This window comes from Elephas maximus, chromosome 12 (assembly GCF_024166365.1).
Source record: "Elephas maximus indicus isolate mEleMax1 chromosome 12, mEleMax1 primary haplotype, whole genome shotgun sequence".
Classification (NCBI taxonomy): domain Eukaryota; kingdom Metazoa; phylum Chordata; class Mammalia; order Proboscidea; family Elephantidae; genus Elephas; species Elephas maximus.
The window spans coordinates 45912185-46320845 of record NC_064830.1 but is presented as its reverse complement, the minus strand read 5'-3'; the positions used below and the strand labels follow the sequence as shown (position 1 = coordinate 46320845).

At 41.6% G+C, this 408661-nt stretch overlaps 11 protein-coding genes across 20 annotated transcripts; 4 read left to right on the top strand and 7 right to left on the bottom strand.

The window, feature by feature from the left end:
• Nucleotides 1-39263: 39263 nt before the first annotated feature.
• Nucleotides 39264-109832, bottom strand: SLC4A1AP (solute carrier family 4 member 1 adaptor protein). The gene is made up of 14 exons (XM_049904719.1): nt 108963-109832; nt 97111-97306; nt 93809-93931; nt 84631-84691; nt 84153-84292; nt 66155-66315; nt 65329-65398; nt 60170-60356; nt 56168-56279; nt 54051-54282; nt 48759-48845; nt 48034-48101; nt 46311-46380; nt 39264-44935 (listed from the first exon to the last, which is right to left on the bottom strand). The coding sequence occupies exons 1-14, from the start codon at nt 109623-109625 to the stop codon at nt 44886-44888; spliced, it is 2220 nt and encodes a 739-aa protein (XP_049760676.1). The 5' UTR covers nt 109626-109832; the 3' UTR covers nt 39264-44885.
• Nucleotides 109833-109879: 47 nt separating this feature from the next.
• SUPT7L (SPT7 like, STAGA complex subunit gamma) lies at nt 109880-122868 on the top strand. Of its 3 annotated transcripts, XM_049904722.1 has the most exons (6): nt 109880-110198; nt 112821-112919; nt 113557-114174; nt 119897-120221; nt 121171-121408; nt 122606-122868. In XM_049904722.1, the coding sequence occupies exons 3-6, from the start codon at nt 113762-113764 to the stop codon at nt 122866-122868; spliced, it is 1239 nt and encodes a 412-aa protein (XP_049760679.1). In that variant the 5' UTR covers nt 109880-110198; nt 112821-112919; nt 113557-113761. The 3 variants fall into 3 exon arrangements, with proteins under 3 accessions (XP_049760679.1, XP_049760678.1, XP_049760680.1); XM_049904721.1 differs by lacking the exon at nt 112821-112919; XM_049904723.1 differs by lacking the exon at nt 112821-112919 and having other exon boundaries at nt 113533-114174.
• Nucleotides 122869-124472: 1604 nt separating this feature from the next.
• On the bottom strand, nt 124473-171622 carry GPN1 (GPN-loop GTPase 1). The gene is made up of 14 exons (XM_049904728.1): nt 171460-171622; nt 170640-170733; nt 163471-163510; nt 162385-162451; nt 161651-161688; nt 152747-152825; nt 152271-152365; nt 151465-151510; nt 150652-150798; nt 149892-149974; nt 148562-148601; nt 147767-147857; nt 134532-134639; nt 124473-125971 (listed from the first exon to the last, which is right to left on the bottom strand). Exons 1-14 carry the CDS (start codon nt 171568-171570, stop codon nt 125886-125888), a joined length of 1125 nt encoding a protein of 374 aa, XP_049760685.1. The 5' UTR covers nt 171571-171622; the 3' UTR covers nt 124473-125885.
• A 55-nt stretch (nt 171623-171677) lies between these two features.
• On the top strand, nt 171678-177030 carry CCDC121 (coiled-coil domain containing 121). Of its 2 annotated transcripts, XR_007519736.1 has the most exons (3): nt 171678-172247; nt 173044-174310; nt 175704-177030. XR_007519736.1 is itself a non-coding variant. In XM_049904720.1 (2 exons), exons 1-2 carry the CDS (start codon nt 171916-171918, stop codon nt 173996-173998), a joined length of 1287 nt encoding a protein of 428 aa, XP_049760677.1. In that variant the 5' UTR covers nt 171678-171915; the 3' UTR covers nt 173999-174984. The 2 variants fall into 2 exon arrangements, 1 of the variants encoding a protein (XP_049760677.1); XM_049904720.1 differs by lacking the exon at nt 175704-177030 and having other exon boundaries at nt 173044-174984.
• A 2412-nt stretch (nt 177031-179442) lies between these two features.
• Nucleotides 179443-237675, bottom strand: ZNF512 (zinc finger protein 512). Of its 3 annotated transcripts, none has more exons than XM_049902905.1 (14): nt 237440-237675; nt 236841-236899; nt 210865-211085; nt 210086-210181; nt 209702-209785; nt 208710-208834; nt 208098-208184; nt 207593-207691; nt 206656-206823; nt 204067-204261; nt 186716-186817; nt 185787-185849; nt 184664-184762; nt 179443-181419 (listed from the first exon to the last, which is right to left on the bottom strand). In XM_049902905.1, exons 1-14 carry the CDS (start codon nt 237467-237469, stop codon nt 181111-181113), a joined length of 1737 nt encoding a protein of 578 aa, XP_049758862.1. In that variant the 5' UTR covers nt 237470-237675; the 3' UTR covers nt 179443-181110. The 3 variants fall into 3 exon arrangements, with proteins under 3 accessions (XP_049758862.1, XP_049758864.1, XP_049758865.1); XM_049902907.1 differs by having other exon boundaries at nt 210865-211049; nt 237440-237674; XM_049902908.1 differs by lacking the exon at nt 236841-236899 and having other exon boundaries at nt 210865-211049; nt 237440-237673.
• A 500-nt stretch (nt 237676-238175) lies between these two features.
• Nucleotides 238176-292446, bottom strand: C12H2orf16 (chromosome 12 C2orf16 homolog). Its single transcript, XM_049904014.1, is given in 7 exon segments — nt 238176-243893; nt 243987-244042; nt 244502-254580; nt 255579-255674; nt 255875-255935; nt 256553-256625; nt 292306-292446. Coding segments are annotated over 7 exon segments (16224 nt in total).
• Nucleotides 292447-311505: 19059 nt separating this feature from the next.
• On the bottom strand, nt 311506-333485 carry GCKR (glucokinase regulator). The gene is made up of 19 exons (XM_049904154.1): nt 333426-333485; nt 332997-333152; nt 332765-332833; nt 331845-331913; nt 331432-331505; nt 331013-331079; nt 330775-330828; nt 329752-329846; nt 326907-327012; nt 325466-325584; nt 324232-324330; nt 323924-324021; nt 323483-323559; nt 323004-323100; nt 322720-322817; nt 322541-322624; nt 315765-315914; nt 313136-313270; nt 311506-311676 (listed from the first exon to the last, which is right to left on the bottom strand). The coding sequence occupies exons 1-19, from the start codon at nt 333483-333485 to the stop codon at nt 311506-311508; spliced, it is 1878 nt and encodes a 625-aa protein (XP_049760111.1).
• Nucleotides 333486-335321: 1836 nt separating this feature from the next.
• On the top strand, nt 335322-338712 carry FNDC4 (fibronectin type III domain containing 4). Of its 2 annotated transcripts, none has more exons than XM_049903349.1 (7): nt 335322-335693; nt 335883-336026; nt 336120-336235; nt 336475-336679; nt 337178-337267; nt 337606-337730; nt 337920-338712. In XM_049903349.1, the coding sequence occupies exons 2-7, from the start codon at nt 335942-335944 to the stop codon at nt 337953-337955; spliced, it is 657 nt and encodes a 218-aa protein (XP_049759306.1). In that variant the 5' UTR covers nt 335322-335693; nt 335883-335941; the 3' UTR covers nt 337956-338712. The 2 variants fall into 2 exon arrangements, with proteins under 2 accessions (XP_049759306.1, XP_049759307.1); XM_049903350.1 differs by lacking the exon at nt 335322-335693 and adding an exon at nt 335695-335770.
• A 1644-nt stretch (nt 338713-340356) lies between these two features.
• IFT172 (intraflagellar transport 172) lies at nt 340357-377206 on the top strand. 2 transcript variants are annotated; one of them, XM_049903079.1, is made up of 48 exons: nt 340357-340550; nt 343221-343364; nt 343582-343694; nt 344125-344164; nt 344429-344494; nt 344694-344773; nt 345000-345087; nt 345932-346146; nt 347318-347441; nt 347866-347961; nt 348817-348978; nt 349343-349396; nt 349641-349744; nt 350146-350231; nt 354366-354478; nt 355309-355476; nt 361787-361923; nt 362124-362231; nt 363887-363971; nt 364256-364348; nt 365105-365182; nt 365407-365655; nt 365813-365891; nt 366093-366213; nt 366386-366530; nt 367050-367139; nt 367688-367785; nt 367963-368098; nt 368182-368298; nt 368641-368783; nt 369538-369631; nt 369783-369847; nt 370013-370193; nt 370434-370543; nt 370652-370781; nt 372657-372755; nt 372942-373051; nt 373182-373245; nt 373361-373447; nt 373645-373761; nt 374313-374423; nt 374622-374741; nt 375469-375564; nt 375787-375846; nt 375984-376082; nt 376412-376565; nt 376765-376856; nt 377070-377206. In XM_049903079.1, exons 1-48 carry the CDS (start codon nt 340512-340514, stop codon nt 377157-377159), a joined length of 5250 nt encoding a protein of 1749 aa, XP_049759036.1. In that variant the 5' UTR covers nt 340357-340511; the 3' UTR covers nt 377160-377206. The 2 variants fall into 2 exon arrangements, with proteins under 2 accessions (XP_049759036.1, XP_049759035.1); XM_049903078.1 differs by lacking the exons at nt 340357-340550; nt 343221-343364 and having other exon boundaries at nt 343602-344164.
• A 65-nt stretch (nt 377207-377271) lies between these two features.
• Nucleotides 377272-378992, bottom strand: KRTCAP3 (keratinocyte associated protein 3). Of its 2 annotated transcripts, none has more exons than XM_049903084.1 (7): nt 378867-378992; nt 378541-378725; nt 378402-378461; nt 378027-378233; nt 377766-377900; nt 377515-377627; nt 377272-377398 (listed from the first exon to the last, which is right to left on the bottom strand). In XM_049903084.1, the coding sequence occupies exons 1-6, from the start codon at nt 378892-378894 to the stop codon at nt 377520-377522; spliced, it is 723 nt and encodes a 240-aa protein (XP_049759041.1). In that variant the 5' UTR covers nt 378895-378992; the 3' UTR covers nt 377272-377398; nt 377515-377519. The 2 variants fall into 2 exon arrangements, with proteins under 2 accessions (XP_049759041.1, XP_049759040.1); XM_049903083.1 differs by having other exon boundaries at nt 377275-377395.
• Nucleotides 378993-379095: 103 nt separating this feature from the next.
• NRBP1 (nuclear receptor binding protein 1) lies at nt 379096-389878 on the bottom strand. Of its 2 annotated transcripts, none has more exons than XM_049903082.1 (18): nt 389762-389878; nt 386914-387143; nt 386605-386727; nt 386294-386395; nt 385597-385686; nt 385405-385445; nt 384938-385032; nt 383365-383448; nt 383115-383173; nt 382870-382968; nt 381150-381282; nt 380859-380964; nt 380671-380721; nt 380436-380571; nt 380169-380222; nt 380022-380085; nt 379702-379757; nt 379096-379617 (listed from the first exon to the last, which is right to left on the bottom strand). In XM_049903082.1, exons 2-18 carry the CDS (start codon nt 387121-387123, stop codon nt 379513-379515), a joined length of 1608 nt encoding a protein of 535 aa, XP_049759039.1. In that variant the 5' UTR covers nt 387124-387143; nt 389762-389878; the 3' UTR covers nt 379096-379512. The 2 variants fall into 2 exon arrangements, with proteins under 2 accessions (XP_049759039.1, XP_049759038.1); XM_049903081.1 differs by having other exon boundaries at nt 379097-379617; nt 386914-387148.
• Between the last annotated feature and the right edge of the window lie 18783 nt (nt 389879-408661).

Genomic DNA, 408661 nt, shown 5'->3' with positions numbered 1-408661 from the left:
TGACATGTGAAGATTGTAGATGGAAAATGTTATGTTACCTATATATTTAAAAACTGCAATTAAAAAAAATAAAAAGCAGAACTTATCAGAAGGAAACAGCTAAAAGAGTTGAAAGGAGCTGTCTCTAAGGAGGGAGACTGCAGGATGGGGAGTAGGGACAGAGGGCTGATGCTTCTCTATAAAAACTTTTTAGTTCTATTTGATTTTTTTCTATATATACTTCTAATAAAAATTAATTTTTCTAAAACAGCCAGTGGGTGCAGGGAGATGTCACTAGCCCCTCAAAGCCTTGGCCTACCATCAGTAAGTAATGTTGGGAGCCTCAAGCTACAGTTCATGAAGCCCCACACCCCCTTTCCTTCTCACTTTCTGAGGCCTACACCCCACTTTCTAGAAGTGAAAGTCCTGAGACTCCAGACTGAAAGGACCATTAGGTGTCCAGCAAAACAAAGGGTAGAAAACACTCACTGAGGCCTTGGGAAGTTTCAAATCCACAGGGAGAAGAGGAGACCCCAAAGGCTTTCAGAAAAAAAAAAAAAAAAAAAGAGTTAATAAAAAGGCTTAGGAATCAAGGTTACAGTTGACATCTCAAAACAATACTGGATCCTAGAGGACAAGAGCACCAAAATTCTAAGGGAAGATGATTTCATTCCAGAATTCTACTCCCAGTAAATTAGCAAATAAATAAAAGGGAAGAATAAAGACGTTTTCAAGATATGCAAGTATTCAAAATATTGACCACCCATGCAGTTTCTCTTAGGAAGCTGATCTGTTTGCATGAAGCCAGGAGCCAGTACTATATGACCCATCCGTGAATTGGGATCACAATCTCCTCTCCCACAATCGTGGGGTAGAACCAGGGTTACTTGTAGAAGAATTGTCATTTGCGGTAAACAGAATGTGGCTAAATAGAACTAGGCCGAGAGGTCACCAATGACAATGTACAGTGGACCCAGCTCCTCTCTGCTGCACACTCCCCAATGAGGGGTCGTTTTCTGAATGTAGGGACAGAAGAGCTTCAGCACTGCAGGCCACACCTGGGTTCAACAGGCCTAGAAGGCATAGTTCTCAAACTGTGCAGCTACGGGCACACAGTGCCGACTCAAATCAAATAGTTACAAAATTTTTTTAAAAAAGCTGACTACATTTTGGAGAGAATGGCATTGTTAAAACTGCGGCCAGCATGGATTACAAAAAGTGAGGCAGTTTGAGATGTGAAATTACCTTGGAGCCCCTGATCCTGCACTTGCGTACACCTGAGAGTGAATGCTTCCTTAAATTTTGTGATTAAGGTTTGAGGGGTTGTTCGTTATCCCCAAGGAGCCCAGTGGCGCAGTGGTTAATCACTCAGCTGTTAACCTAAAGGTCGGACGTTTGAACCCACCAGCCACTCTGTGGGAGAAAGATGTGGCAGCCTGCTTCCGTAAAGATTTACAGCCTTGGAAACACTATGGGGCAGTTCTACTCTGTCCTATAGGATAGCTATGAGTCGCAATCAGCTCGATGGCAATGGGCTTGGTTTTTTGGTTTATTACCTCAGAAAAACTGAGGTAAATTTTGTAAATTTACATTTTGTGAATTTTCAAACATGTACCAAAAAAAAAAGAAAATAGTCTAACCCATTATTCAACTTCAATAAATCATCAACTTGCAGGTAATATTGTTTCTACTACAGCCCCCCGCCCCCTTTGTTTTGGATTATTTTGAAGCAAGTCCGAGATCTCTTATCATTTAAACTGTGAATATTTCAGTATCTCTAAAAGTTAAAGACTCTTGTCCATGAGCAAACAGCTGAATGGATGAACAAATTGTGGTATACACACACAGTGGAATATTACTGAGCCATAAAAAGTTGTGATACATGTGATACGTGAAGTTGTGATACATGCTTCAATATGTATGAACCTCGAAAATATTATGCTGAGTGAAAGCCAGACACAAAAGGTCACATATTGTCTGATTCCATTTATATGAAATATCCAGAATAGGTAAATCCATAGAGACAGAAAGCAGATTGGTGGTTGCCAGTGGCTGGGGAAGGGACGGATGGGGAGTCGCTGCTTACTGAGTACAGATATGGGATTTCTTTTTGGGGTAATAGAAGTGGTGGTTGCACAGCATTGTGAAGGTACTAAACGCCACCAAATTGTTAACTTTAAGATGGTTCAATTTATGTTATGTGAATTTTACCTCAATTAAAAAAAAAAAAAGTTAAGGACTCTTTAAAACAAACCCAGTGTCATTATCACACTTAAAAATTTTTTTAACATTAATTTCTTAATATCAAATTGCATTTGCTTGATATATCTGTCACATCTCTTTTAATTTGTAGGTCTCCCACCTCACCTCCTTTTTTTTTTCCTTGCAATTTGTAGATAGAAGAAACTGGGTCATTTTTCTGTAGAATCTCCATGGTCTGGCTTTTGCTGACTGCCTCTCTGTAGTGTTGTTCACATCTTTCTTTGTCCTGTGTACTTCCTGTGAATTGGTAACTAGATCTGGAGTTTTGTTCTGATTCAGGTTCAACTTTTGACAAGAAGACTTAGTAGGAGAATACTTCCATCAGGAGGCACATTATATTGGGATATCACTCTTTGTGTGATTTTATTGACTGTTGGTGATTACTTCCTAAATACATTGTTTTATTACAAGTTTGCAAAATGGTGATATTCTAAATCTATTATTCTTTTTTGTTTATTAGCTGGGATACTTTATCAACTATTTGGTCACCCTGAAAAAACAGCTCATATAGGAAAGACAGGTTAAATGCTTAATCTTTTCTCTTTATTTGCCAGTTTTCAGAATTATGAGTTGGTTCCATAGCATCTTCCAAAGGTGACTAATTTTTTTTGATAGTATTATTAGTATTTGGGTTTTAACATATTTTATATGCTTCATTCCAGTGCAGTCATTATCTTTTTGATGCTTAAGTTATCTCATCTTTGGCCAGTGGGAGCCTCTTCAAGTGGGCACAGGAGTTCTTTTAACAAGACCCTGATAGTCTTTAACAGCCTCCTTCTATCTGGTTTGATGAATTTTCCCATAGTCATCTTGTACATTACCCTGTCCTGGAATTAGACATTTCCGTATGGAGCCCTGTGACATGGTATTTAGAAATCACAGTCTGGGGACTAGAGGTGTTCATTGTTACTGGGTTGGTAATTGTTTCTAGGCCTTTTCAGTGGACTCAACTAGACACAGATTATATAAAATTGATCATGAGGTTATATTTTTCAGTTCAAATTAAGGATATTTGCTTATTTGAAATTTATATTTGTATCTCTTTTCTGTTACACTGAAAATATTGAATCCTAATGACAACATAATTGCTTATTTGCTTCATCATACTTAGACATAATAGTTTTAGAATAATCTTATCAATAGTATTACTAAAAATATGATAATTTTGCAGGTTTTTTGGTTGTTCTATAGGATATATGCCTCTATAGTCATACCCTCAAATTACTGTGTTTTAAAGTCTCTTGAAATAACCCCCCTGCACCTCCAGGATCTACCATATAGGGCGGCTCAATAAATGTTTGTTAAATAAATGAATATAGGGCCAAGGTAGGAATTATATTAGCTTTATGTTACTGGGAAAGAACAGAGCTTTGAAGATGGTCAAGAAACAAGTCAGTATCAGATGGAGGTAGAGTATCCTCTGGCACCTTAGCCAGGGCTCTGGCCTCCAGGTCTCATGCACACACAATGAACTGTCAAAACAAACAAAACTGACCATATCCCTCACATATAAAAACAAAACAAAACAGGTGATCTTTGGGAGTTTTTATATGCAAAGCAGTAAGAATGGGAGTTCTTGGAATTATTCAGCTAGGGATGTCAGGCAGACCCAGGCAAGGTGTTCAAAGTTTGTAGGAAGGTGGAAGTAAGTGTGCCCTGACACCAGCCCTTCCCTCCTCGGCTTCTACCCAAGACCTCTATACTTGGCTCATGCTCAGGTTCCCCAGGAAGAGTGTCTGTGCTCCCCCTCCAGTATGCCCTGCAGGGTGAAAGCCCGCTTTGTGGAGCACAAAACTCCATCCTAGAGGGAGGAAGATGGTGCAGAGGGGCAGAGGGATAACAGATGAGGCTAAATTAATTTTGGAAACCATTAAATCTTTGAAAAGAGAGCGTGTTTTCAGCAGGGACAGTGAATCACTGTGATTTGCAGAAACAGGCACAAAGCAATTAGCCATCTGGATGCTGTGTGGCTTCCAGCCCCCCAGCGGAAACTTCAAGCAAGCGGAAGGCTGGTCATTACACAGCCCAGGCCCGACTCTCCAGGCCCCACTGATAACTTTGTGCCTCCAACCGGCTGGGAGCCCAGAGGCCTAGGACAAAGGGCATCTTGGCAAGACACACACAGGAAAATGGGCAGGAAATGCAACTCCAGCCACAGGGAGCCAGTACTACTTCCTTCTTCCTGTGAGCTCCAGTCTATCATGACTGAGTGGGCAATTCATTTGCTTGATAAAAGCATTTGTTAATCACCTTGCACTAGTATATAAATATGTCATTTAATTCTTACGACACGCTTATGAGGAGTTCTGCCCATCGTACCACTCCAAGGGGATCCATTGCATGGTATTCCTTGGGAATAGCACACCTTGCGGTTAGAAAGCAGAGTGGCCTTACCAGAGATTATTATCTTTCTTTCATCAGTGAGGAAATAGAAGCTAAAAATGTGAATTTGCTCAAGGCTAATAGCAGGGCTGAGAATTCAACTCAGAAATCTGTGTCCTTTCCTACACAATCCATATTTGCAAACTGCTGCTCTGTCCAGATTGTAAGACCCGAATAATATGGTACATGGATGTGAAAGAGTTTTATAAACTGTTATTGTTAGCTATGTAGAGTCGGCCCCTGACTCATGGTGACCCCATGCATAACTGAACAAAACACTCCCTAGTCCTGCGCCACCTCCGTGATGAGACTATTGAGATCCATAAGGTTTTCACTGGCTGATTTTCAGAAGTAGATCACCAGGCCTTTCTGTCTAGTCCATCTTAGACTTCATCCACCACTGAAACCTGTGCAGCATCATAGCAACACACAAGCCTCCACTGACAGCGTGACAGCTGCGTTTGAGGTACATTGGCCGGGACTCTAACCGCGGTCTCCCATATGGAAAGCAAGAATTCTACCATAGAGCCACCAATGGTCCCTTTATAAGCTATAGAATGCCATATTGTTGTTGTGTGCCATCAAGTTGATTCTAACACAGCGACCCTACAAGACAGAGTAGATCTGCCCCATAAGGTTTCTTAGGCTGTAATCTTTATGGGAGCAGATCACAGGTCTTTTCTCCCTGCAAAGACGCTGGTGGGTTCGAAGCCCTGCCCTTTCAGTTAGCAGTCGAGTCCTTAACCATTGTACCACCAGGGTTCCGTGAGCACCTATATACAGCTGAGCTATTTATTATGAAGCATTTACCCTGGTTTCATCCAACCCCTGTGACAGCCCTTTAAAGTGCTTCCCCTCAAATTTATCCCTGGAAACTGCCAGAGAACAGGGGAGAAGCCAGTTCAGAAAAAGGAATGGCAGGCCTTTCCAGGAGTATATACAACTGACCAGAAAAAGAGCTTTATTTGAAGAAGTCTGACTGTACTTTTAGTGGTTTACAGACTAATAAGGTCTTAGAGTTATTTCTCCATCAGTTTTCATCATGGGAGGAGGAAAAGCCATTATGATCAGAACACCTGGTTCCAGTGAAGGGAGCAAAGCCAAGAAGGGAGAACACTGCCTAGACTGACCACGGGTCAGTGTCCCCACTTGGAGGTATCCATGTCCTCTCACTTGCCTGCACGTTTGCTTGGGACCATTGACTGACCACCTCCCACTCCAAACTTTGGTGGAGGCTCTTCAGAGCCTCAGCCAAGAACTATTTAGCCCAGCTTAGCACTGTGCTGTGGCCCAGGAGGCCGCACACTTTGGAGGCCAGTTTTCATTTCCTGTCTGTATCTGCAATCCACCCAACTGCTGGAGAAAACAGAGGGGAATACAAAGAGCATGGGCCTTGGAGACATAAATCTAAGCAAGACTCCCAGCTCTGGCTCTTGCTCCCTGTGATCTTGGGCAAGATGGCTGAGCTCTCCCCTTGCTTTCTTCATGTATAAACCAAAAACCAAACCAAACCTGTTGCCAAAGTAGGGTTAATGTTCTTGGCGTCACAGGGTGGTGAGGACTGAATGAGATCACACATACCCTTGGGGAACAGGCAGATAATGGAACAGAGTGAAGAGAGTCTAAACAATAGGGAGGGGTGGGAAGTGCAGCTAAATGCCAGGTCTGAGGAGGTGACCTGACCCAGCCATTGAACACTGGATCAGTGCTGCCAGGTCTTTCTGTTTGCCAAGAAAAATCAGAAATCCAGATTTTTTATGTAGCCATTTTCAATTTTTCAAAGTCTGTTAGAGTAGAAGAAAGCATGTCTGCAGGCTGTCAGTGTGGGACTATGACATCCTTGCAGTCCTCTGGCACACGGTACATGCCCAAAGCAGTAGCTTCATTCCTCCTTGATCCACTTCACTCCCTTCTGGCTGGTTCCCAAAAGCCTCAGCCTTTCCCCTGGTGGTGTCTGTCATCCATATTGCAAACCGGGCTGTGGTCAGCTCAGCCCAGGCGTTGCCTGAACCCAAGGCCCTGGGGCTGAGGAGGGGCAGGTCTACTGGTGCTCTGAGGAGAGGGGGTCTCAGGGGCAGCAGGATCGGTACAGGACTGCCATCCAGAAGCCCACGGAGCCCCTTCCCCAGGGAGGGAAGCGGTGAGGAGCAGAGATCTTCACAAAAGTATACTGTCCACAAAATGAATGAATCAATGAACGAACCACTGCTGTCTCAGGCAGAAACTCGGGAGGCAGCTGTGGGGCAGAGGGCTGGATCAGAGATTCTCGGGGGCTTTTATCGCTACTGCTGAAGGAGCGCCCAGAAGTCCTTCTGCAAAGTTGGTGGGGCCTCGAGCTGGGAGTCCCTGCCAGGTAACCAGCTCAGAACCCAGCCTGGCCCGGCCCGGCCCCGCCCGGCCCAACCCAGCCCAGAGAGCCGCCTTCCCGCTCCCGATCCCCGGCTAGCCGCCTCCCCCCCGCCGCGGCGTCCTCAGGAGACGCCGGCTGCTGCAGCCGGAAGCGGAATGCTGGCGCGGGGGTAGGGGGGGCTCTTACATCAACGCCCTTCCCAGAAGCGGCCGCGCCTTCCTAGCACTGGGCCTGCTGGTTTCCCCACCCGCCAGTTCCCGGATATCCACATGTTTCTCCCTGCAGCCTTTCCCAGGCGGCAAGCCTACTGAGGTCCCGGGATCCTCCGTAAAGCGACGGGCAACACTTGCTTTACGTCAGCCCTGGCCCTAAGGCACACCCTCTTTCTCGCTTTCCAGGCCTCTGACCTCCAGGACAGCCACTTAGTTATTCCTAGGAAAGGGTGGGGAAGAAGTCCCGACAGAACCCCTTTTTTTCACTTGGTACTTCGCAGTAAATCCTCCAGGTGAAGAATTTCCCACAGTTGGTTCCTCCTCTGGGTCCAGGTCTGACTTAGGCTTCCTCAGCTTCAGAGCAAGGCCCTCAGCGCCCCCCCCCCCCCCCCGCCCCTCCACGGGACGGGAGGGCCAGGGCTTGGGCAGGCAGCTCTGTCTGTAGCGGTACACTTGTCCTTGGAGCTCACCACGTAGACAGGGCTTGGGCCTTATCCATCCAAACATCAGACAAATTGATGGACGTGTTACAGAACGACCAAAAAAAATAAAGAGCTGAGGAGCGGTTCCAGACTGGAGGAGACTAAAGAGACAAGACTACTAAATGCAGTGCATGAGCCTAGACTGGATCTTGGATCAGGAAAAACAAATTGTCATAAAGGATATAACTGGCAAAATTTGAATATGGGCTATATATTAGATAATATTGTATCGATGTTAAATTTCCTCAGTTTGATCATTGTAATGTGATTATGAAAAAAACAATGTCCTTGGTTTTCTCAAGTATTTAAGGTATAGTGTCTGCAGCTTATTCTTAAATGGTTCAGAAATAATAATTATTATATGTATATTATTCCTCAGTGTACATTATATAATATTTCACATACTGTATATATTATTTTTAATTTATTTTTGGTGGAAATATACACAATGAAGCATGCACCTATTCTACAATCTTTGCATGGACAGTTCGTTGGCAATGGTTACATACTTGACGTTGTATCACCCTTCTCCCTGTCTCTGCCCATAGACTCTCTACCCCCTAAAGTTCCCATCTGTGTTCTAGAGTTATTGCTGTCCGTTTGACCTCATATAGATAATTCTTTTAAAGAGCACACTGCTCAAGGCAAACATTCTTTATTAAACCAGCTAAATTGTTTAAAGATGACTTCATGGGATAGCTTCCTTTCCATTTAAGGCTTAAAAGTTGTTTCCAGGTAATATATTCAGGGGTTCCTCCAATCTCAATGTTTCCAGAAAGTTTGGTTTCCAATAAGAATTTTAAGTTCTGTTCCATATTTTTCCTCCTTTTGAACAAGATCCATCGACTGAGTCCTTGATGAAAATGTTTGGTAATGGTAGCCAGGTACCATCCAGTTTCTTCTGGTCTCATGGCAAAGTAGAGAGTAGTTCATGAAGGCAATTAGGCCTGAAGTTCTTTCTCCAATTCTTGGGTCTCCTTCTCCCTCCGTGTACATATTGTTTTGGAATATGGTTCATTCACTTTATACAACAGACATTTGCTGAGTATTTACCACCCATCAGGTTCTGTGTTCAGTACTGAGGATTCTGAAATGAATAATACAGGCACCCAGCCCTTATGAGCAAAATCTGTAGAGAGACAGACTTAATAGCAAGTAATTAGATGACAATTCGATGAGCACTACATCAGTAGAAAAAAAAGGAGGGCCTGCTCATCTCAACCTAGAGATGTTGGGAGAGCTTCTCAGAGGGACCCAGTAAATAAAGAGGCATTTCAAACAAACAGGGGAGCCCTTTCTAGGCAGAGGGAATGGTACATGCAGACCAGCCGAGGCACGTTCCCTGACTATTCCGGTGAGTGGATCATGGTAAAAGGTAAGGAGGAAGGTGGGACAAGGGTGTGGCTGGGACCAGATCGTATGCCACACCAATGACTCTTGAGTACAGCACAGTCTTCAGGGATTAGAACAGACCTCCAATCCTCTAGTTGTCCCTCTTAGAACAGTGTTGAGAGTCCCAGACTTTGGAGCCGGGTTAGCTGAGTTCAAATCCTGGCTGTGCAATTTAATAGCTGTGTGACCTTGGGCAAGTTGCTTAACAATTTTTCATGACGGAAATGGAAATAATAATGAGCTTAGAGCAATTCTGGGCACCAAGTGTTTGCTGTTATTTTTCATCTGTCATCACCTCAACCTTCTCTTCTAGCAGCTGAATCTTCAGCAATTTACCTACAAGAAATTATAATAAAGAGCAAGGCCGGGATGGTGGTGGTGGTGGATGTTGACCACCCTAGGGATCACAGGAGCAGGCTGTTCACCAGTGCTGGAGTCAGAAGCCCCCTTCCAACCCAGCCCTGGGAGTGGGGAGAGGCCAAGAAAAGAGCCTCCTACCTAAATCACAATTAAAAGAAAAGAGCCTCCTTGCTTATAGCTCCCAGGGGGCCCTCACTAACGTCTGGGGAAGACCCACATAGCTGCTCTTCCCTTGAGGGGAAGCTGTTATGGGAACACTTTTCTCTAAAGAGGAAAGGGGCAGGGAATACCATTTGTGTCCCCACCAATATGCAAATAATCTTCTGAGACAAATGATTTTGCAGGAAAACACATCCTGTTCCCTCTAGAACATTTCCCTTGACGTCTGGGGGAGCCAGCGGGGGTGGTCAGGGTCAGAGCAACTGTTCAGGGAGCTGGAGGGGTGGTGGAGAAGGGAGCCTGTGGGCTTGGCAACTGCAAGCTTGTCAGCTGACAAGGGAACTGGCCCAGGGCCCAGAACCCTCCCGAGCCAGGTTCTCTCAGCCACCAAGGAAAGAGAGGAAGATCTGGTAGAATACTGAGGAGTCAGGAGTCCTGGCTTCTAGGGCTAACTCAGTCCCTAACCCACTGTGTGGCCTCAGGCAAATCACTTCCCTCTCTAGGTCTGAGTTTCCTGATCTGTAAAATGAGAGGGTTAAATTAGATCAAGTGATTGCAATTTGGGAGTAATTTGGGGTGTATAGAGTCTTAAATCATAAACGGGCTTCAGGGGTTTGGAACATTGCTCAACTGGATACAAAATTCTGTGTCTGTGTGTATTTTTCTGGGGAGGCGTGCAAAGTTGTCATCAGACCACAGGGGTCTATCACCCAAACAAAATTAGGTGGTCTCTCTAGTTCTGGAGCTGGTTGCTGGGTAGCTAGAAGTTTCTCGAGGACAAGGATGAGTCTGAGAACACCAGCATAGCATAGTATCTAGCACACAATCAATGCTTAAGAAATGACACCCATCAAGTATGGTCATTAACCACAGCAAAGAGTAGAGGTAGATGTTGGTGCAGGACCTCAGCTGTGGGAGTGAAGCTGCTCAGTGGTGACAGGGCTGGTGAGGAGTCGGGGTGGGGAGTGGAGGAAATGTGCCATCTGAGAATGCACACTGGAGTCTGCTGAGTTCATGGGTTTGGCTTGGGTGTCTTGTCCCTGTCAGGCATGTACACTTCTGGCTCCTCTTGGTTCCTTTCTGACATGGAAGACTTAGCTAAGCTGAGCCAAGCCCCAAGCTTCAGCAACTAAATCTGTTTGGTTGGAGAAATGAAAATTTTCAAGTTTCTCCAACCAGAAAATTCATGGACCCTGAATAATGTAGACTCACTGCCGGGTCTCTGGGGGGTCACCAGAGCTAGTGGAGTGGTGAGAGTAAAAGCAGGGGCAGTCTGCCTCCTCATCCAGGACATCCCCAGCCCTAGAGGTCCCTGAGGGCTCACTTCTGTCACTACTCCCCATCCCCTTGGCCTCTTGGCTGATGCCATCACCCTCTAGTATCTTTGATCCCCACCTCTCCACTCACACCTTCTCCTTTGCCTACAAATACACAGTGGTTTCCATACTGGTCTCTCCTGTCCTTAAAAGGCCTTCACAAGTTTTCATGACCTGAGAAAATATTTGTGATTTGGTGGTATCTGAAAACACAAAAGAAGTGATACAAGATTTCATATCTACCAAACCCAGCCTGTTACCACAGAGTTGATTCCAACTCATAACAACCTTATAGGACAGAGCAGAACTGCCCCATACAGTTTCCAAGGAGCACCTGGTGGACTTGAACTGCTGACCTTTTGGTTAACACGTGTAGCTCTTAACCACTATGGCACCAGGGTTTCCTGTATATTTACAGTACTGCCTTAATCCCCAAATACGAAACATATGTGTGTATGTGTGTATTTATTCATTTATATTAATGTCTGCTCTTCTTGCTCAGGTGAGAGGCATTCTGGGAACTCAACAACAGAAGTTGGCTGAGGTGGCATGGGGCTGGGGGCATCTGCATGGCAGGTAATACCCCAGGGAGGATAACCTCACAGTTCACGACACAGAGACCCTGGGGAAGGTATGCTCTGGACCTGGCCAGAAGAAGCTCATCCTGCCACCTGGGAAGGACAGGACTGGGAAGAAAGCTTCCAGCTGGTGATGACCCTGCAAGACAGGACTTTAGTCCATTTCGAAGAGTGGGGTGGAGAGAGGTACAGGACTCTGCAGGATCCAGTTCCCCAGGAGAGTGGACAAGGAGGGCTGGGGCCAGGCCTGGAGTTCTGGACTGAGTCTCCTATTCCTAGAAAACAGGGGCAGACCACCTGTTCCTCAGGCAGACCAGCATGGGGCTGGGGCATGGGGAAGAGGGTAAGGATTGCCCCAGTCCATCTTCCCAGGGCTCACCCCAGCAGGAAGTCAAGGATGGAAGAAATGCCTTCCCTCACATCTCAAAGGAAAATTAAAAGCTATTTCCCTTTTTACTCTCTTCAAACTGTATTCCAGCCTAACCTGTTTTCTGGAACCACTCTCTCTGCAAAGCCCCTAGGCCTTCTTCAACTCCACATCCAAAGCCTTTTCTTCATCGTCTTCCTTCTTGATGGCCCAGGTGCCCCCTTCCTGGAACTCTCAAACTCCCCATTGTTCTCCTGCCCCTCAGAGCATGTCTTCCGCCTTCACTGTCCCCTTTACAAACCCTCCCTTCCCTACTGTGGGTATCCCCAAGGCTCAGTCCTTGGGACTCTGGTCTTCCTTAATTGTGATGAACTCTTTCAGAAAATTTAGCTCTCAGGATTTTGACTGGTGCCTGTACATCTACAACATGACAAGTAGTAGAGGGACATGTCCCCTGCTATGTAAGGGAGAACTTTTTTACTATATCATCATCCCCACTTTGCAGGATTCAGGCGAATTGGGTAACTTATCCAAGGATCACACAGCTAGTAATGGGCATGGACAGGTCTCCCCAGCCTAGGTGATCTGTCCCGTTTTATCACCTTCTCTTCCATTGTGGTCCCATCTCCCATAGGTGATCTGTGCAGCTCGCACACAGGCTAAGAAAGCATTTGCAAACTCTCAGTACCCTAGAAAGGAAGCACCACTGCATCATGACAGAGTGTGAGTCACTGGGCTAGAGAGAGTCCTCCTGCCCAATCCCAGACCTCCTCCAGGTCATTGTCAAGCTGTCCCAGGCACGTGTCATGGTGACTCCCTGACCTGGCTTGTGCACTGGCCAGAAGGTCTTGGAGGAATCCTGAGCTGGTGAATTGACTTCCTCTTCCTTTCTTCCCTCTGCCCCTGCTGAGAGCATTGAGAGAGGAGTTGACTCTGCCAGCTCTGTCCACGTGCAGATCATTATTAAAATAATCATGGACTATAGTAGTGATTGGAAACCCTGCTGGCATAGCAGTTAAGAGGTATGGCTGCTAGCCAAAAGGTCAGCAGTTCAAATCCACCAGGCGCTCCTTGGAAACTGTATGGGGCAACTCTACTTTGCCCTATAGGGTCGCTATGAGTCGAAATCAACTCAATGGCAAAGAGTTTTTTATACTAGTGATTGAAGGTTCGAGTCCACCTGAGGCATCTCAGAGGCCTGGCAATCTACTTCTGAAAAATCAGCCATTAAAAACCCTATGGAGCATAGTCTACTCTGACACACTTGGGGTCACCATGAGTCAGAATCAACTCAATGGCAACTGGTACAGCAGTGGTATTTCCATTCACCAATATATTTTAAGATGAGCACCTACTATATACCCAGAACTTTCCTGCGCCCTAATGATATAGCAGTGACCAGAACAAATCCTTGAACTATATTGTAGTAGAAATATATTCAATAAAGTATTCCAGCCTTGGATAACACGTGCATGTAAACCCATGAAGACAGAACCAAATGCTTTCACTGTAGGCGTGTTGTTTTGTCTGCCCAGGACGGCATCTCCCCGCTTTGGGAGAACTGCTCCTTCACCACTCCAGCATGTAATTATGGAAGAAGCTACAATTATGACATTGCCCCAGTGTTCACAGGAGTGAGCAGGTAACCCAGGTTAAGTCAGTGTCTTAGTTATCCTTAAAAAAAGACAATTGCTATCGAGTTGATTCCAACTCATAGTGACCCTATAGGACAGAGTAGAACTGGTCCATAGGAGCAGCTAGTGGATCTGAACTGCTGACCTTCTGGTTAGCTGCCGAGCTTTTAACCATTGCACCACCAGGGCTCTTCTTAGTTATCTAGTGCTGTTAGAAATACCACAAGTGGATGGCTTTAACAAACAGAAATGTATTCTCTAACACTCTAGGAGGCTAGAAGTCCGAATTTAGGGCACCAGCTCTTTGAGAAGGCTTTCTCTTTCTTTTGGTTCTGGGGGAAGGTCCTTGTCATCCATCTTCCCGTGGTCTAGAAGCTTCTCAGTGAAGGGACCCTGAGTCCAAAGGACAAGATCCACTCCTTGCGCTTCTTTCTTGGTGATATAAGGTCCCTCTCCTCTCTGCTAGATTCTCTCTTTTATATCTCAAAAGAGATTGACTCAAGATACAACCTAATCCTTTAATTAAGTCCTGCCTTATTAACATAACTGCCTCTAATCCTGCCTCATTAACATCATAGAGGTTAAGATTTACAACACATAGGGTAACTACATCAGATCACAAAATGGTGGATAACTATCAATACTTGGAATCATGGCCTAGCCAAGTTGACACACATTTTTGGGGGACACAATTCAATCCATAACATTCAGCCATAAAAACCCTGTCCCCTGGCCAGAGTGATTGGGCTAGGACTAGTCACATGGCCTAAGTTGAACCAATCAAATCCTTTAAAATTTTTTAAATGAATTTTAAGTACATACATAATACATGAATACATTGTCACTGAAAAATTCAAACATGACTGTCTCCTTCGATCTCTACCTTCAATCCTACTCCCTCACCAGAGTAACCAAGGTAATCTGGTGTGAGTGCAGCCATTTTTTCTATTCGTATTCATATACTTGGAAATACATGTTATAAACATACACATAGAGCTAATTATTTCAAGGTTTTGTTTTTGTTCATGATTAAGTAATACCATATTGCATGTATCATTCTGCAATTTTTTTTTTCACATACTGAGATGTCTCAAAGGTTTGTATCAGTACACACTCCATTCTTTTTAACAGTCCCTACATTCTCAGAGTATGAATATATTATGGTTTAAAGGTGAACATTTAGGTTACTGCTAATTTCACACTACAAATGATGCTTCAGCTAACATCCTTATATATATTTCCTTATGCACAGGTGCAATAGGTGTACTGATCTGGATTTTGAGAAGTGGCATCATGAGATCAAAAGTACCCACATTTAAAATCATACTGTTGTTGTTTGGTGCTGTCGACTCATAGAAACCCCACATGTTACAGCATAGAACTGCCCACTGCCCCATAGGGTTTTCTAGGCTGTAGTCTTTTCCAAAGCAGATCACCAGGTCTTTCTCCTACAGTGCTGCTGGGTGGGTTCAAACTGCCAACATTTTGATTAGCAGTGGAGCACTTAACCATTGCACCACAGGGCTCCAAATTCCTTTCCAAAGTGGTTGAGCCAATTCACACCCCTTCTAACAGTGTATCAGAGCACCAGGATACCCATTTTCCCATTCATTCACCAATACGTGACAGTATCAAAGTGTAGCATTTTTTAAATCTGATAATTAAAAAATTGTATGTTGCTGTGCACAAGAGTTATCAGACTGGAGCTGATGGGAAAGGGTTCTCTCCTCTCTGGCCCTGGGGCTGGGGGATCGGAGCACAGAGCCTCACAGCCCTGAGATGCTGGTGGATGGACCAACTCCGAGGGGGGACAGTGAGTCCTGAGGGTGTCCACTCCCTGAACCCAGGTACTCCACCCCTGCTATCTCCACAGTCAGCTTACGTGAGCCAACATTTTCCCCTTGGAGGCACAAGCTAATTAGAGTTGTGTTTCTGTTACTTTCAACCAAAAGATTGAATGAATTCCTGGTGAAAACATACATACCTTATACCATTATTTCTGTCATCCTTCTCCCTGCATTCACAAAGTTTACACTGATTCTCTGTTGTTGTCAGTTGCCATCGAGTTGATTCTGATTCATGGTGACCCCGTGTGTTATAGAGTAGAGCTGCTCCATAGGGTTTTCTTGGCTATAATCTTAATGGAAGCAGATCACCAGGCCTTTTCTTCTGAGGTACCACTGGGTGGGTTCCAACTGCCAACCTGCTGATTGCAAACTGTGCCACCTAGGGACCTACTGATTCTCTAGACTTTCTTATTGTTTCTTTTTTAAAGTTTATTTTTACTTTTTACACTCACCCCATTCACACCTTCACTGTATTCAGAGGCTTCAGATCACACATGAGGCCATTTTCAGGGAGGGATGGCAGAACAGCCAACCAAGCCCCTGGGAACTGGATGGATGGAAGCAGCATTGCCACCTGGTGGAGTCTTCAGAGTGAATACACACTCCTACAACCCACTGGCACTGCCTTGGCCTTGTCAGAGATGGCCTCAGACAGGTCAACTTTTCTGACATAAGGGAGAAAAACAAGAAAGGAAGAGTAAGAGAGCAAGAATGATAAGACAAAGTAGAAGAATCTGCCCTCCCTTTTTGTTTTTAATCATCATACCCCCACAACACTGGGTGAAAACTCATTTGTTAAAAATCTACATAGCAGTTGCAGCTTCTTAGAGACAGACACAACATAAACACGTAAACACAGGCTGTCAATGTTCTTTTGATGGTAGTGTGTTTATTGTTTCATTTTATTAACGAGAGTGAGAACAAGGTGCTAAATTACATCAAATTCAAAATTGAAGGGGTGCAGCTTAACCTTTATTCCTATAGCAAGACCCTCTCCCCCTCTTGTGAAAGAAGTCTTTACCTTCTTGAAATGATACCTGAGAGTAAGATGGTGTTAGGTGATGCCTCTAGTTGACATGACACAGGGTACTAGAGAGCTCTGAGTACAGCCCGTTTCAGGTATGATCTCGTTTCATCCAGGAATGATTCTGAGTACTAGAAATAGATAGGGACTACATCCTCATTTCAGAAAGGAGGGGCCCTGGAGAAAGAGGCTGTGTCCTTCAAGGCCAAACAGTGAGACAGGAACGGAACTAAAGCTATCCCCCCTAAGATGAAATGTCTTGGAGAAAACTGCTGGCTAAAGGCAGAGGGAGGAGAAAAGCTGGCCAGGCTGAGAGCTTAGGGGAGGGCGCAGCCCCTGGGAGGGCTGCATGGCCAGAGAGTAACTTGGGAGAGAGGACATGAACAGTGAGGATTTACAGAGGGAGAGGCTTGAAGATGAGCGACACGGCCTCCCATCATGACCCAGTAAACCTTCAGTAAAAGTACTCATCCCCACCTTATCATATGTTTGGAGGGGATGGATTTTTTTTCTGAAAGCTGATGTTGAATTGATTCCAACTCATGGCATGTCAGAGTAGAACTGTGTGTGTCGGAGTAGAACTGGGCTCCATAGGATTTTCCAAACTCTGGTGGTATAGTGGTTAAGAGCTATGGGTGCTAACCAACAGGCTGGCAGTTCGAATCTACCAGGTGCTCCTTGGAAACTCTATGGGGCAGTTCTACTCTGTCCTGTGGGGTCACTATGAGTCAGAATTCAACTCAAGGTCAACAGGTCTGGCTTTTTTGGTTTTGAGGTCTTGAAAGTAGATAGCCAGGCCTTGTGTTACATTTTCTGGGGTCAAAATAATCAACTTATAAGCAAGAGACTACAGTCTTGAGACTGTCTTATGAGGCTTGTATATCTATTTTTTTCACTGCTGTGTACCCAGTATCTAGAATGGTGTCTGGCATGTAGTAGATGCTCAGAAAATATTTGTGGAATGCATACTGGGGTGCAGTGAATTACTTAATGTGGCCCTTCTAGCCATGTTCTTGTGATTTCCACAAAATGATTGAGTGGTGTACTATGAAAATAATGTGCCCATGGCCCATGAAGGAGATTGGATGGCCTACTAATAATGCAAATAAGATGCATGGAACCTCTGTGGGGTGCGACTATGCAAATAAGGTGTATGAAACCTTAATGAGAAGATTGGTCAGTTTTGCCACCCCACTAGGCTTAAAGGGAGCCAATCCTAGAGATAGGAAAGGGAACCTCAACACCATCAAGAAGAGCCAGGAGTGAAATGTGTACTTTGGACCTGGGGTCCCTGCACTGAGAACCTCCTAGATCCAGGAGACAGAGAGAAAACTGTAACAGTGTACATGGCAAGAAGCGGTGGCAGAGACACGGCAGCAGTGGAACCAGGAGATAGCTGCAAAACAGTTTGGTGGGCTTCCTGGGCGACGAGGTGAGGTGGCTGCAGTAGGCATATCGACCCATGGAGTGAGAGGCTTGCTGGTAGTGTGGGGTGCCTCTGGGCACTTGGTGGAGCTAGGTTCACCAACACCACAGAGTGAGGGAACTGAGGACCTTCAAGTCAAGGCTTACTGAAGGAGTGAGATGCCTCTGGGCACTTACTGACAAAGCTAAATAGCTTTGTAACACTTGCTCAAGCAGGACAGAGGCCAGGCCAAGGGGCCAAGGGCCAAGAGCTGAAAGAGAGAGGCCTGTTTGTGGGCATGGCTGAGAAGCTGTCCCGACCAAAGAAATGTATCCTGAGCCATTCCTGATCCTGAATTTTAACCTGTTACTTCCCTGATAAACCCTATAACTGTGAATATAGTGAATGAGTTCTCTGTGGCCATTGCAATGAATTATCAAACACAGAAGCAGAGCGTGCTGTGGGAGGGACACCTGGTGTCAGAATTGGTAAAAAGGTTGGAGAGAGGAGGTGTGTCTGACCTCACCTTACAGGAATCAGCCTTGGGCTGATATTGATCTTGATTTTCTCTCCTCCACCTTCTGAAGTTAGACGAGGAGGTCTGATGCCTCCGTGCCATTTTTACGCATACACGAAATTCTTCTCATATGCAGTTTCTGCCACACACATCTCAGTGTCTTCCTCCTTTGAAGTCTGGTTTAACATTCATGAAAATTCTGCTGTGGTTGACCCACTCTTGCACTCTCACCCCTACATCAGCATTAAAGCCCTTGGCTCCCCCTGGGGGGCTGAGAGGTCTCCTGGACTTTCAGAGCCTTCCTCTCAATTACTCCAGCTCCCTCCCCCATCACAGCACCTACCTGAGAAGCCCTCTCAAGGCCTCTGCTGTCGCTTCCTATCTGGGAAGAGGTAGAGATAAGACACATCTCCAAGCTCTGCAAGTGGGAGGGGGGGGAGGAGTAGAGAGAAGGGTGTGCAGACTTTGGTCTATAGCCAGGGCTGGGCTGTGAACTTTTCCGCCAGGTTCTTAAAGCATCGACTCAACGGCACTGGGTTTTGGAGTGGGTTTTTTACTCGACGGCACTGGGTTTTGGAGTGGGTTTTTTACTCGACGGCACTGGGTTTTGGAGTGGGTTTTGGGGCTTAAAGCATGGCTTCAGACCTGCCCCCTACTGTTGAAATGGAGTAACTTCACCTTGAGCATCAACTCCCTGGCTCCTTGGAGTTAAAAACCAGTTACTATCAAGTCAACTCCCACTCATGGCGACTCCACGTGTGTCCGAGTAGAACTGTGCTCCACAGGGTTTCCAACGGCTAATGTCCTGGAAGTATATTGCTAGGACTTTCTTCCGAGGCGCCTCTGGTTGGTTGAACCTCCAACCTTTCAGTTAGCAGCCAAGCATGGTAACCATTGGCACCACTCAGGGACCCACCTGTCCTTTGAATTACATTGTTTATCACTTTTCTCCTCACCCAGTAATGGAACTGGCATAAAAATCCTAGGGTTGGAGCCTCAGCTGTCATACTTGTCGGTTATGGAACCATAGGCAAAGATTAAACCTCTATGAGCCTCAGTTCATTCATCTATAAAGGAGAAGGGGGGTGGAAATATCCCTGCTTGCCCAGGTATAAGGTTGAGGATCAAATGCTGTCAGGCATCTGAAACCTCCTTGAACTCTTTAAAGCCCAGGTAATTGCTCTTTTCTATCAGTAAGCTTCTGAACAAACTAACAGATATTCTGCTGCCTTCATTCCCTAGACCCAGGGCAGAGCTTGGGCCTGCCTTTCCCTCCATAGCTCCTCTAGCCCTAGTTCCTCTGTGCAAGCCACTGGCTGACTGCCTGAGGGCTGCAGGATCCTGGGTGATACCCTGGGAGATCTGCTAACGGAGGAGCTGCGCTCTGGTCCCCTCATTTGTTAGGTCACACATCAGAGGCAGTGGGCTATGCACCCAGGCAGGGAGCCATTGCACGGTGGCAGCCACAGGAGCTAGGTTAGATGCCTGCTAGGCTGAGTCAGAAGCTGGAAGCCATCAGGAACAAGGCATGTCTCCCCATGCAACCCTGGGCTCCAGGACAGGATGGGGTGCAGACGCTGGTTCTTATCATGGTGTCAGACCAATGGTGATGAGGCTACCCACTCAGGGTTGCCAGATTTAGCAAATAAAAATGCAGAACAGGACAGCTCAGGTTGTTTTGAATTTTAGGTAAGCATCAAATGTTATTTTAGCATAAGTATGTTCCATGGAATATTTGGGACATACTTTTATTTAAAAAAATTGGTTGTTTATCTGAGACTCAAATTCAGCTGGGCCTCCTGTATTTTATCTCCCCAAAGCCCATGGCTAAAAGGGTCCAGGAGCCTAGTCCCTTCCCAGAACTCATGGCTGCACCCACTAGAGGTTCTGGGAACTCTCCTGACAGGCCAATTCCTGGCAGCCTACCAAGGCTGTGTCCTCAGTTTCCTGGGTGGTGACCCATGCAGCCCAGCATTGGCACGGGGGAGGAAAGGAACCTCACTACAGAGAAGATCCAGTGTTCCCTCAGGTCACGGCCCCCTTGAGCTTCCATGAGGGAGAGTAACCCATGCTCTTCAAAGGAGATCAAGGGTGAGAAGACGCATCACAAATGCCCTGCTCCTGTGAGAGGCACTGTCATCAGGCCAATGCTGCCTTCACTTAGCTCCTAATGGTGGGGGTCCTGTTATGCCCCCTCGGCCTCTCTGTATCTTCTCTTCCCTGAGCCCTCTCATCACTGCCTGGCTCCAGTTGTCATCTATCTCTATGTGGATGGCGTCCCAGCCCCGTTACAATGGAATACATACACAATTTATTCAGGGCATTCCGGCCTTAGGCGCATTCCATCTGCCCACTGGACACCACCCCAGGAGACTTCTCACCCCTCTTCTTAAACATCTCTGGGTACTACCCTTCCCTCTGTCGCCCCCTTTGCCCATGCCCACAGACAGACCCAGCCCTCTCCTATCTGGACCACGGAGACTGCCCTGGGCTTCTCCTGCTCCAGTGCCCTCCCCAGCGCACCCAGACTCAAGTCTCTAAATCCCAAATCTGACCATGTCGCTCCACAATTTAAAGCCTGTAATAGCTTCCCATTGGTCTTGGGATAAAGTAAAAAGAAAACACCTTGTCTGCCCTCTGCCTCTGTGTGGCAGTTTTCCTTGTCATGTCAGGAACAGCCAGCACTGTCCGTCATCCCCAGCCCAGAGTCCAGCCAAATGCCTTGCAGTTCCCCTGGTCCACTCTTTTTGCCTTCCCCACACGGACCCCCCACCACATCCCTCAATGCCCTTCATTTCTTTGAGCTTCCTGGTCCTTCCCTGTACAATGGGGATCTTCAATGCCCTGCCAGCCTTCCTAGGGTCTCAAAGAGAATCAAGAGAGAAAACGGATGTAAAACTATTCTGTAAATTAGATGTTTTGTGAGAGACTGACTGTTAGGCAACCTGGAGAGTCTTATTACAGCACTGCTCTCAGATGACCACAAGAAGCAAGGGGACACCATGGAGAGAGACGGAGGTGAAAGAGTAGGGGAGATTACCAGAGGTGTGAGTGGGTAGGTTATGCTGGGGAGAGGGGCGAGGGGGGGGGCATTTAGTGGAGCAGCCACAACCCACTCACGAGGTGTGGGGAGGCAGGGGTGGTGAAGGGGGTACAGGAGAGAGGGGCTTTGACCCCTTTTTCCGGCTCAGCACAGTGAGTCATTGGGAGGTGTTGGCCCAAATCTCACCTCCTCCACTCAAGGCTGAGCTGAGATGGTCCAGAGGATGGAGGTCAGCAGTATAGTGAGTGAGTCACAGAGCTGAGTCAGAGCCCACTCAGCCCCTCTCAGGGCTCTGACGAAGGCTGTGCCAGCTGGATGGCACTCTTCCAGCCTTGCCCCTTCCCTTACCACACACACACACACACACACACTTCCCCTGACTGCTGGCCTCTTATCTCACAGGTTCAGTGGGATCTCGCTCGTTCTCTCATGTGGCTGGGCTTTCTTCATTCTCACATTCTTCATTCATTCATTCACTCATTCATTGTTCAGGTACTAGGATAAAAACCCAGTCATTCCTTCAAGGAGCTCTCCACCCAGCAGAGGAAACCTAGCTTCCATCCATGCAGAGCAGCAGGCAAGGTACCACCACAGCAGAGCTGCACACAACATCACTAACCTGCTTGCAGGAGGGGAGTGAGGGAGCCAGCCTGAACACAAGAAGTCACTGCTCTGAATGTCCATTCCAGGAATTCAGAAGTAGAATGTTCAAACAACATTCTGTTTTCTTCTTCAAACTAGGGATACTCTGACACATGTAGGCATAGCCGGAGCTAATGGTCACAGAACAGGTTCTAGTCTAATCTGTCCATGTTCAAAATGAAGAATGAATTTTGGCTTTGAATCAATAACACAAAGAGCCACCTGATTGTCAGAGAATATACAATATCAGACCTGCAGTGACTCTGAAGTCATCTAATTCTAGTCTAACTGAAGTAGAAACTCGAGTCCAGAGAGGACAAAAACAGAGTCCTTTAATAATTTCCATCAATTCTTCCATCCTTTAAAAATAAATAACTTCTAATACAAAATTAAACCATATTATAGAGAGGATTAAAAAGAAAAAAAACACCCTAATCTCAACACTCCAACGTTAACTATTGATAGCATTTTGGTACTATTTCTTTACAGTTTCTTTTTACATAATTGAAATCATACCATATACACAACTTTTATGTATTATTTTTTCATCTGACTTTATGCTGTAAACATTTCTCCTGTTATTGTTTTCATAACCGTCATTTTTAATGACTGTATAGTATTCCAACAAAGAACTAATCATAATTTTTTTCATGAGTTATTGAATGTCCTTATTAAAGGACATTTAAGTTATGCCTAAGTTTTGGCTAATATAACAATGCTAAATACTGTCTCTTCATTTATTTATTCCACTGGGATAGACAGACTTCCATAAGTAGAATTGCTATAAGATAAAGGGTATAAACATTTTTAAGTCTCTTGATATGTTAATAAATTTCATTCTTTAAGATTGTACTAATTAAACTGCCACCAACAATTAAAAAAAAAAAAAAGAAACAGTTGCTGTCAAGTTGATTCCAACCCCATGTGTGTTACAGTAGAACTGTGATCCAAGGGGTTTTCAATGGCTGATTTTTCAGAAGTAGATTGCCAGGCCTTTCTCCTGGGGTGCCTCTGGGTGGACTCAAACCGCCAATCCTTCAGTTAGCAGCCGAGCACATTAACCGTTTACACCATCCGGGGACTCTCTTTCACGAGTAATAAAAGGGCCTATTTTCACTGCCTCTTGTCCTTTCATTATATACCATGGCTTAAAACAAAAATAACTTGTCCGTTTCAACATATGACCTAAATGTAAATGTTTATACCTTTGGAGTCAGCAACTCCACTGCTAAAATTACGGAAATATTCAGCAGGTATGACTTTAACAGTATGATACTGTCTTATCATATGTATCTTAAAATGTGTATGTGTGTTAAAGTCCATGAAGAGCGGGACTATGGGAAGGACTTCTATATTCTACTTTATACACTTCTGTGTTGTTCTAAGTCTTCACATGTATTACTTTTATATTATAATTAGCAAAATGACAAAGATATTTCCATCTTGAACAACAACAAAACCCCCCTGCAAAAACCAACACCCATTTTCATCTGCAGCTAGTATGCTGATTAAGCGCATCGGAATCACAGCTCTAAGCCTTACGTGACCTTCCTTGGTACTCTCATTTGCCGTATGGTGATAATAATATGAATATTACTGGGGCACTTAATTGAATATTCCTGGGTGGTACAAACATTTTGTGCTCGACTACTAACCTTAAGGCTAATGGTTTGAACCCTGTCAGTGGTGCCGTGGAAAAAAGGTCTGGCAATCTGTTTCCATAAAGATTACACTGAAGAAAACCCTATGGAGCAGTTCTACTCTGTAACACGTTGAGTTGCCATGAGTTGGAACTGACTCTATGGCAACAGCAACAGGTTAGGGCTATTGTATCATTTAGCTGAAATAATTCCTACAAAATGCTTAGCACAGAGCCTTACATTTAGTAACTATTAATAAATGTTAAAGGAGCCCTGGTGGAGCAGGCTAAGCACTTGGCAGCTAACAAAAAGGACAGTGGTTCGAACCCACCCAACAGCTCCACAGGAGAAAGATCTGGCTGTCTGCTTCCAAAACGACTGCAACCAAGAAAACCTTATGGGGCAGTTCTACTCTGTCACACAGAGTCACCATGAGTGAAAATCGACTTGATGGCACCTAACAACAACAATAATAAATGTTAACCATGTTATTTTGTTCTTAATGACATTTCTTTTAGTCTATGGAGGACCCTACTCCCCTACCCACAGCGTCAGCCACAACTTCATATCATTTATTCCAATATCACCCAGCTCGCAAAGAACAAAGCCTCTGTAAAGCCACATTAGCCACCTACGTTACCTCAAGGTTCTGTTTGGCAAATCACAAGCCATTAACCCCTGAGCAGAGTGACAAAGGCGTGAGTGGGGAGGGACCTGGTGAAGCACATATGTGTGTGGGCAGCTCACTTGAGCACGAATGGATCCCCATCCATTCCAGATGGTAATGAGGACGCGCAGCACTGGAAACCGCCAAAAATGAGAGCGCTTGTTTTCAGCAGAGCAACAGCTGGGGAAAAAAACAACCGAAGGAAAAATAAAAATTTCTGATTAAAAAAAAAATCCTGAAATCTCCAAGCACCCACAATGCTTAGAATCTCAAATACCTCGTGCTTATTTTCAAAAAAAAAAAAAAAAAATCGCTTTTTAGAAAGCAAAGCCGGGTGAAGAGCACAAAGCTGGGAGCAGTGGTGTGCTAAGGTTCAGTAAGAGCAGGGCGCTGCAGTCGCAGCTGCTGTTAGGCCAGCAAGAGCTGGGTGGGGAAGGTGCCCGAGTCGGGGGCGGTGTGGGGTTACTGCCGTCACGCAGTCAGGCGAGGGACGCCTACTGTGAGGGTGCTGCTCCTACAGTGACCTTTGACTGATTTGCCCAGGAAAGCACCAAGTGCCTCCTCCGGGCAGCTTCCGGTCTAGACGCCGAGGCGCTTGCAATCCCGAGGCTTGCGGCACAGGGGGCAGGCCTGGTCAGGGGAGAAACGAGGGGGAGGGGGGCTGGTGAGGGAGAAAACGGGATGAGGGGAGGAGGGAGTAAGGAGAGGAGGCAGGAGACGGTGGGGGGCGAGGGGGGACATGGGAGACAGCGACGCCCCCCGGCCAGGAAAGGGCAGCCCCTCCTTCCCATCGGAGCGTGAATGTTTGCTGAGCAGCACCCCCCCCCCGCCCCCGCCCCAGCAGAAGTTCGGCTTCGCGTTCTTTGGCCTTTTCTGGCCGGGTCACATCGACACGCCCCCGAGGCGCTTGTCAGGCAGCCGCTGGGGAGGACTCGGCGGGAGCCTCAAATACCACCTACTCCCGGGCCTCTCTCCCAGTTGATGCTTCTATTTTAGGCACCACGTTATTTCCTGCTGTGATTTTCTTCTGCCGCTAATTCGGGCTCTGAGGTAAGCCGTGACATCCGCTCCGGCTCCCGCACCACCCCCCGCCCGCTCCCGCCCCCGCCCCCGCCCCCGCACGGGCACCCCGGGGCCCCACGTGAGCTCCTAGGACGCAGTGATCCACTCTGCCAGGCTCGCCCAACAGTAGTCTTCTAGGAGGAGGGATTTTTCCCCTGTGCAGGGTGAAATAGTCTGGCTAGAACGTGTTTCTCGGGAAGGGTTTAAAAAAAACTGTCAGGGACCCGGTATAAATTATAGTATCGTGTCCCAGATCCAGTAAGGCGACTGTAGAAGCTTCCATATCAGCGGGTTTAAAATTTTTTTGTTTTTGGACAAGGGCGTCTTTGACAATACAATGAAAGCTATGCACCTTCTCCCTAGAAAGTGCCCATATGCAAACCTGAGCGCACATACACAGACACAGCAATTCTGCTTGTAATCTTGGGGTTTGGCCACCTCCTGCAGTTTGTCCATGGAACTCTAGTGGTCCCAGGACCCCAGGTTAAAGCCCCAGCTCAAAAATGCTGAGTGTTGCATAGTCTGTCCCCTCTTGCCAGTTTTCACTCCAGCCAGACTCACTACTCCTTTCTTCTTCAGCCCCATTATATATAGTCAATTTGTGTTAAACTATTCTTAGTATGTGCAAGGATTTCACATTGGGAAATGTGAACTGGGAAAATGAAAGTTAGATTATAAATTGCTTACAGGGAGTGGGTATGCCCCTGGGTCTCCCTTCTAGTTGTCTGGGTCCTGCATGGGGGCGGGGTGAAGGCATGTGAGGGCCCTAAGGATTGATAATCTGTTTACTCACTCATTGGAACGGATATGTGAGTTATATATATACATGTATATGTTTGTGTGTGTCTTAGCTATCCATAATGTAACTTTTTAAATGTGACTGTGATATTAGCAATCGAACACAGAAATGGTGTATGCCATTTTGGTGGAATGAGATGAACTGAATTATAAAAGTTTTGGTGGATGTGGGGGTACTAAGATTTTTACTATTTTCTGCATTTTCTGCAAAAAGAATATTCCACATATTCTACAACAAAGAGTCAGTGAACTTGTTTCAAGATTCAGTGTGAAATTCTGTTGATCTTCCACAATGAAATTGCATTTCATCAATTTTACTTTAAATGGCTCATACTTCAATTTTGATGCTTGTTTCATAATAAATTTTATAATTATAAATGAACAAATGAAAAGATGTCAAAAGTTAATGATCAGAAAACAAATATAAGAAATTACTGTATTTTATTTTTATATAGATCTTTTATCTCTAACATGTTATAATTAAAAGCATTTCTTTCTATTCTTTGCTCTTACAAATTCTTCAATGATTTCATCACAATTAAGCTGCCAAACAGTATCTACTTCCATACATAACAAGGATAATGAATCAAGTCTTTCTTGAATCATTGTTGTACGCTGAGAGTTTTTGAGTCTTTTTAGGGACGAAAATGAGCATTCTGTTGTGCAGTTCGTGATCATTAAAGTTAGGAATATGTGTAAAGCAATTTCAACATTGGGAAATAGACATTGTATTTTATCTTCTGTTATGGAATCATACTGCCTACATGAGTGAGATTTGTCTTTCCTGAATCTGTCACACTTCTCCATGAAGATTTGTACTGAAGTCATGAGGGTAAGCCTGCACTTATTTCTCGGATGCCTTCATGCATCAGGTATATCCAGAAAACAAATCTATTCAAACGAACTTCATACACTTTCGCCCTTCTTTTCATGCGAGATTCATGTGTGTCAATGATGGTGCAGATGAACAGAAGTAATAGTAATAGTGTTATATCAAGGTTAAATTCCCTGATTTTATGTAAAAGAATGTCCTTGTTCTTGAGAAATTCACAATGAAAGTATTTAAGGGTAAGAGGCAAAATGTCTGCAACTCACTCTCAAAGGATTCAAGAAAAGAAAATCTAAGTATATGTTTATACATACGAGGTCCCTGGGTGGCGCAAACTCTTACCGTGCTAGTCTGCTAACCAAAAGATTGGAGGTTTAAGTCCACCCAGAATCACCTCAAAAGAAAGGCCTGGTGATACACTTTCAAAACACCAGCCATTGAAAACCCTATGGAGCATAGTTCTCTGACACACATGGGGGCACCATGAGTCAGAGTCCACTGGAGGGCAACCGGTTCATACACACGCAGAGAGAGTGATAAAATAAGCGCGGCAAAGTGTTAACATTTGGTGAACCTCAGTGAAGACTGCAGGAGAATTCTTTCTCCTAGTCTTGCAGTTTTTCTGTAAGTTGAAATTAAAAAGTGAAAAAAAAAAAAAAAAACCAGAGCCAGGGTTGCCAGGCAGCAGAGGCTCACATCATCTTATCCCTGTGGTGTGGTGAAAGACAAAGAGCCCTGACTTGGAGACTGAATTCAAACCCAAGCTCTGCTAACCCACAAAATGCTAACACTCCCAGGCTCCTGTCTCTTCACTCTAAAATCCCTCTTAGGGTCATTTCGAGGACTAAATGAGGTTTAAAACACCTGGAACCTAGACAAATACATGCTGCTAAGGGTCCAGAAGTGATAAATACATACACAATTCTTGCCCTCAGGTAGTTTATACTCTAGTCAGAAAGATAAAAAATAAATTAACAAACTAACAGGCAGATATATAATTACAAACTGCCATAAATTCTATGAGGGTAGTGGACATAGTAGCATAGACATGGGGAGAGAAGGGACCTACCTAATATAGGACGGCCAGGGAAAGCCTTACTGAGGAAACAATGTTTAAGCCGATAGTGAAGAATGCGGAGCCAGCTACAAAAGAGAGGTCGGCAATCTAGGTGGTGAGAAGGGCAGAACAAAGACCTTGGGATGGGCAAGAGCTCGGTGTATGCAAGGACCTGTTACTGTCTCTCCTGTTGTTGTTATTGGGTGTCATTGAGTCAATTTTCGACTCACAGCAACCCCACAAGGCAGTGTAAAACTGCCCCATAGGGTTTTCTTGGCTGTAATCTTTAAAGAAGCAGGTCATCAGGTCTTTCGTGCACGGAGCCTCTGGATCGCTTTGAACCAGTTAGCAGCTGCACATTTAACCACTGCACCACCAGGCTTCCTTCTCCTGTACTAGATCACCTTGTAACTCCTTGTAAGCTCCTTGAGGGAAGGAAGGGACAGTGCAGCCCCTAGCACAGAGCAGACACTCAGGAAGCATCTGATGAGTGAACAAATGAATGGGTGTCCTTTGGTTTCAGTGTTTGCCCACAAGGAGGTCTCCCCCCCACAGCCTTTAGTCTCACTATGTTGTGAGAAAAAAGGAGGCTTCTGAGCTGGCAGCTCTGGAGTTTCCTCTTCAAACATACTTGGTCTGTGGGCAATTGCTTAGAACACAGAACTGGAACCAAAGATCCCGTGGACCCATCCCCTCATGTTAAAGCAAAAGCAGCAGAGGCCCAGACTCAGGTAGACTCACCCCAATCCATAGGCCTGGTTGGGGGCCTGTGCTTTCCCCAACCCCACAGCCTGCCTTGTTTATTTGTTCAGCAGGTTTGTCTCAGCCACGGCACAGCATGTTCCAACTAAGGAACATTTGAGATGAGCCAATTTTTTTTTTAAATCATAGAAAATAGTGGTTTGCTCTTGTAGCTAAGGAGTAGGCAGCCAGGGTGGGAAACAGCTCAGGGGCAGATTTTTCCTTTCCTGCCCTTGGGTACCAGAGAAGGGACTCCAACAGGATTTCCTGCCCCAGTTTCTCCAGAAACTGTGATATGGAAAGACTAGGATATTTAATCATTAGATTTCCGGTTCTCAGCTCCATTCCAAGCTCCGTTTACATCCATCTAAGTTCAAGCCACGGCCTGGTCCAGAAGCCCAGCCTGGGAATGGAGGTATTGGGACCAGCATCTGCCTCTTGCTGTTCCCTCTGCCTGCAGTGTCCTCTCTCTTCTCTGCCTGTGAACTCTTACTTATTCTTGAAAACTCAAAAGCAATGTCACCACCTCTAAAACTTTTAACTGACTCCCCAATAGTCTGCCAGCTACTTTTAAATTAAAAAAAAAAAAAAAAAAAGCTGAATTTTTTTGTTTTGTATATCTGGATACTAACTCAGTGTGGTAATGCTAGTTTTTATCCGGTGTTGCTCAGAAGCACTTACTTGCAGTAATATAAGATTTGATGCATAGAACACTAATGACCAAAGACTGCATGAGTTGTGGGATGAAATCAAGGACATCATACATAAAAGAAAGCAAAAGGTCATTAAAAAGACAGGAAAGAAGGAAAAGACCAAAATGGATGTCAGAAGAGACTCTGAAACTTGTTCTTGAATGTAGAGTAGCTAAAGCAAAAGGAAGAAATGATGAAGTAAAAGAGCTGAACAGAAGATTTCAAAGGGTAGCTCGAGAAGACAAAGTATTATAATGAAATGTGCAAAGACCTGGAGATAGAAAACCAAAAGGGAAGAACATGCTCAGAATTTCTTAAGCTGAAAGAACTGAAAAAAAAAAAAAAAATTCAAGCCTTGAATTGCAATATAGAAGGATTTTTACACAACCTTACTTGCTGAAAGCGAAGAGGACTTGAAGCACTTACTGATGAAGATCAAAGACCACAGCCTTCAGTATGGATTACACCTCAACAGAAAGAAAACAAAAATCCTCACAACTGGACCAATAAGCAACATCATGATAAATGGAGAAAAGATTGAAGTTGTCAAGGATTTCATTTTATTGGATCCACAGTCAACATCCACGGAAGCAGCAGTCAAAAAATCAAACGATGCATTGGGCAAATCTACTGCAAAAAAACCTCTTGAAAGTGTGAAAAAGTAGAGATGTAATTTTAAGAACTAAGGTGTGCCTGACCCAAGTCATGGTGTTTTCAATCACCTCATATACATGGGAAAGCTAGGCAATGAATAATGAAGACTGAGGAAGAATTGATGCCTTTGAATTATGGTGTTGGTGAAGAATATTGAATATACCATGGACTGCCAGAAAAACAAACAAATCCATCTTGGAAGAAGTACAGCCAGAATGTTCATTAGAAACAAGGATGGTGAGACTTCATCTCACATACTTTGGGCATGTTATCAGAAGGGACCAGTCCCTGGAGAAAGACATCATGCTTGGTAAAGTAGAGGGTCAGCAAAAAAGAGGAAGACCCTCAATGAAGATGGATTGACACAGCAGCTGCAACAGTGGGATCAAGCATAACAACAATCATGAGGATGGACAGGACCAGGGAGCGTTTCATTCTGTTGTACATAGGGTCGCTGTGAGTCAGAAACGACTTGACGGCACCTAACAACAACATTGGCAAAATTCTGAACAACACAGGAAGCACCAAAAGAAGATGGAAGGAATACACAGAGTCACCGTACCAAAATGAATTGGTCAGTGTTCAGCCATTTCAGGAGGTGGCATATGATCAAAAACCAATGATACTGAAGGAGGAAGTCTAAGCTGCACTGAAGGCATTGGCGAAAAACGAAGGGTTCAGGAATTGATGGAATACCAATTGAGATGTTTCAACAAATGGATGCAATGGTGGAAGCGTTCACTCGTCTAAGCCAAGAAATTTGGGAGACAGTTACCTGGCCAACCAACTGGAAGAGATCCGAATTTGACCCATTCCAAAGAAAGGTGATTCAATAGAATGCAGAAATTAGAGAACGATATCCTTAATATCACACAGAAATAAAATTTTGCTAAAGATAATTCAAAAATGGCTACAGCAGTACATTTGACATGGAACTGCCAGAAATTCAAGCCAGATTCTGAAGAGGGATATCACTGCTAACATCAGATGGATCCTGGCTGAAAGCAGAGAATAGCAGAAAGATGTTTACTTGTGTTTTATTGACTATGCAAAGGCATTCAACAGTGTGGATCATAACAAATTATGGATAACATTGCAAAGAATGGGAATTCCAGAATACTTAATTGTGCTTATGTGGAACCTATACGTAAACCAAGAGATAGTCATTTGAACAGAACAACGGGCTACTGTGTGGTTTAAAATCAGGAAAGGCAGAGGGTCCCAGAAAAAGCAGGAGAAAAATGCAGAACAAAATACAAATTCACACACACACAAAAAAGACTGGGCTTGCTGGTCTGACAGAGACTGGATAAAACCCAAGAGTATGGTCCCCAGACATCCTTTTAACTCAGTAATGAAGTCACTCCTGAAGTTCACCCTTCAGCCAAAAATTAGACAGGTCTATAGGGCCAATGATAACACACACACAAAAGATACATATTTTTTTATAGGGCCAACGATAACACATGTGAAGGATGTGCCTTATAGTTCAATCATGTATTCAAGACTAATGGGCACGCCAGCCAAAAAGCAAAGACAAGAAGGCAGGAAGGGACAGACAGGAAAACTGGATGAATGGAAACAGGGAACCTGGGGTGGAGAGGGGAAGAGCAATGACATGGTGGAGCTGATAACTAATGTCACAAAACAATTTGTATATTAACTGTTTAATGAGAAACCGATTTGCTCTGTAAACTGTGACCTAAATCACAATTAAAAAAAAAAAGTCAGGAAAGCTGTGTGTCAGGGTTGTATCCTTTCACCATACTTATTCAATCTATATGCTGAGCAGATAATTCGAGAAACTGGACTATATGAAGAAGCATTAGGATTGGAGAAAGACTCAATAACAACCTGCAATATGCAGATGACACAACCTTGCCTCCTGAAAGAGGACTTGAAGCACTTACTGATGAAGATCAAAGGCTACAGCCTTCAGTATGGATTACACCTTAACAGAAAGAAAACAAAAATCCTCACAACTGGACCAATGAGGAACATCATGATAAACGGAGAAAAGATTGAAGCTGTCAAGGATCTCATTTTACTTGGATCCAAAGTCAGCGCCCATGGAAGCAGCAGTCGAGAAATCAAACAATGCATTGCACTGGGCAAATCTGCTGCAAAAGAACTCTTTAAAGTATTGAAAAGTAAAGATGTCACTTTGAGGACTAAGGTGTGCCTGACCCAAGCCATGGTATTTTTGATCACCTCACATGCATGCAAAAGCTGGGCAATGAACAAGGAAGACTGAAGATGGATTGATGCCTTTGAATTATGGTGTTGGTGAAGAATATTGAATATCCCATGTACTGCCAAAAGAACAAACAAATTCACCTTGGAAGAAGTACAGCCAGAATGCTCCTTGGAAGTGAGGATGGCAAGACTTCTTCTCACATACTTTGGACATGTTGTCAGGAGAGACCAGTCCCTGGAGAAGGACATCAAGCTTGGTAAAGTAAAGGGTCAGTGAAAAAGAGGAAGACCTTCAATGAGATGAATTGGCACAGTGGCTACAACAATGGCTCCAACACAGCAATGATCCTGAGGATGGTGCAGGAACAGGCAGTATTTTGTTCTGTTGTACACAGGGTCGTTATGAGTCTGAACTGACTTGACGGCACCTAACAACAAACAACTATTGTATTTGATTACCACAAATTTGGAAATGAACAATTAACAAATGCAATTTATTTGACCAACAAAATAATTTTAATTATTTAAACCATTAAGTCCTGGGTGGTCAAGGTAAGAATGACAAAAGGCATCCTGGTAGTATAAAAGGTTGTGACTCTAAAAAGTCCTATGCAGCCTTTTAGTATACGTTGGCGGTCTATTTCCCTGAAAGGTCTACCACATAATAGGAGCTAAGAAAGTATTTATGCAAGTACATGAGGAGTCCCTGGGTAGTGCAAATGGTTAAACACTTGACTATTAACCAAAAGGCTGATGATTCAAACCCACTCAAAGGCACCTCAGAAGGCCTGGCAATCTGCTTCTGAGAGGTCACAGCCTTGAAAACCATATAGAGCAGTTCTACTCTGCACATACAGGATCGCCAAGAGTTGGAAATGACTGGATGACAACCACCACCGATGACTGAGTGAGAATAACGCTCCCTGGCCCCTAAGGTCACTGAAGCCTCTGTCAACCTTTGTTGGTTTTCTCATGGGACCAGGCTAAAATTCAAGAGTTGTCTTGGCCTCGGTTTCTTTCTTCCTAACCAGACAACATGTTCATTTTCAGTGCGCATCCATGGTTACACTAAGATTGGTGAGAACGCAGGGCTAGGGCCGTGGATTCTGGAACCCCTCCAAGGAACGGGGACAACAGTCCGGATCGTGACGCTTATCCCAGCCTGCTCTGCCCTTTGCCCCAGGCAGCTCCCCATGAAGAGGTCTGGTTGGCTGTGGGAGGTGCTGTTCTCCTGCCTTCCAAAATTAGCTCAGGCCTTAAAAATCGCAGCCTAGCTCCTGCTCCTCTCATGCCAAGGAAAACAGTAGATGTCAGAAGCCTCCCTAGGTATCTGGGAGAACAGCTCCTTCTGCTCCCTCCCTTCCTTGTATGAGGTCATTGAATCAGGATGACAAAGCAAACAATGACATGTGTTGGGACTTGTTCCCGGACTGATTCCAGGGTTTCTCCAACCTCATCCTCCTCCCCACCCTTAGAATGGCAAGCCCAGGTGTGGACAGTATTCTGAACTGGATTCAGTGTTTGGGATTCTGGGAAACAGACTGGTTGGGAGGCATCATCTGTGGCAGGTAAAGAGGAGGCCGTGGATAGAACCTTAGTAAAAGAGGGAATCAGTGTATTAGCACCGCTGGATAGTTGCATAGAGCTTTCCAGGTTTCAGAGTGCGTTTTTTTTTTTTTACTTATAGTAATTTGCATTAGGAGGACAGGGATTCTTTTTGCCACTTCACAGATGAGGAAACTGAGGCTCATTTTAGGTCAGCATCTTAATCAAGGTGATACGGCTTAAGTATGACAGACCCAGACTTAAAATGTGACTTATGATTCAAGGTCCATCTCCCACCACACCACGGTTCCCTGAACTCCAGGCACTGGTACACCTACTTCACGCTTTTTGCCTGTGATTTACTTCATGTTTTTCTTTAAATAAACTCATTTTAAAAACTGATTCCATTCTAAGCAACAATGTGTGAGAGTGTGTGTGTGTATTTATATGTGTAGCTACTAAAATTAAACATTTTCATCCTTATCTTTTAAAGCCAACTCTCATGACACCAGGGATATTAGTGCCACACTTTGAGAAACTGTCCTACACACACCCTGCATTACTAAGGATGGATCTTCACGGGCTGGCAGCCAAGTGGCTGCCCTTACTGAAACGCTCTGCTGGTTCAGGGCCACCACTGTCCTTGTTAGGGCTGTGCCTCAAAAATCACAGAATTAAGCCATGGCAGATAAGTGATCATGAATCCAACTCCTAAGGAGCACAGCCAGTCACTGTCCTAAAGATTAAGGTTCACCATTCAGGAATATAACATGAATCCGATGTAGTGCTTGCTGTCAAACTCAAAAAGCTTACAAACATAAAGAACTGAAAGCCAGAAGAAATAAGCAAAGGATTTGGAATCAGAGAAACCCAGATCTAGACTTGGTTCCACCGTAAACTCAGGATACCTTTGAGAAAGTCAGTTCATGTTTCTGAGCCTCAGTTTCCTTTTTTATGAAACAAAGATGATAATATCTCCTTTTTCTACCTTTTAAGACTGATAGGACATTCAGATAAAAATGGGTGTGGAAAATCCTCTGTAAACTGCAAAGCCGTAATATGGTGTTTAGGTAATAACCAGGCAGTTCTAAACTCCTTCACGGTTATAATTTACAGTATAACTGGAGGTTGACTTTCTTGAGGTAAAACGACTCACCAAAAACAAGTTGGGAAGAGTCTTGGGACTGGAAAAATGTTGGTTGTTGCCCTTAACCCTTTTGGAATCCTGTGTTTCTTCTCTGATTCTTACTCTTTTCTTCTGCTTTGAAGCGTTTAATGGCTAACTTTTGGGCCCACGCGCAAGCTGACTGCATAATGATGGGTCTTTACTGCCCCCTTGTGGTCTCTCCCTTCCATGGCTGCACTGACATCCAAACGAGGGGGTGCATAACAATGGCAGACCTGAGGAAACCAGAGCCAGCCCTCAGGATTTTCCGGGGCCAGCAGAGGACTTAAAGCCCAAATTAAAGCCAGCTGCTGCAATCCACAGCTTCTTAACGGGAAGGAGTAGTTTCTGCCTGGTTTTGCCCTAACTAGGACAGGAATCCAGACCTCTGCCTGGATTAACCTTGCTAAAATGATGGTCAGTTCCTAGATTGCCCAGTTTGTCTGGAATAAGGTCCTGGAAATAAAGGCAGCTGTGAGGTGTCCTTTCTCTGCCAGGAAAAAAGGGCCAGGATTAAAGCCTGCCCTTCAGCCTCCCACCAGATTAAATCAAAAGTTAACTGAGCACCTATTTTGTGAACTGATAGGTGCCATGGTGGAGGGTGGGGGACATAAAAATAAATAAGTAGTTTCTGGAGCCCTAGTGGTGCAGTGGCTAAGAGCTTGGCAGCTAACCAAAAGGCCGGCAGTTCGAATCCACCAGCCGCTCCTTGGAAACCCTATGGGGCAGTTCTACTCTGTTCTACAGGGTCACAATGAGTCAGAAATGACTCGACAGCAGCGGGTTTGGTTTGGTTTTGGCCCTCAAGAACTCACAAAGCTTACAAACATAAATAACCCAAGCACACATAAAATTAACAGCTATTATTAGTCCATTCGAGTAAGGGCTACAACAGAAGTATACATAAAGCTACCAGACTGGTAGAGAGGGAGAGATTAGCGACAGCCATGGGCATCAGAGAGGCTTCCCGAAGGTAATGAAACTAAAGCTGGACCTCTAAAAATGAGTAAGCCCTCACCTGACAGACATGAGCAGGGAAGGCCACAATGATGCTACTTTTTTGGTGCTGATTATGTGACAAGAATGGCTAAGGGTTTTACAGATACCTCAGTTTTAATCTCTGCAATTGTAGGAGGTAGGTATTATTTTCCCTATTTAATGGACAAGGGCTCAAGGCCATGTACAGCAAGGCTTGACAAAAAATAGAGAAACAGCAAAGGGTGTTTGGGGCAAATAACATGTTGCTACTAGAGTATCAGGTACACGTGGTCAGAGGCAGAAAGGGAAGGACAAGGGCATATGGAGGTCATAATGATTAAAAAGTACATGAACCCAGTGATAAGGAATTTTAAAGCCTCAAAGGAATTTGAACCTCATCCTTTGGATAATAGGTAGCCTTTTGAGATTTCAGAGCAAGGAATTCTGCTCAGGGCTATGTTACAGGCTAAGTCAGGGGATATGTGGAGGAGAGATGATGAGAGAGACAAGAGGAAGGGAAACCTGTGAGGAGCCATGAAATAGGAAGCTTGGGTTAGGGCAGGGGCAGTGGGCACTGCAGAGGGATGAATCTGAAAAGCTCTATATGCAGAAATTAAGATAGACTTGGGGATGAAGTAGGCAGAATTTGGTGGAAACAACTGTCCCCTCATATGCTTAGCCTTCCAACCTGCCTCATCAATGCTAGGTTCTATGGGAATGAGAAAGATTTCCACTCTCCTATTTTTATGGGATACAAGGAGCCCTGGTGGCGCAGTGGTTAAGAGCTACAGCTGCTAACAAAAGGGTCGGCAGTTCAAATTCACCAGCTGCTCCTTGGAAACCCTATGGGGCAGTTCTACTCAGTTCTATATGGTTGCTGTGAGTCAGAACCAACTTGACGGCACCTAACAACAAAAACAACATGGAATATGAGTCTCAGTTCCACCCTGGGCTATGGCTAGATTATGGTTGTGCCAAATCTCTAAAGCCAAAACAGGGCAAGGTCTGTTCAGAGACCAGAGAGGAAACCTTGAAAGCAGTCAATGCCCACATCAAATAATGAATCTTAGCATCAAAGAGTGGCCTGGGACAAAAAAAGACCATATCAGTTGATACAGTAACCCATTCCCCAAAGGTCAAGGAGAATTTTCTGTCATTTCCCAGCAGTCTGGCATTTGGTTGGACCAAATCCTGTATGGGAACTCAGCCCTCCCATGAGTTTTGATTCCTGCTTTTGATTGCCACAGTGCTGGCAGGCTTCCCTCTGGCTTTCACTCTCAGGAAGTCAGCCACAGCTGCTGGCCATTTGTCACACCCTATCCGGGAGGTGGCAGCATTTCATTTGTCAAGTAACACACTTCCAGACTATGGCTAACGGCTTCCAAGTTTGTTGGGAATTGTGTCATCTTTCCCAACAGGGCTAACTTCATCAGTTCCACTGAAGTAGCAGTGGGTAGGTGCTTGGGCTACAAGCAGATATTTGGGCTTGTATTTACTATCCTGGGTTGGGACAATTCCAGGGAAAATATTTACAACACTCAAGAAACATCTATTGAAAATGCCAGGCACTGTGCAAAATTCTGGTAAGAATGGCCCGTGTTCTCAAGTTTTATTCTAGGAAAGGAAGAAGATGGTATCTTGAGATATCTCTTTAATTTTTCCTTCTTTTTAAAGTTTGGTCCCCCATGTGTCTGTCAGTTTGTCTTACTGTGAGGGCTTGTGTGTTGCTGTGATGCTGGAAGCTATGCCACTGGTATTCAGATACCAGCAGGGTCACCCATGGAGGGCAGGTTTCAGCTGAGCTTCCAGACTAAGACAGACTAGGAGGAAGGACCCGGCAATCTACTTCTGAAAAGCATTAGCCAGTGAAAATCTTATGAATAGCAGCGGAACACTGTCTGATATAGTGCTGGAAGATGAGCCCCCAAGGCTGGAAGGCACTCAAAAGACGACTAGGGAAGAGCTGCCTCCTCAAAGTAGAGCTGGCCTTAATGATGTGGATGGAATAAAGCTTTTGGGACCTTCATTTGCTGATGTGGCATGACTCAAAATGAGAAGAAACAGCTGCAAACATCCATTAATGATTGGAACCTGGAATGTATGAAGTATGACTCTAGGAAAATTGGAAATCATCAAAAATGAAATGGAACACATAAACATCAATACCCTAAGCATTAGTGAGCTGAAATGGACTGGTACTGGCCATTTTGAACCAGACAATCATATAGTCTACTATGCTGAGAATGACAACTTGAAGAGGAACGGTGTTGCATTCATCATCAAAAAGAACATTTCAAGATCTATCCTGAAGTACAATGCTGTCAGTGACAGGATAATATCCATACGCCTCCAAGGAAGATCAGTTAATACGACTATTATTCAAATTTACACACCAGCCACTAAGGCCAAAGATGAAGAAGTTGAAGATTTTTATCAGCTGCTGCAGTCTGAAATTGATTGAACCTGCAATCAGGATGCGTTGATACTTACTGGCAATTGGAATGCGAAAAGTTGGAAACAAAGAAGAAGGATCAGTAGTTGGAAGATATGGCCTTGGTGATAGAAACAATGCCGGAGATCAAATGATAGAATTTTGCAAGACCAATGACTTCTTCATTGCAAATACCTTCTTTCACCAACATAAACTGCGACTGTACATATGGACCTCACCAGATGGAACACACAGGAATCAAATTGACTACATCTGTGGAAAGAGATGAAGGAAAAGCTCAATATCATCAGTCAGAACAAGGCCAGGGGCCGACTGTGGAACAGACCATCAATTGCTCATATGCAAGTTCAAGCTGAAACTGAAGGAAATCAGAGCAAGTCCACAGAGCCAAAATATGACCTTAAGTATATCCCACCTGAATTTAGAGACCATCTGAAGACTAGATTTGACTCATTGAACACTAGTGACCGAAGACCAGACGAGTTGTGGAATGACATCAAGGACATCGTGAAGAAAGCATGAGGTCACTGAAAAGACAGGACAGAAAAGACCAAGACGGATGTCAGAGGAGACTCTGAAACTTGCTCACGAACGTCAAGCAGCTAAAGCAAAAGGAAGAAATGATGAAGTAAAAGAACTGGCAGAAGATTTCAAAGGGCAGCTTGAGAAGACAAAGTTAAGTATTATTATAATGACATGTGCAAAGAGCTGAAGACAGAAAACCAAAAGGGAATAACATACTTGGCGTTTCTCAAGCAGAAAGAGCTGAAAAAAAAAAATGCAAGCCTTCAGTTTCAATAGTGAAGGATTCTATGGGGAAAATATTAAACAACACAGGAAGCATCAAAAGAAGATGGAAGGAATACACAGAGTCATTATACCAAAAAGAATTAGTCAATGTTCAGCCATTTCAAGAGGTAGCATATGATCAGGAACCAATGGTACTGAAGGAAGAAGTCCAAGCTGCACTGAAGGCAATGGTGAAAAACAAGGCTTCAGCAATTGATGGAATATCAATTGAGATGTTTCAACAAACAGATGCAGCGCTGGAGGTGCTCACTTGTCTATGCCAAGAAATATGGAAGACAGCTTCCTGGCCAACTGACTGGAAGAGATCCATATTTATGCCTATTCCCAAGAAAGGTGATCCAACTGATGAGGAAATTATAGAACAATATCATGAATATCACACACAAGTAAAATTTTGCTAAAGATCATTCAAAAACGGCTGCAGCAGTGTATCGACAGGGAACTGCCAGAAATTCAGGCCAGATTCAGAAGAGGACATGGAGCCAGGGATATCATTGCTGATGTCATATGGATCCTGGCTAAAAGTAGAGAATACCAGAAGGATGTTTACCTGTGTTTTATTGACTGTGCAAAGGCATTCAACTGTGTGGATCATAACAAATTATGGATAACACTGTGAAGAATGGGAATTCCAGAACACTTAATTGTGCTCATGAGGAACCTTTACATAGACCAAGAGGCAGTTTTTCGGACAGAACAAGGGGATACTGATTGGTTTAAAGTCAGGAAAGGTGTGCATCAGGGTTGTATCCTTTTACCATACCTATTCAATCTGTATGCTGAGCAAATAATACGAGAAGCTGGACTATATGAAGAAGAATGAAGCATCAGGATTGGAGGAAGGCTCATTAACAACCTGTGTTATGCAGATGACACAACCTTGCTTGCCCCAAGTGAAGAGGACTTGAAGCAGTTACTAATGAAGATCAGAGACCACAGCCTTCAGTATGGATTGCACCTCAACATAAAGAAAACAAAAATCCTCACAACTGGACCAATGAGCAACATCATGATAAACAGAGAAAGGATTGAAGTTGTCAAGGATTTCATTTTACTTGGATCCACAATCAACAGCCATGGAAGCAGCAGTCAAGAAATCAAATGACATGTTGCACTGGGTAAATCTGCTGCAAAGGACCTCTTTAAAGTGTTGAAGAGCAAAGATGCCACCTTGAAGACTAAGGTGCGCCTGACCCAAGCCACGGTAATTTTCAATCTCATCATATGCATTTGAAATAGGGACAATGAATAAGTTAGACCGAAGAAGAACTGACACCTTTGAATCGTGGTGTTGGCAAAGAATATCGAATATACCATGGAGTGCCAAAAGAATGAACAAGCCTGTCTTGGAAGAAGTGCAACCAGAATGCTCCTTAGAAGCAAGGATGGCAAGACTGCATCTTACATACTTTGGACATGTTGTCAGGAGGGATCAGTTCCTGGAGAAGGACATCATGCTTGGCAAAGTACAGGGTCGGTGGAAAAGAGGAAGACCCTCAACAAGGTAGACTGACATAGTGGCTACAACAATGAGCTCAAGCATAGCAACAATTTTAAGGATGGCGCAGGACTGGGCAGTGTTTCATTCTATCATGCATAGGGTCATTAATGAGTCGGAATCAACTCATTGGCACGTAACAACAACAAAGTTTTGGTAATACCTGCCCATCTCATCTTTTTGTTTTTCTTTGCCTTTAGATATACTACTGCCCTGAAATCACATCACCCAAAGCTACTCACTCTGGTGAGTTTGTGTCCAAGGAAACAAACTGATAGGGTTGGCATGATTCAGAATTGACTTGATGGCACCTAACGACGACAACCACCACAAAATGATACATGACATAGGGACCCATTTTAGGGAACTTGGATATGCCTCAAAAGAATGTCATGTAAGAAGTATATCTTATATCACTAAAAAGTTTGAAAGTGCAGTCTAATCAGGAGCCAACCATATGCTGGAACTCTAGGAGAGACGTCTAGAATGCTTGTAGTAACCCTGACTCCACACCTGGAGGGGAGGGGTGAGAGCAAGTACTGGGAAAATCATTTCAGCCTTACAGGGGAAAGGACATAAAAATAATTAGAAAAAAAAATGTAGGAAAGGGAATAGACGACACCTTAATAATACAGGAAAGACCACACAGTTTTCAAAGTGTTTTCGTACACATTATTTGATCCTCTCATGATCCAAAGCATTAGTACAGTATCTGGCATGTTGAGGGCACTAAATAAATCTTAGCTACTGTTTTTTTAATAAAAAATGGTTAGCAGAAGAAAGTTTTGGTTTTCTAGGTAAGTTTTAGGTCTCTAGAAAATTCCTTAAGTAGACAAAGGAACTTGTTTTAATGCTAAATGCATGTTTTTAGGTGCCTTCAAGTTGATTATGACTCATAGCGACCCTATGTACAACAGAAGGAAACACTGCGGGGTCCTGCGCCATCCTCACAATTGTTGCTCTGTTTCAGCCCACTGTTGCAGCCACTGTGTCAATTCATCTCGTTGAGTCTCTTCCTCTTTTTCGCTGACCCTCTACTTTACACCAAGCATGATGTCCTCCTCTAGGGGCTGGTCCCTCTTGATTCCAAGTGCATAAGAGTACTTGCTTCTAAGGAGCATTCTGGCTGTAATTTTTCCAAGACAGATTTGTTCATTCTTCTGGCAGTCTGTGGTATATTCAATATTTTCGCCAACACTGTAATTCAAATTCATCAATTCTTCACTCTTCCTTATTCATTATCTAGCTTTCGCATGCATGTGAGGCGATTGAAGATATCATGACTAAATACATACTCGTGGCTTTTTCTCTCCAGAATACTGTTCACTATGGTATACATACTTTACCTTTTCCCCCCAATAAGTGAGTACCCATAACCAGGATAAACTTTGTTCTTAGTACCAAAACAGGAAGGATCAGCTGTCCAAGAGTGCGGTCTACCTTCAAAATTCCTGTCTGCCCCTTGGTCTTTAACCTGCCTCTAGGTACCCACCTCTTATTTCATTTAGTGAAGACAACAACTGTTCTCCTGCTTCTCTTCTGAGATCCAGGCCTATATATTCAACTGCTTTCTTGACATCTTTACTTGGATGTTTCAAAGAGACATCAAGCTCAGCTTGTCCGAAACTGAACTTATGATCTCCTCCACCTCCATCCAGGTCCTCCATCAGCGTTCCCCTTATCTCAAAGAATGGCTCCATTACCATTCAGATGTATGAGGCAGAAATCTAGGCATCATCCTCTACCCTTTCTCCCCTTCACCCCTAGACAATCCACCGTACAGTCTTAGCCATTCCACTTCTTCAAATACTGCTAGGATCCATTTACCTCTTCCCATCTTGATGCTGTAAAGAACATCTTGAGCCAGATGAGACCTTGATGATTAATTAGTCTAGAGCAGGGGATGGCCAACTACAGTCTGCAGGCCAAATCCAACCTGCCACCTGCTTTTATAAATAAACACTTACTGGAACAGGGCCACACTCACTCATTTATATATTGTCTTTGGCTACTCTTGTGCGACAATGGCAGAGTTGAGTAGTTGAAACTGAAAACTGTATGGCTTCCAAAGGCTACAATATTTACTATCTGGCCCTTAACAGGAAGTTTGGCAACTGTGCTCTAGAGGCTGCATGTTAGAATCACCTCGGGTGCTTTTAAAAGTAATCGCCTCAGAGATTCTAATTAAATTGGTCTGGGGTGATTTCCTCTGGTGATTCTAATACGCAGCGAAGGTGGATAATCACTGATCTAATCCAGTATCTTCTTTCACAGGTGAGGAAAGTCAGGCTCAGAAGTTAGGATCTGTCCCCTTTTTGTAGTTATGAATAACAACACTGCCTTGACTTGGCCCTATAGAGCACATCCACATCATTTGGTCCTTACAATAAAGTTGAAGTTCTGCTAGCATGAAGCATTACTGTCCCTGCTTCACAAAAGACAGATTTGAGGCTCAGGGATTTAAGTAATGTGCCCCAAGTCTCCTATTTAGTAGAAGGAAGCTAAGACTTTTGAACCCAAGTCCACTGACCACTGATGTTAATCCGTACAAGGTGCGGGAGAGTTGGTTCTGACTCATAGAGACCCTATGTACAACAGAATGAAACAGAATTGTACAAGTTACATACTTATAATTTGGTACATGGAGTTCTATTTGTTTTCAGAGTCCCTAGACATGGGGCCATACCTATGTACTCTCCCCAGAATGTTTAGAAATCTGCTTTCTAAAGCAGTGAGCCCTAGTGTTTCCCAGGGCCACTGTGAGGTTAGAGTGCAGAGAAAAGGATGAGTGTGTGCGTGTGTGTGTGTGTGTCTATCCCCGTGCCCTTACTTCAACCAAAGTAGGTATATATGCACCTATTTTAAGTATTAAGGTTTCCACGTGCAATTCTGTTTGAACAGCTTCACCTTTAAAGACCACTGCACTGATCTGGCTCAGGTTTCTGTCTACTGTTTTCTTGATCCAACATGGCATGATCACTCTGTCCACAAATTCCTATCACTTCTTATATCATCAACCAGATCTTCCTTGCTGGTGTGAATGAAGTCCTCAATAACTGTTTCTGATAACACCTACATTCCTTTTAGAGATGAAGGACTTACCACTTTTAGCAAGCCAGGCATCCTGCATCTGTTGGTGTAACTGAAGTTTCTCATTACTGCTTCCTGCCCACCTCTGTGTAGATGTATAACCCTATTAGGAAAGCATCACCCTCTGTACCCTCTAGTGGGGCCACAGCATTTCCCCTGCCTGTTCATTAGGTCTGCCTTCAGCCTCATCCAAGTGCTCTTCACCTTGCTTCCACTCTTAGGCTTTCCTTTCCTGTGAAGTGAGGCATTACAATAGGGCAGGAGGCAGGAGGACAAGACACCTTCCTGAATAGCTTCATGATTCCAGAGAGGGAGGAACTGTTATTCCCCTCTAAAGAGGCAGAAGCCCCATACTGGGAAGAAGTTTCCTTGAGCTTATCTGGCCCCGTGCATGTGAGAAAGACTGACTAAACTGATGGGTCAGAGTCCTGGACATTCACAGGCTGTTTTTACCAGAACTGTGCCTGGGCGTGTGAGGTCGTGTGGTGGTCCTTCACGTTTCCTGATAGGACAGAGTCTGTTCTCAAACCTGGCGGAAGATAACAGCTAGAGGGAGTAGGAAGTCCCATTGTGTATCCACTTTTAGTTCCAAGCATGACAGGGAAACCCAGGGTAACACCCATGGCATGACCTTGTATTTTAACACTTATTTGAGGAAGTAACATCAGTGAATTCTAGAGCCTAACTCCAGAAGTAGCCTATTGCTCATGAAGAATATAGTCCCTAAGACTTGATAAAAGAGTTTGTGACCTTAAATCAACATTAGAGACAGATTCGCCTTCTTGTTTTAATTGGATCACTTTTCTAATTTCAGTTATTCTCAAAATACATGGCTCCTTTTTTACAAACATACATACACAAACACTTATAAACATAAATACCAAATCCAGGAGATTAATTAGGTGGGTAGACAGAAATAGGTAACGACGACAGAAGAAAAGACAGGTCACCAGATTTTATAAGTGATCATCTAACCCCTTCTCTGTCCATTCAACTTGACGTATTATCCCAAATATCCCACGTCACATGGTTCACAAGATCTTTTGGGATTCCGAAGCAATCAATAGCCATACTTGTCATTAAGATGGGTCCTGCCGTCACCACTTTGGCCTATATTAGAGTCCATAAAAAGAAAGAAATTCATTCACTTTTCAAAGTCAGGGAGAAAAACGGTATCTATACATCAATAAGCCAAAAGTAAACAGATAATTTTCTTCTATGATAAAAATTTTACTTTTTGTATACAAGTTGAAAACACAGCCCTCTTTTTCACTCCTACCATTGTACTTATTAGCAGACAAAAAACAAATATGTCTAGTAACTAAATTTCTATTATTTCATTACTAAGTATATTAGAAACCCAATCCATAGAAAAAGCAACCTGTGATGAGCACCTCATACACTGCTTAAGGGCACAGCGTACATATGAGCATAAACTGGTAAATCCCTATAGAATGCAATTTGACAACATCTTAAAAACGTTGAGAGGTTTTGGTCCATCAAGTTAACTTTTATGAATATTTTTCTACAGGTGCACCTCTGCACTCACAAAATTAAATGTTAAAGTTTACTTATTGCAGAGTTGTTTGTAATGGCAAAAGATTACAAGCACATAAATGCCCATCATGGGACCTGGTTAAATAAGCAAAGGTATATCCATACCATAAAAAAGAACAAGAAATCTGTAAACAGCTATGGAAGGGTCTGCAAGATATAGTGTTAAGTGCAAAAAGGTGAAGACCGTGCTTCCGTTTGCGTAAAAAAAGGGGGGGTGGTGGTGGTTTAAGTACTATACATTTAATTTCCTTTATAGGCATTTTATATAATATATATGTAAGAATTCTTAAGAAACTATTTGGTTGTATTTAGAGAAAAAAAACTGGATAAATGAGGCACAGCCAGAAGAATTTTTTATTTAAATTAACTTAAATTTGAAAATATATACAAAATAAAGAGAAAAATATAATGAACTCCCACATACCCATCATCCAGCTTTCACAAATACTAATATATGGCCAATCCTGCTTTATCTCTTAACCCTTTCCCACCTTCCGTCTTCCTCCACCACTGGATTATTTAAGGTGAATCCCAGAAGTCATTTACTATGCACACTTGTATATGTATTTCTAGAAAATAAGCACTTTTTTAAAAAAACACAACTCAGCATCATTATCACACTTTAAAAAGATTAACAGTAATATCTTAGTACCATCAAATATCCAGCCAGTGTTCAACTTTATCTAACTGGCTCATGATTTTTTAATTTTTTTTATAGTTGTTTATTTGAATAAGGATCTAGTCAGGGCCCACAGATTATATTTGGCTGATATGTCTCTAGATCTTTTATATCTACCTGCTCCCCAAGTAGGGAGAATTTTCACTACATACTCAAAATAACTTTCTTATTTTGAACTTCAAATATATATTACCTATAGAAATATAAATAAATAAAACTGAAACCAAAAAAAAAGTAAAAACACTCTACCTTCAGGTGGGACCCATACACAGTAGTCTGGGTCATCTTCTGGATATTTGGAGGAAAGCGTTGGTGAATGCTGCAAAGAAAAGATGGTTTAGTCAAAATAATTACAACTCTAAGAATTATTGTCCTTATGGCTGCCAGTAAACAAACACTAACACAAAGCAGTTTCCATTAATAATCTTGACGTAAGCAATCTACCTAGGGGAGCATTCTCTCTCTGAACTTTGCTTCCATAGAGACTTAACAAGCTGATTTTCAGTCAGTGAGAGTGATGTGTAAACAGTGGCAGCTGACACACTTCTGGTATGAATGCTACATGGTACAAGCCCCATAGAGGCCAATGTGGCCTTTGCCTTTTGACCTAGGAATCCCACTTGGGAGAATTTACTGTATACATACAAAATTATGCATATACAATGGTTATTTGTTATAGGACTGTTCTCACAGTAAAAGACTAGAAAAAACCCCAAGTGTCCATGTATGGGAAACTATTAGCTAGGGCACATCCAGACAGTAGAAAGCCCCTGATGTACCCATATAGATTGAAAAAAACAGGATGTAGAGTGGAGTACATTATATTCTACCTTTTGTATATTAAAAGGAAGAAAATAAGAATATAATTCAAATGTCCTTGTGTGGCATACTAGGATATGAAGGAGGAGTCGCAAATAAACTAATAAGAGAGATAACTTGTATGTGAAGAGTTATAGGGAACAGAGTGGATGGGGACTAGGGTTGGAGTAAGAATAGAGAATTCGAAACACAAAAATTGAAAAATAAAAGAAAAAGAGTAGCTGCTGAGGCTGCTTACGTACAATCAAACAGCTAATGGGATTTGGTTCCTTGGTTTGGAGGTTCAGGGTCACAGTTTCAAAGGACATCCCAGTTAATTGGCCTAATAACGTGTTTAGTGCTTTTTTCTACCTCCTAGCTCCTTGCACAGTGCCTGAGGTCGTAAAAGCTTGCAAGGGACATACAAGGCACAACACTTGGTCTCTATTCACCTGGAGCAACAGAGGAAGAAGAGCAATCAGGAATAGGATATGGAATGTGTGGCTAACTGCTTCCATGAACAACTGCCTCCTTTGCCGTGAGACCAGAAGAACTGGATAGTGCCCAACTATCATTATCGAAACATTTTGATCAAAGATTCCATAGAAGAATTCTGATCAAAAAGGGGAAAACAGCAAACAAAATTTCAAAGTCTCATGGACTCTAGACTTTCTGGAGCTATGGAGGGTGGACAAACTCCTCAAACTATTGCCCTGAGATAATCTTTATACCATAAGCCAAAAATATCCCCTGAAGTCATCTTAAAACCAAACAATAGTTTAGACTAACTGGTAAAAAAGGTCAGCCTTGGGCATTATGCTTTTTTAAAAGCTATCTACATGGGATCAAATTGACAACTTTTTTTTTGGCAACTTGAAAAGATTAGATAGGAACCTTAAAGGGCAGTGAGCTTATGTTAATGAGGGAGGAACAATTCAGAAAAGGAGAGTGAGCATGGTTGCACAACTCAATGTCATTGAATTGTACATGTAGAATTGTTGTCAACTGCTGTATGTTTTGCTGTGTATATTCTCAACAACAACAATAAAATAAATAAAAGAGAGCCCAAATTCCTAGGAGATGGGGTTATAAGGCAGTTGAGAACTCTGGTAAGCTCAGTTCCCAAGACCCCTTCTGGACATGGTCCACGACAAAGGGATTCATCCTTACTTACCTTGCTTGGACCAGCAGCTTTCTTTTTCTTCAATTCATCTCTGCTTTTCTCGCATTCATTCTTTAATGCTATTTTTTTTTTAAAAAGGGAAAAAAGAGGCAGTAGTTGTTTTTAAAAAAAGTAATAAAGAAAGGAAAAGTTCCTCACAAGAAAGCATTATCATTATCAAATAAAACATGTCAGTGACAATTCAATTCTCAAAAATTTCTTCTACTACCATAAAAACTCTATGAAGACTTTTCCCTTCAATAGTAACTAGTTTTCAAATCCTAAGGTTACTCTACAAGCTTGCATATAATCACACCATCTGAAAAGGTAAAGGAAAATGAGGCTGATTTTATTATTGCACAGTTTAACCATTACTGCAAAGCCAGAAAAAAGAAATCTTTTACTAGGCTGACATTTCATCCAATTTCTTTTAATACCTTTAGAATGACACCCATGATAGGCATCTAACTCCGGGCAATATAAAACTGTGGAGGGCTTTGCATGGTCAGAGGGAAGCATAAAGGTACTAGGTGCTTTGTAAGTCAATGACAGGGAACTCAGGAGGTAGAAGAGGAATAAAGAAAGGCAAATGGGATGGCACCAAACCCAAACTTCTCACATTATCCAGGGCCCCGGATGCAGCACTGACCCAGGGTCTATAAGGCCACTGTCTCTCCTCCACAGACTAGACAGCTGCCTGTATACAGAGCAATGATGGAGTGGGCTGTACTACCTACCTGAGGGCTCCTGGAATGAGGGAGCTATTTCACTAGTCTCTTGGTCATCTTCATTCTGCTCCACCTGGCTGAGTTGAGACATGTTTTCTATACAAAGTAGTACCAAGCATATTATTATCTAGTTCATGGTGGATAGTTCAGAAAACAAAACAAAACAAAAACAGCTAAATACAGAAATAATCATCTAGTTTTACTATCATCAGCTTCTACCAACCTTAATTAGGTCTTCAAGAAATGTGCTTCCAGATGTCTACCAGAGAACCACACATTTTCCACTTAAAAAACTGGCCAACTTTGATGCACAGCTTTTTGGTAATACTTACAAAAGTCTTAAAAATGTACATTCTCTTTGGCCTAGAAATTCTACTTCTAGAAAATTATTCAAAGAAAATAATCACAGATGAACATCAAGATTTATTATACTATATATTATACTACACGAGTATGTTTATAAGAGCAAAAAAATGAAGAAGTAACCTACCTGTCTAACACCAGGAAGGTGATTATGTAAATTATGGCATTTGCATGTTATGGGCCACTATCCCCCTTATTAAAGACCATATTTTAAAAGAATATTTTAAGACATAAGAAAAACAGACTATAAAATAACATGCATAATACAATCTCAATGTTGTAAAAAATAAATACAGGGACAAAAAGGACTAGTGTATCCTTCACCAGGGGCAGATTTATTAATGATTTTCTCTTATAGAGCAAATTTTTAAATCTGTAATAGTTTTACATATGCATATTTACTTCAGTGTCCTTAACACAATAATTATTGTTCCCCTTCCTGATGAGCATGTGGGTGGTGATAAGAAATCTGTTTATGTATCACCCTCACAATGTATGGACCAAAGAGCAGACTCAGAAAGAAAGTATGTATAAGTACCTCAATATTTCTGAAAAGGCCAAGCATTCTGCCAATATCTAAACAAAGGAGAATGCAAATACAAAAGATTTACCTCTCACAGATGAGGAAACAGTAACTTTTATGTTTCTCAAACAACCAAAGGTGATTCAAAAGAAGAGCTGCATGCAGGCCTGGTATTTTTATGCAGACAAGCCTGGTTCCTTTCAAAAGTACAGATGCATGCACTCCCACATACATTTAATGCCAATTTTTACTGTTGTTCCACACGCTCCCTATTTTCTGAGAGGTCTTAATCTTGCTAAGCAGTTTGGCTAATCTTGGCATTTCTCAGGAAAATAAACCCTGTAGTTGACAAGGGGCAAGAGATATTAGAAAAATAAACAACGATATCTGGGGGTGGGGTTGCAGGAGATTTGTCTTCTTTGGATTTTTAAGTATTACCTAAAGTTTCTATAATGGCCATAAATTTCTTTTATAATCAGAAAAAGATATTTAAAAATCAATCAATTTCGTCTTTCAATTTTGGTCATCAAATCTTTGCTGATGTGACATATTACAGGGTTGCCAACCAATGTCATAAAACAATATGTGTATTAATTGTATAATGAGAAACTAATTTGCTCTGTAAACATTCATCTAAGGCACAATTTAAAAAAAAAAACTTGGCTGAAGTGGGGGAATACTATGTGCCAGGTTCTCTGCTAGGTATCAAAGACAAAAAAAAAAAAAAAAGAAGACATGATCCTTTTTGAGAAGTTTAGTTTAGTGGGTATATTATGCTTAACTTCTCTTTTAGGGATGGGAAAAAAAAAATGAGTAACGGGAAGCTTATCCCCAGACCACCTGATCAGGCCTCATCATCCACCCTATTCTACTGCTTTCCAACTCATGCCATGCTAACAGCTTGGGATTGTCCTGTATTAGCTGTGGCTTGAGATTCCACAGCTTTCAATTTTCTGTAGTACTGGTATGGGCTGGAAATACCTGCCCTTAATCTGCAATGCCCCCACGTCTGTCAGTTTGTCATACTGTGGGGACTTGTGTGTTGCTGTGATGCTGGAAGCTATGCCACCAGTATTCGGATACCAGCAGGGTCACCCATGGAGGGCAGGATTCAGCTGAGCTTCCAGACTAAGACAGACTAGGAAGAAGGACCCGACAGTCTACTTCTGAAAAACATTAGCCAGTGAAAACCTTATGAATAGCAGAATAACATTGTCTGATACTGTGCTGGAAGATGAGCCCCCCAGGTTGGAAGGCACTCAAAAGATGACTGAGGAAGAGCTGCCTCCTCAAAGTAGAGTCGACCTTAATGACATGGATGGAGTAGAGCTTTCAGGACCTTCATTTGCTGATGTGGCACGACTCAAAATGAGAAGAAACAGCTGCAAACATCCATTAATAATTGGAACCTGGAATGTACGAAGTATGAATCTAGGAAAATTGGAAATCTTCAAAAAAGAAATGGAATGCATAAACATCGATATCCTAGGCATTAGTGAGCTGAAATGGACTGGTATTGGCCACTTTGAATCGGACAATCATATAGTCTACTATGCTGGGAATGACAACTTGAAAAGGAATGGTGTTGCATTCATCGTCAAAAAGAACGTTTCAAGATCTATCCTGAAGTACAACACTGTCAAAACAGGATAATATCTATATGCCTACAAGGAAGACCAGTTAATACCACTATTATTCAAATTTACGCACCAACCACTTGGGCCAAAGATGAAGAAAGAGAAGATTTTTATCAGCTGCTGCGGTCTGAAATGGATCGAACCTACAATCAAGATGCATTGATAATTACTGGTGATTGGAATGCAAAAGTTAGAAACAAAGAAGAAGGATCAGTAGTTGGAAAACATGGCCTTGGCGATAGAAACAATGCCAGAGATCAAATGGTAGAATTTTGCAAGACCAACGACTTCTTCATTGCAAATACCTCCTCTTTCACTAACATAAATGGCGACTATACACATGGACCTCGCCAGATGGAACACACAGGAATCAAATTGACTACATCTGTGGAAAGAGACGATGGAAAAGCTCAATATCATCAGTCAGAATGAGGCCAGGGGCCAACTGTGGAACAGACCATCAATTGCTCATATGCAAGTTCAAGCTGAAACTGAAGAAAATCAGAGCAAGTCCACGAGAGCCAAAATATGACCTTGAGTATATCCCACCTGAATTTAGAGACCATCTGCACAATAGATTTGATGCATTGAACACTAGTGACCGAAGGCCAGACGAGTTGTGGAATGATATCAAGGACATCATCCATGAAGAAAGGAAGAGGTCACTGAAAAGACAGGAAAGAAAGAAAAGACCAAGATGGATGTCAGAGGAGACTCTGAAACTTGCTCTTGAGCATTGAGCAGCTAAAGCAAAAGGAAGAATTCATGAAGTAAAAGAACTGAACAGAAGATTTCAAAGGTCCTCTCGAGAAGATAAAGTATTATAATGACATGTGCAAAGAGCTGGAAATGGAAAACCAAAAGGGAAGAACACACTCGGCGTTTCTCAAGCTGAAAGAACTGAAGAAAAAATTCAAGCCTCGAGTTGCAATAGTGAAGGATTCCATGGGAAAAATATTAAACAACACAGGAAGCATCAAAAGAAGATGGAAGGAATACATAGAGTCATTATACCAAAAAGAATCAATGTTCAACCATTTCAAGAGGTAGCATATGATCAGGAACTGACAGTACTGAAGGAAGAAGTCCAAGCTGCTCTGAACGCACTGGCGAAAAACAAGGCTCCAGGAATTGATGGAATATCAATTGAGATGTTTCAACAAACCGATGCAGCACTGGAGGTGCTCATTTGTCTATACCAAGAAATATGGAAGACAACTTCCTGGCCAACTGACTGGAAAAGACCCATATTTATGCCTATTCCCAAGAAAGGTGATCCAACCGAATGTGGAAATTATAGAACAATATCATTAATATCGCACGCAAGTAAAATTTTGCTGAAGATCATTCAAAAATGGCTGCAGCAGTATATCGACGGGACAGCCAGAAATTCAGGCTGGTTTCAGAAGAGGACGTGGAACAATTGCTGATGTCACATGGATTCTGGCTGAAAGCAGAGAATACCAGAAGGATGTTTACCTGTGTTTTATTGACTATGCAAAAGCATTTGACTGTGTGGATCATAACAAACTATGGATAACACTGGGAAGAATGGGAATTCCAGAACACTTATTGTGCTCATGAGGAACCTTTACATAGATCAAGAGGCAGTTGTTTGGACAGAACAAGGGGATACTGATTGGTTTAAAGTCAGGAAAGGTGTGCGTCAGGGTTGTATTCTTTCACCATACCTATTTAATCTGTATGCTGAACAAATAATCCGAGAAGCTGGACTATATGAAGAACGGGGCATCAGGATTGAAGGAAGACTCATTAACAACCTGCGTTATGCAGATGACACAACCTTGCTTGCTGAAAGTGAAGAGGACTTGAAGAATTTACTAATGAAGATCAAATACCACAGCCTTCAGTATGGATTACACCTCAACATAAAGAAAACAAAAATCCTCACAGCTGGACCAATGAGCAACATCATGATAAATGGAGAAAAGATTGAAGTTGTCAAGGATTTCATTTTACTCGGATCCACAATCAACAGCCATGGAAGCAGCAGTCAAGAAATCAAAAGAGATGCATTGCATTGGGAAAATCTGCTGCAAAGGACCTCTTCAAAATGTTGAAGAGCAAAGATGTCACCCTGAAGACTAAGGTGCGCCTGACTCAAGCCATGGTAATTTCAATCGCATCATATGCATGTGAAAGCTGGACAATGAATAAGGAAGACTGAAGAAGAGTTGACGCCTTTGAATTGTTGTGCTGGCAAAGAATATCGAATATACCATGGACTGCCAAAAGAACAAACAAATCTGTCTTGGAAGAAGCGCGGCCAGAATGCTCCTTAGAGGCAAGGATGGCAAGACTGCATCTTACATACTTTGGACATGTTGTCAGGAGGGATCAGTCCCTGGAGAAGGACGTCATGCTTGGCAGAGTACAGGGTCAGCGGAAAAGAGGAAGACCCTCAACGAGGTGGATTGACACAGTGGCTGTAACAATGAGCACAAGCATAACAACGATTGTAAGGATGCCGCAGGACCGGGCAGTGTTTCGTTCTGTTGTGCATAGGGTTGCTATGAGTCGGAAGCGACTCGATGGCACCTATCAACAACAACAACAACAATCTGCAATGGGGATAAATAATGACCGGCAGGCAAAGGAGGAAGGCCAAGAAAGTATGGTTCCTTAGCACAGAGACAGCTTTATCACATATACACAATCAAAAGGCACAAGCAAGAGCTGGGTTTCCTTTTTCAAGCCTACCCACAATTAATGCAATTGTCCCACTGAGTAGCACTGGAAGGAGAGGAAAGCTATTACCATGGCCTTTGGTTTCTTTAGAACATGTGAAATCTGTGGGAAGGCTAGCTTCCTGGACTGCTGCTTCTGGCTCTATCTCCTGCTGTAGCCCACTGCTTCCATCTTCCATTTTTTTCTTTTCATACTTCTTCATCTCCTCTTCCTCCTCCTCTTCCTCTTCTTCTTCTACTTCAGGCTCATCTTTCATTCTCATTAGAGCTGGAGGGAGTTCTGGACGTTTAGGGGGTAACTTCTATGAGGGAAACAAAACCGTGAACAAGTAGTTCTATATAATGATAAAAAAAAACCACTGTAGAATGTCTAACGTTTCTAGACTGATAAACCTTACAGAGGTCTGCTGAAAGTAGGACATTCAAATAGTATTTTATCCATCTATGACCCTTAGCAAGTATCTTTATTTTAGTCTCTAAGGTCAAAAGAATATAAACTATAAAACACTTGAAGCACCTTGTAGGGAACGAAAACATTTATTTGAACACCAGCTGCGAGAGTCCTGTCCTAGGGATTGGACTGGACTGGGCTGTAAGATAGACAACGATACTGGTGATGAGTGAGCTTCTTGGCTCAAGTGGACACTTGCATCTATGTGGGCAACTCCTGTCTGGTGGGGGGATGAAACTTTCACCGAAAGCACAATAAAAAAAAAAAAGAATGTGGTCAGTGTTACTGAATTACAAATGTAAAACTGTTGAATTGGTGTAGTATGTTTTGTTGTGTATACTTTCACCACAATTTAAAAAAAAGAGAGAGTTCTTAAAAAAAAGTTCTGTCCTATTACCCCTCATGTATTAAAGGATCTTAATTTATTACAAAATCTTCTAGGGACTAAGTCAAAGTCAAATACACATTACTAAGAAATAAATCATTTGTGCTGCTTTTTCATTTTAGAGCTAACACATAATTTCAAGGAAACAAAAGATGTAAATCAGTATAACAGATCCTGAAAAAAAGGAAGACATTTCTTAAAGAGTAAGTCCAAATATTCTAATCAAGACCTTTCAAAAAAAGTAATTATTAGAAAAGGTTGATCAAAGTTAAGGAATAGAGAGATGGTACCAAATTATACCTAGGATGTATCATCTTTTTAACATAGGGTTAGTTCAGTAAAGAAGCCCTGGTGGCACAGTGGTTAAATGCTGGGCTGCTAACCAGAAGATCGTGGTTTGAACCCACCAGCCACTTCGAGGGAGAAAGATGTGGCAGTCTCCTTCCGTGAAGATTTACAGCCTTAGATACCCTACAGAGTCACAGTGAGTCGGAATCAACTCAACAGCAGTGGGTTTTTGGGTCTTAGGTCAGTAATCCTGTAAGAAGAGCTTTTTGTGAAGAGTTTTCCTTTCATTTAAAATGTTAAGCATTCCATCCCACAGACACACAGAAAAGCTTCCATCTGAGATAAATCCCATACCCATTCAGCCCATATAGCTGAGACTGCAGACCTCTGCCACCAGAGGGCAGATTACCCTAGTTCAAAGTTAACCTCTTTTGGGTGGGGAAAATTTCTTAAAAAGGTAAATCTATGAATACAGTAAGAATGTATATAAAGTGAAACCACACCTCAGTGAGGTGTTACAGGATAGTAGAAAGATCATGAAACTCAACAGGCAGAAAACCTGGATTTAATTCCCAGTGCAGCTATTTACTGATCATCTTGTATTTAACCTCTCTGAAATATGTTTCTTCAGCTGGTAGAGGTATTAATTCTCACACTTCATAAAGTTGTTGGAAGGATTAAATGAAGTATGGAAAATCAGGTGCATAGACTGTTACTAACAAATATTAGTTGAGTCTGAATATTATATCTATGCATTAGGGAAAAAGTATTTAACATAGGAGGACCCTTTCTTAAATATAGCAATCATCACAGATTAATAAACTGGTATTCTAATTTACAAATCAGTTACTTGCAAACTGATTAGCTTAAACTGATTCATCAATTCTTGATAACCCTAAGATGATCAGAAAAATACAAAAACCAAATCTTGAAGATGCAATCACACCAAAGCCCAGGTAATGACAATGGAATGAACCATTTGCGCTTCCAGAAGAAAAGAGACAAAAAATAGCTCCAGGATAACTCAAGAGCCAGGAGTTCAAAGCCCTGACCCACAACTTACCCCTACTGTTCCAGTTTTTAATTTGAATTTGCTTCCCCCTTTCATGGCACCAAAGAGAGGCAGTGTAAGCTTTTTAGCTTTGTTTTCTGAATCTGTGAGCCGATTTTCAATCCTAGAAAGAAAGAGTAATTATACATATTTATTTCAATGAGTCCAAGGTTATATTTAAAAATACCATGACAATGACAAAGAAACTTTTGGCAAAACAAAAATTATCACAAAACGAATGTCTAAGTGAACAACAATAAGAACAAGGTATGCAGGCCAGCAGAGTCTGAATGAATATACCACAACAGCATGGATTGTCAAGTCACAGACACAGAGCTATTAAGTGTAAGATAAAGCTGCTACCTTATTCTAGTAATTTGCAACATACTACGAGACTTAACATTCATAAAGTGATGGTTACAGTACAAAGGTCACTGGCAGAGGAGAACACATAAGCATGACCCCACTCCTTCCAAGCAGCAGGTGAACCCATGTATCAAGCCCTATTTCCCACCAACTTCTGCAGAGGCTCACAGTGTCTCACTTGTCTGCTTCACGCTCATCACAGCCATACACAACTGCGCTGAGCAAAGAAGTTAAAAAAAGAAAAGTGTATGTGTATGGGGGAGGTGGGGAGGACGCCCTGTGTGATAAGTAATGACAAAGCCTGTGAGAGACCCTGGTGAGCTTGTCAGCATTCTCACTGGCTGAAGACACAGTGAAACCTGGGAGAGCTGGAACTCTATGGGATGGCTTTGTTTTTCCAGGTCTTCTGAGTTTTTTGCTTTGACAGCGTGCAGTTACCACTTTTCTATTGCTCTCTATTTAGTGGAAAATATTTTGAGCTTTCCTTCTCAACAGGTTTCCACCTTACAAAGGTTCCAGCTTTTGCAGGTTTTACCGCAGCTATACAAGCTAAGCTTACCAGTGCAAGGCTGAGAAAGAGCAAAAAGAAGGGATAGTAGAAATTAGAAAAGTGAGGGAGCAGGGGAGAAGAGCAAACACCACAGAGAAGGCAGCTGTGTTGATAATACACTCGGAGAGTAGGCAGAAGTCAGTGAGACAGCAGGAGGAGAATGGCCGTAGCAGGCCAGGGAAGACAGCCCTATGCTTTCTTCACATCTACCACAGGGCAGCCCTGCAATCTAGTGTATCGGGACAGTTCAGGCACTCCTGACTCAAAAAAAGTGTGACAAGAAAATGGCTACCCCGCCCCCACTGAAGCCCAGGCTCTCATGTGGGAAGGAGAGAGAGAAGGCATACACACAGACTGACAGCAGGAGGGGGCCTGATGATGTGTCTTCCAGCTCAGAACACCCCAGTGGGGCTGATTCATCAAGTTAAAAAATTAGAGTTGGAATGAAAATTTGCTGCTTATTTGTTCACTCTAGACAATGCTTGCTGGATTTTTACTTTGTGTCCACAAAGTCAATGTTACAAATCGTTGCTAATAACAATAGAAACAATACATATTATGACAGTGATAGCGACAATAATACATCTATGCCAGCACTTTGTTAAGTGCCATTCATTCACAATCTTTGCAACATCATTACCTCCAGTTCACAGATGACGAAAGCAAGGATCAAAGAAACAGCATAACTTGCCCAAAAAGTAATTGATAGAGTCGAGAATTAAAGCCAGGAAGTCTAACTCTAATACTAACCTATCTCCTCACTATCAGTAAGAAAATTCAAATATCATCTGGGTCAAACGAACTTTTATAGGCTGATCTATCAATCAGTGTAAGGAGCCTGTGTGGCACAAACAGTTAAAAACTTGGCTGTTAACCGAAAGGCTGGAGGTTCGAGCCCACCCAACAGGTCTGGGGGAAAAACACCTGGCGATCTGCTTCTGTAAAGATAACAGCCAAGAAAACCCCATGGAGCAGTTCTACTCTGTCACATGGGTTTGCTAGGAATCAAAAATAACTCTATGGCACCTAACAACAATAATAACAGGAATCATTGTATTAAATATCTAAGTATCTAAACTACACACAAACCTACTAGAAACTTGGGTATAAATTTTCTATACAGATGATCAAGGGCTCCAGAAGTATTATTTCATCTCTATATCTATATAATATCTAGTTACTCTTCTATGTAATGCCCCCAGTATCACGTTACACGGGGGCGGATGGGGGGGAGGACAGGACACTAATGAATGCTTACTGACAATGTGAAGCGTTGCTGTCCAACAGAGCTTTCTGCAATGATGGAAATGTGGAAACTGTCAATTTCCACACTGTCCTGCTGCAGATGTTGGCTGCTACACCTGTGCCTTTCTCAGGAGGACTGCTACACCACCCAACTCTTCCTCTCCGCACCAGGCCTCTCTCACTCCCTCACAGCTTTCTCCTGAGATCATTCCTTCAATAAATCCTTGTACAAGAATCCCTGTCTCAGGTCTGTTTTGGGGGAGCCTGACTTAAACCTATCTTATGCACATACAGTGACCTACCTACATGTCCTTACCCCACCACCATTTCTTATACTGACAATGCCTCTCCTATACACTGGTCTGCGGCTTGCCACTGCTACTTAATGTATCTTGGAAATGTTTCCACATAGTACGTAAATAGTTGCCTCATTCCTTTTTATAGCTACATGATATTCTATTGTACATCTATATTTATTTAGCCCTTCCCTTTTGATAAACGTTTAGGTGGTTTCTAACATTTTACTATTATAAACGATGCTGAAATCTATATCATTTACTAAGAACGTGAGTATACATGTAGAATAAATTTCTAAAAATGAAATTGTTAGGTCAAAGGCCACGGGCATTTATAATTGGGGTAGATACGCCAGTTTGTCCTCTATAGGGACTGTATTCATTTGTTCTTCCAAGACCAATATAAAAAAGTGCCTTTTCATCATAGCTTCACCTACGTAGTATATTATTAGACTTAGGAAGCCCTGCCGATTCCATAGACTAAGAAATGGTATTACATTGTAACTATCTGTATTTGTTTCAAAATGAGTGAGTTCGACCATCACTTTATATAGCTAATAGTTATTTGTATTTTTTTTTTTTAACCCGTGTCCTGTCAGTCAATATTCTTTGCCCATTTTTCTCTAAGGTGGTTAGTTGCCTATTACTTATCATTCACAAGTAGTCTTCACATACTAGGGAAATCAGGCTTTTGTGCCTATGTACTAAAAGGTAAAGTAAAAACCTTCAGAGCCTTCCAGTGAGCCAGGAATCAATATAATTTTCTCCAAAAATCCTCTAGCAGTCTATATTTCACAAATGAAATGGATTTTTAGTTGATCTATGAAACCACTGCCTACTGTACTTTAATGTTTCTTGTATTACATTTCTATTAAAGAATGATTATCTAAGATAAAGGTCCCTGGGTGGTACAAGCAGATTGCAGTTAGATGCTAACATACAGGTTGGCACTTCAAACCCACCCAACGGCTCTGTGAAAGAAAGGCCTGGCAATCTACTTCCATAAAGATTACAGGCAAGAAAACCCTATGGAGCAGTTCTACTCTGTAACACATGGGGTTGTCCTGAGTCAGAATTTACAGCAGCAGGTTTGGTAGGGTTTTTTTTTTGGTACCTGAGACAAAGATATAATTCAAAATGTTATCTATGCAAATGAAGTCCTGCTACATGCTACAGCATGAGTGAACCTTGAAAACATTATGCTGAGTGAACTCGATCACAAAAAGACAAATATTATATGATCTCACTCATGAAATATCTAGAATAGGCAAATGTATAGAGACCAAAGCTTATTATCAGTTCCCAGGGGCACGAATGAGTGAGGAAGGAAGGAGGGTCATTGTTTAGGAAGCACTGAGTTTCTGTTTGATGATGAGAAATTAGGCAATAGATATTGACAATGATTGTACAATATGATTAATGTAATTGATGTCACTAAATTATACATGTGAAAAACATTAAATTGGCGAACGTTTTATATATGTTTTACAACAATTAAAACTGTTATCTATGCTAATTTAGGCTTCTTTAAAATTCCAAATAGAATCTAACACTTACTTTTTTAGCTCTGGAATCTCTGCTGGCTTTACAATTTTTATCAAACCTTTAAGTCTTTGTTGTTCTTTCCTCAGTTCAAAGGTTCTCAAGTGAAGTTTCTTCCGGGACACACCATCTAACGCACTTCCTGATTTCATTTCTGACATAAACGCATCTAAAGAATCCTGAGACGGTGACTCTGATAGAGCTGCCCAAGAAAGGGATAATACATGTTTAAAAAGACAGCACCAGATGGCAGAGTAGTCAGACGCTTCCAGGGGTCCCTCTTATGACAAAGACGTGAAAAAACAAGTAAAACGATTATATTTATGACAAGCTAGGAGCCCTGAAAATCAAAAGCAAAGTCAGAAAATGGACTGACAGGCAGGGGGAGGGAAATACAGTTCAGAAATGGGGAGGAGTTGCCGGACCTGAATCGCCAGGAACCCTCAGGCACCATTCCCTGGAGTGACTGCAGCAGGGCTGACAATAGCATTCCAGACATGGTTTCCACAGGGAGAGAAAGCGAGCTACACAGCCTACTCATACCTCCAGAACCAGAGAAGAATGGTGCACTTGGCAAAAGCTAAGTACTTGTGTTTATTTTACGATGCCCCCAGCCCCCAAGCAGGCTTCAGTGGCTGCCGATTTCCCTGGGTCTGAAATAGGTTCTGCTGCATGCCCTGAGCCATTCCCCGGCCTTGGAGAAGGAATCAATTCACAATTGGAGGAAAAGATAATCTGCCAGCTCCACTAAGCTGGGGAGCTCAGGACAGAAGCAGCTCCTGTCCAGGCATAAACAGTCCATGGACCCTGAATACCTTTCTCCCCTGCATGGACCTGAGTGGGCCTATTTCAGGAGAATAGGCCCTTGCTGGCAGACTGCAACTGTTTCAGATTTGCGGTGGAGAGGTGTGTTTGATACCGTTTTGCCTATTAAACAAGATCCTCGCCTGCCCACATCAGGGGCCTAAGGACTGGCGAATCCACCCATGTCACTTAGCCACCCAAAACAGGGGTCCAAGGATAAGTGGTACCTCCCAGTCCTTACAACCAAAGCATTGGGTGCCCATGGTCTAGCTGCAGAACCCATTCATGTGTGCACTCTAGGGGACAGGGACACGCTTCCCTCACAGACACTCGGAGTAGGGTTGTTAGCCCCCTGCCTTGTTCAGAGCCTGACGCCCTGCTGCAACCAGATACCTGTACCTACACCAAGCAACACTGCCCTTCTAAGACTGAAGGACAAAGCCTGTACCACACACTTGATGACCAACTACCTGGACACCTGAGCTGAAACCATACAAGAAAAGCGAATGGACTTCTGGGTTCATATACATGATATAACTGCTCTAGCCATCTGGTGACAAGACATTAGAGCTTCAAAGGAGAAAATAATCAAGCTAGCTCACTCAAGCAGCCTATTGGGGCATATCAAAACAAAACAAAGCAAGAAGCTACGGAACAGTAAGCAAACATAAAATAAGCTAATACAAAAACTTATAGATGGCTTGGAGACACCAGTCAATACCAAATTACATAAAGAAGCAGACCATGATTGCTTCAACAAGCTCTCAAAACAAAGAACCAAGGGATCTTCTGGATGAAGGTGCATTCCTGAAATTACCAGATGGAGAACACAAAAGATTAATACAGAACTCTTCAAGACATCACGAATGAGATCAGTAAGGAGATCAGGCAAAATGCAGAATGAGCCAAAGAACACAGAGATAAAACACCTCTTGAAGAAATTAAAAAGGTTATTCAGGAACATAATAAAAAATTCAACATTAGAAAAACAATTAATGTAATCCATCATTTAAATAAAACAAAAGACAAGACCACCTGATCTTAGCAATCGATGCAGAAAAGGCATTTGACAAAGTTCAACACCCATTCATGAAAAAAACTCTCAGCAAAATAGGAATAGAAAGAAAAGTCCTCAACATAATAAAGGGCATTTATACAAAGTCAACAGCCAATATCATCCTAAATGGAGAGAGTCTGAAAGCATTCCCCTTGAAAACAGGAACCAGGCAAGGATGCCCTTTATTACCACTCTTATTCAACATTGTTCTGGAGTTCATAGCCAGAGCAATTCAGCTAGATAAATAAATAAAGTGCACCCAGATTGGTAAGGATCTTTATTTGCAGATGACATGATCTTATACACAGAAAACCCTAAAGAATCCTCAAGAAAACTACTAAACTAATAGAAGAGTTCAGCAGGGCACCAGGATACAAGATAAACATACAAAAATCAGTTGGATTCCCCCATGCCAAGAAAGAGAACATCGAAGAGGAAATCACCAAATCAATACCATTTACAATAGCCCCCAAGAAGATAAAATACTTAGGAATAAATCTTACCAGAGACGTAAAAGAGCTATACAAAGAAAACTACAAGACGCTAGTACAAGAAACCAAAAGAGACCTACATAAGTGGAAAAACATACCTTGTTCATGGATAGGAGGATGTAACATTATAAAAATGTCTATTCTACCAAAAGCGATCTATAGATACAATGCAATTCCAATCCAAATTCCAATGACATTTTTTAATGAGATGGAGAAGCAAATCACCAACTTCATATGGAAGAAAAAGAGGCCCCAGATAAGTAAAGCATTACTGAAAAAGAAGAGCAAAGTGGGAGGCCTCACACTACCTGACTTTAGAACCTATTATACCACCACAGTAGTCAAAACAGCCTGGTACTGGTACAACACATACATAAACCAATGGAAAAGAGTTGAGAATCCAGACATAAATCTATCCACATATGAGCAGCTGATATTTGACAAAGGCCCAAAAGCAGTAAAATGGGAAAGACAGTCTCTTTAACAAATGATGCTGGCATAACTGGATATCCACCTAGAGAAAAATGAAACAAGACCCATACCTCATACCATGCACAAAAACTAAGTCAAAATGGATCAAAGACCTAAATATGGAATCTAATACAATAAAGATCATAGAAGAAAAAATAGGGACAACGTTAGGAGCCCTAATACATGGCATAAACATTATACCAAACACTACTAACAATGCACAAACACCAGAAGAGAAACTAGATAACTGGGAGCTCCTAAAAAATCAAACACCTATGCTCATCCAAAGACTTCACCAAAAAAGTAAAAAGATTACCTACGGTCTGGGAAAAAGTTGTTTCTATGATATTTCCGGTCAGCATCTGATCTCTAAAATCTACATGATACTGCAAAAAGTCAACAAAGAAAAGACAACCCAATTAAAAAAATGGGCAAAGGATATAAACAGGCACTTCACTAAAGAAGATATTCCGGTAGCTAACAGATACATAAGGAAATGCTCACGATGACTAGCCATTAGAAAAATGCAAATCAAAAGTACAATGAGATTCCATCTCACTCCAACAAGATTAGCACTAATTCAAAAAAACACGAAATAATAAATGTTGGAAAGGTTGTGGAGAGACTGGAACATTTATACACTGTTGGTAGGAATATAAAATGGTACAAATGCTTTGGAAATCCATTTGGCGCTTCCTTAAAAAGCTGGAAATAGAACTACCACACAATCTAGCAATCCGACTCCTTGGAATACATCCTAGAGAAATAAGAGCCTTTACATGAACAGATATATGCACACCCATGTTCACTGCAGCACTGTTTACAATAGCAAAAAGATGGAAGCAACTAAGGTGCCCATCAATGGATGAATGGATAAATACAGTATGGTATATTCATACAATGGAATACTATGCATCGATAAAGAACAATGATGAACCCGTGAAACATTTCATAACATGGAGGAATCTGGAAAGCGTTATGCTGAGTGAAATCAGTCAGTTGCAAAAGGACAAATATTGTATGAGACCACTATTATAAGAACTCATGAAATAGTTTAAACAGAGAAGAAAATATTCTTTGATGGTTACGAAAGCAGGGAAGGAGGGAGGGAGAGGGATATTCACTAACTAGATAGTAGAGAAGAACTATTTTAGGTGAAGGAAAAGACAACACACAATACAGGAGAGGTCAGCACAACTGGACTAAACCAAAAGCAAAGAAGCCTCCTGAATAAACCGAATGCTTTGAAGGCCAGCGTGGCATGGGCGGGGGTTTGGGGACCATGGTTTCAGGGGATATCTAGGTCAATTGGCATATTAAGATCTATTAAGAAAACATTCTGTATCCTACTTTGGTCAGTGGCGTCTGGGGTCTTAAACGTTAGTGAGCTGCCATCTAAGGATGCATTAATTGGTCTCCACCCACCTGGAGCAAAGGAGAATGAAGAACACCAAAGACACAAGGTAATTATGAGCCCAAGAGACAGAAAGGACCACATAAATCAGAGGTTACATCAGCCTGAGACTAGGAGAACTAGATGGCGCCCGGCTACAACAGATGACTACCCTGACAGGGAACACAACAGAGAACCCCTGAGGGAGCAGGAGAGCAGTGCAATGTAGACCTCAAATCCTCATAAAAAGACCAGACTTAATGGTCTGACTGAGACTAGAAGGACCCCGGAGGTCATGGTCCCCAGACTTTGTTAGCTCAAGACAGGAACCATTCCCAGTGCCAACTCTTCAGACAGGGATTGGACAGGACTACAGGACAGAAACTGACACTGTTGAGGAGTAAGCTTCTTGGGTCAAGTAGACACATCAGCCTATGTGGGCAGCTCCTGTCTGGAGGGGAGATGAGAAGGCAGAGGGGGACAGATGCTGGCTGAATGGACACAGAAATAGAGGGTAGAGTGAAGGAGTGTGCTGTCTCATTAGGGGGAGAACAACTATAGCAAGGTGTATATAAGTTTTTGTGTGAGAGACTGACTTGATTTGTAAACTTTCACTTAGAGCACAATAAAAATTAAAAAAAGACAGCACCATATATTTTTAAATTAGCGAAAGGTACCTTAGGAAAGTCACTAACAGAGCTGGACAGAGGATATCCCTGATACTGAGAATAAGGAAACAGGCTACAGCTGGGAATTCTTAGAAAAGTCACTTCCCCTCAACAGGCTTCATTTCCCTCATCTATTGAAGAGGTTAAACGAAATGATTTCGAAAGTTCTGTCTAGAGTTCATTGGCTCCATATTCTGTATGATCTGCCTTTTTAACCAATGTAGCTCCAGCATAATGCACTATATATGATAGGTGCTCAATAAGATTTGTTGAATGGATCATTGTCTTACCTTTGCTTGAGGCTTTCAGCCTTTCAGAAATTTCAGAGAGTTCCCTTTCAGCATCATTTAACTTTGCAACCTGTAACGCCCAAATCGACAGGGTCAGCAAATGTTTTTCTTCTTACAGAATATGATAGTTTTCTTTATCTTCCTTCTCTTATTTTCACTACTGTTTCACCAGATTAAGAGGATTAATTCAGAAGTCCACTTAAGTCTGGTCCTTATGAAGTTGTTTATTTAATTGTAACTAAATTTCTGAATTAAAGAATTCAGAATTAAATGGAATGAATGTATAGAACTCAGACATTATTTTACTCTAAAGAAAGAGCTCAAGGCATTTTTCATTGATGAATCAAAAAGATAGCTGTTGGATATGTTTTAAGTTCTGGGTACTAAACATAAGGTAAACACATGCCAACTTATGATAATTTCAAAAGTTTAAGACTATTACCACACTATACTCCTCAAAATTCTTTTGTCTCCTCTTGATAACCAGAAGCCTAAAGTCAATTTCACCTCAGACTGCCCCAATTTGGAAATTTTTCCTTTCTTTTTTTTGGGGGGGTAACATTATGTCTTAAGAATGTTCATTAATGAATCAATATTAACCTAAAGGAAAATCTTTAGCAGCAATCAAGCTTTATCCAAAAATTTGGATAAGACTAGTTGTTTTTCACCCCCAAATTTAAGATCACATAAAGTTGTAATTCAGTCCCAGACTTCAATGCCACTGCTTTTTAAAAATTCTAATTATCATAAAACAGATTTAAATGATGCATTATTTTATTAAAAAAAAAATTAAACTACTACAGCTACTTCTATAAATAATACTTACCAATGATTCAAAGGTCTCTGGTTTCTCATCTATCTTCCCAGCCTTCTTCATTCGGTTGAGACGCTTCTTCTCAACCAGGCCAGTCCGATCAAGGAATGTGTCATCATCACTGTCATAAAAGTCTTCATCTTCCCAGTTCTTGGCTTTCCTTTTCCGAGATACTAGTAGATAAAATAAATGGTAATGAGATCAGATTCTTTAAAAAAGAAAGAAAGCAGGTAGGCAAGGAGATACGAGAATTACTATCAATTATTTAAGGAGATGATTCAAGAAACTGCCAAATTACATATAAACACAAGGAGCTAATTTATTTAATGAACAAAAGGCTCTTAAAAATCAATGAGAAAAAAAGATAAATGACAAAAAGGCCAATAATCCAAAAGGAAATCTGAAAAAGAATAAAGTTAAACTGTTTTAATGATTAAAGAAATACAAATTAAAACATGAAATACCACTTCTGGCCGATCCAACTAATAAAGTAAAAAGATTAATAATGCCCAGTTTGGCAAGGGTAAGGAAAAATGGACTCTCAAATAGTTGGTGGGAATGTACACTGACATAACCTTTCTGAAGGGCAACCTTACAACAACTGTCAACATTAAAAATGCAACCACCAACAATTTCATTTCTAGGAATTTATCCTATAGGTATCAATGCAACATTGCTTCTAACAGTGAAAATCTAGAAAGTCAATCAATAAGGGGCTTTGGTGTTCATTACATTTTTGTCTACCCTACAGCTTCCTACTTTCCTTATTCTGGTAAAAGTACCCTCTAGAAAACTCCTCCACCATTCTACCTGGTTCAGGGGTAGGCATGCGACCAGTCTCCTGTGATAATTCTATTTAGATATAGGGAAAAAGAGGCTCTCTTTCTAATGACGTTATTATACAAATTCAGGGCTACAAGCGGCAGCTTTTCTGCATGGGTTGAGAATCTCTCTACAAAATAAAACCACGAACTCATAAGACAGACTCACTCACTCACAGACACCAATACACACACCCATACACACACACACACACACACACACACACACACACACGGCTTGAATGTATTCTGGTGATACTGAGTTCTGGTGTGTTAGTACTGAATTCTAGTTCCACAACTTGAGGTCCTAATTCATGCAGTTCTTCGTTCAAACCTGTGAGCTACTCTTCACAGCATAGGAAGCCAATAGCCCTTCCCTAGTTTGAGTTGAGTTTTTATTAAGAAGGAGTATTAGTAACCAAAATACTCCTTCTTAATAGAAATCTGATAATTCCCAGGCTAGGATGGTACATTGAACATGTATATCTAATTTATTTTCTCCCCAAACCCCATGTTAGTAAACAGATTTTTTTTTTAAAGACACTAATTCACAAAGAAGGGAGAACAGAAAGAAGACCGCAACGCCGAATTATTAGAAAGCAGACAGGCTAGTGGAAACTACCTTAAAAAAAAAATGAAAAAGAGATGAATCCTAAACCAACAGTGGGGAAAGCTGAGAACCAATTTGAGTACACTGCAGAATGAACAGAAGTGCTAAAATAAGGAGGGCTGGGTAAAAGCTAGTTGAGAAACAGATCTCCCTCTCTGTGTACTCACCTCCTTTCCAGTCACAATAGAAACCCAGAGGTTAATCTCTAGAAAGGGTAAAACAGTCTTTGGACTAAAAATAGGTTGTTGTGGTACAACTGACCACTTTTGCATGGCCTTTCTAGCCACACAAGTGATTGGATGGGACTGTGCAAATAAGATAATTGTGGCCCACGAAGAAGACTGGTCACTTTTGCCATCCCGCTGGGCTTGAAATGAGCACCCCAGAGGCAGGAAACAGAGGATCCCACCGCCACCAAGAAAGAACAGCCAGGAGCAGAGAGTGTGTCCTTTGGACCCAGGATTCCTGCGTTGAGAAGCTCCTGAAACCAGGAGACTTGGAGAGAGAGAGAGCTATAACCCTGAAGATGGCAAGAAGCAGTGGCAGGAGAGACCAGCAGGAGACTGTACAGTGGGCTTCCCAGCCCACAGAGCGAGAAAGCTGAGTGCTGGGGTGCCTCTGGGGACTTACTGATGCCCATTGCCATTGAGTCAATTCTGACTCACAGCAACCCTGTAGGACAGAGCAGAACTGCCCCACAGAGTTTCCAAGGAGGGCCTGGTGGATTTGAACTGCTGATCTTTTTGGCTATCAGCCATAGCTCTTAACCACTATGCCACCAGGGTATCCTAGGGACTTACTAGCAAGGGCTAAAAGGGCACTTTTTTTGTTTTGTAACACTTGCCTGAGCAGGGCACAGACTGAGGGGCCAGAGAGGCATGCCTGTGAGGAGGGCTGGAAAGGATGTACTGACAGAAGAACTATATTCTGAGTGTTCCTTAACCTAAATTGTAACCTGTTACTTCCCTAATAAACCCCATAATCGTTGAGTATTATCTGTGAGTTGTGTGTGACCACTTCAATCAATTATTGAACCCAGTAGAGAGGAGTGTCATGGGAGGGACAGTTGATGTCAGAATTGGTAAAGAAGGTGGAGAGAGGAGGCATGTCTGACCTCTGCCTCACAGGATTCAGCCTTGGGCTTTTGATTTTGATTCTCCTTTCCCTTTGTGAAGTTAGAGGAGGTCAGACTTTGCCCCCACGCCATTTTTACAGTTCTTGTTGTTAGGTGCCATCGAGCTGATTCCGACTCACAGCAACCCTACGTATGACAGAACAAAACACTGCCTGATCCTGTGCCATCCTCACAATGGCTGCTTTGCTGCAAACCTATTATTACACCCACTGTCAATCCATCTCATTGAAGGTCTTCCCCTTTTTTGCTGACCCTCTACTTCACCAAGCATCATGTCCTTCTTCAAGGACTGGTCCCTCCTGATAACATGTCCAAAGTATGAGAGATGAAGGCTCGTCATCCCCGCTTCTAAGGAGCATTCTGGCTGCACTTTTTCCAAGGAAGATTTGTTCATTTTTCTGGCAGTTCATGATAATATCCAGTATGCTTCATCAATACCATAATTCAAAGGTATCAATTCTTCTTCAGTCTTTCTTATTCACTGTCCAGCTTCTGCATGCATATGAGGCTATTGAAAACACCATGGCTTGGGTCAGGAGCACCTTAGTGCTCAAAGTGACATTTCTGCTTTTGAACACTTTAAAGAGGTCTTTTGCAGCAGATTTGCCCAATGCAGTAGGTGGTCTGGTTTCTTACTGCTGCTACCGTGGGCACTGATTGTGGATCCAAGTATAATGAAATCCTTGACAACTTCGATCTTTTCTCCATTTATCGTGATGCTGCCTATTGGTCAAGTTGTGAGGATGTTTGTTCTCTTTATGTTGAGGTATAATCCGTACTGAAGGCTGTAGTTTTTGATCATCATCAGTGCTTCAAGTCCTCTTCCTTTCAGCAAGCAGGGTTATGTCATCTGCATATCGCAGGTTGTTAATAAGTCTTCCTCAATTCCAATGCCACATTCTTCTTCATAAAGTCTCGCTTCTCTGATTATTTACTCAGCATACAGATCAAATAGGTGTAGTGAAAGGATACAACCTTGACTTTAAACCACGCAGTATCCCCTTGTTCTGTTCAAACGACTGCCTCTTGATCCATGTACAGGTTCCTCACGAGCACAATTAAGTGTTCTAGAATTCCCATTCTTCACAATGTCTTCCATAATTTGTTACGATCCACACAGTCAAATGCCGTTGTATTGTCAATAACACACAGATAAACATCTTTCTGGTATTCTCTGCTTTGAACTAACATCCATCTGACACCAGTAATGATATCTGTCTAAGTAATCTAGTGCTGCTAGAACAGAAATACCACAAGTGGATGACTGTAACAAAGAGAAGTTTATTCTCTCACAGTCTAGTAGGCTGCAAGTCCAAATTCAGGGCGTCGGCTCCAGGGAAGGTTTTCTCTCACTGTTGCCTCTGGAGGAAGGTCCTTATGATGCATCACTCTTCCCTTGATCTGGGAGCATCTCAGCACAGGAACCTCAGGTCCAAAGGACACACTCTGCTCCTGACACTGCTTTCTTGTTGGTATAAGGTCCCCAACTCTCTACTTGCTTCCCTTTCCTTTTTGTCTCTTGAGAGATAAAAGGTAGTGCAGGCCATGCCCCAGGGAAACTCCCTTTACCTTGGATCAGGGAGGTGACCTGGGTAAGTGTGGTGTTACAATCCCACCATAATCCTTTTAACATAAAATTACAATCACAAAATGGAGCACAACCACAGAATGCTGGGAATCATGGCCTAACAAAGGTGATACATATTTCTTGGGGGACACAATTCAATCCATGACAATATCCATCATTCCATGTCCCCTCCTGAATCTAGCTTGAATTTCTGGCAGTTCCCTGTAGATGTATTGCTACAACCATTTTTTAATTATCTTCACCAAAATTTTACTTGTCAGTGATATTAATGATATCGTTTGATAATTTCTACATTTTGTTGGATCACCTTTCTTTGGAATGGGCACAAATATGGATCTCTTCCAGTTGATTGGCCAGGTAGCTGTCTTCCAAATTTCTTGGCACTGTGAGTGGGCATTTCCAGTGTTGCATCAATTTGTTGAAACATCTCAATTGGTATTCTATCAATTCCTGAAGCCTTGTTTTTCACCCATGCCTTCAGTGCAACTTGGACATCTACCTACAATACGACAATCTGCTGAAACCCACCCACCCTGGGTGACTCTGCTGGTATTTGAAATACTGGTGGCATAGCTTTCAACATCACAGCAACATGAAAGCCACCATGGTGCAACAAACTGACAGATGAGTGGTCACTAAAAACAGTACTGTCCTGAAAATAGCTGAATGCTGAGAACCTGCCCAGTCTGTTTCCACCACATAGCTCTAAGAATGCTGGCAGCCAGTCTACTCTTTCCACACAGGAGATTGGAAGAGTACTCTCTGGAGAAAAACCTAAGGATTCTCCCAAAAAAGGCCCACCCAGACGATTCTACAGTGTTTCTCTAAGTCAAAAAGCCCCACCTATGTATTCCCAGCTGTCAATAAGCTTTTAGTCTCCAAATAAAACTCTACAACCAAAGGTTAAATGACACCTGAGAAAAGCGTCTAACAAAAAGACCAAACAAAAAAAAAAAGGCAACCTGGAGAAAACACATTAGCAGAGATGAGAGGATGTTTTTGCAATTTGTGAAAAAATAAAAGGATATTATCTTTTAAAAAAAATATTCAAAAAACTAAAAAGACCTCTTAGAAATTAAAACTTTGATATCGAAATAGAGAACCTGAAAGATAAAGCTGCAAAAACCTCCCAGAAAGAACAAAAAGACACAGAGATGCAAAAGAGAAGAAAAAAAGATAAGAAACTTAAATGGCAAGTCTAAGAGGTCTGAAGGGAACAGACAAAACAGAGGAATGACATAATTGCATGAATGCAATTACCAGGAATTTCCAGATCAAAGGACCCAACAAATAACAGAAAAAATGGATAGGAATAACCCCACAGCAAGCTACATCATAGCTAAGGTTCAGAACCTTAAGAATAAAAGGAAATCCATTAAAGACTACCATCACCTACATCCTCTACTGTTATACCACGTTTTTAGTCTGCTAAGACTAAAGAAGGGGGGCAGAGCCAAGATGGCAGAATAGACAGACACTTCCAGTGAGCCCTCTTAGAACAAAGACCCAAAAAAACAAGTGAAATGAGTATATTTTTGATAAGCTAGGAGCCCTGAACATCCAAAGGCAAGCTTAGAAAACAAACTGAGGGGCAGGGGAGGAAGAGACAGTTCAGAAGCAGAGAAGAGTTACCGGACTTGAATTGCGGGGAGCCCTCAGGCACCACTCCTGGGAGCTACAGCGGCAGGCTGGTACTAGCGTTCAGCCGCAGTTTCCTCAGGGAGAAGCAGCCAGCCACACAGCCTACTCAAATCTCCGGAACCAGAGAACAGTGCTCTCGGCAAAACCTAAGTACTTGCATATATTTTACCATGCCCCCTGTTCCCAAGCTGGCTTCAGTGGCTGACTTCCCTGGGCCTGAGATAGGCCCGACTGAACGCCTAGAGCTATCCTCCCGACCTATGAGAAGGAATAAATATGCAACTGGGGGAAAAAATAATTTGCCAGCTCCACTAACCGGGAGAGCTCAGGACAGAAGCAGCTCCTGTGCACGTATAAACTGTCCATACGCTTTGAATACCTTTCCCCTCTGCATGGATCTGTGTGGGCCTATTTCAAAAGAATAGGCCCTTGTTTGCAGACTACAACTGTTTCTGCTGTGCGGTGGAGAGGTGGGTGTTTGATGCTTGACATTGCTTTGCCTATTAAACAGGGTCCTCACCTACCCACATCAGGGGCCTAAGGACTGGTGGCTCCACTCAGGTCACCCAGCCACTGACGACAGGGGTTCAAGGATAACTGGTACCTCCCGGTCCTTACGACTAAAAACACTGGGTGCCCACAGTCCATCTGCAGAACTTACCCACCTCTACGCTCTAGGGAACACGGACACGCTTTCCTCAGAGACACGTGGGGGCAATTCTCAGCCCCCTGCCTTGTTCAGAGTGTGACCCCTGCTGCAACCAGATACCGGTACCTACACCAATCACCCCTGCCCCTCTAAGACTGTAGGATAGAGCCTGTACCACACACTTGATGATCACCTAGCTGGACACCTGAGCTGAATTCATGCAAGAAAAGTGAATGGACTCCTAGACTGATATACCTGATAACAGCTCTAGCCATCTGAGGATGGGACATCAGAGCTCCAAAGGCAAAAATAATCAAGATAGCTCACTTAAGCAACCCATTTGGACATATCAAAACAAAACTAAGCTAGAAGCTAAGACACAGTAAACAAACAAAAAATAAACTAATACAATAACTTATAGATGGCTCGGAGACAACAGTCGATATCAAGTCACATGAAGAAATAGACCATGATCGCCTCAACAAGCTCTCAAAACAAAGAATCAAGGAATTTTCCAGATGAAAATGCATTCCTGGAATTACCAGAGGCAGAATACAAAATATTAATATACAGAACCCTTCAAGACATCAGGAAGGAAATCAGGCAATACGCAGAACAAGCCAAGGAACACACAGATAAAGCAACTGAAGAAATTAGAAAGATTATTCAGGAACATAATGAAAAATTTAATAAGCTGGAAAAATCCATACACAGATAAAAAAAATTTAGTAATCAGAAATTCAGAAGATTAACAATAAAATTGCAGAAGTAGACAACTCGACAGAAAGTCAGAGGAGCAGAATTGAGCAAGTGGAAGACAGAATTTCTGAACTTGAAGATAAAGCACTTGGCACCAATACATTTGAAGAAAAAAAAAATCAGATAAAAGAATTAAAAAAATGAAGAAACCTTAAGAATCATGTGGGACTCTATCAAGAGAATTAACCTACGAGTGATTGGATTACCAGAACAGGGAAGGATAACAGAAAATACACAGAGAATAGTCAAAGATTTGTTGGCAGAAAACTTCCCTGATAAAGTGAAAGATGAGCAGATATCTATCCAAGATGCTCATCGAACTCCACATGAGGTAGACGTCAAAAGATAGACACCAAGACACAATATAATCAAACTTGCCAATACCAAAGATAAAAAGAGAATTTTAAGAGCAGCTAGGGATAAACGAAAAGTCACCTACAAAGGAGAGTCAATAAGAATAAGCTCGGACTACTCGGCAGAAACCATGCCGGCAAGAAGGTAATGGGGTGACTTATATAACAAACTGAAGGAAAAACATTGCCAGCCAAGATTCTTATTTCCAGGAAAACTGTCTCTCAAACATGAAGGTGAAATTAGGACATTTCCATATACACAGAAGTTTAGGGAATTTGTAAAAACCAAACCAAAACTACAAGAAATACTAAAAGGAGTTCTTTGGTTAGAAAATCAATAATATTAGGTGTCAACCCAAGACTAGAACACTGGGCACAGTAATCAGAAGTCAACCCAGAAAGGGAAATCACAAAAATAAATCAAGATTAAAAAAACACTCAAAACAGGGCAACAGCAATGTTATTATATAAAAGGAGACAACATTAAAACAATAAAGAGGGACTAAAAAATGTAGTTACGGATCTTCACATGGAGAGGAAGACAAGGCGATACAAAGAAATAAAAGTTAGGTTTAAATTTAGAAAAATAGGGTAAATAATAAGGTAACCACAAAGGAGACAAACTATCCTACACATCAAAATAAAATACAAGAAAAAAATAGAGACTCAGCAGAAACAAAATCAACAACAATGAATACGAGGAAAGGACAATAGATAAAGACAATCTACTCAGCACATAAAATTAAGTGGGGAAAAGAAACTGTCAACAACATACAAAAAAAGACATCAAAATGACAGCACTAAATTCATACTTATCCGTAATTATGCTGAACATAAATGGACTAAATGCACCAATAAAGAGACAGAGAGTGGAAGAATGGATTAAAAAACATGATCCGTCTATATGCTGCCTACAAGAAACACACCTTAGATTTAGAGACACAAACTGAAACTCAAAGGATGGAAAAAAATATATCAAGCAAACAACAATCAAAAAGAGCAGGAGTGGCAATATTAATTTCTGACAAAATAGACTTTAAAGTTAAATCCATCATAAAGGATAAGGAAGGACACTATATAACAATTAAAGGGACAACATACCAAGAAAATATAACCATATTAAATACTTATGCACCCAATTACAGGGCTACAAGATACATAAAACAAACTCTATCAGCATCAAAAATTGAGATAGACAGCTCCATGATAATACTAGGAGACTTCAACATACCACTTTCGTTGAAGGACAGGACATCCAGAAAGAAGCTCAATAAAGACACGGAAGATCTAAACACCACAATAAAACAACTTGACCTCATAGATGTATACAGAACACTCCACCCAACAACAGCCAAGTATACTTTCTTTCCTAGTGCATAGGGACCATTGTCTAGAATAGACCACGTATTAGGTCATAAAGCAAGCCTTAGCAGAATCCAAAACACTGAAATATTACAAAGCATCTTCTCTGACCCTAAGACCATAAAAGTGGAAATCGATAACAGAAAAAGCAGGGAAAAGAAATCAAACACTTGGAAACTGAACAATACCCTGCTCAAAAAAGACTGGGTTATAGAAGACATTAAAAACCAAACCAAGTGCCATCCAGTCGATTGTGACTCGTAGCGACGACCCTATAGGACAGAGTAGAACTGCCCCATAGAGTTTCCAAGGAGTGCCTGGCGGTTCTGAACTGCCGACGCTTTGGTTTGCAGCCATAGCACTTAACCACTACGCCACCAGGGTTTCCATAGAAGACATTAAGAATGGAATAAGGAAATTCATAGAATCCAATGAGAGTGAAAACACTTCCTAGCAAACCGTTGGGATACAGCAAATGCAGTGCTCAGAGGTCAATTTATATCAATAGATGCACACATACAAAAAGAAGAAAGGGATAATCAAACAATTATCTCTACAACTTAAACAAATAGAGAGCAACAAAAGGAACCTTCAGGCACTGGAAGACAGGAAATAATAAAAATTAAAGCAGTACTAAATGAAATAGAAAAACAACTGAAAGAGCTAAGAAGACCAAAGCTGTTTTTTTGAAAAAATTAACAAAATTGACAAACCATTGGCCAAGCTGACAAAAGAAAAACAGGAGAGGAAGCAAAGAACCCAAATAAGAAATGAGATGGGTGACATTACAACAGACCCAACTGAAACTAAAAGAATCATATCAGATTACTACGAAAAACTGTACTCTAACAAATTTGAAAACCTAGAAGAAATGCATGAATTCCTAGAAACACACTACCTACCTAAATTAACACAGAGGTAGAACAAGTAAATAGACCTATAACAAAAGAAGAGGTTGAAAAGGTAATCAAAAAGCTCCCAACAAAAAAAAAGCCCTGGCCCGGACGGCTTCACTGCAGAGTTCTACGAAACTTTCAGAGAAGAATTAGCACCACTACTACGAAAGGTATTTTGGAGCATAGAAAAGGATGGAATACTCCCCAAATCATTTTATGAAGCCAGCATATCACTGATACCAAAACCAGGTAAAAAAAAACCAGGTAAAGACACCACAAAAAAAGAAAATTACAGACCTATATCCCAAATGAACTTAGATACAAAAATCCTCAACAAAATTCTAGCCAATGGAATTCAACAACATATCAAAAAAAAAAGTAATTCAGCATGATCAAGTGGGATTCATACCAGGTATGCAGGGATGGTTCAACATTAGAAAAACAATTAATGTAATCCACCACATAAATGAAACAAAAGACAAGAATCACATGATATTATCAATCGATGCAGACAAGGCATTTGACAAAGTTCAACACTCATTCATGATAAAAACTCTCAGCAAAATAGGAATAGAAGGAAAATTCCTCAACATAATAAAGGGCATTTATACAAAGCCAATAGTCAACATCAACCTAAATGGAGAGAGCCTGAAAACATTCCCCTTGAGATCGGGAACCAGACAAGGATGCCCTTTATCACCACTCTTATTCAACATCCTGCTGGAGGTCCTAGCCAGAGCAATTACGCTAGATAAAAAAACAAAGGGCATCCAGATTGCCAAGGAAGAAGTAAAAGTATCGCTATTGGCCGATGACATGATCTTATACACAGAAAACCCTAAGGAATCCTCAAGAAAACTACTAAAACTAATAGAAGAGTTCAGCAGAATATCAGGATACACGCTAAACATACAAAAATCAGATGGATTCCTCTACACCAACAAAAAGAACATCGAAGAGGAAACCACCAAATCAGTACAATTTACAGTAGCCCCCAAGAAGATAAATACTTAGGAATAAATCTTGTCAGAGATGTAAAAGACCCACACAAAGAAAACTACAAAACACTTCTGCAAGAAACCAAAAGAGACCTACATAAGTGGAAAAACATAACTTGCTCATGAATAGGAAGACTTAACAGTATAAAACTGTCTATTCTACCAAAAGCGATCTATAGGTTAAATGCAATTCCGATTGAAATTCCAATGACATTTTTTAATCAGATGGAGAAACAAATCACCAACTTCATATGGAAGGGAAAGAGGCCCCGGATCAGTAAAGTATTGCTGAAAAAGAAGAATAAAGTGGGAGGCCTTACTCCACCTGATTTTACAACCTATTATACTGCCACGTAGTCACAACAGCCTGGTAGTGGTACAACAACAGATCCATAGACCAATGGAACAGAATTGGGAATCCAGACATAAATCTATCCACATATGAGCAGCTGATATTTGACGAAGGCCACAAAGCACTTAAATGGGGAAAAGACAGTCTTCTTAACAAATGCTGCTGGCATAACTGGATATTCAACTGCAAAAAAATGCAGCAAGACCCATACCTTACACCACCCACAAAAATGAGCTCAAAATGGATAAAAGACCTAAATATAAAATCTAAAACGATAAAGATCACGGGAGAAAAAACAGAGACAACATTAGGAGCCCTAATACATGCCATAAACAGTATACACAACATTACTAACGATGCAGAAGAAAAACTAGACAACTGGGAGCTCCTAAAAATGAAACACCTATGGTCATCCAGGAAAGCCCGGTGGTGTAGTGGTTAAGTGCTATGGCTGCTAACCGAAACGTCGGCAGTTCAAATCCACCAGGCACTCCTTGGAAACTCTATGTGCAGTTCTACCCTGTTCTATAGGGTCGCTGTGAGTCAGAATCCACTCAATGGCAGTGGGTTTGGCTTTAGTTTTTGGTTTATGCTCATCCAAAGACTTCACCAAAAGAGTAAAAAGATTACCTACAGATTGGGAAAAAGTTTTTAGCTATGACATTTCGGATCAGCGCCTGATCTCTAAAATCTACATGATACTGCAAAAACTCAACCACAAAAAGACAAATAACCCATTTAAAAAATTGGCAAAAAATATAAAGACACTTCACTAAAGAAGACATTCAGGTAGCTAACAGATACATGAGGAAATGCTCACGATCATTAGCCATTAAAAAAAAAAAAATTAGCCATTAGGCAAATGCAAATCAAAACTACAATGAGATTCCATCTCACCCCAACAAAGCTGGCATTAATCCAAAAAACACAAAATAATAAATGTCGGAGAGGCTGTGGAGAGATTGGAACACTTATACACTACTAGTGGGAATGTAAAACGGTACAACCACTTTGGAAATCGATTTGGCGCTTCCTTAAAAAGCTAGAAATAGAACTACCATACGATCCAGCAATCCCACTCCTTGGAATATATATATCCTTGAGAAATAAGAGCCTTTACAGAAACATATACATGTACACCCACGTTCATTGCAGCACTGTTTACAATAGCAAAAAGATGGAAGCAACCAAGGTGCCCATCGACGGATGAATGGATAAATAAATTATGGTATATTCACACAACGGAATACTATGCATCGATAAAGAACAGTGAGGAATCTGCAAAACATTTCATAACATGGAGGAATCTGGAAGGCATTATGCTGAGTGAAATTAGTCAGTTGCAAAAGGACAAATATTGTGTAAAACCATTATTATAAGAACTTGAGAAACAGTTTAAACAGAGAAGAAAATGTTCTTTGATGGTTATGCCGGCGGGAAGGGAGGGAGGGTGGGAGAGGAGTATTCACTAATTAAATAGTAGAGAACTTCTTTAGGTAATGGGCAAGACAACACACAATACAGGCGAGGTCAGCACAACTGGGCTAAACCAAAAGCAAGAAGTTTCCTGAATAAACTGAATGCTTCGAAGGCCAGCGTAGAAGGGTGGGGGTTTGGGGACCATGGTTTCAGGGGATATCTAAGTCAATTGGCACACTAAAATCTATTAAGAAAACATTCGGCATCCTCATCTAAGATGCATCTTTTGGTCTCAACCCACCTGGACCAAAGGAAAATGAAGAACACCAAGGACACAAGGTAATTACGAGCCCAAGAGACAGAACGGGCCACATAAAACATCGACCTGGGACCAGAAGAACTGGATGGTGCCCGGCTACAACTGATGACTGCCCTGACAGGGAACACAACAGAGAACCCCTGAGGGAGCAGGATAGCAGACCCCAAATCCTCATAAAAAGACCAGACTTAATGGTCTGACTGAGACTAGAAGGACCCTGGTAGTCATTGCCCCCAGACCTTCTGCTGGCCCAGGATAGGAACCATTCCCAAAGCCAACTCTTTAGACAGGGATTAGACTGGACAATGGGATGGAGAGGCATGCTGGTGAGGAGTGAGCTTCTTGGATCAGGTGGACACTTGAGACTATGTTGGCATCTCCTGGCTGGAAGGGAGATGAGAGGTTAGAGGGGGTTAGAAGTCGGTGAAATGGAAAGAGTGGAGGGAGGGAGGGAGCGGGCTGTTTCATTAGGGAGAGAGCAACTGGGAGTATGTAGCAAGGTGTATATAAGTTTTGTGTGAGAGGCTGACTTGATTTGTAAACTTTCATTAAAGCACAATAAATAAAAAAAAGAAAAAACTAAAAAAGGATGTACTCCAGCAAAACAATAGAAAAAGGTAAGAAATATGAGAATATAACGATCAAGACACAGAAAATCCAACATAGGAAAAAAGCAAAGGAAATATCAAGAATGACAAAGTCAAGTCCTGGGATGACAGTTCTGCAGCAGGTCTAGAGAGCAACAGGCTCTAAAAGAATAGTGTTTTCCAGCGGAAATGTGTACAAAAAAAATTGGACCTGATAAATTATTTGATGTGATTGACCAGGTAGAGACACATACAGGCTTTTGAAAGGTGGGGAAGAATAAGCAAGAGGTACAAAGAAAACCAAACATACACAAAAAATAACACGATCATTAACTTTAAAGGAAACAAAAAGAAATAAAACTGCTCAGCTGTGACTAATATTTATAAGACATAATAAAGAAAATACTAAATATCAATTTAATGAGTCAACAGATAATATCTAAAGTTAATGACTTGAAATATAAGAATATATGTTTTAGAAATGAGTATTTGGAAATGCCTGAAGATATAACTGAAAGAGCTGATTTTTGTTTTTAGTCATTTTAAACTATACATAAGTTACTTTGCAAAAATAAAAATTAATTTTAGAATAAAGATATAATATAACATGTTCTTGCTGTAGTTAAGTGCCATCGAGTCAGTTCCGACTCATACCAACTCTATGTACAACAGAACTAAACACTGTCCAGTCCTGCAACATCCTCACAATCATTGCTATGTTTGAGCCCACTGTTGCAACCATTGTGTCAATGCATCTCGTTGAGGGTCTTCCTCTTTTTCGCTGACCCTCTACTTTTCCAGGCTTGATGTCCTTCTCCAGGGACTAGTCCCTCCTGATAACATGACCAAAGTACATGAGACAAAGTCTTGCCACACTCGCTTACAAGAAGCACTCTGGCTGTACTTCTTCCAAGACAAGCTTACTCATTCCTCTGGCAGTCCACAGTATATTCAATATTCTTGGCCAACACCATAACTGAAAGGCATCAGTTCTTCTCCCATCTTCCTTATTCATAGTCCAGTTTTCATATGCCTATGGGGCAGCTGAAAATATCACAGCTTAGGTCAGGCGTACCTTAGTCTTCAAGGTGACGTCTTTGCTTTTCAATACTTTATGAAGGTCTTTTGCAGCAGATTTGCCCAATGCAATACATCCTTTGATTTCTTGACTGCTGCGTCCATGAGCGTTGATTATGGATCCAAGTAAAACGAAATCCCTGACAACTTCAATCATTTCTCCATTTATCATAATGAGGTTGCTTATTGATCCAGTTGTGAGAATTTCTGTTTTCTTTATGTTGAAATGAAATCAATAGTGAAGGTTGTCATCTTTAATCTTAATCAGTGCTTCAAGTCCTCTTCACTTTCAGCAAACAAAGTTGTGTCATCTGTATAACGCAGGTTGTTAATGAGTCTTCTACCAATCCTGATGCCAGGTTCTTCTTCATATAGTCCAGCTTCTCAGATTATATTTGCTCAGCATACAGACTGAATAAGTATGGTGAAAGAACACAACCCTGATGCACACCTTTCTTGATTTTAAACCATGCAGTATCCCTTTGTTCTGTTTGAATGACTGCCTCTTGGTCTATGTACAGGTTCCTCATGAGCACAATTAAGTGTCCTGGATTCCCACTCTTTGCAATGTTATCCATAATTTGTTATGATCCACACAGTCAAATGCCTTTGCATACTCAATAAAACACAGGTAAGCATCTTTCTGCTAAGATCCATCTGACATCAGCGATGATATCCCGTCCCAGTCCTCTTCTGAATCCAGCATGAATTTCTAGCAGTTCCCTGTTGATGTACTGTTGCAGTCATTGTTTAATTATCTTCAGGAAAATTTTACTTGTGAGTGATATTAATAATATTGTTTGATAATTTCTGCATTCTGTTGGATCACCTTTCTTTGGAATGAGCACAAGCATGGATTTCTTCCAGTTGGTTGGCCAGGTAGCTGTCTTCCAAATTTCTTGGCATGGATGAGTGAGCAACTCCAGCGCTGCATTTGTTGAAACATCTCAATTGGTGTTCCGTCAATTTCTGAAGCGTTGTTTTTCACCAATGCCTTCAGTGCAGCCTGGACTTCTTCCTTCATTACCATCTGTTCTTGATCATATGCTACCTCCTGAAATGGCTGAACATCAACCAATTCTTTTTGGTACAGTGACTCTGTACTCTTCCCATCTTCTTTTGATGCTTCCTGCATCGTTCAACATTTTACCCATAGAATCCTTCAAAATTCAACTTGAGGCTTGACTTTTTTCTTCAGCTCCTTCAGCTTAAGAAATGCTGAGCGTGTTCTTCCCTTTTGGTTTTCTATCTCTAGGTCTTTGCACATTTCATTTAAATACTTTGTCTTCTTCAGCCGCCCTTTGAAATTGCCTGTTCAGCTCTTTTACTTTCATTTCAGTTCTTTCATTTGCTTTAGTTACTCTACATTCGGAAACCCTGGTGGTGTAGTGGTTAAGAGCTATGGCTACTGTCATGGATTGAATTATGTCCCCCCAAAAATGTGCACATCAACTTGGTTAGGCCATGATTCCTAGTATTTTATGGTTGTCCTCCATTTTCTGATTGTAATTTTATGTTGAGAGGATTAGGGTGAGATTATAACACCACCCTCAGTCAGGTCACCTCCCTGATCCAAGGTAAGGGGAGTTTCCCTGGGGTGTGGCCTGCACCATAATTTCATCTCTCAAGAGATAAAAGGAGAGGGAAGCAAGCAGAGAGTTGGAGACCTCATACCACCATGAAAGCAGCACTAGGAGCAGAGTGCGTCCTTTGGGCCCAGGGTCCCTGAGCCTGAGAAGCTCCTCAGCCACATTAGATTGAGGACAAGGACCGTGCTCTGGAGCTGACAGAGAGAGAAAGCCTTCCACTGGAGGTGACACCCTGAATTTGGACTTGCATCCTACTAGACTGTGAGAAAATTAATTTCTCTTTGTTAAACCCATCCACTTGTGGTATTTCTGTTATGGCAGCACTAGATGACTAAGACAGCTACTAACCAAAAGGCTGGCAGTTGGAATCCACCAGGCGCTCCTTAGAAACCCTATGGGGCAGTTCTACTCTGTCCTATAGGGTTACTATAAGTCGGAATCCACTCAGCAGCAACGGGTGTTTTTTACTCTACATTCAAGAGCAAGTTTCAGAGGCTCTTCTGACATTCATTTTGGTCTTTTCTTTCTTTCCTGTCTTTTTAATGACCTCTTGCTTTCTTCATATATGATGTCCTTGATGTCATCCCACAACTAGTCCAGTCTTCGGTCATCTGTGTTTAATGCATCAAATCTATCCTTGAAATGGTCTCCAAATTCAAGTGGGATATATTCAAGGCCATATTTTGGTTCTAGTGGACTTGTTTTAATTTTCTTCAGCTTCACCTTAAATCTGTACATGAGCTATTGATGGTCTGTTCCACAGTCAGCCTTGTTCTGGCTGATGATATTGAGCTTCTCCATTGTTTCTTTCCAAAGATATAGTCAATTTGATTCCTGTGATTTCCATCCAGTGAGGTCCATGTGTATAGCTGCCATTTGTTGTTCAAAAAGGTATTTGTAATGAATAAGTCGTTGGTCTTACAAAATTCTATGACATGATCTCTGGCGTTGTTCCTATCACCAAGGCCATATTTTCCAACTACAGATCCATCTTTGCTCCCAACTTTTACATTCCAATCACTAGTAACTATAAATGGATCTTAATTACATGTCTGGTCAATTTCAGACTAAAAAAGTTGGTAAAAATCTTCAATTTCCTCATTTTGGCTTTAGTGGTTGGTGTGTAAATCTGAAAAATAGTCATATTAACTGGTCTTTCTTGTAGACATATGGATATTATCCTATCATTGACAGCACTGAACCTCAGGATAGATCTTGAAATATTCTTTTTGACAATGAATGCAACACCGTTCCTCTTCAATTTGTCATTCCAGGCATAGTAGAACATATGATTGTTTGATTCAAAGTGGCCGATATCAGTCCATTTCAGCTCACTAATGTCTAGGATATCAATCTTTATGCATTCCATCTCATTTTCAATGACTTCTAATTTTCCTAGATTCACATTTTGTACATTCCACATTCTGATTATTAATTAATGTTTGCAGCTGTGTTCTCTCACTTTAAGACTAATTAACAAATTATTGTATAGCCAGTTCTTTTTTAATGATGTAAATCTAATGTATTGATAAGGACAATATCCATGATACATACTTATGTAGAAAAGTTAGTCAGAGAAGAGAGAAGGTAACATGACTGCATTTATATATATATATATATATTTTTTGGTTCTTGTTAAAGGATTTAGTTCTAATGTATATGTTTATATATGCAAAGAAAATGTGTGGGAGAATATAACAACGGCACCTCAAGGTATTGAGATCGAAAGTTTTTTCTTTTTACTTTATAGGATTCTGTACAATTTACACTTTCCTCTTATAAAGAGGTTTTATTACATTTTATGTTAAATTTTGCTTTTTTTCTTTTAAGGACAAAAGTATTCCCATATACTGACCTGCCTCCTGACGCAACAATCCCAAAGTATCAAGGATCCGACATGCTTCCAGGGAGCACTGCATCATTGCTTCCTTTTTCTTTCCTGAGTGAATGGCCTCAGCCACCAGTTGTTTTCCAGTTGAATCATCCACAGGTAACCTATATTGGTTTGGAGAGAATTACAGTACAGCTGTACTCTAATGAAATTCTCATGAAAAAAACTAATATGTTTTGATAATCATGTTTTTTGAACCGGCTTTTCAATCTCTCGATTCATTTTGTTCTATTCTGCCAAGGCTGGACTTCAAATCTTTTCCTCCCACCTCTTTACCTTCCTCTCCTGAAATAATATAAGTGTTGCTCAAACATCAAGGCCCAAAATCAAGAACAGCCTAAAATTAAGACTGAAGTTACCCCTCCAGCTGTTGTCTATAACCATAAATTAAGCCCCAAATTGGTCTTTTTCAGAAATGAACATTAACGGGAAAAGAACATACCTCACCCTGCAGAGCCAAGTACTGTGCCCTTGTTCATCAAATTCATACTCTAATTCTTCTCCTATGGAAGAAAGACAACAATTTTAATAGGATCTGAAAATTACTAGTTGTACAAAGGGAAGAGAGCAAAGGTTAAATAAGAACAGCTGTTCCCATACCACACTGAATACTGCATTTCAAAGCATTTTACTTTTCATTCTTAGAGATTAACATCTGGTAGCAAAATTAAGATGACTTTGAGGAAGAGAAAAGAAAACTCAGATCAAAACAAAAAAGTCCATTCTATTTTCAAAACTTTTTATAACTGCAGAATCTTGTATTATCATTTAGGTTACTGATCTCCAGATTTTTCCCAAAGGTCCAGAAGGGATAAAACATTTATAAGACCTATAAATGTTTTTTTTTTTTTTATAAATGTTTACAGCCAAAAGCAACTTTTCTTTCAACACACTTAATGATTTTCAAAGTCCTAGGTGTAAATAGTAGATACTTGAAAAACCAGTGACCTATGACAGATCCTAACTGTTTAAAGATCCCATTAAACATATAATGTAAATGGGTCTTCTTACACTGGCCTCCAGAGGTCAAAGTGGTTCATTTGTCACAGTTGCCTGGTTTTTGTTGTTGTTAGTTGTTGTCAAGTTGGCTTCAACTCATGGTGACACCGTGTACAACAGAACAAAACGTTGCCTGGTCCTGCACCATCTTCAAAACTGTTAGTATTCTTGAGTCCACTATTGTAACCGCAGTGTATTTTGAGTGCATTCCAACTAAGGGGCTCATCTTCCAGCACTATACTAGACAATATTTTGTTATGATCCACGAGATTTTCATTAGCTAACTTTCAGAAGTAGGACACAAGGCCTCTTTTCTTAGTCTTAGTCTGGATGCTCTGCTGAAACCTGTCCACCATGGGTAACCCTTTTGGTATTTATAATATGGGTGGTATAGCTTCTAGCATCATTAACAATATCCAAGCCACCACAGTATGACCAACCGTCAGAAGGGTGGTGGGCCTGGTTTTTAGAATAAATATTAAACATGGAAAGCAATCAGTTCATACATATATCTCATTCTGCAGAGCCACACACATACGTTTTTTCATAGTATCTCTACTTAAACAATCCTCTGCGGAAACTTTTTTAAAATCATGTAAACTCAAAATCAATGTTAAGAATTACAAAAGATCAGGTGAATTAGGAACAAAAAGTTACAAGAAGCTGGCTCAATTTCCCCACAAAAAAAGTAAAGGGTCTTTTGAGGGAAATGAGATAAGGAAAAGGTATTTCCTGCGTTCTGAGTCAGGAAGTAAGGCTACTAGTATTTTTACTATTTTCAGAAAAAACCTGAAATGATACCGCAGATCAGAGGTTCTGAAATTTTTTGGCCTCAGAATGCCTTTATACTCTTAAAAATTACTGAGGACTCCCCATCCCCTCCCTTTCTTGATGGGCTGTGATTTTTTGGTTTATTTTATTTTTTTCTGTTTCTTCTCTTTCTCTCTTTTGCTTCCTTTCCTTTCTCTCACCCATCCAGCTCTGTGAACCGTCCCCACCCCTTTTCGAGGGGCTGTGTTGCACTGCTTGGCTGGAAAGTTACTGCAGGCAGCATCCCCAGATTGGCTCCCTCAGTGCCACTTTATTTATTTCCTGTTTGTTTTTGTTTTCATTTGTTGTTTCTTCTCTCTCTCCCTTCTTCCCTTTCCTTTCTCCCACCCACCTAGCCCCATGTGCCGCCTGCCCCACTTTTTGGTAGGTTTTACTACACCACTCAGCTGGAGAGCCCCTGGCACATGGCTTCCCTGGGTCTGCACCATTGCCACGGGTCAGCTCCCTCAACACCATATCTTTTGTTTTTCTTTATCTTTCCCTTTCTCCCTCCCACCTAGGCCCTGTGCTGCCTGCACCCCTTCCCGATGGGCTGTCCTGTGCCGCCTGATGAGACAAACATCAGCTCACCACCGCACCCAACAGCTGACTTCTCCACTACTATACATATCTTTTGTTGTTGTTTATGTTTTTTTTAAATCATTATTTATTTATTGGTTGGTTTCTTCTCTTTCCCCTCTTTCCTTCCCTTTCTCCCACACACCAAGCCCTGTGTGGTGCCCATGCCCCTTCTTGATAGGCCAAGCTACACTGCTTGGCTAGAGAGTCACTGGCACATGGCCTTGCCAGGTCTGCCCCACCCCCATTTGCTGAATCCCACTGTGCTGCCATATTATTTTCTTTTTTCCTTTTTGCTTTTGTTTCTCGGTCTTCTTTCTCTTCTTTTACCCACCCACTTAGCTCTGCATATCACATCCTCTCCTTTCCCTCCTGCCTATCTGCACAGTGCACTGAGCACTGCATCCCCAAGTGGCACCAATGCGGTCCCCATAGTTCCAACCCGGACCTGCACTGCCCCGGTCCCGCCCCGTTGGCCCCAGTTCATGCTGCAAACTATGCATCCCTGTCCCTGCATCCCCGCTGGACCTGCCCTGCTACACCATAGCTGAGTGACCAGCCCTGCCCACCTGAACATGGTGGTGAGAAGTATTGTACCCACAGGCGAGCAAGCAACAAAATACACCCAGCCCGCCTGCCCAGATATAACCAAATGAAACAAAAGAGCAGGATGAAACAACCAAATGTACAATCAATAAATGAGGTAAATAATTCCTGAATGTCCCAGAGACAGCAGACAATATCAAAACAATGGAATATTTCAGGAAAATAATACAGGAACAAAATGTCAAAGCAAATAATTAGAAATCATAAAAAAGAGCAATTAGAAATCCAAAAGATAAACAACAAGATTTCAGAATGGACACTGCAATAGGTTTTAGGAGCAAATTTGAAACAACAGAAGACAGAATCAGCAAAATTGAAGACAAATCCTTGGATACCACTTTGAGGAAAAATCAGAAAAGAATGAAGAAATTCGGAAAAAAAAAACCCTGAGAACGATGTGGGATACAAACTAAAGCAATAATTTGCATGTGATTGGAATTCCAGAACTGGGGAAGAAAACAGAAAACACAGAGAGGATCATTGAAGATTTGCTGACAGAAAACTTCCCTAATATCACGAAAGACAAAAAGCCAACCATCCAAGAAGCTCAATGAAGCCTATATAGGATAGATTCCAAAAGAAAATCACCAAGACATATCATAATCACACTCGCTAATCCATAGACAAAAACCCTGAGAGCAGATTGAGAAGAACAGAATGTCACATAAAAGGGGAAACAGTAAGACTAAGTTCTGACTACCTGGCAGAAACCATGCAGGCAAGCATGCAATGGGATGACATATATAAAATCTTGACAGAAAAAAAAACTACCAAACAAGAATAATATATCCCGCAAAACTCTCCCTCAAATATAACGGCAAAATTTGGACATTTCCAGATAAACAGAAATAAAGGCAATGTGTAAAAACCAAACCAAACATATAAGAATTATTAAAGGGAGTCTGGTTAAAGAACCAACAACATCAAACAACAACCTGAATCTAGGACATAAGACAGCATGAGCCAGATCCCAACCTAGATAATGAACTCTCAAGGATAAAACAAAACTAAAAAATTTACAACAGGGAACCAGAGATGTCAATCTGTAAATGACAACAACAGAACAATAAAAGAGGGAATAAACAGTATAGGTACATAACTTTAAAATGGAGAGGAAGTCAAGGCAATATCAAGTAATAAATGACTGGTTTAAACTTAAGAAGATGGTACATTTCAAGGTAACCACGAAGTTAACAAACCTACTCATCAAAATAAAGAAGAAAAATATAGTTTCAGTAAACACAAAAAATGAAAGAAATGAAAAAAAAAAATCCACAAAAAAAAGGAACTCACCACAGAATAGTAAGAGGAACAAAGAAAATGTCAGCACCACAAAAAAAAGCACTATGAACTAACAGCAAAAAGCTCACACGTATCAATAATCACACTGAATATAAATGGCTTGAAACACCCATAAAGATACAGAAAGTGACAGAATGGATAAAAAAACAGAACCCATCAAAATGTTGTCTACAAAAGACACCTCAAAAACAAAGGCATAAATATATTAAAAATCAAAGGATGGAAAAACATATATCAAGCAAAATGCAACCAAAAAAGAGCAGGTGTAATAATATTAATCTCATATAAAACAGACTTTAAAACAAAATCCACTATAAAAAACAAGGAAAAACATTATATAAGGATTAAAGGGACAATTCACCATAAGGACACAACCATAATAAATATCTACATACCCAATGACAGGGCTCCAAAATACATAAACTCTAACAGCTCTGAAAATAGAAACTGACAGTTCCACTTAGTAGGAGACTTCACACCACTCTCAGTAAAGGACAGAACATCTAGAAAGAAACCCAATAAAGAAGCAGAAGACCTAAAGGCCACAAGCAACCAACTTGACCTCATAGGCACAAGCAGAATGCTCCACCCAACAGCAGCAAAGTACACATTCTTTTCCAACGCCCATGGCAAGTTCTCCAGAATAGACCACATCTTAGGCCACAGAGCAACCTTCAACAAAATCCAAAACACTGAGATAATACAAAGCATCTTCTCTGATAACAACACCATAAAAGTAGAAATTAGTTACAGGAAGAGCAAGGAAAAAAAATCAAATACGTGGAAACTGAATAACACCTTGCTTAAAAACCATTAGGTAAAAGGAGAAATCAAAGATGGAATAAAAAAATTCCCAGAATCAAAACACATCATACCAAAACCTCTAGGACATAGCAAAGGCAGTGCTCAGAGGTCAATTTATAGCAATAGACACACATATCAAAAAAGAAAGAACGAGTGGTAACTTTGGTGAAGAGTAAGACAGTACACAATATTGGGGAAGCCAGCACAACTTATACAAGGTCATGTGAGCTCCACAGACACATCCAAACTCCCTGAGGGACCAAGTTACTGGGCTGAGAGCTGTGGGGACCATGGTGTCAGGGAACATCTAGCTCAACTGGCATAACATAACTTAGAATATGTTCTACATTCTACTTTGGTGAGTAGCATCTGGGGTCTTAAAAGCTTGTGAGTGGCCATCTAGGATACTCCACTGATCTCACCCCATCAGGAGCAGGGAAAATGAAAAAAAAAAAAACAACTAAAAACATAAGGCAAAGATTAGTCCAAAGGACTAATGGATCACAGCTACCACAGCCTCCACCAGACTAAGTCCAGCACAAGTAGATAGTGCCCGGCTACCACCACTGACTGCTCATACAGGGATCATAATAGAGAGCTGGAGAAAAATGTAGAACAAAAGTCTAACTCACAATAAAAGACCAGACTTACTTGCCTGACAGAGACTGGAGAAACCACAAGAGTACGTCCCCTGGATACCCTTTTAGCTTAAAAATGAAGTCACCCCTGAGGTTCACCCTTCAGCCAAAGATTAGACAGGTCCATAAAACAAAACAAGACTAAAGGGGCACACCAGTCCAGCAAGTACTAGAAGGTAGGAGACAGAAAAGCTGTTAATAGGGAACCCAAGGTGAGAAGGGAGAGTGCTGACATGTCGAGGGATTGGTAACCAAGATCACAAAACAATATGTATACTAAATGTTTAATGAGAAGCTAGTTTACAAAGGGAAAAAAACCAAAACATTAACTATACAACTCCAACAAATAGAGAACAGCAAAAGAAGCCCACGGAAACCAGATGAAAAGAAATAATAAAGAACAGAATAGAAATAAATGAACTAGAGAATAGAAAAACAATAGAATCAACACAACCAAAAGCTGGTTCCTTGAAAGGATCCACGAAATCGACACACCACTGGCCAAATTGACAAATAAAAAACAAGAGAAGATACAAACAACCCAAATAAGAAACAAAATGGGGGACATTACAACAGACCCAGCTGAAATAAAAAAGATCATAACACAGTACTATGAAAAACTTTACTCCAGCAAATTTGAAAACCTAGAGGAAATGGACAAATTTCTAGAAACACACTACCTACCTTAACTAACACACACTGAGGTTAAAAATGTGTAACAGACCCATAACAAGGGAAGAGACTGAAAAGATAGTTCTAAAAACTTCCAATAAAAAAAAGCCCTGGCCTAGATGGCTTCACTGGAGAATTGTACCAAACATTCACAGAAGAGCTTGCACCAGTACTACTCAAGCTACTTCAGAATATAGAAAAGGAAGTGTCATAGATTGAACTGTATCCCCCAAAAACATGTGTATCAATTTGGCTAGGCCATGATTCCCAGTATTCTATGACTGCCCACCATTCTGTCATTTAATATGATTTACCTATGTATTGTAAATCCTACGTCTATGATGTTAACAAGGTGGGATAGGCGGCAGTTATATTAATGAGGGGAGACTCAATCTATAAGATTGGATTGTGTTTTGAGCTGACCTCTTTGAAGATATAAAAGAGGAGTGAGCAGAGAGACAGGGGGACCTCATACCACCAAGAAGGCAGTGCTGGGAGCAGAGTACGTCCTTCAGGCCTGGGGTTCCTGTGCAGAGAAGCTCCTAGCCCAGGGGAAGATTGATGACAAGGACCTTCCTCCAGAGCCAACAGACAAAGGCTTCCCCCGGAGCTGATGCCCTGAATTTGGACTTCTAGCCTACTAGGCCATGAGAGAATAAACTCTGTTAAAGCCATCCACTTGTGGTATTTCTGTTACAGCGGGACTGGATAACTAAGAAAGGAAGGGATACTTCTGAATTAATTCTATGAAGCCACCATAACCCTGATACCAAAACCAGGCAGAGATATCACAAAAAAAGAAAATTACAGACCATTATCTCTCATGAATATAGATGCAAATATTCTCAACAAAATTCTAGCCAATAGAATTCAGCATCATATCAAAAAAAATAATATACCACAACCAAGTGGGATTCATGCCAGTTATGCAAGGATGGTTCAACATTAAAAAATCAATCAACGCAATCCACCACATAAATAAAAGGAAAGAAAATCATCTCAATCGACGCAGAAAAGGCATTTGATAAAGTCTAACACACATTCTTAATAAAAACTCTCAATAAAATAGGTATAGAAGGGAAATTCCTCAACGTAATAAAGGGAATCTATACAAAATCAACAGCCAACATCATTCTCAAAGGAGAGAGGCTGAAAAATTCCCCTTGAGAAAAGGAACAAGACAAGGATGCCCTTTATCACCACTGCTATTTAACATTGTGCTGGAAGTCTTAGCTAGAGCAATAAAGTAAAAAAAAGAAATAAAATGCATCCAAACTGGTAAGGAAGAAGTAAAACAATCCTTATTTGTGGACTCCACAAGAAAAATACTGGAATAGAAAGATTCAGCAGAGTACCAGGTTACAAGGTAAACAAATAAAATTCAATAGAATTCCTATACACCAATAAAGAGAACTAGGAAAAGGAAATCAGGAAAGCAATACCATTTATAACTAGCCCCTAGAAAAATAAAATACTTAGGAATAAATCTAGCCAGGGACATAAAAAACCTGTACAAAGAAAATTACAAAACACTACTACAAGAAACCAAACAAGACCTAGATAAATGGAAAAACATACCATGCTCATGGATAGGTGGGCCCAACATTGTTGAAAATGTCAATTCTACCCAAAGCAATCTACAAAAACAATGCAATCCTGATCCAAATACCAACAGCATTCTTTAACAAGATGGAAAAACTGATCATTCACTTTATATGGAAAGGAAAGAGGCCCCGGGTAAGTAAAGCACTACTGAAGAAAAAGAATAATGTAGGAGGACTCACACCACCTGACCTCAAAACATACTATACAGCTACAGTAGTCCAAACAGCCCGGTACTGGTACAATGAGAGACACATTGACCGATGGAACAGAATCAAGAACCCAGATGTAAATTCATCCTCCTACGGTCACCTGACCTTCAACAAGGGCCCAAAGTCCATTAAATGGGGAAAAGACAATCTTTTTAACAAATGATGCTGGCAAAACTCAATGTCCATCTGTAAAAAAAATGAAACAGTACCCACACCTCACACCGTATACAAACACTAATTAAAAATGGATCAAAGAACCTAAATATAAAACCAAAAACTATAAAGATCATAGAAGAAAAAATAGGGTCAACACTAGAGGCCCTAATACATGGCATTAACAGGATACAAACCATAGATAACTGGGATCTTCTAAAAATTAAACACTTATGCTCATCAAAAGACTTCACCAAAAGAGTAAAAAGAGAACCTACAGACTGGGAAAAAATTTTTGGCTGCAACAAATCTGACGAAGGTCTAATCTCTAAAATCTACAGGAAAATCCAACACCTCTATGACAAAAAGACAAATAATCCAATAAAAAAATGGGCAAAGGATATGAACAGACAGTTCAGCAAAGAAGACATTCAGGCAGCTAACAGACACATGGAAAGGTTTACACACAGAAAGAAGCAACTTTGATGGTTACCAGGGAGAGGAGAGGGGGAAGGAAAAATACTAACTAGACAATAGATAAGTGGTAACTTTGGTGAAGGGTAAGACAGTACACGATACTGAAGATGTCAGCACAACTTGACTAAGACAAAGTCATGGAAGCTTCGCAGACATATCCAAGCTCACTGAGGGACCGAATTACTGGGCTGAGGGCTGGGGACCATGGTTTCGTGGGACATCTAGCTCAACTGGCATAATACAGTTTATAAAGAAAATGTTCTTGTAAAACAAAACGAGACTAAATGGGCACACCAGCTCAGGGGCATGGATAAGCAGGCAGGAAGGGACAGGAAAGCTGGTAAAGGGAACCCAAGTTAGAGAAGGGGAAAGGATTGACATGTCATAGGGGTTGGCAACCAATCTCACAAAATAATATGTGTATTAATTGTTTAATGAGAAACTAATTTGCTCTGTAAACCTTCATCTAAAGTACAATAAAAAAGATAAATTAAATTAAATAGAAAAAAAAAATTGAAGACTCCAAAGAATTTTGTTTATGTATGTTACATCTATCAATACTTACCACAATAGAAATTAAAAATGAGAAATTTAAAAAATATTTATTTATTTTAAAAAAGAAACCTGAAGCAACTGACCATAAGGGCAAAAACTGAAAAAGAAGGCGAGCAGATAAAATATAGCATTCTAAGTGTAGCTCTCAATCTGAAACCTTAGGAAATAACACTGCTGTGGATATTGGCAGAGTCAGAACCTGTTTACATACCTTCTCGGTCAAAAAAACCTTGAAGAGCCTTTTTTGGATCCTTTATATAAAAGGCCTCCCTTTCCTGCTGAAACTCTAAGACAATGGGGTTCTCTTCAGCCTCATCCTCTACTGCATCTTCTCCTACAAGAAATAGGGAAGAACAATAAGTAAATAATAAAAGAAATAAAAGATCTAAAGAGATAATCTGAATGACACCTAGTATCCTTCAGGCTGCATAAAGATTCAGTTATCAGTGATGAAAAGAAAGGGAGACAGATGGAAAAAACAAACAAGCAAACTACCATAATCCAGTTAGGATAATTTTAGGTTTTCTAAATTGTGTGACAAGTCAAAATTTGTTTTCATTTCTGTTTTCTCCATCACTATATTTTAAAAGCAAAATTGCTTACCACGTTTTCTATGGAAAAAAAAAAAAAAAAATTTGAACTCCTCAGCCTAGCATTCTTATCATCTCAGACCCAGGTCTAAAACTTTGTCCCCGGTATAATTTCCTAATACTTCCCATATCTGCCAACTAAATTAGTCTACTCATTACTTCCTTAAAATCATCAACCCTTGCCCTGAACACCATTCACAAGGTTCACTCACAAATTCAGCTTCATAAGGGCTACTTTTCCTTTCCTTCAAGGCCCAGCTTATTAAGACCCTTCTGCTTAGACACGTACAGTTTCCCAAAGATCTAAGTCAGTGCTGCCCAATAGAAATACGAAAACCATATATGTAATCTTTAATTTTCTAGTAGCCATTAAAAAAGAAATAAGAAACAGGTGATATCATCGTTTCAACATCAATACAAAAATATCATAAGTGAGATATTTTACATTCTTTTTTCACACTAGACCTTTGAAACTCAGTGTTTATCTTACACGTTATAAAAAAAAAAAACACAACTTTATAAAAAAAAAAAACTTTATAGCACATATCAATTTGGATTAGCTACATTTCAAGTGCTCAAAAACTATATGTGGCTAGTGTCTACCATACTGGATAGAGAAGGTTTAAGTCTTCAGTGACTGCACCCTTCTCTGAACCCTTATTATAGCAGGGTAAGGTAACTCAGGGTTTTAGCTTTTGTTTGGCAATGCTAAAAGAAAGAAACTGAAGAACAGGGACTGACGGATGCCTCTGAATGTACAGGAACATTCATAAAGGTCACAGACCAATATAAAATACATCCAAGAACAGATAAAAAGAAATAATGTGGAGACCGGTAATTATAAAATCAAAAATCCTCTCTGGGATAAGACAATTACACTAACCGTGAAGCCATTTAAAATTTTTCTCATGCAAATACAAATCAAAACTACAATAAGATTCCATCTCACTCCAACAAGGCCCACATTAATCAAAAAAACACAAAATAATAAATGTCGGAGAGGTTGTGGGCAGACTGGAACACTTTTACACTGCTGGTGGGAATGTAAAATGGTACAACCACTTTGGAAATCAATGTGGTGCTTCCTTAAAAAACTAGAAATAGAACCACCATACGATCCAGCAATCCCACTCCTTAGAATATATCCTAGAGAAATAAGAGCCTTTACAAGAACAGATAAATGCACATCCATGTTCATTGCAGCACTGTTTACAATAGCAAAAAGATGGAAGCAACCAAGGTGCCCATCAAAGGATGAATGGATAAATAAATTATGGTATATTCACACAACGGAATGTTACACATCGATAAAGAACAGTGAGGAATCCGTGAAACATTTCATAACATGGAGGAATCTGGAAAGCATTATGCTGAGTGAAATTAGTCAGCTGCAAAAGGAAAAATGTTGTATGAGACCACTATTATAAGAACTGGAAAAGCAGTTTAAACAGAGAAAATATTCTTTGATGGTTATGGGGGTGGGGAGGGAGGGAGGGAGAGGGGTTTTCACTAATTAGATAGTAGATAAGAACTATTTTAGGTGAAGGGAAAGACAACACACAATACAGGAAAGGTCAGCACAACTGGACTAAACCAAAAGCAAAGAAGTTTCCTGAACAAACTGAACACTTCAAAGGCCAGCATAGCAAGGCGCGGGGGTTTGGGGACCATGGTTTCAGGGGACATCTAAGTCAACTGGCATGATAAAATCTATTAAGAAAACGTTCTGCATTCCACTTTGAAGAGTGGTGCCTGGGATCTTAAATGCTAGCAAGCAGCCATCTAAGATGCATCACTTGGTCTCAAGACACCTGGACCAAAGGAGAATGAAGAGCACCAAAGGCACAAGGTAATTACGAGCCCAAGAGGCAAAAGGACCACATAAACTAGACACTACATCAGCCTGAGACCAGAAGAACTCGATGGTTCTGGCTACAACCAATTACTGCCCTGACAGGGAACACAACAGAGAATCCCTGAGGGAGCAGGAGAGCAGTGGGATGCAAACCCCAAATTCTCGTAAAAAGACCAGACTTAATGGTCTAACTGAGACTAGAAGGACCCCGGAGGTCATGGTCCCCAGACCTTCTGTTAGCCCAAGACAGGAGCCATTCCCAAACCCAACTCTTCAGACAGGGACTGGACTGGACTATGGGATAGAAAATGGTACTTGGATCAAGTAGACACATGAAACTATGTGGGTAGCTCCTGTCTGGAGAGAAGATGAGAGGGCAGAGGGGGTCAGATGCTGGCCGAATGGACATGAAAATGAGGGTGGGGGGAAGAAGTGTGCTGTCTCATTAGAGGGAGAACAACTAGGAGTAATATAGCAAAGTGTATATAAATTTGTGTATGAGAAACTGACTTGATTTGTAAACTTTCACTTAAAGCACAACAAAAATTAAAAAAAAAATTATCTCATGCAAGGAATTTAATTTTAGGCAATTCCAAATGACTGGAGGCCACAGAAATCACCTGATGTCAGCTGATCTCAGAAAGGGGACATGATTTCAATCAATCATGTTGAGGCTAGCTAATGGTTAATTCTTACTGTTGCCTCCTCTTTTCCTTGAAAGTCTCATTGTAACTAGCATTGACCCATTTGTTTTTTAGAAGCAAAATGATCTCCCTGTATGCATACAGAATAACTGCTTGAATAAACCCTATATAACTTAATTTCCTTGTGCTTTGATTTTTTTTCAGCAGCACTTATAATTTGGCACAAGTAATTTCATAACATTTATCCTGTCTTCCCAACTACATATCCCCTGAATATTCACCTTCCAAAATACATGTAAAATCTATATAAAGATACCACCTGCCCTGTCTGAAAGAGTTTTGGAAAGTATAATAAAAAACACTAAGGGTATGACAAGTAATAAATTTAAAATGTTAACCTCTGGCCGCAATTTTAATTTCTTACCCATTCCCCAGGTGCAGCCCATCTCATCATCTTGACTACCAGTATTTCTCTTCCTTTCGGTGGTATCCACTTCCTCTTCTTCATCCGAGTCTTCTCCTAACATCTCCTTCTCCAACATGATTTGTTGCTGCTTGCGTAATTCCTTCAACTGTGTTACTGTTAATTCAGATTCTGCCTCTCGGTCTTCCTCTGGTCCCTGATGAAACAAGCAAAAGAATTTGTTTAGAGTTCAGGACTATGGAAGTCACTTTCAGAAATATGGCAATCTGTACATAGGTCTGGAGTTGAGGGGTGTTAAAAGAAAATGGCCCCTCTCTGGTTAAATGTAACTCTTAACTCTTTACAGAAATTAAAAACTCGTGATACAAGATAATTATGAGCCCAAGAGACAGAAAGGGCCACATGAAATAGAGACTTACATCATACCAAGACCAGAAGAACTAGATGGTGCCCGGCCACAACCGATGACTGCTCTGACAGGGAGCACAAGAGAGAACCCCTAAGGGAGCAGGAGAAGAATGGGATGCAGACTCCAAATTCTCATAAAAAGACCAGACTTAATAGTCTGACTGAGACTAGAAGAATCCCAGCGGTCATGGTCCTCAAACCTTCTGTTGGCCCAGGATAGGAACCATTCCTGAAGACAACTCATCAGGCATGGAATGGACTGGACAATGGGTTGGACAGAGATGCTGATGAGGAGTGAGCTGCTTGTATCAGGTGGACACTTGAGACTGTGTTGGCATCTCCTGTCTGGAGGGGAAATGGGAGCGTAAAGGGGGTTAAAAAAAAAGTGGCAAGAAGATGGCAGACTAGGCAGATGCTACCTCGGATCCCTCTTGCAACAAAGACACGGAAAAACAAGTGAATCGATCACATACATAACAATCTACGAACCCTGAACAACAAACAGAGATTTAGAGATGAAGAAGGAACTAATACAGGGAAGCAGCTATTGTTTTCAGAGCCTGGAGCCAGCGTACCAGTCAGGTACGGCACAAGCACAGAGAGCTGCTCCACCCCCCTGAACTAACACCGGGAGGGGGCCTAGCTGGTTCACGCAGGCAGCGTGGCGACGCAGCCGGTGGGAGAAGTCCCCGGGAGGCAGTGACTGGTCTTGGAGCCGGGAGGGCAGCGTCTCAGCCGGGGAACCGTCCCGCCGGGATTTGGACTTGACGTAGGTACGGCATAAACACGGAGAGCTGCTCCACCCCCCTGAACTAACCCCGGGAGGGGGCCCAGCCAGTTTGCTCGGGCGGCGTGGCACTCAGCCGGTAGGAGAAGTCCCCGGGAGGCAGCGACTGGTATTGGAGCGGGGAGAGCAGTGTCCCAGCCGGGACACTCGGTCACGGCACAAGCACGGGGAGCTGCTCCACTCACCTGAACTAACCCCGGGAGGTGGCCCAGCCGGTTCTCAGAGGCAGCACAGCGACGCGGCTGGCGGGACGAGAAGTCCCCGGGAGGCAGCGACTGATTTTGGAGTCGAGAGTGCACCGTCCCAACAGGGGAGCCTTGACCCTGGGCGTGGGGCTGGAAGCGGAGGATCTGACCGTGACTCCAGGGGGCCAGACCCCCCGGGGGCAATCTCCACACAGCCAGCATACATAGGCGACGCGCCCCGCGGGAATCTCAGATATAATAGTCATTCCAAGCAAGACAAGCAACTCTGGCTATATTCTGAGGTGCTACTCTCCTATCTCTCTGTTCCCTCCCCCACCCTTCCCAGGCGGCTTCATTAACATCCGAATAGCCTAAGCCAGAGGGAGAACTCTGATAGGGATCTGACTGCATTTTTTTTTTTAGCGGATTTTCTGGAAAAACTAGTTCCCAGTGATGGTTCGGAGACAGCAATCCATAACAAACCACTTAAAGAAGCAGACCATGACAGCTTCTCCAACCCCCCAAACAAAAGAATCAAAAGCTTTCCCAAATGAAGATACAATCCTGGAATTATCAGATACAGAATATAAAAAACTAATTTACAGAATGCTTCAAGACATCGCAAATGAAATAAGGCAAACTGCAGAAAAAGCCAAGGAACACACTGATAAAACTGTTGAAGAACTCAAAAAGATTATTCAAGAATACAGTGCAAAAATTAATAAGTTGCAAGAATCCATAGAGAGACAGCATGTAGAAATCCAAAAGATTAACAATAAAATTACAGAATTAGACAACGCAATAGAAGTCAGAGGAGCAGACTCGAGCAATTAGAATGCAGACTGGGACATCTGGAGGACCAGGGAATCAACACCAACATAGCTGAAAAAAAATCAGATAAAAGAATTAAAAAAAATGAAGAAACCCTAAGAATCATGTGGGACTCTATCAAGAACGATAACCTGCGGGTGATTGGAGTCCCAGGACAGGGAGGGGGGACAGAAAACACAGAGAAAACAGTTGAAGAACTCCTGACAGAAAACTTCCCTGACATCGTGAAAGACGAAAGGATATCTATCCAAGATGCTCATCGAACCCCATTTAAGATTGATCCAAAAAGAAAAACACCAAGACATATTATCATCAAACTCGCCAAAACCAAAGATTAACAGAAAATTTTAAAAGCAGCCAGGGAGAAAAGAAAGGTTTCCTTCAAGGGAGAATCAATAAGTTCAGACTACTCAGCAGAAACCATGCAGGCAAGAAGGGAATGGGATGACATATACAGAACACTGAAGGAGAAAAACTGCCAGCCAAGGATCGTATATCCAGCAAAACTGTCTCTGAGATATGAAGGCGAAATTAAGATATTTACAGATAAACACAAGTTTAGAGAATTTGCAAAAACCAAACCAAAGCTACAAGAAATACTAAAGGATATTGTTTGGTCAGAAAACCAATAATATCAGATATCAACACAACACAAGGACACAAAACAGAACGTCCTGATATCAACTCAAATAGGGAAGTCACAAAAACAAACAAATTAAGATTAATTAAAAAAAAAAATACACATAACAGGGAATCATGGAAGTCAATAGGTAAAAGATCACAATAATCAAAAAGAGGGACTAAATACAGGAGGCACTGAAGTGCCATATGGAGAGTGATACAAGGCGATATAGAACAACACAAGTTAGGTTTTTACTTAGAAAAATAGGGGTAAATAATAAGGTAACCACAAAAAGGTATAACAACTCTATAACTCAAGATAAAAGCCAAGAAAAACGTAACGACTCAACTAACATAAAGTCAAACACTACGAAAATGAGGATCTCACAATTTACTAAGAAAAACGTCTCAGCACAAAAAAGTATGTGGAAAAATGAAATTGTCAACAACACACATAAAAAGGCATCAAAATGACAGAACTAAAAACTTATTTATCTATAATTACGCTGAATGTAAATGGCCTAAATGCACCAATAAAGAGACAGAGAGTCACAGACTGGATAAAGAAACACGATCCATCTATGTGCTGCCTACAAGAGACACACCTTAGACTTAGAGACACAAACAAACTAAAACTCAAAGGATGGAAAAAAAACATATCAAGCAGACAATAAGCAAAAAAGAAGAGGAGTAGCAATATTAATTTCTGACAAAATAGACTTTAGACTTAAATCCACCACAAAGGATAAAGAAGGACACTATATAATGATAAAAGGGACAATTGATCAGGAAGACATAACCATATTAAATATTTATGCACCCAATGACAGGGCTGCAAGGTACATAAATCAAATTTTAACAGAATTGAAAAGTGAGATAGATACCTCCACAATTATAGTAGGAGACTTCAACACACCACTTTCGGAGAAGGACAGGACATCCAGTAAGAAGCTCAATAGAGACACGGAAGATCTACTTACAACAATCAACCAACTTGACCTCATTGATTTATACAGAACTCTCCACCCAACTGCTGCGAAGTATACTTTTTTTTCTAGCACACATGGAACATTCTCTAGAATAGACCACATATTAGGTCATAAAACAAACCTTTGCAGAGCCCAAAACATCGAAATATTACAAAGCATCTTCTCAGACCACAAGGCAATAAAACTAGAAATCAATAACAGAAAAACTAGGGAAAAGAAATCAAATACTTGGAAAATGAACAATACCCTCCTGAAAAAAGACGGGGTTATAGAAGACATCAAGGAGGGAATAAGGAAATTCATAGAAAGCAACGAGAATGAAAATACTTCCTATCAAAACCTCTGGGACACAGCAAAAGCAGTGCTCAGAGGCCAATTTATATCAATAAATGCACACATACAAAAAGAAGAAAGAGCCAAAATCAGAGAACTGTCCCTACAACTTGAACAAATAGAAACTGAGCAACAAAAGAACCCATCAGGCACCAGAAGAAAACAAATAATAAAAATCAGAGCTGAACTAAATGAATTAGAGAACAGAAAAACAATTGAAAGAATTAACAAAGCCTAAAGCTGGTTCTTTGAAAAAATTAACAAAATTGATAAACCATTGGCTAGACTGACTAAAGAAATACAGGAAACGAAACAAATAACCCGAATAAGAAACGAGAAGGACCACATCACAACAGAACCAAATGAAATTAAAAGCATCATTTCAGATTATTATGAAAAATTGTACTCTAACAAATTTGAAAACCTAGAAGAAATGGATGAATTCCTGGAAAAACACTACCTACCTAAACTAACACATTCAGAAGTAGAACAACTAAATAGACCCATAACAAAAAAAGAGATTGAAACGGTAATCAAAAAACTCCCAACAAAAAAAAGCCCTGGCCCAGACGGCTTCACTGCAGAGTTCTACCAAACTTTCAGAGAAGAGTTAACACCACTACTTCTGAAGGTATTCCAAAGCATAGAAAATGAAGGAATACTACCCAACTCATTCTATGAAGCCACCATCTCCCTGATACCAAAACCACGTAAAGACATTACAAAAAAAGAAAATTATAGACCTATATCCCTCATGAACATAGATGCAAAAATCCTCAACAAAATTCTAGCCAATAGAATCCAACAACACATCAAAAAAATAATTCACCATGATCAAGTGGGATTTATACCAGGTGTGCAAGGCTGGTTTAATATCAGAAAAACCATTAATGTAATCCATCACATAAATAAAACAAAAGACAAAAACCACATGATCTTATCAATAGATGCAGAAAAAGCATTTGACAAAGTCCAACACCCATTTATGATAAAAACTCTTACCAAAATAGGAATTGAAGGAAAATTCCTCAACATAATAAAGGGCATCTATGCAAAGCCAACAGCCAATATCACTCTAAATGGAGAGAACCTGAAAGCATTTCCCTTGAGAACAGGAACCAGACAAGGATGCCCTTTATCACCGCTCTTATTCAACATCGTGCTGGAAGTCCTAGCCAGGGCAACTAGGCTAGACAAAGAAATAAAGGGTATCCGGATTGGCAAGGAGGAAGTAAAGTTATCACTATTTGCAGATGACATGATTATATACATAGAAAACCCTAAGGAATCCTCCAGAAAACTACTGAAACTAATAGAAGAGTTTGGCAGAGTCTCAGGCTATAAAATAAACATACAAAAATCACTTGGATTCCTCTACATCAACAAAAAGAACACCAAAGAGGAAATAACCAAATCAATACTATTCACAGTAGCCCCCAAGAAGATAAGATACTTAGGAATAAATCTTACCAAGGATGTAAAAGACCTATACAAAGAAAACTACAAAGCTCTACTACAAGAAATTCAAAAGGACATACTTAAGTGGAAAAACATACCTTGCTCATGGATAGGAAGACTTAACATAGTAAAAATGTCTATTCTACCAAAAGCCATCTATACATACAATGCACTTCCGATCCAAATTCCAATGTCATATTTTAAGGGGATAGAGAAACAAATCACCAACTTCATATGGAAGGGAAAGAAGCCTCAGATAAGCAAAGCATTACTGAAAAAGAAGAAGAAAGTGGGAGGTCTCACTCTACCTGATTTCAGAACCTATTATACAGCCACAGTAATCAAAACAGCCTGGTACTGGTACAACAACAGGCACATAGACCAATGGAACAGAATAGAGAACCCAGATATAGATCCATCCACGTATGAGCAGCTGATATTTGACAAAGGCCCAGTGTCAGTTAATTGGGGAAAAGATAGCCTTTTTAACAAATGGTGCTGGGATAACTGGATATCCATTTGCAAAAAAATGAAACAGGACCCATACCTTACACCATGCACAAAAACTAACTCCAAGTGGATCAAAGACCTAAACATAAAGACTAAAACGATAAAGATCATGGAAGAAAAAATAGGGACAACCCTAGGAGCCCTAATACAAGGCATAAACAGAATACAAAACATTACCAAAAATGATGAAGAGAAACCCAATAACTGGGAGCTCCTAAAAATCAAACACCTATGCTCAACTAAAGACTTCACCAAAAGAGTAAAAGGACCACCTACAGATTGGGAAAGAATTTTCAGCTATGACATCTCCGACCAGCACCTGATCTCTAAAATCTACATGATTCTGTCAAAACTCAACCACAAAAACACAAACAACCCAATCAAAAAGTGGGCAAAGGATATGAACACACATTTCACTAAAGAAGATATTCAGGCAGCTAACAGATACATGAGAAAATGCTCTCGATCATTAGCCATTAGAGAAATGCAAATTAAAACTACGATGAGATTCCATCTCACACCAACAAGGCTGGCATTAATCCAAAAAACACAAAATAATAAATGTTGGAGAGGCTGCGGAGAGATTGGAACTCTCATACACTGCTGGTGGGAATGTAAAATGGTACAACCACTTTGGAAATCTATCTGGCGTTATCTTAAACAGTTAGAAATAGAACTACCATACAACCCAGAAATCCCACTCCTCGGAATATACCCTAGAGATACCAGAGCCTTCACACAAACAGATATATGCACACCCATGTTTATTGCAGCTCTGTTTACAATAGCAAAAAGTTGGAAGCAACCAAGGTGTCCATCAACGGATGAATGGGTAAATAAATTGTGGTATATTCACACAATGGAATACTACGCATCGATAAAGAACAGTGACGAATCTGTGAAACATTTCATAACATGGAGGAACCTGGAAGGCATTATGCTGAGTGAAATTAGTCAGAGGCAAAAGGACAAATATTGTATAAGACCACTATTATAAGATCTTGAGAAACAGTAAACCTGGGAAGAACACATACTTTTGTGGTTATGAGGCGGGGAGGGAGGGAGGGTGGGAGAGGGTTTTTTATCGATTAATCAGTAGATAAGAACTGCTTTAGGTGAAGGGAAAGACAACACTCAATACATGGAAGGTCAGCTCAGTTGGACTGGACCAAAAGCAAAGAAGTTTCCAGGATAAAATGAATGCTGCAAAGGTCAGCAGAGCAGGGGCGGGGGTCTGGGGAACATGGTTTGAGGGGACTTCTAAGTCAATTGGCAAAATAATTCTAGTATGAAATCATTTTGCATCCCACTTTCAAATGTGGCGTCTGGGGTCTTAAATGCTAACAAGCGGCCATCTAAGATGCAGCAATTGGTCTCAACCCACCTGGAGCAAAGGAAAATGAAGAACACCAAGGCCACACGACAACTAAGAGCCCAAGAGACAGAAAGGGCCACATGAACCAGAGACCTACATCACCCTGAGACCAGAAGAACTAGTTGGTGCCCGGCCACAATCGATGACTGCCCTGACAGGGAGCACAGCAGAGGACCCCTGAGGGAGCAGGAGATCAGTGGGATGCAGATCCCAAATTCTCATAAAAAGACCAAACTTAATGGTCTGACTGAGACTAGAGGAATCCCGGCGGCCATGGTCCCCAGACCTTCTGTTAGCACAGGACAGGAACCATCCCCAAAGACAACTCATCAGACATGAAAGGGACTGGTCAGCGGGTGGGAGAGAGACGCTGATGAAGAGTGAGCTAATTATATCAGGTGGACACTTGAGATTGTGTTGGCAACTCTTGTCTGGAGGGGGGATGGGAGGATAGAGAGAGAGGGAAGCCGGCAAAATTCTCACAAAAGGAGAGACTGAAAGGGCTGACTCGAGGGGGAGAGCAAGTGGGAGTACGGAGTAAGATGTATGTAAACTTATATGTGACAGACTGATTGGATTTGTAAATGTTCACTTGAAGCTTAATAAAAGCTAAAAAAAAAAAAAGTGGCAAAATGGTCATGAAAGGAGAGACTGGAGGAGGGAGCGGGCTTACTCATTAGGGGGAGAGTAAATGGGAGTATGTAGTAAGGTGTATGTAAGTTAATATGTGAGAGACTGACTTGATTTGTAAACTTTCACTTAAAGCACAATAAAAAATATTAAAAAAAAAACTCGTGATAAAGATAGTTCTTGGAAAAGTCTACGTAATTAGATAAGTCATAACTAGGCTACAGAATACACACACACGCAAACTTAATTAACCAATCCGAGTGCTACATGTGGATTAAGTGAACGACAACCAATCATTTTAAATCTCTCTTTTAGGAAACTCCCTAACAGTTTCTACGGTATATAAGCTGTATATTTTCTGAGGGGTGGTCCCTGTTCTCAAAGTTTTTCCACCCAATAAAACATTTAACTCTAATTGACTTACTGATCAGAGTCTTGACAGTTCTGGTGGAAAAGATCCCTTACCATGAGTAAACAGGTACTGGTGTTCAGGACCCTTTGTGCCCACTGTTTCCCTCACCAATCTCAGAGTCAGAGGATCAGTCTCTCCCAGATTTTGCATTTTGCCAGCCTCTACAACCATGTGAGCCATTTCCTTGAGATAACATCTTCCTCTCTCTTACTCTCCCTCTCTTTCTCTCTTTATATATATGCTTTATGGTTTTGCTCCTCTATAGAACCCAGCCTAAGACACAAGGTAAACAGCTTCCTTGACTGGGTGTCAAGTCCACGATTGAGCCTCAAACCTGGGCTATACCTAGTACCATTAGTTATTTGTGTTCTCTGTTTTTATTCCTTTTAAGGGCAGGCAACCATGTCATCCATTCCCAGGGTGCCAAAATGATTATTTTGTTCTCTGCTCAGATTTTGCCTCTCACCCCCAATTGGCAAGGACTTTGTAGATTAGGCTATCTAGTTCCAACCCTCTGATTTTTTAGAACACTTAATGCTAGTTTAAATCTTAGAGTCTTCTGTTCATTGTCTTAGTTATCTAGTGCTGCTATAACAGAAATACCACAAGTGGATGACTTCAACAAACAGAAATTTATTTTCTCACAGTCCGGTAGGCTAGAAGTTCAAATTCAAGGCTTCAGCTCTGGGGGAAGGCTTTCTCTCTCTGTTGTCCTCCTCAGCAATCTTCCCCCGGACTAGGAGCTTCTCCATGCAGGAACCTCAGGTCCAAAGGATAGGCTCTGCTCCCAGCACTGCTTTCTTGGTGGCATAAGGTCCCCTTTCTCTGCTTGGTTCCCTTTCCTTTTTATCTCTTGAGAGATAAAAGGTGGTGCAGGCCACACCCGGGGAAACTCCCTTTACATTGGATCAGGGATATGACCTGAGTAAGAGTGCTACAATCCCACCCTAATCCTCTTCAACATAAAATTACAATCACAAAATGGAGGACAACCACACCATACTGGGAATCATGGCCTAACCAAGTTGACACATATTTTGGGGGTACACGATTCAATTCATGACATTCATCAACTTAAAAGGGATTCCAAACCTCCAATTGATCGAACTTCTGGTTTCCATTCTTTTCTTTGGGCAATCTGCCCTAGTTTAGGAATTTCAAAAGACAATCAGTAATATATTCAAGTCTGCAGAGCCTTTTGTCATTCTATTTCATACATGCTGGTATTTAAGGGCAGTCACACCCTAGAAAAACTAATCATTAACTTTAAATGGAAAGGAAAGAGGCCGCAGATAAGTAAAGCACTATTGGAGAAGAAGAATAAAGTAGGAGGATTCCCACTACCCGACCTCAGAACCTATTATACAGCTACGGTAGTCAAAACAGCCTAGTACTGGTACAACGAAAGATACATTGACCAATGAAACAGAATTGAGAACCCAGATGTAAATCCATCCACCTATGGTCACCTGATCTTCGACAATGGCCCAAAGTCCATCAAATGGGGAAAAGACAGTCTTTTTAACAAATGGTGCTCGTAAAACTGGACGCCTAACTGCAAAAAAAATGAAACACGACCCATACCTCACACCATACACAAAAATTAATTCAGAATGGATCAAAGACCTACATATAAAACCAAAACTACAAAGATCGTAGAAGAAAAAATGGGAACAACGCTAGAGGTCCTAATATACAGCATTAACAGGATACAAAATATAACTAACAACACACAAAGTCCAGAAGAGAAGCTAGATAAACACTTATGCTCATCAAACGACTATACCAAAAGAGTAAAAAGAGATGCTACAGACTGGGAAAAAAAAAGTGGCTATGACAAATCCAACAAAGTTCTAATCTCTGAAATCTACAGGAAAATCCAACACCTCTACCACAAAAAGAGAAATAATCCAATCAAAACACAGGCAAAGGAAATGAAGAAACACTTCTTAAGACATTCAAGAGGCTAACAGACACATGAAGAAATGCTCCTGATCAGTAGCCGTTAACCAAAAAAACAAAACCAAACCCGTTGCCATCAAGTCGATACCAACTCATAGGGGCCCTATAGGACAGGGTAGAACTGCCTCATAGAGTTTCCAAGGAGCACCTGGTGGATTCGAACTGCCAACCTTTTGGTTAGCAGCTGTAGCACTTAACCACTAAGCCACCAGGGTTTCAGAAAAACCCATTAGAGAAATGCAAATCAAAACCACAAAGAGACACCGTCTCACCCCCAGCATTACTGGCAGGAATTTAAAAAAAAAAAAAAAAACAGTAAATAACAAATGTTAGAGAGGCTGTGGGGAGATTGGCACTCTTACAGACTGCTAGTGGGAATCCAAAATGGTACAACCATTTTGCAAAACGATATGGCATGTCCTCAGAAAGCTAGGAATAGAAATACCATATGATCCAGCAATCCCACTTCTAGGAATACATCCTAGAGAAATAAGAGCCGTCACACGAATAGACATATGCACACCCATGTTCACTGCCGCATTATTCACAATAGCAAAAAGACAGAAACAACCTAGATACCCATCAACAGAAGAATAGATAAACAAACTATGTTACATACACATAATGGAGTACCACGCAAAGATAAAGAACAACGACGAATCTGGGAAGCAACTCATATGGATGAATCTGGAGGGCATATATGCTGAGTGAAATGAGTCAATCACAAAAGGACAAGTACTGTATGAGACCAGCTACTATACAAATTTATCAAAGAATCTTTGATGGTTACAAGGGAGGGGAGGGGTGGGAGAGGAGGAAAAAAATAGTCACATCCTAGTGGGATTAAGGTAACCAGAAGGGGGACAACGTTAAAGAAAATGCCTCCCCCCTCCTTTAAACTTAACTTTTAACCTTTCACATAGGCTAAAAACTCATGTTAAAGACAGTTCTGAGAAAAGTATAATTAGATAAGCCATAACTAGCTTACAGAATGCAGACTTCCACCAATCCAAGCCACCTCTTGTCGATTAAGTAAATGACAACCGTTTCAAATTTCCGTTTTAAGAAATCCCCTAACAGTTTGTACTGCATACAAGCTGATCAAAACTCTAATATGACGAGGTCATCTCTTCTGAGGGGTGCTCCCTGTTCGAGGACAGTTTTTCCACCCAATAAAATCTTTTAACTCTAACTGAGTTATGGATCAGATTTCTTCTCTCGACAGGGGCTAGGTTCCTCCATTTCTGGAATCGCTGACTGGGGCAATCTCCTTCCTCAGCGAAAGCTTAAGGAGCTCAGGGACACAGACCGGTGCACTCCAGAGACTGCTATTCTAGGTTTTCTGATTTACCTGCAGGATAAAAAGCCGGGTGCTGCCTCCAAAGCGAAGAACATGTCCGACGTGAACCCGACAATAAGTGCGGGGAAGGATGCGGATTTTGTTGAGAAAAGTACCATGGGTGCTTCCCAGATCGTAGAGGTAGAAGCCAGGCCCGTGGCCGTCGCTTTCTCCGTCAGGGCCGGACACCCTGTGCTGCAGCACGGCGTGGTACCGAGACACCGAAGGGTGCTCCAGGCACACGTCGCAGCTAGACAGCCGCCCGAAAGAGCAGAGACTCGTCCCTTTCAAGCTACGGGTGCCAAGGATGGTGCCGCCCTTCAGGACCTCTAGGCTGTAGGAGGCCGTGGCTGGGCCGCCCCACGGAGGCTCTTGGTAGGCAGGAGCTCGGGTTGGGCCGCCAGGGGAAGAAGCCGCTGTGGGGGGACGCGGCTGCTCCTTCTTCGCAACCCTAGTCTCCCCACTGTCCGGCCGGGCCGGTGGGACTTCGGGCGCACCGGAATCAGGGTCCAGCAGCGCCGCGGGCCTTCCTTTCTTCACCTCCTCTGGGTTTGCGGGATTGGTGACCGGGGGCTTCCCCCGCACCGCCGGGGGCATCGGCAGGGCTGGCTTCTTGAAGTCACCGCTGAGTTCTAGCGGAGCCGGCGGCTCTAACTGCGAGGGGAAATCAGCCATCCTCCACCGGGTGAAGTCTCGAACTCTGCTCCTGGGAAACTTCACCCGTCGGTCGCTACGTTCCTACTTAGGCCTCCTTCTACCCAGCTCCTAGCGGCTTCTTTGGGTAACGATGGTGGCGTTGCTTCTTTACGACCCTGAACGTTGCGAAGTGGTGCGGTAATAAAGAAAGGTCACAATAAGAGGAAAAACCAAAAAATGCTATGCGGAATGGGGACGTCTTTATAAGGTACAACAGGATAGTAATAACTTCCTGTCGCAAACCTGAGTAAAAAGAACCGCTTCCGGCGGCATTGGACCAAATCAACAAGCCAGCCTTCCGGGCCCGGTGGGACTCTTCTCAAGCTTCTCAGAGACGTAAATCTGCTGCGACAGTGAATAGTGGCACTTCTTTGGCTCGGCTCAGGTCCAGACCTCTCCGTCTCTCGGCTGCCCCGGGGATCAGGCAACCCAAGGATGCTGTGGGTTGTGGCCCGCAGAACGTGACTGAGGAGCCCCGGGGAGGGACTCGGGCATTCCTTGGGCTTGGCTTGGTGCCTGCCCTTCGCCTCCCTTCTCGCTGTTTCGGTGAAGGTAGGCGGATTTTTCTGTTACGTCGTTCATTCATTTATTCTTTCCGTAACCAATTATTGAGGCAGCATAGTTCAGTGGTTAAGAGTACGGAGTCTGCCGTCCAACTCTCTTGATTTCCTCCTCGGTCGCTTGTGACATTGGGCAAGGTATTGGGCCTCAGTTTCCGCATCAGAAACAATGGTAATAATAATAGTATCTACAGTAAAGTCAAAGAAACCCTGGTGGCGTAGTGCTTAAGAGCTCCGGCTGCTAAGTAAAGATTCTGCAGTTCGAATTCACCAGGCGCTCCTTGGAAACTCTATGGGATAGTTCTACCTTGTCCTATAGAGTCGCTGTCAAGTCGTAATCGACTCGACGGCAACGGGTTTGGTTTGTTTGGTACAATAAAGGCAAAGCCTGGCACATAGTAAGCACTCGATAAATGCTAGGTATTACTGTGTACTAGACACCATACTAAGATCATGGCCGTGAGGAGTAGATAAGAGAACAGAATTGATTGCGATTGAGTCCTAGTTAAAATCCAGGGATAAATGCGGTGATGGAAAATGCAAAGTGCTATGAGAATATAGTGAAGGGAGATGTACTAGGGAGGTAACGAAGGGTGTGATGGTTAAGATTGGCTGGGCCATGATTCTCAATGTTTTGGCAGTCTTATAATGTTCTGATCACTTCCCTGTTGAGATTTGATATGTGATCACTCCCATGATGGGATCTGCTGCGAGTAGCTAATCAGTTGGAAGGGACTTTCCTCAGGCATTGGAAATGAGCGGCAAGGCTAAGGGGCTTTTTAATTGCGCTGGACTTGCAGCTGGCTCCTGTTCGTTTGACCTCCAGTTCTTGGGACTTGAGCTAGAGCTTATCTGTGGTCTTGCCTGCCAATCTTCATAACCTGTGAGCAAGAGCTCTGCTCTCTGACCTGCTGATCTTGGGTCCACCAGCCCTTAAGGCTGTGTGAATCGGAAGAAGCCTCTATCCTGACCCATGAACTTGGGACATTCCAGCCTCTACAAGTTCGTGAGCCATTTCCTTGATATAAACCTCTGTTTTCTGAGACCATTTATATAATGGCCCTGCCTTCCAGACTCTAGGTATTGGTCACACACTCTGGATTCTGTGTGGAGGTCCCTTGGCCCTAGGCTTCAGCTCCACTTTCTAGGTCCTCTGGGACAGCAGCTCTGCTCCTTCAGCTTTGGATGGCCTCATTCTTCTAGTGCATCTGAGTGGCAACCCCACCCTTTGAGACCCCATAGGTTGTGGCCATACCCTTTGAGACTGAGGCAGCTCTGCTTCCCATGTTCCTTGTCTCTTCAGTTTCAGCTTCCTGGTTCCTTGGCCTCTGAGCCCCTCGGGACTCTCAGTCTGTGTCTGCCCTGCTGGGGCAAGTGTTCCAAAGCTCTTTAGCTCCACTGATAAGTGCCTGCGGCACCCCACTCCACCAGTAAACTTCGACCAGAAGACACTCAGCTCTCTTGCTCCATGGGTCGGCAGGCCTAACACCACTAATAAGTGCCTGGAGGCACCCCACTCCACCAGGAAGCCTCTTGAGCAGAGGCACTCAGCTCTCACTCCATGCGTCAGCTCCAGTGCTGTTTTACACTGGTCTCCTGATTCTGTTGCTGCTGGTTCTCTGCTGCACCCTTTTCACTGTCTGCACCATCCCCAGTGTGACAGTTCCACTAACAGTCTCTTCAAGGCCAACTAGGCTTTTACTATTAGGCACTTTAAAATTCCTCTACCCTCTGCCCATTCACAGTTTCAAAACCACGTCTACATTTTAGGTATTTGTTTAGAGCAGCACCCCCCCGCCCCACCCCAGTGCCAAATTCTATCTTAGTCATCTAGTGGTGCTATGGCAGAAATACTACAAGCTGATGGCTTCAACAAAGAGAAATTTATTTTGTCACAGTCTAGGAGGCTGGAAGACCAAATTCAGAGTGCCAGCTCTAAGGGAAGGCTTTCTCTCTCTGTTAGCTCTAGAGGAAGGCCCTTGTCATCAATGTTCTCTTGCTCTAGGAACTTCGAGAGGAATCTCAGGGCCAAAGGATGCTCTCTGCTCCCGACACTGCTTTCTTGGTGGTATGAGGACCCCCTGTCTCTCTGCTCCGTTCTCTCTTTTATATCTCAAAAAGAGATTAGCTTAAATTGTTGATAAATCTTGTAGATTGAGTCTACATAACTGTCGCTTATCCCATCTCATTAACATCATAGAGATAGGATTTACAACACATAGGAAAATCACATTAGATGACAAAATGGTGGACAGTCACACAACAATGGTAATCATCGCCTAGCCAAGTTGACAGATATTGTGGGGCGACATAATGCAATCCATGACAGAGGGGGATGACTTAAGCTGTACTTAAGAATGAATACAAGTCAGCCAGGGATGTGGGAGTTGGCGGGGCATTTCTGCCAGAGACCATAGCTTAAAAAATCAATAGCTAAAATGCATGGCATTCTTAAGCAACTGAGTAGTATGATACTGTTAGAACTAAGGTGGTCATTTTCCCTAAGAAACTCCTTTTTGGTGCTTCCTGTGTACCAGGTCTATGCCTCTAGAATAGTACTTATCACATACTTTCATGCTGAAATGTTCTGATTATATTCCCTCCCTCACCTCAGGACAAGGATCTTACATCATTGGTCTTTGCCTCTCCACATAATGCCTGGCATTCTATAAAACTTTGTTTAACTTGAGGAGACATATGGGAGTCTGGAAAGGTGGGTTGAAGCAAGAGTGTGAATTTTATTCAATGCTAGGCCAAAGAATTGACTGATTTTTTTCCCAGTAGGCAGTAGGAAGCCATTAGATCTGAGTTTTAAAAATATGAAGTCTAGCAGAAGTATGGAAAATAGATTAGACACAATTGAGACTGGAAGAAGCAATACCAGTTAAGAGTCTACAGAAATCTCTCAGATTCTTTTCTATACATATGAATCAGAAGCAGAAAGCATAAGGCCATTTACATTAGTGTTTCCTAAACTTTTCTACCAGGACCAGTTAAAAGGTACCCATGCTTGACATATGCAGAGTAAGAACCACTTTTTCTTATGTTTAACTCTATTCCCTTTTTTCCTACTGATCTAGGACAGATGTGTCAAGATACTCTGAAAAATACTCTAGGCCTTCTATTTAAGCATCATCCTTTGCAGATTGTTCAGGATTGGGCATGATGGTAGTTCTAGTAATGAGTTAGTGAAGTGAGATGGAAAATAAGGGGCACTAGAGCCCCAGATACCATTACAGCTATTAGTGTACTATTGACCCAGATTTTACCTGTGGTTCAGTACAGTAGAAAGTATCATTGTGATTGTGATGACTGGCATTTAACAGTTATATTTCTCTTAATTTCTTCAGGGAGAACATCTTTGGTCCTGTAGTTTTGCTGACACAGTCATTTTTCTAAGTGATCTTGAACAGCCTATTTCTTATATAAATAGTTGGCTAGGCTTCATATTTTTCACTACAGAAGCCTAAAACCTTTGGTTGCCAGAGATTTAAAAACACTACTCTTAGCATACATCTACATTTAACCTGAGAGCTCTTCGCTTCTTAGTCCAAAATGTTGAGGTATTGGGGAGAGATACCAATCTCATCAAGCCAAACCAATAGAAGTTCCTTTGATTTGCTCCCACGGGAGTTCCGTCTGGTGGAAGTCCATGACCCTCCCTTGCACCAGCCTTCAGCCAACAAGCCCAGGCCCCCCACTATGCTGGACATCCCCTCAGAGCCTTGCAGCCTCACCATCCATACTATTCAGCTGATCCAGCACAACCGACGTCTGCGCAACCTCATTGCCACAGCTCAGGCCCAGAATCAGCAGCAGACAGAAGGTGTAAAGACTGAAGAGAGTGAACCCCTTCCTGCCTGCCCTGGATCACCTCCTCTCCCTGATGACCTCCTGCCTTTAGATTGCAAGAATCTCAATGCACCGTTCCAGATCCGGCACAGTGACCCAGAGAGTGACTTCTACCGGTAAGGGAAGGCTTTGCTATTATCCTACTTTTCTCAAATAATGACCCCAACAACCCTGTCAGGCATGTACAGGCATACTGTGGAGATATTGCAGGTTTGGTTCCAGACTACCGCAATACAGCAATAAAGCAAATCACATGAATTTTTTGGTTTCCCAGTGCATATAAAAGTTATGTTTACACTATACTGTAGTCTATTAAGTGTACAATAACTTTATGTCTAAGAAAACAATGTATATATACCTTATCTTAAAAATACTTTACTACTAAAAAATGACCACCATCTGAGGCTTCAGCAAGTCGTAATCTTTATGCTGGTGGAAGGTCTTGCCTCAGTGTTGATGGCTGCTGACTGATCAGGGTGGTGGTTGCTGAAAGTTCAGGTGGCTGTGGCGGTTTCTTAAAATAAGACAACAATGAAGTTTGCCACATCGATTGACTCTTCCTTTCATGAAAGATTTCTCTGTAGCATGCAATGCTGTTTGACAGCATTTTATCCACAGTAGAACTTCTTTCAAAATTGGAGTCAGTCCTCTCAAACCCTGCTGCTGCTTTATCAACTAAGTTTATGTAATAGTCTAAATTCTTTGTTGTCATTTGAACAGTGTTCACAGCATCTTCATCAAGAGTAGATTCCATCTCAAGAAACCACTTCCTTTGCTCATCCATAAGAAGCAACTCCTCATTCATTAAAGTTTTATCGTGAGATTGCAGCAATTCAGTCACATCTTCAGGGTCCACTTCTAATTCTAGTTCTCTTGCTATTTCCACCACATCTGCAGTCACTTCCTCCACTGAAGTCTTGAATCCCTCAAAGTCAACCATGAGGGTTGGAATCAATTTCTTCCAAACTCCTGTTAACGTTGATATTTTGACCTCCCATGAATCACGAATGTTCTTAATGGCATCTAGAATGGTGAATCCTTTCCAGAAGGTTTTCAATTTAGTTTGCCCAGAGAAATCAGTATCTATGGCAGCTATAGCCTTATGAAATGTATTTCTTAAATAATAAGACTTGAAAGTCAGAATTACTCCTTGATCCATGGGCGTCGGGATGGATGTTAGCAGGCATGAAAACAACATTAATTTCTTGTACACTCCATCAGAACTCTTGGGTGACCAGGTGCATTGTCAACGAACAGTAATATTTTTAAGTCTTTTTTTCTGAGCAGTAGGTCTGAGCTGTGAGCTTAAAATATTCAGTAAGCCATGTTGTAAACAGATGTGCTGTCATCCAGGCTTTGTTGTTCCATTTACAGAGCACAGGCAGAGTAGATTTAGCATAATTCTTAAGGGCCCTAGGATTTTTGGAATGATAAATGAGCATTGGCTTCAACTTAAAGTCACCAGCTGCGTTAGCCCCTAACAAGAGAGTCAGCCTGCCCTTTGAAACTTTGAAACCAGCCACTGACTTCTCCTCTCTAGCTGTGAAAGTCCTAGATGGCATCTTCTTCCAATATAAGGCTATTTGCTCTACTTTGAAAATCCGTTGTTTAGTGTAGCTATCTTCAACAGGTTGATCTTCTGGATAACTTGCTATAGCTTCTACATCAGCACTTACTGTTTCACCTTGCACTTTTATGTTATGGAGGCAGCTTCTTTCCTTAAACCTCATGAACCAACGTCTGCTAGCTTCAGTTTTTTCTTTTGCAGCGTCCTCATCGCTCTTAGCCTTTATAGAATTGAAGAGAGTTAGGGCCTTGTTCTGAATTAGGCTTTGGCTTAAAGGAATGTTGGATTTTCTATCCAGCCGACTAAAACTTTCTCCATATCAGCAATAAGGCTATTTCACTTTCTCATCATTCATGTGTTCACTAGAGTAGCACTTTTAATTTCCTTTAAGAACTTTGCTTTTGCATTCACAACTTGGCTAACTTTGGCGCAAGAGGCCTAGCTTTCAGCCTATCTCGGCTTTCAACATGCCTTCCTCACTAAGCTTAATATTTGTAGCTTTTCATTAAAAGTGAGAGACATGTGACTCCTTCTTTTACTTGAACACTTAGAGGCCCTTGTAGGGTTATTAATTGGCCTAATTTCAGTATTGTTGTGTCTCAGGGAATAGGGAGGCCTGAGGAGTAGGAGAGAGACGGGAACGGGCAATCGGAGGAGCAGTCAGAACACATGCAGCATTTATCGATCTAAGTCTGCTCTCTTATATGGGTATAGTTTGTGGCCCCCCAAAACAATTACAATAGTAACATCACAGACCACCATAACAGATAAAATAATAATGAAAAATTTGAAATATTGTGAGAATTACCAAAATGTGACACAGAGACACAAAGTGAGCACTGCTGTTGGAAAAACGGTGCTGACAGACTCGCTTGACGCAGGGTTGCCACAAACATTCCATTTGTAAAAAAACTCAATGTCTGTCAAGTGCGATAAAGTGAAGCACAATAAAACAAGGTATGCCTGTAATAGCATTTTCCATTTTCCACATGAGGAAATTGAGGATAAGAGATAGTAACTGACTTGGCCAAGGTTTCTTAATTAGTGCGAGGCATAAGACGTGAACTCCAACCATTTGAATCCAGAGGCTGTATTCTTTCAATTTTTGATGCAACAAATATTTACTGAGTACTTACTATGTGCCGAGCACTTTACTAGGAGCAAAGTAATACACTGGTATGTAAAACAGGCCATGGCCTCATGGTCCTTACTGTCTAGCCTGTTTGATTTAAGAAGAACTCCGGTGGCACAGTGATTAAGTGATACTATGGGTTTGAAGAGCCCTTGTGGCACAGTGAATAAGTGCTTGGCTGCTAACTGAAAGGTCGGCAGTTCGGACCCACCAGCTGCTCTGTGGGAGAAAGATGTGGTAGTCTACCTCAGTAAAGACTACAGCCCTAGAAACCCTATGGGACAGTTCTACTGTGTCCTATAGTGTCACTATGAGTCAAAATCAACTAGACAGCAGTGGGTTTATTATTATTACGGGTTTAGCCCAGTGTCCTCAAATTGGGATTTATGGACTCATTCTGATATTATTCGGAATCCACAAGTTCAATACAAATATTTTAAAACTGTATGTTTTCATTTTGATAACATAGTTTAAGAAATACTAATACAAGGATATTCTTGATCCTTGCTGTCCAAGACCAGGAGCATCAACATCACTTGGGAGCTTGTTAGAAATGCAGAATCCCAGGCCCCACCCAGACCTGCTGAATCAGAACCTCCATTTTAACAAATCCCTAGAAGGTTCTTTTATGCACATTTAATTTTGAGAAGCACTGCTCCAGAGCTTCTGAATGCCTGTCTTATGACCTAGTGCTACTACTAGTTTTCAGCAAGTTCATATTTGGTGCCAAATAATAATTTTTTTCTTTTGAAAATTTTCAAACCTACAGAAAAGTTTAAATAATAGTACAGTGAACACCCAAATACCTTTTATCTGATTCCTTGTTAAAATTTTGCCCCATTTACTTTCTCACATATGTGTATGTACATATACATGCAAATATGTACACACGTATATATATGTATATACACACATATACTTTATTTGCCAAACATTGTAAAGTCAGTTGCAGGCATCACATTTCACCGCTAAAGTTTTCAGCATGCATATCCTAAAACTAAGAAAATTTTTCTACATAATCACAGTACTGTTATCACACCAAAGCAGATGAACATTAATTCAGTATCATCTAATATATCCATACTCAGATTTCTCCAGTTGTCCCCCAAAGTATTTTTTTTAGATGTATTTTTCCCAGTTCATGCATTGCATTTGATTGTTATGTCTCTTCAGTATTTTTTAAGTTAGAATAGCTCCTTCCTTTTTAAAAAACATACTAATTTTTTTTAAAGAGTCCAGATCAGTTGTCTTGTAGAATGTTTCATTAGCTGGATTTTCTGATTATTTCCTCAAAAGTAGATTCAGGTTAAATATTTTTGACAAAAATATTACATAAGTGATATTGTGTTATCACTTATTGCATCTGCCTCTTGGTGATAATAGTTGCTATTTTAATTGTCTGAGAAATGAGAAAAGAGCAGAAATAGATTTCTGTAAGGATCGCAGGTGGACCAGATGAACGCCTGATGATGTCAAGCTGTAATGTGTAGTTAAAGGTTTTGAAGTCTTTGGAATAGGGAAAAGGGGTGGGATAGCTGGGTCGTTACACAGCATAAGCTCGGATAAATTTTACCCAACTCAGAAAACTTGCTGCATGGCAATGAGTTCCATATTTACATTTAGAGAGCAATTTAGTTTCAGTAAAATAATATCATCCATCACATTAAATTGATGCTGTTAGTTAGAATTGTGTAGTTTTGTGTCTAATCTCTAATTTTAATTGTCATGTAAGAGCTGTGAATATCAAACGTTTATACCTCCATTGCCATCGCGTCAACTCTGACTCATAGTGACCCAATAGGACAGAGTAGAACTGCCCCATAGGTTTTCCAAGGAGCACCTGGCAGATTCAAACTGCTGACGTTTTGGTTAGCAGCCCTAGTTCTTAACCACTACGCCACCAGGGTTTCCCCGTTTATACCTAGGTTTGTACATATTGAAGAAACTTTATAATAATTTATATCAGCCATGGGAGTGCCAAAAGAATTACTTTCCTTTTAAAGATTTCCATACATCATTCAAATAAAGCAATACTGGCTTACCTCTCTGCTTTTTAGGCACTTCTGAGGCCTTTAGCCCTCGGCCCAGAGAGACTGATCGTGGAAAATGATAACGGAAACATTAAAAGTTACTCGGTATCTTATTTTCCAACTATTAAGGCATGTGAATTGCAATAGTTGCTGCTAAACAGCTGACAATAAAGTGGGTGAATGGCTCTTCCAGCACTCCTGTGCAACATGGAGACCAGGGGAAAGCGATTTTCTGTGCTCTGCTTTATTCTTCTCTATTTACTTCCTTTGTCAAGGGCAGGCAGAGGACAGACAGGAATTTTCAGAAGGTGGATAAATTATTAGAGGCTTGGTTAAAGTTATTTTTAAGAAGTAGAACAACTTTTGAAGTTTTTTCTTGGAAAGATTAAGATTTCTGCGGTAGTGATTAGGAGCAAAATGATGTATTATGAAGACCACGAAGTCATACGCTCCACCACTTACTAATAACACACAAATAACTTTTGACAAGTCAATCCATCTGAACCTCAATTTCCTCACTGGCCAAATAGGAATAATAATATGGGCCTTACCCATTTTACAGCATAGGATAGGATGAAAATATAAGCTGTTCATGGTTTAAATTGCTCTTAGAAAATTGAGTTGCCTTCCCAGTTTTAAAAATGATCCTTTATACTTATATAAAGAATTTCCTAACTGGGACTCTGAATTTCTGAAAGCCCATATATTGCCCAGGATGTGAGGAAACAGTTGCGGTTAATTAGAAATTACAACACCATTGAGCAGTGTCTGAGTTTTACTGTTAATCAGATCCTGAAAGTGATCAAAACTGAGCAGTTAGTAGAAAAAAAGAGGAAACTTATTTACTAGATACCCTTTTGTATTGCTTAAACTATTACAGACACACATTGCCTGTTTAAACTTTATGTAATTGGAGGAGCTCAGAAATATGACTCCAGGTTGGCGAGACATGTCCTGACAGCAGCAGGATGAAACTGGGCTACATAAGCTGGATACAGTTTCCCTGGGAAGCAGGGACAGTAGTTTGCCTGGAATTGTAAAACGCTTAGGGAGACAGGGCACATCACCCCTACGTGAGAGCACTAACAGTACTGTGTCTCCACTTCCAGTGGGAAAGGGGAGCCTGTAACTGAACTCAGCTGGCACTCCTGTCGACAGCTTCTCTACCAGGCAGTGGCCACAATCCTGGCCCACGCCGGCTTTGAGAGTGCTAATGAAAGTGTCCTGGAGACCCTAACTGATGTGGCACACGAGTATTGCCTTAAGTTCACCAAGTTGCTGCGCTTTGCTGCGGATCGAGAGGCCCGACTGGGGCAGACTCCTTTCCCTGACATTATGGAGCAGGTATTCCATGAAGTGGGCATTGGCAGTGTGCTTTCCCTCCAGAAGTTCTGGCAGCACCGCATCAAGGACTATCACAGTTACATGCTACAGGTGAGATGACCCTGTGAAGGAACAGGCAAAAGTTTCCCATCTAGGGGTGTTCAGCAGGTTCCCACAACACTAGCTCTAGAATGCAGAACACAGGGTCTTGGAACTTAGTTTTCTCATAACCCTACCTGTGTTCCATCAGGCCTAATCACTGATTTGGCTAGACCCCAGGAGTCTCCTTTACTCAACGAGTGACCCCATTCATTGATAATAATACTTCCTCTGGAAGAAACTACAGACAGGTATGTGGAGTTTAAGAGAATGTGGTTGGCATGCTTTTATTCAGCAACAATTTATTGAGTAGCTGTTCTGAGTCAGGCACTGTGGGATACAGCGTTAACAAGACAAGTTCCTAGGGCTTGCGTTCTTGCTGAGGGGGAAAAAAAACAAGTAAATAATTATCAAACAATTTCAGATTGCGTTAAGTGCAATAAAAAACTAAAAAAAAAGTGAGGTGATATTGCCCAGAGGATGGGGAGGACACTATTTTGGTTAGAACCAGAAATATCTAATAAATCCAACCTTTGTGGCCTTATGCAAGTCATTTGTTCATTGTTTATTTCCCCAAATCTAAAATATGATTCATTTTTTAACACCCAACAAAAAAGTCTTTGCTAAGTGTCCAGATTTCCCACACCATTCATTATATACATGGGGTAGGTATGTCAAATGTTAGTTTTTATAGCTAAAAATTAATCTTTTCTGATTTATCTTTAACCAGCGTTAACTTTTATTTTTTGCTGTACGTACAAGCTCTCTCTGCCAAACTTTCTTTACATGTCTCTATCACTTATAAACACAAACTCAACATTGAACAGATTCCCTCCACTGGCAATGGATATTTTAAAACTCTTCCGTTACTTATTGTATTAGCTTTTCCATAGGATGTCCCAAGCTGACTATGCAGCTTGCTTTTAACATTTTTGAAAAATTAACTCTTGCTTGCCAACAGATTAGTAAACAACTCTCCGAAGAGTACGAAAGGATTGTCAATCCTGAGAAGGCCACAGAGGACACCAAACCTGTAAAGATCAAGGAGGAACCTGTGAGCGACATCACTTTCCCTGTCAGCGAGGAGCTGGAGGCAGACCTTGCTTCTGGAGACCAGTCACTGCCCATGGGGGTCCTTGGGGCTCAGAGTGAGCGTTTCCCATCTAACCTGGAGGTTGAAGCTTCACCACAGGCTTCAAGTAAGAGAGATCAACTTACTCACTTTGATTGTGGGAGATCTGCTGATCTCAGTACTTTGTGCTTTTTGAAATCAAGCCCTAGAGGTGAGAGAACAAAAGTGGGGTGGGCAGGGGAATGAAAGTCTTGAACCAAAGATAGCCACACTCATCTAGAGATACCAACCTTCTTCTCTGTAATTGGTGGAAGAGAGGACTAGCACAGCTTTACAAGCATGCTTTAAAATGATTCCTAGTAAGGATGGAGATGCTGTATCTGTTCTCCTGTTGATTGTTGTTGTTGTTAGGTGTCATTGAGTTGGTTCCGACTCATAGCAACTCTATGTACAACTGAACGAAACACTGTCCGGTCCTGTACCATCCTCACAATGGTTATGTTTGAGCCCATTGTTGCAGCCACTGTGTCAGTTCATCTTGTTGAGGGTCTTCCCCTTTTTCACTGACCCTCTACCAAGCTTGATGTCCTTCTCCAGGGACTGGTCCCTCCTGATAATATGTCCAAAGTACATGAAACGAAGTCTCGCCATCCTTGCTTCTAAGGAGCACTCTGGCTGTACTTCTTCCAGGACAGATTTGTTCGTTCTTCTGGCAATCCATGGTATATTCAGTATTTTTCACCAACACCGTAATTCAAAGGCATCAATTCTTCGGTCTTATTCATTGTCCGGCTTTCATATGCATATAAGGCGATTGAAAACACCATGGTGCCTTTGTCCTCAAAGTGACATTTTTGCTTTTTAACACTTTTAAAGAGGTTTTTTGCAGATTTGCTGCAATCCTGTTGATTACCAGGGTTGATCCAGTTGATCCAATTTTTTTCCTTAGTATTCTGCACTGGTTCTCCCTGATGCTTGTACTTACTTTAATAAGACAACTGCCAGATAGATTGAAGAATGTTAATTATTCAAGGATGTTTGACTAGTTGGCTTCCTTGAGTACCCCAACAAATTTGAGATTAAAGCAGTTGAAATAGGGCTGCTCGGTGATGTGGAAGAAAGGAGTAAAAAGAAAGATACTCAGAGTTGGTAACTTTTTGATGATGGAAAAGCAGACTAACAACCATATTCTCCAGCCAAGTACCAGGGTCAGAGTGAAAACTGAACTCAAAAGACACTACTCTGCCCTGGGTGGTATGTTCATTCTACTTCGTTCTACCCTTGGCTCACCACTAGGTATATGTTTTATTTAACCTGTTTCTAGGTTCAGAGGTAAATGCTTCACCCCTTTGGAACCTGGCCCATGTGAAAATGGAGCCTCAAGAGAGTGAAGAAGGCACTGTCTCTGGGCATGGTGTGCTGGGCAGTGATGTCTTCGAGGAGCCCATGTCAGGCATGAGTGAAGCCGGAATCCCCCAGAGCCCTGATGACTCAGACAGCAGTTATGGTTCCCACTCTACTGATAGCCTCATGGGGTCCTCCCCTGTCTTCAACCAGCGCTGTAAGAAGAGGATGAGAAAAATATAGAAGAAAAAGAGAGAGAATTTCTGTACAAACTTCATCATGACCCAATAGGAAACCTTGATGTATTAAAATCTGTCTCCATAAACAGTGATTTGACTTTTACAGTGGATTTTTCTGATTTCACTAGTACTGAATTTAACCAAGTAAGGTTGCATTTTACTGTTGCATTGTTTTCGTAAAGTTTTCCACAGCAACCAAGCCACCTTTCACAGATAGAACGTGACACTGAGATGGTAATCAGGAAACCAGAGCGCTCTGTTGACTCATCTTTACTGATGGACAAGTCACTTTACCTCTCTAGCGCCATTTCTCTCGCATATCTGAAAAGAATCAAACCTGCTTTGACCTGCGTTGCAGGGATGTTGTGGGGACTGAGATGTTTGCTAAACCTCAAAGCTATGGTTGAGTTGACTCACAACTAAAAATATGCTATCAGATTTTTTTTTCTTTTTTCATTTAACTTGCTTATTTTTGGTCTAAATCATTGGAAATCCAGTAGTAATACCTAATAGGAAATAGCTAAAAAATACACAACTTTTCTGAGGTTGCTTTTTTAACCTGTTCTGCCTGTGTATTAAATCAGAGGTCTGTGGTGGCACAGCCTTTAGCTTATTCAGGCATCCACTTATTTTCTTCCTTCTCTAGACTTAATCCCTTTATCCTTAGCCTGTTTGCCTTTTTCTGATTTCCACTGACTCAGACTGTTTCCTTTTTCATGTTTTCACAATGTACATTTCTTTGGTTGCTATTTTCATTATCTCCTTTGCAAACGATGCGAATAGGACCTGTCCAAGCACAGGCTTCTGCTTAATCCATTTGTTGCTTCTGCTTGGCCATCAGAGGACAGCAATCTATACCTCTGCCAGAGCTCTAAAGATTGCGCTTGTACTGCTAAATGTACAGCCTTTAAAGGTTAACCATGCACCCTTCTACTTTACTGTTACTCGCGTACCATCGTCTGCCCTGCCTGACATCTGGTAGGCTCAGTATTTATTAAGTAAGTGATGTTGTACTCTAGGAGTAATTAGCTCATGTATGCTTTATGCCTTGGTAATGGATGTTGGCATGCTAAATACTGCTTAAATTTGGTTTTCTGTTGCAGAATACAAGTCTTATGAAATTCAGGCTACTTTTTTAATAGACCCCAAAAATCAAGGCACAGCTTTAACTGGCACAGGATTGAGTGCCTTACATGTTCCAGGCATTGAGAATAAATATGAATTCAGTCAGAATAAAATGAGGTTATAATTTATAAATCTGCTCTTTTATCTTACATCCTTAGCACATTTATGTAAATCTTCCTATTCCAGCCTTAGCTTCATTTTCCCTTGTTTATTAGTGAAAGCAGCCACCAGGCAGTCAATTTCCATAAAGTAGCCATCTGGGTATTTAATTTATTCATTCAGCAGACATTATTGAGTACCTATTATGTGGTAGGTCCTGTGCAAGGGATACAAAGACGGTTAAGACTTGGCCCCTTAATGGAGTTTATGGCATAGGGGAGTTAAGATATTCTTGAAGGAAGACATCTACAAAGGCACTAAGAAGAGAAACCAAGTATGCTCAGAGTTTTGACTTTTTTTTTTTTTTTTTGGCAAATTGTTCAAATTTTTAAATCAGTGGTTCCCCCTAGGTATACAATATTGAAATACTTCATGGTAAAATAAAGACTTTTATTGCTTTAGAGTATTTAAATTAGAGAATAGGCACCAGCTGATGTGAGATTAGGGTACTTTGATATCCCAAGTTTTAAAAGTCAGGTTACCTGAGGAGTTGGTACCTGAGGTTCACAAGGCCTGGAGGTTTGCCATGAGCTGTGAATTTGAGCAGCGGTTGGTTCTCGGACTTCACATGCACCAGGATCACCTAGAGGGCTTATTCAAACAGCTTGGGCCCCACACCCAGAGTTCAATTTAACAGGTCTGGAGTGGGGCCTAGGAATTTGCATTTCTAACAAGTTTCTGATGCTGCTGATATTCCTGTTCCAGGGACCACCCTTTGAGAATCACTGAGCTGGAGTACAGATAAGGCAGGGATAGATTCTTGAGAGAAATACACTGTTTTAAGATACTGTGAAGAATGTGGAGGCAGGGTAGACTCTTACCACAGCTATCACATATGGAATGTGCACATGACCCAAATCCATGGCATTTGAGTAAATCACCAACATGTTTTGCTTAGTTCAGTTCAAAGTATAATACAGACCAGGGCCTGGCTCTGACCCTGGTTACTAGGTATATATGCACACAGGAAACTTCAGTAAACACCGCCTTATTGAGACAGGTTTGGGCATGTGGCATTAATCCTCCCTGCTGAACAGGAAACGTGCATCTATTTGAGATAATATAATTTTCTAATCTGAAATCATGACAGACCGGCTTACAAAGATAAACTGAAAAATACTTCATCCAAGTCACCATCAAAAGCATTAATCATGTGTTTTGCCTACTTCCTTCAACAGACCTGGAGTCCTATGATAAGCTATTCAGTTTAAGCCACATTTCATACCAACACTAACGGGTTGCCAGGAGACACCACTCCCACCCTGGGCAGCTTATGTTTCCCCTCTCCCTTTCTCCAAATAGGAGGGGAATTCATAGTGAAGGGTCCAGGGCAAGGTGCTGGGAAAGTAGAAACTATAGATCCAGCCTACAAGAGATTTAAAGGGGTCACCAACAGTAAATAAGTACTCTCTCATTAATCCACCAGCAGCAAAAGTACTTGAGTTCTAAATGATAAAACTTAAGTTTCAGGCTTGAAGGGACATCAGCTTCCAAGAGCAGTCAGTATTTCCTTCCAAGGGGAAGGTTAGGAGAAATCATTATCTACCTTCCAGGTCCAAGGGTCTTCTATTCCTGGTTTCATCTGAGTCTGATTTCTCTAGTAAGGGACTTCTGCTACTCTGAAAAAAACTGTCCTTTCTGGTAGCCCCCAGTCAGAGAGGTAAGGATAGTTCTTTCACACAAAGTTCCAAAATTTGGGACTTCTAGAAACAACTGACATTTCTTCAAGTCTCTCCCCTATTTGTTGCTCCTCTTCCAGTACTGTGTCATTGATTCTTGCATAAAATTCCGGAACGCTGGCTCTTCGTGGCTTTCCTCTGTAACTGCAAGCAGAAAAGGGCAATGCTTTGTAAATCTCCCCCATCAGACACCTGAATTAGAGCTGCTATCACCCTCCCATCTAAGAAACAAAGTGCTCACTTCTCCTAATAAGGAAATGTGTCCCAGAAGCATGCTCTGTTTATCATGTTGCCCAAAATTTACAGTTTTTTTTATCTGTTAAGTGGGGAAAATACCTTCCTCACAGAGTAGTTATAATGAAGCCCCAGTCCCAAGGTGTTTTTATTCAAGAGAAATGAAACACGTCCACACAAAGACTTCACTGAATGCTTACAGCAGCTTTATTCATAGTAGCAAAAATCTGGAAACTTCTCAAATGTTCTTCAACTGGTGAATGGATAAACAAATTATGATAAATCCACATAATGGAATATTACACAAAAAAATAAAACACCTACTGATACATGCAACAACATGGACAGATCTCAAAAGCATTTTGCTCAGTGAAAGAAGTCAAATGTAAAGGGCTAAATACTGTGTGATTCTACTTGTATGACATTCTGGGAAAGGCAGGATTATAGGAACAGAAATGAAAGCAGTGGTTGCCGGGGGCAAGATGTACGGAAAGGGGAATGACTAAAAAGGAGCATGAAGAGGTTACAAGATGGGGAAGTAGTGAGATGCTTCATAGCGTCCCTCTTATAACAAAGACCTGAGAAAACAAGTGAATTGGATATAGACGACAACTTTGGAACCTGAGCATCAAAGACAAAGCCGAAGAATCACACCGAGCACCAAGTTGAAGAAGAGATAGCATAAAAACAGCAGACACAGAGAATTATGGATCACCAGTGCTCTGCTAGCCGAACCTGCACAGTGTGGTCATATTGAGACAAAGCAAGGAGCGTTCCCAGGCGAAACCCCCATCACCTGGTACAGTCAGGCATGAGCAACTCTACACTTAATCCAGAACCAGGCAAGATTGCTTCCTGCCCTGCTAAAGTTAAGTGCACACACCCCACCCACAGCATCTTGTGCACCACTGATGGTCCTTGGCGGTGAAGGCTGCATGGGGTATTTGGAGTGGGCACAAGACTCTATTTGCAGTGGGGATGTGATGTGAGGGCGCAGCAAGGGGATGTCACCTGTTCACAAGTACCTGGTTGGAGGATGTACCCCTGCCTGCTAAAGCATGTCACGGACGGCGGGGGGGCTGCTGCCAGCCCAACACAAGTGGCAGTAGGGAGTAGGAGGCACTGCAGGTCCTCAGGTCCCTGGCACAGGTGGCTGTAGGGAGTAGGGGGCACCATTGGTCCTCAGGTGGGTGGCTAGAGGGAATAGGAGGCACTGCTGGCCCTTGGGCCCCCAGTACAGGTGGCTCGAGGGAATAGGAGCTGCTGTAGGTCCACGGGCCCCAAGGGTGAGCTGCTGAATGAAGAGGCAGGCTCCTCTAGTCTGTGGCTCCCAGCTTAGGCAAGGGTGCCAACCAAGAATTAAATACACAGAAAAACTGTCTTTCAAATACGATGGCATAATTAGGACATTTCCAGGTAAACAGAAATGAAGGGAATTTGTAAAAAACAAGACCAACCTTACAAGAAATATTATAGGGAGTCCTTCAGTCAGAGAACAAAAAACATCAGACAAGGACACAAGACAACTGAAATAAAGAATTCTCAAAAATAAAACAAAACTGAAAACAGAGAACAGGAGATGACATTCTATAAATGTGTACGTCAAAACAAAAAAGAGGGAATAAGTGGTGTAATTATAGAACTTTCATATGGACAGGAATTCAAGGTGATACCAAGAAATAAGACTGGTCCATCCTTCAGCCAAAGATTAGACAGGCACATAAAACAAAATAGGACTAAATGAGCACACCAGCCCAGGGGCAAGGATGAGAAGGCAGGACGGGATAGGAAAGGTGGCAATGGGAGTGCAAGGTTGAGAAGGAGAGAGAGTTGACATGTCATGGGGTTGGCAACCAATGTCACAAAACAATATGGGTATTGTTAAATGAGAAACTAGTTTGCTCTGTAAACCTTCATCTAATGTACAAATAAAAAAAAATAAAAGACTGGTTTGAACTTAGGAAGATAAAGCCAAATTTCAAAGTACCCACAAAGAAAGTTAACAAACCTACTCATCAAAATAAAAAAGAAGAAAAACACGAAGACACAGTAATCATAAAACCAACAACAATAAAAGAAATGAGAAGAAAATCCACAAGAACTCAGCACAGAAAATTGAGCAGAACAAAGAAACTGTCAGTACCACAAAAAAAAAACCGTAACAAAATGACACCAGTAAATTCATACCTATTGATAATCACAGTAAATATAAATGGTTTATATGCACCAATAAAGAGGCAGAGAGCAGCAGAGTGAATAAGAAAATATGACCCATCAATACGCTGTCTGTAAGAGACACAGCTTAGACACAAACACATAAAAACAAACTAAAACTCAAAGGATTGAAAAAAATATATCAAGCAAACAATAACCAAAAAGCGCAGCAATATTAACCTCTGATAAGACAGACTTTAAGGAAAAATCCTGAGCCCTGCTGGCACTGTGGTTAGGCATTAGGCTATAAAAATATATCAAGCAAACAATAACCAGTAAGCGCAGCAATATTAACCTCTGATAAGACAGACTTTAAGGAAAAATCCTGAGCCCTGCTGGCACTGTGGTTAGGCATTAGGCTGGCAGTTCAAATCCATCAGCTGCTCCTTGGAAACCCTATAGGGCAGTTCTACTCTGTCCTATAGGGTTGCTATGAGTTGGAATCAACTCGATGGCAACAGGTTTGGTTTTTTGGTTTAAGGAAAAATCCACTATAAAAGATAAGGAAGGACGTTATATAATGATTAGAGGGTCAATCTGCCAAGAGGACATAACCATGATAAATACATACATACCCAATGACAATGTTCCACAATAGATAAACTCAAATGGCATTAAAAAAAGAAACAGTTCCACAACAGTAGTAGGATACTTCAACAGTCACTTCTGGTGAAGAACAGGACATCTAAAAATAAACTCAACAAAGATACAGAAGATCTAAATGCCACAATCAACCAATTCGATCGCATAGGCATTCACAGAACACTCCACCCAACAGTAGCAAAATATATATTCTTTTCTAACGAACATGGAACATTCTCCAGAATAGACCGCATTTTAGGTCACAAAGAAAGCCTTAACAAAATCCAAAACATCGAAATGATACAAAGCACATCCACTGATCACAACGCCATAAAAGTAGAAATCAATAACATGAATAGCAAGGAAAAAACAATCAAATACATGGAAACTGAATAACACCTTAAAAACAACTGAGTAACAGAAGAAATCAAAGATGGAATCAAAACATTCCTAGAATCAAGTAAGAATGAAAACATATCTTACCAAAACCTTTGGGAGACAGCAAAAGCAGTGCTCAGAGATGAATTTATAGCAATAAATGCACACATCCAAAAAGGTCCAAAATCAAAACATTAACCCTGCAACTCAAACAAATATAAACAGAGCAGCAAAAGAAGCTCACAGTCACAAGAAGTAAGGAAATAGTAAAGATTAGAGCAGAAATAAATGAATAAAAAACAACAGAATCAACAAGACCAGAAGTTGGTTCTTTGAAAGGATCAACAAAGCTGACAAACAGTTGGCCAAACTGACAAAGTAAAACACTTGAGGAAGCAAACAACTTGAGTAAGAAATGAGATAGATGACATTATAACAGAACCAAGTGAAATAAAAAGGATCACAACAGAATACTCTGAAAAGTTGTACTACAACCAATTTGAAAACCTAGAGGAAATGGACAAATTTTTTGAAACACAATACCTACCTAAACTAACACAAACTGAGGTAGAAAAACTGAACAGGCCCGTAACAAAACGAGATAGAAGAGGTTTAAAAAAAAAACTACAAAACAACAACAAAATGCCCCAGCCCAAAGAGCTTCACTGGAGAATTCCACCAAACATTCAGAAAAGAGCTCATGCAAATACTACTCAAAACTATTCCAGAGTACAGAAAAGGAAGGAATACTCTCAAATTCATTCAATGAAGCCAACATAACCCTGATACCAAAGTCAGGCAAAAATACCACAAAAAAAGAAAACTACAGATCAATATCACTCATGAATACAGGTGCCAAAATTCTCAACAGAATTCTAGCCAATAGACTTCAACAGCATATCAAAAAAATAATACATCACGACCAAGAGGGATTCATACCAGGTATGCAAGGATGATTCAACATTAGAAAATCAATTAACACAACTCACCACATAAATAAAAGAATCACATGATCATCTCAATTGAAGATGAAAAGGCATTTGATAAAGCCCAACACCCATTCATGATAAAAACACTCAGCAAAATAGGAATGGAAGGGAAATTCCTCAACATAATAAAGAGCATTTATACAAAAACAACATCCACCATTATTCTCAACTGAAATAATAACCCAAAACCCAGTGCCGTCAAGTCGATTCCAACTTATAGCAGCCCTATAGGACAGAGTAGAACTGCCCCAGAAATAATAGAGACTTAAAGCATTCCCTTTAAGAACGGGAACAAGACAAAGATACCCTTTGTTACTACTCTTATTCAATATTGTGCTGGAAGTCCTAGCTAGAGCATTAAGACAAGAAAAAGAAACAAAGGGCATCCAAATTGGTAAGGAAGAAGTTAGATTATCCCTATTCACAGATGACATAGGCCTATTCATAGAAAACCCAAAGATTCCACAAGAAATCTACTGGAACTAACAGAAGGATTAGCAAAGCACCAGGATACAAGATCAACATACAAAAATCATTTGAATTCCTCTACAGCAACAAAGACAACTTCAAAAAGGAAATGAGGAAAACAATACCATTTACAATAGCCCACAAAAGATAAAAAAAAAAACCCGTTGCCATCAGTCGATTCCAACTTGTTGCAACCCTATAGGACAGAGTAGAACTGCCCCATAGAGTTTCCAAGAAGCACCTGGTGGATTCGAACTGCTGACCTTTCGGTTAGCAGCTGTAGCACTTAACCACCACACCATCATGGCTTCCACAAAGATAAGGTATTTAGGAATAAATCTAACCAGGCATGTAAAAGACCTACACACAAGAAAACTACAAAACACTACTCCAAGAAACCAAAAGAGACCTACATAAATGGAAAACCATACCATGCTCACGAATAGGAAGGCTCGACACCATGAAAACGTCAGTCCTACCCAGAGCAATCTACAGATGTAACACAATCCCACTCCAAATTCCAACAGCATTCACCAACTTTATATGGAAAGGAAAGGGGCCCCAGCTAAGTAAAGCATTACTGAAGAAGAACAATTTGGAGGCCCCACACTACCTGATCTTAGAAAATACTATATAGCCATGGTAGTAGCCTGGTACTGGTACAACAAAAGACACATAGACCAATGGAACAGAATTGAGAACCCAGATGTAAATCCATCCATCAATGGACAGCTGATCTTTGATGAGGGTTCAAAGTCCATTCAGTGCAGAAAAGACAGTCACTTTAACAAATGGTGCTGGCAAAACTGGATGTCCATTTGTAAAAAGATAAAACAGGACACATACCTCACACCACACACAAAAACAAACTAAAAAAAAAAATGGATCAAAGACCTAAATATAAAACCTAAAACTCTAAAGATCATGGAAGAAAAATAGGGACAAAGCTAGGGGCCCTGATATATGGCATAAATAGTATATCAAACATAACTAAAAATATACAAACAGCAGATAAACTAGATAAATGAGATCTCCTAAAAATTAAACACTTATACATATCAAAAGACTTCTCCAAAAGAATAAAAAGAGAACCTACAGACTTGGAAAAAAATTTTGGCTATGACATACCTGACAAGGGTCTAATCTCTAAAATTTATAGAAAACTTCAACACCTTAGCAACAAAAAGACAAACAATCCATTAAAAAATGGGCAAAGGATATGAACAGACACTTCACCAAAAAAGACATTCAGACAGCTAACAAACGCATGAAGTAATGCTCACCATCATTAGCCATTAGAGAGATGCAAATCAAAACTACATCTCACCCTGACACTACTGCCACTCATCAAAAAAATACAACATGAGAAATGCTGGAGAGGTTGTGGAGAAAATGAAACTCTTATACACTGTTGGTGGGAATGTAAATAGTACAAACCACTATGGAAAACGGTATGGTACTTCATAAAAAGTTAGAAGTAGAAATACCATATGACTCAGCAATCCCACTCCTAAGTATATACCCTAAAGAAATGAACTGTGACATGAATAGATATATGCACACCCGTGTTCACTGCATTATTCACAATAGCAAAAAGATGCAAACAACCTAAGTGCCTATTAACAGATGAATAGATTAACAAACTGTGGTACATACATACAATGGAATAGTACGTGACAATAAAGAATAATGACTAATCAGCAAAACATCTCACAACGCGGATGAATTTTGTAAGTCAATCACAAAAGGACAAATGTTGTATGCGACCACTATTATAAAGAAAGAAAAAGTTTACACACAGAAATATAAATAAATACATAAATAAAACATTCTTTAATGGTTACCAGGGACAGGAGGGGGAAGGAGGGGAAATTACCAAATAGACAGGAAAAAAAAAAACTAAACCCATTGCCATCAAGTTGATTCTGACTCAGAAGACATGTGTTAATGAAGTGAAAGGCAATCACAATATGGTGGAAGTCAGCAAAATATGACCAGGGCATGGGAGGACACTGAGAGGAACGCAAGAAAATAGGGCAACAACAGTAATTACTATAGCACAGACAACCCTGCAACAATAGTATTAACAAACAATAATTTTTGAATGGGTAGATGGGTACACCAAGAGGTGTGGGAGTATGTAAGGGAACGAACCCTCCTGCAGATATAGTTTGGTAGTGGATATTTTTTGGCACAACATAGTTCATAAAGACAAAGTTCTGAATCCTATACTTTTGTGAGTAGTATCTGGGGTCTTAAAAGCTTGTAAGCAGCCATCTAAGATATAATTATTGGTCTCTTACCGTCCGGAGCAAAAGTGAGTGAAGAAAATCAAAGACTCAAGGGAGCAATTAGTCCAAAGGACTAAGGGACCACACAAACCACAGCCTACACGATCCTGAGACCAAAAGAATAGATGGTGCTGGCTAGCGAATCGACCGCTCTAACTGGGATTACAACAGAGGGTCCCAGACACATGGGGAGAAAAACTGTAGAACAAAAAGTCAAATTCACAAAAAAAAGACCACACTTACTGGTCTGACAGAGACTGGAGGAACCCCTGAGACTATAGCCCTAAGATATCCTTCTGAACTGGAACTGAAACCATCCCTGGAGACCACCTTTCAGCCAAACCATAGACAGGCCCATAAAATAAACAATAATACCCAAGGGGAACATTCTCCTTAGATCAATGAATTATACGAGATCAAAAGGGCAACATTTGCCCAAAAGCAAAGATTAGAAGGCAGGAAGGGGTAGAATACCAGGACAAAAGGAAACAGGGAACCTAGGACAGAAATGGGGAGAGTGCTGACACACTGTGGGGAACGAAACCAATGTCATGGAACATTTTATGTACAAACTATAGAATGGGAAACTAATTTTCTCTGTAAACTTTTGCCTAATAACACAATAAAAATAAAATAGTAACCAAAAAAATAAATGAATAAAAAGGGACGTGAGGCAATTTCAAGGTGATCAAAACCAAAAAAACCAAACCTGTTGCCATTGAGTTGATTCCGACTCATAGCAACCTTATAGGACAGAGTAGAACTGCCCCACAGAGTTTCCAAGGAGTGCCTGGTGGATTCAAACTGCTAACCTTTTGGTTAGCAGCCATATCTCTTAACCACTACACCACCAGCGTTTCCTTCAGGGTGACAGAAATGTTCTATACCTTCACTGGGGTGGTGGTTACATGGCTGTATATATTTATTAAAACTCATCGAACTATATACTTTAAAAGGATAAGTTTTACTCTTTGTAAATTATACCTCAATAAATCTGATTAAATGAGGCAAATTTACATGTTAGCACTCAGCACACAGGAGTAAGAAGTTTACCCCTGGTCCTAATTAAAAAAAAAAAAAAAAAAAAATTTTTTTTTTTTTTTTGGTCCTAATTAGGACCTAAGAAATAGATTCTGCTCACAGCCCATAAAACTATGCCAAGTAGAATGCTTCTGGGAATCCAGAGCCAATCTATCCTCACTGTTAGTTACAGTCCTTTCTGACTGGTTTCAGCCTCCTTATATATTCTTAAAACAACAATAACCACCACAAACAAAACTCCTGGATTTCTCAAATTGAGTTAGACCCTAAAAATGAGATGACAAGAGACCAGTAAAAGACCTGTAATCAGTTCAATATTAATCACTCACTAGGAAGGCTGGGAAGTCTCGGCATATAAAACTCCTTGCTGGTGCTACATCCTTTAGCATCTCCTCTCTCCCCTTTACTGGCTCATGTTTAAGATTTCCTCCCACCAAGAAGCTCCTGAGCAAACAATTTGAGATCAGTAGCTGATTGTTTTCATGAGCCACCTCAGCCTCCTCTCACCTCTGTGGTCAATATCATCAGTATCACTGTCTGCTTCCTCATCCTCTTCATCCAAGGTTCCTCGGGTCAGGATTAAGTCCGAAGGGTCCAGCACAGGAGATGAGCTGTCTACAGAAAACATACCTATCAGTGGCACATCATGAACAGGTGACTCCTCAAAAAGGTGATTTTAAATCAGTAAGTAACTACAATTATAAATTGGCACGATGAAAGAGGTTGTGACAAATACAAATGCAGGATCTTACCTCTTTTAAGTGTATTAATAAAAAAAAAAAAAAACCAAACCCACTGCCGTCGAGTCAATTCCAACTTACAGCAACCCTATAGGATTTTGGTTTTATAGGACAGAGTAGAACTGCCCCATAGAGTTTCCAAGGAGCACCTGGTGGATCTGAACTGCCGACCTCTTATTTAGTAGCTGTAGCACTTAACCACTACACCACCAGGGTTTCCTGTATTGTTAATACCACTTAACATTTCTATAGTACTTTTGCTCACAAAGTGCTTTCATGATCTAATAACCCAAGAAGCCCCACTTTTAAGATGAGGAAAATAATCCTCAAGTATCTTGTCTAGTGGCAGTCATTCTTTCTTACTAGCTCACAGCTGGAAGAGGCTATGAGTTTTCCTATCAGGGCTAGAGACATTTCAGCAGACCCAGTATGCTGATGAGCCAAGAGTAAAAGTGTGGATTGCTAAGAAGCTTCCTGATGGAAACCTAAGATCACAAAGGGTGTGAAGAGAAAACAGTGTGAAATGATCTAGAGTGGAGCAGCCAGGGTATTCAAGAGAAGGAGAAAAAAAAAAAAAATTCAAGAGAAGGAGGGAGGGGGAAAATGGAGAACTGAATATATTTATACAGATAAAATTGCCTACTCAGGGAAAATGAGTAAGGAACAAGCTCCAATAATCAGGTGAAAGTCTAATCCAGTAATTTCTGGGCAGAGGATTTAGCCTGAGAGGGTCAAGAACCTAAACTCTATGAGAACCTAAAATTACGCCAAGTATTCTAAAGCCATGAGAGGAACATAAACCAAAAAACCAAACCATTTACTGTTGAGTCCGTTCCGATTCATGACAGCCCCGTGTGTGAAGAGTAGAACTGCACTTCATAGGGTTTTCAAGGCTGTGACCTTTCAGAAGCAGATTACCAGGCCTTTCTTTCAAGGTGTCTCTGGGTGAGTCTGAACAACCAACCGTTCTTTTAGTAGTCAAGCATTTAACCATTTGTGCCACCCAGGACTCCTTGGGAGGAACATGACCGCTATTCAGGAGCCTAGAAGTTTGAGAGAGCTGGGCGGCGGCGGGGGCGGGGGGTGCAGGGGACAGGGAGAATACGAGTGGCTCAAGGCCACAACTTGAAGGGGCACAAATCTCAAGGGGTCCCTGTGGCTCTGAAAAAGGACAAAAAAAGGGTATGCTGACAGTGCTTCACTGTGTGCCCAACCAAGAACTGGGCAGGTCAAATAATTTTTCCTCAAAAAATTTACTGCAACTCCCCCAACCTTTAGTAGATGGGGAGTTGGCAGAGTATCTGAAGTACAGTAGACTTTTTGTGACAGATTTAACATCTGCCATTCATGTATTCATAAATGATTCCAAAGGACCATGGCACACAGAAATTCATGTTGTTGAGGTGTGTAACAAGAATGGCACAGGTGAGTTTACTTAAACGCTGCCAGTTCCCAACATTTTCTCCAAGCGGCTTTGCAGTTCTTTACTAGATACATAACAAAAACGTTCATGAATATAAACTTCACTACTTTAAGAAATGTTTACCTGTGTTTTATTGACTATGCAAAGGCATTCGACTGTGTGGATCATAACAAACACTATGGATAACACTGCAAAGAATGGGAATTCCAGGACACTTAATAGTGCTCATGAGGAACCTTTACATAGATCAAGAGGCAGTTGTTTGGACAGAACAAGGGGATACTGATTGGTTTAAAGTGAGGACAGGTGTGCGTCAGGGTTGTATTCTTTCACCATACCTATTTAATCTGTATGCTGAAAAAATAATCCGAGAAGCTGGACTATATGAAGAAGAACAAGGCATCAGGATTGGAGGAAGACTCATTAACAATCTGTGTTATGCGGATGACACAACCTTGCTTGCTGAAAGTGAAGAGGACTTGAAGCACTTACTAATAAAGATCAAAGACCACAGCCTTCAGTATAGATTACACCTCAACATAAAGAAAACAAAAATCCTCACAACTGGACCAATGAGCAACATCGTGATAAACGGAGAAAAGATTGAAGTTGTCAAGGATTTCATTTTACTTGGATCCAAAATCAACACCCATGGAAGCAGCAGTCAAGACATCAAAAGACGTACTGCATTGGGCAAATCTGCTGCAAAGGACCTCTTTAAAGTGTTGAAGAGTAAAGATGCCACCCTGAAGACTAAGGTGCGCCTGACCCAAGCCATGGTATTGTCAATCGCATCATATGCATGGGAAAGCTGGACAATGAATAAGGAAGACCGAAGAAGAACTGATGCTTCTGAATTGTGGTGTCGGCAAAGAATATTGAACATACCATGGACTGCCAAAAGAACGAACAAATCTGTCTTGGAAGAAGTGCGGCCAGAATGCTCCTTAGAGGCAAGGATGGTGAGACTGCGTCTTACATACTTTGGACATGTTGTCAGGAGGCATCAGTCCCTGGAGAAGGACATCATGCCTGGCAGAGTACAGGGTTAGAGGAAAAGAGGAAGACCCTCAACAAGGTGGATTGACACAGTGGCTGCAACAATGAGCTCAAGCATAACAACGACTTTTAAGGATGGCACAGGACTGGGCACTGTTTCGATCTGTTGTGCATAGGGTCGCTATGAGTCGGAACTGACTCGATGGCACCTAACAACAACAACAACTTTAAGAAATATGTCTGAGAAAAAAAATGCTAATATTGCTGTTGAGAAGAAAAAACCAAAGTACATCCAATTTGGTTGCAGGAACCCACAGAGCTGCAACAGACCTGTACCACTCATCTGAAGGCAGCCCATGGATATGCATGTGGGAATGGGTAAATGGGGGACTGTACTTAAACATGAGCACCAACCTAGTAAACCCTGCAGAATCAATGATAAAACCAATAAAAATTCAAGCAATAAAAAAATTCAATAAATTTAGCAGAGTAAAATGATTCAACATACCAAGATCAAAAGCCTTCATATACACAAACATAACCTGTTAGAGGATAAAATGGTTCAGAAAATCCTATTTTCAACATTAACAAACATCCTTGGAAGAAATTTAACAAGAAATGTGCAAAAGCTGTATAAGTAAAACTTAAAAACTCCCCTGAAAGACAGAAAAGTAAACATGAACAAATATAAAGATATTGCCTGTTCTTGGATGGGAAGACTCAACATCATACAGATGTCAGTTCTCCCTAATTAGTGGAGATCCAAATAAAAGTAACAAAATTTTTTTTAAGGAGCTAGATAAGTTGATACTAAAGTTCGTGTGGAAAAATAAATATGTAAGAAGTAGCCTGGAAAACACCAAAAAGAAAAGTATGAGGAGGACTAGCCCTATCAGATATTAAAGCCTCTACATCATTAACACAGTGTGGTATAGGCACATAAATTTTACTCCAGTGGAATAAAACAAAGTCCAGAAATACACCCAAGTATACAGGGAATTTTAGCATATGATAAAGGTAGCATTTCAAATTACTGGGGCAAAGCTGGGCTTTTTAATAAATAGTGCAGGTACAACTACTTATAAACAAAGTAAAATAGATCTATATCTCACACCATAAAAAAAACAAAAACCAAACCCAGCACCATCAAGTTGATTTCAACTCATAGCGACCCTATAGGACAGAGTCAAACTGCCCCACGGAGTTTCCAAGGAGCGCCTGGTGGATTCGAACTGCTGACCCTTTGGTTAGCAGCTGTAGCACTTAACCACTACGTCACCAGGGTTTCCTCTCACACCATAGCCAGGAATAAAGTCTAAATAGATCAGGGATCTAGTATAAAAAATGAAACCATACAAGTACTACAACAAAACATGAGTGTAAATCAACTTTAAAACAAGGGTAGTATCTTAGTCATCTACTGCTGCTGTAACAGAAATACCACAAGTGGATGGCTTTAACAAAGAGAAGTATATTCTCTCAGTCCAGTAGGCTAGAAGTTCAAATTCAGGTAAGCGGCTCCAATGGAAGGCTTTCTCTCTCTGTCAGCTGTGGTAGAAGGTCCTTGTCATCAGACTTCCTTTGGTCGAGTAGCTTCTCAGTGCAAGGACCCCTGGTCCAAAGGACATGCACTCCTGCTCTTCGTTCTTGGTAGTATGAAGTCCCCATGTCTCTCTGCTCACTTCTCTCTTATATATGTCAAAAGAGACTGGCTTAAGACACTACCTAGAGGCTGAACATGGTGCCACAGACAGAAGCATCACGCCGTCCCTCCACAGCAAAGACCCGAAAAACTAAGTAAAACAGAGACAAATGTCATTCCTGGAACCTGAAGGGTCAAATGAAGAGATAAAAAACTCAGCCAAACACCAAACAGAATAAGAAACTGACAGAGGACTGAGAGTGAGGAGAGATAGGTGCCGAGGTTCCTTATCAGCTAACACAGAACAGATTCACCACCTTGGACTCCTCTCAGAGACTGGCTGACCGGGAGCGCGGGAAAGCAGCTTCATGGAGTTCCCAGCAGGAGGCAGAGCACCCGGTAACCAGCAATACACACTTTTCCATCCCATTCTCTCCCTGCTGCTCTACCTTCAAGCTTCCTGGCTGGCTGCCATGGCTTGGCGAGCCAGGAAGTACAGCGTCCACGACACTTGGATTCACCGCACCTACATCACAGAGCGGTGGACAAGGGAATACGGGAAAGCAGCTTCACAAAGTTCCCAGCAGGAGACATAGCACCCGATAACCAGCGATATACGCCTTCGTAATCCCCACTCTACTTCCCCTCCCCATTCAGCCTCCTCTGATTCCCACCAGTCAGTCTCTCAGCCAGGAGGCAACTGCTTCCACCCCGGGCCACTTGCATTTGCCCCGTCCACAATGGCCGAGTCCTTGAGCTGGTATTGCTTCTCTCCATCTCTTTTGGTTTCTTCTGTGCCTCCTACCACCTCCCCCTCCTTTCTCTCAAACACCTGGCTCCATGTGCCATCTTTGCTTCTTCTTGAAAGGCTGTGAAGGCCCACTTGACTAGGGATCCACGCCCCTGGCCCACGACATGAGGCTGGTAGGACCCCTGGGGCTTTTTTTTGCTTGTTTTGCTTTGTGCTGTTTTGTTTTGTGTGTTTGTTTTCTTTCTCTTTTAGCACTTGGGAGCCCCTTCTAGCCAGGCTGCACTGCATGGCCTAGGAGCCACTCCCCCCAGTCTGCGCAGCCCCTTAGGCAGGATCCCTGGGGGCGTTTTTTTTTCTTTCTTTTTTCTGCTTCTTTTTCTCTTCCTGTCTTTCATTTCTCAGTTCTTATCTGTCTATACTGACCTTCTTTTCCAGTCTCCTGAATACCTACCTGGTGCTGTGTGACATCTATACCCCCTCTAGCCAGGCTATACTGCACAACCTGGAAGGCTTCCTGGTCTTCGAGGCTGCACTGGTGGGACCCCTGGGGGCTTTTCTTTTTTCTTTTCCAAATTTTGATCTAGTTATTTTTCCCTTTTTCTTTTCCGTTTTTGCTTCTCTCCATTTCTCAGGTTCTCATCTCTCCACTCCAACAGCAAGCTCCCTTTGCACCCTTTTTGTTTGTTTTTCCCTGTTTCTTGGTTTTTGGCTCCTCTTTCTCTCAGCTCTTTCCCATACCCATACTAGCTCCATACATCACAACCTACCCCCTCTTTCCTGCCTACCTGCACCGTGTGCTGAATATCATACCTCCGAGCAGCACAGGCACAGCCTACCGGAACCTGCCTGGCACTGATTCCTGGCCTGCCCTATTGGCCCTAGTACGTGCCACAAAAAACCAATCGCAGCCCCTCCACTTCAGCTGGACCTGCCCTGCTGCACCATAGATGAGGTGAATCCTGGCCGGCCCACTGGACAAGGAGGTGAAAGTATCGTGACTACAGATGAGCAAACAACAAAGAACCCACAACCTGCCTGTCCAAACATAACCAATTAAAACAAAAAACCAGGATGAAAGAAACAAATCTCCAATCAAGAAATGAAGAAAATAACTACTGAATGTCCTGAAGACAGCAGACAATATCAAAACATATTAAAAAACAAGACAGTACAATTCCAGTAGGCATCCAAAATAAAACACCAGATGACTTTACAGTAGACGAAAAGGCACTAGAGCTACCTGACAGGGAATCCAAATCTCTAATATTCAGAGCTACCCAAGAGTTGAAGCAAACAGCAGACAAAAATGAGGTAAAAATAGACAAATTTATTGAAAAGGTAGACCAATTCAAAGAAAATACAGACAAAAAAAATGGAAGAATTCAGGAAAATAATACAGGAACAAAATGCCAAAATAAATTCATAACTACAAATCATAAAAAAAATAACAATTAGAAATCCAAAAGATGAACAAGATTTCAGAAATGGACAGTGTCACAGAAGGGCTAAGGAACAGGTCAGAAATGAGGGAAGACATGATCAGCGAAATCAAAGACAAACACTTGAATACAATGCTGAGGAAAAATTAGAAAAAAGAATGAAGAAAAAATGGGAAAACCCTGAGAATTATGTGGGATACAACAAAAGCAAAAATCTGCGAGTAATCAGAGTTCCAGAACAGGGGGAGAAAACAGAAAACACAGAAGGGATCACTGAAGAACTGCTGACAGAAAATTTCCCTAATAACATGAATGATGAAAAGCTCAACAAACCATACAGGAGAGACCACAAAAGAAAACTACCAAGGCATATCATAATCACACTTGCTAAAACCAAAGACAAAGAAAAAATCCTCACAGAACCTCAAAAAAACAAAAATAAAAAGTCACATACACAGGAGAAACAATAAGGCTAAGTTCTGGTTATTTGACAGAAACCATGCAAGCAAGAAGGCAACAGAATGATATATATAAAACCTTGAAAGAAAAACACTGGCAACCATGAATAATATATCCTGCAAAACTCTCGTTTAAATATTATGGTGAAATTAGGACATTTCTAGATAAAGAGAAATTAAGGGAATATGTAAAAGCCAAACCAAACCTACAAGAATTATTAAAGGAAGTCATTTTACCTGAGAACAAACAACATGAGACCACAGCCTGAATCTAGGACACAAGATTGTATCAGCCAGATTCCAACCATGGAAATGAACTCTCAAGAACTATTCAAAACCAAAAGAATTGCAACAGGGAACCAGAGAGGTTAATCTGCAAATGACAGCAACATCAGAACAATAAAAGGGCAAAAAATCACTATCGGCATAGAACTTTCTAATGGAGAAGAAAGCAAGGCAATACCAAGTAATAATAGACTGGTTCAAACCTAGAAAGATAAGGGTAGATTTCAAGATAACCACAAAGAAAGTTAACAAACCTAATCATCAAAACAAAGAAGAAAAACATAAAGTCCCAATAAACACAGAAGAAATGAAAAAGAAATCCACAAACAAAAGAAACTCAGCACAGGAGAGTAAAGAGGAACAAAGAAAACGTTAGCACCACCAAAAAAAAACTACAAAATGACAGCAATAAACTTACATCTATCAATAATTGCACTGAATGTAAACGGCCTAAATGCACCCATAAAGAGACAGAGTGACAGAATGGATAAAAAAGCAGGATCCATCAATATACTGTCTACAAGAGACACACCTTAGAAACAAAGATGTAAATTTATTAAAAACCAAAGGATGGAAAAAAATGTATCAGCAAACAACTGCCAAAAAAGAGCATAAGTGGTAATACTAATCTCAGATAAAATAGACTTTAAAACAAAATTCACCATAAAAGACAAAAAAGGGCACTATATAATGATTAAAGGGACAATCCATCATGAAGATTTAACCATAATAAACATCTATGCACCCAATGACAGGGCTCCAAGAGATAAAAGGAAAGGGAAGCTAGCAGAGTAGGAACCTCATACTGCCAAGAAAGCAGAGCTGGGAGCAAAGGGTGTCCTTTGGACCTGAGGTTCCTGAGCTGAGATGCTCCCAGACCATGGGAAGACTGATGAGAAAGACCTTCCTCCAGAGCCAACACAGAGAGCACTCCCCTGGAGCCAGCACTCTGAATTCGGACTTCTAGCCTACTGGACTGTGAGTGAATAAAATTCTCTTTGTTAAAGCCATCCACTTGTGGTATTTCTGTTATAGCAGCACTAGATGACTAAGACAGCGGCCATCTAGGATACTCCACTGGTCTCAACTCTTCGGGACCAAGGCAAATGAAGAAAACTAAAGATACAAGGGAAAGACTAGCCCAGAGGACTAATGGACAACATCTACCACGGCCTCCACCAGACTGAGTCCAGTACAGCGAGATGGTGCCTGGCTACCACCACTGACTGCTCTGAGAGGGGTCACAATAAAGGGTCCCGGACAGATCTGGAGAAAAATGTAGAACAAAATTCTAACTCAAAAAGAAAGACCAGTCTTGCTGGCCTGACAGAGACTGGAGAAACTCTGAGAGTATGGCCCCCGGACACCCTTTCAGCTCAGTAATGAGGTCACTCCTGAGGCTCACCCTTCAGCCAAAGATTGAACAGGCCCATGGAACAAAACAAGACTAAAGGGGCGTACCAGCCCTGGGGCAGGGACTAGAAGGCTGGAGGGAACAGGAAAGCTGGTAATAGGGAACCTAGAGTTGAGAGAATGGAGAGTGTTGACATGTCATGGGGTTTTAACCAATGTCATAGAACAATGTGTGTACTAACTGCTTGATGAGAAACTAGTTTGTTCTGTAAACCTTCATCTAAAGTACAATAAAAAAATAAAATAAAGTGACTCTGGGAAAAAAAGACACTATCTAATCTTGTAGACCTCATCTTGCTATGGGGCAGGCAGTTCTCTGTCCTATAGGGTCACTATGAGTCAGAATTGACTTGATGGCAGTGGGTTTGGTTTGGTTTTTTGGTTTAATCTATCTCATTACATCATAGTGATAGGATTTACAAAATATAGGGAAATTACATCAGAAGATAAAATGGAAGACAATCACACAAGTGAATCATGACCTAACCAAGTTGACAGATATTTTGGGCAGATATAATTCAATCCATAACATTCCACCCTTTGGCCCCTAAAAATTCATGTCCTTGCCACATGTAAAACATATTCACACCATTACAGCAAAAGTCTTAAACCAATTCCAAGTCCAAAATCCAAAAATTTTCCTCATCTATGAAATCTAGAATACAAGTTATCTGCTTCCAAAGGTACAACAGTAGAACAGGCACAAGCTGTACGTTTTCATTACAAATGGGAGAAACTTGAGGAAAAGAAGTAATAACAGGCATCAAGCAAGTCAGCAGAACACATGACATTAGCCCTCAAGGCTTTGAAAATAATCCTCTGTTCTCTGAGACAATTTACACAATGGCCCTGCCCTTTAGACTCTAGGTATTGTCCACACTCTCCAGATTCTGAGTGGAGGCCCCTCGGCCCTAGGTTTCAGCTCCGCCTTCCAGGCCCACTGGGATGGCAACTCTGCTCCCTCAGCTTTCGGTGCAGCATTCTCCTAGTCCATCTGAATGGCAACTCCACTTAGAAACACCAGAGGCTATGGATGCATCCTTTGAAACCCCAGAGGTCCAGGCCATACCTTCTGAGACTGAGGCAGCTTCCTGTGTTCCTTGTCTCTTCAGCTTCTGTTTCCTGGTTTCTTGGTCTCTCAGCTCCTCGGGCCTCACACCTGCATCTGCCCTGCTGGGTCAAGTGTTCCAAAGCCCTGTAGCTCCAACAATAAGTACCTGGAGGTACCACAGTCTGCCAGTAGGCTTTGGCTGGAAGGCACTCAGCTTTCTCATTCCGTGGGTCAGCAAGCCTAACTCCACCAATAGGTGCCCAGAGGCACCCCACTATGCCAGGGAGCCTCCTGCACACAGCCACACAGCTCTGTCACTCCATGGGTCAGCTTCAGAGCTTTCTGGTGCTGGTCTCCTGGTTCTGGTGCTGCCATCTTCTCTGCTGCTGCTGGTCCTCTGTCCATTCAGTTTCAAAACCGCTTCCACATCTTAGGTATATGTTAGAGCAGCACCCCACTCTTGGTACCAAATTCTGTCTTAGTCATCTAGTGCTGCTATAACAGAAATACCACAAGTGGATGGCTTTAACAAAGAGAAGTTCATTCTCTCAGTCCTGTAGGCTAGAAGTCTGAATTCAGGGAACCAGCTCCAGGGGAAGGCTTTCTCTCTCTCTTGGCTGTGGAAGAAGGTACTTTTCATCAGTCTTCCTTTGGTCGAGGAGCTTTTCAGTGCAGGAACCCCAGGCCCAAAAGATGTATGCTCCTGCTCTTCATTCTTGGTGGTATGAGGTCCCCATGTCTCTCTGCTGGCTTCTCTCTTTTATATCTCAGAAGAGATTGGCTTAAGACACTACCTAATGTTATAGACCTCATCCATATAACTGCCACTAATCAATCTTATTACATCATAGTGATAGGATTTATAACATATAGGGAAATCACATCAAAAGATAAAATGGTAGACAATCATACAATCATACATGGGAATCATGACCTAGGCCAAGTTAACAGATATTTCTGGGGGACACAATTCAATCTATGACAGGTCAGTAAAGGCTTTCTAACTATAACTCAAAACTCAGATGCAATAAGAGAAGATAAATACATTTGACTACATCAAAACAAAACAAAATAAAAACTTTTGCATGGCAAAATAACACCACAAAAAAATCAACAAAGACAAGCAGGGAGGAAATAATTGCAATAAATATCACAGAAAAATGTAATATCCCTACTAAGTAGATACGAAAAATAATGAAAAACAACCACCAAAAAAAATAACGGTGAGAATTTAGAAGATATTTATATAATTTCAAAGCATCACCCCACAAAATATTTATTATAAAGGGAAAAATATTAAATTTACGATAGAAAAAACTTTACAGATACCACCTTAACCAAGTACTCAAAGTTACCACCACCAGTTATGGGACAAATCAACACGTGTGCCTCAATATCATGCACTGAAAAGAACTTCACTTCCATAAACTTCTGCCCAAAATGCATCACCTGAATCGAATCGCGAGGAAACATCAGATAAATCCAAACTGAGGAACATGCTGTAAAATAACTGTTCTGTACTGCATGCTTCAAAAATCTCAACATCATGAAATACAAAGAAAGACTAAAGAACTGTTCCAGAGTAACGGAGACTAAAGACAACTGGTGGCATAGTGGTTAAGAGTTACAGCTGCTAACCAGAAGGTCAGCAGTTTGAATCCACCAGGCACTCCTTGAAAACTGAATGGTGCAGCTCTACTCTGTCCTGCAGGGTCGCTATGAGTCAGAATCAACTCAACGTCAACGGGTAAAGACAACTGAATGCAATGCAGAGTCAGGATTTTCTCTCGCTAGAAAAGGTACCTGGCTACCTCTCAATAAGGTCAATACATTAGACAACAGTATGTGTCAATGTTACTTTCCTATATTTGATAACTGCACTGAGGTTATATAAGATAATGTCCTTGTTTTTAGGAAACACACCCAAAAGTATTCAAGAGTAAAGATGCGTCATGTTAGCATTCTCTTGAATGATTCAGAAAACAGTAATACATGTACGTCAAAAAAAAAAAATCCAAATCCACTGCTGTAGAGTCAATTCCAACTCATAGCAACCCTATATATAACACATAAATACTTCTGTAAAAATGCTGTAGGGGCAGTGTCTGACCTCCTCTAGCTTCACAAGAGGGAAGCAGAATCAAGATCAACAGCCTAAAGCTGATTCCTATGAGGCAGATATCAGACATGCCTCCCCTCTCCGCCATCTTTACCAATTCTGACACCAATCGTCACTCCCACTGCACTATCTATTTTTTTGCTGAGTTCAGTAACTCAGTGTGATGGCCACACTGAACTCACAAACAATACTCAAAATTTTGGGGTTTATTAGGGAAGTAACAGGTTACAATTCGGGTTTAGGAATGCTCAGAATACAGTTCTTTCACTGGACAGCCTCTTCTCAGCCATACCCACAGGCAGGTCTCTCCCTGGCCCTTGGCCCCTCGGCCTGGCCTCTGCTCTCCTCAGGCAAGTGTTACAAAACTCCCTTAGCTCAGCCAGTAAGTGCCCAGAAGTACCCCACTCTACCAGTAAGCCTCAGTCCAAAAGTGTTCAGCTCTAGCTCCCTGGGTTGGTAAACCCAGCTCCACCAAATGCTCAGAGGCACCCTACTCTGCCAACAAGCCTCCTGCCTGAAGGCACTCAGCTTCCTCACTCATGAGCTGGGCCATCTCCTGCCAGTCTCCTGGTTCCGCTGCCGCCATTTCTCTGCCACCACTTCTCACCATCTTCAGTGTTATGGCTCTCTCTCGTTCTCGCTCTCTCTCTCTTTCTCAGTCTCCTGGTTCCAGGAGCCTCCCAGCACAAGGATCCCAGGTCCAAGGGACGTGTTCCACTCTGGGCACCTCTCTGGTGGCGGTAGTGAAATCATCTCCTCCCCACCTCTGGGATGGCTCATTTTAAGTCTAGTGGGATGGCAAAACTGACCAATTCCCTTGGTGGGGGCCACAATTCCCTTATTTGTACAGTCTCGCCCAATCACTTGGGTGGGAGTTAAAAGTCCATGGAGTGAAAGGTCACACAAAAGCAATCCATTGTACCACAACTTCTATATCTTTACAGTTATAAATATATAAATATATAAACATATTTATAAATATTTTATGTCATATATATGAGAAAGAGAGAAGGATAAAGTAAATGTGGTAGAATGATAACATTTGGGTAATCCAGTTGAAGGCTGTATCGCCATGCTTTGTACTAAGTGTGTTAACTTCTCTGTAAATCTGAAATTAGGTCAAAATAAACAGTAAAAAAGAAATTAGGGGTTGTTAAATAAATAATAAAGTAGACATCAAGTATCTTGCCAAACCAAGCAAAAACTTCCTGAAGAAGAACCCTAAGTGTAGCTGTATATAACTTTCAGGGGTTTACACATTTCTAAATCATTCATTCATCCATTCATTCACATATTTTAAAAAATACATTTATTTTATCCTTTTCTCTTTCATATACATATACATACATATAAAACATTCCTGCTGAGTAGAAAAAACTGTACCCTCCTTTTAGTTCCTAACACCAAGAGACCCGCCCCTACCTGTGGCAGTCCCTGTGTCCAACGCCACAGAACCCATGTCTTTCCGAAGGCGTTCCAGTTGTTCTTTCTGCTGCTGGCTCTGTGCACTGGCCTTTGTACAGAGAGAAAAACATCACCGCATTTTTTTGGAACCTCGAATTAGAAGCTAGGTTTCTAAGTGGAGACAATACTAAGTAGCCTCTAGTATTACATAAATTACATAAATACGAGCGGCTACGTAAATGCTGAGGCAGATAATGGATGGCTGACACGAGGGCAGACACTCTGAGTAGGTGGGCCCAGACTACAGCAGAAGTTCACACTGGAGGGTTCTGCAGACAGAATAAGGAGATTCAGAAACTGGACACAGAAACATATCAAAATAACACTCAAGTAGACATAGCTGAAAGGCTCCGTAATAAACGGCCCAGTGCAGACTATGGTGGCAGAACACTGGATCATTTGGGAAAAGAGGTGCAAGCCACCTTTCTATTCTTAATAAAGAAGAACGATCTACAACTAGCCTTTAAATGGACCTGAGAGTTGGGGTGGGGGACACAGAAGGACTCAGCATGTATAACAGGAAAAATCGGATTTTTAAAAATTCAAATACAAAAAAAATAAAAATAATTAAGGGGTCTTTCTGCATTCAGACCGGAATATATGCAAATTTACAAATCTAAATTAGTAAGAATCTAAAAGACATACTGAGAGCCAAAACAAATGCATACATGTCATCAGGATTAGTACATAGTTTAATGTTGTTTTTAAATGGCCCTAAAACATAGAAAAAAAAAATTTTTTTTTTTTTCTTACCACAGATTTCTTCAGGCGTTCATATTCAGGACGATACTCCCTGGAAAGAGGAACATTTTCTTAACTCTTTTGCCTAATAATCTTTCCTGCCTCAAGCTGCCACCCTCACCCCCATCACTTCTATTTTCCTAGAACCCTGAAAATGACAAAAGATCTTACTTGAGTGAATACAAGATGTAACACGTCTTGGTTGGTCACTAAGAGATTCCACCCCTATGGAATTAAAAGCCAAGATGCCTGCTCCCCACGCCATCCCACTCAGAAATAAACAGAGGCAAAATCCTGACTGCTGGGCTGAAAGGTTAACACTGAAGAGATCATGGTTGATGTGCTCACTGTCATTTGGATAAATGTTTGAGATGAGTAAAAGGAGCCCGACCTACTGGGCTCAAGAAACCAAACAAGTAATGATGTGGTTTACCTGGGCAACAATGAAAGGATACAGAAAATAGTCTCTCCTGAGGCTTTGATAACATAAAAAAACCCTTGTCTGATGAGTCAAAATCAAGATAATGTGTCTGAAAATCATAATGTCATTGTTAGGATCTTCGCTAAATATGAAGCCCAAAGAACCATGCTAATAAGCGGCCTATTAGGCCATTGGCCTAAGGAAAGTGTATAGGTGCTCTGACTACACTTTCCTTCAGGTAAATTCCGGTAGTGACCTTGACAATAGTTATAACAACCACTTATTACGATATGTGCTTACTATATATATATATATGTCAATAATTGTGCTAGATACTTTGGATATATTTTCTCAAATAATCCTCAGAACACTCTTAGCAGTAAATGTTATTATCCCCATTCTACAAATGCAGAAAACTTGCTATTAAGTTGAGGAAGTAGAAGTCCAACCCACACCTGTCTGAATCCAGAGTATATGCTCTTAATCATAGACTCAGGCCAGATTCAACCCACCACTTGTTTTTGTCAATAAAGTTTCATTGAACACATGTTCATGCCATTCATTTACTTATTGTCTATAGATGTTTCTGTCCTATAATGTCATAGTTGAGTAGATGCCACAGAGACTATATAGCTCATAAAACCTAAAATATTTATTATCTGGCTCTTCACAGAAAAAGTATGATGACCCCTCTGCTTAATCAAGCAACGCAGTGAAGCTTTTATAACTCTATTTAAATAAAAAAGGTTAACGGGAATTGTCACCCAGACATGTACACGTACACGTCCTGTACACATTTGCATGGCAAATATAACACATATGCTATGAAAACCTAAATGCTTTGGCCTGGTAAAACTGCTATCATTATCAGAATTGTAGGTTACTAAGAATATCCTCAATAGGATTCTTCTTTCTCCTCACCTTTCATATTCTTCTGCAGCACTGGTAACTTGCACAAAGAGTTCATCTAAGCCTGTACCGAGAACAGCAGAGACACCCACCACCTGCCAAAACCATCACAAATGCCAGTGAGGAAATGACTAGATATTTTTAAATGGTGTACATTATTTTGTTCAAATGTCAAGAACTCTCAGGCAAAACGTCAAGCTAAAACAAAAACAGCATGCCTAGTCAAAAGTCAAAGAAGTAAGTCTATGAAAAATAAAGAACTGAGAAAGGGATAATTAGGACCAAACAAGTAGCAAGGCTTATTAACTATTCCCTACCAAACCAAACCACTCTCTCTTCTCTATAAAAATTAGTATCTCAATAACTTTGCTTGGAAACTGACATACTCCTTGCCCGTCACAGGCACTTCTGCTTACTTACCTAAATCCTACCCTTCCTTCTAGGTGCACTCTAATGCTATCTCCTCCAGAATCTCAGGCCAAAGGTGATCTGTCCCTCACCACCGTCACACCCAATTTCCAGCCTTTCTTAAGGTACATATCGCAATACATCTCATGTTTCAATTCTGTGTATACCTTTCCTAACCAGACCATAAACTCTCTGAGGGAAGGGTCCCTATCTTATCTTTTAAACTTCGTTTCTAATAAGCAATGCTTTAAAAATTATTTTTCAGAAGATTCTGAACTTCCTTTCTAAGTTGGTTCAAAGACAGCCCAGTGGGTTAAAAGGTTATCTGGAAAGACTCTGAGTGTAAGTAGGAGAGAAAGTTTACCCTGAGTGAGCTATAAAACTCATCTAACACCAGGCTCATGGAACGAGTCAGGTTACTGACGTATGTAGTCTCTTGATTCAAGGCATCTTGGAAGGCCTCAAAATCCTGCATCCATTCCACTGCAAAGCTGTGATCAATGATGTCAGTCTGTACCAGAGAGAAGTCAATTACCAGCAATCAAACATGAGGTTAGACACCAAACAATGGCAAAAGTTACTTTTTTAATTAAGTGAAAGCATATAGCACACCCTCCAGATTTTCTTCCTTCTCTGCTTCCCCCATTCCTCTTCTATGAAAACAAACCACAAGGAGCCAAAACTGTTGTGTAGTGTACATAACTAAAGGAAGATCTATATTCTATTGGTTGAAACAGACCCTTTACCATCCATTCCCAAATGACCGTGGCCACAGTGGATGCCAGCACATTCCAGGGTCTGAAGTCAAGTAGTCTCTTGCATCCTAACCATCACACCGCAAAGGGAAATTTTGTTCGCTTGTTTGTTTTGCTTTGTTTTTTATTTCCACTTCCAAGAGGCTAGCAGTCCCACCCCTACTTACAGTCCTGATTCTAAAGGACAACCTACACACTAGGGTCAAGGGACTACTGTACCTAGCCTAAAAAAACTTTGGTAAGAGTCAGTGATAAATTTTCATTCAATTTGATCAAATCCATTTCCTAGAAATGCCCATGGCCTTCTCTCAGTTAGGCCTGAATCTGCTTTCCAGCACCTTCTCACCCACCCAAACCTTCAAACAACTATGAGGTTCTGATGAAAAAGAAATGCTGAATCACAATAGGAAGTATCCACTTACTTTATTCATGACCACAATGAAAGGCAGCTTGGTTTTATACAAGATGCTGAAAATCAAACATCAAGACATTATTAACAGCACTTACATTTAACAAGAAAACATAAACCTAGTAATACTAGACAAGACAAATGTTGTTATGGCTTTTATGTACACACAAAGACTACTGAGGCATGTCCTTCTTCGCCAGATGGCACCATAATTGGGGCACACCTGTGCATTTTAGAATTACAGATAAATCTTCTTATTCACAGTTGTCTCCTCACATTATAATTTCACTCTACTTATCATAAGACACGGAAACCCTAGTGGCGCCGTGGTTAAATGCTACAGCTGTTAACTAAAAGGTCAGCAGTTCGAATCCACCAGGTGCTCCTTGGAACTCTACGGAGCAGTTCTACTCTGTCCTATAGGGTCACTATGAGTCGGAATCGACTTGACGGCAATGGGTTTGGTTTTTTTGGTATCATAACACACAAAAGCAGCATTTAGACCAGGGGCTCTATTATATTTAGACTTGGATTTTGTTCAAATAGGGGGAACCACCAGAAGATTCACATTCAGACACCACCTACTTTTATAACAAGCAAGGGAGGAAGCTCACAAACTGCTGACAGAGAATGCCTATGGCACATGTGCCTCGTTTCTCTTCTGAACCCCCAACTCACAGTTACTAAACCGAGTGGCAAATTGGGATGAGCACAAACCTAGGAGCAAGCACCCAAGACAGAGTAATATTAAAAGCAAAAGGGAAAGAAGAAGAGACCTCATACTGTGATGGAATACTACACCCACCAACAATCAATTACCTGCACGCATAGAGCATATTAGACATGAAGGTCACTGGGTTGGTACTTCGCGATGTGTCCATTACATAGATGACAACTGTTGGAAACGAGGATGCCTAAAGCCACAAAATAACCAATGCCTGGTCAGAGGGCTCATGACCTGTCCTCAAACTCTTTTCCTAACTTCCTTAGCAAGCGAAAGCCACTATAGGTTGGGTGTTCAGAGCTTCTACAACTCCCTCCTATATAAAGTTCCAGGCAATAAAAAGATCCTAAGCCAGTCTGGTGGCACAGTGGTTGAGAGCTCAGGCCACTAACCAAAAGGTCAGCAGTTCCAATCTACCAGCCACTCCTTGGAAACCCTATGGGGCAGTTCTACTCTGTCCTATGGGCTTGTGATGAGTAAGAATCAACTCAATGGCAACAGATTCGGCTTGGTGTTTTGAAGCCAGTCTAGCCTTCCAGCTACTCTCAGTAACAGGTTCTCGAATACTCACCAGGGCCTCAGTGATGATCGTCCCAGAAGCTGACCAGGTAAATACCTCAATCTGTCCAGGTGTGTCGATCAAGACATATCTGTGTCAAGAAAGATCATTAAAAGAGTGTTACACTTATGCAATGCTGAAAGATATGCCATCACACAAAACGATAAACATCTGGTTATCCAGGACTGTAATAACCTCTGCACAATGCCAAGTCTAACTTTCTCCCACTGCCCTTAAACCATGCACCACATTCCCCAGGCTTTGTTCAATGTCTAATGTTCAGGCTACTGGCAGGAGTAGCAGACAAAACTATGATAGTCATAGAAGCATATTACATTAAAAAAAGAGTTAAGTAAAACCAGAATGTAAATTTCTTAGCAAACCATCTACTAAGATCATTGATGACATCTGATAGTTGGTTAAAATGGCAAATTTTATATTACATGTAATTTACATCCAATTTAAAAAATGAATGAATGAAGAGAATAGAAGGGAAAACCCTTCCAATTGAAAGGCAACTAAGAAACAATAAAATATGATAGCATTAGAAAATTATCATTTGACAACCTTCATAATAACTGATCCAGGCAAGAACTATGAATGGATGTTAAAACTAGTGTGTAAAAGTCTGAATTAAGTATACTTGAGTAAATACATTCTGGGATCAAAATCGGCAGGACAATAGCAAAGACCAGAAAAAGCACTCAAAAGTTGGAAAAGCAGTGGACCAGGACTCAGGGAAGAAATTCAAATGAAGAAAGGGTTCCACCACACTAGCCTAAAGCAAAACACTAAATACCAGATATGGACACCATAGTAATTCATCGGTAGCAGACAAAACATGCAGAATGACATACAGCTACGCTTTTAGCTGGCCCTTTCTCTTGAGCAAAAATACTTTAAAGTAATTAACATGTTTACCTTCTAGATTAAAACGGCAGATTAAAATTGCTACTCAAAACTTTGTTCTTTCAGTACCTAATAAAATGATGCCTAGATAGTAAAATATGGGTGGCAACAGGCCTATAATAAGCAAAAGAAGAAAAGAGAAACAAATGAGTCCAATAAACTTCAAAATTTGGTGGCAAAATAAAGATACAGAATATTCTGGAGCAGAGAGACACAGTGGAGTTTGTTCCCCCACTATCAACATCCAAAAGCTTCACTGATAAGTTTATAAATTTCTAAAAATTCTAACTAGTATCCCTAAATCTGGAAAGAGCAACAGAGCATATTAAATGAGAAAAAGTAAACAGGGCTAATTCTCTGACGGAAATTAAGAAACCAACCAAAGTCAGCGGGAGGCTCTCCTTTCAGAAAAAGACATAGCCCTTCAACTAGAGAAAGCAAACATGATCATGAGATACTTAACAAAATCTTAGTAAAAATGCAGAACCTAGGTATTTCAATAAAGATTGCAAATCCTGCACTGAGTTCTCCCCTTCTCCCTGGCCATTTTCTCAGGCTGCAGAAAAAGGAATTTGTCATGAAATATCCTGTGACTTAAAATGAAAACCAACCAGGTATCAAGGCCTCTGAAGAATCAAGAAGTCACTCATTCTATATCGGAGTAAATATAACATCTAAACAGAGCATTCGCACGATCCTGAGAGCAAAGTGCCTTCTTAATTTTACACATTAGATGCCTTTCTTCCCTTCTCTCACCCTAGTCCCATCCCTGCATAGAGGAAAGGTTTGAGTAATACAAATTAATGCAAGTTAAAAAGCAAAAAATTAAAACAGAGAGAAGCTAATAGATATGGAAGCCAGATAAAGAAAATCCATCATAAGGATAACCGGAGTACCTGAAGACACACTTGAAGATGTAAGAAAATTTCCCTGAAGAACTAAATCTGCTGACTGAAAGAGTATACAATACTCCTAGAAATTTTTATGCAGCATGCTCAACACTGAGGCTCAACACTGAGGCATATATGAATCAAACTATCACACTTCAAGGAAAAAAAAATTTTTTTTTCTAGGCATCTAGACAAAGCAATTCATTCACACGGTGTGGGTGGTGGGTAGGAGGAGTGCATAGGGCATCTGGCTGGCCACAGGCTTCTTTACAGCCACAGTCAACACCAGAAGATCCTGGAACAATATTTACCAAGTTTGAGAGAAAGAAAATATGGGTATTATGCCCAGCCAAAATATCACTCGATTATAAGAAAAATAGGCAGACATTTGCGAACATGAAAGAAAACAGCCATTAACTCTCCCTGATAAAACCACTACCACCGAAATTCTACCAATTAAAAGAATACTCAAAATATGGAATTTAGAAATGAAGACATGGTTTTAAAAAAAGGTGTGAGCATTGAGTTCATTTAAATACCAAACTAATACTGAATGATTGTTGGAATTGTGGGTACAGAGTAAAATGAGAAAGTATTAAACTTAGCAGTGTGAAAAAAATGAACAAAAATCCGGAGGTGGGAGGGAAAAATGAGACAAACTATGAGAGTACTTCATCTTTTACAGTAGAGAATCAATGGATAATGTTTAAAATTGAAACAACTTTTGTAGCAAAGAAAACATGACTCCTGACTACTTCATACCTTTCCTAAGGATCTTTTCTTACTTCACAGGAATCTTTTAGGAACAACCAAATCTTTAGATGAAGAAACATTTATTTGAGGGTCAACAATTGATTCGGTTTTACTTTAATATCTTTCTCTTCTGTCAAATTCAAGTTATATCTGATACTTTTATTTTAAAATGGTGTCTCCAGACCTGCCCCTCAGAATGACAGGATTAAGGATCTCCAGAATTTGCTCCTCCATAAAAGCAATGAGAACACAGGCACAAAGTATAAAAAAACAACATTTTCAGAACTCTAGAAATTACCTACAGGGTTACAACAATCCAAGGAGTGTTTACACAAAAATAAGAAAAAACTACACAACTGAATTTTGGTAAACAGTGAGCCTTATGGCATTTTAACTGACACTGATCCCACTGTCATCTCCCCAGCTCAGCGGCAGCGTTGAGAGCCAACAGCCCGGCCGCCACTGGAAGGGGCAGAATGGGATTGAAGAACTATCACTATATAACCTGCGTGGCACCTCACGGCTTGTCTTTATTTGACCTGACTCATAGCTCACTCTGTGTGAACAGTTCTATCCACAAAGCATTTGTTGAAAACAATTAGCAGCAATTACTGAACAATGTATCTCCCTGCTGTGAGGTTACCAGCTGGAGCTAAGAAGAGGCTGACCAAAAAACTTAAAAGGAAAAAATGGGGGATGAGATGTCCATTGGGAGTTATTAAAAAAAAAAAAAAAAAACAGGTAACATAGTGTTATTGAGAATGGGGAGAAATTGGAATCTTTACACAGTTTGGCAATTCCACAAACAGTTAAACATAGAATTACCAAAAAAAAATTTTTTTTTTTTTATGATCCAGCAATTCCATTCCTAAATATATACCCAAGAGAATTGAAAAGGTATGTGTGGAGATTGATTCAAGATGGAAGCCCAGTCAGATGCACCGCGCTGTCCCTCCAAAGCAAAAAACCCAAGAAACAAAGCCTAACAGATACAGATGACAACCCTAGAACCCTAAGCATCAAAAGAAACGGTATAGAATTAGATCAACTACCCATGGGAAAAATAATGTGAACAATGGCAGCGAACAGGGAGACAGACAGAGCGGAGGTGCCCTGCCAGCCAGTCCAGCACAACAGGGCCATTTTAGACAAAGCCAGCAGAGACCTGGGCGAAGAGCATAGGAAGACAACATCACAGAACTCCCAACAAGGGATAGAGAAACTGCAAAGACATACCCGGAGTGAAGCAAGGTGAACAGGACATAAACTGGAGATAAGGAAGAAAAGTACAGGAAGGAGGACAAGAGCCTCAGGGATCCCTACGTACATAGAACAGGAAAAGACCTAGGACCCAGAGATAGGGTGACTCTCCAGCAGTGGTCCTGACCAGTAGGGTAGGTTGCAAAAACACAGCAACAGATGAGCCGTCCCTCACTTTTTTTTTTCTTTTTTATTTGTTCTCCTCCCCCTCCCCTGGTGGCATAGTGGTTAAGAGTTACATCTGCTAACCAAAAAAGTTACATCTGCAGTTTGAATCCACCAAGCGCTCCCTGGAAACTCTACGGGGCAGTTCTACTCTGTCCTGTAGGGTTGCTATGAGCTGGAATTGACTGGACGGCAGCAAGTTTGGTTTGGTTTTTCCCCCTCCCCCACTGGAGAGGTCGCCTGCTCTGAAATATCAAAACAAAACAAAAATCATAAATAAAATAACACCTTAATGCCTTAAAGCCAGCAGACAATATCAAATCATATAAAGAAACAAGATGGCTCAACCAAGTGGCCAAAATAAAGGGGCAGACAACCTTCCTGAGGAAGACATAGTAAAGGATTAACATATAAAAATCAGCTGGATTCCTCTACACTGACCAAGAGATCTCCAAAAAGGAAATCAAGAAAACAATACCATTTACAATAACCTCGAAAAAGATAAAATACTGGGGAATAAACCTAACTAGGGACGTAAAAGACTTACACAAAGAAAACTACAAAACACTACTACAAGAAACCAAAAGAGACCTGCATAAATGGAAAACAAATACAATGCTTATGGATAAGAAGACTTAACATTGTGAAATGACAATATGACCCAAAGGGATCTACAGATACAATGCAATCTCAATCCAAATTCCAACAAGTCTTCAGTGAGATGGAAAAACTATACGTCAACTTTTTATGGAAAGGAAAGAGTCCCTGGATAAGTAAAGAAGGATGAAGTAGGAGGCCTTAACACTACCTTATCTCAGAACCTGCTATACAGACACAGTAGTCAAAACAGCCTGGTACTGGTACAACACAGACCAATGGAACAGAATTGAGAACCTGGAAATAAATTCCTCTACCTATAGACAGTTAACCCTTGACAAAAGGTTGAAATCCATTAAACAGGGAAAAGATAGTTTCTTTAACAAATGATGCTGACAAAATTGGATATCCATTTGCAGAAAAATGAAACAGGATCTGTATCTCACACCATACACAAAAACTAACTTAAGATGGATCAAAGACCTAAATGTAAAACCTAAACCCATAAAGATCATAGAAGAAAAAACAGGGGCAAACCTAAGGAGCCCTAATCTATGGCATAAATAAACTATCAAATATAACTAAAAGACCACAAATAGTAGAAGATAAACTAGATGACTGGAACCTCACGAAACTCCAATTCTTATGTTCATCAAAAAACTCTTCCAAAAGAGTAAAAAGAGAAATCACAGACTGGGAAAAAATTTTTGGCTACAACATATCCAACAAGGGTCTATTCTCTAAAATTTATAGAAAACTCTACCAACTCAATAACAAAAGGACAAACAACCCAATAAAAAATGGGCAAAGGACATGAACAGACACTTCACCCAAGAAGACATCTAGGTAACTAACAAATACATGAAGAGATGCTTGCGATCACAAGCCATTAGAAATGCAAATGAAAACTACGATGAGATAACAATTTCACACTGAATGGCACTGATCGAAAAAACAGAAGACAACAAATGCTGGAGAAGCTGTGGGGAGATTGAAAATCTCACACATTGCTGGTAGAAATGTAAAATACAAACACTATGGAAAACAACATGGAGCTTCCTCAAAAAGCTAGAAATAACTAGATGGTGCCCGGCTACCACCGCCAACCACTGAAAGGGATCACAATAGAGTGTCCCGGACAGAGTAAGAGGAAAAAATGTAGAGTAAAACTCAAGCTCACAAGACCAGACTTACTGGTCTGACAGAGACCGAAGGAACCTCCAAGACTCCAGCCCCCGGATACCCTGCTAACTCAGAACTGAAGCTACTCACGAAGTCCACCTTTCAGGCAGAGATTAAATACGCCTATAAAACAAACAAACACATATGAGGAATGTGCTTCTTAGTTCAATCAAGTATACAAGACCAAAGGGGCAATATCTGCTCAAAAGCAAAGATGAGAAGGCAGGAAGGGACAGGAAAGCTGGATGAATAGACACAGAGAACCGAGGTGTAAAGGAGATGAGTGCTGAGACATTGCAGGGACTGCAACCAATGGCACAAAACAATTTGTGTATAAATGTTTTAATGAGAAACTAATTTGCTCTATAAACTGTCACCTAAAGCATAATAATAAAAAAAAAGAGGTAGAAATATAAATACCATATGATCCAGCAATCCCACTTACAGGCATATATCCTAGAGAACTAAGAGTCATTACACAAATAGACATATGCATATCCATGTTCACTGCAGCATTATTCACAATAGCAAAAAGATGAAAACAGCCTAAGTACCCATCGACGAATGAATAGATGAAAATGTGGTACGTACACACAATGCAATACTACACAATGTTACAGAATAACACTGAAACCATGAAACATCTCACGACATGGATGAACCTGAAGGACACTGTGTTCAGTGAAGTAAGTCAATCACAAAAGGACAAAAATTACATGAGACCACTATTACAAAAAGTCAAAAAAAGGTTTTCACACAGACAGAAACATTATTTAATGGTTACCAAGGATGGGGGGAGGAGAACCACTAACTAGATAGGAGATATGTACTAACTTTGGTGAAGGGAGAGATAATACACAGTATAGGGGAAGTCAGCACAATATAATCGAGGTAAAGGAAGACACTGAAAAGTACGAAAGAATAAAAGGCAACAACAGTAAATACTAATATATATACAACCTTGCAAGAACAGTAACAACAAACAATGATGTACGAGTCGATACATAGGTAGACATGTAAGCTGAACAGGGGTAGGAGGGTGTATGAAGTAAATATATACATGTACATGCTGCAAATATACTAATGTATGCAGTAGTGCACACGAGGAACACAGTCATGAAAATTTCTTAGCCATAATCATACACCTACAGGGACTGAGATACTGGACTTGAGGGCTAGGGACCATAGTCTCGGGGACATCTAAGTCAATTGGTACACCATAATCTCTACAATGTTCCACATCCTACCTTGGTGAGCAGCCACTGGGGATTAAAAGCTTGCAAGCAGCCAACTAAGATAAAGTAATTGGTATCTTCCAGTCCGGAGAAAAGAAAGAGTGAAGTAAACCAAAGACTCAAGGAAACAATTAGTCCAAAGCACTAATGGACTACATGAACCATGCCCTCTACTAGCCTGACGCCAAAGAACTATATGGTACCCGGCTACTGCTATCAACCACTCTGGCCTGGGACCACAACAGTAGGTCACGGACAGAGTGGGAGAGAAATGTAGAACAAAATTCAAACTCATAAATAAGATGTGGTCTGATAGAGACTGGTGGAACCCCTAGACTATGGCCCTTAGACACTGGTCAAATTTGGAAGTGAAATCACTCCCGGAGATCGCATAATAGCCATACAACAGACAAGCCTATAAAATGAACAGTAATACCAGTAAGGAATGTACACCTCAGAACTATCAACTATACGAGATCTAAAGGGCAGCATTTGCCCAAAAGCAACATTCAGAAGGAAGGTACGGGTAAGGGAAGCTGGGCAAATGGACACAGCGAATTCAAAGAGGAAGGGAGGAGAGTGCAGACACTTTAAGGTGCTTGCAACCAATGTCACAAAACAAGCCACAAATAAATTGTTGAATGGAAAGCTAATATACTCTGTAAACTTTCCCCTAAACAATAAAATGTTCAAAAAATAAAGTGAAAAAAAGGAAACATACATGCATGCAAAAACTTGTACATGAATGTTCACAGCAACATTATTCATATGAACCAAAAAATGGAAACACTCCAAATGTCCATCAGCTGATGAAAGGATAAACAAAATGCAGTGTATCAATACAATGGAATATCATTCAGCCATAAAAAGAAATCAAGTATTGTTCATACTACGACATGAATGAACCTCGAAAACATTATGATCAGTGAAAGAAACCAAATAAGAAAAGTCACATACTGTATGATTGCATTTATATGAAATGTCCTGAACAGACAAATCCATAGAGATAAAAAGCAGATTAGTGGTTGCCAAGGGTGACAGGGAGGGAGGAATAGGGAATGACTGTTAATGAGTACGTGGTTTCTTTTGAGGGTAACAGAAATTTTCTGGAATTAGACAGTGGTGATCAATGTATAACTTTGTGAATATAGCAAAAACTGTATACTTTAAAAGGATGAATTTCATAGTATGCGAAATACACCTCAATAAGGCTGTTATTTAAATTACATATATATATGTATCTCTAATATGATCCCATTCTTTAAAAAACACCTTTATCCATCCATCTTTCTACCTACAGATATATGCACAGAAATGTGGCATGTTAGTCACTCAATGTAAATGACAGTTATTTCTAATAGGAATCAGGGTGCTGGTTTCATCATTTAAATATTATGCACAGTCTGGATTCTTTATAATAAGCATATGTATTTTTTTACAAAAACAATACATTATCTTTCTTTTTAAAAAAAAATTGAGACTTTAACATCAGTTAATTATGGATAATGATAAGTATTATTTTACATTTTGATAATTTTTAAATAAAAAAAATCACATATATTCATTTAAACAAGGGTTGGAAAGGTGTAACAGAGGCTTTGATGTCATCAAACATGGTTTCCCAAGCGAAGGCAGGTAGGCAACTGAATTTGGACAAAGTCTCAAAATACCTCCTATTTAGACACCCTCCCACAAGAAGCCATGGGAGTATACAGCAAAGTAACTGGAGATGGATAATATTAAATTTAGCTCTACACTGTTCAGCATTTTAATGATTTTCTTGCCTACTCATTTTCACTTTTAATTGCTTCATCTCAATCTTAACCTTTTCAGGGCTTGATGGTATCCTAGAATCCTAGATAGTATCTCCCCAAAAGCCTAGGAACGTGTCAATTATAAACAGATGTTAAACCGAAATCACTCACTTGGACATGTTCTGGGCCTTTTCGATAAATTTCATCACCTAAAAGAAAAAGATGCCAATACAAGAAGTTCAGATTTCAATGCAAAATCACAGAGCTTTCTGCAGGGCGGCATGCCTCACAGATACCACCATCAGTTTCTAAGTTCTCAGTCTCACGACATTAACCAATAAACTCACTGGTCTGAAGAAACACATCCACATCAGCAACACTGTAACATCACCCAGTGCACAGGGCAAGGTCCTGAGAAACTGAAGACTGGGTTTGTCACTGTCAAGTCTTTATCTCTTGGCAGTTCTATAAAATGCTAATATCTTGTCTCATGGAGTGACATCAGGGTAACAAATTAATGATTACTTTCACAGAAGCTGAAGATGACAGAGAAAACGTAAAGGATGACAAATACCTGTCACAAGTAAAAATCCCCATTATCTTCCCATCCCACTTCCCTGTCCCTCCATTTCATGCACAGGCAACACAGCAAGCCAATAATAGACAGGAAAAGAACCCAGGTCTCTCAGTTTTTGTTTACTGGCTGTCACAAATATTAAACGTAAAGTGTCTCACAACACTGATCATCCTGTCATAGCCTACTTATTTACCTACCAAAATGCTTTGTTATTTTCTACAGTAATGTTCAGGTTTATTGCTCTTCTTTGCCAGTGAGATCAAGCTAAGGCATTTAAGAGTCACGAATCTTCAAGTAGCCACTTCCACATAAGTAAAGACACACATACCTGATCAAATCTGGTAGCAAAGAGATTGAGTGAGGTCACTATACCACCATTGGGCCCAAGTCCATATCTAGATGTTAAATTGAGGATTTAAATGGTTAACAGATCAATTCAGATTATCAACTGATACTTAGGCTAATGCTCACACAAACAGCATTATGACACTCATGTTCCATTAATGGGTATCAGCACCCAATCCTTGACAAGTACGTATCACACAACCTTAACCTTATGTGGAATCAATCACTATCAAGGTCTTCCTCATTCATTTATAATTTTTAGAGATGGCCAGGCAAAACAGAAAAACTCAAGTGACCAAAATGTAATGAACAGATGTATCAAGCAGTGACAGCCTGCTGGCATTAGCCATTAAGATCGTCTCTATAACATTCCTTGCTCTGATCCTCACAAATAAAGCAACGTGCTGATTGCAATTAGTCTTCCCACCAAGACTTCAGGAGCCCTGGTGGCATAAAAATAAAGTACTTGGCTGCTAACCAAAAGGTCAATGGTTTGAACCTACCAGCAGGCTCCTTGGTAGAAAAGACCACTCATGACAATCTGCTCCCATAGATTTATAGCCTAGGAAACCCTATGGGACGGTTCTACTCTGTCATACAGGGTCACTATAAGTCAGGACCAACTCAACAGCAACAACCACCACCTAGACTTACCTACAGGGAGAGAACATAATTCACACAGCAAGGAGCTAAGAGTTAATTCTATTAAGATTGCTCATTTGAGTTTCCCAGGGAAGAAGTGAAGAGATCGTGGCCAATAAGTGTACCCTCCAAGGTAATGCCACCTTGTGGGACCCAGCACGAGCAGTCAACTAGCTTCTCATTCTCAATGCTCTTTAACTATACAATCTTGTAGTCTGGAAAGATGGTAAAAAAAAGCTGTAACCACAAGCTAAAATAGTATTTCTCATCACCCACAATACCTAATTCTCCTAATAAAATTACTTTAAAACAAATGCTTATACTATTTTGCAGGGAAAGGCCAAAACATTCTTTCAAAGCAATAAAATATGCAGACAGCAACTAGCCAGAGATGAGTCAGCATGGAAGTAAATGTGGAAAAGGATACTGTTTCATGACTTCTTTATATTTCACAGTGTCACGAATGTCTGAAAGAAAAAAAAAGTTAATCAGAATTCAATGTAAAAGAAGCAATATAATTTCAGACTCTCCATCTGTAACGTCCTAAGCCAGCAAGTCTTTCAAGTCACCTGTTTCTTCTCAGGAAGAAAGTAAGTTTCTCTCTTGGTATCTGCCATGGATTGAATTGTGTCCCCCCAAAAAAGTGTGTATCAATTTGGCTGAGCCATGATTTCCAGTATTGTGTGGTTGTCTTCCATTTTGTGACTGTAATTTTATGTTAAAGAGGATCAGGGTGAGATTCTACCCAGGTCATATTCCTGATCCAATGTAAAGAGAGTTTCCCTGGGGTATGGCCTGTACCACCTTTTATCTTTATCAAGAGAGAAAAAGGAAAGAGAAGCAAGCAGAGAACTGGGGACCTCATACCACTAAGAAAGCAGCACCAGGAGCAGAGCACATCTTTTGGACCTGGGGTCTCTGCGCCTGAGAAGCTCCTCGACCAGGGGAAGATTGATGACAAGGAATCTTCCTCCAAAGCTAACAGAGAGAAAGCCTTCCCCTGGAGCTGACTTGTAACCTACTAGACTGTGAGAGAATAAATTTCTCTTTGTTAAAGCCATTCACTTGTGGTATTTCCGTTATTGCAGCACTAGATGACTAAGACGGTATCTGAGTTACTTTTCATCTTTCTAAAATTTTAATTTAGAGTATTGAATTGCAATATGAAGCAATACCATAAGAAGAATGACTGGAAGGACAAAAGATGCCCTGTCAGCACCTTCTCTACCAGCAAGAAACTGAAACTAGCCTTCCAGGCTTCTCTTGTCAGATTTCTCTTCCACCAACATCTCCACATTCATACTGGTTTTCTTCCTCAAAAAGGGTAACTGTCAAGTAAATCACTGTCTTAGTTATCAAGTGCTAAAACCAAAAACCCATTGCCATCAAGTCAATTCTGACGCATAGCAATCCTACAGGACAGAGCAGAACTGCCCCATAGGGTTTCCAAGGAGCGTGTGGTGGATTCAAACTGCTGAGATTTTGCCATGACAGAAATACAACAAGTAGATTGCTTTAACAAACAGAAGTTTATTCTCTCATAGCTGAGGAGGTTAGAAGTCTGAATTCAGGATGCCAGCTCCAGAAGGCTTTCTCTCTCTGTTGGTTCTGGGGGAAGGTCCTTGTTATCCATCTTCCCCAGTTTAGGGGCTTCTCAGTGCAGGGACCCTGGATTCAAAGGACACACTCCCCTCCTGGTTTTTCATTCTTAATGGCATGAAGTCTCCTCTCTGCTCGACTCTCTCTCCTTTTATCTTTTTTTTTTTTTAATAACTTTTATTAAGCTTCAAGTGAACGTTTACAAATCCAATCAGTCTGTCACATGTAAGTTTACATACATCTCACTCCCTACTCCCACTTGCTCTCCCCCTCTTGAGTCAGCCCTTTCAGTCTCTCCTTTCTTGACAATTTTGCCGGCTTCCCTCTCTCTCTATCCTCCCATCCCCCCTCCAGACAAGAGTTGCCAACACAATCTCAAGTGTCCACCTGATATAATTAGCTCACTCTTCATCAGCGTCTCTCTCCCACCCGCTGACCAGTCCCTTTCATTTCTGATGAGTTGTCTTCGGGGATGGTTCCTGTCCTGTGTCAACAGAAGGTCTGGGGAGCATGGCCGCCGGGATTCCTCCAGTCTCAGTCAGACCATTAAGTTTGGTCTTTTTATGAGAATTTGGGGTCTGCATCCCACTGATTTCCTGCTCCCTCAGGGGTCCTCTGCTGTGCTCCCTGTCAGGGCAGTCATCGATTGTGGCCGGGCACCAACTAGTTCTTCTGGTCTCAGGATGATGTAGGTCTCTGGTTCATGTGGCCCTTTCTGTCTCTTGGGCTCTTAGTTGTCGTGTGGCCTTGGTGTTCTTCATTTTCCTTTGCTCCAGGTGGGTTGAGACCAATTGCTGCATCTTAGATGGCCGCTTGTTAGCATTTAAGACCCCAGACGCCACATTTCAAAGTGGGATGCAGAATGATTTCATACTAGAATTATTTTGCCAATTGACTTAGAAGTCCCCTCAAACCATGTTCCCCAGACCCCCGCCCTTGCTCCGCTGACCTCTGAAGCATTCATTTTATCCCGGAAACTTCTTTGCTTTTGGTCCAGTCCAATTGAGCTGACCTTCCATGTATTGAGTGTTGTCTTTCCCTTCACCTAAAGCAGTTCTTATCTACTGATTAATCAATAAAAAACCCTCTCCCACCCTCCCTCCCTCCCCCCCTCGTAACCACAAAAGTATGTGTTCTTCTCAGGTTTACTATTTCTCAAGATCTTATAATAGTGGTCTTATACAATATTTGTCCTTTTGCCTCCGACTCATTTCGCTCAGCATAATGCCTTCCAGGTTCCTCCATGTTATGAAATGTTTCAGAGATTCGTCACTGTTCTTTATCGATGCGTAGTATTCCACTGTGTGAATATACCACAATTTATTTACCCATTCATCCGTTGATGGACACCTTGGTTGCTTCCAACTTTTTGCTATTGTAAACAGAGCTGCAATAAACATGGGTGTGCATGTGTCTGTTTGTATGAAGGCTCTTGTATCTCTAGGGAATATTCCTAGGAGTGGGATTTCTGGGTTGTATGGTAGTTCTATTTCTAACTGTTTAAGATAACGCCAGATAGATTTCCAAAGTGGTTATACCATTTTACATTCCCACCAGCAGTGTATGAGAGTTCCAATCTCTCCACAGCCTCTCCAACATTTATTATTTTGTGTTTTTTGGATTAATGCCAGCCTTGTTGGTGTGAGATGGAATCTCATCGTAGTTTTAATTTGCATTTCTCTAATGGCTAATGATCGAGAGCATTTTCTCATGTATCTGTTGGCTGCCTGAATATCTTCTTTAGTGAAATGTGTGTTCATATCCTTTGCCCACTTCTTGATTGGGTTGTTTGTCTTTTTGTGGTTGAGTTTTGACAGAATCATGTAGATTTTAGAGATCAGGCGCTGGTCTGAGATGTCATAGCTGAAAATTCTTTCCCAGTCTGTAGGTGGTCTTTTTACTCTTTTGGAGAAGTCTTTAGATGAGCACAGGTGTTTGATTTTTAGGAGCTCCCAGTTATCGGGTTTCTCTTCATCATTTTTGGTAACTCCTTTTATCTTTTGTAAGATAAAAAGTGAGGCAGGCCACACCCCAGGGAAACTCCCCTTACGCTGGATGAGGGCTGTGACCTGAGTAATGTGTTGCATCCCACCCTAATCCTCATAACCTTATCTTACCTCATTAACCACTGGCAGAGATTAGGATTTACAACACTTAGGAAAATCATATCAGATCACAAAATGGAGGGCAAACACACAATACTGGGAATCATGGCCTAGCCAACTTGACACATATTTTGGGGGGACACAATTCAATCTATGACACCCAAGAAGAATGTTAGGATAGGAACGCTCAAATTATGTGGTAGATAAGGCCTGAGACAAGGTGAGAAGCTTTATACAATTGAACTATTTTATCATTGACCATACACACAGAAAAAAGGGACCCAAATCAACAAAAAAGTTTATCTCTTACTAATTGTCTACTGGTGACAACGGCAAGGCAGACATTATTTTGAAAAAGAAACTAGTCTGTCCACTAATAGCTAACTAAATCTTCTTACCAGTCTGTAGGCCTCTCCCATCAACTATTAGAACTCCATTCTTTAGGTGAAAGATAGGCAATTTTTTTCCCAAATTACTCCAAAAATTATATCTGCCTCTTACTACAGAGTCTCCCTTTCATTAGTATGTTTGGAGTATATGCATACCTCACTTCACTGCACTTCACATATACTGTGTTTTTTTACAAACTGAAGGCTTGTGGCAATGCTGCAGTGAGCATGTCTACTGGCACCATTTTTCCAACAGCATCTGCTCACTTTGTGTCTCTGTGTCACATTTTCGTACTCTTTGCAATATTTCAAACATTTTCATTATTATTCTATCTGTTACAGTGATCTGTGATCAGTGATCTTTGATATTATTATTTTAATTGTCTTGGGACGCCACAAACAATGCTCATATAAGACGGCAAACTTAATCAATAAATGTTGTGTGTGTTCTAACTGCTCCACCAACCATTTCCCCATTTCTCCCCCTCTCCTCAGGCCTCCCTATTGCCTGAGATACAACAATATTGAAATCAGACCAATTAACAGCCCTACAGTGGCCTCTAAGTGAAAGGAAGAGTCACACGTCTCTCACTTTAAATCAAAAGCTAGAAATGATTAAGCTTGGTGACAAAGGCATGTCGAAAGCTGAGACAGTCCAAAATCTAGGCTTCTTACAACAAACAGCTAGCCAAGTTGTGAATGCAAAGGAAAAGTTCTTGAAGGAAACTAAAAGCGAACACATGAATGATAAGTGGAACAGCCCTATTGCTGATATGGAGAAAGTTTTAGGGGTCTGGATAGAAGGTCAAACCAACCACAACATTCCCTTAAGCCAAAGCCTAATCCAGAGCAAGGCCCTAACACTCTTCAATTCTGTAAAGGCTGAGAGAGGTGAGGGAGCTGCAGAAGAAAAGTCTGAAGCCAGCAGAGGCTGGTTCATGAGGTTTAAGGAAGGAAACCATCTCCATAACATAACAGTGCTAGGTGAAGCAGCAAGCGCTGAGGTAGAAGCTGCAGCACATTATCCGGAAGGTCCAGCTGAGATCATTGATGAGGACGGCTACACTAGACAATGGATTCGCAATGCAGACGGAACAGCCTTACACTGGAAGAAGATGCCGTCTAGGACCTTCAGAGCAAGAGAGGAGTCAGCACCTGGCTTCAACGCTTCAAAAACAGGCTGACTCTCTCGTTAGGGGCTGAGGCAGCTGGGGACTTTAAGTTGAAACCAGTGCTCATTTACCATTCCAAAAATCCCAGGGCCCTCAGGAATTATGCCAGACCTACTCTGCCTGTGCTCTATAAATGGAACAACAAAGCCTGGATGACCGCACATCTGTTTACAACATGGTTTACTGAGTATGTTAAGCTCATGGTTGAGACCTACTGCTCAGAAAGAAAGATTCAACGTATTACTGCTTACTGACAATGCACCTGGTCACCCAAGAGCTCTGACGGAGATGTCCAAGAAGATTCATGTTCTCAGGCCGGCTAACAATAACATCTGGAGCCCTAGTGGCTCGGTGGTTAAGCACTTGGCTGCTAACCAAAAAGTGGGCAGTTCAAATCCACCAGCTGCTACTTGGAACCCCTATGGGACATTTTCACACTGTCCTATAGGGTCACTATGAGTCGAAATCGACTTGACAGTAATGGTTTTTTTTTTTTTTTTTTAAATGGGTAACGCAATATTCATTCTGCAGCCCATGGATCAAGGAGTAATTCTGACTTTTAAGTCTTATATTTAAGAAATACATTTCGTAAGGCTACAGCTGCTGCAGATAATGATTCTTCTGATGGTTCTGGGCAAAGTATATTGAAAACCTTCTGGAAAGGATTCACCATGCTAGATGTCATTAATAACACTTGTGATTCATGGGAAAAAAACCATCAAAATATTAACATTAACAGGAGTTTGGGAGAAGTTGATTCTGATCTTCATGAATGTCTTTAAGGCATTCAAGACTTCAGTGGAGGGAGTAACTGCAGATGTGCTGGCAAGAGCAAGGGAACTGAATTAGAAGGGGCGCCTGAAGATGTGACTGAAGTGCTGCAATCTCATGATAAAACTTTAACAGATGAGGAGTTGCTTCTTATGGATGAGCAAAGAAAGTGATTTCTTGACACGGAATCTAGTCCTGGTGAAGATGCTGTGAACACTGTTCAAACGACAACAAAAGACTTAGAATACTACATAAACTTAGCTGATAAAGCAGCGGCAGGGTTTGAGAAGACTGACCCCAATTTTGTAAGAAGTTCCACTGTGGGTCAAATGCTCTCAAACAGTATCATGTGCTACAGAGAAATCTTTCATGAAAGGGAAGAGTCAATCAAGGTAGCACACTTCATTGTTTTCTTATTTCAAGAAACTGCCACTGCCACCCCAAGCTTCAGCAGTCATCAACATCAAGGCAAGACCCTCCATCAGCAAAAGGATTAAACTTGCTCAGATAATGGTTAGCATTTTTTAAGCAATAAAATATTTTTTAATTAAGTTATGAACGTTGTGTTTTCAGACATAATGCTATTGCACAATTAACAGACTACACTACAGTGTAAACATAAATTTTATATGCACTAGGAAACCAGTAAATTCTTGCAGTTCACTTTATTGCAGTGGTCTGGAACCAAACCCATAATTTCTCTGAGGTATGTTTAATCAGGATTAAGAAGAGCCAAAAAAAAAAAAAAAAAACAAAACCCAGAGACAAGGAGGGATCAATTAGCACACAGTGACGGCCTGGAAATCAGGAAGCCCAGATCTTAACAAGAATCATAACGCTGGATCACATTCATTCTTAATCTTTTTTGTAGTTACAGGCTCCTCTTAGAATTTGATGAAAATTGGGAACCTCTTCCCAGAGCAATATACATATGCATTTATACAGATATTTTCCCATGAAACTTTGGAAGTGGGAGCAAGATCCCTATAGATAAGCGAGTCAGCTACAGCACCCTGTAAAACCCATTGCCTTTTGAGTCAATTCCAGCTCACAGTGACCCTAAAGGACAGAGTAGAATTACCCCATAGACTTTCCAAAGAGCGCCTGGTGGATTCAAACTGCCGACCTTTTGGTTAGCAGCCATAGCTCTTAACCACTATGCCACCAGCGTTTCCAAAACTGTAGCATAAGAACCCTTATACTGACTAAACTTTAAGAAATTAAAAGGAAAAGGTTTATGTTTAAGAGTCAGCTGAAGGGTTTATAGTGCAGAAGCAACAGGACTGACTTCCTGTCACTTATCTACCCAAATAAGAATAGCCTAACACACTAGGGTTAGAAAGAGGGGAGAGGTAAAGGTAAGTGGAAAGGAGACAAAAAAATTTAGGAAAAGGAGTAAACAAAAAGAAAATGTGAATAAAGAAGCCTGGATAGAGACTCTCACAAATCCAAGAAAATGACAGTAGATATTGAGAAAAATGAAGGCACTGAAGACTAGAAGACTGAGGCTTTCCATTTCCTTTTAGGCATTTCACTCAAGCTCTGGTATAGTTCACTCACCAATATTGGCAGGAAAAGGAACTTCATGCACAGCTGGGTCCAGGTTGATCACATAAGGTGGAGAGCCTTGGCTATGCAGGTGTCCAGTGAGCCTCTGCAGAGACATGAGGAGGCGGGTGGAGAGAGAGGAAAAGGTCGATAAGAGAGAAAAAGGACGATAAGAGAAGAAGAGAGAACTTCCATTCCTTTACTGCCCGTGACTGAAGGCTTTTGCACCTACACTTCCCTCTAACTGAAATATCCATTCTCTATGTTCACCTCCAACATTCAGCTCTCAGTTCAAATGCTACCTTTATCACCATCCTCTACTACTCGCCATCGCTCACTTAATTGCTTGGGGAGGAGGAAGGAGTTCCTGTCTCCCCCACTGAAATATTAGTTCCATGAAAGCAAGAACCTTGTCAACCTTATTGTCGCTGTGTTCTCAGTGCCTAGACCATCGTAGGCGTGCAATTAATAATTCTTTGACGGATCTTCACCGACAGCCTGTGTGCTACCACTGTATTAACTGCTGGAGTTTCCTGTAAGTTCCCGACTTTCAGAAGTTCGCAATTTTATCGGTGAGACAATTCCAGTACAACGTGGTAAATTATATGAAGCATGCACTGAGCACTGAGAGTAAGCAAAAAAGAGCCTTAATTAACCCAGGCTAGAATCCGAGAATACGTCGCCAAGAAAGACACCGGAGCTGATTTGAAGCGCAAGAAAGTCACGCGCGAGTATCCTCCAACGCCCGAGAAACCTCCTTCCCTATCTATTAGGCTTCCGTTCAGCACAACCTCTCACGTACTCCTTATTACGGCTGAGCCATGTAAGTCACCTGTACGAAAGTGGTTTTTCCAGATCCCGCCATTCCCAACACCAACAGACACACTGTGGGCCGAGGACCACCCGAAGCCTGTGGCTCTGACACAGCTACGGGAGTCGCCATCTTTCTTCTAGATCCGCCCACCCTACGACAGAGACGCCGCGTGGCTAGAGAGACTTCCGCGACGCTCTGGGCTGGGAATGAGCATAGAGTCGAATGGGCTCGAAGAGTAAGGACGGGGGGCGGGGCGAAGTGCCTCACAGTCTTCTTTGTGTCTCGACCCAGCTCGGGAGCCAACTAGTGACAGTGACTGAGTAGCGGTTACGCTGGGCAACCGAGAGGCGGGCTGAAGGGGCAAGGAGAAGGGGTGTTAACCTTCATAGGGTTGGGCCTGGGAAGAGGAAAGCCCTGGTCCCCGGGAGAAGGAGAAGAGACGGGATCGCGGGGGCAGGCTCCCACAGAACTAGAATGAGGAGAGTGGGTCTCACTTTCGGCCCCCAAGGAGGAGCAAACAGAGCCACGGGAGAACTGGCTGCTGGGGCTTACCCTGCAGCCGAGGAGGTTAAACAAGTCTGGGCCGGACGGGTCTGGACTGGGGCCGAGCGCCACCCCCGGGGTTGCTGGGCAGCGCCGAGACTCGTTGAGCACAGAACGGAGACACTGCGAGAACTTAACGCGCTTGGATACCGTTCCCGCGTGTCGCCGACCCCGGACACTAGCGCTTGCCCCTCGACCATCACCCTTAGTGAACTGCACAATCACCATCACCTTGAGGATGAACCGTTGGATCCGAGGCGCACGTGAGTTGAGAAGGGGAGGTTCTCTCTCATGGAAGCGCCATCGCGGAAACGTGGTGAAAAAGCCGAGATGACTCCTATTCTTGGCCACCCAATCTGTTCTTGAGGTCCTTGATACGGGCTGTAAGCCATAAGATCTGGGTTTTATACCCACGCTCTGCCATTTGTTAGGTGTGTAAGCTTTGACAAAAACCCAGCCGATTGCCTTCGAGCCAATTCCGACTCATAGCCACTCTTTAGGGCAGAGTAGAACTGCCCCATAGGGTTTCCAAAGGAGCGGCCGCTGGATTTGAACTGCCGACCTTTTGGTTAGCAGCCAAACGCTTAACCACTGCACCACCAGAGCCCCAAACATTGACAGGTCACTTATATTCTGTGAACCACTTTTCTACTCTTTAAAATTGAGATAACGCCTCACAGCGTTGTAGTGAATGCATTGTAAACTATAGTCCCTCATCTTTACCCCTAAATGTATTCCCTTGGAACATGTTGTTGTTAGTTGCCATGGAGTCCATTTGGTGACCACACGCATGTCAAGAGTAGAACTGCTCCACAGGGTTTTCAAGGCTGTGTGACCTTTCTGAAGCAGATCCTTCCAGGTGCCTCTGGGTGGGTTTGTAGTCCAGTTAGTAGTCCAGCACTTAGACGTTTGCACAACCCAGGGATTCCTTGGAACATATTAGGTGCTCAAAAATATTTTCTTGTATGAGTCCAAGTACAAATGTGCATTTTTTAAAAATTATTTCCTAAGTTTTCATTAAGAACCAACAGGGGAATGTGTCATTTGTTCTCCCTTCAGGTTTGATGAGGGCCCTGAGACAGCTCTTCCACCATATCTTAGTCTAATAAATACTTTTTTCAAGCCAGAGAAGCTAACAAAGGCTGAAATGAAGTTTAAAAAAAAGGCAATGGTGGAAGTGGTGGACCTGAACAATCAAATAGAACAAGCTCAAATCCAGCAGGAACAGCTACAGAAGGAAAGCAGGCAGCTATGCACTGAAAAGTTACTTGTCCAGGCTGAACACAAATTCATTCTGGAATACCTGACCAACAAGACTGAGGAGTACAGAAAGCAGCCCATTAAGATGTGGAACAACTATGTACAAAAAAGTGAGGAGACTGAACTACGGAGGCAGGAGGCAACCTCAAGATATGGGAAACAAACTTCAGTGCTTAAAGCAGAGCTCTTGCAGAAGGAAAAGACCCAAAGCCTTCTGAAACACCAGCTGAAGGCAATGAAGGACATTTTAATATTAAAGGAAAAACAGGAGATAGAAATGCTGGCATTGCAGGAGGAGAAAAGGAAAGTCCAAGATGAGACAGCTGCAAAGACACAGGAAGTACAGGTCCAGATCCTCCAGGAAAAAGCACTACTGGAGAAACAACTGAGTGAGCCAGACATAAGCCAGTTGGGAAAGAGAAAAAGAAGAGAGCTTAAAAGGAAGAACCAAGCCTTGGAGTTGGCAGCAAAGCAGTATACTCTTGAGTTCTACCGTGGCATCAACAGAGAGAACCAACAGTTACAGAAGGATCTACAGGAGCTAATTCAGCAATCCCAGGAGTTGGTGGCTTGTCAAAGCCAATTAAAAAACAGGAAACAGCAACTGCAGCAAGAACAGTGGTACCTGGAGGGCTTAATCCGGGGAAGGCAACGAATGCAAGGAAGGTATAATTGGTGCCTAAAAGGACAGGATGCTCCAAAGACCACACTGACCCCTCCCCTAGGCACCAAATCAAGGATTAATCCCAAATAATTCCTAAAGTAACACTGATTAAATAAGCGCTGGAGCAAGTACTTTTAGGTGCTACATAAACCCAGTTAAGAAGCTTTTTGGATCTAATTGCTATGGCAAGATGTCTATCATGATGTGTAGGTGTGAAGGATTGGGTGCTTTTTTTCAGCAGTACTGCTTCATATTTGTGACTGGCTTCCCTTAACCCTTCCTCTAAGTAGCTCTTGTTAATAAACAGGATGTTCCACAAACCTCCACGGTTATGACCCTAACCTAATACCCAGCCGCTTACCAAACACCCTGTACTTCAAACTCACTCAAGATCAACTTGAGGTGAGAAGAAAAGTTGTGATTTATTTCATCTACCTTAGATTTGTTAATAGAGAAAGCACCTTTAAGGATAGTGTTTCAGATTTCATATAGTTCTTTCAGCTCTGTAAATAACCCGGTATCAGTTTATCCTCATTCCTTTTGACCAACTCAGCACACAAAGGCAAAGGCAAAAAGTGTTTTTAAGCCTTTTTTTGTTTGTTTATGCCAGTGACCGGTAGATGCTTCTGTGGTTTTTTCCATGAAGCAAAAAGTACTCAACAGCAAGTCCACTAAGTGCTAGGTCTAATGCTAACCCCACCTCCCCAGTTTTAGCTTCGAATAAATTGAGAAACTAAGAGAGGAGGAAGGGGACATACATTAGGTCAACAGTTGTTTTGGAAATGTTTTCCATGAGGAAACACCTACGGCATCAATGACATGATTGGATGCCTCTGCTTGTTTAAGAAAATGTATCAAAAGAAAGTTTTAAGATGTTTGGGCAATTTTTAAGTCTTGTGCCATCTGTTGTTATCCCGTTTCCATAGCAGCACTCTAAATTCTATGACAAGTAAAATTAGTTAGTATTAATTGGGTTTAGATCATTTATTCTATTTTCTCACTACACATACACTTTGTAGTACATGAAATCCCTTTTATAATCAATGTGTGCCATATATTTATGTCCATTTTATACAACTGGGAATTTTACTAAATTAGTATAGATTTTAACATAGTTGTATTTTTTGCATTTATGACATATTTATATTTAAACCTGTGATTTACTTAAATGCTGAATTCTAGTTCAGGAATATAACCCCTTCTTTTAACATTGCTCTTCTATGGAAAATATAAACAACTTATGTTTTTCAAAAACTGTTAATGAAACATTCCAAAATAATTTTCCTGAATTGTTTTATTCATGCATAAAATGAATGCATTTAAAATTGGATTTTTTAAAAAAGGATCCTCCCTTGAAGTGCCTCTTAATTCTAGCTTTAATAGTTTTTGTTAAATATGTAGAATTTTTTATTAAATAAAGATCTACTTAGAATTATAATTTATCTAGCTTTTTTTTTTACTATTTTAATATATTTTCTACTTTATCACACTTCTTACCCTTTCTGCACGTCTTATTCATACTAGTGTGCAAAAAGTAAAACTGCAGTTTTAATACGGAGGAGCCCTGGTGGCACAATGGTTAAGAGCTTGGCTGCTAACCAAAAAGTTGGCTGTTTGAGTTCACCAGCTGCTCCTCAGAAGCCCTATGAGACAGTTCTGTTCTGTCCTGTAGGGTCCCTATGAGTTGCAATCAACTTGATAGCAATGGATTTGGTTTGGTTTTGGTTTAATACAGAAATTAGGACTTCAAATATCATGCAGGTACCTTAACCATATACTTATTCATGAGCTACAGGTACAGGAAGACTGAATTTGAAAAGCATGATATCCAAAGCAAGTTTGAGGCCCTATTCTCTGTGAATGCAAAAGCCCTAAGAAAACATATACCGCACCTAAGGCTGACCAGGAGTCACAAAGGAGGTACCTTAGACTCTTTTTCTTCTGCTGTTAATCCCCCTCCTGCAGCTGCCGTCCCAATTTTCTCTTTCAGGAGTGGGTATCTTCCATCTGATCTGTTTATTTTTACTTCCTATCATCCCAGTTGAAGGAGCCCTGGTGGCACAGTGTATAAAGCACTCAGCTGCTAAAAGGTCGGCAGTTTGAACCCACCAGCTGCTCTGCAGGACAAAGATGTTCCATAGATTACAGCCTTGGAAACCCTATGAGGCAGTTCTACTCCATCCTATAAGGTCACCAGGAGTTGGAATCGATTCAACGGCAGTGTTTTGGGTTTTGGGGTTTTTTTTTTTTTGTATCACTCCAGTTAAATGATGTGGTGGATTGCTTGTGGTTTCTCCTTTCAGAGTGAATAAAGGCGTAAAGATTTTAAAGGGCGAATCATATCTGAAATCCACACCCTCAACTTAGTAGGGGGCCAACTCATTTCAATCTATTTTTTGTCTGCTTTGCTATGAAGAAAATTAAACAGAGTGATGTTACAGAAAGTGACTTTAAACAGCAAAGATTTCTAAGCTGAAATGTTGGCTGAGACCTGAATAAGCTGAAGCCCACAGTGCAAAAAACCAGAAGAAACTGTTCCAGGCACAACGGTGAATGCAAAGGCTCTAAGAAGGTGGGAATAAGCTTGATATGTTCAATGAACAAAGGTCTGTGTGGCTGAAGTGCAGGTGGGGAATGGGTAGTGGGGCAGGAAGCTAGTAAGGTTAGCAGGAAGGCCTGATTGGCCACTGTAAAGGGTTTGAATTCTATTCTACAAGCAGTGGGAAACCAATAGGCTTTTACAATGAATGAGGTCTGAATTACATTTTTGAAAACACTCTTGCCACCCTATGGAGAATGTGCCCAAGTCAGTAAAAAGTAGAAACAAGGACATCAATCAGGAAGCTATTGTAGCCTAGACAAGAGGGGAAGATGGTCTGGATTACCATGGTAGAAATAGAAAAACAGATTAGGGATTTTTTTGGTGGTAGACAAGACTTGCTAATGAATTCACTTTGAGAAACTAAAAAAAGAAAGATCAAGGAAAACTATGTTTATGGCCCCAGCATCTGAACAGTGGTGCTGAAGGGGAGAAGACATGGGGAAACAGACCACAGGGTGAGGGAAATTAAAGGTTAAGATGAAGCAGAAGTAAAATTTATAGTGTTCCCTTTTAAGAAGATGAGCAGAATGTATTTTTCCTTGATGTGTATGTGAACTGCTTTTTAAAATATTTCAGGCATACAAAAATATAGAAAACCATAACTCATTATCTACCTTAATAATTACAACTTTGAGGGACAGAGTTGCATGGGTGGGGGTCTGGGGACCATGGTTTCAGGGAACATCTAGGTCAACTGGCACAACGACATTTATTAAGAAAATGTTCTGCATCCCATTTTGGTGGGTGGTGTCTGGGGTCTTGAAAGCAGCCATTTGAGATACATTAATTGGTCCCAACCCACCTGGAGCAAAGGAGAATGAAAAACACCAGAGACACAAGAAAAAAATATAAGCCTAAGAGACAGACAGGGCCACATAAACCAGAGACACCATCAGCCTGAGACCAGAAGAACCAGATAGTGCCTGGCTACCACCAATGACGGCCCTGAGAGGGAACACAACAGTCTCTGATGGGGCAGGAGAAAAGTGGGGTGCAGAACTCAAATTCTAGTAAAAAGACCAGACTTAATGCTCTGAGACTGGAGGGAACCTGGAAGACATGGCCCCCAGACTCTCTGTTAGCCCAGAACTGAAACCATTCCTGAAGTCAACTCTTCAGACAAAAATTCGACTGGACTATAAGACATAAAATGATACTCATGAAGACAGTGCTTCTTACCTCAAATAGATACATGAGACTAAAGGGGCAGCTCCTGTCTGAAGGTGAGATGAAAAGGCAAAAAGGGACAGGAGGTGGTTGAATGGACATGGGAAATCCAAAGTGGAAAGGAGGAATGTGCTGTCACATTACAGGGAGAGCAACTAGGGTCAAATAACAATATGTGTATAAACTTTTGAATGAGAAACTAACTTGAACTGTAAACTTTCAGTTAAAGCATAAAAAAAACCTATTAGACTGAAAGTAAAAATAAAAGAATTACAAATTCAACTGAAATCCCTTCTGAATCCCAGAAGCATTATACTGAATTTGATGTTTATCATTCTTGTGCATGTTTTCAGGCTTTTACTTTATATACATATATCTGTAAACTAGTGTTTTTACATGTTTTTAAACCATATATAAATAATACCCTTGATGTGTTTGACCAAGTGCTTTTTCCAGACATTATTTTTGGGATTTATACATGATGATACAAGAAACCCTAGTTAATTTTATAGCTGTATAGTATTCCACTGTGTGGCTGTACCAAAATTTATCCATTCTCTTGATGGACAATTAGGTTGTGTATTAGAGTAGGCTAAAGTGCTGTGACAGACCAAAGAACATATGATGTCTCAAATAATAGAGATTTCTTTCTTGTTCATGTAACAGTCACATAATAGTCTAAGATGGATGCTCCTGGTTGGCAAGTGGTTCCTTGTCAGGGTGATTCAGAGTCCATTTTGTGCTCTGCCATCCCTTAGGGCCTCCTCATCATCTGCATCTAGCAGGAGGAAGGGGAAAGCAAGCATGGATGCACACTCACTCTTTTAAAAGTTCCAGCAAAGAAGTGACACTCGCATTCCACTGGAGAGAAGTTAGCTGGTTATACCTTAAAAGAAAAAATCCATTTCCATCAAGTCGATTCCAACTCATAGCAACCCTATAGGATGGAGTAGAACTGCCCCATAGAGTTTCCAAGGAACACCTGATGGATTCGAACTGCCAGACCTTTTGGTTAGCAGCCATAGCACTTAACCATTACGCCAACAAGGCTTCCAGGTACACCTTACCACTCGGGGAATAAGAGCCTAGTATTTGTCCTATAATTCTATTACTTTGCAAGGTGAGAGCATATTCTGGTAGACAGCTAGTGGTTTCTACCACAGGGTGTTTTCATCTCTTATGAACTATCCTGCAATAATCATTCTTGTTTATGTCTTCTGGTATACCTGGGCAAGAAGAGTGTCTCTTTATATACCTAGGATTAAAACTGCCGAGTCTTAGGGAATATATTCAACTTTACTAGGTATTGCCAAATTGTTTTCAAAGTGATTGTACCAATTTACACTCTAAACCATGTATTAAAGTTCTTACTGCTCCACAGTCTAGCTATACTTGATACTGTCAAACTCAGTATATGTTATTCTAATGAGTTTTTTAAAAATAAACTTAAAAACTCAATAGAGTGATTAGGATTGTCCTGTCTCCTATGGTGATCCCTGGTCTCAGGAAGGAAAAAGAAAGGGAGCACCTGCAAGGGCCCTGAATGAGACTGGGCAACTTTCCTATAATAATTCATTTTAATCTCAAACAAATTATTCATTTTCATGAGCACACAGAATCCAGGAGATAAAGCATTACTGAGACAACTGCATTTAGAACTTATTTCAAACTCATACCTATCCCCCAACCATCTTCTTACCCCCATTTACTGTGTCAGCAAGGAGTCAAGTGGCAGGCCAGAGTCAATGAACAACTGGAAACAGCATTCTAACGAAGAGTCATTTATTTCTTTTGTCATTGCCAAACATTCCCCGAGTCTTACTCACCAGAAATTAACATAGCTTCTTCATTTCTCCTCCCTGGCAACCTTATCTTCTGAAAAGGCTTTAAGGACACAATTGCCAATGAAAATGTAGAGTGGATATACCAGGTACTTCACTTGTTTCAAAACTACCTATTCTGGCAGTATCCAAATCAGGTTTCAATGCTCCCTAGTTTGAAAGTGGTCTTCACAAAAGCCCACGTCTTAAAGCTATGTGGAGAAGCGCAAAGAAGGACAGAGAGTTAAAGAATGGTTAACAGCCTTTCAGAATTTGAAAAGGTAGTACATGTCCTTATCAAGGTTAATGGTCCCTTATTTTTTATGTGGCATATGCCACAAAAATAGGGAAGAATATATAAGATCAATATTAATGGAAAAAGGGGAAGAGAATCCAGAAGCACGACAGGAAAGCTGCTATAACCGATGTTTCAGAGAAAGACAGCATCCAAGAGAAACAGCCCATTAGACAAAACCAGGTGGGCATGAGGTACAGAAAAAGAATTTTTCTTTTCAGCTCCACATAAATATCTACATCTGGTATCAAAGTCTCAGGACATAAAGAGGACAGAACTTCATAGAAGGGCAATATTCTCAGAAATTTCAGAGACAAGAGGAGGGCTAAAAGGATAGATGAGGACCTTGGGGGTTTAGACTAGCAAGTGAGGTAAAGTCCAGGGGAGAAGGAATGTGTACCTTGCCAATATTAGTGTATCACCAGGAGCACTGTGCCAAAACATCAGGGGCAATGTGATAGTTCTCAATCCCTAAGATCAAGGGAGCAGGCTACATGACGGCACTAACCATAGCAACACATGAGATCTCAAGCCCCAGAAAAGGCGAGACAGTATTTATTGCTTTTTCTACTTTCTTCTTTCTAGTCATTTTAATGTTTACTCTTAAGCCTGCTTATCATGCTTGTGGTCTAGTTAGTCACTGCTACTTAGAATAAACAAAGCATTTCCCAGTATAACCAGAGTAGGGCAGTTCTAACTTTTTCAAACCAAGTCCATTTTCTTACTTTCTATTCTAAAACCATACTGGGTTGTTAAAACTGTAACAAAAAGCCCCCATAAAATTTGTTTCCCAAGGAGATGGGGTAACCTTATTACATGAATGACAACAGTTCTAGCTTCTAGACTTACTATATCACAAACGCAAAATGATAAATTAGTTATGGTTTTAAAAATTAGTTTGGAATTGTTTTATAAGCTAGATGATGGAGTGGCTACTAAATCAATGGAGCTTCCAAGAACATTTTACACTCCAGGAAGGAAAGAACACCAAAAAGATTTCTTAGTTTTATAGAGGGCAAAAGAGGCCTATAGTTGGCCTTAAGAGGGAGCTCTTTGGGCAAGATAAGAGTCAGAAAAACAAGAGGACTCCAATAAGGAATAGCAAGAAAACCTACCGGAAAGGCGGGGGTAGGGAAAACAGGGAAATCTACACAGAAGGAAGAAGCTGAGAAAGTCACAAACAACCGAAAAAGTACATTTCTCTCCGCTCAGCGCCCCCAAGACTCAGTCCTCCCAGCACAGGTCCCCGTGACGACAGCATCACAGAATCCAGGAGCTAAAGCATTCACCCTCCCAGGAGTGCACTCACACTGCCTGCCTATTTCCTCCCTCGTTTATGATGAGTATTTGAGGGTTTTACTTTCTGGAAATGTGCTGGCACTGGCTCCCGCTCTGGCTCCTTACAGGAGGTCGACACTACCAGTTGCTCATTACTCTGCCTCTGATCCTTCCCTACTCTAAGACTCAGCTCTGTCTCCGAATGCTCAGCACCAGGCTGCTGCCGCCTTCTTAGAGACCTTCTGCTCCTGTGCTGCTGCATCCGCTTTTCTTCTTCTTGCTGCCGCTGCTTTATCTTCATCAGCTTTTCAAAGCTTTTGGTTGTTGTTGGGTTTACAACAAACCAGTCCTAGAGGCAAAACAGAAAAATCATTCAAAGACATAATGGAAAGCATAAAAAAGGGGTGTGGGAAGAATAAAAAAGGCATCATTAAGACGGAACACAGTAAGGAGGAAACAATATGGAACCAAAACTTAGATGTCTGTATTTTAAGTTGGAGAAATTCAAGATACAATAGTCATTGTAAGTAATAAATGTGTAAGACATGATTCTGGATACTTAATATCTGACCTACAAAATCTGCTTAGCATTGTCTCACCCATTTATCTCCTTCAGTAAAAATCACATCATGAGATGTCAAACTATGAGCCATAAAATATTTTTATTTCATGATAATGTAGTAGTTAAGAGTAACAATTTTGCAGCCAGACTGCCTGGGTGCAAATTCCAGCTCTGTTTCTAGCTATGTAACCATGGGCAAATTAACTTAACCCCTTTGAGCCTCAGTTTTAAAAATTAAAGGGCAAGGGACATGGACTCCAATTATGCCAAAAATTAAAAAAAGAAGTCAAATCTATTCATATGAGAAGTCTTCTAGCTCTAATAACTTATAGGAAATACCTGGGGTAGAAGAACACCACCACAGGGATGCAATCAGTAAAATTCAGAACGTGAGTAATTACATGTGAAAATTCAGTTTCTTCAACAAATAAATGGCAATGGAAAAACAAAAAAAAGGAAGGGGAAACTTCTAGACCTAGACTGTCCAGTGAGGTAGCGACAAGCCACCTGTGGCTAATGAGCTCTTGAAACATGGCCAATCTAAACCGAGATATACTTTCAATATAAAACACACATCAAACTTCAGAGACTTAGTATAGAAAAAAAAAATGTAAACTATCTCAATAATCTTTATTGATTACGTGTAAAACGAAGCACTGGATATACTGGGTTAAATAAAACATGTTAAAATTAATTTCACCTATTTTCCTTATGCTTTTTTGAAGTGGCTACTAATGTGGTTACTAGAACATTTTAAATTACATATATGGCTCACGTTACGTTTCTATCGGATAGTGCCACTCTAGATTAAAACACAGTTTGTACACCTTTTTTAGATCCTGATTTGAACTAGTCAACTCTGAAAAAAATGAGACAATCAGGGAAATTTAAATAATGATTAGAGAATCAACTTAATTTTTATAGGTGTGATGATGGTTGTGGTTTTGTTTTTAAAAGCCCTTATTTTTTATAGCTATATACCAAAGCATCTCAGCTGCAATGGTATCTGGGATTTGCTTTAAACCAGGCTTTAAGGGAGAAGAAGTGAGTGGGCTTATAAAAAATACGATTGGTCATACACTGATGACTGCTGAAGCTGGCTGGCAGATACATTAGGTTCATTATACTGTTCTCTCTCTTTTCGTGCATTTCAACATTTTCATAATTTCAAAAAGAGAAAAAAAAAGTAGTGTAAGAAAACATAAGGCAGGGAGGGAAAAAAAGGATGAAAATGTTCGATGACTACATAAAATTCGTTAAAAAAAAAAAAAAACTCGTTGCTGTGGAGTCAATTCCAACTCATAGCAACCCTATAGGACAGAGTAGAACTGGCCCGTTGGGTTTCCAAGAAGCACCTGGTAGATTCAAACAGTCAACTTTTGGTTAGCAGCCGGACTCTTAACCACTATACCACCAGGGTTTCCAAAAATATAGGCATAAATCATTGAAAAAACTAACTGAAATAAAGATCTTTGCTGACGCCAATTTTTTTAGGAAGAAACTGGAGAGGTAAGTCAACTCTACAAAGGGCAAATTTGATCAGGAGATAATTATCTTTCAAACACTTCCTGACGCATGAAAAGTTCACTATATACAAAAGATGTGACTGCCCTCCTGAGAAATCTGATTCTGGAAATGGGCTCCCAAAGCTTAAATCAATAAAGCAACAGAAACCATATTTGATGAAACAAGTTAAAGCCCACCTGTTAATAACTGGAGCCCTGGTGGCACAGTGTTAAACCTCAGCTGTTAACCAAAAGGTCAGCAGTTCAGATCCACCAGCCACTTCCTGGAAATCTTATGCCGCAGTTCTACTTTGTCCTATAGGGTCGCTATGAGCCAGAATTGACTCAACGGTAAGGGGTTTGGTTTTGGTTTGTTAAGAACTATTAAATTTGAGGGCAGAAAACAGCTGAAGGTGCTCACTGTATTTTTCCCAACATACAGTTTCTACAGCATGATATTCTAAGAAACAAACATTCTTATTCCTTTAGCCTCTGTAATAAAAACCCACTGCTGTCGAGTTGATTCCAACTCACAGCAACCTTATAGGGTAGAGTCGAACTGCCCTATAGGATTTCCAAGGCTGTAATCCTTATGGAAGCAGACTGCCACATCTTTCTGCCACAGAGCAGCTGGTAGGTTCGAACTACCAACCTTTCCGTTAACAACCCAGAATTTAACCACTGCACCACCAGGGCCCCTGCTTTTGTAGTAATGGTATTTAATTACATAACAAGCAATCTTTGTTCACCTGTACTACTAAAAACTTCCCCCAGGAGAAAACTCTTGACCTCCTGAGCTTTAAATCATTTTTACACAGTGTTTTTTCTTATTTTTTAATTTTGAAAACTTACACACCTTCAGAAAAGTTGTAATAGTTCAATGAACACATGTATATCCTTCACCTAGATTTACCATTATTAATCTTCCTTCCTTTCCTTCCTTCCTTACTTTGCTGAATTATGTACAAGTTAGTTGCCAACATGATACTTTATCCATAAATACTTCAGCACATGTATGCCTAAGAACAAGAGCATTCTCTTGCATTAACTGCAATTCAATTATCACACTGATACAATATTATTAGTTAGTATACTCAGTATTCAAATCTTCCCAATTGTCTCAATAGTATCTTTTATGGCTGTTTTCATGCAGTATTTTATACAGCATTAAAGACAGGTTTGCTGGAGGATGTTAGGATACTAGAAAACATAGAAGTATACAGATTCCTGTAAAACAAGAATCCCAAAGAGAGAAATTCAATCTGGTTCCCAAATGCCTGATCTAAGAGGATTAACAGAAGAGCTCCCAGGTGCTCACACTCACATTTCACATTACCAATGCTTTCACAGAAAAATACAACCAAATGTTTAATGTTAGAGATCATTTTAACTTCAATGTCTCTGGTAACTGCTTTAGCGTTACTCTTCTTTAAAGTCCTATCCTACAAAAACAAGAAAAAATCCACTCTCTTGTGGCTTACACACAGGGTCCAGACTCATAAAAACATGGGAAAACAGGGCCTCACCTCGGCATGGACAGAGTTGATGTGATACTTGACACCACTCTCTGACACAAATTCTTTCTGACACAGAAGACACTTGTATTTTCCAGCCACAAAGTTTCCCTATTTCCAAAAGAGGATAAAAAAAAAAAAAGAGTTTTTGGTAAATTCAGGGAGACACACCTGGGCCATGTGTAGGAATAGTTAGGTCTGTAAAGAGGGGACCTACTTCAGCACAAGAAAGAAGGAAAAAGATTCAAACAGTAATACTTAGGTGAACCACCTTGGACAGACTATCACCAATAGAAACATATTCTAATGGACTTCTATGCCAAATACTCACCCCACCCTCAACACACCTGAAGTTCTACTTTTGTTACGTAACACCAGATTTTCCTACCTTCCTATGTCTTTCACTTCACTGCCAGGTTCTCTTGGTTTCTTCCAAGAGACTCAGAAACTGACTCCAAGGATTCAGAACTAGGATTAAGATGGCAAACTCCTAAGCGTTCCTTGACAGACTGGCTTGTATGCCTACAACTCCCTTGTGTGTTGCCTTGAACTGAGACCTCTCTCCCCTACTGAAGCTTCAGGTTTCCATGGTGTTCATTTTGTGAATGGGGTTGGGAAGTGACAGCGATCCCCATGGCTGATGGGTTGTAGGAAACGTGGGTCAGCATGGAAAAGGTTCAGTGAAGTGAATCGCTGTTAGTCTGATCTACTATCCTACCTCCTATCCCCAGAGGCCAGTACAGTTTTGATGAGTTTAGGAGATTTTCACCAATCCATGTAAGCACGTATAAGTTGATTCTAGAAAGTTTAACGCCCAATATGACAGGGCAGGCCCAATGTGAGACAGGCTCGGGGTTAAGGAGCTAAGGCCCTGATGGGGACTCAGAACTAATATATTTTTCTACAAATTCCTTTAACTGATCTGACTTATGGTTCTGTTGGCCTTCTCTGAGTTTGGATGTGCCCTGGCATCCCACCCAATAACAGTCCAATAATCTTCGGGACGTAAAAAACTAAACAAGTCTCTGAACATAACAGTAAACAGGACAACTAGCAGTTCACTTGAACCAAATTCTCTTCAATGTCAGACTATTTTAAAGCACATGTTAAATATTAGATTCAGAACTTTACAAACCAATGTGCAAGAGCCCAGGTGAGCTTTAAGGCCAGATACACTACTGTAGACAGCCTCGCAACCCTGGAAAAAAAGAAGATATAAGGTGAAGACTATGCCAAACAGCATCCTTCTCTTAGCAATTTGTGCATTTCCACTGATCTGGAAGAAGACCAATAAATAGCACCATAAACCAAACAGAAAAAGAATCTACAACATGCAAGTCACAAAAGCAAGAAGGAAAACTCTAAAAACATAAAAGAAAAAAAAAGTGAGCAGGTAGTAGAGCTGATTAGAAAAGTTTAAGCCATTCCCTTCCCTGGTACTTTCTCTGACACTTAGAGAAAAACAGAAAATTATACAGCTAGGTTTTTAAAAAAGTCTGTATTCTGTAAGTGCAAACGTGTCTCCTATCAATTTTATAGCTACTCCTCCCCAAAGTGCTACACATACAGTTGTGGTAGATTAAAGATGGCTGCAAATTCTCTGCCACTCATCCCACCCGGAGATGTATTTCCTCTCCCCTTGAATCCAAGCTAGCCCTGGGATTGCTCTGACAAACAGAATGCCACAACAGTGATGAAGTGCAATTTGTGAGTCTAGGCCATGAGAGACCTGCAGCTTCTGCTTTCACGTGCTACAAACTCTCTCTCAGAAGTCAGCCACCATGTACCCTGGTAGGCCAACGACCTGCTGGAAAGAGAGGCCGTGGGGAAAGTCGAGCTCCCAGCTAACTACGACCCCATGAGTGATCCAGCAAATGCCATGCAAAGCAGGAGAACTGTCCCACTAAGCCCTGAGAGAATTACTGATGTAGAGAATTGTGAACAAACAAAAAAATTATTTTAAGCCATGATGGTTTGGGTGCTCTGTCACAAAACAAGAAACAACTGAAGTAAGTACAGATACTTAAAAAAAATTCACTGAATAAATGATTGAGAAAGAACCACCTGGTTAGGACACTGGATGCGATGATACTTCTTGACCTCTAACTTCCATTTGTGTAGTACTTCCTGGCTGAAGGTAGGTAGCCCAGGGCGGGTATACTTTAACTATAAGACAAGAAACAATTTATTGGAGGACTCCAATTCCCAATCAAAATACCCCAAATATTCAAACCCAACTCTTCAGCCCAACTAATTCTGGAGTTCTACAAGTATATCCTCATGTATATTTAAAAAAAAAAAAAAAAATTTTTTTTTTAATGTAAGACCCTCTGAGTGGAAACCCTGGTAGGGTAGTGGTTAAGTGGGTTAGCAGTTGAAATCCGCCAGGCACTCCTTGGAAACTCTACAGGGCAGTTCTACGCTGTCCTACAGGATCGCTATGAGTCGGAATCGACTTGACAGCACTGGGTTTGGTTTGGTTTCGGAAAGACCCTCTGAAGTTTCTGATACTGATAAGCATAACTGTTTATAGACTTAAAAGAGTTTGATTTTTTAGAAAGCATACAAGACTTTCAGATATAACACGTCATCTATACTTAAAAAAAAAAACCCAAGTGATAAAATCTTATACACCATTAACTAGCATTTTGGGGAAAAAAAAAAGATACAAATATGCCTCCATATATTCACTCAATATAAATATATTTAGATGGGTAAAAAGTTAGAAGGCTATAAACCAAAATGCTCATAGTGGTATTCTTCCAGTAGTACAATTCTGGGTGATTTTAATATTTTTCCCTCCTTGCCTACATTTATAATTTTTTTCAATGATGTTATGTTAGCTTTTACATTTTTAAGGTTCTAGAAGAAAAAAATAAAAATTCGAGGCAGACCCAAGACGGCGGAATAGACAGGTGCTTCCAGCGAGCCCTCTTACAACAAAGATGTAAAAAAACAAATGAAAGAAGTATACTTATCACAAGCTAGGAGCCCTGAACATCAAAGGCAAGCTTAGAAAACAAACTGAGGGGCAGGGGGAGGAACAGACGGTTCAGAAGCAGAGGGGAGTTATCGGACCTGAATCACAGGGAGCCCTCAGGCACCAATCCCGGGAGAAGCAGCGGCAGGCTGGTACTAGCTTTCGGCTACAGTTTCCTCAGGGAAAAGCTGCCAGCTACCCAGCCTACTCACACCTCCAGAACCAGAGAAGAACGGCACTCTCAGCAAAACCTAAGTACTTGCGTATATTTTACTGTGCCCCAACCAGCAAGCCAGCTTCAGTGGCTGATTTCCCTGGGCCTGAGATAGGTCCTGTTGAGTGCCTAGAGCCATCCTCCTACCCTTGGAGAAGGAATAATTTGCAACTGGGTGAAAAGATAATTTGCCAGCTCTACTGGTGGGGGGAGCTCAGGACAGAAGCAGCTCCTGTACAGGCATAGACGGTCTGTGGACTTTGAGTCCTTTCCCCTCTGTACGAACCTGTGTAAGCCTATTTCAGGACAACAGGCCCTTGTTGGCAGACTCCAACCATTTCAGCTGTGCAGCAGAGAGGTGGGTGTTTGATGTTTGACATTGCTTTGCCTATTAAACAGGGTCCTCACCTACCCACATCAGGGGCCTGAGGGCCGGTAGCACTACTCACGTCACCCAGCCACCCACAGCAGGGGTTCAAGGATAACTGGTACCTCCCCGTCCTTACAACCAAAAACACTGGGTGCCCATGGTCCGTCTGCAGTACTCACCCACCTGCACGCTCTAGGGCAGAGAGAGACGTTTCCCTCAGAGACGTGGGGGATGATTCTCAGCCCCCTGCTTTGTTCAGAGTGTGACTCTCTGCTGCAACCAGATACTGGTACCTACACCAATCACCCCTGCCCCTCTGAGAATGTAGGACAGAGCCTGTACCACACACTTGATGATCAGCTACCTGGACACCTGAGCTGAATTCATACAAGAAAAATGAACAGACTCCTAGACTCATAAAGCTGACAACAGCTCTGGCCATCTGGGGATACGATGTCAGAGCTCAAAACATGAAAATAATCAAACTAGCTCACTCAAGCAACCCATTTGGGCATATCAAAACAACACGAAGGAAGAAGCTATGACACAGTAAGCAAACATAAAATAAACTAATACAATAACTTATACATGACTCAGAGACAACACTCAATACCAAGCCATATAAAGAAACAGACTGTGATCACCTCAACAAGCACTCAAAATAAAGAATCAATGGATCTTCTAGATGAAACTGCCTTCCTGGAATTACCAGAGGCAGAATACAGAATATTAATACACAGAATCCTTCAATACATCCGGAAGGAAATAAGGCAATACACAGAACAAGCCAAGGAACACACAGACAAAGCAATTGAAGAAATTAAAAAGATTATTTAATAAACTGGAAAAATCCACAGACAGCAACCAGAAATTCAGACGATTAACAATAAAATTACAGAATTAGACAACTCAATAGAAAGGCAGAGGAGCAGAACTGAGCAAGTGGAAGGCAGAATTTCTAAATGTGAAGATAAAGCACTTCGCACTAATATAGCTGAAGAAAAATCAGATAAAAGAATTCAAAAAACTGAAGAAACCTTAAGAATCATGTGGGACTCTATCAAGAGTAATAACCCATGAGTGATTGGAATACAAGAACAGGGAAGGATAAGAGAAAACTGTTGGCAGAAAACTTCCCTGATATCATGAAAGATGAGAAGATATCTATCCAAGATGCTCATCGAACTCCACGTGAGGTAGGTTTTAAAAGGAAGTCACCAGTACGTATTATACTCAAACCTGCCAAAACCAAAGATAAAGAGAGAATTTTAAGAGTAGACAGGGATAAACAAAAAGTCACCTACAAAGGAAAATCAATAAGAATAAACCCGGATTACTTGGCAAAAACCATGCAGGCAAGAAGGCAATGGGATGACTTATACAAAAACTTGAAAGACACAAATTGCCAGTCAAGAATCATGTATCCAGCAAAACTGTCTATTAAATATGAAGGTGAAATAAGGACACTTCCAGATAAACAGAACTTTAGGAAATTTGCAAAAAACCAAACCAAAACTACAAGAAATACTAAAGGGAGTTCTTTGGTTAGAAAATCAATAATACCAGGTATCCACCCAAGACTAGAACACTGGGCACAGCAATCAGAAGTCAACCCAGACAGGGAAATTACAAAAATAAATCAAGATTAAAAAAATGCTCAAAAAAGGAAAACAGCGATATTATTATGTAAAAGAAGACAACATTAAAACAAAGAGGGACTAAGAAATGTAGTTATAGATCTTCCACATAGAGAGAACACAAGGCAATACAAAGAAATAAAAGTTAGTTTAAAATTTAGAAAAATACAGGTAAATAATAAGGTAACCACGAAGTAAACAAACTACCCAACACATCAAAATAAAATACAAGAAAAAAATAGAGACTCAGCAGAAACAAAATAAACAACAACAAATATGAGGAAAGGACAATATATAATCTACTCAGCATATAAAATTAAGTGGGAAAAAGAAACTATCAACAACTCACAAAAAAAGACATCAAAATGATAGCGCTAAATTCTTACCTATCATAATTACAGTGAATATAAATGGACTAAATTCTTAACTATCAAAATTACGCTGAATGTAAATGGACTAAAGGCATCAATAAAGACACAGAGAGTGGCAGAATAAATTCGAAAACAATCCGTCTATATGCTGCCTACAAGAGACACACCTTAGACTTAGACACAAAAACAAACTAAAACTCAAAAGATGGGGAAAAATATATCAAGCAAGTAACAATCAAAAAAAGAGCAGGAGTGGCAATATTAATTTCTAACAAAATAGACTTTAAAGTTAAATCCATTATAAAGGATAAGGAAAGACACATATAATGATTAAAAGGACAATATACCAAGCAGATATAACCATATTAAATATTTATGCACCCAATGACAGGGCTGCAAGATACATAAAACAAACTCTATCGGCACTGAAAAGTGAGACAGAGAGTGCCACAATAACAGTAGGAGACTTCAACACACCACTTTCGGTGAAAGACAGGACTTTCAGAAAGAAGCTCAAGTAAGACACAGAAGATCTAAATGCCACCATTAACCAACTCGTCCTCATAGCCATATACAGAACACTCCACCCAACAGCAGCCAAGTATACTTTCTTTTCCAGCACACATGGAACATTCTCTAGAATAGACCACATATTAGGTCATAAAGCAAGCCTCAGCAGAATCCAAAACATCAAAATATTACAAAGCTCTTCTCTGACCCTAAGGCCATAAAAGTGGAAATCAACAGCAGAAAAAGCAGGGAAAAGAAATCAAACACTTGGAAACTGAACAATACCCTGCTCAAAAAAGACTGAATTATAGAAGGCATTAAGGATGGAATAAAGAAATTCATAGATTCCAATGAGTATGAAAACACTTCCTATCAGAACCTTTGGGACACAAAGAAAGCAGTGCTCAGAGATCAATTTATATCAATAAATGCACACATACAAAAAGAAGAAACGGCTAAAATCAAAGAATTATCCCTACAACTTGAATGACTAGAAAAAGAGCAACAAAAGAAACCCTCAGGCACCAGAAGAAAGCAAATAATAAAATTTTAGAGCAGAACTAAATGAAATAGAAAACAGAAAAACAAATGAAAGAATTAACAAAACCAAAAGCTGATTCTTTGAAACAATCAACAAAACTGATAAACCACTGGCCAAACTGACAGAAGAAAAACAGGAGAGGAAGAAAATAACCCGAATAACAAATGAGATGGTCGATATTACAACAGACCCAACCGAAATTCAAAGAATCATATCAGATTACTATAAAAAATTATACTCTAAAAAATTTGAAAACCAGAAGAAATGGATGAATTCCTAGAAACACACTACCTACCTAAACTAACACAAACAGAGGTAGAACAACTAAATAGACCGACCCATTACAAAAGAATAGATTGAAAACGCAATCAAAAAACTCCCAACAAAAAAAGCTCTGGCCTGGATGGCTTCACTGCAGAGTTCTACCAAACTTTCAAAGAGTTAACACCACTACTACTAAAGGTATTTCAGAGCACAGAAAAGGACAGAATACTCTCAAACTCATTCTATGAAGCCAGTATATCCCTGATAGCAAAACCAGGAAAAGACACCACAAAAAAAGAAAATTACAGACCTATATCCCTCATGAACGTAGATGCAAAAATCCTCAACTAAATTCCAACCAAAAGAATTCAACAATATATCAAAAAAATAATTCACCATGACCAAGTGGGATTCATGGTTCAACATTGGAAAAACAATTAATGTAATCCATTATATAAATAAAACAAAAGACGAGAATCACATGATTTTATCAATTGATGCAGAAAAGGCATTTGACAAAGTTTAACACTCATTCATGATAAAAACTCTCAGCAAAATAGGAATAGAAGGGAAATTCCTCAACATAATAAAGGACATTTATACAAAGCCAATAGCCAACATCATCCTAAATGGAGAGTACCTGAAAGCATTCTCCTTGAGACTGGGAACCAGACAAGGATGCCCATTATCACCACTCTTATTCAACATTGTGCTGGAAGTCCTAGCCAGAGCAATTAGGCCAGATAAAGAAATAAAGGGCATCCAGATTGGGAAGGAAGAAGTAAAAGTATCTCTGTTTGCAGAGGACATGATCTTATACACAGAAAACCCTAAGGAATCCTCAAGAAAACTACTGACACTAATGCAAGAATCCAACGGATTATCTGGATACAAGATAAACATACAAAAATCAGTTGGATTCCTCTACACCAACAAAAAGAACACTGAAGAGGAAACCACCAAATCAATACCATTTACAGTATCCCCCAAGAAGATAAAATGCTTAGGAATAAATCTTACCACAGATGTAAATGACTTATACAAAGAAAGCCACAAAAGACTTCAGCAAGAAACCAAAAGAAACCTGCTTAAGTGGAAAAGCATACCTTGCTCATGGATAGGAAGACTTAACATTATAAAAATGTCTATTCTACCAAAAGCAATCTACACATTTAATGCAATTCCAATCCAAATTCTAAAGACATATTTTAATGAGATGGAGAAACAAATCACCAACTTCATATGGAAGGGAAAGACGCCCTGGATAAGTAAAGTATTACTGGAAAAAAAGAACAGAGTGGGAGACCTTACTCTGATTTTAGAACCTATTATACCACCACAGTAGTCAAAACAGCCTGGTACTGGTACAACAACAGATACATAGACCAATGGAACAGAATTGAGAATCCAGAAATAAACCCATCCACGTATAAGCAGCTGATATTTGGCAAAGGCCCAAAAGCAGTTAAATGGGGAAAAGACGGTCTTTTTAACAAATGGTGCTGGCATAACTGGATATCCATCTGCAAAAAACTAAAACAAGACCCATACCTCACACCATGGACAAAAACTAACTTAAAATGGATCAAAGACCTAAATATGAAATCTAAAATAATAAAGATCATGGAAGAAAAAATAGGAACAATGCTAGGAGCCCTAACACATGGCATAAACAGTACACAAAAAATTGCTAACAATGCAGAAGAGAAACTAGATAACTGGGAGCTCCTAAAAATCAAACACCTATGCTCATCCAAAGATTTCGCCAAAAGAGTAAAAAGACTACCTACAGTCTGGGAAAAAGTTTTTAGCTATGACATTTCCGATCAGCGTCTCATCTCTAAAATCTACATGTTACTGCAAAAACTCAACTACAAAAAGACAAATAACCCAATGAAAAAATGGGCAAAAGACATGAACAGACACTTCCCTAAAGAAGACATTCAGATACCTAACAGATACTTGACGAATGCTCAGGATCATTAGCCATTACCCAGCCCAGTGCCCTTGAGTCGATTTCGACTCATAGCAACCCTATTAGCCATTAGAGAAATGCAAATGAAAACTACAATGAGATTCCACCTCACTCCAAAAAGGCTGGCAGTAATCCAAAACACACAAAACAAATGTTGGAGAGGCTGTGGAGAGATTCAAACACTTATACACTGCTGGTGGGAACGTGAAATAGTACAACCACTTTGGAAATAGATTTGGTGCTTCCTTAAAAAGCTAGAAATAGAATTGCCATACTATCCAGCAATCCCACTCCTTGGAATATATCTTAGAGAAATAAGAACCTTTGGACGAACAGACATATGCACACCCATATTCACTGCAGCACTGTTTACAATAGCAAAAAGATGGAAGTAACCAAGGTGCCCATCAACAGATGAATGGAAAAATAAATTATGGTATATTCACACAGTGGAATACTACACATTGATAAAGAACAGTGATGAATCTGTGAAACATTTCATAACATGGAGGAATCTGGGAGGCATTATGCTGAGTGAAATTAGTCAGTTGCAAAGGACAAATATTGTATAAGACCACTAGTATAAGAACTCGAGAAATAGTTTAAACAGAGAAGAAAATATGCTTTGATGTTTTTGAGAGGAGTTAGGGAGGGAGGTTGGGAGAGGAGTATTCACTAATTAGATAGTAGATACGAACTACTTTAGGTGACGGGAAAGACAACACACAATACATTCGGGGTCGGCACGACTGGACTAAACCAAAAGCAAAGAATTTTCCTGAATAAACTGAATGCTTTGAAGGCCAGCGTAGCAGGAACGGGGGTTTGGGAACTATGGTTTCAGGGGACATCTAAGTCAACTGGCATAACAAAATCTATTAGGAAAACATTCTGCATCCCACTTTGGAGAGTGGCGTCGGGGTCTTAAACACTAGCAAGCAGCCATCTAAGATGCATCAATTGGTCACAACCCACCTGGACGAAAAGGAGAATGAAGAATACTGAGCATACAAGGTAATTACCAGCCCAAGAGACAGAAGGGGCTACATAAGCCAGAGACTACATCAGCCAGAGACCAGAAGAACTAGAGGGTGCCCGGCTACAACTGATGACTGCCCTGACAAGGAACACAACAGAGAACCCCTGATGGAGCAGGAGAGCAGTGGGATGCAGACCCCAGATTCTCATAAAATGACCAGGCTAAACAGTCTAAGACTAGAAGGACCCCAGTGGTCATGGCCCCCCTACTTTCTGTTGGCCCAGGATAGGAACCATTCCCAAAGCCAACTCTTCAGACTGGGATTGGACTGGACAAGGGGTGGAGAGGGATGCTAGTAAAGAGTGAGCTTCTTGGATTAGGTGGACACTTAAGACTACGTTGGCATCTCCTGCCTGGAGGGGAGATAAGAACGTAGAGGGGGTTAGAAGCTGGTGAAATGGACAAGAAGAGACAGAGTGGAAGGAGGGAGCGGGCAGTCTCATTAAGGGGAGAGCAGTTGGGAGTGGGTAGCAAGGTATATATAAGTTTTTGTGTGAGAGACTAGCTTGATTTGTAAACTTTCTCTTAAACCACAATAAAAATTTAAGTAAATAAAAATACAACCTAAAACAGGGATGTGAAAGAATTCTGATAATAGAACACAACACCTTTGCTTAGATTACAAAAGAATTATTCCTAGCACATCTTTGACGCTAGTCAGTTTCTCCTTACAACTATATTTTCCAAAGGAGGAATAGCACCTGCAGAGATAGTTCTTATCAAGTCCATCATGGGTAACGGCTCTACTTCTGATGAGTGAACAATTCTCGTCCTTCAACAACACAAGTGTCTGAGAAGAAGCTGATTCTCTGAGAGAAAGAAACAGAACCAAAACCCACAGTGGTAATGTGGGAAGCAAGCAAGGCAGCCCAGAGAACCTCTGGGAAATCTGTAAGAGAAATCAGAGCATGGAACTGGCTTTATTTATTTACTCTCCTCTGCAACTTTTACAGTGCTGGGGAAATAAGAACATGTATTTATATAAACTATGGTCCATATGGAAACCCTTGGTGGCGTAGTGGTTAAGTGCTACGGCTGCTAACGGAAAGGTCGGCAGTTCAAGTCCACCAGGCGCTCCTTGGAAACTCTATGGGGGCAGTTCTACTAAGTCCTATAGGGTCGCTATGAGTCGACAACAGGTTTATGGTACATCTACATGATGGAGCACTAGTACTCTGCAGCTGTGGAAAAAAATAAGGATTATGAGTTCATATGGAGTGAGTTCCAGGATATATTGTCAAGTGAAATAAAGTACAGTGCAAAAAAAAAAAAAAAAATCTATATTAAGAAAGGAGACCTCAGCAAACAACAACTAAAAAAATAAGGTAAGGCTGTCTGCTGGCACCAATGCAATAAGGTTAAGAAAATAAATAAAAGTCCTACAGATGGGAAAGGAAGAAATAAAACTGTCTTTCTTCACAGATCGCATAATTGTCTACACAGAATATCTCAAAGAACCTACGGGGGAAAAAAAAGTTGCTAGAACTAATAAGTAAGCTTAAAGCAAAAAAAAAAAAAACCAAACCCATTGCCATCAAGTCAATTCCAACTCAGAGCTTTGCAAGGGTTTAAGATAATAAGGTCAACATCCAAAAGTCAATTGTATTTCTGTATACCAACTATATTAGTTATCTATTGATACATAACAAATCACCCCAAAATTTAGACTCTTAAAACAATAATAAGCTTTTATTCTCTCAAAAAAAAAAAAGAAGATATAACAAAATATGCATGTATCCAATCATCTGTCCCATAAAAACACAAGAAGAATAAACCAGAAACTGATGAGTTTTGTCACCTTCAGGCATGGGTAGTAACAGGGTAGAAAAGAAGGGGAAAGGTAAACAGGGTAGCTGGGATGAAGGGGCAGGGGCACTTCTCTGAGTATACCTTTTCGTATAGGTCTGACTTTTCGAACCCTGGTAGTATTACATATACCCCAAAAATATATAAATAATTTAAACTAGACAGGTTGTAGAAGGAACCCAAAATGTATTAATAGTAACAAATGTAACTATTACAAATGAATAGCATACTGAGGGGACCTGAAGAAGAAAAAACCAACTTATGTAACCCTGGAAAATATATTTTGAGTATACATTGTAAAGCTAAAGGCAAAAAACACTATACACAAGTAATGCCCTCTAGCTAGTAAATTTGTTTTTTACTGAGTATAGGCTAGCAATCTCAAACTGCTTTATGTGTAGTTTAAATATAAATAAAAATAGATGTGTATGTATGTATGCAACGAGCCCTGGCAGCACAAAGGTTAAGCACTCAGCTGCTAATCAAAATGTCAGGAGTTGGAACCCAACCAGTGGCTCCTCAAGAGAAAAGACCTTGAATCCACTCCCATAAAGTTTACAGCCTAGGAAATCCTACGGGGCAGATCTACTCTGTCTTACTTGGTCACTATGAGCTGGAGTTTACTCAACAACACACAACAACATGTATGTGTACATGAGTACACATACATATTTATCTACTGAGAGGGCCTAGACACAATGCTACCCCAATAGCAATGAGCACATCTAGCAGCCAGATCTTGGTTTCTAAATTTATTCTCCAATAAAGGAAACCAGAGTGCCTTGGAGAAACAGATGAGTCTAGGGCACGGCAAGAAAAACACAAGATGAGGCGACAATACCTAATGGTGCCAGAAAGTAAGAAAGTGCTCAAAAATGATGGGGGTATATCAAAAAGACACAGGAACCCATTTGAAAGAGCTCTCAATGGCTGAGCTCTTGACAGTCAAAGCTGGGACAATCTGAGCAACAAAATAAAGAAAAATTGCATTGGATTATACAGCCCACGGAATAAAATAAATATCCATGGTACATACTGATATAAATAATTGAACAAATAAATTAATAGAAGAAAAGGACAGCTCTTTCTCACAGTAGAACTCCAAATAATAATTGTAGGAAAAAATGACAAACACAGAAAATCACCACTAGGCAAACATCACAGTAATAATTGTTACAGGTAAGAATCATCGATGGATTCTAAAATAAGTACACAAAAGTATGAAGAGAAACAGAACATTCACACAGTCTCAAAGAATCTCTCCACAAAATATTCACTAATTATAAAAGGGAAACTAGTAATTTTACCCAGGAGAAACCTGGAAGACACACTCTAACCATGTGATCAAAGTTATCACCAGAAGTAAAAAGATATATCAACTTCATGTACCTCCTGATACGATGAAAAAATAAAAGGCCAGCATTTTTTTCAGTGGCAGTCTTGCCAAAAACATATAACCCTCAATTTAATCATGAGAAAACATCAAACACATAAGAAGGGAGGTTTTACAAAGTAACCAGCCACCAAACCAAACCCAATGCCCTCAAGTCAATTCCAACTCCTAATGACCCTATAGGACAGAACAGAACTGCCCGAGGCTGTAAATCTTTACAGAAGCAGGCTGCCACATCTTCCTCCCACAGAGTGGCTGGGGAGCTCAAACCACTGATCTTTCAGTTAGCAGCCAAACACTTTAATCACAGTGTCATCAAGACTCCTTAAATAACCAGCCAGTCCTCTTTAAAAGCATCAAGGACACAAAAGACAAAGACAGACTGGGAACTATAACAGGTTGGAGAAGACTAAAGAGATATAATAACAAAATAAAATGTGAGATCTTGAATTGAATCCTGGACTAGAAATCAGTAGGAAACCTGAAAAAATTCAAGTAAGGTCTGTGGACTAGTTAATAGTATGGTAAATAATTTCCTGGTTACAGTCATTTTCTCTGGTGTGGTTATGTAAGATACTGGCATTAGGAGAAGCTGATTAAATAGCTTATGAAAACTCTGTACTATCTTTGCACCTGTTCTAAAATTATTTCAAAATAAATTTGTTGTTTTTTTTTTTAAGTATGTATTCATTATGCTTGTATTTGCATCAAAAATATCAGTGGAATATGCACACCCATGTTTATTGCAGCTCTGTTTACAATAGCAAAAAGCTGGAAGCAACCAAGGTGTCCATCGACGGATGAATGGGTAAATAAATTGTGGTATATTCACACAATGGAATACTACGCATCGATAAAGAACAGTGACGAATCTCTGAAACATTTCATAACATGGAGGAATCTGGAAGGCATTATGCTGAGCGAAATGAGTCAGAGGCAAAAGGACAAATATTGTATAAGACCACTATTATAAGATCTTGAGAAATAGAAAAAAGTGAGAAGAACACATACTTTTGTGGTTACGAAGGGGGGGAGGGAGGGAGGGAGGGAGAGGGTTTTTTATTGATCAATCAGTAGATAAGAACTGCTTTGGGTGAAGGGAAAGACAACACTCAATACAAGGAACGTCAGCCCAATTGATCTGGACTAAAAGCAAAGAGGTTTCCGTGATAAAATGAATGCTTCAAAGGTCAGCGGAGCAGGGGCGGGGGTCTGGGGAACATGGTTTGAGGGGACTTCTAAGTCAATTGGCAAAATAATTCTATTATGAAAACATTCTGCATCCCACTTTGAAATGTGGCGTCTGGGGTCTCAAATGCTAACAAGTGGCCATCTAAGATGCATCAATTGGTCTCAACCCACCTGGAGCAAAGGAAAATGAAGAACACCAAGGTCACACGACAACTAAGAACCCAAGAGACAGAAAGGGCCACATGAACCAGAGACCTACATCATCCTGAGACCAGAAGAACTAGTTGGTGCCCGGCCACAATTGATGACTGCCCTGTCAGGGAGCACAACAGAGAACTCCTGAGGGAGCAGGAGATCAGTGGGATGCAGACCCCAAATTCTCATAAAAAGACCATACTTAATGGTCTGACTGCGACTAGAGGAATCCCGGCGGCAATGCTCCCCAGACCTTCTGTTGGCACAGGACAGGAACCATCCCCAAAGACAACTCATCAGACATGAAAGGGACTGGTCAGCGGAGGGGAGAGAGATGCTGATGAAGAGTGAGCTAATTAAACCAGGTGGACACTGGAGAGTGTGTTGGCAACTCTTGACTGGAAGGGGGATGGGAAAATAGAGAGAGAGGGAAGATGGCAAAATTGGCATGAAACGAGAGACTGAAAGGGCTGGCTCAATAGGGGGATAGCAAGTGGGAGAAGGGAGTAAGATGTATGTAAACTTACATGTGACAGACTGATTGGATTTGTAAATGTTCACTTGAAACTTAATAAAAGTTAATTAAAAAAAAAAACATCAGTGGAAATTAGATAGTAGATAAGAACTACTTTAGGTGAAGGGAAAGACAGCACACAGTACAGGGGAGGTCAGCACAATTGGACTAAACCAAAAGCAAAGAAGTTTCCTGAATAAACTGAATGCTTCAAAGGCCAGCACAGCAGCGGTAGGAGTCTGGGGACCATGGTTTCAGGGGACATCTAAGTCAATTGGCATAATAAAATCTATTAACAAAACATTCTGCATCCCACTTTGAAGAGTGGCAGCTGGGGTCTTAAACGCTAGCAAGCAGCCATCCAAGATGCATCAATTGGTCTCAACCCACCTGGATCAAAGGAGAATGAAGAACACCAAGGACACAGGTGATTACGAGCCCAAGAGACAGAAAGGGCCACATGAACCAGCGACTGCATCATCCTGAGACCGGAAGAACTAGATGGTGCCCGGCTACAACCGATGGCTGCCCTGACAGGGGCCACAACGGGGAACCCCTGAGGGAGCAGCAGGAGAGCAGTGGGATGCAGACCCAAAATTCTCATAAAATGACCAGACTTAATAGTCTGACTGAGACTAGAAGGACCCTGGTGGTCGTGGCCCCCAGACCTTCTGTTGGCCCAGGTCAGGAACCATTCCCAAAGCCAACTCTTCAGACACGGATTAGACTGGACAATGGGTTGGAGAGGGATGCTGGTGAGGAGTGAGCTTCTTGGATCAGGTGGACACTTGAGACTATGTTGGCATCTCCTGCCTGGAGGGGAGATGAGAGGGTAGAGGGGGTTAGAAGCTGGCGAAATGGACACGAGAAGAGAGAGTGGAGGGAGGGAGCCGGCTGTCTCATTAGGGGGAGAGCAACTGGGAGTATGTCGCAAAGTGTACATAAGTTTTTGTGTGAGAGACTGAGTTGATTTGTAAACTTTCACTTAAAGCACAATAAAAAAAAAATTTTTTTTTAATTAAAAAAATATATATCAGTGGAAGTGGGGCATCTCAGTCATTTGGCATAATTTATAAAGTTTACATTCTACACCTTAGTTTGGTGAGTAGTGTCTGGGGTCTTAAAAGCTTGCAAGTGGCTATCTAAGATAAAACTACTGGTCTCAAAGGACTAATAGTCTACATGAACCACAGCCTCATCTACTCTGAGACCAGAAGAACTAGATGGTACCCAGTTACCACTACGAACAGTTCTGATCAGGGCCACAACAGATGTACCCTCACAGAATGGGAGAAAAACGTGGTACAGGACCTCAAATTCCTAACAAAAAAAACTTACTGGATTGGCTGAGACTAGAGGATTCCCCTAGGTTCTTACCCTGAGATACTCTTTAAACCCTGAACCAAAACTACCCCTTGAGGTTACTTTTTAGCCAAATAACAGACTGGATCACAAAATAAAGAATATCATCTATGAATACTGTGCTCCATTAAAAAATCATCTATATGAGACCAAATGGTCAACAATTACTTTAAAACAAAGATGAGAATGTCAGGGGGCAGGGAAACTAGACTAAAGGAAACAGAACAACCAGAATGGAAATATTGAGAATGCTCACACACTGTGAAGAATGTACCCAATGTCACTGAACACGTTACATAGAAATTGTTGAATGGGAATCTAAACTGCTGTGTAAACCTTCACTGGAAACACACTAAAATATTATTTTTCAAAAATAGTAACTTTTTCCAACAGAACAACAACAAAAAAAGAGACAATAGAAGGATTATACAAGAAACCATTAAGAATGGTTATCCATGGGGACAATAAGAACAAGGACGGGTGGGAGTGAGTTACCTCAGTGTCTATTAACATTTTGATTTTTGAACCACAGAATATATTATCTATTCAAAAAAATTAAATTTCTACACTTAAAAAATAATATTGTCAATGAATTATACATGTAGAAATGTTAAATTGGCAAATGTTTTGTAGATATGTTAACCACAATAAATTAATTAATGCCTTTGACCCATATACTGCCAAAAATATAAAACTGCTTCATAATTTTAGGAAATTCTCTGCTAGATAAAACTGTCAAACTTTATCAATGAGTTAACAAAAACTATTTAGAATTCCCTACCATGTGCCATGTGCCAAGCACAGTGAAAGCAACTTGGCTGCCATGTCACAAGATACAGATCACTGTGCAAGATCCACATTTACACTGAATTGTGTTAACCATATGCTTAGCCTATGGGAGGAAACAAAAACCAAACCCATCGCCATCGAGTTGATTCCACTTCACAGCAACCCTATAGGACAGAGTAGAACTGATCCACAGGGTTTCCAAGGGGCAGCTGGTAGATTCAAACTGCCAACCTTTTGGTCAGCAGCCACAGCTCTTAACGGTCGCCCCATCAGGGCTCCTACGGCAGGAAAGAAGTGTAGAAACAGGTCTGAAGTAAGAAAGGACGCTTTGACATTAAAGAACAGGATCCCGCTCCTTGGACAGCAGGACTGATTTGTAAGTTATGTAAGAAATGACTGTTAACTTCTAAGATCTGACATTTCTTCTCATAAGATACAACATTCCTTTTATGTGGATCAAAGCCCTAGGCCAAACCTAAATTATTCTTCTTGACACCCTGGAAAGGTAACAGGTCTTAGCTCTGATTTTAGCCCTTACTGCATATTCCCCCACTCCTTCCCTTAACTACCCTGTAGTCATATACTTCTTGTCTCCTCTTGGCGAAATAATGCTCCTTCTCTCCTATAATCTATTCTAGACCAAGGGCTCTCAAACTGAGTTCTGTACCCCTCAGAAGTATGCTTGGGGCCACCTAGGAAAAAGATAATAGTATCGAGAAGGCCAAGGAAACATGATTTTGGGCTCACTACTCCAGCTATGCAGAGCAACTCCATTTTTATTTATATACTGGTATTCTGCATAATCTTTTATTGGGGAACAAATGGGGAGGCAGGGGAACTCTGTTGCTCCCAAGCCAAACTGAAACCAATTACCTAGATAAAAATTACTCCATATGAATCTGGAAGGCATGATACTGAGTGAAATTAGTGGCAAAAGGACAAATATTGTATGAGACCACTATTATTAAGAACTCAAGAAAAGGTTTAAACCCAGAAGAAAACATTATTTGATGGTTACGAGTGTGGGGAGGGAGAAAGTAGGGTACTCACTAATTAGATGGTAGACAAGAATTATCTTAGAGGAAGGGAAGGACAACACAGAATACAGGGGGAGTCAACACAACTGGACTAATCCAAAAGCTAAGAAGTTTCCTAAATATACTTCGAGGGACAGAGTGGCAGGAGCAGGGGTTTGGGGACCATGGTTTCAGGGGACATCTAGGTCAACTGGCAAAACAAAGGGTATTAAGAAAACTTTCTGCACCCCACTTTCGTGAGTGGCGTCTGGGGTCTTAAAAGTTAGCAAATGGCCATCTAACATTCATCAATTGGTCTCAACCCACCTGGAGCAAAGGAGAATGAAGAACACCAATGACACAAGGTAAATATGAGCACAGGAAAAAGAACGGGCCACATAAACCAGAGACTCCATCAGCCTGAGACCAGAGGAACTAAATGGTGCCTGGCTACCAACAATGACTGCCCTGACAGGGAATCCAACAGAGAATCCCTGATGGAGCAGGAAAAAAGTGGGATGCAGACCTCAAATTCTAGTAAAAAGACCGGACTTAATGGTCTGACTGAGACTGGAGGGACCCCAAGGTCATGGCTCCCAGACTGTCTATTAGCCCAGAACTGAAACCATTCCCGAAGCCAACTCTTCAGACAAAGATTAGACTGGACTTTCAGACATAAAATAATACTGGTGAGGAGTGTACTTCTTAGCTCAAATAAGACACACAAGACTATGTGGGCAGCTCCTGTCTGGAGCCGAGATGAGAAGGCAGACGGGGCCAAGAGCTGGTTGAATGGACATGGAAATACAGGGTAGAGAAAAAGAGTGTGCTCACATTGTAGGGAGGGCAACTAGGGTCATATAACAATGTGTGTATAAGTTTTTGTATGAGAAGCTGACCTGAATTGTAAATTTTCACTTAAAGCACAATTAAAAAAAAAAAAAAATTACTCCGTATGAACTAACAAAGTAGAAACACAATGGACAAAGACTAAAGCAAAAACACAAATCTATGAATTCAGGCTCCCGCTGTAAGTAGTTCAGATTTAAAGCAAGAACTGAAAAATGGTTTTTCCTGGACCTACCTGAATCCAAACAGTGAAGCTGGATCAGACATACTCCATCTCCAAGGATAAAGAAGAAAAATATTTCTTATCATATACTCATTCAAGTGTATTTACTTTTCTGTATGCAGTAAGCACAGTATTATACATAATGGTTCAAAAATTAATACAAGCTTCTACCTTACCTTCCGATCATCAGGTACCAGGTCCTGAAGTACCTTTCTCTTCGGCCATTCTCTGGCCAGTTCTGCTGTGGCCAGCTCCTGAAGGTGGTACACAGCAATCTTGGCAGAACGCCTTTGAACTCGGCCCCCACTCTTTGACTCCAGGCTCATATCCTTTAAGCATTCTGGCTGTCCTGACTCTGGGAAGAAGGAGATCTACAAGAGTGAGAAACAGTAAAAAACAGGCCTGATAAGTGGCTTCAGTCAGAGTCAGTAATAGATGGCTGTTCTTCCTGCTCAAATATCAAAAGGGGTAATTTATTGGCTTGCAAACCACAAACAGCAAGTTTCAATGTATTCATACATATTTTACTAATAAAAAAACTTCTTAGGATAAAATCTGCCGTTAGAAAAAGAAAGGCCGTTAAAAAGTCATACGCACACACAAAAAATTAACCTTAACCCACACCTCACACCATGTATAGAAAGTAACACAAAATGAATCATAGCCCTAAATGTAAAACCCAAAACCATAAAAGTTCTAGGAGAAATCATGGGAGAAAATGTTTGTGATCCCGAATGTGATGCTTTCAGCTGCCAGTTATTTAATCAAATACTAATCTAGGTATTACTTTGAAGGTGTTTTATAGGTATAATTAAAGTCCATAATCAGTTGACTCTAAATAAGAGCGATGCAGTGGAAGAAAGGCAGAAGAGATGGGAAGCATCAGAGACTCAACTGGTGGTTGCTGGCTTTAAAGATGAAGGGGAGTACAAGCCAGGGAAGATGGGTGGCCTCTGGAAGCTGAGAACAACTCCCAGCCTACAAATAAATGAGGTCCTACAAGTATATAGTACTGAATTCTTAAATGATCTGAATGAGCCAGGAAATAGATTCTTTCCTAGAGCCTCCAGAAAGTAAGGCAGCCCTGCCAACACTTTCATTTCAGCCTGGTAAGACTCTGAGCAAAGGAACCAGCTAAGCCATGTTGCATCTGGGCTTCTGACCTAAAGAACTGTGAGATAATAAACGTGTGTTGTTTTAAGCCACTAAGTTTGTGGTGATTTGTTACAGCACCAATAAAAAGTAATGCATTGGGTTAGGCAAAGATTTCTCAGGTACAACAACAAAAGCATATCCATAAAAGAAAACAAAAGATAAATTGAACATTATCAAAATTAAAAATTTCTACTCTTAAAAACATTAATAAAAAAAAAAAAAAAAGCTGACAATACCAAGGGCCGACAAGAACACAGAGCAAATGGAATTCTGTTTTTCTGGGGGGAATTTGGCACAGCCTGACAGTTCCTTACAAAGTTAAACATTCATTTACCATATGACCCAGCAATCCCATTCTAAAGTATTTACCCAGGAGAAATTAAAATTTATTTTCACACAAAAACTTTAAGTGACTGTTTATAGCGGCTTTATCTAGAATTGCCAAAAACTGGAAACAATCTAAATGTTCAGCTGGTACATGGATAAACTGTGAAACAGCCATACAATGGAATACTGTACTAAACTAAGAAAAAAAAAAAAAAGACCCACTGCCATCGAGTTGATTCCAACGCATAGTGACTCTACAGGACAGAGCAGAACTGCCCCACAGGGTTTCCAAGGAGCAGCAGCTGGTGGATTCAAACTGCTGGCCTATTGTTTAGAAGCCAAGCTCTTAACCACTACGCCACCAGGCCTCCAATACCATACTACTCAGATATAACGTGGAATCAACTAATGATACGTGCAACACATGGAAGAATCTCAAATGCATTATGCTAAATGCAAGAAGCCAGATTCGAAGAACTATAAACTATATAATTCCAGGGGCTTGGAGGAGGGTGAAGTGACACAAAGAGAATTTTGGGAGGTGACTGGAATTTGGGGCCATGATCAAACTGTTCTATACTTTGGTCGTGGTGGTCGTTACACAGCTGTGATTGTCAGCTCCTATAACATACACTAAAAAGGGTGAATATTACATAGGTAAATTATAACTTAATTAACTTGACTCTAAAAGAAATTACATATGTAAAAAAAGGAGCCCTGGTGGTGCTGTGGTTAAAGTAATCGACTGCTAACCAAAAGATTGGTGGTTAGAAACCAACAGCTCCACAGGAGAAAAGATGTAGTGGTCTGCTTCCTTAAAGATTTACGGCCTTGGAAACCCTAAGGGGTCGCTATGAGTCAGAATTGGCTTAACGCCAGTGGGTGGTAGTGATGGATATTCAAAAAAAAAAAAAAGAAGATGCGGTGGAGGAGCCTGGAAATGTAATCAGGAAAAAGAGTCAAGACAGAAAAAAAAAAAAAAATCTGGAAAAGAGGGATAGGTGAGGCAGATTCCCACAAAAATTCTAGTGGGGGGCGGGGGCGTACCTTGAGCCTTAAAAATATACTGTTTACTTTGGTCCCAGACCACAGACTGAACTTTTATTCCTCTAATAATGTTCAAAAGGCAGAAATAAGAGAAGAACAAGGAAGAGAAAACAAAAGCATTCAAAGATTAAAAGGGGACACAAATGAGGAACCAAGAATACATGGGAAGATACAGGAGTAAGCAGTCACCACAGAGTACATCCCCGAACAGGGTCTGGAAAGTAGTCAGTACTCACAGGACCATGCTCTGACCTCAGGTGATACGCAAGACCAGCCTTCGATCTATACGGCTTCCCACAGTGATGACATTTCAGGGTCATCTTCTCCAGCTCTGCAGCCCCTTTGCCACATTTTCTGACATGGTACATATATCCCATGATGCTGGTGAAGCTACTAGAGCAACTCTAAACACAGGAGAGAGGCCTGAACTATAATCTTACATCTTTTAACATGATCCTTAAATTTCTAAACTGCCACAAAGCACTCATCTCCACATCATATAAACAGACTCTCTGATATCACAAGACTCTTGCCTACATTTCCCACTGGCACAATGCTTCCTTGTCCCTGGTTCAATGGCCGTCCTATTGATGATATTCACTCAGTTTAGCTGGCATTCAATAAACTATAACTGGGCACATACTCTGTGACAGAATTTCCTCCTTGTTCTATGAGCCAACCCCACCCCAGTATCAAATATGTAGCAACATTAAAGCTCATCACAGTGAGGTTAACAGGATCCTCTTCGTCACACTAAAGAAAGGATGGTAAAGAAATCCCTTTGCACAAAAGGAAAAGGAGATAAAAATAAATTTTTGGAGATGAAAAAAGAAATAAAGAACTATTAATGAGTTCAGGAGACCTAGAAAAGCAGAAGCCAGCCTTATGCCATAAGATGGCACAAAAATAGGAGGCCTCAAGGGAGTTGAAGGAAAAACAGAAACCAAACCACTGCCATCGAGTTGATTCCAACTCATAGCGACTCTATAGGACAGAGTAGAACTGCTCCATAGAGTTTCCAAGGAGCGCCTGGCGGATTTGAACTGCCGATCTCTTGGTTAGCAGCCATAGCGCTTAACCACTACGCCACCAGGGTTTCCGAAAAACAGAAAAGAGAACAGAAAGACATTGACCTGAAACTCCAGGGGGGAGTTACTGGCCTTGGGTTCTTACCTCACGCATGCACCTGATCTTTCCTAGTCTCTTTAGAACTGTTCGGAGTCGTTCCCTCTCACTTGGCTCATCTAGTTCACCTCCGGTCTTCAAAATGGGCTAGAAAGCAAGGAAAGCACACAATGCAGGTAATTCATGAGAAAGACAGATACAGAAAAAAAATTGTATCATATTAGAATCAAGGACTGGGCTAGCAGCTAAGCTGATGCCCATGAAGTCTGTTATCCGACACTTGGCTTTCTCCATCTTCTCCTAGGCAGACCAGAAGTGAATGCAATGGAAATACGAGTTCTGTGTCTCTACTTCACAAGATATGACCCTTTGGGGCTAAGTTAAACACGCAATTACCTATGGATTCCACCAAAGAGATTTCAGTATCCATAACTCTTCTACCAAAAGGGTCTTCTTACATTCCTATAAAGTCCCAAACCCTTAGCCACCTCCACTCACCGAAGTAAAAGACCAAACACCACAGAGGCTCACAGAGGACTAAAGACATGCTTACCAAACTGTTATGATTTGCCATGACATGATACTTCATCCCTGCCAGTGAACGAAGCTGTTTCCCACAATGATGACAGGTAAACATTTCCTAAAAGACAAAAAATGCTGATCAATGCCAGGCTGTTGATCAAGAGAGCCAGACGTTATAAAGCTCTACTTAAAATTCTCTCAGTTTGTGTCTCCTTAACTTCCCAGACTCAATATTCTATGAATCTCAAAATTCCACAAGGTCAGTGTCATGTCCTCAAGGGCAGAGAAGTAAAGGCAACTCATTTTAAAACAGTAAGAACTACTATCTACTGTCAATATTTGCCAAGAAATGGCTAGGCACTTGGCATGTATTATTTCTTTCTTATCTTCACATATACCACAAAAGGTAGCTATTATTTTTTCTCCCTTTTATAAAAGAGGAAACCAAGGTTCACACACAAAAAAAACTTAATGACACAACTAAGAGACTGAATGAGAATTCAAATCTAAAACTGTAAGACTCGAAAGCCCATGGTTTCTTTATTATATAATGTTGCCTCTTACCTACTGTAATCAGCATACCTGACACAGTACTAGAGGTCTAAACTTTGGGTAAAAGCTCCTAACAGTTATAGATCCTAACCTGTCTGCAGTTTTCCATGTGTTTCTTTAAACCTTCTATGGTTTTCCTCCCCACTGACTGGCAGGTAGGACAGGAGACACTGCCCTTATCCACAATTTCTAAGTACCATTGCTCTTCCAAACTGCCTACAAAAGAGAGAAAGGAATACTTCGTCATCTGCAGTATACAGGTAATTCGCAGAAACAAAAAACACAGTCCTAGATCTTATGAAACATATCGTAAAATGGTTTTCCTCTTCCTGATAGACAATAAATAATAGACTCTTGCTGTGCATAACTCTAGAAATAATCTTTTTTTTTTCAGACAGTGAAGCATTTCTGAAACCCTTACTCATTTCCCCACGATAAAAACCACCAGCGAACCACTCCAAGGCTAAGTGTCCTAAAGAACGGCACAACACTTTTCACAGCAGGGTATAACAATGGGATGCTGATACATGTAACAGCCGGCATGTTGAGTGTTTCCTATGTGCCTGAGACTATTCAAAATATTTTTATCCCATTTAATTTTCACAACAATCCTGACTGCCTTTATTATCCTTGGGAACCCTTATCCTTATTTATAGACAGGGAAAAGGAACTCTGGTAGCACAGTGGTTAAGTGCTTGGCCGCTAACCAAAAGATGGGCTATTTGAACCCAAGAGTGGCCTCCCCGGGAGAAAGATGTGGCAGTCTGTTTCCATACAGACTACAGCCTTGGAAACCCTATGGGGAAGTTCTGCTCTGTCCTATAGGGTTGCTATGAGTCAGAATCAACTAAATGGCACACAGCAACATAGACCGGGAAACTGAGGCTTGAGGAAGTTAAATTGAGCAAGGTCAGAAAGTTAATAAAGAGCCAAAAGCTAAACAAAGGTCTGCTTGACTTCCAAATCCATGTCCTTCATAACTGCCTCCTTAAAGATTTGCTTTTGTCCATCACTCATTCACAGACTACAAAAAAATCAGAGGGAGAGAACTAGATCCCACAAAGCTTCTACCAGAAAGCATACCTGCTGCATAAGCTGGTGGTTCCTTCCGAATGCGACGAGTCTGGGATCTGGGGTTCTGCTGAGTTTTAGGCCGTTGTTTCCTCCCTGACACAAAACAGAAACTTGAAGCCCAACATATCACCTCAACTATTCCCTCTCTAAGTACCAAAATCTCCTCCCTCTCCTTTTTCTCAATACCCAATGCCCCATTTCCTCAACTGACTCACTAACTTAAGTCGTAGCAGTGAAAAGGTAAAATAAGGCAAGATGAAGACCATTCCTTCCTGCAAAATTCAAGGAGTTCAAAATTCTTTCAAGGGCCCAAACCTAAGGTCTCCTGCCTCTTCACCCTCAAAGAAGAAAGCCAGTCACCCAAGGAAAAAAATAACAAAGTTATTCCCTTACCATAAAGCTTATGCTTCTTCTGAGGAAATTCTCGACAGTCTTCATCTTCTTCCTGCCTGGGTTTCCTTTTTCCTTTGGTTGGTGTTCCACCTGACCCTGAAATACCATATACAAAAACAAAACAAAACCTTAATATGGTTTATAAATGAACATCTGGACCTGCCTTCAAAACATCATTCACAACACCATCAAAGGGAAAGGTCCTAGTAAACAGAGGCCTCAAAGTCAACAGAATGTTTTTGACATTTGTAGGGAAATTGGTACAATGTTTCATTAAATGATTCAATCTCTTCATTCCCTTCATCTCAAATAGCCCCAAATGGATAATAAAGGGCTTTCAGGCAGTGTGCTTTTTTAAATCTTGATGTGAGGCCAACACTGAAGCAAAAGAATCAAAATTGTTGAAGATAGGGGACTGCCATTAACAAGGACCCTTGAGACTATGACCACCAAGAATATTCTACCCAGAATAACCCTTATGCCAGCCTCTAAACCTTTAACAGAAGAACAAACTAGAATAACAGGAAAGAAGTTTAAATCCTATGAAGAGAAAAGGCTGATTCTACGTATAAGGGAGTAAGATCAGCAGAATTTCACTCTGTAAGATGACGAGACAGTTCCTGAAGCTAACAGTATGTAAGGGCCTAACACCTTCAAAAATTTTTAATCATTAATGAGAAGCACAACGGTGGCATTTAATACTTTAACAGCCTTTTACAACAGCTATCTCAAAATGTAACTTTAAAGAGCGCTCTGTATTTGGAATAAGACACTAATACCTTCAACATGGGAAGTAGTAGCTGACTTGATCCTTCTCATCTTCAAGTAGGTAGATTTTCGGAAGGATGCTGGAAACTCACTCACTGGTTCACATGAAGAGGCAGATGATGAACCACTTAAGGAGTCATCGTGAGGGATAGTGTACTGGAAACTATTATCCTTTATGGAGCACGGGGTTCTGTTACTAGTATGACACAAGATATACACCTCAAAGGAGAGTCTGAAGCAAAGTTTCTGTTAATTAATTTGTAAGATGATAATCAATTTAGTTACCTGTGCAAAAAACTAATTAGCCTGGTAATAAAAACAGAATTTAGGTTGTAATCTCATAATAACTATGATAATTAATCTAATACAACACATAAAATTATTACTATACTTAACAGTCATCAGAAAGGATAAGCAGTTCATATAAATGATCACTTTGCAGCCCAAACAGGCATTCCTTCCTGGATTCAGCTAAAAAAACTAGGTAAAGTAATAGGGGTGTTCTGTGACTCTTCAGAAGACCCCTAGATCTGCAACCAGCTATACCCAGGCCCCCCCATTTCTCTGACAGAGGGACAGTAACTGAAGGGAATCCCTGAGAATACAGAAGAAAAAGAATGGTATGAAGGCCTTAGTCTGATCCATCTTCCTTACCTCCTCCCTAAATCCTGATGCCAGCACTGTACTGTCATATTTTAGACAACATGACACTTAATTCCCACAGGTAAAGGAAGGGTGCTATCTTTTCTGGGTTAAGCTGGCCAGAGAATTCTGGGATACGGCTGAACCCCAACTCCCAAACTTAAGACTACTCAGTGTTAGTCAATAAATATTATTCAGTAACTACAAAGTATCAGGCATTCTTCTAGGTGCCTCAGGAAAGTCTTGATAGTCTTCTTATTATTTTACCTTTCATCTACCTTATTTACTTAAAGGAGTCAGGCAGTTGAGGGAATGGGGCGTCGTCGGCTGTTGAGGAGGAGAGGGTAGAGATTTTGGTACTAAGAGGGGTTAACAGAGGTGATATGTCAAAATTCAAATTTCTGTCTTGAATCAGGGAAGAAACATCTCAAAGTGTGGTCCATGGGCCCCTGGGACCTCCTTTTCCAACTAAGTATCTGTGTGAGGCCTGCTTTAGATATACAGTTCAGAAAGATCACTCTGGTTACTCTATGGAAGATGGCCTGTGGGGCAAGAATGAAGGAAGGGAGAAGAGCAGGTTGTTGTGATAGTACGAATAAGAGATAAGGAAGCTTGAACTAAGGCTTTATAATGGAGATGATGAGAAGTGGCATGTTCAAGATAACATTTTAGAGACAGTTGATAAAAATCAAAGATAGAGATGTGTTTGTGTTAGCTGAGAGCTAGAAGTAACAAAGATAATCACTCTTAGGAAAATTATATATGCAAAATGTGGTAGATGCTTACTATGGAATATCATGTAGTAGTTAGAAGCAATAAACAAATTTTACATACAAAGAGATGAACATAACTGAAAAGCATGGTGCTAAATGGCAAAAAAAAAAAAAAAAAGAACAAGATCGCTAATAATGCCATTGCAGTAAATTAAAAACCAGTACACACATAAAACAGCACTAAATATTTTACAAAGATTAATACAGCCTTAAGGCGCGCTCAGCTACTAGCTGAAAGGTTGGCAGTTCAAACCCATCTAGAGGCTCCTTGCAAGACAGTCCTGGCAATCTACTTCTGTAAAGATTACAGCCAAGAGAACCCTATGGAGCAGCTCTACTCTGTAACAGATGGAGCCACCAAGAGTCAAACGAACTTGATGGCAACAGCTTTCTTTGTCTGTTTTAGGCATTTACCAAAAGAAATAAAAACAATTTGTCCACACAAAGACTTGTACATGAATGTTCAGAGCAGCTTTACTTGTAATAGCCAAAAAATGAAAATAACTCAAATGTCCATCAAAAGGTGAATGACTAAACAAATTATGGTATATCCCTGAGTAGGGATGTGTGGTACGGTGGATCACTTTTGTGTGGCCTTTCTAGCCATGGTCTTCTAACTCTCACTCAAGTGACTCGCAGGACTATGTGATAGGGTTATTGTGGCCCACCAAGACTGGTTAGTTTTGCCATCCTGTCGGACTTGAAATGAGCCATCCCAAAGGCAGAAAAGAGAATCCCACCACCACCATGGAAGAACAGCCAGGAGCCAGCACATCCTTTGGACCCAGGATTCCTGCGCTAAGAAGCTCCTGGAAGCAGGAGATCATAAAAGAGCACAAGCTACAACCCTGAAGACGCTGAGAAAGAGAGGCAGCAGAGACCCAGCAGCAGGAGATGGCACAGTGGGCTTCCCAGCCCATGGAGAGAGAAAGCTGAGTGCCTCTGGGCAGAGGCCTAGCACCAGGGGGAGGCGTCCCTGCGAGCACGGCTGGAAAGAGGCTGTCCTGCTGGAAGAACCGTATCCTTGAGTGTTCCTGAGCCTGAATTGTAACCTATTCTTCCCTAATGAACCCCATAATCATGAGTATGGTTTGTGAGTTCTGTGTGGCCACTGCAATGAATTATCAAAACCAGCAGAGAAGCAGAGTGTGGTGGGAGGGGCAGTTGGTGTCAGAATTAGTAAAGATGGTAGACAGAGGAGGCATGTCTAACTTCCACCTCATAGGAATCAGCCTTGGGCCACTGATCTTGATTCTCCTTCACCCTTGAGAAGCTAAAGGAGGTCAGATACCATACCAGCGCCACCTTCACAAGGGAATTCTACTCAGCAACAAAAAGGAACATACTATTGATAAATGCAACCTCAAAATTACTCTGAGTGAAAGAAATGAGTCAGGAAAGAGAACATACTGTATGATTTCATTTACATAAAATCCTAGAAACATGCAAATGACTAGACAGTGACAGAAAACAGGTCAATGGTACCTGAGGACAGGAGTGGAGAGAGGAATGGATTGCAATGGGATACAAAAGAACTCCTGGGGAAGTTGAAAATGTTATCTCGATGGTTTCACAACTGCATACATATGCCAAAACCAATCATATGGTATACTATAAACAGGTGCAGTCTGTTGTACTTCAATCACATCTCATTAAAAGTATAAAAAAAAATTATTTTTCAAATGGGAATCAGCAGACCCCTAGGGCCGAAACCCACCATACCAAACAATGGGAACAATTTCTATCAGAAAGCCTTGATAGTACCTACAGGCCGTTAAGAGTCAAGTTCCACATGATTCTTCTCCTAGAAGCCTGGCCTCAAAAGGATTTCTGTACTATAAATGTAAGACTCAGATATTCCCATACCTCCTCTCACGAATAAGCATAAGCATAGTTAAAAATCAATAGCTCATATGATCAGCATGATTAACATCTTTGGGATTAAGTTAACATCATCTCCGCTGGTTAGGGAATCCCTTCCTCCAGGTCTGTCTTTTATTTTTAAATAACTCAACAAAAACAATACTCAAGTATTCTATCTACCTATCACCTCAGGGTAGTTAATTACTTGTTAAAAACCACATTAATCTCAAAGCTTCCTTTCCATAAACATCACAAGAGTGTCATAATTGAACTTTATCCTGTATAATCACTGTTGTGGCACCAACTTTCAGTATCAGCTTCTGATAACAAAGATCAAAAGATTAGCTTGTTGGGATGCAGACCCCAAATTCTCTTAAGACCAGACTTAATGGTCTGACTGAGATTGGAAGGACCCCAGTGGTCATGGCCCCCAGACCTTCTGTTGCCCCAGGACAGGAACCATTCCCAAAGCCAACTCTTCAGACATGGATTGGACTGCACAATGGGTTGGAGAGGGATGCTGGTGAGGAGTGAGCTTCTTGGATCAGGTGGACACTTGAGACTATGTTCGCATCTCCTGCCTGGAGGAGAGATGAGAGAGTGGAGGGGGTTAGAAGCTGGCGAAATGGACACGAAAAGAGAGAGTGGAGGGAGAGAGTGGGCTGTCTCATTAGGGGGAAAGTAATTGGGAGTGTGTAGCAAGGTGTATATGGGTTTTTATGTGAGAGACTGACTTGATTTGTAAACTTTCACTTAAAGCACAATAAAAATTATTAAAAAAAAAAAAAGATTAGCTTGTTTTCAGTTCCTTTCTTATCTACCAAGAATTTTTAGGAGCTCTTAATTCATCTTCTAGTTACAAATACTTAGATTTCATTACAAAATCTTTTGCAGACTCCTTGTATTTTACCTATCCTTAAATGCTGGTGTTTTCCATGGTTTCATCATCTACTCTCTTCTAGTCTCACATCTCACCACTGGTTCTCAAACTTCACAATACCCTAGGAAGCTAGTTAAAAATAAAACAAATTTCCAGAAATGCACTACCTACCTATACTAACACCAACTGAGGCAGAAAATTTGAACAGATCTGTAACAAAAGAATAAATTGAAGGTCATTAAACTCCCCCCACCAAAAAAAAAGTCCCTGCCCAGATGGCTTCACTGGAGAATTTTATCAAACATTCAGAAAGGAGCTGACACCAGTTCTACTCAAACTATTCCAGAAAATAGAAAAGGAAGGGATACGTAACACTTCCAAATTCATTCTATGAACACAGCATAACCCTGATACCAAAGCCAGGAAAAGACACCACTAAAAAAAAGAAAATTACAGAGCAATATCCCTCATGAATACAGACACAAAAATTCTCAACAAAATTCTAGCCAATAGAATTCAACAGCTTATCAAAAAATAATACATCATTACCAAGTGGGATCTGTATTAGGTATATCAGGTTCAACTTAGAAAATCAATAAACGTAATCCACCACATAAATAAAATAAAGGAAGGGAATCACATGATCATCTCAACTGATAAAGATGAGGCATTTGATAAAATTCAACACCCTTTCCTGACAAAAATGATAGGCAAAATAGCTATAGAAGGGAAATCCCTCAACATAATTAAAGATACATATCTGAAACCAACAGCCAACATTATTCTCAAGGGAGAGAGGTTGAAAGTATTCCCCTTGAGAATGGGGATCAAACAAGAATGCCGTTTATCACCACTCTTATTCAATATTGTACTGAAGTCCTAGCAAGAGCAATAACGCAAGAAAGGGAAATAAAGGGCATCCAAATTGGTACGGAAGAAGTAAAATTATCTCTATTCACAGATGACATGATCCTACCCAAAACCAAAACCAAACCCACTGCCGTCGAGTCGATTCCGACTCATAGCGACCCTACACGACAGAGTAGAACTGCCCCACAGAGTTTCCAAGGAGAGCCTGGCAGATTCAAACTGCCAAACTCTTGGTTAGCAGCTGTAGCACTTAACCACTATGCCACCACGGTTTCCTAACATGAAAATCCCAGAGATTCTACAAGTTACTGGAACTAATAGAAGGATTCAGCAAAGTGGCAAGGTACAAGATCAACATACAAAAATCAGTTGGATTCCTCTATACTAGAGAACTCTAAAAAGGAATTAAGGGAAACAATAACATTTACAATAGAGACGTAAAAGACATACAGGGAAACTACAAAACACTACTGCAAGAAACACAAAGAGAGCACATAATGGAAAAACATACCATGTTCTTAGACAGGAAGACTTAACATTGTGAAAACATCAATACTACCCAAAGCAATCTAAGGCTACAATAGACACAATCCTGGTCCAAATTCCAGCAACATTCTTTAACAAAACAGAAAAACTAATCTCCAACTCTTTCTGGAAAGAAAATAAAAAATCAAAACCACTGACGTCAAGTTGATTCCAACTCATAGCAACCCTACAGGACAGAGTAGAACTGCCACATAGAGTTACCAAGGAGGGCCTGGCGGATTTGAACTGCCGACCTCTTGGTTAGCAGCCATAGCACTTAACCACTACGCCACCAGGGTTTCTTGAAAGAAAAGAGGCCCCGGATAAATAAAGCATTATTGAAGAAGAACAAAGTAGAAGAACTCATGCTTCACGATCTCAAAACCTACAATATACCCTCAGTAGTCAAAACAGCTTGGTATTGGTACAACGACAGATATACAGACCAATGGAACAGAATTGAGAACCCAGAAGTAAATCCATCCACCTATGGACAGCTAATCTTCAACAAAGGGTAGAAATCCATTAAATGGGAAAGAGACAGTCTCTTTAACAAACAGTACTGGCGAAGCTGGATATCCATTTGCAGAAAAATGAAACGGGATCTGTCTCAGACGAGGTTCTCCAGAGAAGCGAAACCAGTAAAGTGCATAAACAGATATATAGAGAGATTTATATCAAAGAAATGGTTCACACAATTGTAGAGGTTGGAACCATGGAAGTCCATGGGTTGAACAGAGGCTTCTTCTGATTCATGTAGCTATAGGAGCTGGCAAAACCCAAAACTGGCAGGTCATAGAGCAGGGCTCTTGCTCACAGGCTGCAAAGATCATCAAATCCCAAGATCAGCAGGTAAAATTGCCGGTAAGCTGCTAGTTGAAGTTCCAAGAACTGGAGGTCAGTGACTTCCAGCCAACATGGTGCCACAGAAGCACCACGCCGTCCCTCCACAGCTAAGACCCAAAAAACTAAGTAAAACAGAGACAAACATTCCTGGGACCCGAAGTATCAAATGAAGAGAGAAAGAACTCTGCCAAGTCTGGGGTCTTAAATGCTAGCAATCAGCCATCTAAGATGCATCAATTAGTCTCAACCCACCTGGAGCAGAGAATAAAGAACATCAAAGACATATGGTAAAGATGAGCTCAAGAGACAGAAAGGGCCACATAAACCAGAGACTGCATCAGCCTGAGACCTGAAGAACTAGATGGTGCCCGGCTACAGCCGATCACTGCCCTGACAGGGAACACAACAGAGAATCCCTGATAGAGAACACTGGGATGCAGATCTTAAATTCTCGTAAAAAGAACAGGCGTAATGGTCTAAGATTAGAGGGACCCTGGAGGTCATGGTCCACAGACCCTCTCTTAGTCCAGGATTGGAACCATCCCCAAAGACAACTCTCCCGACAGGGATTGGACTAGACTATAAGATAGATAATGATACTGGTGGGGAGTGAGCTTCCTGGCTCAAGTAGACACAAGACTATGCAGGCGATTCCTGTCTGGAGGCGAAATGAGAAGAGGGGGAAAGGAGCTGGTTGAATGGACATGGGGAATACAGGATGGAAAGGAGGAATTGCTGTCTCAGTAGGAGGAGAGTAGCTAGGAGTACATAGCATGGTGTGTATAACTTTGTATGAGAGACTGACATGATTTGTAAACTTTCACTTAAAGCACAATAAATAAAATTTAAAAAAGAACTCAGCCAAACACCAAATGGAGTCAGAAACCGAGAGAGGACAGAGATAGAGGACAGATATGTGCAGAGATTCCTTATCAGCTAATGCAGCAGGGATTCACCATCCTGGACTCCTGTCGGAGACTGGCTCACAGGGAGCACGGGAAAGCTGCTTCAAGGAGCTCCCAGTGGAGACAGAACACTGGGTAACCAGCAATACATGCTTTCCCACCCCTCAATCTTCTCCCTGCTGCTCTACCTTAGAGCTTCTTGGCTGGCTGTGGTGCTCGGCTGGCCGGGAAGTACAGTGCTTGTGTCACTTGGATTCGCCCCACCCACATCGCAGATCGGCAGACAGGGAATATGAGAAAGCAGCCTCGCTTCATACAGAGCACCTAGTAACGAGCAATATACGCTTTCCTAACCCCCATCCTTTTTCCCCTCTGCTTCCTCTGCTTCCTGCCAGCCGCAGTCTCTTGGCCAGGAGGCAACTGCTTCCACCCTGGGCCTTGTGGATCTGCCCCGCCCACACTGGCCAGGTCCCTGAGCTGCTGCTGTCTCTTTTGGTTTCTTCTGTGCCTCCCAACCCTTCCCCTCCTTTCTCTTGAATACCTGGCTCCATGTGCCATCTTTCCTTCTTATTGAAAGGCTGTGAAGCCCCCCTCGAATGGGGAACCACTCCCCTAGCCCACGACGCCACGCTCGTGGAGTCCCTGGGAATTTTTTTTTTTTTTTTGCTTGTTTTGTTTTGTTTGTTTTCTCTTATAGCAATTGGGAGCCCCTTCTAACCGGGCTACACTGCATGACTTAGGAGCCACTACTCCAATCTGCACAGCCATGTAGGCGCGATCCCTGGTGGCATTTCTTTTTTTTTCTTCTTTTTCCCTTTCTGTTTTTTCACATTTCTCAGTTCTCATCTATCTTTACTTACCTTCTTTTCCTGTCTCCTGAATACCTGGTGCTATGTGACATCTATACCCCCTCTACCCAAGCTATACTACGCAGCCTGGCAGACTTCCCCGGTCTTTGAGGCTGCACCAGTGGGACCCCTGGGGGCTTTTTTCTTTTTTTCCAAATTTTTTCCAAATTTTTACCTAGTTCTTTTTTTTTCTTTCATTTTTGCTTTTCTCCATTTCTCAGTTTTTCACCTCTCCACTCCAACAGCAAACTCCCTTTGCACTCTTTTTTTTTCCTTTGTTTGTTTATTTCTGGCTCCTGTTTCTCTCTTCTCTTTCCCATACCCATATTAGCTCCATACATCACAACCTCCCCCCTCTATCCTGCCTACCTGCACCGTGCACTGAATGTCACACTTCCAAGCAGCACAGACACAGCCCACCTGCTGAGCCATAACCAAATAAAATTAAAAAGCAGGATGAAACAAATAAATCTATAATCAAGAAATGAAGAAAACAACTACTGAATGTCCCGAAGACAGCAAACAATAACAAAACATATTAAAAAACTGGACAGGATGGTTCCAGTAAATGTCCAAAATAAACACCAGATGACTTTCCAGTAGAGGAAAAGGCACTACAACTACCCGACAGGGAATTCAAATCTCTAATATTCAGAGCTATCCAAGAGTTAAACCAAAAAGCAGACAAAAATGAGGAAAAAATAGACAAATTGATAGAAAAGGCAGACAAATTCATGGAATATACAGACAAAAAAATTGAAGAATTTAAGAAAATAATACAGGAACAAAATGCCAAAATAAATTCATAACTAGAAATCATACAAAAACAACAATTAGAAATCCAAAATATAAACAACAAGATTTCAGAAATGGACAGTGTCCCAGAAGGGCTGAGGAGCAGGTTTGAAATGATGGAAGACAGGATCAGTGAAATTGAAGACAAACACTTGGATACAACTCCGTTTGAGGAAAAATCAGAATAAAAAGAAAGAAAAATGAGGAACCCTGAGAATTATGTGGGATACAATCAAAAGCAAAAATTTACAAGTGATCCAAGTTCCAAAACAGGGAGAGAACATGAAAAACAGAGAGAGGATCACTGAGGAACTGCTGAGAAAGAAAACTTCCCTGATATTATGAATGATGAAAAGCTGACCATCCAAGAACCTCAATGAACCCTATATAGGATAGACCCTAAAAGAAAAACACCAAGGCATATCATAATCACACTCGTTAAAACCAAAGACAAAGAAAAAATCCTGAGAGCAGCTCAAGAAAAATAAAGTCATATACAGAGGAGAAACAATAAGACCCAGAACTGGAAGTTAGACCAACAGAAGCCAGCTGCAGGATCTAGAGGGAGCAGAAGCCCATGAGCCTCGCCAGAATATCCACTTATATTCAGTGCAGGCCGCACACTCAAAGAAACTCACTTTCAACTGACTGGCTACTCACAGTGGATCCCACCATAGAGGTGATCACATAATATAAAATCTCATCACAGAAGTGATCACAACATCATACAACTGCCAAACCACTGAGAATGATGGCCCAACCAAGCTGACATACAACCTTAACCATGACAGTATCCATACTGAACACCACACACAAAAACTAACTCAAAATGGATCAAAATGTAAAACCTAAAACCATAAAGTTTATGTAAGAAAAAATAGGGAAAAAGCCTGGGGCCCTAATTTACGGCACAAATAGACTATAAAACATAATCAAAAATGCACACACAGCAGGAAGATCAACTAGATCACTGGGACCTCCTAAAAATTAAATGCTTATGCTCATCAAAAAACTTCTCCAAAGGAGTAAAAAGAGAACTTACATATCAGGAAAAACTTTCTGCCAATGACATATCCAACAAGAGTCTAATCTCTAAAATTCATAGAAAATTTCAACATACCTCAACAACAAAAAAACAAACAATCCAATTAAAAAATGGTCTAGGACATGAGCAGACACTTCACTAAAGGAGACACTCAGGCAGCTAACACATGAAGAGATGCTCATAATCATTAGCCATTAGAGAGATGCAAATCAAAACCACTACAATGAGATAGCATCTCATCCCAGCAATAATGGCACTCATCAAACAAACAGAAAACAACAAATGCTGGCAATGTTTTGAGGAGACTGGAACTCTTATACACTGCTGGTGGGAGTGTAAAATGGTACAACTACTATAGAAGATGATATGGTACCTCCTTAGAAAGCTAGAAACAGAAATACCACACAATCCAGCAATCTCATGCCTAAGAATACATCCTAGGTGTAAGAACTGCCATGTTCATTGCAGCATTACTTACAATAGCAAAAAGATGGAAACAATCTAAGTGCCCATCAACAGATGAATGGATAAGCAAATTGTAGTGCATACACACAATGGAATACTATGCAACAATTAAGAACAACGATGAATCTGAAATATCTCACAACATGGATGAGTCTGGAGGGCAGTATGCTGAGTGAAGTAAGTGAATCACAAAAGGACAAATATTGCATGAGACCACTATTGTAAAGGAATAAGAAAAGGTTTACACAGAAAAAGAAACATTCTTTGATGGGTAGTAGGAATGTAAGGGGAAGGGAGGGAAAATTACTAACTAGATAATGAAAAAAAAAACCAAACTCGTTGCCGTCGAGTAGAATCCAACTCATAGCACCCCTACAGGACAGAGTAGAACTGCTCCATAGAGTCTCTAACGAGAGTGTGGTGGATTCGAACTGCCAATCTTTTGGTTAACAGCCGTAGTACTTAACCACTAAGCCACCAGGATTTCCTAAATAAACAATAGACACATGTTAATTTTGGTGAAGGGAAAAGCAATACACTACATGGGGGAAGTCAGCATAACATGACTAAGGCAAAGGAGGACACTGAAAGGTACACAAGAATGAAGAGCAACTACAGAAAATACTACAGCATACACTTCCTGCAACAACGGTAATAACGTAATTTACAAGGCGATACACAGGTAGATATGTATGCTAAATAGATGTGGGAGGTCACACAGGAGTACACACCTCTGTGCATATAGTTATGGGTATTTCTACATATATATTTATATGTGCTTCAGGTGTATTTATATATATAATAGAGCACATAAGGGGCACAGCTATAGAAACTTCTTGGAGATAACGAAACACCTCACGGGATTGAGATACTGGGATTGAAGGCTAAGGACCATAGTTTTGGGGGACATCTAGGTCAATTGGCATAAAATGTTTATGAAGACAATGTTTTACATCCTACTGTGGCAAGTAGCATCTGGAGTCTTAAAAGCTTGCAAGCAGCCATCAAAGATCCAACTACTGGTTTCTTCTTATCTGTGGCAAAGGAAAGTGAAGAAAACCAAAGGTTCAAGGAAGCAATCAGTCCAAAGGACTAAACTAGACCGAGACCAGAAGAACTAGATGGTGTCCGTCTACCACTACCGACTGCTCTAACCAGGAATATAGTAGAAGGCCCAGTTAGAATAGAAGAAAAATGTAGAAAAAAATACAAATTCATTAAAAAAAGGCCAGATTTGCTGGTCTGATAAAAGACCAAAGGAATCACCCTAAGACACCTGTCTTGGTTATCTAGTACTGCAATAACAGAAATACCACAAGTGGATGGCTTTAACAAAGAGAAACTTATTCTCTCACAGTATAAGAAGCTAGAAGTCTGAATTCAGGGTGCCAGCTCCAGGTGATGGCTTTCTCTCTCTGTCGGTTCTGGGGAAGGTCATTGTCATCAATCTCTCCCTGGTCTACGGGCTTCTCAGCACAGGAACTTGGGTCCAAAGGACGTACTCTGCTCCCAGCATTGCTTTCTTTGTGGTACGAGGTCCCCGTCTCTCTGATTGCTTCTCTCTTTTACATCTCAAAAGAGATTGATTTAAGACACAATCTAATCTTGTAGATTGAGTCCTGCCTCATTAACTGCCGCTAATCCCACCTCATTAACATCACAGAGACAGGATTTACAACACATAGGAAAATAACATCAGGTGACAAAAAGGTAGACAATCACACAATACTGGGAATCATGGCCTAACCAAACTGATACATATTTTGGGGGGACACAATACAAATCTATAACAACACTCTTCTAATGTGGAACTGAAGCCACTCCCAGAGATCACCCTTCAGCCAAATAAAAAGGCCTATAAAATAAACGACACCCACAAGGAAGGTGTTCCTTAGAACAATCAACTACATGACACCCAAAGGGCAACATCTGCCTAAAAGCAAATGTGACAAGTAAGCAAGGGGTAGGGAAACTGGATGAATGGAAACGGGGAACCCAGGGTGGAAGTGCGTAGAGTGCTGACACATTGCAGGGATTGCGACCAATGGCCCAGAACAACTTCCATATGAATTATTGAATGGGAAACTAATTTAATATGTAAGTTTCACCTAAACCAAAATAAAACGTTAAAAAAAAGTTTTCTTAGTAGCACCGAATGTGGGTGTAAGGAGCACAACTTGACCAAAGTAAACAATGTTACTACGAAGTGCACAAGTGAAAACGATGTTTGTGCTAAAAAATATGACATATACAACTTGGCAACAATACCAACACTGACAAAGAAAGGAATGTATGGTCACACGTATATAGGCATGTATGTGTATGGGTAGGTGCAGGTGTGTTCGTATGTGTGCAAAGACAGAAGTATCCATATGTACACATACGTACAAGTATGCGTGTGCACGCATATATATTCATACAGGACCCAGTTACAGATACTTCTCAGACATAACCAACCACCTCGTGAGACTGGTTCTCTGGGTTTGAAGGTTTACGTAGGTCTTTAGTCTCATGGGACAAACTCAAGCCAATTGCCATAGTATAGTTCACAAAGTTCACGATCTGCATCCTAGTGAGGTGAGTAGCATCTGGGAGCTTTAGAGTGTGCAAGCAGCCATCTAAGATACAACTATTGGTCTCTAGTCGTCAAGAGCAAAAGAGAAAAAGGGAAACCAGCCTCAGAAAAAAAATAGTCTACAGGGCTAATAGCCCACACGAGCCACAGCCTCATCTACCTTTAGATCAGAAAAAATAGATGATGCCCAGCTACCACTACTGACCATTCTGATCAGGGCCACGATAGATGAACCTTGACAGAACAGGTGAAAAACATGGAACAGAACTCAAATTCTTAAAAACTCTAAATTTACTAGACCAGTTGAGACTAGAGGACTCCCTGAGGCTATCGCCCTGAGATACTCTTCATACTCTGAACCAAAACTAAACCCTGAGGTCACATTTTAGCAAAATAACAGATTGGCACACACAATAAAAGACATCCCTCATGAGTACAGTGCTCCATTAAAAAACTACCTATGTGAGACCAAAAGGTCAACAATTACTCTAAAGCAAAGATGAGTAGATAAGGTACCAGGGAAACTAGAGCACTGAAAACGGAACAACCAGAAGGGGATTAAAGAGAAAAGTGACATACTGCAAAAAATGTAACTAATGTCACTAAACAATCTGCGCAAAAACTGTCAAATTTGTGGTGTAGACTTTCACTGAAAAGCCAATAAAATACTATATTAAAAAACAAAATTAAAATATCAATATCAATACATCTTGGTTAACTATATTTACTTTATTAATTAAAATATTAATATAATAACATGTCTCTACATTTTTAACAATTATCCCTGGGTGAGCCTAAGGTGTACATTGAGAAGCATTGCTTTAACTGCTTTCCATAGATGTCATGAATGCTCTCATTTCATGGATGAAAACATGTTTCCAATTACTTTTTATACTTGATGGTTCTCAATTCCATTATTTCAGACCAGTCTGAGGTCCAAATCCATTTTTATTTGTTCAAAATATTGCTCCTGACTTAGGAATTACAACTGGAGACATGATTCCCTGCCCTTGAGTATAAAAAATGTGACCCGACTGGAGTGACAATGACTCACAAGGACACATCAACGGGGCCCTGAGGTATGAAAACAATAGTTAGGACAATTGCGGAAAATATGTTTTAGGAAACCTTTCACGTAAACAAATGCTAGAACACAAAAGACCCATGTATTTTTCACTCTTATCTTTTTCTATCAGCATTTAGTAAATAGTAAGATTTGCTGAACCAATAAAGACCCTTCCGACTGTCATTTCTGAAACTTATGCCAATAATTATTAAGAAAGACAACTGAAAATGTAGCTGTTGTTGTTGTTAGGTACTGTTAAGTCCTCGAGTCAGTTCTGACTCACAGAAGCCCTATGCACAACAGAATGAAATACTGCCTGGTCCTGCACCATCCTCACAATTGTTGTCATGCCTGAGCCCATTGTTGCAGCCCTGTGTTAATCCTGTGTAGAATCACAGTGACTTAGCAGTTTTTAGCCAATCTGTGAAAAGTTGAAGCTTTTAATGATTTCGCCCATTTGTAATGTCTGTGTATACTGATGATTCTGAAACATTCCTCACACTGAGGAAGGCAAAGATGAGAAGGGAGCAGGGAAACTCTGGCAGCATGCTTGTCTATTTCCCACTTATGCCTCTTGGAATATATACCAAATAAAATCTTTCTTCTTGCTTTACTATAACTTTGTGGTGATTTTACCCTAGGACAATTAAATGGCGTAGTCAGTGGCAGCAGAATTTTTCTGAAGCCACAAATCCAGCTGACCTTGAGGAGACCTGGACTGTGGAGCAGAAGCCAACAAAGAGAGGTCCTATTTTCTGGACCCCACGCATTCTCACTCCACGACCCTTCAACATCATTAAGTGCTCTCAGAAAACAAGCCTTTGCTTATTCTCTTTTTCAAGTCTTAAGTTTTGTTTTGCATATTGTTTGAAAATCGGTTGTTTTGATTAAGGAGAATCTTTAAGATTTTTGCTTGATCATTTGGTTTAGAGTGAGATTAGTGACTCCTTTGGTGAACTGCAGTTTGGTGTCCAGATCCAGGCATTTGAAACATCAGAAGTAATTCCATTCTCAAAGAGCTCTGGTCACTGTAAGTTGCAAAATTCCTAAATGGGTCGACCAGTAAAAGCCATCGGACTGGCTGTCAGTGCTCATCATGAGGGTTAAAGACTCCTGGGACAGGGTAAGTCGTCAAGAGGCAGGCTAGAGCAGTAAGCTGCCTGCCACATGCAAGCAAATTCTCACGCAATGAAAGTACACCTTGGTCCAAGCAGAACTGTCCACACCCCACAGCTTTCCTTATTAAGATTTCTTCTTCTGTCTCAGAGAAAATGTGGAGAAGAGTGGTCTTTTTTGAAACCTCTTATCCCCTGTCCAAATTTAAAATGGGAAATAACCAAGAGAAATGCAAAATAATGGCCCACCGTCCAGCACACCTGCTGCCTATATGGTAAAGAATTTTGGGCCTAATGACACTCAGTATTTGGAAAAATGGCATGATTTAACAAAAAAGGATTCATTACAATGGCCTAAATGGGGGACTTTTGAATTGGCCAGATTAGTCTTTTTAAGTTGTAAATTAGAAGCAAAGGGAACTAAAATAAAATCAGTTGGAAGTATTCTTCTTATACTCCTGCTAAAATGCCTTTTAGCTGTTTGGGTTTTTCTGCTGATCTGTATTTTTACTTTTGTTTCTTTTCATCTTTTTATGTTCACCTGGATTTCGGTGTACAAACTGGCTTGATGAAGGCTGTTAAAAAGGTTCTCAGAGTCTTTTGAGCCACCCCATTCCATGGCAGAACCTCTGTAGGATTCTCTCTTGCCTCTGAGAAATCGAAAGTAATGCTTCACTTTCAAATTCTAAAAGTTTGTAAATACATGTTTGGGTGGAATCACCAAATCTTGCGAGAAAATAGGTGATGCCAATTCACAGGGGGAGGTGGCAGTTCCTGACCTGTTTTATGAAATTTGCATGGGGGAGTTGGTAGCTCCGGACCGGTTTTATGATAGTTTCTCAATACAGAATTGCAATTTTAAAATCATCAGTAGCTACTTTACTTTCCAATTGGAGGAACTAGTATATTTAAGGTCTAAAATAAGAGACTAGGTCTCTAGCCAGCAGAATGAAGTTCAAAAAGAAGGAAATCAAAATCTTGAACCTTAGAGGTTAACATCTTTGATAAATGAAACCTGGATTTCTCCTCCCCCCCACTGGGACTCATATTTAAAAACACTATATAATAGAATTTGGAATTTCAGTGATCACGTTGGGTAAATGAGTTCAAATTTGCTGTTTTTTGTTTTCTTTCTTTCCTTCTAAGACAGATAGAGTGAACTGTGGCTGAACAAAAGAGCTTTTAAAAGATCGTCTAGAAGTTGGGTAAACAGGAATCACATCCTATCGTGAGACAGACAGGGTTAACTGTACTGGTGAAACAAAAGAGCTTTTAAAAATTCTACCATATAGAAATTGGGTAAACAGGAACCCACCCTGTCAACATGAGATAGTGTCTTTCTTAGTGTCTTTCTAGTCCCCTCCTCCTTTGCAGGCTCCATATGTGCAGAGGAGCAGAGTGTGACTGCTGTTTGACCTTCCTTAGCCCTCTGAAGATAGTGATGTAGCACTATATCCCATACTAAGTGATGCCAAGGGCTGCTGAGAGGACTCCATCTTGAATATCAGCAGGTTCCATCTTAGATTCCAGATACACGCGCAAACTAATTATTATACACCACCATTCTGAGAAGTACCTTCCCCTTGAAAGAAGTCTACTAAATATTCATTACTCTATTGTTTCCACCAAACCCATATAAGCCCTAGCCTTGCTTCCCTTTTTGAATCAGTCTTTGGAGAGGCTTAGATCCCCGCTGACTCCTTTTGCTTGACTCAAGCAAAATAAAGCTTGCTGAAGATAAAGTTTGTCTTTTCCATGTACTCTTACTCAGGAAAGACAAGGAACCTTTGTGTCAGATTGGCAATTGGTACACTTCCACTTTGGGAAAATGAGCTCCCATTTGTGTTCTTTTCTTTCCTCTTCAGGGAACTTTTGTTTGATGCTCAAGTTTTGTCCAAAGATCTAATACTCCTCCATATGAGGCTCTGGAAAGTTAAAGTTTTATGTAGAACTTGTTTCTTCCATTGAATTAAGTCAATCTTAAAAATTGCTAAATACAGTTTAAGAAACTAGGTTCCCCGTATCTTTGTTTTGCGTGGTAGTGTATAAGCCTGTTCTTTGAGGTGGCCCTACAAACCAGTGATTTTATGTGGTCTGTCTGTCTCATTTTGTTCTGAGAGTTTGCCTCTGGTCTAGAACGTTGTGTTTGAGTTTCTGTCTTATATCAGGTTGGAAACTATGGATGACAGTAGCTGTTTTTTCTAAGGCTGTCTTAAAACTTCACTTCTTTTCTCATCCAAGAAAAACTGTGTCTTATGATTTGGACTTTTAATACCTACTTTGAAATTTTTTAATATAAATTGATCTATTTGAAAAGTGCACAAAAAAGATGAATCATTTAATTGGTACAACAAAGCCTTAAAAAGAGATAAGTTATTCTAAATTGTTTCTTCAAAAGGCATGCAAGAGATAGGGACTATGTCAATCTTAAAAGCAAAACTTTCTAGGTAACTTAAGCTAGACATTATATGAAATATGTTTTATTTTAAGGAAAAGGGATAATTTTGTCTTAAAATAAAGCCACCAGTTCCAAAGTGAAAAAGGAGGCATAAGACAAGCTTAGAAGGAAAAAAAAAAAAAAGAGCTAACCAAGAACTAATGAGTTCATTTACAAAATTGCTGAAGAGCTTTGGTATTTACTAGGTAGAAAAAAGGCTGTGATAAAGAGAAAGCAAAACTGCTTAACAAGGAAATAACAAAAGGGAAAAATTTTAGTTACCTTTCGTCTTTCAAAATACCTGTCCTGGATTGAATTACATCCCCTCAAAAATGTATCAATTTGGCTGGGCCATGATTCCCAGGACTGTGAGATTTTCCTACATGTTGTAAATCCTGCCTCTATGATGTTAATTGAAACCCTGGTGGTATAGTGGTTAAGTGCTACAGCTGCTAACCAAAAGGTCAGCAGTTCAAATCCACCAGGCGCTCCTTGGAAACTCCATGGCGTGTGGTTCTACACTGTCCTATAAGGTCACTATGAGTCAGAATCTACTGGCAATAGGTTTTTATGATGTTAATAAGGGAGCATGAGCAGCAGTTGTGTTAGTGAGGCAGGATTCAATCTACAAGATTGGACTGTGTCTTGAGGCAATCTCTTGAGAGAAAAGGAGTGAGGAGAGAATCAGGGGGACCTCATACCACCAAGAAAGCAGTGCCAGGAGCAGAGCGTGTCCTTTGGACCTGGGGTCCCTGTGCAGAGAAGCCCCTAGTCTGGGGGAAGATTGACGAGAAGGCCAACAGAGACAGAAAGCCTTCTCCTGGAGCTGATGCCCTAAATTTGGACTTTTAGCCTACTTTACTCTGAGAAAACAAATTTCTCTTTGTTAAAGCCATCCACTTGTGGTATTTCTGTTCAGCAACACTAGATGATTAAGACAATACCTAAACCAAACTCTTGAGCCAAAAATAGGAACAGCAGGGCAGGATAAAGCCTCTTCTGCCCCCAGCATCTGAGGTCACATAGCTCCATGGAAGTTTTGAAAGATGCCTTTCAACTAGGTGGAGACCTTTCTAGACAAAAGAAAATAAGAAAAATGCTGCATTATAGTTACCAGAAATTGGGAGGATCCCAGTCATAAAACAACTGTAAACAAGTTCTCTATTGTACAGGAATTCTAAGAAGCCAAAAGACAGAAATCACACACCTCAAATGGCCTGGGGAAATGTTTTCATGACCCATCCAGAGACTAAAGGTTATATCCACATCAATGAGTCAGTCAGTTTAGCAGACTTTTTGATTTCCAAAGCCAGTCAATAAACATCTTTAAGGGCTAAAGTTATACTGAGGAAAACAGTAAAAACTGAATAAAAACTTGGAATAAACAAATTTTATTTCAGTAGTATTTCTATTTTATGGTATACATTATACCATCTTATATAAATACATTAAAATAATTTCTAAGATCTTTTATGTAACCCACTACATTAAACTGAGTTAATAGAAACTCGTTATAATTTAAGCTTATATACTTTTGCTTTTTATGATACAGAAAAAGGATATTAAAATATATATATAGACACACACATATATATTTGGGGGAGTCTGCTAATGAGTGTGTTCATTTTTGCCATTTAAAGGGATATGCCACAAGAGATATGCAACAAAGGCAATATTTAAGAGGCTTATTAAAAGGAAATTTATTTGATATAGTCAAAAGTTTTACCTGTCTCACTAAAGTTTAATGGTTTCATTTTTGAGAATTTTAGGAGTTTTAATGTTAAATAGCATATAAAACAAACAATTGGGTTTCTCTCCGTTAACAAAATTTTCTTTGATTACTGGACTGAAGGGTTAATTTATTCTTTGTGCGATCTGCTTCGAGGGCAAGGGTTCAAAGTTGCATTAGAATAAATTCCTGAATAAAAATCAAGGTACATGGCTTTGAAAAAGGTTAAAGTTTTTACCTTTAAGATCTTTGGTTAAATGACTCAAGTATTGCTTCTTGGTGACCTATAATATTTAACTCTTGACAACTTTGAAACTTCATGGAAAGCCACACACACACACAAAAAAAAAAAAAAAAATTATGGAAAAATGCTAAAAAGGTTTATTTAATGTGTTATAAATTACTGGGAATGTGTCATCCAAAAATGAAGAAAAGTGCCTGATTCTCTTTGAGTTAAAATTTATATGTAAGTATTTCCTTTTATAGTTCCTGCCTAACATTATACAACAAACGTATAATACCAATACCCATTGCCCTGGAGTCAATTCCGACTCATACTGACCTAACAGGACAGAAAAGAACTACCCCGTAGGGTTTCCAAGGAGTGGCTGGCAGATTCAAACTGCTGACCTTTGGATTAGCAGCCCTAGCTTTTAACCACTGCACCACCAAGGCCTTAAATGCATAATACTATGTCATAACTTTTTTAATTGCTAACTTGGTTGCAACTTTATTTTTTCACCTAGCATCATGAAAGCCAATGGTTTCACTGCAGTATTCAGATAGAGACTTGATAATCTTGGTATAATTTGACTATACGGTATTATGTCTCAAGATGATTATTACATTTGAAGCACTCTGAAATAAGGTTAATCATTATACTTAGAGATGTTTTTGTCCAAAGTTTTTTTTTTAACTGACTTTATTTGGCTTTGCATTACTTTTGTAATTAATTTCTATCAGGTCTTTCATTTTTAAGGGTATCATTTTCATAAATTAATGATGGCCATATTGTTTTGTTGCCTGCGGATAAGTTACTTTGCTGATTTGCTGAAAACATTTGATCAAAATATATCACCAAAAAGATGGACTATATTGGACTTGTGAAAAGGACTGTGATTAGACTGAAGCAAGAGTTCCAGAACTCTTACGTAGAAGGAAACCCTGGTGGTGTAGTGGGTGAGAGCTACAGCTGCTAACCAAAAGGTCAGCAGTTCAAATCCCCAGGCACCCCTTGGAAACTCTACGGGGCAGTTCTACTCTCCTACAAGGTCGCTACGAGTCAGAATTACCTCAATGGCAACAGGTTTGGTTTTGGTTTGGTTTATGCAGAAGCTGATGGGTTCACAGGCTACGGCTGATCCAGAATCACATGAAACAGAAATTACCCACACAAGACTGAGTAAACAAAAGGATTACTATGGGTTTTATGTGGGAATATTGCTGATGTTTTAAGATCCTACTTTCTGGATATAAGAAACCATTTTCCTCCTTTCTCCTAAATTATCTAACTAATGGGTTTATATATTTTAACTCTCGAACTAGAAGTTCCTGTTGGTAAATTAGCAAAACTGTAAATATCATAACCAAAGAAGTGTCTGAAGTTCAAGCTATGATGTTACAAAATAGAATATTAGATTTACTGTTAGTCTCCCAAGGAAAAGTTTGTGCCTTAGTTGATAAATGTCGCCAAGTTTATGTTAATATACAATCTGAGGTTTTGCAGAATGTAGCTGCTCCTGAAGCACATGAAAAGCAATTATTGATGCTGCTGATGTTCCTGAAGCACATGAAATGCAATTATTGATGCTGCTGATGTATAAACAAACACCTCATAAGATTTGTTTCCTTGGTTCAAAGGCCTTAGGGTCATGGTTTCATTGGTTATTTCAGACAATTGGCCTAACATTGTTAGTGTTTCTGTTCTACCTACTAGTTTGCTGTGTGGTGCCCGGGATTTTAAAAACCTGATGGTGCCCAACTATTATAATTGAATGTTTCTGATCAAATATTCTATAGCAGGATTATGATCAAAAGGAATGAATGATAAGAGTTGTAATTCTCCTGGAACTCAGATTTCTGGCTTTCCACCACCTTTGTGTGTCCTTTTGAACCCCAAGCTTTGAGAAATAAACTGGTTCCTGAAGCACTTTTGATCCAGATAAACTAGTTAAGACCATTTTGCTCCGGTCTTAACTAGTTTTTTTTTGTTTTTTTTTTTTGAAGAATTCAGTTTGTTTTGGGACACTGACTCCAAAGTTCAGACCGGGAGCTGTTTAGGGTAAATCAGTAATTATTTTAGTCTTCAAGACAAATTTGTATGAAATACCTGTCTAATGTTTGTAATCAAACTGTCACCCCCTTGCTATGCAGAATAGTACATATCTTGAAGAAACCAGGTTCTCAGACAGCAACCTCACACCTTGATTCAGCCTTCCAGGAAACCAAGCAGTTCCGCCAGTGTGGCCTTGCCCTGCACTTACCTTAATTTAAAATCACATAATCGAGTGTTTGAGCAGAAGAAAACATACTTATAATAGCGGCCAGAGAATTTGCATGAAAATTCATGATTGGAAGAAGGGAATATGTGAAGACACCCTGAAACTGAGGCACTCAGCCTAACAAAAAGGGCTGACACAAGGTCTGGCTCAGGCTCCATTTTGTCTTAGACTCTACTTCTGCTTCTGAGAAAGTGACCCATGACTGTTAATAGGTAAACCAGGGAGGGGCAGCTTGCCCTCAGGAAGAACATTTAACATGTTTTAAATAGATTAACCAAGGACCTCCAACAGAAGGGATCTATCCTCTATTATCTTGCTAATCATGTATTCTCTAATGGAACCTGGTTCTCACATGTAAATTTTTCTATACTTTCTATTTCTTCTAGATAAACTTTGTGTGCTCCTTATGGATATATGTTTTTGTGTGGTGGATTCAACTATACTAGTTTAGATGATCCCTTTCCAACTGACAGTGAGTTTACATGGGCAATCTCTTGTTTATATCCCTGGAGAATGCATGGGCAATGCACTTTGGTAACTTTAGGATTACCTTTAGATATTCATAGTAATGATGCTAGTATTAGAAAGGTAATTTTAAATTGTTACACACTGTAAAACAAGCGTCAGAAAAAAACCCATTGGTCCAACACTCAGGGTGGGGTTGGTCTTTTCTAAGAACTTTAATTTCTTATGGTACAGTTGAATTAGAAAAATCTTTAAAAGAAATTTATCAATCACTACAGGACAAATGGAAACCCTGGTGGCGTGGTGGTTAAGAACTACAGATGCTAACCTAAGGTCGGCAGCTCGAATCTATCAGGGACTCCTTGGAAACCCTATGGCGGAAGTTCTACTCTGTCCTACAGGGTCACGATGAGTCAGAATCAACTCAACAGCAATGGGTTTTTGTTTTTTTTTTTAAATGGGGCAGATAGCAGACAAAGTTGCTAATGGGATAGAAAAACAACAGAGATCTCTGGCCTCATTAGCCAAGGTGGCATTAGGTAACAGAATATCCTTAGTTTTTTTATCGGCCCAAGAAGATGGAGTCTATGCTGTAGCAAATACACCCGTCTCATTTGATAAATAACATAGGAAAAGTAGAACAAGATATACACAGGATTAGACAGCAAGCTACTTGGTTACACACTACAACACCCCTACAAACACCAGATTTATTTTGTTGGTTACCATCAGGAATTACGTACATGGACTAGATCACTATTTCAAGAACAGTAATATTCTTAGTCTGCATCCTGATACTATTAGGCTTAATAATATCTTAAAACTTCTATTATCTAATACACTTAAAAGACAAAACAAAGGTTTGAGCTAACATATTGATGTACATTGATTTTGCCTATCTCTGCATTGTGATTGATAACAACATCACTGTTACTTAAGATTCTAGTGAAGAACCAGACGGTATCCAGTGGAAAACCAGCACCAGGAGTTTAAAGAGCCTGCCATGGCCACTTTCTAGGAGCCAGAATAAGTCTAAGTTTTAATCATCCATGTGTTATCTCCAATCTCCGATCACAAGGAGGGAGTGACTTGGAAGTGAAAATTGGAGCCATGATTCCCTTTCCTTGAGTATAAAGAATGTGACCCAACTGAAGTGACAAGGACACATCAATTGGGTCCTGAGGTATAAAAACAATAGTTAGGGCAATCTTGAAAAACATCTTTTTTAGGAAATCTTTCACATAAACGAATATTTAGAACACAAAAGACTCACATATTTTCTACTCTTATCTTTCTCTATCAGCATTTAGTAAATAGTAAGATTTGTTGGACCAATGAAGACCCTTCTGACTGTCATTACTGAAACTTGTGCCAATGATTATTAAGAAAGACAATTCAAAATGGTCATTTAGCAGTTTTTAGCATATCTGTGAAAAGGTGGAGCCCTGGTGGCATAGTGGTTAAGACCTTGGCTGCTAACCAAAAGCTCTGCAGTTCAAAGTCACCAGTTGCTCCTTGGGAACCCTATGGGGTAGTTCTACTCTGTCCTATAGGGTCCTATGTGTCAAAATCAACTCAACAGCAACAGGTTTGGTTTGTGCATCTCTCTGTCTCTCTCTCTGTGTGTGTGTGTGTGTGTGTGTGTGTGTGTGTGTGTGTGTGTGGAAAAAGTGATGCTTTTAATGATTTTACCCATTTGTAATGTCCATATACACTGATGACTGTAACATTCCTTCGACTTGGGCAGACATAGCTCTGGCAGCATGCCTGTCCATTCCCTTCTTTTGCCTCTTGGAACATATGCTTAATAAAATCTTTTTATTGCTTTACTATAATTTTGTGGTGATTTTACCCTAGGACACCCCTCATCCAGAAATTCCTAATTCAGTGAATGATACCAATGTCTACCCATTGACTGCCAAAGCTGGAAGCCCAGAGACATCTTTTCTTCCTCTCTCTTGCTCATCTCTCATCTCTAGTCGTCACAACCTATCATTCCCTATATACTGCTACCACCATAGGCCACACCTTCATTTCTCCTAGGTTACTGAAAATTGCCTCTGAACTAGTTTCCCAGCACCCGTTTAAAATGCTGCCAGAGTGGCCTTCCTAAGATCAGTATCTGACCGTGTCATTCCCTTATTTAAAACTCTTCCAGGATAAAATCCAAACACCTTGGAACACTATAAAAGGCCCTTCATGATCTAGACCCTGCTAACCTCTTCAACTTACTTCCCAGCAATTCACTCATTCTTCATGCTAGTAGTATAGAACTATTTGGCATTCTATTAACTTCTTTTACCTGTGCACATTCTGCTTCCCTCTTCAGAAAAAACTCTTCTCCTTTTAGCTAACTGCATTATTCCTCAACTTTGAACTCTCTGCTGAGGAGTGACCCACTCTGGTAAAAAAAAACCCTTCCCCTTCCTCAAAGACTATATTAAGTTCCCATTTTAAAATATTTACATATTACACTGTACTGTGTCACTCTATTCATCTACCTCCCCTTTTAGACTATTATTTGCTTTTCATCTCTGAACTAACTTACTACACAGCCAGCACATAGCAGATATTCTTTAAATGTTGTCTGAATGATGAATCCCTTCTAAAGATAGTTGCTAGTTAACAAGTATCTTTCTTTTGTATTAACCATAGAAAAGCTTAGCACATTCAGTATACAAAATAATAAACCAGTCTAGGAGCCAAGTGGATTGAAAATACAAGGATTTCTTACAGTCATTTTTTATCAGTCCTTCCCATGTTCATCAAGGTCTTCATGGGCATTGATGTCTGAAGAAATAGTGCTATCACTGAGTTATATGTCCCATTTTTATTATAGTTTGTACTTTTTCTCTTCCAAGCTAGGTTTTTCTCCCCCACACTTGATTTAGACCTACACTGTCCCATAAGGCAGCCATCTAAGAAAAAATGTAAATTGAAAATAAGAGATTTTAATTCTCCCTGTTGAAAATAAGGGAAAAGGCTCCTCTCCTCCCTGTTCTTTCAGAATTCACTGTAATTAACACGTAATGGTAAAATTTTTGTTTGTCTTTCTGCAAAGTATACAAATCAAGGATGTTTCCTCAAGGGCCTGGGAGTCATTTCTTTAAAAAATGTATTCATCAAGAAAGCTCACACCTCTACCTCTCAGTTTCCTAGAAAGAGATTAACATAACTTTCGGTATTCTGCTATAAGCATGTTAGAAAATTAGCAGCTTTATCTTAAACATAAATGTAATGAGTTGCATCCATGCAACTACATAAAGGATAAGATTTCTTTCTGTAATCTTTTTAGCCAATGCCTGTGAAGCATCACATTCCAGTTTAATGCTTATTCAATAATAAAACTTTTCTTTATCATTTTGTGAAAATGTTTCTGGGTTGGGAACAGATTTTGTTTTTTGTAGCTTTTCCCCAACAGCCACTAGCTACAGGTGACTATATACATTTAAACAAAGTGAATAAAATTTAAAATTCAGTTCCTCAATCACAGCAGCCACATTTCAAGTGCTCAGAAGTCATACGTAGCTAGTGGCTACCTTATTAGACAGTGCAGATACAGAACCTTTTCATATCACAAGAAGTTCTCTTGAACAGTGCTGGCGACAGAATTATAAACGGACCTCGGAAAACCTCACTTACTTCTTAGCTCCCACGATCCTCGTGCTCCTCTGCTGCTTAAAGGATGTGGGTCCCGGGGTCTAGCAAATCACAAGCACAGAGTGAGCGCTAGGGACCTCTAAACCTTGACCAAAAAATCGAACCTCCCCCCACCCCCCACCCCCGTGCTCAGGAAAAAGGAAGCTCTCCCGGAGCAACTACCTCAAACGGAAGAAGGCAATACTTTTTAGGAAAAGCGTATGGCCCTGTTTTCCTACACAGTAAAGGGAGGTAACAATGACAAAGCCTTCATCTCCCCCTATTCTCAAAGCCCTGTCCCACATAAAGGCTATAAAACAGAGGCGAAAAGAGAAAATAATGGATGTGGGAGGTATTTGAAGATGTAAGCGCAATAAAACTAACGGCAATCTGGAAAGAAACCGAGTCCAATGAGATGGAGAAACAGACGGCGTAAAGTAGGAACAGAAAAAAGGGGACAGGTGGGTATGACCTAGAAGGGTGGGGCCTACGACGGGCTGTTGATAAAACCAACTCTGGGCATGGGACAAAAGCCAAGGACCGCGTGTTCCGGGCTCGACAGCGCTACCCCTAAAGCATAACGGTCAAACGAAGAAACTCACAGCGGGTACTGCACCAAGTCTGGAAGACATCACTCCCTCTCCACGCCTAACGAATTCACCCAGAGGCTCCGGCCAGACCAACGCCACTTCCGCTCTCCTCTCCTCTCCCGGATGTGGACTCGGAATCGCCTAGCTCCGTTCTGAACGTCTACTTCCGCCTAGCAGCTTCCGAGGGGGCTGCGGCCGGAGTAAGTCACGTGATGAGCCCCCCCTCCAGATTCCTCTGAGAACCCGCCAAGCGGAGGGATTGCGTCGTGGGATCCTGGGAGCTGTGGGTGGGGCTTGGCACAAAGGGGAGGAGTGTGGAGCCTTAACGTGGCGCCACAGCACCTCCAGCTCGTTCCTTTCGTTTGTGCGACACCTAGTGTCGGTCCACCCTCCCTTCAACCAGCACGAGGAGTGGTCTCTCAGATGTACCTGAAAATCGAGGTCCCATTTAATTATGGACGCTTTATCTTTAAGTGCTACGGATGCTAACCAATGGGTCGGCAGTTCACCAATGGGTCGGCAGTTCAAATCCGCCAGGCGCTCCTTGGAAACCCTATGGGGCAGTTCTATTCTGTCCTATAGAGTCGTTATGAGCCGGAATCGACTCCACGGCACTGGGTTTGGTTTTGGTTTTGGTTTATTTATGTTAGAGAAATTACAGACCGAATCCCCCGCAAGAATGGAGACATAGAAGCCCTTTCATTGGTGAGGGCACAGGAATTGGAGGCAATGGATGAGCAGGAAGAAGCTAGGAAAGGGCGGTTTGACAGTGAATTATGGGGGCGGACCTCTCGTCCTCTGCTAGCTTCAGCCCTCCAAACTTGCCCTGCTTCTGTGTTTTTCTGTGTTTGAAATCTTTAGACAAACTGTGTCTAGGCCTCTCCCCATGGGAACTGTGCTTGATTCTCTCCTTAGGAGGACTGTCTCGGGTTTTTTTAGAAGAACCGTGTCGGGTTCTCTCAGAGGGGCTGCTATGGGTTCTCTCAGAACGACTGCGACGGCTTCTCTCAGAGGGACTGTGACGGATTCTCTCAAAGTGACGGGGTCGGCTGCTCTCAGAAGGACTGTGTCTTCTCGCAGAGTGACTGCGTTGGCTCCTCTCAGGACTGTGTCTTCCCTTCTTAGAGGGACTGTGTCTTCTCTCAGAAGGACTGTAGTGGTTCCTCTCAGAGGTACTGGGACGGCTCCTCGCAGAGGGACTGCGACGGGTTCTCTCAGAGGGACTGCGATGGCTCCTCTGGGAGGGACTGCGGCAGGCTATCTTGGAGCGACTGCGATGGCGCCTCTCTGAGAGAATGCGTCGTCTCCTCTCGGAGGGGCTGAGACGGCTCCTCTCAGGAGTGTGATGGCTCCTCTCAGGAGTGTGATGTCTCCTCTCAGGAAGACTGTGTCGAGTTCTCTCAGAGGGACCGTAATGAGTTCTCTCAGAGTGACTGTGATGGCTCCTCTCAGAGTGACTGTGATGGCTCCTCTCAGAGTGACTGTGATGGCTCCTCTCAGAGTGACTGTGATGGCTCCTCTCAGAGTGACTGAGACGGCTCCTATCAGAAGGAGTGTGATGTCTCCTCTCAGGAAGACTGTGTCGAGTTCTCTCAGAGGGACCGTGATGAGTTCTCTCAGAGGATCTGAGACGGCTCCTCTCAGAGGGACTGTGAGGGCTCCTCTCAGAGGGACTACTGCGGTGGTTTCGCTCCTTGAGTGTGGGTTTCTCTTTAAAGTGACTATGTGAGATTCTCTTCACAGAGGAACCATGCAGAATTCTCTCCCTGGCCTGAACTCTGTTTCCTGGCTTGGACCATTTCTTAGACTCCTGGGTGGAGATTTCAGTTCCGTAGCTTTCCTTAGCTCTGCTACTACTGTCATTTTGAACTGTACCCAAAGGCTGTCTGATTGAGGTGGTTTGGAAAGTGATATCTTTTTGGGAAACTATGGACTTGGGCAATTGGGGAGGTCTGGACTGGGAAAAGCTACCTCTTTCTGGCTGTTCAGCTAATCTGAATTGGTCTTTTCTTCCCTGCTTAGTGGTTGGGCCTGTGGGCATTGTCTTGACAACTGGCCTTCTTTCTCTTTTGATATCTTTTGATAAGTGATAGTCTCTGGCTTTTTGTTTTAGGGGGGAGTTTTTGTTCAACCACAAGTTGTCTGGCATTTCCCTGCCCTCAGGCTTCTGCCCAGTAGAAACCACAATTCTGCGTGCTGTTTGGAATGCCTGCCTTAGGCCCTGAAAAAGCAGTTGCATGAACGTGGGTTGGGAGGATTTCTTAGATTTTCTTTTTAAAGAGGCAGGAGTTGTCTGAGCTGCTGCAATCCTCTTCCTTCTTAACTGAGCTGGTAATTCCCTGGAGGGACTCTCTATTATAGTTCTATTGCTTTGTGTTCTAACTTCCTCAGTAATTTTCTTCATTGGATATTTTGCACCAGGGGTCTTTTTGGGTCTCACCTTAGCCCATTTTTCATCCTGATTGCTTTCAGAACTACTCTCTGGCAGGGAGTGAACTTGAGTGAATTCGTAGTGCCCAGACTCTTGAATTTCTTCTGTCTTTCCTACTGAGTCAGGGTTGCCATGTTGCCTTTGACTGATGTGGACTTGTACAGGAGTAGGAGACTGGGAAGGCCCAGACCAGAAATCTGTGGTGGTAGTAGAACTCTTGGAGGTTTGAGTATAGATTTTAGCTTTTCTTTGTGAGGATGATATAGTGTTCTTTGGTATGATGGGTCTGTCTCTTCTGTGATACTTTGGAACTTGGGATCTTTTCCCAGTTCGCAACCTAAAGCCAAGATCCAGTTGAATCTCACCATGGCCTTCAGGAGTGCTTACAAGGTGGAGCTGTGGATAGATAAGAAGGTAAGGCCCAAAATTGGCCTGTAATTTATGACAACAATGAAATCCTGAACATCGGCCACACTGTAAGCAGATAGGGTATTTTAGTACCAGACCTGTAGCTAGAGGTGGAGGCACATTGGGAGGTAGTTGGCTCCTTAAGAGCTTCGCTGCTATTTTTAGCTGCAGGTCTTGTAGCTGGAACTGTTCCAAGAAGTCAGTCTTAGCCTGGGAAAGATAACTTGGCTTGAGGGAGTGCTGGGGCTCAATAGTCCATTTCTGCGAATCACTCTGTGAGTTCTCACTCTCTTCCACTGGAACAGAATCTTTACTAGTGAAAAATATCCTGAGGGAAGACTCTGACTTTATTGGCACAGGAATCTGGTCCCCTGTATGTAAGACAGGCATATGTTGACTCACCTCCTGGGACATATCACTGAACCTTGAATTTGTTTTCTTTATTCCCACTATAGTCCCAGAGTATTGCTGTATTATGGAAGACGTGGAGCCACGTGTCCACATCCTTATGGCCGTTCTCTTCTCATGACCATGGCATGAAGTATGTCTCTGAATGTAGTTTTTGACCACTGAAGGCTGAGAAATAGTACCCTGACCCTTCTCTAGCAGGCTCTGGGGGAATTTCATCAGTTCTGCTGGAACCCCAAATAATTTCTGAATAGATTGACAGGTATCTGCAGTGGTTCTTTCTGCTAGAGATATTTGAGAACGATGTTTCTTTTCCATAGTGGCCCCCAAGACATTTCCCAGCATTACCATATTGGAGAGATATTTTCTAGGTAGTCGCTGTTTCCAGGCATGACTCTCACAGACATTCCGTTGTCTGCCAAGGATGGACCAAGTCAGCCCTCTTGGAACACCTGATCCTGCCTGTGAAATCCTAGATCGTAATCTCCAGCTTTGTGATGGATGTTGGGCTAGGCTCTTAAGACCATGTTCCCATTGAAGTGAGTTGTCTAGCTCCTCCATCTGCATTCTTTTGGTCTTCTCCTTATGTATGACATCCACTCTTGGGATCTCAGAATGTGGTGTTTCCACAGTGATAGTTGTGCGATCACAGGATTGATTAAGAAGGTCCAAAGGAAGGGCTGAAGACTGTATCATAGTAGAGTCTATATAGGACTCTCCAGACTGCAAAATATCTGTCTCAAGGTTTTTTATATCCAAGTCTCTTGATACTCCTGGCATTTCGGAGTCCCAGTGGCCTCCTAATTCAGATGTATTTTTGACAGGGCTCGAGATGAGTGGGGATGAGGAGCTGTGTATGACTGTATAATTTCCTACTTGTAGTTCTTCTCCTGGTGTTAACTCCTCGAATTCTCTATTGTAATACACCTGTCCTAGATTCAAATCCTCAAATTCCATGACTTGAGGAGGCCCTGTTTTTATCCCTATAGATTTCATAGCCTGAAGATCTTGTTTATGAGTCACCACTATAGGTTTCTCAAATGGAGATGTTGGCTGTGGAGTTAATTCTTCAGATTTCACTTGAATATTTAGCCTTGGAGTTAATTCCACAGGTTCTACCAGTTCTTGCAGGTGTGATCTTGGGAATAAATCTGAATATTCCCTTACTTCAAGCCCAGGTCTTAGGGCTACTTCTGTTGGTTGTACAAACTGAGGAACTGGCCCTGGTGCTAACTCTTCAGACTTTACAATTTGAATTAGTGGTCCAGGAATTAACACAGTCTTTACAATTTGAAACCCTTCCAACTCTATTATTTCCAAAACTAGGTGTGTTGGCTCTGTGATTAACTTCTTAGATTTCACATTTTGTAGCCGTAGCCCTGAGGTAAACTCTAAAGGTCTCATATCTTGCAGTTTTGGAGTTAATTCAACAGATTCTACCATTTGAAAGGTTGGCCTTGGGGTTAACGCCACAGACTTCACAACCTGAATTGGTGGCCCAGGGGTTACTTCCACAGATTCAACAACTTTTTGGGGGGTCATTGGGGTTACCCCTACTGATTTGGAAACTTGAAGCTGAAGCTGTGTCCTTGCTGATTCTCCGACTTGATCAAGTGGCTTTGGGCTAATCCTCATAGATTCTATAATTTGATCTGGTGATTCTGGGGCTGTCCCTGAATATTTCATACTTTGATACCGTGACTCTTTTAACCCCATTGGTCCCTCCTCTTGCTGCCATGTTTTACAGATGAGCTCTTCAGATTCTGCAACTTGATCTGTTTGCTTTGGGGACAACTGTAAAGATCCCTCCATTTGCAGTTGTTGCCTAGAGGTCCAACCCACAGATTCTGGAGCTTGATGTCCTAACTCTGATATTATCCCAGAAGATCCCATATGATCCCATGACATTGCAGTCAATTCCATTGGTTCCTCCACTTGGACCCATATCTCAGAAGGCAACTCCACAGATTCAGGAACTTGATGTCCTAGCCCTGGTGTCATCCCTGGAGATTCTGGGACATGATGTAATGACTTTGGAATCAATGCTACAGATTCTTTCCTTTGCAGCCTTTTCTCAGAGATCACCTCCACAGGTTCTAGGGCTTGAGGATAGGGCCTTGGGGATTTCTGTATATATCTAGTGTCTTGACTTATTGGCTTTGGGATCATCCTAAGGGATTCTTCCCCTTGAAGCCCTGCCTCAAAAGTCAACCCCACAGTTTCTGTAATGTGATGCTTTAGCTCTGGGGTCATTCCTTCAGATTCCACAACTTTCTGCAGTGGCTTTATATATGACACCCCAAAATCCTTAACTTGAGGCCATGACTGAGAGTGTAACTCTAGAGTTTCTGGGACTTGGTAACTTTTCTCTGGGGTTAATTCTAGTGATTTTGATCCTTGACCCCCTAGCAGTGGAGTTAGATCCACAGATTCTGGTACTTGAAGATCTAGCTCGAGAAGCATCCCTGAAGATTCACTGGCTTTACTCACGGGCTTTGGGACAAACCCCACAGATTTCTGTACAGTTTCTGGGCCTTGACATGCTGACCCAGGTGTCATTTCTGAAGATTCTGTGATTTGATGAATTGGTATTGAAGTGAAATTCACATATTTAGGGTCTTGATGCCTTGGCTTAGGGATCATCTCTGCATATTCTGCAAAGTGCCACTCTGTCCTAGGGATAACCTCAGAGAATTTTGTGATTTGATAACCTGGTTTTGGAGTTAGCTCCTCATATTTCACTTGTTGAAGCGGTGTCACTGGTGCTAACTCCATAGATTTTATAGTTTGCCGCAGAGACGTTGAAGACAATTCCATACATTTTGTACTTTGCAATTCTGACTGTGAAGTAAATTCCAAAGATTTCACACCTTGTTGCTGTGATTCTGGACAAAAATTTGAAATTTTGACACTAGTCAACATTGGTCCTGGTATTACCTCCTTAGTTGGCTCTGGTGCTAACACCACTGATTTCACACCTTGGCAACCTGAAGTCAACTCTTGACAATCCGTACCTTGCTGTTGAGACCCTAGTGTCAACTCTACAGATTTTACATCTTGAAAACATGGCTCTGGTGCAGAAACCACTGATTTAACACATTGTGACCTCAGGCATGATGTCAACCCTAAGGAATTCTCAAATTGACATTGGGGCCATAAGTTTGACTTCATAGATTTCACATCTTGAGAGCATGGCTCTGATAGAAACACCGCAGATTTCTGATTTAGGCAAGAAATCAACTTCTTAGGATTTACCTCTTGAGGTTGTGACCCAGATTTTACATCTTGAAAACATGACTCTGGTGCAGACACCACAGATTTCACATCATGCCGTCTGAGGTATGAGGGCAAATCCTCCGAATTCATACCTGGAGGATGCAGCCCAGGGTTTAACTCCACAGATTTTACTTTTTGAAAACATGGCTCAAGTATAGACATCTCAGATTTCAAGTCCTGAAGCTCGGAGCCTGAAATCAAATTCACAGAATTTGCACCACAAAGCAATGGCACTTTGTTCATTTCTACAGATTGTGTATCTTCAAGCAGTGGCTCTGGCGAAAATACCACAGATTTCACATCGTGTAACTGAGGTCCCAAAGTAAACACAGATTTTACAGCTTGCTGCTGTGACTCAAGGTGGTTCATCAAAGAATTGACTTCTGGAAACTTTGTCCCTGGTGTCAACTCAGAAGATTTCACACCTTGCAAATGTGGCCCAGGGTTGAACAAAATAGCTTTTGTACCTTGAGGTTCTGAGCCATGATTCAATTCAGAGGGTTTCATGCCTTGCATCTGTGGCCCTGGATTGAACTTTATAGAATTTATACATTGAAGTTTTGGCCCTGAATTCAATTCAGAAGAATTTATACCTTGTAACTGTGGGCCAGAGTTGAACTTTGTCCCTGGGGTCAATTTAGACTTTACATCTTGCAAATGTTGTGCAGGGTTGGACACAATAGATTTTATATCTTCAAATCCTGAACCTGGATTCACCTTAGAAGATATCATACCTTGGAATGTTGTCCCTGAAGTCAACTCAAAAGATTTTAAACCTTGCAAGTGTGACCCAGGTTTGCACCCCATAGAATTCATACATTGGAATTTTGGTTCTGGATTCAACTCAGAAGAATTGACACACTGTACTTGTGGCCCGTGGTTGCATTCCATGGGTGTTACTCCTACAAATTGTGACCCTAGAGTTGATTCAGACTTCAAGCCTTGCAAATGTGGTCCAGGGTTGAACACCATAGATATTTCACTTTGAGTGTCTGTCCCTGGATCCAGCAAAGATGAGTTCATACCTTGAAGTTTTGAAACTGGAGTCAATTCAGAAGATTTCACACCTTGCAAATGTGGCCCAGGGTTGCAGCCAATAGAATTTACACATTGAGGTTTTGGCCCTGAAAAAAACTCAGAAGAATTCACACATTGCAAATGTGGCCCAAGGCAGAACACGTTAGATTTTATACCTTGAAGCTCTGGCCTAGGATTCAACTCAGAAGATTTTTCACCTTGTATCTGTGGTCCAGGGTTGAACTCTACGTATTTCACATCTTGAAGCTTTGTCTCTGAAGTCAACTCAGAAGATTTTTCACCTTGTGTCTGTGGTCCAGAGTTAAACTCCACTGATTTCACACCTGGAAACTTACACCCCATGGTCAAATCAGAATGTTTATCACCTTGAAACTTCTTACCAGGTTTGAATTCTAAAGATTTCACACCTTGAAGCTTTATCCCTGGGGTCATTTCTGAAAATTTCACATCCTGTAAGTGTGGTCCAGAACTGAAACCCATAGCTTTTACATCTTGAAGCTTTTTGCCCATGATCAACCTGGAAGATTTTACATCTTGCAGCTGTGGGCCTGAGCTGAATTCCGCTGGTTTCACTCCTTGATGTTTTGTCCGCAGGACAGACTCAGAAGATTTCACACTTAGCAACTGTGGCCCAGATTTGAATTCCACAGATTTCACATCCTGAAACTTTGTCTCTGAGATTAACTCAGAAGATTTCCCACCTTGCAACTGTGGCTCAGGGTTGAAGTCCACCAATTTCACACTTTGAGGTTTTGATCCTAGGATCAGTTCAGAAGATTTCACAACTTGCACCTGGGGACCAGGGCTGAATTCTGTATGCCTTACATCCTGAAGCTTTGACTTTGAGGTACCTTCAGAGGATTTCATGCCTCGCAACAGTAGCCCAGGGTTAAAGTCCATAGATTTGACACCTTGAATCTTTGTTCCCAGGGTCAACTCAGAAAATTTTGCATCTTGCAACTGTGAGCTGGGGTTTAACTCGATAGATTTTGTGCCCTGGGACTTTGTCTCAGGGGCTAACTTAGAAGATTTTACACCTTGCCATTGTAGTCCAGAGCTGAACTCATATTTCATACCTTGAAGCTCTGTCTGAAGTGTTAACACAGGTGATTTCAACTCTACAGTTTTATCGCTTTGCAGTTGTGGACCCTGGCTTAAAACCCCAGATTTCACTCCTGGAAGCTGTGGCTCTTGTGCAAGCACTAGAGACTTCACATCTTGAAGCTGTGTCCCTGGGGGTGACACTAAGGTTTTCACTTCTTGCAGCTGTGGTCCTGGGGACAACTCAGGACATTTTAAATCTTGTGTGTGAAGCCCAGGTTTGAATGCCATAGATTTTATACCACAAAGCTTTGACTTTGAAGTCAGGTCACATGGTTTTATACTTCTCAACTGTAGATCAGGTTTCAAATTTACAGGTTTGGCACCTTGAGATTGTGACCCAAGATTTAGCACTAACGATTTCACACCTTGAAACTCTGGTCCTGGTATCCATTGAATAGATTTCATACTTCCAAGCTCTGGCTGTTGGTGTAACTCCACAGTTTTCACACCCTGAAGCTCCGACTCTGAGGTTGACTCCAGATTTTTTGCTTTTTGCTGCTGTGGCCCTGGGCACAACTTAGGGGTATTCACAGTCTGCCACTGTGGCCCTAGGTTGAATGCCATAGATTTTTCACCTTGAAGTTTTGATCCTAGAGTTAATTCAGATGACTTCACACCTCTCAACTGTAGCTCAGGTTTCAACTCTACAGGTTTGACACCTTGAGATTGTGACCCAATATTCGACACTACAGATTTCCTACCTTGGAACTCTGGTCCTGGTATCCACTGAACACATTTCATGCTTCCAAGCTCTAGCTCTTGGTTTAACTCCACCGTTTTCACATCTTCAACCTGTGGCTGTGAGGTTGACCCCAAATTTTTCCCTTTTTGCAGCAGTGGTCCTGGAGACAACTCAGGGGTTTTTACCCTCTGCCACTGTGGCCCAAGGTTGAAATCCATGCGTTTTTCACCTTGAAGTTTTGATCCTAAACTTAATTCAGATGACTTCACACCTCTCAACTGTAGCTCAGGTTTCAACTCTACAGATTTGACACCTGGAGATGGTGACATAATATTCAACACTACAGATTTCCTATCTTGGAACTCTGGTCCTGGTATCCATTGAACACATTTTGTGCTTCCAAGCTCTGGCTTTTGGTTTAACTCCACAGTTTTCACATCTTCGAGCTGTGGCTGTGAGGTTGGTTCCAAATTTTTCCCTTTTTGCAGCTGTGGTCCTGGGGACAACTCAAGGGTTTTTACGCTCTGCCATTGTGGCCCAAGGTTGAAATCCATGCGTTTTTCACCTTGACATTTTGATCCTAAAGTTAATTCAGATGACTTCACACCTCTCAACTGTAGCTCAGGTTTCAACTCTACAGGTTTGACACCTCGAGATTGTGACCCAATATTCAACACTACAGATTTCCTACCTTGGAACTCTGGTCTTGGTATCCACTGAACACATTTTGTGCTTCCAAGCTCTGGCTTTTGGTTTAACTCCACAGTTTTCACCCCTTCGAGCTGTGGCTGTGAGGTTGACTCCAAATTTTCCTCTTTTTGCAGCTGTGGTCCTGGGGACAACTCAGGGGTTTTCACACTCTGCCACTGTGGCCCAAGGTTGAACTCCATGGGTTTTCCACCTTGAAGTTTTGACCCTAGAGTTAATTCAGATGACTTCACACTTCTCAACTGTAGCTCAGGTTTCAACTCTACAGGTCTGACACCTCGAGATTGTGACCCAATATTCAACACTACAGATTTCCTACCTTGGAACCCTGGTCCTGGTATCCACTGAACACATTTCATGCTTCCAAGCTCTGACTTTTGGTTTAACTCCACAGTTTTTACACCTTCAAGCTGTGGCTGTGAGGTCGACTCCAGATTTTTCCCTTTTTGCAGCTGTGGTCCTGGGGACAACTTAGAGGTTTTCACACTCTGCCACTGTGACCCAAGGTTGAACTTCATGGATTTTTCACCTTGAAGTTTTGATCTTAGAGTCAATTCAGATGACTTCACACCTCTCAACTGTACCATGGGTTTCAACTCTACAGGTTTGACACCTCGAGATTGTGACCCAATATTCAACACTACAGATTTCCTACCTTGGAACTCTGGTCCTGGTATCCACTGAACACATTTCATGCTTCCAAGCTTTGGCTCTTGATTTAACTCCACGGTTTTCATACCTTTAAGCTGTGGTGGTAAGGTTGACTCCAGTTTTTTTCTTGTTTGAAGCTGTGATCCTGGGGACAACTCAGGGGTTTTCACACTCTGCCACTGTGGCCCAAGGTTGAGCATAGATTTTGCACCTTGAAACTTTGGTCCTAGAGTCAATTCAGATGCCTTCACACCTCTCAATTGTACCATGGGTTTCAACTCTGCAGTTTTAACACCTAGAGATTGTAATTCTAGAGCTAACTGTACAGATTTTGTACCTTGAAACTCTGGTACTGGAATCCACTGCATAGATTTCATACCTTTAAGCTCTGGCTCTTGGTTTAACTCCAAAGTTTTCTCACCTTGAAGCTGTGGCCCTGAAGTTGTCTCCAATGGTTTCACTTGGTGCAGTTGTGGTCCTGGAATCAACTTGGAAGATTTTATGCTTTGCAACTGTGGCTCAAACGTGAATGCTTTAGGTTTTATACCTTGAATATTTAGTTCTGGAGTCAATTCAAATGATTTCATACCATTCAGCTGTAGCTCAACATTGAGGTCTGTACATTTTACACCTTCAAATTTTGGTTCTGGAATTAACTCTAAAGACATCACACCTTCTGACTCAGACTCTCTCTTCAATTTTTCTAAATCCACACATTTTTGGTCTTGTGAGAATATTACAGATATCTCACCATCCCGTTCTGGTCCAGGAGTTAAATCCATAGCTGCCATTCCTTGAAATTGTTGCCTTGGGGATAAGTCCACAGATCTGACTTCTTGAAACTCTTGTCTTTTGGTTTCATTCACAGATTTTACCACCTCTCTCTTTAGCCTTGGGGTCAACTTCACCGACTTTACACATTGTGGATCTGGATTCACTCCTACAGACTTTAAACTATGAAGCTTTAAACATGGAGTAATTTCCACAAATTTCATATCTTGTATTTGTGGCTCTAAAGTCAATTCCTCAGGTTTTACACTTTGTAGTTGGGGCATTTGGAGCAACTCCATAGATTTAACGCCTTGAAGCAATGGCCCTGGTGCAAAAGCTATAGAATTCTCACCTTGCAAATTTGACTCAAGGTTCTGTTCCACAGATTTCACATCTTGCAGCTGTGGACCTGGGACCAACTCCACAGTTTTTAAATCTCGAATTTTTGAACCAGGAGTCAACTCCACAGATTTCACAGCTTGAAGCTTGGAACCTGGAGTGAATTTCACAGATTTGACATCTTCTACCTGTGGTCCTGAGGTTATCTCTACATATTTCACACCTCCCACCTGTGGCTTTAGGTTCAACTCCTCAAAATTTAAACCTTGAAGCTTTGAAACTGGGGTCCACTCCACAGGTTTTACATCCTTCAACTGTGGTCTTTGGATCAATTCAGAAGATTTCATACCTTGGAACTGTGGTTTTCTGGTCAACTCAGAATGTTGTATCTGTGGCTTTGAGACTAATTTATTAAAACATGGTACTCGGTTCACCTCTACATATTTTACATCTTGAAACAGTGGCTCTGCTACTAACATCTCAGGCTTATGCCCTTGTCTCTCTGGTCTTGGGATCAACTCCATAGATCTATCGCCTTGCATCCTTGGCTCTAGGGTCAACTCAAAAAGTTCTGCACATTGCAGCTGTGGCCCTGAGCTTAACTCTGAAGACTTCATACCTTGAGGTTGAGTTCCTGGGTTCAAATCAAAAAATTTGACGTCTTGTAGCCATGGCTCTGGGTTAAGTCCCACCTGTTTTATACCTTGAAGCCCTAGAGAAATCCTTGCTGATTCGGAATCTTGCAGCCCCCACTCTGGGGTCACCTCCACAGAATTCTCACCATGATCCATTGGTCCCGGGATCTGCTCCCCAAATTTGACACCTTGAAACTTTTGCCCTGGAGTCAATCCAGAAAATTTGACATTTTGCTGCCATGGCCCTAGGTTCAGTTCCTCAGATTTCACAACTTGAAATCGTTCTGAGGTCAATTTCACAGATTTTGCACTGTGAAACTGTGATTCTGGAGGAGACAGAACAGATTTCATATCTTCAACCTGTGGCCCTTGGCTGAACTTCAAAAATGACTCTGGTACAAACCCTAGAGACTTTACATCTTGAAGCTGTGTTCCTGGTACCAACTGTACATATTTGAAACCTTGGTGCTTTGGCTCTGATGTCAAATCAGAAAATTTGGCATCCTGCAAACATGGCCCTGGGATTAAGTCCACAAATTTCGTACCTTGAAATTGTGGTTCTGGAGTCAACTGTATAGATTTGATGCTTTGAGGCTTTGGCCCTGGGATGAAATCTGATAATTTGATTTCTTGCATTGGAGAACCTGGGTTAAATTCATCAGATTTCACACCAAGATGTGGGTGCCCTGAGATTAAATCTACATATTTTTCTCCTTGAAAAAGTGGCCCTGGAGTTAACTTGGAAAATCTGACACTTTGCAATTGTGGCCCTAGGGTCAGTCCAGAGGATCTGACACTTTGCTGCAATGGGTCTAGAATTAAATCCCCAGATTTCACACCTTGGAGCTGTGCCCCCTTACTCATTTCCTCTGATATCATACCTGGTGTCAACTCAGATTCTACCCCACTTGTAGTTAACTGTTTGGTTAAATTCATATATTTCACATCTTGCAACTGTAGCTCTGGATCCAACTGCCTAGACTTTATTTCTTGGAGCTGTGGCCCTGAGGTCAACTCCATAACAGGTGGCTTTGGTCCTATAACTAACCTTTTAGATCCTACCGCTAATAAAGATGGATCAGGAGTTAAATCCACAGATCTCAAATCTTGCAGCTGTGATTCTGATTTCTCATCCTGCAGGCTTGGCGCTAGAGTCAACTCCAGAGATTCTTTCTCTAAATATGGTGGTACTGGGGTTGTCCTCTGGATTTTTTCAACTGGGAGCAATGTCAACCCCACAGTTGCTGTGTCTTTATATTCTGATTTTAGGGTTATCTCTGAAGAGTCACTAACTTGAAGATGCGGCCTTGGAGTTATTCCTACAGATTCTACAACTTGACCTGTTGGTTTTTGTGTTAATGCCACAGAAGTCAACTTCACAGTTTCTGTGTCTTGATAGTCTGGCCCTGAGATCATCTCTGAAAAATTTTGACGATATGGCCCAGGCATCATCCCAGCAGTTTCTATAACTTGTTTTGGGATCAACTTCACAGATGCCTCCTCTTGTGACCAGATATCAGACGCTAACCTCCTACATTCTACCTTTTGAGGAGTTAATTCCATAGTTTTCGCACCTTCAAGCAATAGCACTGGAGGTATATTCTCAGACCTGGTATCTTGTAGCCTTGGTTCTGGGGCCAACTCTGTAGATTTTATACCTTGCACTATTGGTCTTAATGTCAACTCCACAGTTTTTATACCTTGAAACTCTGGTGGTAGAGTCAAATGAGCATATTCCATACCTCGCAACTGTGAATTGGGGGTTAAGTCTATAGATTTCCTACTTTGCAATTGTGGTACTGGAGTCAACTCAGTAGATTTTACACTTTGAAGTTGTGGTCCTAGGGTCAACTGGATAGATTTCATACCTTGAACCTGAGGCCTCGGGACTGACTGCAGAGATTTCCCACTTTGCATCTGTTGTGTGGGTACCAACTTCTCAGATTTCACACTTTGCAGTTCAAGTTCTGGGGCCAATTCTATAGATTCCACGGTTGGGGCCAGCTGTCCATATTTTACCATTTGTGGAATTGAGCCTGTGGCTATGTCTACAGATTTCACACTTTGCAACCTTGACCCTAGGGTCAGGTTCTCAGATTTTACATTTTGCAATCCCGGGAACAACTTCATAGAATCCATAGCCTTAAGTTGTGGCATTGGTTTCACCCCCATATATTTCATACCTTGAAGGAGTGATGCAGTAGTCATTACTACAGATTCTGTGACTTGCTGAAGTGGATTTTGACTCATTTGCACAGATTCTGTACCTTGACTCAGCAACCCTGGGTTTGTCCCTAAAGATTCCATTATTTGATGATTTGACTGTGTCAGCTCTGCAGATTTTTTCATTTGTTGCCTGTTGTCATAGGTCAGCTCCATCATTTCTATAGCTTGATGGCTTTGTCTTGGACTCATCTCTGAATATTCTGGTATTTGACACCATGGGGTCAACCTCAAAGGTTTCATGACTTGATGAGATGGTCCTGGGGTTAATGCCATAGAGTCTGTGTCTTGATGATATGGTTGTGGAGTAATTCCCACAGATTCTAGCACTTGAATCCATGACCCAGGAGTCAATTCCAGAGGTTCCTTGACTTGAGATATTGGCCTTGGGGTCAAGCCCTGAGATTCTACAATTTGTGACTGTGGTGCTGTCATTTCTCCCATGGGTGACCCAAATGCTATTGGAGGATGTATGCCTTGATGTGATGGCTTTGGAATCATCCCTACTGATTCCATGACCTTAGTGGGGGGCCTTGGAGTTATATCCACATATTGTACAACTCCAAGTGGAGCAATAGTAGTAGGTGAGCTACAGTAAGAAGTCAAACCAACTGGTTGACTTGGCCTTGGGGTCAAATTTGCAATTTGAAACTGTGAATTTGGGGTCAAACCCCCAGAATCTATAACATGTGGCTGTCCTGGTGGAATTATCCCCATGAAATCCATAGCTTGTAACAGTGCCACTGAAGTTACTTTCCTGTCATCTATAACCTGATACAATGGCCTCGAGTACATTTCCAATGATTCTGTGTTTTGATATGTTGGCCCTGGAGTAATCTTCAGTGGTTCCATAATTTGGCTTTGTGGCCTTGACGTCATGCCCACTGATTCCATGACTTTACATTGTGGCCCTGGGGACATATCCACAGTTTCCTTGACTGCATGTTGTGACACTGGATTCACTGTTCCTGATTTTATGACTTTATGGGCCATCTTCACTGAGTCCATGATATGAAATTGTGATTTGGGGGTCATCCCCACTGATTCTGTGGTATGTGGATGTGGTTTGTTAATCATTCTCATAGAATCTGTGACTTGAATCAGTGCTACAGGAGTTACCTTCACATTATCTGTAACTTGATTCAGTGATCTTGAGGTCAGCCCCTTCAATTCTATAACTTGATGCTGAGGCCTTGGGATTACTTCTACTGATTTAATGACTTGATGTGATGGTTCTGAAGTTATACTCACTGTTTCAATGGTGTCCATTGGTTTCAGAACTTGATTTGAAGGCCTTGGGAACAAACCCACAGATTCTGTCACTTCTGAATGTGATTCTGAGGTTATCCCAGTGTAATCTATGACCTGAAACAATGCCAATGGAGTAAACTTTATGCTACCTGTGCCTTGATAAGGTAGCCTTGGGGTCCACTCCACATCAGTTACTTGGGTCTTCTGCTGCTCCACCCTTTTCTCTGGAAGACCTACAAGTCTCTGCTCTATACTGAGTTCTAGCATGTGTTTTGGATGCTTCAATAAAGTGGTCTCCTCTTGAAGTTTGCCAACTCCCAAGCTTCTGTGGGGTGGAGTGCCCATGGAAGTAACTCTGGATCCAGGAGTTTGGGGGCCACCTCCAGGTTGTGGCTGCTTCTCTGGGATAAGTGACTGTGAAATTTTGGCTTCTGCCCTATTTAATCCAGATTCCAGTTCAATGTTCACATGGAGCTGAAATGATGAAAGATCTGGGGATTTATTGTTGGTGTTTTGCTCAATATTTTGAAGACTGGGCATAGATGACTGGGTTTGGGATTTCTCTGGTTTAGAAACTCCTTGTACTTCAATTAAATAATTCAACATTGCCCATGATTCCCTCACAGCCAGAGGCACTGTTTGTTCCCGCAAAGTACAAACCTTCCAAGCCATATGTCCCTCTAGCTCCCACCTAGCCAGCGGAGAGATCTGGATTGGAGCCCACTCTGGGAGCTGTGGTGTCTCCTTGAAAACAGAATTTGGCCCACAATCTGATGTCAAATGACTCTTGCTCCTTCTCTCATTCTTTGTTTTCCCTTGTTGTTTGCAGAGATTTGGTGATTCAAAAATAGAGTTGATAAAAGAGCTTTGGGGATTTAAGGATGAAGGAACTGCCAAATTCTGAAAAAGCTTTGATTTCTCAGGTTCTGGGAGCCAAAAAGAAGGCGGGGATGGGTCTTGGTTTCTGATCACAGAAGACTGCCTTTTGGGAGAAACAGGTAAACTATGGCTCCGGAATTTTCCAGTGGTCCCTTCAGAAAAGACAGGAAGGTGAGATGGGCTGGAGATGTTGCCTAGTGATCCAGAGGAGATGCTGTGGTCAGTAGAATGCTTTGCCTTCTTACAGTCACAACGAGGTAAAACAGGCTCCTGAGCCATAAAAACAGAGGAGTTGGAGGAAGAAATCGTATCCTGTGGTTCAGGCAAAGAGGGTCCCATAAGACTTGATCTAAGAAACAGAGAGAGAAGGTTTCATTTGCTTTGTAGTAAGAAATGGTGAAAAGGGAAAGAGTATGGTCATTTCAAATGTAAAATACTCTTGGCCTGAGGGAGAGAATAATAATAATAATAAAAGGGCAGCTTTCCCTAACATAATTACTTATCCAAAGAATTCCTCCCTTAGGACAAAAAGAGGCAATTGTTCCCATTCCATTAAAAAAATGATCCCTAGACCTGTAGTTTTGTGTGTGTGTGTGTTTTTAAAGTTTATTTATTTTGTAGTTGTTGTTGAGAGCATACCCAGCGACGTACACCGATTCAACAGTTTCTACATGTACAATTCAGTGACATTGATTACATTCTTCAAGTTGTACAACCATTCACCCCCTCCTTTTCTGAGTTGTTTCTCTCCCTTTATGTTATCACTACCAGTAAGTTTCCTATCTAATCTTTCAAGTTGCTGTTGTCAATTTCATCCCATATAGACAGCTCTTAAAAGAGCATAATGCTCAAGGCAGATATTTTTTACTAGTTAAGCTAGTCTATTGTTTGGTTTTAAAGAGACCTTGGGGATATTTTTGGTTTAAGATTTAAAGATTATCTCAGGGCAATAGTTTTGGAGGTTTATGCAGCCTTCATGGCTCCAGAAAGACTAGATTCCTTGAGACTTTGAAATGCTGTTTTGCAATTTCCCCCTTTTGATCATGATTCTTCTATAGAATCCTTGATCAAAATGTTCAGTAATGGTAGCCAGGCACCATCCAGTTCTTCTGTAGACCAGTAGTTCTTAAACTTCCTTTGAACCTGGAACTTTCTCCTAATCCCAAAACTAATTCTGTCTCCTCTCCGTCACTTTCTTCTCCTTCTCTCCCTCCTCTCTTTCCTCTCCCTTTCCCTATACCTCACTCCTTTTTTCTTTCCTTTTTCTCTTCCTCCTCCTTTACCCCTTCCCTCCCTCTTAAAAGTTCTACCACCTTCAATCCTGCCTAAAAACTACTATTCTCTGACCTTGCACTTTCCAGGTATCTGAAGATGTGTTGAAGACTCCTGTCCATTGACCAGAGTACGTACTCCTGGGTCCAGCCCACAGGGAATCCTGAAAAGCTGAATACAATGTAGTACGTTAACATGATGGAAATGATATTAAAGAATTGGGAAAGAAACCAACAGGAGGAAAGACTTAGAAAGGAGACAGCTATCCTTGTAAGTAAAACAGAGTCCCATGTATCTTTTAACTTTCACAGAATTTATGGGTACTAGGCTGAAGGGAGAAGGAATAGACAGTGAAGACAGAGATTACTTACTATGTCAGGTTAGCTTCAGTGTAACCCATCATGGGGTCTTCTTCCCACTGTGGATCTGGGAGTAGAGGTGAAGAATCTATTAGCATCATTAACCATGGGCATCACCTAGTCCAATAGTTAATGATGCTTATTTTGCAAATAAAGAAACAAAGGTGAAGTCATGCCCGAGATCATAAAGCCAATTATGATCAGACTTAACCCAGGTCTCAAGTTTTTTGTTTTTAAACTATACTGTACTGCCTTCAGCGTGTGGTGGATATGAGAAAGATAATCACAGTAACAGGGAGGTGGAGTTGGGAAAACAGAGGTCATGATCCATATCTTTTCCTCCAAAGAAATCTATCTGGTATCCACGGTGGGAATAAAGGGTACTGCAACTTTCCTCACCAAATTCTTGATAGTCCCCTTCTCTATTCCCCAGTCTCACTAAGTTTCTTTCCTAATACTTTGTGCTTTGCACAAAAGGACATGGGGAAAGGCACAAAAGGACATGAGGAAAGGCACAAAAGGAAATGAGGAAAGGAAACATGGAAAGAATTGTGGAGTTTACATCTCTTTGGAAGTGAAGATGCTAGAAAGAATAGGCATACTTTTATTTATATCCTCTTTTTCAACCTCCCTCCACCTGCTATTTAAAGATAGAGTCTTAAAGGAGATCTGCAGTTGATTCTTGGGGAACTAAAGAGTAAATGATAGGTTCTTTCTAACCTGTGAATTTCTGAATCTTTTTCAGTTTATGCTGCTTTGAAGTCTAGAGAGACAAAAATAAAAATAAAATAAAATCAGGTTATGTTCTAGGTTAGAAGCCGTATTGATAGCACATCTCATCTTATAGGCGCAGGTATTGATACAGTTGGCATCTATAATATAGCAACAATTACCACCTGTGGGGTAAAGAATTTAACTTTACCCAAACCATTTGGTCTTTGTCCTTGGTTCCTGAAACGTAACCTCTTAAACCTTGGAATTTCCCCAGTAATCATAATTGTCTTTGTTGAGAGCTCCAGACCACATTAGCCATTTGATGAAGGCTACAGACCATAGCCTAACAGATTATGCTAATGAGGTAACTCTTGGGTAGGACCTGGCCAGGCCAGAGAGACCCACTGTGTGATATCAACCAACTTCAAGGAAGAGGGCTTAAGTTTGAATTATGTGGCGAGACCCCTGATAAAAGCTCTGGACATTGAAACTCCATGGGCTTTCTGCCTGGTGAAAGACATCAATGCACATGGGAAGATAGCATTCCCCTTTTTGAGACATGAAAGCTCCACATTGGGAACCTTCCCAGACCTTGCCCTATGAGTCTCTTCATTTGTATCCTTTTGCTATAATTAAACTGTAATAGTAAGTATAGTACTTGCCTGAGTTCTGTGAGTCATTCTAGCAAATTATGGAACCAGGGGAGTAGTAGGAGCTAGAGATCAGAAGTGAGAAAGAACCCTGGAGACGCTGAGCTGATGGCTAGCATCCTGAGGGGTAGTGGCAAAAACCCCAAATTTGTAGCCAGCAGGTCAGAAGTGAGTGTGTCGTGGGGCCCAGAAGCTTGCAGTTGGCATCTGAGGTCTTGGGCAGATTTGGCAGTTTGAAGGATGTGTCCTTTAACTTGTCAGGTCTGACCGAGTTCCGGGTGCTTAGGGTTGGAGGAAGAAGTGCTGTATGTGCAGCTGGTGTCAGAACAGATGTAGAACAAAGGGAAACAGAACTAATAATAGATTTAATTGATAATAAATTGATTTGATTGGTTCTTATACCACCTCACTCATTTATTCATTTATTGAGTATTGAGTACTAGGTCCTGTGTGGAGTTCTGGGACTAGAAAAATAAGTATGATCCCTGCACTCTAAGAATTTGTACTAGTAGGGAAGACAGGTGAGATGTCTAGACTGCTAAGTTATAATACAATGTGGCAAATGCTGTAACAGAAAAATAAGTGTTAGGGAATACAGAGAACAGAATGATTGCCTCAGAGAGAAGGGAATAATTACTCAAGAAGTTGACAACTGTATTGGAGTTTGAAGAATCAGCAGAAGATATTTAGGTGAGAAAAGAGCATTGCCGGCAAGTGGAAGCAATACTGAGATCAGCATACCATGATCAAAACCAAACCAAACCCCACTGCCCTCGAGTCAATTCCAACTCATAGTGACTCTATAGGACAGGGTAGAACTGCCCCGTAGAGTTTCCAAGGAGTGCCTGGTGGATTCAAATTGCTGACCTCTTGGTTAAGAGCTGCAGCACTTAACTAACCACTACGCCACCAGGGTTTCCATATCATGATCATCAGGTGCATTTTTGCTAAGTAGCATGAGATACGGGTGAAATGGTAGGTGGAACCAGATTACATTAAACTGTGGAGTTTTAATATTAGCCTATAGGTCAGAATTTCCTAATTAGTAGGAAACCCCTGCGTAAGGTCATTACACGGCAACTAACAACCAAAACCAAACCCTTACTGCTCTGACAGGGATCACAATACAGGGTCCCAGACAGAGCTGAAGTGAAGAAAAATGTAGAACAAAATTCAAACTCACAAAAAAAACACCAGGCTTGCTGGTCTGACAGAGACTGGAAAAACCCTGAGAGTGTGGCCCTCAGGCACCCTTTTAACTTAGTACTGAAGTCACTCCTGAGGTTCACCCTTCAGCCAAAGATTAGACAGGCCTACAAAACAAACAATAACACACATAGTTCAACCATGTATATGAGACTAAATGGGCACACCAGCCCAGGGGCAAGGACGAGAAGGCAAGAGGGAATAGGAAAAGCTAGACAAATGGAAATGGGGAACCCAAGGTCGAGAAGGGGAGAATGTTGACATGTCACAGCGTTGGCAACCGATGTCACAAAACAATATGTGTATTGTTTAACAAAAAACTAATATGCTTTGTAAACTTTCACCTAAAGCACAATAAAAAATTAAAAAAAAAACAAAACCCTGTTGCCATTGAGTTGATTTCTACTCATGGTGACCCTATAGGACAGAGTAGAACAGCCCCATTGGGTTTCCAGGAAGTGGCTGGTGGATTCAAACAGCCAACCTTTTTAGTTAGCAGCCCAGCTCTTAACAGCTGCTCCACCAGGGCTCCCAACTAACAACAGCAGAACTGAACTCCTTGGATTTTTAAAAAGGTGTTCTAGGTCATTTGAAAGGCAATAATGACGTTTGTTGCAATTTCAAATAAAACGAATATTCCCTTTAAATCAGGGCATCTGTTTCTGAGAGTGTGTCAAATGTATCAGAAGAGCCTACACAACAATTAGTGGGGACTTCATTAATAAAAAAAAAAAAAATTTTTTTTTAGAGTTTTTCATGAATATGCTCATGACTCAGTCAGTCAGTTTATTATTCAATTGAATACCCCTCTCTGCAGTGGTAGTTTTGACCCTTAGAGAGTTTAAAATATATTTTATGCTTCTTCATGTATTATTTAATTTATATCCAAAATATACCATTGGTTAAAAATAGGAAACAAAAGGAAAACTGATGTTGAAAAAAAAAACTAAAAAAAAAAAACTAGTGCATGTTGAAGTACAGGTTAATAAACTTACAAATGATCTTTTTATAAATTTATCTCAAAATGATCTACACATAATATCACAGAGTGAAATAATCTGAAAACACTCCCACTACAAAACACCTGGAAATGCTTAATAAATACAACATACATCCTTTTAATTGTAGAGTTTAGCTCCCCACAAGAGAGTAAAGGATATCCACAGGGCCAAAAATAAAGAGAAAACTGAAAAACAAAAGTGGAAAGCCAGCTGACACTTCATTGCCCTAGGGCATTTGCGGTTTCAGTCACTAAAGGACTTGGGTTAACAGCAAAGCAGGAATAAGGAACAAGGTCTACAATGGGTATTTGGAATTAAACCCATTGCTCCGGAGTAGATTTCAACTCACGGCAACCTTATACGACAGAATAGAGCTGTCCCATAGGGTTTCCAAGGAGCAGGTGATAGATTTAAACTACCAACCTTTCAGTTAGCACTTAACCACTGGGCCACCAGGGCTCGACTGTACCACCAGGGCTCCTTTATTTGGAATTAACACCGCAGAAAAAGCCAGGATCCTCAAAGGGCTACGCACCTAGGTAGGTAGGAAAAAAAAAATCTGCCCACCAGACAAGGAAAACTTGAGTTCTGGGTGGGAAAAAGTTATCTCAGAATTTTAACCATGTGTCTATCCTCATATTGGTTTGGAGTTCTAGTTTATACTCACTGTGTAGCTAGGAAACCTCAAAATGAAAGTACAAGCGGTCCTGAGCTGATAATGCCCTGAGAGGAATAGGTCAAAGTAAATGTAAATTTCACTGGAAATTAAAAAGAAGTAGGAGAAGAAGGAGGAAAAAAAAATTTTTTTAGAAGCTATACATTAATTCAGAAACTCTGGTGGTGTACTAGTTAAGAGCTACATCTGCTAACCAAAAGGTTGACAGTTCACATCCAGCAGGTGCTCCTTGGAAACTCTTATGGGGCAGTTCTACTCTGTCCTGTAGGGTCGCTATGAGTCGGAATCGACTTGACAGCGACAGGTTTTTTAACGGGTATACGTTAATGTGAAAAACCTGATGAAATGGTTAAATTCCTAGAAAAGAATAGCAAAATTGGGCAAAAAATAAATAGGTAATTTGAGTAGATGAGTAAGTATGGAAGCAAATGAAATGATAACCAGAGATGTTCTCCAACAGCCTTAATAAGAGAATTCATGAAGGCTGCAGAATAGAACAACTTACAAATACCAATAACATAATCCCACTGCAGCAAAAAACTAGAAAAAGATGGTAAAGATATAATTAATAATAGCAATAAATGTGATAAATTGTTGAGGTATTAACCAGAAATACAGAAGACCGTAAAGTAGAAAATTATAGAACTCATGGATATAAAACATGATATGACTAAATGGAGAGACATTCCAGGCTCTTGGTTGGTATTATTTAAAATTATAAAGATGTAAGTACTTCCCAAATTAAATTATATTTTAATGCATTTCCAGTCAAAATTTCAGTTGGGACGTTTGAAGAGCTTGTTAAAACTCTCTAAAATTTATATGGAGAAATAAAACTCCACCTACAGCTAAATCAACATTAAAAAGAATGGCAAAGAAGATACTTACTGTACTAAACATTAAGACATACAACAAAGTAATGATGATAAAAACAGGAACAAATAGACCAATGGAACAAAATAGAAAACTCAGAGACAGACTCACATATATATGGCAGCTTAATATGATAAAGGGAGTTTCATAAGTCAATAGGAAAAAGATTCTTTAGGAAATGGTTATGGGGAAACTGGCTTACAATAATGAGGAAAATAAAATTGGATCACTTCTTAATAGCACATATAGAAAACCCACTGCCATCAAGTCGATTCCAACTCATAGCAACCCTATAGGACAGAGTTGAACTGCCCCATAGAGTTTCCAAGAAGCACCTGGTGGATTCAAACTGCCGACCTTTTGGTTAACAGCCATAGCATTTAACCACTGTGCCACCAGGATTTCCACCCAGCACATATAGAGGTAGACTCCAAATGATTTAAAAACTAAAATGTGAAAGGTAAGGCTGAAAAACAGAAAGGAAGGAAGGAAGGAAGGGAGGGAGGGAGGAAGGGAGGAAGGAGGAAAGAAAGAAAAAAAGTAGGATGGGATCTTTGTGACCTAGGACAGAGAAGAACTTCTTAAAGAAAACTGCAAAAACACAAACCATAAGACCAAGAAAAAAAAAAATCCAATACAAGACCTTCCCTACTTTCAACTGGAACCTCAGAATGACAAATCTGCCACTTGTCTCTATCCCCAGGGAACTACAGAGTAAGTTGCCTCAACACTATCTAAAGTTCAGGGAGCTGGAGAGAAATCCAAGGGAGGTTGTAACCACAGGCTAATTTTTGTGTAATTTTCAGTTCAATTTCATATTATCTGGGTGGTCCTAAAAAACCCTCAAGTCAGGAATTTAAAAACGATCCTGAGTTGATGGCACCACATTGCTATTGTATACCACTGAGTCAATTCCAACTCATAGCAACCTTATATGAAAGAGTAGAACTGCCCAATAGGGTTTCCCAGGCTATTATCTTTACGGAAGCAGGTTGCCAGGTCTTTTTCCCATGGAGCAGCTGGTGGTTTGAAACCACCAGCCTTTCAGTTAGGAGCCAAGTATAACCAGGGCTCCTTGGCACCAGAGTCAAAAGCAAATGAAATACTCTCTGAGGAAGATCATCCTAGCTTTCAAAAACTCCCCACAAATATTGCATTCCATCAAATCTAAGAAAGAAAAAAAAAAACTACCAATTAAATTATGAAACATCATCACTTGTAAAACATATCCCAATTTCACAAGTGTTAAATATTAATGTGAAATATTAAATACTCTAAAATAAGCACATCTGCAGAAACAACAGAAAGCAGAAACAAATCTGAAAAGACATCAGGTATTGGAATTATCAGATCCAGATTAGGAAATGGCTATGCATATGTATTTAAAGAAATAAGATACAAGCTTAAATATATTTATAAGTAACAGAAAACCATAAAATATGATCTAGCAGATTTAAAAAAGAACCAAATAATACTTCTAGAAATCGAGACTACGGTATCGAAATTAAAACCTCGATGGATGGATTTAACAGTGTTGGCAAAATGATTCTGAATGGAGAATTGGATAAGTATGCATTTTGAAATTCCTTGTGTAACGACTAAAAGAATAGAAACAGAATATATAACGTCCAAGTTTCTAGAATGGAAACAAGATTTCTGTTTATAGTAATGCTTTGCTTCAGAAGAACTACCCAACTGAGAAGAACTAGAAAAGTTGGATGAAAAATTAAAAAATAATAATAATAACAAATCTATTTGAAGTCATTGGAGAGCTATCAAGTTATCAAAAGCTAGAAGAGCCAAGATCCCAGAGAGATGGGAAATGTGGAATGTAGAATGGTGAGCCTACATTTTTCTCTCAAGGCATTTACCAGTTCTCAAGCAGTAGCTGACTAAGGCTGACTTGAGGATAAGAAGCTAAGTAGAACTTCCAATAGTTTTATGGAGATAGATGGACAAACACAAGAGTTTTTAGGGACCACAGAGGAGGGACTCTAATAAATACCCCCAGGCTTTCAGCTGGGATCCTCAAACGACTATATCTAGGAGAAGGGGTAAGCCTGAAATAGACCAGACTCAAAAATTGAAGCTTAACATTCAAATGTCCACCAAACACATGAAAAGATGCTCAATGTCATTAACCATTAGAGGGAGGCAAATCAAAACCACCATTTCACTCCCACTAGGATAGCTAAAATTAAAAAAAAAAAAAAAAAAGAGGATGCGGGGATATGGGAACACATATCCATTGCTGGTGGGAATCCAAAATGGTACGGCCATTGTGGAAAACGGTGTGGTGGTTCCCCGAAAACTAAAAGCAGAACTACCATATGACCCAGCAATTCCACTTTGGGCATATAGGTATATGCCCAAAAGACTTGAAAGCAGAAACTCAAACAGAGACTTGTAAACCAATGTTCATTGCCTACAGATAGCCAAAAGGTGGAAACAACCTAAATGCCTATCAACAGATGAATGGTTCAACAAAATGTGGTACATACATATAATGGAATACTACTCAGCCAGTAGGGTAAATTAAGTCTTGATACATGCTACAATGCGGATGGAGCTAAAAAGACATTATGCTGAGTGCAATAAATCAACCACGAAGGACAAATATTGTATGACCTCACTCATAAAAAGACAAGAAAAGGCAAATGTATAGAGACCCAAAGTTTATTAGTGGTTGCTAGGGGCAAGAGAGTGGGGCAAAGGTGGATTATTTTTTATGAAGTACTGCGTTTTGGTTTACAGTGATGGATTAATGGTAGGGTTGAACAGTCAATTCTGTAAGTGCTACCAATAAGCTGTACACCTGTAAAAAGCTGAATTGGCAAAAGTGTGACGAACATATTTACAACAATGATTAAAATTAAAAAGATTAGCTATAAGGCTTCTTAAGTACTACCAAACACCTCATGGAATTTGGTTCCTAGGTTTGAAGGTTTAGGGTCATGGTTTCATGCGACATCCCAGTAAATTGGCCTAATAAAGTGCTTAGTGCTTCTTTTCTACCTCCTTGTATGTTGTGTAATATCTGGGGTCTTAAAAACTTGCAACCAATGTTACCAAACAATTTGTGTATAAATTTTTGAATGAGAAATAATCTGCTCTCTAAATTTTCACCTAAAGTACACATGCACACACACAAAGATTATCTCCAGAGAGGAGAGTTATTTTTGCTTCTGGCCGTGTTTCAGGGTGGGGTGAGGCACAACAATTGGTCTCTATCTGCCTGGACCAACAGAGGAAGAAGGAGAATCAGGAATAAGAGCAGACAATGAAATGTGTGGCTAATTGCTTCCAGGAACAATGGCCTCTTTTGCCATGAGACCAGAACTGGATGGTACCTGGCTGCCATTGCTGAACATTTTGATAAAAGATTCTATGGGAGAATCCTGATCAAAAGGGAGAAAATGCACAACAGAATTTCAAATTTTCATGGAATCTAGTTTTTCTGAAAACGTGGATGCTGGATGAACCCCCAAAACTATTGCCCTGAGGTAATGGTTAAACTTTAAACCGAAAATATCCCCTGAAGTCTTCTTAAAACCAAACAACGGCTTAGTTTAACTAGTAAAAATGTCTGCCTTGAGCATTATGCTTAAAAAAGGGCAATATATATGGTATCAAATTAACAACAGCAACTCAAAATGTTAGATAGGGGACAGTGAGTTTTTGCTAATGGGGGGGGGAAAAGACTCAGAAATGGAGGGTGAGAATGGTTGCACAACTCAAAGAATGTAATCAATGTCACTGAATTGTATGTGTAGAAACTGTTGAATGGGTGTATGTTGTTCTTCGACAACAACAAAATTAATAAAATTTTAAAAAAGAAAGAAAGGAGTAAATGCAAAAAAAAAAAAATGAAACTCAGCTCTGATGAGTTCAACCCCTGATTGAATTGAGATAATATCACCACACTCTAAAACATGGCCAGAAGCAAAAATAACTTTTCTCTCTGGAGATAATCTTTGTGTGTGTGTGTGTGTGTGTGTGTGTGTGTGTGTGCGTTCTTTAGGTGAAAGTTTACAAATTATTTCTCATTCAAAAATTTATACACAATTTGTTTTGTAACATTGGTTGCAATACCCACAATATGACAGCATTCCTCTTTTCCACTCCAGATTCCCCATTTCCATTTGTCCAGTTTTCCTGTTCTTTCCTGCCTTCTCGTCTTTGCTTTTGGACAGGTGTTGCCCATTTGGTCTTGAATCCTTGATTGATCTAAGAAACACATTCCTCACATATGTTTCTGTTTGTCTTATAAGCCTGTCTAATCTTTGGCTGAAAGGTGAACTTTGGGAGTGGCTTAAATTCTGAGTTGGAAGGGTGTCCAGTGGCCATAGTCTCAGGGGTTTCTCTGGTCTCTGTCAGACCAGTAATGGAGATAATGTTTTTCCTCTCTGGGGTAAGTAACTACATTCAGAGCTTTGAACTATCTCTTCAAGTTTTCATATAAAATGTCCAGCATTTAATAAAAAATTGCCGTGTATGCCAGAAGGTAAGACTAAATGAGTAAAAACCAAGAAACAAAAATAAACCGAAAAAACCAAACCAAACCTGTTGCCATCGAGTCAATTTTGACTCATGGTGACCCTGTAGGACAGAGTAGGGTCCCATAGTGTTTCCAAGGAGAAGCTGGTGGATTCAAGGCATTAACCTTTGGTTAGAACAGACTCGCAAACAATCTACATATTGGAGTTATTAGACATGGATTTTAAAATATGTATAATTTATATGCTCAAGAAATTAGATGACAAAATTGAGAATTTTATCCAAAAACTAGAAGCTGTCAAAAAAAAAAAATCCAATGGAAGTTTTAGAACAGAAAAATTAAAGAACTCAAAAATAGGTTTAACAGCAGATTAAAGATCTCAAAAATAGGTTTAATTAGCAGAAGAGAGGACGGAAAATGGGAAGAGAGGTCTGAAGAAAATATCCATACTGAAACAGGAAGAGAAAAAATATATGTATATGAGAACCAAGAGACATATGAGACACAGTAATAGAAATCCAAAAGGAAAGGAGAAAGAAACAATATTTGAAAAGTTAATAACTAGGAACTTTTCCAAAGTGAGAAAGCCTTAGGTCCAAGCCTAAGATTTAAGAAGTGTTATGAAGCAGCATAAAGGCAAAGACAAGCTAAACCTAAGTACATTATAGAGTGCTGAATACCAAAGACAACCTTTAAAACAGCCAAAGATAAAAGACATTATATTCAAAGAACTAGAAATAAAATGAACAGGTGATATCTCATCACCAGTAATGGAAGCGAAAACAACAGAATGACATCTCTAATGTGCTAAAAAAAAAAAAAAAAAAAAGAAAAGAAAGATAGCTACTTTCCTAGACTTCTATACCCAATGAAAATAACTTTCAATTAATTCCCTTGATTGAAAGGAAAATAAGTTTTCAGTCAAACAAATACTGAATCTAAATACTGAAACTATTTCTCATTAGTATAGAGTACACTACGGGTAATACTGAAAGGAGCTCTTCAGGAAGAATGAAACTGATCCCAACTGTAAGCATGGAGGCACAGAAAAAAATGAAGAACAATAAAATGGAAAGATGTGGGTAAATATAAATTAATATTTAGAGTATTAAGCAATAAGAATAATAATGTATTGTGAAGTTTAAAATATATGCAGAATTAAACTATATAAGAACAATAGCACAATAGGCACAAGGGGTGTAAATGGAGTTTAAGTTTGTAAGGTTCTTGAATTGTCTGGGAAGTGATAAAAGTACTAATTTTAGATACATTGAAGTGAATCAAAGCTACATCTTGTAATCTCTAGGATAAACAACAAAATAATAGCAAAAGAATGTATAGCTAACAATCTAGCAGTGGAAGAATAATAAAATAATGGAATAATAAAAAATACTTGTCAGTTTGTCGTACTATGGGGGCTTGTGTGTTGCTGTGATGCTGGAAGCTATGCCACAGGTATTCAGATACCAACAGGGTCACCCATGGAGGACAGGTTTCAGCTGAGCTTCCAGACTAAGACAGACTAGGAAGAAGGATCCGGCAGTCTACTTCTGAAAAGTATTAGCCTGTGAAAACCTTATGAATAGCAGCAAAACATTGTCTGATATAGTGCTGGAAGATGAGCTCCCCAGGTTGGAAGGCACTCAAAAGATGACTGGGGAAGAGCTGCCTCCTGAAAGTAGAGTCGACCCTAATGACGTGGATGGAATAAAGCTTTCGGGACCTTCATTTGCTGACGTGGCATGACTCAAAATAAGAAGAAACAGCTGCAAACATCCATTAATAGTCAGAACCTGGCATGTACGAAGTATGAATCTACGAAAATGAGAAATTGCCAAAAATGAAATGGAATGCATAAACATCGATATCCTAGGCATTACTGAACTGAAATGAACTGGTATTGGCCATTTTGAATCAGACAATCATATAGTCTCCTATGCTGGGAATGACAACTTGAAGAGGAATGGTGTTGCATTCATCGTCAAAAAGAACATTTCAAGATCTATCCTGAAGTACAATGCTGTCAGTGATAGGATAATATCCATACGCCTACAAGGAAGACCTGTTAATACCACTACTATTCAAATTTACACACCAACCACTAGGGCCAAAGATGAAGAAATAGAAGATTTTTATCAGGTGCCGCAGTCTGAAATGGATCAAACATGCAATCAAGATGCATTGATAATTACTGGTGATTTTAATGTGGAAGTTGGAAACGAAGAAGGATCAGTAGTTGGAAAATACGGCCTTGGTGATAGAAACAATGCTGGAGACCGAATGATAGAATTTTGCAAGACCAATGACTTCTTCATTGCAAATAGCTTCTTTCACCAACATAAACAGCGACTATACACATGGACCTCACCAGATGGAACACACAGAAATCAAATTGACTACATCTGTGGAAAGAGATGATGGAAAAGCTCAATATCATCAGTCAGAACAAGGCCAGAGGCAGACTGTGGAACAGACCATCAATTGCTCATATGCAAGTTCAAGCTGAAACTGAAGAAAATCAGAGCAAGTCCACGAGAGCCAAAATATGAGCCTGAGTACGTCCCACCTGAATTTAGAGACCATCTGAAGAATAGATTTGTGCACTGAATACTGGTGACCGAAGACCAGACAAGTTGTGGAATGACATCAAGGACATCATGCATGAAGAAAGCAAGAGGTCATTGAAAAAACAGGAAAGAAAGAAAAGACCAAGATGGATGTCGGAGGAGACTCTGAAACTTCCTCTCAAATGACGAGCAGCTTAAGCAAAAGGAAGAATTGATGAAGTAAAAGAACTGAACAGAAGATTTCAAAGGGCGGCTCAAGAAGACAAAGTTAAGTATTATAATGACATGTGCTAAGAGCTGGAAATGGAAAACCAAAAGGGAAGAACACACTCGACGTTTCTCAAGCTGAAAAGAACTGAAAAAAAAACTCAAGCCTCGAGTTGCAATAGTGAAGGATTCTATGGGAAAATATTAAATGATGCAGGAAGCATCAAAAGGAGATGGAAGGAATACACAGAGTCATTATACCAAAAAGAATTAGTCGATGTTCAACCATTTTAAGAGGTAGCATATGATCAGAAACCGATGGTACTGAGGAAGAAGTCCAAGCTGCTCTGAAGGCATTGGTGAAAAACAAGGGTCCAGGAATTGAGGGACTATCAATTGAGATGTTTCAACAAACAGATGCAGCGCTGGAGATGCTCACTCGTCTGTGTCAAGAAAATTGGAAGACAGCTTCCTGGCCAACTGACTGGAAGAGATCCATATTTATGTCTATTCCCAAGAAAGGTGATCCAACCGAATGTGGAAATTATAGAACGATATCATTAATATCACATGCAAGCAAAATTTTGCTGAAGATCATTCAAAAATGCCTGCAGCAGTATATCGACAGGGAACTGCCAGAAATTCAGGCTGGTTTCAGAAGAGGATGTGGAACCAGGGATATCATTGCTGATGTCAGATGGATCCTGGCTGAAAGCAGACAATACCAGAAGGATGTTTACCTGTGGTTTTTTGACTATTCAAAGGCATTCGACTGCGTGGATCATAACAAATTATGGATAACATTGCGAAGAATGGGAATTCCAGAACACTTAATAGTGCTCATGAGGAACCTTTACATAGATCAAGAGGCAGTTGTTTGGACACAACAAGGGGATGCTGATTGGTTTAAAGTCAGGAAAGTTGTGCGCCAGGGTTGTATTCTTTCACCATACCTATTCAATCTGTATGCTGAACAAATAATCCGAGAAACTGGACTATATGAAGAAGAACGGGGCATCGGGACTGGAGGAAGACTCATTAACGACCTGTGTTATGCAGATGACACAACCTTGCTTGCTGAAAGTGAAGAGGACTTGAAGCACTTACTAATGAAGATCAAAGACCACAGCCTTCAGTATGGATTACACCTCAACATAAAGAAAACAAAAATCCTCACACCTGGACCGATAAGCAACATCATGATAAGCGGAGAAAAGATTGAAGTTGTCAAGGATTTCATTTTACTTGAATCCACAATCAACAGCCACAGAAGCAGCGGTCGAGAAATCAAAAGACGCATTGCATCGGGTAAATCTGCTGCAAAGGACCTCTTTAAAGTGTTGAAGAGCAAAGATGTCACCTTGAAGACTAAGGTGCACCTGACCCAAGCCATGGTATTGTCAATCGCATCATATGCAAGTGAAAGCTGGACAATGAATAAGGAAGATCAAAGAAGAACTGATGCCTTTGAATTGTGGTGTTGGCGAAGAATATCGAATATACCAAGGACTGCTAGAAGAGCAAATAAATCTGTCTTGGAAGAAGTGCAACCAGAATGCTCCTTAGAAGCAAAGATGGCGAGACTACATCTTATATACTTTGGACACATTGTCAGGAGGGATAAGTCTGTGGAGAAGGACATCATGCTTGGCAAAGCACAGGGTCAGCGGAAAAGAGGAAGACCCTCAACAGGGTGGATTGACACAGTGGCTGTAACAATGAGCTCAAGCATAACAACGATTGTAAGGATGGCGCAGGACAGGGCAGTGTTTCGTTCTGTTGTGCATAGGGTCGCTATGAGTTGGAACCGACTCGACAGCATCTAACGACAAAAACAACAACAACTTGAATTGTCCTAAATAACACAAGAAAGCAGAAAAATGAAAAAAAGTAGTAATCAGTAATTTTAAATTCATATATGTCAGTCATTTCATTAACTATTATTATTATTTTCAGGTGCTGTCAAGTCGGTTCCGACCCGTAGTGACCCTACGCACAACAGAACGAAACACTGCCCGATCCTACACTGCCCTCACGATCCTTGTTATGCTTGAGCCCATTGTTACAGCCATTGTCAATCCATCTCATTGGGGGTCTTCCTCTTTTTCACTGACCCTCCACTACCAAGCATAATGTCCTTCTCCAGGGACTGGTCCCTCCTGGTAACCTGTCCAAAATATGTGAGACGAAGTTTCATCATCCTCACTTCTAAGGAGCATTCTGGCTGTACTTCTTCCAAGACAGCTTTGTTCATTCTTTTGTCAGTCCATGGTATATTCAATATTCTTCACCAACATCAGAATCCAAAGGCATCAACTCTTCTTCAGTCCTCCTTATTCGTTGTCTAGCTTTCCCATGCATAAGAGGTGGCTGAAAACACCATGGCTTGGGTCAGGTGTACCTTAGTCCTCAAGGTGACATTTTTGCTTTTTAACACTTTAAAGAGGTCTTTTGCAGCAGATTTGCCCAATGTAATGAGTCATTTGATTTCTTGACTGATGCTTCCATAGGTGTTGATTGTGGATCCAAGTAAAATGAAATCCTTGACAACTTCAGTCTTTTCTCCGTTTATCATGATGTTGCTCATTGGTCCAGTTGTGAGGATTTTTGTTTTCTTTATGTTGAGGTGTAATCCATACTGAAGGTTGTGGTCTTTGATCTTCATTAGTAAGTGCTTCAAGTCCTCTTCACTTTCAGCAAGCCAGGTTGTGTCGCCTGCATAACACAGGTTGTTAATGAGCCCCCAATCCTGGTGCCCTGTTCTTCTTCATAAAATCCAGCTTCTCAGATTATTTGCTCAGCAGACAGATCAAATAAATATGGTGAAAGGATACAACCCTGATGCACAGCTTCCCTCACTTTAAACCACTCAGTATCCCCTTGTTCTGTCTGAACAGCTGCCTCTTGATCTATGTTCAGGTTCCTCATGAGCACGATTAAGTGTTCTGGAATTCCCATTCTTTGTAATGTTATCCATAATTTGTTATGATCTGCACTGTCAAATGCCTTTGCATAGTCAGTAAGACACAGGTAAACATCCTTCTGGTATTGTCTGCTTTCAGCCAGGATCCATCTGACATCAGCAATGATATCCCTGGTTCCACATCCTCTTCTGAATCCAGGCTGAATTTCTGGCAGTTTCCTGTCAATATACTGCTGCAGCCACTTTTGAATGACTTTCAGCAAAATTTTGCTTGTGTGTGATGTTAATGATATTGTTTGATAATTTCGGCATTTGGTTGGATCACCTTTCTTGGAAATATGCATAAATATTCATCCAGTCGGTTGGCCAGGTAACTGTCTTCCATATTTCTTGGCATAGACAAGTGAGCACTTCCAGCGCTGAATCATTTGTTGAAACAGTTCAATTGATATTCCATCAATCCCTGGAGCCTTGTTTTTCACCAATGCCTTCAGAGCAGAATGGACTTTTTCCTTCGGTACCATTGGTTCCTGATCATATGCTACCTCTTGAAATGGTTGAACACCGACCAATTCTTTTTGGTATAATGACTCTGTGTATTCCTTCCATTTTCTTTTGATGCTTCCTGCATCGTTTAATATTTTTCCCATAGAACCCTTCACTATTGTAACTTGAGGCTTGAATTTTTTTCTTCAGTTCTTTCAGCTTGAGAAATGCTGACAGCGTTGTTCCCTTTTGGTTTTCTATCTCCAACTTTTTGCATGTGTCATTATAATACTTTGTCTTCTGAAGCCACCCTTGGAATCTTCTGTTCAGTTCTTTTACTTCATCATTTCTTCCTTTTGCTTTAGCTGCTCGATGTTCAACAGCAAGTTTCAGAGTCTCTTCTGACAACCATTTTGGTCTTTTCTTTCTTTCCTGTATTTTTAATGACGTCTTTCTTTCTTCGTGTATGATGTCCTTGATGTTATTCCACAGCTCATTAGTGTGCAATGAGTCAAATCTATTCTTGAGATGGTCTCTAAATTCAGGTAGGATATATGCAAGGTCGTACTTTGGCTCTCGTGGACTTTTTCTAATTTTCTTCAGTTTTGACTTGAACATGCATACGAGCAATTGAAGGTCTGTTCCACAGATGGCCCCTGGCCTTGTTTTGACTGATGATGTTGAGTTTTTTCATCATCTTTCCACAGATGTAGTCGATTTGATTCCTGTGTATTCCATCTGGTGAGGTCCATGTGTATAGTCACTGTTTATGTTGGTGAAAAAAGGGATTTGCAATGAAGAAGTTGTGTCTGTCAGTTTGTCATACTGTGGGGGCTTGCAGGTTGCTCTGATGCTGGAAGCTGTGACACTGGTATTCAGACACCAACAGGGTCGGCTATGGTGGACAGGTTTCAGCTGAGCTTCCAGACTAAGACAGACTAGGAAGGAGGACCCAGCAGTCTACTTCTGAAAAGCATTAGCCAGTGAAAGCCTTATGAATAGCAGCAGAATAGAATTAAGTGTCCTGAAATAACTCCTCACATTTATGAGCAATTTATTTTCAACATCAGTGCTAAGACAATTCAAAATGTGCTAAGATAATTTGTTGAATAGTCTCTTCAACAAATGGTGCTCAGACAAAAGAACACATGCAAAAGAACGAATTTGGACCTGTATCTCACACCGTATAAAAAAATTAACTCAAAATAGTTCAAAGGACTAAATGTAAAAGCTAAAATTTTCATGAGGTAAATTCTCATGATGTTAGAATTGGCAACGGTTTCTTAGATATGACACCAAAGCACAAGCAACAAAATAAAAAATAATGTAAATTGGACTTGATTAAAACTGAAAACTTTTGTGCATCAAAGGACACTATCAAGAGAGGGAAAAGACAACTCACAGAATAGGAGAAAATATTTCCAAATGATATACCTGGCAAGGGTTTAGAATCTAAAATATGTAAAGAACTAAAACTCAACAACAAAAAGACAAATAACACAGTTAAAAAAATGGGCAAAGAACTTGAATAGATGTTTCCCCAAAAAAAGATATACAAGAGGCAAAATAGGACATGAAAAGATGCAAAACATCATTAGTCATTATAGAAATGCAAATCAAAACCACAATGAGATACCACTTCACACCTACCAGAATGGCTACAATTTTAAAAAAAGAAAACTCCAAATGTCTTAGTTATGCAGTGCTGCTACAACAGAACATCACAAGTGAATGGCTTTGACAAATAGAAGTTTATTTTGTCACAGTAAAGTAGGATAAAAGTCCAAATTCAGGGTGTCAGGTCCAGGAGAAGGCTTTCTCTCTCTGTCGGCCTTCTCATCAATCTTCTCCCAGACTAGGAGCTTCTCTATGCAGGGACCCCAGATTCAAAGGATGCACTCTGCTCCTGTCACTGCTTTCTTGGTGGTATGCTTGATTCTCTGCTTGCTTCTCTCTTTTATAACTCAAGAGCTTGCCTCAAGACACAATCCTATCTTGTAGGTTGAGTCCTGCATTTCAGTAACATAACTGCCTCCCATCCTCCCTCATTAATATCATAGAGGCAGGATTTACAACACAGAGGAAAATCACACAATACTGGGAATCATGGCCCAGCCCAATGTGATACACACAATTGGGGGGGTGGGGTGGGGCGAGACATAATTCAATCCATGACACCAAGTGTTGATGAGGATGTGGAGAAATTAGAACCCTCATACGTTGCTAGTGGGAATGTAAAATGGTACAGCGCTACAGAAAACAGTTTGGTAGTTACTCAAAAAGTTAAACACAGAATTACTACATGACCCAGCAATTCTACTCCTAGGTATATACTCAAAAGAATTGAAAGCAGAGACTCAAACAGACATATATACACTAATGTTCATTGAGGCATTATTCACAATAGCCAAAACATAGAAACAACCCAGTGACCATCAACAGATGAATGGATAACAAATGTGGTATACACACACATTGGAATATTATTCAGTCATGAAGAAAAATGAAGTTCTGATACATGCTATGACACGGATGAATCTTGAAAACATTATGCTAACTGAAATGTCAGACACAAAAGGACAAATATTGTATGATTCCATTTTGGTGAAATATCTAGAATAGGCAATTTTTTTTATTGTGCTTTAGGTGAAAGTTTACAGCTCAAGTTTATTTCTCATACAAAAATTTTTACATACATTGTTTAGTGACATTAGTTGCAATTCCCACAATGTGACAGCACACTCCTCCTTTCCACCCCGGCTTCCCTGCATCCATTCAACCAGTTTCTGTCCCTTCCTGCCTTCTCATCCTGCCTCCGGGTAGGAGCCACCCATTTGGTCTGATTGAACTAGGAAGCACACTCCTCACAAGTATTATTTTTTGTTTTATAGTCCTGTCTAAACTTTGTCTGAAGAGTGGTCTTCAGGAATGGTTTTAGTTCTGGGTTAACAGAGCATCCAGGGGCCATAGTTTCAGGAGTTTCTCCAGTCTCCATCAGACCATTAAGTCTGGTCTTTCTACATAAATTTGAGTTCTGCTCCACACTTTTCTCCAGCTCTGTCTGGGACTCTCTGGTGGTCATTGGTGGTAGTTGGGCACCACCTAGTTTTTCTGGTCTCAGGCTGGTGGAGTCTGGTTTATGTGGACCTTTTGTCTCTTGGGCTAATATTTTCCTTGTGTCTTTGGTGTTCTTCATTCTCCTTTGCTCCAAGTGGGTTGGGACCAATTGATGCATCTTAGATGGCTACTTTCAAGCTTTTAAACTGTCAGATGCCACTCACCAAAGTGGAATGCAGAACATTTTCTTAATAAACTCTGCTATGCCAATAGAGTAGGCAAATTTATAGAGACCAAAATTTATCAGTGGTTACCAGGGACTGGAAAGAGAGGAGAATGGGGAGTTAAAAACAATTAGCAAGGACTCTAGGTAGAATGTCAATATAGAAAATCTATGTCATTTCGAAAATGACACTTAAAAACCATACAAAACAAGATATTACCTGCCTTCTGATGATTATCATCACTTATGAAATAATTCCTTCCCCATTAAAAAAAGACTACATTTGAATGTCTTTAGATCAAACTTTAAAGTTTACAGGAAACAGATAAGACAATGAAACATGTTAAATGAAATATAGGGATTTAGGAACTCTAGAGGACAAATGAAGCGTTTCTTCAATGAATAAATAAAAATAAAAATAAAAATGGATGTAGTCAACCTACAGATTAGAAGAGTCTTAAGAGACATTTCTACCAATCCTGATATGTGTACCTTATTTTGACCCTGAGTCAAACAGGCTGCAAATAATAATCTAAAATTTGAATACTAATGGGCAATTATAATATTAAGAAATTGTTAAATTTTTACGTGTAATAATGGTTTTTGATTAAATATTTTCTTCTTAAGGTCATTATTTTTAGAAATAGTACTAAAATATTCATGAATGAAATTATATTCTGTCTGGAATTTCTTCAAAATAATGTAGAAAGAGAGCTGAAGCTGGGTGATGGGTACATGGTGATTCATTATCTGCTTCTATGAGCTTTTGTTTGAAATTTTCCCTAATAAAAATGTAACAAATTCATTTGCTATAGCTTCATAAAATCTCTGTATTAAAATTAAATATTATTAAGAGAAATTAAGAAGATTGAAATAAATGGAGAGAGAGACACATTCAAGAAGACTCATTATTTTTAGGATGTCAATTATTCCCAGTTCAATGCAATTCCAATCACAGCTTTGCATATTTATTTTGTATGTGTGTCTGTGGAAATTGACAAGATGATTAAAAATTTTATATGGAAATGCAAATGACCTATAAAGGCTAAGACAATTTTGAAGAAGATCAAAATTACACTACACCAAATTTCAAGACTTACTACAAATCTGCATTAATTAAGACAGTGAGGTGTTGGTGCAAGGAGACAAATATACCAATGTAACGAAATAGAGAGTTCTGAAATAGATCAGTGCGTATATATTTACCTGATTTATGACCAAGACACCAATGCAATTCAAAGAAAAAGATGGTCTTTTCAACAAATTGTGATGGAAAGGACTAGGATTAGGTTGGAGCAAGTAGGGTAGGATCATGCAAGTGCAGGTGACATCCTGTCATTATTTAAAATTTTGATATTTTGTTCATCATGAGTTCTTTGCATTCATTTTTTTTAAATATTACACTCAGTATTGTTTATCTTGATAATCATTTTTTCATATACCTTTAAATTTTGTGCCCGAGGTGAGTGCCTGACTCATCTCATCCTATTGTTAGCTGCCAATAAGTCAGTCCCTGACTCATGTGGCCCCATGACCAATGGGATTGGACTGTTATAACATATGGGGTTTTCATTGGTTGATATTTTGGAAGTAGATTGCCATGACTTTCTCTCAAGTCTGTTTTAGCTTGGAAGCCCTGATGAAAATTGTTCAGCCTCATAGCAACACACAGGCCTGCACTGACTGGTGGTGGCTGCAGTTGAGTTGCATTGGCCAGGAATTGAACCTGGGTCTCTGGCATGGAGGGTGAGAATTCTACTACTGACCTACCACTTCCCTCCATCTCATCCTAGTACCCACCATACTGGAAGGCTGGATATCTATATGGAATAAAAAGAACTGACCCCTGCCTCACACCATATACAAAAAGTAATTTTAGATGGATCATAGAGAGAAATGTGAAAGGAAAAACAATAGCACTTCTAGAAGAAACATAGAAGAGTATCATCATGACCAAAGATTTGGGAAAGATTTCTTACACTGGAAACAAACAAACAAAAATCACTAACCATAAAACCAAAAATTGGTCAATTTCATTTCATTAAAGCTAAGAACATCATTCACTAAGATACCAAGGCAAGCCAGAGCTGGAGAACTTATTTTCAATACCTATAGCTGACCTGCCTTGTTTGCCACGGGACCAGAAGAACTGGATGGTGCCCAGCTACAATTGCTGAACATTTTGATCAGTGATTCTAAGAATCATGCTTAAAAGGGGGAAAATGCAAACAGAATTTCAATTTCCCACAGGATTCAGAATTTCTGGAGCCATGGAGGCTGGATGAACCCCTGAAACTATTGCCTTAAGATAATCTTTAAACCTTAAACCAAAAATATCCCCTGAAGTCTTCTCAAAACAATAGTTTTGCTTAAATAGTAAAAAATGTCTGCTTTGAGAATTATGCTTTTTTAAGAGGCATCTATATGGAATCAAACCGACAACAGTAACTTGAATGTTTAGATAGGAACCTTAGGAGACAGTGAGTTTATATTAATGGGAGAGAAACAACTCAGAAAAGGAAGGTGAGGATGGTTGAACAACTGGAAGGATATAATCAATGTCACTGAATTGTACATGTAGAAACTGTTGAATTGGTCTATGTTTTGCTGGGTATAGTCTCAACAACAGCAAAAATAAAATAAAAAATTATTTTTAAAAACCTATAGATGAAAAAGATTTATATTCATATATTTAAAGATTTTCTACAAATCAATCCAAAGATGAAGAAATTGAAGATTTTTATGACCTGTTATGGTCTAAAATCTATCAAACATGCAACTAAGATGCATTAATAGTTACTGGTGATTTGAATGTGAAAGTTGGAAGGAAACGAAGAAGGGCCAGTAGTTAGAACATACAGTCTTGGTGATAGAAATGATGCTGGAGATTGCATGATAGAACTCTGCAAGACCAATGACTTATTCACTGGAAATAGTTTTTTTCAACAACGCAGTTGATGAATAAACATATGGACCTAGCCCAAGGGATTACACAGGAATAAAACTGACTAAATCTGTGAAAAGAGACTATGGTGAAGCTCAATATCATCAGTCAAGACAAAGTGAGGACGGGGGGTGGTGGGAGACAAAGCCAAGGGCCAATTGCAAAACAGACCATCAGCTGTTTGTGCGCAAGTGCAAGTTGAAGCTGAAGAAAACCAATGCAAATCCACAAAAGCCAAAGTATAACCTTGAAAACATCCCTCCTGAATTTAGTGAACATCTCAAAAATAGATTCAAAGCACTGAAACTAATCGTCAAAGACCAGGTAAGTTCTGGGATGACATCAAGGACATTTATGAAGAAAGCGAAAGGTCATTAAAAAGACAGGGAAGGAGGCGGGGCCAAGACGGCGGAGTAGTCAGATGCTTCCAGTGAACCCTCTAACAACAAAGACCCAAAAAACAAGTGAAACGATTGTATTTATAACAAGCTAGGAGCCCTGAACACCAAAGTCAAAGTTAGAAAAAGGACTGAGCAGCAGTGGGAGGGATAGATGGTTCAGAAGCAGAGGGGAGTTGTGGGATCTGAATTGCCAGGAACCTTGAGGCTGCGGTGGGCTGGTGGTAGTGTTCAGCCACAGTTTCCTCAGGAAGAAACAGCCAGCCACACATCCTACTCACACCTTTGGAACCAGAGAAGAACGGCTCTTTCAGCAAAACCTAAGTACTTGCGTATATTTTGCCACGCCCCCAGGCCCCAGGCCAGCTTCAGTGGCTGTCGATTTCCCTGGGCCTGAGATAGAACCTGCTGAGTGCTCTGAGCCATTCTCCCAGCCTTGAAGAAGGAATAAATTCACAACTGGGGAAAAGATAATCTGTCGGCTCCACTAAGTTGGGGAGCTCAGGACAGAAGCAGCTCCTGTCCAGGCATAAATGGTCCATGGACTTCAAATGCCTTTCCCCCCTGCATGGACCTATGTGGGCCTATTTCAGGGGAATAGGCCCTTGTTGGCAGATTGCAACTGTTTCAGCTGTGCCATGGAGAGGTGGTTGTTTGATGTTTGACACAACTTTGCCTATTGAACAGGGTCCTTATCTACCCACATCAGGGGCCTAAGGACTGGTGGCTCCACTCAGGTCACCCAGTCACCCGTGACAGGAATCCAAGGATAACTGGTACCTCCCAGTCCTTACAACTAAAAGCATTGGGTGCCCATGGCCCATATGCAGAACCCACCCACCTGTACACTCTAGGAAATGGGGACACACTTTCCTCACAGACACTAGAGGGATGGTTTTCAGCCCCCTGCCTTGTTCAGAGCATGACTCCCTGCTGCAACCAGATACTGGGACCTACGCCAATCACCCCTGCACCTCTAAGACTGTAGGACAGAGCCTGTAACACACACTTGATGGCCAACTACCCAGATACCAGAGCTGAATCCATACAAGAAAAGTGAATGGACTCCTAGGCTCATATACCTGATAACAGCTCTAGCCATCTGGTGACGGGATGTTAGAGCTTCAAAGGTGAAAATAATCAAACTAGCTCACTCGAGCAACCTATTTGGGCATATCAAGACAAAACAAAGCATGAAGCTAGGATACAGTAAGCAAACATAAAATAAACTAATACAATAACATATAGATGGCTTGGAGACAACAGTCAATATCAAATCACATAAAGAAGCAGACCATAATTGCTTCAACAAGCTCTCAAAACAAAGAATCAAGGGATCTTCTGAATGAAGGTGCCTTCCTGGAATTACTGGATGCAGAATACAAAAGATTAATATACAGAACTCTTCAAGACATCAGGAATGAGATCAGGAAGAAGATCAGGCAATACACAGAACAAGCCAAGTAACCCACAGATAAAGCAGTTGAAGAAATGAAAAAGGTCATGCAAGAACACAATGAAAAATTTCATAAGCTGCAAGAATCCATAGAGGGACAACAATCAGAAATTCAGAAGATTAACAATAAAATTACAAAATTAGAAAACTCCATAGAAAGTCAGAGGAGCAGAATTGAGGAAATTGAAGGCAGAACTGGTGAGATTGAAGATAAAGCACTTGGCACCAATATAGTTGAACAAAAATCAGATAAAAGAATTTTTAAAAATTAAGAAAACTTAAGAATCATGTGGGACTCTATCAAGAGAAATAACCTATGAGTGATTGGAGTACCAGAACAGGGAGGGATAACAGAAAATACAGAGAGAATTGTTGAAGATTTGTTGGCAGAAAAATTCCCTGATACCATGAAAGATGAGAAGATATCCATCCAAGAGGCTCATCGAACTCCACATAAGGTAGATCTTAAAAGAAAGTCATGAAGACATATTATAATCAAACTTGCCAAAACCAAAGATAAACAGAGAAGCTTAAGATCAGCTAGGGATAAATGAAAAGTCACCTACAAAGGAGAGTCAATAACAATAAGCTCGGACTACTTAGCAGAAACCATGCAGGCAAGAAGGCAATGGGATGACTTATATAAAGCATTGATGGAAAAAAATTACCAGCCAAGAATCACATATCCAGCAAAACTGTCTCTCAAATATGAAGGCAAAATTAGGACATTTCCAGATAAACAGAAGATTATGGAATTTCTAAAAACCAAACCAAAACTACATGAAATACTAAAGGGAGTTCTCTGGTTAGAAAACCAATAATATCAAATATCAACCCAAGACTAGAACACTGGACAGAGCAATCAGATGTCAACACAGATAGGGAAATCACAAAAAAAATCAAGATTAAAAAAACACTCAAACCATGGAAACAGCAAGGTCATGTAAAAGAAGACAACATTAAAACAATAAAGGGAGAATGAGAAATGTAGTCATAGATCTTTCGTATGGAGAGGAAGAAAAGGTGATATAAAGAAATACAAGTTAAGCTTAAACATAGATAAAAACCCATTGCCATCGAGTTGATTCTGACTCATAGTGACCCTATAGGACATAGTAGAACTGCCCCATAGAGTTTCCAAGGAGCACCTGGTGGATTCGAACTGCTGACCTTTTGTTAGCAGCTGTAGCACTTAGCCACTAGGCCACCAGAGTTTCCTAAACGTAGATAAATAGAGGTAAATATTAAGGTAACCACAAAGGAGGCTAACAATCCTACTCATCAAAATGAAATACAAGAAAAAAATAGAGACTCAGCAGAAACAAAATCAACAACAATGAATAAGAAGAAAAGACAATATATAAAGATAAACTACTCAGCACAAAAAAATTAAGTGGGAAAAGAAACTGTCAACAACATACAAAAAAAGACATCAAAATGACAGCACTAAACTCACACCTATCCATGATTATGCTGAATGTAAACGGACTAAATGCCCCAATAAAGAGACAGAGAAAGGCAGAATGAATTAAAAAACATGATCCGTCTATATGCTGCCTACAAGAGACACACCTTAGACTTAGAGACACAAACAAACTAAAACTCAAGGATGGAAAAAAAATATATCAAGAAAACAATAATCAAAAAAGAGCAGGAGTGGCAATATTAATTTTTGATAAAATAGACTTTGAAGTTAAATCCACCACAAAAGATAAGGAAGTACACTATATAATGATTAAAGGGACGATGTAACCATATTAAATATTTATGCACCCAATGACAGGGATGCAAGATACATAAAACAAACTCTAAGAGCATTGAAAAGTGAGATAGACAGTGCCAAATTATAGTAGGAAACTTCAACACACCATTTCAGTGAAGGACAGAACATCCAGAAAGAAGGTCAGTAAAGACACTGAAGATCTAAATCCCACAATCAACCAACTTGACCTCGTAGACATATACAGAACACTCCACCCAACAGCAGCCAAGTATGCTTTCTTTTCCAACACACATGGAACATCCTCTAGAATAGACCACATATTAGGTCATAAAGAAAGCCTTAGCAGAATCCAAAACTTTGAAATATTACAAAGCAGCCTCTCTGACCCTAAGGCCATAAAAGTGGAAATCAATAGCAGAAAAAGCAGGGAAAAGAAATCAAACACTTGGAAACTGAACAAAGTCTTGCCCAAAAATGACTGGGTTATAGAAAACATCAAGGATGGAATGAAGAAATTGATAGAATCCAATGAGAATGAAAACACTTCCTATCAGAACCTTTGGGCACAGTGAAAGCAGTGCTCAGAGGTCAATTTATATCAATAAATGCACACTTACACAAAGAAGAAAAGCCCAAAATCAAAGAATTATCCCTACGACTTGAACAAATAGAAAGGAACAAAAGACACCCTCAGGTGTCAGAAGAAAGCAAATAATAAAAACTAGAGCAAAATTAAATGAAACAGAAAAACAATTAACAAGACCAAAATCTGATTCTTTGAAAACATTAACAAAATTGATAAACCATTGTCCAAACTCAAAAAAGAAAAAGAGGAAAGTAAGCAAATAACCTGAAAAAGTAATAAGATGGGCAATATTACAATAGACCCAACTGAAATTAAAAGAACTATACGAGATTACTACAAAAAATTGTACTCTGACAAATTTGAAAACCTGAAGCAATGGATGAATTTCTAGAAACACACTACCTACCTAAACTAACAAAAACAGAGGTAGAACAACTTAAAAAACCCATAACAAAAGAAGAAATTGAAAAGGTAATTTAAAAACTCGCAACAACAACAACAACAACAAAGCCCTGGCCCAGAGGGCATCACTGCAGAGTTCTACCAAACTTTCAAAGAAGAATTAACACCACTACTACTAAAGGTGTTTCACAGCATAGAGAAGGACAGAATGCTCCCAACGTCATTCTGTGAAGCCAGCATATCACTGATACCAAAACCAGGCAGACTCCACAAAAAAAAAAAAAAATTACAGATCTATATCCCTCATGAACTTAGATGCAAAAATCCTCAACAAAATTCTAGCCAAAAGAATTCAACAACATATCAAAAAAATAATTTACCATGACCAAGTGGGATTCATACCAGGTATGCAAGGATGGTTCAACATTAGAAAAACAATTAATGTAATCCATCATATAAATAAAACAAAAGACAAGAACCACCTGATCTTATCAATTGATGCAGAAACGGCATTTGACAAAGTTCAACACTCATTCATGAGAAAAACTCTCAGCAAGATAGAAATAGAAGGAAAATTCCTCAACATGATAAAGGGCATTTATACAAAACCAACAGCCAACATTATCCTAAATGGAGAGAGTCTGAAGGCACTCCCCATGAGATCGGGAACCAGGCAAGGATGCCCTTTATCACCACTCTCATTCGACATTGTGCTGGAAGTCCTAGCCAGAGCAATTAGGCTAGACAAAGAAATAAAGGGCATCCAGATTGTTAAGGAAGAAGTAAAAGTATCTTTATTTGCAGATGACATGATCTTATACACAGAAAACCCTAAAGAATCCTCAAGAAAACTACTGAAACTAATAGAAGAGTTTAGCAGAGTATCAGGATACAATATAAACATATAAAAATCAGCTGAATTCCTCCACAACAACAAGAAGAACATTGAAGAGGAAATCACCAAATCAATACCATTTACAATAGCCCCCACAAAGATAAAATACTTAGGAATAAATCTTACCGCAGCTATAAAAGACCTATACAAAGAAAACTACAAGACACTACTGCAAGAAACCAAAACAGACCTACGAAAGTGGAAAACGTACCTTGCTCACAGATAGGAAGACTTAACGTTGTAAAAATGTCTATTCTACCAAAAGCAAACTATAGATTTAATGCAATTCCCATACAAATTCCAACGACATTTTTTAATGAGATGGAGAAACAAATCGCCAATTTCATATAGAAGGGAAAGAGGCCCTGGATAAGTAAAGCATTACTGAAAAAGAAGAACAAAGTGGGAGGCCTCACTCTGCCTGATTTTAGAGCCTATTATACTGCCACAGTAGTCAAAACAGCCTGGTACTGGTACAACAACAGATACATAGACCAAAGGAACAGAATTGAGAATCCAGACATAAATCCATCTATATATGAGCAGCTGACATTTGACAAAGGCTCAAAGTCAGTTAAATGGTGAAAAGACAAATGGTGCTGGCATAACAGGATATTCATTTGCAAAAAAATAAAACAAGACCCATACCTCACACCATGTACAAAAATGAGCTCAAAATGGATCAAAGACCTAAATATGAAATCTAAAATGGTAAAGATCAAGGAAGAAAAAATAGGGACAATGCTAGGAGCCCTAATACATGGGATAAACAGTATACAAAACATTACTAACAAGGCAGAAGAGAAACTAGATAACTGTGAGCTCCTAAAAATCAAATACCTATGCTCATCCAAAGACATCACCAAAAGAGTAAAAAGATGACCTACAGACTGGGAAAAAGCTTTTAGCTAAGACATTTCTAATCAGCATCTGATCTCTAAAATTTATTTAAAAATTTTTGATACTGCAAAAACTGAACTACAAAAAGACAAATAACCCAATGAAAAAATGGGCTAAGGATATGAACAGGCACTTCACTAAAAAAGACATTCGTGTAGCTAACAGATACATGAGGAAATGCTCAAGATAATTAGCTATTAAAACCAAAAACCAAACCCACTGCCGTCAAGTCAATTCTGACTCATAGTGACCCTATAGGACAGGGTAGAACTGCCCCATAGAGTTTCCAAGAAGTGCCTGGTGGATTCGAACTGGTGACCTCCTGGTTAGCAGCCGTAGCACTTAACCACTATGCCACTAGGGCCATTAGAGAAATGCAAATCAAAACCACAATGAGATTCCATCTCACTCCAGCAAGGCTGGCATTAACCCAAAAAACACAAAATAATAAATGTTGGAGAGGTTGTGGAGAGATTCAAACACTTATACACTGCTGGTGGCAATGTAAAATGGTACAACCACTTTGGAAATCGATTTGGTGCTTCCTTTAAAAGCTTTTTTTTTTTTTTTTTAAAAGCTAGAAATAGAACTACCATACAAACCAGCAATCCCACTCCTTGCAATATATCCTAGAGAAGTAAGAGCCTTTATACTAACACATATATGCATACCCATGTTCATTGCAGCACTGTTTACAATAGCAAAAAGTAGGAAGCAACCAAGGTGCCCATCAACAGATGAATAGATAAATGAATTATGGTATATTTACACAATGGAGTACTACACATTGATAAAGAACAATGATGAATCTGTGAAACATTTCATAACATGGAGGAATCTGGAAGGCATTATGCTAAGTGAAACTAGTCAGTTGCAAAAGGACAAATATTGTATGAGACCACTATTATAAGAATTTGAAAAATAGTTTAAGCAGAGAAGAAGCATTCTTTGATGGTTACAACAGCGGGGAGGCAGGGAGGGAGAGGGGTTTTCACTAATTACATGGTAGATAAGAACTATTTTAGGTGAAGGGAAAGACAACACAGAATACAGGCGAGGCCAGCATACCTGGACGAAACCAAAAACAAAGAAGTTTCCTGAATAAACTGAATGCTGGGAAGGCCAGCGTAGCAGGGGCGGGGGTTGGCGACCATGGTTTCAGGGGACATCTGAGTCAATTGGCATAAGAAAATCTATTAAGAAAACATTCTGCATCCCACTTTGGAGAGTGGCGTCTGGGGTCTTAACCACTAGCAAGTGGCCACCTAAGATGCATCAACTGGTCTCAACCCACCTAGAGCAAAGGAGATGAAGAACACCAAAGACACAAAGTAATTATAAGCCCAAGAGACAGAAAGGGACACATACACCAGAGTCTACATCAGCCTGAGACCGGAAGAAGTAGGGGGTGCCTGGCTACAACCAATGACTGCCTTGACAGGGGACACAACAGAGAACCTCTGAGGGAGCAGGTGAGCAGGAGGATGCAGACCCCAAATTCTCATAAAAAGACCAGACATAATGGTCTGACTGAGACTAGAAGTACCCCGGTGGTCACAGCCCCCAGACCTTCTGTTGGCCCAGGACGAGAACTATTCCCAAAGCCAACTCTTCAGACAGGGATTAGACTGGACAGTGGGTTGGAGAGGGTTGCTGGTGACGAGTGAGCTTCTTGGATCAGGTGGACACTTGAGATTATGTTGGCATCTCCTGTCTGGAGAGGAGATGAGATGGCAGAGGGGGTCAGAAGCTGGACAAATGGACACGAAAATAGAGAGTGGAGGGAAGGAGTGTGCTGTCTCATTAGAGGGAGAGCAACTAGGAGTATACAGCAAGGCATATATGTTTTTGTATGAGAGACTGACTTGGTTTGTAAACTTTCACTTAAAACACAATAATAATAAAAAAAAAGACGGGGAGGAAGGAAAAGGCCAAAATGGATGCCAGAAGAGACTCTGAAACTTCCTCTTAAATGCAGAGTAGCTAAAGCAAATGGAAGAAATGATGAAGTAAAACAGCTGAAAAGATTTCAAAGGGCAGCTTGAGAAGACAAAGTGAAGTATTGTGATGAAATGTGCAAAGACCTGGAGTTAGAAAACCAAAACGAAAGAACACGGTTGGCGGGTCTCAAGCTGAAAGAACTGGAGGGAAAATTCAAGCCTTGAGTTGCACTGCTGAAGGATTCTATGGACAAAAATTTGAATGATACAGGAAGCATCGAAAGAAAATGGAAGGCAGAAACAACAAACATTGATGAGGTGGGGAGATTAGAACACTTATCCATTGCTAGTGGGACTGTAAAATGGTACAACCACTATGGAAGACTGCATGGCACTTCCTCATAAAACTAGAAATAGAACTACTTAATGATCCAGCAATCCCACTCCTAAATATATACCCTAGAAACCTAATAGAAGTGACACGAACAGACATATGCACACCTATGTTCATTGCAGCACTATTCACAATAGCAAAAAGATGGAAACAACCTAAGTGCCCATCAACAGATTAATAAATAAACAAAACGTGGTACATACATACAATGGAATACTACACAGCCATAAAGAATAATGACGAGCCCTTGAAACATAACATGGATGAATCTGGAGGACATAATGCTGAGTGAAATAAGTCAATCATAAAAGGCCAAACATCTCAGTTTTATAAAAAGACAATAACGGTTGGCTCCTTGGTGATTACCAGGGATGGAGGGAGGGGGAACTTTGGTGATGGAAAAGGTAACACCAAATGTGGGTGAAATGCGCGCAGCTTGACTAAGGTAAATGATGCCACTAAGAAGTACACAAGAAAAAAGGATGTTTTTGGTAAATGCTAGGACATACATAATTTCACAAAAACAACCAAAAAATATATGTGTAGTTACATATGTATGAATGTACGCATATATGCATATAGGTATGCATATGCATGTCTTAGTTATCTAGTGCTGCTATAATAGAAGTACCATAAGTGGATGGCTTTAACAAAGAGAAATTTATTCTCTCACGGTGTAGTAGTCTACGACTCCAAATTCAGTGTGCCAGCCCCGGGAAAAGTCTTTCTGTCTCTGTAGGCTCTGGAGGAAGGTCCTTGTTATCAATCTTCCCTCCGTCTAGGAGCTTCTCTGTGCAGGAACCTCGGTTCCAAAGGATATGCTTTGCTCCCAGCACTGCTTTCTTGGTGGTGTGAGGTCCACCACTGTCTGCTCGCTTCCCTTTCCTTTTATCTCTTGTAAGATAAAAGGTAATGCAGGTCACACACCAGGGAGACTTCCTTTACATTGCATCAGAGGTGTGAGCTGGGTAAGCATGTTATATCCTACCCTAATCCTCTTTAACATAACGTAATCTAATCTTATTAAGCACAGGCAGAGGTTAGGGTTTACAACACACAGGAAAATTACATCAATCGCAAAATGGAGGACAACCACACAATAGTGGGAATCATGGCCTAACCAAGTTGACATATATTTTAGGGGGACACAATTCAATCTATGGCAAAATCTGAATACTACATAAATAAGTAGTAAGAGAATTTATTGATTATTTTATGTATCAGGGTGACTTATTGAGTAATTTACACTATGTTTTATTTTTATTGATGCAGCCTTCTGAGAAAAAATCCAAATTCAAGGTGCCAGCTGCAGGGGAAGGCTTTCTCTCTTTGTCAGCTCTGGAGGAAGGTCATTGTTATCAATCTTCTCCTGGTCTAGGAGCTTCTCAGCACAGGGAACCCAGGTCCAAAGGACGTGCCCTGCTCCTGGCTCTGCTAGGAGGTCTCCTCTCTTCTCTGCTTGATTCTCTCTTTTATATCTCTAAAGAGATTGGCTCATCATACAACCTAATCCTGTAGATTGTGGCCTGCTTCATTAACATAACTGCCTCTAATCCTGCCTCATTAACATCATAGAGGTAGGATTTACAACACGTAGGAAAATCATATCAGGTCACAAAATAGTGGACAGCCACACAATACTGGGAATCATGGCCTAGCCAAATTGACACACATATTTGAGGAACACAATTCAATCCATAACGCTATGTATATATGTGTATATGTGCATGCATAATGTAATATAGCAGCGCCAGAAGTTGCCTACATTAAGGCAGAGGAGCGAGAATCAAGATCAGCGCAATGCTGATTCCCATGAGGTGGAAGTCCTGTGCCACTTGCAATTAACATCCTGAAACCTTTCTTATCTTGTTACATAGACATACCATTTTTAATTATAGAAATAGACAATTGACTTTTTGAAATGCAAACTGCAAAAATTCCAGATATTGAGTCATGAAAGCAATTTTTTTTCTATTTTTTACACTACAATAGGTAGTTAAATTTCATTCTGTATTTCAATATATATTGGGTCCCCAAACTAATGAGCATAACTGAAAGGTCAGCTGTTCAAACCCACCAGCTGCTCCACAGGAGAAAAATGTGGCAGAGTGCTTCCATAAAGATTATAGCATTGGAAACCCTATGGGGCAGTTCTACTCTGTCCTATAGGGTTGCTATGAGTTGGAATCGACTCAATGGCAATAGGTAATGGGTTTTAAAATGTGTTGTCATAAACGTGAATGAATCTCAAGACCATTATGCTCAGCAAAAGAAGCTAGAGGCAAAAGAATATATATTGTGTAATTCTATTTTTCACAAAGTTCAAGAACAGGCAAATCTCTTGAGTGATGTGCTCTTTTAAGAACTGTCTATGTGGGATCAAATTGACAACAGCAACTCGAAAGATTAGATAGAAATTTAGGGGACAGTGAATTTGTTAATGGAGGAGGAACAATTTGGAAAAAGGGTGAGAATGGTTGCACAACTTGAAGAATTTTACATGTAGAGATGTTAAACTAGTGTATGCTTTTTCTTTTCTTTTTTTTTTTATGCTTTACTGTGTGTATTCTCAACAACAAATACAACAACAAAAAAAAAGTAAAACTAATCCATGACGAGGAGTCCCTGAGTGACCCAAATGGTTAAACACTTAACGACTAACCAAAAGGTTGGAGGTTTGAACCCACCCAAAGGTGCCTCGAAAGACAGGCTTGGAGATTAGCCTGGAGATCTACAACTGAAAGAACACAGCCTTGAAGGAGAATAGACTAGAAAAGGACATAAGGGAACTTTCTAGGGTTATAGCGATGCTATATCTTAACTGAAGTGTTAGTTACATGGGTGTATAAATTTATCAAAACTCACTAAACTGTATACTTAGGATCTGTACTTTTGCTGTATGTAATTAAACCTCAGTACAAAATGTGCGTGTGTGTGTGTGTTTACAAAAAAGGCTTTTTCTTACATAAATATGTAGTAAGAAAATTTATTAATTATTTTATGTATCAGAGTGACTTATTGAATAATTTACACTATGCTTTATTTTTATTGATGCATCCTTCTGAGAAAAAAATAAATGTCCCCCCTCACCCCAAGGGAGGCAGCCAGGCCATGTCCGGGTTCTCCTAATCCACAGTCTTTTGAGGCTGAAAAAACTGTCAGGAACCTAAGAGACAACACCCATATAAGTCTAGATCTGTAGAGGGTTTTAAGCTTAGATGTTTCAGAGGGGAAGGCATTGGTGTTTAGTGCTTAAGGGACCAAGAGAGGAGTGAAGCTGGCCTCCTGAAATTGGGAACTTAGATGAGTCTGCAGACGAGCCTGGTGGTGGGGCCCTGAGCCTGGTGGAATGTAGCTCTTCCGTTGCTAAGAGCTCAGATGTAATACTATGGGAGTTTTAGCAAAGTTTCCTTAAAAAGCTTGGCACAGAGGGGTTGAGCCACAAGTGAATATGCTTGCTGTTATATGGCAAAGAAGAAAAGCAACAGCTATCCCTGTGGCTTAAGGACCTAGCCCTCTGCTATTTTCTCCACAAATTCCAGAGATCTTATACAACACAAATATCGGGGAGAAAAAATCTAATGGATATTGGACTTTATTTTGCCAATTTACCTGATGGAGGCTTAAACCAGATTATATTTGATTGAAACAAAAGAAATGTATTTGCCATTTCTTGTTACCCACGTGTTGCAAAACAATTCATTCTTATTACGATTGATTTAAAGTCATGCATCACTTTTTACATGGGGAACAATGTATATTTGTCTTTTCTCTAACTCTTAAAGGTTATGTTAAAATGAACTTTGCAATTTTTAAAAACCTACTGTTTTAAATAAAATATTATTTACTGAAAATCACTGATCACATATTATGAAAAAGGGACAAATGATTTTTTCTAATTTCTAAGAGGGTTGACAAATTATATATGATAGTGAAAGAAGTTTGAGACAAGAAAGGTTGGGAAATGCTGCTACTCGCAGTGCGGTACTGAGAGATTTTGTTTAGTTACTTTTAGCAGGATGACACAATCAGCTTTGGGAGGTTGTGTGTTTGTTGTGTTTTTGTTTTATACAAGCAGAACCTATGCTTTGAGCCAGAAAAAGTTTGTAGGGGACCAGTTAACCCATTGCCATCGAGTCCATTCCGACTCATAGTGATCCTGTAGGATAGAGTAGAACTGCCCTATAGGATTTCCAAGGATTCAAGCTGCCAACCTTTTGGTTAGCAGCCATAGCTCTTAAACCCTATGCCACGAGGGTTTCTGGAGACCAGATCCCGGAAATCTAGTGCCATCGAGTTGATTCCGACTCATAGCGACCCTAGAGAACAGAGTAGAACTGCCCCATAGAGTTTCCAAGGAGTGCCTGGCGGATTCAAACTGCCGACCCTTTGGTTAGCAGCTGTAGCACTTAACCACTACGCCACCAGGGTTTCCCAGGAGACCAGATAGGAGACTGTAAATAGCTGATGATAGGAAGTTCTAGTTAAGACAGTAATGCTAGACCTGGATTGCTGCATTTGAGAGGTATTTCTGAGAAAAAATTGAAAGGACTTTGTGGGCAAATATAAATAGATAGAAAAGTCTATTTCCAAGATCTAGAGTCTAGACTGGTGTTGTCCAATAAAATTTTCTACAATAATGCAAATGTTCTGTATCTGTCCAGCCCAATATGATAGAAACTAGCCACATGTGAGGGCCTGAAATGTAGCTAGTATAATTGATGAATTGAATTTTAAATCCTATTTAATTTCAATTAATTTAAATTTAAATAGCCACATGTGGCTAGTGGCTACCTTATTGGACAGCACAGGTCTAGACCTTCAATTTGAGCTGCTTGATGAATATCTCTGTACAAGTTTTACAAGCACTTCAAATAAAATAGATCATCATCTGTTTCCCACCATACTCACAACTTCTCCTGCCGGATGTTTCCTATGTTGTTTAAAATACCTTCATTTTGTCAGTCACTCAGGATTAAAATTGGGGAAGAGATTTCACAAACAGATATCAGCACTTACTATATGCCAGGCAGTATAGCGAGCAGTGAGAATACGAAAATGAATGTAGTCCTTATAGAAATAGATGACAATGTTTATAATTAACTCTATGCATTTGACATCCAAACATGGTGGGGGGGGGGAGACCTAGTCCCCTCTGTCTCCTGCCTCACTTCCCAAATCCAAACTTCACCCCAGTGACTTCCTCCTCTTTCATATCCCTGAGGGTAGAGATTTTTGTCTCTTCCATTTACTGCTGTATCCACAGTGCCTAGTAAAGTGCCTTGTATGTGGTGGTGGTGGTTGGTGATAAATATTTAGGGAATAAATCAATGTACTATATCCCACCTTACTGTTTTGATTCTTTTACTTATTTCCACCTTCTTCCTATCAGGAGTTCCTGGGTGGTGGAAACGTTTAACACTTGGATGCTAACAGAGAGGTTGGTAGTTACAGTCCACTAATGGCACCTCAGAAGAAAGGCCTGGTGATCTAATTCTGAAAAATCAGCCATTGAAAATCCTGGGTGGAGCAAGTTCTCGCTGGTTGCCATGAGTCAGAATCAACTCGACAACCACTGGTTTATAGGAAAACATCGTGGACACTGTCTCAACTCAACTATCCCTCCCACTTCTGTCCAATTTCTCCCATGGCCCAAAGTGTAAGACTATCTATGACTTAAGGGGCAGGAAGCAGCGAATTTCAGGGGAGGGTTGCATTGCATACCTCTGAGTCTGTCTTGGCTGTCTTCTGCTTCCGGCTCTGATCCCCAGAAAACAGCACCCAGACCCCTAAAACAAGAAAACCAAATAATAGTAGGTTGAAAGGTGATGGCAATGGGATGACCAGCTCCCAAATCGGCGCCATTACTCAACCCAATGCTCTGCTCGGTCAGAGTTTTCTCCCTTAAGTCTGTTGCTTCAGATGACATCACAATGGACATTTCAAGGTGAGCCTGACAGGGTACAACCAATGTGCTCATTGCTAGAGTCCCTTTGAGTCATGCCCAGATCATTATCTGCTGTTTCTTTCTACAGCTGCCCAAGGGCTCTGCTCTGACATCCAGAGCTCAAAGAAGAGCTCCTTTATGATTCTTCTAAAATTGGGCTGGACAACTTTCATAAAGCTGAGAGTATAGAGGCAAGGCAAGGCCCAGGTTAAAGGGGCTGGGATCAGTGCTGTGGTGCCGCAGGAGAATGGGGCCACCCAAAGCTGATGGAGCAAGGTTGCTGTCCCAGTAGGTCTGGAAAGTAGGAAAGTGGAGGCCCCTCAGCTTTAGAAAGCCAGGACTGAGGAGCCTCCACCCAGAATCTGAAGGGCAGGGCCAATATCCAGAGTCCAGAGGGCCGGGCCATTGCACTGAAGAGCAGAGTACCTGAAGAACAGAGGATTATTTTCAAGCCTTTAGAGCCAATGAGATTTGCCCTGCTAGGTTTCAGACTTGCTTGGTACTGATGGCCTCTCTTTCCCCCTAATTTCTTCCTTTTTGAGTGAGAATGTCTACCTTATGCCTATTTCACCATTGTACTTCAGAAGCAGATAACTTGTATTCTAGGTTTCACAGGTCCACAGGCATAGAGGAATTTTGCCCAGTACCAAAAGACAAACACATTGCCATCAAGTCAATTCCAACTCATAGCGACCCTGTAGGACAGAGTAAAACTGCCCCATAGAGTTTCCAAGGAGCCCCTGGTGGATTCGAACTGCTGGCCTTTTGGTTAGCAGCCATAGAGTCTCACCAATATCTAATTTAGATGATTCAGAAGATGAGATTTTGGACTTAGAGTAGATGCTGGAATGGGTTAAAACTTTTGGGGATGCTGGGACAGGGTCAATGTATTTTGCACATGGGAAGGATATGAATGATGGGGGGCCAAAGGGATTGAATTGTGTATCCAAAAAAGATATGTTGAAGTCATTGTCCCTGTACCTGCACATGTGACCCTGTTTGGAAATAGAGGTTTTCTTTTGTGATGTTAGAAGTCCCTGGGTTGTGCAAACGGTTAAGGCACTGGGCTGCTAACCAAAAGTTTGGAGGTTCGAATACATCCAGAGGTGACTTGGAAGAAAAACCTGGTGATCTATTTCCAAAAAACGAGCCATTGACAACCCCATGGAGCACAGTTCTACTCTGACACATGATGTCACAAGTCAGAATCGACTCAAGGGCAACTGGTTACTGGCTCTGTTATGTTAATGAAGTTGTACGAGAGTAGGGTGAGTCCTAAACCTAATCCCTTTTGAGTGGTGTCTTATAAAAGGGAAAACAGGCAAGGAGAGTCAAAGACACAGGGGAAGACACCATGTGAGGATGCCGCCAAAGAATACCAAGAAACACATGCAGCTGACAGAAGCTGAAAGAGACAAGAATGAAGTTCTACTACAGTAGACAGTCAAGCCCTGCCAACTCCCTGAATTTGGACTCCTAATCTCTGAAACTGTGAAACAATAAATTCTGTTCTTTAAAGCCACCCACTTGTGGTATTTTTGTTACAGCTCTAGTTCACTAAGAGCAGACTTTCCAAGTTGCCTATTTTGCACTATATGTATCTTCTCTGAAGCCAGTCACTCCCCAGAATATGGCCCTCCATGTTCCAAATAAAAAATCAGAATATGCAGTCAAGTAAATTTAAGAAACCTAGGCTATTTTAAGTAGGTACTCTCAGAAGTTGTGAGATACATGGTTTCCATAAGTCCACGACTTGACACATTTTCTAGCTGTTGTTGCATTGAGACAGAGATGATATGTCACAGAGGGAGATACGTCACAGAGGGAGATATGCCACACAGGGAGATATGTCACAAAGGGAGATGTGTCATAGCTAACCCGAGAGGATCACTCTACTCCAGAATCCAACGCCTCATTTTCCAAGTCTGCAACATTTATCTTATCATTGCACCCAGAGATGACTGAATCCCGTAAAGAGATTTGTTTCACTGTAAACAAACTTTGCAAGGAATCAATTTATGCCATAAAAAAGATGGATAAAACTGGCCAGGACATTCTTTTTTTCTTATAGGAAAGTTGATCTGGATATCAAATCAAACAACTATTGAATACCAACACTGTCATAGAAGACGGACGTGGTATCTAATCTCATGAAATTTTCCGTTTGTCAGGGCAGTCAATGAAATATTTTTCAAAAAGCCCATCAAGAAGGATGCTAGTATGATCTATCCATGTTATGAAACACTCTGTAGTCATTACAAAGAGTGAGATCTATTATACTGAGTGTACATTGGTACTAATTATATACCAGCCTGAAGTTCTAAGAAAAGATTAGGGCTGGAGGTATAGTTTTAGATTCTTAAAACATGTATGTACAGTTTGATAAGACCCTTTATATGTATTTCACAATAAAAATGTATTTCTTGTGTCTTAAATATTAATTTAACATTATGTTTGAGTCTTCCATACTGTTTTGTATAGCTGTGATTTATTTTTATTTTCATCGTATTGTATAATAACTATTCCATAACTTATTTATTCAGTATGATGTTGATGAACATTTGGCTTGTGTTCAGTGTTAGGTTATTATAAATATTGCTGTTAAAAACATCTTTGTTCATGTAATCTGGTGAAAACACATTCCTATTTCTCTAGGGCAATGGTTCTAAAACTTTAACATGCATCAGAATCACGTAGAAACCAAAAACCCATTGCCGTTGAGTTGATTCTGACTCATAATGACCCTAGGGGACAGAATAGAACTGCCCCTAGAGTTTCCAAGGAGCACCTTGTGGATTTGAGCTGCCGACCTTTTGGTTAGCAGCTGTAGCACTTTACCACTACACCACCAGGGTTTCTGAATCATCTAGAAGGTTTGTTAAAACAGATTGCTGGGACCTACCCCTACAGTTGCTGAGTAGGTTTGGGCAGTGCCCGGAAATTCGACGTTTCTTACAAGTTCCCAGGTGATACTGATGTTGTGGGTCTAGGGACCACACTTTGAGAATCACCTAAGAGTATTCACCTAAAGTATCCACCTAAAAGTGGAATTGCTAGGTTATAGGGTATATGTAGCAGCCTCATGTGTGTCGGAGTAGAACTGGACTCCGTAGGGTTTTCAGTGGCTGATTTTTTTCAGAAGTAGATCTCTCAGCCTTTCTTCTGAGGCATCTCTGAGTGGACTTGAACCTCCAACTTTTGACTTAACAGCCAAGTGTGTTAACTGTGTGCACTACCCAGGGACTCCTTGCTGTGAGTAGAAATCGACTCAACAGCATCTGGTACTAACTTTAGTAGACTGTTGTGTGATAGATTGCTTTTGTGTAGCCTTTCTCGCCAAGATTTTGTAACTCCCACTCAAGTGATTGGGTAGGACTGTGAAAATAGGGTGATTGTAGCCCACTAAGAGGATTGGTCAGTTTTGCCATCCTGTCAGGCTTAAAAGAGAGCCAGTTCCAGAGCAGAGAAAGGATATCACTACTACCAAGGAAGAAGAGCCAAGATTGGAACACATCCTTTGGACCTGGAATCTCTGTGCTGAGAAGCTCCTGGAACCAGGAGTCAGAAAGAGAGAGAGCTGTAACATTAAAGACTGCAAGAAGCAGTGGCAGAGGAATGGTGGCAGGAGAGACCAGCAGGAGACGGCAGAGTGGACTTCCCAGCCCACGGAGGGAGAAAGCTGAGTGCCTTTGGGCTGAGGCTTATTGGCGGAGTGGGGTACCTCTGGGCACTTATTGTCAGAGTTACGAAGAGCTTTGTAACACTTGTCCAAGCAGAGAAGAGGCCGGGTATCAGAGAGAGGTGTGCCTGAGGCACAACTGAGAAGAAGCTGTCCTAGTGGAAGAACTGTATCCTTTCTTCCTGTATCCTTCCTGAATCTGAATTATAACCTGTTACTTCCCTAATAAACCCCATAATCGTGAGTATTGTCTGTGAGTTCAGTGTGGCCATTGCAATGAACTATCGAACTCAGCAGAGAAGTAGAGAGGGCCGTGAGAGGGACGGTTAGTGTCAGAATTAGTAAAGATGGTGGGAAAAGGAGGCATGTCTGACCTTTGCCTCATAGGAATCATCTTTGAGCTGTTGATCTTGATTCTCCTTCCCCCTTGGGAAGTTAAAGGTCAGATGCTGCCCCAACGCCATTTTTGTGTAGACAATGCGAAACTCTTTTCCAAAATAGTTGTATCTGTTTACACCTCCAGCAGTGATGAATGGTAGTTTTTCTTGCTCTATTTTCTTGCCCACATGTGATATTGTCAGGCTGCTTAATTTCAGCCAACCTGATGTTGTAAGTTCACGTATGTGTATGGCAGTTGTATTTCATTGTTATTTTAACTTGAATTACCTTTAAATATATTGCTGAATTTCTGTTGCTAATATTTTGCTTATTAATATTTTTTATGAGTGAGGCCAGCCAGTAATTTTCCTCTCTTGTTCTTTCCTTGCCAGGTTTTTTCTACTAAGGTTATGCTAGACTCACAAATTGGGGAATAATTCCTCTCTTTTTAATCTCAGAGTTTGTGTACAAGTGGAACTATATGATTCTTTGGTAGAACACTTCAGCAAAGCCATACAAGCCTGGAGTTTTCTTTGAGAATTTTTGATTACAGGTTCTGTTTATTTGCAAGTTATAATACTATTGAGAATTTTTTCTTTAGTCAACTTTGAAAACCTTTTTCTGGTAATTATTCCATTTAATCTAAATGTTCAAGTGTATTGACATAAAGTTATTCGAATGCATACTTAATTTATCAAGTATTAAATGAATCAAAATCTTTATCCTCTTTATGGATAAAGACCCTTAAAATACTTTAAGTCCATTTATTCCTTCCTACATATACGTTCATATAGGGTCCTTATGAGTCGGAATCGACCTGGTGGCAACGGGTTTAGTTTTTTGGGTTTACATACATGTTATTGTAGTGTGGAATGTTAATTTTACCTTTTTTTTTTTTCTGTTTTATTGTACTTTAGATGACGGTTTGCAGAACAAACTAGTTTCTCATTAAACAGTTAGTAACACATATTGTTTTATGACATTGGTTAGCAACCCCACGACGTCAACACTCTCCCTTCTTGACCTTGGTTCCCCTATTACCAGCTTTCCTGTAGCCTCCTGCCTTCTAGTCTTTGCCCCTGGGGTGTTGTGCCCCTTTAGTCTCATTTTGTTTTATGGGCCCGTCTAATCTTTGGCTGAAGGGTGAACCTGAGGAGTGACTTCATTACTGAGCTAAAGGAGTGTCTGGGGGCCATATCCTTGGGGTCTCTCCAGTCTCTGTCAGGCCAGTAAGTCTGTTTTTTGTTTTTTTGTGAGTTAGAGTTTTGTTCTGCATTTTTCTCCAGCTCTGTCCATGACCCTCTATTGCATCAGAGCAGGCAGTGGTGGTAGCCAGGCACCATCTAGTTGTGCTGGACTCAGTTTGGTGGATGCCATGGTAGTTGTGGTCCATTAGTCTTTTGGACTAATCTTTGCCTTATGTCTTCAATTTTCTTCATTCTCCCTTGCTCCCGAAGGGGTGAGACCAGTGGAGTACCTTAGATGGCCACACAAAGGCTTTTAAGATCCCAGACATTACTCACAAAAGTAAAATGTAGAACATTTTCTTTATAAACTATGTTATGCCAATTGCGCTAGATGTTCCCTGAGACCATGGTCCCCACAGCCCTCAGCCCAGCAATTTGGAAATTGGATGTGTCTATGGAGCTTCCATGACCTTGCCTTATACAAGTTGTGCTGGCTTCCCCAGAATTACGGACCGTCTTACTCTTCACCAAAGTTACCACTTATCTATTCTCTTATTTAATGTTTTCCCATACCCACTCCTCCCCTCTCTCATAACTATCAAAGATTTTTCTTTTTGTGTGTAAACCTTTTAATGAGTTTTTAAAGTAATGGTCTCATACAGTATCTGTCCTTTTGTGATCAACTTATTTCACTCAGCATAATGCCTTTCAGATTCATCCATGTTATGAGATGCTTTGCAGATTCATCATTGTTCCTTATTGTTGCGTAATACTCCATCTACCATAATTTGTTTATCCATTCATCTGTTGATGGGTACCTAGGTTGTTTCCATCTTTTTGCTCTTGTGAACAATGCTGCAATGAACATAAGTATGCACATGTCTTTCAATTCATGTGATGACTCTTATTTCTCTAGGATATATTCCTAGGAGTGAGATTGCTGGATCATATGGTATTTCTATTTCTAGCATTCTAAGGAAGCACCATATCATTTTCCAAAATGGTTGTATCATTTTGTATTCCTATCAGCAGTGCATAAGAGTTCCAATCTCCCTGCAGCCTCTCCAACACTTGTTATTTTCTGTGTTTTTGATTTGTGCCAGTAATGCTGGGGTGAGACGGGCTCTCAATGTGGTGTTTTTTTTTTTTTAATTTTCCTTTAAGTGAAGGTTTACAATTGAAGTCAGTTTCTCCTGTAAAAACTTATACACACATTGCTATGTGACCCTACCTACTCTCCCTACAATGTGAAATCACACTCCCTCTCTCCACCCTGTATTTCCTGTGTCCATTCAACCAGCTCCTGGCCCCCTCTGCCTTTTCATCTCACCTCCAAACAGCAGCTGCCCACATCGTCTCACGTGTCTACTTGAGCTAAGAAGCACATTCCTCACCAGCATTATTTTATGTCTTATAGTCCAGGCTAATCTTTCTCTGAAGAGTTGGCTTTGAGAATGGTTTTAGTTTTGGGGTAAAAGAGAGTCCGGGGGCCATGACTTCTGTGGTCCCTCCAGTCTCAGTCAGATCATTAAGTCTGGTCTTTTTACTAAAATTTGAGGTCTGCATCCCACTTTTCCCCTGCTACATCAGGGATTCTTTGTTGTGTTCCCTGTTAGGACAGTCATTGGTGGTAGCCAAACACCATCTAGTTCTTCTGGTCTCAGGCTGATAGAGTCTCTGGTTTATGTGTTCCTTTCTTTCTTTTGGGCTCATATTTTCCTTGTGTCTTTGTGTTCTTCATTCTTCTTGCTCCAGGTGGGTTGAGACCAATCGATGCATCTTAGATGGTCGCTTTCATTGTGGTTTTGATTTGCATTTTTCTAATTGCTAGTGACCTTGAGCGTTTCCTCATGTGTCTGTTAGCCACTTTAATATCTTCTTTGGTGAAGTGTCTGCTCATTTCCTTTGCCCATTTTTTAATTGGATTACTTGTCTTTTTGTTGCAGAGGTGCTGGATTTTTCTACACACTTTAGAGATTAGACCTTTGTCTGATTTGTAGTAGCCAAAAATTTTTCCCAGTCTGTAGGTTCTTTTTACTCTTTTGGTGAAATCTTTTGATGAGCGTGTTTAATTTTTAAAAGATCCCAGTAATCTAGTTTATCTTCTGGAGTTTGTGTGTTGTTGGTTATGGTTTGTATACTGTTAATGCCGTGTATTAGTGCCTCTAGTGTTGATCCTATTTTTTCTTCTATGAACTTTATACTTTTTGGCTTTATATTTAGGTCTTTGATCCATTTTGAATTAGTTTTTGTGTATGGTGTGAGGTATGGATCCTGTTTCATTTTTTGCAGGTGGACATCCAGTTTTGCCAGCACCATTTGTTATAAAGACTGTCTTTTTCCTGTTTGATGGTCTTTGGGCCCTTGTCGAAGATCAGATGACCACAGATGGATGGGTTTACATCTGGGTTCTCAATTCTGTTCCATTGGTCAATGTATCTGTCGTTATACCAGTACCAGGCTGTTTTGACTACCACATATCTGTATACTGGGTTCTGAGGTCTGGTAGTGTGAACCCTCCTACTGTATTCTTCTTCAATAGCGCTTTACTTACCTGGGGCTTCTTTCCTTTCCATACAAAGTTAATGATTAGCTTTTCCATCCCTTTAAAGAATGTCGTTGGTATTTGGATCAGGATTGCATTGTATTTGTACATTGCTTTGGGTAGAATTGTCGTTTTCACAATATTGAGTCTACCTATCCACGAGCATGGTATGTTTTTCCATTTATATAGATCTTGCAGTAGTGTTTTGTGGTTTTCTTTGAATAGGTCTTTTACATCCCTGGTTAGATTTATTCCCAAGTCTTTAATTTTTTATGGGCTATGGTAAATAAATGGTATTGTTTTCCTGATTTTCTTTTCATTGTTCTCTTCATTGGTGTATAGAAATCCAACAGATTTTTGTATGTTTATCTTGTATCCTGCTAACCTGCTGAATCTTTCTATTAGTTCCAGTAGTTTTGTAGTGGAGTCTTTGGGGTTTTCTACATGATAGTATCATATCATCCACAAGTAGGGACAGTTTTACTTCTTCATTACTAATCTGGATGCCTTTTATTTCTTTTTCTTGCCTTGTTGCTCATATCATCCACAAGTAGGGACAGTTTTACTTCTTCATTACTAATCTGGATGCCTTTTATTTCTTTTTCTTGCCTTGTTGCTCTAGCTAGGACTTTCAGCACAAAGTTAAATAGGAGTGGTGATAAAGGGCATCCTTGTCTTGTTCCTGTTCTCAAGGGGAATGTTTTCACCCTTGTTCCATTAAGAATGATGTTGGCTGTTGGTTTTGGATAGATGCCCTCTATTGTGTTGAGAAATTTCCCTTCTGTGCCTATTCTATTGAGAGTTTTTATCAGGAATGGGTGTTGGACTTTGTTGAAGGCCTTTTCTACATCAATTGAGGTCATCATGTGATTCTTTTCTTTCCTTTTATCTATATGGTTTATTACGTTGATTGATTTTCTAATGTTGAACCATTCTGCATACCTGGTATGAATCCTACTTGTTCGTGGTGTATTATTTATTTGATATGATGCTGAATTCTATTGGCTAGAATTTTGTTGAGAATTTTTGCATCTATATTCATAAAAAATATTAGTCTGTAATTTTCTTTTTTTGTGGTGTCTTTGCCTGGTTTTGGTGTCAGGGTTATGCTGGCTTCATAAAATGAATTTAGAAGTATCACTTCCTTTTCTGTGTTCTGAAATAGTTTCAGTAGTATTGGTGTAAGCTCTTCTCTGAATGTTTGGTAGAATTCTCCAGTGAAGCCATCTGGGCCAGGGCTTTTTGGGGGGGGAAGTTTTTTTTATTACCTTTTCAATCTCTTCTCTTGTTACTGGCCTGTTCAGATTTTCAATATCATTTCGTGTTAGTGTGGGTTGGTAGCATGTTTCTAGAAATTTGTCCATTTCCTCTAGGTTTTCAAATTTGCCAAAGTATAGTTTTTCATAATACTTTGTCATGATACCTGTCCTTTTCATAATACATGTCCTTTTTATTTCAGTTGGGTCTGTTGTAATATTCCCCATTTCATTTCTTATTTGGGTTATTTGCATCCTTTCTGTTTTTCTTGCTCTATTTTGTTTGTTATGCCCAAATAGGCTGCTTGAGTGAGCCAGTTTGATTATGGATGCCTTTGAAGCTCTAATTTCCTGTCACCAGATGGCTAGAGCTGTTACCCAGTATATGAGCACAGGAGTCCATTCACTTTCTTGTATGGATTCAGCTCAGGTGTCCAGGTAGTCAGTCACCATGTGTGTGCTGCAGGCTCTAACTTACAGTCTTAGAGGAGCATGGATGGTTGGTGTAGGCACAGGTATCTAGCTGCAGTGGGGGGGTCATGCCCTGAGCAAGGCAGGGGGCTGACAACATCCCCCAAGTGTCTGAGAAGAAAGTGCATCCCTGTTCCCTAGGGTGCACAGGTGGGTGGGCTCTGCAGCTTGGCCATGGGCATTCAGTGCTTTTGGCTGTAAGGACTGGCAGTTACTGCTTATGCTTGGACCCCTGTCATGGGTGGCTAGGTGGCATGGGTGGAGCCACCAGTGCTCAGGCACCTGATGTGGGTAGGTGAGGACACTGCTTAATAGGTAGGGCAGTGTCAAATGTCAAAAACTCGCCTCTCCACCACACAGCTGAAACAGTTGTAGTCAGACCTCAGGCACGTACATAGTTGCACTGTGCCAATGAGGGCCTAAGCTGCTGAAATGGGCCCACACAGATCCGTGCAAGGTTGAAAGGCATTCAAAGTCCATGGACCACTTGTGCTTTTCCCAGGCAAAGAAGCTGCTTCTGCCCTGAGTTCCCAGCTTAAGGGAGCCAGCAGATTATTTTTTCCCCATTTGTTAATTTGTTCCAACTCCAAGCCCAGGAAAATGGCTCAGGGCATGCAGCAGAACCTATCTCAGCCCCAGGTAAAGTGACTGCCACTGAAGCCGGCTTGAGGGCTGAAGCAGAGGGAGGAGAGATCAGATAAATGGAAGAGAGTTCTTCCTTAAGGGTTGCTTTTTGGTCAGCACAGTCAATTAGATGCAAGTACTTATCTTTTGCCGAGAGCATTGTTCTTCGCTGCTTCTGGAGGCATGAGTAGACTCTGTGCCACTTGCTCTCTCTTTTGAGGAAACCACGTCCCAAATGCTGCTGCCAGCCCCGCCAGGGTTGTGCCAAGGGATCGGGCCTGTGGGGCGTCAGTTCCTGCTGAGTCAGGTCTGGGAACTCCTCACTCCCTCCCCTGCCACTCAGTTTGATTTCTTAACTTTGCCCTTGATGTTCAGGACTCCTAGTCTGTCATATATATATAATCAATTCACTTGTTTTTTCAGGTCTTTGTTGTAAAAGGGACCACCGGCAGCATCTGACTACTCCACCATCTTGGCTCTGCCTCTCCTGTTTTTAATTTAGCCAGGGGTTTGTCAGTTTCGTTGATCCTTTCAAAGAACAACTTTTGGTTTTGTTCTATTTTCCTATTCTCTATTTCATTTCTTTCTGCTCTGATTTTTATTATTTCCTTTCTTCTGGTGGACGTGGGCTTCTTTTGCTGTTCTCTTTCTAATTGTTCAAGTTGTGTACCTAATGTTTTGATTTTGTCTCTTCTTTTTTGATGTGTACATCTATTGCCATAAATTGACTTCTGAACACTGCCTTTGCTGTGTCCCATAGGTTTTGGTATGTGTTTTCATTCTTGTTTGATTCTAGGAATTTTTTAATTTCATCTCTGATTTATTATATTACGCAGTGGTCTTTAAGCAGGGTGTTATTGAGTTTCCATGTAATTGATTTTTTTTTTTTTCCTTCTCTTCCTGCTGTTAATTTCTACTTCGATGGCATTGTGGCCAGAGAAGATACTTTGTATTATCTTCAATGTTTTGGATTTCATTGAGTGTTGTACTGTGGTCTAAGATGTGGTCTATTCTGGAGAATGTTCCATGTGCATTGGAAAAGAATGTGTACTTTCAACTGGTGTGTGGAGTGTTCTATCTATGTCTATGAGGTCAAGTTGGTTGACTGTGTCCTTTAGCTCTTCTGTATCTTTGTCGAGTTTCTTTCTAGATGTTCTGTCCTTACTGAAAGTGGTGTGTTGAAGTCTCCTACTATTATTGTGGAACTGTCAATTTCTCTTTTCAGTGCCATTAGGGTTTGTTTTATGTAATTTGGAGCACTGTCATTGGGTGCATAGATGTTTATTATGGTTATGTCTTCATGACAGATCACCCCTTTAATCATTATATAGTGCCCTTCTTTGTCTTTTATGGTGGATTTTATTTTAAAGTCTATTTTATCTGAGATTAGTATTCACACTCCTGCTCTTTTTTGGTAGCTGTTTCCTTGATATATTTTCTTCCATTCTTTGATTTTTAATACATTTAAGTCTTTGTTTCTAAGGTGTGTCTCTTGTAGACAGCATATTGATGGATCCTGTTTTTTTTTTTTAATCCATTCTCTCACCTGTGTCTCTTTATGGGTGCATTCAGGCCATTTGAATTCAGTGTAATTATTGATAGGTGTGAGTTTATTGCTGTCATTTTGTAGTGCCTTTTTTTTTGTGTGTGTGTGGTGCTGACGTTTTCTTTGTTCCTCTTACTCTCCTGTGCTGAATTCCTTTCATTTGTGTTTTTTTTCATTTCTTTCGTTTCTGTAGATTTTGTTTTTACTGAGACTTTATATTTTTCTTCTTTATTTTGATGAGTAGGTTTGTCAACTTTCTTTGTGGTTACCTTGAATTTACCCTAATCTACATAGGTTTGAACCAGTCTGTTAATTACTTGGTATTGCCTTGCCTGCCTCTCCATTTGAAATTTCTACACCTACACCATTTATTCCCTCTTTTATTTTTCTGACATTGTTGTCATTTACAGATTAATCTCTCCGCTTCCCTGTTGTAATTCTTGTGGTTTTGGATAGTCCTTGAGAGTTCATTTCCTAGGTTGGTATCTGGTTGGTATGATATTGCATCTTAGATTCAGGCTGTGGTCTGATGTTGTTTGTTCTCAAATCAAAGGACTCCCTTTAATAATTCTTGTAAGTTTTGGTTTGGTTTTTACATATTCCCTTAATTTCTGTTTATCTGGAGATGTCCTAATTTCTCCATCATATTTCAAGGAGTGTTTTGCAGGATATATTATTCTTGGTTGGCAATCTTTTTCTTTCAAGGTTTTGTATATGTCATCTCAGTGCCTCCTCCCCTGCATGGTTTCTGCCAAATAATCAGAGTTTAGTCTTCTTGTTTCCCTTCTGTATGTGACTTTTCATTTTTCTCAAGCTGCTCTCAGGATTCTTTCTTTGTCTTTGGTTTTAGCAATGTGATTACGATATGCCTTGGTGACTTTCTTTGGGGTCTTTCCTATATAGGGTTCCTTATGCTTCTTGGATGGTCAGCTTTACATCTTTCATGATATTAGGGAAGTTTTCTATCAGCAATTCTTCAATGATCTTCCCTGTGTTTTCCATTTTCTCCCCCCTGTTCTGGAACTCCAATCACTTGTAAATTTTTGCTTTTGATTGTATCGTACATAATTCTCAGAGTTTCTTCATTTTTCTTCGTTCTTTTTCTGATTTTTCCTCAAAGTTGTATCCAAATGTTTGTCTTCAATTTCACTGATCCTGTCTTCCATTGTTTCAAAACTGCTCCTCAGCCCTTCTATGGTACTGTCCATTTCTGAAATCTCATTGTTTATCTTTTGGATTTCTAGTTGTTGTTTTTGTATGATTTCTAGTTGTGAATTTATTTTGGCGTTTTTTCTCCTGTATTATTTTCCTGGATTCTTCCATTTTTTTATCTGTATTTTCCATGAATTTGTCTGCCTTTTCTGTGAATTTGTCTATTTTTCCTCATTTTTGTGTGCTTTTTGCTTCCACTCTTGGATAGCTTTGAATATTAGAGATTTGAGTTCCCTATCAGGTAGTTCTAGTGCCTTTTCTTCTACTGGAAAGTCATTTGATGTTTTATTTTGGATCCCTACTGGAACCATCCTGTCCTGTTTTTTAATATGTTTCGATATTGTCTGCTGTCTTCGGGACATTCAGTAGTTATTTCCTTCATTTATTGATTGTAGATTTGTTTGTTTCATCCTGTTTTTGTTTTATTTGTTTATGTCTGAGCAGGTGGGTGTGCATTCTTTGTTGTTTGCTTGTCTGTGAGCACGATACTTTTTTTCACCTCCTTGTCCAATGGGCAGGTCCAGTTGTTCAGCTATGGTGCAGCAGGGCAGGTCCAGCTGAAGGGAAGGGGCTGGAATGCGTTGTTCGTGGCTGGTATTAGGGCCGTCAGGGCAGGCCAGAGTTCAGTGCTGGGCAGTTCCGGTAGGCTGTGCCTGTGCCACATGTTGCAAGTAGGTAGAAAGGAGGGGGGACGATGTGATGTGTGGAGCTAAGATGGGTATGGGAAAGAAGATAGAAGACAGAAACAGGAGCAAAACAAAACAAAACAGTGCTAAGGGAGCTTGCTGTTGGAGTGGAGAGATAAGAAACCAAGAAATGGAATAAAATAAAAAGGAAAAAAGAAAGTAAATAAATAAATAAAGATTAAAAGGGAAAGAAAAAAGAAAAGCCCCAAGGGATCCCACTGGTGCAGCTGCACAGACTGAGGTAGTGGATCCCAAGCTGCACGAACAGCCTGGCTAGTGGGGGCTCCCAAGCTGCAATAAGAAAAAGAAAACAAACAAAACAGAATAGAACACAACAAATCAAACACAAACAAAACAAAATGAAAAGGCCCCGGGGACCCCAGAAGTGTGGTTGCTCAGACCAGGAGAGCAGTTCCCCAGCCAAGCGGCGCTTCACAGCTTTTGAAGAAGAAGCAGAGCTGTCATACAGAGCCAGGTGTTTGAGAGAAAGGAGGGGGAGGAGGTGAGAGGCAGGGAAGAAACCAAAGAAGGGGAGAAAAGCAACATCAGCAACAAAGAAATGCACCAAGAGAGCCAATCTGTGCGGGCAGGGTGAATCTAACAGGCACAGAGTTGAAGCCGGTACCTCCCAGCCAAGAGACCGTGGCCGGCGGGAAGCAGTGGAGGCTGAGTGGGGGGGAAACGGTGGAGGGTGGGAAAGCATATATCACTGGCTACCAGGTGCTCTGTCTCCTGTTGGGAGCTCTGTGGAGCTGCTTTCCCGTATTCCCCAACCGCCACTCTTCAATGTGGGCAGAGTGAATCCCAGCAGTGGCCTAGAGTCCACAGCTGTCAGTAGGCTGAGCTACTTTCCTCTAGCTAGGAGGCAGTGGGGGCTGAGTGGGGTGAAAAAGCATGGGGGGGTGAAAAAGTGTGTATCAATGGTTACCAGGTATTCTGTCTCCTGTTGGGAGCTCTGTGGAGCTGCTTTCCTTTACTTCCCATCTGCCACTCTTTGCTGTGGGCGGGGCGAATCCAAGTGGCAGCATGAAGTCCGCAGCTCTCAGCCAGTCAAGCAACTGCTGCCAGCTAAGAAACAGTGGTGGCTGAGCCGGGGTTGGGGGGTGGAGATAGAAAAGTATACATTGCTAGTTGCCAGGTGCTTTGTCTCCTGCTCTGAGCTTCATGAAGCTGCTTTCCCATGCTCCCTGTTCGCCAATCTCCAACAGGAGTCCAAGAGGGTGAATCTATGCTGCGTTAGCTGATAGGGGACCTCTGCTGGTATCTTTCCTCACTCTCTGTTCTCTGTCAGTTTCTTATTCCATTCAGTGCTTGGCCGAGTTCTTTATCTCTTTATTTGACACTTAGGGCTCCAGGATTGATGTTTGTCTCAGTTTTACTTAGCTTTTTGAGTCTTTGCTGTGGAGGGACGGAGTGGTGTGTCTGTCTGTAGTGCCATGTTGGCTCCTCCCCTACATTGCCTAATTTTATCTTTTTTAATAAGCTTTTTAGATTTACAGAAAAGTTACGAAGTTAGTACAGTGAGTTCAGGTATACCCTACATACACCTTCCTCTGATGTTAACTTCTTATATAACTTTAGTATATTTGTCAAAACTAAGAGATTAACACTGGTACATTTACTATTAAACTCCAGACTTTACCTGGATCACACCAGTTTTTCCATTAATGTCCTTTTCTGTTCCAATCCAGGATACCACATTGCATTTAGTGTCTGGTCTGTGACAGGTTTTCAGTCCTTCCTTGTTTTCCATGACCTTGATGGTTTTGAAGAGTACTGGGCAGCTATTTTGTTAAACGCCCTTAAGTCTGGGTTACTCTGATGTTTTCCTTATGCTTAGATTGACATTATAGGTTTGGGGGAAGAATATAGTAGAGGTGACGTGCCCTTCTCATCACATCCTGTCAGGGGTACTTGATAGAAATATGATGATAACCATAATTACTTGATTAAGGTAGTGCTTGCCAGCATTTGTAAAGTTGCTATTTTTCTGTTTCCATACTCTATTTTTTTGGATAAGCCCAGTGGATGCAAGTTCCTAAATCCAGCCCACACCTGGAGCAGGGGAGATTAAGCTGCACCTAATCTCTTGCACTTACTCTTAACATGTGGACATAAATTATATCCACATATATTATTTGGAATTCTTCTGTAGGGAAGATTTGTCTTTTCTCCGCCCCACTTATTTATTTATTTAGTCATTTATTTATATCAATATAGATTCATGTGTATGTATTTTCTACTTTGTGTTATATTCCAATACTGCGTTATTTATTTTGTTGCTCAAATCATTCCAACTTTGGCTATTGGAAGTTCTTTCAGGTTGGTTCCTGTCCTGTGTTCCTTTGATATGCCCCAATTCTTTTGTTTTTTGAGCTCTTTCTAGAGTTTACTTTCTGGTTTTACAAGATGCTCCAGGCTCCTCTTGCTGTCTATTTCTCCCACTCCATAGCACTCCAGCCACTAGATTACTGGTGAGCTCAACTCTGCTTTCTTCCAGGATAGAAGCATTTTGTACCAACTAGATTTCCTACTGACTTTTTACCAACTAGATTTCCTCCCTGGGTGTCACAAATGGCTAAGCCCTCAACTGCTAGCCAAAATGTTGGCAGTTCGAACCCACGCAGAGGCACCTTGGAAGACAGATGTGGCAATTTGCTTCCAAAGGTCACAGCCTTGAAAACCCAATGGAGCAGTTCTACTCTGCACATGTGGGGTTGCCATGAATAAAAATCAATTCAACAGCAATAAGATTTCCTACTACTGCCATGTCTGTCCTCACAGCCCTAGGATTTGACTCACCTGTCCAAATCATACCTGAGTTTGGAGTGGGTCTTAGACATTTTGCTGTGCTTGTGGGGCCCATCTCTGGAACCAGATTGGGGTCCTTCTCCAACCTACAGTATCTCAACATCCTCCTTCAACCTTACTAGCCTATGTGACCTGGCCCCAGGCTGTTTAATACTCACGGCCACCTAAGTTATAAAAAGAATAACTGATTTGGAGGAGAGACCATGAGTTCCTTTTTTAAATATATGTATTAAGCTTGAAATGTGTGCAATATTCAGATATCTTCTGCCCCCTCACCTCTTGCTTTTGATCCAGCAAATAGGTTTACCAGGAAAGTGTTTTCCTTCATCTTCCAACCCAGTCTTCTGGCCCAGTCTCTGTAGTCATTTCAGCATAATTCCTGCCATGTGTTGATAATAAACTACTCCCTAGCCCTTACATGTTTGCTTTCTCCAAATAACAGTAAAGGTTGTCACCCTACCATTTGTCTCTGGGTGGTTCTAAAAAAAAATGAAACTCTTTAGCTCTGCCTAGGGCACAGGTCCATTGGCAATGACCTGACTCTTTGATATTGGTCCCACATACCAGTCCAAGTCTCTAAACATTTCCAGGTTTTCTTTGGATGTTCCCTCACCCTACCCTACCCTTCTTTCTTTTAAAACTTTCCTTGATTCTTGACCTACCCATCAATCTCCCAAAACAATTCTGGAAGCTTTCTGTACTTAGCCTGCTGCTCCAACCCATTTAAACTCTGTTCATCTTGTATTAGAATTGTTCATATGTGTTTGTGAGTTCCTAAAGGGTAGGGAATATATTTAGTCATCCGTCTCCTCCACAAAGCCAGAGCGTGTTCAGCTCCTAAGTTTCATCAGGGCTGAGCAGTACTCTACCATGTTGCTAATACCTGAATATCATGCGCAACAATATAAGAATTAAATTCATTTGACGTCTTTGTACAGTCTAAGTAATTGTCAAATGAAAGAACCTGGTTTTCTATAGTCCTCCTGTATCTAGCCTTGGGGAAATCTGACCCTGGGCCAAATTCCATCCACATGTGGGAGTAGGGCAGCTGCAGAAGTTGGCATCATCAACAGAATCAAGAGATGCTCTTCTCAGGCCCTAGAAAGCTATCTTCTCTGACTTGACCTTGCCCATGATACCAAGATGCAAGATTAATTTACCCAATGATAACACTGGAGAGGTTTATGGGTAAAGAGGAGCGGATAGCCTTTATAGGATCCTTTCCTAACTTCACCCATCTTGAGTTGTGGAGTTTGGAAGAGGCATTTGTGGAGGATGAAAGACAAAGGATGACGTTCAAAATGCATTTATGTGGGTGGTGAGTGTGGAAAGGGAGTTGGTTAAAGATCTAAGGCAGCAATGTAAAGGTGTAGAACAGGAAAATAGAACTCACGGACATATAGAGGGACCTTATGGCTGCGTTAAAAAGGTTGACTATTCTTATAAAATACAAAACTATTTGGTTCCTTAGCAATCACTCTCCCACCTAAAGGTTCCAATGAGCTTCCTTAAAGTGAGATTATGTCTCCAGAGGAGTTTTCTGGGTGACTACTATAGGGTCGCTATGAATCAGAATGGAGCCCTGGTTAAGAGCTTGTCTGCTAACCAAAAGGTTGGCAGTTCAAATCCACAAGCTGCTCTTTGGGCTGTTCTACTCTGTCCTATAGGGTCACTATGCGTTGGAATTGACTTGAGGTTTTTTGTTTTTTTCTGGATAAGTCAGAATTGACTTGATGGCAATGGGTTTGGTTTTGGGTTTATTTAGTAGATATGTGTTGAACACAAGGGGGAGCCAGCTGTCTACTATCAGAGCTATATGTCATTGACACTAAGAAGCTGACAGGGGTCTGGGATGAGAGAAGGTGCCTTTGATTTGTCAAAACATGGAACAGCTGAGGTCCAAAATGCACACACTTGAGTTTCTATTCTTTGTTGAGTCCCATCACCAAAGGGTGTTCAGCACCCCAGAGTTCCTTATCTTCCTCTTACAAATATGGGGCAGGGGGAGCAACCCTCACTTCATGGTCAAATGTGTAGATGTAGTGTTTTAGTGGCAAGGATCCTGTCATGCCTAATCAGAGTTGCCTTTCTCAGGGAGCTCTATGTTGAGGACACACTTCTTCCCTCTCCCTCTATGATTATCTAAACTCCCATTTCTCCTTGCTACTGTGAGTCTGTGTGGGGCTGTGCATGTGTGTTGGAGTTGGCGGATACAGAGATGTTGAGCCAAGCATGAAGGTTTGGGTCAGTGGGGTTAGTGTGTAAGAAGCAAAGAAAAAAACCTGCCGTTGAGACCACACCATGCCATCCCATGCTGTCCCACCTCTGATCTACTAACCCCGGTTTGGGAAGGTAACTTTCCAAAACAAGCTGTTTCATTTTATTTCTGAAATCAGAATAAGCCAGGAAACGTGGAGACCCCTGGACCAGGGGCAAGATAGAATCTTCCTCCCCACCCTGGGCTGCTGATGCCCCTGGAGACTGGGCCTTTCTCTCCCATCACTTGTACTGCTGGCATCCCAGGCCCCCATGAGATGAGCTGGGCTGGGGTAGGCCCTCTCCACATGCCCAGAAGTGAAGGTTCACTGCAGCACAGGCTCTAGGGTCTCAAGGGGGTCCGCACTGCGTTTCCAACCTGGCCCAGTGAGGGCACTCCTGACAGCCTCGCAGACGGAGGGAGCTGTAGCCAGGTGTGCCTGAGCCTCAGGGATTGAGCACCGGAACAGGAGGCTCAGCAATGCTATGGGGATCACCTGTGGGAAATAGGCAGGGTGAACTAAAGCGTCAGAAAGCGAGCTCATCTGAGGAAGATCCCAGGAGAAGTAAGAGCTTTCGGTGTGGTAGTCAGAAGCTAACAGGTGGAACACAAGAATAGGAGGGAGTTTATCAAGACCAAAACGTGGTAATGACGTGGGTCAAGAGCACAGAGAAGTCTTCCTGCTGCCCCAGAAAACTCCTATTCATCCTTCAAGACCCAGCTCAAAGAATTCTTCTCCCTCTCTTCCCTGACTCTAACCCCAGACAGAACTGAAAACACCATCTCTGTGCCCCTGTAGATTCTTATTCACACCTCTGTGGCTCTACTCACTCGTCAAACCATGTCTCCCCCTGAATGGGAACTCCCTGTAAGAGGACAGAGTGTCTCTAAGCTTTGTAAACCCAGTGCCAAGCAAAGTTCTTGGTACATTGGAAGTACTCAATAAGTGTTTGTTGATGTGGGCAGTGTGGTACAGTGAATTGCTTAATATGGCCTTTTTAGCCATGCATGGTCTTATAACTCCCACATGGGGATTGGGTAGAAGTATGCAAATAAGGTGCGTGTGGCCCACCAAGGGATTGGACAGCTTGCTAACAATGCAAATATGGTGCATGGAACCCTGAGGGGGTGGGACCATGCAAATAAGCTATGTGGAACCCTAACAAGGGTATTGGTCAGTTTTGCCATCCTGCTAAGCTTTAAGAGAGCCAATTCCAAGGCAGGGGGGACCTCACTACCACCAAGAACAAGAGATGGTAACTGAACACATCTTTTGACCCAGGGTCCCTCCACTAAGAACCTCCTGGAACCAGGAGACAGAGAGACAGCTGTAACATCTGAGACAGTGTGAGACAGTGAGAAGCAGCAGCAGAGAAATGGTGGTGGCAAAACCAGGAGACCAGCACAAGATGACACAGTGGGCTTCCCAGCCCATGGAGCAAGGTGGGTACAGTGGGCATGCCAACCCACAGAGCAAAAGAGCTGAGTGCGTTTGGGCAGGAGGCTTCCTGGTGGAGTTGGGTGCCTCCGGGCACTTATCAACAGAGCTATAGAGCTTTGCAACACTTGCTTGAGCAAGGCAGAGCCCGGGCTGAGGGGTTGAGGGGCGAGAGGATAAGGGCCAGAGAGAGGCCTGCATGTGGACATGACCAAAAAGCTGTCCTGACCCAGGAACAGTATCCTGAGGCATTCCTGATCCTGAATTGTAATGTGTTATTTTCCTAATAAACCACTTAACTCTAAGTATGGTTCATGAGTTCTGTGGGATGTTGCAGTGAATTATGGAACCCAAAGATCAGAGGTAGAGTACTGAGAGGAGGGGGAATAGTTGGTGTTAGAGATGATGGAATAGTACAGCAGTTTGGAAAAGTCAGACATTTGGGGCATCTTTAACCTCCACCTCTTGGAACCAGCTATGTGCTGATCCTTAGAAATTATTCATTTAGGCAGGATACCTGTTCTTTCTCATGTGCAACCTGAATGTGAGAGGAGATGGGTGCAGCCCGAATATCATCCGACAGTGGCTGAGGAAAGTGGATCACTTGGAGGAGGCTCTCGAAGCATCGAGCCTTGGGCTGTCCAGAGAACCGCTGTAAAAGAAGTGATCCAGTCAGTGTTGGGCTAGTAGGCCAGGGAATTTGAGAACAGACCAAGGGAGGAGAAAGACAGGAGAATGGGATCCTGAAGTCTGGCTGTAGAGAATTTGTCTCCATAGGCAATCCCAAACTCACAATCCCCAGGTGTAAAGAAAGATTGAGCTAAAGGAGTTGATGGCGGGCCTTGATTGGCTGGGTTAAAAACTTGGTCAAATTTTTGACCATGCCCCACCTACCACAGGGTGGCAACCTTAAACTGAATTTACTCCCTATAGGTCGCCATGAGTCGGAATTGACTCAACAGCACTGGGTTTGGTTTTTTTGGTTTAGTTTCCTCCCTGGACCCCTGATGGTGCAGTGGCTGAGAGCTCAGCTGCTATTCAAAAGGTCTGCAGTTTGAATCCACCAGGTGATCCTTGGAAATCCTGTGGGGCAGTTCTACTACCTATATGGTCGCTATGAGTTGGAACCAACTCGATGGCAATGGGTGTTTTGGTTTAGCTTCCTCCCTAACTAAATCCATCATGCACATTGCTGTCAAGCCTGTTCATCTGCAAACACTGCCTCCATTTCGTCACTACCTAGCTCTTCCTCTGTCTTGCTTAGCACTGTCCAATAGGAATTTAATTCGAGCCACATATATCATTTTAAATTTTCTCATAGAAAGCGAAAATAAAATAAATAAAAAGAAACAGGTGAAATTAATTTTAAATATATATTTTATTTAACCTAATATAGATTCAAAATATCATTTCAACATGTAAATAACATTTTAAAATATTAATGAGGTATTCTACATTTTCGTGCTAAGTCTGAAATCTGGCACAGTTCAGACGCTGAATTTGCAAAGCTAAAGTGAAATGTAGTCCTACCAGAACAACAAAATTGGATTTAATGAAAAAAAAAAAAATTGTACACTCCTTCAGTTTTTAAATAAAATTAAAATCCAGTTCCTCAGTCGCAGTAGCCGCATTTCAGGTGTGACCACTGTTTCGGACAGCACAGGTCTAGCTACATTTGGCAAGTCTAAATTCCTGTCTGGCTTCCAGCCTTGACAGTTCCTGTTCTCCCACAGTTCCCCACTAGTCTGTAAAAGGATTCTTCACTCTAGTCAGACACGTGCCCCCCCATATGCCACGCCTAGTTTTCCTTCTGGACCTTGGCTAACGCCCTATCAGGAATGTCCCTTTGTCCTCCACTATGACCCCCAGGCCGAGCCCAAACATCGCCACTTCCCTGAAGCCGTCCCTTTTGCTGTAGCACATACTGAACCTCCCTTCTTTGTACTTCTATTGAATTTTAGTAAGGACTGTACAGTTTGACACTTAATTGTTCTCTGTTTCAAGTGTTGGTTTTGTCTTTCCTCCTAGATTGTCCACTCTGGGATGGCAAGGATTAGACTATACAAATCCTTGTCCCCCCATTCACCCCACTCCCAGGACCTAGGACAGTATAAAGAATGTTTTGTTTTGGGGCAGGGTTGATTGTTGAGTTTACTCACTTGACAGGTTTGTTTTTGGGGCTGGTGGCACTCACTAGTTGTGTATTGATTGATTCCTTTCTGTAGGGTTGCCAGATTTAGCAAATAAAAATACAGGATACCCAGGTAAATTTGAACTTCAGATAAACAACAAAAAAAAAGGTAATATAAGCCTGTCCTAAATATTTCATAGGATAAACTTATACTAAAAAATTACTCCTTGTTTATCTAAAATTCAGCTTTAACTGGGTGTTCTGTATTTTTACTGGCGATCTTACTTTCAATGGCCATCCGTTGTGCTATCTGCTCAACACTCATTCCTCATTGATTTTCCTCTGGGAAACTATTGCTCCCCCATTTGCAGGCCATGCAGTTTGATTGAGGTTCACCTCTCCTGCTTCAACCACCACCATCTTGAAGGGAGAGCACCAGAATTAGTCCGGGGCAGAGAACCTCCTTACTGTGAAGAACAGCGACTGGTTCAGGGGTGGGCACGTTACCTAAACCAATAAGAACCCTCCCCCAGGCATCTGAGAGAGTCACAGGACAGATAAGCTCCACTAAATAGGTATGTTCGGCTGGCATGGCTGGTGGCCAATTTGTCACCTAATGAAGAAAACTTGGCTGAGAATGAGCACAACTAGAAAGCATAGCTAAGGGCTGAAGGTTCCAGAGTACATCATTTGAATATCTGGACATAGCTGCCCTCGGACTTTTCATTTACATGAGCTAATCATTTGTCTTCTTTAGCTTAACCCAGTCTGAACTGGGTTTCTGTCACATACTTGTAACTGAAAGAATCTTTTCAATAGTTTCCAAATACTCATCCATGTGCACACACACACACTCACTTCCTTAGAGTGGAGGACAAGCCTGATAGGACAGGGAGGAGAGGCACAAGAGAAAAAACAGCTCTTACCTCTATGCATCTCCTATACCTCTGCAGAATGCCCCCCTACTGCAGCCTCAGCTTTGAGGCCCAGCCTGCCCGACCCTCCCTGTCCCTACCTGCAGCATGGCCAGGGCCCGCCAGAAGAGCTTGGAGTTGCCAATGCGGAGGTCCAGCATGTGGTTTTGTAGGATCTTCCCGAGAAGCACATGGGCCCCTGTACTCACTGTATTCAGCACCCACTTGGTGCTTAGCTCATGCTGGAACTTCTAGACAGGACAGATATGGAAATATCAGAAAGTAGAGGAGGTAAGAGCAGCAGGGTGAACATGACCCTATAGTCAGAATCTAGGGGCTGAAAACCTAGCGCCAAAATGCAGACATAATGTCCTTGACGAGCACAGAGTTTAATGTTGAGACAGTATTCCTAAACCAGGACTGTACCAGGCAGATCTGGTGGTTTCACATATTTGTGGTTTTGACCCCTGGTAGACAGATGCTTTCTCTGAGTCCTTTCATGATAGGAATTTGCTCTTGCCAAAATTTTCCTTTTGATCCCTGGGTGCCAGACAGGGTAAGAGTGGAAGTCCTGAGATTCCTTCCACTAAACCACAGTCTACTCACAGGCAGAGATTGTGTCTTATTCTGACCCAGAGGCCTAGTCCTTTTGACAATGGTTGACACATGGTTGTTGATCAATACATTTTGGTTGAAAAATTAACTAATTCAATTTAATCCTCATAATAACCCCTGTGGGATAGGCTTTCTACCCGCATTTCTTCATCCGAGGAAACTAAAGCTTAGAAGGAAATTAACTTGGCTAAACTTATATGGAAGAAACTCTGGTGGCACAGTGGTTAAGCACTCGGCTGCTAACCAGTTGCTCCACAGGAGTAAGATACGGCAGTTTGCTTCCATAAAGATTACAGCCTTGGAAACCCTGTAGCGCAGCTTTAATCTCTCTCATAGGGTTGCTATGAGTCAGAATCAACTCCATGGCAATGGGTTTAAAGTCATATGGTAAAGAGGTACAGAATCAGGGTCTAAATCCGGGTCTTCTGATTCTATGATGAGAGCATTTCCTATTTTGCCACAATCATCTCCTGGGTGAATGAGATAATATATGTGAAAGCATGTTGAAAACTAAAACACTATGACTAAACTTCAGGGTACAGCGAGTATGGTAAATCCCACTTGTTCTCGGCTGTGGTATCTTGCCCACTGTATGGCACCTATAACATCTGTTACAGCACTTTAAGCGCAACAGGAGTTCAGTAAAGGTTGAAGGTATTAATTACTTGACCCTAGCCAGGTCAATGAAAAAAACTACTGCTACTTCTACCTCTTTACTCTGTAACTGTTGTAATAACTGGTCACACTAACCCCTGGCAGGAGGTGTATTGAAAATATTTAACAAGCAAATTGCAAGAACACTAAGTATAGGAACAGAAATCAGATGATCAGAACAGCTGGCTAGTATGCAGTACTGATGCTATAGACTACATGATAGACTGCCCTGGGGGAGAGAGATCCATTAAAACCAGGTAACATCATTAGCCATTTACTTCATTAACTATCATCAATACGGAAACCCTGGTGACCTAGCCGTTAAGAGCTATGGCTGCTAACCAAAAGGTCGGCAATTCAAATCCACCAGGCGCTCCTTGGAAACTGTATGGAGCAGTTCTACTCTGTCCTATAGGATCACTACGAGTTGGACTCAATGGCAGTGGGTTTGGGTTTTTTGAGGTATCATCAACACAAACATATTTTAAAGTTTACATCATTTGGAGCTAGACACGTTCATTTTAAAGTTTATATGGAAAGATAAGCCCCAAGTATAGCTAAGAAAATCCTCAAAAAGAAGAGCAATGAAGTGGGGGTCTAACCCCATTGGATATTAAAAGATACCATAAAGCCTTTATAATTAAACAGCATGGTACCAGTACATCACTAGATAGGCAGACCAGTGGAACAGAGTAGAAAGTCAAGAAATAGACCAATGCACATGGTCAGTTGAGTATTTAATATACAGGTAGCATCTCAAATCACTCAGCAAAAGATGGACTTAAAAAATTATATTGGGACCATTGGTCTGAATTCATACCTCAACCCATACACAAAATAAACTCCTAATCAAATATCTAAATATAAAAAAAACGAAACCATATAAATACTAGAAGAAAACATGGGTGGAATTCTTTTACAACCTGGGTGTGAGGAAAAACCTTCTGTGCCTCGACGTCTAGATGCAATAAAAGAAAGGCTGATAAGTTCAACCTCAGAAAAACTAAGACAAATACTTTTATGTGGTTAAAACCCAGTTGAAAAACGATTACAATATATATCACAAATAAAGGACTAATATTTCTAATTTATAAAGAACTCAAAATCAGGGGATCAAAAAGACCAAAAACCCATTAGAAAAAGGAACCAAATACATGAACACATAGTTTACAGAGAAGAAAAAAAACTAAAGGCCCTTAAACATTTGAAAAGATGCTCAACGTCACCCATAATCAGAGAAATGCAAACAAGAGCTGCACAGAAATAGCATTTCTCATGTATCAGATTGGCAAAAATTCACAAGCTTGACAATACTTTCAGAGAGGCTATAGGGAAGCGACATTCTCATACACTGTCGGTATGAGAAGCAAAATGGCACAGCTTCCATGGAGAGAAATTTTGCAATATCTGACAATGACATAAACATTTACCCTTTGACCCAACTCTAATAGTTCTAGGAATTTACCCAAAACATACACAGCCAACATTACAAAAAAAAAAAAAAAAAGAACACTGATTGTATCATTATTGGTAACAGCAAGACATAGGAAACCACCTAAATGCCCTCCATAGGAGAATGCCTGAGTAAATGATTGTACATGAATGTGTACACACACACAATATAAAAAATAATGAGGACGAGCTCTATAAACTGAAGTGGAGCAACTTTCAGGATATCTTATTAAGGCACTAAAGCGTATAGTATGCTCCCTCTTGTATAAGAAAGAAGGGCAAATTTTACACACACATGCATGTATATATATATATATATATACACACACTATATGCGCACACACACAAAAACCCAGGAGAATAAGCCAGTAACTAATGAAGTTGGTTACATACAGGGATGGATGGAAATGGTATGGAAGAAACAGGGAAGGAAATAGAACGTCTCTTTTTAACATTTTTTTGTATGTTTACATATAAACCGTGTTATGTTTCACATATTTAAAACAAAATTAAATTAAAAACTGAAAAAACACTACAATGAAAACCAAAAAAGTACTTATAAACCTAACTGTATATCACACTGATAACATAACCACAGAGATTAAAAAATAATAAAAATTAATGCATGTGACTTTTGACCACTTAACTCTGACTCTACACCTTCAATGGGACATGGTTAAAGGACAAAAAGAAGCGCAAAGAAACCTTGAATTTTTCTTGCTAAGTGTGTTGATGACAGTGGTATTGAGGTAGCAATTCCAGAACTGTTTTGATAAGTATTGCAGGACTGAGGAACTGAGTAAATAGATTGCCCTATGGGGCAGTTCTGCTCTGTCCTATAGGGTCGCTATGAGTTGGAATTGACTTGATGGCAACAGGTTTGGTTTTGGGGTTGTTTTTTTGGTTATAGTAGTAATTGATTCAACCAAGAATCATCAGTGGATGCTAAAACCATTGGGTGAACGATTGCTGAGGAATAGAATGTGGAGAAATCTAATGGACACCATCCTAACCCAATAATCATGCTTAGCATCATCATCAACATAATAAAGGGACAAACTGATAATGAGTGCTTTCTAATGTGATATACTGAGTGTACAACCTCACAGCACTCCTACCAAAAAATGTAACCTGAATACACTGAAAAAATAGGTAAACTCAAAATGAGGCACATTCTGGGAAACCATTGGCCTAAACTTCTAAAATATCAATGTCATAAAAGACTAAAAAAAAAAAAAAAAAGCTGAGAAACTATTCTAGATTAAATGCAATGCACGATCCTTAATGGATCCTGGATCTGGGAAATAAAAACAATATTAGAACAATTGAAGAAATTTGAATGTGGCCTGTATACGAGATAATAGTACTGTATTGTCATTTTCCTGGTGTGATAATTATATCATAGTTATGAAAAATGCCCTTGTTCTTAGGAGACACATGCTGAAGTAATTAGTGTGAAGTCTCATGACATCTCCAATTATCTTTCAAACGATTCAGGAGGAAAGAGGAAGATTAAACAGATGCCAATGACTGAAGAAGCTAGGAAAAGCCTATGAGTGTTCATTGTACTATTCATGCAATTTTTCTGCAGGTTTGAAATTTTCAAAATAAAAGTGTGGGAGGGTTTTATATCACAAATATTTCTACAATGAGAGATTTAGAAGTCTCAGTGGATGACTCCTTATTTCAATAGTTTCAATACATTTAGAAAGAGAATAACCAGCATTGAATAAAAGACAAAAACTAGAAAGATTGATAGGTTTGACTATGTAAAAATGTAAATAAAACTTCTCTACATCAAAAATATATAAACAGCCCTTGGGAATGGGAAGTAATATTTGTTCTATGCCAAGACGCTCCAACTGCTTTGCAGGAACTATTTAACTGCACTCAAGGAGCATGCCTACCTCGAGGGACAAAAGTTTAGTTCATTCTTGGTGCGCTAAATGATACTTTTACTCTCAATACGGCCTGTACTCAACTAGGATACTACTTAACGTAGACATCAGGTTTACACTTACCTGCCACTAACTTAGCCTGTGTATTTGGAATAATTGATAGATTTTTCAGGTTTTTAAAACTACTACCTGTTATGGATTGAATTGTGTTCCCTCAGAAATGTGTCTCAACTTGGCCAGGCCATGATTCCCAGTATTCTGTTCTTGTCCACCATTTTGTCATCTGATGTGATTTTCCTATGTGTTGTAAACCCTATCTCTATGATGTTAATGAGGCAGGATTAGAGGCAGTTATGTTAATGAGGCAGGATTAAATCTTCAAGATTAAGTTGTATCTTGAGTCAATCTCTTTTGAGATAGAAAAGAAAGACATGGGCAGAGAGACAGGCGGACCTCATACCACCAAGAAAGTAGTGGCAGGAACAGAGCGTGTCCTTTGGACCCAAGGTCCCTGCACTGACAAGCTCCTAGACCAGGGGGAGATTGATGACAAGGACCTTCCCCCAGAACCAACAGAGAGAGAAAGCCTTCCCCTGGAGCTGGCTCCCTGAATTTGGACTTCTAGCCTCCTAGACTGTAGGAGAACAAATTTCTCTTCGTTAAAGCCATCCACCTGTGGTATTTCTGTTGTAGCAGCACTAGATAACTAAGACACTACCTCTCCATATTTTCCTGGGGGGATAATCCCATAAACCTCTAAAATGAGGTGAGCACAAGCTACTTGGGAGGACTCCCAGGAAGGATAACTGCCTCCTTCTTTATGCATACTGTGCAGGCTACAGTTCCCACAGCAGATGTAACATACCTGAAAAAGGTAGTCCAAAACTTTTCTCTGACCCTAGCAGGAGTCATAAATGACACTTCTGCGCTGGAAGCCCAACAAAGTATTCTAAATTCACTAGCTAGAGTTACCATGGACAATCACATAGCTCTTCATTTCCTCTTTGCCAGCCAAAGAAGAGTTTGTTTTATAGTAAATACTTATTGCTGCATCTATTCAAATATTACAGGACAAATAGAACAGTCTACAATTAGGCTAAAAGGCGGGAGAAAAAAAGTCACCTGGATCTCTAAAACAGACCCAGCTGGGTTCTTGACATGTTTTCATCACCTAGGTTTTATAACATAGGTCCCCCTGATTTAAGACCTGTCACCAAAAAAAAAAAAAACAACCTGTTGCCACTGAGTCAATTCCAATTCATACTAACCCTATAGGACAGAGTAGAACTGCCCCATAGGGTTTCCAAGGAGTGCCTGGTAGATTCGAGCTGCCAGTCTTCGGATTAGCAGCCGAGCTCTTAACCACTGTTAAGAGGACTAATAAATATTTTGTTTCTGTTACTTGCAGTTGGCTGATGTATCCTGTCTATAGTCTAAAATGCTACTTCATAGCCATTGTCACATCAAATGACAGCTTAGATTCACATAACCTGTAACATCTGAATATCATGGCCTGACTTTATCTGTCCTTGCCAAAAGACCAAGAAAGAGAAAAGCAGTCCTTGACATCCAGGAACTGGCATAATAGTTACATCTAAGCTGTGACATTTTCCTGTTGAATCTAAACAATCTCACAGAAAATCAAATAACAGACAAGGTCACTCTGTGGCTGTGATGAAGTGAGACATAAAAAAAAGAAAGAAAAAAACTACTGTCCTTCCCATATATACCCTCTCTTATGAAAGTGTAAGAAAAAGGTAAATACCCAAAGTAAGAATGGGCAAAAAACATGAGGAAGCAGTACATGAAAGGCAAAAAATCAAACGGACAATATATACTTTTAAGTAGACAATCTCCATAGTAATTAAAGAAATATATATTAAAACAACACTGAAATTCCTTTTTCTGTTTGTTTTTTTTGCCTTGCTATTTAGCAAAGATTAAAAAGGACAATGTTACCCAATGTTTTGAAGACGGGGGAGCTAATGGTTTCATGCTTTGTTGGTTTATAAACCTCTGACGGTGTTATGGGTTGAATTGTGTCCCTCTAAAATATGAAGTGGAATTCTACCCCTTATACCTATGGATGTAATCTAAGGTAAGGTAAATCAATCAATCCGTTGAGGTCATACCAGTGTATGTAGAACTTACTCAGCTGGCTTTGTGGGGGCCCACCCTCCAGCCTTCGTTTCCCAATTTCTCGACTCCCCCCTCCTCATAGCCCCTGACTACAGATATGACCTTTCCATTCCCAATACCTGGATGAAGTTCCCTTCATATTCAAAGAAGAGCAGTGGCCACGTGATGCTAATGATGGAGGGAAAGAGCTTCTTCAGAAGGGTCTGAAGAGAAAGAGAGAGGAACAGGGGAGGCATCTCCAGAAAGGCCTTGCTGTAACTGTCACCCCAGGGTCCCCTCCCCAAGGTTGGACCCTCACCGGCAAGGACTGCCCCACAGTACTGTGGGCCAAGGCCTGGATGTTGGTGGTCTTCTCTTTTACCTGCTCTGCCAGTGTCTGCACCTCCGTGAGGTTGTCTAGGAGAGAAGTAGAGGGTATGAGAGCTGAAAGTCTAGCTGTTTAACTATTCTTCCTGTTCCCCTTGAAGCCAATCAGGACACTGGTTATGTCCCTCTCTCTGAGTAGCTATCCGAAGACCGAGAAAAATGATAGCTCCTACTGCCTCCATCCCCTCACTCCACCACTTCCATCTTCCCTCTCACCATCCAGTGTGAAAATGAAGATCACAGTGTCATTTTCCGTGAGGGATGGCAGGACGGAAGTCTGAAAGTCCTCCTGGGAGAAGGAGAACCTGGGACCCTAAAACAGAAGAAAATGGAAAGTCCTTCCCATGAAAAACCCTAGTGTGTAGACTTACAGACTGAGGATGACCTTAGAGGACATCTCATACACAGCCCTCTCATCTATAGATGATAAAACTGAGGTCCAAAGAGGGGAAGTATTTTGCTCAAGATGGTGCAGCAAGTCAGTACAAAAACCTTGGACAAGAGTCAGGTTTTAGAGGTGAGTCCAGTGTTCTCCACCCTCCATGTGCTGTCCCAAACCCTCACGACCTCTAACCCATATTCTCTTCTCTAAACTATCCCATTGCACTCCTCCACTTCCCTGCACCTTCCTCTTTTCTCCCACCCTCTGCACATCAGTGACCTTTACAACTTCACAAGTCCCATTCCCCTCCAACCTGGTTGATGAGCTCAGCCTTCTGGTTAAACATTTCACTGTGATCACCAATGAGAAAGCCACGGACATCCTGGTAATCTGGGAAGTTTAAGGACAGGGAGGGAATGATGGGTTTTGGAGGAAAAGAAGTTTCTAGGCTTGGGGAGTGCAATGGACCTGGGAAGAAAAACTTAGGCTTTTCTGGATACGGTGAATTTAAGAGGGGAGTGGGATGAGGAGCCATGCATACAAGAGGTCATAGTAAGCACAGGGGTGGGAGCCTAGGGATCAAGGACTGAGTTTGGGTCCAAATAAGCATTGGACTGAAATGCTTATTTGGATAGGAGAGGAGGGACATTTGAAGAGGAACCCTCATGTGTTGGGAGAAGGGAAGATTTTGGATAGTCAACCAATCAGTTGGGATCAGGTGGAATCAGGAATAAAGGCTGGACTGGGGTCCCACCGGCACCAAAGGTGTGGATGCACTCTACTCCATCCATGATGGCGATGATGCCGAGGGTCTGCCAGCCAACCAGGCACACCCGGCCCTTCTTCTCCAGGCTGAGGATGGGTCAGAGGTCAGGACATGAGAAGCAGGATCACAGAGGAAACAGGTCAGAGATCAGAGAAAGATGCACAGGGATTTAAAAAAAAAAAAAAGCCTACCAGGACCCTCCAGCATGCAGACAAAAGACACCATGCGCATCGGTATGTCTCAAAAAATCTCCTCAGTTCTCAGGAAGTTCCCCCTCCAAACACATGTCCACACACCTGGTGCTGGCTTGCTTCATCAGGGCTGCGATCTTGGGGCTTTGGCTGTAGGTCACCTGATGAGCCCGCTCAAATGTCCTCAAGATTTCCAGGAGGCATCTGGGAGAAAGGCCACCAGCTCCCAGGGAGGGCCCAGTGCCTCCTCAGAAAACCTGAGTACCTTCCCTCAGGGAGGGAGGGAAGGAAGGAGGGAGGGAGGGAGGCACAGTTCCTTTAAAACTAAGTTCTATTGGTCCCTAGTGGAGGCCCTGAGAGTGGGGCCAGACTGCCTTCAGGAGGGGCAGAAAGGGCTTCAGTGGGCAGAAAATGAAAGAGCAGAGAGAAGGACAAGGACCTCAGGTGAGCACTGGGAAGAGGATGGGGTCCAGGGAGATGGGATCTCAGATCTCAAAATCTGAGCGTTGAGGTAAATGGGCACTCTGTAAGCTAATTTAGCACTAGAGCTAGAGACCCTGGGGAGGCGAATAGGCCCAGAGCTCTTCCCTGCAAGATCTGGACCATCCCCACATCAAAGAACTCCCAGAAGCTAGGTGTTATGGATTGTATCCCCCCAAAATATGTGTTGTAAATGCTAATGTAATCCCATCTGGGAATGGGTTGTCTTTGTTACGTTAATGAGGCAGGATTAGTGTAGGATGTGTCTTAAATCAATCTCTTTCGAGATATAAAAGAGATTAAACAAGCAAATTAGGAAGCAAAGATGGGGGAAGATTGATGCCAAGCCACATGGAGATCTTCAAGGAATCAGGAAACAGAAGGTAAAAAGACAAGGACTTCTTCCAGAGCTGACAGAGAGAGGAAGCTTTGCCCTAGATCTAGTACTCTGAATTCAGATTTCTAGCCTTTTAAACTGTGAGAAAATGATTTTCTGTGAGTTAAAACCACCCACTCGTGGTATTTCTGTTACAGCAACACTAGGTAACTAAGACACTAGGTTGGCTTTGGATGCCCTAGACAGGCTCAGGGGTTAGGTCTGGGACCTGAGGGATCCAGGTCCACTGGAAACAAACCAGACTCTGGCCCTGTGGTGGGAACAGCGCTGTTCATCTGCCTGTTCCTTTCCCAGGGGAGAAGTGGCCAGACTGTCTTACCACCATCAGCCCAGTCTTTAGCTCTGGACCTGCCATGCCCGAACCCACTTTATCCCTCCTTCTCTCTGCATGGGATGCAGTGTGGCCCTTGCCTTCCAACCCCTGCCTGTCTCTGATCTTGCTTTTGTCCAGAACCTCCATACCTCTGAGATGCTGCAATGCCCCGGTTCACAGTCTTGTGGGCTGCCAGTAACAGGGTTTCCAGCAGGATCTTGGTGGCACTTCCACCTTTCATACGTGAGGAACCACTGAGGCCCTCGGGCTGAGAAGGCAAGGACACCAGGGAGGGATTAGGAGAGGAAGGAGGATGAAAAGGCCACTGGTTAGTGACCAGTGGGCATGCTCTATGGTCCCCGGTGTAATATGAGGAAGAATGCTGGGGTGACAGCTTAGCTGAGAGAAGAAGAGTAAGGAAAGGGGCCACCCCTGGTCATTTCTGTGGTGCATTCAGGCCTCTGCGGGAAAAAGTCACAGTGACTGAGTCTCTCCTATTAGCTGGGGACAATGTTTTTCAGGGAGTGGGTTTCTTTCTGAGAACTTTCTCCCCACTTTCTCCACCATCATTTTTTATGGTAGTTTGTCAGTCCAAACACCACATGTTACATTCTCTGCACAGATAAATGAAACAGCCACTGTAACACACAGAGAGACTGACAAAAGGTGTGACTCAGAAAGGGAGACTAAAAGTGAACAGTTGCAGAGAGAAGGAAAGAGAGATGAGCATCTGAAGATGGAAAGACAGGAAGCCGGTGTGTAATATGGAATTTCTGCTTTGGTAGCTCACACAAGGAAGATCAAGGAGAGTGCCATGGACATTTCCATCCCTGGCAGGGAAGCACTGACAGGGATTTGGCTAGGGCCCCTGGCTAAGATAAGGGTAGATAATGCTACTGAGTTATATTGTTGTGTTGCTAGTGAGTTATATTGTTGTTGTGGGCTGTCAAGTCCATTTCGATGCATAACAACCATATATAACAGAGAGAACTTTCCCATAGGGTTTTCTAGGCTGAAACCTCTAAGTAACAGATCGCCAGTTCTCTTCTTGCCGAAGCCGCGGGTGGGTTCACATTGCCGACCAAGCCAAGCTCTTAACCAGGGTTCATTACGCTAGTGAGACTCATCCACAATTCAGAGGAGAAGAAAAGGAATGGAGCACTGGAGGCTAAGGAAGAGGATTAGAAAGGGCAGAAGAATGAAACAGAATCCCATTTTTTAAAGCCCATATTTGAAATTCAGACATATTAAAGAGATATTGTAAGACAAAATAAGGCAATTCACTGTTCTGTGCAATACTTTCTACAAACACGGATGCAAAAAGGCCCTTTTAAACAGAAACTGTCCTACAGCATTTAAGGGTTTAGTGATTACCGATTTGAGATGCAGGTTGTTATGAAGGTAAAGCATCTTAAGGTGAAAAGTAAATGAGAAAATAGAATTTGATTTACAATATTTTAGCTGATGCAGTGCTTCAGAATTTCGACAAGATATAACAGAATCTAAAATCAGAGGCCCTAAGGAAGTAGCAAGCAATCTCAAGGTGCTAAAGGTAGGGGAGAGAGGGGAAAAGGGGAAGAGAGACCCTACCCCAATTGCAGGATTAAGCACAAAAGCTTCCTGTTTCTCTTGCAGCTTCTTCATTCGCTCTGCTACTTGGCGAAATGTTGAACTCCAGTCTTCAATGGGGTCATCTCTGGGGCCCAGAAAGAGACAGAGGTGAGTGATTGTCTGTGAGGATCTTAAAGGAAGGATCTCAGCTGCAGGTCAGGATCAAAGACGAGATTGGGGTTGGGGTTTGAGGTCAATAACTTTACAGGGCCCACAGGAGCACTTGTCCCTGAGCCACAAAGATGAAGGGTTAACAAAACATTCAGCAGATTAAGCCCAGAACAAAGCCAAGCGCTCAAGTTTAAAACCCAGCCTGAGACCAGCACATTTTTTTGTGTGTCCCAATCCTCACAGGTGCCCCACTGCCAGGGCGACACTAGCCACACCTTCTGCCGTCCCCTGGGGGAATGTCTGTCATCCGAATTCAAAATTGCCAACTTATTTTCAGCCTTAGAGTCCATCAGAAGCCCCTCCCATTCCTGGAATTATATTCTGGAAATCCCCCCCAAGTAGTGAATCCCTCACTACCTGAGGAAGAGGTAACAGTCCCTAACGAGGGAACCAAGCTGCCAAGTGTGAAGTAGGAAATGTAGCACCTAACAGCTGGCAAACGTACCTTGAATGAATTAATCAGGAACAAAACAATGTATTAATGAGGCAAGAGAGCTACAGGCTTGTTATCTGCCTAGGTACTGTTATGTATTGAATTGTGTCTCCCAAATATGTATTGAAGTCCTGGCTCCTGTACCTGTGCATGTCATTCTGTTTGGCAGTGGGGTTTTCATCTGTTATATTAATGAGGTCCTTCCAGAGTAGGGTGTATCCTAAACCTAATCACTTCTGAGTTATAAAAAGAGCAGAATAGACACAGAAACACAAGGCGGGTGGCGGGGGGGGGGGGTGGGCAGGGTGAGAGACAGACACCCTAGGAGGACCTGGCTACAAACAAAGGAACACCAAAGATTGCCGGCAGACACCAAAAACTAGGAGAGAAGCCACAGAAGGAATCAACACAGCTGAGACCCTGATTTGGACTTTTAGCCTCCAGAACTGTGAGAAAATAAATGTCTGTTCTCTAAAGCCACCCACTTGTGGTATTTCTGTTACAGCAGCACTAGGTAACTAAGATAGGCATAAGACATGGAATCTCAAAGAGCGAGCATCTTCTGTAGTTGCCCTTCAATACCTTGCTAGAAGATGACTTGTGAACCACCCACTGTGGCACTACCTCAAAGAGCTACTTGTACATGGCATCCCGAACTTCCCTTACCACTCCATCCCTGCAAAAGCCCATCCCTTTTTTAACCTTTTTTTAAAAATATTTTTTCACCTATAGGGCAAACAAGTTTCAAATATTTCATACGCATTATGTAAAGTGTTTGCTGTAATTTGTCCTCAAACTACTTCTGAAACTCCCTAGAGACCTAAGCCCTTTATAAACAAAGAGAAGACAGTGTCCATATTGTGTGCTTTAAAAGCGAGATTCCCAAACTTGGCCACTGATCAAATCCACCTGGGGAGGTTTGTTTTGTTTGTTTGTTTGTTTTACTAATTACCCATTTCTGGGTACCACCCCCACCCTGAGATTCAAATTCAGTAGTTCTGGAGAGGAGTCCAACAATCTATATTTTTAAAAAGCTTCCCAGATGACTGCGAAGATCAGCCAAGTTTGGGAGCCACTGATTTAAGGAATAACTGGAAGATCTCCATGCCTACATTGTTTGAAATTCCTCATTTCACTTAGTCACAGTGCCTGAAATTAGCATCCACTGCAGCAAATCCATTTTGGTAATGGAGAATCCTCCATCAAAAAAAAAAATCAGGATTCAGAATATCTTAGACTCATTTACACCCTTGTACGAATTATACTATAAACCTAGAATCTGGGGGTTAAAAAAAAGTAGCTCAGAAAGAACCCAGCTTGCCCCCAAAATCATCACTAAATATACAAAACTGTTTTTGAATAATCGTCAAGCCTTCACTGGAATACCTCCAGTGACAGAAAGCCCTCAGCTTCATCAGGTGGCCCAAACCCCGGTGTATGTCAGAATCACCAGGGATGCTTTCAAAAAATAAGATATCCCAGTGCCCTACCCCAAATCTACTAAATCAGACCTCTTAGATGTGGAGCTAGGAATCTACTTTCTTCCTTATTTCTTTTAACACTCCCCAGGCAGCCCATCCACGGAACCACTTCTGAGCACTATTGGTTTAACACACTGACCTTCTCTGAGATCAGACAAAATGGCCATTTAAATAGGGAATAAGAGTAAGAGGGAGGTGATTCGGTGGCTCAGGGACCTTAGGGAAGGGGAACAGGGTAGGGGATTTGAATAGCCAGAGGTGACTTAGGGGTACCTGGAAGAATAAGAATGAGCACTAAAATAAGGGAGCTGGACGGAGGGGTAGGGGGCTACTCAGGACCCACAACTCTTCTTTGAAAAGATGCTTGGGGCCCACGCCAAATGAAAGAACAGATCTTCATGGTGTATGTTATTCCTGGCCTCATTTTATCCTTCTGCCCTTATTTTCCTTGCCTCTTTGCACCCTGTTTTGAATGTATGCTATTCTATATTTTATGTATCCTTTGTAAACTGCCTTCAATCCTTTCTGAAACAAGGAGAGGATGAATAAGTGAAAGAACCAACCAAAAAATCTCATATGTTTAGTGGTACCCCATATTTACTTCAGTGTTCTCAGATTTGGTGAACAAGACTACGTCCACTGTGCCCTCTCCTCTGTGGTTGCATAGACTTTGACGCTGTTCCTCCTGGCCTCCCCCAGTGGTCAGATGAGTCACCGCTTTTCATTACAGCAGGCTCACCTGGCCATGCTCACTGGGTTGAAACCCACCAGGACTGGCAAGAAGACAGCAGGGTTATCCATGCAGTAGTCCATTTGGCCTGCCACGAAGGGAGCCTAGTGGTAGGGGGAGGATAGGATGATGAAAGAGGTTACTCTGAGTGTTGTCCAGAATGCTTGTTATAAATGCAGATTCCTAGGTCCAGTTAAGATCTGCTGAATCAGAATTTGAAGGAGAGGGCCCAGGTACCTAGATTTTTAACATGCTCCCCAAGGAAATCATATGCATGGTAAAGTTTGAAAACTACTCAGCTAAATCATAAGCTCCTTGAACTCCTTGTATGCCTCCTTCCGTATCTAGTACTGATGCAATCTACCTTCTGCTCAGTGAACTCTTAGTCTCACCTACAGAGTTGAGAGGAAACTTGGAGTCACGGAGTCCAGTGCTTCTCAAACAAACTACCTGGGACTCTGGTTAGAATTCAGATTCAGACTCAGTAGGTCTGGTGTAGGGTCTAAGATTCTGCAATTCTCACAAGTCTCAGTGTTGCTGATGCTGCTTATGCAGGCATCACACTGTAAGTAACAAAGGATCACCTTTTTTTTTGTAAAGGGCCAGGGGGTAAATATTTTAGGCTTTGTGGATTCTATGATTTCTGTTGCAACTACTCAATCCTGCCATTGTAGTGAAAGCAGCCATAGACAATATGCAAGTAAATGTGCATACCTATGTTCCAATAAAACTTTATTTGCAAAACAAGTAGCTTGTCAGATTGGCTGCCAGCATAGTTTACTGATCCCTGGCCAATCCATCTATCTTGGCTGTTGAATGGCTTGATACACGGTTATTCTGTGACGGGATCCCTTCCCTGTTTTCCCACATCCACACAACTGGGTCCAAATTAGTGAGACTAAAATCAAAATACCTTGTGCAAACCCTTCCTGTTTTCTGGCACCCACCCCATCAATCTATCTTCCATGCTATTCCATTCCCACCCCTTTTCTACCTATAAAATAGATACACTCAACCTGTCTTCACACTCACAGAGAGTCCCACAGAAATGCCAATGACGATCACTCTCTTCTTCCCAGCAGCCACCTAGGAGAGGAGGACTGGTGAGGCAGTGCCATTGAGGAGGCCTCTAGGGTGCACACCTGTGTGAGGATGTCAGGACCAGGACCAAGGGAGGGGACAGACTTTCGCTGAACTATTGGGGCTTTCATGTCCCCTTATGGAGGAGCAGATAGAAGTCTCTGGTTGAGAGTCAGTGGAAAGCACAGACCTTCTTCAGTTCCTCAATCCCATGCAAGGCACTGTCTTCCGTTCCCTCCCTAGAGGCCACCACAGACCTAAGAGAACAGACTCAAGGTCAGTGGCACTGGATGGAGAGCAGAAGCCTATGGTTTACCAGGACAGGCTGCACTGAGAGAAGGGAATGAAGGGATATCTATCATTGACTGAGCACTCACTGTTTGCTGGACACTGTGTACATGTTCTGGAGGACTGAAAAACCGAAATACTTAAAAGGGCTGCCAGTCAGGCAGCATAAGTATATGAAGTGGGCCAAGTGTAAGGCAGTAGGAATGAATGGTGGGGGGCCAAGGCAAACTTGACACAATCTCTGTTCAAAGACATTCAAATTCAATTTCTAAAAAGAACTGTTCAGGCCAAATAAAATATTTATAGGGCAACTTGCCTTACCTGTCACCCCCTGCAATGAGGTAGGTGTAAAGAGGTTTCTGTCCTAGGCCTTTCATCAACTGGTTAAAGGACACCTGGCAGGGAGGAGAGAATGTGAAGAGGTAAAAACAGTGAAAGAACAAATTGTTCTGGATTTTTAACTCCTAGATGGTTGAGGCTGTATAATTCTCTTAGGCCAGCGCTTAACCCAGCACTGCTTGGAATCTGACATTTACAGCCCCCGTTTTTGAGGTGATTAATCCAGTGGGATGTAGAGACATTGATAATAGACTGGTAGGGCTCAGAAGAAAGGAGACCCCATGGTGAGAGGTCTAGTGAGGGTACTGCCTAGGCTCTCAGTGATGATGAGCTTTATGGTCCTGAGGGCCACCTGAGAATGGGAAGAAAGGAAATCTGGGAGTCTGAGAACTCACCGACATGAGGAATGCCATTCGGCCAGACGTGCCCCCTCCGCTCAGTACCACTAGACCGCCCTCAGGGTCCTGAGGAAGGAAAAATGTCAAGGTTGCCAGGGCTTGGCTCAGGCTGGGGGAAGCACCTTTCTTTATTTCTCAGTAACAGAACAGGCGTCAGGGTGAAAGTGAACAGCTAAAAGTTAGCACTAAGCAGAGTGCGGTAGCAGAAAGAATATTTGAGAAAAAACTTCAGTCTGACTTCCATTTGTGGCTTATCTACTTATTCAAACCCTTGCTTATTCCAGAAAGGACTGAAAACAGCTTTGTCACCTAAATAAAAATGAATAATAAAAGCAGCGTTACCCAGCAATTCTTAGCTGGGTGTATTTGGGTAAATTACTGTAGCTATTCAAAGTCTTTGTTTTCGCAGGTTGTTGTGACAGTCATGGGTGTGAAAATGAATTGTAAACTCTAAAGCATTATGCAGATGTGGTTGTTGTTAGGTGCCATGGAGTTGGTTCTGACTCATAGTGACCCTATGTACAACAGAACAAAACACTGCCCAGTCCTGCGCCATCCTCACAATTGTTATGCTTGAGCGCATTGTTGCAGCCACTGTGTGAATCCATCTTGTGGAGGGTCTTCCTCTTTTTCGCTGACTCTCTACTTTACCAAGCATGATGTCTTCTCCAGGGACTGATCGCTCCTGACAACATGTCCAGAGTACGTGAGAGAAGTCTCTCCATCCTTGCTTCTAAGGAGCATTCTGGTTGCACTTCTTCTAAGACAGATTTGCTCATTCTTTTTATTATTATCAATAAAGTGACAAGGGAGAAAGAAGGACTGAGATTTACAAAAGTGAGAAATAGAGACTAAGAAAAGAGAAAGGTAGAGGGAAGAAGAAAAGTTGAGGCAGGAAGCAGATACAGGGCTAGTACCTTCAGCACTTCCTGAACTTTCCCACCCACTTGCACCATGGTGGTCAGAATTGATTCGCTGTACAGTCGCTGTAGGGAAGAGGAAGGAGTCAGAAGTCAAGAAGAGAAGGACAGTGGATTTGGGGGGGTTGGGGCTCTCAGGGTTTCCAAAATCAGGGGCCATGATCTGAGAGAGCAAGGATTGGGCTTGACCTCTTTATTTGCAACATTCGGGGAATGGTGTCTGGGTCACCTGGTACGTGGGCATGGTTTGCCCTTCCTCTTGGAAGATCTCAGCATCACATTGGCCCAGCAGTTGAACTATTTTCTGGGCATCTGCTTTGTCCAGGTCCTGGGTCAGTGGGTTCGACTTCTCTGTGATTGGTAGGGCTGCCTCATACCCAGACAACTAGAAGGGAAGGAGGGGAGGTCATGATAGGGGTAGGAAACCAAAGCCTCACTCGTGCCTGCTGAACTGGAGGGGTAGTGGCAACAGGCACCGTGTTTGGACTCCCACCACCGCCCCCCCGCCCAAGGATTTAGCTTGCCCTCGATATTCAGGCTACTGTGGAAAGAAGATGAGAAAGGAGGGGGGTACAGAAACCCAGGGGTGGCAGGAATTCCAGATGGAAAATGATTCTAGGAATCAGGGCAAAAAGCTAACATGAAAAAGGGGTCTCACCTCCCATTTGCCAGGCTCCGGAGTCTTAATCACATGTTGAAACCCTTTTGTGCCCGGCATGGTTTCACGATGTGGCCACACTGTCCTGCCTGTCTCTTCAGTCACACAAATCTTTCTGGTCACGCCAACTCTGCTTGCAGCTGGCATGGCCTTGCCTGAGCCACAGTGATGATTAACCAAGTACCCCGCCCTCTGTGAGCACCACCCCCTGCACCTCTGCCTGCACCCTTTCCTGGTTACTAGACCCTCAGCCCTCTGGCAGCCCTAGGGAAGTTCTTGGGTTCCTCTTTGTATGTACCCTGACTCCCCAGCCACTGCTTTGGCCCCCTAAAGAGGAAGACCCAAGGCTCATTACTTTTGACTTTCAAGACAAAATGCCCCCCTCTCTGAGGGACCTGGAGCCTCGATGTGCAGGATAACACACCCAGGCCCGGGCCCCGGACAATGAGAATTCCTGGGCAAGAGCGCGCTGGTACCAGGATGCCTCAGGAGGCCAGAGATCAGGGTCCCCAGGGTCAGCAGAGATCAGAGGCCTGGGCCACGGCTTGATCACATGCTCAACACACAGGCATGCCCTGACCCGCTTGCCCCATTTCACTCTCTCCTCTCAGAAAGGAAGGCAACAGATGCTCAGAGCCCCAGGTGTGCAGACACTGAACTGGATATTACAAGGGGGAAAAATCGTACAGAAATAGAAATACTGCAGTGAGAATTAGAAACCAAGGTATCTGCCCTAAATACAACATTAACCAACATTTATTTACACTGAGCAAAAAGCACTTTTCACATATAGTATCTCACTGGCTACATCAACATTAAGAAGTAGATATTGATACCCTTAGTATTCAGATGATGAAACAGGCTCAGAGAATTTGAGTGAGCTGCTTAAGATCACACAGCTGGCAAAATTGGAACTCACACCCAGGTCTTCTCACCCCAGATCCATGCTCAGCCAAAGCAGGAAATAATTTAAGGATTAAATGTTTATTGAATGAATGAAGTAACAAATTGGTGCAAATGAGTAATAATCACTTATTCACACAGTTTTGTCTCATTTAATCCTGACGACAGCCCTGAGAAGTTCCATAGGCTCTAACACACAGGCGGAGGTTAACCAATTTCTGATACTCTGAAATGTAGGTTAACCAGTTTCTCCAAAGCCACCCAGGAAGTGGCAGAGCTAAAACAAGAACCATAGGTCTTTGATTGTCAATTTCCCCCCTAGAAACCCAGCAGTTGTAATAATTGCTCCAGCGCTTAACATAACGCCAAACACACAGGACCCGTTACCCTCGAGTGGATTCCGACTCATAGCGACCTTACAGGACAGAGTAGAACTGCCCCGTAGGGCTTCCAAGAAGTGGTTGGTGGTTTCGAACTGCCGACCTTTTTTGGTTAGCAGCCGTAGCTCTTAACCACTGTGCCACCAGGGCTCCAGACACACAGGGGACACTCAATAAATACTTGCTGAATAATTGGAAGAATGAATGAGACAGTGAACGGAATCAGTGTCCGATTGTGAATGGGGAAGGGAATTTAAAATCTGACGCACTCTTACAAGTAAAGGATTGTTAAAACAATTATCTGGATCACTTTGTTCCCTCCTCTCTTATCCCCCTCCTCCACTGGAGATGGAATTTCTCCTCCCAACCTGGCTAATTCCATCCGGGGAAGGAGGGGCTCTTCCAGGTGCCGAAGACCCTCGCACCTGCGCCCCTCCCCCACGCCCCTGCCGGCTCCTCGCATTGAGCGGGAGACCGAGGCACGGGGGCCCGGGAAGCCGCCATTGGGAGGGTCGTGGGAGGAGCCCGGAGGGAACAGGGGGGCCGCGAGGGGGGATGACGGCGGCGAGAACCCCAGCGGGGCGGGGCAGGCCCGCACGTCCTGGCCGGGCTGCGGCGGAGCGAGCCTGGCCAGCTCTGCAGAAGGCGGCGGCTAGCTCTCCGGGCCGGTCACATCCCGCTGCAGGGGCTGCTGGAGCAGCCGCACTGCCTCCCGCACCGGGGACCCAGGCCAGCGGCCAGGCCGCGTCGGCAACGCCCCCTGCTCAGGGCAGCCTGCGCGGCCCGTCCGAGCCCCGGGCGCCGCAGACCCGCAGCCCGTGCCCGCTCCGCCTCCGCCCCCGGCTCTCAGCTCACGCCTGTGCTGCAGCCCAGCCGGGCCCGCGCCGGGATGGGGTAGGGGCAGCGCCACGGAGTTGGGCGATGGGCCGCCCTCTGGGAACCGAGCAGCCCCCGGAGGCCTGACAGACCGCGAGGACCGGCGGAGGTGGGTGTGGGCCGGCCAAAGCCGCGCACTGTAGGGGCGCCCCGGTGATGCGGGGGCGGTCAAGGCGTGGAGATAATGTGAGTTCTGGGGCTGCTGTGCGCCGTGGGGAGCCGGGGCGAGCTGCTGCCCACTCGTGCTTTCTGGGCAGTCCTTGACACCCCCCCCCCCGACAACTCCTGCCACCTCTAGGAGCCCCGCCTGGATGTCAAGCGGATGCCCCAGTGCCCCCAGCGGACTCGGTGGGGACCATGGCTTCGCTGATGCCCCTCTCCCCATATCTCAGCCCCACGGTCCTCCTGCTGGTCAGTTGTGACCTGGGCTTTGTGCGAGCAGGTGAGTAAAGAGGGTTGGAGGGAAGGATGGAGGTCAACCAGAACTAGCCTGTCGGTGAAGCCTATTAACCTATTAACACGCTGGCACCCACAGACCGGCCTCCTTCTCCTGTGAATGTGACAGTCACTCACCTCAGAGCCAACTCAGCCACTGTGTCCTGGGACGTCCCAGAAGGCAACATCGTCATTGGCTACTCCATTTCCCAGCAAGTATGGGTCTCCCCTCTGCTCCCCCGGTCTGTGTCCCTGGCCCTCTGAACAGTTCTTCTGTTGCCCCGTAACCCCCATCCCCTCCTAGAGGTAGGGAATCGGGAACTGGTGTTTCCTAGCTCAGGCTGCCCTTTTCACCTCACTCCCTTGGAGTGCTTGGATGATCAAGAGTCCTGGGTCAAGCCTTCCAGCCTGGGACTGGGATGAGGCTGTCCTCCTCTCCCATCATCTCCCTGCAGCGCCAGAACGGCCCAGGGCAGCGTGTGATCCGAGAGGTGAACACTACCACTCGGGCCTGTGCCCTCTGGGGCCTGGCCGAAGACAGTGACTACACCGTACAGGTCAGGAGCATCGGCCTAAGGGGAGAGAGCCCCCCAGGGCCCCGGGTGCACTTCAGAACACTCAAGGGCTCTGACCGGCTACCATCAAACAGCTCAAGCCCAGGTAAGGGTCTGATCTATTCCTTGCTCCCTAAAGCTTTGGATTTGCTGTTTTTTGTTTTTTTAACCTGGCCTCTAGCCCCTCTTATTTACTTCCCCAAAGCAAGCAACAGTTTAGCTTAGATGAACAGAAGGATGATTTAATTCATTGTACTGCCAGGGAAGGAAGGAAAAGCAGGTAGGCAAGGGAACAGGTATAGACAGGCTGGTAATGAACCGTTTGGGGGAATGGCTTTAAAGATTCCTTCTCCCCAACCTCAGATGACAGCAGCTGTGGCCTGCATGAGTGAGCACCTGACCTGCAGCCCTCTTCTTTTTCAGTCTCTAACCACCTGTCCACCAATGGCTTCCTCCCAGAGGAGCTATCTTATAACTCCATAGGCAACCCTGTGATGGGTCTACCCTGACTGTGATCCCCAGCATCTCCATCCTTAACTGTTTATATAGATATAGCTCTCTAGCGGCTCCCTAGTAACCTGGAGACTGCCTCCTCCCTTCTCAGGTGATATCACAGTGGAGGGTCTGGATGGAGAGCAACCACTGCAAACGGGGGAAGTGGTCATCATTGTGGTAGTGTTGCTTATGTGGGCTGGTGAGTAAGCAATGGACAGGGGACCAGGGACTGAGGGAGTGGGGCTCAGTGAAGGTGGGAGGTGACAAAAGTTATCAGAAGAAAAGGGAATGAGAGAAATGGAGTGAAGAGATGCTTGGTTGAGGAAGATAATCAGGGGAAGTCTGAAGAGAGGGAAAGTATGCTGTTGGCAACCCAGAGAGGAGGATTGAGAGGGCGGTGTGCTTGTGCATGGGCACCAAGAATTCAAAGATTTTCTTCTTGAATTTCTAGAAGCTGTGTGGGTATCTTGCTGCCCTTCAAGGCTGTGATTGGGGAAGTCAAGATCAAGGCTCAGATTTGTATTGTTGCCATTTCAGGTGTAATTGGGCTATTCTGCCGTCAGTATGACATCATCAAGGACAATGACTCTAACAACAACCCCAAAGAGAAGGGGAAGGGGCCAGAACAGAGTCCTCAGGGAAGACCAGTGGTGACAAGACAGGTGATGTGGGGGCCAGTGGGGGTGGAAAGGGTGATTTTTGCCCCTCAGGAGCATCCAGGAAAGGGAGAAGGCCAAAGAGGGGGGTAGGAGAAGAGGGAGAATGGGAAGTCTGGGATGGAGGAGGCTGGAGAGAGGGGTGGCACCTATTACTTTACTGAAATTACAAACTCAAACCATTTTCTTTCACAGAAAAAGTCACCGTCCATCAATACCATCGACGTATGACTGACAGAAACAGAACCAGAAAAGACATGCACTAATGACATGGGAATGGGGATGGGGTCAGGGAAAGCCAAAGGTGATGATCTGCCCAAGACTAGGATCCCACAGTCTCCCAGAGGGTAATGACACTCCCACAATCTCAGGCCTGGTACCCATCCCCTTTCCCCTGTGAGCAGGGCCAGAAGGTAAGTTAGAGTCTGCACCCCTGGACCTGGGGAGTAGATATCAGATGGGATGTCTCCTCCCAGCCCCCAGTCCAGGGGAGAGTCACTTGTTCAACCCTATCCCATTAGACCCCAAATAGGGGCCCCATTTCACCTACATCAGGACTTTCAGCATCCCCAGCTGCCCCTACATTTTGCTTCTGGGTCTCAGAGAGGGGTGTTTCTGAGGGTAGTCCCCCTCCCCCAATAAATGAAAGGCACTGTCTGGGCCTGGAGGCAGATGCTGCACTACACTACTCCAATGTCTTCCAAGGAGCCTCAGGTGCTCCCCCTCTCATCTGGCAGCCCCACCAGCTGCTGGTGATCTCACCCGTTGGACATTTTTCCAATAAACGTTCTTGGACAAACTGGAGCTAGCTGTATGGTATACTGTATAGTATGCTGAAGACATTTCCCCACCTTTTCTCTCTCCTGACTGTGCAAGGGCCCCTCACACCAACAACTTGATGAGAGCAGAGTCTCATTGTAAGATGTTTGCTTCAATTCTCCAGCCTAGAATGGGTGGTGGAGGCCAGGAAGAGGGGTGTAGAAAACCAGAGCCCTAGTTCATTTTGCTTTGGTGCATGAGAAGGGGGAGGGGGATATGGGAAGGATGTAAGTTCTTCCCACACCAGTGGCAGCTAAGGCTATTTCACATGAGAAGGCCAGTAGCCTTTTTATCTTCACTACCCATGTTGGCAGCCCAACTCCTCACCATTCATTCTTCTGCCTCTTCATCAAACGTGGACAGAAATGGGACTGAGCAGTATCTTGGGAACTAATGAAAGAGCAGCTGTACAAATGGATCTCTTGGTGCCATGTGCTTCTCTCTGTGGATCCCTGCCCCTCTGTTTCCCTGCCTTCGTAAACTTGTGTCTCTGTCTCTGTTCAGTTGGTCAAAGTCACTAATAATAATTGTGAAGTGTAAATGAGTTTATATTCAGGCTCTGCCACTTTGTCCACAAGAGAATTCTGGAAATAAAACTGAGGGGTTTGGACTCCCCTGTGAAAATAATTCTAATTTGGGCTCTGACCCTCTGGGGCCTACTTGTTTCCTGTGAAAATAGAGACTGTCCTCGACTCTCTCCTAATTTCCAAGGGGGCTTGGTGGCAGTGAAAGAAATAACCCGTTGACATTTGTAACCACTGTGGAGGAAAAGGTTTCAGGAGCCAGACTCTGTTTGGACAGCTTTTGGGACACTTTCCAGAGGGTTAAGGGTCTCCCAATTTGGGATCATTCCAGAGGAGGTTTTATGAGTAATTCTCCTTTTCCGCCTCTGTCTCTCTAGTGTTACAAGAAATTAGACCAGTAATTCTGGAAAGGACTCTAGCTACACAATCCTAAAATTAAGAAGTCGCTATCTTTTTCTACTTAACCAAGCTTTAACTTCAGGTATCCCAAGACTTAACCTATCAGGTGAGCCAAGCTCTGGTGTGCCCTCCACCCTGAGCCATAAAGGCATCCTGATCTAAGGAGCAGTCTTCAATTCTCTGTCTCCCTATTTGGAAGTAAGACACTTACTTCTGCCTGGCCACCGGTTCCAGAACACTCTCCAGAAGACTGTGGACATAACATAATTTCTTGGGATAGGAGTGTTACAGGCTATAGTGGCATGGCATGGAAATAGGGAGCTAGGACTTGAGCCGGAATGTAAAGGATATTTAAATCCACCAGCTGTGGGTTGAATCCCCAGTTCAGTCCTTTCCTGGCTATGTTAGCTTGGAAAAGTGACACCCCTAATCCCGAGTTCCTGTTATGTAAAATGGGAATAGTGGTATTATCCCCTTCAAAACGTGGTTTTGAGATTAAATGAGGTAATGCATATAAAACACTTGGCATAGTACCTGGCAGACACATACTTAGTATTCACTGTTAACTACCATCTTTATTAGCCTTGTGATCCCGTGCAAGTCATATAACCTATTTGAGTTCAATAACGTCAACTATGAAAGGCATATAATAGAAACTGCCTTGCTTTCCTTCTGGGTTGTGAGGAGCAGAAGGGAACGCACTCAGCCGCGCGCAGTGCCCGTCAAAGAACGGGAAAAACTACGATTACGTAGGAGCCAGAGTTCGCGAAGCCTTGTGGGCGTGGCTTGGTCTTGTAGGTTGCAAGCCGTGACGGGATTGGTCAAGGAGAGGGTTCATCACGCCCCCTCGCGGGCCGGCCCCAGACCTCATTGCGCTTGCGCACGTTCTATGTTTTCGCGACGAACCTACGTGTTGACCTTGCGACGGGTGTTACGCTCTGGTCGCGTCTCCGTCAGCGGCTGTAGCTGCGGCTGCGTGGCGGGTTGTCCAGGTAACCGCAGGGGTTGTCGCTGTCTGGTGGCATCTGAGAGACAGGTGTTCGTCATGCAGCTGAAGCACCTGAGGACCCTGCTGAGCCCTCAGGTGAGGAGTTGTGCGCCTTTTTCTTATGCCGCCGCTTTAAGATCCTAGAAAAGTGGGGGAAGTGAAGTTTAAGGATGTTGAGCTCCTACTGTGTGCATAAGACTATGAAGGGTATAAGGATGATTCGAACTCTGCTCTGTCGATAGTATTCAGTAGGAGCTTGCGTACGAGGCCCCCGTGCTGGGCCTGTTAAAAAAAAAAAAACCGAAGTTATTCTTCCTAACTTCAAAAGGCTCATACACAGGGAGAGGTGCACATGTAAACAGCGAACATAAATCTGCACAAAATTAAACAAGCGCGATATAGAGGGAGTGCAGAAAATTGAACGGTACGTTCCAATGGGGAAGATCTCAGGATTCAGAGAAGTCAGGGCACTAGCGGAGGAACCCTGAAACCTGGTGGTAAGAAGCTGGGTTTGAGGGTTAGGAAACCCGACATCAAGTCCCAGTTCCACCGCCTTTTTAAACAACTTGATCACTCTGACTTTAGTTCTTACTGCATAATTGCTCTGAGCACTCACCCAGCTTCTTTATTTGGCAAATGGGACTAATAATAATAGCAGTCGTAGGAGATTTGGGGGAGAATTAATTGAAGAACTTTGCAAACTAAAAAGCAGTGTGAAAATTGATAGACAAAAAAGGAAGGACATCCAAATTGAATGGACAAAATAATGCTCAGCTAATAAGATTAATATCTGCCATTGTTGTTAGGTGCCATCCAGTCAGTTTCGACTCATAGAGTGACTCTGTGTACAACAGAACAAAATACTGCTGGGTCCTGTGCCATCTTCACGATCATTGTTATGCTTGAGCCCATCCTTGCCTCCACTGTGTCAATTAATCTCGTTGAGGGCCTTCCTCTTTTTCACTGACCCTCTACTTTAGCAAGCATGATGTCTTTCTCCAGGGACTGGTCCCTCTTGATAACATGTCCAAAGTTATCTGCCATTACTGAGTGCTTATTATGTACCAGGGCAGCATCAGTAAAGAAGTTAGAATTGTGGTCTGTGGAATTAGACATACATGGATTTAAATCTTGCTTCTGCCGTTTAATAACCTTGGGCAAATTACTTGACCTTTTTGCCTCAGTTTCTCCACCTATAAAAGGGGATAATAATAGCACCTATCCCAGAGATACAGGTTAAATGAGATAATGCATGTCAAGCACTTAGCAAAATACCCAGTCATGCTAAGTACTTGTTAAAAGTTAGTTGTTATTATTATTCTATCCCGTACCTCATTTAATCCTCGCGAAAGTTCTGTGGGGTACAGACTGCAGAGAAAGGAGAATTAATTGATTATGGAAATCAGGAAAGCTTCACAGAGGATGTGGCATTTAGAGACTACAAGGAAATTAGAACAAAAGAGAGATGTGCTCATTTCTCAGTAAACTGCACCCTGAATCTGTAATTAAAAAATTCCTTTACCCTAATGGAACAACTGGAAATGAAATTGTCCTTAATCTTTCAAAATAAGATGATGTCATGATGCAGCGTAGGCTGAATGCCCAGGATTGGGCAAAATGCTGAAGCAGGACTATCAGCAAAAGTTGTTGAGGAGCCCTCAGCCCTTCTAACCTAATGTAATCAAGAGTTGAAGAATGGTAATGGTGGTGGTGTGACTATTTTCTGACTCTGTTTTGAAGATTTTGATGAAAAGAACCTTAAACTTCTGACTCTGGAAGTTGGCAATAAAGGGGAAGATAGCAGTATGTTAAGCCAGTGCTGTGCAGCCAATTAATCACAGAATTAGAGCAAAAGGTAAAAAAAAAAAAAAATAAAAAAAGTTTTAAAGGAGGGAAATCCTTAGTGGCAGAACCACAGAGGACTAGGGCTGGTGGTGGGAAGAACAGACATGATGTGAATAATTCATTGGGCTCCTGGGAAGTGAATAGTTTAAAAAAAGTGGCATTGTCCATCCTAAGCCTCAATTATGGTTATTTTACTCCCCACTCCAGAAATTTTCACTCTCTGCTTCTTTCCTGCCAAATAAGCCCTAGTTTTCCTGTTTTACCTCCTGTATTCTCCTATTTACAGCACAGTTTCAGCTAAACTAAATTACTGCTTCTTGACTAGAACTTGCTTTTGCTGATGCTCAGATAATTTCTCCCACTCAACTGCATCCATTCTTCAATGGTAATTGATCAGTTAAATATAAAATTATCTCAGACTTAACCCAAAATATTATAGCGTTTTATATGTACCTCTTGTGGGTCTTTTCCTGTTCGCACCATCTTAGTAGATCCTAAACCCTTTAAGGGTGGGGATGATGTTTTGCTCTTTATATCCCACTCAGCCCCTAGCCAAGTGCCTCTCTCAGTAAGGTGCTCAAAAAATATTAATTGAATGGCTAAAGATCAAAACTTATCAGGCCAATTGATTTATTTCAATAGTCGAGGAAACAAGAAGGCCACTGCAGAGACGCCTTGGTACAGTTGAACCATCACCTCTTAGTGCATTTGCATTATGGGCCACTGGAAGCATTCTCTTCTCTCAGTCCAGTGTCTGATGGCCTTGGAGACCAGGATGGGCTGCAGGTTTCTCTCTGTTTTATGGAAGGACCACGGCAGGAAGAAGATTGGCGAAGTCACACCAGAAGTAATGGAACTAGGAATATTTCTGGCATTCTAGACCGGTACCTGGGTTTACTTTTTTTCCCTTTGCCTCTGCAGGATGGTGCTGCAAAGGTCACCTGCATGGCCTGGTCCCAGAACAATGCCAAATTTGCTGTTTGTACAGTGGACCGAGTGGTGTTGCTCTATGATGAACATGGGGAGCGGAGAGATAAATTCTCCACCAAGCCAGCTGACATGAAGGTGAAGAGAGTACTCCTGTGTACCTTAACCTGTTGATGGGACCTCTCAAACCTGGAAAACTTCCTAACCCACTTCCTAGCCCTGGGCATAGGAAATGGCCCACCCCTCCTCTTCCAGGATACTTCCCTCAACCCCACTGTAGTCACACATGCACCATTTCTTCTCCTTTCTCTATAATGTACACTCATTACTTTTTTTTTTTTTTTTTGACTCTTAGTATGGCAGGAAGAGCTATATGGTGAAGGGCATGGCTTTTTCTCCTGATTCCACTAAAATTGCCATAGGACAGACTGACAACATCATCTATGTCTACAAGATTGGAGAAGATTGGTGAGGCTAGAGACTGAGAGATGGGGTGGCTAAGAAAAGAAGGGGAAGGCAAGAGAAATGCCTCACTGGGGAGGAGGAATAGAGAGGATGAGAAGCCAGGCTTGGGCGTGGAAGGCCGAGACTTTCTGCAGTCTACTGTGTTGCTTCTCTGCCGTTGCCTGTCCCACATGTTCTGCAGTTCCGTCCCTGGAGGAATCAGTCTAAGATCAACAAGGAGGCCCTGTGAGATCCTGGGGAGCCCAAAGTGGTGTTGTGTCTTTGTTATTGTTCTAGAGCTCTTATGTGTCCTTTCAGGGTTCCTACAGAATGGTAGGAAACACTTGTGGGCCAGGGAAGGTATCTCGCCTTTCTTCCCTTACCCCAGCATCATATTTGGGAATTCCTTTATGGAAGTGGTTTTTAACATGCTTTCCTCCCTTTTATCTGGCAGGGGTGACAAGAAAGTCATCTGCAACAAGTTCATCCAGACGGTAAAGTGCAGACCAATCCCTGGAGATTAGGGTGAACAAACACGTGTCAATATATCTGCTTACCCAAGTGTTGCATTTTCTGTCTGTGTCTGACTTTTCATATGGCAAGGATGGTGGTGACTGGCTGCTCTTCCTATTCTGCTTTCCTCCTCAGAGGCCAGTTGAGGAGACTAGGGTGGTGCATGTGGTGAGGTAGTTCAGGGGGTTAGAAATATGCTAGTCCACACAAACAGGGTTATCCTTTTTACTATTTCTTTCATACAGAGTGCTGTTACTTGTCTGCAGTGGCCAGCAGAGTACATCATTGTCTTTGGACTGGCCGAGGGGAAGGTAAAAAAGGGAAGGAAACACAGGAGAGGTAACGGGTAGGGCAATAGTTTTGGAAAGTAGTTAATCATCTCCCTTAGGGTCAAGTTGTGTACTGGGAGAGCGTACACAGGGACCTGTTTTGTTTTGTTTTTCTTTTCCCAGGGCCTAAATGATATTGAAAGTAGCCTAACCAGCCTTGTGTCCATTTTTTCATTTTCAGGTTCGTTTAGCAAACACTAAAACTAATAAATCGTCTACCATCTATGGGACAGATTCTTATGTGGTGTCATTGACAACAAAGTGAGTAAGGAAGAGTGGTATCACAAGAGCTTGGAAATACAAGAAAAAAGCTATAGGAAGTCTGGACTGGGAGATCATAGTGTGAAAGATGGGAGCGGGGAGGATTGGTAGCAGAAACCACAGTAGGGCAGCGTTTGGCAGAGAAAGAGGATTTCCCTAGTGAGACAGAATAATCACTTTCTTGTATTTCTCTCCTCTCCTCCTTTTCCCCTCTTGCTTTTTTTAGTTGCTCTGGGAAAGGAATTCTTTCTGGTCATGCAGATGGTACCATTGTTAGGTATTTTTTTGATGATGAAGGCTCTGGAGAGTCACAGGTATGAGTAAAGGATGTTCTGGGATAGGGGATGAGGAAATGCCAAGAGCCTGCCTCGAGGAGGTGGGCTATCTGAGGAATGTAGGCTGAGGTGCTGAGGGTAGGGAGGCTAGACGAGTGACATCTTGGGGAGGGCAGTGGGATGGGGCTGATTGGATGCAGCCACAGAGAGGACTTGTGTCTAGGAGGCCAGAGCTTAATATTCATGGGACGAGGTGACTCCAGCGGAAGAGACCTTGAGACAAAGGGAAATAAAGACTGTTAGGGGAATGAAAGGTGAAAACGATTCCAATTTATGTAAAATATATATTTATGTGTAGAAATTGATAGGAAAAAATTTAACAGTTTACTCTCGAGAGAAAAAAGGGAAAGGATAAGAGATAAAAGGGAACTTTTGTGTTTCATTCGGTATAATTCTCGTCTGAATAATTTACATTGAGACTTACTTGTGTAATAATTAGTTAAATTTAGCTCTCTTTAAAAAAGGAGCCATTTGCTCTCTGTGGGCCTAGACAGTGTTGGTTGATGTATAGGAAGTCTCCCTTTTGGGGGCCTTACTCGGTACAGATTAAAGATCTTCCAACACACAGGTATGTTGGCGTTTCCTCTAGAGCAGAAGGTCAGTAAATGTTATATATGACATATGTATATGTGACGTATACGTATTAGTATGAGACAGTTTGTGAAGCCTTCAGGAATTAGGATTAGGAATTAGGAAAACGTTGGGAGGAAAATTTCTGCAGGGTAGAATGGTGAGAGTGAGTGTGTGGGGTGCCAGGAATGAGGAATTTCCGAGGAACAGTCCTCAGAGTCAGAATGATTGAAACCCTCTACTTCTGTCTTAGGGGAAGTTGGTTAACCACCCATGCCCACCCTATGCCTTGGCTTGGGCAACGAACAGCATCGTGGCTGCAGGCTGCGATCGGAGGATTGTGGCCTATGGAAAGGAAGGCCATGTGCTACAAACTTTTGATTACAGCCGTGACCCTCAGGAGCGGGAGTTCACCACAGCTGCAGCAAGTCCTGGTGGCCAGTCTGTTGTGCTGGGGAGTTACGACAGGTGGAACAACTCGACTTACCAGTCGCATCTTCTTCGTGCTTTTCTTGTATACGCCCTGTGCTTTAGCGCAGTGGTCGTCAACCAGAGTGGGAGACTGAGTCAGAATCAAGTGTATGCTGTAAAAGATTCTCAGGAGATTTTAATTCACTTTTCTTTTCGTGCTCCTGTGGTCCGTTGGCCCATTGGCCCACTGGTAGTCCCAAAATGCACTGTGCTCTTGTTTTGTCTCTGTGCCTCTCCCTAGGATTCCACGGTAGAATTTATCACCACCTTCTTTGTGTTCCTGTTGCCCTCCTTAACAGACCACTGGCTTAGTGTTTATCACATTATGTTACAGTTTCAAGGTTGTGTCTGTCTGGGTAAATTGAAGAGTCTTTGAGAAGAGAGCTATCATTCAATTTTTTATCTCGAGATTAGTACCTGGTATATAATATATACGCACATTTTTGGTGAATGAATGAATGAGTGATACAGCAGTAGACACACAGCCAAATTCTGGATCCCACCACTTCTTTGGAGTGCTTTTTTTTAAAAATAATTTTTATTGCACTTTAAGTGAAAGTTTACAAATCAAGTCAGCCTCTCACATATAAACTTAAACACACCTTACTACATACTCCCACTTACTCTCCCCCTAATGAGTTAGCCTGCTCTCCTTCCTTCCAGTCTGTCCTTTCGTGACCATTTTACCAGTTTCTAACCCCCTCTACCCTCCCATCTCCCCACCAGACAGGAGATGCCAACACAGTCTCAAATGTCCACCTGATGCAAGTAGCTCACTCTTTTGGAGTACTTTTAACCCTAGCTTTCTTAGACTTAGCTCTCTATCCACTTCAATCTTGTATGTGTTTCTTTATGTTCCTTTCTTCTCTGACTCCTACCATTTTTCTTTTTTTCTTCTGTATTTCTCTCCTCCTTACAGCTCATTTTTTCACCAGTCCTAATTTCCCTTTGTTTTCTCTGCTCCTGTCACTCTTAGTCCATTTTACTTTTGTCTTGACTTTCCCAACTTATTTCCTAAGTCTCTTTATCCTCTCCCACTAAACTCCCTAGCTTGTCTGTTCTTTCTTTTCTTCACTGATATGGCAAAACTAATCTCCTACAGTTACCAATCCATTTTATGCTTTTTCTCAGCCTGCATCTCTTCTAAAAGCCGCATACTTTATTTCAGACTTCGGGTGCTCAACTGGAGCCCTCGAAGAAGCATCTGGGAAGAGGCAAAGCCCAAGGAGATTGCCAACTTGTACACCATCACTGCCTTGGCCTGGAAGCGGGATGGCTCACGACTCTGTGCGGTACGCTACTGGGAACCCCTTTCTGGATTGGTGCTTTTCCCTGAACAAGAAAAAAGCCTGCATTACCCAAAAGCATTCTCTCCTGACACTAGAAACTCCTTTTTTTTTTTTTTTTTTTTCTGACCCCAACCTAAAAATCTGGGATTTAAAGAAGGAAAGAGAAATTCATGCTTTATTGGAGTCCAAAAGAGATGAAGACTTGTACAGGCAGGGCTGATTTCTCACTTACATCTCATCAGCATATGGTGCCCTTGAGTCCTGGGATTGCCACCTCTTTCTTTCCAATACTCCAAAAACTAGCAGCCTTTTGACTGTCAACTCTCGTTTAGATTCTAGAGTCTAGATTCTGAGGGTATCCCTATATGTGCTCCTCGTGTCACTGTACTGCTGCTAGTACCCTTTATGCTGTCGCTTTTCCTTCCAGGGCACTCTCTGTGGTGGGGTAGAACAGTTTGACTGCTGCCTCCGAAGGAGTATTTACAAGAACAAGTTTGAGCTGACATATGTGGGACCTAGCCAGGTAAGCAGCTGATGTCCTGCCACACCTAGACTTTGCCATGGCTCACTCAACCACGTGATGCTTCTCTGCTTTCTGGCCACAGCCAAAACCTTCATCCTCTGGCAGGCTATTCCGGGCAACTCCCTGGCAACCATTCTGCTATCATTCTTCCATATTATTGTAAGAAAGAATTTAAGCAACGGGTACAGAGATAGCCAGTAATTCTCCTTGGTTTAAAACGTCACTGCCCATTACCTGGCAACGGGGAAGTTGATAAATGTGATTACAAAACTGAACTCTGTTGTTTTAGGGCCTCTGAACCTACTATGTGTAATGTTGCAAGCTAGTTTCTTTATTCCTAAACCCGTATTTCTCTTTTCTCTATGTGTATCTTCTTTCCATCCATTTATTATTCATTGGCTCTTTTGTTCTTTTATTTTCTTCACAAACATTTTTTCATTCTCTACTATGTGCCAGCCCTGTTAGACACTGAGAATACAAAGATTGTTATCTGTAAGACTCTGTCCCTTAAAGAAGATGGGCACACCAAACAATAACATAGGACACTGTGGTTTGTACAAAGAGCTACGGAAACAGAGAGAGAGTAATTGGTTTTACCCAGTGGAACTTTCAGAATCACTTGTATTGTGATCCTGTGAGCATAAAAAGAGGTAATGTATGAAATCATTTCATAAACAGTAAAGCCCCATATATATAAATGTGAGGCACCATTATTATTAACAATATTCTAGGCCAGATGAGGAACCAAGATATTAGCTTTGTTTAGCACTGTGGAGGTGGGCAAAGCACAGCATACCCATCCCCCCATTTTGGGGTAGGGGAAGCCTAAGGGGCTCAGACATGTCCCTTATCAAGGTGATTGTGAAGAACCTGTCATCGGGGACGCGTGTGGTGCTCAAGTCTCACTACGGCTATGAGGTGGAAGAGGTGAAAATCCTGGGAAAAGAACGTTACTTGGTGGCTCACACATCAGACACTTTGTTGCTGGGGGACCTGAATACTAACCGACTGAGTGAGGTAGGAACGAAAACAGGAGGGGCAGAGGAATGGGGCATCTTGAGTTGCTACTTCTGGGCAACCAGGGCCCCTGGGTGGGAGATCTTCACAAGAAGTTCTAACATTTTGGTGTTGGGACCTGCTTTCAGGAAATGGGACCTACAAGGTTCAAAATCTTAAGGCAGGAATCACCCTAGTTGGACTCTTTTTATACCACCTCTCAAGAACATAGGGACCATGGCAAAATTTGACATGGCACCTCTTTTGTGTAATGCCAACGCCTCCTTCAACTTCTGGTTCTCTCTTCCTCTCACCCTGTCATCCTTTCAGCATCACGTTGGGTAAATATCCACTTTGTTCCTTATATCTTCTCCCCCACTGACAGGTAGCCTGGCAGGGATCTGGTGGCAATGAGAAGTATTTCTTTGAGAATGAAAATGTGAGTAGAGCTTGATACGCTTTCACCATCTGGACAAGTTTCCCTCTAGTTCCTGTGTAAGAAGGATGGCAGGTGTCAAGGGGTTGGGGAGACAGCAGATAAAGAAAAAGGAAGGATGAAATAGCCAGAGGAACAGAACAAAGAGAAATGAGAGTCACCTTGAATTGACTGTATACTCCCCTCTACTGTTTTCTCTTTTTTCATGGCAACCTTTCTACCATATAACAACCCCATTCTTCCCCAGGTGTGTATAATCTTCAATGCTGGTGAGCTAACGCTGGTGGAATATGGGAGTAATGACACCCTGGGTTCTGTACGCACTGAATTCATGAACCCCCACCTCATCAGGTAACCCTGCAAAAAAAACAAAAAACTGCAAGGTTCTCTAAATCCTTGAAACCCAAAAAAATCCGTTTTTGACTCCTGTGTCCTCAGGTTAATCTGAAAACTTCATCTCATACCCTTCTGTAGAGCACCTGAGAAACATTCCAGCTACCTAAAGCCATTTTAAGGATCCCTGGTGGTGCAGTGGTTAAAACGTTTGGCTGCTAACCAAAAGGCCAGCGGTTTAAACCCACTGCCTGCTCCATGGGAGAAAGATACTGCAGTCTGCTCCTGTAAAGATTAAAGCTTTGGAAACCCTCTGGGGCAGGTTCTACTCTGTCCTGAAGGGTCACTATGAGTCGAAATTGACTCGACGGCAGTGGGCTTTAAGGCTATTTTGTCTTACCTCACCCTTCTTGTTTCAGTGTTCGTATTAATGAGAGGCGTCAGCGAGGAATGGAAGACAATAAGAAATTGGCTTATCTTGTTGATATCAAGACTATTGCTATAGGTGAGTAAGACTTACGATTTTAATAAAATAAATGTTTATAATGCATTTCCATATCACAGAACCATATTCAGTGGAGATCCCAGCAACCTGAGAGGCCTCAGGTAAATACATAATCCCACCAGCGGATATATGATATGTTTAAATCCTTATTTGTGGGTCTATATCTAAATGGATTTCTTCTGTGAATTGCCAGTTCATAGATTTAAAGATACATATACATGCTTGTCCGTATAATTCTTTATGTCTATAAGCAAATATCTTAGAGCTGGCAAATACAGTAGAGAAGAACCATTAGCAGATTTATAAATTTTCCTGTTTAGACTTCATAGACTCATAGACTCTTAGAATTGGAATGGGCCTTATTTTTGGTATAGTTTGTCATTAGTAACTGGTAATGACAGAAACTTCATTTGCACTTCATGAATGTTTGCATCCATAAATTTTATATATTAGTTTTTTATCATGAAATGTTTCAAACACACAAAAAGTATAGAGAATAACAAACTCCTCTGTAGTGTAGCTGTTAAGATTGGGGCTCTGGAGTCCAACTGCCTCACTTCTCTACTTGCTACCTGTGTAATCTTTCTGTACTTCAGTTTCCTCATCCACAAGATAGGGATAGAAATAGAACCTAACTCATATAAAAGGTAGTGCCTGATGCATAGGAAGTACCACTTGTGTAGCCATAACCAGACTGTGTCAGACCCTAACATTTTGTTATACTTAACTTGGATCTTTTATTTCTTCTCTTGTTGATGGACATGTAAGTTGTTAATTTTTCACTGTTAACAATGCTTCCAATTTTTAAGGTCTATACCTAGAAGTGGGATTGATGAATCATTTGGGAAGTAATTATTTAACTCGATTAAATATTTCCAAATTGCTTTCCAAAGAGGTTGTACCAATATGCATTTGCACAGAGTTCCCGTTGTTCTACATTCTCTCCAATACTTGAAATTGCTTGACTTCATAATTTGGCTCAATTTGGTGTATTTGAAATGATATTTCATTGTATTAATTTTTTGTTGTTGTTCATTTGTTTGTTGGATGTTTGGATTTCTTCTGTGAGTTGCCAGTTCGTATCCTTGCCCATTTTTAAAACCGGGTCGCCTTTTCCATAGTGACTCAAAGGAGTTCTTTATATACGCACATATAGCCTTTGGTGATTATTTGCATTGTAGATATCTTGTCCCAGCCTGTCTTGTTTTTTCTCTCTTCTTAGACATTTTTAAATGTTCAAGCATTTTTTATTTTAATGTAGTCCATTTTATCACTTTTTAAAAAATAGTTTGTGATTTCTGAGGTCTTATTTAAGAAATCCATCCCTATTCTTCCTATATTTTCTGTTGACATTTTTAAATTTTGCTTTTCACCTGGAATTTATTTTTGTGTATGATGTAGGTAGGGAAATAAATTAATTTTGTTCCATATATTTAACCGTTTATTATCCATTCTTCATCCCCTAATTTGTAATGCCATCTCTGTCATAAATTAAGTTTTCATATGCATATGCGTCTGTTCTTAAGATATTTTTACATTTCATGGATATTATATCTCACGCCAGGTTGGAGAGCTCAGAAATCTAATTATCTATAATGGAAATAATAATATGAGCCAGTAGACCTAAGATTCCAGAGGAATAATAAGTTGTGAGACTTTGGATAAGTCACTTTATCTCTGTAGGTCTCATTTTTATTGGACAGAAAATGTTATTAGACCCCTTTGAATCGCTAATGAAAATCATAGACCCTTTCCCAGAAAAACATATATACACACATAATTTTGTATATAATTACAGGGTGTTCACAGGAATAGGGTCCCTTTCAGCTCTAGCAGACTGATTCTACTTGTAATTGGGGCTTTAAAGCATGGCTTTATCATTTTTCTTTTTAATTAAGGGAAAACTCATTTTTATATTGCTCTTCCCTGTTGTAAACATTAGCTGACATTTGGTCTTTAGCTTAAGTATATATAACAAGGGCAGGCACATTGCTCGTTAGTATTGTAATATCAAAAGTGTTGTGAATGGCCTTTGATCAGTAGACTCTTTGAAAGCATCCCACCAACTCTGAGTAGTCAGTTCGAAATGTAATCGTTTCTTATATTGTCCACAGGATTCAGACCAAACTAAAATATTCATCCTCCGTACTTTTGCACCACCCAGGGCCTTTAACTTTAGTCAGAGCCTCCTTCTATTTTGTCTGCATGCCTTCCCCGCTTTTGCCCTTTGATGCTGTTACATCATAGGCACTTAAATGTGCAGATAACTCCTTGGAGCAAACTTAATCATCAAGGTCATTTCATTTGTTAGCTTTCTTTCACTGGTGTGCTATAACTGGGGCTCATCCTTAATGTGCTCAGTGCAGCCTTCCAGAGGATTTCAGGAGCAGTAGAAACTAGTGGCACAGTAGTTCTGATCTACGCTAAAGCAACCCAAGAGTCTCAGAGAGTAATGACACTTCTTGATGGGTATGGACCCATTGCGTTAACTGTAGAGTTAAAACTTCTACAGTTCTAGAAGAGACTTAGCATCTTCAGTATCCTAGTGAAATTGTGTTGTCTTGGCCATTTGCATTCCACCGTGATATACGCGAGACTAACGAACAGAACAAGGGCATACGGCATGGTTTAAAGTCAGGAAAGGTGTGTGTCATGGTTGTATCCTTTCACCATATTTACCCAGTTTGTATGCTGAGCAAATAATCTGAGAACCTGGACTGTATGAAGAAGAGCTAGATGCAGGTGATACAACCTTGCTTGCTGAAAGTGAAAAGGACTTAAAGGACTTACTGATGACGTTCAAAGACCACAGCCTTCAGTGTGGATTACACCTCAACATAAAACAAAAATCCTCACAACGGACCAATAAGCAACATCATGATAAACGGAGAAAAGATTGACGTTGTAAAGGATTTCGTTTTACTTGGATCCACAATCAACACGCATGGAAGCAGCAGTCAGGAAATCAAACCGTGTATTGCACTGGGCAAATCTGCTGCAAACAATCTCTTTAAGTGCTAAAAAGCAAAGATGTCACTTTAAGGACTAAGGTGTGCCACACCCAAGCTATGGTATTTTCATTCACCTCATATGCATGTGAAAGCTGGGCAGTGAATAAGGAAGACCTCAGAAGAAATGGTGCCTTTGAATTATGGTGTTGGCAAAGAATGTTGAATATACCACGGACTGCCAAAAGAATGAACAAATCTATCTTCGAAGAAGTATAGCCAGAATGCTCCTTTGAAGCGAGGATGGCAAGACTTCATCTCACATACTTTCATATACTTTGGACGTGTTATCAGGGGGGACCAGTCCCTGGAGAAGGACATCATGCATGGTGGAGTAGAGGGTCAGCAAAAAAAGAGGAAGACCCTCAACGAGATGGATTGACACAGTGGCTGCAAAAATGGGCTAAGCATAACAATGATTGTGAGGATTTCACAGGACCGGGCAGTGTTTCATTCTATTGTATGTAGGGTCGCTGTGAGTCGGAACTGACACAGCGACACCGAACAACAATGAAACATTCTTTTTTTTAAAAAAAATATGTATAGTATTTTACTGTTTTTAGTGGAAGTTTACACAGCAAATTAGGTTCCCTTCTAACAATTTCTATACATATTATTCATTGACATTGGTTACATTTTTCACAATGAGTCATCCTCGTTATTTCCATTCTGGTTGTTCTGTCGCCATTAATCTGTTTCCCAGCACACCTTTACCTTCTCATTTCTGCTTTAGGGTAACTTCACCGTTTAGTCTCACACAGATTATTTTTTTAAAGGAGCACAGTACTCGTAGTGATACTGTTTATTTCAAGAGCCAATCTTATTTAGCTGGAAGGTCACCTCCAGAAATGGTTTCAGTTCAGAGTTTAAAGGTTATCTCAAGGCAATAGTCTTAGGGGTTCCTTTAGTCTAACCAGTCAGTAAGTCTGGCTTTTTTTAAGAATTTGAGTTTTGTTCTACATTTTTTTCCCATTCTATCTGGGAACATCTATACTCTCCCTGGTCTGATGCAACATTCTTGAAGTCCAACATATGATTCTAAGGCCAGACTTTTGCTGGCTCTCTCATACCCTGTATAGGATTATGTAGAATCTCTCTTCTTAACCCTGTCTCTTTTATTCTGTAGTGGATCTGGTTGGTGGCTACAACATTGGTACCATAAGCCATGAGAGCCGTGTGGATTGGCTGGAACTTAATGAGACTGGGCACAAGCTCCTCTTCAGGGACCGGAAACTTCGTGTGAGAAGGGTTACTAGGGCCTTCACCATTGGCTGGTCCATAGAGGGTGTGGTACAAAAGCTACTTCCAGGGGGCAGGATAGGGCATAATTTCTTAGAGCTATGCCATTAGTGTAGCAAAAGGCCCAGAAGAATCAACATTAGCTTTGTACCCATTAGCACAACCCGTGATGTGTTACCCTTGAGGAATTTGTATCTTGATGGCACTGAAGTCAAGAGGGAAGGTTTGGAGTGGGTTTGTCTCTTACTGGTCACAAGTCTGTGCCATCTTGAAGCCTCCTTATCCCTGCATTCCTCCTCCTTATGCTTAGTTGACCTTTACTTATACCCACTGCTCCAGTACTTCTCAGCTACACTGATCTGATGGCATTGAAGCTGGCTTAAGGACAGTGCGCCTCCCAGCCCTAATTGATTCTGATCTCAGTTTGGTATCACTGAAGAGCTGAGCATGAAGGGCAAAGAGACAATCTGGTGATTCTTCATTTCAGTGAAAGCCATATCACAAATTTCCAGACCATGTAATTGTATGGTGGCCTGCACTTTTATAATGCAGGCTGGTTACCTTTGGCCCAGAGTTATTCTAAGAATGGAAGTCTGACCTGCAGCTACGTTTAATTCCTAATCTGTGCTGTATTGGTCCTCTCTTATTTGGTCAGAGTCAGGACATACCAACTCAGCGTAAACTTCAAGAGTGGCAGGTCGCTAAGCTTTGAAACTCAGCACGTAGCTGACTAATAGGTTAGCTCACCACATTTCACTATTAGGAAAGTGGTCAAAGTCAGAAGACACCCCATGTCTCCTAATTGTGCTATCTACCTCTTCCTTCTTCAGCTGCACTTGTACGATATTGAAAGCTGCTCCAAGACGATGATCCTCAACTTCTGTTCCTACGTGCAGTGGGTCCCAGGAAGTGATGTGCTGATAGCTCAGAACAGAAACAGCTTGTGCGTGTGGTACAACATCGAGGCACCTGAGAGGGTCACCATGTCCTCTATCAGGGTATGTTGACTATCAGGGTATGTTGATACCAGGGGACCTCAGACGTGGTGTCAAGATGACTAATTAGGGCCCTGAGGAGGCTCAGAAGGTTGCTCGGTTTTCCCTGGTCACAAGCTGTGATCTCTGATGGAGCTGACAAGTAAATGAAGCTTAGACCCCCTTCTTCACAGTGGACTGGCCCCAGAACCATCCTTGTTAAGATTCCTGACATTACATTAGACCCTTGGAGTATGGGTCTCAGTTACAGTGGCCCTGGGAATCCCCCAATCATAATGTGGAGTTCCCCCTAAGCTGGAAGGATCACTGATAGAAGAGGCAGTTCCATATCATCTCTTTGTGTGCCGATTCTGTTATAAGCCATTCAGCGTTCCTCTTCCTTAGATTTCTGATCAAACCCTCTCTCCTACCCCATCACAACATCACATCACACCCAGTCATCTTCCAAAATCTGGGAGAAGTCTTACAAAAACAGAGAAGGGAGTCCCCTGGGCCAGGTTAGAATAACTGGTGTGGGTATAGGTAGAACATTTGGTACTTTCTTTCTGCTGTTTTTGATACCTCTTTTTTTCTCTTTTCTTGCTTCATTTCAGACTGAGGTTGGTTTTATGTCTGTCCCCCCCGCCCCTTTTTTTTTAATACCTTTTTTCTCTTTTGGATTGGAGGTTATGCATTCTATTTCTATAACAGTTACCCCTGAAAGTCTACCTTGTACTTAAATTAGCAAAGCCTAAAGTTAATCACCATCTAACCCTCTCCAAACAATACAAAGGCCTTAAAAGGGTTTAACTTTGATTACCTCCCCTTTGTCATTGTTCTCCAACATTTTAGTTATGACTTTTTTTTAATTCTTCAAGTTAGACATTTTTGTATACAGACAGAATTTATTTAGGTTTACAATCATGGTACCAATTTCTTTGTTCACGTTTTTTTCTGGATTGGCTCTGGAGTTATTTTCTTCTTAAAGACTATTGTTTAGGAGTTTCTTTAATGAAAGCTATTAATGATAAATGCTCTCAATTTTTGTTTACCAGAAAATGTCTATTTTGTCTTGATTCTTGAAATATACTTGGACTTAGTACTTAGTTCTGATTGACAGTTGATTTTTCTCAGCCTTTTATAAATACTGTCCCTCAGAGCAAAACCAGTGCTCAGGGGTCCATTTATATCAATAAATCCACACATACAAAAAGAAGAAAGGGCCAAAATCAAAGAATTATCCCTACAACTGAACAAATAGAAAGAGAGCAACAAAAGAAACCCTCACGTACCAGAAGAAAGCAAATAATAAAAATTAGAGCAGAATTAAATGAAATACAAAACAGAAAAACAGTGGAAAGAGTTAATAAGACCAAACACTGGTTCTTTGAAAAAATTAACAAAATTGATAAGCCATTGGCCAAACTGACAAAAGAAAAACAGGAGAGGAAGCAAATAGCCAGAATAAGAAATGAGATGGGTGATATTACAATAGACCCAACTGAAATTAAAAGAATCACATCAGATTACTACAAAAAATTGGAATCTAACAAATTTGAAAACCTATAAGAAATGGATGAATTCCTAGAAACACACTACCTACCTAAACTAACACAAACAGAGGTAAAACAACTAAATAGACCCATAACGAAAAAGAGATTGAAAAGGTAATCCAAAACTCCCAACAACAACAACAAAAAAAACCCTGGCCCAGACAGCTTCATTGTAGCATTCTACCAAACTTTCAGAGAAGAGTTACCACCACTACTACTAAAGGTATTTCAGAGCATAGAAAAGGACAGAATACTCCCAAACTCGTTCTGTGAAGCCAGCACGTCCCTGATACGAAAACCAGGTAAAGACTCCACAAAAAAAGAAAATTACAGACCAGTATCCCTCATGAACTTAGATGCAAAAATCCTCAACTAAATTCCAGCCAAAAGAATTCAACAACATATCAAAAAAGTAATTCACCATGACCAAGTGGGATTCATACCAGGTATGCAGGGATGGTTCAACATTAGAAAAACAATTAATGTAATCCATCATATAAATAAAACAAAAGAATCACATGATTTTATCAATTGATGTAGAAAAGGCATTTGACAAAGTTCAACACCCATTCATGATAAAAACTCACAGCAACACAGGAATAGAAGGAAACTTCCTCAACATAATAAAGGGCATTTATACAAAGCCAATAGCCAACATTATCCTAAATGGAGAGTGCCTGAAAGCATTCCCCTTGAGATCAGGAACCAGACAAAGATGCCCTTTATCCCCACTCTCATTAAACATTGTGCTGGAGGTCCTAGCCAGAGCAATTAGGCTAGATAGAGAAATAAAGGGTATCCAGATTGGTAAGGAAGAAGTAAAAGTATTTGCACAGGACATGATCTTATACACAGAAAACCCTAAGGAATCCTCAAGAAAACTACTGAAACTAATGCAAGAGTTCAGCAGAGTATTGGGATACAAGATAAACATAGAAAAATCAGTTGGATTCCTCTACACCAACAAAAAGAACATCCAGGAGGAAATAACCAAATCAATACCATTTACAGTAGCCCCCAAGAAGATAAAACACTTAGGAATAAATCCTACCAGAGTTGTAAAAGATGTATACAAAGAAAATTACAAGACACTACTGCAAGAAACCAAAAGAGACCTACATAAGTGGAGAAACATACCTTGCTCATGGACAGGAAGACTTAACATTATAAAAATGTCTATTCTACCAAAAGCAATCTATAAATTTATTGTAATTCCAATCCAAATTCCAACAACATTTTTTAATGAGTTGGAGAAACAAATCACCAACTTCTAATGGAAGGGAAAGAGGCCCCAGATAAGTAAAGCATTACTGAAAAAGAAGAACAAAGTAGGAGGCCTTACTCTACCTCATTTTCGAACCCATTATACCACCACAGTAGTCAAAACAGCCTGGTACTGGTACAACAGATACATAGACCAATGGAACAGAATTGAGAATCCAGATATAAATCCATCCACGTGTGAGCAGCTGATATTTGACAAAGGCCACAAAGCAGTTAAATGGGGGGAAAGACAGTCTTTTTAACTAATGGTGCTGGCATAACTGGATATCCATGTGCAAAAAAAAAAGAAGACCATACCTCACACCATTCACAAAAATGAGTTCGAAATGGATCAAAGACCTAAATATGAAATCTAAAACGGTAAAGATCATGGAAGAAAAATAGGGACAACATTTGGAGCCCTAATACATAAACAGTATACAAAACATTACTAACAATGCAGAAGAAAAACTACATAACTAGGAGCTCCTAAAAATCAAATACCTATTTCATCCAAAGACTTCACCAAAAGAGTAAAAGATTACCTACAGACTGGGAAAAAGTTTTTAGCTAAGACATTTCCGATCAGCATTTGATCTCTAAAATCTACATGATACTGCAAAAACTCAACTACAAAAAGATAAATAACCCACTTAAAAGATGGGCGAAAGATATGAACAGAGACTTCACTAAAGAAGACAGTCAGGTAGCTTAACAGATACATGAGCAAATGTTCACAATCATTAGCCATTACCAAAACCAAAAACCAAACCCAGTGCCGTCAAGTCGATTCTGACTCATAGCGACCCTATAAGACAGAGTAGAACTGCCCCATAGAGTTTCCAAGGAGCGGCTGGCGGATTCGAACTGCCGACCCTTCGGTTAGTAGCCGTAGCACTTAACCACTACACCACCAGGGTTTCCGCATTAGCCATTAGAGAAATGCAAATCAAAACTACAATGAGAGTCCATCTCACTCCAGCAAAGCTGGCATAAATCCAAAAAACACAAAATAATAAATGTTGGAGAGGCTGTGGAGAGATTGGAACACTTACACACTGCTGGTGGGAATGTAAAATGGTACAACCAGTTTGGAAATCAATTTGGCGCTTCCTTACAAAGCTAGAAATAGAACTACCATACGATCCACCAATCCCATTCTTTGGAATATATCCTAGAGAAATAAGAGCCTTTACATGGACAGTTATATGCACACCCATGTTTACTGCAGCACTGTTTACAATAGCAAAAAGATGGAAGCAACCAAGGTGCCCATCAACAGAAGAATGGATAAGTAAATTATGGTATATTCACACAATGGAATACTACGCATCGATAAAGAATAGTGATGAATCCGTGAAACATTTCATAACTTGGAGGAATCTGGAAGGCATTATGCTGAGTGAAATTAGTTGCAAAAGGACAAATATTGTATAAGACCACTATTATAAGAACTCAAGAAATAATTTAAACAGAGAAGAGTATATTATTTCATGGTTACAAGAGAGGTTAGGGAGGGAGGGTGGAAGAGAGGTATTCACTAATGAGATAGTAGATAAAAACTACTTTAGGTGACGGGAAAGACAACACACAGTACAGGCGAGGTCAGCACAACTGGACTAAACCAAAAGCAGAGAAACTTCCTGGATAAACTGGATGCTTCGAAGGCCAGCGTAGCAGGGGCGGGGACTTGGGGACCATGGTTTCAGGGGACATCTAAGTCAATTGGCATAATACAATCTATTAAGAAAACATTCTGTATCCCACTTTGGAGGCTGGCGTCTGGTGTGTTAAATGCCAGCAAGCGGCCATCTAAGATGCATCAATTGTTCTCAACCCATCTGGAGCAAAGGAGAATGAAGAACACCAAAGACACAGGGTAATTATGAGCCCAAGAGACAGAAAGGGCTACATAAACCAGAGACTACATCAGCCTGAGACCAAAAGAACTAGATGGTGCCGGCCTACAACCGATGACTGCCCTGACAGGGAACACAACAGAGAACCCCCGAGGGAGTAGGAGAGCAGTGGTATGCAGACCCTAAATTCTCGTAAAAAGACCAGACTTAATGGTCTGACTGAGATTAGAAGGACCCTGGAGGTCATGGTCCCCAGACCTTCTGTTAGCCCAAGACAGGAGCCATTCCCAAAACCAACTCTTCAGACTGGACTATGGGATAGAAAATAATACTCGTAAAGAGTGAGCTTGGATCAAGTAGACACATGAGACAATGTTGGCATCTCCTGTCTGGAGGGGAGATAAGAGGGCAGAAGGGGTCAGAAACTGGCCAAATGGACATGAAAAGAGTGGAGGGAAGGAGCATGCTGTCTCATTAAGGGGAGAGCAATTAGGAGTATATAGCAAGGTGTATATAAATTTTTGTATGAGAGACTGACTTGATTTGTAAACTTTCACTTAAAGCACAATAAAAATTAAAAAAAATACCATCCCATTGTTCATCATCTTCCATTGTTGTTCAGAGAAGTCTATCAACAGGCCTTTCTGTATAGGTAATCTTCCTCTGGTTGCTTTTTTTCTTTTTTTTTTTGGTGGTCTCTTTATTGAGGAATAATTCACATAAAATACAAGTCACCAATTTTAAGTGGACGCTATGATGATTCCCCCCTCCCCACTCCTCCCTTCCTTTGTCCCCTGGTAAGCACCAATCTCCTTTTGTCCCTTCTATTTCTATGAATTTACCTATTCCAGATAGGGATCATACAGCATTTGTCCTTTTGTGTCTGGCTCACCTCACTGAGCATAATGCTTTCAAGGTCATTCCTGTGGTGGCATGTGTCAGAACTTCATTCTCTTTATGGCAGATAATACTCCATAGTATGTATGTAGCGCAGTTTGTTTATTCACTCATCTGTTGATGGGTGTGGTTGCTTTTTATATCTCTTTTTAGGTGTTTTGAGGTTTCACTATAGTGTGTCTAGATACAGATTTCTTTTTATTTATCCTGTTTGATGTATACTGTGCTTCCTCAGCCTGCTGGAGCATTCAAGGTTTAATCTCCAGATACTGCTCTTGCCTCAGAGCAACTCCCTTTCCTACGTGCTCACTACCATTTTTTCCTACTCGGCTTTTTGCTTATTAATCTTTTTTTTTTTTAATCTGAGGGAGAAGGATAGGTTTAGGATGGGGAACATTCTTGGCAATTTCTTTAGGTGAGCCTAACAATGCATTAAAAATTATGTCCCAGGATCAAGTTGTACTTTAACAGGAGGATGTAGTGTGTAGTACTGCTAGAAGCAGAAGTGGATGCCACACTGTGTCAGCACGGCTCTAAGCATTGGTGCTGTCATAGCTGTGAGTATACTGTCACCCAAGGTCTATTGCCATAGAGAAGGAATTTTTATCTGCTTGAGAACTAAAATATTGGGAAGACAAGGGCCACTGTAGTTCTCTAAGTATGTGAGCACTAGGGTTGGGCAAGGGTGGGTCTGTTCTAGAACTAATTCAGTCGAAACACTAACCTAGAATTGGGGTGGGCTTGGGAAATGAACTTTTACAGGGCGATGTTGTAGGTCTAGAGCGAGGTGGGGGAAAGACCGAGGTGATGGTGACTGAAGGTGTGACTACAGTTGCCTACACACTGGATGAGGGCCTTATCGAGTTTGGAACAGCCATTGATGATGGCAACTACACCCGGTAAGGAGCGGATAACCAGTGGGGTGGTGGGAGAGTCTGGCTGAGAGAGGAGGACCAGGGCTGGGTTGTAAAACTGGCCATATCTAATAAGGGCCCTGGGGGAGACACCAGGCCCCTCCCCTACTTATGCCCCTTCACCAGTATTTCTGTCTTTCTGATCCTAGGCTCATTACTTGTGCTTTGCTTCCTTCCTTCTCCAGGGCAACAGCTTTCTTGGAGACTCTGGAAATGACCCCAGAAACAGAGGCAATGTGGAAAACTTTGAGTAAACTGGCGCTAGAGGCAAAGCAGCTACACATTGCTGAGAGGTGAGGTAGACATGTAGAAATGAAGTGCCGGGCATTGGGATGACCACATGGGTATCTTACCTGTGGGCTGCTCCTAACCAGTGTTAAGGCTCTCCTTCCCTTCCCATTACCTACAAATGTCATGTACCTCTTCCATGGTACAATTATTCTAAGCATCCTCCCATCCTAAATTATAAAAGAGTATGTCTTTTATTATTTTTACTTCCCCTTCTTGAACTAGGTGCTCCTTAAAAATTGTCAGTATCATACCATTCAATCCATGCATCTGTGTATATATTCTGAGTATGGTATAGGATTGTAGTGAATAGGTCAGACTTGGCACTCCAGGCTCCTTGAGTTCAAATCCTGGCTCCACTTACCAAATCAGGTAACCCTAGAGAGGTTATTTAACCTTTATAAACCCTGGCTTATCAGTTTTTTCTATGTAAAAGGAGGGTAGTAATAGTATTTACCTCCTAAAGCGGTAAAGAAGAATGGTAGCGGTAATGAAGAATGAATGAAGGAATCTGTACAAAGAGTTTACAGTATTTTAAGTGCTTGATAAAAGTCAACTGTGCTAATTGGGCTAAGAATCATCCTTGACCTCTCTTTTCCCACACCCCTACATCTAGTCTGTCAGCAAGTCCTGAGGACTTTGTCTTGAAAACATATCCTGAATCTGTATATTTGGTCCAGCTCCACTGTCTCTACCCTAGTACAGACCACCACCATCTTCCACCTGTACTATTGCAGTAGCCTCTTAGCTGGTCTCATGGGTACTGTTCTTGTCTCCCTACAACCCATTCATCCCACAGCCACTGAGGTAACCTTTTAAAAACATACATCAGACTGTATCACCTTCTGGCTTAGAACCTTCTCATTGTATTTAGAATAAAATCCAAACTCCTTGCCATAGCCTGAGGCCCTCCAGTACTTGGCCTCTGCTTCCTTTCTATACTGGCTCCCTATTTGCCAGTTAGTCTCCAGCGACACTGGCATCCTTTTGGTCCTTTGACTATGGTCCTTTGACTATGCCATAGGGCCTTTACACTAGCTATTTCCTTCGCCTGGAATGAGTTTGCCCCATCTTGACATGACTGGCTCTTTCTTGTTTTCAGACCTCAACTCAAATGTCAGCTCCTCAGAGGGGCTTTCCCTGACAACTGACAGTCCCCTCAGTCACTGTCTATAATATCACACTAGTTTCTTTTTCATTCTCTCAAATTACCTTTATATGTTTATTAATTATTTGTCTCCTTCCACTAGAATGTATGTTGCATGAGAACAAGTCCCTCATCTTTGTTTGTCATTCCTTTGTGTCAAGAATAGTGTCTAGAGGAGCAGATTTTTCTTGATTTTCTTCACGCAGTTCATGCAAATTGTTTTTTAAATTATGAAACAATCAAATATCATATTATTGTTTTGAGCTAATTCAAATGTTTATTCTTAACAATTATAACTAATCTACTTCGGAGCACTTGTTTTTAGAGGCAAAATGATTTCCCTGTGTGCATACAGAGTAACTGCTCAGAATAAACCTTATGTTTCAATTTTTAAAATGAAAAAAGAACAGTATCAGGCACATAATAGATGCTCAACATATATTTGTTGAACTAATGAATAAATAATGTTCTTATAGTAACAATACTATTAATGTTATTACTTCCGTATTATAGGTGCTTTTCTGCTTTGGGCCACGTAGCAAAAGCTCGATTCCTGCACGAGACCAATGAAATTGCAGATCAAGTGTCTCGGGAATATGCACGTATTAGCCTCCTAATTCTTTCAGTCTCCCAAGCTGAGATTTAGTACTCTGCCCATGACTGCTAGCTCTCTAGCCACCCATCATCTCCTCTACCCTGCCCATCCCACCCCACCCTCACATGAGACCATTTTGGAGTTGCTTGCTAAACCTCAAGCCTCTAAGCCCTGTGATTTTTCACAGCTCCCTAGGCTCCTGGTTCTTTAGCCTCCACATCCCTGTAGGCCTTCCTGTCTTTTAGCCCATACAGACAGAATGGCTAGAACTTCCATTTTCTCTCCAGGGAGGAGAAGGAACAGACTTTTACCAGGTCCGAGCACGTCTAGCCATGCTGGAGAAGAATTACAAACTGGCTGAAATGATCTTCTTAGAGCAGGTAACAGGGCAGGAGAGCAACAGGATGGAAAAAGGGATCTGAGGAAAAAAAGGGAGGCAAACTCAGGAGGAAACAATTGGCTATCTATTCTTCCAGAAGTTTGGGAAGAACTTTTAGAAAGGTTTTATTGTTAATTTCACGCCTTCCTTAATTCCCTCCTCCTGTATCAGTCCTTACCTAATCTAGGCAGGCTTCCTCCTTTGACCTCCAGTTACTTCTTTCTTTCATCAACAGTCTGTTATTTCCCCCTCTACTTCAGAGCTTGGCTTTGCAATTCTTGTGCATTGGGGTGGATCTAAGGAGTCCTGCTGGTGCAGTGGTTAAGCACTCAGCTGCTAACCACAAGGTTGGTGCACAAACCCACCAACCACTCTGTGGGAGAAAGATGTGGCAGTCTGCTTCCATAAAGATTTACAGCCTTGGAAACCCTATGGGGCCATTCTACTCATACAGGTTCTCTATGACATAGAATCAACTCGACCGCAACGAGTTTGGTTTCATTTGGGGCTGGATCCAAGCTCTGTGGAGCCAAAAGCTTATACAATATGAGGAGAGTTCTTTAAGAAAAATTGTTTGGGATGGGGCCTGTGCAAATAAGGGGCCCTGAGGCTCCAGCTTCTTGAGTTTCACAGTAAATTCACCACTGATTATGTGAAGGGTGAGGCTTTTTAGTCCTCATGGGCTGAGGACAGCTGGCTGATTTTTGGTCCTCATATCTTCCTGGTGTCCTGCTTTCCTCTGCCTGTATTCTGCTAGAATGCTGTTGAGGAGGCCATGAACATGTACCAGGAGCTACACCGTTGGGATGAGTGTATCGCTGTGGCTGAAGCCAAGGTACCAGCTCTGCCTTCTTCACAGTTGTTCTGAGCTCAGTTCCACCAATTTCAGAAACCTTCTTGTCAAGAAGGCTGTAGAACTACAACAGGGGTGGGGCCAGGACCTGATATGTGAGGAGTTAGGATATTGGTGACCTGGGAGGATTTCTGTTAGTACAGGGGAATTGGAGAACCATAGGAAGGAGGGATGTGACTTCTAGCTCTTCTCTATTGTGTGTCCAGGGCCACCCAGCTCTGGAGAAGCTGCGTCGGAGTTACTACCAGTGGCTGATGGACACACAGCAGGAGGAGCGGGCAGGTGAACTACAGGAGAGCCAAGGGGATGGGCTAGCAGCCATCAGCCTCTACCTCAAAGCTGGGCTCCCTGCCAAAGCTGCTAGGCTGGTGCTGACCCGAGAGGAACTGCTTGCCAACACAGAGCTGGTGGAACACATCACCGCGGCCCTTATCAAGGGGGAACTATATGAAAGGGTACGGCTGCCTTCAATCCCTATTCCTGGCCTCAGGACCAGAGGAGGCTTGAAGTGCCTAGGCCTCCCTGACTGGTGGCATTCCCTCCTCTTGGGGCTGATACTTGATTCTTTGTATAGTAGGGGTATCATTGTAGTAATATGCTATGTGTTAATAGGCAGGTGATTTGTTTGAGAAGATTCGAAATCCTCAGCGGGCCCTCGAGTGCTACTGTAAAGGCAATGCATTCATGAAAGGTACTAGCCAACCTTCACTGTCACAGACTCTTGCCCAACCAGCCCCACCATCCCTCTTTTGGTGCATCTGTTGAGGTTTCCTGGCTTTAGTTCTCCTGCATTCCTCCATTTCTCACCCATTTTTCATGCTTCATTTCCCTGTCCTGCCTTTCTGAGCCCCATCCCTGGAAGTCTGAGCTCAGTGTCTCCTCTCTCTGGCAGCTGTGGAGCTGGCTCGACTGGCATTCCCAGTGGAGGTGGTGAGACTAGAGGAGGCATGGGGGGACCACTTGGTGCAGCAGAAGCAGCTTGATGCAGCCATTAATCACTACATTGAAGCCCGGTATGGTGGTATGGGGATATAAAAGAGATCTGGGCCTGAGGTGAGAGGGGATGGGGCAAGTAAGGGCACCAATGCTTACAAGAAGAGAAGTCTCAAAATGTAAGCTGGAGTACACTTGAGGGATCTCTTCCTCTTTCCTCATACATATTTATGTCTTCCCCAACTATGCCAGGTGCTCCATTAAGGCAATTGAGGCTGCCCTGGGTGCCCGCCAGTGGAAGAAGGCAATTTATATATTAGATCTACAGGACCGGAACACTGCATCCAAATACTATCCTCGTGTGGCCCAGCACTATGCATCTCTACAGGAGTACGAGGTGAGGACAAGCCCCTTTCCACAGCATGAGGCAAGGGAGTACTGGATGACAAGGAGGGAACCCAGAACAGGAAGTGGGGGCCATCTCACTGAATCCTTCTTCCTGTGGCCTAACAGCATCACCACTCTGAATGGGAAGAAAGCGGTTTACCTCCCCCCTTTCATTCCATCATGACCCAGACCCTCCTACCCCCAGATACATAAAGTGAGTCTCTAGCTTTCTTCCTGTGCCAGCATGAGGGGTTCTTCATTCATACCTCCAATATAGTTCCAATATAGAACTGCTTTTCATTGCAGAAATGTGAGGCCCTTTTAAATTTCACTGTATTGTCAGACTGTTTTGAGCTGGTCTTTTTTTAAATGGTGGCAAGTATTCAACACCCATAGCCATCATTTTTTCCCTATTGTTGTAACGGTATCACAGGCTTCACTTCATCCCAGCTGTGCCTTGTGCTTTCCTCCCACAAGCTGCCTTAAATCTGTTGCTCTGACTTTTGCATCTACCTCTCATCAACTACAGATTGCTGAGGAACTCTATACGAAGGGAGATCGGACAAAAGATGCTATCGACATGTATACCCAGGCTGGCCGCTGGGAGCAAGCCCACAAGGTAGGTAATGGAATGGAGTTAATAATAAGAGAAGTCTGCCGTTGTGATTGTGTTGCCACTTTCCTTGGTCCCTGATCTCCCCACTTCACTAGTTTCCCTGAAAGTTGAGAAGGAGTACCAAAACATAGTCTGGATAACTTTGATCCGTTGCCATAGGGAAAAGGAAGGGATGAAGAAAGGCCCTTGTTCCTAGACTTGTATTTCTGAAGAGAGCAGATGTGCCTGGGAGCTGGGGAATCTGAAATACCACTCCTGATGCCTCTAGTCACATTGAGCCCAGAGGGTGCAGTAGGAGCGTGGTAATGGATCATCTTCCCACAGCACAAGGCATCTCTGAACCTCCTGCCTTAGCAGAACATAGTTCTTACTCTGCTCCTTCTGGACTTCGCACTTCCCGAAGGTGGCTAGTAGTGTGGTTGTTGGAAAAGTTTAGAATTCCTGGGCAGGCAGGTTCCTTGAAGCCCTGCTTCCCTGACTGCTCTGCATGGCCCTCTGCTTTCCCTGGGAATTGGCACCTGAGGCTGCCCTGGCTCTGTGTGTCTGCACAGCTGGCAATGAAGTGCATGAGGCCTGAAGACGTGTCGGTATTATACATCACCCAGGCTCAGGAGATGGAGAAGCAGGGCAAGTACCGTGAGGCCGAAAGGTGAGTTGTGGCCAGCCTCAGAGGAGGTATGGAGGGAGATGGGCTTCAGGGCTGAAAGGACAGATGGTGTCTGAGGATATGTGTCCTCTTCCCAGGGGGCAGTGACAGGATCTGTTAGCAATGACTCTAGCAGCAGGGATCTGGGTCTGGAGCCCCAGGCGTATCTCCCATCCCCAGGCTCTATGTGACAGTGGAAGAACCTGACCTTGCCATCACCATGTTCAAAAAGCACAAATTGTATGATGATATGATCCGCCTGGTAGGGAAACACCACCCAGATCTACTCAGTGACACACACCTACATCTGGGCAAGGTGAGGTCTTGTCTTGTCCCTGCCCACCTCTTTCCCAGACAGGCTCCATTTTTCTCTCTCCATCCTGACCCACCTTTCCTCAGGAGCTGGAGGCTGAAGGCCGGCTACAGGAGGCTGAGTATCACTACCTTGAGGCTCAGGAATGGAAGGCAACAGTGAACATGTATCGGTCCAGTGGGCTTTGGGAAGAGGCCTACCGGGTAAGGAGTCCAGGCCACACATCAGCCCCCTTTCCCACTTTCAAGTGACTAATTCTAAACTGATCATGATACCTTTGAAAATGTAATGAAAACCATCTTTTGCCCAAAAAAGTCCATATGATATACACAAAATTTAACATAGGATTTTAAAGGTTTGTGCACTACCTAAAGCCCATCCTTGGACCCTAAGCAGATTAAGAGACCCTGAAACTTGCCCTGTTTGCTGTTGTTTTAGGATAGGTCCTTGGGCTCTGTCAAAGCTGAGGTCAGAAGGTCAGAGATGAGAAGGGAGTGGCTAGGTGCCCCTGCACTGGAGGATCACCGAGTGGCTTTGCTTTCCAGGTGGCCAAGGCTCATGGAGGAGCTAATGCCCACAAACACGTGGCCTATCTGTGGGCGAAGAGCTTGGGAGGAGAGGCTGCAGTTAGACTGCTCAACAAGCTGGGGCTCCTGGAAGCTGCTGTTGACCATGCTGCTGACAACTGGTGGGGCCCTAAGCCACTAGTTCCACCCTAGCAAGACCCCCTATGTAGAGAAAGGAAATTGGTATATAACTGAAAAAACTTCCCAAAATCTGAGGCAAGCGTGAACTGTGGTAAGGAGAGATCTTTGTAAGAATAAATTAGTAACACCTGGGGGCTCAGATCAGTGTTGAATTTTTGGCTGTCCTAGGAGAGCAGTAGAGAGGGAAAAGCTTTTAAAACTAGGACTGCACTAAGCTAGTAACTAACTCTGGATAATAGAAATGTGATGTGATCCTGTTAAATTCAAAACACCGTATTTTTACACAAATAACGTAACTTTTCTTCAGTGTTACAGATGGCAGTAGTAATATTGCCTTGAGTCAGATTGCTGAGGGTAGTCTGTTTTTGAGTGAATGTTTCCCTGCTAATGTAGATCTGGCTCAGGAAGAGGTGGTGGGAGCTTCGGAAGCCCTTCTTCCCCCATCCACTTAGTGCCCTGAGGCTCACTCATTGCTCCTCCATCATGCCCACTCCATTTCTTCACGTCCAGCTGGTCTCAGGGAAATCACAGGCCTTTCCAGACATCTCTTGATCCCTGGTGACAGTGATCATCACAGGATTGCCTGCCTGTCTTCCTTTCTCTCTCTCTGTGCCGCTGTATCACTTCATTTTTTAATCTGCCTCTCTTTCTCCCCTCAATCCTTGCTCTGTTTCTCTTCCTTCTTAGAAAAGGAAGTATTGAGTAGGCAAACTTTATCTGTACTTTCCATTTCAGCTCCTTTGAATTTGCTTTTGAACTCTCTCGGCTGGCCCTCAAGCACAAAACCCCTGAGATTCACCTTAGATACGCTATGTACCTGGAGGATGAGGTATGGATGTGATCCTCCCCAACTGCTTTTGACCCTGGCCTCAGAGCCCTCCTATTCCATCCACTAGCCCACTGCTGCTAGCCCCTCTGGTCTCCTGGCTGCCTGTAATTCAGTCTCCTCATCACGTACAGCTGCCTTTCTCTCCCTCTAGGGTAAATTTGAAGAGGCTGAAGCTGAATTCATCAGAGCTGGTAAACCCAAGGAAGCAGTCCTCATGTGAGTTAACCCATAAACTCCTTAAACTCAAAAACGAAACCCATTGCTGTTAAGTTGATTCTGACTTGTCCTGCCAGTCATCTTCACCTTCATCCAAACCTAGCTTACACCCCCGCAGTGGCATGTCCTACATTTGGCATCTCCTCTGTGCCTATCTGGGGGCAGGTTTGTCCATAACCAGGATTGGGAGGCAGCTCAGCGTGTGGCTGAGGCCCACGACCCTGACAGCGTCGCCGAGGTGCTCGTGGGGCAGGCCCGGGGGGCCTTGGAGGAGAAGGACTTTCAGAAAGCAGAAGGGCTGCTGCTTCGGGCCCAGAGACCAGGCCTGGCCCTCAATTTTTATAAGGTGGGCACTGGATTTAGGGCCATGAGGCAGAGTGGCAAGATGTGAGAGTCCAGAGAGCCACACTGATCTCTGGTACTAAGAAAGATGGGGGAAGTTAGCATTGGAAAGAGGGAAGGAAAGGCAAGATGAAGGAGAAGAGAGGTCCAAGGACCCAGGAATCAGTAGGACACAGCACCTATGTGGCAGTGGGAGGCTGTTATGCCTACCTCTGCTCTCCTGATAACCTGGAAATCTGAGCAGGAGGCTGGACTATGGAGCGATGCTCTGCGAATCTGCAAGGACTATGTGCCTGGCCAGCTGGAGGCTCTGCAGGAAGAGTATGAACGGGAAGCTACCAAGAAGGGAGCCAGGTAGGAAGCCAGGGGTCCAGGAAATGTTGGCAGGGCTGGGGGTTGCATCAACAAATGTGCACACTTTGCCCCTGCCCAGTTCTATCAGGCATACTCTCATCTCCACAGGGGTATGGAGGGACTAGTAGAACAAGCTCGACAGTGGGAGCAGGCTGGAGAGTATAGCCGTGCAGTCGACTGTTACCTCAAAGTGCATGACTCAGGAAGCAGCAGCCTTGTGGAGAAGTGCTGGATGAAGGTGAGGACTCTCAGACCCTCACAGGCGCTCCTTTCCTGCAACCCAGCTTTGCTTCTCAAACATTCATCTTTTTTTCCTACATTTTTTGTTTTTAGTCAGGCAGCACAGGTATCTACTGAGTGCCTGCTGGATGCTATAGCCAGAACCTATCAAAGGAATAGAAAGCAGGGCCCTGACAGCCAGAAATTGGGGGAGTGAGACATGGCTCAATTAATATTGTATCTGAGTGAATAAATACCAAAGTGTGTGATTCAAAGTGGGCTTCAGGGAAGGGTGAGCTCTCTGTGGGCTGGAGGGGTCAGGACAGCTTTGTGAGGGAGGTAGGACTTGGACTAGAGCTAGAAGGGCAACTCCAGACCTAGGAGGTGGGACTAAACAGAGGCCATGAAGAAAGGGCATGAGGTCTTCCTTTACCCAGCAGCTCCTAAAAGGAAGCCTTCGGCAGATTAAGCCAGGCCAATGTGTTTCGTCAATTCTAAGACACATATATAATCAACTTTAAAGTCTTTGAAACTGGGGTGCATGTAGAGTATGAACAGTGATCTTAGATTCATGAAATATGGTATTGGGAACTATGAGGGTGGTTGAGAATGTTGGCGTGCCCCTGCAAAATCTCTTTAGGTTTCTGAGGCCTTGTCATGAACAGCCTGTAGAAGTTGGAAGAGAAAGAAGTAGAAAGTGGGGCTGATGACTGTCATGAGATTTTAGTATTTATTATTTGTTTTACTCTGGGGCATCATTTACCGGGTCTGTGCATGACTTCTTCAGATTAGCCAGAGGATGGCTTCCTGGATGAGGGTACTTTAAGCTTTGAAGGGTTTGATAGGTAAAGAAAGAGAGGTAAGAATAGGTGGAGGAAAGATCAAGGGAAATTAGCATAGTTATAGCTAAATTGGAAACCCTGGTGGCATAGTGGTTAAGAGTTATGGCTGCTAACCAAGTGGTTAGGAGTTCAAATCCTCCACGCTTTCCTTGGAAACTCTTATGGGGCAGTTCTACTCTGACCTCTTGGGTCATTATGAGTCAGAATCAACTCGATGGCAATGGGTTTAGTTTTTTTGCTTGCTTTTTATAGCTAAATTGAACCATGTAGAAATTCTTGGGTTTGTAGTATCACTGAGTTTTAGGGTTGGAAGGTATCTTCAAGATCATCTAAACCAGCACTGTCCAATAGAAATATAAGCCACATATGTAATTTTAAATTTTCTAGTAGCCACATTTGAAAAAAGTAAAACGAAACAGGTGAAAATAATTTTAATATTATTATATCTAAACTGTTGTCATTTCAACATGTAATCAATATAAAGACTTCCTACTTTCATACTAAGTCTTCGAAATTCACTGTGTATTGAAATGTACAGCACATCTCAGTTTGGACCAGCCACATGTGACTATGAGCTACTGTTCTGGACAGTTCAGATCTGGAATGACCATCATTTTTATGGATGAAGAACCTGAGGCTCAGAAAAGCCCAACATAAATGGTTGTAGAGTGTCCTGGATTCCCATTTTAGGTGTTTTTTTTTTTTTACCTATATCATGCTACCAAGATTCTGTTTGTGACAGAGAGCTTGAGAAACAAGTTTGTCAAGGGTAGCAAGACCAAATGCAGTTACCTCAGATGGCAGAGTATCTGAAAGAGTTAGGATGACCTGAGAGGATCAGATAGGTCTACTGATGGTCATTTAAAGGATGGACCATGAGGCGCGCTTTGCGCAGGAGATTGGAGGGTGAGGGAGAGTGCAAGAGAGAAAGCTGGCAACTAGAGGGGAAAATATATATGAAATGGAGCCCCCTGACCCGAAACAGTGACTGAAGGCCCCCAACAGTGTTTGTTTGTCTCCCCTACCCATTTCCATCTTATTTAACCACTCAGGCAGCTGAACTCTCCATCAAGTTTCTGCCTCCCCAGCGCAGTCTGGAAGTAGTTCGGGCTGTAGGACCCCAGCTGATTGGAATTGGAAAGCACAGTGCAGTAAGTAGGGTTCTGGGACTGAAAAACATAGATGGGTAGAAAGGTAACATCTAAACCGAGGAAGGTGTGCCAGGTGGGCCTCTCGGCAGGCTCAGCATACAATTCTGGGGAAGTAGAGGGAGGAGGTCACAGGACTGGGGACAGAAGGGAAAGATGGATTCCAGTCTCCAATTTCCCACTGTGCAGGCTGCAGAGCTCTATCTGAACCTGGATCTAGTCAAGGAAGCGATCGATGCTTTCATTGAGGGTGAGGAGTGGAACAAGGCCAAGCGTGTGGCCAAGGAGTTAGATCCCCGGTAAACTCAAGACCCCTTCTCACTAGGAAATTCTCTTTTACTTGCTTTTCTAAAGACTGAGCGAAAGCTCTTAAGGGGATAGGGTGGTATCCAGGATCATGAAGTTAGAAATCTCTGTACATCTCCACAGGTATGAAGACTATGTGGACCAGCATTATAAAGAGTTCCTGAAGAATCAGGGCAAAGTGGACTCGGTGAGACAAAGCTAGCAGGAGGCAGAATGCAGGGAGAAGCTCAAGAAATTCTTCCTCTTTTCTCCTCCACATGTCATTTTCCACCTATAACTCTCTCTTTTTAACTGATCCATAGCTGGTGGGTGTGGATGTTGTAGCTGCCTTGGACCTGTATGTGGAGCAGGGCCAGTGGGACAAGTGCATTGAAACAGCTACCAAGCAGGTACTGCTGTCTCTTCTTTCCATTCTCAGTTTTTCTTTATATTTTCCCTTGATTCCCTACCTGCCCCAGAGCTGTATCTCTTATACTTCCACCAAAGCCCCAACCCCAAAGATCAGCATACAAGTCACCACCCACCCTCACTGCCCAGTCTTACTGATCCCAACCTCCCCCCTTCTTTTCTTCCACCTGTGGGACAGAACTACAAGATTCTGCACAAATACGTGGCTTTGTATGCGACTCACCTGATTCGGGAGGGTGGCTATGCCCAGGCACTGGCTCTGTATGTGCAACATGGCGCCCCTGCTAACCCACAGGTACCAGTTAGCCTTTTCCTTGGGTGAATGTTTCCATAGGAAATTCTTCCCTTCTCTAGAACTACCTGTGCCCTCAGATACTCTCTTCTTAAGGGATTCTTTCATTAGAGATCATCATGCCTAGAGTTCTGCCAAGCCCCTTCTGAGATGTACAGCCTTTCTGGAGAATATACCCTTTGAAGAAACACTCAAGGAGCTCCCCATCCTCTTAGCTAATACACAGGGAGCAGTCTTTCAGAGATGGCTCCTGCACACACCTCTAGGGCTTTATTAACTTCCTCCAGAGAATTAACACCACTCCCCTATCTGTTGAGCATCACAGCTCTCTGCACTGTTAGCCCATTAACAACATGACTATGCATTTACATTTGTGCATGTACCCACAGTCATAGAGCAACACTAAAAGAAATATTCTTTTACTCCTCCATCATTGTCCCCTAGGTCCTCCACACAGTAACAGCCTTGTTTGTCCTCTTTGGCCCCCCTTTCACTGACTTTCTCTTCTAGTTGTCCCCTTCCCATTCAGATCTCCTTTCCCCTTCTACTGCCAGAACTTCAACATCTACAAAAGGATTTTCACTGACATGGTGGGCTCACCTGGGACCAACAGTGCTGAGGCCTATCATAGCTGGGCTGATCTTCGGGATGTCCTCTTCAACCTGGTGAGGAGGTTGGGTTGACAACAGAGTAAAAAAAGGTGACTCAGCCTACCCCATCCCAGTCTCTTCCTTCACGCACATAAACCTTCACCCTCAGATGTATCTTACCATCCTCTGATCAAGTGGCCAACAATTGACCACTGGCACCAGCCCCGCCCTCCTCTGATCCCTCTTCCAGGCTGTGATCTCTTTCTTCTCTAGTGTGAAAACCTGGTGAAATCCAGTGAGGCGAACTCTCCAGCCCATGAGGAGTTTGAGACGATGCTGCTGATTGCTCATTACTATGCCACACGCTCTGCAGCCCAGAGCGTCAAACAGCTGGTGAGATGCAGAGCGGGGAGAAGTGCACTCAGAAGGACTCATCTTCAGATATTTGAATCTGAATGAATATAAGTTCTGGATTCTCACGCTTGGGCTCTTGGACTCCACACTTAGCTTCTCTTCTGTCTAACCCTTGCTCATCTTTGACCCTTGCTGAGAGTTTTCTTCCTGTACCATTTGACCTTAGGGCTCTGTGCCCAGACAGCCTCAGCCTCGTTATGTTTAACATTCAAATCCTATGATTTCTTTCTTTACCTCTCAAAACCTTCACACCCTTTGGTTTATTCATGGTAGTATACTGTATATTTATTTCATGTACTGGGATAATTCTAAAAGTGGAAAGAGCTTTAGAGATCATCTAGGCCCAATTCTTTTGTGCAGATGAAAAAAATTAAGACCCAGAGCATGTGAGATCCAGAGCAGTTTTTGATTGTTGGTCTTTTAGTTCTGTGGCTGCCTTAGTTATACCAAACCAAAACCAAACCCAGTGCCATTGAGTCAAGTCTGACTCATAGCGACCCTACAGAACAGAGTAGAACTGCCCCATAGTTTCCAAGGAGTGCCTCGCGGATTTGAACTGCCAACCCTTTGGTTAGCAGCCGTAGCACTTAACCACTATGCCACCAGGGTTTCTGCCTTAGTTATAAGACCCTGAAAAAGAGCTCACTGATCTGTTAGTTCAATCACTACAGTGCCAGGATCATAACATTTTAACTTTAATCCATAGGAAACTGTGGCTGCCAGGCTTTCGGTTTCGCTCTTACGTCACACCCAGCTACTACCTGCAGACAAGGCCTTCTATGAAGCTGGCATTGCTGCCAAGGTGAGCTGGGACAAGGAAGGGTGGGTCAGAGGAGATAAGGAAATATAAAGCTGGGAGGTCGAGAATATCCAATCTGCTCAGGTAGAGCAAAGCTGAGGGTGGAGCTGCTGTTACGGAGGACACAGTTCTCCACTGTCCTTCTGTATTTTTCCCCTGGCATCCTGGAGAAGCAGCATCCAAGCCCAGCTGCTCATTCCCACTTGCAACTTTTCTTTGCCACAGGCAGTTGGCTGGGAGAACATGGCATTCATCTTCCTCAACCGCTTTTTGGATCTGACTGATGTGAGTAGGGAGTTGGGTCCCAGAGGTTGGGAGGTTTGGGGATCTGCCTGATGTGAGTGGAGAGTTGGGGCCCAGAGGCTGAGAGGTTTTGCGTGTCGCAAGCTGTGCCTATCTCAGGGCTGCCCACTCTTCCACAGGCAATTGAAGAAGGGACTCTGGATGCCCTTGACCACTCTGACTTTCAGGAAACAGATATTCCCTTTGAGGTGCCACTTCCAGCCAAGCAGCATGTACCGGTAAGGACGCAGGGTTGGAGAATGGGAAGGCCTCACCAGTGTGTGAGTGCACTGAGAAGGGAAGACACTTTAGTTGATCCTCCCAACCCTTTGTAATGAGCATCAGTCAGCAACATCTTTGTGCTGCCTTCTTTGCTATCAGCCCTCACTGTTCTCAGTGGAAGTAGAAGCAGAGTAGAAGGATAAGGCTGTGATTGTGACCCCAATCCAGGGAGGTCATTTGTGGCTGAAAGCTGGTGTACAGGATGAGGACTTAACAAACCCCTCACTTATTCATCACCCAGTTGCCCTGCCCTTTGTGAAGCTGCTGCTCCCTCTGTCCTTCCTAGGAGGCTGAGAGAGAAGAGGTTCGTGACTGGGTGCTCACAGTCTCAATGGACCAGCGGCTAGAGCAAGTTCTGCCCCGGGATGAGCGTGGCACCTATGAGGCTTCCCTGATGGCGGCGAGCACTGGAGTTCGGGCACTACCCTGCCTTATTACAGGTATAGAACCCTCCAGCACCCCATATCCTGTGGTGGGTGGAAAGGAAGGAAAAATAGTAGGATCAATAAACTTTATTTTACTATTATTCAGTAGGGAGTACAGAAAATAGGAGCATCCTGTTTTCTACCAGGTTGCTCTTCATTTTTATCCTCTCAATTCCTCTGAAATCCCAGTTCATCTTTTTTTCTTGCTCCACAGGATACCCCATTCTGAGGAACAAAATTGAATTTAAGCGGCCAGGGAAGGCAGCTAACAAGGACAACTGGAATAAATTCCTTATGGCCATCAAGGTTAGAGAGACTTAAAGGATGAGGACAGGGAGAACAGCACTGGAAAAAAAGCCTAAAATACTCGAAGGGTGGGCGGGGTTGTCAAGAAGGTGGGTATAGACCCTGAGCCCTGCTCCCCATGGTAGCGAGCTGGAACGGATATTCTTTATATCAGGAATGTTTCTCTCAGCAGCAGTAATGTGTTCCTCTCATTTTCTTTCCATTTGCTCACAGACTTCTCACAGCCCAGTGTGCCAGGATGTGCTGAAATTCATCAGCCAGTGGTGTGGAGGGCTACCCAGCACTAGCTTTTCCTTTCATTAGCTGATAGAGCTAAGGGAAGTTATAAACTCATTAAAGTTTTATAAGTAAGTGAGACCACTGTATTCTTTGATCAAGGTCACCCCCATCACCAGCCCAGTGCCCCTTCCCTGCAAAAGGAATCATGATTGAGTGCAAAAACAGAGAAGTTATTTTATTACAACTGTTTATACTGCCGTAGGGGTCAGGGTCCCCTGCTTAGTGGCCAACCCTTGTGAACTGAGCCTCTGGAACAGCACCTGCTTGATAGAGGGGAGAGCCCAGGTCAGAGGGGGAAGCAGCAAAGAACCAGACCCAGTTCTAAGGGCAGTTCCCTGCCCCCACTCTTACTCAGGCCACAGCCCTCATAGCCCATTACCTGTCCTAAACCCAACTTTTCTGGGATGCCTGGATTTCTTGATTTTGAACCAGTAGCTGCTCATTTTCCTGCCTTTTGCATTTAGGTGGTTCAAGCTCTGTCAGTTCCTCCAGCTGCGGAAGAGGGTGGAGTTAGTACCCTGGCCCTGAATTATAGATTAGCATCTTTTCAATGGAATCTAAACTTTTAAAGCCCTCCTCACAAGTTTCTCAGCAGGAGAGCCCAGGAACCTTCCTGCTCTTCTTCCTTACCTGCTGCTGCAGCCCTTCCTTCCTGCAGGGCCCAACCCCTCGAAGGATGAGTGCAGCCAAACAGCAGTAACCAGACAGCCCCACCTCCACTGCAGACATGACCAAAGAAGGGATCCAAAGAGCCAAGGCTGTATCCTAAAAGGCAAGGATAAAGGATGGGGACTAACAGAGTGAGGCAGGAGGAGTAAGTAGGCAAAATTAAAAGGGCAGAAGGGCCAAAGCTTTGAGGACTGCAAAAAGGATGAGAAAGAGTATGCTCACGTAGATTCTCGTGGGGTCAAAGGGGCAGTCAGCATGTCCAGACCCCTGGTCCAGTGGTACCAAAGGATCCAGCAGTCCTGGATGGCAGTCAGCGATAAGACGGCGGCCACCATTGGCCACAGTGAGTGACACAGCAAGGAGGAGGCCCAGGGAGCACGCAGCAGACAAGAGCAGATTCACCAGAGCTAGGGCCAGCAGGGCCCAGTGCTGGCAGGGGCAGAAGATCAGAGTGAGCAGCTGAGGGTGGCTAATTTTCCCACTGACTAGACACCTCAGCTTCTGATTGAGGCTCCTCCCCATTTAAAGATGGAGCTGAATCACCCCCCATTTCCCTGGGCAAAGGCTTCCTTACAAGCTCGAGAAGTCCCCTCTCACCAGTGGCGGGCAAAGAAGATTCCTGGATGCCAGGAGGGCCACAAGTCCCACGGAAACACTCTATGGAAGACACAAGGCCTGAGGCCTGCTCTGCTCTCAGCGCTCACCGCCCTCGGCCCCGCCCCACCCGTCGGCTCACCAGCAGCCCCGAGCCCACGGAGATGACATTGGCTGTGGTGTATTCTGGTGTGACGGCGCCGCGGGGATTGGCCACGTGCCGCAGGACGGTGCCGTGCAGCACGGCCCCGAGCAGCAGGTTCACGTGGCCCACCAGGATCAGCGCAAGCCCCACACTCATAAGCCGCTGGGGCCCCCGGGCCGCGTCTGTAAAGCAGGGCGGAGGGACGGGCCTGAGCCGGGGGACAGGGAAGGCACGCGGGTCGCAGGCAGCCCCAGGTTAACCTTGGGCTGTAGGATGAGCAGAGGAAGAGAAGTCGCAGGGGAGTCGGAAGGGCCGGAAATTACCGAATCTGCAGAGGCGGCGGCACCTCATCCTGCTCCTACGCGCCTCGCCGCCGCCGGGCAGCCCTACCTGGTTCTGGCCCCGCCCCGCGGCCTGCGGCCCAGTTCCGCCCCGATTACTACCTGAAGGAAGCCCAACCACCGCGCCCCTGGCGGCGGGCTCGGATCCCCGCTCCCCCTAGCGGGTAAGGCCAAACACACACGACGCTTTTAGCAAAAAGTAGACTTTTATTACAGCAGCAACTGAGGTGAACCCAATGGCCCCCCGAGGGCCACCACTGCAGCACCACCCTTCTCTCCCGCCCGTCTGCCCCAGCGGGATTGCAGAATTCAGCTCCCCCAGTGCCCGCGGGCCTGCTTTCCACATAGGCTGGGCGGGAGCCAGCAGGTCAGCTACTAGCCCCCAACTAGAAGGTGGCTGCTGAGAAGGCCCAGGCCCACGTCTGTGCAAAACAAGTAAACAAAGTGCAGAGGGGAGGAAGAGAAGGAGCAGAGGAGGATGATGCTCAGAACCAGGGAGTCCCCAAAGCCCTCCGAAGGAGAGACAGGGCTTCACAGGGTAATACTGACTGGGGGGAGGGGGTCAAGAGGGCTGTCGCACATCTAGTGACAGCCGCAGCTCAGATTAGGGGCCTGGCCCAAGTGAGCTCTAAGAGGAGACGGTGACAGCGGCAGAGTTGAGGGTGCTGTTCCTGGCAAAATTGAACTTGTTCAGAGTCTCCTCTAGCAGAGAAGTCAGTCGGCTCTGGTCAGCCTAGGGGAGAGAGCTCAGTGAGACAGGGCCTGAGAGAAAAGGAGGAATGGAGGCAGCCAGGGCAGATGAAGGAAGGAACCTCACCTCGCTAATGAAGCCCAGCTGCACCAGCTCAGCTGCCAACTCTGGGATGTTCTCATCTGACAGCGAGAGAAACAGGAGAGGTTGAGGAAAGTATGGAGTGAGGGACACAGAACTCTTAAAATAGCCCTAATCAGGTTACCCTGGCTAGAAAAGAATGGTACAAGCAAAACTGTCAGATCCACCCACCAATTTTAGGGGCTAAGATATTCATTCTGTGTTAGTCAATGTGTTATTATTGCCTTGTCATCTCCACCACCCCTGATTATGTCCCTCAGGGGTAAGGCTCATAGACTCTCCATCTTCCGAGGGAAAGGACTCACTTGGCATGAGGTCACAGCTCAGGTGCCGGTTCAGTTTGTCCTCCAGCTTCAACAGAAGCGTCAGCTGGAGGATAAAACAGATAATGAGGCTTCTCTCCCCCTCCCCCTGGCCACCCAGCCCAGTGCAGCCCTGGCCCTGAGCATTACATGGTGTTTGACTCCCTCCTCCACTGACTCAATGTTGCACTGCATCAGCACCACCTAGGAAGAGAGGGCAGAGAGGGTCACTAAAGTAGAGACCAGTCAGTTAAAAACCCTCAGCCCTCGGAAGTCTTTCCAGCTCTTAGGACATGGCTGCCGGGAAGCTGACATATATTCGTTTTTTCCTCTAAAGGACAAAGCCTTATTTGAGATGTCCTCTCTGCCTCCATTCTACTATGACCACCAAGACACCCATACCCACGTAGCCCCTACCTTGCGGGTCTCCACCTCAGCTGGTTCAGGTGTTGGAGTCTTGACAGAGGGAGGCACCACGGGGGATGTCACCTCCTCCTGCTGTGGCTGCTGGGGCCGAGGCAGCCCAAAGGCTGTCAGGGGGTAGATTCCATTTCTGGTGGGAGATGAAGACAGGTCACATGGGTTCTATGAACGCCTTAGGACACTCACCCCTGCTTCCTCAAGGAAGCCCGTCTTCTGCCTATTCTCTCACCTGACATCTTCAAGGAATTTATCCAATTCCAGAGCTGGTGACTGCGAGTACCTAGAAAAGAGAAGAGAGAAAAAAAGATGAAAGGAAGGAAACAAAATAGCAGATTCAACCATTCCCAGAGAATGGGCAGTTTACAGAACCCTCATAGTGGTACCAACCAATCTGTCCCTCTTTAGTTAGTTACTCACAAAGTCTGAATCGGTTCTCTTCCTGGCCCTGCAAGGATTTCCGCCAGTACAGCACTGGTATCCATGTTTTTGGTGATCTCCTCCAGAGCATTCTCTGGGATCATGTCTGAAGGATATGATGGAGCACGATGTTATGGAGGGATAGCCAGATTAAGATCCCTTAATGTCACAGAAGGCATGGGTTTCCTGTCAGGCAAGGAATCTCTTTGGAAATAGTAAAGAGAGCATGCCAGTGATGGTCACAAGGCTCCAGATTAGAAGAAGACTCCTAGCAGAGCCAAAGCAACTCACGCTGGTGTCCCACAGTGCTGTGGGCAGCAAGGAGTTTGAGCGAGGGCACCTCAAACAGTGCTGGGTGGAACAGAAGTTCTCTGGCTGTTGGTCTGCGGGCAGGCTCAGATTGCAGGCACTTTTGAATGAACTCCTAGAAAAGGGAACAAGGAACTAGAGCAGACATCTGGCAAATACTCCATCATATTCATCTTCATATCCCTCATTACATTTAGCACAAGATTTTGTACATACTAGATACTTAGTACTTGAGTGAACAAACTGAGAAATGTATCTGAAAGGGCTTTGAAAACTGTAAGGGATTATTCGAAATACATCATTCACTCTTTCTGGTTTTAATTATTTTTCTGCTTTCTAACCACAAGCTTTCTTTTTCTTTACTATTCAAACTTATAATTTTTTTTTTCCTTATTTCCTACCTCTGCCCTCCTAGCCCACTTACCGCCTATCTTCTTCTCCAACCCTCACCAAACTTAGCTTCTCTCTTCCCAGATTTACCCACTGTGATGAGTAATATTCACCATCCTTTTTATTTGCCAAGTGTAGAACCACAATTTCTTTGGTCCACTATAATCATTTATTGAATCCACTGGTTTCCTCCATGCTTCCCCTAAACCACCTCCTTTCTATCTCCCATAGTCCCATGACAACTAGCCTGCTTTCCTACTTTCATTCTTGAATGCCAACAAGGTCACATACCTAAATCTTTTACTTGGATATCCTACCCTAGTGCTGAACTAGAAACTTGGTCCATATTAGCCTCATGACTTCCCACTAGCCTTCCTACTCCTATTATATTTATCTACTGAATTACCAACTCTTCTCATTTGCACCTTTTCTGTCCAGTCTCTACTTACTGTATCTATCGACTGATTCAAAACCCTTACAGCCTTTATATCTTAGCTCATTATTTTAAGATGCCTTCCCTAGTTAAAACTGTATAAATACCAAATCCCAAATGATTGATCTGATTAGTTCATATTGATCAATTTCTTTAAAAATACCAAGATAAGAGTGTATACCAATGGCCTGGGGTAACCACCAAATTAGGTTACCTCCATGTCACCACCCCCCCCCCAAAAAAAACTCATTGCTGTCAAGTAGATGCCAACTCATAGTGACCCTATAGGACAGAGTAGAACTGCTCCATTTGGTTTTCAAGGCTATAAATCTTTACAGGAGCAGGCTGCCATGTCTTTCTCCTATGGAGTGGCTGCTGGGTTCAAACTGCTGACCTTTTGGTTAGCAGCAAAGTGCTTAACCGCTGTGCCACCAGGGCGCCGTACCTCCATCTTAAAAAAAAAAAAATCTTTTGCCGTCGAGTCGATTCCAACTCACAGCAACCCTGTAAGACAGAGTAGAGCTGCCCCATAGGGTTTCCAAGGAGTGGCTGGTGGATTTGAACTGCCGACCTTTTGGTTAGTAGCTTGATCTCTTAACCACTGTGCCACCAAGGCTCTACTTCCATGTTAGACATACCTAATTAACCCATAACCTTTAAACCCAGTATTACTCATCTTAACCCCCCAACCTATCTGTATACAAAAAAAAATGGTAGGCACCACCTAATGGAATATTAACTGTTTCTGTCTATCATTTCTGTTTTCTGTTCCCTTCCCTTGCTCTTAGAAGAGCACATACTCCCAGCAGGTAGATAGGAAGGAAAACCTGAAGATATCTGAAAGTCGGTAAATGAGGGAGTGAGCCTTAAGATCCTTACCCTCTGTAATGGGTCTTCTAGAAGCTGGATGGCACTGCTAATGGCTTCCTGTGGCACATATGAGGACTCTCCATTGCCCTGAATCTCCAGCACTGCCATCTGCAGTGAAGGGGAAAAGAACTAAGAACCTCTGTGCTCCCACAATCACTTCCTCAAGACCAGCACCTTACCTATCCTCCCTCCTCCCTTTCCTCTCTCACCTTCTAATCTGACCCTGCTTCTTCCCTCCCTTCTAATCTCCTCACCTCCAATGCACACATCCCAAAGGAGTAGATGTCCACTGCTGTTGTCACATTAGTGACTTCTAGGAAAAACAGAAAAGGCTGGAGTGAATAAGGAGACTAGAAATGGGAGGTGGCAGAAATGCCTCTTAAAAAAACTCTTTGTATGCTAGCACTGAAGGACTAAAGTCTGAGTTATGTTACCTCTGTACCTCAGGTTATAAGGTGGAAAAACTGGGAGACGAGGACAAGGCAGAGAAACTGGGTGCCTCACCTCCATACTCTGGTGCAAAGAAGTGTAGATTCTTCTGCTCTTCTCGACAAGTCTTCACGTGATTGTTGATAGTGTCAGGAGCCACTGGGAATAGGGGAAATACCCACAATCTGACAACCATCAAGGAAGCATATTCTCACTCCCAAGAGAGGCCCCCAAAAGCCAAACTCTCCTGAAGTCTCCTTTCTAACCCTCAACAGGCACAAACCTATCCCATTGCCCATTTTGAACTACAAACCAAATGGGACCACCGCTGACTTCCCCTTTTTCAGGCCTGCTACTTCTCATCTAAGGTCCCTAACTCAGTAGCAACATCAGCTCCATACTAAATTAACAGGTATCATGGGGCTTTGGGCTAGTCAAGAAGCAACACAGTCTAGAGAAAAACTTCATTTGTGGCCTGCTCATTTCCCCAAATTCCAGGTCCGTCTAACCTCTGATCACATTAAACTGTTTGGCTTTGGTTCTTTCATTCATCCTGTAAATGTCATAAAAACGTAAGCAGCCCTTCCTAATCTGGGACAATTAGAGACCTCAAGAACTTGGATAATGAAGGGTAAGAAGCATTAACATACAAACCAAGTAGATAGCCCCCTTCTTACCATCTTGGCTGACAGAAACTCAAAAATAGCTCAGAACTGAGGTAATACCCTTGAATACATTTTACTTTTAATCCAAAACTTTTCAGACCCTTACTCTACCCCCTTACTCTCAATACTGCCTGCCACAGGCTGAAATGAGGAACCAGGGCCAGGCCCAATTTGGACTCACTCAGGTCATAAACAATGACTACAAATCACACAGTCTAGGAGCACAGCCTGATGATGAAAGGGAATGAGAATCCAAGAGGTAAGCGGCCAGCCAGGCAGAATCCACAGGAAACAAGCAGGTTATGGTGGAGCAAGCGGGTGCAGGGCTGGGAGGCAAAAGCTAAGCAGGCACAATTAGGCAGGGGAAGCAAGGGAAGAGGGGCTCGCTCCCACGACTGCACACGCTGAGCAGCCGCAAAGGGGAGCAGAGGGAGCACAAACCAAGAGCCCCAAGTGGGGCAGAGGGAGCTCTCACCATTAGCAAAAATCCTATGAAAGACTGTTGGGAACAGAGCAGCCCGTAAGCGGGAGGGAGGAAAACAGAGAAAAGTTGTGAGCAATGGAGCAGCCAAGCCCCAGACAAATGGACACACAGCCATCACGCGGACACGGCACACGGAAATGCTGCACACTGCACACGGATACACAGCAAATGAATGCACTCGCAGCGGGCACAGCCTGGAGCCTCCTTTGGTAGGGTCTGGCCCCTGGGGCTCAAATCAGACCTCACACCTCTCTCTTGCCCGCTCCCAATCTCCTGTCTGTATTAACCCCAGTTTCTCTCCATGAAGGTACAAGATTATACCCTATCCTCTCTCTCTACTAATCAACTGGCCTCTATGAATTACCGCTTACAAGGTACTTTCTCTTATCACCAGCCCACACTTCATATTTTGCTCTGTTCTCCCCCATTCCTTTCATCTTACCCCCATGGTTCCCAAATTCCCGAGGCTCCCCTGCCCAGAAGCTCTCCCTCCCCTCACCAGAGCCAATCTTGATGAGTCCGTTGTGCTGGATGAAGATGGTGTCACAGGTCAGGTTCCCATGGATGATGGGGGGGTCACAGGAGTGCAGGTAGCTGTGGGGGCACTGGGCTGTTAGAGGGACCACTGGGACATGAAGGGCAGGGAGAACCCAAGGGTTAAGAGGAGCAAGGGCCAGGTCTCCTGCTGGTCACCACAAAGATAATCCCCACACCCTGAATCTCCATTATGCCTAATGATTTAAATAGCTGGATACGCACTAGGAGAAAGAGTTAGGAGGGAGAAAGTATTGTGGTTAGGGCATTAGGATGAATGCTCAAAAAGACCCACAGGGGCCTAATCTTGACAGTGTATGACTCAAAGAAAGTGGGGAGAGGCAGAAAAGAACAGCAGAGTAGTACCCTGAAATCAGTTTGGAGGAACTAAATCAGGAAATACAGGAAAGAAACTAACCAGACACAACTTACCTTAAGGCAGAGAGGATTTGTGTGCACCAGCGTTTCCAAGCCTGGAATAGGGTATGGTCCGAGGGTCAGCAGTAATCCCTCTCTCAACGCCCCACTCACCAGTTCCCTTCATCCCTTCCTGATCAGCATCCTAATCAGCAACCTTTTTTAAACTCACACCAGCCTAACACTTTGTCAGCTTTCCCTTCATACCTTTTCATTCATAGTCTTGTGGTTCTTTTTAGTCTTCTTCAGAAACTGCTTAAGACTGCCAGATGACATGTATTCTGTGATAAAAATGACCTGGGGAGGCAAAGGATACAAGTAAGGCCTTATAGTAGAAATGATCCCTTACCTGGTGGCATATACACCAGATATATACTCAGAAAGTTTTTTTTTTCCCCCCTATTTTTGTTTTTAGCATGACTTCCTTGGAATTAATAGGACAATGAAAGACTACCATATGCAATAAGAGATGTGGCAAGGAGAAAGCAAAAATTTCCTTCACTTGTGTCCGGTCTATAACAAGACTAAAGGCAGAGATGGTAGTCAAAGCCCTACTCTTATCCCCACCGTAACTGATTCCAGTTTTGTTTCAAAACTACCTTGTTTTATGAGACTAAATGGGCACACCAGCCTAGGGGCAAGGACGAGAAGGCAGGAGGGGACAGGAAAGCTGATAATGGGCAACCCAAGGTCGAGAGGCAAGAGCGCTGACATGTCGTGGGGTTGGCAACCAATTTCACAAAACAATATGTGTATTGTTTAATGAGAAACTATTTTGCTCTGTAAATCTTCATCTAAAGTACAATAAAAATTTTTAAAAAACTACCTTGTTTTAATCTCTGGATATAAGAACAATAAATGTAGCTAGTCCCTGCAATAAGAAAATACCAGGAAGAGTTCTTACCCTGGACTTGTTCTCTTTAATGTCGGCCCAATACTTATGAAACTTAACAATGTTGAGATGTTCCAGCTGAATCAGATTATCAAACACAGCACGGACCTTCTCCTGGGAGTGGGGAGACAGTGGGATAACAGCATTCAGAAATCACTGCAATAATCTTGAAAAGTCTATTACATTACATCCCATTCCCTATCCCTCGCCAGAAATGATCTAACCCCAATACACCCTCCTCATAGTCAGCTTCGCAAGACTAGGCCCACTCTAACATCAGTGTCCTAATACCCCCAAGGCCCCATCCCTTCACCGCCACCTACCTCCTGTAGTTTGTAGTTCTTGCGCTCAGAGAACTGTACCTCATTCCACACAACCTCTACACCCTCCTCTGTATCCATGGCCAAGTATGCACTGTCAATACCTGGTACATTCCGCTGATTCACCTAGGAAGAAATTCAAATGAAAAGAAAGTAAAGTTACCTCATGAACCCTCCATTTCAATACTCCATTTGATCATCTTTTCTTAGCCCCCAGCCTGTTGAAGTTTGGTCTGCCCCTTTGAGACTTTTGCCCCTCTAGTTCTCACCTTAGAATTCATTCTCCCAAGAGTGCCGTTACCACCGCCTTACCTCTTCTCGCCTCTTCTGCCAGCGACCACAAGGTGACTCTTCCAAGATCTCAGACTCATCTTCACTTTCTTCTTCCTCCTCTGGGGAGGCAGCTGAAGTTGTGGAGGTCACGGGAGGTGACACTGACGTCAGGCCAGGAGCTGAGGATGAGGATTCTACCTTTGCATCTGAGCCACTGCTGAGTACCGTCTGGGACTCCCCCTCCGACATGCTGGAAGGAACACTCAGTCCTGCACTGGTTGGGCAAGGAGGGAAGGGGAAGGTAGAAGGTATCAAGACAGATCTATAAAAATAATCCTAATAACCTTATTTGAAAGAAAATTAAAAAAAAAAACCTCCTTTGTTTCCAAAATGAGAATTAATGCTGCTTGAATATTCAAACATTAACTATTCTCCTAAGACTAGTCTAGAGAAGAGGAGGAAGTATAACCCCACCTAGTAAGATCCAAGTAAACAGCAAAAATATTCATCCAATAGCCTTTCCTTTCAGAGCACCCAAGTTCAGAACAGATGAGTGTGAACTCTAAAATGTTCTACTGATCTAACACTTAGGCTGACTTTATCCAGCTGAAACTCTTAGTTGATTTACCCAGCTAGAACTAAACTTGGCATTCACTATCCATCCTCCTAGACACAGAACAAGCCTACCAATCCATGGTGAGGCTATCCTTGGTCCAAGTGACTGGCAGAGGTTAGTGACCTCACCCCTAATGACCTTAAAAATGTGAGTGTGGCTAATGAGTACTGGTTAGCAACATTTTTTTTTCATTCATTCATGCAACAAATGTTTATTAAGCACTTATCATGGGCCAAGCACTGGGCTATCTGCTTGAGATATAATAGTGAACAAAATAAATGAGATCCCCCGAACGCATGTAGTCACAAATTCAAAGCAGTTCTAAGACTTTGTTTCCAGTTTCCATTTCATTCACATGGCTTAAACATTCCTAAGTTTCCATGCTTTGGGGCATTGAATCTGACAAATAACTTAAGATACAGCCTTTGTAAAAGAAAGTACTGTATAGTATAAAATTTCTCAGAACATGGCTGAGAAAAAGAACTCTTAGAAAAGAATTCTAAGAAAAAGAATCCTTAAAAGCGAAATGTCACTAACTTCCAGAAAGTCAAAAGACAGTCACTGAATGTTATTCCCTATCTCTAAGAACAAAGGCTGTGAAGGAGTTGGAACCTGTGTGTGCTGGGTCAAGGCAATGCTCTTTAGTATAAAACTGATATTCTGAAAAGTAAATTTGCTCCTCTTAGTTCAGAATGCCAGGAGCCTCCAAGCAACACCAATATTTTGAAAAGTCCACATTTCTTTTTTAGAACTCTGTGATGCCCACTTCTGCCCACCCATACCCCCAACTCACACTATATTCAACCCAAGTCCAGAAATTTCTATTAGATGAAATTCTAGTAAACACCAAGAAGCAACAAGGCAGTACAGAGAAAATCTGGTAAGATACTCTTTCTCCATGTTATTTTCTAAGTCCTGGCTTCCCAAAGAGATTTCACTCAGCCAAGCCGCGAAACCACGCCTTAATAATCTACCAGAGATCATTCTCCTTCTTCCCATGAAAAGTAGCTAAGAAAATGGATAAGAAAGTTTGTATCGGTTAATTTCTAGAGCAACTATAATCAATGAATGCATCTGGTATGTGGAACAGCTAAGAAAAATTTCCAGCTAGATTATAATAGGAAATATCAGTGGAATTCAGGAGCCCAGGTGTCGCAGTGGTTAAAGTGCTGGGCCGCTAACCAAGAGTCCACGCTTCAAACCCACCAGGGCACAAACAACTACTAATCGACAGTAGGGCACCACAAGAGAAGAGGAGCTTTCATCAAAGAGATGCCCTTAAAATGTGCTTGTCCCTTCCCTCCCCAGTCTTTTCCCAGTAGCGGTTAAGAGCTTGGCTGCTAACCAAAAGGTTGGCAGTTCGAATCCACCAACCGCTCCTTGGAAACCCTATGGGGCAGCTCTACTTGGTTCTCCAGGGTCACTAAGAGTCGGAATCCACTCAACTGCAACGGGTTTGTTTTTTTGTTAGTGTTTGGCCTGTGACAGGCACTCGAATGAATGTCTGTTGAATTTACGCCCATAGGGGAATCTCCTCGCTGCCTCCAGTCACCTCAAGATGCACAGTATGTTCACTTCTGAGCAGTGTAGGTCGTCCCGCTAAGTTTTTCTCAGAGACTTTCATTTACTGAACTGTCGCCCCTCTGTGTTTCAACTCCTCAGCAACAGCTCGCAGGCCCGGGCCTCTCCTGAGCTGACCAAAAAGGTCCGAGACCCGCAAAACTGTCCAGTCAGAAATAAAGCAAGCTCTAGAGAAGAAGAGGCCCTCCGAATTTCGCATTCCAACAGGTCGCCCTGCCCGGTGTCTGGAACAGCGCGGCCCGCAGGCCCCAAAGTGCGCTGCGGCCACCTCATCAAAGGCCAGCGGGCTGGCGGGCGGCGCCGTCAGGGCGGAGGCCACGCCCCCGCGCAGCCAGCGCGCCGGCCGCAGCGCTTCCGCAGGCCGCCGGGCCCGCACCGCCCGCCCGCCCCGCCCCCGCCCGTCGGCCCCGCCCTCGTCAGCCAGAGTTCGAAGCGAACGTCAGGGCCCTCCCGACCCGCGCGGGCGGAATTCCGGGCCGCCTCCACTCCGAGGAGGTTGAGGAGGGCCAGGCAGGGACTGTGGGGCAGAGGCGGCCCCCGGGCTCAGGCGGGCCGGCCCGGGCTTCCGAGTGAGCAAGGCCGCCTTCAGGCACCCGCCTGCCGGGGTCCAACGCCCTGGGGCTCGGAAGCCGATCCTTTCGTCCCCTTGCCGACCTCCCACCCGATTCCCTCGTTCCCTTCTGCGCTCACCTCCGGACACCGCTCCCCGCAGCCTGCGCTTCAGCTCCAGCTCGGGTTCCGGGGCCCCGGATCAGAGAGACTCCCTCACAGCTGCGCTCCACAGCGCAACCGAACTACGGGCCCCGCCCTCGCGGCGTCCTGACCAACAGATGGGCGGTGCCGCACTGCCTTAGGTTTCCATTGGACAAGACGGCTGAGTGGGCGGTGCCCAGTTTAGAGGGTCAGTGGGAGGGAGTCTTCAACCGGGCCTCTTCCCCTTGAGCCGGTCTGGCGGGGGCCGCTCGGGGAGTTCGGCCTTTTCCATTCCACCTGGGGACCTCTTCTCTGTCCACCCCTGTACCCAGTCCAGGAACCCCCGGTGATTCTGCTAGACAAAGATCTCCCCTGTCTTCTTGAAGGCGCCATGACAGTTCTAATCCGACCAAAAGACAAAAGGAGCGAAAGTCTGAGAGGAGCGTCCACCCACTTTATTTAGGGATGAGGCAGTGGCCAGGACACCAATTCCTCAGAAAGCTTTAGGAAAAAAAAAAAAATCACTACGCTTTGTGATTGCATAGTACTGTTATTTGCCAAAACTTTGCAAGAGCATTTCATAAATGTTATTTGATGATTTTCAGAAGAACTCATTGAAATTTTATCATTGATAGTCGACAAATACAAAAATAAAAACTGAATAAAAGGCACTAAACTATCCAAAGTTAGGTTGATGACAGCCAAAACCAGAATCTGAAATAAGATTCACCGAAGAAGACCTCATTGAGAAGATATTTGGAGAACTTAGATTGGGTGAGGTGTAAAAAATGGATTTTGGGTGAACCCATTGATCCCAGAAAAGTATATGCAGAGCCTAAAGGATGGAAGTTCAATTTGCCATTAGACATATACACCGGAGGGGAGAAGATAAGCCAATCACCAGAATTTGGGAATGTCATAATCACCAAATTTCACTGTCCTAAAGAGAATCTAATCCTACTTCAGAGGAGCCCTGGTGGCTCAAATAGTTAAGCACTAGCCTGCTAACTAAAAGGTTGGCAGTTGGAACCCGCCCAGTGGTTCCAAAGGAGAAACACCTGGTCATCTTTACCTAGCGGCTAGTAGGAGAAACGCCTGGCTCTGGCAATCTGTTTCCGTCAAGATCAAAACCAAAAGGGGTAGTTCCAATCTGTCACATGGGGTCACTATGAGTCGTTATTGACTCGATGGCACCTAACAACAATCCTACTTCATCGAGAGGATAATCCTTTCCCAACCTGTGGGAAATATATTGCTCACTTACATAGTCTGCCTCTGAGGTTTCTTGGGAAACTTTTCTCGCAGTGTGTGCTGCTGCAAGGTGAGGACCTATATAATTGCTTGAAATGGAAGAAATGAGTGTGTGCCACAAATTACTCCTTTTACAGGGTATTGTATGAAGTGCTGAATCAATACTTTTGGTAGGTAAAAGATGGATTTTGATTTTAAAAAATTATTTGGAACACATATGTCCCTCTGGACACTGAGGGTAGGATTGGTGGGGTGAGGCAATAAAAAATTCATACTGCTGAAAAATTCAGACACACTCAATGATTCAGCATGCATTCCATTTAAAATTCAAAGCAGAAAATAATTAGGCCTTGAAAGGGATAACTTGCAGAAGCCATCTCATTTTCTTATCTCTTCACCTCAAAGTATTTATTTCTAAAACCAATCTTTCACCCTTCCTTAATTCTTTTATCTTTGAAAGAGAGGGCTCAAACACACTTTTTAGAAATCTGATGAAAGATATGGGCTGCCTTTTGGATTTTTTTTTTTTTTTTTTTAATGCACTTGCCCACTAAGTTTAGCATATAATTTCAGGGAGTTGAGATTAAGAATCTTTGTTCTAATCTCAAAGGAAAAGATGTACCTACCTCTTCCCAGCTTAACTTCTTCTCCCTGTGGGTTCTAACACAATTGAAATGCCTGGCCCATGGTAGGTATTTATTAAATGTCAGTTGATGTAATCATTATAGTTTCCCATTCTCTTCCATCTGGGACCTTAGAATTATCAACCTTTCCCTTTGAACTACCTTCTTCTTTCCAATATGCACAGAGGACCCTTTGGCATACTCATGCTTTCATCTTATTTTTAAACTTTCATTCACATTTAACATGCTCAGATAGAAGATGGCGGAATAGCCAGATGCTTCCTGCGTTCCATCTTACAACAAAGACCCGAAAAATCAAGTGAAACAATTATGACAAGCTAGGAGCCCTGAACATCAAAGGCAAGGTTAGAAAATGGACCAAGTGGCAGGTGGAGAGTGAGACCATTCAGAAGCAGACAGGAGTTGCCGGACCTGAATGTCTGAGATCCCTCAGGCACCATTCCTGGAAGTGGCTGTGGCGGGCTGGTTGTAGTGTTCTGCCGCAGTTTCCTCAGGGAGAAATAGCCAGCCGCACAGCCTACTCACACCTCTGGAACCAGAGAAAAATGGTGCTCTCGGCAAAATCTAAGTACTTGCGTATATTTTACAGCACCCCCCACCCCCAAGCTGGCTTCAGTGGCTGTTGATTTCCCTGGGCCTGAGATAGGCCCATTTGAACGCCCTGAGCCATGCTCCTGGACTTGGAGAAGGAATAAATTCACAACAGGGGGAAAAGATAATTTGCCAGCTCCACTAACCTGGGGAGCTCAGGACAGAAGCAGCTCATGTCCAAGCATAAATGGTCTGTGGACATTGAATACCTTTCCCCCCTGGATGGACCTGTGTGGGCCTATTCCAGAAGAATAGGCCCTTACTGGCAGATTGTGACTGTTTAACCTGTGCAGTGGAGAGGTGGATGTTTGTTATTTGACATGGCTTTGCCTATTAAACAGGGTCCTCACCTACAAACATCAGGGGCCTAAGGACTGGTGGCTCCTCTCAAGTCACCCAGCCACCCATGACAGGGGTCCATGGATAACTGGTACCTCCTAGTCCTTACAACCAAAAGCATTGGGTGCCCATGGTCCATCTGCAGAACCCACCCACCTGCACGCTCTAGGGAAGAGGGACATGCTCTCCTCAGAGACACTCGGGACACTTCTCAGCCCCCTGCCTTGTTCAGAGCATGACCCCCTGCTGCAACCAGATACTGGTACCTACACCGAACACCCCTGCCCCTCTAAGACTATAGGACAGAGCCTGTACCACACACTTGATGACCAGCTACCTGGACACCTGAGCTGAATTCACACAAGAAAAGTGAATGGACTCATAATCTCATATACCTGATAACAGCTCTAGCCATCTGGTGACAGGATGTCAGAGGTCCAAAGGCGAAAACAGTCAAGCTAGCTCACTCAAGCAAGCCATTTGGGCATAACAAAACAAAACAAAGCAAGAAACTAGGATACAGTAAGCAAACATAAAATAAACTAAAACAATAACTTATAGATGGCTTGGAGACAACAGTCAATATCAAACCACATAAAGAAACACACCATGATCACGTCAACAAGCTCTCAAAACAGAGAATCAAAGGATCTTCTGGATAAAGATGCCTTCCTGGAATTACCAGATGCAGAATTCAAAAGATTAATATACGGAACTATTCAAGACATAAGGAAGGAGATCAGGCAATACACAGAACAAGCCAAGGAACACACAGATAAAACAGTTGAAGAAATTAAAAAGGTTCTTCAAGAACATAATGAAAAATTTAATAAACTGCAAGAATCCATAGAGAGACACCAATTGGAAATTCAGAAGATTAACAATAAAATTACAAAATTAGACAACTCGATAGAAAGGCAGAGGAGCAGAATCAAGCAAGCAGAAGGCAGAATTGGGGACCTTGAAGGTAAAGGACTTGGCACCAATATACTTGAAGGAAAATCAGATAAAAGAATTTTAAAAAATGAAAAAAACATAAGAATAATGTGGGACTCTATCAAGAGAAATAACCTACAAGTGATTGGAGTACCAGAACAGGGAGGGATAACAGAAAATCAGAGAGAGTTGTTGAAGATTTGTTGGCAGAAAACTTCCCTGATATCGTGAAAGATGAGAAGATATCTATCCAAGATGCTCATCGAACTCCACATAATGTAGATTTTAAAAGAAAGTCACCAAGACATTAAAATCAAATTTGCCAAAACCAAAGATAGAGAATTTTAAGAGCAGCTAGGGATAAGCGAAAAGTCACCTGCAAAAGGACAGTCAATAAGAATAAGCTCGGACTACTCGGCAGAAACCATGCAGGCGAGAAGGCAATGGGACGACTTATATAAAGTTTTGAAGGAAAAAAACTGCCAGCCAACAATTATATATCCAACAAAATTGTCTCTCAAATATGAAGGTGAAATGAGGACATTTCCAGATAAACAGAAATTTAGGGATTTTGTAAAAACTAAACCAAAACTACAAGAAATACTAAAGGGAGTTCTTTGGTTAGAAAATCAATAATATCAGGCATCAGCCCAAGACTAGAACACTGGACAGAGCAATCAGAAGTCAACCCAGACAGGTAAATCACAAAAACAAATCAAAATTTTAAAAAAATGCTCAAAACAGGGAAACAGTGATGTCATTACGTAAAAGAAGACCACATTAAAATAATAAAGAGGGAATAAGAAATGTAGTCATAGATCTTTCATATGGAGAGGAACACAAGGTGATATAAAATAAAAGTGAGGTTTAAACTTCGAAAAATAGGGGGTAAATATTAAGGAGACTATCCTACTCATCAAAATAAAACACAAGAAAAAACCAGAGACTCGGCAGAAACAAAACCAACAACAATGAAGAAGAGGAAAAGACAATACGTAAACTACTCAGCACAAAAAATTAAGTGGGAAAAAGGAACTGTCAACAACACACAAAAAAGACACCAAAATGACAGCACTAAACTCATATCTATCCATAATTAGGCTAAATGTTAATGGACTAAATGCACCAATAAAGAGACAGGGAGTGGCAGAATGGTTAAAAAAACATGATCCATCTAAGTGCTGCCTACAATAGACATACCTTAGACTTAGAGACACAAATAAAGTAAAATTCAAAGGATAGAAAAAAATATATCAAGCAAACAACAATCAAAAAGGAGCAGGAGTGGCAATACTAATTTGTGACAAAATGGACTTCAAAGTTAAATCCACCACAAAGGATAAGGAAGGACACTATATGTTGATTAAAGGGACAATATAGCAGGAGGATATAACCATATTAAATAGCTATGCACCCAATGACAGGGCTGCAAGATACATGAAACAAACTCTAACAGCATTGAAAAGTGAAATAGACACCTCCACAATTAAGTAGGAGACTTCAACATACCACTTTTGGTGAAGGACAGGACATAAGGAAAGAAGCTCAATAAGACACGGAAGATCTAAATGCCAGAATCAACCAACTCGACCTTATAGACATATACAGAACACTCCACCCAACAGCAGCTAAGTATACTTTCTTTTCTAGTGCACATGAAACATTCTCTAGAATAGACCGCATATTAGGTCATAAAGAAAGCCTTAACACAATCCAAAACATTGAAATATTACAAAGGATCTTCTCTGGCCACAAGGGCATAAAAGTATAAATCAAAAACAGAAAAAGCAGGGAAAAGAAATCAAATACTTGGAAACTGAACAATACCCTGCTCAAAAAATACTGGGTTACAAATTCTCATAAAAAGACCAGACTTAATGGTCTGACTGAGACTAGAAGAAGAATCCCAGCGGTCATGGTCCCCAAACCTTCTGTTGGCCCAGGACAGGAACCATTCCCGAAGACAACTCATCAGACATGGATTGGACTGGGCATTGGGTTGGAGAGAGATGCTGATGAAGAGTGAGCTACTTGTATCAGGTGGACACTTGAGACTGTGTTGGCATCTCCTGTCTACAGGGGAGAAGGGAGGGTAGAGAGCGATAGAAACTGGCAAAACGGTCATAAAAGGAGAGACTGGAAGGAGGGAGCAGGCTGACTCATTAGGCGGAGAGTAAATGGGAGTATGTAGTAAGTTGTATATAAGTTTATATGTGAGAGACTGACTTGATTTGTAAACTTTCACTTAAAGCACAATAAAAATTATTAAAAAAAAAAAAAGAAGACGACTGGGTTATAGAAGACATTAAAAACCAAACCCAGTGCTGTCGAGTCGATTCCGATTCACAGCGACCCTATAGGACAGAGTAGAACTGCCCCACAGAGTTTCCAAGGAGTGCCTGGCAGTTCCGAACTGCCGACGCTTTGGTTAGCAGCCATAGCACTTAACCACTATGCCACCAGGGTTTCCATAGAAGACATTAAGAATGGAATAAAGAAATTCATAGAATCCAATGAGAATGAAAACACTTCCTAGCAGAACCGTTGGGATACAGCAAAAGCAGTGCTCAGAGGTCAATTTATATCAATAGGTGCACACATACAAAAAGAAGAAAGGGATAATCAAAGAATTATCCCCACAACTTGAACAAATAGAGAGCAACAAAAGAAACCTTCAGGCACTGGAAGACAGGAAATAATAAAAATTAAAGCAGTACTAAATGAAATAGAAAATAGAAAAACAATTGAAAGAGTTAACAAAACCAAAAGCTGTTTTTTTGAAAAAATTAACAAAATTGATAAATCATTGGCCAAGCCGACAAAAGAAAAACAGGAGAGGAAGCAAACAACCCAAACAAGAAATGAGATGGGTGATATTACAACAGACCCAACTGAAATTAAAAGAATCATATCAGATTACTATGAAAAATTGTACTCTAACAAATTTGAAAACCTACAAGAAATGGATGAATTCCTAGAAACACACTACCTACCTAAACTAACACAAACAGAGGTAGAACAACTAAATAGACCCATAACAAAAGGAGAGGTTGAAAAGGTAATCGAAAAGCTCCCAACAACAACAAAAAAAAAAGCCCTGGCCAGGATGGCTTCACTGCAGAGTTCTACGAAACTTTCAGAGAAAAATTAACACCACTACTACTAAAGGTATTTTGGAGCGTAGAAAAGGATGGAATACTCCCAAAATCATTTCATGAAGCCAGCATATCACTGATACCGAAACCAGGTAAAGACACTACAAAAAAAGAAAATTACAGACCTATATCCCAAATGAACTTAGATGCAAAAATCCTCAACCAAATTCTAGCCAATAGAATTCAACAACATATCAAAAAAATAATTCACCGTGGCCAAGTGGGTTTCATACCAGGTATGCAGGGATGGTTCAACATTAGAAGAACAATCAATGTAACCCATTATATAAATAAAACAAAAGACAAGAACCTCATGATTTTATCAATAGATGCAGAAAAGGCGTTTGACAAAGTTCAATACCCATTCATGCTAAAAAACTCTCAGCAAAATAAGAATACAAGAGAAATTCCTCAACATAATAAAAAGCAATAGCCAACATCATCTTAAATGGTGAGAGTCTGAAAGCATTCCCCTTAAGATGGGAACCAGACAAGGATGTCCTTTATCACCGCTCTTATTCAGCATTGTTCTGGAGGTCCTAGCCAGAGCAATTAGGCTAGATAAAGAAATAAAGGGCATCCAGATTGGTAAGGAAGAAGTAAAAGTATATCTATTCGCAGGTGACATGATTTTATACACAGAAAACCCTAAAGAATCCTCAAGAAAACTACTGAAACTAATAGAAGAGTTCAGCGAGTGTTGGGATACAAGACAAGCATACAAATATCAGTTGGATTCCTCCACACCAAAAAAAGGAACATTGAAGAGGAAATCACCAAATCAATAGCATTTACAGTAGCCCCCAAGAAGATAAAATACTTAGGAATAAATCTTACCAGAGATGTAAAAGACCTGTACAAAGAAAACTACAAGACACTACTGCAAGAAACCAAAAGAGACCTACATAAGTCGGAAAACATACCTTGCTCATGGATAGGACAGCTTAACATTGTAAAAATGTCTATTCTACCAAAAGCCATCTATAGATACAATGCAATTCCCATGCAAATTCCAAAGACATTTTTTAATGAAATGGAGAAACAAATCACCAACATCATATGGAAGGGAAAGAGGCCCCGGATAAGAAAAGTATTACTGAAAAAGAAGAACAAAGCAGGAGGCCTTGTTCTACCTGATTTTAGAACCTATTATACCAGCACAGTAGTCAAAACAACCTGCTACTGGTACAACAACAGATACATAGACCAATGGAACAGAATTGAGAATCCAGACATAGATCCATCCACATATGAGCAGCTGATATTTGACAAAGGCCTAAAGCCAGTTAAATGGGGAAAAGACAGTCTTTTTAACAAATGGTGCTGGCATAACTGGATATCCATCTGCAAAAAAATGAAACAAGACCCATACCTTACACCATGTACAAAAACTAACTCAAAATGGATCAAAGACCTAAATATGAAATCTAAAATGATAAAGATCACGGAAGAAAAAACAGGGACAATGCTAGGAGCTCTAATACATGGCATAAACAGTACACAAAACATTACTAACAATGCGGAAGAGAAACTAGATAACTGGGAGCTCCTAAAAATCAAACAGCTGTGCTCATCCAAAGACTTCACCAAAAGAGTAAACAGATTACCTACAGACTGGGAAAAAGTTTTTAGCTATGACCTTTCCAATCAGCATCTGATCTCTAAAATCTACACGATATTGCAAAAACTCAACTACAAAAAGACAAATAACCCATTTAAAAAATAGGCAAAAAATATAAACAGACACTTCACTAAAGAAGACATTTAGGTGGATAACAGATACATGAGGAAATGCTCACGATCATTAGCCATTAGAGAAATGCAAATCAAAACTATAATGAGATTCCATCTCACTCCAACAAGGCTCCCATTAATCCAAAAACCACAAAATAATAAATGTTGGAGAGGTTGTAGAGAGACTGTAATGCTTGTACACTGCTGGTGGGAATGTAAAATGGCACAACCAGTTTGGAAATTGATTTGCCGCTTCCTTAAAAAACTAGAAATAGAACTACCGTACGATCCAGCAATCCTACTCCTTGCAATATATCCTAGAGAAATAAGAGCGTTCACATGAACAGATATATGCACTCCCATGTTGATTGCATCACTGTTTACAACAGCAAAAAGTTGGAAGCAACCAAGGTGCCTATTCACACAATGAAATACTACGCATCGATAAAGAACAATGATGAATCCGTGAAACATTATATAATATGGAGGTATCTGGAAGGGATTATGCTGAGTGAAATCAGTCAGTTGCAAAAGGACAAATATTGTATAAGACCACTATTATAAGAACTCGAGAAATAGCTTAAACAGAGAAGAGTATCTTCTTTGATGGTTAGGAGGGGGGAGGGAGGGAGAGGGGTTTTCACTAATTAGATAGTAGATAAGAACTATTTTAGGTGAAGGAAAAGACCACACAATACAGGAGAGGTCAGCACAACTGGACTAAATCAAAAGCAGAGAAATTTCCTGAATAAACTGAACACATTGAAGCCAGTGTAGCAGGGGTGGGAATTTGGGGACCATGGTTTCAGGGCACATCTAAGTCAATTGATATAATAAAATCTATTAAGAAAACATTCTGCATCCCACTTTGGAGGGTGGCGTCTGGTGTGTTAAACGCCAGCAAGTGGCCATCTAAGGCATCGATTGTTCTCAACCCATCTGGAGCAAAGGAGAATGAAGAACACCAAAGACACAGGGTAATTATGAGCCCAAGAGACAGAAAGGGCCACAGAAACCAGAGACTACATCAGCCTGAGACCAGAAGAACTAGATGGTGCCAGGCTACAGCCGACGACTGCCCTGACAGGGAACACAACAGAGAACCCCCGAGGGAGCAGGAGAGCAGTGGGATGCAGACCCCAAATTCTCGTAAAAATTCCAGACTTAATGGTCTGACCCAGAGGCCATGGTCCCCAGACCTTCTGTCAGCCTAAGACAGGAACCATTCCTAAAGCTAACTCTTCAGACAGGGATTGGACTAGGCTATGGGATGGACAATGATACGGGTGAAGGATGAGCTTCTTGGATCAAGTAGACACATGAGACTATGTTGGCATCTCCTGTCTGAAGGGGAGATGAGAGGGTAGAGAGGGTCAGAAGCTGGCTGAATGGACATGAAAAGAAATGGAGGAGGGAAGGAGTGTGGTGTCTCAATAGAGGGAGAGCAATTAGGAGTATACAGCAAGGTGTTTATAAATTTTTGTACAAAGTTTGACTTGATTTGTAAACTTTCACTTAGAGCGCAATAAAAATTTTAAGAAATGAAATGCTCAAATATTTTATACCTAAAACCAAAAACTTATTGCTATCAAGTCGGTTCTAACTTACAGCAACCGTATAGCACAGAGTAGAACTGCCCCCGACAGAGTTTCCAAGGCGGTAATCGTTATGGAAGCAGACTGCCACATCTTTCTCCCAAAGAGCTGCTTGTGGGTTCGAACCACCAACCTTTCAGTTAGCTGCCAAGTGCTTGACCACTGCGCCACCAGGGATCCTTTCCTTTTGTACGTACTGCCTGTATTTTCACCCCCCTGTTTATTCTCTTTTCCTATTTTTAAAAATAAATGCATACTTATTAAAATATTTCAGAAATATTTAGCATACAAATATAGAAATAATATGTTATATATTTTTACATTTTTACATATATTAATTTAATTATAAATAATATTTAACACGTTTAAATAGTAGCTTCTGTGTGCCAAGTAGTGTTTTAATTGCCCTGTAACGTGTATTAACTCATTTAATCCTCACAGCATCGTATAAGTACTATGAATTAACAATTACTATCCCAAACCAAAACTCGTTGCTATCAAGTCGATTCCGACTCACGGCGACCCAAAAGGACGGAGTAGAACTGCTCCACAGAGTTTCCAAGGAGCATATGGTGAATTCAAACTGCCAACCAACATTTTGGTTAGCAGCCATAGCTCTTAACCACTACTCCACCAGGGTTTCCAACAATTACTATAGAAAGTGAAAATCTGTTGTAATCCCACTTCCCCCAAACAATTAAGACTTTGATGGCTATTTCTCTACGCTTTTTTCTATGTATATATTAAAAAAAAAAAAGTGTGTGTAATTTTAAAGTAAAAAGAAGCTTATGCTACATAGTCTTTTTCAATTTTCCCTTTTTTCTATGGCAGCACATATAGCACTACTTTAGTTTTTAACCACTATAGAGTATTCCATTGTTTTAAATGTGCCAATGTTTATTTACTTAATATCTACCATTGGGCATTGGGGTTATATCCAGTATTTACTAGTATAAATGAAGCTGCAATTAACTTCCTGTTACGTATCTCTTTGCCCACTTGTGAAACTGATTCTTGTACATTCTTAAAAGTTGAGTCAAAGGTTAAGAGCATTTTAAGTTTGAATAGATACTGTCAATTTGCTCTTCAAAAGTGTCAAATAACACCACTGCCAAGAGTATGTTAGGGTCTTCTCCTCCAACACCCTTACTAATACTGGGTATTACCAATCTTTTCAACTTTGGTGAAATATTAAGAGAAAGTATAACCTTGTGTTTTAATTTGGACTTTGCTTCTGGTTTCTGGAAAATAGCCCTTGGAATTTCTAAAGCAATCAAGGTGTCTTTGTTTTCCTAAAACAACCAGGCAATATGTGTTGTTAGGGACCATGGAGTCAGTTCCAACTCCTGACAACCCTATGTATAACAGAACACAATGTTGCCCAAACCTGCACCATCCTCTCAATAGTTGCTATGTTTGAGCCCATTGTTGCAGCCACGGTGTCAATCCATCTCATTGAGGGCCTTTCTCTGCCCCTCTACTTTTACCTAGCATGATGTCCTTCTCCTGGACTGGTCTCTCCTGATAACACGTCCAAGGTAAGTGAGATGAAGTCTCGCCATCCTCGATTCTAAGGAGCATTCCGGCTGTACTTCAAGACAGGTTTGTTCGTTCTTCTGTCATGCCATGGTATATTCAGTGTTCTTTGCCAAAACTATAATTTAAATGCATCAATTCTTTGGTCTTCCTTATTCATTATCCAGCTTTCTCATGCACATGAGGCAACTGAAAATACTATGGTTTGGATCAGGCACACCTTAGTCTTCAAAGTGACATGTTTGCTTTTTAATATTTTAAACAGGTCTTTTGCAGCAGATTTGCCCAATGCAATGTGTCATTTGATTGCTTGACTGTTGCTTCCATGGGCATTGATTGTGGATCCAAGTAAAATGAAATTCTTTTTTTTTTTTTCAATATGTTCTCCATTTATCATGATGTTGCCTATTTGGTCCAGTTGTATGGATTTTTGTTTTCTTTATGTTGAGGTGTAATCCATATTGAAGGCTGTAGTCTTTGGCCTTCATCAGTAAGTGCTTCAAGTCCTCTTCACTTTCAGCAAGGAAATTTGTGCTAGCTGCATCTTTTTTTTTTTTTAATAATTTTTATTGTGCTTTAAGTGAAAGTCCACAAATCAAGTCAGTCTTTCACATAAAAACCCATATACACCTTGCTACACACTCCCAGTTACTCTCCCCCTAATGAGACAGCCCGCTCCCTCCCTCCACTCTCTCTTTTTGTGTCCTTTTCGCCAGCTTCTAACCCCCTCCACCCTCTCATCTCCCCTCCAGGCAGGAGATCCCAACATGGTCTCAAGCGTCCCCCTGATCCAAGAAGCTCATTCCTCACCAGCATCCCTCTCCAACCCATTGTCCAGTCTAATCCCTGTCTAAAGAGTTGGCTTTGGGAATGGTTCCTGTCCTGGGCCAACAGAAGGTCTGGGGGCCATGACCACCAGGATCCCTCTAGTCTCAGATCATTAAGTCTGGTCTTGTGAGAATTTGGGGTCTGCATCCCACTGCTGTCCTGCTTCCTCAGGGGTTCTCTGTTGTGTTCCCTGTCAGGGTAGTCATAGGTTGTAGCCGGGCACCATCTAGTTCTTCTGGTCTCAGGATGATGTAGTCGCTGGTTCATGTGGCCCTTTCTGTCCCTTGGGCTTGTAATCACCTTGTGTCCTTGGTGTTCTTCATTTTCCTTTGATCCAGGTGGGTTGAGACCAATCGATGCATCTTGGATGGCTGCTGGATAGCATTTAAGACCCCAGATGCCACTCTTCAAAGTGGGATGCAGAATGTTTTAATAGATTTTATTATGCCAATTGACTTAGATGTCCCCTGAAACCATGGTCCCCAGACCCCCCGCCCCTGCTACGCTGGCCTTCGAAGCATTCAGTTTATTCAGGAAACTTCTTTGCTTTTGGTTCAGTCCAATTGTGCTGACCTCCCCTGTATTGTGTGCTGTCCTTCCCTTCACCTAAAGTAGTTCTTATCTACCATCTAATTAGTGAGTACTCCTCTCCCACCCCCCTCCCACCCCCTCCCTCCCCCCTCTTGTAACCACAAAAGAATGTTTTCTTCTCAGTTTAAACTATTTCTCAAGTTCTTATAATAGTGGTCTCATACAATATTTGTCCTTTTGCAATTGACTAATTTCACTCAGCATAATGCCTTCCAGGTTCCTCCATGTTATGAAATGTTTCACAGATTCCTCACTGTTCTTTATCGATGCATAGTATTCCATTGTGTGAATATACCATAATTTATTTATCCATTCATCCGCTGATGGACACCTTGGTTGCTTCCATGTTTTTGCTATTGTAAACAGTTGCTAGCTGCATCTTGCAGGTTGTTAATGAGTCTTCCTCCAATTCTGATGCCACATTCTTCTTCATATAGTCCAGCTCCTTGGATTCTTTGCTTAGCATATAGATCGACTAGGTATGGTGAAAGGATACAACCCTCACGCACACTTTTCCTGATTTTAAATCATGCACTACCCCTTATTCTGTTCCCAAAACTGCCTCTTTGTCTACATACAGGCTCCACAAGAGTGTTCTGGAATTCCCATTCTTCACAATGTTCTCCATAATTTGTTACGATCCCCACAGTAAAATGCCTTTGCAACACCAGAGATTGCTTGATAGAATTTTGCAAGACCAGTGAATTATTCATCAGAAATACCTTTTTTCAACAATATAAATAACAACTGTTACATGTGGACCTTGCCGGATGGAATACACAGGAGTCAAATCAACTACATCTATGGAAAGCCAATAAGGAAGCTCAATACCATCAGTCAGAACAAAGCCAGGAGCAGAGTGTGGAACAGACTATCAATGGCTTCCATGCAAGTTTAAGTCAAAGCTGAGGGAAATTAAAACAAGTCCATGAGAGACAAAGTATGACCTTGAGTATATCCCACCTGAATTTAGAGACCATCTCAACAATAGATTTTATGCATTGAACATTAATGACTGAAGACCAGACGAATTGTGGAATGGCATCAAGGACATCATACATAGAGAGAGCAAAAAGTTGTTAAAAAGACAGGAAAGAGAGAAAAGATCAAAATCCATGTCTGAAGAGGCTCTGAAACTTGCTCTTGAATGTAGAGTAGCTAAAGCTAATGGAAGAAATGATGAAGTAAAAGAGCTGAACAGAAGATTTCTAAGGGCAGCTTGAGAAGACAAAGTAAAGTACTATAATGAAATGTGCAAAGACCTGGTGATAGAAAACCAAAAGGGAAGAACATGCTTGGCATTTCTCAGGCTGAAAGAACTGAAGGAAAAAATCAAGCCTCAAGTTGTGATATTGAGGGATTCTATGGGCAAAATACTGAATGACACAAGAAGCATCAAAAGAACATGGAAGGTCACGAAAGGAGAGACTGGAAGAAGGGAGCAGGCTTTTTTTTTTTTTAGGGGGAGAGTAAATGGAAGTATGTAGTAAGGTGTATATAAGCTTATATGTGACAGACTGACTTGATTTGTAAACTTTCACTTAAAGCACAATAAAAATTATTAAAAAAAAAATAAAAAGAACATGGAAGGAATACACAGAGTCACTGTACCAAAAAGAATTGGTGGACATTCAACCATTTCAGAAGGTAGCATATGATCAAGAACCAATGGTACTGAAGGAAGAAGTCCAAGCTGCACTGAAGCTGTTGGCAAAAAACAAGGCTCTAGGAATTGACAGATTGCCAGTTGAGATGCTTCATCAAATGGACGCAACACTGGAAATGCTCACTCTTTGATGCCAAGAAATTTGGAAGACAGCTACCTGGCCAATCGACTGGAAGAGATCCATGTTCGTGCTTGTTCGATAGAAAGGTGATCCAGTGGAATATGGAAATTATTGAACAATATTATTAATATCACACATGAATAAAATTTTGCTGAAGGTCATTTAAAAAATGGTTGCAGCAGCAAACCAACAAGGAACTGCCAGAAATTTGAGCCGGATTCAGAAGAGGATGTAGAAAGATGGGTATCATTGCTGATGTCCGATGGGTCTACCTGAAAGCAGAGGCAACACTTAAACATATGCAAATAAGGTAGGAGCCCAAAGGCCACTCCTGGGAAATAACGTCAAGGGAATGGGGTACGGTGCAATCAATCATGCATAATCATTGATCGAATCAATCATGCATGCTTCAGTCATGCATATGCACTGAAGCCTCTGTGGCTATCATACAGGGCCCCGGGCCTTGGAGCTTCCTTTTGAATTTCCGAGTTGATGATTCATGTGGGAGGACTGGCACGTCTCTGGGGGACATGAAGCTTCACAGTGAAAACTCCTGCCATACCTCACCTGTGCATATCTTTGTATATATCCTTTTATGGTTATATCAAAAAGGCTATATTGAGTACAGTCCTTTCACGAGTTCTGTGAGTCATTTTAGAGAATTATCGAACCCACCAGGGCAGTGAAAGCCAGCAGGGCCTGACGTCTGCCTGTTTGGTAGTCGATTAGAAAGAAAGAATCCTAACTTGGGAGGACCCAGCTTTGGATGGCTGGTGGACTGAAGAGGGCTGTGAAAGCAGTCATTTTGTAAAGACTTAACTCTGGGTGGTTAGGGTCAGAGAGAGAGAAAACGCCACATGGGTCGCTGGTGTTGGAGATGGAGAAGTGGGAAAGCAGGGGTGTAAATTATCTTCACGTTTTGGGAATTGGCCTTATGTTAATTATTAACACATGGTTGAACACCTTTTAATAAGTTTATTGCTGAATTGTATTTCCTCTTCAATTTCTTGCCCATTCATGTCCTTTGCATATTTTTTTACTGGGTTATCTTTTTCTTATTGGTTGTTAAAAGCACTTTCTATATTAAGACAATCCTATTGTCTTTTCAATCTCCTACAATATGAATTCCATTTTATCTCTACTGAAACTTTACTCTTAATAAACCAAAACCCGTTGGCATCCAGTTGATTCCAACTCATAAATATCTATTCCAAAAGCCCTTTCTCATTCTCCACGACCTCTTCAGCATTTGGAACCACTGAACAGCTTTTTCTTGAAACTTTCTCCTCCCTTCCTTTTCGTAATAATGACATTTCATTTTGTCTTAACTTCTTATCCTAATGTTTTCTCCTCTATCTTTACTATTACTTCCTCCTAACTATTTATATGCCCATTGTGTGCCAAAAATTATATCCTTTGTCTCTATACCGTCTGTTATGGAATGAATTGTGTCCCCAGAAAATATGTGCTGTAAATTCTAACCTCTATGCCTGTGGTTATAATCCCATTTGGGAATGTGTGGTCTTTGTTATGTTAATGAGGCAGGATTATTGTAGGGTACATCTTGAGTCAATCTCTTTTGAGATATAAAAATATATATATAAAACAGACTAAAACAAGCAAGTGGCAAGCAGAGATACGGGCAGAGAGATGCCAAGCCGCAGGAAGATCACCCAGGAGCAGAAGCTAAAAGAGACAAGGACCTTCCTCCACAGCCAACACAGAGAGAAAGCCTTCCCCTAGGGCCAGCACCCTGAATTCCGACTAAACTGTGAGAAAAGAAATTTCTGTTTGTTAAAGCCACCCACTTGTGGTATTTCTGTTATAGCAGCACTAGATAACTAAGACACCATCCTCTAGAAAACATATCCCATGATGAGCTTCCAACATGTTACCTGGATGATACTTATATTTATCTCTAGCACTTACCTCTTGCCCAAGCTACAGAGTAATAGTGGATGTTCCACTGTCACCTCAAACTTAATTTGCCTAAAGATTTCCATTACAGGTCAGAAATCCACTTCAAGAACCATTTTATTGGGAATGGAAGCTGGATGGCTAGGCAACAGGGTGGGAGACATATAATTATGCCTTTTGAACTTTGTGCCATGTGTACCTATTTTCTCTTAAAAAAAAAGAGAAAATTAAGTGTAGAATAAAGAAAGGCAATGCTTTGAGACTATCCATATTTATTTAACTCTAAACTTCCCAAGTGACCTGCTGACCTGATCTCCGAAGTGGACTGTACTTTGGATTGTAGTGATGGTTGCATAACTCTATAAATTTACTAAAAAAAAAAAAAAGTCTTGTACACTTAGAATGAATGAATTTTATGCTGTGTAAATTATACTTCAATAAAACTGTCCAGAATCTTTCAAGGTCTTCGTTTCCATATATAAGGGCAATTAGAAAATGTATTAGGTTGTTGCCCTAACGTTTTCTTCTCAATGTGAGACTCACTAGCCATACATTCCAATCTGATCATTCCATGTGGTATGGACTCTTTTTTCTGAAAAAACCTCTGTTCAAAGTGAAGACATAATCAAAGGAACAAAAATATTCCTTTGCCTCAAGATCATCATTTATGTTTCCGTAGGACCTCAAAATTAAGAGAAGCCTAGTTCTCTCGATAATTCTGAATTATCTGAGATGCTTTAAAACATACATATCCCCAGAGCCCAGGTGATTCTGATGAGGCAGTCTGGCCTATCAACAGGGTGACCATCACCTTAGCCCATAATTTGTCCATGTCTAGGAATGATCCCTCTGGGCATTTCCTCATACCTTGGGCCTCTGATCGTCATTTTTTAAGTTATTAAATGTGAACATTGTTTATCTAGCAGTACACTTCTTAAGTTATGCCATAAGAAATTGAGTCACCTTCTAAGATAAACAATACTTAAATAGGGCAACTGGGGATATAAAAACAAATAGTCCATCTGTTATGGATTGGATTGTGTCCCCCAAAATATGTGTTGTAAATCCTAAACTCTATGCCTGTGGTTATAATCCCATTTGGGAATGGGTTGTCTTTGTTATGTTAATGAAGCAGGATTAGTGTAGGGTGTGTTGTGAGTCATTCTCTTACAAACTATAAAAGGAGCAGATTAAGGAAGCAGAGAAGTGTGAAGATAGATGCCAAGCCACCTGAAGATCACATAGGAGCAGAAACTCAAAAGAGACAAGGACCTTCTTCCAGAGCTGACAGAAAAAGTCTCCCCCTAGAGCCTGCACCCTGAATTCAGACTTCCAGCCACCTAAACTATGAGAAAATAAATTTCTGTTTGTTAAAACCACTCACTTGTGGTATTTCTGTTATAGCAGCACTAGATACTAAGACACCATCTAAATTAAGAACTCACCTGAGATTATTTGATTTCCACAGTCATGGTTACCAAAACCAAACCTGTCACTATCAAGTCAATTTTGACTCATAGTGGCCCATAGGGTTTCCATGGCTGTAATCTTTACAGAAGCAGGCTTCCACAACTTTCTCCTGCAGAGTGGCTGCTGGGTTTGAACCACTTACCCACTGTGCCACCAGGGGTCCTTACAATCATGCTTAATTAGGTTCAAATAAAATTCATTAGTTATTTATTTGGCTCTATGTTTCATTGGCATAAATATAATATGTCTTATCCTCACAGGGATGTTGTGAGTTTAAAATAATTATCAGGTCATTTCATAGCCTTTTCTGGGCTAAAAACTCTAGTGTAAACCTTTTCTGTTTGTTTTCATATACTTAATTTATCTTTGTTGTAGCCACAAAGACAACTTTCCTTACTCTAGAATCGTTTCTTTGAAAAAAAAAAAAAAACATAGATTCAGTCTTTATGGAAAGGCATTTAGAGGTCCCTTCTAGCACTCCTAGTCTAAGACTCCAAGGCCCCTGAGTGGCATAAACAATTTG

Excerpts from the sequence above, each read along its gene's own strand:
- SLC4A1AP (XM_049904719.1), bottom strand. The coding sequence starts at position 109,625 with ATGGCTGATTTCCCCTCGCAGTTAGAGCCGCCGGCTCCGCTAGAACTC. Across the intron at positions 84,692-93,808 it reads AGGTTTTTTTGACCGAGAAG|GAGAAGAATTAGAGTATGAA; the intron begins GTATGTAAACAG and ends TTTCTTCCATAG. Across the intron at positions 84,293-84,630 it reads ACTTGGCTCTGCAGGGTGAG|GTTACCTGTGGATGATTCAA; the intron begins GTATGTTCTTTT and ends AAACCAATATAG.
- SUPT7L (XM_049904721.1), top strand. The coding sequence starts at position 113,762 with ATGTTGAGGTATTGGGGAGAGATACCAATCTCATCAAGCCAAACCAAT. Across the intron at positions 120,222-121,170 it reads ATCACAGTTACATGCTACAG|ATTAGTAAACAACTCTCCGA; the intron begins GTGAGATGACCC and ends GCTTGCCAACAG. Across the intron at positions 121,409-122,605 it reads AGCTTCACCACAGGCTTCAA|GTTCAGAGGTAAATGCTTCA; the intron begins GTAAGAGAGATC and ends ACCTGTTTCTAG.
- GPN1 (XM_049904728.1), bottom strand. The coding sequence starts at position 171,570 with ATGGCGACTCCCGTAGCTGTGTCAGAGCCACAGGCTTCGGGTGGTCCT. Across the intron at positions 152,826-161,650 it reads AAGGCCCAGAACATGTCCAA|ATATGTCTTGATCGACACAC; the intron begins GTGAGTGATTTC and ends TTCTTGACACAG. Across the intron at positions 151,511-152,270 it reads AATATGCTCTATGCGTGCAG|CATCTTGTATAAAACCAAGC; the intron begins GTAATTGATTGT and ends TTTGATTTTCAG.
- CCDC121 (XM_049904720.1), top strand. The coding sequence starts at position 171,916 with ATGAGGAGAGTGGGTCTCACTTTCGGCCCCCAAGGAGGAGCAAACAGA. Across the intron at positions 172,248-173,043 it reads CCGTTGGATCCGAGGCGCAC|GTTTGATGAGGGCCCTGAGA; the intron begins GTGAGTTGAGAA and ends TTCTCCCTTCAG.
- ZNF512 (XM_049902905.1), bottom strand. The coding sequence starts at position 237,469 with ATGTCTTCCAGACTTGGTGCAGTACCCGCT. Across the intron at positions 206,824-207,592 it reads AGATCAGGTGCATGCGTGAG|AGTTGCTCTAGTAGCTTCAC; the intron begins GTAAGAACCCAA and ends TCCTGTGTTTAG. Across the intron at positions 181,420-184,663 it reads TCAACTCTGTCCATGCCGAG|GACTGGTTTGTTGTAAACCC; the intron begins GTGAGGCCCTGT and ends TTTTGCCTCTAG.
- GCKR (XM_049904154.1), bottom strand. The coding sequence starts at position 333,485 with ATGCCGGGCACAAAAGGGTTTCAACATGTGATTAAGACTCCGGAGCCT. Across the intron at positions 329,847-330,774 it reads GCATTTCTGTGGGACTCTCT|GCTCCCTTCGTGGCAGGCCA; the intron begins GTGAGTGTGAAG and ends CCCTACCACTAG. Across the intron at positions 313,271-315,764 it reads GGGCCCTGGCCATGCTGCAG|CGGTTCTCTGGACAGCCCAA; the intron begins GTAGGGACAGGG and ends CTTCTTTTACAG.
- FNDC4 (XM_049903349.1), top strand. The coding sequence starts at position 335,942 with ATGGCTTCGCTGATGCCCCTCTCCCCATATCTCAGCCCCACGGTCCTC. Across the intron at positions 336,027-336,119 it reads CCTGGGCTTTGTGCGAGCAG|ACCGGCCTCCTTCTCCTGTG; the intron begins GTGAGTAAAGAG and ends TGGCACCCACAG. Across the intron at positions 337,268-337,605 it reads AGTGTTGCTTATGTGGGCTG|GTGTAATTGGGCTATTCTGC; the intron begins GTGAGTAAGCAA and ends TTGCCATTTCAG.
- IFT172 (XM_049903078.1), top strand. The coding sequence starts at position 343,715 with ATGGGGTGGCTAAGAAAAGAAGGGGAAGGCAAGAGAAATGCCTCACTG. Across the intron at positions 364,349-365,104 it reads AAATGATCTTCTTAGAGCAG|AATGCTGTTGAGGAGGCCAT; the intron begins GTAACAGGGCAG and ends GTATTCTGCTAG. Across the intron at positions 374,424-374,621 it reads GGGATGTCCTCTTCAACCTG|TGTGAAAACCTGGTGAAATC; the intron begins GTGAGGAGGTTG and ends TTTCTTCTCTAG.
- KRTCAP3 (XM_049903084.1), bottom strand. The coding sequence starts at position 378,894 with ATGAGGTGCCGCCGCCTCTGCAGATTCG. Across the intron at positions 378,462-378,540 it reads CCGTGGGCTCGGGGCTGCTG|AGTGTTTCCGTGGGACTTGT; the intron begins GTGAGCCGACGG and ends TGTCTTCCATAG. Across the intron at positions 378,234-378,401 it reads ATCTTCTTTGCCCGCCACTG|CACTGGGCCCTGCTGGCCCT; the intron begins GTGAGAGGGGAC and ends TGCCCCTGCCAG.
- NRBP1 (XM_049903082.1), bottom strand. The coding sequence starts at position 387,123 with ATGTCGGAGGGGGAGTCCCAGACGGTACTCAGCAGTGGCTCAGATGCA. Across the intron at positions 386,728-386,913 it reads GGCAGAAGAGGCGAGAAGAG|GTGAATCAGCGGAATGTACC; the intron begins GTAAGGCGGTGG and ends ATTTCTTCCTAG. Across the intron at positions 379,618-379,701 it reads AGCTGGGCTTCATTAGCGAG|GCTGACCAGAGCCGACTGAC; the intron begins GTGAGGTTCCTT and ends TCTCTCCCCTAG.